General features: G+C 37.4%; 5 protein-coding genes across 26 annotated transcripts in view; 2 read left to right on the top strand and 3 right to left on the bottom strand.

Annotated features, from left to right (window-relative positions):
- Positions 1 to 59,039: 59,039 nt before the first annotated feature.
- On the bottom strand, positions 59,040 to 219,267 carry UBE3D (ubiquitin protein ligase E3D). Of its 8 annotated transcripts, XM_064288479.1 has the most exons (12): positions 218,110 to 219,264; positions 217,081 to 217,458; positions 205,578 to 205,774; positions 203,213 to 203,303; positions 190,646 to 190,877; positions 184,850 to 184,919; positions 178,163 to 178,232; positions 176,854 to 176,962; positions 172,086 to 172,249; positions 130,278 to 130,416; positions 98,528 to 98,645; positions 59,040 to 59,663 (listed from the first exon to the last, which is right to left on the bottom strand). In XM_064288479.1, exons 2-12 carry the CDS (start codon positions 217,155 to 217,157, stop codon positions 59,542 to 59,544), a joined length of 1,389 nt encoding a protein of 462 aa, XP_064144549.1. In that variant the 5' UTR covers positions 217,158 to 217,458; positions 218,110 to 219,264; the 3' UTR covers positions 59,040 to 59,541. The 8 variants fall into 8 exon arrangements, with proteins under 8 accessions (XP_064144549.1, XP_064144559.1, XP_064144550.1 ...); XM_064288489.1 differs by having other exon boundaries at positions 190,646 to 190,724; positions 217,081 to 219,267; XM_064288480.1 differs by lacking the exon at positions 217,081 to 217,458 and having other exon boundaries at positions 218,110 to 218,422.
- A 1,131-nt stretch (positions 219,268 to 220,398) lies between these two features.
- Positions 220,399 to 344,170, top strand: DOP1A (DOP1 leucine zipper like protein A). 10 transcript variants are annotated; one of them, XM_064288416.1, is made up of 41 exons: positions 220,399 to 220,508; positions 240,398 to 241,080; positions 243,826 to 244,007; positions 257,063 to 257,233; positions 263,098 to 263,287; positions 266,952 to 267,050; positions 271,075 to 271,174; positions 272,458 to 272,567; positions 273,549 to 273,657; positions 274,774 to 274,894; positions 276,380 to 276,499; positions 278,203 to 278,317; positions 279,045 to 279,278; positions 283,772 to 284,390; positions 288,126 to 288,400; positions 292,410 to 292,562; positions 295,048 to 295,148; positions 296,828 to 297,087; positions 298,611 to 300,600; positions 301,687 to 301,798; positions 301,908 to 302,090; positions 304,070 to 304,195; positions 307,745 to 307,879; positions 309,528 to 309,583; positions 310,848 to 310,952; positions 311,922 to 311,988; positions 312,222 to 312,366; positions 312,538 to 312,617; positions 313,011 to 313,120; positions 313,392 to 313,541; positions 313,694 to 313,755; positions 315,494 to 315,646; positions 316,665 to 316,801; positions 317,655 to 317,710; positions 318,656 to 318,820; positions 321,253 to 321,382; positions 323,639 to 323,698; positions 326,113 to 326,379; positions 326,855 to 326,990; positions 327,669 to 327,720; positions 337,018 to 344,170. In XM_064288416.1, exons 2-39 carry the CDS (start codon positions 240,943 to 240,945, stop codon positions 326,870 to 326,872), a joined length of 7,404 nt encoding a protein of 2,467 aa, XP_064144486.1. In that variant the 5' UTR covers positions 220,399 to 220,508; positions 240,398 to 240,942; the 3' UTR covers positions 326,873 to 326,990; positions 327,669 to 327,720; positions 337,018 to 344,170. The 10 variants fall into 10 exon arrangements, with proteins under 10 accessions (XP_064144486.1, XP_023399910.2, XP_064144483.1 ...); XM_023544142.2 differs by lacking the exons at positions 326,855 to 326,990; positions 327,669 to 327,720; positions 337,018 to 344,170 and having other exon boundaries at positions 240,398 to 240,509; positions 240,890 to 241,080; positions 326,113 to 326,700; XM_064288390.1 differs by lacking the exons at positions 326,855 to 326,990; positions 327,669 to 327,720; positions 337,018 to 344,170 and adding an exon at positions 236,822 to 237,010 and having other exon boundaries at positions 220,410 to 220,508; positions 326,113 to 326,700.
- Positions 327,103 to 358,017, bottom strand: PGM3 (phosphoglucomutase 3). 4 transcript variants are annotated; one of them, XM_010586471.3, is made up of 13 exons: positions 357,819 to 358,017; positions 356,249 to 356,454; positions 354,685 to 354,869; positions 352,650 to 352,717; positions 341,029 to 341,162; positions 339,999 to 340,194; positions 337,642 to 337,799; positions 336,306 to 336,389; positions 332,962 to 333,060; positions 331,276 to 331,389; positions 330,070 to 330,192; positions 328,547 to 328,720; positions 327,103 to 327,527 (listed from the first exon to the last, which is right to left on the bottom strand). In XM_010586471.3, exons 1-13 carry the CDS (start codon positions 358,015 to 358,017, stop codon positions 327,438 to 327,440), a joined length of 1,830 nt encoding a protein of 609 aa, XP_010584773.2. In that variant the 3' UTR covers positions 327,103 to 327,437. The 4 variants fall into 4 exon arrangements, with proteins under 4 accessions (XP_010584773.2, XP_010584768.1, XP_010584765.2 ...); XM_010586466.2 differs by lacking the exon at positions 357,819 to 358,017 and adding an exon at positions 357,242 to 357,343; XM_010586463.3 differs by lacking the exon at positions 357,819 to 358,017 and adding an exon at positions 357,068 to 357,343.
- Positions 357,819 to 363,498, top strand: RWDD2A (RWD domain containing 2A). Of its 2 annotated transcripts, none has more exons than XM_023544164.2 (3): positions 357,819 to 357,912; positions 358,543 to 358,883; positions 359,880 to 363,498. In XM_023544164.2, the coding sequence occupies exons 2-3, from the start codon at positions 358,683 to 358,685 to the stop codon at positions 360,555 to 360,557; spliced, it is 879 nt and encodes a 292-aa protein (XP_023399932.1). In that variant the 5' UTR covers positions 357,819 to 357,912; positions 358,543 to 358,682; the 3' UTR covers positions 360,558 to 363,498. The 2 variants fall into 2 exon arrangements, with proteins under 2 accessions (XP_023399932.1, XP_003404424.1); XM_003404376.4 differs by lacking the exon at positions 357,819 to 357,912 and adding an exon at positions 358,101 to 358,215.
- Positions 363,499 to 381,847: 18,349 nt separating this feature from the next.
- ME1 (malic enzyme 1) overlaps positions 381,848 to 576,716 on the bottom strand; it is a 236,940-nt gene continuing 42,071 nt past the window's right edge. The window contains exons 3-14 of one of the 2 annotated variants that reach the window (XM_003404096.3): positions 569,117 to 569,266; positions 521,705 to 521,780; positions 517,005 to 517,166; positions 492,044 to 492,147; positions 429,994 to 430,103; positions 416,839 to 416,936; positions 414,961 to 415,074; positions 397,728 to 397,833; positions 396,701 to 396,843; positions 393,607 to 393,780; positions 385,728 to 385,826; positions 381,848 to 382,190 (exon numbers count right to left, since the gene is read on the bottom strand). In XM_003404096.3, coding sequence (XP_003404144.1) covers positions 382,020 to 382,190; positions 385,728 to 385,826; positions 393,607 to 393,780; positions 396,701 to 396,843; positions 397,728 to 397,833; positions 414,961 to 415,074; positions 416,839 to 416,936; positions 429,994 to 430,103; positions 492,044 to 492,147; positions 517,005 to 517,166; positions 521,705 to 521,780; positions 569,117 to 569,266 — 1,507 coding nt within the window. In that variant the 3' untranslated portion in view covers positions 381,848 to 382,019. The remainder of the gene's footprint in view (positions 382,191 to 385,727; positions 385,827 to 393,606; positions 393,781 to 396,700; positions 396,844 to 397,727; positions 397,834 to 414,960; positions 415,075 to 416,838; positions 416,937 to 429,993; positions 430,104 to 492,043; positions 492,148 to 517,004; positions 517,167 to 521,704; positions 521,781 to 569,116; positions 569,267 to 576,716) is intronic. The other variant, XM_010586445.2, reaches the window with a different exon arrangement.

The raw sequence follows: 576,716 nt of genomic DNA on the forward strand, positions 1-576,716 counted from the left end.
TTCAGTTAGCGTTCCCAAACAAGTATCACCAAAAAGATTAACTTAGGAAAGACATTAGATAGATACTATATCTGAAGATCCAGGATTGACACTGTCCCAGGCTTAAAAAACATTTGAGCAACATGAAATTAACATCTCCTTTATCATTTTTTTTTTTTTTTATCATTTTTTTTATCATTACCTTGGGAAACCCTGGTGGCACAGTGTTAAGTGCTATGGCTGCTAACCAAAGGGTCAGCAGTTCGAATCCGCCAGGCACTCCTTAGAAACTCTGTGGGGCAGTTCTACTCTGTCCTATAGAGTCGCTATGAGTTGGAATCGACTCAACGGCATTGGGTTTGGTTTTTGGTTTTATCATTACCTTGAGAGCTTAGGTAATTAATTGATCAAATTACTCCCTGGTATGAAATATCCACATTGTGTATTTATGGTCTAAACCTAAATTTTAGTGTTTATGCATCATTTCCCATAGGATCAAACTGAAACCTAGGAGAAATAAAAAAAAAAAAAAAAAAAAGAAATGGTGGGTTAAAAAATCCACAATTCTATCAGCTAACTAACCAAGGGTAATTTATAACAAAAAACCCTCAAGAATGTGCTTGACTTGTTCAGTGCAATATTTTGAAGACTAGAAAGAAACACACATCTCAAGGATCCACAATGTAAACACAGAATACCTCAGGAAATAGATTTCTTATTGTCTATGGGTTCCTAAAACACTGAAGACAGATGACTTGTAGCGTAGCATTATGTGATTTGTTTTTTAAAAATCTATTTGATCAGAAATTTAAATTCAGACAATTGGGATTGCTACAGTTATATAATAACTACTATTATGGTACGTATGAGTCAGATTCAACTCGACCAAAACAGGTTTGGATTGGGTTTGGGTTTGTGCTGCAGATAAGGGACACTGGTGGCACAATGGTTAAGTGATCAGCTGCTAACCAAAAGGTTGGTGGTTCAAACCCACCAGTCACTCAGCAGGGGAAAGACCTGGCAATCTGCTTACATAAAGATTACAGCCTCAGAAACTCTATAGGGCATTTCTGCTTTACCTTATATGGTCGCTATGAGTAGGAATTGACTTGACAGCAATGGGTGCTACAGACACTGAACTAATCCCCACAAACCCAATGAAATTGATGTTAATTTTCCCGCTTTACAGATAAAGAAATTGAAAATCAGTCACGTTAAATGATTTGCAACAGGCCACACAGCCAGAAAGTAGAAGAGGTGGAATGCAGATATATGTCTCTCTAATTTCAAGGCTCATGCTCATAAATACTCTGCTATGCAGCCTCACCCTTTTATTATTATTATTAATTGTAAATGGGAAAACTTTCTTGGACACCAACTGAAAGGACAATCATGACACCAGCTACTCCCCACAGGGCACTCTTTCTCTATTGGCTTCGATAATTCATTGGGGCAGTCACAGAGAACTCATTGAAACAACAAAATTGCAATAACAACTTTAATAACAGAAGGATATAAACAGAAAGGAATATGTGTAAAGTGCAAGATTCAGGAGGGTTCCCAGCACAGGGCCTCAGTGTCTAAAAGGAGACCTGCTTACATCTCAGAGGGGACCCACTTATCCTTCCTGAAAACCAGTGTCCATTTTCACCCATCAGGAAACTTTCAACAGCAAACTCAATGTTGTCACTTGGAGGGCTCCATGGCTCCTCTCCAGTCTCAGCTGGGGTTCAGTCTTTACACTCAGCTGCCACTCTCTGGGTATGCTCGTTGTCCCCAATTCTTCTTGTCTCTACTTCTCCTGGTACCATCACAGCCTCTATCACAGGTTTACTCGGTCTGGAAGGGTCATAGCCACAGGGCCCCAGGTGTCCAAAGGACACGCTCCTCTCCTGGCTCTTCTCTCTTCTTCAATGAGAAAGCCCCACCTGAGCCTCCATATTCTAACATTTTTATCCATCACTGGGTGCCTCCTCCTTCCCCACCCCCCTTCCCAGTTTCTGTAGAGGTTAGGCTGTGCTGAGCCCACCAGGCAATTCTGGTAAAGGTCAGCTACCAGGTGGGGCTTTGGAACCAGGACCAAAAGTCCAAATTGCTTTTTTGAGTAAAGTGATTCCACACCTTGTATCCATATTCTGCCGATTTCTGAAAAGAATTTGAGGTGGCTCCCAATAAAATAAGTAAATAAAATACAATTATTAAAACAAGGGTAAAGGAAAAGCAGTCAAGGAAGAAGGATCATTATACCCAAGGACCCAATTGAAATATGATTGTTCAGGCAACCTTTAGACAGAAAGGGAATCATACATAATTCTGTATAACAAAAAAATAAATAAAAGGAAACAGAGCAGTAATTTGAGAGTGACCAGATTTCCTAGCACTAAGCTCTAAGGAAGCATCATTGTGTCAGTTGTTAGAGACAAGGGATTGAACCAAATTTCTTCCTTACACAGCTTTATAAAGATAGATAAACATTCCTTGTATGACCCTTTTTAAGATCAACCGTCGAAACATGCTGAGGATATAAAATCACAATTCTATGAAGGCATTTTTATGGCTGTACAGTATGTTAGTGATCTGGCATAATATATGTATAAAGGTTAGAGAATATAGCAGTGGTTGGTTAAAATAACCCTTGAATAGAACTTCCATGCTGGCCTTGAAATATTAACTGCTGCAGGAATTGCCTTCCCACCATAAACAACTAGGAAGCTGTTATTTTCAGCCATTGGACATTGGGCATTACAGAACTGTGGCCTCCGAGAGAGGGGAAATAAATGAGGTGAGCCCTACAATTACCCCAATTTACTAGATGAGGAAGTTTCCAGGGTGCAGTATAAGCAAAGGAACCCAAACCAAGCCCATTAGTGTAGCCACACTGATTGTCCTGAAGGCCACACCCAGTGGTATAAGGTTAAAAAAAATGAAAGAAGGAGGCATACAGATTGGGAAGGAAGAAATAAATTTGTCTTTATTCACAGATCACGTATTTGTCTATGTAGCAAATCCTACAGAATCTACTAAAACTTTTCTAGAACTAACAAGTGGGTTCAACAAGATCACAGGATACAAAATCAATATTTAAAAAATCAATTGCATTTCAACCTCAAACTTTACATAACTTGTAATGAACAGTGAAAAACTGAAATTAAAAAAAAATACAATTTACAATAGCACCAAAAAAACATGAAATACTTAGAGATAAGTTTAACAAAATGTTATCAAGAACTGTATACCAGAAACTACAAAACATTTCTGAGAGAAATTTAAGAAGGTCTAATAAAATGGAGATAGGTACTGTGTTCATAAATTGCATGACTCAGTGTTATTAAGGTATCAGTTCTGCTCAAGGTGATCTCTAGACTCAATGCAGTTCTGATCAGAATCCCAGTGAGTTTTGTTTGTTTTTCCTTGGTAGAAATTGACAGGTTGATTCTTAAATTTACACGGAACTGCAAAGGACCTAGAATAGCTGAATAATTTTGAAAAAGGACAATGTTGGAGAACTTACACTACCTGATTTCAAAACTTACTCTAAAGCTACAGTAAAGATGGTGTGGTGTTGATATAAGGAAGGCATATAGATCAATGGAACTGAATATAAAGCCCAAAATAGAACCACACATTGAATTGTCGGTTGAATTTTTCTACATAGGTGCAAAGGTAATTCAATTGAAAAAGTATAGTCTTTTCAACAAATGGTACTGAAACAATTTAATATCAATATGGAAAAAAAGAACCTCAAACTTTACCTCATACTATGTACAAAACATAATTTGAAATGGATCATAGACATAAAAGTTAAAGCTAGAACTATAAAACTTCTAGACATAAGCAAGGAGAAAATTTTTATGACCTTTCATTAGGCAAAAATTTTTTAAATAGGACACAGAAAGCGTAAGCCATAAAAAAAAAAGAAGTTGATAAGTTGGACTCAATCAAAATTTAAAACTTTGCTCTTCCAAAGACACTGTTAAGAAAATGAAAAGACAAGCCAAAAAGACAAGCCATGATAATGGATAAAATATTTGTAAAACATATATTTGTTAAAGACTTGTATCCAGGATGAACTTTTATAACTTTTTAACTCATTAGGAAAAAGGTAACCTGATTTTTTTAATGAGCGAGAGACCTCTACAAACCAAATAGAAATGAAAATTGAAATTAAACATCACCATAAACATTTTATTTTTATAAACATACTAAAAAAAAAAAAAATTTTTTTTTTTTTTTTTTTCCGAAACATACTAGGATGGCTAAAATTAATCAAAGTGACAATACTGAGAATTGCTGAAGGGTGCAGAGCAACTGGAACTCTCATACATTGTAGGTGGGAATGAATATGGTACAGACACTTTGCATCCCCTGTATTTGATGTAGTCTCTGGCATATAGTAATTGCTCTACTTGCTGATGCAAGAATTTACATTTTCTATGAATCAGAAGTAAATAAAATCCATGATACAAAATTTTGGGCATGATTCTGGACCACTAAGTTCTTAAAACTAGAAAGTTAAATCCAAAAATAAAAGTAAGTAAAAATGCATAAAATGAGACAAACTCAAGAAATTTATATATAGGATCAAATGAAGGAATAGAATTTAAAAAAGGAAATAATATAGGAGCAATTAATGAATCTATGGTTAAGATGCTGTAGGAAGATGATTATTTGTCAGCATTTCCTAGGAAAGCATCACTAGCCTGATTTACTAATGCCAAAATCAAGATGTAAAATTCAAACAGCCTTGTAGAAGTTCAAGCACAATCCCTAGTAGAATTTCTAACTGTAATGTAAAGAAGTCCAGAAAATTTGTTTGGACAGTGAGAGTATAAATAAAAATGTTGCTTAATCAGTCTGCTGAGTGGAATTGGGTATGGTTATGAGCTATATTTAGTCATCAGCCTTGCCACATGACAATATTTCTGCTATATAATATCTCAGCTATACTTTAGCACCTTCTTTCTCAAAGCGCAACACTCAGATCAGTAGCATTGATAGGACCCAGGAAATTTTTTAAAATTCCAAATTTTCAGCTCCATCTAAGACCTAATAAATCATAATATGCATTTTTAGCAAGATCTCTATGTAACTCCAATGCATATTAAAGCAATGCTTTAGAAAATGAGCCCTAAATCCAGTTTTATATGAAACTCAAAGTTTTGCCTCTTAATATTTAACTATGAAAAATGTTTGAGTCCTTTTAATTGAGACAACAGACTAAGTTACAAATTTAAGATGAAACTTAATAACCTTTAATAATGCCCAAGATACTCATAAGAACCAGCTTTTTCTGTCATAATCATAAAAGAAACTAGTTAAGCAAGGCAGGTGAATGATAGAAACATTGTGGAGGGATAGGCAAAAATAATCCCGTTTTATCAAGAACAAAACTCTCTCCCTAGGATGGGTCAAGTTTAGTTTCAGGAGGGATGGCAATAGGCAATGAAGATGTTGTTGTCCTAGATAACATGCCTTCTGCAGTGCTGATAAATTGTTATCAGTTTTTTAATCTGAATTGAAACTGGATGTGACTTCTTAACTGTCGAACTCCACCTCGGGGAATGTGCTCAGTACGTTGCTTGGTCTCTCTGTATCTATCATCTCCTCCCCCTATCTCTTTTACTAAACACACACACACACACTTCCCTTGGCAGGTGAAATCTAGGTTACTTGGCAGGTTTATCTAATTTTATTTTACCTTCCTCAATGCTCTTCTCCTTTGTGGAATTCAAATAAAAATCTCCCGCAAACACAAAATTATATATTCTGACATTTGCACAGCCTTACCATGGTGATAAGCCATCTGTCCAGGGGTTAAAAAGGCAATTCAGCCATGGCTGCAGCGTAAAGAAATGGTGTTGGGGGGGGGGGGGCGGGGACAGGAATAACTGAAAGATAACTTTTTTCTTGTCATTTTTTTGTTCAACAGATATTTATTGCATACCTTCTTCATGTCAGGCACAGCTATTATGCACTGGTGATACAATTATAGGGAAATAATAGAGTTCTTGCTTTCATGGAACTTACTGTCCAGTGTTATTATTTAATAAATAATCATGCTATGACTATGCAAAAACAAAATAAAAACTAAGAAGCTCTGTGGAAAGGATAGCTAGCTATGAAAGGCATACAATAAATGAAGTCTAGAAATTTGGGGATGGCCTCCCTGAGGAAGGGACCCTTGAGCTGAGACCATAAGGATGATATACCAAAAAACACAAACTGGTTGCCATCAAGTCAATTCCAACTCATAGCGACCCTATGGAACAGAGTAGAGCCATAAGGTTTCCAAGGAACGGCTGGTAGATTTGAACTGCCAACCTTTTGATTAGCAGCCAAGCTCTTCGCCATATAGTATTAACTAAGTAAAGGATGTGAGTATGGAGAGAGACCATCTCAGAAAGAGGAAACAGCTTGTGCAAAGGCTTTGTGTTAAGAGGTAAGATGACAGAATTGGAGACCTGAAATCCTGACCTATGACTAAAAGGAAGAGTGTGAGGTAAAAAGTAAGAGGTCAGAAAGACCAATATATTAAATGCTTTGTAGAATCATAAGGATTTTGTTCTTTATCTAACAAGAATGTGAAGCTACTAGAAGTTTTTAAGAAAGAAGAATGGGATGACATAGAATAGATGTGGATAAGCTACTTGAGAGGTAATTACAGTAGTCCAGATAAGAGTGGATGGTGGCTTGGACAAGATTGATACTGGTAGAATGGTTGAGAACAGGAACATTTTTAGAGAATTCAGTATGATCAAAAAAAAAAAAAGACAGGATTTAATGACATTGAAAACGGAAAGTGGGGGAGAGTCAGAAACAACGATAACTCCTAGACTTCTGACTAGTGCAAAGAAATCAATGATAGCATCATTTTCTGAGATAAAAAATACTGAAAGAAGATCACGTTTTGAGATGGTGTCAGGCAAGTAGGCAGTCAGACATACGGGACTATACTTAGAGCAGAGGTCTTGAATGGGGCTACAAATTTGTTAGAGGAGATGATTACGCTGATTCCATTTCCAACCACAAGGTATGGTAGGTGAGTGGCGAAAGAATAAATAGCTCTACTTTGAGAGGGCTAAAGGAATGCTGAGCCCTCAGGCAAGAGCCAGGTTTAAACAAAAGTAAGGGGGTCTAGGAAAGCTGGGAAGCTATTAGAATATAAATCTATCTATCTAATGGACTGTGAGATTACAATCAAGAATTTATGTCTGCATTAATCAGGATAGGTTAGGTCAATCATTCTCAAACTTCAGTGTACATCAGAACCACCTGAGGGCTTGTCAAAACAGGTTGCTGTGCCCCACTCCGAGTTGCTGATTTAGTAGGCCTCAGGTGCAGCTCAAGAATTTGCATTTAGAACAAGTTCCCAGGTGATACTGATGTTGCCAGTCTGGGGGACTACTCTTTGAGAACCACTGGAATAATCTATACTGTGATAACAAACAAACCCCAAAATCCCAGCAGTTTAACAAAATAAAAGGTTTATTTTCACTTATTCAAAGTCTATTTGGGTTGGGGAGCTCTCCAGGACAGTTCTCTTCTAAGCAGCAATCCAGGAATCCAGGTTACTTCTATTTTGTATCAATGCCATGTGGAACATGTGACCCCCAAAATCACAAGCCAAAGGAAGACAGGCCTGGAGATTCATGTGAAATATTTTCGAGGGCCAGGCCCGGAAGTGGTTTACATCATCTCCGCTCAGATCCCACTGAGCAGAAATTAGTCAAATGGTCCTAAGATAACTGTAAAGCAGTCTGGGAAATGTAAAAGGGGCTCTGTCAGATGTCTTCTATCTCATTAACTTCAGCAGAGGAAACAATGCCAGTCAAGATCAAGAGCTCAATATACGCTGTTTGGCTCATTAAATTGAAGAGAATTTAATAGTTATTTACTGAAACTTGGGTTTTAATTTTTCCTTAGACAGACATACCACCCTTATAACAAACCATAGTTAACCAAAATACACAAACATCATGACCTCCTCTGAGTTACCTTATCTAACCTTGCCATGTTCAAATTTACATTGCTATACTTGGGACATTCACAGATTGAAGTCATATAAACATTGCTGAGATGGAAAAGAAAATTAAACTGATGGAAAAAAAAAAAAAAGCCGTTTCTTCTTTGCTCCCCTTTGTACTGAATTCATACATTTGGAGTAGAGTATTTAGCTCAACAAGCAGCCTCATTTTTAAGAAGGTTATGTATGCCCTTGGGATGTTCCACTTCCCATATTACCTTCAAGGTCCTTATTATATTCAAGGGCTGGTGATGGTCAAGTGACAGGAGAGCTGACAGTTCTATTAGCTGTAGAAACAGGACAGGTCAATCAAGACTTCTCACCTCCCTAGGTAATGAGTTGGGTTTCCAAAGGCAACCCAGATTCCAGCAAGATGAGCTGCAGTGTCTTGTTACAAGACGAAGCAGACACTGTAGAGCTGCTTTTACCTCTGGGATCATTGGTCACCCACTTGAAATGAGAAGCATTGGTCCTGTTTCAAACATGCTCCCTGCCAGGCTTTGTAGCACATAGTACAGGGTGCAAAGACACAAACTGAGAAGCAGAGAGCAGTTTCCTGGGCTCCGAGGTGCCAGGAGAGCAAGCTTCTTCTTTGACCACTCATGGTCTTGCAGTTAGAAAAGATCCCATAGCGGCCTCTTGGGGTAAACAGCCCCTTTGATACCAATCTTGGGTGGGCAAAATGGTTGCATTTTATAATTTGCATCTTATTTTTATCTCCATTTGAAACACACATCTCACAATGCTAAAGAATTACTTTGTTTAACAAACACATCTATTAGGGAAAATGAGAAAATTTTAAGAAAAACTTAATGAAAGAAATTCTAACAAGGAGTAAAAAACGTGTTATTTGATGTCTCAGTACAGTTGGTATCATGGAGGTGTTTCCAATTAAAATGTAGTTAGATTGACATTTTATTAGAAATATTTTTACAACATTTTATAGATAGGAAATGCAGTAGAACATGCAGTAGAAACCCCCATAGGGTTTCTAAGGCTGTAAGTCTTTGTGGAAGTAGGCTGCTACATCTTTCTCCCACAGAGAAGCTGGTGGGTTCAAACCACCGACCTTTTGTTTAGAAACCTAGCACTTTAACCGCTGTGTGACTAGGACTCCTTGAACTAACCCCTACTCACAACAAATTCTTCATCACGATCACTTCACTTGCTGCACACACAGCTTTTAAGTCATTCAAAGGTTTCCAGCCTTTTCATGCACTAGAGTAAGGCTACATAAGAACCGTATGTACCTGTTCCAACTTACCTACAAAACTGACTTAAAGACATAGTTTGGAATGGATCGTGTTCGTAACCCGGGGATTGCCTGTACCTAGCTACTGCTTTGAATCTTTGCACAGTACAAATTTATTTATCTTCAAGTTCTTGGAACAGTGACCAAATGAACAAAAAGTTAGTTTCTTAATGCTTGACCTTAATGAGATGCCTTTCTAAAGGAGACTGAGACATTTATAGCAATTGTCACTGAGTTCACTTTTCAGGTATAAAAATATACTGAGGTTTGCACAAACCAGATCTGCATTCAAACCCCTGCATGCCCCAGGAAGTAATTCTCTGAATGATATTATATTTGCAGAATCCCAGTGTGGCCTAAGGGTCACTCCATAGGGAGGAGAAGTTGTTTCAGGCATGAAGGACTTATTTTCTGATATGCTGCTACAGAGATCTGGGACCCAGAGCTGTCCAAAATCTTCACCGATACACAACACTCTGCAGGTTTATTAAGGTGCTCTTGTCCCTTAAAAACACCCCCCAAAATGATAATGTTCTGAAATCAATTCTGCCCTCATTCAATAAATATGCTTTATTGTTACTAGGTGCTGTTGAGTCGGTTCTGACTCACAGCAACCCTACAGAACAGAGTAGAACTGCCCCATAGGGTTTCCAAGGAGTAGCTGGTGGATTCACACTGCCAACATTTTGGTTAGCAGCCATAGCTCTTAACCACTGCACCACCAGGGCTCCAAATATGTACTGGGGCCCTATTATGGCTGATGAAAATAACTCTACACGTCATTATTTTTTTCTTGGTATATAGAGAAGTGAAAACATGAATCTAGGAATCAGGGTTCAGGCTTCTGCTTGTGGCTAGTGAGAGCAATTCTAAGAGAGAGATACGTGTCAAATTACATTCTAACTTATTTGAAGACTGTATGGTGTAGTGGAAAGGGTTTTTATTTATTTTTTTTAATCAGAGGGACTTGGGTATCTTCATCGCTATCATTTTCTAACCGTGGGATCTTGAAAAAGTTACATAAGCTCACTGAGCTTCCGTTTTCTCAACTGTAAAAGAGACATTATATTTACTGTGTAAAGTTTCCACGAGAATTGAGAGGTTATATGAAAGAGCCTATGATGTAATAGATATTCAATAAATGGTAGCTATAATTGAGCTGTAAGTGGAACTATTTACCCTTCTGTGAGCAGGTGACTGTATTAAATGTTTATCAAAAAAGAACATGATTTCTAAATAAAAGGCTTTCTTTGTGAGAAAAAAAAAGGAGGGGGATCTAAATGCATGATCATATGTTTCTGTAATTGCTAATACCAAACTTACATTAGTTGTGTTTGTCTAGTGCTGCTATAACAGAAATACCACAGATGGATGGCTTTAACAAACAGGAGTTTATTCTCTCACAGTTCGGGAGACTATAAGTCCAAATTCAGGGCTGTAGGGGAAAGCTTTCTCTCTCTTTTGGCTCTAGGGGAAGGCTCTGGTCTTATTTCAACATCTGTGGGCCTGGCGTCCCTTGGAGATCTCCATGTGTCTTGGCATCAGTCTTCCTCTGGGTCTAGGAGGTTCTCAGTGGAGGGACCCTGGTTCCAAAGGACACGCTCTACTCCTTGCTCTTCTTTCTTGGTGGTACTGAAGTCCCTCCATGAAACTCTTGACTCCCTGACTTCCACTGCACCATTTTCTCCAGACTCTCCTTCTTGTTGCCCCCACCATTCCTTTCCAGATTCTTATTCCTTGACCTTTGCCTTAAATGTTGGGGTTCCATCTTGGTTCTCCTCTTTTAATCTGTACTCTGTCTTGATGACTTCATTTACACTCATAGCTTCAATTACCACCTCTGTCTTGACATCTCATAAGCCTTCATCTTAGTTCTGAAATTTCTCTTAACTACAGATCTGTACTTTCAACATGCTACTGGCCTTTTCCATGAGGGTGTCACACAAGCTACTTAAACTGAACTTGTCCAAAACCAAACCTAAGGGGCTGGTTTATGCTTCAAAACAAATGTGGATGGAAAATAAGAGGATATGAATTCTGACTTGCTATTTGATTATACTTTCTACTGTATATTTGAAATTCTTAATTTCCACAGACATTTAAATTAAACTTTTTATGTGTCACATTGTATATTTTTTAATGTTCTTTCTGACACATCCCTAGACAATTTAAAAGAACGAGGTTAATGTTGAAAATCAACTACAGCATACACATTGAGGCTTACCAAATGCTATGTGGATTCCTGAGTCACAGAGTCCAAAGAATCGTAGAAATGGAAAGTTATTTAAAAAGTTGTTTGTTTTTAATTAGTTCTTATAACATCATTTATCATGGTAAACTGTGAGAGACCTGTTCGTAAATATTGGAATTTGAAGGTCATATTTATAGATAATACACCTGCTAGGATTTCTCTAATTGGCCAGCTGTCCAGAAGTAGGTCATTTTTTACATGGATTACATGCACATTTTTATAGTTCTCAAACAACTCATCTCTAGGAGGTCATTGTCACAGGTTCCTGAAAGAAAAACTTTAAAAGGTGTATATTGTAAAGAAATTAGTATATCTTCTTGCCAACATGAAGTTCCTGGATTTTATCTTCTACAAAATGTTCCACAGAGTGAAATGTCAGGAATCAGTAACAAAGCTTAAATATTCCATGTCATCTCTGACACCAGTGTAAATTAAAAGACTGTCAAGTTATTTTAAAAATAAAGGTAGACTTAATGGCAGTCATTTTTTTCCACCACTGATGACTCTGACCATGTCCAGAGAGGATACAGACTAACAAAACAGAGACAGGCAAGTAAGGAGAAGGACAGAACGAAATAAGAACCATAATGAAGGAAAGAAAAATAGAAAAAGAGTAGTTTCAAAAGCAGAAAGAGAAATCATCAGTAATTATTTTTCCAACTGCCTTATGTACCAAGAGAATTCAAGGAAATCAGAAATATTTTCTCAGTAAGATATGGCAAGTAAACAAAAAAACTCTCTTTCGGAATCAAGTATTTTTAACTTAGATGCAACTGCCCTCACGGGGGAAAGGACACTCCAGGCAAATGTTTTAAAGTTACATTCTAAATACAGGTTACATTTTATATTTTAGTTGTAGGAGATGCTATACAAGCCTGTTAGTTGTTCGACTCTCCTAGCAAATCCAAACAGTGGGCTCTGATGTATAACAGGGCGGCATCTCTGATGAATTGATTAAAGGGATGAAAGCAGTATTTGGGAAACTAATTGGATTTCTTATCTAATTTGCCCTTTTGGAAATAAATGAGATTCATTTCTTTCACAGAAGTAAATTCTAGAACTAGGATTCATTTATGCTAATTTTTATATAGCTACCTGATTGTGTTCTTTTCTTTACACGTTACTACATCTATTATCCTATTAAAAAAATACTAAAATGAACAACCACGCAAGCAGAGATTAGTGTTAAACTGTTCATATCACAAATTTCCACAGAAGCCAGGGATGAATAGATAATGATATTTATATTGTTACAGCAGAATACCATTAAAACAGATGGATTTAGACATACTGTTGTCAAAATGAGCTGCTCTGGTGGCTCAGTGGTTAAGCATTTGGCTGCTGACCAAAAGGCCGGCAGTTGAAATCCACTAGCCGCTCCCTGGAAGCCCTATGGGGCAGTTCTACTCTGTCCTATAGGGTCGCTATGAGTTGGAATTAACTCGACGGCAACGGGTTTGGTTTTTTTTTTTTTTTTTGGACTGTCAAAATATATGTCCCCTACAATACAATTCAGTGCAGTAAAAAATCTGATTTAATATGGCCAACTGTGACTTTCAGGTATCATTACTTTATAGTGGATTCCACTACAAACACATTAATATATCTATAGGCAAAATGCATATATCTGAAGAATTGTGAACAGTAAATAGTAGCAGTTTCTAATCTTTCTTTCATAAATGCTTCACCTATAGTTGTCAAGCACAATGAGCTTGTGTGCATCATATGAGCAGTACCCAGGATACAGTGTTTATGAAACAAATAGCTCTATCAATCCAAAGTGGCAAAGTCCACAGGTCCTAGCCACATGACACACTTGTCTTTTGTACCTACAGAATTTGAGCTCTTGTTTTCTTAAGAGAACCAGGGCAGTTTTCAGCACAGACAGAGGGATGGAAGCCTTACTTAGAACAATTCCTAATGCCCTTGCCCTCTGGGGTACTTCCCAGGTAACCGACATTACCCAGGTGTGCACAACACTTCTCTGGTTTGCAAGTCTGATTCAGAAGCCCAGCACTGATTATGAATATATGATAGGAAGGCTGTAATAACCATAAATGTGCAATGAGTTCAACAGAAAACAACTATATACTCTTTCTGGATTATATGGTATTTTTACATTCTTAACAATGTTGGGATGTCATTCTGTAGGTATGGGTTTAAAGTGATTCCAAACTCTTGCTATTCCTCTTCCCCATTCTTTCCCTTCCCTTCTGGAGCCATTAGGTGGAGCACAGTAAGGTTGGCATCTAGACCAGAAGAGGGGTAGGAGCCATGGTGGTCCAGAGCAGGGTGTCAGAAACCAAGTAAATGAGGAGGCTTTCTATGTGGGGGAATGACCCAGAATGGGGTGTCAGAACCTAAGCTGGGTGAGGAGGGCACTTACACAGTGGAGGGTGTGGCAGCCATGATGAGAAATTGGTGACATTCAGGGAGACTGATCAAATAAAAAATATATTTAAACATAATGGGCACCAGGTGTCTTATTGTCAGAGAAGAGGGCTAAAAATATGAAAAGAGAGAAAGCTCAAATGAACCCTGTGGTGCTGGATTGGAATTGGAGGTATCAATGTGAACTCATAGTTTTCAATTTATTTGTACCTACGTATAGAAATAGATGTAGATATAAATGTCCATATGTGTATATATATAAATATGGACACATATATTCTCTAGCTGTGTCCACTGAGATAACCTGGGAGCAGAAATATCTTAATAGCAATGGCCATACCTAGTGCTTATATCTAAATACCATTCCTCACTAAAAGGAAACAAGACTCCTCAGAAAATGGCTAATTTCAGGGCTGGAGCAAGGAAAATATGAGTGTGGAACATCTTGTAGCAGAAAGCAAGAAAATGTTCACAGAATGAAGGAGACATTTCAAAAGGGCACAGAAAACAGCTCAAGAGGGCTCCCACAGGCCAAACCTGAGACAAAGCATCAAAATAACTAATGATAATAATGGGTTATAATCCACTGAACTAGGAAACCCTGAGACCATACAGTGATAAATAAATTGAAAGTCTGATGGTATTTACATAGTTTCATAGCATCTCCACACAGGTAATTACAAACAGAAAAAAATTAGACTGTGGGGAAGCCTGGCAGATACCACTTCAATCAAGTGATCACAGTAAACATCATCAGTAATGGGACAAATCAGATGTTGCCAACTGACAGGATGCAATAAGAAGCCAACAACACTTCTGTGATATTCCTGCCAAAGAGGTAGAGCCTGAATCTAATCATGAGGAAACAACAGACGAACCCAAATTTAGGGATAGTCTACAAAAACAAAGAGCCCTGATGGCACAGTGGTTAAGCTCTTGGCTGCTAACCGAAAGGTTGGCTGTTTGAAATCATCAGCTGCTCTGCAGGAGAAAGATGTGGCAGTCTGCTTCCGTTAAGATTTACAGCCTTAGAAATCGTATGGGGGCAGTTCTACCGTGCCCTATAGGGTCACTATGAGTCAGAATCAACTTGATGGCTGTGGGTTTTTTTGTTCTACAAAAACACTGACCTGTAACTTCAAAGATATTAAGGCCATGAGTGTCAAGGAAGAACTGAGAAACGGTTTCAGCTAGAATAGGCATAAAGAGACATGCTAACTAAATGCAATGTGTGATTCTGAACAGGAATCTTTTGCTCTAAAGGACATTATTGGAATATTTTGCAAACAGGGTCCAAAGATTAGATAGTAATAGTTTATGTTAATTTCCTGACTTTGATGGCTATGTAGGAAAATGTCCTTGTTTGTAGAAAATTAACCAAAGTAACAGAAGTGATGAAGTATTAGGTTACTAGCTGACTCTCAAATGTGCAAGAAAAATGTATTTGAACTGGACTTGTAAATTTGCTGTGTTTGTGATCATTTAAAAAATATATATATAAATATATGCCAAAAGAAGTGATTACAGACTTGAAAGAAGAGCAGAAGGGTAAATTCTATGCTGTTTTTGACATGCAAAATAATATTATATAGCTGTTCCAGATCACTGCCAATGACAGGCTAAGAAGAAATGGGTTCAAACTGAAAAATTAAATACATGGGTGGACCCAACAGGAGCAAGGGAGAATGAAGAAAACCAAAGACACAACAGAAACATTAGTCCAAAGGACTAACGGACCACAACTCCCATAGCCTTCACCAGACAGTCCAGCACAACTAGATAGTACCTGGCTACCACCACTGCCTGCTCTGACAGGGGTCACAAAATGGTGTCCCAGACAGAGCTAGAGAAAAATGTGGAACAAAATTCTAACTCACAAAAAAAGACCAGACTTACTGGCCTGACAGAGACTGGAGAAACCCCAAGAGTATGGCCCCCAGACACCCTTTTAGCTCAGTAATGAAGTCACTCCTGAGGTTCACCCTTCTTCCAACGATTAGACAGGACCATAAAACAAAACAAGACCAGAGGGGCACACCAGCCCAGGGGCAAGGACTAGAAGGCAAGAGGGGACAAGAAAGCTAGTAATAGGGAACCTAAGGTCGAGAAGGGAGAGTATTGACATGTTGTGGGGTTGGTAACCAATGTCACAAAACAATCAAACCCATTGCCGTTGAGTTGATTCCAACTCATAGCAACCCTATAGGACAGAGTAGAACTGCCCCATGGAGTTTACAAGGAGCACCTGGTGGATTTGAACTGTCACCATTTTTGGTTAGCAGCCATAGGTCTTAACCACTACGCCACCAGGGTTTCCACAAAACAATATGTGTACTAATTGTTTAAAGAGAAGCTAGTTTGTTCTGTAAACCTTAATTTAAAGTACAATAAAATATATGTATATATATGGAAAATAATGGAGAACTTCCTGATTCTCTCCTTTGTTAACAAGTATACACACACACACACACACACACCTATATATATGTTGTTGCTGTTAGTTACCATGGATTCAGCCCCAACTCATGGTGACCCCACGTACAGTGGAACAAAATGCTGTCAGGCACTGTGCCATCCCCATGATCAGTTGCAAATTAGAGCATTGTAATCCACACGGTTTTCGTTGGCTGATTTTTGGAATTAGATCACCAGGTCTTTCTTCCTAGTCTGACTTAGTCTATTTTAGTCTGTTAGCACCACTGAAACCTGTTGTTTAAAATCTAAAAAACAAGCCATTAGAACAACTGGTGAGGATGTGGAACAAGAACTCTCATTCATTGCTGGTGGGAATGCAAATGAGTACAGCCACTTTGGAAGACAGTCTGGCAGTTTCCTGCAAAGCTAAACATAGTCATACCTGGCATTCCAGCAATTGCACTCCTAGATATATACCCTACAGATCTGAAAACTTATGTCCACGCAAAAACCTCGTGTGAATGTTGGTAGCAGCTTTATTCAAAATTGCCAAAAATTGAAAGCCATCAAAGTGACCTTCATTAAGTGAATGGATAAACAAATAAAGTATGGAATGTTATTCATTGATTAAAAAAAAAAAAAAGAGCTATCAAGGCGGAAAAAACTCTGATGAGTCTTAAATGCATATTGCTAAGTTGGAGATGTCAGACTGAAAAGATTACTGTGTGCTTCTAACTATAAGACATTCTGAAAAAGACAAAACTAGCAATGGGAAAAAGAGCAGTGGTTGGTAAAGGTTTGGGGAGGGGAGGAGAGTGAATAGGTGAACCAAACAGGAATTTTTAGGGCAGTGAAACTATTCTGTACGATACTGTAATGATGAGTACATAACACATTTGTCAAAACCCATATGGGCCTCAATGTATGCAAATTTAAAAAAATCATATAGAAGTCAGGAAATGCCAGGATGAAACGCAGAATGTGAGAAAAGACTCTAACTGTATTAAAAATGTATGAAACAACCTCACTGAAAGGAGTAGGGGAAAAAAATTGACCTAATTAACTTTTAATGTGAGTGAAAACATTAAGACGAAAGGCGAAAGAAACTGCATATAAGTACTGTACTCTAGCTAATAATATTGTTTCCCATGGAGGTACACATTAACTATTTTGATTCAGCTATTGAAAATGAACAATTAAGTAAAGGGATGGCAGACAGTGGGAGCCAGGTTTGTCTCTGTTAGAGTGGGAGGTTATGGACAAGGGGAGGAGGTTAGAATGATCAATATGGTAATGAATTAGAGTTGAAGACATCAGTACGAACTCAAGATCTGCTTAAAATATAGATGGTCACATATAGAGATGTTTATAGATACGTATATATACACAAGTTTATATATACACTGGAAACTCTGGTGGCATAGTGGTAAGAGCGACAGCTGCTAACCAAAAGGTCGGCAGTTTGAATCCACCAGGCATTCTTTGGAAACCGTATGGGGCAGCCCTACTCTGTCCTATAGGGTCACTTTAAGTTGGAATTGACTCAACGGCAACGGGTTTGGTTTTTGGTTTTGTATATACATATGTATTTCCATATTCTATTAACTGAGGAGCTATGGTTAAAGCATTCAGCTGCTAACTGAAAGGTCCGCAGTTTCAACTCACTAGCTGCTCTTTGTAAGAAAGATGTGGCAGTCTGCTCCTGGAAAGATTATAGCCTCAGAAACCCTATGGGGCAGTCAGGGGCCTAGCTAGGAAAATAGCACCTATGGCAATTAGTTTTAAATTGCTGAATGATCCCTCACAGCTGGCAATGGCAACTGTGATGGCCTATAGAAAGTGCTCATTGGCACCCATCCTCAAGCAGCGCTCAGGGCGTGCGCCCTACCTGCCATACCTTAGTTGCACCTCTGGACAGTTCTACTCTGTGTTATAGGGTTGTTATGAGTCAGAATTCACTCCACGGTAAATGGGTTTTTGCTAGCTGAGAGAGCCTAGAAGCAATAACTCCCCAGTAGCAATGAGCATCCTTAGCACCCAGAACTTATGTTGCTAATGCCATTCTCCAATAAAGGAACCAAGGCTCCTTGGAGAAATGGCTGATTCTAGGACTGGGACAGGAAATATAAAGATGAGCCTGGACTATCTTACAGAGCCAGAAACTAAGAAAGTACCAAAAAAAAAAAAAAGATAAGGGTATGTTAAAGGGATACAGGAGTTAACTAAAAGAGCTTCCAATGACCAAAACTGCAACAGTTTGAGCAATAAAATAAGTAGTATTGGATCATAAACTGAAGTAAAAAATAAATATCCATGAGCCGTGAGTCCACAATGATAGAAATTATTGGATAAATAAATAAATGGGGGACATGAGACAAATCTCCCAAGAAAAAGAATCCCAAATATATACTCTACCCTCAAGAAAAAAAAAACAAAACACAGTTGTGGAGTCAGTTCCAACTCATGGCAACCCAGGTACTCACACTAATGAAGATGTTAATAGGAGAAACTGGGTGCAGTGTGTATGGGAATCTCTGTACTACCTTCACAACTTTTCAGTAAATCGAAAACTGTTCTAAATACAAAGTATATTAAAAAAAAAAAAATGGAAAGATATGCCCCCAAATCTTATCAATGATTATGTTTTGGTGGTGGATTACAAGTGAGTTTTCTTTTTGCTTGTCTATTGTTTATTTTGGGGTATTGTTTTTTTTGTTGTTGTTTTAGTCATCTAGTGCTGTCATAACAGAAATACCACAAGTGGATGGCTTTAACAAGGAGAAATTTATTTACTAACTGTAAAATAGGCTAAAGGTCTAAATTCAAGGCGTCAGCTCCAGGGGAAGGCTTTCTCTCTCTCTAGCTGCTCTGGAAGAAAGTCCTTGTCCTCAATCTTCCCATGTTCAATGAGCTTCTCAGGCACAGGGACCCAGGGTCCAAAGGATGCACTCTGCTCTCAGTGCTTCTTTCTTGGTGGTATGAGGTCCCCAACTCTCTGCTTGCTTCCCTTTCCTTTTATCTCTTGAGAGATAAAATGTGGTACAGGACACATCCCAGGTAAACTCCCTTTACACTGGATCAGGGATGTGACCTGGTAAGGGTGTTACAATCCCACCCTCATCCTCTTAACATAAAATTACAACTACAAAATGGAGGACAACCACAGAATACTGGGAATCATGGCCTAACCAAGTGGATACACACATTTTTGAGGGGACATAATTCAATCCATGACATCTATATTTTAAAAATAATTGGATTTTGATTTTTAGCTCTCAAAGCTTTGATATTAACCTAGTAGTCCTAGCATTTCATCTCTTGCTTCTTCAGATATGTAGTTTTGGCCCTCATCTGAAAGAATACATACCAGACAGTATAACCTCCTTTTGAACAAATAAGAAAAGGAAATATAATTATCTCATAGTGGGTGATAGAGGTAAATCATTTTAAATATCAGGGAAACACTGTGAGCCATTATTATCAGAGGAACAATTACTTTTGCAAATTAAGCTTTAGTAACCATGCCAGAAAGATTGCCGCAAAAACTAAAAATGCCTAGTAGAAGTAAAATCCCAAGCTCCCACAAAGATAATTTTCTGCATATGCTACAGAAATCAGAAAGAGACCAACAGAGCTAAATTTCTTCCACCTAGGATAGCAGAATCTCAGAGGGTATATGCAAAGCCACCAATCCTATCCTTGGTTGATGCACGAATTCCTCTAAAACTTGCCCTTTGTGACATCTACCTTAAGTGCCAACCTCCAGTAATAGCAAGTTTATTTGCCCAGCAGGTGGCTGGTTTTTCAGACATATTCCAAAGTCAGGTTACATAAATCAAGACTGAAATACATCATGATGATTTGTTTGTTGTTTATAAACAAACAGTTAATGACTGCTAATTAGTTATGGGTGGAGGAATTGAGTATTATTTATAAAATGGCTCGTACCAATTTGCTATCTAGAAGGCAGCATGGATGTATAGGTTAAGACTATAAACTGAAATTTTGACCTTGGGAGAATTATTTAACCACTCTGAGCCTCAGTCTCTTCATCTGTAAAATGGGGATACTTATAGCCCCTACCTCCTAGAGTTGTGAGAATTAAAATGAATTAATACATGTCAAGTGCTTAGAATGGTAATCTGGCACATAGAAAGTGCTATGTAACTGTTAGCTGTTACTTTAAGTAAGGGCACTTATTACTTTCCTACTCTCTTTCATGTATCACACAGATCTGCAAACATCTCCAAATCCAACATCACGTTGACCCCTCTCACCCTTGCCAACTTCTCACTTAGTTCTCTATAACACAACCATTCTCTGAGATACCCAGGAGCAAAGCCCATTAATTCTTGTCTTTCTCGTTCCTCTTAGCCATCAGAGTTGCTACAACTTATAAGTCTACCTTTGGTTATGGTTCTTGCCTTTTTCCCTATTGCCATCAGCAACACCTGAACTTAGCAATAGTCTAAGGAGCCCTGGTGGCATAGTGGTTAAGCGCTCAGTTGCTAACCGAAATGTCAGCAGTTTGAATCTACTAGCCACTCCACGGGAGAAAGACGTAGCAGCCTACTTCTGAAAAGATTACAGCCTTGGAAAACCTATGGGACAGTTCTACCCTGTCCTCTAGGGTCACTATGACTCAAAATTAACCCAATGACACACAACAATAACAACATCCAGTTGTCCCAGTTAGCACCATTTGATGAAAATACTATTGTTTCCCCCATTGAATTGTCTTGGCACCTTTGTTGAAAATCAATTGACCATCAATGTGAGGATTTATTTTTGGACTCTCCATTGTATCCCATTAATGGATATATCTATCTTTATGCCAGTACCACATGGTTTTGATTACTACAGCTGTGTAGTAAGTTTTGAAATCAGAAAGCGTGAGTCGTCCAATTTTGTTCTTATTTTTCAAGATTGTTTTGGCTGTTCTTGGTCCCTTCTATTTCCATATGAATTTTAGAATCAGCTTGTCTATTTCTGCAAAAGAGCTGGCTAGGGTTTTGATAGGTATTGCATTGCATCTCTAGATAAATTTGGGGGACTGTTATGGATTGAATTGTGTCCCCACAAATATGTGTTATAAATCCTAACCATTCCTAAATGGTTGAAATTCCATTTGGGAATGGGTTTTCTTTGTTATGTTAATGATCAGTATTAGCATAGGGTGTGTCTTAAACCAATCTCTTTTGAAATACAAAAGAGCAGATTAAGCAATCAGCAAAAAAGCAGAGATGAGGAAGATAGATGCCATGCCACATGGAGATCACCACAGAGTCAAGGAACAGAGGATGAAAAGGGACAAGTATCTTCCCACAGGGCCAACAGAGAGAGAAAGCTTTCCCCTAGAGCTGGCACCCTGAATTCAGACTTCTGGCCTCCTAAAGTGTGAGAAAACAAATTTCTATTTATTAAAGCCACCCACTTGTGGTATTGCCATTAGAGCAGCACTAGATAACGAAGGCAGGTAATATCACCACCTTAACAATATTAAGTCTTCTGATTCATGAACATGAGATGGTTTTCATTATTTAGGTTTTTTTTTTTATTTCTTTCAAGAATGTTTTGCTGTTTTCCAATTAAAAGGTTTTCACCTTTTTTGCTAAATTTATTCTAAGAATTTTATTCTTTTTGGTGCTATTATAAATGGAATTGTTTCTTAATTTCATTTTTGGATTGTTCATTTCAAACATATGGAAATGCAATTGATTATTTTCTATATCGATTTTTATCCTGCAACCTTGCTGAAGTCATTTATTAGTTCTTACAATTTTTAGCAGATTCCTTAAAATTTTCTACATACAAAGTCATGTCATCTGGAAATACAGATAGTTTTCCTTCTTCCGTTCCAATGCAAATGCCTTTTATTTCTTCTCTTGACTAATTGCCCAGGCTAGAACCTCCAATCCAACACTGAATAGAAGTGGTCAGAAGAACATTATCATCTTTTTCCTGATCTTAGGGGGAAAGCATCCAGTCTTTCTCCACTGAGTATGTTAGCTGTACGTTTTTCATACATGGCTATTATCAAGTTAAGAAAATTCCCTTCTATTCCTAGTTTGTTGAGTGTCGAAAGGGTGTTGGATTTTGTCAAATGCTTTTTCTGCATAAGTTAAACTTTTAAAGGAGAATAATGATTTTATCACTCCATTGCTCAAAAACCTTCAGTAAGTCCACACTGCCCACCAAATTAAATGCAGATTCTCACTACAGCACTCAAGTTCTACAGTGTAGCCCCAATTTGTCTGGCTATATATCTCACTAAGCCCAACCAAACCAAACGCATTGCCATCAAGTCAATTCTGACTCATCGCAACCTAATAGGACAGAGTAGAACTGCCCCATGGAGTTCCCAAGACTGTAAGTCTTTATGGAAGCTGACTGCCACGTCTTTCTCCTGTAGAGTGGCTGGTGGGTTCAAACTGTCAACCTTTTGGTTAGCAGTTGAGCACTTTAACCACTGCACCACCGGGGCTCCTTATATATCTCACTACTACCCCATAAACCTTTATTTTTCAACCTGATCCTCATTATTTTTTGAACACACTCAAGGCTTTTTTCTGTGTGTGCCTTTGGTCATGTTATATTCTTAAGCAAGGGTGCCTTCCTTATGGCATCTACCCAGGAAAACGTTCTCATTTTTCAAACCTGCTTCTCTGCAAATTTTTCCGAATCATTGTATGTATGGATTTCTATCATTTCTCTACCACTAGATTTATAAAACAAATACTGTCTGCAAAATATGACACATGGCGGATGCTAAAAAAAAAAAAAATGAAAGCAATGACTTAAAGACCATGTGGAGTTTTTAAACCATTTATTTTTACACTCTCCACCTTCTAGGACAATTAAACCACCAATTAACTATGTTAAAGTGATAGACCTAGGCAACCACATTTATACCTGTTTTAAAAGCCTAAGACCATCCCTAGGAGACACAGACACATAGGGGTAGGTACTTACATCAAATTAGACCAGATTCTGTATCCAGGAACTTGAAAATGGTGACTCTAAGAAATTGATTTAGTTAGCTACAGGGAGATAATGTTTCACGGATGCATCTGTGCATTTAAAGGAGAGGTTTAAAAATTTTTTTTTTTTTCAGAATTTCTAGGTGTTTAGTTATGGGAGGATTTTCAGGTTATCTCATACAAAATAATCTCATACAAAAAGGTCTACGAGATTATGAAACTTAGTGAAGGGGTAGAGTTTGCTGAGAAAGGTAAAGGGAGATGTGAACGAAGGGAAGGAGGAAAATGGCACCCCAGGCAGGAGAGTCACACCTGGAAAGAATCCACAACAGGAAAGGGCAAGGCAGGCAGCTTCTGTGACTGAAGGGAAAATTGGCGACCCAGGCAGGAAGGGCTGTTAGATAAAGGGGAACAGAAGAAGCGTACTGAGTGGTGTGTTTTCTGGGTGGTGATAGGCAATTGGCATCAAAGAGCTCGTCGCTTTTAAAATTACTGTTAAAAGAAGTAAGCAGTACATGTGGCTTTAAGTTCTCTGGGAAAAGAGACATAAGAATAAAGCTCAACAGTTTTAAAATGAAAGTTCATTTGACCAAAAGAGATATATTAGAGCCAGAGGCGACTGTTGAAGTCCAAAAGGAGACTGAACCCTCTGATACAATTTGACGTTGAACAAGCGTTAACAGATTAGCATCCACAAGCACTTCTGACAAGATATAGCTCCCCCAGGCTGTGGACAAACCTGGAAGTGGGCAACTGACAGCCTGCAAAACACGCACCACAGCATACCCCCTTGTCTGCATTTTATGATTACAAATCAGTTTTCTTTGACATGCCCCATTTTTCACCGCAGCATCTTTGTCTCAGTGCCTTTATCAGTTATAACTTCATCAGAGCATTTGAGTGCACCGTTTACAAAATTGCTTTTTGCTGAAAGTTAGAGAGTACAAAGCAATGCAATTCTGCAGAACAAAAGAGAAGAAAGAAGCACTACCCAGAGACTCCAGCACAGATGGCCTTCATTTTTCTAGCAGAACACTCCTGTGAGGTGTTTTGCCAATAAATTTCTTTATGTTACAGTAAGATGAAATTATCATTGAGTTGGTAATGTATGCAGGTTTTTTGTTTTTTTTTTTTTACAAATAGATAAGGGAAGGAAGTAAAGGCCTTTGCTGTAATGCATTCACAGTGAAGCATTTGAGTATGCAGATTATCCACATGCAAGCCTCTTTCTCACATCGTCCAGCTCATCATGTAGTCAGTTATTCTCTGTTACATATGAGAAATCAATTCTCTTTGCAGGTAGCTGTGTTTTATGCTCTTCCCTGTCTAAGCTGTTAGGCTTCCCTAATATACTGCAAGGCCCCTAGTACAGGACTGGCAGATCCTCTAATTTCTAGAAGCTACATTTTTTTTTTTTTTTTACATGCAGTGTCAGCTCACTTTTCAAGTCTTTTTCTATTGACAAAATTTACTTGCATTTATTCTACTATCGCATGTGTTAATACAATGCTAATCACCAAAGCATGATTGGCCCCAATGGCATCTTCACTCACAACTGTGACCCATGAATAATCTATAACTTGTGATTAAATAATCTGGTAAATATTTTTTTATGAAAGCAACATCATGTCCTGAGAGTCATAGATTTATCTAGGTGTCAACAAGTCAAACAAGGCTTGGCATTTGCAATGTAGCTTCTGCTATGCTTCAAAGGTCAGATCCCTGGGACCAGATAAGAGTGTCTGTGTTCTAACTGTAACTATGCTGCTAAACCATTATTCCAGACCGGGTAACTTAACCTCTTTCTGCTTTGTTTTTCAATCTTCAGATTGAGGGTGGGTTGCTACATCATTTGCAACTGGGCTAACAGAGTTCAATAAATGTTGATGATCCCATAGCTATAGATTTTCTTGAAATATGCCTGCAAAAGTACCAAGTGTTATTGTCCTAGCTGCTAATTATTTCAAATTGCAAATATTTGGTTTAAAACTTGAATCAAGGCCATTTTTATTATATTCCAGGGCCACTTCATATTATAAATTATCCTGGTTCAACACAAAATAAATACCTGTCACACTTGGGTATCCACCAAATCCCATTTCCCCAAGAAACAGGAGCTACATAATTTACTTAGCAAAAAAAAAAAAAACACCACTCCAGCTGCCCTCATGGAAAGTTACTGCCAGGATGAGCGTTAATTCCCAAGAGTCTTAGATTGGGTGAGTGGCTAACCTTTTCCTGAATCTGTTTTCTATCCAGTCCAGTGAACAGGAAATGGCTTGTGATTGTTGAATTCCAACAGCCCTGCATAGCCCAGAATCAGCAAGGTGCCCATCTCTTTCTGCCCCAGGGGTCAAACGATTTTGAAAACATGGTCGGTAGCTGTAGTTGATATGCTTTGTATCCTTGTCTTTCCTTTTTTTTTTTGTAGTTGGAGCAGCTGGATCAAAGCCCAGAGCCCTTGTGCCCCTGAAACGAAAGCCCTTTTATACTCAATGTATGAATGAATCTCTCCTTCACTGATGCTCCTTTTTCTTTTCATTAGCAAATAGAACTGAGGAGGATGCTTAAGTTAGCCCTTCTGTGGTGTTTACCAATGAGGACGTGTGCATAAGCTATGACTTCTTTCCCTCTCTCCACCTTCAGATCAATGTAAACATTTTTACAGAAGAGCCCTCACTAACTGGCCCATGAGCAGCTTTGTTTAATAGCTCTCCTCATCACTCATTTTTTCTCCCAGCAACTTTCTCTCCATGGGGATGCTGCTTCGTGGGGTCAATGGCTTTCACCTGCATTCTTAGGTGGCCTGGCATGCTGGATCTTTGCCTGGTTTTTAAGAGAAAAATCGTATGTCTTGTTTTGAAGAGTCAATACCTTTTCTTGATCTGCATGTTCTAAATAAACTGTATAGTTCAGTCCTATGCTGTGTCCACTGCAATTTCTGTTACGCTCACTTGTTTTCTTTGCTGCACTGGCTGGATCTTATGCATCACACCCTCTTTATTTTCAGACACGGAACATTGAGCCATGATTTCTGTTAAAATCTGGGAAATTGATTTTAGTAAAACTAGTGCCCACCAGTTCAAATATCACCTCTGGTCTTAAGAAAATATCACTACTAATAATTTTGTTATACTACTTTGGGCAACCCACCATTCTTCCACATGTTATTTAGAAAGCAGGGACGGTTTGGGCAGCTATTCTTGAAGATTTTGTGGCTGTGACTGGGAACGGTGCACTTGCTGGCTGTTCTTGCTCAGCCAATCAGGGTAGGGCTTTGCTACTAAGCTAGCTCCACCCTGGCTCCTGTTTGCCCACAGAACCTCAAGGGTCTGTTTATAACTTCCTTTTGATCCCTGGCCCAGACTGTCCATCACAACCTTTGGCCACAGCATCAGTTCTCCCCACTCCAGGGACACCATCTGGCCACATCCCCTGTGCCTCAACTCAGAAACAAACAGGAATTTCTTCGATTCATCCAGGTCACACAGGGACCAACGATTTCTCTGAGGAACGCAATTCAGACCCTTTTTCAAATAAACCTCTATGATCAAGTCTACTAGGCCTTGATACATTAATAGTAATTAAGAGAACAAGAAAATTCCTTTGTCTTAAAAAGTCTGGCTTTTTAGAGCTTGTCTCTGGCAAAATCCTCTTTTCGATCTGAAAGCTAATTAAAAATTTTCTTGCTTTTCTTTTTGGATTTTTTTTTTTTCCTTCTTCTTCCTACCATTCCTCCACCTTTTGTGCTCCTGCTATAACAATCTTCAGACTCCCTAAGGTACAGAATGCCTCTAGCAGCATAGTGGGATAGTTAGTACAAGTAAATAGTATATACACAGTTTAAAAAATGATTCACTTCACAAGCATGGGGAGACATATCCTGTCCGTGACTATCCTATCAGGTAGTTAAGAGGTAAATTCTCTAATTTTGAGAAGGACAGAGAAACACCTGCTCAAAACATTTAAAAAACATCCAATATATACTAGTATCCTTTTAAAAAAATGTGGCTTCCTTAATCAGGAAAGCAATATCCTTTATAACCACCCCCCCAAAAAGGAAATATTAGGAATAAATCTAACCAGGGATGTAAAAGACCTATACAAAGAAAACTACAAAACACTACAAGAAACCAAAAGAGACTTACATTAAGTGGAAAAACACACCGCGCTTATGGATAGGTAGACTCAACATTGTGAAAATGTCAGTTCTACCCAATGCAATCTACAAATACGATGCAATCCTGATCCAAATACCAACAGCATTCTTTAAAGAGGTAGAAAAAATAATCATTAACTTTATATGGAAAGGAAAGACGCCCTGGATAAGTAAAAAGCACTATAGAAAAAGACTAAAGTAGGAGGTCTCACACTACCTGACCTCAGAAACAACTATGGTAGTCAAAACGGCCTGGTACTGGTGCACTGATAGACACATTGACCAATGGAACAGAATTGAGAACCCAAATGGAAATCCATCCATCTCTAGTCACCTAATCTTTGACAAAGGCCCAAAGTCCACTAAATGCAGAGAAGACAGTCTTGTTAGCAAATTGTGCTGGCAAAACTGGATGTCCATCCAAACTCCCTGAGGGACTGAATTGCTAGGCTGAGGGCTGTGAGGACCGTGGTCTCAGCGAATATCTAACTCAATTGGCATAACACAGTTTATAAAGAAAATGTTCTAGATTCTACTGTGGTGAGTAGCATCTGGGATCTTAAAAGCCTGTGAGCTCCACAGGTCTCACCCCTTCAGGGTCAGCCAACACCAGACGGAGTCCAGTACAATGAGATGGTGCCTGGCTACCACCACTGACTGCTCTGACAGGGATCTCAACAAAGACTCCCAGACAGAGCTGGAGAAAAATGAAGAACAAAGTTCTAACTCAAAAGGAAGGCCAGACTTGCTGGCCTGACAGTGACTGGAGAAACCATGAGAGTATGGCTCCTGGACACCTTTTCAGCTCAGTACTGAAATCACTCCTAAGGTTCCCCCCTCAGCCAAAGATTGGACAGGCCCATAAAACAAAACCAGACCAAAGGGGCACACCAGCCCTGGAACAAGGACTTGAAGGCAGAAGGGACAGGAAAGCTGGTAATAGGGAACCTAAGGTTGAGAAGAGGGAGTATTGACGTGTTGTGGGGTGGTTAACCAATGTCGTAAAACAGTGTGTGTACTAACTGCTTAATGAGAAACTAGTTTGTTCTGTAAACCTTCATCTAAAGTATTAAAAAAAAAAAAACCTGGATGCCTGCCTGTAAAAAAATGAAATAGGGCTCTACCTCATACCACATACAAAAACTAATTCAAAATGGATCAAAGACCACAACATAAATAGGATACAAACCATAACTAATGATACACAAACATCACAAGATAAGTTAGGTAACTGGGATCTTCTAAATATTAAACACTTATGCTCAGCAAGAGACTTCAGCAAAAGAGTAAAAAGAAAACCTACAGACTGGGAAAATTTTTTTGGCTATGACAAATCTGACAAAGGTCTAATCTCAAAAATCTACAAGAAAATTCAACACCTTTACAAAAAAAAGACAAATAATTCAATTAAAAAGTGGGCAAAGGATATGAACAGATACTTCACCAAAGAAGATATTCAGGCAGCTAAGAGACACATGAGGAAATGCCCGGGATCACTAGCTATTAGAGAAATGCAAATCAAAACTACCATGAGATACCATCTCACTCCAACATTACTGGTATGAATCAAAAAAATAGAAAATAACAAACGTTGGAGAGACTGAGAGGAGCCTGGAACTTACGCAGTGCTGGAAAATGATATGGCAGTTCCTTAAAAAGTCAGAAGTAAAAATACCATACAATCTAGCTATCCCACTCCTAGGAATATATCCTACAGAAGTAAAAGCCATCACACGAATACACATATGCACACCCATGTTCATTGTAGCATTATTCACCACAATAGCAAAAAGATGGAAAAAACCTAAGCGCCCATCAACAGATGAATGGATAAACAAAATATGGTATATACACACAATGGGATACTACGCAACAATAAAGAACAAAGATGAATCTGCGAAATATCTCACAACATGGACGAATGTGGAGGGCTTTATGCTGAGTGAAATATGTCAGTCACAAAAGTACAAATACTGTATGAGACCACTATCATAAAAACTCATGAAAAGGTTTACCCACAAAAAGAAACCATCTTTGATGGTTACTAGGGAGGGGAAGGGTAGGGACAGAAAAACACTAAATAGACAAGTGGTAACTTTGGTGAAGGGTAAGACAGTATACAATACTGGCAAGTCAGCACAGCTTGACCAAGGCAAAGTCATAGAAGCTTCATAGACACATCCAAACTCCCCAAGGGACAGAATTACTAGGCTGAGGGCTGGGGACCATGGTCTCAGGAGGCACCTCACTCAATTGGCATACCAGTTTTATAAAGAAAATGTTCTACATCCTACTTTGGTGAGTAGCGTCTGGGGTCTTCGAAGCTTGTGAGGGCCATCTAAGATACTCCACTGGTCCTACCCCAGCTGGATCAAGGGAGAATGAAGAAAATGAAAGACACAAGGGAAAGATTAGTCCAAACAACTAATAGACCACAACTACCACACACTCTGCCAGACTGAGTCCAGCACAACTAGATGCTGCCTGGCTACCACTACTAACTGCTCTGACAGGGATCACAATAAAGAGTCCCAGACAGAGCTGGAAAAAATGTAGAACAAAATTTTAACTCACAAAAAGCCCAGTCTTACTTGTCTGACAAAGACTGGAGAAACCTCTAGAGTATGGCCCCTGGACACCCTTTTAACTCAGTACTGATGTCGCTCCAGAGGTTCGCCCTTTAGCCAAAGATTAGACAGGCCTATAAGACAAAAAAATAATACACGTAACCCAACCACATACATGAGACTAACTGGGCACACTAGCCCAGGGACAAGGATGAGAAGGGAGGAGGAGACAAGAAAGCTAGAGGAATAGAAATGGGGAACCCAAGGTCAAGAAGGGGAGAGTGTTGACACATTGCAGGGTTAGCAACCAATGTCACAAAATAATATGTGTATTAATTGTTTAACGAGAAACTAATTTGCTCTATAAACCTTCATCTAAAACACAATTTTTTTTAAATGCGACTTCCTTTTTATTTAGAAATAGACTAAACCAAATGATATTTCTTCTCAGTCCTGTTATAAATAAATAAAGAAATGCATTTCAGAGTGCCAACTTATTCTAGGGCTCTGCCTTAGTCATTTAGTGCTGCTGTAACAGAAATACCACAAGTGGATGGCTTTAACAAAGAGAAATTTATTTTCTCACAGTCCAGTAGGCTAGAAGTCTGAACTCAGGGTGCCAGGTCCAGAGGAAGGCTTTCTCTCTCTCTTTCGGCTCTAGAGGAAGGTCCTTGTGAAGCACGGGCACTGCTTCTTTGGTGGTATGAAGTCCTCCTGTCTCTCTGCTCGCTTCTCTCTTTTATATTTCAAAAGAGACTGGCTTAAGACACTATCTAATCTTGTAGATCTCATCAACATAACTGCCACTAATCCACCTCATTACATCATAGTAAGAGGATTTACAACACAGAGAAGTCACATCAGATGACAAAATGGTAGACAATCAGACAATACTCAGAAGTATGACCTACCCAAGTTGACAGATATTTTGGGGGGACACAATTCAATCCATGACAGGCTCTTTAGATACAAGAAGCAATAACCATGTCATGAATTAAAAATTTTTCCTCTTGTTTTATTGCTATCTTAGAGGCAAAAATATGAAGTTTTTTTTACTGCCAAAATTTGTTTATATATATGCTGTTAGTATATTGGTTGCAAGTTTTAATATTCTATTAGAAAGACCTGAATCATGAGCATCCTAAGTGGGTAACTTGATTTAAAACAGCATCAGCAGTAGGTTGCCTACTCGAGGTTTGTGGCAGAATCCTTGCCAAAAGTATCTTAAGTAAACAAGGATTCACCAATATTACCCTTTGCCCAAAATTCTTCCAGGCCTGAGGAGGCCATGGCAGGATTTCTGCAGTCTTAATCTGGGAGAGGAACTGTAAAAAACAGAGTCTTTTGTCAGTGCTTACAAAATAATGGAATCTTCTCCATTTCTTCTCTGCATCTTAGGAAACCAGCACCTGTGAACAGGAAAGAGATCTCTCATACATTTCTCACTACCCCCCTCCCACCATACCATCTCTGGGAAGATGAGACACAAGTGCCAGCCTTGCTTATCCCTCTACTCCCATTTCTGAATCACATCTTAAGGGTTTGTGACTGCATAGCTCCTTTACTTGAAATTTCTCCTCATAGGGTGGTGACACCGTATCAAAATTAGTCATCATCAGTATTACATTCCATAAGAGTACCTGTTGGGCTCAGAAAGTATACCATCCATTTATTCTTCTAAAAAAAAAAATTATTCAGTTACAGCTTCTCTCCCACCCCCAAATATTCTGAATAATAAACTCAGTGAAGGGTGAAATAAATTGTCTAAATAATTATTAATGTGATTATGAAGTTTAGTGCAAATGTTAAGAATTCTTGAAATAAGGTACATAGTGTAACAAAGGAATTGAAATAAAATTGTACATTATTTCAATAAAACCTGACAAGTAATGCTATCAAGAAGGAAAGAAAAAAGTGGCTAAGGTTGTCATCTAGCCCGCGGAGAAGGTATTTTATTGTTGATATTTACAAAGAAAAATAAGTTGAAATATATTTTCAAAAAATTTTAAAGAAAGCACCAGTAAGTTGGAAATGTGTGTGTTAGAAATCACTAGGGGAAACTAAACTTGATCAATGAAACACATTTCCTGTGTATCTTTCCAATCCTGTGATAATTGTTCCAGGCAATTACAGAAAAGCCAGTTTCAATACTTGTGTTTATTTGTTCCCTTGCTTTATTCTATCAAGCCAAGGATGTCCTCTAAATAAAGAATGTTATCTGTGGAACATTTGATGGTTGTATTCTTTACAAGGTCAATAAGGTGTTTTTGGAACGCATATGGTCATTAAAAAATGAGCAAACAAAAAAAAAGAATTAGTTGCTGTCAAGTTGATTCTGATCCACGGTGACCCCATGTGTGTCAGAGTAGAAGTGTGCTCCATAGGGTTTTTAATGGCTGATTTTTCTGAAGTAGATCACCAAGGCTTTCTTCCAAGATACCTTAGTGTGGACTTAAACCTCCAACCTTTTGGCTAACAGCCCAACATGTTAACTGTTTGCACCACCCAGGGACTTTTGGTTTTTGATGGGATCAAAATTAAGAATGGAGATGAGAAAAGCACATGAGAAAGGAACCCTGCAAAGCAGTGAGTGATGATGCCAAACCACTGGTATGGACACCCATGATTGTTGGAGTTCAGCGAGGTCCCTCCCAGTAATGAACACCGTCAGAGAAGATATCCTTGGTGGATGAGACAAGATTTGATGTGGGCCTTAAGTGATGGTTTTTTAAGATTGGAAAGATGGGAAGATAGAGACACTCAGGTAGGAAGAACGGCATTTTGAAAAGGTAAGAATGTAGGAATTAGAGGGGAGAGTGATAAAATAGAAAGAGTTCTTGCTAGATTGTAGAAGGTCTTGAATGCTGTCACGAAGCCAGAGAAACTTCTTCCTTCTGATTTTTCAGGGATCTAACACATGAACTAGAAGCTCCTTTTTTTTTGTACCCTTGAGGACGTTTTGAACTCTAGGATTTAGATGCAGTGGTTAAGAGTGAGAGGGCTCTAGAGTTCAAATATCATCTGTGTAATCTTGAGCAAGTTCCCTAAGCTCATCTTTAAAATGAGATTTAAAAAATAGCATCTATCTCATAAGAGCTTTTTGAGTATCAAATGGGTTAATACATGAACATGTACAGTAACTGGCACATATTGCACAATACATTTTAGCTGTAGTTATTACTCTGAGTTTGCTGCTCTCTGTTCCCAGCACCCACCCCTCCTCCACAAACACACAGGTGCCACAGTTTGCACCTGACTACTAAATGAAAGGTTGGCAGTTCAAATCCACCCAGAAGAAAGTCCTGGCAATCTACTTCTGTAAGATCATACAACAAACTGAAAATCCTATGCAGTGCAGTTCTACTCTGAAATACGGGGTAGCCATGAGTCAGAATTGACTCCCCAGCAACAAGTAGGGTTTGGGTTTGGTTCCTCTTCCCTCCTCCCCTCACTGCTTATGGAATTTGTTTTCTAAGATTTTAAGCAGAAGAATGACACACACACAAAAAAGTGAAGCATTAGGAAAATTAATCTGGTAGCAGAGCACAAAGTAGATTGAGAACAAGAAAGGAAGACCTATTGTTGCAAAACAAGAAGAGGCTTTCCAATTTCAAAACGCTCTCAAAGGATGTCTTGACCAAATAACTTTACAAGTGCTTTTTCTCATTCTACTTTTAATTATTTTTGAAGGCCATTCAGAGTACAACGAGGTACATACTTTTCCATCTTCAGTCAGCTTTGATCTAACACAGTGCAGGATAACCCATTCTAAGCATTTTCATATAGACTTTTAAAACCTAGTTCTTTTTTTTTTTTGTACTTTAGATGAAGTTTACAGAACAAACTAGCTTCTCATTAAACAGTTAGCACACATATTTTTTTATGACATTGGTTGACAACCCCACGACATGTCAACACACTTCCTTCTTGATCTTGGGTTCCCTATTACCAGTTTTCCTGTCCCCTCCTGCCTTCTAGTCCTTGCCCCTGGGCTGGTTGTGCGCCTTTGGTCTCCTTCTGTTTTATGAGCCTGTCTTATCTTTGGATGAAGGGCGAACCCAGAAGTGACTTCATTACTAAGCTAAAAAGGTGATTGGGGGCCATACTCTCGGGGTTTCTCCAGCCTCTGTCAGGCCAGTAAGTCTGGTCTTTTTGTGTGAGTTAGAATTCTGTTCTACATTTTTCTCCAGCTCTGTTCAGGACCCTCTGTTGTGAGCCCTGTCAGAGCAGTCAGTGGTGGTAGCCAGGCACTATCTAGTTGTACTGAACTCAGTTTAGTGGAGGCCGCGGTAGTTGTGATCCATTAGTCCTTTGGACTAATCTTTCCCTTGTATCCTTAGTTTTTTTCACTCTCCCTTGCTCCAGGCGGGGTGAGACCAGTGGATATCTTAGATGGCTGCTCACAGCCTTTTAAGACCCCAGACGCTACTCACCAAAGTAGAATGTAGAACATTTTCTTTCTAAACTATGTTCCCTGAGACCATGGTCCCCACAGCCCTCAGCCCACCAGCTTTGTCCCTCAAGGAGTTCAGATGTGTCTACAAAGCTTCCACGATAAGTTGTGGACAAGTTGTGCTGGCTTCCCCAGTATTGTGTACTGTCTTACCCTTCACAAAAGTTACCACTTATCTATCATCTATTTAGTGTTTTTCTGTCCCCATCCTTCCCCTCCCTAGTAACCATCAAAGATTGTTTTTTTGTGTGTGTAAATCTTTTCATGAATTTTTATAGTAGTGGTCTCATACAATATTTGTCCTTTTGTGATTGACTTATTTCACTCAGCATAATGCCTTCCAGATTCATCCATGTTGTGAGATTCTTTGCAGATTCAACGTTCTTTATTGTTCCGTAGTACTCCGTTGTGTGTATGTACCATAGTTTTTTTTATCCATTCATCTGTTGATAGGCATCTAGGTTGTTTCCATCTTTTTGCTATGGTGAACAGTGCTGCAATGAACAACATGGGTGTGCATATATCTATTCGTGTGAGAGCTCTTATTTCTTTGGGATATGTTCCTAGGAGTGGGATTGCTGGATCTTATGGTATTTCTATTTCTAGCTTTCTAAGGAAGCACCATATCATTTTCCAAAATGGTTGTATCATTTTGCATTCCCACCAGCAGTGCATAAGAGTTCCCATCTCCTTGCAGCCTCTTCAACATTTGTTATTTTCTGTTTTTTTTTATTCTTGCCAGTAATGCCAGGGTGAGATGGTATCTCATTGTGGTTTTGATTTGCATTTCTCTAATGGCTAGTGTTTGAGAGCATTTCCTCATGTGTCTGTTAGCTGCTTGAATGTCTTCTTTGGTGGAGTGCCTATTTCCTCTGCCCATTTTTTAATTAGATTATTTGTCTCTTTGTTGTAGTGTTGGATTTTCCTGTAGATTTTTGAGATTAGACCTTTGTCAGATTTGTCATAGCCAAAATTTTTTCCTGGCTTGTAGGTTCTCTTTCTACTCTTTTGGTGAAGCCTTTTGATGAGCATAAGTGTTTAATATTTAGAAGATCCCGGTTACCTAGCTTCCAGAGTTTGTTCGTATGTTGTTGATTATGATTTATATCCTGTTAATGCCATGTATTAGGGCCTCTAGTGTTGGTCCTATTTTTTTTTTTCTTCTATGATCTTTACAGTTTTTGGCTTTATATTTAGGTCTTTGATCCATTTTGAATTAGTTTTCACTGGTGGTGTGAGGTACGGGTCCCATTTCATTTTTTTACAGATGGACATCCAGTTTTGCCAGCACCATTTCTTAAAAAGACTGTCTTTCCCCCATTTGATAGATAAAAAAACTAGTTATTTTTTAGAGTCTTCTTTTGACAGCAGAAAACTTTTGCAAAAATCTTTAAATTAGGCAAGGAAACCAGTCCAGAATTTTCTGACCAGGCCTCCTACAGGAATGCTCTCTGGACTAAAGTTCAATTTACCTTTTTACTTTTTATATAATTTTCTAAAGTACCAGGAACCCTATTTCCTTTTTCAGTGTCACTGGTTCTCAGGAGAACAAGGCAAAGAGTCTCCTGGTAAACAAACCTTACTCTCTTATATTCTTAATTCTATTTTTCCCACTCTTGAATGTTCAGCATTATGCAGTGGGGTCATGCAACATAAAATATAAGTTCTTGACCGGAAATAACTCAGATGAAAAAGAAATTGCGGAATATGTTACTAAATATCAGATAAGTGAATATTCTTCTTCTTAGAGAATAACAGCATATTCTTTAAATGAATTAGTATTTCGGTAACCTATGCTTATATAGTCCACTCCAGCATAGGGGAATAAACAAATGGTCAGATGAGCAGGTAAAAACCATATTTCTCTGCCCCTTATCCTCATCTGTTATTGCAAGTCCTGCATCTCCCTGAAAAATACTTTGTAATTATGTCTAGGGGGCTTTAGGGGGTGCTTTTATTGTCATATGTGTTCATAGATATACCGTCTATCAGCTACTTCATGGCATCCACCATTTTCTTCCTGTTTTTCTCCAGCAACATTTGGTGCTGATGATTCCACTGTGTCCATGTATGAGGTGTGTCCCCCTCTCTCCTGGATACCACTTATGGAGCATAAAAGTCCAATGGTCTCTAAAACTTTGATCCGCTGAAGTCACACTGTGTAGGCTAAAAAAGTAGGGAGAACATTGATCTCCATTTTGTACTGTACTTTATCACGTGGATCCCAAAGCAGTGTTTCCTTGCACCCGAGTGCCTATAAAGAGTTTTAAATAAAAATTGCTCTTTCTAATTTTTAAAATTTAAAGTCTCCAGCCTGGCACAGGGGCTGAACTTGAGGATAACTTTCAAGTCCTCTACACTGTCTTCTTTCAAACACTGAACCCCCAGTATTGAAACCAGCACATGTGCTGAATCCTCTCATCTTTTAAAATGAGTTTCTTCCAGGAAGTCTCTTGGTCCCTCATGTAAATAAACTCAGGCCAGAAGGCTCAGATATTAATGCTGTTTAGGTTCAAGCTGGGACTCCAAATATATTTATATATTTGCCGATCCTACTTTTACAGAAGTGCATAACCATTTACTTTTTTTTGAAAGTTCGCAAGCAGTTATGTAGAATTACTTAGTTTGTGGCTCTGGTTATGGTGAAAGTTTATGGGATTCAGTTGATTTTTGCAACTATATTCTATCCTGGAAAAATTGTCTTCTCTGCAACTTAGTTCATTCGATTTTATTTTACTGAGAAGATTGGCTGTGAAGTAAAACTTTCATACAAAGCTTCCAACTGAACTTCAGGATCAATTTATGATGATTCATGTGTTTTATTTTGTGTAATAAAATTAAGCAACGATTGAACTTTTTGAAGGGTGAGATCCCCTTGAGGGCAGGTCCTATGTTTTATTTATCTTTTTAACCTCAGTACTTAGCACTATGCCTAATGTAGAGAGCACATTCAATAAGTGTCGCCTCATTAATTACTCTATCAGGTGCATTAATATTGGAAGACTAGGATTTCTGGATCAATCGGGTATGATTGATTTGAGTCAATCCATTCTTACAAAGTGTTTATGCATCTATCTGGCTGTTAAAAGGTTCTACATCCTTCAAGGTTTATTTCAAATATCACTTTCTCTAAGCCACAATTTCCTAAACACTCTCAGCTCAAAAGCACTTAAAAAAAATGTATTTTTCAAAAGTAAAATGTTTGTCTTTGGTCCCATTGGAAATATATTGATGACACTTACCCATGACTATAAAAAAAAAAGGCAGGTGAAAATTCAGTCTTTACTGGATTATAGTCTTGGATTAATGTAATGACCAGCTTTATAAATTCATTCTGTGTCCTGACTCTTTCCTGACCTGGTTTGGAAACTTTGCACGAAGTGGTACTTTATCTCTTATTAATTCTAAAGATGACAGACACAGGATTTCATTGTCTAGTTAGTGGAAGCTGCATTCCCTGATTAGCTGCCTTGCCCTTTTTGAGGCTTTGATTTATTGGGGCAAAGCAAGCAACTGGCTTTTGTACGTGCTAAAAGGAAACTAGGGTAAGGAATAATTTATAGGTCCCTCTTTGTGGTTGACAAAAAAAAAAAAAGTTATTTTCATTATATAGCTGTAAGAACATCTCTTCTAAAATAGTAGAAAGATACTGTAATAAGTAGAAACTCAAAGAATGACATTGAGCTACTACTTCAGTTACCTTAAAAAAATGGTTAAAATCATATTTTGAAGGAGATTGGCCCTTCTGAACTCTTATCGTAATTTTACAGAGAACAATGTTTCTTCCAATCTGGCATCGAGCTGTGCAGAGTAGCATTTCTGCAGCTCCCAGGCAAGTTACATTTGCCAAAACAAAGTGTGGGAGGAAGGTAGCAGGGAAGAGTTGGCTGGTAGCACTGTTCACCTGGGAAAATGCTGCCAAAGAAGAATCTAAAATAGAGGTGCCAAGGAAAAATGTATTCAATCGTCCAAAAAGAAAAAAAAAAGTAGCAAACTTTAGACATCACCAAATTTGTTTGGGCTTCTCAAGCTTTCCTTTTCTCCTTTTTATACTCTAATAAAACCTGTATTTTGGCAAGGGGCTTTGCTAAATGATCCCTATATTAAAGTATAATAGGAAAGCCCCACAGACTCAGAGTGTTTTTTGTAATAGGATGAAGTCTGGATTTCCCCTTCTGAGCAAGCCAGAACTTTGTTTAATTGTCACAGTGAGTGTGCAGACTCTTCCAATATCATGAGTAATTCCAAATTCCAAATAATGACCAGGTTTATAAATCTATTCTGTGTCTTGACTCTTTCCTGACCTGGTTTGGAAACTTTGTGCAAAGTGACACTTCATTTCTTATTAATTCCAAAGATGACAGACACATGACTCTGTTGAATCCTGCTCCTAGAATTGAGAGTAAGTAGGATTTCAATAGCTTGAGTAGGAAGTAAGGTGATTAAAAAAAAAGAAAACAAAAAAACCAAACCCGTTGCTGTCGAGTTGATTCTGTCCTATAGGACAGAGTAGGACTGTCTCACAGGGTTTCCAAGGCTGTAAATCATTACAGAAGAAGACTGCCACATCTTTCTTCCACAGAGAGGCTGGGGGTTCCAACTGCCGACATTTTGGTTAGCAGCAGAGAGCTTAACCACTGTGCCAGCAGGGGTCCCTCAAGTAAGGTGATACCAAAAAAAAAAAAAAAAAAAACCATTGCCATCGAGTCGATTCTGACTCATAGTGACCATATAGGACAGAGTACAATTGCCCCAGAGGGTTTCCAAGGAGTGGCTGGTGGATTCAAACTGCCAATCTTTTGGTTAGCAGCTATAGCTCCTAACCACTATGGCACTAGGGCTCCGAGTAAGTAGGAATTAATTCCATTGGTGAATGGGTTGGGTAAGGGTAGGAGAGCAGTCTAAGCAGAGAACAGTAGGGGCAAATGACTGGAAGTAGGAAAGTTCTGGGTGTGTTTCTGGAATGGTAAATAATCTGGTTAATAACAGGTAACGTTTTTAGGAACTTACAATGTACCAGGTACTAACTCATTTATTTTTCAAAACAACATTACACAGAAGATACTTTTGTTTTCACCATTTTATAGATGAGTAAACTGAAGCTTAGAAAATTTAATAACACCCAAGATCATAAAGCTAGAGAGTGGCAGAGACAGTATTTGACTCTAGGTTGGCTGGGTCCAGCCCGTGGGCTCTTAAACAGTATGGGATCTGTAGCATTTCAGTAATGTTAGAGAAAGGGCCTTTGTTAGAGGAGGCAAGGGTGATAGAGAAGTGAGAGATAATCTGGAAAATGTAGAACACTGGATTTATTTTTCTAATAGCCTTCTGGACATCTCCATATGAATATAATGTCTGCCCTCTAAATCCAACTAATCCAATAAAAACCAAGCTCATTACTTCCTCCATTTTCTGGACAACCCTTCCTTTGCAGTAGGTATCCAGGTTATAGTATCATCATTGTGCTCCCACCCACCCAGGCCAGTGCCCTTGGAGTCAAGGCACACCTTTTCCCTCACAGTCATCTTCCTCTGAAAGTCATTCTCTTCACCCTATTTTCCAAGCCAGCTGCAGTTTTTTATTTCCCCCATCAATGTTCTCACCTGGACTGAAACAACGATCTTCTAACAGAAGTCTTTTTTTGCCCTACCTTTTCCTGGCTCCCAGTGGATCCTACAGACACCAACTAGAAAATCTTCCCAAACCTGGGCTTTGATTATACCACTTCTCAAAACTTACTTCATGGATTCCTGTTTCCTACAGAATTCTGACCAGGTTCCCCAGTTTGGCTTTCAAGGCCTTCCATGAGTGGGTTCCAAGCCTTACTTTGTCCACATCTCCTCACAGATGTTACTTTCTGAGCATACAAACCAAACTCTGGGAACCTGCCTTACATTTTCTAGCCTCTAATTCAGGCCTTGGTTAATCGAGCACACCATGCCCCAAACCCATCCCACTTCTTGAAATCTTTCCTCATGCAGGTCAAATTAGTTGCTCCTTGTAGCTCTCCCATTGCATTTTGCTTAGACCTCATACTTTATATTTCTCTTATTTCCTATTTTATACCAGAGCCTTTTGCATTTTAAAAACAGTTTTCTCCTCAATTAGATTACAAGTCCTTTGTGATCAAGGACACTGTCTTCCTCATCAGCATGATTCCATTACTTAGTAGGTGCACAGTAAGTTCACTGAGATGAATTATGCTGAAATGAAGACAAAATCACATGGTCCTGAGCAGAGGCTACCTTTGACAATGGACATGAAGTGTCCATTTCTTCTTTCCTGAACCAGAGGGTCATCCATGATAATAGACCATGCCTTGTGGGAGTATGTAGTCATAAAGCCACATGGAGTGGAATGGGTTAGAGACATATCCACAATTTTTCCCAGCACAAAGCCCTAACCAGTAATTAAATGAAACAAAAGAGGGAAGAAAGAGTTGCGAAACTCTTGATTGTAGCGTATCCTTAACAATGCAAAATATCTTTTCATGAAAAAGGGGGATCCCAGCTCATTCTCTATTTTTTTTTATGCACAGTGGGCATAGTCCAGACTTGACAGGCAGGCTAGGAAATGACACAGAAATGAAATCCATAGATGTTATAACCTACACACACATAGACAATTAAAAATAAATCACTATAGCATACTAACTGTAATACAGAAAAGAAAGGAAAGTGATTTATAATAAAATAATCTGCATGTCAGTACACAAATGCTCAGTTCAGGCCCACACTGGAGGACCTAGTGGAGCGGTCTACGCTCGCACCATAAGTGCAACAGCCACGAGAGCAGATAGATGCAGCTGTGTGGTCTCAGTGACTCCAGCACCTGAGCAGCATGGCTGCAAAAGTAGCAAACAAAACAAACTGCAATCTTCCCTTAATTTACACGGCAGTTGTAAATCTGGAAAATTCAGTGTGTACTAAACAACAACAACAAAAAAAACCCCAAACCCATTGTCGTTGAGTTGATTCCTACTCATAGTGACCATATAGGACAGAGTAGAACTGCCCAAGAGGGTTTCCAAGAAGTGGCTGGTAGATTCAAACTGTCAAACATTTGTTTAGCAGCCATAGCTCTTAACCACTATACCACCAGAGCTCCATAAATGGAAAACCATGTAAAAATATATATTTTGTTTTTATGTATAAAATAGAGTTAGAGTTTAGACTCAGATCATTTTAAATGGAGTGTTCACCTACATGTATATATTCACCTGGATCTGATAAAAGATCGCCAAGTTGTATGAGATGTGGAATAATTCATTGCTGGGCAGTACTGTAGCCATGTCTTGTGGGATATTTAGCATCCCTGGCTTCCCCTAAATGCCAGTAGTACTCCCAAATGTTATGACAACCAAAAGTAGCCCTCACAATTTCCAAAATGGCCCCTGGTAAGCAAAATCTCCTCCTCTGAGAACCCCTGACCTAGGTTGCAAGGTTTATGAGGACACAGATTCAGAGAAGGTAAGTGAATCACCAAAATTGACATAGCCAGAATCAGAACTACAAGAGTAGCCCAAATCTCTTGACTCCTAATCTAGTGCTATTTTGTCAGTCAGGTATATTAATACACACAGCTGTATACACATATATTACATTTATATATGTTCACACATGTATGATGTTTCATTTGTTGAAAGATTATCTAGAATTTGACTTAGTCTGGATTTCAGAAAAGCTAGTTCTGACATTTTCATTGAAATTAGTTCAGCCACACTGCTGAATTCAGGTAGAAGAGTTATGTATATAAACACAGACTAAAGGAAGGACAATGCTGTGTTTCCTAATTACTACAGCCTTCCATTTCCAATTATGTGACTGGCTAGGTAATCAGACCTATCTTTCCAATTAAAGCAACTACTTCCCATTGAAAACAACCTAAATATTTTACAACTTTTTAAAAGTGGGGAAGAGCTGACAAGATAATGGAATTATTAGGTCAAAATTTAGTGAAGGTTGGACCCACAGAGGTTAGCAAAGTTCTAAAGCTGCTCTTGCCTGAGGACATTTGCTGGTTCTGGTGGGCTCGTACAGATGGCCTCAAAGGAGTAGAATCAGTAGACAAAGCCCACACAAGATGGGAAGTCTAATAGGAGACTCTTCCCTCATAAAGCTAGGACCTGAAAATGTAAGGGAAAACCAGAAAAAATTCACTCACACCCTCCTCCAAGGAATCCAAGGACATTTCCCTTGCCGTCAAATAGTGATGAAAGGGGGGAGGGGACAGAGGCTTAGCAAAAGGATAACAAGTGCCCAGGGGCAATCTCTGGGTTGCGCCCCCACTCCCAGTTTCAAGATGAATAGACATTGATAGTGGTGGCAACACATTAGCAGAAACACCTTCCCCCCTCTTGTCCAGCTGTATTGGTCGGGTGTCTTTCATATTTGTGGCACCTTGGAATGTCATTCTGTGCCTCATCTGGTACCCCCTTGGACTTTCACCCAAGGGCAAGTTCCCTTTCTCCTGCTCCTCTCCCTATGCCTCTGGAAGGGGGTTACCAGACACGTTATAACCACAAGCTGACTCAGACACAAATTGGCAGCCCAAATGCCCAGATTTGCAGTCCAATTAAACTTCAGGCTGTGAATTTTGTTTAAAGCGGCCTTGAACTGGTAGTACCTCCAAGCAGAAGTAAACCCTGGTGGCGTAGTGGTTAAGAGTGACAGCTGCTAACCAAAAGGTCAGCAGTTCAAATCCACCAGGGGCTCCTTAGAAACTCTATGGGGCAGTTCTACTCTGTTGTATAGGGTCGCTATGAGTCAGAATCAACTTGATGGCAGTGGGTTTGGTTTTTTGGTTTTATGCAGCAATGCCCCCATGCGTCTGTTATTTTGTCATACTATGGGGACTTGCATGTTGCTGTGATGCTGGAAGCTATGCCATTGGTATTCAGATACCAGCAGGGTCACCCATGGAGGACAGGTTTCAGCTGAGCTTCCAGACTAAGATAGACTAGGAAGAAGGACCCAGCAGTCTACTTCTGAAAAGAATTAGCCAGTGAAAACTTCATGAATAACAGCGGAACATTGTCTGATACAGTGCTGGAAGATGAGCCCCCCACATTGGAAGGCAGTCAAAAGACAACTGGGGAAGAGCTGCCTCCTCAAAGTAGCATCGACCTTAATGACGTGGATGGAGTCAAGCTTTCAGGACCTTCATTTGCTGATGTGGCACAACTCAAAATGAGAAGAAACAGCTGCAAAATCCATTAATAATTGGAATGTGGAATATATGAAGTATGAATCTAGGAGAATTAGAAATCATCAATGAAATGGAACACATAAATATCGATATCACAGGCATTAATGAGTTGAAATGGACTGGTATTGGCCATTTTGAATCAGGCAGTCATATTATGGTCCACCAAGCCAGGAATAACAATGTGAAGAGAAATGGCATTGCATTCATCGTCAAAAAGAACATTTCAAGATCTATCCTGAAGTACAACGCTGTCAGTGATAGGATAATATCCATATGCCTACAGGGAAGACCAGTTAATAAAACTATCATTCAAATTTACACACCAACCACTAAGGGCCAAAGATGAAGAAATTGAAGATTTTTACCAACTTCTGCAGTCTGAAATTCATCAAATATGCAATCAGGATGCATTGATAATTACTGGTGATTGGAATGCTAAGGTTGGAAACAAAGAAGAAGGATTGAGAGTTGGAAAATATGGCATCGGTAATAGAAACAATGCTGGAGAACAAATGATAGAATTTTGCAAGACCAACAACTTCTTCATTGCAAATACCTTTTTTGCCAACATAAACAGCAACTATACATACGGACCTCGCCAAGTGAAATACACAGGAATCCAAGCTCAATATCATCAGTCAGAACAAGGGCAGGGGCCAACTGTGGAATGGACCGTCAATTGCTCATACGCAAGTTCAAGTTGAAACTGAAGAAAATTAGAACAAGTCCATGAAAGCCAAAGTACGACCTTGAGAATATCCCACCTGAATTTAGAGACCATCTCAAGAATAGATTTAATGCGTTGAACATTAATTACTGAAGACCAGACGAGTTATGGAAGGACATCATACACGACTAAAGCAAGAGGTCATTAAAAAGACATGAAAGAAAGAAAAGACCAAAATGGATATCAGAAGAGACTCTGAAACTTGCTCTTGAATGCTGAGCAGCTAAAGCAAAAGGAAGAAACGATGAAGTAAAATAACTGAAAAGAAGACAAAGTAAAGTATTATAATGACATGTGCAAAGAGGTGGAGATAGAAAACCAAAAGGGAAGCACACGCTTGGCATTTCTCAACCTGAAAGAACTGAAGAAAAAATTCAAGCCTCAAGTTGCAATAGTGAAGGATTCCATAGAGAAAATATTAAATGACACAGGAAGCATCAAAAGAAGATGGAAGGAATACACAGAGTCATTATACCAAAAAGAATTGGTCAACGTTCCACCGTTTCAAGAGGTAGCATATAATCAGGAACCAATGGTACTAAAGGAAGAAGTCCAAGTTGCACTGAAGACGCTGGCGTAAAACAAGGCTCCAGGAATTGATAGAATATCAAGTGAGATGTTTGAACAAAGGGATGCAGTGCTGGAAGTGCTCACTCATCTATGCCAAGAAATTTGGAAGACAGCTACCTGGCCAATCAACTGTAAAAGATCCATATTTATGTCAATTCCCAAGAAAGGTGATCCAACCCAATGCAGAAATTATTGAATAATATCGTTAGTATCACACACAAGAAAAATTTTGCTGAAGATCATTCAAAAACCTTTGCTGCAGTATATCGACAAAGAACTGCCAGAAATTCAGGCCAGATTCAGAAGAGGATTTGGAACCAGGGATATCATTGTTGATGTCAGATGGTTCCTGGCTGAAAGCAGAGAATACCAGAAGGATGTTTACCTGTGTTTTATTGACCATACAAAGGCATTCAACTATGTGGATCATAACAGATTATGGATAACATTGCAAAGAATATGAATTCCAGAACACTTAATTGTGCTCATGAGGAACCTGTCTGTACATAGATCAAGAGGCAGTTAGTTGTTTGGACAGAACAAGTGGATACTGATTGGCTTAAAGTCAGGAAAGGTGTGTGTCGGGGTTGTATCCTTTCACCATACTTGCTCAAACTGTATGCTGAGCAAATAATCCAAGATGGTGGACTACATGAAGAAGAACAGGGCATCAGGATTGGAGGAAGATTCATTAACAACCTGCGTTATGCAGATGACACAACCTTGCTTGCTGAAAGTGAAGAGGACTTGAAGCACCTACTGTGGAAGATCAAAGACTAGAGCCTTTAGTATGATTATACCTCAACATAAAATAAAAATCCTCACAACTGGACCATTAAGCAACATCACGATAAACGGAGAAAAGATTGAAGTTGTCAAGGATTTCATTTTACTTGGATCCACAATCAACAGCCACGGAAGCAGCAGGCAAGAAATCAAAAGATACATTGCATTGCAAAGGAACCTCTTTAAAGTGTTGAAAAACAAAGATGTCACCTTGAAGACTAAGGTGCCCTTGACCCAAGCCATGGTATTTTCAATTGCATCATATGCATGTGAAAGCAGGACAATGAATGAGGAAGCTTGAAGAAGAATTGCTGCCTTTGAATTGTGGTGTTGGCGAAGAATATTGAATATATCGTGGACTGTCAAAAGAACAAACAAATCTGTCTTGGAAGAAGTACAACCAGAATGGTCCTTAGAAGCAAGGATGTCACACACACAGTACATTCTCTTTAACTTTTGACCCTTTTAACACAAAAAAGTGGAGATGTTGTGATTTATATTACCCAGTGCTATTTAAAAAGAAGTGAAAGTACAGATTTTCCTCAATTTTAATGTACCTCACTTAAAGCATAAAAAATGGGTCTACCATACATTAGCTATTTCGCTTTGGGAAAATTACTTAATATCTTTAAGCCTGGAGCCCTGGTGGTGCAGTCTAGGCTTTCTGTGACATGGGGATAATATTAATAATATTGACTAAGTTTTACATACTTTGGACATGTTGTCAGGAGGGATCAGTTCCTGGAGAAGGACATCATGCTTGGTAAAGTAGAGGGTCAGCGAAAAAGAGGAAGATCCTCAATGAGATGGATTGACACAGTGGCTGCAACAATGGGCTCAAGCAGAACAGTGATTGTGAGGACGGCACAGGACCGGGCAGTGTTTCGTTCTCTGGAACCGACTCGATAGCACCTAACTACAACAACATGGAGCAATGCACCTTCATTTTAGGCCTCAAAGAATTCTCACAAATAATTTTCTGAAGAAAATGAGTGGTTTTTAGCGCAAAACGTGTGAGCCCATAAGGGAATGAGATGCAAGAGTAAGAAGCAAAAGAATAACAGCAGAAACAGACACATAAGTACCTGATACTGAAATTATAAAGTACAGATGAAAACATTAATTATGCTTTCTATGTTCAAGGAAATTTAAAGCCCTAATTAATACAAAAGATTTTAGGAATGCTTAGAAAATGAATCTATGTCTTAGAGTATTAGAAGATTTAAGCCTGTTCACTTAATACTCACACATAGACAATAAATAGAAATCATTGATTTTCTGGAAGTGTTTACAGAGTTGTGGATGAGTTAAGATGGCTGTAGTCAAAAGTACATTCTCTTTAACTTTTGACCCTTTTAACACAAAAAGTGGAGATGTTACGCTTTATATTACCCAGTGCTATTTAAAAAGAAATGAAATTACAGATTTTCCTCAATTTTAATGTACATCACTTAAAAAATAAAAAATGGGTATACCATATATCAGCTATTTGGCCTTGGGAAAATTACTTAGTATCTTTAGGTCTGGAGCCCTGGTGGTGCAGTCCAGGTTTTCTGTGACATGGGGATAATAATAATATTGACTCAGTTTTCAGGAAAATGAGGATGACACTAGATAGTATTGACTTCCTAAGAGTATTGTGAGTAGTAAATGCGACAATGCTTGCAAAGTGCTTAGGGCACCTGGCACATAGCAATTAACCGATACGTGGTAGCTTTTTTCTTAAGAAAGGAAACTCTAGTGTTTTAAAAAAGGAGCACTGCTGGTACAATAGGTAAGTGCTCAGCTGGCTGCTAACCAGTTGGAACCCACCGGAGACTCTGTGGGAGAAAAGTCCTGGAGATCTGTCCTGAAAAGATTACAGCCTACGAAATCCTACAGGGCAGTCCTACTCTGTTATATAGGGTTTTTTTTTTTTTTTTTATGAGTCAGAACTGACTCGATGGCACACAACAACAGTGTTTAGTAGAGACTAAATTATAGGCAGCTATTTACTTGACAGGAGCCCTGTGATGCAGTGGTTAAGAGCTTGGCTGCTAACCAAATGGTTGGCAGTTCAAATCCACCAGCTGCTCCTGGGAAACCCTATGCGGCAGTTCTACTCTGTCCTAGAGGGTCTCTATGAGTTGATACCAACTCGACAGCACCTAACAATAACGTTTACTTGACAAAAGCATACAACATGGCATTCCTTTAAACAATGACATATTTAAGACATGTTGATTAAAACGTGCTTTTACTCCTGGATAGACTTGTCTGCCTCTGAAGGAGGATTGCCTGAGGGAACCAATGTCACAGGTTTTTACCTCTTCAACCCGCAGCTCCATTATATCCTTTCACTTCCATTTCCTCTTGCTTTTCTCTTCCCTTTGGTTCCCAAGTCTTTCTACTCAGTGAAAATGGGACAATTGGGCACATCCTCAGCAAAATAATACTTCAAACACATGAAAACTATTTAATTACTTTTGAATTACTTCTTCTCTGTTGTTCAAGTTGAATAAATCAGCTCTTTTAAACTTTTTACTCCGTCAGAGTTTTCCAAAGCTATAATCATCTCTCTTTCAGAAGCTATGCATGTTTTATCATATCCTGCTTAAGTGTGGGGCCCAAGGAAGACATTTTATTCAATGATGGTCCGACTAATGCTGATCCATTTGGAAGATGAATTTCCTGCTCCTTCTTACGTTTCTTAGAACAATGTCATGCCTGCTTCTATTCTTTCAGGAGCCGGCAACTAAAAGAATTTGGCCTGCAAAAACATCTTGCTGTTTTCATAAATAAAGTTTTATTGGGACACAGACACATGCATTGGTTTAAGTATTATCTATGGCTGCTTTCACACTATAGCTGCAGAGCTGAGTAGTTAGAGACCGTAAACCTCACAGAAGTCTAAAATATTTATACCTGGCCCTTTATAGAAAAAGTTTGCCAACCTCTGCTTTAAAATATTAAAATACTCCTGCTGCACACTCACCCTGGATATCTTTTCTTCCACTTCGCCTCTCTTTACCCTCTCTCTTGTTCACTGTGCTCAAGCCATGTTGACCTTCTTTCAGTTCCAGGACCAGCACCAGACCGTTCCTGCCCAAGGCATTACCACAGATAATACATGCTGCCTGGAACAGCAATCTCTGTTTGCAACAGCCTTATCATTTTGACTGCTTCTCTCTCTCTCTCTTTTTTTTTTTTTTTTTTTTTATGTTCTAGCTCCTTAGAAGGGTTTCCCTAACCACTCTACCTAAATAGTTCCTTCTGCCATACAGCAAGGAGCCCTACAGGTACAATGGTTAAGCACTTGGCTAACAGAAAAGTGATCAGTTTGAGCCCACCCAACAGCTTCTCGAGAGAAAAGACCTGGTGATCTGCTCCTGCAAAGATTACAGCCTAGGAAACCCAATGGGGCAGTTCTGCTCTGTCACATGGGGTCACTATGAGTCAGGATTGACTCAGCAGCAACAGCTCATATACCGAGTTGATCTTTACTTTATCACATTACTTTTTTTTCCTTCAGAGCACCTATCACAATTGAAAATTAAGTTTTTGTTCATTTATTTGTTTTTCATCTCTCTCTTGTCTGTGAGCCCAATGAATGAGGGACAATGTCTGTTTTGTTACCACTCTATACCCAGAGCCTGGCACATTGTAGGTGCTGAAAAATTATTTGTTGAGTAAATTAATAAATAAATGGAAAGTTTATACATACATTGACCTTTTTTTTTAATTTTGCAACTTGCCTTTTAAATCTTTAAATCTAGTGGTATGATAATATTTGATATATTTCTTTCCTTGGCTCCAAATTATCAAGGTCATGCTGTATTTCAATTTTTTTCTCTCCTTGGTGATAACTCTCTCTCCCAGCTTGATGCCATCTGTAAACTTAATGAATGCTATTTGGTTATTTATGTGGTTAGAGGTGCGATGAAGAAGACAGGTTGCCCTGACTACTCTGTTGCATTTGGGTCATTTCAGTAATAGGAACATTGATTCTTCACAGAGAAAGTATCTGCACATTCCTGAATGAGTGGCTGGAAATAGAATATTGGAATATTAATGAATACCTTGTAAATTGCATAATGATTGTTTCTGGGATATTTGTATGTTGATGTCAGTCTATGTGTTGACTTCTAGAAAAACATTCCCATAAGCCAAAATGGATTACATTTATATTCTCTAATTATAAAAAAAATTTCCTTTCAAAAACTCTGCAGTAAATGCCTTTTCAGAGTAAAACGAAATGCACAGTAAATGAAAATCCTTAAGCAATGTACCAATTATGGCTCTGATTAAACTGTGTCTCTGCTTTGCAAGGATTGTTTTATGGAAATGAAAGCTTTGCTATCACCATTACACTGTATGCATCTCTTCACCTACCGATACATCGGGCCAGCCTCTGGGTAAAATCCAACAGCCCCTTAGCAATTCAAGAACACTATCAGAGGGCAAGAGGGCTTAGAACGTTTAGTAGTTCTCAAAGTGTGGGACTAGCAACTTCCGAATCCCTGAGAACCTGTTAGAATGCAAATTTCTGGGCCAGTCCAGAACTACTGAATCAGAAAGTTGGAGGGTGGGGGCGCTTATGTTTTAATGAGCTTTCCAGGAGATTCTGATGCAGGTGAACTAACTGAGGTAAGCAGAAAAAAAATCTACCCAGGTGGCATTCAGGTAGGAGACTTGTATTTTAACTCATATCCCCAGCTGCATGCTATAGAGTGAGGTTTTCCAGTTGGGTCCATTCTCCTGACACCTGTTAAGATATTGCTTCTGGGATGAGACTGGAAGAGCCAGTGAGTTTCATTTTTGCTCTCTTGAGAAATCTTCTTCAGGTAGGCTTTAAATTTACCAGTTTACCTTTTCTGACTCAGATGTGGGTGGTGACTGGATCTTTCTCCTCTGCAGTCCAAGTTACACACTTGGGAAACCTATAACCTCTACCACTTTTTTTTTTTTCCTCCATTAAAACTGACCTTGGATTTTTTTTTTTTTTTTGCTAGTCTCTCTCTACTTTGACTTCTTAAGTCTCATGATCTGAAATAGAAGAAAGATTTTTACATTCAGAACCATTAATCAGTTGCTATCAAGTTGATTCCAACTCATAGTGAGTCTATAAGACGGAGTAGAACTGCCCCGTTGGATTTCCAAGGCTGTAATCTTTAAGGAAGCAGACTGCCACAGTTTTCTCCTGTGGAGAGCCTAGTGGGTTGGAACCTCTGATCTTTAGGTGGGAAGGTGAGCGCTTAACCACTGCACCAGCAGGGCTCCTTGGCATTCAGAACAGTGGTTCTCAAACTTTAGTGTACAGCAGAATCACCTGGAGGACTTCTTAAAACAATGATTGCTAGCCTCCCCTATCACTATCAAGCTTCTGATTCAGTAGGTCTGGGTGGGGTCCATGAATGTGCATTTCTAACAAGTTCCCAGGTGATGCTGATGCTGCTGGTCTGAGGACTACACTTTGGGAATCAGTGTTCTAGAAGCATAAAAAAAAAAAAAAAGATCAGCTTAATTAATCAAACAGTACCTTCTCACAGATGTGAGTTTTTACTATGTGCTCATCCAAAGCTAATCCTAACAGGGAGGTGTTTGGATTTTTTTCTTTTTTTTTCAATGCTTTTTTTTTTTTTCCTTCCAGCTTCATTCTGATCAATACGGCAAGGAACAGGTGGTTAGCTGAAGTGCCCTGGTGCTGGATCTAGAAAGTCAATTGAACATATCTCTTTCCAACTCTATGTTCAGTGACAGCATGTTGGTGGCTGAAAATCCACTGTGGTGGACAGTTTGCCACAAAATGTGGCAAATACAACAAATCAGAGCTCCCCACCTCCACAGAGCTGGTCATTAAATATCTACCAGGACACTCCTAGCCCAATAGGCAAGGTAAGCATGGGCTTACTTGTGCTTATTTCCTAACCTGTAGTGAACAATTTCACATATTTTTGATGTGGTGAGATGCATGTGAAATTGTTCACTACAGATTAGGAAATAAGCACAAGTAAGCCCATGCTTACCTTGCTTTCTGGGTCATCTGTCCCTGTTCTGGGATAGTAAATTTGAAAAGAGGGTTTAATTCTGTAGGAAGGTGATGTGGGGTTGGGAGAGAGACAGACGCCAGCTGTACCTAGAAGCAGAATCTTTGATGTGGTGAAAAAATGTGAAATTGTCCACTACAGAGGCTCTGGTAAACAAGGTAAGCACTGTGCTTACCTTGACTATTGGATAATCCACTCCTGCCTAGGAGGAACCCTAAATAAAGAGCATACATGATAATATCTGACATTTCCTGGCAAGGGTGTGGATGTGAATTGGAGGGAGGTTGGGGAATGACATTTGTTAGTGTATATATCATCCAAGAAATGTGAAAGGGAATGGTGAAGTTAAAAGGGTATTCATCTGTTGATGGATGTCTTAGTCATCTAGTGCTGCTATAACAGAAATACCACAAGTGGATGGCTTTAACAAAGAGAAGTTCATTGTCTCACAGTAAAGTTGGCTAAAAGTCCAAATTCAGGGCATCAGCTCCAGGGGAAGGCTTTCTCTCTGTTGGCTCTGGAGGAAGGTCTTTCTCATCAATCTTCTCCTGGACTAGAAGCTTCTCTGCGCAGGAACCCCGAGTCTAAAGGGCACGCTCTGCTCCCGGTTCTTCTTTCTTGGTGGTATGAGGTCCCCAACTCTCTGCTTGCTTCCCTTTCCTTGTCTCTCTTGAGAGATAAAGGTGGTGCAGGCTACACCCCAGGGAAACTCCCTTTACATGGGATCAGGGATGTGGCCTGGTAAGGGTGTTAACAATTCCACCCTAATCCTCTCTAACATAAAATTACAATCACAAAATGGAGGAAAATCACAGAATACTGGAAATCATGGTCTAAATAAGTTGATGCACACGTTTTTTAGGGGGACATAATAATCCATGACAATGGACATTTGGGTTGTTTCCACCTTTTGGCTGTTTTGAATAGTGATGCAGTGAACATCGGTGTACATGCGTCTGTGTCGCTGCTTTCAAGTCTCTTGGGTAACTGGTTTTGTTGAAAAATGTTTATCAGCAAATGTATTATCTATATTTTTACAACAATTTAAAGAAAGTGTATTCAGCAGCTTTTTAAGTTGCGCAGGCTGTGAGAAGACAGTATAGTATAGAATTTGAGTGGTGGGCCTTGGAGTCAAATACAACTGAGATGGCAACTAGCTCCGCCACTTACTGGATGTATGACCTTGGGTAGGGCAACTGACCTTTCCAAACCTTAATCTGCAAAACAGAAATAACATGTTGTTGTGATTTTTAAGAGAATTAATTTAAAACCTAACAAAATGCCAAACACATGGTAAATTTTAGTTTTACTCAGGAAATGCTAATTATCACTGGTATTATTATTGGCATTAATTTTGAATATAGCCAGAAGTCTGTCAACGAATACTTATTGAACACCTTTTATGTGCCCAGCACTCTGCCAGACACTACTAGTCTTAGTCATTGCAGTCAAAGAGTTTACAATAGAAGGTGGCATCACATTTTCTAATCACATTTACAAAAAAAGAGAATGAAAAGGTTACTTATTTCAGTATGTAGGCTAACAGTTTTGAGTATAAACATTTACAAAAAGGAAGTAGACCAGAAGAATTAATAGGATTATGAACTAAAATAAAGCCCTGAATTTATGAAATACAAAGTAAAACTATTGGTCCTTTTGATAATGCTTTGGCAACAAATGAAATTTTTCAGGTGCTACAATACTTTGTAGAGAATACACAGAGGATAAGCAAACTCTTGCTTGAATAAGTTGTAATGTTAAAATATGCTTTAAAATGATTAAAAGTGAAAATCTCTGGTCCCTTTTCAAGATAGTATAGAAAGGTAGCATATGATCAAATATGAAATAGAGTATTAAATGACACACCCAATTAAAACCTTACTTAAGATACAATTCTGTACCATGGGACTAGGCATCTCGTTTCCCATTCTTGCTACCAGAATATGACTGTAATATCTAGATATCTAGAGTTGACAGTTGTTAGCATTAAACTGGGCGATTTACTTAACTTCTCTGAACCTTACTCTTTTGTGACATGGCTAAAATAATAGTTCTATTTCATAGGATTGGTATGAAAATTAATTGAGACAATCCAGGTAAATTAGGTTGCATAATGTCCAACACATAGTTTACACTCAGTAAATGGTAGTGTGCCCCCGCCCCCCTCCGTCCCCTTTCAGAGTTCTTCTCCAGTCAATGAATATGCAAGTGATAGCTGTTCATTTGAAGTACAGTCATTATAGAGGTTTTTTTCTTCATTGTGTTCTGAAAAATCCTGGCTACCTGTTTTACTAAAAAATTTAACTTTGAAATTTGAAATTGCCTATAGACCCTGAGGCTTTCTCTCCAACTTGAGTATTGTTCTTATCTGGGTACTGTAGCCATTCCTAGGTTCTCCATTTTGATGATAGGAGTTTCTTCTTGCTAAGGGGTTTTTCTTGCTCTGAGCTGTAGATAAAAATGGACGTTCCACTGTATGGGTTCTAAGACTTCCTACATAACACCATTAAATATCCCCTCTATGTTCCAGAAGCAATAGTGGAAGAAATAAATCCACTGACTTTAAAATATATGAATAAAATTGAAGTCAAAATAATAAAAGTGAAATTAGAAGTGGGAAGTTTGGATAGAGTCAAAGAGGTAACAAAGGTCAAGCACCAATGAGGCCCTATCCACAGAGTGTGCAAGGAGTAGAGAAAAGAAAGCAGTATTAAAGAGAGAAAGAGAAAATTAAGATGGTGCCAGGAATGGTTTCAAGAGAAAGAATAAGTATGGGGGATATGGCTCGAGACATTAAATGGATCTGAAGGAAGCAAATGATTTCCCCACAGATGTCAGGCAGCTTCAAATGGTTGTTTCCATGTAACTTCCTCCTACTTTGTTCCCAGATTGAGTGACGATGTGCTCTGGCCCAGTAGCAGATGAAATCTTGCATCTCAAGATGCAAACGGAAGGAATCCTTACACCAAGCCAGAGTGGTCTTCAGTATTTTAAGACTACGTAAGAAGAATGTGTAGAACTGTTAGATAAGCAATTAGTAGGAACTGCCCATCTGATGTGTAAGATAAATGTTAATGTTTTTCTAGCTGCAGACTAAGATGTATCAGACTTCCCTACTTTCCTGAATTACAGTGAAATGTTGGGTCCCAATTAACCTTTGTTATACAGTATGCACAAAAAGAAATCTACAAGGAGAAACTACTAGGCGGGCTTTATCTATCAGACAAAATCATTAAACCCTGTCAGTTCTTTTTACTGTTTACTACAGTGGCTGCTGAAGAGGCTTAGTTACCAAAGTGGTTACCAGTTGCTGTTGAGTCAATTCTGACTATGGCAACCCCATGTGAATAAGAGCAGAGCTATATTCCATAGGTTCTCCACGGCTGTGACCTTTTGGAAATAGATCACCAAGCCTTTTTTCCAAAGTGCCTCTGGGTGGACTTGAACTTCCAACCTTTTGGTTAGTAGCTGAGCGCTTAACCATTTGCACCACCCAGTGCCTCCCAAGTGGTTAGAGCAACGTTAATTACTTCAGAGTGGCTGGTTCTAGTTGGATTCATTGTCTATAATCAATGGACTCAAACAAGCCTTGGTAATATTATTGGATTCTTGTTTACTTAAGATAAACCAAAAAAAGCCTCAACCAAACCCACTGCTGCCAAGTCCATTTCAACTTATAGTGACCCTATAGGACAGAGTAAGACTGAACCTTGGGGTTTCCAAGAAGTGGCTGGTGGATTTGAACTGCTGACCTTTTGGTTAGCAGCCAAACGCTTTACCAAAATGATGTAAGGTTGTGGTTTTTACTCAGTCTGTTGGCATTTAATAATGTATCTCCACAGTTACTCTTCATGGAGTTAAATTATTTCAACCATATATGGTACACCAAAGGTACATACACTTTAAGATTAGACTTCCCTGTCTGAAGTAACAGACCTCCCTTCACTTTCTCCTCACCCAGCTTTTTTTTCATTGTGCTTATTATTTTCAGAAATTATATCATTTTATAATATATTTTATAATACTACAAAATAATATTTTATAATATTTATTTTTTGTCTGTTTTCCCCATGAGAATATAAATTCTGTAAGGGCAGAGACTTTATCTTATTAACTGTATCTGCAGTGCCTATAACTTTCTCTAACACTTAGTGGGTATTCAGTAAATATTTGTTGAATGAACAAGCTTATAGATTGGTTTGCCAGTTGGAAAAATGAGTGGCTAATCGAAGTTTTCAACAGGGTCCATCTAATGATAATTATACTAGGTGAGAATGAGTCCACAGAACTACTATTTATAGCAATTTTTAGAGATATATAAAATGGACTAGAAAGTTGGTGTTTTATTACATTTCTGTTTAACGTCTTAGTGTATGTCAAAATTCTGTGGTACACTTATCTAGGAATATGACTGAGCAGATTCTGAAATTTATTTGAAAGACACAGGAGGCTCACACAGAATGACTTCCAAGGGCCAACGTCAAGAATATACCAAAAAAAAAAAAAAAAAATCAAACCTGTTGTCACGGAGTCGACTCCGACTCATTGTAATGCTATAGGACAGAGTACAACTGTCCCATAGGGTTTCCAAGCCTGTAATCTTTATGAAAACAGACCGCCACATCTTTCCCCTGCAGGGTGGCTGGTGGGTTTGAACGACTGACCTGTTGGTTAGCAACTGAGCGCTTAACCATTGCGCCACCAGGGATACCAAGAACGTAAAGGCTGTTACAGTTCTCTCTAGCCCACCTAATGTGGTTTAACGAACTTTAAATCTCTTTAATGGAGATGGATGGACCTCTCTGTGTATGTCTCTCTCACACACACACAATATGCATACCTGCCGAAGCAATTTTCTCTTTATTTAGACTAAGAGAAAAACATAGAAATCCACTCTCCCGCCCCGTCATTTTTCTCTCTATGCCCCACCCCACCCCACCCCCATGGCCCCAAAGAAAAACATGTTCAGACATGTTACCCCTCAGGAACTTACTCAGCAACTAGATGTTAATGATTCATTCTGGGCATTGGCTCGGCTGTGCTGGTGTGACTCTAATACTTCACAACATGTTTTCTCCTTTTCAAAATGGGCGATTGAGACCTTGACATAACTAACGCCATGACGATACTCTAAATAACCTGTAAGTTTTTTTTTTTTGCCTGTCTTCTCCTTTCTGCACACTTTTCTAATGACTTTGTTTTGTTCTGTCTGGCCTCCTGTGACTTATGACACCCAACATAAAGATTAGAGTCCAGATGTCCAGCTGTATATCTTTAGCCTGATAAGCAGATGTCCAGCATGTATCTCTTTAGTCTGATAAGGATTCTCTTGTAATTGTCTTGTAATGTATAACTCATCTGGCCATCTGTGTGTGGGCTACGTGCCTAAGGACACTGTGTAACCCTTACAACAACGATACATAAGCTGTAATGTAAAATTGCCTTTTGGGACTCCATGAAGACAGCCAGTGTTGCTGCTCGGGTTCCTAGTTGGTGTCACCTCCTAATAAACTTTCTGACTCTGGAGCTCGACCGCACAACACCTAACAACAAACTAACAGTATGGTCATGGCTTCTTTCTTTTTCAGAGGAAGAAAAACTATCTGAGAAATAAGTTCTTTTTTATGCAGAGGCTGAATTCATTTTCATCTAATTTATTCCGATCTCTAACATTAGATCAATACAACCTAAACTCTAGGAAATACTTGCAAGCAAAGGTGTTCATTGTGAATGCATTTATTAGTGAAAACAACAGTATACTAAGGCAAGGCTATGTGCCTGAAAAAGATCCAGATTTTGTAATAACCTATGTCATCTGTAATATACAACTGTAGGCAGTCACCAAATTTGGCTTCTCAGGCCACATCCTGTACACCAGTAGCTTTCAACAGGGTAGATTTTGCCCACTAGGGCATTATCTGGAGATGTTTTTAGTTGTCCCAACTAGGGGCAGAGGGTGGTACAGGCATTTTGTGGGTAGAGGCTAGGGGTGCTGCCAAACATCCTGTGATGCACAGGACAGCCCTCTACAATAAAGAATTATCCAGCCCAAAAAGTCAGTGATGCTGAGGATGAGAAACCTTGCTCTATACTGACATAGAAATCTAAAGCATAGAGTCAGAATGGTGTTTGCGAGCCTAGTAGCTTAGGGGGAGCCAAATTAATTCTCCTATATGGCTGTGAGTCTTGGACATATCATCAAGATCGTCAGTGTTTCAAACTGTGCTTAATAAAATGACTCTGCAGGATCAAAAAGATGGGTGTTATTCCTATGTCAGTCCACCACAGTTACAGAATTAGGAGTGCTACACCACTGCTCTGCTGGTAAGACAAGTGTTTTTGTTGAATCACAAGGAAGAATAAATCATGATAGGTTCACTCAATCAGAATGCCAAGTAACACACCTGTGTTAGGAATGCTGGCAAATTAACCAAAAGTACCAAACCAGTTGCCATTGAGTTGATTCCTACTCATAGTAGGAATCAGTCAACAAACATGGAATCAAACATGAGTATCTTCCTCTGAATAAGGTTTGGATATAAAAAATTCCATTTATTTCCTTTTATAAATCTGTTTTAAACAAACCTGAGAAGCTCCTGTAAATTTATTTCCTAGGATTTACAGCAGTTAACACTCAGTTTGGCCAAATGAAGGAGAACTGAGCTTTATTGGGTTTTCAAGGCTGTGACCTTTCTAAAACAGATTGCCAGCTCTTTCTTCCAAGATGCCTCTGGGTGGGTTCGAACTACCAACGTTTCATTTAGTAGCTGAGTGTTTAACTAATTGTACCACCCTCTGTTGGGAAATTGGGGGACAGAAAACTCAGAGATTTATTGGAGGAAAGTATATCAGGTGGTCTGTAGGCTAGAATTAACACCAATATGTTAATTGGTTACTGGGTATGTTAATTGGTGTTAAAAAAGCAGCAGGTATAATGGTAAATCCAGAGACTGCCCTGCGTGTGAAGCACAGGAAAGGATGATTGTCAGAGAGATATGGATCAGAGCTTTGGTGGAGGAGGTGATCTGCCTGGCCCCGGTCCCAGCTTTGATCCTACTTGTGCAATTATAGTCAAGTCTCATGCCTTCTCTGTAAGATTAGGACCCAGCATGTGCTCCGTGAGATTCCCTATAGCTCAACAATCTCATTCAGTGGTCTCCTCACGATCTGCCCTGGCACAGATGGAGTAAGACAACTCTGCAGCAGGGTGCCAATGAAGTATATTTATTAATTTTCAAGTTTTTAGTAAAGAAAACCAAGAACAAAAGGAATAGATGCAGGCTTGAGAAAATGGGAAAACCTTAAATTTGATAATCAGCCAACAAACATGGAATCAAACGTGAGTATCTTCCTCTGAATAAGGTTTGGATATAAAAAATTCCATTTATTTCCTTTTATAAATCTGTTTTAAACAAACCTGAGAAGCTCTTGTAAATTTATTTCCTAGGATTTACAACAGTTAATAGTCAGTTCGGCCAAATGAAGTTCCTCACTGCATTCCTCATAGGACAGATGGGTTTCCATTAGCTAATATCCTTCCAGGTGGTGCTGACACAGCACATATTTGAATATTCTTCTCTGTGGGAAATAGAGATGTAACTTCTATACTTATCTCATCCTGCTGACAACTGGGTACTACTACTTTCTTCATAGCCCTGGTTTTTCGAAGACCAAAAGTAAACTCTTCTCTTAGAGAAAATATCCAAACAAAGAAAATAAAAAATGCAGTGCTATTCTATGGCTCTGGTTCTTGTCTCAGTAACAGCTACCGGCTGTGCAGATTGCTGGCCTTTGGCGCACTCCGTGTTGGTGCTGGAGGGCTGTCTCCCAAGGAGGGAATGCCTGAGTGCCAATAGTTACATCTTCAAGAAAGCCACCTGGAAAAGAAAGAAAAACCCACCAACTTCATTTATATAACATGGTGAAACGGCTAGAAGCACATCAAATTAGAATCAGTTATATCTGGTCGATAGGATGCACATTGAAAAACAAAAATGACTCTTTCAGTCAACCTAGACGTTGACATTTTATAGCAGGAGCCAATTAGCCTTTTTTTAAAATGAGCCATAGAGTAATTAAATGATTCACATGCACTTTAAAGAAAAAAAAAATATATAGTTTTAATGGACATTAAAGTTGAATTACTTTTCTTTCCCATTGGTTCAAACTACTGTTTGGGACCTTCCATAAGCAGCGTTCCAAGTCACACCGATGCCTAGGTAATTCCAGTTCCTTTTTATTAATACCAGTAATTACACCAGCCTCTTCTCAGGTCACAACAATACATTTAATTACATTCAATTATATTTACTGTGCTTGTCAGCAGAAATTCATCTTAAAAACTAGTGTTTGAGAAATTTTTAATTCATACAGGCCCTACATACAAAATATTTTCAGGTTGTTTAATGAGGCCCAGATCAAATGTATCTAATTTCCCAGTGGTTTTAATAAAGAGTAATAAATAAACATAAGTCAATCATGAAAGTTTAGAAAGTTTTAATCCAGAGGTGATAAGATATTGGAAATATATTGCCAGTATTCGGAACTGAATGTAGATTAGAGATAATGGTGGGGAAGTGAGGAAGGTTGGGGGAGCCTGTTCTAGGTCTTTTTTGGATAAAGGGTGAGCAACAGAAGTAAATGCATTCTACTCGTGGAAAAATACAGGAAACCTGTCAACTATCAAGTAAGTTGGTTCTTAAATCCCAAAATGAAGTCAAAGGAGCATGTATTTAAAGATCCTTGTATGGGGAAAGTAAAAAGTAAGAGGCATGCCGGAGAAAGAGTCTGCTTTATTTTGAGTAATTCAGAAGTATGTTATTCTTCATACAGTGCTGGAAAGAAAGGCACATGCTGAGTTTCCATATCAACTTCCTGCTGAGTTTCCACAGCAAGCTCTGCAATGAGCACACCATCAACCTTGAAGAAACAGGCAAAGAAAAAAGGTCGTTTCCTAAATAAATGTAAACACAGACAATTGAGACAAACCTCAAGGGCTTATTGTGAAAATTAAATGAGATAATGAATATGAAAACTCATGTGTTTTTCTTCTCTGCCTCTCGGCTAAAGCAGATACCAAGAGCCCATGAATATCTCTTATGAAAAGGGACTGTTCAAGAGAGACTGGTAGGACATGGTAGGAAATAATTATACAATTACAGGGGAAGAGAAACTTTGCTGTTAGCTGCCTTCTAACACATTACAAAACGAAACCCGACTTACAGCGACCCTATAGGACAGAGCAGAACTGCCTCATAGGGTTTCCAAGGCTGTAAATCTTTATGGAAGCAGATTCCACATTTTAGTAGGTGGAGCGTCTAGTGAGTTTGAATGACCGACCCTTTGGTTAGCAGCTGAACACTTTATCCACCGCTTAGCTGCTGTCTGTTGTTGTTATGTGCCTTCAGATAGGTTCCGACTCAGAGCGACCCTGTATACAACAGAACGAAATACTGCCTGGTACTGTGTCATCCTCACAATCATTGCTATGTTTAAGCCCATTGTTGCAGCAACTATGTCAATCCATCTTGTTGAGGGTCTTCCTGGTTTTTGTTGACCCTCTGCTTTACCAAGCATGATGTTCTTGTCCAGGGACTGATCCCTCCTGATAACACGTCCAAAGTACATGAAATGAAGTCTCGCCATCCTTGCTTCTAAGCATTCTGGCTATACTTCTTCCAAGACAGATTGTTCATTCTTCTGGCAGTCCATGGTATATTTAATATTCTTTGCCAACACCGTAATTCAAAGGTCTTAATTTTTCTTTGAGCTTCCTTATTCATTGTCCAGTGCATATGAGGCGATTGAAAACACCATGGCTTGAGTCTGGCGCACTTTAGTCTTCAAGGTGACATCTTTGCTTTTTAATGATTTAAAGAGGTCTTTTGCAGCAGATTTGTCCAATGCAATGTGTCTTTTGATTTCCTGACTGCTGCTTCCATGGGTGTTGATTGTGGATCCAAGAAAAATGAAATCCTTGAAAACTTTAGTCTTTTCTCTGTTTATTATAATGTCACTTATTGGTCCAGTTGTGAGGATTTTTGTTTTCTGTATGTTGAGGTGTAATCATACTGAAGGCTGTAGTCTTTGATCTTCATCAGTAAGTGCTTCAAGTCCTCTTTACTTTCAGTAGGAAGGTTGTATCATCTGCATAACACAGGTTGTTAATGAGTCTTCCTTCAATCCTGATGTCCCGTTCTTCTTCACATAGTCCAGCTTCTCAGATTATTTGCTCAGCAAACATATTTAATAAGTATGGTGAAAGGATACAACCCTGATGCATATCTTTTCTGATTTTAAGCCACTCAGTATTCCCATGCTGTTAAAACAACTGACTCTTGGTCTATGTACATGTTATGCATGAACACAACTAAGTGTTCTGGAATTCTCATTCTTTGCAATGTTATCCATAACTTGTTATGATCCACACAGTTGAATGCCATTACTTAGTCAATAAAACACAGTTAAGCATCTTTCTGGTATTCTCTGCTTTCAGCCAGGATCCATCTAACATCAGCACTGATATCCCTGGTTCCATGTCTTCTTCTGAATCTAGCTTGAATTTCTGGCATTTCCCTGTCAATGAACTGCTGCAACTGTTTTTTGAATGATCTTCAGCAAAATTTTACTTGCGTGCGATATTAGTGATATTGTTCAATCATTTCCACATTCTGTTGGATCACATTTCTTTGGAATGGACACAAATATGGATCTCTTCTAGTCAGTTGGCGAGGTAGCTGTCTTCCTAATTTCTTGGCATAGATGAGTGAGCACTTCATCTAGAAGTCCTTTAATATGACTTCTGGCTCACTGTGGATAGCATCCTGGGCAGAGGATATCCTGCTTCCATATGAGCAGTCTACAGGGATGCAAAACTCACCATCTTCCAAAGAAGACAACGCCACTGCTAATACTCAGACACAGAAAAACGATGGATGAAAGCCAATTACCCCTTTTTAATTCTGAAAATTGCTATGTCATGGGGGTATTCTTAGCAGGAAATACTCAGAATAACAATAATGCTGGTAAAAGCCATCATGAAAATGGTTAAGAACATTAGTTCTGGAATCATACAAACCAGTGGTTCTCAACTGCTGGTGATTTTGCCCAGCAGGGACAACTGGCAGTGTGGAAACATTTTTGGTGGTCACAACTGGGAAGAGTGTAGAGGCCCGGGATGCTGCTAAACATCTTACAATGCACAGGACAGCCTCTTCCCAACCCCACCCTAATGAAGAATCACCGACCCCAGAAGGTCAACAGTGCTGAGACTGAGAAATATTGATGTTACAGGCTTAGATTTTAGAATTAGCTCCCATTTAATGTGTGACTTTGAAGTGTGTTAGCCTCTCTAAACCTTTCTTTCCTAATCTGCAAAATGGAAATTATAAGAGGACCTACCTGAACCCTGGATAATGCTTTTGGGTATACAAAGCCTTTGACTCATTTCATCCTCTCGGCACAGGACTGTGATTTAAATAAAACAGGCATTTGTAATTGTGTTTTATAAACAAAGAAACAGAAGTTCAGAAAAATTAAATGACTTACTCAGATTACAAAACTTTTGCCACTATAGCTTTATAGATAAATGTGATAAAACTATAGAGGCTTTGTTGTTGTTATTAGTTGTTGTGGCATTGATTCCAACTCATGGCGACCCCATTGTGCAGAATGGAATTGCTCCATAGGGTTTTCCATGCTGTGACCTTTCAGAAGCAGAATCTCTAGGCCTGTCTTCTGAGAGCCTCTGAGTGGGTTCGGACCACCAAGCTTTTGGCTAGTAGTTGAGTGCTTAATCATTTGCACTACCCAGGAAGGGGCTTTAAATGTTCGGTATTGCCTCAAATATCAGAAAATTTCTTTTCTTTGGCATGCCTATGAATATGAACCAAGAGGGAGAACTATACAGAAGGCTGATTTGATTTGATTAAATTAAACAATGAAAAATGGAGATCTTCATCAAAAAAAGAAAAACTTCAAAATTTGACCTAACGTGTCTTTCTTCATCTCTAACTTTTATAGTTCTGCCTGACAAGTACATTATGTATTTGTCAGGACTTAATAACAAGAAATTACAATCATCCTTGGGAACAGGTCCTGTACAATGCATTTTAGCTTTTTTTTTTATTTAAAACACTGTGAGTTAACATATTTTAAATGCTGATTTTGTGTTCCCTAGCTTTTATCCATGACAGGAAAAATTGCTTTCCCAAACTGCCATTTATTTTAAGAGAGAATAATTTTATTTTCCTCCTCTACACTGAGAAAAAACTATATTTTTCATCTTTTTAGTTTTAGTCCCAAAAGTAAAAGTTGTAAAGCTTTTCAGACTATGAGTACAGCTGCAGCTTTAGGCTCCATAGTTATGTTTCTGGAATATATAGTTATAAAAGCATAAATAATTATTAAAAAGGAGAGAGGGAGGGATTCCTTCATGTTTGCTATAAGGTTTGATTCTCTGTGTTCTGTGTACCTGAATATGGAGAATTGGGAATAGAAAGCGAAGAGAAATTTAAGATGTCTAAAAATAACATCCCTGCTTTGAGTCATCATCTAAAAGCAATCTTCTTAAGCCACAATAAACAGGACTAGGCTGATGTAATCTCTGACCAAATGTTAAGTTTTATAAAACTTTAATATATATGCGTAACACGCTAAACATTTTTAATATTCTTTTACCTTAGATAACAAATTTATATAATTAACTTTCACTCTTCAACACAGAGTTGGAAATTCAATCAATAAAAAGACATGCTGTCAAGGTGGGCTGCACAAGATAAAATTAGCATTAAAAAAATAAAAAGCACCATAAGTGCTTTTGGGTGTGCTAAACAAGTCAGATAAAACTGTAAAATACTGGGAAATGTGAATTTCGTAATAATTGGGGGCCTTAGAAAAGATTCAAATTTCCCTTTTAAAAGGCACTGTAGACTTAAGAAAATAAAACTATGCCTTGAATATGTCTAGGCTACTGTTATTTTTGTTACGTGCTGTCAAGTTGATTTTTGATTCATAGTGACCTCATGTGACAAAGTAGAACTGTCCTATAAGGTTTTCTCGGCTATAATCTTTATGGAAGTAGATCGCCAGGTCCTTCTCCCATGGAGATGTGTTCGGACTGCCAACCTATCAATTAGCAGCTGAGTGTTTAACTGTTGCACCACCAGGGTTCCTTTACATTGAGGTACAGTTCTTCAAAGTTATGTTCTGAAATAGACTGTCTTTATGGCATGGAAAAGAAGAGTATTATTCTTGCTTTAAAATCCAATTTCTAAGATCCAAACTTAATTTACAAAATATAAATACAAATAATAAAATAAAATGACTTTCTAGCATTTATCAAATATATTTGACATCATACATAACATTGGAATTAAATTTTTTTTTTTTTACAAACTCACTAATTCATCATTGACCAGGCCCATGTTGATAGCAACTGGACTCAACTTTTTTTTTTTTAATTGTACTTTAGATGAAGGTTTACAGAACAAACTAGCTTCTCATTAAACAATTAGTACACATATTGTTTTGTGACATTGGTTAACAACCCCATGACATGTCCACACTTTTCCCTCCTCGACCTTGGGTTCCCTATTACCAGCTTTCCTGTCTCTTCCTGCCTTCTAATCCTTGCCCCTGGGCTAGTGTGCCCCTTTAGTCTCATTTTGTTTTACGTGCCCGTCTAATCTTTTGTTGAAGGGTAAACCTCAGGAGTGACTTCATTACTGAGCTAAAAGGGTGTCTGGAGGCCATACTCTCAGGGTTTCTCCAGTCTCTATCAGGCCAGTAAGTCTGGTCTTTTTTTGTGAGTTAGAATTTTTTTCTACATTTTTCTCCAGCTCTGTCCAGGACCCTCCATTGTGATCCTTGTCAGAACAGTTGGTGGTGGTGGCTAGGCATCATCTAGTTGTGCTGGATTCAGTCTGGTGGAGGCTGTGGTAGTTGTGGTCCATTAGTCCTTTGGACTAATCTTTCCCTTGTGTCTTTGGTTTTCTTCATTCTCCCTTGCCTGGACTCAACTTTTTGAGTTGGATAAACAGTAAAGGAAAATTGTCCCTTTGTATTGGCTGGCTTCGTTCAATCATTAGTATATCCTGTATGCCAGGGATCAAGACCACACTGAGAAGAAGGAATTCTCTCGTGGTGCTAGCATGCAAGTAAAAAGGCAGGCAAGTAATGAGGAGATTCTAACACAGTGGGATAAGTTTAAGATGACATCTACACCTGCTGAGGGAAGAATAACTAGTCTTCTTGGGTTATGAAAGGAAGACAGACTTCTGAAACTGTATTCTGAAGGAGGTGATTATTACTCTAGTTATGAATATTGTGCTGACAAGGAACAGAATTTGGCACACACTTGTTCCCACTAAAAGATGCTGTCTTGCTAAATGAATTAGTGGTAAGCAGAAAGGGTGGAACAAAAGTCCGAAGATACGAGAAGCAGTGCAATGAGGAGAGAGATCCTGTTCCTCTAAAATGGCAAAATTGTGTGTGTACCAAATAACCGTGGACAGAAATATTAGACTAAATGAATATCAGTTCCGCCTTCCAACTGCAAACAGAGTTTCTGCACAAATTCTACAGAAAGAACCTCGAAAAAGTAGGGGGAAAAGAAGTGAGGTGGAAGTCTCTAAATTGATTTAAACCTTCATCCTGAATTTTCTTTAAGCTCTGGGTACAATCTGATACTTTACATATAAATTAAAAATGTGTTGCTTTTCTCCTACCTGGGAAACAGTTACGCTAAGCACATCTATGTTTTCCAGTGGACATCTAGGTCAAAGGCCAGTAGCAACACTTACAGTATGTGAAGTACCATAAGAGAGATGTGTGTGTTGGAGAAAAAATGGGACCACTGAAGCCTGTTCATCTCTAGATTGGGCTGAAAACAGACACGTGCAACAGTTACTGGGTCTTGATCCTGTTCTTCAACAAAGAAGGTAAGTTCTAAAGAGAAACTTCTTTCAGAATAAGCAGATTATGGATAAAGTAGAACTGCCTATAAAGTTTTCTTGGCTGTAATCTTTACGGAAGCAGGTCAACACATCTTTCTCCCGCAGAGCCGGATGGTGCTACTAATGCTATAGTGAATAAGCAGTTTTTTTTATTCAGTTACCAAAACTCTCAGTTATATAAGCCAAATCCAGTGGCTTTCCTAATGATGGCAAACCCATGGGGGCAAACATTTATATGGCAACAGTCTTTAGAAGGTACATAAAAATATACTGCCTCAAGCACAAAGCCTATCTGTAACAAAATAATCCCATGATACCCAGCGCAGAGGGTGGGTGTTAAAATGCATAATATAAAACAGTTCTACTACAATAAATACACTATTGCTCATAAATCAAAAGGTTCTTTTAAATTCTCGTTTCCAGGGAATATCTATCTGCAGGAAAGAACTTGATGGAAGGAAAAGGCGGTACCTCTACAGCTCTGGACTAGAGTGGTGCTTTGAAAATCAACACCGCGCTGCCCTACTGGTGTCATACCTCCAACCAAACAAGTTTATTCAGAAACAGCTGCTAGAGCTCAGGATTGAAGAAGGAGGAAGACAATGCTATGCTTTCTATATTATCAATTAATTGAAATACGATCAATTGTTTGAGGAGAGGTGACTTGAGCGGCAAAACTGTTTTAATAAATAACATTTCAAGGACGCCATGCTCATTCTTACCTATCTTTCTTAAGGTTGAGGAGCATGGGTATTAAAGAAGACAAATGTAAGTTATACTAAGGATATCAGTACTTAGAAATCCTAGGAGGGACACGAATCCACATTTAGGGAAAGAAAATAGCTTTCCATAGCAGATGACTGGTTTCTGTCATTTAAACAGATTTATCTTAATGATATTCCTACTTGTAAACTCCTATTTTAGCTGTAAATAAATATTAATTCTTCTAACAGAGACACAACCAAAAAAAGGAGCATGCTTCATCCAGGTAAAATACTTTCTGACCCAATGTCAAGAATGCAGGGAATAGATAGTGAGCTGTGGCTGTTGATCCCACTAGTTAACACTGGAAGAGTGCCATGAAAACATTAAGCAGGCACAGTGACATAATGTAATGAGTGCCCCTGAGGCCAGGACTGCTCAGTTGCAGGTGTACAGAATTCTGTCAACTAGGAAGAAGGGCACAATGTGATCTACCACACTGCTTAGGAAAAAGACCAAGGAAAGTCACAGCTACCTTTGAAAACTGTCCTGGACAATTTAATCTCATACCTGAACAGCCTTCCTTCTGTTGGTTCGTATTCAACAAGTTCTTTACTGTAATTATTAAAACATAGAAGAATCAAGACTTCCATTGCCTACTGTGATTTTTTTGTTTAATAACTTTTATTACTGTATGAATTACAGACAACATTGGAAAACACAAAAAAGGAAAATAAAATTTTTACAACTCTGTCACCTAAGAATAGAGACTGTTAACACTTTGGATATATCTTTCTAGATTCTTATTTTTCATGTTTACTTGGACATTTTTCTAGTTTGTAATATGCTTTAATAAGAAACATAATATATTGTGGTAATTTCCCTGAGACAATGAATATTCAACTGTGATATTTTAATGGCTGTATTATATTCCACTGTATGTCTGTGCCACTTTAAAAAGAAAAGGACAAGGCATAATTTATTTCACAGAAAGCAAAACTGGAGATTTTTTTTCAGGGGCAGACGGCAGAGAGAGGATGGTGGTATTTAGATTGTTAGTTCCAGAGGGCACTTCAGCATAACCTAGCCCAGCAGTTCTCAAGGTAACATCCCTACACCCACATCGCTGGCATCACCTGGGAACTTGTTAGGCAAATTCTTGTGCCCCATTCCAGACCTACTGAGTCAGAAACTCGGAGTGGGGCCCAGCAATCAGTGTTTAAATAAGCCTTCCCACTGATTCCAATGCATGCTAGAGTTTGAGAGTCATTCATCTAGTCCAACCATTTTATACAGCTGAGCAAACTGTTTTAGAGAGGTATTGATTACCCAATGTGACACAGCTAATTAGAAAAAAAAAAAACCTGTTGCCATCAAGTTGATACCAACTCATAGTAACCCTATAGGACAAAGTAGAACAGCCATATAGGATTTCCAAGGAGTAGCTGATGGATTTGAACTGCTGACCTTTTGGTTAGCAGCCAAGTTCTTAACTACTGTGCCACCAGGGCTCCAATTAGAAGAGAAGAGGGACTGAAACACAGAGCTCCTAATCTAGCACCTTCATTTCTAGACTAGTGATTGACAGTGCTGGTCTAGGGTGCCCAAAGAATCCTTTGAAAAACTATTTTTTTCCCTCTAGAAGACAATAAAATTCCTTTCTGCCCTAGAAGAGAGAAAGGAGCAAATATGCCCAGCCCTGTTTCCTGATATTGATATAGGAGACTGGGTGAATGTTTCCTAGAAAAAGTTCATGAATTAAATAAACATTTTACTTGGATCAAAAAAAAAGAGAGAGAGCTGAACCTTTTGTGATAGTTATCTAGAGCCTGAAGGAGCCAAATATTTCAACCATGCCTATCAGGTAAAGTTAGTTTGTTTTATGAGTTAAATGAATGGATTTTTGCGGGGGGGGGGTTGAGGGGGGCTTCTGAAACACTTGATATTGTTTTCTTTTTTAAGTCTAGTCACCCCACATGGGTCTCTCTGATAAAATTATTTGGTTAATTCAGATAAAGAAAATTATCATAAATTTGACTTCAAAATAAGGCTAGTAACACCACCAAAAGCTGGCAAAGATGCAGAGAAATGGAATCTCTCATACACTGAATCTGGGGGGAATGTAAAATGGTATAGACACTTGAGAAAACAGTTTGACTGTTTTAAAACTAAATATGTAATTACAAAATGACCCAACAGTTGCTCTCTTGAAAGTTTATCTAAGTTAAAATTTATGTTCGTGCAAAAACTTGTACACAAATGTTTATACCAGCGTTATTTTAATAGCCGAAACTGGAATCAGCCTAGGTAAACTGATGGCTAAACAAACTGTAGTACACATTCATACCATGGTATACTTTTCAGCAATAAAAAGCTTATTATTGATATAAGGCAGCAGCTTGGAAGACTCTCCAGGAAATTATGCTGAGTGAAAAAAACTAATATCAAAAGATTACATAGGTTTTTTTTTTTTATGATTCCATTTATATAACATTTTTGGAATGATAAAATTTTAGCACTAGAGGCTAGATTAGTGTTTACCAGGGGTTAGGGATGGAGGAGAGGGGATGGGGTAGCAAGATGAGGTTATAAAAGGGCTACAAGAAGGATCTTTTTGCTGATGGAATTGTTCAGAATCTTGACTGTGGTTGTGGATACACAAACATACACCAGTGATAAACTGTGTAGAACTTAGTACACACACACACACACACACAAATGAGAACAAGTAAAACTGGGGAACTCTGAGTAAGATTCAGGGATTATATCAACGTCAACATCCTAGTTGTGATATTGTACTACAGTTGCAAAAAACTTTGCCATAGGGGGAACAGGGCAAAGTGTACACAGGACATCGCTACATTATTTCTTACGACTGCATGTGAATCTACACTTATCTCAACAAAAATTTCAAATTAAAGAATTTTACAATATTTGGCAAATGATCTTGTCTAGTTTACTTTAATGCAGCTACCTCTAGATTTAGCTTTGAGATGCATTATTGCTCACATTGATGTTCTGGCTGATATATCACTGAGACCGTATTTCCTCAGTGGAAAGATCTGAGTAAGCTGGTAAGTTAATTTTGGTATGCGTCCTGAAGCAGATGGCTACAGCGAGACAGAACACCATTATATTTACCATGGGTTGGGCTGACAGACTGGCATTAAATGCTTAGGTTACACAAAATAGCATCGTAAATCTTAAATTGTGTATGAAGTACTTATTTTAAATTTCCCACTAAGCACACTTCTTTGCTTTCTTTATTGCCATGGAGTAAATAATGAGGAAAGGTTTTATCAATTTTTAAAACTTAAAATGCAATGGCAAATCTTCCACACACATAATAAGCACTCAAAAAATATTTTTTTTCGGGCTGAATACATTAGACTAAAACTCTAATTTTAATCTTAAAAGTAATATTACAAGAGGTTTGGAGAAACAGGAAAAAAGAAAAAGAACCATATGCTATAACACCCTAACATAGTTATCAATTGGGTATATTTCCATATAGTTTTAAGATCCTTTTTTTATACCAATTATCACATATATTCTTGTTTTAATAGCTGTAAAGTAATCCATCATAACTTAATCCATTAGAAACTTAGATTCTTCCCAGGTTTGTTAATATCATAATACTGAAATATTAATTGTTATGTTTCCATAGTTTTCCATGTTTAAAAAAAACTATATTAAGACAGAGTCCTAGAAATGGGATTATTAGATTGAAAGGTATGAAATATTATTGGAATTTGATGTATTTTTTTTTTTCCAATGAGCCTATACTATTAACTATGCCATCAGCATTAGGTCTTTTTTTTTTAATGTTAATTTCATAAAAGAAAAAATGATGTCTCAATGCTTTTGCCTAAATTTAATTGGAACTCATTCCGAGTTTAAACATTTCCCAAATGTCTAATGTTCATTTAATAATTATTTTTCTTTTTGGTCAATTGCAAATTCATGTTCTTTTCCTTTACCTACTGACAGGGTTTTTTTGTTTGTGTAAGCTCTTTAATAAATGTTAATATGTATTTATTCAGCAAAGAAATTGTGTCAGACGTGGCCTCATCTCACTAAGTCTTTAAAAATCCATTTGAATTAAATATCTAATTTAATTGTCCTCCAATTATAAATGAGAAGCCAAGATTCAGAGAATTTATGTAGCCTTTACTCATCACTATACACTAGTAACAAGGCTGGGTGTGCAATCAGGTTTTTGTCTAGTGTTCATTCCACCAGACAAGTTCCCTGACATCTAATTATGGTGAGAGACAATTGTTATGATAACTTTAATTGAAGGAATCCATTATATTCCAACTTTAAGTCAGATTTAGTAGCAGTTAGGATTCTTTTGGATTAGAAATATATATTCCAAAGTTCCCACTGTAAATGTAAAGACTATACAACTGGCTTCCATAAAGGAAGTAAGAGGGAGAAAGAGGACATACAATGGCAAATTAAAGGCCTTCTGGTTTTGGGTAAAAAGAAAGGAAGCCCTGGTGGCACAGTGGTTAAGCGCTTGGCTGCTAACCAAAAGGTTGGTTGTTCGAACCCACTTGCCGCTCGAAATTGACTCAAAGGTAACGAGTACAGGTGTAAAAAGAAAATAATTCTTTCATTAGAGGAGAAATCTTCAGGCAGGCAAGAAACGCTAATAGGATAGGCAAGAAATTGGCCTGAAGTCTCAGCAAGGAATTTGTCAGTAAATTAAGAAAGCAGAATGAGTTATACTGGCATAGTTTAATTAGTTCAGTAAAAAAGACCATGACTTGGAATAATCAAATAACAGAAAGGGATCAAACGGTAATCAGATGCTTATTTTCTTTAGCCATTTACTATTGGAAAATATAAAAAAACATAAATCTTTAAAAAGGAAAACATGCTAATACATCCATTTTAAAGATAAACACCATTAATTTCTTAAGCCTGTTATTTGGACTTGTTGGAAATAAACAGGGATCATGACACCGTAATTAACCTATTGTAAAGGCAGGGTGGGGAATGGTTTATAAGGATTTATAACTACAAAATGAAACGAAGGTAAACTCTCAACACACTGAAGACGACAGCACTATGAGATAGCTTACCATGTGCCTTGACTCTTTTACTTTATTAAAAAAAGTCTCTGTTCGGTCAATCCCTAATCATGGCAGCCCCAAGTGTGTCAAACAGTGCACCACAGGGTTTTCAATAGCTAATTTTTAGGAAGTAGACTGCCAGGTGTTTCTTTCCATGGTATCTTTGGGTGGACTCAAACCTTCAAACTTTCAGTTAGCAGCTGAGTGCATTAACGGTTTGTACCACTCAGGGACTTAAGCCACAAGGAAGGCAAAGGGGCTCTTTAATATGGAACTGCTCAAGGGTCTTCTCTGGGTCAAGAACAGGTTAGGGTTCTTTTATGAACAGCACAAGAAGAGTGTACAGTAATCAAGGGCTGTCAGTGTTCAAAGTGGTTAAGTTCTGTATAGACCATCAAAGCTCCTTGAGAAGCCAGAAGACTTGGGTGGACACTAGGAGAGTGCAAAAAGGTGAATTCTAATTGATATGAAAAGGAGAATTGGACATAGAGTACATTAAACAGAAGTAAAAACAGATTAGCGTGAGAAGGCAGCACTTCGAACATAGCTAGAGGCTGGTAGAGCAGAGATGCAGGCTCCGGACTAGGAGAGAACTGAGCTTGAGTCCCCATCCTGCTGCCTCCTAGCTGAATGATCTCCGGGAGCCTCAGCTTCATCTCCTTCTGCCCACCAGTGGTTGTGAGGATTAGTGATAAAGGAACAAATAGCCCAGCAGGCCCTGGCACAAAACAGGTTCTCAAAAAATGTTGTTGTTTTTAGGTGCCATCAAGTCCTTTCTGACTCATAGCGACCCTATGTAAAATAGATCAAAACACTGCCCAGTCCCGTGACATCCTCATAATTGTTGTTATGCTTGAGCCCACTGTTGCAGCCACTGTGTCAATCCATTTCGTTGAGGGTCTTCCTCTTTTTCACTATCTACCAAGCATGATGCCTGTCTTAGTCACTAGTGCTGCTATAACAGAAATACCACAAATGAATGGTTTTAACAAAGAGAAATTTATTTTCTCACAGTCTAGTAGGCTAGAAGTCCAAATTTAGGATGTCAGCTCCAGGGGAAGGCTTTCTCTCTGTGTTGGCTCTGGAGGAAGGTCCTTGTCCTCAATGTTCCCCTGGTCAAAGAGCTTCTCAGGAGCGGGGACCCTGGGTCCAAAGGATGCTTTCTACTCTTGGTGCTGTTTTCTTTGGGGTATGAGGTCCCCAACTCTCTGCTTGCTTCCCTTTCCGTTTATCTCTTGAGAGATAAAAGGTGGTGCAGGCCACACCCCAGGGGAACTCCCTTTACATGGGATCAGGGATGTGACCTGAGTAAGGGTCGTGTTACAATCCCACCCTAACATAAAATTACAATTACAAAATGAAGGACAACCACACAATACTGGCAATCATGGCCTAACCAAGCTGATACACCCATTTTTGGGGGGACATAATTCAACCAATGACAATGTCCTTCTCCAGGGACTGGTCCCTACTGATAACATGTCCTAAGTATGAAAGGTGAAGTCTCACCATCCTTGCTTCTAAGAAGCATTCTGCCTATACTTCTTCCAAGACAGGTTTGTTTGTTCTTCTGGCAGTATATTCAATATTCTTCACCAACACCATAATTCAAAGGCATCAATTCTTCAGTCTTCTTTATTGATTGTCCAGCTTTTGCATGCAGACGAGGTGACTGAAAACACCACTGCTTGGGTCAGGTGCACCTTAGTCTTTAAGCTGACATCTTTGCTTTTTAACACTTTAAAGAGGTGTTTTGCAGCAGATGTGCCCAATGCGAGGTGTCATTTGATTACTTGACGGCTATTTCCATGGGTGTTGAGTGTGGATCAAAGGAAAATGAAATCCTTGACAACCTCAAACTTTTCTCCATTTATTATGATGTTGCTTATTGGTCCAGTTGTGAGGATTTTTGTTTTCTTTATGTTGAGGTGCAATCTATACTGAAGGCTGTGGTCTTTATCTTCATTAGTAAGTGCTTCAAGTCTTCTTCACTTTCAGCAAGCAAGGTTGTGTCATCTGCATATCCCAGGTTGTTAATGAGTCTTCCTCCAATCCTGATGCCATGTTCTTCACATAGTCCAGATTTTCAGATTATTTGCTCAGCATACAGACTGAATAATTATGGTGAAAGGATACAACTCTGATGCACACCCTTTCTGACTTTTAAACCGTGCAGTATCCCCTTGTTCTGTTTGAATGACGCCTCTTGTACAGGTTCCACATAAGCACAAGTTAAGTATTCTGGAATTTCCATTCTTTGCAATGTTATCCATAATTTGTTAATGATCCATACAGTCCAATGCCTCTGCATAGTCAATAAAACACAGGTAAACATCTTTCTGGTTGTCATGGATTGAATTGTATTTGCCCCAAAATATGTGTCAACTTGGTTAGGCCATGATTCCCAGCATTGTGTGATTGTCCTCCATTCTGTGACTGTAATTTTATGTTAAGATGATTAGGGTGGGATGGCAACACTACTCTTACTGAGGTCACCTCCCTGATCCAGTGTAAAGGGAGTTTCCCTGGGGTGCAGCCTGCACCACCTTTTATCTCTCAAGATAAAAGGAAAGGGAATCAAGTGGAGAGTTGGGGACCTCATACCACCAAGCAGGCAGCACCAGGAGCAGAGCGCACCCTTTGGACCTGCGGCCCCTGCGTCTGACAAGCTCCTCAACCATGGGAAGACTGAGGACAAGGACCTTCTTCCAGAGCTGACAGAGCAGAAAGCCTTCCCCGGGAGCTGACACTTTGAATTTGAACTTTTATTTTCAGTATGGAAATAAATTTCTCTTTGTTAAAGCCATCCACTTGTGGTAGTTCTGTTATGGCAGCACTAGATGCCTAAAACAAAACAAAACAAAACAAAACAGTGCTAAGACACTGATATTCTCTGCTTTTAGCCAGGATCCATCTGACATTAGTAATGATATCCCTGGTTCCACATCATCTTCTGAATCTGGTCTGAATTTCTGGCAATTCCCTGTCAATGTACTGCTGCAACGGCTTTTGAATGATCTTCAGCAAAAGTTTATTGTGTGTGATATTAATGATATTGTTCAATAATTTCCATGTTCGGTTGGATCATTTTTCTTTGCAATAGGTATAAATATGAATCTCTGCCAGTCAGTTGGCCAGGTAGCTGTCTTCCAAATTTCTTGGCATAAATACGTGAGCACTTCCAGTGCTGCATTCATCTGTGGAAACATCTCAATTGGTATTCTGTCAATTCCTGGAGCCTTGTTTTTCACCAGTGTCTTCAGGGTACTTGGGCTTCTTCATTTAGTACCATCGAGTTTTGATCATATGCTACCTCCTGTAATGACTGAACATTGACCAATTGTTTTTTGTACAGTGACTGTGTATTCCTTCCATCTGCTTTTGATGCTTCCTGTGTCATTTGATATTTTGCCCACAGAGTCCTTCACTACTGCAATTCGAGGCTTGAATTTTTTCTTCAGTTCTTTCAGCTTGAGAAACGTTGAACGTGTTCTTCACTTTTGGTTTTTTATCTCCATGTCTTTGCACATATCATTATAATACTTTACTTTGTCTTTTCAAGCCACCCTTTGAGATTTTCTGTTCAGCTCTTTTACGTCATCATTTCTTCCATTCACTTAAGCTACTCAATATTCAAGAGCAAGTTTCCGAGTCTCTTCTGACATCCATTTTGGTCTTTTTCTGTATTTCCTGTCTTTTTAATGACCTCTTGCTTTCTTCATCTATGATGTCCTTGATGTCATTCCACAAGCTGTCTGGTCTTTGGTCATGAGTGTTCAATGTGTCATATCTATTCCTGAGATGGTCTCTAAATTCAGGTGGGATATACTCAAGGTGATACTTTGGCTCTCATGGACTTGTTCAATAAATGCAAGAGCTAATTATTCCTGTGCCTTAAAGTTTTATTTGTTTTAAATCTTGCTATAAATGCATGTCTTTCTCTGCTCTTCAGAACGAATCCATGTTTCTTTGTTTATTTTCAAAAGAAAAAGCACAAATGGTTGATTGCGTATATAATATATTCAAGGCTTAAACAGGGCTTTCTTGTGTAACCCTACGCTAAGTAACAACATCTACCAGTGACAGGTACTGAAATTGCAAACATTGCATCTGAAAAAAAAACTACGTACCTATACTGTTCACAAATCTAAGAATGTAGGTGGCTTAGTGAAAAATATCACCTGTTACTTGAAAAATAACTCCAAGCCCAGAATGATAGGATTGTAGGGGGACTCTGAGGTATGTAACGGGCAGTACTCCTAGGGGTTCAAACCAGCACATCCTTGATTAGGGACATAATCCATACCTTAGAAATTCAGCTCTGAATCCAAGATTTTATTTTTTTATTTTATATGGAGGTTTACAGAGCAAATTAGTTTCTCATTAAAAAATTAATACACATATTGTTTTGTGACATTGGTTGCCAACCCCATGACATATGAACACTCCCCGCTTCTCAACCTTGGGCTCTCCATTACCAGCTTTCCTGTCCCCTCCTGCTGCTGTGCTCATTTAGTCTCATTTTGTTTTATAGTCCTCTCTAATCTTTGGCTGAAGGGTGAACCTCAGGAGTGACTACAGTACTGAGCTAAAAGGATGTCCAGGGGCCATACTCTCAGGATTTCTTCAGTCTCTGTGAGACCAGTAAGTCTGGTCTTTTTTCATAAGTTTGAATTTTGCTCTACATTTTTCTCCAGCTCTGCCTGGGATGCTCTGTTGTGATCCCTGTCAGAGCATTCAGTGGTGGTAGCTGGGCACCACCTAGTTGTGCTGAACTCAGTCTGGTGGAGGATGTGTGGTTGTAGTCCACTAGTCCTTTGGACTAATCCTTCCCTTGTGTCTTTGGTTTTCTTCATTCTCCCTTGCTCCCAACAGGGTGGGACCGTGGAGTATATTAGACGGTGGCTCACAAGCTTTTAAGACCCCAGACGCTACTCACTATAATCAAATGTAGAACATTTTCTTTATAAGCACCCAAGATTACTTTTAACACATGAAACTACGTGACTGAATTTATAAAAATTAGGCCCTAAGCCGGAGAATGGAAACCCTGGTGGTGTAATGGTTAAGAGTTACGGCTGCTAACCAAAAGGTCAGCAGTTCGAATCCATCAGGTGCTCCTTGGAAACTCTATAGGGAAGTTCTACTCTGTCCTATAGGGTTGCTATAAGTTGGAATTGACTTGACAGCAACGAGTTTGGTTTGGTTTTGGAAGCTGGACAATGGATAAGGAAGACTGAAAAAGAATTAATGCCTTTGAATTATGGTGTTGGCAGAGAATATTGAATATGCCATGGATTGCCAGAAGAACAAAGTATAGCCAGAATGCCCCTTAGAAGTGAGAGTGGTTAGACTTCATCTCCTGTACTTTGGACAAGTTATCAGGAAGGACCAGTCCCTGGAGAAGAACATCATGCTTGGCAAAGTAAAGGGGCAGTGAAAAAGAGGAAGACCCTCAACAAGATGGATTGACACAGTGGCTGCAACAACGGGCTCAAACATAGCAACAGCTGTGAGGATGGCGCAGGACCAAGCAGTGCTTCGTTCTGTTGTACGTAGAGTCGCTAGGAGTCAGAACCAACTCAATGGCACCTAATAACAAGGCCTTTCCCAAGTAAATCCAACTTGCATGATAACATTTACTGGAAAGAAGAATCTGAATGATTATTCACCAAGACATGCTGCAAAACAGTGGGAATGGATGGACATAAATACAACCTATAGCCACTCAATCATTAGTGTATTACAGTGTGGATTAGATTTTTCTGGCTATTGAGGCATTGAGTACTTGGAAATAACCAAAGCTCAACTACATTTTCTTGCGAAATAATAGCATCTGTTAAAATTAACTGTCAGAAAATGCTGGCCTCTAGTTCACTATGAGACCTGAATCCTGCCAAGTTCCCACAGAAACACAAGTTCCATGAGTTGTCGTCACTGATTGAGGAATTTGCACAATTCAAGGTAAGTCAATCTGGCTCAGGAAAAATGATATATGTATCTTCTAGAGCAACATGGTAGATTATGTAGCCTTTCTGCCTCAGTTTCTTCATCTGTAAGATGGGGCTTTCCTCTTCCTCAGGCTGTTCAAGGATTGTCACAGATACTTCAATTTCAGTGACAGGTATTCTCTTCCCCTCAGGCCAAACGACTTCTCCACCTGCCTAGATGGGGCCCAAAATTCATGACTGGAGAGCTGCAAACTTAACATTAAATATCAAGGGTGCTTTGTAGCAAAACGTGAAATAACCTCAAAAATTAGAGACGGCCTGAGAGGAGAAACAGAAACACACTATCTGAGGAGAGTATAAGACCATAATTTGTCCAAGTTATAAGGCCACAAAGAAAAGCGTTTTGATTGGGAATAGGGAAAATTTGGAAAACTCATCCATCGTTTTAGGTGTCTTTAACACATCCAAATTGCTAATAGGCTCTGAACATAAACAAGATTCTATTGAGGCTGCTGTGCTCTCAGACTATCCATTTAGTATATTTAAAGATGAAGCCTACAAACAGATTTGAAAACGTTCCCTTCAATTTTCCACTGATCTAAGGGTAAAAAAATTCCTCTGGAAAGAAAAAAAATGTTTCTTAATTTTCCCAAATTTTCTATGAGTTTTTCATCTTCCTAAGGCGTGAGAAATGGAAGGAAAAGGAGGATGGGCCTAGATGGGGTCTCTGAGCAGGGATCTTTGGACAACCCCACCCAATATGAAACAAGTCTGTACCATCTCATTCCTTTTCTCAAGAATGAGATTAAATAAGAATAATGACTGATAGATTCCGAACATTAGTATGACACTAATAAACAAAGGTAGAGAGAAAAATGTTGAAGGCAGGTTAGGTCAGTGGGATACTAATCTTTTCATTCTGATACACCTATAAACAAACCCATCAAGATACATGGTCTTCACTCAAGTCCAATTATCCCTAGCAATCATCTCTCCCAGTTCAACTTCTACCTTGCTTCTCTAGTAAACCCACTACACCAATAATCTGCCTGGTGCTTAAATGTTTTTTGTGTGTTTGCTTTTAACTCATGAAAATTTTCAAATATTAGCATATACTGTAGTAAAGAGATGATAATAAATCCACATATATTCATTAACGAGCAACAGTAATAACCAATTCATGGCCACTTTCATTTCATCCAAACCCTTGCCACAGAACTAGTTTGAAGCAAATCCCAGAACTATCATTTCATATATAATTCAGTATGTACCTCTAAAAGAGAAGGACTACTATAAGAACAAAACCACAATGCCGTGATCATTTCTAAAACATTAATTCCTTAATAGAACACCAACTAACTCATGATTTTTTTCTTTTCTTTCTTTTTTTTTTTAACAATTAGCATGTGTTCAAGTCAGAATCCAAATAAGGTCCAAATATTGCAATAAGTTGGTATGTCTCTAAAGTGTCCTTTAAACCATAGGTTCCTCCTTTTTTTATCCCTTGGCAGTTTATGTTTTGAAGAAATCAGGTCATTTGTCCTATAGAGTTTTCGAGAGACTGGAATGTGGTAATTGACAGTTTTTGTTTATTGGTATTTTTAGTGTCATTATGAACTCATGGGTATACAACATATTTGATATGCTTTAACTCACTGCAGTCATGATTCTTATTGATGCTCAAATTGCCTCATCTTTGTCAATGAGAACCTCTTCAAGGTGGCGTGTAAGTCCTGTTGACATGACCTCTGTAGTTTACAATAGATTACTTTCTGGTATGAAAGGACTCGGGCTTGTACTATACATTTCTTATCCTAGATATACAATCAGCCATTTGCCCAAAGAGCCTGGTTCTTCTAGTGGAGAATGGTATTTACAGATCACAACTATAACTGCCTTACTACTTACAAAGTGCTTTGGACATGTTACCTCATGTATACATATACACATAAGCCATTTCCCTTCTGGGGCACATTCTCTTTTCAAAGCGCAGTGAGAAAATAGCTTGCTTCAAGTACCCTTGGATAATATTCTGAAGCCAGGTCCTAAACTACTCAAAGATGCATCTTTTTGTCTGGTTAGAAATCAACTTGATGGCATCCAACAACAACAAGCTAGGGAAGAGAGGTTAGAAAACATCACTCTAGCAACAGGAATTATTTTGTTGGACAGAAACTAAATACAAAGAAAGCTCACGAATCTCTTTGTTTTCCACCAGAATGAAAAGGAAATAGCTAAGTTGGGTTGTCAGAAAATGGGAATGGAAAAAGGAATCTTTCCAGATAGAGAACTTAAAAAAATATATTAGGTGAAGACATTCCTTCATGCATAAACGAAAAATGGAAGCAGAAGGGAAAAATAACTAATAGCTACTTCCAGAAAAAGCCTCACCAAGAAACTCCCTTGGGCATGGAATTATAAAGGTGACTCACTGTGTGGGGACAGGTTCCTGCCCTTAATTTGCCTGTCAAAGCTGTGGAAGGATGAGGTAGAGCTGATCTTTGTGTGGAGACTGGGCATTGGAAGGCTATCCCAAAGAAAATAAAATTAGTTTTGCATACTAGCCTGGCTAATCAGGAGAAGATATTTTTAAACTCATTAAAGGAAAACATTCTCCAAATATCACACTACGTTTGGAAACAGAAGAAAACAAAAAACAGAACGGCATGTTTTATAGTTTTTTTTTTTTTTTTTTTATAATTTAGACCAAATTATTCGGATGGCAAAAGGCTTCTCAGTCCCTGGGGAATAGCCACAGATTCCTGCAAAACTCAAGCCTAATATTGGAGGACTCCTATAAATCAACAACAAAAAGATTTACATAGACTGGTCCCAAAAGGAGATAAACGAATGGACAACAAACACATGAAAAGGTGGTCAAATCCACTGGTTATAAGGGAAATGCTAATTAAAACCATAATAAGATGTCTGCCAGAAGGGTTCAAATAAAAACTGCTAATGGTGATCCGGAACAACACCCACTCTCAGACATAGCTGCTGGGGTGTAAATGGTATATGCACTTTGCACACGTATTTGGCAGTTTCTTAAGGTTAAACATGTATCTACTCTCTGACACAGCAATTCCATTCCTAGATATTTACGCCCACAAAAAAGACTCTGCCAGAATGTTCATAGCAAACTTACTCAAAATAGCCCCAAACTGGAAAAAACTCAAGTGATCATCAACAGGGGAACAGTTATATAGAGTTATAGTCATACAATAGAATAACACTCTACAATAAAAAACAAGCAAAAAAAAAAAAATTACTACTGATGTACACACTTATATGGATAACTCTCCAAAACATATTAAGTGAGAGTCCAGACACACTGTGTGATTTATATCAAGTCCAAATATGGGCAAAATTAATTCTTGATGATAGAAAGCAGAGAGAAGTTGCAGGAGAGGGAGAAATTACTAAATAGGGCCTTAAGGGAACTGTGGAAACCCTGGTGGCGTAGTGGTTAAGAGTGATGGCTGCTAACCAAAAGGTCGGCAGTTCGAATCCACCAGGTGCTCCTTGGTAACCCTGTGGGGCAGTTCTACTCTGTCGTATAGGGTCACTATGAGTCAGAATTGACTCGATGGCAACGGGTTTGTTTTTTTTTTGTTTTTTAAGGGAAATATCTTGTTTTAGATAGTGGTTACTTACACAGGTGTGTACCAGTGATTCTTAAACAGGGGCGATTTTGCCTCCAGACGACATCTGGCAATGTCTGGAGACATTTTTGATTGCCATGACCAGGAGAATGCTACTGGCATCTAGTGGGTAGAAGACAGGAATGACAGGACAGCTCCACACAACAAATAATTATCCAAAATGTCAGTAGTGCTGAGTTTGAGAAACCCTAGTGTATATACAATTTTTAAAACTCATCAAATGGAACAATTAAGAATTATACTCTTCATTGTATGTTAAATATATCTAAAAAAAAAAAAGAACCCAACGACCCCATTTCACCCCTAGAATGGGGTTGAAGAGGAAGACTGGAAAAAATAAAAAGAAAACCATTTCATATTTCAATCCTGTGAGTCCAAATGCTGAATAAACTTGCTACATATCTAAATGGTGCTTAACAAATATTTATGAAAATTAAAAAATTTTGGAGGAAGGATGGATGGAAGCATGGGAAGTCATCGCAACTGCTCTCCAACTGAACATACTCTTCCTATCTTCCACTCAGGCAACTTGTGCCTAGACTATTCTACCTCAAACTTCCTAAAGAAAGTAATTTTTGGCCTCAGGGTATTATTTAAACAGTGCTGGGGTGAAAGTCAATCCCGGGGTGGTAAATCAGTGTGGGGGTGGAAGGAGTCCTGGCACAGGCTGAAGGTGAGTCAGCCCAGGCTCCCCAATAGCATCAGTGTTCCCTCCTCCAACCCTGGAGTGCCATACTTCCCAGGGCCTATAGCACTGTGCTCAGCTAATAGCACAGTCTGCGGCATCCACAGGCATGGAACTGGGTAAGGACTTCCAAAGGGGCTTCCTCTTGTCTCACAGGTCACAGCAGCAAGCTGGTAACTGATTTCTATGGCCCTCTCTGGTACAAAGAAAAAAGTTGTTCTTAAGTGGAAAGAAAAATGGATCAGAAAACGTAAGCCGTGAACTAGTTTATGGTACAGGTACTATTAACTCCGATGTGTGCAGAAAACAAGCAGCTCATGACTCAGGTTACTAAAGTTGAATTTCATAAACATTTTTTTCCTTGGGGGAACCTGCACTGTGTAACTTCACCTTTCTGCCAGTGATTTTCAGGCCTTCCCTACTGCTTACTGTGGCACCCAGAATACATTGTCTGCTAAGCCTGGAGGCAGCCCTGAGTCAGCTTTTCCCATTACCTGTACATCTAACCCATGCAAGAGAGAGATTATTCAGAAATGCCTCTGGAGGAGACGCTGCAGAGCTCCTTCAATATTCTGACCTTCTCCCCGGCCAGGAGGAGACGCTGCAGAGCTCCTTCAATATTCTGACCTTCTCCCCGGCCAGGAGGAGACGCTGCAGAGCTCCTTCAATATTCTGACCTTCTCCCCAGCCAAGAACTTTTTTTAGATTTAAATTAACTGACTTTTAACATAAGCGTTCACATCTGCTTTCTTTCCCTTCATGCAGGGGTAGCTGCTTCAGATTTGGGGTGGGGCAAACGAGAACTCCCTAGTTAGAAAAAGTGCCCACAGAAGCTTCGTCACTAACTGTCTCTCAGAAGCTTCAAGTGCTATACTTGTCTCTAACCTTCACATTGATTCTCCAGGACTCCGGGTCTATGAGCAATGAAGCCCATTAGCTAAATTCTTTTGGAAACCTGACAACCTCACACTGTGTAGTTGTTCCTGTGGGCACATCTGCTGCGCAGTGGGGGGGATGAAATTAGATGCAATCCTTCCCCTCTCTCCCAACTTTACTGTTTAAAATGGCACTGAGTTTCAGAAGTGGTAGACGGTGTACAAGAAAGGCACCCTCACGGTTTGGTCAGCATCCTCTACATGTAATTTCAAATAGTCCAGCTTTATGTTCATCATCTTAAACACCTCAGCTGCTGATTTCAGAGAGCCACTTCTTAGAATGGGATTCAAGGAAACAGACAAAGCAGCAGTGATTTTAATTCTAAACGATAACATCTGAATCTCTGTATCTCGCTCCATGAGGTTGTGCACATAAGCAGTCTTTCACTACAAATTTGTTGGAAGGAAAGAATAAATGATTGAATTAATGGACTGTGTAACTAGAATCTAGGTTTAGTACTTTTCTACAGGAGCGTCAAAGAAAATAATCTTTTATAGGATGGAACTAGAGGAGAGATTGGGAACTTGGATATTTCTAACCTCAGTACTCTACCTCCATGTGACCTGGTATAGCGCCATCACCGGGAAATGCTCTGATCTTTAAACCTTTGCCAAGAGCTTTGTCCTGCTCTGCTTCTCAGGTCCCAAAGTTGAGGTCAAAGAGCAGAGATCAAGAGGTCCATGGGCTAATGTACATCTCCCTGCTCCTCCTGGTTCCCCCAAAAGATAACTATCACAGAGGGGAGACTTGGGGCTTCCAAGGCAATTTTCTGTATCCTACAAAGGTAATTTGTTGAGGTAGCATTTTAAGATTCCAAGAATTGGAATCAAGTGATAATAACAGTTTTCATAATGAAAACACAACCTGAAAAGAAGACGCCAATCAGCAATGATTTCCGTGTAAGAATTAGGCAGGTGGTGACACTAACAATGTGAAGATTGTTCCAAGAGTCATTCTGAATGCTGCGGCATAGTTTGGATCTTAAGAAACACTAAGGCTCACAATTCTTCAAGGGTTTACTTTCCATGCATATCTTGTGTCATCCTTGTTTGTTTAACTGAATGGATCTGATCCCACAAGATCACCTATAATTAGAGAGCGATGATGCATTCTTAGAAGACAAATATAGACACCACAGAGGTGATGCATCAGCAGTCTGAAAATAATTAATGCTTATCCTCGTAAGGCCACCTACACCCAGATACTTGGGAACAGTTCACTATAGCCATAATGTCATAGAAGGATGGCAAAATCATTTTTCTTAGCCACGGAAATAGGTCACAGCAAGAACATTTGGCAAAAAAACCAGAGTGGACATGAATGGATTTTGTGACACATTGTTTTCATTTATCACGTCAGTGTAAGATTTTATCATCTTTTCACTCTGTATTCTGTAATCATCTTCCTACATGGTAATAGGGCCAGAACAGGGCTTTGAAATGCAGTATTTGGGGATACAGTAAAAACAAGCAAACAAAAACCCTGATACCAGAACACTGCTTCTAAATGGAATAATAAGAGCTCAAGCATTTGAGACAGTCATTGGTTATTTATTTTGATTGTTGTTTTTTCTATTCCTAAGGATGTGAAAAATAAAATCTATCATCATAAATTAGTACATCTCTTAGGAGCCCGAGCTAGGCAATGTATAGGCATAAGAGGCTAAATATCAGATCATTTCCCACTGCAACCTTCTAAACTCATGATATGGCTCACATGTGGGATAGCATTTTATTTCTAAGACTTTTATTTAAACACAACAGCCAGATCTTGCAAAAACATTCTGAGTTACCTATGTGCATTTCACTAGTGCCGCTGCCTTCCAAATAATGCATGCCTTTCCCCAATGAAGATGAGGAGTGTAAAAAAGGTGTTATAGAATAGTGGCAAGGGGGACCATGACATTCACAAGGATAGCTGTATAATCTCTGGAAGGATCATCAGAGGGGATGAAATCCACCTGGCCTAAAGCTTTCTCTTCTCACCAGTCAGAAAGGCTCAACACTCTTCCTAGACCTGCAGCTTTCTCCAGTTAACGCTGTGCCTCCTTAAAACCAAGCACTTGGATTCAGACTGAATGACATTGGACATTCTTCCTGGGGAACAGATAAAAATGTCTCTAGGAAATTAGGCTTCTCTCCTAACTACATGTTCTTAATGACCTGTGTTCTTAACGAAATTTGCTCTGCAATTCTGGTAAGGGCTAGAACCCATTCCTTGGCTCCAGCTCAGAGTTATCTGGGCACAGTCCTTCCTCCCTTCCTCCCAAATGTATTAAAAAGAATTCCTCTGTCCTTTTTTTTTTCCCATTACTTTTTTCTTGCTAAGAGCAATCCTATTTTATTTTTCACAGAATATGATTTTCTGTGTTCACTTTTATCATTTTTACTCCTCTTAGTGTCATTAATGACCTTCGAGCTTAGTCAGTTATTCTATGATTCTATGCCTTTTCCTTCCATATTCATCCTCGCTTTTTTTTTTTTTTTCCATTTTAGCACTGAAGGACAATTGTACAATGAGTAAACTGTAAAGTTGTGTCACAGTTCCCCTAGGGACAATCTTCTTCTGTGAGCTATTAAATTGGAAAATCGTTTTTTAAAAAAAAATCAAGGCTTTGTCACAGAGCAGGTACGATCAGTACAATGTAAAATTAGTCCTTTTTCCAACGAAAGTGGTGTAATACTTTACTTGTAACTGCACAAAGAGATTTAGCAAATGGAATATAAAAAAACCCATCAAGAGCTTCAAAGAATTATGTACAAAGTTATATATTTTTTCCTGGAATGTAGACAATAAAGCCATACTGGGGTGGAATGCTATAGTTTTTCTTCTGTATTCACTACTGCAAATCAGTTCGCTTAAACTTTAGAGAATGAGCTGCTTTTCATTCATTCATGTATCGATTCACTGCATTCATTAGGTTCCTCCAATGGGCCAGACAGAGGGGTGCATTAAAAATAAAAACAGCAAACAAATGATAAAACCCCAAACCCTATTTTACGATGGAAACAAGTCAGTGGTTATTCTCCATTCTAGGCATGCCAGTCACTTCAGAAATTATCTCATAAGGCATGTTTACTTGCAGAAAATGAGGAAGAACACTAATACTAACCCCACCTGCAGGTGGATTCACTAAGGCAGACAGAGATCTACAGGACATTGTAAAACCCATAACTGTCTCACTAGTTATTGACTGGCCGTCCAGTGAGCATGTTCCATAAAAAGCAACTGGAATCAAATAACCTGGGCTTGAACTCTTGGTCTATGGATCGCTGCTTGTGTGGCTTTGATTTACCTTCTCTGAGCCTCAGCTTCCTCTTCTCAAAAATGGAAATAATTGCACCAATCCCAAAGGGTGGTTATAATGATTAAATGAGATAAAATCTAAGGAGTTTCTATTACTGTGCCTGATGCAAAGTCAATGCTCAATAAATTGTAATTTTAATACCATCGTTATAACTACTGGCCTTTGCAGACAGAGAAATGATTGTCCGAAACTAAAAAAAAAAAAAAATTTTTTTTTTTTCTCAGAAGGGGAATGATGGAGTTAATTTTAAGGCGGCTGAGGAAACATGGCTTGTAAAACTGGTGTATCATATTACCAGCCCTGCCCTTCTGTCTTGAGGGGTGCTCTACTACATTCACTCAAGTACCCCACTTATTCATTATCTTCATAAATGCCCCTCTACGTTAGCACTCCATTCACTAAGTCTTTTGTTATTGTTGTTAGCTGCCATCTAGTCAGCCCCTGATTCATGGCAACCCCATATACAACTGAACGAAACACTGCCCCTTCCTGCACCATCCCAATGATTGGCTGCAATTCCATAGGGTTTTCATTGGCTCTTTGTCAGAAGATTGCCAAGACTTTCTTCCCAGTCTGTCTTAGTCTAGAAGCTTCACTGAAACCTGTTCAGCATCATAGCAACACACAAGCCTCCACCAACAGATGGGCGGTGGCCGTGCAGGAGGCAAATTTGGCTGGAAAGAGAACCCAGATCTTCCGCGTGGAGGGTGAGAATTCTACCCCTGAACCACCAATGCCTTATCTCAATAAGCCTTACCTGTCATTATCTTTTCTTCTATCTAGCCCAAACGTTCTTAGATACAGCTTAGCTTAGGAAAGTAGTTAACCACTTTAAATAAGTCAAGGAAAAGGAAAGAGATAAAATTTCTTTTTGCTTGGGATGGGTATGATGCAAATGTAAGGAAGAGGATAATAAGGACATAGGGATAATTGGGGGGGAAAAGTGGGCTCACTAAACTTAGCGACAGAAATTACCTTTCCATAGGCACATGTAAATACTACCCTAATTATCAACTGCAACAATCCAGGTGGTTGATGTTACTGTATTTTGTTTTCATTTATTTGCTGCTGTTTTTTGTGTTAGTTTTTGTTTAGAGTGAAGAAGATGCAGCCTGACTTTTAAAAGGGCATTGGATCTGGGGGACTGACTCTCTGTGCCTGCTGGTGGTGGAGGGGCGGTCCATGAGTGCTTTGACATTGTATGCAGATGTGCATGTACACTTTTCTAGGAATAGTGTCCAAAGCTTTTATTAGACCATCAGAGTGCAGCACACTGGATCAGGTAGAGAGACAAGAACAATTAGACCAGTGGTTTCCAAGCTGCTATAGGAAGGGATGCCCCCGGCACTGCCACAGAGGATGAGGAGGTAGAGAAGCCGGCTAGAAGAAGAGACTCCACGGCCCCATCAGAGCTTCAAGCAGGGTGGTTTTACTTTCTACCTGCTCTCAAAATTGACATTCTGTTCAATTTATTGGAGGAGAGAGTTTTGCTGCTAGGATTGGGGGGCGGGGGGAGGCGTGGAGGAGGACTGAAAACCACTGTTATACCATATCCTACAAAATCTCAACAAAGATTGGATACTCCTGCCTGTTTTTTTAAAAAAATAATTTACTCCTGCCCGTTTAAAAAAAAAAAAAATCACAGCATTCTACCAAGAGCCACTTCTACTGACTGCATTTACTGCTGTTATATAACTTTCCTGTTTAACAATCAAGATGATACCTCTTGCCTTCCTTCCCAACATCTTCTTGAATGCCTGCTGGGGACAAGAAAATAAGGACCAGGAACTGAAAGCACTTAGGAAAAAAGACTCTAAGTCCATCCTTTCTCATGCTGAGAGGATAACAGAATTACTTTTTCCATTTCCCTGGCTTCTCCCAGGATGATCTTTGTCCCAAAGGCCTAGGCATTGCTATAGTTGTACCAGAAACCCCAAGTGAATTGTATACCTTTTTCCTTTTTTATAAGCTGTGAAATGCTCTCTCCTCTCTTTCTCCCAAACAATAAAGAGTTGAGGGTTTATATTTAGAAGCAAGAAGTTTTAAGTTTTATAGAATGTTTGATAGCTTCGGATGAGGAAAAATGAGAAATTGCAAAAAGCAATAAAGCTTAGAAAGCAATATATTTGGTCATTTCATCCAAAATTAGAACTTCATGCCCCTAAGACACAAGCCTAAATAATGTTGTTTGTGTTGCATTAACCTTGAGCTATAATATGGCAAAAGTAGATTATAGGAGATCACATTAAAAAAAAAAAAAGTTATAACATTAGCAGCAGCTAGCAGGACTATTTTGGCAAGCAATCAATCACTCTTACAGGTTCTGTTACAAACATCAGTATCATGGTCTAAGTCTGTGTGAGTTTGTACGTAATTTGAGTATAAAGACATGACCTCACAAATAAGCACCATACTGAGAAATGACCACTCCACAAAATATTACTTGAGGTGCGATGTTTCTCTTCTGTTGATTTTTTTTATCCCCCTCACTTAGCATGTCTACAAAGGATGGCAAGATATTGGAGTTCAAGAAGTGAGAGGCTAGCTGTTCAATTCTATCTCTCACTGTCTCCACAAATACAACCACTTCTACTTGTTATTATGCTGTCCTAGAACTGTAATTTTTAAAGATATTTTCTCATTAAATAGCTGGGCCTACTACATAACCATCAGTGTTCTGGGTGTTGTAAGTTATAAAAGTGTAAGGTGAGGATCCTGTTTTCAAGGAACTTATCTCACTGGAGATACTGGAGGCACAGTCAAGCAGCTGTCAGTCATACTAAGTGATGGCACTCAGAGCAGAGAGAAATGGAAACACAGGGGTTCATCTTATTGACTTCTTTGGTATCCTTCACAGTGTCTAATACAAGATATATTATACAGCCTTTTAAACCAGAGTGGTACAGATAACAGAACACCAGGCTGGGAGGTTAAGAGGCCTGGTCTCTTATAGTAGCAGATGTTTAGAATTAGAAGAAATAATCATAGTGATTTTAAAAAGCAACAACCCTCTATTTAGCATTTATTATAGTTCAAGTACTTCTCATTGACTTTATTGTTACAACATCCATAAGGTAAGTAACATTATCATTATACAAATAAGTAAACACAGGCTTAGAGACATATTTTGCCTAAGGTCACATAGCCAGCTATGTAGAGGGGTTAAGACAGCACACCACATCTGCCTGATTTCTAAGCCCATGGTTCCATCCTGACTCCTAAGCCCTGTCATTTCTGAGATTCTATAAATCTGTGTTAATATAGCCTTTATGATGATATTTTCAATTATGAAATAAGCCAAACCTCATAAAATACTCAAATGCTTCTGCAGATATTATACTGACATCTAAGTACGTAATAATTTTCTGCATCTCATGGTAATACATCTTAATTACTAGTACTACAGCATTTATAAGATAACATAGAAGACTATAGGCCACACATTATATTTAGTTTCCATAGATTCATACTGAAGGCCAGCACCATTTAGAATGTATGAATAACTGGTAAATTCACTTAGCTATTTATTTAGCACTGATGAATGCAATACTGAATTGAACTCAAGACACGTAAGTACTGAGATAGATAAATTCAGTGTTGGTGGGTAGGGAGAGAAGATGATATAAATCTGATAAAGATTTAACAGTACTGTTACAAGAAAATTATTGTAGACAAATAACATTGACAAATATTTCAAGTACAACTTTTAAACGGGAAAAAAGAAATACAACAAACTCCATCTCTACTATAAGAAAGTGCACTCACCTAGGTACCATCTGCTGCTTGAAGAAAGTTAGAAGGTACGTTCACTTCTCAATGTGGCAACTAACTCGTGGAGCTGCATGCCACACTTGCATTTGTTCAGCTGTTCTCCAATGCCAACATTGTTTGGTTTTAGATTATCACATAGAAGGAAACTTTCATTTTATCTACCTAGTGTCCTGTACTAGAAACCCTGATGGTGTAGTGGTTAAGAGCTGCTAACCAAAAGGTTGGCTGTTCAAATCCACCAGGCACTCCTTGGAAATTCTATGTGGCAGTTTTACTCTCCCCTATAGGGTCACTATGAGTCAGAATCAACTCGATGGCAATGGTTTTTTTTTTTTTTTTTTTTTTTTTTAGCGTCCTGTACCTACAATGGAAACCCTGGTGGTATAGTGGTTAAGTACTATGGCTGCTAACCAAGAGGTCGGCCGTTTGAATCTGCCAGGTGCTCCTTGGAAACTCTATGGGGGCAGTTGTACCCTGTCCTATAGGGTCGCTATGAGTCAGAACCGACTCGATGGCAGTGGGTTTTTGGGTTTTAGTACCTATAACACTCCATAAGAAATCAGATACTGAAGTTATTAAAGAGAAGTACATGGCGGGGGGGGGGGCACTTAAGGAACAAGGGAAAGGCTAAGTTTCTGCCTCAAAAATTCTGCTTTATCCCTCTTATTTACAGGATGTGGAACAAAATGACAGAAGTTCAAAATGAGAATTTTTTTTTTTTTTTTACCAATTCTCCTTCCCACATTGACATTGAAGTAGTAAAGTCTTAAAAAAAAAAAAAAAGAGTTCCCATTCTCTCTTCTAAGAAATTACTAGCTCAACTACGAAGGAAAGGGAGGAAGGAAAAAGGAGAGGGAAGGAGGGCATAACTAATGCAAACAGAATTGATGTGTGTTATGAATTGAATCGTCTCCCAAAAAGACATGTTGAAGTCCTAACCCCCAGTACCTGTGAACATGACCTCATTTGGAAACTCGGTCTTGAAGATGTTATCAGTTAACATGAGGTCATACTGGAGAAGGGTGGGTCCTAATCCAGTCTGAGTGCTTTCCTTATAAAAGAGAAGAGACACAGAGAGACAGTCAGAGGAAGGATGGCCATATAAAGGTGTATCTACAAGCCAGAGAATGGCTGAAAGTACCAGAAGCTGGGAGAGATCAGAAAGGATCTTTCCTAGGGACTTCAGAGGGACCGTGGCCCAGCCAACAAGTCGATTTGGACTTTTAGCTTCCAGAACAGAGAAACAACAAATTTTTATTCTTATAAGCCACTCAGTTTGTGGTATTTTGTTACAGCAGCCCTAGAAAACTAATACAAAATGGATAAAGGAAGAAAATAAGAAAATGAAGCTAACTTTTTAGTTTTGGAAATAGTTTTATATTTCTCTTTACATTTTCTTTTAATCTCTGAAGGAACAATGCTCATTTACCTTTTTACCAGGGAAATAAGGTAATGAGTAAGCAAAAAACTTTAGAACCATTTCCTGTATCTTATTGTTAAGTGAACCCTTCACCAACCTGAGTTTTAAATGATTTATATGTATTAATTACCCTAACAGTACAGGGTTTTTAAAGACATTTTACAAATGAGAAAACAATGGTACCAGGTACTAAAAACACACACGAGTTTACTAGATGAAAAACTTGAGAAAAGAACCAAAGAACTTTCCAGAATAGGTGCTCTGTTTAACTTAGATTATTAATGTACCTTGCAACAAGGTGGATTATTAAGATATAAACTACTGTGTTGTCTTCTTTGCTCCTATGGATTCATTCACAAAAGAATTACAAGATCATTTTCTCTCTCCTCCCCTGCTCCCCCACATATATGGGGCAAAAAAGACCATACTGAGAATGAATTTTGCTCTCCCTTATCCCTCCTTGAGGCCAAACTTTCAGAGACAAGGGAAGTGGGCCGACATAAAAGGAGAAAGTAGACTTCTTTGATGCAAGTCAGGGAAGTTCTGAAGTGATGGCAACTTGAGCTCTTTTTCAATGTCTAGACTTAGAATATCAGGACCTGGGAGAGCAGATGAGCATGAGAATGACAGTAAAGACCCTGGAGGCAGCAGCACAGGTCTCCATTACTATTCTGGCACAGAGGGAGTAAAATCAGGAGGGAAACTGCCTACTTTTGAGTTTGGGTAAGGAGCAATCTTTTTTCTAATTTTCTGGGACTGACTACCCTGGTTACTTTAAACCGAGAACCCATTGCTGATGAGTCAATTCTGACTCATAGTGACCCTATAGGAAGAGTAGAACTGCCCCATCGGGCTTCCAAGGAATGGCTGGTGGATTCAAACTGCTGACTTTTTGGTTAGCAATCAAACCCTTAACCACTGCACCACCAGGGCTCCATTACTTTAGGAGAATGAAAACTTGCTTGATAAAATCACACTGGCATTGCAGTTTCAATATCTATCTGAAAACTGGCAAACAGGAAAACTATCACACAAGGAAAAGAAAGTTCACTATAAACACTACCTGAGAAAGCAGTACTTCAAATATCACCACAGGAAAAAACTACACTGAAAAGGTCACATCTTCCAAGTCTGATTCATAAAATTAAGGTTTAGCTGAAAAGAAAACAAAATATATATAAAACAAGCAAACAAAACAAAACAAAAAGCAAAATCCACTGTCTTAGTTATCTAGTGCTGCAGTAACAGAAATATCACAAACTTTAATAAAGAGAAATTTACTCTCTTACAGTCTAGGAGGCTAGAAGTCTGAATTCAGGGTGGCAGTTCCAGGGGAAGGCTTTCTGTCTGTCGGCTCTGGAGGAAGGTCCTTGTCATCAATCTTCCCCGGCCAATGAGCTTCTCAGCGCAGGGACCCCCAGTCCAAAGGATGCACTATTCTTCTGGCTCTTGTTTCTTGGTGGTATGAGGTCCCCCTGTCTCTCTGCTCACCTCTCTCTTTTATATCTCAAGAGATTGATTTAAGACACAACCTAATCTTATAGATTGAGTCCTGCCTCATTAACATAACTGCCTCGTTAACATCATAGAGGTAGGATTTACAACATACTGGAAAATCACAGCAGATGACAAAATGGTGGACAATCACACAATACTGGGAATCATGGCCCAGTCAAATTGATACACATTTTTGGAGGACACAATTCAATCTATAACATCCACTTTCACAGGGATAAAAAAGTACGTTTTAACACTGTAATCAAATACCAGGCAGTTGGCTGAAGTTGTGGGAGAGAAGTAGTTTGGAATGAATTATGTAACAAAGAGGACCCAAATCTAGCAATTTATCTCTAAAGTCTTTGGCCAAAATTTCCCTTCTCATCCAGGCTAACTAATGTGTTTTGGGATTTGATATCCAGAAACATTCCTGGGATGTATTTTAAAACTAATTTTTCTTAGATGAGGCAGGTAGTAAAGGAGGTAAGGTAACTTGTCTCCTCTATTTCTCTGACATGCTTATCTTTGTTTTTTTTTTTTTAATTTTTATTAAGCTTCAAGTGAACATTTACCATTCCAATCAGTCTGTCACATGTAGGTTTACATACATCTTACTCCCTTCTCCCACTTGCTCTCCCCCTATTGAGTCAGCCCTTACAGTCTCTCGTTTCGTGCCAATTTTGCCATCTTCCCTCTCTCTCTATCTTCCCATCCCCCCTCCAGTCAAGAGTTGCCAACACACTCTCCCGTGTCCACCTGATTTAATTAGCTCACTCTTCATCAGCATCTCTCTCCCCCCCACTGACCAGTCCTTTTCATGCCTGATGATTTGTCTTCGGGGATGGTTCCTGTCCTGTGCCATCAGAAGTTCTGGGGAGCATTGTCTCTGGGATTCCTCTAGTCGCAATCATACCATTAGGTGTGGTCTTTTAATGAGAATTTGGGGTCTGTATCCCATTGGTCTCCTGCTCCCTCAGGAGTTGTCTGTTGTGCTCCCTGACAGGACAGACATCGATTGTGGCCGGGCACCAACTAGTTCTTCTGGTCTCAGGATAATGTAGGTCTCTGGTTCATGTGGCCCTTTCTGTCTCTTGGATTCTTAGTTGTCGTGTGACCTTGGTGTTCTTCCTTTGCCTTTGCTCCCGGTGGGTTGAGACCAATTAATGTATTTTAGATGGCCGCTTGTTGGCATTTAGGACCCCAGGCGCCACAATTCAAAGTGGGATGCAGAGTGTTTTCATAATAGAATTGTTTTGCCCATTGACTTAGAAGTCCCCTCAAACCAAGTTCCCCAGACCCCAGCCCCTGCTTCGCTGACCTTTGAAGCTTTCATTTTATCCCGGAAACCTCTTTACTTTTAATCCAGTCCAATTAGGCTGACCTTCCTTGTTTTGAGTGTTGTCTTTCCCTTCACCCAAAGCAGTTCCCATCTACAGATTGATCAATAAAAAGCCCTCTCCCTCCCTCCCTCCCTCCCCCCTTTGTAACCACATAAGTATGTGTTCTCCGTTTTTTCTATTTCTCAAGATCTTATAATAGTGGTCTTATACAATATTTGTCCTTTTGCCTCTGACTAATTTCGCTCAGCATAATGCCTTCCACCTTCCTCCATGTTATGAAATGTTTCAGAGATTCGTCACTGTTCTTTATCGATGCGTAGTATTCCATTGTGTGAATATACCACAATTTATTTACCCATTCGTCCGTTGATGGACATCTTGGTTGCTTCCAGCTTTTTGCTATTGTAAACAGAGCTGCAATAAACATGGGTGTGCATATATCTGTTTGTGTGAAGGCTCTTGTATCTTTAGGGTATATTCCGAGGAGTGGGATTTCCGGGTTGTATGGTAGTTCTATTTCTAACTGTTTAAGATAACGCCAGATGGATTTCCAAAGTGGTTGTACCATTTTACAATCCCACCAGCAGTGTATGAGAGTTCCAATCTCTCTGCAGCCTCTCCAACATTTATTATTTTGTGTTTTTTGAATTAATGCCAGTCTAGTTGGTGTGAGATGGAATCTCATCGTAGTTTTAATTTGCATTTCTCTAATGGCTAATGATCGAGAGCATTTTCTCATGTATCTGTTGGCTGCCTGAATATCTTCCTTAGTGAAATGTGTGTTCATATCCTTTGCCCACTCATGCTTATCTTTTTAATCTGGTAATATCACTTTGATCTGGCAACAACACAATTTTTAATGGAAATTTAAGATGTATTACACATTTTGCTGCCTTTTAAAAGCAATATACCTATCATAAACTGATTGCATCAAGCATACTTTAACCTTTTCTTCATGATGATCCAAGGTCATTATGAATGTTGTATGTTCTTGAACAAGTCACCTGAACCTCTCCGAGCCTCAGTATTCTTATCTTTACGATATTATCTAGCTCACAGAATTATGATGGTGGATTGAATGAGATCATCCCTGTAAAGCACTTGGCACAAAGCCCTTTACCTCACTTATTTGTTGCTGTTAGCTACCTTCGAGTCAGTCTCCAATTAATGGTGACCCCATGTATGATGGAATGAAACGCTGCCTAGTCCTGTGCCACTCCCATCCCCGTGATTAACTGCGGATCAGGCAGTTGTGATCCACGGTGTTTTCAGTGGTTGATTTTTGCAAGTAGATAGCCAGGCCTTTCTTCCTAGCCCATCTTATCCTGGAAGCTCTGCTGAAACCTGTTCAGCATCAGAGCAACTGACAGATGGGTGGTGGCTGTACATGAGATGCACTGGCTGGGAATCAAAGCCAGGTCTCCTGCACAGAAGGCCAAAATTTTATCACTGAACTACCAATGTGGGTATCACAGTATTTATTAAGAGCCTCTAAAATGGCAGAAGCCCTGGTGGTGCAGTGGTTAAAGCAATCAACTACTAACCGGAAGTTCAGCGGTTTGAAACCGCTAATGGCTCTGTGAGATAAAGATGTGAGTGTCTGCTTCCGTAGAGATTTACAGCCTTCGAAACCCTATGGGGCTGCTGTGATGAGAATCAACTCAGCAGTGACTTTGGTACAATGGTAGCTACTGCTCTTTTTTTCACTTATTTCCCTGCTCATCTAGGCTGTCACCCAGAAAACTGAAGTTGACCTATGAGCATAACTTCTGAAGATATTATCACGTAAGACTTAAAACCCACATTTTTCTTTCAGGGAAAAAAAAAAGATCTAAGACCCATTTCTTTCAATGTGGTAGATGCGATGTAAGGAGAAACCCTCTTACTATAGAACACTGAAAGTGCTGAATAAATATATATATAACCTTTTAAACACATAGATGAGCTGTCTGGAAAATAACTGAATCCTCTGAGATAGAAAAGAATTCTGAAGCTTCTTGATAAAGTAAGCCAGGGATGAAGAAAGAATTTGCCCTGGAGGCATCCGTCCACACTTGAAGGTCTAGACTAGGCTTAGGTCTAACCTGCTGAATGCTCAGAGTCAGGACAACCCTGGAGCTCTGCAACATAGGAGGTCGCATCGGAGACCTCCTACATCTGAGATGCCTGCACCTCTGTTCCCCTGATACTTCCATCTCCCCCCCCATCAGTGAACTGGGGAAAAAAATCTGCCTTCTAAAGAGAGTCTCCCTCCAAACTCAGGGTAGGGCATAGCAGGTAGGGAAAGGGAACCCTCGAGAATTCCTAATCACAGGCCCATCCTTAGGCATGTCTGGGGTTAGAATTCATACTAACTGTGGGGCCCCATGGAATGCTGGTAGCACAGTAGTTAAGTGATACGAGCTGCTAACCAAAAGGTCTTCAGTTCAAATCCACCAGCTGCTCCTTAGAAACCCTATGGGGAAGTTCTACTCTGTGCTTTATGGTCACTATGGGTCAGAATCGACTCAACGGCAACTGGTTTGGTTTTGGTTTATAGCGCCCCATGAAAAATCCTCTCTTTAGGAACGTACTTTCAACCAGGCCTCGAAGAATTCTCACAGATAACATTCCAAGGAGAACTTGAGCTCATGATCACAAATTACCCAATACATGAGCAACTCAACAGAAACAACTTACAGAAACAAACCTGCAAAACTGTGGATATTTTATTTATGGAAGAATATAGTAAGTATGTTTAAAGAAATAAAACCAAATCCAAACCAAACCTGTTGACATCGACTCAATTCCAACTCATAGCGACCCTATAGGTTAGAGTAGAACTGCCCCATAGAGTTTCCAAGGAGCGCCTGGTGGATTTGAACTGCTGACCTTTTGGTTAGCAGCCATAGCACTTAACGCCATCCGGGTTTCCAAAAGGAAGTATAAAAAGCATGCCTAAGGAAGAAAAGACTTTCAAAACTTAAAGGCAGATTTGAAAAAGAACCAAATAATATTTCCAGAAATGAAAAAAAAAGTAAAACTTGACATCAGAAGCTTAATGGGTAAGGCAAATAAGAGATTGGACACAGCTGAAGAAAGAGTAGCAAACATAAAAGGTATATTCTGAACAACTTTTACCAAAATTCCGAAAATGCAGGTAGAATATACAAATCTACCTGCAAAAATATAAATTACCAAGACTGATTCAAAAATAAATAGAAAACCTAAATCATCCTTGCGATGGCTAAGGCTGTGTGTCAACTTGGCTTGGCCATGATTCCCAGTGTTTTGGCAGTTGTATGATGTGACCACTTCCCTACTGAAATTTGATATGTGATCTCGCCCATGATGGAATCGGCTGAGTGGTACCGGCAGGGGTGGGGCCTGTGGCGGCTCACTGTCCCCTCGGCCTTCATCTCTCTACCTTTGGCCACCTACTTCCTTCCTGCTCACCTTCCAAAGGTTGTTGGCTTGTTCTGGATCCAGCAACTGTCTCTTGTCTGACCTCTGGTTCTTGGGACTTGAACGAGCAGCTTACCTGTCCATATTGGGATTCATCGATCTTGATGGCCTGCGAGAAAGAGTCTTGCTCCACAAGCTGCTTGTCTTGGGTTTGCCAGCCCCTGCAGCTACGTGAATCAGGAGAAACCTTGCGGTCTCGCGAGCTGACCTTGGGGATTCCTTGAACTTCACAGCCTGTGAGCAGGAGCCCTGCTCTCCAATCTGTTCATCTTGGGTTCACCAGCTCTTGCAGCTCCCTGAATTGGGAAAGGCCGCTATCCTGATCTAAGAACTGGGGATGTTCCAACCCCTACAATCACATGAGCTGTTTCCTTGATAGAAATCTCTCTCTATATATTTATATGCTTTACTGGTTTTGCTTCTCTAGAGAACCCAGCCTAAGACATTTGGTACCTAGAGAGTAGGGTGCTGCTCTAACAGATACCTAAAATGTGGAAGCGGTTTTAAAACCGTGAATGGATAGAGGAGCAGCAGCAACAGAGGGCCAGCAGCAGCAGAGAACCTGCAGTGGCAGAGAAGCGGCAGTGACAGAGAACCAGCAGCAGCAGAGCCAGGAGACCAGCACCAGACAGCACTGGCGCTGACCCACGGAGCAAGAGAGCTGAGTGCCTGTGCACAGGAGGCTTCCTGGTGGAGTAGGGTGCCTCCAGGCACTTATCAGTGGAGCTACAGAGCTTTGGAACACTTGACCCAGCAGGGCAGATGCAGGCGTGAGGCCCAAAGAGCAGAGAGGCCAAGAAACCATGAAGCAGAAGTTGAAAAGACAAAACACAGGAAGCTGGGGCTGTCTCAGTCTCAAAAGGTATGCCCATGACCTCAGGGGTTTCAAAGGGTGGAGCCATGGCCTCTGGTGTTTCTAAAGGTGGAGTTGCCACTCAGATGGACTAGGAGAATGGTGGGTCTAAAGTCAAGGGAGCAGGGTTGCTGTCCCAGTGGGCCTGAAAAGTGGAGTTGAAGCCCAGGGCTGAGGGACCTCCACTCAGAATCCCAAGAGTGTGGCCAATACCTAGAGTCTGGAGGGCAGGGCTATTGTGTAAATTTTTTTTTTTTTTTTTCTCAGAGAACAGAGAATTATTTTCAAAGCTTTGAGGGCTAATGTAATGTGTTCTGCTGACTTGCTTGGTGCCTATTATCCTTTCTTTTCCTCTAGTTTCTTCCATTCGTAATGGAAATGTCTAGCTTGTGCCTGTTCTGCCATTGTACCTTTGGAAGCAGATAATTTGTATTCTAGATTTCACAGATTAAGAGGAATTTTTGGATCTTGGACTTGGAGTTAAGACTTGCTATGATATACGGGGTGAATATGTTTTGCATGTTGTAAGGATATGATTTTTGAGGGGCCAAAAGGTGGAATGTTATGAATTATGCCCCCCCCAAAATGTGTGTATCAACTGGGCTGGGCCATGATTCCTAGTATTATGTGATTTTCCCATATATGTTGTGAATCCTGCCTCTATGATATTAATGAAGGAGGATGGGTGGCAGCTGTGTTAGTGAGACAGACCTCAACCTGCAAGGTTGGATTGTATCTTGACGCAATCTCTTGAGATGTAAGAGAAGCGAACAGAGAGAGAGGAGACCTCATGCCACCAAGAAAGCAGTGCCGGGAGCAGAGCGTGTCCTTTGGACCTGGGGTCCCTGCACAGAGAAGCTCCTAGTCTGAAGGAAGATTGATGAGAAGGCCAACAGAGAGAGAAAGTCTTCCCCTGGAGCTGACACCCTGAATTTGGACTTTTAGCCTACTTTACTGTGAGAAAATAAATTTCTCTTTGTTAAAGCCGTCCACTTGTAGTATTTCTGTTATAGCAGCACTAGATAACTACGACAGAATTTTTAATTAAGACAATCCTAAACCTTTAAAGAGTTTGAATCAGCAGTTAAAACCTCTTCCAACTTAGAAAACACTAGGCCCGAACAGTTTCACAAATGAATTTTACCAAACAAGGAGTTACAATCTTCAGTCTTTCACAGAACAGAAGACTCTCACCAAATCATTTTATGGGCTATCAAAACCATGATTCTAAAAACTCACAAAGACAGTATAAAAAAGGAATACTGCAAAGTTATCTTGCTTCTGAACAGTGACTGCCAGGTAGCAAACAACTCAGTAAGTACTATTATTATTATTTTTAAATGACATGGAAACTGATTCTGACATAAATGAAGAAAGCAGGATTCAACACTATATACAGCATGATTCCAGTTTAGTAAAAACAACTACCTTCTTTCTTTCTTACTATACCCTACTGCCCCCTCACATACTTTGCATGCTCAGAGAAATCACTGGAAGGAACATGCCAAAATGCTAACTTGGAAGGATGTGATTTGGGGGATTTTTTTTTTTTATTGCACTTTAGATGAAAGTTTACAGAACAAATTAATTTCTGATTAAACAATTAATACACTTATTGTTTTGTGACATTGGTTGCCAATCCTGTGACGTGTCAACACTCTCCCCTTCCCGACCTTGGGTTCCCCATTTCTATTCGTCCAGCTTTCCCATCTCCTCCTGCCTTCTTGTCCTTGTACCTGGGCTGGTGTGCCCATTTAGTCTCACATATATGGTTGAGTCATGTGTATTACTGTTTGTTTTATGGGCCTGTCTAACCTTTGGGTGGAGGGTGAGCCTCAGGAGTGATTCCAGTAGTGAGTTAAAGGGTGTCCGGGGGCCATACTCTCGGGGTTTCTCCAGCCTCTGTCAGACCAGTAAGTCTGGCCTTTTTTTGTCAGAATTTTTTTCTACATTTTTTGCCATCTCTGTGCAGGATCCTCTATTGTGATCCCTGTCAGAGCAGGCGGTGGTGGTAGCCAGGCACCATCTAGTTGTGCTAGACTCAGTCTGGTAAAGGCTGGGTACTTGTGGCCCATTAGTCCTTTGGACTAATCTTCCCTTGTGTCTTTGATTTTCTTCATTGTCCCTTGCTCCAGATGGGGTGGGACCAGTGGAGTATCTTAGATGGCTGTTCACAAGCTTTTAAGACCTCAGACGCTATTCACCAAAGTAGGATGCAGAACATAAGCTATGTTATGCCAATGAGCTAGATATCCCCTGAGACTATGGTCACCAGCCCTCAGCCCAGTAATTTGGTCCCTCAGGGAGTTTGGATGTGTCTATGAAGCTTCTATGGCCTTGCCTTGGTCAAGCTGCGCTAACTATTGATTCGGGGAATTTTTTATTTTCCTTTTTAGATTTTAAATTTCCAATAATAATTATGTATTCCTTTTGAAATTAGAAATATTTATATATTTTTAAAAAGGACTCCTGTTTTTTCTAGTTGAATGACAGTACTCCACAGTGTTAGCATGCTAATTTTCTTCACAGAGATCTAATTTAGCAACATAACTTTCTGGTTAGCAGGAATGATAAGTGAATGATGACTAAAGAGAATAAATCAGAAATATCAGAATGATGTCTAAAGGAAAAAAATATCAGAAAGGAAAAAAATATCAGAAAGGAAAAAACTGGCAGGTTTCGACATTATGGAGGTGAAAAATGATTTTAATATTCCTATGTAAAGAAACACGTCAGCTACGATGACACTTATGATAAAGGCCAACACAGGTTTACCGTTACCGTTACCTGTTGCCGTGGAGTGGGTAAGGAAAATGAGTTTTTCTTCCCTCAGGTTTAATTTACTTAAGTTTTCTGTTTACGGTCCACCAAAGTTAAGATGCTTTTGTTTGTTCGTATATTAGTAAAAGTTTGAATGACAAGGGCAAGTGGCACAGATATGTCTCTAAACAAAGTCTACTTTAAAAATAAAGTATATGATTTGAAGATGGAATAATAAACCAAAGTCACCTTCCTTTTAATATGGGCATATTTTTTCATCATGAAATCTCCTGTAACAAAAATCCCTGGAATATGCTGTCACGTTTTCTGCCTGCCCAGCACCTTTGGAATAACCTTGAAATGTTTGAGGAATTTCTTTCTTTATTGACCCCATTTCTCTAAGGCAGAAGCCAGAAAACTTGCTTTCCCAGCCTCCTCAGAAGCCAGGGGAGCATCATGTGACCAAGATCCAACAATCAGATGGTCACTTAGGAACAGCCGCTGTTGTTATGTGCCTATTCCAATTCACAGAGACCTTATAGGGCAGAGTAGATCTGCCCCACAGGGTCTCCAAGGAGAAGCTGGTGGATTTGAAATGCTGACCTTTTGGTTAGCAGCTGTAAAAATAATTTTAGGGGGTAATAGGGAGGTGAGCACGGTGGAGAAGCATTAGTCTCTCTGGGGCAGCAGGGTAGAGAGCCACGTGTGTAAGCCAGGTCATGATATTTTCACTAAAATAACCCAGGGGAATGTCAGGCTCTGTTCCAGGCTGCACGCTTAACTACCTAATATCCTTTAATGAATTCTACTTCTGCTCAAACTAGCCAGAGTGGATTTTGTTGTTTATTTCTAAAAATCCCAGACAAGACCAACAACGGCAATAGATACACCCTCTAAAATATGAGGAATAATGATAGATGCCCCACAAAATTACAAAAATATTAAATAGATAATATTTCATGTGTTGGTCCTTTACTTTGTTCCTATTAGTAGAAATTACTATAATTCTCATTTAGAGATAGGGAAACCTTCCCAGGGTCACACACCTGGTAAATACACCATAAAACTGGTATTCAAAGCTGCATATTTCTGACTCCAGAGCCTGAAATCTTTTAACTGACATAAACCTCCGCTCCCACAGCCACTCTAAATAGGGGATATAAAACAAAGTTCTAAGGATGACTCTTTAAAGGATACTTCCTAAAGAAGGAAACCCCAGCTCACTTTACCCAGACCTCTTCTCAGACTTGAATTCACCTTGCTGTGACTACTAAACTTGAACGTAAAAGCGAGTGGAATCAATGTTAATAGTGAATAAGAATGCAAAACTTGGTCAGATGCTGAAGTGAATCCTGGGAGCCACATGAATGACTTTCTTTTTTTAAGCCAAGTTCTATCAATTGCTGAAAACAAAACAGGCCACCAGATCTCTCAGGGACATCCGAGAACGTTATTCATTATATGTATCATAAAAAAGCAGAGGAATAGGCAATAATATGATGAATTTTAAAAGATACAGCTCAACCATCTCCTGATTTCTGTAATCAGCTCTATATTGCAAATTGCTACTTCATTATGGTAAATTTGCAAATGCATTGGGAAGCTTAAAAAGATCTTTAACACCTGTTTTAGGGACACCAACCACCTTATATTAGCCCCACTGCACACTGAGAAAACAAGATTCACTTACCAAGTCTACTTAAATTTTAAAACATGAATGCATTCAGTGATAATTTTGTTTTGCAGACTAGAAAGAAGACAAGGGAGCCTCTAAATGTTGGTTCTCATTACACTTCCAATTATTTCAATTATTTCAGATTATGCATAAGGCAATTTCCCCTCTGACAAAATGCTGGATAAAGATATCCATGGGAATCCAAATAGCAGTAGTCCTTGAACATATGGTAAATTATTTTCTTGGGGAAGGAAAAAAGCTGTAAATTAGGTGATATAGTATGAATCTGACTTTCTTATAGAAACACTACTAGAACAAAAGCTTGCATAACTAATTTAGCCCCAGCTTTATATATATTTTTTTATATATAAGTGACTACAAACCTCAATTATTATGCGTTATTTCAAACATAATTCCAAAAGGACAATACAGTAGCTATAAAAACAGCATGGTGGGGTGTCTGACCTCCGCTAACTTTATGAAGGGAAAGGGACTTGCCATCAGCATCAATAGCCGAAGGCTATTCCTATGAGGTAGAGGTCAGACACACTTCCTCGCTCCAACTTTTTTTACTAATTCTGACACCAGTCGTCCCTCCCATGGCACTCTCTACTTCTCTGCCGGGTTAGATAATTTGTTGCAATGGCCACACAGAATTCACAGACAATACTCATGATTATGGGGTTTATTAGGGAAGTAACAGGTTACAATTCAGTATTAGGAATGACTCAGGATACAGTTATTTGGTCAAGATAGATTCTTGGCCACAAGCAGGCCTCTCCCTGGCCCTTAGCCTCTTGGGCTGGCCCAGCCTCTACACTAAAGTGATTTAGCTCTGCTGACAAGTGTCCGAGGCACACCACTCTGCCAGCGAACCTGCTCGAAGGTGTACAACCTTGTTCTGTGGGCCAAGGAGCCCACTGCGCCATCTCTTGCCAGTCTCCTGGTTCTGCTGCCACCATTTCTCTGCCATTGCTTCTGGCTGCCTCTGGTGTTACAGCTCTCTGTCTCCTGAGTGTAGGAGGCTCTCAGTGCAGGGATCCAAGGTCCAAACGACCTGCTCCACTCCTAGCTCTTCTTTCTTGGTGGTAGTGGGTCCTCCTAACCTCTGCTTGCTTTTCTCTCCTTTTATCTCTTGTAAGATAAAAGGTGTGACTCAAGTAAGAGTGTGACTTGATTAACGGTGATGTCTGGGGCAAGGGTGGTTATTTGTAGATAAACCTTTGACTTAACAGAATTCTTTTGCTCACCATGGAGCTGAGACTTTTGGGGGGAAAGGGTCACTTAACAGCTTTTTGAGAAATTGTCATTTTTGCTAAGCTTTTTTTGATAGTCAAAGAATTAGAGATGGTCTTTGGGTAACTGAAAGCTGGAAGAGTCCCAATTTTCTTAAATTCCCACCTCCTTAACACCACCTATACTTTGAACCTTAATGTTAATCAAGGTGTGCCTGACTTTAAGATGAAGATACCAACGTTTACTTCCACCATATGTTCATCCGCCCTTCCATCCCTCAGAATGTAGATTCACAGCATCAACAAGCTTCAAAGCCTTTATATAAACGGTGGTCAAACTCAAAAACAATTATTTATTAAACCTTTCTATCTCACCCATAAGTCCCATATGTGATCTTACCCATTACAGTAATAAAGTAAACTGTAATCCGTGTAATGATTTCTTGGTTTCTCTCTACTGCTTCCTGGCACTAACTCTCAAACAGTGTAGTTGCCCTCAACCCCTCCTCTTCCATATTAAGTACCAGCATGTTGCCTTCCTGACAGCTCTGAGGATAAGCCTTGGTCTGCGCCCCACCTCGTGTGGAACATTTTTACTTTGTTTCACTTTTATTTTTCGGTTTTCTACTCAATTTTTTAAAAATTTTATTTTGAAATAATTTTAGACTTAGAGAAAACCTACAAAAATAGGACAGAGGGTTTTCATATGCCCCTACCCTCACCCAGTTTTCTCCTAATATAATCATAGGGCAGTTATTAAAATCAGGAAATTAACATTGATGTGACATTATTAACATAATTACAGACCTTATTCAAATTATATTAGTTTTTCCGCCAATGTCTTTTTTCTGTTCCAGAATCCTATACAGGTCACGCTTGTATTTAGTTGTTATTCTCCCTTGGTCTCTCTAATCTGTAGGTAATTCTTCAATCTTTTCTTGTCTTTCATGGCCATGACACTTTTGAAGAGTATTAGTTATTTTTTACAATGTCCTACAATTTGGGTTTATCTGATATTTTTTCATGAAGGAGTTAATACATTTTTGGCAAGATCATAAAAGTGATGTTGTATCCTTCTCAGTGCATTATATCAAAAAGTTTTTGATGCTGAAATGTCTTATTGGAGATGTTAACCTTGACTACTTGGTTAATGTGGTGTAATCTGGGTTTCTGCACTGTAAATTTACTATTTTTCCCTTTGTAATTAATAAATATCCTGTGGAGATACTTTGAGACTATGCAAACAATATGTTTGTCTCCAAGCTTTTGCCCGCTAATTTTAGCATTCATTGGCGGATATTGTCTACGTAGTCACTGCTGAGGTGTTTACCTAAAGGTGATTTTCTGGTTTCCTCCTTCTTTCTACATATAATAATTAAAATTCTTCTATAAGAAAGAGCTGTGCTTTCTCCGTTATTTACATATTTATATGATTATTCATGTATATCAATATGGAAGCATAGATATTTATTCTATAGGTTAAAATTCAGTATAATCATCATATATTTTATCATTAAAATGCTCCAACTTTGGCCATTAGTAACTTCTGCAGGTCAGCTCCTGTGCTGTTTACTTTTTGCAAAGCTCCATCCTTGTTTGTTCATTTTTGAGGACTTCCTTACTTTCTGGTACCACAAGATGTTCTAGGTTCATCTTCTATTTCCCTAAGACTGGAATTCAAGAATCCTTGTGTTATTTTTGTTTGTTTGCTTGTTTTTGTTTTTAATTGGAGAATAGTGTTTAGAAAGCAAGATGTGGGTACTAGGTATATCCATTACTACTGGAGCATCTTTGCTTCTAGGTCCTATTGGCACACGGACCAAGGAAATATGTTTTATACCAACCCATGCAAACACACACATCCATATTTCTTTACCTATCTACCTATTTAACTACTAAATATGAGTTTTACCAATATATCTGATTCCAGTCCAACATCACTGGATTTGTTTTAGTCTTCCGCCTTTCTTTATTTGTACTATTTTTCTCCAACAGTGAGAAACTTGCCTGTCATTATCTACCATATATTGTTTATTTGTTCAGTTATAGTATATACATCAAGTAGTTTCAAAATTAGTAATACATACCCTTGTAAGTAGCATATTTACTAACAAGATTATAGCATGTTTACAAACAGTACTTTTTGTCTTTAGCCTTATAGTATCCAGTCAAGATACTATTTACCAAGGCTCCTCAGGTTAGTTCTTTTCTTCTCTACTCTTTTCAGTGTGGTATATTATTCATTTGCTGCTCCACTTAATTTTACATTCCACTTAAAATTGTGGAGGTAATCTTAAGTGGAATATAAAATATGAAATTAATGAGAATATAAAATATAAAGCCGTGGTTTGATATTATTTAGTCTCTGGGATTATATCTTGGATTATATGGAAACCCTGGTGGCGTAGTGGTTAAGAGCTATGGCTGCTAACCAAAAGGTCGGCAGTTCAAATCCACGAGGTGCTCCTTGGAAACTCTGTGGGGCAGTTCTACTCCGTCCTATAGCGTTGCTATGAGTTGGAATTGACTTGACAGCAATGGGTTTGGTTTTTGGGTTTTTGGGATTATATAAAACATTACTCTAGTTCTAAACTTGTATGTCCCTTGTATTCAAAGCAATAGAAAAAGGTCTACTTAGAAAAACATTGTTCCCTCCTTATCCCTATTAACCTGTTTCCATTCCTTTATTTCCACTCCTTTCCCATCTAGCCCCTGTATGTAACCAGTCTCTTTAGTTTCTGATTGATTCTTCTTCTATTTCCTTTGTGAAAATGAACAGATACGTGTATATGTTCTTTTATCTTTTTGTACATGAAGAGTAGCATACTATAGGAACTCTTTTATAGTTTTCTTTTTACTATTATTATTAAATAGTATTTTGCAAAAATCACTCCACATCAGTCCACAGAGATATTCCTCATTGCTTTTTACACTATGGTACTCCATTGTGTAGATGTACCATAGTGTATTCAGTTACTCTTTTATGTATGAGTATATAGCTTGTTTCAAATATTTTGTAATTACAAACAATGCTGTATTGAATAACCTTACGCATATGTATTTTTGTACTGTTGGACGTATATCTTCAGGGTAGGTTCATAGAAGTGAGATTACTAAGTTGAAAGGTACTTGCATACATAATTTTGTTAGGTATTATTAAATTTCCCTCCAAAAAAGAATGTACCAATTTGTATTCCCACCAGCAATGTATGGAGTGCCTGTTGTCATATTTTTTACTTTTGCCAGTCTGATAGGTGAGAAACGTTATCTTGGTGTTGTTTCAGTTCGCATTTTTCTAATCATGAATGAGTTTGAACACTTTTTCACATGTTTGAGGGTCATTTCAATATCTTACTTTTTTGTGTGTGTATTGTCTGTCCATGTACTTTCTTTCATACCCCACTTTCTGTTGGGTTTCTGGTCCTTGTAAGTTTTAAAGAGTTCTTTACAGATTAGGGATATTAGCTATTTGTTAGTGGTATATGTCGTGAATATTTTTTCCCAGATTGTTAGTTGTCTTGGTTTTATTGACAAATTTTTGTCATGTAAGTATAAAATCAATTATATACAGTCAAATTTATCATTTTTTTAAATTGCCTCTGGATTTTAAGTCATACTTAGAAAGCCTTTCTCTATACTGTAATTAAAGAGAAATTCGCCCATGTTTTCTTCTAACTTACATGGTTTTATTTATTACACTTACATTCCTAATGCATATATGGTTTATTTTCATATATGGTATGAGACATGGATCTAATTTTATCTTTTTCCAAATGACTACCCAGTTGTTCACAGCAGCATTATTCAGAATAGCCAAGAAGTAGAAACAACACAAATGTCTATCAACTGATGAATGCCTAAGTAAAATATGGTATATACATACAATGGAACATTATGCAGCAATAAAAAGTATTGATAAATGCTACAATATGAATGAAGCTTGAAAGTATTATGCTAAGTAAAAGAGGCCAGTCACAAAAGACCACATTGTCATTATTTTTTGAAAACTCTGTAATTTCAATTTACATGTCTCCTTTCACACAGGAGTTATTTAATAGAAGGATTTATAAATTTCCAAGTACAAGGGCCTTTCTCTCTCTCTTTTTTTTGGGTTAGTAAACCATGGCTTTTAGCATTAAAAAGTGTCCTTCTTTGTCATATTTAATGCTCTTGGGCTTGAATTCTACTTTGTCTGATATTAGAACTGCTAACACTATCTCTTTTTGTTTCCATTTGTGAATATGCTTTTGCCCGTCTGTTTATGTTTTTAATATATCTGAATCATTTTGTTTTAGCTGTTGCTGGTATAGAACATTAACTTGAGTTTTATATTGTGAACCAATTATAAATCTTTTTCTTTTTTAGGTAAGTTAAGCCCATTCACATTTATTGTCATGATTGATATGTTTAGCCAGAAATCTATCATAATATTTTATAAACATAAATTTTATAAAATATTTCCTGTGTTTCTTTCCCTATGAGAGGGGTATACTGATATTTAGAAAGGTTTCTTATTTTTGTTCAACTGGTTACCTTTATACTTATACTTTTTAAATGTCCTTAGTCCCTTGTTTTCTTATTTAATAATTTAATGTCTGGTTTATCAGTTTGCTTATTTTGGGCCTTTTTTTTTTTTTTTTTTCATTTTTTTTGAGGGGGATATCTTTTACCAAATACCTATTGCCTGTTCAACAAGTGATTTTTTTTCAATATTCACCTTTCTATATTCCTTCTCTATTTTTAAGTTGCATCATTTCTACTTTGCCATAATACATAAAACCTCTTCTACTCTCATCTCCATCTTTATTTTAGTATCATATGTACATTTATATATTTTTAAAGGCCATTATTAGTCCTGTTGCCATCACTTAGAAATTCTCTAACGTGGGGGTGGGCACACTTTTTCTATAAAGGACCAGATAGTAAACAGTTTAAACTTTGTTGGCCACACGGCCCCTGCTGCAATTACTCAACTTTGCGATTGTAGCACAGAAACAGCCATATACAATATGTAAACAGTGGCTAAGTTCCAATAAAACTTTTATTACAAAATAGGTAGCAGACCATAGTTTGCTGATCCTTCAAGAAGGGATAATAAGTGCAGAATTCCCTAAGGTTCTGGATATAAAATATTTGGTTCCTATGTTCTTTCTTTTTTAATGTTGCCCTATTTTTTTTTTTTTTATTGTTGGCCTGCATTGTAGGTTTTTAAGTCTGATGCTAGTCAATTATACCCACTCCTCAATTACTGACTATATCCGACATTTTGTTTTTACAGCAATAGCTAAAAAATCTATTAGACTATTTTGTGCATTAACAACATACATCTGGCAGTAACAAACACTGAGGAGCGTGGCGAGCATAGGACTGGCTGTGATGGTTAGGGTTATGTGTCAATTTGGCTGGGCCATGATTCTTAGTGGTTTGGCAGTTATGTAACGATGTAATTTGGCAGTAATGTAATGATGTAGGCATCCTCCATTTTGTGATCTGATGTGATCATCCTCATTTTCTCATAATGACCTGGACTCTGGAACCTAACCATGTTGATAAGTGAGGTGTGGGTATATTTTTCCTTTGTAAATTATTTGATCTTTTGGCCTAGAGGTTTTGAGGATACTGTCTTCATCTTTGAAATCTAATAGTTTTACTAGGAGATATGTCAGAGTTGGCTGTTCTGGGTTAATTTTTCCATGTACTCAGTGAATCCACCCAGTGAATCCTCTCAATGTGCAGATTCAGGTCTTCTTCTATTTTTAGAAAGTTTTCTTAAATTGTAGTTTTAAATATTAGTTCTGTACCATTTTGTTTTCTTGTTTAGGGAGTCTGATAAAAACAAGCAAACGTCACCTTTCATTTCCAGTACTTCCCCTTGGACCTAGTTTACTTCTTTGTCATTTTCATTCTCTGGTTATTTTTCTGTCCTTCTTCAAGTCCCTTATTAAATTTTCATTAAAGTATATTTTCACTTGGGCACTTTGAATTTATCCTTCACTTCTTGATGCTTTTATCTTTTTCTTCTATTTCTTTCTCGAGTTCAATCAACTCCTTTTATTTATTCTTGTTTCTATCCATTTTGCACTTCTGACTCAGTGTGGTTTTTCGTATCTTTAAATGCTTGTTCAAGTGTACTTAATTCTGTTCAGAGTGTAAACTGAACATTCTCTTTTGGTTGTTTTGTAGGGGAAGATTTTCTTTATTGATGTTTGTAATTTTTTCATTTCCTGGTTTCCTCCAAAATCTCTCTATGGACTTTAGTTTTGCTCAATTAAATGATATTGGAGTGTTTTATAAAATTTCTACTTTAATGTGTCCTTTTCTGTTAGTCTAGCAAAGACCAGGTACTTGAACGGATTTTTTGTTTGTTGGTTTGTTTGCTTGGTAGGAGAGGTGTTGTGAATCCTCTATTTATAAGTCTCTTTGTCGCAAAAAAAAAAAACCCAAAAAACCAAACCCGTTGCCGTCAAGTCAATTCCGACTCATAGCCACCCTATGGGACAGAGTAGAACTGCGCCACAGGGTTTCTAAGGAGTGGCTGAGGGGTTCAAACTACCAAACTTTTGGTTAGCAGCCAAGTTCTTAAACACTGTGCTACCAGGGCCCCCTCTCTTGTCTTATAGGGCTCTAAATTTTTCCTTTTTTCTTCTTTTACTGTTCGATTTCTAAAAAGTCCTTTTCTTTTTGCTTTTTTCTCCTCTATTTTGGAAGACTGCCACATTAACTAGTACCTATCCTTTTAAATCATACTTACCCCCTTAAGTCCTGTCACTTTAAATGTGCACCCGGCCCTATATAGTACGCCTGGCCCTTTAAATCACATGTGCTTTAAAATCTCTTCCCAGAATTCTATGCTCTGATCTGCTTGCACATGTTCCCAGCATTTTAAAATTTAGGCTGAATTTATTTTTTCTGGTGGCTATTCCAAATCACGCTTAGGCACTTCCAACAGCCTCTCTCTTATATCCTCCCTGCAGTTGTTCTTGGTCTGTCTTTGCTCATCACAAAGCTTTGTGGCAGGGTAGAGGTGGGTGGAACTGTCAGGAAATGAGCTCTGGAATTTGTTGATTTTTTTCTCTTTATTTATTCAGTTATTTTGCAGCTTTGCATTCTGTCTCTGGGTAATGCAAATTGTGTAGTTTTGTGTAGAATCTTCATGGTTAGGAAGTTGTATCATATTGTTTTCAGTTTGGGAGAATGATTATTTACATAGCTGCCATTGTTTCCTGTTATCCAGAAGTATGCATGGAACACTGTTAGACATCAGGAAATGCACCAGAGGATGGAGACAGAAAGAAATACAAAATTTTCAATTAAAAAAAAAATGGCTGGTTAAAGGAAAAAAACAGGGCTGCTGCCAAAAATGTGGCAATGTGAGGAAATAGTATATGAGAGGGCAAAACCTTTAACTTTATGTATCCAGGGTCAGTGTTGGGCTGCGTGCTCTTTCTTTGATTCTGGCCACCTGACAAAGCAGAGTTTGTTTTTGCTTTTATTTTTCTGAAGGAAGAAAGGAAGGATACATAAAATGGTTTACAGTGTTGAACTGGTTTATGTTCTGCTGTGTATATTCTCAACAACAACAAAAAAATGAAATAAGTAATATATATAAAAAAAGCATCAACTTCACAGTGAGGCTCCCGAGGCTGTCAGTATAATGGAGCAACAGTGATAAGGCATTGAAATACAAAGTTTAATAAACTTTTATACTCAGAGCAAGTTTAGTTTAGATGGATAAAAACAAAAGCACCTAAATACCAAATGGCAAGTTATATCCTAGATACTGTCACTGGATTAAGAAAAAAATAATTGAGTTAAGAAACCGAAAAATCCAGTGAATGGTTCAGCTGGCTACTCTTAACTACCATTAAACACAATTTCCTTTTCATTTCATGCAACTCTAAAAGTGAAAAACAAAGCCACAATCCACTTACCTCTAAAAACCACCCTACAATTTGGTACCTGAACTACTAGCCACATGTAGCAGACAACTAAAAATGTGGGGACATTAAATTCTATAGTATTTCATTTCCCAGCATGCTATCCGCCTATCTTCAACAGATCTGACTCCAAAGACAATGTAGGAGAAAAATGTGATACCAATTACACTAATTATAAAAATAGCCACATCCTGTATTTATTATTTACAAGGTGCTTTTACAGACAAGATGAGTAGTTGTTATTCTCTTTGAATAGATGTGAAAACCATAGTTAAGTCAGAGAGAATTAAAAATGATACTAGAAATTCTGAGGTGGAGCCAAGATGGCAGAATAGACAGACGTTTCTGGCAAGTACTCTTTAAACAAAGGCCCCAAAAAACAAGTGAAATGAGTATATTTATGGCAAGCAAAGAGCTCTGAGCATCAAAGGCAAGCGTAGGAGATGAACTGAGGGGCAGAAGGAGGAAGATATGGTTCAGAGGCGAAGAGGAGCTACCAGACCTGAACGGGGGGGAGCCTCAGGCACCATTCCCAGAATGGCAGCTGTGGGCTGGTACTAGCATTCAGCCACAGTTTCCTCACGGAGAAGCAGCCAGCCACACAGCCTACTCACACCTTCAGACCCAGAGAAGAGCGGCATTCTCGGCAAAAGTTAAGTACTTTCATATATTTTACCACGTGCCCCCCCCCCCCCCCGCCCGAGCTGGCTTCAGCAGCTCAATTCCCTGGGCCTGAGATAGGCCCTGTTGAGCACCTAGAACCATCATCGCGGCCATGGAGAAGGAAAAAATTTGCATTTGGGGGTAAAGATAATTAGCCAGCTCCATTAGCTGGAGGAGCTCAGGACAGAAGCGGCTCCTGTGCAGGCATAAACAGTCCATGGACTTTGAGTACCTTTCCCCTCTGCATGGGCCTGTGTGGGCCTATTGCAGGAAAATAGGCCCTTGTTAGAAGACTCCAACCGTTTCAGCTGTGCGGCAAAGAGTTGGGTATTTGATGTTTGACATTGCTTTGCCTATTAAACAGGGTCCTCACCTACCCACATCAGGGGCCTAAGGACTGGTGGCACCACTCAGGTCACCCAGCCACCTGCGACAGGGGTCCAAGGATAACTGGTACCTCCTAGTCCTTACAACCAAAAACATTGGGTACCCATGGTCCGTCTGCAGAACCTACCCACCTGTATGATCTAGGGATCAAGGACACACTTTCCTCAGAGACACAAGGGGGACGATTCTCAGCCCCCTGCCTTGTTCAGAGTATGACCCCCTGCTGCAACCAGATATCGGTACCTACACCAATCACCCCTGCCCCTCTAAGACTGTAGGACAGAGCCTGTACCACACACTTGATGATCACCTACCTGGACACCTGAGCTGAATTCATACAAGAAAAGTGAATGGACTCCTACTCTGATATACCTGATAACAGCTCTAGCCATCTGGGGACAGGACATCAGAGCTCCAAAGGCAAAAATAATCAATCTAGCTCACTAAAGCAACCCATTTGGGCATACCAAAACCAACAAAGCAAGAAGCTATGAAACAGTAAGCAAACATAAAATAAACTAATATAATAACTTATAGATGGCTCAGAGACAATAGTCAATATCAAGTCACATAAAGAAACAGACCATGATTGCCTCAACAAGCTCTCCAAACAAAGAATCAAGGGATATTCTAATGAAAGTGCATTACTGGAATTACCAAAGGCAGAATACGAAAGATTAATATACAGAACCCTTTAAGATATCAGGAAGGAAATGAGGAAATACGCAGAACAAGCCAAGGAACACACAGATGAAGCAATTAAAGAAATTAAAAAGATTATTCAGGAACATGATGAAAAATTTAATAAGCTGGAAAAATCCATAGACAGACAGCAGTCAGAAATTCAGAAGATCAACAACAAAATTACGGAAGTAGACAACTCAATAGAAAGTCAGAAGAGCAGAACCGAGCAAGTGGAAGGCAGAATTTCTGAACTTTAAGATAAAGCACTTAGCACCAATATATTTGAAGAAAAATCAGATAAAAGAATTAAAAAAAATGAAGAAACCTTAAGAATCATGTGGGACTCTATCAACAGAAATAACCTATGAGTGGCTGGAGTATCAGAACAGTGAGGGATTACAGAAAATACAGAGAGAAATGTTGAATATATGTTGGCAGAAAACTTCCCTAATATCGTGAAAGATGAGAAGATATCTATCCAAGATGCTCATCGAACTCCATATAAGGTAGATGTTAAAAGAAAGTCACCAAGACATATTATAATCGAACTTGCCAAAACCAAAGATAAAGAGAGAATTTTAAGAGCAGCTGGGGATAAATGAAAAGTCAACTACAAAGAAGAGCCGATAAGAATAAGCTCAGACTACTGGGCAAAAATCATGCAGGCAAGAAGGCAATGGGATGACTTATTTAAAAAACTGAAGGAAAAAAACTGCAAGCCAAGAATCATATATCCAGCAAGACTGTCTCTTAAATATGAAGGTGAAATTAGGACATTCCCAGATAAACAAAAGTTTAGGAAATTGGTAAAAACCAAACCAAAACTACCAGAAATACTAAAGGGAGTTCTTTGCTTAGAAAATCAATAATATCAGGTACCGACCCAAGACTAGAACACTGGGATGAGCAATCTGAAGTCAATCCAGACAGGGAAATCACAAAAAACAAAGCAAGATTAAAAACAAACAAACAAACAAAAAAATGCTGAAAACACTGTAACAACGATGTTATTATGTAAAAGAAGACAACATTAAAACAATAGAAAGGGGCTAAGAAACATAGTTATAGATCTTCCACAGGCAGAGGAAGATATGGCGATCAGAAATAAAAGTTAGGTTTAAATTTAGAAAAACAGTGGTAAACAGTATGGTAACCACAAAGGAGACAAACTATCCTACACATCAAAATAAAATACAAGAAAAAAATAGAGACTCAGAAGAAATAAAATCAACAACAAAAATACAAGGAAAGGACAATATATAAAGATAATCTAAATTAACTGGGAAAAAGAAAATGTCAACAACACAAAAAAGACATCAAAATGATAGTACTGAATTCATACCTATCCATAATTATGATGTACGTAAATGGACTAAATGCACCGATAAAGAGACAAAGAATGGCAGAATGAATTGAAAAATATGATTCGTCTATATGCTGCCTATAAGAGACACACCTTAGACTTAGAGACACAAACTAAAACTCAAAAGATGGAAAAAAATACACCAAGAAAACAACAATCAAAAAAAGAGCAGGAGTGGCAACATTAATTTTTGACAAAATAGACTTTAAAGTTAAATCCATCAGAAAGGATAAGGAAGGACACTATAAAACGATTAAAGAGACAATATAAGAAGAAGATACAACCATATTAAATATTTATGCACCCAATGACAGGGCTGCAAGATACATAAAACAAACTATCAGCATTGAAAAGTGAGATAGCTCCACAATAATAGTAGGAGACTTCAACACACCACTTTTGGTGAAGGACAGAACATCCAGAAAGAAGCTAAAGAAAGACAAAGAAGATCTAAATGCCACAATAAACCAACTTGACCTCATAGACATATACAGAACACTCCACCCAACAGCAACCAAGTATACTTTCCTTTCTAGTGCACATGAAACATTATCTAGAATAGACCACATATTAGGTCATAAAGCAAGCCTCAGCAGAATCCAAAACATTGAAATATTACAAAGCATCTTCTCTGACCATAAGGCCATAAAAGTGGAAATCAATAACAGGAAAAAGAAATCAAACACTTGGAAACTGAACAATACCCTTGACAAAAAAGACTGGATTACAGAACACATTAACGATGGAATAAAAAAATTCATAGAATCCAATGAGAATGAAAACATTTCCTATCAGAACCTTTGGGACACAGTGAAAGCAGCGCTCGGAAGCCAATTTATATCAATAAATGCATACATACAAAAAGAATAAAGGGCCAAAATCAAAGAATTATCCCTACAACTTGAACAAATAGAAAGAGAGCAACAAAAGAAACCCTGAGGCACCAGAAGAAAACAAATCATAAAAATTAGAGCAGAACTAAATGAAATAGAAAACAGAAAAACAATCAAAAGAATTAACAAGACCAAGAGCTGGTTCTTTGAAAAGATCAACAAAATTGATAAACCATTGGCCAAACTGACAAAAGAAAAACAGGAAAGGAAGCAAATACCCCGAATAAGAAATGAGATGGGCGATATTACAACACACCCAACTGAAATAAAAAGAACCATCAGATTACTATGAAAAATTGTCCTCTAACAAATTTGAAAACCTAGAAGAAATGGATGAATTCCTAGAAACACATTACCTACCTAAACCAACACAAACAGAGGCAGAACAACTAAATAGGCCCACAACAAAAGAAGCGATTGAAAAGGTAATCAAAAAACTTCCAACAAAAAAAAAAGCCCTGGCCTGGATGGCTTCACTGCAGAGTTGTACCAAACTAGAGCATAGAAATGGACAAAACAGTCTCAAACTCATTCTATGAAGCCACCATATTCCTGATATCAAAACCAGGTAAAGGCACAACTAAAAAAGAAAATTGCAGAACTTTATCCCTCATGAACTTAGATGCAAAAATCCTCAAGAAAATTCTAGCCAATAGAATTCAACAACATATCAAAAAAAATAATTCACTGTGACCAAGTGGGATTCATACCAGCTATGCAGGGATGGTTCAATATTAGAAAAACAATTAATGTAATCCATCATATAAATAAAACAAAAGAAAAGAATCACATGAGTTTATCAATTGATGCAGAAAAGGCATTTGACAAAGTTCAACACCCATTCCTCAACATAATAAAGGGCATTTATACAAAGCCAATAGCCAACATCATCCTAAATGGAGAAAGCCTGAAAGCATTCCCTTTGAGATCAGGAACCAGACAAGGATGCCCTTTATCACCACTCTTACTCAGCATTGTGCTGGAGGTCCTAGCCAGAGCAATTAGGCTAGATAAAGAAATAAAGGGCATCCAGATTGGCAAGGAAGAAGTAAAGTTATCTCTATTTGCAGATGACATGATCTTATACACAGAAAACCCTAAGGAATCCTCCAGAAAACTACTGAAAGTAATAGAAGAGTTCAGCAGAGTGTCAGGATACGAGATAAACATACAAAAATCAGTTGGATTCCTCTACACCAACAAAAAACATCGAAGAGGAAATCACCAAATCAATACCATTTACAGTAGCCCCCAAGAAGATAAAATACTTAGCAATAAATCTTACCAGAGATGTAAAAGACTTATACAAAGAAAACTACAAAACACTTCTGCAAGAAACCAAAAGGGACGTACACAAGTGGAAAAACATACCTTGCTCATGGATAGGAAGACTTAACATTATAAAAATGTCTATTCTACCAAAAGCGATCTATAGATTTCATGCAATTCCGACCCAAATTCCAATGACATTCTTGAATGAGATGTAGAAACAAATCACCAACTTCATGTGGAAGGGAAAGAGGCCCCAGATAAGCAAAGCATTACTGAAAAAGAAGAACAAAGTGGGAGGCTTTACTCTACTTAATTTTAGAACCTATTATACTGCCACAGTAGTCAAAACACCCTGGTACTGGTACAACAACAGATACATAGACCAATGGAACAGAATTGAGAATCCAGACATAAATCCATCCACATACAAGCAGTTGATATGTGACAAAGGCCCCAAAACAGTTAAATGGGGAAAAGACAATCTTTTTAAAATATGGTGCTGGCATAACTGGATATCCATCTGCAAAAAAATGAAACAAGACCCATGCCTCACACCATGCACAAAAATGAACTCAAAATTGATCAAAGACCTAAATATAAAATCTAAAATGATAAAGATCATGGAAGAAAAAACAGGGGCAACGTTAGGAGCCCTAATACACGGCATAAACAGTATACGAAACATTACCAACGATGCAGAAGAAAAACCAGATAACTGGGAGCTCCTAAAAATCAAACACCTATGCTCATCCAAAGGCTTCACCAAAAGTAAAAAGATTACCTACAGACTAGGAAAAAGTTTTTAGCTATGACATTTCCCATCAGTGCCTGATTCTCTAAAATCTACATGATACTGCAAAAACTCAACTACAAAAAGACAACCCAATTAAAAAATGGGCAAAAGATATGAATAGACACTTCACTAAAGAAGACATTCAGGTAGCTAACAGATACATAAGGAAATGCTCATGATCATTAGCCATTAGAGAAATGCAAATCAAAACCACAATGAGATTTCATCTCACTCCAACAAAGTTGACATTAATCGAAAAGACACAAAACAATAAATGTTGGAAAGGCTGTGGAGAGCTTGGAACCCTTATACACTGCTGGTGGGAACGTAAAATGGTACAACCACTTTGGAAATCGATTTGGCGCTTCCTTCAAAAGCCAGAAATAGAACTACCATAAGATCCAGCAATCCCACTCCTTGGAATATATCCTAGAGAAATAAGAGCCTTTACATGAACAGATATATGCTCACCCATGTTCACTGCATCACTGTTTAAAATAGCAAAAAGATGGAAGCAACCAAGGTGTCTATCATTGGATGAATGGATAAATATGGTATAGTCACAAGATGGAATACTACACATCAATAAAGAACAGTAATGAATCTGTGAAACATTTCATAACTTGGAGGAATCTGGAAGGCATTATGCTGAGTGAAATTAGTCAGCTGCAAAAGGGGAAATATTGTATAAAACCACTTTTATAAGAACTCAAGAAATAGTTTAAACAGAGAAGAAAATATTCTTTGATGGTTAAAAGAGGAGGGAGGGAGGGTGGGAGAGCAGTATTCATTGATTAGATAGTGGATAAGAACTAATTTAGGTGATGGGAAAGACAACACACAATACAGGGGAGGTCACCACAAGTGGACTAAACCAAAAGCAAAGAAGTTTCCTGAATAAACTGAATACTTCGAAGGCCAGTGTAGCAGGGGTGGGGGTTTGGGGACCATAGTTTCAGGGGACATCTAGGTCAACTGGCATAATAAAATCTACTAAGAAAACATTCTGCATCCCACTTTGAAGAGTGGCGTCTGGGGTCTGAAACGCTAGCAAGCAGCCATCTCAGATGCATCAATCGGTCTCAACTCACCTGGATCAAAGGAAAATGAAGAACACCAAGGACACAAGGTAATTAGGAGCTCCAGAGACAGAAAGGGTCACATAAACCAGAGGCTACATCATCCTGAGACCAGAAGAGCTAGCTGGTGCCCAGCTACAACTGATGACTGCCCTGACAGGGATATACAACAAAGAACCCCTGAGGGAGCAGGACAGCAGTGGGATGCAGACCCCAAATTCTCGTAAAAAGAGCAGAGTTAATGGTCTGACTGAGGCTAGAAGGACCCCGGTGGTCATAGCCCCCAGACCTTCTGTTGGCCCAGGACAGGAACTATTCCCAAAGCTAACTCTTCAGACTTGGACTGGACAATGGGCTGGAGAGGGATGCTGGTGAGGAGTGAGCTTTTTGGATCAGGTGGACACTTGAGACTATGTTGGCATCTCCTCCCTGGAGGGGAGATGAGAGGGTAGAGGGGGTTAGACTCTGGCTAAATGGACACGAAAAGAGAAAGTGGAGGGAGGGAGCGGGATGTCTCATTAGGAGGAGAGCAATTGGGAGCATGTAGCAATTGGGAGTATGGCAGCAGGGTGTAGATAGGTTTTTGTGTGAGAGACTAACTTGACTTGTAAAGTTTCACTTAAGGCACAATAAAAATTAAAAAAAAAAAAAAGATACTAAATTCCTTGCGTTGAAGTCTTCAAATACATAGCAATGGCAGATAAACTTCGTATTTTATATATTCTAAAAATGTAAGAGTAACCACTGAAAGAAAAAAACCTGCAAGCTACTGTTTCCAAGCCAGCAGAGAATTTTAAAAAAGAAAAAAAGGACAAAAGACTAGCTAGACAACACAGGGCAAGAAATAAGAAAACATAATACATGGCATTCAAAAAACCACGTTCGGCCCCCTCTGCCACATGTACACACATGAAGATGGCAGAAATAAGTTCAGTCATACAGCAATCACAACAAATAAGAACAGGTTAAATGCATTTATTAAAAAGAAAAATACCAAGAACCATGTCTCCTATTTTCAGTGCTCTGATTTCTGCTGAAAATATTAGCATATTTGGGGGACATGATACTAAAAAGCAGCTGACAGTTCAAATAGACAGTGCTTCAAATGCTTATTGCTTTTGTGAATTGGGAAAATTACAAATTATTTTCAAGCTGAAGTTCAATGAGAATGAAACAAATAATTTAAGACTACAAGGAGAGAGGCAGAAACATTGGGACTATGAACAAAAGTAATTTTCTATGAAAAGCTGCATTCAGCTCTAAAGAGACGAGAAAAGGTGCCAGCTCCTGAAAGTTAGTTAATTCTTTACTCCAATATAGTCTGTGTTCTGTTATCATACCTTCAGATAATACACTAGTCACCCCCATGTAATCTATGCTATCAAACTGTCTTAAAATATTGAAAGCTAATTGCAGAAGCCAACTGCATGAAGCCGCTGGATGAAATTATAGAAATACTTTCCCTGCTGCCTCAACACAATCATTCCTCTGCAACCATCATTCCTAACTTCTAACCCAGAAAAAAGCAGTGTGCTGAACTCTAACGGGAGTGCAAATTGGATGCTAGCCTTTCTTCTTCAGGCTAACTAAAGCCACAAGCTCTCAGAGCTTTGTGAATCATTCAACCACTAAAACTTGGAATCAGTGAATTTCAGAGCTAGAGGAATGAGAAAATTTGGCTCTAGAAGGGTAAGTGATTGGTGCTCAGTTATACTTGTTGCAGAAATCATAACAGTTAAGATGAGAACCCATCTCCCACCCATTTTCCCACGACATCACACATGTACAATGCGTCATTCTCTGCAAGAGTGAGGACTGAAACGACAAAAAAATTTCACTCTTGTTCCTCACAATTCTTTTGGCCTAGTCCCCCAAAACCTTTTCTGTCCTAAAGTTTTTCACTCGCTGACGTGATTAGTCATTACTAGGAGGGCTCACGAAAGGTCCTCAATTGGAGCTTAGAACAGTTTCACCTTCTGATCTATCATTCCCTTGAAGGCTGGCGTCCTTCACAGGCTGTTGCTTCCCTTTTAACCAAGAAAAACTCCTGCAAAAACACAGCACCTTTTTCTGTGGGAGAAGAGGGTTCAATCGTTCCAATTTTGAAACTACTGTTTCTAAAAACATACGTATATCTTTAACCCCCTTTTCAAGGAAGCATGATGAAAGACCAAGAAACCACTCAACACAGCCACGTTCAGTGTGTGGGAAAAGGTAGCCACAAGGAAGAGAAAAAGTTCCCATTTTAGAAAACTTTCTTGATAAGAAAGTTCTCAATTTTTTTAATCAATATTTTATCAATAAGATTAATACAAACACAAAACCACTGGAAAGTTCCTAAGCCAGAAATGTTTCAATATACAGCTGAATCCAGAGTTGAAAACCAAGAGTGACGCCGAAGGTATAAGAAGACTGAGGGAGAGAAGAAAAGAGGGAAGCAGGGAAACCAAGGAATGTTCAGAGAACAACATTCCAAGCTTCTTCCTCTTCTTTTTTCAGACATCCACTTCTTAACACACTGCCCACCTGACAGTGTTCTCCCTTTGCCTGCATCTGCATGAAGGACTGACTTGGATCTCACCGGCAGGAAGAGCTGAGGACCAGGAGGCACTCTAACCCTATCATTCCTAACCCTTCCTTATTGGGGAAGTCTTGCAGAATAGACTCCATTCTTTTGGAGAGCACAAAGAATACCACATAAGCTGGCTTTTTCTATGCATTTCTTCAGTTAAACACTTTCAAGGTGTTCCAAAAAAATAAGGACCCAGTCCTTTTAAGGAATAAAGTTATATTATGCAGTTTGGGTGACTAAATTAGGCACACCTGGGAACAGACAAGATGACTCTGTGCTTCTACTTTAAAAGGCACTTTAACAACACTTACATATATAATTTAACTCAATTCCTTCACTGTACAGATAAACCGGGGCCCACAGAGGGTACCTGGCTAAACTAAGGTCACAAGTCCAGATGGTGACAGATGTAAGACTAGCTCTTAAATCTCCTCCATCAGGGTGAGCAACGATTTGACCTGGGGCGAGAGGACTATGCACCCCTGAGGGAAGGAGGAAGCCCAGAGACCGGGAGATGCTGGGTCTTCAGGTCTAACGGCAGAAAGACGAGTTACAGGGGTTACAGAAAGATGAGTTACACAGCTTCTGAGTATAAAAGGGAAAGAGTATGATAAAAGAAAAAGAAGTATGAAAGAAAAAATATGAGCTTCATGATAATGATTTGGTTCAGTTCAATAAACAGTCAAGGACTATGGAAAGTACAAGTTAATAAGGAAAAGTGAAGAATAAAGGAAAATAAGTCATTTGAGCTAGTGACTAGGTACTGTCATAACTAAAGGCTTTTTTCCTTTCATTTTTCACTTTAAAGGAGTACATTCTCTTATCACATAAGTGTTTCTCACAGTTTGATTTTTGAAAACTTATACCAGAAACACTTTGAATGCTCATTATAATCCAGATTCCTGGGCTCTACTCCATAGTGATTGAATTAGGATTTCTCAGGCTCTCGCTCAGGAATGTGAATTTTAAACAAGCTTCCCATGAAAACTGACATTAAGGAACCAGTACCATCTGTTATCTTGTATCCAGAGAATTAAATGAATCCTTACGTGTCCGCCGTCCTCCCGCCCCATTTCAGAGTAATGGATATTGAGGAAAAGTGGCAGGAAATGACCCCAAATCACAAAGGCTGCTAGGAGCCTGCCAGGCCTTGACACCAGGCCTTCTCTTCCCGCCATGCCATAAAGGACAGACGGACTGAGTTGGGCTATTTAAAAATGCTACATTTTTAGCCTGAATGTGAAAATAATGTGCATTGTTTTGCTAATGAAAAACACACCAAAATGATTTCTTTAAAACCAGAAAAAAAGTTAACGTATTGAAAGCAAATGAAGCAAAACAAAACAAGGAACATAATTATTGACTTACTGAGCTATGTCTCATTCCTGCTTCTTTCAATAAGGCCAAGGCCAGAGCACCCCAGTCCAATCAGGCCACCCCTACTAAATGGCAGCTCCTCAGAGTGAAGGCCCAGTACCATGGAAGCCTGAACACCGTCTAGCTTGGCCTGCAACCTTCACTCCTTGGTATGCACAGAAATGTCTGAGGCAGGCATAGCAGGGGAGAAGCAGTGCATGTGCTGGGGAGTCTGATCAGAGCTAGCAGCCTGTGGAAAGATGCAATGGCGCAGCACCATGGGCTGGTTAAACATCCGGTTAATCTCTAAGCTTTCTACAGCCCATCCTCCACATTTTCTCTAGAGTATAACAAACCAATGGGGGCAAGATGAAAGGAGGCAAAGGATGGAAGAATTCAGAGTAGAAAATTCTATTAAACTAAGGATACCCACTAATTTCCCCAAGCCACAGAACGCCCTGTAGGGCAAAAGGAATGAAGAAAGCAACATCTTTTCCACACTCAAATTGCTGAGTCAATTCGCAGAAATCCATTTTGAGGAGAGAGAGTGGAAAGAGCCAGAGCAGTAATCACTACCTTTGAGATAGGATTCCCTAAATGTAATGAGTAGCACTCAACTCCTGATTATCTCTGCCAGAGGACAAAGGTATTAGCAGGAAAGGAAGAATGTTGACGCTTCTGGAGACGTGAGGGTGCCAACGCTATTCCCGTTTCAGTTCTCTGGGATGCACACATGGATTATCACAAGAGCTGAGCTGAAATTCTAGCAGAGTCCCTGCCCAACTCAGTGCAGGTCTACTATCTGGCTCCTAATAACATCTGCAGCAGCCCTTGGATACCTGGAATGGCTCACTAGCCTCCCTTCCCCACCCACTCTCACCTAATAACAGAACCCTTTTACACAAGGTCTCCAAGGCCCTTAGTCTTCTGGGAAGACCGTCTGCCTTCAGGCCAAAAGATGAAACAGAAGAAAAAGCAGAATACTGCTGGTAACTGAGGCTCAGCATCTCCAATGCTGCCAATTTTAAAATACGTGTGTGTGTAAGCTACATAAAAGAGAGTACTTATTCTAAAAATGTCAATACTAGTTACTTTAAATTTCTTCTTCACACTTTTCTGTATTTTCCCATTTTTTTAATCATAAAAGTAATCACTATATTTTTATAAAAAAAATAGGTGGGGGAAAATGTTACTTTAAAATGTAATAGTGGCTACAATTTATCCAAAGATGAACATGGCATATAATAGATAGGTAAGGCCATTTATGTGGTGAAATGTCCAAAAGTAGATAGAAAAAAATGGCATAGACATAGAAACTTCACTGTCTCATCTCCAGAAACCCCTTGCTGCTTCCTATCTGTAAAATTCTCAAGCCTCTATCTACCTATTTCTTGCAGCCCCTACAGAAAGATGTGTGTAGAGGGGGGAAAAAAAAGCCTTAAGTTTAAAATCCACAACTTCAACCTTATACATCATCAAAGTATTTTACCCGAGGGGCAAACATCAAAATAGTGAAAACAAATTTTCATGTGTTATTTTGTTTGTTCTTCTTTCCTTTTGATACAGTGAAAAAGTAGAAGGATAGGAAAAGAAAATGGCTTGGATAATTTGTATAGTTGTATGACCTTGGGCAAGTTATTTTGCCTCTCTGGCTCAACTTTTGCATCTGCGAAATGGGAATAATAATTTCTCTGAATGTTGTGAGGATGAAATGCGCTAAGTAGCACATTCATTGAGAACAGTACCTGGGATATAGGAGGCATTCAATAAATGTCAGCTATTAAAAAAAAAAAAAATTTTTTTTTTAATTATTTTTTGTACCATTATTATCTACCCCCCCCCCACCTTTTTTATAACACCTATGTACATCCCAAAGTGCCTGTGTTCCATGAATATAGAAATGATGGCATAGAAAAAATCCCCTTTCTAGCTGAAGAGAAGTTGACACCCTGTACAGCACAATCCGTAAGTTAGGAGAGAAAGAGAAATCAGGGTTTGGTTTCAGCCTCCAATGTCAATTTAATCCTCCTGGGCCTGTTCCCTTATCTGTAAAAATAAGGTCATTAACTAGTTAGTTCTTCCAGCTATAATAGTCTAAGTTTCTAAGAAAAATGCATGGTAACATTAAAACCAGCAGCCCATGCTAATCTTGGTCCAACCTGTTGGTCCTTAAGATTCTATCTTCCAGACACCTTGCTCAGATTTAAACTTGAAATTACAGGACTGCAGGTCAGGAGCTTGTTGCTGCCCAGCAGGATGAATATGGAAAAGGACTTCTGCCATCTCACCCCAGAGTTCTGAAGCATTCAGGCGTGGAATCCAACCGGCAGCACTAATGGCAGCAGCAGGCTGCAACCTGCCCCGTTCCAGAAGACTTGTCTGTGCATCCAAACCCCTCTGCCTCAGCGTCTGCACAGTGTGGACATCATCCCTGTTTCCCCTGCTGTGGGCTCCAGTGCTTAGAAAGAGTTCAGTTCTGTATACTGGTCACTCTGCTTGTCTGAATCTTGCCAGCTCTTTCCAAGGGCTGAACTTTTCTTAGCGTCTTTCTCATCTGTACAAAGTCCCAGGCTGCAATTTCGATGTGGGTACCCATTTGCGCTCAGCCTTATTAACCTATCTCAAATCTGGATCTCACCTGTGGAGTTCAGCCCCACCTCAGCAGGAAAGGCCTGCTCCTGCTGCCCCCCAAGTGTGTGCTGACCATGCCTCTGCATGCCCCCAGGTTGGCATTTTGAACTTCTAGAATGTTACACGGCCATTGTCAATCTGCTTTTTATTTGTCCATCTGCCCATTAGTCCATCATCTATCCATCCAAAATTTATCAAATACTTCCTACATCCAGGTGCTGTTCCAAGTTCCGTTGCTGTAATATCGAACAAAAACAGACATTCTATTCTAATTCAACATACATTTTAGTAGAGGGAAAAGACATAAATAAATGAACGTGATCACTTCAAATAGTGGTAAGTGCTATGAAGAAAATAATACAAGGTGAGGTTATAGAATAGTTGCAGTGGGGAAGGGGGGCTCTGTGAAGGTGGTCAGGTGAAGCCTCTCAGGGGAGAGGAACACCTGAGCTGAGAACTGAAACTTGAAAGACAAGAAGTAGCCAGTCAGGCAAAGACCTGGTCCAAAGTAGCAGAGAGAAGCACCAGTGCACAGACCCTACAGCAAGAGCCAGCTTGTTGTGATAAGGAATGGAAAGAAGGCCAGTGTGGCTGGAGCAGAGTAAGTGAAATCAAGAGGGTGGGAGATGAGGTCTGAGAGGCGGGTAGAGCCAGATGTTGCCAGGCCTTGTAGGCCAGGGTAAGGAGCCTGGATTTTATTCTCATTGCAATAAAAACCCACTAAAGGATCTTAAGCAGGGAGCAAAATGGTAGCCTCTTCTTGAGGCTACAACAATAGAAATAGAATGTTGACTGTTAACACTTCAGTGATTCTCAACCAAGTCCTACATTCTGCTTGCTTATAGTCAACACCGAAGATATAAAGATACTATAACAGAGTAGAAGTTTGATATATATATATACATATATATATAAACAAATACCAAAATATAACCTCATATGGCCTGAGAGAAATGTTATACTGTAAGAAGATACAATTTCATATATGTTAATAGCTCTAATTAATAAGAGCAGTAATAATGGCTCAAGCAGGGGTGCTATTTAAATCTTCAGAAACCTCAAGTAATCAGTTTTACAGAAAAGGAAGCATTGTTCACAGTGACTTGGCCTAGAAAGTAAGAGAACTGGAAATGTAAAGATGGTATCTTTAACAACTGTCATTCTGTTTTATAGCTCTTGCCAATATAGAGCCTAAAAAAGTACATTAAACTGAGTTTCCAATTTAAAAAATAATTCCCAAATATGTGCAAAATTAGCAGCTCCGTTCCTTGCCATTGTAATAAATGATTAAGCAGGTATTAAAAAGCTGAAAAAGCAAAGCATCTCTTTCTAATCCTGACAGACACTGCCCTCACTTTCACTGATCCTTTATCTTGGAGGGAAGACCTGCCATAGGAATCCGACTCCTGGCATATTCCTGATAAGAATACATTTTTCCAAAGGTACAGCAGAGGCACAATCTCTTTGCCTGACATTATTCACAAGCTTCTGCCAAGTCTTTCTGCACCTTTGAAACTGGGAAAGAGTATGCGCTCCTTGTAATTATATTCAGCAAATGGACTGAAACTAGAGGAAGTACAATCACCAGTGGAGAGGGACAGTTCAGTAATTAACATCCAGACAGCCGGACCCTAAGAGCTTCTCTAATTAAAGGTGCTAAGAGAGAACACTACCACCACCAGTAACAGGCAAGGGTTTTAATTTTAAGCACGTGTTTACATGAGACTGAGTTGAGATCTTTAAAGGGGGCAAGACCTCCTCTTACAGAGAATACAGATGAGGCCTCCTCTCAAGTCCCCCACATTCTGTTTAGATTACTGTTTTATCTTTAATTCCTTTAAGATTTGTGTTGAGGCTTGTATGTAATAAAATTATTCTCAATTTAATTCACACATGCATGATTGCTTTATCTCCCTCAATAGGCTGTAAAATGTTTGAAGTCAGAGTCTTTTCTCCTCTTGTCCTCCCCTCATCCATGGTATAAAAAATCAAACTCATATAAGAAGGAATGCAATAAAAAATAATTGTCTTCCAACCTCATTCCCCAAAGATAATAACTGTTAAGTTTCTTGTGTCTTCCCCCATAAAAGTTTGTGGTTATGTACAAACTTTTATGTTATTCAGTATTTAATCCAATGAGCAAAATTTAGAAGAAACATGGATTTATACAAAGAACTGTACATCTTTTCTGGTTCAAGGAAGTAAGAAATAAATATAAATTATTGCAAAATAGCAGGTATGTGTGGACATTCCAAGGTAGATATAAGCTGCTTCTACCTACCACATATAATCCCTCCATCTATCAGCACTGTAGCAAGTAGTACAGTTGGGGGGCAGATGGAGTCACCCTGGCATAGGCCTGGTGCCATTCAGCTCTGTCTCTAACCTGCTAGGTGTTCCCAGATCAACTCATTCCATCTGTCCAGATCTGTTTCCTCTCTCAAAAAACAAGGAGGTGTTCTCTAAGGTCCCTTTAAGAGTCCAGAATTGAAGTTGATAACTGAGTAACAGCAAATTTAAACAGGTATGTCAAGACCCAAATCTGAACTTTTATCAGCATCTAGGACTAAGAAACAGAAGGAAAATGACAAAGACAATCAAAGCCACAGATTATCAGACTATGGATACAAATTAGATCTCAGCATTTATTTTCTACCAATTTTCTGAAATATAATTCATAAGAAAATCCACATCTTGTTTCTTAGACCACATAATGGAGGTGCACCAAGCAATATACACTGATTCTGAAGTTATCTTAGAATAGCGATGTATTCAGAAGCAGAACCAACCCCACGTTTACCTATTTCCTCGGCAACACATGTGGCGTGGCCTTTCCACTAACATTAGAGAGCTTGTGAACATTTTTCCATTGTCTAGTGTCACAAATATGTCCAATTACATTCAGTCGCTGGGGGGTCACAAATGAGGGGACTAGCTAACATCTTTATTATCACACGCCACCTCAGCTGACTACCAGGGAGGGGTTCTTCCTGCTAGCCATCCTGCTGGTCAGTCCACTTTTGTGGTGCTGAGTTCTATTCTGACCATTTGCTTTATCAGGGGCACAGATAAATACCCAGGGGAATAGGGAAGTGATGAGGGAGGAAGGGAAGTACTAGAGAGAAAGGGAAATGGTGCTGGGAACAGCCCTGTTAATTATTCATTTGGTCATTTGGCCTCAAGCTAACAGTAGCAAAGCCACTGATACTGTCTGAAAATCCTTGTTCTAGGTGATCTACTTTTAGGGCAGAGCTGGGAGAAAGGAAGTAGCATCCACAAATGTCTTCACCAGGTGTTCTTGCGTTTTCTCTCAGATGCAGGAAAGAGGTTTGCAGAACAAATCCTAGAGTCACACAGATCTGGGTTCAGCCATTACCAGACAATTATCTAATCAATTTTGGGCCTCAGTTTGTTCATTTCTTAAAAAAGAGAGATAGGCAAGGCAATGCATGCATTATGCTTATTATTATTACCACCTGAAACTGTGGGTTTTCACAAGCTATCTCCTTTGGAAGATGGGATCCTTGAAAAGCAATTACAACAAGTAAAACCAAAAAACCTCACTCTGGTAAAGGAGCAAGTCCTTACCTGAAAGGAATTCATACAGCGAAGGGATGGAGGCAGCACGGCATTATTCCCCGATAATATCAACAGCAGCTCCAAGCAGGTAGCGGCAGGCAGGGTTAGGCAGTGGACGCTGATATCACTTTCCCACGAACTGACAAGCCTGAAACACAATGAAATGTTAACTTTCATAATTATATCTGAGTCATAGTTATTTCAAGATCTGATACAGAAGAAGAAAACTTTCAGTTGTGGGAGGAAAAAACAACGTACAAAAAAAAAAGTAGACAGACCTGGTTATGTTAAAAATTCAGACAGTGAATGTCCAAGACATTTTTATAGTGGTGTTGGTATTAAGCAATTTTTTTTCAGGTCATCACTTCATACTGAATGTAGAAGAGTTGTAAGAAATGCAGTCTTATTTGTGTGGGACCTGTGTCCTGGTGGCGTAGTGGTTAAGTACTACAGCTACTAACCAAAGGGTCAGCACTTTGAATCCGCCAGGCACTCCTTGGAAACTCTATGGGGCAGTTCTACTCTGTCCTATAGGGTCGCTATGAGTCGGAATCGACTCGACGGCACTGGGTTTTTGGGTTTGTGTGTGTGAAGGTGGAAGGGGCGCTAATATCTCCCTATGTGCTATGCAGTGCTCTACATGTAACATCCTGTTCAACCCTTAGTGACCTATGAAAAGGACCTACTGTTATCCCCATTCTACCATGTGGAAATTGTTTCTGAGCTGGATATGCCTCATGGAACACCCAGTTCAGTGATTTTCAAACTTTCTAAAGGTGTCAGAATCCTTTTGTCAAACAGAATCTTATAAAAGTCCCAATTTATAATACAAATAAAAGCAAAGCTGCTTTGTTGGAAAGGGAAGCGTTGGCAGGAGACCTCGCTTCATCTCCCAGAGTGGCCCTTGAAGCATCTCTGCTCCATCCTGTGGAACTTATGTTAAAATCCTTTCATTCAAAAGATCAGAACACTGCAGACTACAAAAGTAAAGGGACTTGTCTAAGATGAGACAGATGTTTAGAAAATGATAAAGCTGGGTCTAGAAACCTGGCTTTCTGATTCTCCATCTAGTGTTTACAGCAAAAAGAAAAATGAGGAAATAATTATGAAAAAAAAAAAAAGAAGAATATCATTTGTCTTATGCTATCAACTGTTCTATTTACTAAAGTATTTCCCGCCTGTTCCCCTGCCAAAGTCTCTTATCACTGTTCTAATTTTTAAAGAAAAATATACATTTTTCGCTATTTCTTTAAATTTCTCCTTGCAAAGCTACCTTTAACCACATCAGTAGCAAATACTGGAAGCTTAGAAAGCACCAGCAGTTAAAGGCATAACGGACTTTAACACTTTATCTGACCAAACCAAAATCAAACCAGTTGCTGTCAATTTTGACTCATGGTGACCCCATGTGTAGAACTATGCTCCATAAAGTTTTTAAGGCTGTGACCTTTCAGAAGAAGATAACCAGGCCTTTCTTCTGAAGCACCTCTGGGTGGGTTTGAAGCATCAACCTTTCAAGTTAGTGGTCTAGTGCTTAACATTTGTACCACCCAGGGGCTCCCTTAGTATGACAAGTCATGGCAAATGTTTTAGTGGTATCATCAGTCAGGTTACTTATTATGCTGATACATTTCAGATGTATGATAGGGTAATTCTTTAAGGCATTTGCTCACTTTTCTAAAACCGGTCAAATTCGGCAAAGGCACACTTGAGTGCCTTTTCTGTGTTTTAAAAATTATTATTTTATTTTGATTGGCTGTGCTATTCTTTCTGCTTTTACTAATTATAAAACAACACCAACATGCCTCTGGAATAGAAATAAAAATCTTACTGTCTATGGCAAAAGTCAAATTTAGTACCAGTGCAAGGGCTGAAGCTCATTTCTTTTCTTCCTTATGCCCACCACAAAGCACACTGTTACATTCCACTCTCTGAACTGCATTACGTTACATTCTCTGTGACTTGCACATAACAGTTCTTTGGGCCTAGAGGGCTGTTATCCTTCCTGCAAGACCCATTTAAGCATCATTTGCCTTGGAGACATCCTCCTATTTCTCTTATAAGAACTACTTGCCTAATACTGAACTTTATCTATTACATTTGCCACATTTATTTGGGGCGTGTCTACAATTCTGGCTCATTCTCGATCAGACATCTGGATCAGCTCACGGATTCGTCTGCATAACTAACTCTGCAGTCTAATTTGGAAATGATGATCAGAAAGCTGTCTCTGTGTTACTTGTCTTCAGACATGCCCAGGTATTAACCTTTTACTGGTTAATAGAAATACTACTGTTTTTCATTTACATTTGTATGTTCAATAAATAATTTAAGTTTTCAGAATTTATATCGCCACCCTCACCATCCACAATAAGGTTTGCTAAAGCTACATACTTTCATTCAGAATTTTTGTCTTTATGTGCCCTGAAGAGGTTTTACTTTTTATGACTTGGATCTCTTGGGAGTTCATCTGTGAGTCCCTAAACCCTAAGCCAGGCCTGTCACACTATACAGACCTTCAAAAAGGGTTTCTCCAGATGACGTAGACAATGCAACCTGAAATGGGGCCCACGCTGCTCCTAATTAAGGATCCTACCAGTGTAGAAATCAACTTTGATGCAGTGTCACTTTTTAAGTGTTTTCTAGTCCTCTTTTAGCAGTAATATCTTAGAATGAGAAAGGGAATGTAGTAAATTATACAAATAAATATTTTTAAAATAGTTATCTTGGTTTATTATGGTCATAATTTGCTCCCCATAATGCTTCAATTGTATAAGTCTAGGTCTTCTGTTTCTCCTATCCTTTATCCTGGGCCTAACAAATCCAGGCATTGGGCCAAGCACTTTTTTTTATATTCATTGTACCACTACAGCAGCCCTGAATGGCAGGCATTGTCCATCCCATTTTAAAGATGAGGCCCCCTAAGATTAGAGAGATTAAGTGACCATCCAACGTTACACAGCTAGTAAGTGGTGGCACCAGGATTCACTCTCAGGCCAGCCTGGTTCCAAAGCCTGTGCTCTCCCTACCACACCACGCTGATCACTGAAGATTCTGTACGTATTATTATCCTCGCCAAGCAAATTGTTAAGTGGGACCTTAAAACTAATCCTTCTTAATGCTAATGCTAACTTAATGCTTATGCTTATTTCTCATGTGTGTTAACTCTTTTGTTTATAAAATATACACTTATTTTCAACTTTCTGTAAGAAGTTCATCTTAAGCTGTTACTTTACGGTATATATTCTAAAATTTCAATAAAAAAGGCAGTAACATGGACATGGGAAAATATTCACAACATATTAAGTGAAAATAGCTATATGGTAAAGAAAGAGATTAGGAGGAAATGCAATAAATATTAATGTTTATTTACATTACGGGATGTCCTGGTGGCATGGTGGCTAAAAGCACTTGGCTGCTAACTCACCAGCCACTCTATGGAAGAAAGATATGGCAGTCTGCTTCTGTTAAAGATTTACAGCCTTGGAAACCTTATGGGGCAGTTCTACTCTATCCTACAGGGTCACTATGAGTTGGAATTGACTTGATGACAGTGGGTTTAGTTGAGTTTTTGGGGTACTTACATTAAAAAAAAGGGAAATAAATAATAACCTGTGTTTGACATTTTCTTTTTTACACTATTTTCATAATCAGAAACAAGTTAATGTTATAAAATAAATATAAGCAGCACAGAACAAAAGACAATCCAAAGTAAAAAGCAAACCCACTGCCATCAAGTCAATTCTGACTTATGTTGAACCTACAGGACAGAGTAGAACTGCCCCATAGAGTTTCCAAGGCTGTAATCTTTAAAGTAGCAGACTGCCACATCTTTCTCCTGTGACACGCCCGGGCGGTTTGAATCACCAAACTTTTGGTTAGGTGCTTAAACCACTATGCACCACCACGGCTCCTAAAAAGACAAAAGAAGATTAAAAATAGGCATCCAAGTTAATACAGATAGAACTGACTGAAGGATGGGGGGCAGGGGAAACAGACAAGTACTCAATGTCTTTATGAATAAGAAGGTTCAGTGGTGGATTTAAAGGCAAAGAAATATCTGACTACTTTTAATACACTTTCAACACTCTGATAGGCATTTTTCTCATCAAAACAATTAGACGTTTCTTCTTCACTCACTGATCCTTCTCCCCCAAAATTTGCCTTAATATTATACCTGGATTTCTTAATCCTTAGTATTAGGTCAGATAGACCTAACCAAGAGGGAGTTTGTTTAAACTGGCAATAATAATAATAATAATAATAAACAAATTTGAAATTTTATAAAACACCAAATAATTGGTGATAGAGTAAAAAAAAATAAAGCTCTAATACCATCTCAGCCTATTGACAGTAAGGCCTCAATCCTCTGTTATTTTGAATTGAGGATTCTCTATTGCCCATGAACCTAGAAATCACCCAAAAGTCAAAGGGGCTTAGCCCTCTTTACGTCTGTTGGTGCTAAAATGCAACACAGCTTTAACTGTCTCTAGACAGATATCCTTTAGGCAGAATGCAAGAAGCAGCAGACATAATGTTTCACAGTGGAGTTTGGGAAGTTAGAGTGTGGACTGAAACTGGATGCTAGGATGTTGATTTGGTTTCTGGTGCAGTCAAAAGAACGTTTAAATGTTGTTTAAAGGTTTCAACATACTGCTAAATGGTTATGGTATGACCTATCGAAAGGAACACTCAAATAGAATTTTTTTTTTAAAGAATTCCATCTAAAAACATTGAAAACTCCAGAGTCAAAATAACAGAGTAAATTTTAGACATCTTAGAATACCTCATTTTCTAATAATTTTAATAACTTTATTTTTAAAATCAGACTAATCAGCTGAGCCTAACATGGTTCAAATTCCTAATATTTACCTGCCCTTCCTACTCCCACACTTTATTTTTCATTAGTCCCAGGCCTTAATTTTTTTAAATGTTAAGATTTACATTTTCTCCATAAGTTTAATCACAAAAATCATTTTAATAAAATAAAGCATTCAGACATGTGAACAAAGATTGAAAGTAATATATGAAAAATGAAAAACAGTTGTTTAGAGAAGCTAGAATTTTCCGCCAAAACATCAATTAACGTTTCACATCATTTTTTTCAATTTAGGAAGAAAGGAATAAAGGAGATCAGGAAGGAAAGGGAAATATAATGGCTGGACACACATTAAATTTAGTTTATCTTAAAACAATCACCAAAAAGATGACTTAGAATTTAGGGCATACATTAACTAAGAAGCCAGAGGTGACACCTGCAACTATCTGACTGTGGTTCAAATAGCAATACAAATTTGTGTTAATTATACAAGCATTTGAAGAAACACAGGGAAGAATCTGGATTATTTCTGGCATTTCTTACAAAGATACCATGGACTATCAGAGTAAAATCAGTAATCTTCCACCATAAATCAACATGAAAAATACTTCAGTGGAAACACAGAACTAAATATAAATTGAAACTTACTTCTGTGATTTTTAAAGGGCTGGGATAGGAAAAGCTTTCCTATGAGATGGAAGCTGTCTGCCAGGTGACCTTAGTCTAAGAGACTAAAATGCAAGCAGAGGACACGCCATCTTTATTTCTAGACTTTTGCCTCGACAAATTCCCAATAGAAGCAACTATGGGTTATCCATTTTTAAAGAGGCAATGAGAAGGGGGAAAAAGGCACTTTCTATCACTTCTAGCAAAAATAGTGAAATTGAGAATGAATCAAACACCAATCAATATCAAGAGAACAGTTGTGCCCTAAAGGCAAATGAGAAAATAGAGCAATGACACAGTTTGCTCAGAAATACTGGGGTCTTTCAATGTAACAAGATAGCCTAAGATGACAAATAGAAATAATATAACAGCTCAACTACCAATTTAAATATTTCAAAGGAGTACAGCACACTGTATAGAGAAGAAAAACTGATGAGATATAGGAGAGCTCAAGATGGAAATAATTAACTTAAATCTTATGTTTCTCATATTTTTAGTAGTTGATCTAGGGCTCTTCAGCCATAAAAGAACTAAGAAAGCAAATATTCTACTAATGATGTTTAAATATTATATTGTTTTTACTTTCAAAATTTTAAAATTCAATTTCAAAACTATAAGAATGACAAGCTCATCGATTTAAGCTTTCAAAATATTAAAACAGGCAAATGATCAAAATTTAGCACTAGAATCATTTTAAATATAATACTAATTAATTGAACAAAGAATAAAAATCAACAAAAAAAATCTTAAGAACCACTGTTAAGACCATAAAATTCCGAAACAACTAAGTGTATTGATACATGTGTTACAAGGAGCCATATTAACTCTATATACTTAAATATACAAAAAATAATAATTTATAAAAACAGATTTTGAAAAAGGCACATATCCAGTGCTTCTGACAAACTTCATAAGGTTAATTAAGTAATGAACAGTACCCAAGAAGAAATTTAGGCACCTAATTCCTGTAAGCTAAAGCTTTCAAACTTTGTTTTTAAGACCTGTAAGTTTTTCAAGGCAATATTTATCTCATACATACATCAGAAAGTATGGGGAAACCAGTTCTGCTTTAAATAAGATATCAGTAAGGTAATCTCAAAATTAGGTGCATTAGCTCATGCCGAAAAATAATGTGGCTTGGTTTTTGATAAACGCCTGTATTATTATTGCCAACACATCAGCTGCTGAGGACACAGGAGTTACACTGGGAACACTTTCATTAGAGAAGAGAGCCCCCAACTTGGAAAAGGAGGGTGAGAATGGTTACACAACTCAAAGAATGTAATCACCATCACTGAATTGTACATGTAGAAATTCTTGAATTGGCATATGTTCTGTTGTGTATATTTTTAACAACAAGAACGAAAATAAATTTTATATATATATATATATATACGCATACACAATTTTTTTTGTATATACACATACACACATGTATAGAGAGAGAGAGCCCACCCTACAAACATGCCTGCCAGAAATTTCAAAATTAGAAGATATTATTAGATGTTTCATATTTAGAAATGGTTCAAATAAAGAGTAAAGAGGCCTGTCACTCCCTCAGACTTTTTTTTTAAATAATTTTTATTGTGCTTTAAGTGAAAGTTTACAAATCAAGTCAGTCTTTCACACAAAAACCCATATATACCTTGCTACACACTCCCAACTACTCTCCCCCTAATGACACAGCCCGTTCTCTCCCTCCACTCTCTCTTTTCATGTTCTTTTCGCCAGCTTCTAACCCCCTCCACCCTCTTATCTCCCCTCCAGGAAGGAGATGGCAACATAGTCTCAAGTGTCCACCCCATCCAAGAAGCTCACTCCTCACCTGCATCCCTCTCCAGCCCATTGTCCAGTCCAATCCATGTCTGAAGAGTTGACCTCGGAAATGGTTACTGTCCTGGGCCAACAGAAGGTCTGGGGGCCATGACCACTGGGGTCCTTCCAGTCTCAGTCAGACCATTAAGTCTGGTCTTATGAGAATTTGGGGTCTGCATCCCACTGCTCTCCTGCTCCCTCAGGGGTTCTCTGTTGTGTTCCCTGTCAGGGCCCTCGTCGGTTGTCGCCGGGCACCATCTAGTTCTTCTGGTCTCAGGATGATGTAGTCACTGGTTCATGTGGCCCTTTCTGTCTCTTGGGCTCGTAATCACCTTGTGTCCTTGGTGTTCTTCATTTTCCTTTGCTCCAGGTGGGTTGAGACCAATTGATGCATCTTAGATGGCTGCTTGCTGGCGTTTAAGACCCCAGATGCCTCTTCAAAGTGGGATGCAGACTGTTTTGTTAATAGATTTTATTATGCCAATTGACTTAGATGTCCCCTGAAACCATGGTCCCCAGACCCCTGTACCTGCTACGCTGGCCTTTTTTTTTTTTTACTTTTTGTTATGGAAAATTTAAAGCATACTCACTTCCATGAGTAACTGGAAATTAATGTATGAGGGTTGAGACCTAACATAATTAGGTTCACGCTAATAATGTTTTCATAAGTAAACCTTGGCATCACTAGGTCCTCTGTCCCATTAGGGGGCCACCTCAGCCAACACTTTCATTAGTCAATACTAGTCATGTAGTTCCACAGTTTAAGTCCTTTGCAAATGTGGATATAAAAGTGTTTATGCTGCATAAAACACAAAACAGGAGTTTAGGATTTTTTTCTTCCTTAGCGATTTCCTAGGACTGGTATAACAAATAGGTTTTCTTCATGTTTCAATTCAAATTGATTGACAGTGACAGTTTTGAGATGTACCATGAGACCCTGTCTGGTCTCAGCATGAAAAAGAGATACAATCCATCAGAGCTCTTTCAACGCATGACCTCAGAACTAAGGAGTTGCCTGGTGCTTTGCACCATATCCAACTTTATTCTCCCCTATCTTTACAGAATACAGTCCTCCTCAGAATCACTGGCTTCTCTTCACATCTCTTCTTTAATCCACCTTCAAATGGCCTTTTCTTGGAAATTCATATACCCTTCCTTCACTAAGGGCAGTTGGCAACGATGTCACTCAGTTCTGAAGCAGGACTAGCCAATTTGGGTCTTACATATTGGTAACTGAATCAGATAGCCCTAAATCACAACTGGCTTTCCCTGACCCACTAGAAGACTAAATCCCAATGACTAAGAACTATGTCTTGCATGAAGAGAGATGAGAAACCAAATGCTAAGATCACTAACCTATTTATGTCCTCTGTGTAAGAGCCCTTGATTTTAGAAGTGTTCTCATGTTTAAGACTTCAGACCTTTTGTGAAATCACTTGTCAATGTAACTCTAGTAGTGTTAAGACTCAGGGGCCACACTCATTTAAGGTAAGTTAATAAAATTTTAAAAACCACTCTCATGGAGTCGATTCTAGCTTATAGCGGCCCTATAGGACAAAGAAGGACTGTGTCATAGGGTTTCCAAGGCTGTAAATCTTTATGGAAGTAGACTGCCACATATTTCCCCCTAGGAACAGCTGGTGGGCTCACACCACTGACCTCTTCGTTAGTAGTCAAGCTCTTTAACCACTGCGCCACCTTACACCTTTAAGGTAAGGTAAGACTTTCAATTTCTGTGTTATCTGATATAGAGAAAAATTCATTTCTCCCAACTTTGATTCAATTCCCCTGTAAGAATTTGATTTGTATGTACCTTAATAAAATGTGTATAAACAATAAGATCTACCAGGTCAGGCCTGACAGTCTCCTGAATTTTATATCTACTGTTCACCCATTAGCTGACCCTCAGGGGAACTGATAATAGAAACTGGCCCAGATGCTCCAAAGCTTTATTCAAAGATTGAGCAGACTAAGAAGCATCCCTTGGTAGGACATCATGAGTCAAAGACGGAATATTTGACTAAACTCTTGCAAAGTGAAATCTAACACTATTAGATGGAAGCTTCCAAAACCTAAGAGGAATTTCAACAAAACCTTCAAAGGCCAACATTTTTAAAAAGTTACAGTGAAACCTGTGAGAGCCGGAACTCAACAGGACTGCCTTGTTTTTCCTGGGTCTCACAAGTTTTCCACCTTTGACAAGGTGCAGTCATTACTTTCCTATCGCTCACTATTTAGTGGAAAATATTTGAGCTTTCCTACTCTGACAGGTTTCTGCCTTACACAGATTCTGGCTTTCTCAGGTTTACTGTATTAAATTCTTAGCTTCTCTTTCCTTGCTACCACACCCTTGAATTGAGGTATCTCTGACGGCAGCCTTCCATTATTGTACCTTTCACTGCTGCTAACCAAAAGGTCGGCATTTCGAATGCACGGGCCACTCCTTGGAAACCCTATGGGGCCGTTCTACTCTGCCCTGCAGGGTCGCTATGAATCAGAATCGATTTGACAGCAACAGGTTTGGTTTGGTTTCTTTCTCAATATTTGGTACCAAGGCACAAGAAAAACACTTAAAATGTTGGTAATCATTACTGTATAGTATATGTGTATATAATTGAGGAGCGGGTTTAAATATGGGCTACTCAAAGCACCAGTCAGTATTCTGAAAAGGTTTTAAAGTCCTTGAAATAAACTGGTGAAACATTAAGCACCTGAATTTACCAGTGTTAGAAAAGCTAACCTGTATTTTTTTATATAACTACATCTTGCTGTGACTATAAAAATATCATCATCCTCTGAATTAATTCATACTACAATGGAAAAATTCTTTGTGAATGCTAAAACAAGGAAAACTTATGTTTTTCGATACTAGTAACAAAATAAGAAGAAAGTAAAGGCAGAACCTTCCTATCTTTTTCTTGATGATTCAACTAAAAAAGCTTATTTAATTCCCTATTTTAACATAACAAAGTATATTTCACATTTTTTGTTGAAATATTGATAAAAGTGTTTAAAACATGTAACTTGCTTTCGTTTAATAAAATTAATATATATATTTTTCAGTGAAAGCAGCAAAATTGTACCTTTGATACCTGAGAGTGTTTTATTCGATATGGTTCATTTCTCATTAACATCCCCAGCATCTTCTTCAATTCTGCTTCCTAATTACTTAAAAAATTGAGTTTTAAACTAGCAACAATAAATCACCACCTTAAAGTAGTAAACCCCTAAAAATCCAGACTTAAATGATGATTGTAGTGCCATACTAATACGGAAAGATAGCCACGATATTTGACAAGCTAAATTTTAAAAAGAAGCAAAATAAAGATTAGCTCATATAGCACAAATCGGTTAACGTAAAATTAAATTTTCTAACCATATTTTTCTGTGTACATATGCATAAAGAAATGTCACAAGTGAGATGGGCAAAATGTCAACAGTGGTTTTCTGTGGAGACTGGGATTATAAGTGAATTCTGCTTGCTCTCTTCTTTTTTTTTCCTGTATTGTTTATGCATTATTTTGGTGAGCATATACAAACCAAAGCTACTCTCATTTTGAAAATACATGAAATGAAACCTATCTTTGGAGGCTTACAAATATGCATTAATATTTTATCAAGTAAAAACACAGTTCTTATAGGAAAAAATTTAACAAATCACCTAAACAGGTAACTTAAATCTTTTTTTTGAATTAACTTGATTTACCTGAAACTAGCCCAAGGAGTAGTCTTTTCCATGAGAAAAGACACATGATGGTAAATTTGGTGTTCAAAATTTTCACCATTGTTAGCACCACTCAAGTTGCTCGAGATATTAAAAATGTGTTGCCTACAAGTTGACAAACGCTGTAGTTGCTATTAGGGAACCCTGGTGGTGTAGTTGTTAAGAGCTCAGCTGCTAACCAAAAGGTCAGTGGTTCGAATCCACCAGGTGCTCCTTGGAAACCCTATGGGACAGTTCTACCCTATTCTATAGGGTCGCTATGAGTCAGAATCAACTCAACAGCAATGGGTTTTTGGGTTTTGGTAGTTGCTATTAATGAAATTTTTACTTAGGGTAACAAATAATAAGAAATATTACAGACTACTTGAGATGACTTGAGCAGGTATATTATCTTTTTTAAGAGATGGATAAAAAGATATTAATAAAACTAAGAAGACTTTTTTTTAAGTGCCAGGAAAAAAGACTCAACATCCAAGGAATGTAAGGTAAAATTATTTCAGGTAATTTCCATGAACTTGCAACACGGGAAAAGCCCATGCTATCTGCCCTAGCATTTTTTGAAAACAAACCACAGAATGCAGCAGCCTCTTTGGCGGATCAGTGTCCAACCTAACATCCCACCTAGCATTCATTCATATTTTTATTATGTCCAATTAAATCATAATAATAGCCAATCTGTATTATGCTATGATCCCACCAGGTCTTGCAACCTAAGCAGAGCCAGCTTAAGTTTAATCAGACTAAACAGCTGTTTTAACAGTTGGGTTTCTCCAAAATTAAAATATTCTATTCCTGACAGTGCCTAGCAACTCAACTGTTAAAACAGCTGCTCAAGTTGAAGAGTTAAAACCAAGCGTACATAGAGTTTTCCTTTCCATTTGCAACTGCTTTGGGATTCTTTTGGAATAGATGTTACTAAACTTAAGTTCATTTTGACATTTCCCTGACGATGCGCACCTGTTTAAATTTTTATATGTGCATTGCGTCTACCTCTGATCTTCAGCCAATACTTCTGCCACCATCATTTTTTTGGTGTTTGCCCTTTGTCTTCTTCCTACACTAAACCGTAATTGCCAGCATGTGGTTCTGTACTCCCTTCCCTAGAAATATCATTTGTGTGCTTTCACTCTTATTCCTCTCTATTGTCTTATAAGCATTTTTACGTCCCGTGAAGCGGAGGTGGTGACTCAAAACATCTCAGGCTCCACCAAGTGAAATATTATTTCCAGTGAATTACATTACTAATATTAAGGGTAAAGACCCTTAAAAATAATCTAAAAATGCTCTCTGGCACAGAGTTTTCATTTTTGGTCACTGTCATGGATTGAATTACTTCCACCCAAAAAAACTGTCGACTTGGCTAGGCCATGATTTCAGTATTGTGTAGTTGTCCTTCATTTTGTGATCTGATTATCCTCCCATTTTGTGATGTGTTGTAAACCCTAGCCTCTGTTTTTTTTTTTTTTATGCCTGTGGTTATGGTCGCATTTGGGAGTGAGCTGTCTGTTATGTTAATGAGGCAGGATTAAAAGAAAGATTAGGTCATGTTAATAAGAATTAGGGTGGGCTACAACACCTTTACTCAGGTCACAGCCCTGATCTAAGAGGAGTTTCCCTGGGGTGTGGCCTGGGTCACCTCTTATCTTACAAGAGATAAAAGGAGACAGAAACCAGCAGAGGGAGGAAACTCCTACAACCAAGAAAGAGGAGTTGGGAGTGGAGCATGTCATTTGGGCCCAGGGTCACTCTTCTGAGAATCTCCTAGACCCAGACGAACACTGATGACAAGGATCTTCCCCGAGAGCCAGTAGAAAGAAAGCCTTCCCCTGGAGCTGGCGCCCTGAATTCAGACTTCTAGTCTAAACCATGAGTAAATAAATTTGTTTGTTAAAGCCATCTATTTGCGGTATTTCTGTTATAGCAGCATTAGATAAGACAGTGTCTTTATAAATGTCTTCAGAATTTTGGATTTGCCACCATTTCACTAAGATATATCTGTCTGTCCAATTTTCTATCTTACTCTGTAGCACAGAAACCTACTCACCAATAATCATATCAGCAATAATTATTTAGCGCTATCTCTCTACCTACCTTTCTATTCACCTACCCATCCATCCATCCACCTTCCTATCTTAAAGTCTTTGTCAACTCATCTGGGCACACCCCTGCTAAGTTGTCTCTGATAAGTTGTTAAAGTCAGCAGAAGATCTTGACTCTGATTTTCTTTTTCCTCTCATAATGTCCTCATTCCAGAAAACTGCACTGCATTACAGATAACTTAAAAACATAGCTTCCAGGGTATGTCTAAGAATACATTTATTGCAGGACCCGGACTCATCAAACCAGAACATACCTACAAAGAAGCTGAACACATTTAAAAATTACAAAATTTTTTCCTGCAGCAGCTCTAGCTCTTCCGCTAGGTTATGTACAGAGTGACTCTGGTTCATTAATCTCCGAAACAACCTCTCTTCCATGCCCCACTTCTCATCAGGGGAGGGTGGAAGCCAAAGATACTTCAACAAGCCCAGATACCAAAAATGAAAAGGTGCTCATGGACTTCATACAGGCAGCCCAGGCCTGGGGCAAACTGACTCTAACGGAGACATTGGAGTGCTCTGGCTAGATTCCAGGGCTGGAAGTCATTTTAATAAGTCATGTCAAACCCTAAATTACAAGCATAGTAGAGCTCAATTTTCTTAATTAAAAGAGACTTTGAAATACTGGCTCTGCTGTCACTATCCCATTACCATAATGTCCGTGCTGGAGTTACTACCCTAAAGTCTCCTAACTTTATTTTTGAGTCAGCTTGCAGAACAGTATTCATTCTTCCAGCTTACAGTATTGTTAAGATTGGTTTTGCTTTACAGGGCTAAACATAGAAAAGTTTTCATTTTTAATAAGAGCTTAGATAAATAACCTTAAATCCCAAAGGGCCTCGTTAAAGCAGCCTCATAAAAGTTTTACACTTGCATATGAGTTTGAAAAAAAAAAAAAAAGTCTACCTAGCAGTTTGAGCTCCCACTGACTTCTGTAGCCTTGGGGAAGTGATTGTTCAAATTCACATATCTCACTATTTCAAATGATTTAAAGTAGTCTATTATAACAAATCACCATGAAGTATGCCAAATGAAAGATACTGTTCAGACAAAAATCTCAATTTTAAATACACGAAATACACACAATGTACCTATCCATATGTTTAAATAGCATTGAGGTTCTGATACATTACTCATCTAACCATATACTTTACCCTTGTAACCTAGGATGCAAAAATATATTTTGTATTAGGGGATCTATTTCTCCCCTTCTTTTTTGACTTTACCCTGGAGAATTAAAGTCTATGCAGAGAGAAAAGTTCCAACAAGATTGGAAACTAACATCAGTTGGAATAACAAGAACATAAGTAGTGGCCAATGTTAACATTACGTGGAAAGATCAAGACTGACACATTATATTTAAAAGGTGAGAGAATGATTTAAAACAGAGCAGAATCTTATGTCTGAACAGTGGAACAATAGAGATGGCTTTTTAAAAATGCCTCAGTGCCCAGCACATCATCTTACAACATGGTAAGTGATTAATAAATATTTGCTAAATGAGCTTTTTAAAACTCAGCTTGTAGATCATCTTCAGAATTTTTATCCTATTACAGGGCTACCATCATTAGTGCTTCTCAGTCCTTCCAACAGTAACCAGGGATTTCTACCCACCCCTGAACTTTTGCTAGATTTTCAATGCTAGAAAATCAGAGTTGGAAACTGACCTGAGGGGAATTTAGCCCTTCTGCACTATTCCTGGAAACCCTGGTGGCATAGTGGTTAAGAGGTACAGCCGCTAACAAAAAGACAGGCAGTTCGAATCCACCAAGCACTCCTTGGAAACCACATGGGGCAGTTCTACTCTGTCCTCTGGGGTCACTATGAGTGGGAATCGACTCCACGGCAATAGGTTTGGTTTTTTTTTGGTTCTTTTGCATTATTCCTAACACGTGACTGTCTTGTCTTTGCTTGAGTAACTCCAGCAACAAAGAGACTCATTGAAACGAAGTTCTTTATACTGAGCAAAATCTGCTCTTTAGAATCTGAGCCCTTCAGAAAATACCTGACATCTAACATCTGATTTTTCCCTAAGCTAAACATTCCCCATTTCCTCCAACAGTGATTCATATTAAATGAATGAGTCTCCTTACCATTCTAGTTGGAGTTTTTTCCAACTTAGTGTCCATTTATTAAAATAGCCTTATCATGATCTTCACTATCAGTGCAGAATTATGAAAAGAGCTTCAGATCTGGAGTCAGAAATCATAAGAGTCAGGCCCAGGTCTGCTATTTACAATGTGGCCTTTAATAAGTGCCTTAGAGACCAAACATGATATTTGCATAGTACCTTATCATTGGTTAACAAGCTCTTTCACACATATCAGTTCACTGATGTTCACTTTACAGGCAAGCCAAATGAAGGTCAAGACGTTAAGTAACTTGACATGGTCTCACAGAAGAGCCAGAACCTAATCTAATGTCTCTCACTCCAAATGTTTTCCACTGTATCTTGGCTCTTTAAGCCTCAGTCTTAATAGCTATAAAATAGGGATAATGATTTGTCCTTTAAACCACAAAGGTTTCTGGTAAATATTAAATGAGATAATGTATGCAAAAAGCATAAAAGGCAGGTTTTTATTACTGAGAACATTCATATGGAGATAATCCCTGGTTTTTCAGGTATTCAGTTTATGAATAATATAGGAATGAGAGAAATCCAAATCACAGATGATGTGTTACTGTTCTTTGCTTCCAGAATTCAAAGCACACGACAGCTAAATGATCCAGGAGTATAATGAGATCAACTATTAGAAAGAGGTAGGGAAGTCACTCATCTTTTGGAGTCCTGAATTCAATTAGGAAAGCATTTTCCTAGAAAAAATAATTTAATATACACCTGTACTGAATCCTCAGTATTCTGTCAGCTTTGTGGACTATATTATGTTATGGATTAATAGATTTTTGTGAAATTACCTGGGAACCTATCTGACATTTATAATATGATTTCTAGGAGAAAACATTCATCTAGTTCTAAGGAACTACTCCACAAAAGAACTTCTGGAATATACCCATGTCTTAGTTATCTAGTGCTGCTATAACAAATATCACAAATAGATAGTTTTAACAAAGAAACTTACTTTCTCACAGTCTAGCAGGCTACGAGCCTGAATTCAGGGTGCTAGCTCCAGAGTAAGGCTTTCCCTCTCTGTCAGCTCTGGAGGAAGGTCCTTGTCATCAATCTTCCCCAGTCAAGGAGTTTCTCTGTGCAGGAACCCTGGGTCAAAAGGATGCGCTATTCTCCTGGCTCTTGTTTCTTGGTGGTATGAGGTCCTCATGTCTCTCTGCTCACTTCTCTCTTTTATATTTCAAAAGAGATTGACTTAAAACACAGTCTAATCTTGTAGATTGAGTCTTGCCTCATTAATGTAACTGCCGCCAGTCTCACCATGTTAACATCGTAGAGGTAGGATTTATGATACACGGGAAAATCACATCAGGTGACAAAATGGTGGACAATCACACAATACTGGGAATCATGGCCTAGCCAAGTTGACAGATATTTTTGGTGGGACATAATTCAACCCATGACATTCTACACTTTGGCCTCCCAAAATTCATATCCTTGCCACATGTAAAACATATTGACCCCACCGTATCATAGCAAAAGTATTAATTCAACTCCAAGTCCAAAATCTAAAACTTTCTCTTCATCTGTGAAATCTAGAATATAAGGTATTTGCTTCCAAAGTTCAATGACGGAACAGGCACAAGGTAGACATTTCCATTACAAATGGGAAAAATAGGAGGGAAAGAAGGCATAACAGGCATCAAGCAAGTCAGAAGAACACATCACATTAGCCCTCAAGGCTTGAAATAATCCTCTGTTCTCTGAGACCATTTACACAATGGCCCTGCCCCCCAGACTCTGGGTGTTAGCCACACTCTCAGGAGTTTGAGTGAAGGCCCCTCAGTCCTGGGCTTCAGCTCCAGGCCCACTGGAAGGGCAACTCTGCTCCCTTCGGATTTGGGTGGCCCCATTCTCCTAGTCCATATGAGTGGTGACTCCACCCCTTGAAGCTAAGGCAACTCTGCTTGCTTCCTGTGTTCCTTGTCTGTTCAGCTTCTGCTTCCTGGTTCCTTGGTTTCTCGGCCCCTCAGGCCTCACTGCCCACGTCTACCCTTCTGGGGCAAGTGTTCCAAAGCTCTTTAGCTCCAATGACAAGTGCTCAGAGGCACCCTACTCTGCCAGGAAGCCTCCTGAGCACAGGCACTCAGCTCTCTCACTCCGTAGGTAGGGTCTAACGCTATCTTGAGCTGTTATCCTGGTTCTGCTACTGCCATTCTCTGCTGCTGCTGGTTCTCTGCTGCTGGTTCTCACTATCTGTACCATCTCCAATGTAACAGCTCTCCTCACTTCCTTCCGAGTCCTCACCAGAATTGTCTTTGATGTCCATAATTCCACCAATAGCCTAGTCTGGACTTTTAGTAAAATAGTAAATTAGGCACTTTATTGATGAGCCTTTTTTATCTTTTGTTAAGGAGTATTAACAGTTTTCTAAGGTATGATGGGACATTTCAAAATAATTATCTTACTCTCATTTCTCAAGAAGAATAAAGTAGTACTGTATATTCTAGATATAGCTGAAGAATGGAGAGTCCATTTTCTATCTAAGCACACCTTACTAACTGCTGCTGCAAGAAAATGAATGATGCATTAATAAACACATAGAAACCTATAATAAACTGCCCTTGTTTCTCAATGAAAATTATTTAACTTAAATTTTAGTAAATGTTATGTTATAAAAAAATTTCAAGCATATACAAAAGTAGAATAGTATAATGAATGACCATATCTCCATCACCCAGTTTCAACAATTATCCATCATGGCTGATCGTGTTTCAGCTATATTCCCCACTGAGTATCATCACACCTAAAATTTTTTTCAAGGTGTGTTTTTTTTTTTAAATTGTACTTTAGATGAAGGTTTACAGAACAAATTAGTTTCTCATTAAACAATTAATATACATATTGTTTTGTGACATTGGTTGCTGACATGGCCAACACCCTCCTCTTCTTCTTAATCTTGGGTTCCCCATTTCCATTCATTCAGCTTTCCTGTCCCTTTCTGCCTTCTCGTCCTTACCCCTGGACTGGTGTGCCCATTTAGTCTCATATACGTAGTTGAGCTACCTGTATTATTGTTTGTTTTATGGGCTTGTCTAATCTTTGGCTGAAGGGTGAACCTCAGGACTGACTTCAGTATTGAGTTAAAAGGGTGTCCAGGAGCCATACTCTCAGGGTTTTCTCCAGTGTCTATCAGACCAGTAATTCTGGTCTTTTTTTGTGAGTTAGAACTTTGTTCTACACTTTTCTCCAGCTCTGGCTGGGACCCTCTATTGTGATCCCTGTCAGAGCAGTTGGTGGTAGAAGCCAGGCACCATCTAGTTGTGCTGGACTCGGTCTGGTGGAGGCCGTGGTGGTTGTGGTACATTAGTCCTTTGGGCTAATCTTTCCCTTGTGTCTTTGGTTTTCTTCATTCTCCCTTGCTCCAGATGGGATGGGACCAGTGGAGTATCTTAGATGGCCACTCACAAGCTTTTAAGACTCCAGATGCTATTCACCGAAGTAGGACGTAGAACGTTTTCTTTATAAGATGTTATATAAATTGAGGTAGATGTCCCCCAAGACCATGGTCCCCAGCCTTCGGCCCAATAATTTGGTCTCTGAGGGAGCTTGGATGTGTCTATGAAGTTCTGTGACTTTGCTTTGATCAAGTTGTGCTGACTTCCACCCCTAAGTTCTTTGAAGCCAAAACCACAAATACTATCATGTTATCTGTAATTATAATATGTACTCTAAAAGACTGAGACTCATTTTTTTAATTATATCTATAATATCATATCTGAAAAAATTAACAATAACCCTTCAATCTCATCAAATATCCAATTAATGTTCACATGGTCCCAACTGTTTCATTATTTTTTTGTTTAGATTATTTAAATTGAAATTCAAATAAGTTCTATATATTACAATTGGTTCATAAGTTCTTTTTCTTTTCATTTATAGGTTCTCCCTCCCTCTATCTTTTTTACCTGGATTTTTTTTTTTTTTTCTTAGACACCAAGTTGTTTATCCTGTAGTTTTCTAGTCTGGATTTTGCCAGTTGCAAATTATGGTATAATTCAACATTGTTCCTCTGCCTCCTGAATTTCCTTTAAACTGGCTGTTAGGTTTAGAGACTTAATCAGGTTCAATGTTTTTAGGAAAAACTACTTATTGTTTGTAGCAGTTTTTCATGGATGCTTTTGGATTTTCCAGATATATAATCATATCATCCTCGAATAAAGATAATTAGGCTTCTTCCTTTCCAATTCTTATGCCTCTAATTGCTTTATCTTATCTAATTGCATTGGCTAATAACTCCAACACAATATTAAAGAGTAAAAATAAATTAAGTTTTAAAATCAATTAAAGCTAATGCTCATCCATATTTATATTTAGTAATAGCATAAAAGTTCTCCCATTTAGTGACAGTATGGATGGCAATCTAGTGGATAAAATCTTCATATTTATAAAAGTATTGCATGGCAATGATAAACACCAAATCTCAGGTACTGGTTCCTTTTGGGGAAGGATAAAAGGAAATGAATTCAGAGGAAGTTTCAACTAACTAACTAACTAACTAACTAACTAACTAACTAACTAACTAACTAACTAACTAACTAACTTCCTCCCTCCCTCCCTCCCTCCCTCCCTCCCTCCCTTCCTTTCCTTCCACCCACCCATCCACTCATCCACATATATCAAAGATGGCAACATAGCAAGGTTTGCTAAAACCTGGGGAGTAAGAAAATAAATCGTTCTCTATACTTTTCTGTAAATTAAAAACAGTTCATAACAAAAATCAATCAATTAGGTTATAAGCTTTGTTAGAATTCTTAAGAAGTTAGCCAAAGTAGTCTGAGAAACTCATCTCCTCAGTGAAGGACAAGATGTGAGAAAAACAAATACACTTTCACTGACATAACCACCATAAACCCAGAAACTCTTCTACAATTAGCTTTGAATACAAGGCCTAAGTCATGAATTTGGGAACTGCTCTTCCTGCTGAGGACATTAACCAGTGTTCACATGAGTTATCAAGCTTGAGTAGAGCTCTTGAGCCACCACTTAATCAGTAGAAACATGACAAAAGACTGCGTACAATACTGACCTGACCCACTACTTGCAATGTTTCCTTTTTAGACTTTAAGGCTGAGACATGTCTTAGATATTAAAGGATAAATGTTTAGCACATTAGAATCAAAAGTATAAAGCAAAACCAGCTACTACCAGGAGATTAACTGCAAGAAAAGAGAATCAGAGGTGAAGAGTTCCAAAATGAGCATCACTTTTATCTGGAAGAATCAATCAGTAACTCATAGTGACAGTACAGTTCACAACACTATACAAAATGGTATTAGAGAGGAAATGGTCTAGAATCCAGCCCTCGAGCATCTTATTTCAAAATAACGTAGGTATCATTTGTAGGTTAGATTGTGAGAGTCTTCAGATTAAAAAAAAAAAAAAAGAGCTGAGTAGAGACAAATACCGAGGAAGCAAAGAGCTCCTTTATGGTAACAAGTACCAGCACGTGTCTCCTATTTATGCCCCTTGCAGTTGAAGAGCTACTGTTAGCAATTCAAGGTCCCTAGGATGTCCATCTCTGATCCAGCATCATTAACTCCTGCCCTCTGCTCTACAAATCTCATTTCTCTGGAAGGCTGTCCAGATAGCCTCTTCTTTCTTAGGCCAGGATAGCAATTACTCCTACAGGGCTTGGGGAGTAAACGCTAATTTCCTACTTACCTGTAAGACAGCCTGCTACATGATGTATAGTGCATTCACCTATCAGTTACAAAAATGCATTTTAGCTACTGCTTTTATGCCAAAAGAATGCTAACTTCATCTCAATATTGAAAAGTAAGGGTCAGCAAACTTTTTCTTAAAAAGTGTCAGATAGTATTTTAGGTTTGTGGGACACCTGTCATAAGAGGAGGAGTTGGATTTGTCCTGCTGACTGAAGTTTGCTCTGATTTAAAGCAATCAAGCATACTTTGAAAGATAACTTTGTACCACATGCTTATCTAAATTCTTTTCACTTTTTAAAGCCTAATTCAATTCCAGTCTTTGACAACAAACATGCAACAAGTATTTCCTGTATATAAGGAAAGTTTCCCTCAATGAAACTTTTCTGTCTATATCTCTGGTTCCCACTGCTCTGTTTCCTTTGAACAAAACACTTAAGGCAGGGGTTTGCAATCTTTTAGAGATTAACGATTCTCTTTAGAAACAGATGAAAGCTATGTATACTTGCCAAGAAAAATGCACATATATGTAAACATAATTTTTTATCTAATTTCATGGGGCTCACAGACACCCTGAAATTTGTCGCAGGTGGTGGTAATATCTCCAGGACTCCAGGTATTGGTCTTGTATCTTGTATCTGTTATCAACTGCTGCATAACAAAGTACTCCAAAATCAGTGGCTTAAAAACGGCAAGCATTTGTTATCTCCCAGTTTCTGTGGGTCAGGGATTTGGAAATAGTTTAGCTGGGTGGCTCTGGTTCAGAGTCAAGTGTGAGGCTGCAGTCAAGATGTCAGCACGGGCTGCAGTCATCTGAAGATCTGACTGGGACTGGAAGATCTGCTCCCAAGATGACTCACTCACATAGCTATGAGCAGGAGGCCTCAGTTCCTCGCCACATGGATGCTCCATTGGCTTCGATGTCTTCATGCTGGTATCTGGATTCCCCCAGATCAAGCAATTCGAGGCAGAGTAAGAAGGAATCTGCTATGCCTTTTATGACTTATTCTCATAAATCACATTCTGTCACATCAACTTTGTTCTATTCATTAGAAGAGAGTTACTAAGTTCAGTTCACACTCAAGGCAGAGAGAAATTAAGCTCCATCTCTTGAAGGGAAGAATATCAAAGATTTTGTGGACATTATTTCAAAACCGTTACATACCTCCGAGTAACCCAACAATACTGAGACAATGGGATTATGTTTAATCTGCTGAAATCCCTCATGTCCCTAGCACCACACTTATTAAATAAAATACCTGTCACTAACTCATCAATGTAAGTTAGGCAGAAATCAGGCAATTTTTAATAATAACCCTGTAAATTTTGTAGAAATCATTTTTATGGAAACATCTAAATAGAATCTTATTTATCTTTCCCAAATGAATTAAATTATAAAATGAAGAGTGAATGGTAATTCCTGAGCTATGTTCCAATGACCTAAAAGTAAATCCTTCTCCCTAAAATTTTGACTAAGGAAGATCTTATATAAGAAAATAAAAAGGATAAAATTTTGCTAAAAAGAGAGATTCACTATTTTTAATGTTAAAAAAGTAAATGAACAAAACAGGCATAGCAATCCATAGTTAAGATTTTACCTTCTAAGCTGGCTGGAAAAAACTCAACTGTTTTCCCCTGAGCATTTGCTGAATTCCCAAATTTTGGAATGTTCCCTTAAGGCTTTTCACCCAGGCTCTGCTTATCTATAAAGCTGCCAAGCACATGGCCTCAGGAGGTAGAGATGCCAGGCATCATCAGTATGTTTGCAGGGAATTAGACGCATAAATCACATTAGCATTAATTAGTGTCACCTGCAAAAATCCCAAGTGCATCAATAAAAGATCTTCATGTAAAAAAAAAGCTGTAAGTTAAAATTTTTTTTTTTATTAAATTCTCTTTTGTTTCAATAGATTTCAGAGCAAACATGCATAGCAAATTTATATAAATATGCCAAGATGTCAAATATGCCATCCGACATTTGTAGGTCAAGTCTCAAAGGTAAAGGAGTGGGATTTGTAGTTAGTCTGTCTCTGCATTCTTTAGGGAAGTGAGGATCAAGGAGGAGAAACTGAAGTATCCAGTTGAAATGTGAGCTAGAAGCAGAGCAAGAGCTTTGGAACTGTTGGTTACCTCTCCACTTTTTGTCCTCCTCTGTGCAGGATATGGGTTTAGTAGTAAGTACCTCTTGGCTATGTGTGTATAGCAGATCCAGTACTTGCAAGTCCTGAGAAGCCAACTTACTTTTATCTACAATGCCTGGGAACCCTGCACACTGGATAGAGTCCAACATGAAAGGATGGTATGCATACTGATGTCATTCGGCACAGTTAATATTATAAACCCTGTGAGAGATTACTTCTACTTGAGTCCTTTACTAGGAGCTAACTTTGTCTATTGGGCATTTTTCATGAAGTCACCAGATAAGTAGTGATAAAAAAAAAAAAAAAAACTAGTGATATCCTGAATAATACATAATACCAGATATAGATTAGTTCCATCACTAGACTAAATATTCTACAAGAGCAAAGACTTTGATGTTTTTATACACTAATGTATACCTATCACATAATACTGTGTCTATTACTTGATAGGATAAATAAACACATCTTCCACCTTATCTCTGCCTAGACATGGGGCAGAATTCTTATGTGTGTGTGTGCGCCTGTGTGCGCGCACATGTGTTAGCAAACTCCAATTCATTACTTAAGTGCTTTCAAACATATTAAAATAGTAAATAAATCTAAGTTCCCTTATAAATTCCTGGGAAATCCTGGTGGCATAGTGGTTAAGTGCTACAGTTGCTAACCAAAGGGTCGGCAGTTGAAATCCACCAGGCGCTCCTTGGAAACTCTATGGGGCAGTTCTACTCTGTCCTATAGGGTTACTATGAGTCGGAATCGACTCCATGGCACTGGATTTTTCTGTTTTTTTAAAAAATTCTCCTCTTTCAATGTACAGACACTCTTGGAAATTACCAATATGTGACTGTCCTCCTTCAACTCATTCCTGATGGCTTGTAACCAAGCTGTACTTGGCAAACACTGCCACCTACTGGCTGACATGTGTGTAAATACATTCTCCAATATCCTTACACTCTTATTTTTCCACTGTTGGTTCAATTAATCTCAAGAAAATCTCTCTTCCTATATTCAATTACTCTAAAAAAACCCAAACCAAATCCATTGCCATTGAGTCAATTCCAACTCATAGCGACCCTACAGGACAGAGCAGGACTGTCCCATAGGGTTTCCAAGGAGTGGCTGGTGGATTTGAACTGCCAACCTTTGGGTTAGCAGCCGAACGTTTAACTACTGTGACACCAGGGCTCCTTTAATCACTCTGCTCCATTTTATACAGTATCTTCCTGTGCAATTTCTTAAAAGTGTATTTTTTGGGCCTAGTGTTTCTATCAGATAAGCCATGAAAAAGGGTTCCATGATCACATAAGCTTCATAAATGCTACATACTGTATGTTCCTCATAACAATTCATAACTGACTTTAGCATATTAATGGCACCGAGCAGTAAAGCAGTAAAAAATTACTATAATTTTACTGAACCCACTGAGTCCAAAATTTATTTAGTAACAAAAATGATAATGATAATAGTCAACAATTAGTGCACATTAACAACAATGTTTTACAAATACGATCTCATTCAATAGTAATGGACCATGGTACCTGCTCCCCATCCCCCCCCAAAGAACCTATCGACATTTTCTAAAATACATTTTGGGAAAAAATCCTGCAATTTCCCACCATTGTGATTTTGCTTAAACTGATTCCTCTTTAACTTTCTGTCCCATTATTTGTCTATCCCCCTATTCTCAAATCAAATGCTATCTTCTCCATGAAGCTTTCTTTAGCTAGAATTAAAAAGAAAGTCCCTTGTTTGTATCTAAGACAGAGGACATGTATCTTATAGAGGTTTTAGAGCTCACATATAATTTGTCAGTTTCAAGAATTAAATACTGAGACTCTGGAAGTCAGAATTATATCTTATTTATATCTGTATTTCTTTATCTCCCAGCAGAAAGTTATACTACACACAGGAGGCTTAAATGCTTGTCTGTTGAACTGAATCTGAGGCTACGGACTGTGTTAATTAAAAACTTCCAGCGAGAGAAAACTATGCCTTCAGTTTATAAGGAAAACTAAACACAATAAAGAGTTTGAGATCACAATCTTTAAAGCACTTATTTGCCCCAAAGCCATAAAATTGAAGAATGTTAAGTATACCTATTTCAGAAAATGAGGAAATCAAGGCCCAGAGAGGAGGCTGTGACTTGGCATGGTCATTTAACTTAGTCAACGGAAAATCTGGGACTGGACTCCATGTCTGTCTAAAGTCTCATGTTGTTGTTGCTGCTAGTTGCCACCAAGTTGATTCTAATTCCTGGTGACCCCAAGTGTGCTGAGTAGAACGGCACTTCATAGGGTTTTCAAGGCTATGGCCTTTCAGAAGCAGGTAACCAGGCCTTACTACTTAGACACCTCTGGGTAGGTTTGAATCACCAACCTTTCAGTGTTAACCACTTATGCCATCCAGGGACTCCTGAAGTCCCACACTCATGCCAAATGCTCTTCTTCAAGCTATAAGTATCCCAAGCACTTCAGGTCATCTCAACATCAAATGCCCTAATGATCACCCTCAACTATACGTGCAACAATTATTCCTACAACTGCCTTATCTCTGAGTGTTGAAGTCTCCAAACCAGGTAAGATTACTGAATTTAAGAAATACATCCGACATTATCATAAAGCCTCATGGTCGTCTTTTCAATTAGAAGATTGCATGGTCATTTTAACTGTGTTCTGGGTTCACTTCACTCTTCTAACAACACATTTTCTGAATTATAAACTGAACTAATAATTAGAATATATTTATAACTTTCCAAAGACTGTTTAGGTAAGAATTTTGCTAAGAACAAAGAATTTTAAAACAATTCTTTGCCTCATAGTTTTGTTTTTGTTGGAGTTGTTTTTAAACAGAGACAAACGGTTTCATTAAAGAGGTAAAAAGTAGCTGGTAAGTCAAGGTGGGTCTGGAGGTTGTGATGACTAAGACAATTACCCCTACTGGGAAGAGGGTGTGGTAGGTTAAGAGTAGTACTGGAGTCAGGTCCAAAGAAGCCCAGACCGAAATGAGAGCTTGACATGGAGAATAATGAAAAAAGACTTTAAAGGCAGCAGGAACAGCAATATGAAAAAGAGATCACCATGTGGGTCAAATGTGGAAAAGAGAAGGGAGTCAGCTCAAAGAGGACAAAGATGGTTTGAAGCCATTTGTAGGTACATAGTAATAGGAAAACAAACTAAGATGTGTTTAGTGGGAAGCAAATTACAACTGGTACTTGCAATCAGGTGGGAAAAAAGAGTAGATGTTGAATTAGATTTAAAAGCAGTAGCCAAGTTTAGGCTTCATTCGGTAGACAACTTTTTGGGTTAGGTGCTTTTACTTGGGGGTTTACAGGAGACTTGGGAGTATAAACCCAAAGAGTCCAAGGTTCCAGGAGAGCAGCTCTTAGTAAACAAATGCATTTCCACCATTTCTGTTTCACAAGCAGAGGATATAGATGATGTTCTGTAAATCCAGACATAAGAGGGACACGCGGCAGACACAAACAACCAAGGGCTTTGAAGACAGGCCCGTTTTAGCCCTGGTGGTGCAGTGGCTAAGAGCTCGGCTGCTAACAAAAAGGTCAGCAGTTCGAATCCACCAGCTGCTCCTTGGAAACCCTACGGGGGCAGTTCTACCCTGTCCTATAGGGTTGCCATGGGTCGGAATGGACTCGATGGCAATGGGTTTGGTGAGTTTGAAGTCCACTACATCTTAGCTATGCCTCATTAGGCAAGTACCTTACATTCTGTAAATGATGGTGTACCTACAGCACAGAGATATTATAAGGATTCAATGATATAATGATTAAAAAGGTTACAATAAGTCTGTTGCACAGTAAAAGCTCTATCAGTGATAGCTAATATTATTATCAGATGATTAAACTACAATATCAACTCTTACAATATCAAAATCTTACGGGGAGTTGTATGAAGCTTACAAAAAAGAAGAGTACATAGATGTGCAAAAAACACAAAAATATTACATCTTAGAAAAAGAAAAGTGGAAAGGCGGTCTAGAGTTTCTATATAAACCTTACTAAACCCAGGTAACATTTCTTTTTAGAAAACTCAACTATGCCTGCATAACTTTTCAGAGTTAACTTGAACAACCTAGCATATAAAATGTCAGCTGTGCCTCCCAAGTTCCCGTTTTTAGCCTTATTGATTTAGAAACGAACTCTGTGATAAAATTAGCAAAGGTAAGTCACTTCACCAGTAAAGGTATCATTATTTTGCTAGAAGGAAAAAAAAAATGATGGAAATAGCAAATGCTGAGGAAACAAAAGTAAAAAAAAAAAAAGTCCGTAGGGCAAAGAATAAGTTTACATATATTTATTTTTTATAATTCCCAAAGATGGCAGGAACAGTTTATGGAAAATAGAAGAAATTTTTTTCTAAGTCTGTCATGAAGACCTTACACATGCAAGGATACTTATAACCAAAGATACCATATTTCCATTATCAATCCCTTTCTTATAGAACTATTATAAAAATAAAATGAGTACTGGTTGAAATGGAAAGCTTAGAGTCCTATTTAGTATTTGTGTACTCTTAACCACACTGAACTATATATGACCTGCATGGAAGAATGAATATTTGAGAAGATGCAGATAATCCATTTGATTAGACATAATGGTGTATGACAGACATAGGAGAGTTGGAGACTGGGTATAGAAGACTTCAGATACTAATTCAAGGAGTCAAAGGTTTTGGGTAGGCAAAAGGAAGCAGGAGAGTGATACGATTGGGATGACCAGGCTAGCTGCAGAATGTGGGCCAGATTAGTGAGTTTAGACAGGTTGAAGACATTCTCGTAAATTCCACATAAAGAGTGGCAAACAGCTGAATTAGGACGGCAATGCTAAAAAGAAAAGAAAGAATAAATTTGAAGGAGATTTCGAAGGTAGAATAAACACGATTGGTAAATGGTTGGATGTGGGGGAAGTGGAAAGTAATTAAAGGCCAACTTTAGGTTTCGAGCCTGGGTGACTAGGAGAATCATGATGCCATTGACAGAGATAAATAAGAGGAAACCTGTTTGAGTTAATGAGTTTCTTCTGCCTTGGACATAATGATTTGAGAAGTCAGTGGGGCCATCTGGCAGAAATAACCTAGAGACAAGATGGAGATGGCAAGCAAAGAGCTTAAGTGAAAGGTAGGACTGGAAATGCAACTTCAAAGTTTTTACTCAACAAAGAGTTGCTACCATGGGAGCAGATGAGCTTAGCAAGAGAGAAAAAGAAGTCAGGGAGAATATCCTGTTAGCAAGCTAAAGTAGAAATGGCAAGGGAGGAAGAGAAGAAGGTGAAGAAGCCAGAGGAAAATCAGGAGAATGCCAAGGCAGACACTCCCAATGTTGGAAATGGTGGAAGAATGCTGAATACTAAGGATTGAGAAAAAGCAAATGATTTTGCTCACCAGGTGTTCACTTGAGATCTTTAAATCAGCAGTTTCAGTTATGACTGGAGTAAAAGCATATGCGGACACGTTGGCAAGAAACTACTTGAGACGTACACGAGAACAATCTGTACTATACCCTTTGCAACTTTTCTATAACTCTAAAGCTACTACAAAAAAAAAATTTTTTTAAAGCTTGTTTAAATTTTTTAAAATAAATATATCCCAAGCCCTATTGTTGTCAAGTCGATTTCGACTTATAGTGACCCTATAGGACAGAGCGGAACTGCCCCATAGGGTTTCCAAGGAGCAGCTGGCGGATTCGAACTGCTGACCTTTTGGTTAGCAGCCAAACGCTTACCCACAGCACCAAATATAACTCAGGAACATAAATTCCACTTCTTTCCAGCGACTTTAAAGAAATTCTTGTTGAGGCACACAAAGAGGCATGTTCAAGGATCTTAACTGTAGACTTGTTAGTACTAGAGAAAAAAATTAAAAATAATTTTAATAAAATAGCTAAATAAAACACGACATACCTACAGTATGGAATATATCCTACCCAGAAAAAAAAAGAAGAGATACATTTAGATACACCAAGAGGATATAACATTGAGTGAAAAAAATTGCAGAAAGATCTTTCTCCAGTTGCCGTCGAGTCAATTTCAACTCAGAACAACCCTGTGTGCTTCACAGGATTTTCAATGGCTGATTTTTTTCAGAAGTAGTCTACTAGGCCTTTCTCCCAAGGTGCCTCTGGATGGACTCAAACTGCCAACCTTTTGGTTAGCAGTTAAGTTTATTAGCTATTTCCACTATCTAGGGACTCCATATATTATTTATGTTTAAGAAAGAAAAAAAAAGGAAGAGAGAAAACACAAATTATTTCTATATCTACATCTAGGGGGCATATATATGTATATGTTTAGATAAAGGTCTGGCAAGATACATAGCAACCTGGTACAGTAGTAACTTATGAAGAGGGAACTGGGTTTGGAAATGGCGGTTAAAGTAATTTGAGTTTTACCTATGATGTTGAAAATTATTTTACAAGGAGAATGCCTTCATCATTCATTCACCTGGAAAATTAGGAATGATTAATTTTTTTAGGGTGGGTAGGCAATTCTCCTCTGACATAAGAAAGAAAATGGCTAGAATAAGGCTCTGGCCTTTGAGAAGGAGCTATGATGCTAAGGGTACCCTATGGAGGCCAGAGCTTTTGCTGGAAGCTTGAGGCCTGAAGCCCTGCCTTAGACCCTGAGACATAGCACTTGCCCTCACCACTGGATGTTACAGTAGTAGCCAGTCTAAACAATGAGAAGGCCAATAATATAATGTTCAATTTATCTTGATTTTCAATAAAGGTACAAGCATTTGGAGGGCTCTTGTAGCCATCTGGATAAAAATATCCCCAAGTGATACTGAAAGGAACTGACTTCTTCCCTCTACTCCAGCTGGTCTTAGAATAGAAAGTTTATTTTTCACCCCTAATGTCTAGAATAAAAGCAAAACCAACCAGGAACATTTCAATTGCTTCATGTCACAAATGTCAAACTAAAACTCTGACAGATGCTAAAGACCATGTACATTTATACTCATTATCCTGCAATAGCCCGATAAATTTGCTTACAAAATAGAACTATAAAAATTAAACGGAAATTTTTCAAGAAAATTTAACTTAGGGCATATATACTTAAATAAGGGCTAAAACTTCATTAAGAGAGTTTTCCTTAATATATTTTAAAGAGATCATGTCCCATCAATAATTTTCAGCCCTTTTTAAAAATATCATTTTGAGAAGCTTCAGATTATCATATAATTAAAGCTAAATTTCTCCTCTACAATGACTAAGGCCCCTTTCCAAACCCTCAATCTCCATTAAAATAGGCCACGTAGATTCTGTGGTCTGTCATTTTAAAAACAAGATAAATATCACTCTATGCGTTCATGATCACAAACCTCAAATGGGCAGTGAACAATGCCTGTCAATCCCAGGCATCTGTAGTCATCTCATTCACTTCCTCTCCGAATGAACATTTTATACCTTATCCTGTCTCCTCATATTTCCAGCTACCCACTGTCTCCACCCCTTTCCCTCTTATGCCTCTTTGTTCTTAACTCCTATTTTACAGATAAAACAGAAGCCAGCAGAAGAACATCTCTCATCTTCCTCAAACCAAACTGTAACTGTTCCATCCATAACAAAAGCTTGACTCCCCCCACCGTTAAAAGGTAGCCATCGCTGCTCCCAAGGCTAAATGCCCCACCTGAAACTGAGATACCAGCCCTTTCTATTGTGTCAGATATCTTACTTTATCAGTCATCACTTCTTTTTCATATGTAATCAACCTCTTCCTCTCAACAGGATCCCCTCTATTGGCTTTTAAATAGACTCAAGGGTCTAACCCCACCTGCCAACCTTCAATCATCTCCATATCCCCAAATCTAACTCTCCCCTTCCCTTCACAGCCAAACTTGTTGAAAGAGTTGTCCATACTTTTTGTCTCTGTTGTATCACCTCTCACTCACTGCTCATCTATTCCAACTTAGCTCCTGGCCCACCTACCACCACACCCCCCTGCCCAACGAAAAATAAAAAAACCTCTGCTAAAGTCACCAATGACCTTTGTAATCTAAGTCCAATGCACATTTTACATTCAACATCTTACCTGATCTCTCAGAAGCATCTGACCACTTCCTCTGTTGATTTTCCTCCTGCCTCTCTGGCTACTTTTCCTCAACCTCCTTTCCAGGCTTCTCCTCCTCTACTTGGTCCATAAATACAAGTTTTCTTCACAGCTCAGTTCTTCCATTCTCTCTTCCTAAGCAATCTCACTCACACCCTCAGATTCAATGAGGACCAATATGCAGATGACACACAAATTTGTAAATCCAGCTCAAACTTTTCACCTGAACCCCAGGTCTATATATTCAATTTTCTACTTGATATCTCCTCTTGAATGACACAAAGGTACCTCAAATTCAACATATATAAAACAACTTCATTATCTTCTCCTAAAGTGACCTCCTTCCCATGTTCTCTATCTCAGTGAATAGTGGTACATCTCCCAAATCCAATCAGTCACCAAGCACTGCAATTTTACTTACTACGTATCTCTCAGATCTATCTCAGCTACCACTGCCAAGGTCCTAATCAAAATCTTTTCTCTCAGATTACTGCCATATCTTCCTATATGAGCTACCCATATCTAAGTGTTCTGTATGGGGTTGCCAGAATGTTATTTCTGAAGCATAAATTAAGCCATCTCATCCTTCTTTCTGGATAAAATGTTCAATAGATTCTCATTGTTCTTAGGATAAACAAAAAGACAAAACTCCTTGAGTGTTGTTCAGGGCCCTGAGTTGATCTGACTCCTCCTTACCAAAGTTCTATTTCTCACCCTCTCCATTACAGGAAACTGTAATCACTGTGCTCTCTCCTACCCCAAGTCCTTCTGTATTGCTTTTCCCCTAGTCTAGATGCTCTTCACACAATTAACTCCTTCTCATGCTTCAGATATGAGTCAAGAATCAATTCTTCATGGAATCCTATCCTGACTTGGTTGGTCTCCCTCTGATATGCTCTCATAGCACCATATATCTCTTCTTCATACCACTGATCAGGTTGCAATTTTGCATTTATTTGCCTTTTCCACTACAGTGTAATAAGGTCTGTGAGATATGACATAGGGTCTCTTTTAGCTCAATACTGTATTCCCAATACATAGCACAGTAGTTGGTGAAGAATACTGAATGTACCATGGACTGCCAAAAGAACGAACAAATCTGTCTCAGAAGAAGTACAACCAGAATGCTCCTTGGAAGCAAGGATGGCAAGGCAGCATCTTACATACTTTGGACATATTGTCAGGAGGGATCATTCCCTGGAGAAGGACATCACGCTTGGCAAAGTACAGGGTCAGCGGAAAAGAGGGAGACCCTCAATGAGGTGGAATGACCCAGTGGCTGCAACAGTGAGCTCAAGCATGACAAAGATTGTAAGGATGGTGCAGGACCGGGCAGTATTTCGTTCTGTTGTGCACATGGTCACTATGAGCACAATAGTATGCATTTAATAAGTATTTGCTGAATGAATAAATGAAAAAATGAGCATCCAATACCTGAAGTTGAAAACTTTTATGTACATAGTTTAAATTCCATGGATTCTTGAAATCCAGCCTTCCTTGTCCAGTTCCACAGAAAACAGTTTTCTCTTTACCACTAAATGACCTAACACAGCTTTGTAGGATATATCCCTAGTTCTGGCTTCTCTCCAGTTTACCCTATCTACATGTAGCTGACAGAATGCTAGGCCACCATCTACTGATAGACAATCAACATGGTATTAGGAAAGGTGGCTAAGAGGAAAAAGAGATGGCATGAGGAAAAGAAAGCTTGAAACCATGCCATTTTAGGATGTTGCCTTAAGAAGTGAAAACTTAGGAGATAGTGTCAGATTATCCGAATATTTAAAGAGCTGTTATGTTCAAGAATCAGTAGATTAATTTTTTTTACTATGGTAAAAATATACATTATAAAACATTTGTCAGCTCAACAAGTTACATATATAATTCAGTGACATTATGTTCATCATGTTATGCAACCATTACCACTACCCTCTCCCAAATTATTTCACCACCCACCCTTAACAGAAATTCAGTGCCCCCTAAGCAATGGCTTTCCTTTTCATTCTCCCTCCAACCTGTGTAACCACTAATACGCTTTGGTGGCTATATATCTGCCCAAGAATCAGTAGATTGATTTTTGGTAGCTCTGAATGACAGTTCCTAGGAGGCAAATTTCAGTCCAACAAAAGGAAGACCACTTTAACGATTAGAACTTTCTCAATGTAGTTGCTTCTGCAAGTAGTAAGCTTGCTATTATCCAATGAATTCGAGCACAGGCTGGTTGAAATTCACGTCACAAAAAGCAGTGGTTTTTTCAGCTGTGGAACCCATTCTTTGAAATGATAGCTTTTGGGGAGAGTCCCAATATGCTAAGTAGATATATGGGACTATCTGTGGGGAGATGACTGCTCCCCCCACCTCCCCACCCCCGACCCAGTCCCTGTGGGCTAGCTACACACCACTTTATCAGTAGCAGCCTACTGGTTGGCCCTAAAATTTAACATATGAAAACATGCAAACTTTCCCTGCCAAGCCATTTTCAGCTTTTACAGGGGGAACTGAAGGTGAGTACTTCCAACTTTTTTCTTCAACTCAGCTAATGAATAAATGTTCTTCATGAAAATCTGTTTCTGAGCATTTATGTAGAACTTGGTCTTTTGAAAGAATTTTTTGTACATTTACGCTGTTGGCTAACTTTACCATAAGTTCCATATGGCAGAGATCTTCACTCTCCTGCTTTGGAATAACATACAATACCAAATACATTCCAAAAACCCATTGCCATCAAGTTGCTTCTGATCCATAAAGACCCTATAAAACAAAGTAGGAACCCACCCTAGGGTTTCCAAGTCCATGTAACCTTTATGAAAGCAGACTGCCATATCTTTCTCCCATGGAATGGCTGGTGGGTTTGAACCATTGACCTTCCAGTTAGCAGCTGAGCACTTTAATCATTGCACCACCAGGACCACCAATTACATTAAGTAAAAGGAGATAATAAAAAAGAGAGAGAGAAAAAAAAAAAAAAAACGGAACCCTTCTAACTGCCTTAGTTATCTAGCGCTGCTATGACAGAAATACGAGTGGATGGCTTTAACAAAGGGAAATTTATTCTCTCACAGTCTAGGAGGCTAGAAGTCTGAATTAAGGGTGCCAGCTCTAGGGGAAAGCGTTCTTTCTCCGTAGCCCTGAGAAAGGTCTTGTCATCAATCTTCCCCTAATCTAGGGAACTTCTCAGCACAGGGACCCCAGGTCCAAAGGACCTGGCTCTTCTTACTTGGTGGTAATGAGGTTCCCCTGTCTCTCTACTGACTTCTCTTCTATATCTCAAAAGAGACTGACACAAGAAACAACCTAATTTTACAGATGAGTCCTGCCTCCTTGATATAAATGCTTCTAATCCTGCTGTATTAACATCATAGAGGTAGAATTTACAACACATAGGAAAATCATATCAGATGACAAAATGGTAGACAATCACACAATACTAGGAATCACACCCTAGCCAAGTTTACACATTTTTGGGGACACAATTCAATCCATAACACTAACATAAAGATTAGAAAACACATTAAAGAAACAATTTTATATGCATACTCCTTTCCTCTATCCAATCTCAGGCCCTTCTCCTTTTTACTCTCACAGGTCACAACTATACTCATCTCACATTCCTTTTATCAGATGAAGGAAACCAGATTTTCCTCAAGGAAGCAATCTCAAGAGATGAATTGCTTTTCACAGGAAGCCTGCTTTTACTGGAATCTCTAGGGGAAAAAAGCTCACTTTTATTATATGCCGTGGTCTTATTTCCTGTATCTTTAATGATTACAAATAAATTCACTGATAATACAGACATTTCAAATAAATAAATTTGAGTTTAAGCCACTGTACCTATATAGTCCAATCAAAGGAATGATTTTCCCAATTACAAATGAAGGAGGTGTATGCTCAACTTGCTTAATAATAAAGAATCATTCCTAGAAACATTACCTGAGATTTAGATGGCTAAGTCTTGGTGATAATATGGTATAAACAATTAAATGTGTGAAAAGTGGTTTCCAAGAAAGCATGTATATGTTCCCATTGCACCTAACTACTTTCCTGTATTTTTAGATTAATTTCCGTCCAATGGCTTCCTGTTCTATGAAATTAGGGCACTGCACTTCTTAAAAAAAAAAAAAATCATATTTGCACCCTTAAATTCTGATCTATAACATGAGATATGTACATTCTATAAATCGGAAATTTCTGCTATTGATTTTACATATTAAGGATGCATAAATATTCACTGACTATAGTATTTTTTTTTTATAGTATAGTAAACAGTATATTTTGGGGAGTAATCAAAATGCTGACAGATCATAAACTACCAGGGGAATTTTTCTGGAGAGAAAAATAAACATTTATCTGACATTTTCACATCTAAAATTTTATGGTGAGGGACTACATGATATAATGAAAAAGTACTAAATTTAGAATCAGGACAACCTGGCTGTAATTCTGGCTTGATCACTAACTAACAAACTGAATAACTGTAGCTATTTCTCTTTTTGATCTTCAGTTTACTCCTCTGCAAAATATAAGAATTGGATTCAGTAATTTCTGAAGTTTCAATAACTCTTAAAATTCTATGGCTATAAAAAAAAAATGGCTATAGTTGCAGTTAAAATAGTGGTACCGTCCATTCTTATCTCATGTTCTAGTTTATCCTACCCTGTAAATACAATGTCCCTAATTGGTATACACTGAAATGTCACTCTTTGACTCCTACATGGGGAAGTAGAGTAAATACTTATTTGATGTAGTTTAATAAAGTACTCTTTAAGGGTTGGTGGTACTGAGGCACTCATTCATTCACTCATTCTTTCAGCACCTATTTATTCTTGCAAACCCATTCACACGCTATCTAAATAAGTTATTATGAAGTGCTTCACCAGGTTATACAATTAATAAATAACAGAATTTAAAGATATTCTGCTGGATATAAAATAGCATAAATTAATATTTGGTTTGTTTTATGTGTTTATCAATCAAAAGGACAAGTTCCTCTAAATTTCTTCCTCAAAACCACCCAATTTTATTCAATTTTATCTCCTGTTTTGGACAATAATATGCTCTGCCACACCAGGTGCAGAGCATCAAAATCAAGCACAGTTTCAATTTTACTGCTGAGATAAAGGGGGGAAGATAAAGAAATAGTCCTTCACAAGCAAAAATGATCATTAATACTATTTTACATATGTGCAATATATATGGGTATGGTTTGTATGTGTTTTTATTTCACTAGAAAAAGCAATAACTATCTTAAGGCAAAAATAACACTTACATTTAAGAAGCAGTATTTACCAATATATAGCCAGCATAGAGAATCCTAGTTATGTCATAAAAGTTACTTTCTCAATTCTACTAAAACCAGGAGTTAAATCTAACATTTCATCATTCATTCCTCAATATATTTTACAGGAAAATGCTACTAAATGTAGGGCTGTAGAATGGTTTTTCTCAGTTCAAATTCTCAAGATTCCTAAATTGGACATTTCATCTTTTGAAAAAGGTGGGAAGAACCAGTACCAATATTAGAGCTTATGTAACTTGCACAGTGAAGAAAATTCAATTTAGGCTTTAAAAAAATAACACTTATTTACACTTAATGATTACACTCCCCAAGTTCTTTTTAAAATACGAGAACAAGAGACTTGACACCTATGAAATTTCTCACCATTATTTACATGAAAAGAAATCTATTCTTCACATTTCCCTAATTTAAAAAGAATAAAGAAGTGTAACAACAAATATTTATATTATATTTCACCACTTATCCTGTTTATTTAACAAATTCAGCCTGTGGGATTATAGAGATTTTACCTAATGCCACAGTAAAATTTTCTCGTATTTGCTGGCACAAATACAATTTTGAGAAAATAGTGGGCTGCAACACTTAGTGAGAAAAGGCAGACAGGTCTTGATTTTAGGGGACAGCCTAGACCAGAGTTTGTCATCCTTGGCACTACTGACATTTTGGGCTGGCTGATTCTTTGCTGTGGGTGGGGGTGGGGGTGGATGCACTGGATGATATTCAACAACATCCCTACCTCTACCTGCTAGATGCTGGTATCTCCTTCCCCACCTTACCCCAAGCTGTGACAACCAAAATGTCTCCAGACATCGCCAAAAGTCCCCCGGGGGTAAAATCACCTCAAGTCTAGAGAAGATGAAGTTACAAGTGGATTGATACATTAAAGAAATTAAATTGCAGAAGTTAACTTAGATGGAATCCATAACTAAAAAACTAATATTTTGACTCTAAACTCTAATATGAATGCTGAGATAAAAAATAAATTCCTCTAATGAAATACCTGGAGAAGTAAAAACAACAACAAAAAAACATTGGTGTTCACCATACAGCAAAAATGGGAAGGAAAGGGGGTAATGAAAAAACAACATTCTTAACGTTGAGAATGTTAAGAAAGATATATCTATTGCTAGAAAGAACAGTCTAAAAATATTACATGCCACTTTTTGTGTGTGCTCAAGGAAATAAAATCATACTTACATTTGCTATTTTCCTCTTTTAGACTACCATCTGGCAATCCAAGCTTCCACTAGAAAAAAAATTCTAGTCAACTGGACTAAAATAGTTAATGCACCACCCAATGTGCCAAAAATATGGCAAGAGTCTACAGATTGCTCAGTCATACCCAAAAAGAACGATGCTAATATCCTTAAAAGACCAAAGTAAACAACTCACAGGATGTTTACTCAGCTTGTGAAATTCTCTTCCTACCTTGGGAGACACAGACTCAAACATTAAAACATTAGCAGGAGGAAAAGCACAACAAAAGTAGTTACACAAAACAGGCCAACTGAGGTACTCAAACTCATTTATTGGACATCAACTTGTCCCCTAGACATTTGGAGTTAAAAAAATAAAGCATCCTGTAACGAAACACAGCAGAATATAACTGACTATAGTCATTATATTTCTAGTCAGGTAGACAGTAAAAAACGAATGAAATAATGGCACAGGCATATTGAATCCTTGTAACATTCTTTGAGAAAGGCAGTATAAAGATTCTACATAATAGTGAATACAAGGTTCATCACTATAACCGATTCTACAATTACCTCTTGTTTCTTAACACCCAAAAGGCAAACTAGCACATCCAGCCTGACAAAATATCCTTTGAGTTTTATTGCACTCATCCCTAAAGGTAGATAATGGTAACAAGAACCTACAGTCACCAATAGATGAGCAGTAATTCTCAAATGCAAAGATAAAGAGAAAACTATGAACCATTCATTTAACAAACATGTTTTGAGCACCTACTGTGAGTACTCACCTAGATGCTGTAATGAGCAAGACAGACAAGGTCCTGGCTCACATGGAGCTCACGTTCTACAGCAATAACTCTAGTAAAATCACCAAACATTTGGGGAAATCTACACTGTGAAAGAGAGGTACCAAACTCAACCTCTCTTTTCAAAAAAGAAGAATTTAACACTTAAGGGGAAAGAGTTAATACAGCGAAGACTTTAAATATAATTACTATCTTCACAGAGATTGACAGAATATTCCATCTATAAAACAAGAACAGATAATGGCATAGAGAAAATTTTGAGCTAACACTCACACCTAAATACATCCTCATGAAATCTTAAAAACACAAAGATAAAATCCTAAAGGTTTTCAAAGAGACAAAATAGGCAGAAGACATTTCCAGATATCTGAGTATTGACTCCAGTTTCAGTTTTACAGAATTATTAGAATATATCACATCAAATTAAAAAGTGAAAGAAATAATATTGAATGAAGAAAATTACAAAGATATACATATAATACTATTTGTAAATATTTTTACACCATACCAAACAATACTACATATTTGTTATGGAAATGGACTTATACAATAAAAATATAAAAACATTCATGCTCATGATACATGAGAGAGTAAGAGGTAAGCAAACAGAGTGGCACTTTGGATTGATACATTTTTTTAAGAAAAAACACAACCACCATCATCAGAATCCTAGATGACCTCAACATTAGGGAGGGGGTAGGTGAAAAATGGATTAAGAAATGTGAAACCTTGTAAAGAGTTTTTTGTTTTTCTACTGAAGGGTATAGATACTAATTAACCTAGATATTGATAATAAAAACTAAGTCTAAATACATATGTTAAAATTTAAAATTAAACATTAGAAATCTGAAATAGATGTTTTTACTTTCAAGTCTTCGGAGGAAAGAAATGACGCAAAAAGAAGGTAAACAATCCAAAAGATGGCAGGACTAAGTGCAACTATATAAATAATCATAATAAATGTGAATTAACTAAATTGACTATTAAAATAGACTCACATTTGGAAAATTAAAATTAAAATATCTAGCTACATGTGACTTACAAGACATATACCTAAGATAAAATGTCACAGGACACTGAAAATAAAGAAATAGAAAAATATATAACAAATCAGTTAAATAAAGAGTAAATACAGAAACTAACAGCATGAAAATTACAATTAAAGGAGACAAGAGCAATGTCTCCTACAGATATAATGTGCAATCATTTGAGTTGTCATGTCACAAACCTCTATGTACTTAGAACATAGCTTCCAAATATATAATGCAAAAACATATCAAAACCAGAACAAAATGGTTTTCCATCATCATAGTGGGAGACTTAACATACCTTTCTCAAAATTACACATTTCAAATAAATACAAAAAGATAACTATAAAAGATTTTAATAAACTTGGCTATATAAATCTAAATCTTAAGGTACATACACACACACACACACACACACACAAAATGGTCAACAGAGAGTATACCCAATGAAAATTTTAAAAGTCGGTCTCACATACACACAAAAAAAACTCAACAAATTCCCCAAAGTGTAAAACACATAAACTATATTCTCTGACCACGCCTCAGTGAAACACAAGGATAGTCAAACGAACCTTTTTCACTTAGATTGGCATCATATGGACAAAAATCCAAATGACAGTTTAGATGGTGTAGGGAATTAGGCATTTATAGAAACTTCAGGTGGGAGTACAAATTGGCAATGACTTTTTGACAATTTGGTATTATCTATCAAAAATTTAAATGGCTATAATACTGGTGAGGAGTGAGCTTCTTGGCCCAAGTAGACACATGAGACTATATGGTCAGTTCCTGCCTGGAGGCGAGATGAGAAGGCAGAGGGGGACAAGAGCTGGCTGAATGGACACGGGTAATACAGGGTGGAGAGGAGTGTGCTGTTTCATTAGCGGGAGAGCAGCTAGCAAGGTGTGTATAAGTTTTTGTATGAGAGACTGACTTGAATTGTAAACTTTTACTTAAAGCACAATAAAAAAAAATTTAAATGGCCATACCCTTTGACTCAGCAATTCTACCTCTAGAAATCACTCTTACAGAAAAACTTGCATATAATCACAAAACATATACAATAATAATTATAAAAGCAAAAAAAAAAAAAAACTCAAACATCCATCAATTGAAAAATAGTTAATTTATAGCATATCAATTTCATAAAATGCCAAGCATATACACGGAAAGAATCTCCACAACATAGCGTGTAAATATATACGTACTTACCCTGTACACACACACACACACACACACACATACACACACACATATGGTATCATTCAAATTAGTTTAAGATGAACAGAAAAAGGACTTAAAGAATACACACCAAACTTTTTCCGTTGGAGATGGACATGACGAAGAACTTTCAAATTTTACTTTATGTATATCTGTACTGTTTCATTCTTTTATGATTTATACTGCTTTTATAATTTTTTAAAGCAATAATCTTTTTTAAATGTCTTATTTAGTTCCCAGAAAAAGATGCAGATCTTTCTGTTCTTAGAACAAATGTGATCAAACCAATTTGAGAGTACAGGATGTGTATAAAAATTCCAATGTGTTCAAATAAAGCATTTGCTATTCCCTCTGCCTGGAATGTCTTTCCCTCAGATATGGTTCATTCTCTCACTCTCTCAAGTTTTTGACTTAAATATCAACCTATCTGAGGAACTTCCCCTGACTTTTCAATACAAGATGGTAACTGCCTATACCCATCCCAGCACTCTCCAAGTATTTTATCTTGCTTTATTTTTCAATAGAGATTTAACATCTGTGCTTACCATCCTTATCTCTAAAATGGGAATAACACCAGTACTTGCCTCATAGGGTTGTTTTTCAGCTTAGATGAGCTAGAAGCCCTTAGATCAGTGCCTGACACATACCAAAAAAAAAAAAAAACCAAACCCAGTGCCATCGAGTTGATTCCAACTCATAGTGACCCTACAGGACAGGAAGAACTATATATGTTTTTTATTATTTTGTGTTTGCTTTGCTTATGGTCTGCAATCCCCCTATTTGAATGGCAACACCAGGAGGCAGGCTTTTTGTTTTGTTCACTATTGTGTCCCCAATGCCTGGAAGAGCGTTATCAGTAAATAGTCATAGTTGCTGAAGTCTAATTTAGCACTGCAGCCCATATGTACAGGCAGCTGAAACTGCAAGAAAAAGACCAAGTGTTTTCAGTAAAAGCAAGCTTTCTACATGTTAGCATGATTCATCTGGGATAACTCAATCTACTTTGAAAGTATAATATTTAGCAGTATGACTCCTAGAAGCTTCAAGGAGGGAAATGGTACAGTGCCATTTAGTTCATTAATTTCTTAAACACCAAACATGGCAATAGAAACTAAAATATAATATAGAATGAGAAAACAAAAGCACAACTTACTTTTCATTTCTGTTTTTGATGCATGGCTGATACAGGACTTTGACGGCATTCCAGGCAGAACTGGAATCGTCCTTCAAAATATCTTCCAACAGGGGGAATTTTTTGATACTTTTAGAATTTTCCAAACATTCAATCACCAAACTGTCTGAGTTTAAAAGCCATAACTAAAGGCATAAAAAGAAAAATCCAAGTATAAGAATATCACCACTATATTCACTATTATACCACTCTCAAAACGGGGAAAAAAGTCTATAAAAATACCAGAAAAAAAACACAGGACAATGATGTATATAATTTTTAACTAAGAAGGACCTTTCAAATCATAACATTTGATAGAGCACCCAACATTATCAAGATAAAAATAAAAACAGACTAGAAGAAAATAGTTAATACATATATAACAAAATTATTATCTATAACATATATAAACTCATTACCATCAAGTGCATTTCAGCTCATAGCAACTCTATAGGACAGAGTAGAACTGTCCCACAGGGTTTCCAAGGAGAGGTGGATTTGAACTGCCAACCTTTTGGTTAGCAGCCATAGCTCTTAACCACTGTGTCACCAGGGCTCCACCTATAACATTATAGCATCTAAATATCTATAAGGGGGGAAAAATTGTCCAATAGAAATATAAGCAAAAACTATAAACATGTAAATTAAGAGAATAAATGATTAATAGACATATGAAAATGTTAACTAGTAATAAAAATGTTAATTTTTTACACTGCTATTTTTCACTTAGTACAAAGACTGATAGCATCTAGTTTAGAAGAAGGTTTTAGAAATAAATATTCCCATACGCTGCTGGTATAAGTGTTCTGGGATTTGACTGTACATGATTCACTGAGGGAATGCTCTCAGGAGAAAGGGAGTGGGGGAAATAGGCAAGGCAGGGGAAGGAGCTAGGCAGGGATGTGGTTTGAGCTGGAGTTCTAAGCTTCAACCTGATCCCACATGGAACAGTAGAGCCCAGTATTTTGTATACCAGGTGTCCTATTTATCTAGTGCTGCTATAACAGAAATATTACAAGTGGGTGGCTTTAACAAACAGATATTTATTTTCTCATAGTTTAGGAGGCTAGAAGTCCAAATTCAAAGCACTGGCTCTAAGAGAACGTTCTTTCTGTCGGCTCTACAGGAAGGTCCTTGACTCTTCAGCTTCTGCTTCCTGGTTCTTTAGAGATCTCCATGTGGCTTGGCATCTACCTTATCCCATCCTGCTTCTCTAGCCTGCTTGTTTAATCTCTTTTATATCTCATAAGAAATTGATTTAAGACATACCCTATTCTAATCCTGTCTCATTAACATAACAAAGACAATCCATTCCCAAACAGGATTATAAGCACAGGCATAGAGGTTAGGATTTACAAAACAAATTGTTGGGGGACACAAGTCAATCCATAACAGCAGGGTCAGTCAGTAATTGGCAGGTGGGCTGACCGGGGCAGGAGGGAGGGTTAGTAGAGGGCACTAAAGGGAGTAAGGTGGCACCTGTCAGTCCAGGGCAATTCTCTAGAAAAGGGAGCAGCTGTGAGCCATTAGCAGCCAACACTCAGCATCCAGGGAATGGGTGCACCAGCTTAGTAAAGGAAATCTGGGTGGGCACCAAGAACATCCACTATAAGGGGAAATTAGTACAAGTTTTGGAATGTGATAATTATCAGAGTTTAAAATGTATATATTCTAATACTGTGCAATCCTATTCCAAAGATACATTTACTTTTACTAAACCCAAAAACACCCATTGCCATGAAGTTGATTCCAACTCACAGAAACCCTATAGGACAGAAAAGAACTTCCTCATAGAGTTTCCAAGGAGCGGCTGTCGACCTTTTGGTTAGCAGCTGAGCTCTTAACCACTGCACCACCAGGGGTCCACATTTAGTAAAAAGAAGTACTAAAATATGTGTGCAAAGATTATTTTCATTGTACCACTGTCTCTAATAACCACAAAATGGAGTACTAGTTATCAAAAAGATCTATATTTACCCTAACAAGAAACAATGCTTATGACACACTGTTATGTTGAAGCAAGCATGTTGCAGAAAAATGCTAATCACGTGATTCTGTTTTTCACAAACAAATACCTGTGCATATACATATATATAGTTGCATACGGACATGAAAAAAATCTGAAGTACACAAACCAAACTGTTAATAGTGATTATCTCTGTATAGTATAATAACATAGCAGGGCAGAGGAGGGGACAAGATGAAGGAGCTACCATTTCTTCATGTCCTTTGTGTTGTCTGAGTGTGTTTCAAGAATATAAAAGAGAAAATAAAAAATTAAATATGTAATAGTTGTTACTTGCAGTCGAGTCCACTGTGACTCACGGCGACCTTATGTGTATTAGAACAAAATGTCCGGCCATCTTCATGAACATTGATATGTTTGAGTCAGTTGTTGAGGCTATTGTGTCAATCCATCTCATTAAGGTGTTCCCTCATTTTCACTGACCCTCTGCTATACTAGCCATGATGTCCTTTTCTAGAGATTGGTCTTTCCTAATGACGTGTCATAGGCTTAAAAAAATTCTTACTCCAGATTTTCAAATTGAAAACCTTGCAATAAAAAAACTAAAACTGATTTCAGACTGTGACTATAAAAAAAACAAACAAAAAAAAAAAACCAAACCCATTGCTGTCAAGTCAATTCCAACTCATAGCGACCCTATAGGGTATTCTGTATCAACTTCAGTCAGGAAGTGTTTCAGCTTCTCACAGAAATTATCTGGAATCAGAGAAGTATGGGGTCCTCATAAGGGATGTCCAACTACAAAGCTACACCTAGCAATAATCTCTACCCCTCCCACTCCTTTTTGCTACCATGTTTTCCTTATTATCCTGTGAGTTTTTTGAAGGCATTATTCCACCCTGAGCACCTAGAACAGTGCCCTTCAAACAGGGTATACTTAATCTATGTTTACTGACTTAATAAAACAGATGTGAAGGCAGAGAAGAGACCTGGGCTATAGGTCTTTGATTTCTACATACCTGTCACAAACTCTTTTCTGTGGTACAGTATTTTTAATAACAGTAATGTACTAAATGCTTGTGGTACATCTAGGAAATGATTCTGTTCGCTGCAGAGCCTCTCTGCCAAAACTGGCCACTACTTCCCAAACATCAAAGATTCAGGGAAATTATTAGTGTAGCAGTGATTCTCAATGATTTTTGAGCAGAAAAATTCTTTTTCAAGTAAAATCTTACACTAAAGCCTAATAAATGAAACAGAATTGCTTTAATAGGAAGCACTAGGAAGAAAAGCCTGGTGATCTACTCCTGAAAATCAGCCAGTGAAAACCCTATGGATCACAACGGTCTGATCCACAACTGATCACGGGGATGATGCAGGACCAGGCAGCATTTTGTTACATTGCTCTTGAGATCAGCATGAGTTGGAGGCCAACAGTAGCTAACAACAACAAAAACAACAGGAAACATACACTCCTATCATCACATCCCTGCCATTGCTCAGCTGAAGGGGAGAATCTTTTATCCACTAAGTCATTCCCACAAGGGCACACATTCTAAAATACTGCCAAGGATACACCTAGATTCTTTATAACTTTTTAAGTTTACAGCACAAATGCAAATGACCGTGGATTATGTCCAACTTTCAGACAGCCACCTGCAATCCTATCCCTTTCTCACTCACTGATTTTAGCCTTCCAGAGTGTCAGGATACCATAACTGAAGGCTGTAATTTATAATTTCTAAATATATATTCTATAATCTTTTGAAAGTACATATGTTTGATGTTGAAAGATGTTCAAAGCTGCATTATTTATTATAGTGAGAAAATCACTACAAAGTATTCAATAAGAAAAAAGTTAAATAAATTATGTTCCATGGAGTTTTCTAGAGGTTAAAAAATTTATAAAGAATTGACAATAACATGGGAAATGGTATAAAAAAAGTTTAATAAATTCCCCCGCTTATTTAAAAAATCTAGAAGATGCAAATGCATAATACAGATGAAAGTTTACTAGTGGTTGCCAGGGGCTGGGGGTAGGAGGAAATTGGGAGTTATTGTTTAAGGGGTACTAAGTTTCTTTTTGAGGTGATGAAAATCATTTGGAAATAGTGGTGATGGTTGCCCTACATGGTAAATACATTCGATGTTACTAAATTGTACACTATTAAAAATGGTTAAATTGGCAAATGTTTTGTTATATCTTACCACAATAAATCTTTTAAAAAAGGATACAATTCCAATTTTGGAATGTATAAAATGTACCTGGAAGTCTAGAAACCACAGTGATTGTCTCGGGGTGTTGAAATTAACTATGACTTTTAATTTCTTCTTTTGCTTTCCTCTACTTTCCCAGATTTTATATACTAAGTACATTTTATTTGTACAACCAGAAAAATTAATAGTTATATATTAAAAAACAGGGGCAACTAAAAAATAGGCGCAATAGAACATATTTTATACACAAGAGTATCAAATAGAAAAATAAAAGTGAGAGACAAAATGGTGTTATTCTGACCATGATAAAAACTAAGAGTGAAAAACCATATTGTGTGAGGTGAGCTTCTGAAGAGCAGGAATCAAACTCTGTTCTTGGTGCCTGGCACATACTGGCACTTGATCACTTGAAATTGAATTAAAGGAGTTTGATTTACAAATTAACCTGATAATAAAAAATTAATTTTTCATCATTTATTTTCCAGACCTGAAAATTAAGAATAAAAGAGTGACAAAAATTGAAGGATTTGTGACACCCAGGATTACCAGGCTACAATAATTTCTTACCAACATGTATGCTTTCCCATCGTGACCTTGAATAGTGAATCTAAAAGTGCTTCTCGCAGAAGAGAGCTCCACCAGACACCGGGCAATAACACTCTGTACAAAGTGAGACCTGTTTGAACAGAAATCAGTTTTCACAATGTGCTTTTCTTTTTTTTCTAACTGGCAAGAAGAGCCAAAAATATTCACAGGGTACCTAAAAGCAGACATGTATGCATGTCCAACTTTTCTATATACTGCCCATTCCCTCACAAATTATGCTAATGTTAATATATTTTAGTATACTTCTGTTTCCTCCGTTCTTCTAAGCCTCTTCAATCCTTAGTACATTTAACACACCAAACCTAACTATTCCCTTCTACTGAACAAAAAGTACCACGTTAGAACAAGCCAATGCTGTATTTTTTATGCAAATAACGTGTGCCTTCTACATTTGCCAACCATGCCCTCCTCCTGCAAGGTATTTTCATAAGCTCACTATGCTAATTTTCTTTTTTAACAGCAATGTGTAAAAAAAATTGGCGTAATCAATGAGTAAATGGATCATGTGACTGTCAGTGCAAAATAACGGCGCTTACAAAATTACCCCTTAGGGAGAGGGCACGATTGGCAAACAAATATAGAAGGTGTGTGTTATTTGTGTAAAATACGGTATTCCATTTGTGCTGTAACACATTAAACAGTGACTAAGTTACAAAGGAAGGTGGAAATTTCCTCCCAAACATTAGACAGTATTATCTACAATGTTTTTCATTTGGATTTCATCAAGGTGTCAGCTCTGAGGTGCAAAATCGAAGTATTTACAGGAAGATAAATTTCAAGGCTATGTTCAGATTGCCATAATTTTTAGACATCAATAAATAAACTCAAATAAAGAGATATTTCAGTTAATTTTTGTTTGCAAACTAAAAAGATTCAAAGAAAAGAAACACTAATAGATTTAGTGGTGAAATACCATTTTTTTAAAACAGGAATCATTTGAAAACTGATCCATGTTTCAAATTTTAAAACAAATTTTAAATAATTATTGTAAGATCCTAGATATCCAGCAGATATGAAGACACTAAAGAAAAAAAACTTTCTGAATTACTAGATTTATATAAGCACATCTGTCTATAACATTATAAGAAAAAAAAATATATAAATTCTCAAGTTTCTCATATGTGTGGTTTGATTTAACTACCTAAATGTTTTTCTCAAAGGCTGTTTTTTTTCCCTTTCCAAAAAAAGAGGAATACAAATGAAAATAACCAACTGCACCTACTTTCTCTAAATGTGAAATAACAAAATAAACTTAATTTGCTACTGGTACCTTGGTATAATGGGAAAATTTCTCTTAGATGGCTGAATAATTATCTCTGTCATATACAACTTTGTAGTATCTAGAAACAAAAGAAGAAAATTAAGAATCTTCTCAGTACACTAATACTGTGGGCATGTCAGTCCCAAATTATGACATTCCAAACTAAATTTTCAACATACTGGTGAAATTAATATTCAGTAAAACTTTTCCAAAAAGAATTTAGTTTCTGAAGACATAGTATCAATGGCTACAAGGAAACAGTTTTGAGGCCTCGGTGTCATTTTAGAAATGCATACCCAAAGAATCTGTTGTAGGAACTGTGTGATCAGATAGGGAAGGTATACATACGAATTAGTTACATCATAGTCATAGTCCACTTATCCAGAAATTAGTCATTTGGTGTCCTCGCTTCTCTAGAATAGCCATAAGTCTGCAAGTTGCTGAAAAGGGCTTTTTGATTACAGTATCCCAAAGCCCATGCATAGATGCCATGAACCTCACATTACTATTTACCCAGAATCTCACTGACTCTGTTAACATACAACTCTCACCAAATCTGGTTATCTGATTATTTACTTTATAGAAAATTTTACACAGTAAACTAGAGAGTTAACGGAAATGAAAGTAAACTCAAATATTTTCGTTAAAAAAAAAAATGCATGGATAATGTCTAATCTTACTAATAATGAAGGAAATGCATATTAATATTATATTATATTTTAACACCAAAGCAGCAAAATATTTTAAATAAGGCATAGCAGTGATGAAGATATGGAGAAATGAATACACTTATTCATACTATCAGAATTAAAAATGAGTTTTGAGAAGGCACTTGGCAAAGTTCTAAAAGATGTGTATATATTTTGACACCATAATTAAACATCTAAGAATTTATCTCAAAGAATGAATATATGCAAAAAAATGATCTTTACGATGCTCATAATATTAATAGAAAATTTTGAAAACAAACTAAATACCTAAAAATTGAGGATAAGTTAAACAATTATAAATTTAGGCAATAGAATTTTATGCAGCCATTAACAGTGCTGTAGATTTTTTTCAAAATGTTTTCAACTGCTCAATGTAACACACACAGAAAGGCAAAATATCAACAGACAGCTTAACAAATTATTATATACCAAAGAGCCACGATGGTGTATTCACCTATTTCTTCCTGAAACTGTTAATTTTTACTTTACAATTTTGAAGTCATGTTATTAGATATAGAATTGAACCTTTTAACATCAGGAAGTGATCCGTTTCAGCTCAAATGTTGCTAAGCTATAATTTAATTCTAAAATTTTAATATACAATTATTATTATTCTATGTAGCTAATATTTATTTTAGTGTCATCCACATATTTACCACTTTCTTTACCATTCCTTCTTACAGCTTACATCTTCTATCTGGGGAGATTTTTACCTACCTGACATACAGGTAGAATTTCTTTTGAAAAGAAGCTACTAGTAGTGAATTATTCCAGGTTTTGTTTGTCAGAAAATATACTTATCTTTGCCTTCATCTCTGAAGGATATTTTTGCCTGATATAAAACCCTAGGTTAACAGTTATTTCTTTCTGCACATTGACAGTATCATTCCACTGTTTTCAAACTTCCAATACTGCTGCTCCTTTATATAGGATTGCTATGAGTCAGAATCGACTCAATGGCAATGGGTTTTTTTTTGTTTTGTTTTTTTGAAGGCAATCTGTCCTTTTTCTTTGTTTGCTTTTAAGATTTTCTCTTTGTTTTTAATTTTCTGCAGTATAATTCTGATGTGTCTAGGTATAGATTTCTTTTTATTTGTCTAACTTGGACCTCACTGAATTGGAGTTCACTGGGGTCCTTGAATCCATAGATTGTTGTTTTTCATCACTTTTGGAACACTGTCAGCAATTATCTCTTCAAATATTGCCTATGCCCCATTCTTTCCCTTTTCTGGAAGTCTGATTAAACATACATTAGATCTTCTCAGTGTATGCTCTAGGTCTTCTGTATGTTCTGGCTCTTTGTCTCTCTGTGCTAGTTACAGGTTTTTCTTCTCATCTACCGCTGTTCTCTAATTCTTTCTCCAAGCTATGTTAAACCATCTAGTGAATTTTTTATTTCAATTATAATTTTTTTCAGAAATTCTTTTGTGAATCTTTTCCAAATACGCTTATTGTTACAGTTTCCCTTTCCTTTCAGATATATTCAAGCATGTCTTTTGCATTGTTAAGCGTAGTGAGCAGTCTACATTGGATAATTCCAACAACAGACATCTGTTGCTATTGTTTGCTGTTTCTGTTAGCTCTCATTGATGGAAGTCTAGTTTACTAATGTGCCTGTTTATCTTGAGTTTTATGCTGAATATTGTACTTGAAAAATTATCTGAAGGAATAATACAGAGTTACAATGAAGGTATTTTCCTCTGAAGGTGATCTAATTTGCTTTTGCCAGGCACCCAGGGTTATGCCTAGTACAAGACATATTAAACCAAGTTTAAAACTTAAAAATGTTTAAACAATTTCTATTAATCTATCTACAAGTTCAAAATTTCATTCTAGAATTACCAATTGCTTCTTTTAAAAAAGAAAAAAGCTTCCAATTTGCTGAGATTTGCCCTTTGTTCACTCATTAGCTTTTCTTTTTTAAAATTCTCTGACCGTATTTATTATAATGGCTTCCACATCTTTATCTGCTAAATCCAACATTTACACTTGCTCAGAGTCTATTTGTCAATGTCTTATTTCTTGAGTATGAGTCACATTTTCCCATTTCTTTGCATGTCCAATAATTTTTGGATGAAAGTTGGACATTGTTGTAATACATTGTAGCAATTATGGGTTTTATTTTGTTCTTCTAAGGGTTGCTGGTTTATTGTTATAGCAGGCAATTAGCTTCCCTGGACTCAAAATGTGAAATATGCCTCCTCCATAGTACGCAGCCAATGATATCTCTATTCAGTTTTATTTTGTTAGGCCTGCCTCCCTAAAGAGTATCACTGCACCTGCATAGTTTAACTGTCATCAAATAATTTGATGGCTCTCTTGCTCCTAAAACCTCCCCCTTAAATTTCTAGCTGTTCCACCACCTACTGTGAACTGAATCATCATCTCTATACAGTAAAGCTGTGGGTTTTTGTTGCTCCAGCTGGGGAAGATGGCAATGTCCACAGGCAAGAAGGTCATAAACTTGCTGTTCTTATTCAAGGTAGTAATAGTTTTTCATGACTAAACTCTACTTAAATTGTTGCTTCACTGTAATCATTTTCCAGTACCCGCTATGGTTTTGTTTTTAGTTGTTGTTGTTCTATACCTTGTTTAATATAATAGAGATATAGCTGGCTACATTCCCTTTAATGGCTGCACAGTATCCCCTTACATGAAAGAACTGATTTTTTTTTTTTTTTTACTTTAGCTTTGAGTTTTCACAAAGTTATAGAGGTTTTAAATTTAAACTGGTATCTATCTTGTACCTAAAATCATTTGAAAACCCGTTTATCCTTATTATTGTCTGATTGATTTTCTCATTCTTTGTGACCTTTTTCAAGTTCATTAGTGGTTACCACAGATGGGGGGAGTAGGTGACAGAGAGTCTTGCTTAGGGAGCACTGAGCTTCTGTTAAGGGTGATGGAAAATGGATAGTGGTAATAGTTGCACAATATGACAAACACAATGCCATTGAATTGTATGTGTTAAAAATGTTGAAATGGCAAAAGTTTTGTTATATATACTTACCACAAAAATAAATAAACAAATAAAATTGCCATGTAAGCTTTGAACCAATCAATGACTAAAACTGCTCTCCATTCCTAGGAATCTTGTTCTAATCTGATTGTTTTTAATAACTTTTTGAACTTGCCAGTTTTGTACTTTTCTGTGGGTGGAACTGTCCAATTTCTTTATACTATCATATTTAGATGTGAAATCCTACTGATTTACTTTTAGAGATGTGTATATAGCTCCCTTACACCACCTCCCACATGTACATATTTCATCTTCCTAATATACCTAAGCATTACATACTTTATTACTAAATCAATATTCAGTGTTTACATTATTATGACCATAATGAAACTATTGAGATGGTTCCTTTCTTGTTCAATCTTTTGTTTTTCCTGGAGTAAATAATTGCTTTCTTTTTCACTTGTTTAGTTTTCTAAGCACCCTTAGCTAATTCTTCCCAAATGATAATATGGCTGGTCTCAAGATTATTGTCTACGTGTAGTCAAACAAATCAAATAATCTATTAATTCCACCTTGTAACTGGAAAAGTATTTACTGCCACCTTCCTTCCCCTTGCTTCATCCCAGGCTACTTGTCCTCTAGGCCTGCTGCACATCACTCACCCTGGGACTTCCTTATCTTGCTCTTTTGTGGTGGATGCCTGGTTTCTTAAACCCCAAGTCACCTCTTTCTAGGTTATATCCCTTGTTTGGTGATATATATCCTATGGTAGATTCTTGAGGAAAATGTCCTTGTGAGGTCTATTTTTCGAGACCTTGTATTTCTAAAAGCATATTTGGGATATTCACGCTCAACCAAAAGTTTGACTGCGTATAGCACTCTGGTTTGAAATTTTTTTTCCTCTGAAGTTTGAAGGCATTGTTTCATTGACTTCTAGCTTTCAGGATTATTCTTAGGAAGCTCAATGCCATTCTAATTTGTAACCTTTTGTACGTTACCTGTTTTTTTCTCTCTGGAAATGTCACCCTTAGTGTTCTGAAATTACTAAATGATGTGGTTTGGAGTGGTTTCTCTGACACACCCTCCAATAAATATATGGGGCATTCAGTGGGACCTCTCAGTCAAGAAATGCAAGTTGTTTTTAATAAACTTTTATTTCTAAAAAACTGTGTTGTAATACAGTTTTTCTGATTTTTTTTCTATACACTGTTGTCTCTACTCTTCCTTTCTAGAGTTTCTATTAGCTACATCTTTGGTATCTTCAAAAATTATTCATTCATTCAACAAATATTTACTGAGACCCTACTGTGGGCCATAAAGTGTTCTAAGCGCTGAGGTTACAGTGATAAACAAAATAGACAATGCTCCTATTCTCAGGAAGCTCACATGATAATTTATTTAATTTCCTCTCCAATTTTTTATCTCTGCTTTTGGTTCTGATTTCTGGGATATTTCTGGGATATTGCCTTAATTTTGTCTTCCAGTCTTTTGATTAGATTTTTTGTAAGCTATTACTTTTTGATTCTAAGTTCTGTGAATTATGGAGACAATATTATTTCATTTCTCCAAGGACATTTACTACGGTCAAGTTTTGTTTTAATGTTTTCTACCTTTGTATACATAGTTTGCTTCTTATAAGTGCCTTTATTCTGCTTGCTTGCTTATTTATTTACTTTGGTTCCTTTTCTTTTGGAAGTTTCCTCAAATATTTGGTGTTCTTCAGCAATCTATTCATATATAGGTACAAGGCAGTAAAATGCTAAGAGGAAGCTCTTGTGTGCCAGGTAAGGCTTGCTGACTGCAAGGTGACTGAACACAAGAGTCAGTGTCTGCCTGCCTTTTCTCTAGTTGGTTCTCTTCAATTATTTCAAGATAGGGTCCTCCAGTCTCCAACCTGGAAGGTGAGAATACATTACAAGTGGAATAGGAGATCTAGGAGCCTAATGGCTCCATATATAGACTTTGAATTAATCATTCTGCTTCCAGCCCCTTACGTCAGACTGCCTTCCCTGTTACATGGTGTCTCGAGATACTGAACTGTTATGGGGTTCTACAGTGAATATTGCCTCGTTCCTCACCCAAATGACCTTCTGCAGATACATAGACTGCAGCTTCCTCCACACGGCCAGGTATGTTACCATGCTTCTCTCAGTTTTCTAGCTTCCAAAAATTTGTTCACATCTCTGTCATCTCCTTTCCATTTCCCTTTTTGTAGATGTACATCTTTTATATTTCTTAAACTGTCATTTTAATTGGGTTTCAGAAAGAAGATAAGTGAATTTAAAAAATAAATTCACCTTATTTAACTAGAAGCCTGAAAATTTTCTAAGTTGTTAATTAAACAGTTTGCTTTTTTTATTCTCCAAAAATGACATTCAGGGTAGCATCACTGACTGACTACTCATTCTTCCTTTTCTGCTTACTCTAAGCAAGTATATACAAGATTTTGATGATTTGAAAAACAAACAAACAAACAAAAATACCACCAGCTGCCTTCCCCTTAAGTACAAGAGCTTCACTTAAACTCACATCTTCTAATTAATTATATTAAAAGCAGTTATTCATCACCCACAAAGCTAACACAGCTCTCTAGACATTTCAAAGCCATATCTTTAAACAGTGAAGCATTTTAATTATCAGGGTTTTCATTATATTCTAAAGCAGTATAACAGACTTTACATAAAACATAATTAACACTACTGAGAAAAAGAAACAAAGTACAAAACTCAGAATGTGCTTCTTCCCTTTCAACAGAACTTCTCCCACAAACGTTACATGAAACCGCCCTGAAGCAGATGGCAGCCAGGACAAGCAACCTCTCAGTCTCTGGGTACCAGCTCTTCTGATTCAGGACTTGTGTTAAGAAAAAGGCTCCAACTCTCTTTAAGATAGTTGGTTTTTATTTTGAAAAGCATCTACTGTATAACATATATTAATCATCTATCTTTCCAATATATTTACTATAAAATCTTATTTATTTATTAATAATAAGGCAATCATTTTGGCTTTTTGTTACGAAATTCTTACCTGATGACGTAGTCTCTCCCAACATTACCTTGCAACGTTTACAAATTACTTTGGTATTTGCCTTTGGTTTCTGTAGAACAGAAAAATGTCATTTAAATGTCATTCAGCTTTTCTTAAAAGGAATATATAATTTTAACATAGTCTCCAGAGTATACATTGAACTTTACATTTTATTTTGCCCTCTACTAAATACTGGGAATACATTTAGTTTCCATGCATAACTCACATGCATAGATCGTTTTTTTCGAATCTAAAGAATGATGCACAGATTGATTTTTCCAAACCTAGTGGCTGCTTGATGAGCCAAATATCGCCAAATTAACTTGAACAATATGCACCTTACATTTACAAACCTACTGCCTATTGCCAGTGAGTCGATTCCAAATCATACCGATCCTGTAGGCCAGAGCAGAACTGCCCCATATGGTTTCCAAGGAGTGCTGGTGAGTTTGAACTGCCAATCTTTTGGTTAGCAGCTGAGCTCTTAACCACTATGCTACCAAACTTCCTACATTTACGAAAAGCACTCCCAGATATTCTTACAATTTAGAGTAGGCAGACAGTGGGCAACGAAGGCAGAGAGAATAGGTGATTTGCCCTAAACTATGTGTCTGGAAAACAGAAGAGTCAGAACTTGAACTCACATTAATTCCTAGTCCAGTTTAACTTATGTAAAAATAACCTATAACTCATAACTACCCACAATTGAGAAGGTAAAAATATTTAACCTGTTCATATAATTCTATTTTTCGATTTAAGATATGTACTTTTTTTTTTTTTTAACTGGAAAAATGGACAGTGTTCTGGGACACATACCTGAAACATTATTAAGTTTCAAAACATTTTAAAATATTATTTCATTATTTGGGGTACATATTAATATAGCTAGCAGTGACCTAATCATTATACAAACAAAAGAATGCCCTTTCACATCCATAGTAATAATCTTTGTTAAAGTCATAAAGCATTTCTGGCAAACAGATATACCGCATCACGGCAGAAGTCATATAAAGGTGTGCAGGGAGAAGGATTAGTTCTGGAACTTTGGCCATTTGAGGTTATCCCTATGGGGAAACCAAAGAACAGAGAGAATTGGTCTAAACGGGGGAGGACGGTAACTTTCTTATGTGAGAAAGTACATGTATTAATCCATGGAGTAAGTCTGAATTGACTACTACACTTATATTTCACTTGACATAAATAAACAGCTACTTCCTAAAAAGTTGCATAAGAAGCACATTGAGTTCTATGGACCTGCTGCTAGTAACTGATAGAGCTGATATTTGAATCCAGGTCCCTCAGATGCTAAAGCCTGTGCTTCTAAGCACAATGCCAAGTGTTCCCCAAACTACAGGTCATAAGCCATTAGTGGGTCATGGAACCAATTTAGTGGGTTATAGGCTACTTTTTTTTTTTTTTTTTAATGAAATAGAATAGAAAATATCACAGTGCTTCAAACATACAGTAAGTATAGCTTCAAGAAAGTTTTGCTTGAGGGATGTATGTGTGTGAGAGAGAGATAGAGAGACAGATCTTTAATAAAATGTATTTCTTACTTTAGTTAAAGGTCAAAAAAGTCAAAACCAATTACACAACTGATATTGGGGTATTTCTCTGTGATTCATCCTTTTGCCCACCCTCACACCCAGGCTAGTAGTAAAATTCCATAAGTGCCCTAGGGCTCTTCCCCATGAAGCAATCTTAGATGAATTTCTTCATACACTGAAGAAATCTTTGGTAATATAAACACTTATCCCATTTTTTCTCCAGTCTATCTGCAGGATTTGAACAGATACACCAGTCTCTCTTTAAAAGTCTCTGCTGAGGAAACAAAAACACAATACAAGCTCCATAATTCAGATCAGACCTGGCTCAAAAATTTATCTAGGCACATTCATGAAGGGGGTTTCACAGACCGTGTCATCTCTGGCCCTTCCACTGATATCCTTACAGCCAGCGCCTCACAGACAGCAGGTCTCAGAGCCTGGCCAAGATGAGGAACTAACTGGATGGGGTCATTTCCATCATAGGTAATAAACAGACACAGAGACCAAGGCAGGTGCCAATTTGTTCAGGGTCCAGGGAAGGTTGCAGGAAGAATACAGCTCAGAAACCAGTATGCTCAACTGTTAAAGCTGATATTTCTACAGTTTCATGCTTTCTTACAGTAAAACATACCTGTGCGACTCCAAATTGGTAGTAAAAATATTGTTTAAATAATCCGTTTGGTACAAGTTAAATCTGATCACCTCATTAAATCTTACGAAAAACTAAGGCCTTTTCTAAAAATGGATATATGGTATCAGAGTACCATGCTCTCTTATATATTTCATTTCAAATTGCTCTGGTAGCACATTTAGCTTTTTTGTTCACTGAGGCGGAAAACGTGCATTCTGTTTGTTTGCTTGTTTTTTTTCTAAATAAGATTCTATCTTTACCCGACATACGTAACCAGCTTTTAAAATCTGATCGATAAAGAACTAATTATCTCAAAAAACCAAATTTATGGCTACATAAACATACAGTAAAAAACACTTTTGAGATAATTAGCAAAATCTGTATATTGATTGGTTATTGTACCATCATGGGATAATTGTTTTGTTAAGTGTGATAATGGAACTACGGTTATATAGGAAAAAAATTCCATCCTTTTAAAAAGATATACTGAGACATGTAGGGATAAGATGATATAATGTCTGGGATTTACTTTGAAGCATTTCAGTAAAAGGAAAAAGAAATAGATAAATCATGACTGATGAATAGGATGATTGGTATACTGAGGTTCACAATGACATACTTTTTACTTCTGTGAATCTTTACAAATACAACAATTCATTTTTTGGAAACAAACAGAAACACACATGGATTTAACAAACAAATCACGAAGATCAATAAATTATTGTTAAGTACTCCAGGAAAAAAAAAAAAAATGTAAAGCTGTTGGTCGTACTTACCAGCAGTAATATAATTGAAGTTCAATTCTGTTTACTTTTTTAAAAAATGGCATGAAATCACATTGTGGCTACATTTTCTAAGTCTAGAATAATAATATTACAAGTCTTCTAAAGGTTGAGTTTCCATCTTTATCATCCTATTACAAGATGCAAAAGTTTTACTATGTTGGTAGGAACTAAAAATAGTACAAGAGATGACAAATGAATGTAAGAATAAGGGAAAACCATCAGCAGACATCTTTTGAAAATAAAAATTTCATTCTGCCACAGTAAGAGAGGCACAAATAAAATACCGTACACATTCAGGGTGTACTGAAGGAAAGAAACAAGTGTCAGACTTTGTGCTGTTTTTAAAAATCAGATAGCTTTTATTAAGATGTAACACTTAATTTTGTTTAAAGAGAAACTCTGCTTTGTAATGCATTTTTCTTGACCTATGCGTAAAAAAAAGGAAATCATAAAGCAAGTTCCATAATGAAGCAGCCTAACAGAGTGGGAGCTCTATAGAGCAAACATCAAAGAAAGACATTGTTGTGGACTAATTAAATCAATATATCTGAGAGATGGCACGGTTGCTCAGAGAGGTGGATTAGCTTCCTGTCCTCGTTTTTATTTTCCTTTGTGTTGTTTCCATTTCCAAGGACCCTTGATATTGTCTCGTCAGAAAAATGTTTCCCAAGAGATACCATTAGGATGCTGTGTCACCATGTGACATTTCAAAACCCTGCTAGATGGCTAGACTGGGTGATATGAGAAATAGGTTTTCAATAGCACTGAGCAGCCTTGTTCCCACAGGAACCTTGAGAACACTGTTTAAGCATGCTCCTCCAAATTTATGTTACTATTTTGGTCACAAGCATACTCTTTCAACTGCTATAATATGCAATTAAAGTAAAACTTCCATCTAGGCTAACTTGAAAATAATCTTGTCAACAGCAGCTTGTCGTGACAGTAATTTCCCACAGTCTCCTTGACAGTAAAAACTGTAATGTCTTTCTTTAACATACAGCATGGTTGTTTACAATTAAGAGAAATTCTTGCCAAATGGTATCATATAACTTATAAAGACACAGACTTGAGAAAAATATCAAATAATGCAAATAAGGAGCCCTGGTGGCACAGTGGTTAAAGCACTCAGCTGCTAACTGAAAAGTCCACCGTTTGAACCCACCAGCAGCTCCGTGGGAGAAAGACGTGGCAGTCCTCTTCCATAAGATTTACAACCTTGGAAACTCTGTGGGCAGTTCTGTTCTGTCCTATAGGGTCGCTGTGAGTTGGAATCGACTCCATGGCAGCAGGTTTTGTTTTGTTTTGAAGAGAGTGCAATTTCCCTAAATAGGAAAATTAATAGTTTCTCGTATCCTTCTCCACTTCTCTCTCCTCACGCTTTCTAAATATTTAAAAAATTTATACCCTAATTACAAATATGAAAGTTAAAACACATGAAGTACGGGTATATAAATTCAGATTAAAATATAAACTTAATATAATCATTAAATATAATTATAACAAATTTAGATTAGCTTCTTACCTTTTAAAAACATAGAGTGTTAAAGTAATGTAGTTTAAAAGGAACCATATTTAGGTAAAGGCATTTGTGTTTACAGTGACAGATGAGGCGCTTAAATAATTTTAACTGACATCAATTTAACCTCAATATTTGAAGAACTCCCTTAAGAGTCCTCAAAATAGAAAATAGTTCTAGAAACTAATTTACAGCATGAGATGCCCAACTCCTGTATGTTTCCTGTTGAAAGCCCGTTTTATTACAAAAATTAAACGAGTTCTAAACAAAATTTAAAAAACAATGTTTTTGTCTCTACCAATAAACATGTTAAAACGAATATTCTCTGGCCATGGTTTTCTTTTCTTTTTAAATCACATCCGTATCAACTCGCCATCAGGGGAATTATTTCTCACAAGGACCAAGCTAATCCCATTGATTTTCTTTTAAAATAAAGTAAACCACTTGTTCTCTCCAGTGAGAGAAAATTGCCTTTTCCCTAAAGCAACTTATATAGCATGGTTGTTTACAATTAAGAGAAATTCTTGCCAAATGGTATCATATAACTTATAAAGACACAGACTTGAGAAAAATATCAAATAACGCAAATAAGGAGCTCTGGTGGCAAGAGCCACCTGACCACATCGTCAAGCATCAACTTAGAACCTACAGCACGAGCTTTACACACATGTTGGAGCTCCTCCATTTCCCCCTTTTCTTTGACGGCATCTGCTTTTATGACATCAGCATAAACCTAGACTATGGGCAGACACAGTAAATAAAAAATATGCCTAATTGTATAGTGGAGCCCTGGTGGTGTAGTGGCCACTAACCAAAAGGTCGGCAGTGTGAACTCATCAGCCGCTTGGTGAGAGAAAGATGTTGCAGTCTGGAAACTCTGTGGGGCAGTTCTACTGTGTCCTATAGGGTCACTATGAGTCGGAATCAACTAGATGGCAGTGGGTTTGGTTTGGCTTTTTAATTGTATAGAAAATATCCTAGAGCAAGAGAACACTTTTAATTTAAATCAGACTATGAGGATAAAATGCACATGGATTGTGGAAGTTGGGCATTTTGGTTTATAAAATAGTAGCACTCCCATTTCTACGCATGAAGTAGTCCTCTCCCCCTATTCCTCCATCTCCCATGGCTGTTTCGATTTAAGGTCACATGAGCTTATCCCAGAGCAACAGAGCAGAGCCTGGGTGAACAGAGGAAGCTGAAAATAATTTATTTCAGGCTTTAGAATGGTCTGTGCAACAAGCCTGAAAAGATTGGAGGAGCAAGTATCTAAGCCAACCTCAAAAATCAGCATTTATTTTGAACAGATTATTTTACCAATTCAAAATGGTTCTCAGAAGAAAGATAATGAGTCTCCATTTGGTCAAGTTCAGGTCTTGGCTGCCATGAATCGCTTCTTAAATTCACCAAAAAGAAAGAGTCTCCAGTAAAACAGTCATTCTCTTGTGGATGAAGTGGCTTATTAGCAAAGGGATCAGGATGACAACACCATTCTCCAACCAGAGCTCCCCAGTTCTCACTCGGCAGTGGGAGCACCCTGAGAAGCTTCCTAGTGGAAAGAGGAAATGATATTTTTCATAACACAAAATGAAACGTATACATTTTCTTAAGCAACAATAAAGATGAAAGAATCTCCTCAACCATATTGCCAACAGGGCTCCAATATTAAAAACAGACTCGTTGCTTTGAGTCGATTCCAACCCATAGTGACCCTAGAGGGCAGAGTAGAATTGCCCCAAAGGGTTTCCAAGAAGCAGATAGTGGATTTAAACCGCCGACCTTTGGTTTAGCAGCTGTATCACTTAAGCACTGTACCACCAGGGCTCCAATATTAAGAATATTAGCCCTTTAGCTATCATGTTGCAATTTTTTTTCAGTGTTATTGCCTCTTTATTTGATTTATGTGTTTTAAATTTCAAATCATTTAGCCCTTTCTTGTGTAATTTCTTTCATTATCCTTTCTATAAACTTTTTATTTTTGAGTAATTTTAGATTTACAGAAAAGTTAAAAAGATAGTACAGATAGTTCCTGTATATAATTCACCCAACTTTTCCTAACATTAACATCTTACATAACCAGGTACATTGATCAAAACTACAGGTTTTATGTGAATTTTACCAGTTTTCCCACTAATGTCCTTTTTTTCTGTTCTAGGCTTCAATCCATACCACATCACATTTAGTCATCACATCTCTCTAGTCTCCTCTGGTCTGTGACAGTTTCTCACTCTCTCCTTATTTTTCACGACCTTGAGAGTTTTGAAGAGAATTGGTCAGGTATTGTATAAAATGTCCTTGAATTTGAGTTTGACGTTTTCTTACAATTAGACTAGGGTTATGGATTTTGGGGAAGAATACCACAGAGGTGAGGTACCTTTCTCATCACATCATATCAGAGGGTACATTATATCAACATAACTTATGTATCAATAGTGACGTTAACCTGGATAACTTGGTTAAGGTAGTATCTGCCAGGTTTCTCCACTATATAGTTACTATTTCTCTCCCTTTGTATACTCTGTTCTTTGGGAGTCACTAAATCTAGTCCACGTTCAAGGAGAGCAAAATTAACCTCCTCTCCTCCATTATTTTTTATGCTTACAACATCTCTTTAGTTAAATAGCTGCTTTTTACTTGCTACCAATTTTAAAAAATAATTTCATCCCCCCACCTCCCACCCCAGGACAATAATAGACACCTGAGACTTTACATGGCTTACCTCTTTCCTAAACTAGGATGCCCAGTAGTCTAAGAGAAGTGGGCAGGATGATGAGGTGTTTAAAACTGCTCCTGAGGGCAAGAGAGAATGAAAAAAACCACAGACACAAGGGAAAGAGTAGTCCAAAGGACTAATGGACCACAACTACCACAGCCTCCATCAAACTGAGTCCAGCACAAGTAGATGGTGCCCAGTTACCATCACCAACTGCTCTGACAGGGATCACAATAGAGGATCCCGGACAGAACCAGAGAAAAACATAGAACGAAATTCTAACTCACAAAAAAAGACCAGACTCACTGGCCTGATAGAGACTGGAGAAACCCTGAGAGCATGGCCGCCAGACAACCTTTTAGCTCAGTAATGAAGTCACTTCTGAGGTTCACCTTTCATCCAGAGATTAGACAGGCCCCAAAACGAGACTAAATGGGCACACCGGATGAGGGGCAGGGACAAGAAGGCAGGAGGGGACAGGAAAGCTGGTAATGAGACAGGTAAGAGATTGGGCTGCAACAGTAGCGGGAACCTAAGGTCGAGAGGGGGAGAGTAATAATATGTTGTGGAATTGGCCAGCAATGTCATAAAACAATATGTCTACTAATTATTTAATGAGAAACTAATTTTCTCTGCAAACCTTCACCTAAAGTACAAAAAATAAATAAATACAGCCATTAAAAAATAAATAAAACTGCTCATGAGGAAATTTCAAAATAATTTAGCCATGAGCGATCAGAAACATGCACATGGTCTTCCCAATGCATTGTGAGCATTGTGAATGCTTAGGCACCTTGATGCTTATGTACTTCTGATGCTATCAGTTGAATCATCTGCTTAGTAAGAATCAATTGTTTTTGATCACAGACCTCTTTATACCAGTTACACGTGTTATATAATTGAATTAAATATTATATAAACCATTGAAATGAGTTGCTATTCCTTTAGAAACTAAAGATTTCAGAGTCTATTAAAGCAAATTGTTAATAAAAAAAATCGCTGGTAATTTATATGTGGGAAAGACAATTGCAGAACATGAGGAGGAGGGAGAAAAAGCAAATACCTAGAAAAAGTGTAAAATCAGATTGCTTTTAGAGTGACTAACTTCTTATTTTACTTTTAAAGAAACCCAAACTGGAAATTGTAGGTGATGAATTTAGGATGATTTGTGTGAAAAATCTATAGAGCAGCAGACTCATATTTAACAAAAAGTTATTAGCCCCATAGTGAAATATTAGTGAATTAATGTACATTTACATGTTCTAAGTTATATTTAATTATACAAGTATTATTTTCAAATAATTCCCCACGTTAACCTTTTTTTAAATGTATTTCTAAAATTGTGGTAAATATACACTGATTCCTCACTTATTGACATGGTTAGATTCCAAAGACCTGGTTGTTATGCAAAAATCAGCATTTATGTAAAAATGGAGGATGACCACATCAGATCACAAAATGGAGGATAACTACATCATTACACCACTGCCAAATTACATCATTAGAAACATAACTCAAATTACATCATTACATAACTGCCAAACCACTGAGAATCATGGCCCAGCCAAGTTGACACATACCACATAGTCAGCGTTATTCTCACCTCACACCTCGGCATTAGTTACTGCCAGATGTACATTGTTAACGCACAAAATAGTTGGATAGTAGATTTACTACTACTGCTATAAATGCAAAATATCAGATAACAAGATAGTCGATAAATGAGGAGTAGGTGTATATGTAACGAAACATTTGACATTTCAACAATCTTCATATATACAGTTCAATTTCCCAATCAACTATGATCTCAGAAAAATACAATTACGATATGGAAGAGGGTAAACACTTAATTTCTAACTCCAGATGATAGACGTAGGAACAAGAAAGGTTGATCTTAGTTTAAAATAAGGAAGAACTTTCCCTTTCAAATTAAGGAATGCTACACCACTTGCATCATTCAACTGCTGAGCCTGTTAAGGACATCAAGAAGCAATTGTTTCAACATACATTTCTTAAGAGCCTATTATGTGTCAGGCATTGTGCTGGGACAAAATATTAATACATACGATCCCTTTCTCAAGGTACAATCTAGTGAAATATAGACCTATAAACAAACAACAAAATCACAGTATAATAAATGCTTATAACAGACTAGTGATTCTAAACTGTTTTGTGGAGGAGGAGAGAGACAGGCACCTTTGAAAATCTGATGAAAGATTTAACCCCTTTTCTCAAACACATATTCCCATATCATGTAAAGTCTGCACATTATTTTATTATTTTAGGGGACTCATGGATCTTAAAAATCAATCCATGAATTCAGTGCTAGGGGAGAAGAGTGGAGATGGACTTCAGAGAAGAGGTGACATCTGAGTTGGCTTTTGAAGGATAAATAGGAGTTGTCTAGGCAATGAAAGTGTTTAAGAGCATTATAGATGGAGTAAGCAATATGAAAGTGGATATCAGATCTTTTTAAACTTACGGCTCAATTCCCAGTGTCTGGCACAGTGCCTGACTCATAGTGTGTATACTTAAATGTTTCCTGAAAGAATGAACTAGCATATTTTGATAATATGTAAGGCCCTTGATTGGGTCTGTTGCATACTGGGATAAAAGGGTTAACAAAACCTTCTCCCGTTGCTTGAGAATCTGACCTGAGGTTAGACCACAAGCTCTGTCACCCTGCAAACCAGGTAAGATGATAGGTGTCAATTGTATTGCTAGGGAACAACACTTGTGGTAAAAATGACGCCTCATTGGTAAATTGCATCTGGACCGGGAGGAGTTATGAATGAGGTGTAAACATCTGAAGAGGATGCCATGCTTTGGGCCTTCCTGAGTATAATCCCTTGTGAGGAACCGTACAATAATGCCAAAGAATTGTTACTAGAGATACTGGCTGTTAAACAGCGAACTCCTGAGGGAGCAGGACAGCAGTGGGATGCAGACCCCAAATTCTCATAAAAAGACCAGACTTAAAGGTCTGACTGAGACTAGAAGGACCCCGGTGGTCACGGCCCCCAGACCTTCTCTTAGCCTAAGACAGGAACCATTCCCAAAGCTAACTCTTCAGACAGGGACTGGACTGGACAATGGGATAGAAAAAGATGCTGGTGAAGAATAAGCTTCTTAGATCAAGTAGACACTTGAGACTACGTTGGCATCTCCTACCTGGAGGGGAGATGAGAAGGCAGAGGGGGTCAGAAGCTGGCGGTTTGGACACAAAAAGAGAGAGTGGAGGGAAGGAGCAGGTTATCTCATTAAGGGGGAGAGCAATTAGGAGTATTTAGCAAGGTGTATATAAATTTTTGTATGAGACTGACTTGATTTGTAAACTCACTTAAAGCATAATAAAAATTAAAAAAAAGAAAGAGATATTGGCTGTTCTAGGGTCACTATGAGTCAGAACTGACTCAATGGCAACAGGTTATAGGGCATGAGGCTTCTTCTAAGTCAGGGCAGCTCCTACGCCTGTCTGATGTGGACCTTGCACTTTGTGCCTAGAACTGTGTCATGTGAGGAGACAAGGGCTCTGAGGCAAGTACATGAGCTGTCATTTGCATGACAGCTGAGAGGGTCCCTGCTGAGAAGAATGCCTTCCGCTGCCCTGCTGACAAACTGGCAAGAAATGTGGTCTGTGCTAAAATAAGAAGACTCTCCTGGTAGGCACTGCACACACCTTATTACATTTAATGCTCATAACAACTTTGGGAGATAAGAACTGTAATTCCCATTTTACAGAGGAGGGAAATGAAGCTCAAAAAACATTAACTTGCACAAGTTCATAGAGCTGAGGTGATGAGTGATACCAAGACCTTAACCCTTCCTGGTTCCAAATCTAAACTCTTTAACCTGGAAACCCTAACCCTAACCCTCCCCTGGCAATGCAGAATGGCAGTAAAGGATGGTGGCAAGTTATGTGAGGTGTTAGATGACATCCTAAGGGACAGGGACTTGGTCTCACACATAGGTGAGAAGTATAGAATCTTAAGAAAATGATAGCTCACATTTGAATTTTTACAAAGAAGAGGAAGAGGGCAAGCAAAAGTACCTGTTTAGGGTGTGTTATGGATTGAACTGTGTTCCCCAAAAATGTATGTCAACTTGGCTAGGCCATGATTCCCAGTATTGTGTGACTGTCCACCATTTTGTCATCTGATGTGATTTTCCTGTGGGTTATAAATCCTACATGTATGATGTTAATAAGGCAGAACCCAATCTATAAGATTAGCTCCTATCTTGGGTCCTAAGTGAGTTCCTAGATCCTTCTCCATCGCTAAGATGCTCTGTCTCCTAACATTCTGCAGGTAGTGCCAATGAGCATTCTGTCAATATGGTACAAAGACAGAAATATCAAAATCCCACACATGATCAGAAAAATCAAACTGCACAAAGATTTCCACAGATCTGGGAGACCTGATATACATTAACACAAAACACAGTATTTCAAATGTTAACATGACACCACATCATCGTCAATGAAAGCTTATCCTATACCATTTAAATAAGATATCAGGAGCAAGTAAGTACCTAGTTCACAAGCTACTGCAAAGACAAAAATGTTTTTACCAGAAAATTTTTTTCTGGTATTTTGAGAAAACATAAAACCTTTAAGAACAGAAGATAAATTTTAATCCCAGCCCTACCAAAAGCATACTTATCTAAAAGCCTGAAAAGTGTAATTTGAGAAGATATACTTCTCAAGAGAACTTTAAAAATAAAATAGATATAATTTTTTTTCAAGGTAGATTTTAACGAAAACCTGCTGGAGCTCAGAAAAAGAGTAAAATGCTTTCTTAATTTTTTCAGTTTAAGATTCTATGATGAATTGTAATACGTTCATAATAAATTAAAAATTGCTGATTATTTTAATGCATCTTGAGCACAACAAACTTTTGAGAAAAAAATTAAAATACAGAATTTTAATAAATGCTACTGAGTGATATTTTAATTACTACTTAAACAGCAATACAGACATTAAAATGAAATGTCCCTTAACTTTCAAGTTATTATCAGTGATAACAATAATAATAATAATAACACAGAGCTTTTATAGATTGTATTATAGCCAAGTGGGCACTAAGAATTGTAAGAATAACATAAAATAGCTGAACCTCAAAATATGGCTGCTGAAATTTAGATAAATTCAGCTGGCATTATCCAATTGGTATACCACAATCCTATAAAACTAGGTTTGCATTTTAACACTGTCATGCACAATAGTATGATTAGAACCATAAAAGTACAATTTTATTCCAAAAGTTTATACAATGTTACCAACAATCCAGTTTATGCCTATACTCAAGTTTCAACATCTTTGTTCTCTTTCTTAGAAAACTTTGTGTACTCATAGGAGTAGTTATTGTCAGACTATAATTATAGCTGGCCTGCCAAATGAACCAATCAGTTGGCTATTCTGACCTCTCTTATGCTTCCATAAACACCATTCTGCTTGTTTTTGTCTATGGTTTCAACGCCCTCATGAGCTGCTGGGGCTCACACCTAGCTCGGCAGGGTGCAGGCTGGAGTGGGGCAGGCTGTCCAGCACTCTACTCTCAAAAAGTCTGAAAATCAAAACGCTTATGTTTGAGAGTCTGTTTGGCTAACTAATTTAATTCAAGCTTGTCATGAATTTTTTCCTAAAAGACAAAATATTCCAAATGCAGTGACCATTTGGCTGCTTCTGAGTCTATTCATAAAGTGGTAAATTTTGTTATTATTGTTGCTCAATACGAGAACCTGTTAGTCTGATCAATTTATGAGTGGTTCTCATGATACAACCTGATAATATCCCAGTTTTTATACAGTTCTGTTAAAACAAAAGACTTAATGCAACTGCAGAGATAGCTGGTCTTCAAAAATTGTCTTATTATTACATTTCAAGAGGGACACCAATATCCTATAAGTACTAGTAACGCATGCATAGGCCTTAATGTGGTCTCGACAACAGTGTAATCAAAAATTATATACATTCAGACAAATTTTATAGAAAAACTATTCTCAACTGGTAAAAAATGTAAACTTATTATAAATAAACGACACATTATTTGTTTTCAAATAACCAAGACAAATGGATAAGAACATGCGAACCTAAATTAAGAAAGAAAAATAAAAGACTGCTGTAATTAGCAGATTTTGTCTACCCTGGTGCTAATAATTAAGGAGTCCTGGTGGTACAGTGGTTAAAGCACTCAGCTGCTAACCAAAAGGTCCATGGTTCAAACCCACCAGCCACTCCAAAGGAGCAAGATGTGGCAGTCTGCTCCCATAAAGATTTACAGCCTTGGAGACCCTATGGGGCAGGTTCTGCCCTGTCCCACAGAGTTGCTGTGAGTCAGAATCAATTAACTGCAGTGAATTTGGTGCTAATAATTTATTAAAAGCTATTAATGAGTCTTAGTAGGTTAAATGGTCCTCTGCACATTATTTCTATAATTTACTTAACAAGAACCTTTTTCATTTTAAAAAGAAACAAGCATTCATTGTGCACTATTCAAACAACCATGAGTCACAGAACCAAGATACAACTTTGTGAGATGCACTAATCAGAATTTCTGTGCTGATATGAATCTTATAAAAAGTGTATCTAATCCAACCTCCTCATTTTATAGATGAGGAAACTGGGGCCCAGGGAATGGCACTGACTTGTTCTCAGGTAATAAGGCTAGCCAGTAAGCAGAACTGTAACCCCGCTCCACTGATTTGAACCCCAAAACCTGCTCCTATTAGAGTAGCTGTCAGTGTGGATAAACGAACATACTCCTAGGAAAGATGTTTACAAATGTTTAATTTTGAAGATAGCACATACAAGCCTCTTCCGAAAAACCTTTGGTTTTGTTTTCTATTTAACAAGCAGAGAAGTTGTCTTTATCGTACATATAAAAAAGGCAACTGAGGAAGAAATGAGAAGACCACTGGGTTTAATATAACAGTCAACATGAAATCAATGTGCAACTACTGGAGAAGCACATTTTCCATAAAACCAAGAGTCACAGGGTATGCTGTCTAAAGAGTGTAATAGCAGTAAAGCCTTGAATCACTCGAGATTTCTCAGGGTTGTCCAGATACACAGGTATGATATGGAAAGGCTTTCAAGTAAGCCTCTCTTAAGTGAGGCAACTGCTAAGTCAAGCCCACTGTTTTCTCAGACAGACAAAGGGAGAAAAGTGGTTCATTTCCACAGCAGTCCTGAATCAAATAGGTTTGAAACACTAAACTAGATAACTTGCTCGTTTGCTAATAAGAATAATTTGGGAAAGGGGATAGAAGGAATCTATAAAACGAATTTATTATTATATATGCTACATGCTTTAACTCTCTTGACAAGTTTGGAAAACAGGATTTATGTCTACTTAGAAGAAACTAAGGTTCTGGAGGTGGCACGGACAAGGTTCCCCAACTACTAAGTGGTGAAGCTAGAATTCAAACCCAGGTCCCATTCTCCCACTCTTTCCTCTACATTACATGTTCTCCGAATAGTTAGTGGTGGGGAGGGTGAACACCGTCATTCAACATTAGCCTTTAAGTCCCCCTACATCATGATCACGTTCGTGATCTCAATTCCATGATCATAAAAAGGACTGACAGAAAATAGAGGATACAATTCCCAAATAGAAAAAATGGGGGCTACAGGTAGACTTTTTCATATCATCATCTTTTTCCAGTAAAACATAAATAGCAGATAATAACGAATGAACACATCCTTTAAGCTGTAAGCAGTACCAGGAAATACTGTTAAACTGAATTTAAATTGCTCCTACTGTAACTTCTAAGTCACCTCTTTGTTGTATAGGCATGAATGTTCCAGAAGCTTCATCTAAGAATTAACACAAAGCTGGAAATGGACTGAGGGAAGGAAAACATTCTAGGTTAAGTTATAGTGTAAACTGGGATCCCCTGGACCCTTCAGGTTAAAATGAGCCTCTTACAGAGGGGGCACTCTGCAGCAACTTTAACCCTTTAGGTAATCTGAACAAAGGTGTTCTACTCTCCTCTGTCGAATTAGAGGCACCTCATTTTTCACCCAGAATAGTCATTCTGAGGATGCTCCATTCATTAAACAACTCCCCATTCCCGCCACTTACACCAGGTAACTTTCTGCAAACTCTTCTGCCTGCAACACTGTCAGGAATCAGGAAGCAAACGAAAAAAACAATACAGGCAAGATAAACTTTACATATCTTCTCTGATCCAAGACTTGGTGTACACGTGGAAAAATGTGCCTATTAAAAAGATGGCAAGGAAATACACCATCATGTAAAAAAGGCTGGTGAAAGGCCAAAATAAACACGCCAAAGTTTATTCGATCCAACTGATAAAGAATTTAAGAGCACACTATTCACCAAGCACTGTGCCCGATGATGACGACGATGAAGACAAGAATAATAATTATTGCAGCAGCTAACACATACTGAATGTTTACCATGTGCTAGGTACTGGTATAAACACTTAAACTCATTCAAACCTCACAACAGCCCCATGAGGCAGGTGTTATGAATTGAATTGTAGTCTCCAAAAAGATATGTTGAAGTCCTAATTCCAGAACCTGCAAACTTAATCTTGTTTGGGGCAATAGGGTTTTTCTTTGCAGATGTTATCGGTTAAGTTAAATGAGGTCATACTGGAGTGCAAGTAGAAAAAAAGGCAGGGCCTAATTTCAAATCTTTCTGCGTGATTTCTTATAAAAAAGAAGGATAGACATGAAAACAGAGTCACATACAGGGGGAAGACAGCCTAGGAGGATCCGTCTATAAGCCAAGGGACACCAAGGATTACCAGCAGCCACCAGAAACTGAGAGAGTAATGAAACAGTTCCTCTCATAAAGTACCCAGAAGGAATTGACACAGCCAAGACCTTGATTTTGGCTTCTAGTCTCCAGAACAGAAATAAATTTCTGCTCTTTAAAGTCACCCATTTTGGGTATTTTGTCATGGTAGCCCTAGGAGACTAAAACGGTTGGCCCTATTATTATCCACATTTTTGCAATGAGGAAAATGAGGCGTGGGGCGGTTAAGTAACTTGTCCAGGGTCATACAGCTAGTATATGGTGAAGCCGCGATTCAAACCCATATGATCTGGCTTTTGATGTGCACTAGTAGCCACTACATCACACTGAAATCTTAATACGGGGGGTGAGTGGTGGGGGGAGATATGGCATACAGGGGTCAATCATACCTACCCTCAGAGCTTACAGTTTAGTCAGGAAGACAGGCAAATAAGCCTTAGATGAGCACCTAAGCCAATCCACGGTTCAGGCAAGGGTCCCAGCAGTAGATGCACTCCAGCTAACCATGAGGTGACAGGAGTGTGGGGAGCATTCCAGGAGAGGGAATCACTCTCATAAAGACGCAGGGTGAGGAAAAGCATGAGGAGACTCCATGTCGGACTACACGCTGCCCACCAGAGCTATGCACCAAACGTTTATAGATAAAAGGGTGTTTTTTAGGGGGAAGAGAGGAAGTTGGGAAAGGAGGGCTGAAATATGTAGGCGGAGAGAGGTAAACAGAAATGCACTCATAAAGGGCTTAGAGTGGCATCCTAAGGACTTCTGGAATTTATCCTGAAAGAAATGGGGACCATGGATGGGTTTGTCAACAGGGGAGTAAGCTGCATTTTAAAACAATCACTCAGTAATTTAGAAAATGTATTAGATGAAGGCAAAACTAGAGAAAGGTTAAGCAGATAAGAAGGTAGCAACAAGTATAATTAGGTGACAAGACAGTGAGGTCAACTAAGGTAGAGGCACTGAGGGTGGGGGAAAGTGGCCTTATATAAGAAATGCCAAGAAAGATGTAGCAAAGTGCCTGGTAATGGCTACGTGTGGGCAGTGAGGGGCAGGGAGGAAGCCAAGGTGACAACACCAGGTTTCTACTTTGAGGAAGGGCTTATAAGGATAGATGTAGAAGGTTTGGCATTCACTGAGACAATGAACAGTGGAAGTGGAGCTGGTTTCAGGTACAGAAAAGGATCTGTACACATAGCAGGCTCAGATGCTTGACTCAGAGGAAACTCATCCAGTGGGGAAGTAACTCTAAATTCTCATTTCAAATTTTGTTAAGATAAGGTTTTGATCTGTCTCTTCAGCCTATGAGTGATTAAAAAAAAAAAAAAAAAAAACCATTGCCATCGAGTCAATTTCAACTCAAAGCAACCCTATAGCACGGAGTAGAACAGCCTCACAGGGTTTCTAAGGAGCGCCTGGTGGATTCGAACTGCCGACTTTTTGGTTAGCAGCCTTAACTCTTAACCGCTATGCCACCAGTGTTTCCTATCAGTGATTAGAAGCTGAAAACGGCTTGTGCCTAAAATACAAGGAGGTTGACAGCAGGAAAGCGGAAGACAGGAAAAGAATTAAAGGAGCAGACATAGAAATGCAAAGAATACAGCAAAGCACCCTTCCCATTTCAGTAGGGTAATCACAGTATTTCTCTGAAGAAACCAAATTTACAAGATGAACCTACTCATTGAGAAAAGGTTCATTTGTGCTCTGTATTCTGTTTTAATAAGCAGAGAAACAGAAAATGGATTTTAGAAAGGCTGATAAAACGATTCAAATAAAAAATTTTGCTTCATAATAAAGAGGTACTCAAAAACCCATTGCCGTCGAGTCAATTCTGACTCAGTGACCCTAGAAGGCAGAGTAGAGCTGCCCCATAGGGTTTCCAAGGCTGTAAATCTTCACAGGAACAGACTGCCACATCTTTCTCCTGCGTAGCGGCTGGTGGGTTCAAACTGCCAACCTTTCGGTTAGCAGCCGAACTCTTTAACCACTGCACCACCAGGGCTCCTTCAATATAGAGGTAAGCTTCTGTTATTCAGAAAATTCACTTAATGTGGAAAATCTCATTCACCGTGATGGAAAAAACGTGTGACAGATTCCATGCCTTTTTCAGAAGAGAGGTGCTTCAGTGATCAGCACAGGGTCTTCTGCCAAGATAAGCCTTGCTCCCTTGAAGCCAACATCCTATTTTCCCCCTTTATCACTCTGAGAAAAGCTAACTGCTTTGTGATTGCTGGAGAGTTTTGTGGTTGATTTTGCTCACAGTGGCATTAAGCTGGCTCTCATTCTAAGGCCATAAAATGTTCCCTTGGCAATTACTTCAAAAATTATGATAGAAAAGGAAAGCCACCGCCAGGCACAGAATTGATCAGTGTTAAATACATTTCTTACCTGTCCCTTATTATGACTTCACCACAGGATTGGCAATAAAACGTGCAACATTCTTGGGCTTGTGGACTTTGATTAAACAATGAAATCGATTCTAAGAAAATCAATGAAATAGCAAATCTTAGCTGTCTGAAAAATATATATTAACGTACTTAAAGAGTTTAGTAGCCACAATAAACTGTCATCAATAAACACTGTTTATGGTCTACCCAGAAGTACACATTTAATTAATATTATCTGATGACTCAACCAGAAGCAAATATTGTGAAGTGTTCTCAAAACAACAGATTCAGCTAAATGTTTCAGACTTAGGTATTGCCCGAGATTATTCATGTAACCTATAGTTAAATTATTTTTCTCATTCTGTAAATACCAATATTAAGAGAGAAAATTAGCTATTTCCTTCACGTTAAGATAATTACATTGATCTTCACCATCCTCAGCCTTTCTTTGCTATGTCTCAAGGCACAGTTTTCATCAGAGTGGCTGCTGATAGATTGAGCCTTAAATTTAAATTTGCTTTGATTTGAACAAGTTGTATTCCACTCGCATATTATCAGTATGTACAGACAAAATGGATCTTGAAACAGGTCCTTAGTGGGCACATATTTGGGAATGGAATGGCTCCTAAGAAGAGTTCAATCTTCCAAGAGCAAAAATGATTATCTGACAAAAGCTGTGGGAAATGTATACTTCCCACACTAAGTGAAAACAGCAGCATTTAAGACAGCATGTTCTCTTATTTCATTCAGAATAAAAGGAAGCTTTCATTTCCAAAGAAAACTAAAATATTTGTCTGTATAAAATCTAATTAAAGAAATGAGGTCATGCTCATTAGAATCAAGCAATTTGAGTTTGGTTTACATCACTTTGTACATATTTTAAGGATTAAAAATAACTGATATTAGAAAGTTTAAATCTTGACAATTAAAAATTCTTTAGTTTAATGTTTTGGGCTGTCCACAAATCCCTACAGCACTCTCTAAGAAGCTAAAAAAGGAGACATGGGTAAGACATCCAAAACATTCTTTCCAGAACCAATAAACAAATTTTCAGTGAAGCACTACCCTCTGGTGGCCAAACAGTACAATACATTATTGTTATTATGTGCCCTTGAGTCCCTTCCAACTCATAGCAACCCTACAGGACAGAGTAGAACTGCCACTTAGGGTTTCCAAGGAGCGGCTGGTGGATTTGAACTGCTGACCTTTTGGTTGGCAGCTCAGCTCTTAACCATTGTGCCACCAGGGCTCCTATGATATATTGGCTCCGGTTAAAAACTCAGAACTCTGACAGTGGCGTCCTGGGAGAGCATTTCTGCTAGGGGATGAACCTAGCACTTGGTCGGAATCTACTCAAAGGTAACTAACAAAAACATACCCGATTTTACTGTAGTCAGTTCCATTTCAGGGGACTTGACCTATGTGACATTCAAATTAGTGTAACAATATGATGTTTACTACAGTTGTTTTTAAAAGAACTTCCCTAGAGTTGAAAAGTCAACTTTTTAAAAACTCTGAAACATAACTGAATGGTAAAATTTTCAAAACACCTCCTGCATTTTGACTCAAGCCTACAGCAGTACTCAGTCTCTCTGATACTTATTCATTAAGCAAATATTTATCCACCATCTATTATGTGGCAGGCACTACAGCAATTAAGAGCTGAGGAATCTACTTTGCATACCCATTCACGCACTGTGGAACAGACCTTTCAAAGTTTTCTGTCAGATACTTGAGTAAAATATTTTTTAAAAATGTAAAGAAACAGAAGACCAAAGAGTGCAAACAATATGTAAACCAACACACAGCAGTCGGTTCATAAAAAGGGACAAAATGTGGGTGAATTGTCTGGTCTTAATGAAACCTGAACCTGAAGCCACAATTAATGAATTAATCGTGTTTTCTGAAAACATAACCAGCCATTGGCTATTTAAAACATAATTTATAGCTTTTTTTTATTTACCAAAAAAAAAAAAAAGATCACATATGAAGACTACATGCCCAACTGCCATCTGATTAAAAATGACAATAAAATACTAATTCTAAAATAAAAATTAGCCAGGTCTTACACATTTGCCATCTGATCTTCACAGCAACTCTGTGAGACATTTCATTTTCCAATTAAAGAAATAAAGACTCAAAAACGCTAAGTGATATGTCCAACTGCACACAGGCAATAAATAAAACAGCTGGCAAAAAAACCTAAATTATCTGGATCCTCAGCTCTTTCCACACTACCGCCAAGTAGTTATTCTACCGCCAAGTAGTTATTTTCATACGGCAGGAGTTTTCACTTTTCAAAGAAAATAACACCTTTAATTTATAAAGAAAAAATAAATGCAAAAACAGAAGTGCTAATTACTCACTTGTGCTTAATTCTGCCTGTGTCTGCAGCCGCAGGTGAAGTCCATCTCCAGCCACATACCGAAGCCCACGGCAAGAGGAAGGTACAAGCCTGACCTCTGCTGGAAACCAGATCTCTGTGCAGCCTTCAGGCGTTCTCACTTGGAGTGATGACGGCATTATAGAAATATCCATGGGCACACCTCCTTCTTTTGGCTCTCTAGTAATTAAAAATAAAATCCAAACAAGTTATTTCTCATTGATGAAAAAAATAATGATGAAAACCAAAGACTCAAAGGAGCAAGACTAACGGATCTCATGCACCACAGCCTACGTGACCTAGAGACCAGAAGAACTAGATGGTACCACAACCAACTGCTCTGACCATGATCACAATAGAGGGTGCAGTACAGAAAGGGAGAAAAAATCAAATTCATAAAGACCAGACTTACTGGCCTGATAGAGATTGGAGGAACCCCCGAGACTATGGCCCTAAGAACCCCTCTGACTTGGAACTACAGTCATTCCTGGAAACGCCTTCCAGCCAAGCCTATAAAATAAATAACCTGAAAAAAAAATGCTCTGTAGAACACACAATTATATGAGACCAAAAGGGCAACATTTGCCCAAAAGTAAAGATAAGAAAGCAGGAAGGGTTAGGAAAACCAGAGGAAAGAAAATGGGAAACCCAGGGCAGAAATGGGGGTGTTGACACAGTGTGGGGATTGCAGCGAATGTCATGAAACACTTCATGTATGATTTGTTGAATAGGGAACTAATTTGCTCTGTAAACTTTCACCTAAAACACAATAAAATATTTTTTTTAAATGATGAAAGAAATAAAAATAACTGAGAATCTCTCTGTTCCTTTTCAATAAGGACCCTAGAGTCACTCTCGCAGAAAACTAGTAGCAAACTCATCATAAAGAAAACCAATCTACACTGAATTAGATCAGGTCATTTTAACATGCAAGTCCTGGGACAGACGTTTTCTTCTTGCTTATGAGATCGGCATTACGATGAAGTATGCATAATCTGAATCTAATCTCGCAGAAAATTGAGGTGAACCCAAATGGAGGTATAGTCTACTAAATAATTGGGCTGTAATTTTCACGGAGGAGCCCTGGTTGTACAGTTGGTTAAGTGATTGGCTGATAACCAAAAGGTCGGTGGTTCAAACCCATCGGCCACTCCACAAGAGAAAGATGTGGTAGTATGCTTCCATAAAGATTACAGCCTCGCAAAGCCTACTCTGTCCTATAGGGTCTTTATGAGTTGGAACCAACTCAACAGCAATAGGTTAATCTTCAAGGAGCCCTGGTGAGGCAATAGAAAAGTGTTAGGCTGCTAACCAAAAGGTTGGCGGTTCACACCCACCCAGCAGCTTTGTGGGAGAAAGAACTGGAGATCTGCTCCTGTAAAGATTACAGTCAAGAAATCTCTATGGGACAGTTTTACTTTGTAACATGGAGTCACTATGCATCAGAATTGACTTGAACGCACCCAATAACAACAACAATCTTCAAAAGCACGAGGATCATGAAAGTCAAGGAAAACTAAAGAACTCCTCCAGATTGAGAGAGACTAAGGAGCCAGGGCAGTTAAGTGGAATGTGTGAATATATAATTCTGAACTGAATCCGTTTGCTGTAAGGGATATTATGTGGACAAATGGAAAAACCTGAAGGAGGTCTGAGTATAAGATGGTAGTAACATATTTCCTAATCTTGAGGGTTGCATAGTGATTATGTAGGATAATGTGCTTGTTTGCAGAAAACAGAATCTAAAGTATTCAGAGGTGACAGGGCATTGTGACAGCAACTTACTCTCAAGTTTGAGACTGTTCCAAAACAAAGTTTTCTGAGACTCTAATTTTAATCCTGGTGACATTATCCATACAATCCTTTTACTTAAGGTTTTCTTCACTACTCACTTGTACTCTTAAAGCCATCTCATGGCTTCACATCTTACTCTGAGTAAAAGCTAGATTTAGTCCTTTCCGGTCTATAAGACTCAGTCATGTGATGTACTACATACAGCATGTACTGGATCACAAGAAATGCTTGTTAAGATTCCAGAACTTTGTGAACTGACTGATCTCACTTTGGTAGCTTGACTTCAGTCAACTCAAGTGTTTACACCACAAGAATTGGTGGTACAAATCAGGTGGTTGGTTTGTTTTCTTGAACAGAAGGTTGTTAAACATTTACCAGCACACCTTTAACTATCTGCTCCCCTCCCCGCTATCTCTCTAAATTCGGCACTCCTTCATATTTTTTTCATATTTACTGTTTTCCAAGTGTGAAATGCTCTTCTACTGAATACCTCATAGTTTCATACCTAATGCCTTCAGCTTATTATTCAAATGTTACTTTCTCATTTGAATTAATGATTTGCAATTTTATTTTCTTCCTTTCTCTTTTTCTGCTTTATTTTTTCTAGGTACTTATCTGTATCACATAAATTTTATTTATTTTGTATATTTTCTGCCTACCTCTCCATCCCCACTGTCACCAATAAGGACAAGTATTTTTGTCTTTGTTGTTACTGTTCACGGGTATATCCCCATCATTTAAAATCTGAATTTCTGGCACTAGAGTAGGAACTCAAGAAACATCTGAGTTGAATGAACAAATAGCAAAGGTTTATCCTAGGAATGCAACATAAATGTTAAAAATATGTTAAACCCAGGATGGTTTAACATAAATAGATCTTTCCAATGTATTCGTAGATATAAAGAATAAAGGAAAAAATATGACCATCTTAACAAATGCAGAAAATCATTAGAGAAAATATAATATCTATTCATACCAAAATCCTTAGTAAAAGTAGAAGGGAACTATGGAATCTACCAATCGGTATTCACAGAAATCTACTCATGCAATATTTAATGCTAGAAGCACTTCTTTAAAGATTAAAAACAAGAATAAAACTCAACCATATCAATACTTACATTGACTGTAAATGGACTAAAAATTCTAATTAAAGTACAGAAATTACCAGAATGAATAACAAGAATAACAGTATAAAAATACCCATCTTTGTTATTTTAAAGAACAAATAAAAAACTTTACATATTAAGACACAATGGGCTGAAAGAACAGGCAGTCTTTGACTTACGACGTATTTGAGTTACGATGAATAGCAGGGATTGCAATCAATATCATAAAACAATTTGTGTATAAATTTCTGAATGAGAAACTAATTTGCACTGTAAACCTTCACCAAAAGCACCATAAATTTTTTTTAAAAAGTCACAATTTGCAGAGATCTTTGAGGTGCTCAGCAGCAACTCACAGCCCTCTTCACATACCTTTGTTGGCAGGTAGAGACTGAATTATGAGGAGCTCACAATTTGTAGCATCCCATTACCCACGACACATACACACACACACACCACATATACATACACACACATTCCCCATATCAGACCCCACACATGCCACATATTACACCGCACACACACCATTCCCCATGTACATACACATCACATTTACACACGAGCCCTTGGACTGAGTTGAAATGAATGGAGGAAGTTTGCATATGGGTTAAGAAAGGCCATGCTCAAAAAATACCTGAAAATCAAAGGAGAGTCAGGAACAGGAGGAGGAAATGGAATTTGTGGCTAATTGCCTCACTGCTTCCTTTGCCATGAGACCGGAAGAACTGGATGGTGTCCAGCTACCACTACTGATCAATTTGATCAAAAATTCTATAGAAGAATCCTGATCAAAAGGGAGGAAATGCAGAAAAAAAATTAAATTTTAATGGAATCCAGATTTTCTGAAGCCATAGAGGCTGGATGAACCCCTGAGACTATTGCCCTGAGATAATCTTTAAACCTTAAACTAAAAAATATCCCTTGAAGTCCTCTTAAAACCAAACAATAGTTTAGCTTAACTAGTAAAGAATGCCTGCTTTGAGTATCATGCTGTTTTAAGACCTATCTATATGGGGTCAAGGAGCCCTGGTGATACAGTGGTTAAAACACTCAGCTGCTAACCAAAAGGTTGGTGATTCTAAACCTCCAGCCACTGTGCAGATAAAAGTCCGCTTCAGTAAAGATACAGCCCTGGAAACCCTATGAGGCAGTTCGACTCTGTCCTATTAGGTCACTGTGAGTCAGGATTCAACTCAAAAGGAAAGAGTATATAGGATCGAATTGGCAACAGTAACTGGAAAGATTAGATAGGAAAGTCCAGGGGCAGTGAGTTTATGTTACTGGGGGAGGAACAACTCAGAAAAGGAGGGTGAGAATGGTTGCAAAACTTGAAAAATGTAATTAATGTCACTGAATTGTACACGTAGAAACTGGTGAATTGGTATATGTTCTGCTGTGTATATTCTCAACAACAAAAATTATTAAAAAAAACTTTACATATAAAGACACAACAGGTTGAAAGTACAGGTAATCTTCAACTTATGACATATTCACATTACGACGAACTGTACTTACAACCACCTGTTTGTTTTTACATCTTATCCCTAGTAATATTTACTACAATGTTGCAGTGTATAATTTGTTTATGTTTATATGTACTGTTTCCAACATTCAAAGACAAATAAAGATCAGATTTATAAAGATACTGATAATAAAAGGCAATAGTAATAAAAACTTAAAAAAAAAAAAAAAGAGGTATTTAACTTATGTCAGAACCAAGTTAGGACAGAATCATCAGAACGGAACCCCGTAGTAAGTCAAGGACCACCTGTAAAAGGGTGGAAGAAATATATACCATGGGCTGGAGGGGAAAAAAATCCCAAGGAAAACAGAAAACCTTACAAATTGAAAGCAATGAAAACACAACATATCAAAGTGTACAGGATGCTGCTAAAGCAGTAGCTAGAGGGAAATGTATACCTTTAAGTGCCTAAACCCTTAAGTGCCTATATTAGAAAACTAGAGAGGTATAAAATAAAAAATCCTAGCTTCTATGAGAAGAAACTAAAAAGAGCCAACTCAAAGAAAGTAAGAGAAAGGTAATAATAAAAATAAGTGGAAATCAATAAAATAGAAAACAAAGAGGCAATAGAGAAAAAGTACTAAAGCCAAGAGCTGTTTCCTTAAAAAGATAAATGAACTTAACAACCTCCTAGCAAAACTGATTAGACTAAAAAGAGGAAGGAAAACAAATTACCAGTATCGTGAACAAAAGCAGAGAAATTACTACTTTAAAAGGACAATGAGGGGATATTATAAACAACGTTATACAACATTTAACAGCTTATAGGAAATGAACAGAAATCTTGAAAAAACACAATCAAAATTGATAGATTAAGTAGAAAGCCTTATAGCTCTATATCAAAGAAATAGACTTTGCAGTTAAAACCACCCTACAAAGAATATCCCAGGCCCAGATGCCTTTTCTTATAATTTCTAGCAAACATTTAAGGAAGAAATAAAACCAATCTTATAGAAACTCAGAAAATAGGGAGGGAAACACTTCTCAATTTGTTTCATGAGGAAAAAATAACCTTGAAACTAAAACCCAAGACATTACAAGAAATAAAACTACAGACCAATATCCCTCAAGAACATAGGTCAAAAAAAAAAAAAAAAATCCTTAATAAGCCATAAAAGAAATGTGTTTGTGTGTGTGTGTGGCCCTAGTGGTGCAGTAGTGGTTATGAGGTTGGCTGCTAGCCAAAAGGTGAGCAGCTTGAATCCACCAGCCACTCCTTGGAAACCCTATGGGGCAGTTCTACTCTGTCCTATAGGGTTGCTATGAGTCGGAATCAACTCAACGGCAACAGGTTTACGGTGTATATATATATGAATGTAATACATCATGACAAAGTGAGGTTTATCTCAGGAAAGTAAAATGTTTAACATTGAAATCTCAATCAATGGAATTCACCATATTAAAAGTTAAAGGGAAAAAAATATAATCATCTCTCTCAATAGGCGCAGAAAAAGCATTTGAAAAAAGTTAACACCATTCCTAATAAAAATTATCAGGAAACTATTATTAGAAGGGAACATCCTCTACCTAATTTTAAAAAACCCATGGCATACATCATACTTAATGGTGACGCATTGAATGTTTTTCCTTAAGAATGGAAATAAGGCAAAGATGTGTACTCTCACAACTTCTACTGAATGTTGGCCCAAGCCAATAAAATACTGAAAGGAAAATAAATAATAGATGTACAGACTGGAAAGAAGTAAAATGATTATTATCCACAGAAGACATGATTGGGTACATAAAAAGAACCTTAAGGAATATTAAAAAAAAAAAAAAAACTTCTAGAATCAATAATAATTATTTGACATGTTTGCATGATACAAATCAGTATATAAAAATTCTGTTTCTAGATACTAGCAACAAACAATTGGAAAATAAATTTAAAAAAACAAAGCCACTTACAATGAATCATAAACATCAAATACCTAGAAATAAATCTAGTAAGACAAGTGTGAGACCATTATACTGACCACTACAAAACACTGTTGAGAGAAATTAAAGACCTAAATAAATGGAGAGATTTACCATGTTTATGGTTTAGAAGACTCATTATTGTTGAGAAGGCCATCTTCCCAAATTCACTGTAGAATCAATGTAATCCCAATCAAAATCCCATCAAGCATGTTTTGTAGAAATGACAAAAACTAAAAATCAAACCCATTGCCATTGAGTTAATTTCGACTCATAGCGACCCTGTAGAACAAAGGAGAACTGCCCCACAGGATTTTCAAGGCTATAATCTTTTTTTTTTTTTTTTAATCTTTATGGAAGCAGACTGCCAGGTCATTTCTCCCACGTAGCAGCTGGTGGGTTCAAACCACTGATCTTTTGGTTAGCGGCCGAGTGCTTAACCACTGTACCACTAAGGTTCCTTAGAAATTAATTTATATGGAAATGCAAAAGCTCTAATATATTCAAAATAATCTTTAAAAAGAACAAATTTGGAGAATTCATGCTACCTGATTTCAAGACTTTCTTTAAAGGTACAGTAATCAAGACAGTTATTTGATTTCTTGACTGCTGCTGCTTTGTGAAGGGGAACTCAGTGGCACAGTGGTTAAAGTGCCAGGCTGCTAACCGAAAGGTCAGAGATATGAAACCACTAATGGATCCATGGGAGAAAGATATGGCAGAGTCTGCTTCCATAAAGATTACAGCCTTCCAAATGCTATTGGGCGTTTCTACTCTCTGCTGATTGTTACTCTGAGTAAAATGAAATCCTTGACAACTTCAGTATCTTCTCCGTTTATCATGATGTTGATTATTGCTCCAGTTGTCAGAATTTTTGTTTTCTTTGTGTTAAGGTATAATCCATAATGAAGACTGTAGTTTTTGATCTGTTAGTACAGTATTTTTATGCAAATTATGCACACCTTCTGTGTTTGTTTGCCAACTGTGCCCTCCCCTCCAAGAGGTATTTTTATAAGCGCTATGCAAATTTTTTTTTTTCTACAGCAACATGCAAAAATTGGCATAGTGGTACTTATGGAAACACCTCATGAGGGGAGGGAGAAGCTGGCAAACAAACTTAGAAGGCATGCATTATTTTGTATAAAAATACTGTAAGTGCTTCAAGTCCTCTTCATTTTCCACAAGCAAGGCTCTGTCATTTGTATTATAAAAAAAAAAAAAAGGTTGTTAATGAGTTTTCCTCCAAGCCTGATGGCACAGTCTTCTTCATATACTCCAGCTTCTTGGATTATCTTTTCAACATTCAGACTGAGTAAGTATGGTGAAAGGATACAACCCTGACACACCTTTTCGAATTGTAAACCAGACAGTATCCCCTTGTTCTGTTTCAATGGCTGCCTCTTGATCTACATACCGGTTCCATATCAACACAACTAAGTACTCTGAAATTTCCATATCCATAATTTGTTATGATCCACACAGTTGAATGCCTTTGTGTAGGCAATAAAACACAGGTAAACATCTTTCTGATATTCTCTGCTTTCAGCCAAGATCCATCTGACATCAGCAATGACATCCCTTATTCCACGTCCTCTTCTGAATCTGGCTTGAATTTCTGGCAGTTTCCCGTCAATTATGGCTGTAGCTGTTTTTGAATTGGCAAATCTGCTGCAAAAGATCTCTTTAAAATCTTATAAAGCGAAGATATCACTTTAATGACTAAGGTGCACCTGAACCAAGCGGTGAGGTTTACAATCGCCTCCTGTGCACAGGAAAGCTAGACAATGAAAAAAGAAGGCTGAGGAACAATTGGCTCATTTAAAGTATGGCGTTGGAAAAGAATATTGACTATACCATGGACTGCCAGAAGTATGAACAAAATCTGTCTTGGAGGAAGTACAGCCAGAACACTCCTTAGAAGTGAAGATTGCAAGACTTTGTCTTGCTTACTTCAGACATGTTACCAGAAGGGACAGTCCCTGGAGAAGGACATCATGCTTGGTAAAGTAGAGAGTCAGTAAAAAAGAGGTAGACTCTCATGAGATGGATTGATGCAGTGGCTGCAACAATGTGTTAAAACATGCCTATTATTGTAAGGATGGCACAAGACCAGGCAACACTTTGTTCTGTCATACGTAGAGTTGCTATGAGTTGGAGCCCACACGATGGCACCTAACAATAACAACAATAATCAATACAGTATTATACTGGCTTAAGGAAAGATAAAACATCAGTAGAATAGAACAAACAGTCCTGAAATAGACCCACACAAATATAGTCAATTGATTTCTGATGAAGATGCTAAGTTTTTTCAATGAGGAAATGATAGTCTTTTCAACTAATGCTGATGAACAACTGGATACCCTTATAAAAAAAAAAAAAAGAACTCTGATGTCTACTTCATTTTAAACTCAGAAGTTAATTTGACATGGCTCATAGTCCTCAATGTAAATGCTAAAACTATATAATTTCTATTAAAATATTATATATATATATGAAAAAATCTTCCAAGCCTTGAGGTAAGATTTCTTAAGACACAAAAAAAAACCTAAAAAAAAATGATATGCTGGACTTCATTAAAACTATTTTTCTTCTGCTCATCAAAAAACACTACAAAGAAAATGAAAAGGCAAGTCACAGACTGGGAGGAAAATATCCACATATTTTCAAACGTATGAGAAAGGTCTTGTTTCCAAATTAAAGAACTCTTTCAATTCAATAATAAGACAAACAACCTGATTTTTTTTTTAATGGCAAAATATCATAGCAGGCGCATTACAAAAGAACACATATAAATAGCCAAAAAGCAAATGAAAAGCTACTCAACGTTATTAGTCATCAGAGAAATGCGTATTAAAACTACAATGAGGTACCACTTTATACCCACTAGAATGCTACAATCAAAAAAGACTGATAACATTAAATGTAGGTGAAAACGTAAAGCAATTGGAGCTCTTTTTTTTCTTTTTCTTTTGCTGGTGGGAGTGTAAACTCGTACAACCACACTGGAGAACGGTTTGGCAGTTTCTTATAAAATAAAAGGCATCTATCCTTATTGCTGGTTGCCATCGAGCCGATTCCAACTCACGGTGACTCCATGTGTTACAGAGTAGAACTGTTCCATAGGCTTTTCTTGGCTGTAATCTTAATGCATGCCGATTGCCAGGCCTTTTTTCCACATTACCACTGGGTGAGTTCTAACTGCCAACCTTTAGGTTAGCAGTTGAGGCAAACCTCTTGTGCCTCCCAGGGACCTTAGCAGGGCTAATTTTTAGTCTCACCTAAAAGGGGCACCAGAAAATGTCCTGAAGTGACAGAAGTGTTCTGTGTCTTATTCTGGTTTGTGCTTACATAGATGTATACATTCCACAAAACTCATCAAACTGAACACAACATCTGTGTATTTTATTATATATAAGTTATATCTCGATAAACACTCATCATCTGCAAAAATCAGAGCTGCTAAAGAATAAAGTGAGCAATATATATGAAATACATTTTTTTAAAGTTTCAGAGGGTTCCTAGGTTTCAGGAATGGCATGGTTGTGCACAAGTACAGGGGAGCTCAGATACCAGCCCCAGAGAGAAGGTGGCACCAGGAGGAGGGAAAGGGCAAGGTGGCCAGGACTCTGTAATATTGCCTAGGATCCTGGCGGCAGAATAAATAATATTATATTACGTATAAATAATAAAGGCACACATGAATCCACCTGTTGATGCTGGGCACAGTCACTTCCTCTAGTACGTGGTGGGGAAGGATTGGAGAAACCAACAAATTACAAAAAAAAAAAAATCTTTTCTGGAGCTGAAATTCAGGAATTAAAGTGATCTGAAATATAAAGTCATCTATATTTTCATGATGCTTTAAATTTAACTAAGTCTTATACATACACGATCTTATTGAGGCTTCCAAAAACCCTACAAGATGGACTGGAACTGGAGATATTTGTGTGAACTCATCATTTTAGATAGTTTGATAGATATGGTGATAAATATCATACCCATTTTACAATTGAAGAAACCAAAGCCACTACCGTGGAGTCTATTCTGACTCAGAGAGACCCTATAAGACAGAGTAGAACTGCCCCATAGGGTTTCCAAGGCTGCAAATCTTTAGAGGAGCAGACTGCCACATCTGCGGAAGAGCGGCTGGTGGGTTCAAAACCGCTGACATTTAGGTTAGCTGCTAAGCGCTTTAACCACTTCGCCACCAGGTCTCCTTACAATTTAATAAACTAGAATTAAATGATTCTATGCTTGTGCGAAAGCAAGGATACAACTCAGATCTCACGTCAAATTTAAAGCTGCCACACCAGATTTAAGAATAAGAGGAAAAGCTAAGCATCAATTTACCTCGGAGTGGCGCTATATAATAAAAATGACATTTTGAGGATTTTAACATCTAACTTACTCTATTTGAAACAGCAGTCTCAGGAAAATAGGTGACGGGACTACACACCATTAAAACTGTTGCCAAGCAAAAGGAGTATTTTTCTTGTAAGTTTCTTGTTTGTGTAGTGAATAACGAGTTAAACGTTTGCACACTTCCCATTGGAACTTGGGATAGGATAAAAGAATGAGTTCCAATAAGAAGTCCCCAACCTTTGTTACTCGCTCACTGAACACACGTTTATTGAATGACTGTATCAGTTTCTCTGCAGCGAGCTGGGTATTTTTTTCCTTTCTTTTTTGGAAGGGTGGAGAGGCGGCGAGGGGCAAGAAGACCAGAAGGTATTTACAAAACAGGAAGCTCGCACATTGGAACTGATCCCATAACGAGGGTTCGGAACAGAACCACACAACCCATTTTTTGCACTGTTACTTTGGAAAACGCCCGGTCACTGCCAGCAGTATTTTACATCACTGCTCCTCAAACGTTAATATGCATTTGAATCCGGGAATAATTCCGACTCAGAAAGTTTGGTGTGGGGCTGAAACTGCATTTCGAAAAAGCTCCCAGATGATTCCGAGGCTACCAGTCGGAGTACTACTCTTGCAGGAGGGCTCCACTTTCATTAACGAGAGGCTCTTAGCAACTCGAAAGAAGAAACTCAAAATCCGACCTTTCGAGGGAGGCGGAGACCCCGGGGCAACAGAAAAGCCATCTGGCCACCGCGCCTGGATGCCCACACGCCCGCCCCAGGCCTTACCCCACGATCAGCAGCGCGCTCTGCAGCCGTCTCCTGACCTCCAGGAACATGCGCATCGCGGCCGCCGTCGCCGTCATGGCGGGAGCCCCCGCCCCAGGCTGGACAGAGCCTGAGATTCTGGCGAACCGGGTCACCGGGAGCCGACCCGCTGCACATGCAGCAGCAGCGGCGGCAGCCAAGCTGCCCGCCCAGATCGAACGCACTGCTGGAGAGGCCTCCTAGCCCACAGCGCCACCTGCCGGGCGGAGAACGCGCCACGAGGAATCTGGACCGGAGGGGCGTGCGCTCTTGCACGGAATGCTGAGACAGGTGGGCGGGGAGAGCTAGGCTATCCTATGAGGCCGCTACTCATGGGCGTGGCCTGGAGCGTTAGTCTTCCTGAAAATGAAAACAAAAATTATTTCGGGGTGCACCTCTTTGGCGAACTTGGGTAAGGATGGGACATGAAGAGAGGGAGATCATAGAGAGAGGCGATGCAGGTGGACACCACCCGGTGAAGCCCAAGAAAAGACTCACAGCTACCCTATAGGACCGAGTAGAACTGCCCCATAGTTTTTCCAAGGAGTGCCTGGTGGATTTGAACTGCGGACATTTTGGTTAGCAGCTATAGCACTTAACCAGTAGCCACCAGGGTTTCCAGGGAGCCCAAGAGTAGAATTAAAAAAACGCAAACCAAGCCCGTTGCCGTCGAGTCTATTCGGACTCACAGCGACCCTAGAAGAACAGTAGAACTGCCCCATAGGGTTGCCAAGGAGCACCTACCTGGTGGATTCGAACCGTTGTCCTTTTGGTTAGCAGCCGTAGCTCTTAACCACTGCCACCACGGTTTCCAGAGCAGAACTACCCACCCTAAATCCATTTTACTTTGTTCTCTTTTTTATGAACTAGGGTCGATTGGTAGTTTATCTCCATCCAAGGCAACGAATGTCAAGGATTGACTTCGCGTTCCTTCTCAACTTGGACATGATCTCTCTAAGACTGAAACAGTTGCCAGAAAAAAAAATGCAACGTAATAAAGTTTTCTGTTACCTATTCAGAAGAGTGGAGCAAAGGTTGGCAGCTGGAATCCATCAGCTCCTTCTTGGAAACCCCGTGGGGCAGTTCTGCTGTGCCTCATAGTGTCGCTGTGAGTCGGAATGGACTCGACCACAACGGGTTTGGTCTTCAGGAGGATGTGTGGCTGAAGCTCAGTATGTTGAATTACAGGATTAAGCATTCATATAACTCTTGAAAAAAAGGAAGTGAGGATGATTCCAACTATACAGTAAAAACTGACGCAGGGAAGTGTAAATATTACGCTATTACTATAATTTTGGAAATGTTGACATAGTGAAGGAAAGGACCTAGTATAATTTAAATACTTCTAACTGGGAACTGGGAATTATTAAAATATAAGTTCACTTTAAATATTAAAATATAAGTAGTGTTACAATAGGACTTCTTTAAAAACAAGAAGCTGTTAGTTTTTTAAAATAATTTTTATTGTGCTTTAAGTGAAAGTTTACAAATCAAGTCAGCCTCTCACACAAAAACCCATATACACCTTGCTACACACTCCCAGTTACTCTCCCCCTAATAAGACAGCCTGCTCTCTCCCTCCTCTCTCCTTTTGTGTCCATTTTCACCAGCAAGAAGCTGTTAGTTTTTAAAAACAGGCAATCATGACTTCTATATGTAAGATTCTATGTTTATTGATGTTGCTTTGTAATTTCAAGGTCATAATTATCACACACCAAAAATATTAAAACATTTCCAAATAAATAAATCCACTTCTTCAAAGATACCAGCTTAAGACTATTATTCTAAAATTATTATTTGGGTGTTTTATGTTGATAAACATCTGTTGCACAGATTTGTGTATCTATCACAGTAATTTGAAATCATGGATCGAGGTAGCAACTCAAGAGAATTAAGTTTACTACTATTCCATCTCAAATAATTCATCTACGTCTAGGGTAATTGTGATCCCAATACACCCCAGCATGTTTTCTCCTTTTTCAAAATGGGCAACTAAGAGGTTGACATAACGCCATAATGAACCTATAAATTCTTCTCCTTCCTCTGCCTGCCTCCTCCTTCACAGACCTCTGTTAATGACTTTGTTTTGATCTAATGCTAATGACTTTGTTCTTTGTTTTAGTCTGATGCAAATAACTTTGTTTTGTTCTGTCTGACCACCTGTGACTTAAACCGACCCCCCCCCCACAGGAAAATCAGAGCCCAGGTGTCTGATACATATATCTTTAGCCTGATAAAGAGATGTGGCCATGTGTCTCCTTAGTCTGATAAAGAGTCTTTTGTCATGATACTGTAATGAGTAACTCCTCTGGCCAGGCCATCTTCGGACTACAAAGACACTTCTAACCCTTGTAAGATTCTATATAAACTCTAATGTAAAATTGCTCTTTGGGACTCCATAGAGACAGCCTGTGTTGCTGCTCGGTCGCGGATGATGTATACATCTCCTTAAACTTTCTCTCTCTTTCTGACTTGGAGTATGTTTCATTGGCTCGACTGCTCCAGGGCACAGACCCCAATCAGGTAACAATGATTTCAACTCCTCTTATCATCATCCACCTGTAATCTCCAGGGCTACTAAAGGCTTAAAATATTGATACGTTATATTAAAATATTTAACATTCTTAGCATAATATGCCCCTCATGGTGTTTGATTATCGTTAGTGGTTTTTAGATTTTATATGAAGCCACTTATTGTAAAAAAAAAAAAAAAAAAAAAGTGTTCATTATATTTTGACCCTATAAAACCAAAAAAACGAAACCCATTGCCTTCAAGTCTGTTCTGGCTCACAGTCTAGGCAAAATGGTGCGATCCTCCTTTGAGTAACTTGAAGTGATTTAGAGTTTTAGCCTCAAAATAGCTGCAACTATTTGTCTCCTAACCTCGGGCCTCGAGTAACTCATACAGGCGGAATCCTCCAGCTTATTCAATTCCTCACTTCGCTTCATACTCTGCATCTAAACGGGACTGGCCCTGGCAAGTTGAAAACACCTACTAAAAGCCTCTTCTCCGCCCCACTTCTGCTGTTTAGGAGCCCTGGTGGCGTAGTCGTTAAGAACTACCCTCTGCTAACCAAAAGGTTCGCAGTTGAAATCCACCTGGCTCTCCTTGGAAACCGTGTGGGGCAGCTATAATCTCCTGGGCGGCAACAGGTTGGGGTTGGGTTTTCTGCGGTTCATGACGATAAGTCGCTTACCCGAAATGGCCGGTAGAGGGCGCTGTGGCGACAGTTGGGAGGCGAGGGGCCGGCTGGGGGCGGAGATCTAGGGCGGTCGACGTCGACGCCGGCGTGGCCGCGAGCGCGGTGCACTCTGGGAGCTGTCACCAGGCCCTTCGGCTCCGGCCTCCTTGTAGCTGCCGCGGTTGCCAGGAGAGCGGCGCCGGCCGGGAGCGGGCAAGTCCAGGGCAGGTAACAGCGTCCCCGCCCCCAGTGCGGTCGCGAGGCTGGCCGCCGGTCCAAGGCGACCTCCTCGGACTGGTTCATTCTGGAGTCGGGCTTACTGTGTCGTCGGGCTGTCGCGTCCCGGCCCCGCCTGGAGCCGCGGAGCCGCTGGCCGCCCTCTGGGTTTCGGGGATGCGGGAGCTGCGCGGGGACCGACGGGCGGAGGCGCATGGGCCGCCCTGGGCAGGGGTGGGTCCGGAGCGCCCGGTAGCCGGGGACGAGCTGGGCATGAGGTTATGGGGCAGGTCGCACCTCTGCGGTAAAGGCGCGGGGAATAACCTCTTTGTTGGCGCAATCAGTGCGTAGTGTCGCCTCACTGACTCTGGATTCTCTTAGTTTTGAGGAGAGAAGAATGTCAGCTATGGTAAATGTTCACGGGAGGGGGTTAGAAGGGAGTACGGAAGTTTATTAAGAGGAAGTCGGATTAGTCTTACGGAAGTTGTTAAGAATTATCACCTTTGATTTCCAAGCCCTAAAGTTGCAACATAACAATAGTTACTTGTTCGGTTTTCTCCATTTTTTACTTACCCTGGTGGGGTGGCTGGGGGAAGGGGTACACATAATCAGCTACTTTTTTAAAGCTATGTCAGTTGTGTTTTGATTTTTACTCAATTTTAGAGTACTATGGAATTTGAGAAATAAAAGGATTGGAAAAATTTGATTTGGAGACTGTAGTTAAAGCAATTTGCTTTTATTATTTTTTTTCTTTATGATCACACAAATATGGTGGCGCAGTGGCTATGTGTTACGCTGCTAACCAATAGGTTGGCAGTTCGAATCCACCAGCCGCTCCTTGGAAGCCCTATGGGACAGCTCTCTGTCCTACAGGGTCGCTGTGAGTCAGAATCCACTCCACTGCAATGGGTTTAAGAGCTTATTTGCCGAAAAATAAGCCTTGAACTATGTATATATATATATATATATAAACCCATTGCCGTCGAGCCGATTCCTACTCATGTTGACTGCTTGTCTTCTACGCAGGTATAAGATCTTGTATTTTAATTTTATATGTCAGAATTAATGTGGGCTACTTTTAAGGTCTGTTTATGGATAGCATATGTAAACATTTTGTCCTAAGTAACTCACCACCTGATAGGCAATACAGTGATTTAGTTGAGCTAATAGAAATTGTCCACGTGCAGGCTAAATGCTTTATTTTAGTCATTACTTTTCAGCCACCACTCTAAATCATTCCTCAGAATTGCTAAGCAATGGCAAATATACAGATGGGCCTGATTATTGGGGACCCAATTCTTGCCGGAAGAATTAAAACACCTAAGTTAATACACAAACCAGAAAATGTGATGCCAGTGACAAACTGTTAGATGTAAATTAAATGTTGTCACTGTACATAGTCAAAAGAGACCTATTTTGTAGTTGAAGTAGTAAGAAGAGCTCTGCTGGAATAAGATTTAGGTTCAAGTTCATTCTGCCACTAATTAGGTGGCCTCAATTTTGTTATCTACTTAAGGGAATTTGACAAAGTCAGAGTTTTCCAAATGGATGTTTCTCCTGAACATTGTTCTAAAGCTGTTAATAAGTTCATTGCTCCAAAACAGTGTTCCATAGGAAATAATTTGGGAGCACACTGGGTTAAACCAAGTTAAATGACTTTTTGATTTGCTTTTAACTGCAGGACTCCTCAAACCTTCACTATGCTAATATGCAGTGTATATCTCCAGGGGAAGGTTATCACAGCATTTCCTAAACTTACCTGGCTCGAGATCCTATTTTCTCATGGCCAACCTGTTAACATTTCCTAGAATATAATTACATAGAACACCAATTTGAAAATTGCTATGCTTCGTGATTATTGAGTCTCCTTTTCAGCTCTAAAATTTCATGCATTATGCTTTAAGTACCAAGTCAGTTTTAAGTGTGAAGTATGCTTCATGCTTGAGCAGGAAGATCTAGTGGCAACTCTCACTGGTTTCAGGAAAAGGCTTCTATTATTAATATTAATATTAAGAATGCACATGGGTCTTCCTGAGCTTTCATTCATTAATTTATGGTGAAGATTTTTTTTTTCCCCCTTTCCTGGTCTCTTGATGCTTTTCTTTAAAAATAATTAATTCATGTTTTGAACTTGATTCTGTGGTTGAGTTACTGATTTTATGGCATTTTAAAGTTGCAACAAGTAAAGTCTTGATGATGGCATTGTTTTTACCATGAATGATATGCCTTTTCTAATAATGAATTCTTACAACTATGAAAGTGATACAAGCTACCGGAAATATACTTAAATAATAATTTTAAGAGCATAGATCATCAAAGCCAGTTAAAGGTTAAAAACATTAATGCTAAAACAGTTATTTCTTCGTTGCTAACACACAGTATCTAAGTATTGAGTACAATCAACTCTTTTTGTTGTTGTTGTTAAATTCTGAAAGCAGAAAGTATGGGTGCTTCTGTTTTTGTTGCTTAGTTAGGGCTTCCAGTTGTAGGAAAGGATAGGAACAGGATGTTGAATTTTAATAGGTGTCTTAGTTATGTAGTGAAACCCTGATGGCTAGTGGTTAAGAGCTACCACTGCTAACCAAAAGGTCGGCAGTTCAAATCCACCAGGTGTTCCTTGGAAACCCCATGAGGGAGTCCTACTCTGTTCTCTAGGGTCGACTCGATGGCAGTGGATTTGCTTTGGTTTTTTAGTTATCTAGGGCTGGTGTAACAGTAATACCACACGTGGGTGGCCTTAACAAAGAGAAATTTATTTTCTCACAGCCTAGGAGGCTAGAAGTCAGAATTCAGGGCGTCAGCTCCAGGGAAAGGCTTTCTGTCTCTGTTGTCTCTGGAGGAAGGTACTTTTCATCAATCTTACCCTGGTCTAGGAGCTTCTCTGCACAGGAACCTCAGGTCCAGAGAACTTGCTCTGCTCTGGGTGGTGCTTTCTCGGTCGTATGAGTTCCTTATGTCTCTCTGCTTGATTCTTTCTTTTGTATCTCAAAAAGAGATTGGCTTAAAACAATTTAATCTTGTAGATTGAGCCCTGCCTCATTAATCTAACTGCTGCTAATCCCACTTTATCAACATCGTAGAGATAGGATTTACAACATGTAGGAAAATCACATCAGATTACAAAATGGTGGACAGTTGCACAATACTGGGAATCATGGCCTAGCCAAACTGATACGGATATTTTGGGGGGACACAATTCAATCCATGAAATAGATAAACCTTTGATAAATTCTCTGTCTGAAATAAAACTCTTAAGTAGTTTAAGAGCTAATATTTTTGTGTGATAGCTAACAGTTTATACTGAGAATTTATTATATGAAAATAAATACATTGATCCACTTGTCTTTAAATAGTGATTTGTTTTTTCTCCTTATTGTGTTTACCACCTGTATTAGTTTCCTAGGGCTTCCTTAACAACTTACCACAAACTGGGTGATTTGTAGCAACAGAAATTTATTTTCTCAGTTTTGAAGGCTAAAAGTCTAATTCAGATTGTCAGGAGGGCCATGCTTTTTCTGAAGGCTCTAGGGAGAGATCCTTACTAGCTTCTTCAGCTTCCCGTGACCCCAGGCATTCCTTGGTTTGTGGTAGCATAACTCCAGTCTTTGCCTCTATCTCTACATGGTCATTCTTCCCTGTGTGTCTCCTCTTTTCTTTTTATAAGCATAGTACTCATACTGGATTAGGCAATATGAGCTCATGTTAATTTAATTACATCTGCAAAGACCCTATTTCCGAATAAAACCACATTCACAAGTTCATTGAGGGTTGAGGGGGGAGGGTGGGCAGGTGGGCTAGGACTTCTACATATCTTTTGGGGGGACACAATTCAACTTATAACAGCCCTTGTTCAAGCTCTCCATGCCTGCAACTTCAATGATCTTTGACCCATACTTTTATTGCATAGGTCAAAGATACTGTATCAACTTTATTAAGGTAAAATTTACATACAATAATGTATACCCATGTTAAGTATACATTTCATTGAGCTTTAACAAATATATACACACCTATGTAACCACCACTGCAGTCAGGAGATGGAGGATGTCCACTGCTCAGGTCTATATTGGTATGCTTCCGCTCTCTTGAAAGGCTTTTCCTGTCTCTACACATCTAAATCATACCTACCTATCTTTCAAGTCCTGGCTCAAATGCTAACTTGTCTGTGAATCCTTGATGGATTCAAAGTGAATACCTCATTTTGAACTAATTTCCTCCTCTAATAGGCTTCCTATGAACATTTTCTTGAACTTCTTTCTCTGTCCTTAACAATGGCTAAACCAATGTCATGCACGTAATAGGCATTTGTATTTATTTGCTGACCAAATAGATTAGTGCAGTGTTTCCCAAACTTTAGTCAGTCTTATAGCATCATCGAAATTTCAGCCATATGTGCATATTCCTATATATTTATTTTCTTAATATTTCTTTAAGTCAATGCAATTATTTTTAAAGGAAACTTGAAATAACTACCATAAATAAAAAGCGGGGATCACTTTCCATAAATAGAAAGTGGCATGAAGTTAAAAATAATGAAAACAAAACCCAAACCAGTTGCCATCAGACTGATCCTGACTCACGGAGACTGCATGTGTTGTAGAGTAGAACTGCGCTTCATAGGGTTTTTAAGGCTGTGACCTGTTAGAAGCAGATCTCCAGGCCTTTCTTCTGTGGCACCTCTGAGATGGTTTGTACCCCCAACTTTTTGGTGAGTAATCAAGTACTTAACTACTTTTACCACTCTGGGACTTGAAAACAAAGCAATTTTATTAAATTATAGCTAGAAACTATTGCCTATGAAGGCTTTTAGCCTGAGACTTGCTACTCTTTGGTTAAGGAGTATTATCCAGAATTACAGAGGCATTATAACATTCTGACACCAAACTGAGACATTATTTTTGATGCTGTCAGAGGAAGTAAAAGAGATTGAACAGGAAATTGCATCCTCAAAGAATTCATTATTGCTTAGCCGTGTCCTTGGGTCCCATAAAATTATCTCACATTGAGTTGGTGGCCCAAATTTTGGGAAATACTGAATGAATCCAGGCTTGAAAATTCCTTAGAACTTTATCTGTGTAAGGATTATGAAATAAAGTTTCTATTGTAGATTTTAAAATGTACTACAGTTAACTTAAAAAGTGCAGTATGCACTTTTTTGTAAAATGCACTTTTTACAATATTTGCATACATATTTACAGTATGAAGATGAAAAATTAATATTTTATTTAATCAGATACATGACTACATTTTTTCAAAAAAATTCTTTTGTTGTTGAGAATATACACAGCAAAACATACGCCAATTCAACAGTTTCTACATGCATAATTCAGTAGCATTGATTACATTCTTCAAGTTGTGCAACCATTCTCACCCTCCTTTTCTGAGTTACTCACTGCCCCCTAAGTTTCCTATCTAGTCTTCTGAGTTGCTGTTGTCAGTTTGATCCCATACAGATAGATCTTGAAAGAGCACAGTATTCAAGGCAAACAGTTTACTAGTTAAGCTAATCTGTTGTTTAGTTTTAAGAAGACTTCAGGGGATATTTTTGGTCTAAGGCTTAAAGATTATCTCAGGGCAGTAGTTTCAAGGGTTCATTCAGCCTCTATGGCTCCAGAAAGTCTGGAGTCCATGAGAATTTGAAATTCTGTTTTTGCGTTTTTCCCCTTTTGATCATGATTCTTCAATAGAATCTTTGATCAGAATGCTTGGTAATGATAGCCAGTCAAAAATATTCTTAATGTTACTTTTACAAGTAAAACACTAATACCTTATTGTTATTCAAACACATTAGCTTTAAGATAAACTTTTGAATCAAAAGAAAGAAATCTGAATCTAAAACCCAGTGGGAACTTTTTATAATATGACAACGTGATAACCATTGATTCAGGAATGATGAAATATTAATATAAACTTTATCTCATCAAATCTAAAAGAATTTGGTATCTCCTTTACTTCTCCCTGTCTTCACTTATTAAGTTTTATATAGCCTTGTGTTCATATTTCCATGCCGCCTCAAACTGGAAGTAAGAAAAGAGCCATCTTGAATGCATATTTATTTTATAAGAGAACTTTCTCCTAAACAAGTGGGTTTGTTTCCATATCTCTACTATAAAATAAAGCAGCAATATAGAAAGAATACAGATAAATTGTCATCATTTAGACATGACAACTGACTGTAACCAGCAAAACTATAAAAGCACAGCAGTCTTAGTCCTTTGCGTTGTACAGGTAAATCATCCTATATTTTTCAGTTGACCTTGATTGTGCCATTATATTATGATAAAATAGTATGAAACTTCAGCTACCCAAAACCCTTAGGGGATGTGTTATTTTGGTCAATCAAATTTTTCAGATAACTGGAACTTTTTTATATTATTTATCCACAAATACCACCTCAGACCACTTGATTATGCTTTTTGTTTGTCTTTGGCATGATACACTGGTACAGTGGCTAATTTCCGCACACACTTAAACATGCCTGACAACGTGTCTCAATCGTAAAATTTCTTGCACAGGAAAATGTTCAGAAAAAAAGAATGTACTACTCACTTTAAATGTTAATGTCTGTCATTTTGGAAGAAAAATGAATATTGAAATAATTTGTATACGGTATGACCACCAATTACTGTAGTTAGGGGTTCAACCTCGAGTTTGAATGACAGGTTCCAGCAAGATGATTTCTGATGGCATCTGCTATTTTACTGGAAGACTATCATCTAAGCACTGTGCTCCAAACCTATCTGGTTCTATACCTTGAGGCTGCATATTAGTTTTATGTGATTTGGTAACTACTGTTTTAATTACATCTTTTAAATTATAGAGGTTGAGGTTTATTTAAAGAAGGTAAAGATTATTTGAGAATAAATAAACTCTTTAGTTATCTATTGCTGCATAACAAATTATCTCAAAATGTAGTGGCTTAATACACAAAAATAAACATCTCTCGCAGTATCTGTCGGTAGGGAATCGGGGAGCAGTTTGGCTGTAGGGTTCTGGTTTGAGTTTCTTGTGAGGCTGCAGTTAGATGTCAGCTTGCGCTGCAGCCATCGGAAGGTTTGGTTGGAGCTGAAAGATCCAGTTATAAAATGGCTCACTTACATGACTGACAAATTGATTCTGCCTGTTGGAGGGAGGCCTTAGTTCCTCTGCTTGTGGGCTCCTTAAGTGTCCTTATGACATAGAAACTAGTTTGCCCCAATAAGTGAGCCAAGAAAGATCAATGTAGAAGTTGTAATATCTTGTATGACCTAGACTGAGAAGTCACATACCTTGACTTCTGCAGCATTCTATTTATTGTTTACACAGGCAAGCTGTAATTCTATGTGGGAGGGGACTGTACACGAGTGTGAATACCAGGAGGCAAGGATCATTGGAGGCTATTTTGGAGGCTGGCTACCACATCTTCTAAAGTCAGTATGAAAATATACCTGTAAATAATAAGCAATACATATTTACTCATTATGGTCTTGAAAAGAATATTTAAAAAATTAACTTGAAATGCCAACTGACTTACTGGGTTGGCATTTTAAAATTACTAAGCAAAGCAAATAGGGGACAGTGGTTATTCAGTGGTAGAATTATAGTCTTCCGTGCAGGAGACCCAGGTTCAATTCCTGGCCAGTGCACCTTACGTGCAGCCACCACTCACCTGACAGTGGAGGCTTGCATGTTGTTATGATGCTGAGCAGGTTTCAACAGAGCGTCTAGACTAAGACAGACTAGGAAGAAAGGTGTGGTGATCGATTTCTGAAAATCAGCCAGTGAAAATCCTATGGATCATAATATTCTGATCCATTGTGCAGTGAACTCGATGGCTGCTAACGACGACAGACAAAGTAAATATTTTATCAACAAAATTCCATGTCTCTGTGGTTCTTTGAGGTGGTATTTTTAGATGTAACACTTAAGAAACAGATTTTACTGGCTTTGATTTTGTTTTCTTATGAGATGAAGAGAGAGGGAATACCACATGTTACACAGCTGCTCCGTACAGAACCCTATTTGTGGTTCTTTAGGGGCATTATTCATTCAATCACCTTTTAAAAATTAATTTTTTTTAATTCCATGAATAGGAAATAATTTGCATGATTTTAAAAGTATAAAAATGTATCCAGTGAAAAGGCTCCCTCTCCCACCCCTGCCCTCATCCACCTAGTTCTCACCCATCCCCCAGATGTAATCAGTTTTACTATCTTAACGTTCTTTCAGAGCTGTATTGTGCATATGGAAATTATATGACATTTCACCCTTTTTTACATAAAGGGTAGTATACTACAAACGCAGTTCTCTACCTTGCTTTTTTTAAGTTAATGCCGTAGAAATTTTTTATAAACCAATACATACAATTTTTTTCATTCTTTTTACCAGCTGATTGTTTTCTAATATTCAATTTTTATAATGTTTATTGATCATGGATTATTGGTCAAGCTCTTTGTAGGAGCTGGAGATACAAGAGCTAAAATTATAGATAAGAACCCCCTATCACAGGGATTATCGCCCATGGGAGTTACAGTTCAATTACTCTAAAATGAGGTGAGTTCTCTGATGGGGGAAGTACAGTGTGTAGTGGGAGTTCACAGGAAGGAGGGTGTATGTTAGTGTTGCGGGATCAGGAAAGGCTCCCCAAGGGGAATGAAACCTGTGACCTGAAGGATGATCAGGTACTAGCCCAATCAAGTTGGGATTCAGTATTTCAGTCAGAAGAAATAAAACTTTTAGAAACACAAAGCCTAGGCACATTCTTAATACTATGCTACACTGTAAGCCATATTTATAAATAGTGATAAATGTACTGATTAAAGAATGAGACAAGTTAGAGGGGTTGAATCAGAGAAGATTTCACGTAGAGTAATAGCATTTTGAGTCTAATTTTGATAGAAGAATTTTAGGTGATCAAAAGGAGCAGAGGCATATCCAGAGAAGAAATAGCATATTTAAAGACGCTGAAGTGGGGCAGAACAAGTCTTGAACAGTGGACATTGACTACTAGGTTTTGCTTAGCTGGAACAGAAATATGAATGATAGGATTCAATGAATGCATCTATTTATAAAAAGGCATTAATCATGTGGTTAAGAGTTTGGATTTCATTTTTAAGGAATCGAATGTCCTGGGTATAGCAATGGTAAGGGTACTTTCTAAGTGCTAAGTAAGCGCTGGGTTGAGGTGCTTTTCATGGATTATCGAATTTATTTTTCTGAGCTTCCAGCAGGGAGTAACATGCTCAAATTATTTTTTACTATGTAAAATTAATTGGCTTTTAGAGAAGCTGAAGGTAGAGGAAATAGGAGGTTCTAAGAAAGGAGACCTGGTGGCGCCGTAGTTGAAGCAATTGACTTATATTGAAAGGTCTACAGTTTGAAACCATCAACTGCTCCATGGGAGAAAGATGTGGCAGTCTGCTTCCATAGAAATTTACAGGCCTTGGAAACCCTGTGGGGTGGCTATGAGTTGGAATCCACTCGACAGCAGTGGGATGAGTTTGGTTTTGTAATAGTCTGGTTATAAAATATTCAGCTACTATGGATAAAAGATGATTCTGAGAGAGATTGTGGTAAGACTGGAAAAAACAAACCAAAAAAAGAATTTTTGATAGTTTGGATATGAGACTAGGAATTAAAGCCAAAGTGTAAGCCTGTGTGATTGGGAAAATGATGGTGCTGTCTTTTTGTTGACAGTAATGTTGTAAAAAAAAAAAAAAAAAAGGAAACTCAGAGAACAGTGACAACAGTGCTTGACACATTGTATTTCTTGTGTTGGAGTGAATATCCTAAAGAAATCTGAGACAGCAGAGAGACTGAGAAATGGAAAGTAAAGAGAAGTGTAATAATAGTGATAACAGTTCGTGATTTCTCAGTGTCTTGGAGGGTGCGTGGTATCTGTAAAGGAACTCTGAATAAAGATTTTACAAAAGCCAGGGAATACCTGATTTTAGCTCTAACTCAGTAGGTGCTTCAGAAACTATCAGAATATCTAGAGTTAATTCTCTCTCTTGCAAAGCAACATATCAGCAAGGTGTTCCCCCCCCCCTTCATTGTGTTTGTATTATTAATACTTTTGTTCTGTTGTCACTGTAACCTTCAAACATGAGAGGGGAAGAAACATTGCAAGAGATGTAGAAGCAAGGATGCATCTGCTATAGATAGTACTCTTTTTTTCTCTGTAAAATACCCTGATATCCTCAAAATTAATTCTAGTTTCTTTTCTTTGCCCCTCAAGGGAGTTAACCCGGGTGCCAGGGTACTGTCTGGCACCTTTCTTCCTTAGCTTTGAGTAAACTGATATGCACAGACACATGCATGGTATGTCCACTGTGAGTCCAATTATTTAAAAGTACTAAATGTTGGTGGCTTCCTGCCCATGCAATATTTGATCCTGTTCTTTGTATGCATAGACAAAGATTGAATTTGCATCTTAGTGAATTTTGTGTGTATCTGTGTGTGCATGTGTGTTCTTCCTCATGATTTTATTTTGGAACAGTTTTAATAAAATTTATAATTTTCAGGAAAACCTGAAAACTGCATTTTTAAAACTAAATTGGGAAGTATATATTTTTCCTCACAGGCTATGAGTAAATGATTAAAATTTATGTATAGATATTCAGTTAAATATGAACACACTAGTAAGTACAGAAAACTTTGTACTATTTGGCTAATACATACAGTATTGCATTTAAAAACCAATGTTTATTTATAAATTGATTATGATAATTAGTTCATAATATACTGTTTATTGGTGCCCCAGTCACCCAGTGGTTAAGAACTTGGCTGCTAACCAAGAGGTAGGCAGTTTGAATCCACCAGGCACTCCTTGGAAACCCTATGGGGCAGTTCTATTCTGTCCTGTAGGGTCGCTATGAGTCAAAACTGACTTGACAGCAACAGGTTTGGCCTTGTTAATACTATGTATTAAGAGCCCTGGCAGCACAATGGTTAAGCACTTGGCTGCTGACCAAAAGGTTGGCGGTTTGAATCTACCAGCTGCTCTGTGGGAGAAAAGACCTGGTGATCTGCTTCCATAAAGACTACAGCCTAGGAAACCCTATGGGGCAGTTCTGCTCTGTTCCATCAGGTCACTATGAGTTGGAATTAACCGGATGTCACACACCAACAACATATTATTTATTAATTTTAAAAGGATAGCATTATTATTATTAAATGTTTATTAATGTTAAATTACATTTTAAAAATGTTGGTTAAATTTTATTTTCTTGGAAGTAATTTGGTTAACTTAGTATAGTGTATTTAATTGTGCTGTAAAGATTATTTTTTATTCTTTTACTTTATTTCTAGTAGTTTGTCTTAGAATATTTCTTTTCAAAGTTTAAGCTTAGTCATTTGTCATAGTTAAATGAAGAATAGTATTTAGCTACAAATGAACATGCTTATTTTGAGAAAGATGCTTTCTGAAAAGTGCGTTTTAAATAAACTGGAAAAATACCCAGTAGGATAGCTAAAAGTTAAAGTCACCCCTGATCTTGTATTTCTCATCTCACATCCTTTTTAATCATTCTGAATAACTCATTTTTGTTATAAAAATGTACTCACAAGAACTCATGTATTCATTTTTGTCATTCTCATGTCTGCTTTTTACCATATATAAAAAATAAGTAGTGTTTTCTTACATTTTCCTAATTAAAAGCAAAAACAGAATATGGTTATTTCTAGATAACTTAGATTTTCTTAAAGTGTATTATTACTGATATTTACTCCCAGACTCACTTCTCTTTGCCGCCTAAAAAGTTTCTGATTCATTTCTCCCCCCCAAATCTGTGTATACACAGGAAAATCAAACAAAATTTTAATATTAGCAAGTACCATAAATCCTCACAACTGGACCATTAAGCAACATCATGATAAATGGAGAAAAGATTGAAGTTGTCAAAGATTTCATTTTACTTGGATCTACAGCCAATGCCCGTGAAAGCATCAGTCAAGAAATCATATGAAGCATTGCATTGGGAAAATCTGCTGCAAAAAACCTCTTTAAAATGTTAAAAAGCAAAGATATCACTTTAAGGACTAAGGTGCACCTGACCCAAGCTGTGGTGTTTTCAACTGCCTCATATGCATGCAAAAGCTGGACAATGAATAAAGAAGACCAAAGAAGAAGTGATGACTGAATTATGGTGTTGGTGAAGAGTATTGAATATACAGTGAACCGCCAGAAGAATGAACAAATCTGTCTTAGACAAAGTGTAGCCAGAATGCTCCTTAGAAGCAAGGATGACAAGACTTTGTCTCACATACTTTGGGCATGTTATCAGGAGGGACTAGTCCCTGGAGAAGGACATCATGCTTGGTAAAGTAGAGGATCAGAGAAAAAGAGGAAAACCCCGAACAAGATGGGTTGTAACAGTGGCCACAATAATGGGCTCAAGCATAACAACAATGTGAGGATGGTGCAGTACCAGGCAGTGTTTCATTCTGTTGTATGTAGGGTCGCTGTGAGTCGAACAGCCTCAATGGCACTTAGCCACAACAACCATAAAGATATATTCGGAAAAAAAAGCTAGATCCCATAAACCAAAATTTAGTTACTTTCAATTCTTAGTTTTAGATTATCCACACAACTACTTCTTTGTATAAACCAAAAAACACCAAAGCCATTGCCATCAAGTCGATTCCAACTCATCGCAACCCTATAGGACAGAGTAGAACTGCCCCATACAGTTTCCAAGGAGTGCCTGGTAGATTTGAACTGCCGACCTTTTGGCTAGCAGGTGTAGCTCTTAACCACTACACCACCAGGGTTTCCACTTCTTTGTGTAGATATATTTAATGCAAATAGATATGACTAAACCAGAATATGCTATTGAGCAACCAGTGATGTCCACAGGTTTCATGAAAATGTGGGAAACTTTTCTGAAATATTTTCTGAAACATTTTTCTCCCCTTAAACCTCATGAATTACATCTCCCTTTTGCCAAGAGAAAAAACAAAAGCTGTCTTTATTAGAAATTGTAGAACATCCCTTGGGTGCTTTATAATAGAGTTTGTAAACTAGAGCATACTCTCAGTCTGGCAGGAGTCTTGACATCAGCCCTGGGCCTCCTTAATTTGGGGACATCCACACCTGTAATCCTGTTTTTTGATGCACAACCCAATATCCAGCACCGCTCTAGCAGTTTGTCCCAATTGAGAGCATATTTTTACCTCTTAGAAATTGTTTTCTCAGTGGAGTAGATTGTCTTCTTGTACATACCATATAAAGTTCCTTTTCCATTCTGGCCATTTATTGAATTTAAATCACTGTTGTACAGATCACAAACAGAAAACCCTTCTATATCAGAATTTACAGTCATGTTGCCTTATACCTTAGTTTAACCTAAATACTTATGGTATTTATTAATGAGCTAGGTCTGAGGTATCCAGATTTGAACTTTGGCCCCTGTGCTTACTTAAGTCGAGGTTGAGGAGGAGAGTAGAAAAAGATAATGTACTTACATAATTTTAGTTTTGCTTGTTTGTTTTTTAATAAGTACAGTAGGGGAGTATGGCCTGAACAGCCTTTTGAAAAATGAATGAGGGAGAGGTAGAGCATGCCAGGCACAAGAATTAAGATCCGTAGTAAGAAGCACTTCAGGAAGATAGTGATTAAGAGCTCAGCCCAGGGTCGACCTACCAGAATTCTTCCTGGTTTCTTCTCTAGAGTAATACTCTCTTGTGGAACCTCAAACACCAGTTTCCTCGTATGTACATGTCTGTGTCAGTATACCTGTGTCGTGAAGTTGTTATGACAATTACATGACATAATTCACCTAAAAAGGCTTAACAGAGTACCTGGCGAGGATAAATATTAAATCAGTGTCAGCTGCTATTGTCATCATCATCTTGAAACTTTATGGACAATGTTTACTTGGCTGGTGTACTTTGGGAATAGGATGATTATTTCCAATTTGAGGGCATATGTTTAGTGTTCATTATTATAGCTGTCATTTGATGCTTACTGTAAGTAGCATCTCAGCTTCCCATTAATGGATCATTTTAGGTTTTTATATGTGCTCACACTTTTCTATTTTCTGAAGTACCATTTTACTTATTGCCTATGTGTACCAGAAAATCACAGAATTTAAAGCTAAAAGGAGTCTTAGATCATCATTTTTATGTAATTCAGATACTATTTTTAACAGAATGTATATTTTTGTATGTGTCTTTGCTTAAAAAAATAGTAAAATTAAATCATTTTCTCTATTTGTTACCTTAGCGAAACTGGGGGCTAGTTGATATTTCTTTTATTCTATGTTTTTTATTTTTACTGAGAACTAAAGTGAAAATAATAATAAATATATACAAAAAATATAGTAATGCTCTTTGAATTTTCTCCAAGTAAGGATTTGCCTCTGATTAACTAATTTAAAAAAGATTTGACCTCTGGGAGTATCATACTTAATATAGGATTCCTTATTTCCTTTCACAAGGGCTAGAATGACATCCTCCACTTTAAGTAGTTATACTTAATAAAGATGATTGCTAAACTGAGCCAAGGTTTTTTTTTTTTTTTTTAATGTAACTGAATATGGCATTTTTTTTAATAGGTGTTCTCAGAGGAATCTTTCTCCTTTTAAAGCACTTAGTAGCCATATGAGCACAGTCTGTGTGTGGAGGGAGTGTGAGGTCTACAACCCCTTTGCAGTTGACAATTTGGCCTTTTCATCCTGGTTCTGAGAGTAGGACCACACCTGAAGCCAAAGAGTAGGGACAACCCAACTAAGAGGAATCGGCTTGCGGGCCTTATGCTTCCTAAGCCTCAGGAAGCCCATGGTGATGCCAATAAAAGTCTGGGAAGACAGAGGATCACGGGAGCTTTCTGGGTTGGAGAATGCAGGGCCAGGAGAAGCAGAAGCTGGTGTTCTGTAACAGCCAAGTGGCAGCAGAGTGGTCTGAGAGGAATGGGCCAAGAACTATAATGCTTAGGACAGTGGCAGCACCAGAAGCAGTGGAGACCACAAATTGGCTTGGGGAGTGGAAGAAACCCCATTTGAGAATAAGAGGCCCAAAGCAGAGCAGAGCGATGGTATAAGCCCAGAAGAGACTTGGGAGACCCTATGCAGGTGGTCTGTCCCTGCCTGCCAAGCCTGGGTGAACCCCCCTGTAGGGGTTGCCCTCAGAGCAGTTTTTGCTTTAAGAGCTGGGACCAGCCCACGGCTGACCTGAGGCTCCTGGTTGAGAATTGAACCAGTCAGTGACAGGGGTGAGAGCCAGCCAGGATTAGCCACAGAGAGAACCCAGGATGTAAGAGTGAACATCGATTTCTTCCATGGAAAGAACCTAACCCGTTGCCATCAATTCGATTCCGACTCACAGCGACCCTGTAGAACAGAGTAGAACTGCCCCGTAGAGTTTCCAAGGAGTGGCTGGTGGATTCAAATTGTTGACCTTTTGGATAGCAGCCAAGCTCTTAACCACTGGACCACCACGGCTCCGTTTATTTAAGATTGAACATTAATTTCTACTTATTGTTTGTTATTTTCCATTTACTCCATCATTAAACTGTTATTTACTGTTGAATTATGTTATCTACTGTTTGAATTATAGTGTTGGTGAAGAAGATTGAATAGACCATGGACTCGTGCTGATGCGCTGGGAGTGTCTTGTGTGTTCTGACTCTGATAAGCAGACGTGATGTTATTAGTGAACAATGTGTGTGTGTACCACAATAAATAAATTTGTATTGTTAAAGCAACCTGTGCATGTACAGCAGGGAGTAAAGTCAAGTGTAAGAAATAGAAGCTTTTCTGGTAGAATACAAAGCAAAATGACTTGTGAACTGTGTTGACATTGATAGATTAACTCATTTATGCAAAATATATTTGAGAGCCTGCTGTGTATCTTACAATTATGGCACTGCTAATATAGGAATGAACAAGTCAGATGAAGCCCCTGATTCTGGGGCGTTTGCTTGGGAAAAGATAGGTAAACAAGCCAAAAAGTAAGACAGTTTTAGACCATAACAGGTGTAATTAAGGAAGTAGTGTGATGTTCTAGAGTAGACTGTAAGAGTTTGGGCCTGGGGCAGACTGCTTGAGATAGACTGATCAGAAAAGACTTCTGAGGATTTGATGTTACCCAAAGGATATGAAGCAACTAGCCACGCAAAGAGGTGACCTAAAAGCTTTCAGTTATAGAGAATTGCTGTTAGGTGCCGTTGAGTTGCCTCATAGCAGCTCTGTGAATAACAGAAGGAACACTGCTTCATTCCATGCCATCCTCACAATTGTTGTTATGCTTAAGCCCATTGTTGTAGCCGCTGTGTCAGTTCATCTCACTGAGAGTCTTCCTGTTTTTTGCTAATCCTCTACTTGAGCAAACGTGATGTCCTTCTTCAGGTGCTGGTCCCTACTGAGAACTTGTCCGAAGTATGTGAGACGAAGTCTCGCCATCCTTGCTCAGGAGCCCTGATGAAAAAAAAAAAAGAAACCCAGCTCAGCTGCTAACAAAAACATCAGCAGTTCAAATCCACCAGCTGCTCTTTGGAAACCCTATGGGACAGTTTTCCTCTGTCCTATAGGATCACTGTGAGTTAGAATCGACTTGATGGCAGGAGCTTGTTGTTTTGTTTTGTTTCGTTTTTAATTTTAGGAAGTCCATGGCATATTCAGTATTCTTCGGCAATAGCATAGCTTAAATGTGTCAATTCTTCTTTGGTCTTCCTTATTCATTGTCCAGGTTTCCTACGCATATGAAGTGATTGAAAATACGATGACTTGGGTCAGGTGCACCTTAGTCCTCAAAGGGACACCTTTACTTTTTAACACTTTAAAGAGGTCTTTTGTAGCAGATTTGCCGGTTGCAATACGTCATTTGATTTCTTGACTGCTGCTCCCATGGATGTTGATTGTGGTATAAAAAAAGCTTTCAGGTATAGAGAGTAACCAAAAACCAAACCCATTGCCGTCAAGTCAGTTCTGACTCGTAGTGTCCCTATTGGACAGAGCAGAGCTGCCCCATAGGGTTTCCAAGGAGTGCCTGGTGAATTTGAACTGCCAACCTTTTGGCTAGCAGCCATAGCTCTTAAACACTATGCCACCAGGCTTTCCAGTATAGAGAATAGCAACTACAAAGAAACCTGCAGTGCAAAAGAATTTGTTGTATTTGAGTTTGGTATTTTAAATGCAGATGAAAGCCACTGGAAAGTTTTAAGCCGATATAATCTGATTTTATAAAAAATCTCTGGCTTCTTTGTAGAAGTTTCATGATAGTGGCTCAGGAGGGAAAGCAGAGAGTATGGGTATAACAGAAAATAGGTTTGTAGATTTCTTGGGGGGAAAGTAAGAACATTCATTTTTCTTCTATTAATAAAACAAGAAGCTATATCTCTAACAATGATGAAAGAAGGTAGTAGCAGTTTTAAGAGAGAATAGAAGACAGCTGTGTCAGGAAGGTGACTTTACTAAGGATCATACTGAGTTGGGACAGCATTGAGCACCTGTGTGAGCTTTGTGCTTCTGAATTTAAAGTGCAACCAATCAGCCTGGTTAAATAATTTTTCTCCAGCAATGATCGGTTGCTTGAACTAAGGCATGTAGAAAGCAGATAACTGAGCTCAACCTAGATTGGGGTTTGCCTGATAAATATGATAGATGGAGTAGGAAAGATACTCCTTCACTCCCTGGCCCTAGGTAGAATGGGTATGAGAAGTGGGGGGGACCTCTATGAGAGTAAAGAGTAATTGTTAAGAGGACAATAAAGGTAGACTACTTAAGTTTGAACCCCATTTATTACTTATATCTATTAATAGCTGTATGTATATTTTCTTATCTGTAAATGTGGATGGTAATAGTGTGCATCTCGTAGGGCCATTGAGAGATTAAATGAACCAAAATATGCAAAGCAATTGAACAGGACCTGGCATTTAGAAAGCATAATATATGGTTTGCTAAAATGTTGCTGCTACAGCATCAGAGAAGGTGGTATATTTAGAGAATAGTTAAAATTAGGAGGTGAGGGTGATGGTTACACATGATTAATGTAATCAGTGTCACTAAATTGGTATACCTCAAAAAATGTTGAATTGGCAAACATTGTGTTATATATTTTACAACAATAAAAAATAAATTAAAAAAATGAATCTTAATGTAAACTATGGACTTGAGTTAATAATGTATCAATATTGGTCACCAATTGTAACAGATGTACCACAACGATATGAGATGTTAGTAATAGGAAAAACCACAGGAAGAGAAGGGCTGTATGGAAACTCTGCACAATTTTTCTGAAACCTAAAACTCTAAAATATAAGGTTTTTTTTTAAAAAATGTAGGAGGTGGCAGGATATACAGAGAAAAGATCCATTGATCACGTATATGGAGTTTCACAGAGTGCATTCCATTAGGACGTTTGGAACAGCAGTAAGGGGTTGGGATGATGGGCCAGATTAGGGGAATTACACAGCAGTTCGAGAATCAGAGGTATAGTGGGTGACCTTAATCTCTTTTAAAATACCTGATAACTGTTGTCTTCTACCCTTATTTTTAGCCATCTAGGAAAGTTTCCAGTTTTCTGAAGAGACTAATTCCATGAGTTGATTAAGTGATTTGCTAAAATTTAGTGACAGTGAAACCTAGATATTTTGACCAAAATGAAATAGATTTAATAATTACCACATTCAGATGGTAATAATTATTGAACGGAAGTTTTTCATTTAGTCAAAAAAGTTTGGAACGAGCTCCCACTTTATGTATAGGATTTTCTTCTAAGTACATTTTATAATCAAGTAGAGTTTTATCCTTTTTTCCCCTTTCTTTGCATGGTACTTGAAATCATTCATTCATTTATATCCTTGGGATGTGATAAAACACCTAGACAGCCCCCAAATATATCTTTAGAATATCTGAATACTTCTCTTCACCCCTTCCCAGACTTTTCATGGAAAAGGACGGAGGCAAGAGGGAGAGATCAGCCAGTGATAGCAAACTAGCCACAGTATCTTTGTGTAAACAAAACAAAACAAAATAAATCCATTGCCTTCGAGTCGATTCCAACTCATAGTGACCCTGTGGGATAGCCCCCAGAGTCAGATAGGATACCAAAAAAAAAAAAAAAAAAGGAGAGGATAGTCCCATTGGTTTTAAGTTGAGCCTCAGGTCAAGCCCTGTTACTACTCTGTATTATCTATTGCTGAATAACAAATTACCCCCAAACTCAGTGACCCAAAACAGCTGCCTTTCTGTAGGTCATGAATTTAAGAGGCTCAGCCGTGTAGTTCTGGCACAGGATCTTGAAGTTGTAGTTAAGATATCAGTTGGGGATGTAGTCAAATGAAGCCTTGACTGGGGATGGAGGCTCTTCTAAGATGGCTCATTCATATGGCAGAAGCTCTCAGTTCCTCATCACAGGGACCTCTCCACAGAGCTACATGAAGTGTCCTCGTGACATGGCAGCTAGCTTCCCCCACAGCTAGTGATTGAAGACAGAAAATAAGAAAGCTGCAGTGCCTTTTATGACCTGGTATTAGCTGTTGTACCTTACAACTCATGCCTTATTCTTTCCATTACAATTGAGTCACAAAGTTCACCCCAAGGGAGGGGAGAAGGATTAGGTACCAATTTTTGAAAGAGCTATCAAAAAATTTGAGGAAATTTTTTTAAACCACCACATATTCTTACCAGTTTTATTCAAAGTAAAATTTACTTCATAACAGCTGATGTTCCCTCATATTCCTTCATACTGTATGTTCATTAATTGCTCCAAATCATTTCTTTATTTGTTTTTTATTTTTCTATGTCCTTGATGTTTCCAATCTTACTCTATTTTAGGATCAAAACTAAGTGAAGGGGTATAAATGTCAGAAATATTATCGTTTGTAAATGTGGCAGGGAAATAATATGACTTATAAACTGAAGTAAGTGCCAGAGAATTTCATACTGTTCTATATCCCTAAATTCTTATAGTTGTTTTTTCAGTTCTAGGAGGAAGTAGTTCAGTGATAGAATTCTTACCTTCCACGCGGAAGATCCGGGTTCAATTCCCAGCCAGTGCACCTCAAGCTCAGCCAACACCCATATGTCAGTGGAGGTTTGTGTGTTGCTATGATGCTGAACATATTTCAGTGGAGCTTTCAGACTAAAATGGACTAGGAAGAAAGGCCTGGTGGTCTACTTCCAAAAAATCAGCCAGTGAAGCCCTATGGATTACAATTGTCCATTCCCCTTGTTCATGGGAACTTCGTGAATTGGAGGCCAACCAGATGGCAGCTAACAACAAAATAGCAGGAAGAAACTCATGGGTGGCTGTCTTGGAATACTTCATGTCTTTGCATGCTAGCTGACCAGAGTTTCCATCACTTCTAACTCAAGAGACACTTTAAAGTTAACTTTTAACTTTGTAGCCAGATCATCTGAACCTGTTTTAATACTTTACATTGTAACTTTGGTTCCTCCTGCAAACTGTTGTAGGTAATGATTTTACATGACCTTCGAACTGGCCTCTAGTAGGAGTCTGTGGGAGGATGAACACAGAAGAGGTGGAGTTATTGAGTGACTCTAAATACAGAAACTATGTAGCTGCAATTGACAAAGCACTGAAAAATTTTGAATACTCCAGTGAATGGGCAGATTTAATATCGGCACTTGGAAAACTTAACAAGGTATGTCTGCTTTATCCATTTCAAAAGGGAGTAAAAATTTTTAAAAATCTGCATCTGTACTTGTTGAATTTCTCAATCTTGAAGTAAAGGAATTAAAAACATAACCAACCCACAGAATTATTTTTTGTAGTGCTATTTTACTTCATGAATTCTATGCCTATGTAGTCTGGCATATTGTTAAGGCTTTAGAAGTTCTAATTCGAAGAAACAATAGTGCTTAAAAATATAATTATTACCATCATTATTACTGGTAAAAACATAAGACAAGGGAGCAAATATGCTAACCAGGAGGACTAATAAGTTTCTGTTATTGAGCATTAGATAATAGTCTAAAGTTCCTGACAACAAAATGAATAACTGCAAATGGAAAGCAGCAACTACTGTGTCTTTTCTAAGTGGTATATAGCAGCAAGGAAACATTTTATGTCCGGTTGAGCCATAGTTATATACAGCACGTTTTACAAGGCAACTCTTAGTTCTTGTAGCTTGGGCTTGAATAATCTTTCTTGACATGTCTGGCTATTAACCACTATTATCATGGTGGCATCACTGACCAACTCCTAGTATTTAATTTTGGCACTTAAAAAAAAAAAAAAAAGCTTAGGTTAAATTTTTCTCACCTCACACCCATAGTTTTTTGTTTTTGTCTTTTTTCATAGTTGTTATCAAGTAGGAATGCTTCTAAATATTAAGGAGGCTGGAGGGCATATAAGAAAGGACAGATCTTCCAAAAACTATTTTAATATCAGCTTAGCATACAATTTTTAGGAAAGAAATTAGTCTTAAGATATGTACCAAGGACACTAGTTTTCAACCTGATATTCACCACAGATAAGCACTTTGATACTTTGAAAAGAAAAGCTTCAATTTCAATGTGCCATGAATTTATTTTAAAATTACACTCAAACTTCTGTTTGACGTGTTAGCTTCTAACATTGGTCATTTGAGGTTTGAAAAATTCTTTATTTTACGACATGCTGAAGTAATTAGAAGTTACATCCAAAGGTATGTGTTTGCATAAATGTTGTTAGGTTTTTTGTCTTCGTGAAGCTCTTACTAGAAAATATTTTTAAAAGCAATTCATTAAATTATTGATATTAATTTGCATAAATAAGTACATAATTAGTTTTGTTTATAAACAGATTTCTCTGTATCCAGATAGGACAAAGTAGGATACCCAAGTCATTGAAGAAATTTGCCTAAAATTTCTTCATTGTGGAAGAGGCAAGGGTTGTGTGTGTGTATGTATATGTATATATATATATATATTTATATATATATAATGTATGTGTGTTATTTCCTAGAGATAGACTAAATATATGTCGTAGTTACAAATTTTGTTTATTAATATACTGAATTTTCACTTCCTTGATACAAGTTTTCCAATTCAGAAATGATGCTGTGTTTTGCTCTTTTTCTCCTTTTTCTTTGGTGTTAATAGAATTTCTTTATTGAAACAATTTGTGTTATATATCATTAAACATCCTTCTGCAGAGATAGTTGTGGTAGTAATTATATTTTTCTAAAAAATATGTATAAATATTGACTCTTTGTTCCTATCTCCAACATTCACATTAATACTGGTAATCCAGAAATGGAACACAGCTGGTTTGAAAGAATAAAATGTTTTTCATTGCTATATTCTTATTGTTTTATTTCCAAAAACCTGCTTTTCATTATCTACAGATCTAATTTTATTTACATTCATTACATCAAATTTAAAACTGATTTGAAGGCTTGTAGTAGGAGGAACACTGAAAATGTTTTATCTAGGTGGACCTCAGAGACTTCACTCTTCAATGAACTGGGAGTTCCAGTGCTGGCTCTTCTGCCAGCGTGTTGGCAGGTTATTTTATACACCTCAACCTCGGTTCTTTTTTCATGAAATAAAGCGCTTGTATTTCTTTCAAGTTCCATTTCTAGCATATTATTCTGCATTTCACTCGGAAACCTCATTCTGGTTTATGTTATTCTATCAGGACTTTAATACTGTATTCTGGGTTTATGCTGAGGGACCACATTTATCAGATCTTTATATTACTTAAAATAACTAATGTCCTTTGGGTTGTTTGCAAGAGAGAATTTTCTTATATAAATTCTGCCCTGAGCATTATCTCTAAAGAAGTAAGTATTATGGTTGCATAAAGAAAGAAAAATAGTTTTGTTCAACTGGGAAGTTACGTTTGTTGGAAACAAAAAGGCAAAGAAAAGGTAGGGAAAATTTAGTAATTGTTAGGTAATTTTTTTTTCTTGTTATGAACATTTTGCTAATTGTGTAGAAACCTAAGTATTTCATATAGCAGTAATGGGTATTGCAGTAATTTCCATCTCATATAGGTTCTTATAAGCATTAGAATTACTTGCCGTATATGATATATTACATCTGTGGTCCTTGCTTTTCCAACTACGTACCTGTGGAGAGGTCAGATTTTCCTTACGTATATCAGACAAGCATATGCTGACATTCATATGATAATCCATTTATCTTCTAAGTCAGACATTAAAGATTTGTAAAAATCAAAAGTGATATCTCTTCAAAATTTTTTTGGAAAATATTGTTATTTTCATAAAAATATTTTATATCTGTTAACATGTAATGGGTTTATTATTTTTTTAACAAATCAAATACTTTTTTTAAATTCTCAGTTTTAATTTCTAGTGTGACAAATTTTGATAATACTGTGTGAGAAAATAAAAATAAAATATTTTTGTTTTTCTCAACTGCATTAAAATATTTTCTTTAAGGTTTTACAAAATAATGCAAAGTACCAGGTAGTACCTAAAAAGTTGACCATAGGAAAACGCCTAGCTCAATGTCTGCATCCAGCGTTACCTGGTGGAGTTCATCGGAAAGCACTTGAAACATATGAAATTATCTTTAAAATCATTGGACCTAAGCGACTTGCCAAAGATCTTTTTTTATATAGGTAAGAATAATTTTAATATCTATTTTATTATTATTTATGTGTAATGTAAATAAAATATATTTTTAGCTATTTTGTACTTTTTGCAGTAAAAACTAAAAAATTGAAAACTAATGACTTTCTATGTATCAGTTCTAAATATTTTTATAGTTAAATAGTTGAGAAAATTTAGAATATTCATCAGAGTAAGATTATTTTTTATTCTTAGTTGTCACTTGTACGAAAATTTTCATTCAGAACTGTGGAGACTACAGTATAATCTACCTTTTTAAGCTTGAGAACTACCCTGTGAAACAATAAGATACCTTGATCTCTCAAGCAGCATTCAACATTGTTGACCATTCTCTACTTGAAAAAAATCTACCTGAAATAGTTCTACCTTTACTTCTTTGTTTTTAGTGTTCTGTAGTTTTACTTTGATGTGTTTAGAGGTAGATTTCTTTTTATTTATCCTGATTGGGATTTGTTGGGGTTTTAAAATCTATGAATTGGTGCCTCTCATCAATTTTGGAAAGTTTTTAAGCATTTTCTCTTCAAATTGCCCTTAATTCATCTATTTTCTTTTCCCTTTTTAGAACTGAGTCAACATATATTCGATCTTCTCATTCTGACCTTCCTGTCTCTTAATTTCTCTTCTATATTGTCCAACTTTTTGTCTCTTAGTGCTTGATTCTGGGTAATTTTTTCTAACCTATCTTTCAGGTCACAAATTTCCTCTCTGTGTCTCTCTTTTTATAACTACTTTTTTTTAATTGTTGATAAAATTTATATACAATAAAATTCACAAATCATAAATGTTCAGTTTGAGTTTTGACAACTGTAGTCAAGTGTGTGTAATCACCACTCAAAACAAAATATAGAATACTTCTGTCATTACAGAAAGTTCTCTCCTACCTAGCCAAAACCCTCAACCTGCTGCTATGTATATATTTTTTCCTCCAGTCTGTGACTTGGCTTTTTACTTTCTTAATGGTGTCATTGAAGAACCTTTGGTTCTTTATGTAGTCTTTGAGGAAGTTCTTAATTTTAGTAGAGTCCAACTTAATCAGCTTTTTCTTTTATGGGTAGTCCTTTTTTTATTTCTTGTTTAGGGAATCTTTGCCTGGTATGTGGTTGCTAGCTAGAATAACCTTTGTCAACTTTGCTTATTATTTCTAGTTTTTGGATTCTTTTATAATGTCTACATATATAATGTCATCTGTGAATACTGACAACTTTCTTTTCCAATTTTAATGTAAGTTTTTTTTGTTTTGTTTTTTGCCTTGTTGTACTGGCTAAGACCTATAATACTGTGTTGAGAGAAATAATTGTGAATATTTTTGTCTTGTTTCCTACCTCAGGTAGAAAAGCGTTAAATGTTTTTGAAGTTTAATAAACCTTTCATTCCTAGAATATTTACAATTTACTCATGATTTATAATCTTTTAAATATCACTGGGTTTTTTTTTTTTTTTAAAGTTTCCACACCTATGTTCACTAGAGAGTGGCTGTCCTTTTACATTTTTTGTCAGGTTTTAGTGTCAAGTTTATGCTGACTTCATAAAACGAGTTGGGAATTGTTCCCTCCTTTTCTATTTACTGGAAAAGCTTTTTATAACCTTGATCTTATTTCAGAAACCCTGGTGGCATAGTGGTGAAGTGCTACAATTGCTAACCAAAATGTCAGCAGTTCAAATCCACCAGACACTCCTTGGAAACTCTGGGGCAGTTCTACTCTGCCTTATAGGGTCGCTATAAGTCGGAATCGACTGGATGGCAACCAGGTGATCTTATTTCTTCTTTTAGTATTTGGAAGATTTCATCATTGAAGCCATCTGGAGTTTACCTTTCTGGGAGGGTTTGTAATTACAGATGTAATTTCTTTAGTAGTGCATATAAGACTATTCAAATGTTCTGTTTTTCATGTCAATTCTGTTAAATTTTTTTCTTAGGAATTTGTCCATTTCATCTAAATATTTTAAATGTATCAGCTTAAAGTTGTTCATAATATACTCTTGATTGTCTTTGTAATATGTATAGTCTATAATGGTGTCTTTCTTTTCACTCTTGACATTGGCAACTGAAGCCATCCTTGTTTTGGCTTTGATCAGTTTCCTCAGGAGTTTATTAACTTTTTTTAGGATTTTTTAAAAAAAAATTTTAGCTCCACTCTACAAGTACGTTTTCTTTTTCTTTAATTTCTGCTCAACTAAACCTTCTCTGACTGCCCAATTTAAAACTGCAGTACATATTTCTGATCAAATCTCCCTGTTCTCCTCCTGTGCCTTCTTTTTCTTCTCTGTGAAATATACCACTATCTGACATACATGTGTTTTTTAATTGTTTTGTTTTATACCTTCTGCCCTACTCCCCAAAGATAAACTTCCTGAGGGCAGGGACTTCTTTGCATGATTTGTTATTTGCTCTATTCTTAGCACCTTGAAGAACCTGACAGATAATACGCACTTAATAAATATTTATCTAATGAATCTAAAGAAATTATATTTGTTGTAATTCAATTCTTTGATATTATAAAAGATTTCTAAAGACAAATGAATATGGATATCATAAGAAAAATACCTTATGAGGTCAGTAATAATAATAATTACAAAGAACAACACCAAAAAAAAAAAAAAAAGCTGGAAGAATTGCTGCATCAGTTGTATGTGATTTTCATATAACTGATAGATTTTTCCTTTAAGAAAAGCCCTTGCTTAACATAACTCATACTTGCTACTTTTTAACTCATAAATAACAGAAGCTTTACCTTAAGAAATACAGTTCATTTACAAAACTGCAGTATACCTATTTTTCTAAATTGCTTATTATATATTTAAAAAAAAAAAACCCAAACCCATTGCTGTCAAGTTGATTCCGACTCATAGCCACCCTATAGGACAGAGTAGAACTGCCCCATAGGGTTTCCAAGGAGCACCTGGTGGATTTGAACTGCTGACCTTTTGGTTAGCAGCCGTAGCGCTTAACCACTTTGCTACCAGGGTTTTCAGCTTATTATATAAGAATAATAAATTAATTATAGTATGCCACTTCTAAAATATAGCACACATTCTTATGTATATCCATATTATAGAGTAAAATTTTATTGTTAGTCTATACTTTTTTTTTAAGGTATAGCTCATTTAAGAACTAAAGTTTATATTAATGTTAAATTTTTAATTTTTATTAAGTAATGATTTCTTTAATTTCAAGATTTATGGTTTAATATAATAAGATAGAAACATTTCTAAAGTTTTATGCCTACTACATGGTGAAATACCATATTGCCTTCTTAAACTTCATTTACTTTAATATGATGTGATGGGCAAAGGTGTTATTTAAGAAGCCTAAGAATGCAATTTGAGTATCTTAGGATATTTTAATGAGTATGTACAGTAAGCTTTTGGTAACTGAAATTGGGATTTCAGGCTAGTGAGAGAATGATTTTAGTACAGTAGACATTTAGGTGGCAGGTGAAGCCAAGAGAATAATTTAGATCACCCAGGTAGATTATGAATAACGAGGAGGGAGAAAAGATAAATAAAAGGATCAAGAATCTCTTCTGGTTTATAGCTTTAGGTCAGCCAGATAGATGGTGATACGTTTTTTGTTTTGATGTGCTGAAATATATATCAACAAAACTTGCCATTTTAACTGTTTTTAAGTGTGCAATTACATGTGCAACCATCACGACTATTTCCAAAATTCTTCATCACCCCCAACAGAAACTCAGTACCCACTAAACAAAAACTCCCCAATCCTTTCTCCCCTCAACCCCTGGTAACCACTAATAACTTCTTTTTTTTCCTTTAATTTTATTGTATTTTAAGTGAAAGTTCAGAATGCAAAATAGTTTCTCATTCAGAAATTTATACACAAACTGTTTTTTTGACGTTGGTTGCCATCCCCACAATGTGTCAGCAGCCTCCCCATTTCCCTTTACACCCCGGGTTCTCCGTGTCCATTTGTGTTAGTTTCCCTGCCCCTTCCTGTGCTCTCATCTTTGATTTGGGCAAGTATTACCTATTTGGTCTCATGTACTTGATTGAACTAAGAAGCACATTCCTTACATGTGTTACTGTTTGTTTTATGGGCCTATCTAATCTTTGGCTGAAAGGTGGACTTTGGGAGTGGCTTCAGTTCTGAGTTTCAGGATGCCTGGGGCCATTCTGGGGGGTTCCTCCAGTCTCTGACCAGTAAATCTGTTCTTTTTTTTGTGAATTCAGATTTCGTTCTACTTTTTTCTCCTGCTGTGTCCAGAATCTTCTGCTGTGATCCCTGCCAGAGCTGTCTGTGGTAGTAGCCATGCACCATCTATTTCTTCTGGGCTCAGGCTGCTAAAGGCTGTGTGATTCATGTGGTCCATTAATCGTTTGGACTGATATTTTCTTTGTGTCTTTGGTTTTCTTCATTCTCCTTTGCTCTGAAGGCGATGGGGCCAATAGATGTATCTTAGATGGCTGCTCATAAGCTTTTGAGACCCCAGATGCTACTCACCAAAGTAGGATGTAGAACATTTAGTTTATGAATTATATTATGCCAGTTGACCTAGATGTTCACCGAGATCATGATCTCCAGCCCTCAGCCCCAGTAACTCAGTCCCTCAAGGTGTTTGGATGTGTCTAGGAAGCTCCTATGGCTTTGCCTTGGCCAAGTTATGCTGACTTCCCCTATATTGTGTGTTGTCTTTCCCTTCACCAAAATTAACACTTGTCTACTATCTAGTTAATGATTTCCCCTCTCCACCCCTTCCTCTTAACCATCAAAGATTGTTTTTTTCTGTGTGTAAACCTTTTCTTGGTTTTTATAATAGTGGTCTCATATAATATTTGTCCTTTTGTGATTGACTTATTTCACTAAGCATAGATTCACCCATGTTGTGAGATGTTTCTTGGATTCATCATTGTTCTCTGTTGTTGTGTAGTGTTCCATTGTGTGTATGTACCATAATTTGTTTATCCATTCATCTGTTGATGGGCACTTAGGTTGTTTCCGTCTTTTTGTTGTGAATAATGCTGCATTGAACATGGGTGTGCATATGGCTATTCCTGTGATGGCTCTTATTTCTCTAGGGTATATTCCTAGGAGTAGGATTGCTGGATCGTATGGTATTTCTATTTTTAGCTTTTTGAGGAGGCACCATATCGTTTGCCCTAGTGGCTATACCATTTTACATTCCCATCAGCGATGCATAAGATTTCCATCTCCAGGAGACCTCTCCAACATTTGTTGTTTTCTGTTTTTTTTGATTAGTGCCAGTAATGTCAGGTTAAGATGAAATCTCATTGTAATTTTGATTTGCATATCTGTAATGGCTTTTTTTTTTTTTTTAATGGCTAATGGCTAATGGTTACCAGCATTTCCTCATATGTCTTAGCTGCCTGAATGTCTTATTTGGTGAAGTGTCTGTTTATATCCTTTGTCTATTTTTTAATTGGATTATTTGTCTTTTTGTTATTGAGGTATTGAAGTATTCTATAGACTTTAGAGATTAGGCCTTTGTCAAATGTGTCATATCCAAAAATTTTTGCCTAGTCTGTAGGTTGTTTACTCTTTTGATGAAGTCTTTTGATGAACGTAACTGTTTAATTTTTAGGAGCTCCCAGTTATCTGGTTTATCTTCTGGTGTTTGTGCATTGTTAGTTATGGTTCATATTGTATATATGCCATGTGTTAAGGCCCCTGGCATTGTCCTTATTTTTTCTTCCAGGATCTTTATTGTTTTAAGTTTCATATTTAGGTCTTTGATCCATTTTTAGTTAGTTTTTGTGTATGGTGTGAGGTATGGATCATATCTCGTTTTTTTTACAGATGGACATCCAGTTTTGCCAGCAGCGTTTATTTAAAAAGACAGTCTTTTCCCCGTATGATGGATTTTGGGCCTTTGTCAAAGATCAGCTGAATCTAGGTGAATGGATTACTTCTGGGCTCTTGATTCTCTTCCATTGGTCCCTGTGTGTGTTGTTGTTATACCAGTACCAAGCTATTTTGACTACCATGGCTCTATAGTAGGTTCTGAGATCAGGTAGTGTGGGGCCTCCTACTTTGTTCTTTTTCTTCAATAATGCTTTGCTTATCTGGGGCATCTTTCCTTTCTATATAAAGTTAGTGATTAGTTTTTCCATCTTGTTAAGGAATGCTTTTGATATTTCAGTCATGATTGTATTATATCTGTGGATTGCTTTGGGTAGAATTGACATTTTCCCAGTGCTTAGTCTTCTGATCCATGAGCATGATTTTTCTATTTATGTAGGTCTCTTTTGGTTTTGCAAAACTGTTTTGTAGTTTTGTTTTGTATAGGTCTTTTATGTCCCTGGTTAGATTCATTCCTAAGTACTTTATCTTTTTAGGGGCTTTTATAAATGATTCATTTTCCTGATTTCCTTTTTGAAGTTTTCTTTGTTGGTGTATAAGAATCCAGCTGATTTATGTTTGTCGATCTTGTATCCCACTGCTCTGCTGAATCTTTCTATTAGTTCCAGTAGTTTTCTTGTGAAATCTTTGGGGTTCTCTATGTATAGGATCATATCATCTGCAAATAGGAATAGCTTTACTTCTTCATTTCCAATTTAGATGCCCTTTATTAATTTTTCTTGCCTTATTGCTCTAGCTAGGACTTCTAAAAAAAAAAAAGCCCACTGTTAAATAGGAGTGGTGATAAAGGGCATCCTTGTCTGGTTCCCATTCGCAGGGAGAAGGCTTTCATCTTTTCTCCTTTGAGAATGATGTTGGCTATTGGTTTTGTATACCCACTCCACCACTGCCATCATTTTGTATAGATGCCCTTTATTATGCTGAGGAATTTCCCTTCTATTCCTATTTTATTGAGAGTTTTTATCAGAAGTGGGTGTTGGACTTTATCAGATGTCTTTTCTGTGTTGATTAAGATGATTATGTGATTCTTTTATTTTATTTATGTATTGGATTATGTTGATTGATTTTCTAGTGTTGAACCATCATTGCATACCTGGTATGAATCCCACTTGGTCATGGCATATTATTTTTAGATATGATGCTGAATTCTGTTAGCTAGAATTTTGTTGAGAATGTTTGTATCTATATTCATGAGTGATACTGGTCTGTAATTTTCTTTTTTGTGGTATCTTCACCTGGCTTTGTTATCAGGGTTATGTTGGCTTCATAGAATAAATTTAGGAGTATTCCTTCCTTTTCTATGCTCTGAAATAGTTTGAGTAGTACTGTTCTGAGCCCTTCTCTGAATGTTTGGTAGAATTCTCCAGTGAATGTCCGGGCCAGGGTTTTTTTCGGAAGGCTTTTTTTTTTTTTTTTAATTTTTAACCTTTTCTCTTGTTAAGAGTCCATTCAGATTTTCTATCGCAGCTTGTGTTAGTTTAGGTAGGTAGTGTGTTTCTGGAATTTTGTTCATTTTCTCTAGGTTCTCAAATTTGTTGGAGTACAGGTTTTCGTAGTATTCTGTTACTTCAGTTGGGTCTGTTGTAATGTCCCCATTCTCATGGCTTGTTTGGGTTATTTGCTTCCATTCCTGTTTTTCTTTTGTTGGTTTGGCCAACAGTTCATCAATTTTGCTGATCCATCAAAGAACCAAATTTTGTTCCTATTGATTCTTCCTATTGTTTTTCTTTTCTCTATGTCTATTCTTCATTTTTTTTTTCTGTTAGCTGTAGGTTTCTTTTGACGCTGTCTTTCTATTTGAGTTATAGGGCTAACATTTTGATTTTGGCCTGGTGGGAACGGAGGAGAGGTAGCTTACAGGGATATGTGGGAGGGGAAAAGAAAAGAAAATAAAGAGAAAAAATGCCTGTGCAGCAGGAGCTGGCAGGTGGGCATGGGGCAGACCAAGGGCGGCAGCAAGTCCATAGTTCTCTAGCCATGGCGGTGTGGCAGCAAATGTTGGGGGTGGGGAGTTGCACATGGAGTTAGATGGGAGGAGAAAGAAAAGGACAAAAGAGAAAAGAAGAAAATAATAATAAAATAAAATTAATTTTAAAAAATTAGTGGCATAGTAAGGACCAGTGAATGGGGGCAGGGCAGACATGAGGGATGGGTGAAAGCGAGGAGAGGTGTTGTACAGGTCTTGGTGGGAGGGATAAAGAAAAGAAAGAAGAGAAATTTTAAAAAGCAGTGTGATAGGAGCCGAAGGGTGTGGACAGGGTAGACCTGGGGCTGTGGTGGGCCAGTGATTCTCTAGCTGTACTACATGCGACATGGACAAGTTGGAAGGTGTGAAGGTAGCATACGGGGCCAGGTGGGAGGGAGAAAGAAAAGAAAGAGAGAGGAAAAAAATTGAAATAAAACAAAATGGTGCGCTGTAAGCCTGCAGATGAGGGTGGGGCAGACCTGGGGTTGCGGCGAGCCAGTGGCTCTCTAGTTGGGCAGCCAGTGTGATCCACTGGGAAGGGGTGAAGGTGGCATAATGAGGTTAGGTGGGAGGGAGAAAGAAAAAGGAAGGGGGAAAATAATGGTGCAGCAGGAGCCAGCAGAAGGGGGCGGGCCAGACCCAGAGTCATGGTGGACCAGTGATTCTCTAGCTATGGGACGTGGCATGGCCAGATGGGAAGAGGTGGAGTTGGTGTACAGGGCTAGGTGGGAAGGAGAAAGAAAAGGAAAAAAGGGGGAAAATGGCCTGCCAGGAGTCAGCAGGTGGTGATGGTAGAGACCTAGCATGGCAGTAGGCCAGTGGCTCTCTAGCTGTGTAGTGCAGCGTTGCCTGATGCAAAGAGGTGGAGGTGATGTATGGGGCTAGGTGGGACAGAGAACAAGAAGAAAGAGAAAAAGATAATGTTGGGTTGGGGCTGTCTGGACCCAGGGTGGCAGTGGTCCAGTTACTCTCTAGCTGTGCAGTACAGTGTGACCATTGAAAAAGGGTGGAGGTGGCGTAGGGACAGAAAGCTGAATGGTGGGAAAACATGTTTCTCTGGTTACTGGGTGCTGTTTCTCCTGTTGGGAATTCCGTGAAGTTGCCTTCCTATACTCCTGTCTGGGATTATTGCCGGCTGTGTTCCAAGATGGCGATTCTGTGTTGTTGGCAGGAGACCTCTACTCCACATCTCTCCTCATTCTCTGTTTTCTCTCAGTCTCTTCTTCAATTTAGTGGTTGATCTGGTTCTTTATCCCTTCATTTGATGCTTAGGGCTCCAGGACTGACGTTTGTATCCATTTTACTTAGTCTTTTTGGGTCTCTGGCACAGAAGGACAGCATGGCACATCTGTCTGTGGTACCATGTTGGCTCCACCTCCTCACCATTGATAACTTTTGTCACTATGCATTTGCCTATTCTAGATATTTCACATGTGGGATTATACAATATTTGTCTTTTTATGTGACTTATTTTACTCAGCATAATGTTTGCAGTGTTCATCCGTGTCATAGCATGTATCAGAACTTTCTTTCTCATTATGGCTAAATAATATTCTGTTGTATGTATTTACCACATTTTGTTTATCCATTCATCTGTTGATGGACACTAGGATTGTTTCTGCTCTTTGGCTATTATGAATAATGCAATGAACATTGGTATACAAGTATACAAGTATCTGAGTTCCTGCTTTGAATTACATATATAACTAGGAGCAGAATCATTAGGTTATATGGTAATTCTATATTTAACTTATTGAGGAACCACCAAACTATTTTCTACAGTAGCTGAACCATTTTACATTCTCACCAGCATAGGATGAGGGTTCCAATTTCTCCGCATCCTCACCAACACTTGTTATTTTCCTTTCCTTCCCTTCCTTTTTTTTTTTTTTTTTTAGTAATAGCCATCCTAGTGGTTATTTTTTTTTTCATGATCATTTTGATTAGCATTTCCCTAATGACTAATGATACTGTACAGCTTTTCATGTGCTTGTTGGCCATTTGTATATCTTGTTTTTATAAATGTCTATCCAAGACCTTTCATCATTTTCTCATTGGGTTGTCTTTTTGTTGTTGAGCTGTGGGGATTCTTTATATAGACAGTCTGGATATTAAACCCTTATCAGATATATACTTACCAAATATTTCCTCCCATTCTGTAAGTTGTCTTTTCATTTTCTTGATAATGTATCCTTTTAAGGTACAAATGTTTTTGATTTGATAAAGTCCAATTTATCTTTTTTCTTTTGTTGCTTGTGCTTTTGGTGTTCTATCTAAGAATCTATTACCAAAAACAAGGTCCCAAAGATCTACTCCTGTGTTTTCTTCTAGAGTTTTACGGTTGTAGCACTTAAATTTAGGTCTTTGATCCATTTTGGGTTAATTTTTTTTTTATGATGTGAGATAAGTATCCAACTTCATTGTTTTGCCTGGGGAAATCCAATTGTCCCAGCACCATCTGTTGAAGGGACTGTCTTTCCCCCCCTTGAAAGGACTTGGCCCACTTGTAAAAAATCAGTTGTATTTATTTCTGGACTATTAATTTTATTCCATTGGTCTATATGTCCTTATCCTTGTAGCATACTGGTTTGTTTGTTTTTTTAATACATTTTTTATTGTGCGTTAGGAAAAAGTTTACAGAGCAAAATAATTTTCCATTTGGTAGTTTGACACAAAGTGTTCCATGACATTGGTGCCCTTCCACACAATGTGCCTGCCCTCCCCCCATAGCACACTGTTTCGATTACTGTAGCATTGCAGTAAGTTTTGAACTTGGTAACTATTTTGCTCCTCTTTTTTCAAGATTATTTCGGCTATTTTGAGACCCTTGGTAATTTCATATGAATTTGAGGATCAGCTTTTCCATTTCTGCAAAAATGACGGTCGAAATATTGATAGGGATTGTATTGGATCTATAGATTGCTTTGAATAGTATTGGCATCTTAACAGTATTAAATCTTTCAGTTCATTAACACAGGATGTCTGTTCATTTATTTAGGTCTCCTTTAATTTTTTCAGCAATGTTTTATAGTTTTCAGCATGCAGGTCTTTCACCTCCTTGGTTAATTTTATTCCTAGGTATTGTTTTTTCAGATGCTATTGTAGATGGAATTGTTTTCTTAATTTCCTTTTCAGATTGTTCACTGCTGGTGTCTAGAAACACAACTGATGTTCGTGTGTTTGATCTTAGGCACTGCAACTTTGCTAAATTCACTCACCAACTTTATTAGCTTTCTTGTATAATTTTTGGAATTTTTCTATGTGTAGGATGATATCATCTCCAAATAGAGATAGTTCCACTTCCTCTTTTCCAATTTGGGTGCCTTTTGTTTATTTTTCTTGCCTAATGCTCTGGCTAGAATGTCCAGTACAGTGGTAAATAGCATTGGTGCAGGAGTCCTTGTCTTGTTCCTGATCTTAGGGGGAAAGCTTTTTCTATTTCACCATTGAGTATGATGTTACCTGTGTGTTTTTAATAAATGCCCTTTATCATGTTAAGGAGTTTCCTTTCTATTCCTGTTTTTTTTTCTGTTTTTGTTATGAAACTGTGTTGGTTTTTGTCAGATGCCTTTTCTGCATCAATTGGGATGATTATATTGGCTTTTCTTGATTCTTGTGTTTATTGATTTGCATTTATTGATTTTATTTTGTTGTACAACCCTTTCATCCGGTAATAAATTTCACTTGGTGTGCAATCATTTTAGTGTGCTATTGGATTCAGTTTGCTTTTTTCAGTTTATGATTTTTTGTTGTTTAAAACTGAGCATTTGAACATTATAATGTGATAACTCTGGAAATCAAATTCTCACTAGTCACCAGTCATTGCTTGCTTTGTGTGTTTGTATGTGTGTGTGTTTAAATTATTGAAATCTGTAGTCATTCATTCATTTAGTCACTTCCCCTTACTCTTTTTATGAAGATTGCCTTCCTGGTCATGTGTAAACACTGAAATCTGTATTCCTTTTAGCTGTGTTCAGCTAGTGTTTTGATAGAGATTTGTTTGAATGCTAGGGGTAGGAGAGCACCCCTCCCAGCCTACAGATTGAATTCTGTGGAACTAAGGCACTCCTTCAACACGTAGCTAGGTTTATACTGAGCCTAGGGAACAGCTCAAAGTAAAGCTTCGGTTTTCTTAGACATTTTCTGAACATGTGTCTTGCCCTGGGTCTGCATGTGGCTTTCTTAATTCCCCAGTGTACATGGTGCTTTTGAATGTCCTAATTTTCCAGAGAAACTGTCTCCCAGTCTTCTCTTTCTAGCTTTTAGGCTTAAGCCTCAATCACTGTCTTTAGCTGTAGGTAGCATTGTCAGCCACTGTCTGCCTTGCCTGAGAATTGACATAAGCCAAACAAAAGAGCATCTTCCTTCAATCCTTCAGGTAGCCACTTTGTTTAAGTAGCACGTAAAAAAGCAAAAACTTGACCCTGCCTTTATCTTTCTCTGGATTTAGTGTTTGCCTAGTAGACTTGACTGGTTTCCAGATTTCTGACAAAGTTGGTTCTCCCAGTTTCTGCATGTGTGTATGTGTATGTTTCTGTGTGGGGATGGAAGCCTGGAACAGCTAACACCCCCATTTTGTACCTCCTCTGTGATTCCAGTTTTTGAAATGGCAATTACAGGAGAAGGAGCAGGTTTTGAGGGGAAAAAGAGGGGAAATTCTGTTTTGGAATTGTGATACTTGAGGACCTTGTAAAACAGCTAGGTTTATGAATATGAAGCTCAGGTGAGAGACCAAAATAACAACAGCAAAAACTAAACCCGTTATCATTGAGTCGATTTTGACACATAGGACCCTATAGGATAGAGTAGAACTGCCTCATAGGGTTTGCAAGGAGCAGCTGGTGGATTACAACTGCTGGCTTTTTGGTTAGCAGCCTAGCTCTTAATCACTGCACCATCAGGGCTCCAGTGAGAGACCAGGGTTGTTTTAATGGATTTAGAAGTTATCAATATACAGGATATTGTTTTAAGCCAATGTATATACCTTACTATTTCCTAAAAAAAAAAAAAAAAAGATTCATATATACGTATACACATATATACACACATATATACACACACATAATGGGAGCCCTAGTGGTCAGCAGTTTGAATCTACCAGCCCCTCCTTGGAAGTCCTATGGGGCAGTTCCTATTAGGGTCACTATGAGTTGGAATCAACTCGATGACAACAAGTATAAACATGAGTTACTATTTTGTAGTTATGTTACTTCTTTTTTTTCCCTCCTTTTGTATTTAAATAGTTCTGGATTATTTCCTCTTCTTGCAAATGCTGCCATGTCTGTGAAACCAACTTTGCTCAGCTTGTATGAGATGTATTACCTGCCTTTGGGTAAAACACTAAAGCCAGGTCTACAAGGATTGCTAACTGGCATTCTTCCTGGATTAGAAGAAGGATCAGAATACTATGAGAGGTAAGATGTCGCTACCTATTTGTGCAGCTAAGTAATTCAAACTGAGTTACTGGATTTGTTAGGAAGCATCTTTAAATCAATTATGTCGCAGCATTACTAAAGTCAATTCATCTAGATACTTCAGTATATCATCTGAAAATTTGTATAGCAGTAAAAATTCATTATAATGTATTTAGTCTGTGCCTCATACTAGAAATATAACTAGGTGGTAAATGCACAGACTTGGGAGTTAAAGGGACTATGTTCACATCCTGGCTTTACTAACTACTGTGTGAGCTTAAACAAGCTTTTTATGTTTCTCAAAATTATTCCATTTCCTCAGCTACAAAATAAGCTTAATAACTATTTAATTGTGTTATTGTAATAATGAAATAACTTAGTACAGTGCCTAGCACATAGAAGTCACTCAAAAGATTGTGGCTCATAATTTAAAATAATGTAACAAATAGGACCTTTAGACTAAAAAAACTATGAGAAGTTGTGCCAATGTGCTAAAGGTTTCTATATTGTTAATGGTGGAAAATAACCTAGCACCAAGTGAAGTCCTGTTTCACTAACTGTTGATATGATACTCTTCATATTATAACTTTTCAAAGAAAATGATTTGATCTGTTTTTGAGCCTTTTATTATTTGGTGTTTAACAGTTGTAGGCAACACATGACAGTATTCAGTATCTTTAGTATATCGTACTGATATTCTTAGGAAAGAAATGAGTTGAGGTGGCAAAAAGAAAAATGCAGACTTATTTTATGAGTAAACCTAATGATATCAATTAAAATAATTTATTCTGATGCATTTATGAGCTAATTTATTTCATTGTATTTCAGCTGCTCCCATAATGCAGTAAGGATCTAAATCCTGAAAATACTGTATTACTCCTATAAACTACTTTGACATAAAATATTCTTTTCCTCAAAGGTTATAATTTGCTTTCATTAACTTAACATTTTTACTTGTTTGCTTACAAGTTTAGAACATTAATGTGAGATGCTTTAGTTTATAATCAGTTTTGTTTTAAATTGTTATATTAATTCTCCTAAGGGAAACATATTAGTTACAATTAAAAATTTAACAGATATTGAATAATGTTCTTGATGACTGTGGTACACGTGTGGTTTATCTTGTTATGTTTTTGCTAGTTTTCGTGCACAAATTCTATTAAAAAAAAGTTTGTAAATATGTTCTTTTAATGTGTAAATAAACTGAGGCAAGAAGGGATTCAGTGCTAGCGTTAAATCACATAGCAAGTAAACAGTACAGCTTATCAAATTCTCATGATTCTTACTGCTGTACTAAAACGTAATAGACTTTATGTATATTATTATCTTATGTTTAAAACAGATAAAAGTAATTAGTCTTTAAATTTAGTCCTTAATAAAGCAATAATATCCATAATTTTGTTGTTTCAAAAATGGCTGCTGCAGCATATCTACGGGGAACTGTCAGAAATTCAGGCCGGTTTCAGAAAAGGATGTGGAACCAGGGATATCATAGGTGATATCAGATGGATCCTGGCTGACAACAGAGAATACCAGAAGGATGTTTACCTGTGTTTTATTGACTATGCAAAGGCATTCCACTGTGTGTGGGGATCATAACAAATTATGGATAACATTGTGAAGAATGGGAATTCTAGAACACTTAATTGTGCTCATGAGGAACCTTTACATAGATCAAGAGGCAGTTGTTCAGACAGAACAAGGGGATACTGAGTGGTTTAAAGTCAGGAAAGGTCTGTGTCAAGGTTGTATTCTTTCACCATACCTATTCAATCTGTATGCTAAGCAAATAATCTGAGAAGCTGAACTATATGAAGAAGAACAGGGCATCAGGATTGGAGGAAGACTCATTAACAACCTGCATTATGCAGATGACACAATCTTGCTTGCTGAAAGTGAAAAGTACTTGAAGCACTTACTAATGAAGATCAAAGACCACAGCCTTCAGCATGGATTACACCTCAACATAAAGAAAACAAAAATTCTCACAACTGGACCAATAAGAATCATCTTGATAAACAGAGAAAAGATTGAAGTTATCAAGGATTTCATTTTACTTGCATGAACAATCAACAGCCATGGAAGCAGCAGTCAAGAAATCAAAAGATGCATTGCATTGGGCAAATCTGCTGCAAAGGACCTCTTTAAAATGTTGAAAAGCAAGGATGTCACCTTGAAGACTAAGGTTCACCTGACCCAAGCCATGGTATTTTCAATCACATCATATGCATGTGAAAGCTGGACAATGAATAAGGAAGACTGAAGAAGAATTGACACCTTTGAATTGTGGTGTTGGAGAAGAATATTGAATATACCATGGACTGCAAAAAGAAGGAACAAATCTGCCTTGGAAGAAGTTCAACAAGAATGCTCCTTAGAAGCAAGGATGACAAGACTGCATCTTACATACTTTGGACATGTTGTCATCAGGAGGGATCAGTCCCTGGAGAAGGACACCATGCTTGGCAAAGTACAGGGTTAGCAGAAAAGAGGAGAACCCTCAATGAGGTGGATTGACCCAGTGGCTGGAACAGTGAGCTCAAGCATAACAACGATTGTGAGGATGTTACAGGACTGGGCAGCGTTTCTTTCTGTTGTGTGTAGGGTCGCTATTAGTCGGAACTGACTAGATGGCACCTAACAACAACAACAATAATTTTGTTGTAGGTCTAATTTATTAAAATTCCTGTGAATTAGTGTATGATTTCTCAGTATATAAGAAGGAAAAATTTGCTAAATTTTTTATAATTTTGTAGAACAGAAGATATGTTATAATATAGTATTACTGTTAACTAAAATTGTATATTTTATTACTTAGAGTAGTTTAACAACCCAGTGAAATAGAGAGGCTTCGTGTTGTTTTTGTTGTTGTTATCTTCAATTTACAGATGAGGAAACTGTGGAAATACTAAATGACTTTACTGAAGTCAATAACTACAAGTGGTGGACCTGTTACTTAAATCCAATCCTGATTTTAAATTTAATTTTAAATCAAACAGTCATATGTTCTACTGTGCCAGGAATGACAGCTTGAAGAGGAACGGTATTGCATTCATCCTCAAAAAAAAACATTTCAAATGTATCTGGAAGTATAACACTGTCAGTTATAGGATAATATCCATACTCCTACCCGGAAGATCAGTTAATACAACTACTGTTCAAATTTATGCACCAACCACAAAGGCCAAAGAGGAGGAAATTGAAGGTTTTTACCAATTTCTGCAGCCTGAAACTGATTGAACTTGCAGTCAGGATGCATTGATAATTACTGGTGATTGGAATGTGAAAGTTGGAAACAAAGATGAAGGAACCATAGTTGGAAAATATGGCCTTGGTGATAGAAACAATGCTGGAGAGCACATGATAGAATTTTGCAAGACCAACGACTTCTTCATTGCAAATACCTTTTTTCAACAACATATATGGCAATTATATATGTGGACCTCATCAGATGGAATACAGGGGAATCAAATCGACTATATCTGTAGAAAGAGACAATGGAAAAGCTGAGATCATTGGTCAGAACAAGGCCAAGAGCCAACTGTGGAACAGGCCATCAATTGCTTATATGCAAGTTCAAGTTAAAGCTGAAGAAAATTAGAACAAGTCCATGAGAGCCAGAGTAGGACCTTGAGTTATATCCCACCTGAATTTAGAGCCCATCTCAAGAATAGATTTTGACACATTGAACACTAATGATCGAAAACTGGATGAGTTGTAGAATGACATCAAGGACATCATATGTGAAGAAAGCAAGAGGTCATTAAGAAGACAGGAAAGAAAAGACCAAAATGCATATCAAAAGAAACTCTGAAACTTGCTCTTGAATGTCAAGTACCTAAAGCAAATTGAAGAAATGATGAAGTGAAAGAGCTGAACAGAAGATTTCAAAGGGCATCTAAGAAGACAAAGTAAAGTATTATAATGACATGTGCAAGTATTATAAAGTATTATAATGGCATGGTTAGAAAACCAAAAGGGAAAAACACACTCGGCATTTCTCAAGCTGAAAGAACTGAAGAAAAAATTCAAGCCTGAAGTTTCAATACAAGGATTCCATGGGGGAAAATATTAAATGATGCAGGAAGCATCAAAAGAAGATGGAAGGAATACAGAGTCACTGTACCAAAAAGAATTAATTGCCATTCAACCATTTTAGGAGGTAGCATTTGACCAGGAACTGATGGTACTGAAGGAAGAGGTCCAAGCTGCACTGAAGACATTGGCAAAAAATGAGGCTCCAGGAATTGACGGAATACCAATTGATACGTTTCAACAAATTGATACAGCACTGGAAGTGCTCACTCGTTTATGCCAAGAAACTTAGAAGACAGCTACTTGGATAACCAACTAGAAGAGATCCATATTTATGCTTATTCCCAAGAAAGGTGATCCAGCCAAATGCAAAAATTATGGAAAATATCATCAATATGACACGCAAGTAAAATTTTGCTGAAGATCGTTCCAAAGCGGATGCAGCAGTACGTCAACAGGGAACTGCCAGAAATTAAAGCCAGATTCAGAAGAAGTGTGGAACAAGGGATGTCATTGCTGATGTCAGATGGATCCTGGCTGACAGCAGAGAATACCAGAAAAATGTTTACCTGTGTTTTATTGACAGTGCAAAGGCATTCGACTGTATGGATCATAATAAATTATGGATAACATTGTGAAGAATGGGATTCGAGAACACTTAATTGTGCTCATGAGGAATCTCTACATAGATCAAGAGGCAGTCGTTCGAATGGAACAAGGAGATACTGCATGGTTTAAAGTCAGGAAAGGTGTGTGTCAGGTTTGTATACTTTCACCGTACTTATTCAGTATATATACTGAACAAATAATCTGAGAAGCTGGACTATGTGAAGAACAGGGTATCAGGATTGGAGGAAAACTCATTTAACAACCTGCGTTATGCAGATGACACAACCTTGTTTGGTGAAATTGAAGAGGACTTAAAGTACTTACTGGTGAAGATCAAGGACTAAAGCCTGCAGTATGGATTACACCTCAACATAAAGAAAACAAAAACCCTCACAACTGGACCCATACGCAACGTCATGATAAATGGCGAAAAGATTGAAGTTGTCAAGGATTTCATTTTACTTGGATCCACAATCAACACCCATAGAAGCAGCAGTCAAGAAATCAAAAGACGCCTTGTATTGGGCAAATCTGCTGCAAAAAACCTCTTTGAAGTGTTAAAAAGCAAAGATGCCACCTTAAAGTCTAAGGTGTGCCTGACCCAAACCATAGTGTTTTCACTTGTCTCACGCGCCTGCAAAAGCTGGGTAATGAATAAGGAAGACCAAAGAAGAATTGACACCTTTGAATTATGGTGTTGGTGAAGAATATTGAATATACCATGGACTGCGAGAAGAATGAACAAATCCATCTCGGAAAAAGTACAGCCAGAATGCTCCTTAGATGCAAGGATGTTGAGACTATGTCTCATATACTTTGGACACATTATCAGGAAGAATCAGTCCCTGGAGAAGGACATCATGCTTGGTAAAGTTGAGGTCAGCGAAAAAGAGGAAGACCCTCAACAAGATGGATTGACACAGTGGCTGCAACAATGGACTTAAGCATAACAATGATTGTGAGGATGGTGCAGGACTGGGCAGTGTTTCCTTCTGTTGTACAAAGGCTCGCTATGAGTTGGAACAAACTCTATGGCACCTAACAACAGCACTCTAAAAGAATGTGCGGCTTCCAGTCTGTTAATACTTCTTTTTGAAGCAAAGCATGTATCCACTGCATGGATGCATTTGTAAATTCTGGAAGAGAATAATGATTTATTTGTTTATAAGAATGTGAAACTAAATGTTTCCTTTCACAAATCATTTTCTTTTGTACTTCAGAACAAATACATTGTTGGAAAAGGTCGCTGCTGCAGTGGACCAGTCAGCATTCTACAGTGCCCTCTGGGGAAGCCTTCTCACCAGTCCTGCAGTGCGTTTACCTGGAATCACGTATGTTCTCTCCCATTTGAACAGGAAGCTTTCCATGGAAGATCAACTGTATATAATTGGCAGTGATATTGAGCTAATGGTAGGTCTAAAAGGTATAGTTGCTCATTTAGCAAATACTTCTTTAGAGCCAGACACTATTTCAGACATATAATGAGAATGGAGCCATGAACAAAGTGTCTCTTTTCATGGAGGTTACATTCTTCTTCAAGGATAATTAAAGATTAAAATTATTGTTTTTAAAAGATAAAAAAATTTTCGTAGACAAGAAATTGTTATTGATATCAGCTATCTGCTAATAAATGGTCTTCGTTATTACTATCTTGCTGAAGGACTGAACCACTGTTAACATAGCCCACATTTCTTATTTCAAAGTGGACCTTCTCTTCATTCATGGCCTTCTTAACAGAAATGAAACATTTTAGATAAAGTGATAGCCAGAGTCTATGGGATTTACCTGAGAGGATGTAGTGTTAAAGCTAACAGTGAAAGATAGTAAGAAAATCATATTGATTGCTCATTTATACTTTTCTTTTTAATTTCAAGGTTAAGAGCAGAAGGAAATTTTTTGTCTGTATAGAGTGCTGTACTCTTAAAATGAGCAAATGGTAAAAAAAACAAAGAAAACCCTGAAAGGTCATTTTGGAGTTTTTAAAAAGCATTTTGATTAATCATTATTTAACTTTTTCCCCATGATTATGAAATGACTGAGATATTTTAATGTAGATTTTTAAAGTCAGGTTCATTAAAATATAATTTATATATAGTAAAATTAATCTTATGTACAAGTGATATGAATTTTAACCAGCACATAAAAAAAAAAATTTTTTTTTTATACAGCTATGTAACCACCATTATAATCAAGATAAGAACCTTTCCATCACCGCCGAGAAGTCCCCTTGTGCCTTTTTATAGTCACCCTCCTCCCCTACACTCCCAGCCCCTTGCAAACACTGATAAGTTCTCTATTCCTATAGTTCCCCCCTTCCCCAGGACGTTATTATGAATGGAGTCATATATAGCCTTTAAGTCTCCTTTCTTTCACTTTGCATAACATATTTGAGATACACTGTTATTTTTGCATGTAGCAGTAATTTCCTTTATATTACTGCATAGTCTTCTATTGTATGGATGTATCACAGTTTTTTAATTCATTTACCAGTTAATGAACATTTGAGTTATTTCCAGTTTTTGACAATTATAAATAAAGCTACGAAAATTTGCATTCAGGTTGTTGTATAGACAGATGTTTTTCTCTTGGAAAAATACATAGACATAGCATTGCTGGGTCATATGATAAATATATCTTTAACCTTTTTTTTTTTTATAGTAGCTTTGTTATCATTGTATTCTATCACGTCAATGCCAACTCATGGTGACCCTATCCAATCCAAACCAAACCCATCGCTGTCGAGTTGATTCCGATTCATAGAGACCCTATAGGATAGGGTAGAACTGCCCTGTAAAGTTTCCAAGGTGCACCTGTTGGATTTGAACTGCCAACCTTTTGTTAGCATCCGTAGCTCTTAACCACTACACCACCAGGGTTTCCCATAGACACAGTAAAACCGCATCATTAAGATGTAATTCATATACCATAAAATTCACCCTTTTGAATTGTACAATTCATGGTTTTTATTATAGTCACAAAGTTGTGCAACTATTAAAACCAAAAACCCATTGCTGTAGAGTTGACTGACTCACAGCGACCTTGTAGGACAGATTAGAGCTGCCCCATAAGGTTTCCAGGGAGTGGCTGATGGATTCAAACTGCCAGCCATAGCTCTTAACCACTGCATCACCAAGGATCCATGCAACTATTACCACTTTCTAATTCTAGAACATTTTCATCACCCCAAAACAAAACTCCGTATTCATTACTTCTGTGAACATACGTGTACAACTTTTTGTGTGGACATATGTTTTCAGTTCTCTTGGGTATATAACTAGGAGTGGAATTCTTCAGTCATTTAGTAACTCAGTGTTTAAGCTTTTGAGGAACTGCCAGCCAGTTTTTCAAAGCTACTGCACCTTCCTACATCCCCCCTAGCAATGTATGAGGTCTCCAGTTTCTCCACATCCTCACCAACACTTGTTACTGTATGTCTTTTTGTTTATAATGAAATGTTACCCCATTATGTTTTTTATTTGCATTTGTCTAATGACTAATGATGTTGAGTGTCTTTTCTTGTGCCTCTTGGTCATTTGTATATCTTTGGAGAAATGTCTATTCAAATATTTTGCCTATTTTTAAAAAATTGGTTTACTTTGTGTTGTTGAGGTATAAGTGTTCTTTATATATTCTGGATACAAATCCCTTATCAGATGTATGATTGCAATATTTTCTTCCATTCTGTGGGTTGTATCCTCATTTTGACATTGTCCTTTGAAGCACAAAACTTTTAATTTTGATGAAGTCCAGTTCATCTTTTTTTTTTTTTTTCTTTTGTTGCTTGTGCTTTGAGGGTTGTATCTAAGAAACCATTGTCTAATCCAAGGTCATGAAGATTTACTCCTACATTTTTTTTCCTAGTAAATGCTTAATTTTATAAGAAACTGCTTAAACTATTTTCCAAAGTGGCTGTACCATTTTTATGCAGAGTCTTAAATATACTATTGTATTTCCTTTTCATGACTTAATAGAAGTTTTAAACTAATTAGTATTTTATTTCTTCAAAAAGCAAATGACATACTGGAAAAATACTTGCAGCACATCACTCAAAGGACTGATCTAATATTCAAGGAGGTACAATAAATACATATTAATAATTAGGCAGAAAAATGAATTTGAACAAATGAAGAAAATAAAAATAATTCGAACATATGAAAAAAATGCTCAACATTACTCATAATAAGAAAAATAAAAATGTAAACTACACCAAGATACCATTTTCTGTTTATCAGATTGGCATATATATACGTGTGTGTGTGTGTGTGTGTGTGTGGTGTGTGTGTGTGTGGTGTGTGTGTGTGTGTGTTCTGATGAGCATGTGGGGAAACAAATTGTCACACATTGCTAGTGGGAATATGAATGGTTATAATCTTAATAGAAAGCACTATTTCAACTGCAGATAGTGAAAACAGTATTTAAGTTGCAATTGCATATACTCCATGACCTGGCAATTCTACTTCTTGAGATTTATCTTACAGATGTTCATTATATATTTATAGCATATTTATAAATGCAGCTTTATTTATAGTAATGTTTGGAAACATTATAAATGTCCATCACTAGGAACATAGTTAAATAAATCAGAGTTCCTCTATGAAATTAAATACTTTGGCCATAAGAAAAAATGAAGCTCTTTATATAATGATAAGAAAAATTCTCTAAAGTATGTTCTTAGATTAAAAAAAAAAAAAAGCAAGGTACAGAACAGTATGGTCAATGTGGTACTTTTTATGAGAAAGACAGGACTTGGGACACATGAATGTGTATTTTTATTTGTATTTACAAAAAATGTTCACTGGTGACACTGCAGAAGGGAGATTGGGTAGTTCGGAAATGGAGGTGGGAGAGAGCCTTTTCACTGTACACCCTTTAGTTCTTGTGAATATTTGTACCATCATACTGTATTTTCCTAATTAAATATACATTCATTAAATGTGTATTTGTGTATACATTTAATTATAAGATGCCGAGATGTATACTTTGGTACACTGGAGAAAGTAAAGAATTGTTACATTTTCATTGCAAATTTTCACAGTGTCATAGGTGATAGATGGTAAAGGCTCTCTAATTTCAGGTAGAAGCAGTAAGTACTTCGGTACAGGACTCAAGTGTACTTGTACAGAGAAGCACACTGGACCTCATACTCTTCTGTTTTCCATTCCACATGAGTCAGGTAAAACATTAATGATGATACTAATATAAGGCATTCTTAGGAAAATCATAGAATCATGATGTATAGTTCTTTTTTAAAGGCATGTATGTTGTATTTTTTTTCAAGAAATGGGATTGGTGAAAAAATTGAAGAAAAAGGTTAATTGACTTGAATAAGAATATGGTAATTGGAATAGACTGTTTCATACCTTTAAAAAAATTATAGAGCTTACCTATACAAAAGTAAGTAGTCAGTGTAAGCTCTAAGCCAGCCAAGACTCTGATACCCAGACCTTTCTACCCAGTCATCATGTGTCCTAATATCATCTTGTCTTGCTTTGGTGATTGTGGGAGGTATGTCAGATCCTTAGTCAAGTTGACTGCCGAATATTTAGTGACAGTCTATAGTACTTTTCTTACAGATGAGAGCCACTGACTTGACAAATCACAAATGACGTGTTTCATTGATGGAACTTAATTTAATCAGCTTCTGCATTATCTAAAGAAGTGATCTAAATTCCTTTGCATTCGGAATCCTTGATGAAGAGTGCTTTAGAGCACCAGTGTGTTAGCGTTCAGAATGGTAGAACCAAATACCTGATGAGTAATGAGATACAGAGCATTTATACCTTGGAAAAGTAAGTTTATTTTTAAAAAAGGAATTAACAGAAAAGACTACAACAGTAGTTAATAGATAACAATAGTGAATTTTGTAATGACATGCCATGCTCACATTTTTCTGTATTTATTCTATTTAAAATTTAATTATTACTTCAAGAATTTAACACTCCATTGCCTATACTGTCCCTAGTTAGAGCAAAACCAAAAAACCAAACCAAACCTGTCACGATCGAGCTGATTCTGACTCAGCGACCCTTTAGGACAGAGTAGAACTGCCCCTCCAAAGAGTGGCTGGTGGATTCGAACTGCTGACTTTTTGGTTAGCAACTGAGCTCTTAAGCCACTGTGCCACCAGATGGGGCATCAGTCAACCCCAATTTCCGTTTTGAGACTTTCTGAAGAAGAATATGCCCCAAAAATGTATGTGCCCACAAAGCCTAAAATACTATCTGACCCTTTACCAAAAAAGTTTGCTGACTTCTGCTTTTGAACTTTTTCATTGTTTTCTTACCTTCCAAACTTTCAACGTTATTAGTCCCTTAGTGGGTTGATAGGTCCCTCAACAAGTCCCAAGGATAAGTCATGGTACACTTAAATTGGGAAGAACTTAATTTGTAATCTAGCTAGACCAGTGTTTCTCATCCTTTTTTCAGCCTGTACTTAAGTACTTTCTTTCTCCACCTTCTCTGCATTCCTACTAGCTAAAAATTTCTCAGGAGTTGCCTTCCATAGCTTGTATTATGAAAACAATAACTATTTTGAATGTTTTCTGAAAGCACACACCCTGCCCAGACCCAATTCTGGTACACTTTCTCCCATTACTGTGCCAAATTATTATATTACCTGAGGGGGAGAAAAATCATGACATAGTCATCTTTGTTTCCCAGTTTTCCTTCTTTTAAAGTCCTGTATATAATAGACTCTTAAAAAAAATTCTAAGAGTCTATTATATACAGGACTTGTCTTAAAAAAAAAAAATTTTTTTTTTTAAGTTAATTGTAATATGTAACTTAACAGAGACTTCATTACTTGTCCTGCAAGAGTGAATACTGGTAGAACTTCAGCAGAGTGTGCACAGACTGTTAGACTCCTTTTACATGTATCATGGAAAGGTGATCCTGATCGCTAGATCTTTGAGATTATAATAGTATTCTTGCCATATTAGAAATGGGTGGTGATTTCAATAGAAATCAAGAAGTGACTTACGGTTTTCTTAAGAGTAGTTTTTCTCCCAAAATAAGATTGGGAGACATTTGTATTTTTTTTTAAGTCTTGTACCAATATCTATAATCTACATATCTGATGTTGCATAGAAAGATCAGCAGCTCTCAAATGCCTGGGTTTCAGGACCTCCAACTCACACACACACATGCATGCGCACACACACACACAAAATTAGGGAGAAGAGTAGCATATTTTTGCAAATCTCTTTAATTTCCTGCTTAATAGTGGAGACGGAAGAATTCTCTTATATGCTTCTGCATTCAATTTGTTGTGATCTGTTCTGGTTCAAGTATATGAAAAAATATGACTTCATACTGCTGTAGTTGGAAAAGGGAGGAGTATTTTTGGTAGTTTTAAGTTAAAAATACATTATCTTCTTTGATACTACATGAAAACTTGACAAGCCATAGTTTCTTAAAAATTAGTTGCAATATGGAATCTGAAACATATCAGTGACCTCTTCATAGTTTGTTTCATTAAAAATCCGTCTTGTATTTGGAATGGATCTTTTACACATGTATGATTTTGCAACATCATGATTGGTTATTTGGAAAATACTGGTTTACTGAGTTATGTAGATCTTCCAAAGGTTGACACATTTCATTACATAATATCAAACAATCACATTTATTATTATCCCGACTGATCACACCAGTAAAGTTTTTCAAGTATCAGGAAACCTTCAAGCCCCATATTGGGAAGTTTCCAAGCTAACACAATTTAATTCAATACAATTTTAGGTCAAATACAAGTTTTCCAGATTTTTTCTCTTGAAGCTTGCCTTTTATCATTGAAAAGATTAATGTTAATTGTTTTCTTTGAAGTGACAGGTCTACTGTGTTTATTTTTTGAGAAAATGTCTACCAAGTGCCCAAGTATGAATCATCATAGTCTGTCAGTCATTTTTCCAAAGTATTATCTGAAAAAAAAAAAAAAAAAAAAAGTTGGTAATTCAGCTTACAACTCAGACAGTTGTCTAAATATTTTTCCTTGAGACAACTATCATATCAAATAATAAAGTGTTTATTTATGTGTATAAATGCTTTTCTTTGAGATAACTATCATATAAAATAAAGGGTTTGCTTATATGTACTTCCCATTTCATTACATAAATATTAAAAAGACTTGTTCTTGAGGGTCAATATTTAACAAAAGAAATTTTTACTGTTTCGAAGCAACATCCTTAAGTGAAACTAGCTTTTTTCCTTTTTTTTTTTTTAACTGCAAATCCTTGGCAGTAAAGAATACAATGACTGTGAGTACAATGGGTGCCGCTGCTGTGCTACCGTTTTTTCATGCTGAAGAACCAGCAGTTTTACCCACCATTGCTTTTAAATGATCAGAACAAATGTAAACACAGTCCTGCCAATAATCCAAAAAATAAAAAAAGACAAAATAATATCTTGGTGTTGTTATGAAAGTAGTTTCTACCTTGTGGACCTCCTAAAAGGGTCTTGGAGAATTACCTAGATTAATAGGAGATATTTGTGTTTAGATGAGTGAATATAATTTGTCAGCTGTTGATGACCTGTGTTCTGTAATATGTCGGTTATTTCTCTAAGATTCCTTTAAAAAGAATTATCTGGGTGAATCCCTTTCTAATCCTGTCAAGAAGTATGGTATAGTATAATAAAGTTCACTGGTGTATGATTAAGGAGAGGTCAGTTCTCCATCTAGCTGGGCCACTAACTAGGCATTTGAATTTACCTAAGCAAATTATTTTAACCTCCAGTTTAAAGTTCTTTATCCTATCCAATAGTAGAAAGTCTGTCACAAAACAAAGAAACTGGAACAAGGCAGCCCACATACAAGAAAATTATGCCCCAGAGCAAAATGGGAAAATATTAAGATTTGTTAAAGCTGCATGATGAAGAGATGAGAGTTAATTATATTTTCTGCACCTCCCTATATGTTTGAAACACTACAAGTTAAAAAATTATTTAAAAAGGAGAAATGAAGAATTTGGAATTGACGAGGATAGTGAACTTCTAAGGAGTTTACGGTCAATCGACAACACTATGAATGTGAAAGACTAAAGGCTTAATTTTCTTAGATGAAGATAATGTTCTAGACAAGTACTTTTATAAACCCTAAAGTTCTGAACGTATTTCAAGGTATTATTTTTTAAAGAGGAAAGAAATTAATGTATTTTATGTGTTTTTACATGTGATTAAGGATAGCTGCATTCCTAACTTTTTCAGGCCACTCGACCAGATATGATCAGGATTTTGTCAGCAGCTCTTCACGTAGTACTAAGGAGGGATATGTCCTTGAACCGAAGACTTTATGCATGGCTTCTTGGTAGGTGTGTGGTGTGTGTGGTCATAGCTGGGAATAGTATGGAGGAAAATTTGCCATACGTAATTATTTCCAAGTTGTGTGTATGTCCAAAATGAAGAAACTCAGCTTGCTTAAATGAACAATAAAAATATAAGCAATGCTGTGTATTTTACAAGGAAATCTCAAAATTTTCTTAGTCAAAGAGGCTGTTTGAATCCATATGGTCATATTCCCTTTGATAAGGTTTTTTTCCCCTTACATGCTCAGGTTGTTATTCTGTGAGTAAGTAGACAAAGAAGGATAAATTAACAATCAAAATAATGACATAACTTAAAATGCTTCAAAGTCACCAAAGGAATAATCAGAACCAGAGTCAAAATTAAACTGGTACACTCTCACAGGGCTTCGAACAAGTTCTGCCCAGTTCAGTAATGGCTGAGTAAGTGAAATCAGAACAAACATGAATTTTAAAAATTTGGGTGAACTGGAATGATAACCGAAACGGGAAAAATTACAAGTAGAAGCCCTGCTAGAAACTTAATCTCACTCTTAGAAAACAAGGGCAGTGTACGTATTGCATAGTAACCAAATCTCTTGCCCTGTGAATTTTGAACAGAGTCAAAACAGCATACCCTGCTTAAAGATGGCAGCCAACTTCACTGCTTTGAATGTGTGTTGCTCTCCACAGTCCTGTTAGTAATCCAGTCTCACACATCAGGCTCCTGAAAGGGCTCACTGTGCCTCTTCTAAGTCTCGCATTCCAAGGCTTCAACCTGTAATTCTTCCCATCCCAATTATAGTTCCAGAACCCCCAAATTGTAGCGATTCAGATCTCTTCTAGTTTTACTTCATTGGCCTTGACTCAGCTGGTTCAAACAGGTTCGAAGCCCTGCTATCTCACACATGGTACCAGTCTTCTATTCCGGCAATAAAACATTCTGTACACTTTGGTCTTTCATACTTCTTGTGAGTGATTGCCCTGTCTTCATAACTCTTTACCACCGAGAGTGAGAGAGGACAAATAAAACTTAATCTTGGATCTTCTGAGTATTCAGTTATTTCACTGTTTTGAAAGATTGAAAAAACAGGATGATTCTGGAAGAATACTACGATACTCACTTATATGTTGAATTGGTTTCCCTTTATTAAACTATCTAAAATGATCTCTCTTGCTGACATTGAATGGGCTACAAATTGGTAAGTGTTTAGTGCTGTTTTTGAGATATTTGCTGTTTTGGCATATTTAAGGAACAACGGTTTTGAGAATTATATTTTAATTTATTTTGCAATTTGTTTCCATTGAGGTTTTGATAACAATGGTGCTGTCATAGGACCCAGAAGCACAAGACACAGTAATCCTGAAGAACATGCCACTTATTATTTCACTACCTTTTCAAAAGAATTGTTGGTCCAGGTAATGAATAGTTTCATTTTAACTCTATGGTTACTCACTGGCCACTAGAGTTTCTGAAAAAGTGTAAGACAAAGTCCTGCCTTAATTGAATTCACAGTTTGAAGGGATAGAGACAAGACCCACAAATTTCCTAAGAATAACTATAATAAACTAATGACTGAAATAAAGTAAGTAATTATAAGCCAGACCTACTTCCCTGTAAGGCCAGAGTTGCTTGTTTTTTCTTTTGTTTTGCTTTGATTTTGTTGGTGTTTTTACATTGTTGTTTTCATCACATTATTAAAATGTAGTTGCAGCTTCTCACCTGTCTGCCCTATGAATGTTGGAGGTTTTCCAAAAGTGGATCAGGACTTGTGTTATTTACTCTGAGACCCCAGAGAAATTTAGGCTACAACAGGAATGTAAATGTGATAGAATGGCTATTGTGATGGAAATGTTAAAATGACCCATATATTTATTTCATCTTATTTTTAATTCAATTATTTATTCAAAACATCTCAAAATAAACTGAGAAAAATATATGGTATCTGAAGCATTTTAAAATGAATACAATTATAAGAATATAGTTAGTTTGGAATCCCTAATGGGAAAATAATTTCATAATAGCAGATATTGCCATGATGTTGTGGCTTGCTTTAGGACATGTTGATCATCTTAAATAAAAATATTTTCATCTTGTAGGCAAAAAAATAAGTCATGAATATTTTTTTTTTCTAGATTTTCTTCTACTCTTTCATTTGTTCCAGAGAAAACTTAAGCACTATTTTCTTCTCTCAAGATAGAGGAATATAACATTCTTTTCCTACCGTAGGAAGAATGCCAACCTTAAAGAAAGGGCTTCAGAAAAGCAGTAGGGGATGTAAATCTCCATTACATATGATTGCATTTAAAAAATATTTTTGCTTAAGAAAAAGCATGTGAATCTGTTTACTTAAATGACTAGTCTACTATTGTTTTTCTTTTGTTGTTTGTTTTTTTAAGGCAATGGTGGGGATCTTACAAGTGAATGGATTTGGAGAAGAGAGCACACTAATGCAGGACCTAAAACCATTTCGGATTCTAATCAGTTTACTGGACAAACCTGAGCTAGGTAATATGTACTATTCTAGGGCGTATGGTCACTCCTGGTTGTTTTGTATTATTTCATAATAAAAATGAGAAGACAAGTCACTACTTAGAAAATTGCTAAATTTTGAGGTAGCCTTTAAACACAAGTTCTCAACATTTTCTTGCCTAAAATTTACTCTAGAAAGTTAAGATAAAGGTGTAATATCCAACCTGTATGTTATCATGTATCTACCCTGTATTACATTACATAGCAGAGGATTTAAACTATCTAAGGTTTTCTTAATCCTGTTTAAATTATGAAGTTGAAATGTTTATAATCTGTCATGACTATATTTCACAGAATCAAAGGACTTGAACAAAAAACAAAAAGTATTTGAGTTACATCCCTCAGCTTCCTTCCCTATATCCCCTTTGTTCTGTGTGTTTTCCCTCCACTGTGTGTTTCTCATATATTAGATCTATTTGGAAGTTAGTTACGGTGCCTGAGACAAAAATTAAAATACTAACAACCATGAAATGAAATCATAAAGTATGTAACTTTAGCAAATGTTTTAACAAATATGTTTAAGTCTTCTTAGAAACTCTTAAAATAGAAATGAAAAATTTTAAATATAAAAGTAACTTAAGCTGAGTTATATCAATGGCTTTGAGAGTTTATTTACCTATTAAATGGTAAAGTTGATGCTCAGGAAATTTTTTTTTTTTTTAGGAAATAAGCAATAAAGTCTGGCCTTGTGCATTTTAGCATTATTTAAATTAATTAACAGGAGTAGTAATACAAGTAACATTTATTAAATTCTCATTGTATTCCAGCAACTGTGCTAAATACCTTACAAATATTTTTCCTAACCCTTGCAGTAACCCTGTAAGTTTGGTATTATTATCCTGTAGATGAGGAAACTAAAGCTCAGAGAAGTTAAATACTTCTGATTCTATAATTTCTATTATGTCAACCTATACTTTCAAAATAAACATTTGTTCAGTTATTTACTATCATCTCAACATGGGTGAATTAGTTAGGTTCTGGAAAAAAAATTTTTTTTTTTTAAATTTAAAGCATCCTTTAATTGGACCAATTGTCAGATAATCATGATTTGCTAATGCTAATTAATTCTTGCCTTAAATTTGTATATTTTAGGACCTGTAATTCTAGAAGATGTCCTGATTGAAGTGTTTAGAACATTATATTCCCAATGCAAAGCAGAACTGGATCTTCAGATGGAGCCACCCTTTAGCAAGGATCATGCTCAGTTAAGCAGGTGGATTACTGAAAAAAAAAAACATGACATAAAGATGTCTTTACTTATTATAAAGTAGACACTATTATTCACTTAATATAACTTAAAGTCATAGTGATAACTAGGCATCTTACTCTATGAAGTTTGTGCTCTGTGTAAACGCAGTATAAAACCTCTCTGTGCTTTGGTAATATGAACCGTGATTTGTAATTAAGAGTGATAAATGCACTGTCTTTTAAACAGGTGCTGAGAGCACTAACTGCCACATGTCAGTTAAACAGGTTACTGGACCTGTTTGTTTATATGGGCTTGTCAATCTTGGCGACTTGACATACTCGGGAGACAAAATCATAGATCAGAAGACTCAAGTGAACCAAAGGGCACTGAGTGTTCTTTAAAGAATATTTTTTTAATCAAGTTATAGTTGTTTTTTCTTTCAAGTATATTTCTTTTCTGAATGCCTGGGGCAAATCATGTGATAATTAGCATAGCCTATTTCCTAAATCAGTGATACATGCTAGCAACGTCTTTTCTTCTCTAATATAAGCAGACCACTGCTTTTCCATTCTTATCCATCATTACAATATGACAAAGCTTCCAATTCCTTTTACATAATTTACATTTTATCTGTGGTTCCTTGATGAGACTTTGGAGATACCCTGGATGTTCCTAAAACTTACTTTTTATGTATTGAAACATTTTAAGGCAGTTTTTTATTTCTGATAAATATGATCCCATGTATTTTTTTTGTTTTAAAAGTTAATGTTGACTAACTTGGTACCGTAATTTATTCTGTACTCTGAGCTTGAGGAATTGTATTGTCCTATGCAATATTTATCTTTTCTGCTGTGACATACTAGTTGCATTGACAAAACCTCATTATATGTAAAAATTGTGTTAATGGTTAGGAATGATGGGTGGGAAAGGTAGATGGGTAGGTAATATAAAGGGGTTCCAATTTAAAATAATAGTTATTTTTTCCTGATGGAATTTTAGTAAAAATGCTTATTTAGAATGATAGTTTTTTTTATTAGTTAGTTTTGCTTTTCAAGCTAAGAAAATTATTTGATTGAAACTGGCCAAATTTAACTTTTCTTGAGCAAATCCTGAATGGAACAGGAAAGCAAACCAAATTCTGTGACAATCAAGGCTGCCAAAATCAAATCACTACTCAATTTATATTTGCCAAGGGAAATAAAAGAATGTGATATCAAATTAATAGCCACAAACTCAAATAAAGAAACTTCTTTTGCAAGGGACACAGCTGTTTTTTCTTATGCAAGGCTAATTTTTTATCTTGATCATACATTTGAGTTATGAAAATCAGATTTGGGAAAATGACTGTATATATAAAGAAATAGAAGAGTAGCAGTGGATAAGCATTTTTTGTTGCAATATTATTTAAAATGTTTTCTAGCAACTACCTAGGAACATATATAGCCCTATAACATTGCACTTAAATTTAAGTTTGAAAAAAGTAAATGTTTTTCTTTTCTTTTTTTTTAGTAAATTAAGGGAAAACAAGAAAACAGCAGAGTTGATTAAAACTGCCAACCTTCTGTTTAATTCCTTTGAGCCTTATTATATGTGGGATTATGTTGCACGTTGGTTTGAAGAATGTTGTAGGTATGTTAAACTGTTTAATTCATTTTGATTTAATAATATCTAAAGTTAACTTTTTTTTTAATGTTCTTAAGTCTAATGAAAAGAATATTCTTTTATACATTCTACTGCTACTGAGAACTGCTAATTATATAATAGCCATAATCAGGCTCTACTTTGTCACTCTAGGATATAGAATCATTGATTAAATAATCTTAGAAATGGAAAGGAGTTTAGAGATGAGTTTTTCAGTCACCAGCATAGATGGAAGGTTTTCTTGTTGTGTCTGCTGCTTAGCACACTTTTTCAAAAGGATTTACACTTTGACTAAGAAAAAACACCTTGGTCACTCTTGTGCTTTTAAAGCCATAGAAATAGCCCATGTTGTCACTGATGAGTAGATAAAAACTCTTCACCCTTTAGAACCTAAAGCCTAAAATATAATCTGAAAACCTTAGGATACTAGTGAACCTGAGTGTAATCTCTGCCTAGATTCTAGGTCAGATTTTACCAGAGCCAGATTAACCTCTCAGGCCTTGGGGCCATGTAATCAGAAGTAAGCTACTACCCCACTTCACTGATCTTGTACTATCTCATGAATATTTTAAAATATAAACCTTGATGATATATATTAGTCCCTTAATGATTTGGGAAGTTGCTTGCTTACTCATTCAGCAGCAAAATTGAATACCCAGTTTCAAAGCACTATGCTAGGTATATAGACCGTCCCTGTCTTCAGAGACCTTACAGTGGGAACAAGTAAGGCGTGTACATATATATTCCTAGTACTAAATTTAAAATTACAGATATTTTAATTGGGAGATTAAAATATGATAGGAATGCAGAACAAATTATCAATGTCCTTTTGCCCTAGCTTATGTTTCTGCCTTCATTTCTACATTCACAAACGCACACCCTTCTTTAGAACCTGGACTATACCCTGAACACACATTAATCTTCATGCTGCTGGGCCCTCACTCATGCTATTCTTTCTAAAGTACTCTTTTCCCTTGCCTATCTGCTAAGGTCCTATATCCAGGTCACCTGCCTTTCAGTAGCCTCCATGACTCCCTCAAATCAGAATCAACTCCTCCCACACTGTCACATTGTTACATTTATTTCTTTATATGCTAATATTTCTTGCTGGGCAGGAAGTATGTCATATTCTTACTCAACTCTGTGTCTTCAGAGTGTAGAGCGATGTATGGTCATATAGGATTAGTATGTTGGAGGAATGATCTACCTGGATCAGAAGAAGCTTCCTTGAGGAGGTAACATTTGATCCCAGACCTTGACGGACAAATGCACTATGAATATGAAAGAATGAAGCTGGGGGAGAGTAACAGTCCAGGAGGAGAATTGGTATGAGCAAAGGCCCTGAGATGGAAATCAAGGAACAAACAATCCATTTTAAATAGGACATGATATCTGTAGTGGGAGAAGTGGGAAATGCGTTCCAAAAAGTGAGATGCATTCAGAAGATGGATGAAGATGCCTAGTAGGTGCTTAGAAATGTAGGATGGGGCTTTCAGGAGAGGCTAAGCCTAGGAATCTTGCTTTGGAAATTTCTACACAGAAGAGCATCCAGGAAGAAATGGAGTGTTCATCACAGAAACATTATTGTGTGTGTCCCAGTGTTGAATTAGCTTTCATTAGAAAGACAGTGATGTCACATGTATCCATATCACTTGATAGCATACTTGATAAAGTGAATTTTGTCCTTCTAGGAGGACACTGCACGCCAGACTTCAGATTGGGCCTGGAGATAGTAATGAGTCATCTGAGTTACAGCTGATCAATTTCTGCTTACTGGTGGATTTTTTGTTGGATATAGTTTCCTTGGTAAGGCCACCTTGGTAAGGCCACCTTGGTAAAAACATTGAGGGAATCTAAAAACATAGTTCAACACACTTAATGTTGGAAAAAAATGTCATCTTCAAGTAAAATTCCATTGTTGAAATAAATTTATTTTTTCCTTTTATCATAGCTTTTTTCATGAAATTTTGCAAGGGTTTTGTCATCTGACATATATGTATAATACATACACAAGTGTCATATAATACATGGATTATATGTCATAATTGCATGTTATAAAATCTGGAATGTTTAGTGTGTAGTGATCTAATGGCTGCATTTATATTGCTTAATGATTCTGTCTGTTAAATGAAGACTTTTGGAAATCTTCTCCCCTTACGTTTTCTCTCCTCAATTCTCTGCTTTCTCATTTTGAAGCCTACTAGAAGTATGAGGGTGCTGTGTCAGGTATGACATTCAGCCTGTTTTGTTTTTAACTGATTGTATTCACTTTCATAATATTATAATTTCAATAATGTAACAGATAAAACTGGGGCTCTTTCATAATATATCCTTTGAAATACTTAAATTGGGAATAGAAATTTTGTAAGTCATTAATAATAAAATGACTATACAGTGTTAATTAAGAGCATGATACATATAAAACATTGCAGATGAGTACAATTACTGCCTTATTTACAGATTTAAAAATAACTGGAATAGTAGAACTAGTTACACATTGTTTAAACTTTTCTCATTCCACTTTTATTTTCAGGAGACTTACATTGAAATTCAGACAGAACACTTGCCTCAGTTGCTGCTCAGGATGATTTCAGCACTGACAAGCCATCTCCAGACATTGCACTTGTCTGAACTCACGGATTCACTCAGGCTCTGCTCAAAGATCCTTAGCAAGGTTCAACCTCCACTATTATCTGCTGGCACAGGGGGCGTGCTGCAGTTCCCAAATGTGCAGAAGAACTCAGTCAAAGAATGGGAAGACAAAAAGGTAATGTTAGCTATGGTGTTTTTGTATCAGGCCAGTTGTATTTCTTCAGAGCACAATAGATTCTAGATGAAGTCACTTATGTGTAAGTATTTAAATATTAGTAAAAACCTTTCTTAGGTCCAAGTATTGTGCAGTAGCCCAAATTGTAGGCTTTTGGCTGTAATGCAGTTTAACTGTGCATATCAGAACTTTCCAATAGAAATAAATGCAAGCAACATATGTCACTTTAATGTTTTAGTAGTCATGTTAGAAAAAAAAGGTGAAATTAATTTTACTGTATTTTACTTAATATAGTATTTCCAATTATTATTGTTTCGACATGTAATCAATATAAAAAAATCAGTGAGCTGTTTTACATTTTTTGTACTGCCTTCAAAACCCAGTGTGTAATTTATACTTTTAGCATGTTTCCATTCAAATGCTAAATTTTTATCATAAATACTTAATCTGTATTTATATTTCATAAAACTTACAGTCAGAAAAATAGATTCACAGACCTAAGTTGTTCTAAGCATACTAATAGCTAAATTGAGTATTAATTTTTTTTTGATTTAATTAATGTTGAATAAAATTTAAAATTCAGCCACATTTCAAGTGCTCAGTAGCCATATGTGACTGGTGGCTACCATATTGGACAGCAGGTCTAGATCTAAAGTTCACTGTCCTTTTCACATACACTAAAATTTTGGCATGCTTTTCTTTAAATCCAGAATCTTTTTATCCTCTACAGTCTTCAAGATGCTTAATGCTTTCCTTACAATGTTGAATAAATGAAACTATAATAAGAATTCTAATATCTAGTTCCAGTAGCACACTTAAACACCTGTGAAACACCTATGTAAAAATCAAGAATTTAGAAGTTTTTGGTTTTGTAATACTAAAATATTTTAGTAAATATGCTGAATGTAATTATATGATAATTACATTGAATTTAGGCTAAGTTCCACAATGTAAAGATTTTAAAATTTCTAGAGTATTTAGAGTATTAGATTCTGTTCCCTAAGTCCCAGGATTGAATAGTTGCCCTTACTTTTTTTTTTTTTTTTAGTTGGCTTTATTTTTTTCAGGCACACAAATGTAGTGTCAGGATGCTCTCATATAACCTTTTTCCTCAGGTATTAATCGGAAAGCTTTTTTCTTGATCCTTCATATATGAAGTGAACATTACTGACCGTCAGTCAATCTAAATTATACGCCAGGATTATCCTGCATACGCTAAAACCAGTCTCTCTTATTTTCCTTTTATTCTGCTCATTATTTATATGCAATACATAGTCTCCACTATTGCTGAGAAATTTGGTTTGTTATGCTGTTTTCTCCTAATTTATGCTGCTAAGATCTTCTTAGAAATAAAATTAGAATGAGTATTAGCTGCTCTGGAACCTTTGGTTTTTATTTGAACGAGATTAATGGAAATAGGGGAAGGACCTTAGCATTCTCTCAATAATATATTCAAATATGTGGATATTTATTATGTAGAAAACACCTGGAGGCCCTTTTTGATGGTTAAGGTAAGGTGATGGGAACATCCATTCATGTTAAATGAAGGCCAATTAGATAATATACTTTTTTTCTTTTTTAAAATTAATGGTTTCATTCACTTTAGAGTTAATTAACCTTAGTATGCTTTTCTCACTCTCTTTGGTTTTCTTATATGCTCTTAGGGTTTATATGTTCTCTCCTATTCTTTACTGAAATACAATAGTATGATCTTCTCTGAGATGTCTGAAAATTGATTATATTTATAAGATGAAGGTGTTTTCCATATCCCTGTTTTTGAACGTATAAGTGAAAGAATCAGTCTTTAAAAAAATGTAAATATTATTTTGGCTGTATGCAGTTAGAGTGTTTTTATAAAATTAGCGTGATGGATCGCTATACCCACATGCCTAATGCATGTTATTTCTTTCAGGAATTATCAGAAAGACATTTTTAACATAAAAAAAAATCTGAAGCATACTTATGTAATATAGATCTTACAACTAAATTTTATAAATGTATAGAAGTTCAACTGAGTTTATAGCTTCTTTTTATTAATATAGTATTTTCCATTGTTTTTATGATCCTTATGTTAAATGTATTAATACAGAAAACGCCATATAGTTGTAAGTTAATGACAGTGTTACCATTTGGATAAGTTCTTTTTAATGTATTGTGCAAGATTTACACGGTCACTAAACTTTCAAAGGAGAAAACTTCATGATTAAGTTTTAATTCTGACTATAGCCACCTCTAAACTTTGCATTATAATACGATAAATTCTCATACTGTTTTGATACACTGGTATGCTATGGTGAAAAGAGCATGAAGTTTAGAATCGCCTCACTTGAGCTCTTCTGTTAACTACTAAACTTATCTACTATAACCATGGACAAGTTTTTTTTTTTTTTTTTTTAACTCCCTGTGCCTCAGTTTTCTTACCTTTAAAATAGAGAAAACAACCTCTCTTTATTCAGTACCCACTCTGCACAAAACCAAACCTGTTGCTGTGGAGTCGATTCTGACTCACCACAACCTCGTAGGACAGAGCAGAAGTGCCCCATAGCGTTTCCAAGGAGTAGTTGGTGGATTCAAACTGGCGACCTTTTAGTTAGCAGTTGCGCTCTTAACCGCTGCATCACCAGAGCTCCATCCCATTCTGTGCAAGACACTGGATATGCAGTGGTGAACAAGACATAGCCCTTGCCCTTCTCAACCTTTTCATTCAGGTTGCAGAGAGATATATTAAACAACTAATTGCACATTTAATTATAGTTATAATAAATGTACAAAGAAAGAGTAATAGGAATATGGAAAGTAGGCTACCTGACCTAGACTGAACGTCAAGGGAGGCCTTGTTGAGGAAGGAATGTATGAGTGGAGTCATAGAGGAATTGCTGGGATGAGTTAGGTGGGAGTAGGAAAAAAAGAGCACTTGACAGAGAAAGGAACATTCACAAAGGCTCTAGGCAGGAAGGAGCGCTGTGCAGACAGTGAAGGGGAGATGCGGTTACATAGACAGAGGTGAGACGGACTTACTCACTACACTAAGGCTTCTATTCTTTATCTTAGGATCAGTGGGAAGACACAGAAGGGAAAAAGGCAAGTGACATAATCGTATTTGTATATTAGGAAAATTACTCTGGCCGCAGTGTGCAGTATGGATCTGAGAATCAGAAAATGGATATGGGGAGACCTGCAGTAGTGCAGGTGAGAGGTGATAACTTATGCCAACAAGATGGGGGTGGAGGCGAAGACAGAAATGGATGGATTAATGAGGAAAGATCAGTAGGATTTAGGAATGAATTGGTAGGAGTAATGAGTGATCACCAACATTTACTGAGTGTTAAGTGCCAGGCACTTTATATGTATACTGTGTTACTTAATCTTCATAGCAACTGTAATGCCTTACAGTTGTCTCAGTTTTACAGATAAGGAAAATGAGGATTGGAGAGGTTAAATAACTTGGCAAGCGTCACACAGCTAGTAAGTGGCAGAGTCCTCACTCTTAACCACCATACTAAAGTGGATGTGTAGGGGGAGAAGGAAGGAGAGGAGAGGTCGAAAAGGTACTAAGAATGAATCCTAGGTTTCTGTCTTCCAGACTTGATGAATGGTGGTGTCATTCACTGAAGTAAGGAACAATGGCTGAGGCCAGGCTTTGGGCAGCAGATCATTTAGTTCATATATTAATAAGATTACTTTTCAGTGAAACATTCAAATTATATAAATAAATTAGACTGTGGCACAATAACCTAAGGACGTCATGATATGTACAACTTTTGTTTACTTAAACTAAGCCAGAAAATATACTTAATAACTTGTCCTATCATTATTATAGGAAGGGAATTATTAATCCATTCCAGCTCTAACCCAGTGGCTGGCTGGTTTAATATTTTAATTAATTGTCTCTTCCCCTCTAGATTTTAAACCTTTCTTTTTATTCCTAGTACCTAAAACAGTGTCTGGCACAGAGTATGAATTCAGTAACAGTTCACTGAAAGAGTGTTAGATTAATAGTGAACATTTAGTACTTTATACTTTTCAGATAAAAATTTCACATTAATGTGGTCCTGAACAGATGACCTATTAGATTTTACCTAGTTCCTAAATTTCGTTTTAATCTTACAAGTCTCATTCCTTGCATTGTTTAGATGTTAGGAAAATGATTTCATGAAGTGAATTGAATAAATTGTTAGTTACTGAAAACATGGGTATAGATCCTAGAGATTTGTAAATATAAATATTTTTGCCCTCAAAAACCTAACCTTATGCTATGCACGTGATGAATAATAAATGCTTGGTGAACTGGTAGTAATATATTCATTAAAACCAATCAATGTTTCCTATTGATTATTATAAACATATACATCAGTATAGAAGCTGTTTTGGAGATTTGACAGAATGTACAGATTAAGTTGCGATTAATCTAAAATTTACTTTTTTCAAAAGGTGGCTGTTTTTAATTGTATAACTTTAGCTACTCAGCTGTTTGCTTTTTTAATCTCTACCAGGTATCATCGGTTTCTCTTGAAAATCCTACTGAAGTGTTTGAAGATGGAGAAAATCCACCAAGTAGTCGATCATCAGAGAGTGGATTCACTGAGTTTATACAGTATCAGGCAGACCGAACCGATGACATTGACGGAGAACTGAGTGAGGGGCAGGGGACAGCTGCCATCCCAATTGGTAGCACATCTTCCGAGACAGAAACAGCATCCACTGTGGGATCTGAAGAAACCATCATCCAGGCCTCTTCCAGAGTTAGTGAGGGGACAGCGACGCGAAGTGGGAAGACAGCCCAGAAGACTGCAATGCAGTGCTGCCTGGAGTATGTTCAACAGTTTCTAACCAGACTTATCAACCTCTATATCATTCAGAGTAACTCTTTGTCTCAGCTTTTGGCTACGGAGCAACAGGATCTCAGTAGAGAGCAAGGAGAGACTTCAAAATGGGACAGAGATTCGCATGGAGATGTGAAAGAGAGAAACATTGGTAAAGAAAAAAATTCAAAAGAATACCTTTCTGCCTTCCTTGCTGCCTGTCAGCTCTTTCTGGAGTGCTCAAGTTTCCCAGTTTACATTGCTGAGGGGAACCATACATCAGAGTTGCATTCTGAAAAATCAGAGACTGGTAAGGTCTTTTCTGTTTTGTTTACATTTAAATATTTTCTGTGGCATACTATTCGTTTTTTAAAAAGAAAAGCACAAGGATATTAAAACTAGGATATGAAAACTTTTTTCTTTAGTCAGTGATTTTTAAAAAGTGTATTTTAATTTGGAGAATTTTTTTTAAAGAAATACTGCCATTATGATATGTTGGAAGGGTTTATGATTTTGATGTCTTTAACAGTTGACTGGCAAGTGAGCAGAAGCTAAGGAAATTAACTCCTTTCTCTGGAGGAAAGTAATACAACATTTAGATCTGCTGGTTTCCTTTTGGGTTTCCTTTTATATGGCTAGTGTCATATATGTCTGCCTTTATTTAAATTTTTTATATGCACATGTTTCATATGGTTAAACCAGGGTTGATGTGGCCAATAAAACTTCTGACATTGCTAGCACAAAATAAGCTTGTTTAGTGAAATGTATACTTTTTAAGGACTTTTTGTTAACATTGGTGATTTGACCACAAAAATCTTTTATATGTCCAAAGAAATATAATCAAAAATAAACATAATCAAAAATAAAAGCCATGCAGTAGGATTAGGGGGAATGCTTGTTAGGTCAAGTGGAAAATGACAGACCTAAATATTTGCTAATAATGAATACAAAGATTAAAAAGCTGGAAAAGATAAGTACTAAACCATTAGCAGTGGTTTGGATGAGATTAAGTTAAAGGAAAATTGAGAAAGAATAGGGTTGGTAAACTGTTGGCACTGCAGTTCCTGCTTGCCTAGCTATAGAAGGCCTTTTTCTTTCCCTGTCTTCTCCACCTCCAGCATCTACCCGGACTTGGGAGTAAGAATCCTCCCTCTTAAACTGGAGACAGGCAAGTATCAGAGTCTGATAACCAAACCAAAACCCGTTGCCATCAAGTCAATTCCGACTCATAGCGACCCTATAGGACGATAGAGATTCAAAAAGCCTTTGGGGCTTAAATTTACTGTTTTTGAAAATTGTTATGAACTTCTACCAAACTTGTTGTTAGGTGTCGTTGGATTGTTTCCAACTCATAGCAACCATATGTATGACAGAATGAAACATTGCCTGTTCCCACTCCATCCTCACAATTGTTGCTATGTTTGAGCCCATTGTTGCAACCACTATGTCAATCCATCTCATTGAAGGTCTTCCTCTTTTTTGCTGATCCTCTACTTTACGAAGCATGATGTCCTTCTCCAGGGAATGGTCCCTCCTGATAATATGTCCAAAGTACGTGAGACAAAGTCTTGCCATCCTCACTTCCAAGGAGTATTCTGGCTGTACTTCTTCCAAGACAGAGCTATTAATTCTTCCATGGTATAGTCAGTATTCTTCACCAACACCATAATTCAAAAATATCAGTTTTTCTTCGGTCTTTTGTATTTATTATCCAGCTTTCACATGCATATGGGATGATTGAAAATACCATGGCTTGGGTCAGGCACACCTTAGTCCTCGAGTGACACTTTACTTTTTAACACTTTAAAGAGATCTTTTGCAGCAGACTTGCACAATGTAATAATACATCCAAGCTTAAAAGTAATAAATTATGAAAATAAGTACACGCCCCCTTTCCAGAATGTTCAAAATAAAGTTGGTATGTCAGTTGCTAATATGGATAAATTTTCCTTTGTATCCTTATGTTGTAGCTAAAATATCAGAAAAATTCCACTATTTGATATATGTATTCATATAAATGATGATACGTGCTTTAAAAAGATCCTTTAATTCTAAAGGTAGTTTAGGAGACTTGCTGCTAATATCTGAATTTTAAAGCAAAAAGGTTACAGTCAAATATATTTAAATAATCTGCAACGTAATTGTTTTGATGAAGACATTAAGGATAGAACAAAATAAGGAAGTTATAATAGTCAAATGATTTTGTACAACATATATGGTTGCATATATATAAGAATGTTGATTTCTGAATATGCACGTAAAAGTGTCCCCTTTCCACTGAATACATTGGATGGATCATTGGAAATTTTCAAGTTCCTTTTTTAGTTTATAGTTTTCTTTTTAAAATTGCATATGCAGAAGGTTTTAACTGAATGACAGGGATGCTATTCTGTTAATACTCATGTCAATTAGAGAATTTTTTCAAATATTCCACATTTGAAATTTTGGTTTCCTTAAAACAAAACAAAAAAAAGGCTTTCTCTGTTTGGCTGTACTTACACTGTGGCAAACACATTTTAGCAGTTGTTTTCTGTTGTCTTATTGTTGACTTTTGTGTATAAGTTTCCATAGTGCTTTTAATAATGTGCATTATTGAATTTTTGGTTTATTAAGATTATTATTGTAATGTAAAATGTCATATTTTATTCAGTTATTAATGTAATATTTACATTTTATAAGAATAAAATGTAAATATCAGTAGTCAATTATGTTCCATGAAATACTTAAAATCCCATTGCATAATAGTTCACAGTAATTATATAACCTTTAAAATAAAGCTAAAGTATAATTCTTTTTTTTCAAGGAAGAAACAATGCCCAGGATGTAATGTGTAATTTTATTACTACTTTTTTTATATGTAGTTGCAACTGAGGCAATAAGCTCTGACCAGTCTGAGTGGTCTAGTATGATAGCCACACATAGGCCCATGTGGCTATTTAAACTTAAAGTGATTAAAATTAGATAAAAGTTGAGTGCCTCAGTCACACACACCACGTTTCAAGTGCTCGATCCTTCATCACAGAAAGTTGTGAACAGTGCTGCTTTGCAAGTCAGCATTCTCATTTGTCTTCTGATCATCACTCTCTGGCTTAAGTGTATCCCAGCCTTAAGTTTTCACTACTGTCTTTCGTATACCCAATAGTTTTTTGTAATTCCCATAGCATGCCGTATAGCAGTGTTTCTCAAACTGAATCATGACCAATCTTTGGGTATGGAATTAGTTTAGCAGAAGGGAAAATATCAGAATACAAATGTCTAAGTATTGTTTCTTGAAACTTTTGTTTCACGTTCACTTACATGTGTGTTAGGGCCCCATGAAAGCAGGGTATGATTATGCAGTTAAGAAGTTTGACAAGCATTACCTGTACTATGCCACTTGCATTCTCCTCTCATGCTATTTTTTATGCACCTAGGATACTCTTCTCTTTTTCAACTTCCTCCTTTTCCAGTAACTTATGCTAACATTTCAAAGCACATCTGTTCCCTAAATTCTTCTCTGACCTTTTCCTTCACTGAAGTTACCTCTCCTTTTCTGAGTTGTATCACACCATTGCACTTCTCTTACAGTGTACATATACTCTAACTCATTGAGTGTTTTATTTCTTTTTACAGATATAACATCACTTTTCTATTAGGTTGAGACCTTCAGTGTAGGATTATATTTTATTCACTTTGCATCCCCCTTTCTCAGCCCTGCCACTGTGCCCTGGATGTTGTAGTTGTTCAAAAAGTATCTGTTGAGTGGATTGACTAAATGATTGCCTTCAACCAGCAGAGCAGTGAGCACTATATAATGTTTGTTGATTAGTATACGGTTTTCTGGGATAGGAAAAAAAATTATATGGCTTGGGATAATGAATTTCTTGTTGCAGCTTTATTTTCTTAAAGCTGTAGATGGGATGAGAAACTATGTTGTTGTTTTTTTCTTAGCAGATCAAGGCCTAAAGGTAAGCAAAGTTGCTTCGTTTTCTTAAATTAACTTAGAAGTTAGAGCGCGTGTGAAATGTTTAGCGTGAAGAACTCTGCTTTTTTTCTTTTGTTTCAGACTGTGAACAGGTGCAGCCTCCACTCTGGCTCCAGACTCTGATGAGTGCTTGCAGCCAAGCAAGTGATTTTAGTGTTCAGAGTGTTGCTATTTCACTAGTGATGGACCTGATAGGATTAACTCAGTCTGTGGCCATGGTTGCTGGGGAAAATGTCAACAGCGTAGAGCCTGCACAACCCCTAAGTCCAAACCAGGGAAGAGTAGCTGTGGTTATTAGACCACCCCTTACTCAAGGCAATCTGAGATACATAGCTGAGAAGACTGAATTTTTCAAGGTAAGTACTGAAAATACATACATGACTAAGATAATCAGTACATGTGAAATACCCGACCTAGTTAGCTTAACACAGATTTTAAACATGATAATCAAGCTAAATATAATGTTTCTGTATAGTTGACAGCAGTGGGTTTTTGGGTATAGAAAAGGAAGCCACATTTGACATGTACTGCTTTGCCCATTTTGTCCCCAGTTTTGTGAGGGAGAGAAACGTGAGGATGAGGGGGAGTATTAGGGTAAAGAAAGGCAAGTATTAGGGCATTGAGGCCACGGAGGAAATAATTTCACCTAAAGTGAAGAAGAAAGCTCATTTATACAGTGGAACTTCTATCCAGATGAAGTGTATTATGATACTTTTCCTAGTCATAGAGTAAACCTCAGCTATTCAAAACTCCCAGGAAGTTTTTCTGACAATCCAGATTGTCTGATTATCATCTGTGGTATACAATGTCACTCAGAAAAAATGCCGTCTTTGATTTCTACCACAATGGTACAGATAGTACCCTTTACGTAGAAAGAACATCAAGTATATTTGGATTGTTGTTGTTGTTGTTGTTGTTAGGTGCCGTCGAGTCGGTTCCGACTCACAGCGACCCTATGCACAACAGAACGAAACACTGCCTGGTCCTGCACCATCCTTACAATCATTGTTATGCTTGAGCTCATTGTTGCAGCCACTGTGTCAGTCCACCTTGTTGAGGGTCTTCCTCTTTTCCGCTGACCCTGTACTCTGCCAAGCATGATGCCCTTCTCCAGGGACTGATCCCTCCTGACAACATGTCCAAAGTATGTAAGATGCAGTTTTGCCATCCTTGCCTCTAAGGAGCATTCTGGCTGCACTTCTTCCAAGGCAGAATTGTTCGTTCTTTTGGCAGTTCAAGGTATATTCAATATTCTTCGCCAACACCACAATTCAAAAGCGTCAACTCTTCTTCGGTCTTCCTTATTCATTGTCCAGCTTTCACATGCATATGATGTGATTGAAAATACCATGGCTTGGATCAGGCGCACCTTAGTTTTCAGGGTGACATCTTTGCTCTTCCACACTTTGAAGAGGTCTTTTGCAGCAGATTTGCCCAATGCAATGCGTCTTTTGATTTCTTGACTGCTGCTTCCATGGCTGTTGATTGTGGAGCCAAGTAAAATGAAATCCTTGACAACTTCAGTCTTTTCTCTGTTTATCATGATGTTGTTTATTGGTCCAGTTGTGAGGATTTTTGTTTTCTTTATGCTGCGGTGTAATCCATACTGAAGGCTGTGGTCTTTGATCTTCATTAGTAAGTGCTTCAGGTCCTCTTCACTTTCAGCAAGCAAAACTGGCCTGAATTTCTGTCAGTTCCCTATTGATATACTGCCGAAGCCATTTTTGAATGATCTTCAGCAAAATTTTGCTTACATGTGATATTAATGATATTGTTCTATAATTTCCACATTCGGTTGGATCACCTTTCTTGGGAATAGGCATAAATATGGATCTCTTTTAGTCAGTTGGCCAGGAAGCTGTCTTCCATATTTCTTGGCATAGACGAGTGAGCACCTCCAGCGCTGCATCAGTTTGTTGAAACACCTCAATTGATATTCCATCAATTCCTGGAGCCTTGTTTTTCACCAATGCCTTCAGAGCGGCTTGGACTTCTTCCTTCAGTACCATCGGTTCCTGATCATATGCCACCTCTTGAAATGGTTGAATATCGACTAATTCTTTTTGGTATAATGACTCTGTGTATTCCTTCCATCTTTTTTTGATGCTTCCCGCGTCGTTTAATATTTTCCCCATGGAATCCTTCACTGTTGCAACCCGAGGGTTGAATTTTTTCTTCAGTTCTTTCAGCTTGAGAAACGCCGATCGTGTTCTTCTCTTTTGCTTTTCCATCTCCAGTTCTCTGCACATGTCATTATAATACTTTACTTTGTCTTCTCGAGCTACCCTTTGAAATCCTCTATTCAGTTCTTTTACTTCATGAATTCTTCCTTTTGCTTTACCTGCTCGACACTCGAGAGCAAGTGTCAGAGTCTCCTCTGGCATCCATCTTGGTCTTTTCTTTCTTTCCTCTCTTTTCAGTGACCTCTTGCTTTCTTCATGGATGATGTCCTTGATGTCATTCCACAACTCGTCTGATCTTCAGTCACTAGTGTTCAATGCGTCAATCTATTCTTGAGATGGTCTCTAAATTCAGGTGGGATATAGTCAAGGTCATATTTTGGCTCTCGTGGACTTGCTCGGATTTTCTTCAGTTTCAGCTTGAACTTGCATATGAGCAATTGATGGTCTGTTCCATAGTCAGCCCCTGGCCTTGTTCTGACTGATGATATTGAGCTTTTCCGTCGTCTTTTTCCACAGATGTAGTCAATTTTATTTCTGTGTGTTCCATTTGGCAAGGTCCATGTGTATAGTCACCATTTATGTTGGTGAAAGAAGGTATTTGCAATGAAGCCATTGGTCTTGCAAAATTCTATTGTTCGATCTCTGGCATTGTTTCTGTCACCAAGGCCATATTTTCCAACTACTGATCCTTCTTCTTCGTTTCCAACTTTTGCATTCCAATCACCAGTAATTATCAATGCATCTTGATTGCATGTTCGATCAATTTCAGACTGTAGCAGCTGATAAAAATCTTCTACTTCTTCATCTTTGGCCCTATTGGTTTGTGCGTAAATTTGAGTAATAGTCGTATTAACTGGTCTTCCTTGTAGGCGTATGGATATTATCCTACCACTGACAGTGTTGTACTCCAGGATAGATCTTGAAACGTTCTTTTTGACGATGAATGCAACACCATTCCTCTTCGAGTTGTCATTCCCAGCATAGTAGACTATGTGATTGTCTGATTCAAAATGGCCAATACCAGTCCATTTCAGCTCACTAATGCCTAGGATATCGATGTTTACACATTCCATTTCATTTTTGACGATTTCCAATTTTCCTAGATTTGTACTTCGTACATTTCAGGTTCCGATTATTAATGGATGTTTGCAGCTGTTTCTTCTCATTTTGAGTCGTGCCACATCAGCAAATGAAAGTCCCGAAATTTTTACTCCATCGTCATCGTTAAGGTCGACTCTGCTTTGAGGAGGCAGTTCTTCCCCAGTCATCTTTTGAGTGCCTTCCAACCTGGGGAACTCATCTTCCAGCACTATATCAGACAGTGTTCCACTGCTATTCATAAAGTTTTCACTGGCTAAAGCTTTTTAGAAGTAGACTGCCGGGTCCTTCTTCCTAGTCTGTCTTAGTCTGAAACCTGTCCTCCATGGGTGACCCTGCTGGTATCTGAATACTGGTGGCATATCTTCCAGTATCACAGTAACACACAAGCCCCCAGAGTACGACAAACTGACAGACACATGGGGGATATTTGGATTATATTACAAATATTACGAATAGTTTTTTATACATCAAAAAATTTCTTTTAATCTGATTTGCGGTCATAGTGCCCCTCTAGCTATTTCTTCCTGCTAGCTTACAGTTGGTTTCCATAATTTTGTAATGGTTAACCCTGAAGATTGTTTCATTTTTATTAATGCTGTCATACATCATCAAGAGCTTTGTTGACAATATAGCATACATATGCCTTTATTATAAAAGTCTTAAATCTTGGATATTTGGACTATGAATTATATTTTGCTCTGAAACATAGACCTGTAAACATTAAATTGCATTCAGTGTGGGATTTGTATCCCATTAAGGATAGTGTAGTCCAGCATCACTTTACTAAACATAACTAAAATAGAGAAATGAGGTCTTATCTGGTCCTTGCAGAAAACACATGTCTGATGTTTAAAATAAATATTAAATGACTCTCATAAAAGGTCCTGAAGGGCCAGGATAAGCGGAAATCAGGCAGAAGGAAGGCTGCACTTTTAAATCACATCCCAGTGGCTTAGTGAGTATTAGAGATCTTCCAGGTCTGACTGGCAGTCTGAGAGTTGTTTGTAGCAAATAGGAAATGTTTGTTAAATAAGTTTTCATTTATGTTTGTTGGAACTGTTGCCTACATCTTTTTCTATAGCATGTAGCTTTAACATTGTGGGACCAGCTGGGAGATGGGACACCTCAGCACCACCAGAAGAGCGTGGAACTCTTTTATCAGTTACATAACTTGGTTCCTTCTTCTAGCATCTGTGAGGATGTTATAAGCCAGCAGTTAACCCATAAAGATAAGGTAAATTCTTCTCTTTTTATCCTGTGCCCCATTATAACAAAAGGTAAATTTAGAAAACTCTTTAGGAAAATTATTGCAGCTAGCATCTGAATGAGAGATATTATAGCTTAGTTCAGAGTAAAGACTGATCGTAATCTCTTCAAAATAAAGTTCTTTATAAAAGGTATCAGTAATATGAAAAAATTTTTAGAAAACCAGACTTGTTGCAGTCAAGTTGATTGCAACTCATAGCAATCCTATAGGACAGAGTAAAGCTGCCCTCACAGGGTTTCCAAGGAGCAGTTGATGAATTCAAACTGCCGACCTTTTGGTTAGCAGCCCAGCTCTTAATATGAAAAATTAAGTGACCCCAAATCAAATGCTGGGTTTATTTGTTGTTTCAGAACACCAGTTATGGGTAGTGGTGATTAAAGCTGCTGCTGATCCCAACTATTGTATCATTTAAAGAGGAATCAGTGGCCACAGTTATGTAGCTGGGGGATGTATATGTGAAATGAAATAATGCATGTGAAATTACTTTTATAAGCTATATTGCTATTGTTGGTCCCGTCAGGTTGGTTTTGACTCATAGTGACCCCATGTGACAGTAGAACTGCCCCCTAGGATTTTCTAAACTATAATCTTAGCTTGCCAGATCTTTCTCCTAGGGAGCTACTGGGTGGATTTGAATGGCCAACCTTTCAGTTAACAACCAAGCACTTAAACGTTGCACTACCAGGGCTCCTTTGTAAGCTGTAGAGTGTTAATATGTGAGATTATATTATTTACATTATAATATTACATTTTAATAAAGATCCAAAATAAGGGCTTTGTATCCTAATGTATATGAAGTTATACATATGTCAGTTGGAATAAAACCGGTGAAGTTATGAGCAGGTCTGAAAAGAAGCTGGAAGAATCATTGTGCGTGACCTCTTCAAGGTAATCTAATGAAGTTTGTGGTCTTGCTGTGCCTGCTCTGTATTATAAATGGAAGATTTTACTGAACACTTTTAGAAGTGGATTAACCCGTTAAAAAATACATCTAAATGCAGGTGAATTTGAATGGGTCATATTCAAAAGGTGTTCATTGTATTGAGTAAATTAAGCATTTGGTTGGGGGAAGGACAGTAAGAAAAGTGAAAAGTTTATTTCAAGATGATATTAAAATTTTATTCCTACTTCAGCACATTCTTTTAGAATTTCTGAAATAAAATTGTGTCATACACCCTGCATTTTAATTCAGCAAGCTGTGTTTGACATTAGGTTTAAATTTAGGGCATGTTAAATACCTGTTTTTACTTGTGTAACATTTCATTTTTAAAGAGATTCTTCTAAGTTATGATCAAAGATATGCACCCATAAAAAATACACACCCTTTTATTTACTTTTATTTTTATGTTTGGATTGCTTGATGTACAGCCACAGGCTTCATAGAAAAAGCATTTATTAAGGCCCAGGAAGTGGCAGGCACTCTTCTGACCTATCACAAGCAATTAAAAAAAAAAAAAAAAATAGCTGCTGTGGAGTTGACTCTGACTCATGGCAACCCCTGTGCATCAGAGTAGAATTGTGTTGCACAGGGTTTTCAGTGGCTGGTTTTTCAGAAGTAGATCTCCAGGACTTTTCTTCCAAGGCACCTCTGGATAGACTCGAAACCTCCAGCCTTTCAGTTAGCAGTCAAGCATGTAAACCATTTATACCACCTGGGGTCTCCATGAGCAATTTAGCTAGATATATTTCCTGATGTGATGGGGTTTTTATTTGAAGGATTCACAAATGCTAGAGGAAGACTATACAAATTCTAATAATGTCACAGTTTTTATTTGGGATTTTTATGATTTATATTAATACACGTTCATTATCTAATACCAAGAGCCTGTCTTTCTAAATAATTTATTTTTACGTTGTGTTGTCCATTGATATACAAATATATAATCTTTCCCAAATAATCCCAAGAGTGGTTTAATACTTTTCTTGTAGAAGTAATTTTTAAGTATTTAATATTTTGAGTCTCTAATAAGCCAGCTTTATAAGTAATGATGAATTCATTTGGGATTACCGTATAATTTCTGAGAATAAAAATAAATTATATTGTTTGATAAAATAAATTTTGACAACTGAACATTTGTATTAAAATGAAAGAGGAAGTGCTTCCTAGACTCACGATATCATGACATGTATTTTATTGCTTTCAATTCCCTCATATAGAATAAGTGTGGTTAAGCACTCAGCTGCTAACTGAAAGGTTGGTGGTTCAAACCCACCTAGCCGCTTGAGGTTGAACGATATGGTACAATGATCTTTTAGGTTTAATACTTCTGTATATATTTAAATATTATCTACCTTTCTACTTCCATAAAAATATAATTAAAATTTATTCCAGTGTGTATTTGTATACCGTGAACATAAGGCTCTTTTGTAAATAGTTACTTTGATGTTGCTAAAATTGCTTATTATTTTCAAGGGAAAATAAAATAACTTAACCTCCCATGTTCTTCCTCAGAAAATAAGGATGGACGCACATGCAAAATTTGCAGTTCTTTGGCATCTAACAAGGGACCTCCATATAAATAAATCTCCATCTTTCGCACGTTCCTTTGACAGGTTAGTTACTGCTTTCAGTTTGCATTTTATGTTCAGATTTTCAGTCAGATAATCTCAATGTTTTCTTTTTTCTTAAATTCTCTGGGTAGTTTGGTAGGGGTAGGAGACACCAATATATAAAGTTTACAGAGAATTTATTACCATATTTTTATTCAGGTAACGTGCACCTTCTACATTTGCCAACTGCACCCTCCCCCTCGCTGTACTCCTTGTGGTGTTTTCATAAGTGTGGCTCTGCCATTGTTTTTTTTACATGTTGCTGTAAAAAAAAAAAAGTTAGCATAGTACACCTACAAAAATACCTTGGGTTGGTGGGAGGGCATGGTTGGCAAACAAATATAGAAGGTGTGCATTATTTGTGTAAAAGTACAGTAATTCTCTTCATTTATTAAGATAATTATTAACCTAAGGCCCTTCCTTTCACGGGACAGCTACTCAAGTCTGTACTATGTGCCAGGTGCTATTCTAAGTACGAGCAATGTATATAGCCTTCCTGAGTCTCTAAACCAATTCAGTGAAACTGTAAATAAACAGTAGATTGTATAAAGTGCTTCTCTAGCAGTTATTCTAGTTTTGTGCCTAAACCAAACTTATTAAATCTACAGCTGAACTGACAAACCCTTTCCATGGGTTCAAAGAACCTGTTGCTGCCTGAGTGTGATTTTGCGTTTTCCCCATACTACATTGGTGACTCATACCCCAAATAACAGATTTGCAGTCACTTCCAAGGAGCTGTCCTCTATAGGTATTGATGTAAGTTAGCAGTCTCCCCACAGGTCTCACAGAGTTGACCACAAACCTAACTATGCTTAAAACCCAGGGCAGGATCAGCCATGCACTCTATTGGACATTATTTCAACTGGTGCTTTTCAAGCAGCATTAAACCATATATTGGACCTCCTACAGTGAGTTTGACTGCTAACCAAAAGGTCAGTAGTTCCAATCTACCAGGTGCTCCTTGGAAACCCTGTGGGGCAGTTCTACTCTGTCCTATAGGTCGCTATCAGTCAGAATCGACTCAACGGCAACAGGTTTGGTTTTTTTGTCTTTTTATAGTGTACTAGGACCTGGGCTAGGTACTTTACAAATATTATCTTTAACCTTGACAACTACCCTTCCTTCCTCGTCATCCTTTCTCATTTTATAAGTGAGGTGATAGAGCCCCAGAGAAGTTAAATGGCTTGCTCAAGACTGCACCAGAGGTAAAATGCAACAGCCCAGATTTGAATCTTGAATTTTTTTATTCCAAACCACACACTGATACCTTTCAGAGATGGTCTTTCCTTGAATTAAGTACATAGATTGGACCAGCATGGAAAGTAGTGTTGCCTTACAGGGGGTTTGATATTTGTTGATGTGAACAGGAATAAGTTGTAAAACAAGATTTATTAAGTAAGTTTGTTTTTCTATCCTTTAATATTATAAATGTAATGCACACTTATGAAATTTCATGGAAGAGAACATTTTTTTTTTTTTCCTTTCTCGTATGTACTGAGACTGTAGGGGATTGAAATTATAAAATGCTGTGGTCAAAAGTTACCTTGAAGCATCGTTACCTTAAAATAGTTCATTCAAAGTAAGAAATACAACTTATAATGATGTTAATTTTAGAAAGATTTGAGTCTTGAAGCTTTTTCAGGTGTTTTGTTCTTTGTTTTAATTATTGTTGTTTATTATAGGTCACTGTTCATCATGTTAGATAGCCTTAACAGTCTAGATGGTTCTACTAGTTCTGTGGGACAAGCCTGGCTGAACCAAGTCCTCCAAAGACATGATATCGCAAGAGTTTTGGAACCGTTATTATTGCTCCTGCTTCATCCAAAAACTCAAAGAGTTTCAGTGCAGCGTGTACAAGCAGAGCGTTACTGGAATAAGGCTCCATGCTACCCAGGAGAGGAGAATGACAAGCATTTCGTGCAAAATTTTGCCTGCGGGAATGGTGAATATCACATGGAAATAAACCCCAGAACAAATAGCCATATTTGGAATTAAGTTATTAAAATAAGAAAGTGAGAGGTGAACACAGTAGTGATTGGCAGGAGAAATGAAGTGAGATTTTCCCCCATGGGCTTATTATTTTCTTCCCCTCTCATGAATTAGCAATGCTTATGTAGGCCTCGTCAAAATGTACTTCATCAATGGCCATCTTAAAGAAATTGCATCTCTCTTATTGGTTGGTTCTACCAGAGAAGGAATCAGCCACAGCTCTGGTCAGAGAGACATTTCTCAATTTTGATGGAAATACTTTTAGAGCTGATTTAGCAATACTGGTCCTACAAGGCTCTGTAGATTCTTCAACTGGGAATCTATAGGAAGCCTGTGATGCTTACACTATTAAGTCCACACTTTCAAATTGCCAAGTGATCCCCTCTAGACTACAGTAATAACAGCCCCTTATATTGGATTAATTCATTATAGCTTAAGGACAAAAGAGAATCGTGTATCTCATATCTCTTGACAAGTAACACTGTGAAGTCAGGTTGTAAAAAGGTAACTTACCAAGTGGGGATCTACTGCTCAGAGGGCTGTGGCTTTCTCAAATTCCCACAGCTGGTAAGTGGTGAAGCTGGAATTAAACTTTCATGCTTCCCTACTCCATCTGCAGTTCGTTTCTTCTGCAGAGCCTCAGTTCCTCTCTCTAGCTCTTACTGAATGTCCAAGAGCATGATCTACCCTGCTCATTGCCAGAAAATCTTTGTATTAGTGCTTCACCTGCTGTGGTCTCTGTCTGTCTGCTGAATTCTCATTCCCCTCTGAGATCAATCTCAGGCCCCACTTGTGTCACAGTGCTTTCCCTGAGCTCCATGGCATTTGGTTTGTACTGCTCATGTGGCACTAAGGCTTCTGTCTTTTACAAAAGAATACTATTAAGAGTGATCGTCACCCCAAAAGGTACAGAAATGGATGAATGTATTTGTGGTTTCCGGCTAATTTTAAACTCCTTAAAGAGGAGCAATGATGCTTCTTCCTTATCTCCCCACTCACTATCTCCTGGTTTAGCACCTTAGACATACTAGAGTATTCATAAATATTTGTTGACTTTTATTAAAATTGAGGAGATTGTTTATAAATTGGCTATATACTAAACTTTAATTGAATCCTTAGAAATAGTATAACTAAAGGGAAGCATTATACAGGGAGAAAAAAACTAAAATTTTGAGGTGCAGTAAAAAGGATATTTTAGGCAGAAAGGACACTTACATTTTGTCTATGTTAAACATGATGTTCTGTTTATTTGAATTCTATAGTAGACCTTCTACTGTTATCTTTAAACTACTAAATAAACTCTTACACTCATGTATATAATTTTCTGACTTAAAAGGTCTAAAATAATGATAAATTAACAAGTATGTTTACTAAGAAATTATACTAATGATTGATAGTCTTGTTTACCTTTCTACATTTCAATTATGTTAATAAATTGTATATTTTTTCTCCTTTTCAAATTTTCTCTTATACCAGTAAGCCAAGTGCAACACATTACATCGAAAGGAAATGGTGAAAAGCCGCTTACCATGGATGAAATAGAGAACTTTAGTCTCACTGTTAATCCATTAAGTGACAGACTTTCCCTTCTAAGTACCAGCAGTGAGACAATTCCAATGGTTGTGTCTGATTTTGATCTTCCAGACCAACAGATAGAAATACTTCAGAGTTCTGACTCTGGATGTTCACATTCCTCTGCTGGGGATAACTTGAGTTATGAAGTGGAAGCTGAAAATGCAAGTGCCCAGGAGGAATCTCAGATGCCAACGGCAAGCTCCCCAGATGATGATGTTCAGCAGGTAGTGTCTGACCTCATCTGTAAAGTCGTAAGTGGCCTTGAAGCAGAATCTGCATCAATTACATCTCAATTAGAAAGTGAAGTTATGACACCAAAGTGCAGTGCTTTAGATATGGGTGAGGAGACAATCGAAAATGAAGATCAGTCCACTCAGCAGAGCCAGAGTGGTTTGCTGAGTAATGAAAGTCCTCAGTTTCTGTCTGTGTCTGTGGAGGAAGGCTGTGAGTGTTTGACAAACGGGATCTCCAGAAATAGCTCCTCACCTTGTATTTCAGGAACCACATTGACTCTCCACGACCCTTCTGTTGCTTCCACAGAAACTAAATCTAGACAGAGGAGTCACAGTAGTATTCAGTTCAGCTTCAAAGAAAAATTATCAGAAAAAGTCTCAGAGAAAGAAATAATTGTTAAGGAATCAACTAAACAACCAGGAGCAAAACCCAAAGTAAAACTTGCCAGAAAGAAGGATGATGACAGGAAAAAAGCTTCGAATGAAAAACTCAAACAAACCAGTGTATTCTTTAGTGATGGTCTGGATTTAGAGAACTGGTATAGCTGTGGAGAAGGAGAAATCTCTGAAATTGAGAGTGACATGGGTTCTCCAGGATCACGGAAATCTCCCAGCTTCAACATCCATCCTCTCTATCAACATGTGCTTCTGTATCTTCAGTTGTATGATTCATCAAGGACCCTGTATGCTTTCTCTGCTATCAAAGCCATCTTGAAAACGAATCCTGTTGCCTTTGTAAATGCCATTTCAACCACTAGTGTAAATAATGCGTACACTCCTCAGTTGTCTCTGCTTCAGAATTTATTGGCCAGACATCGGATTTCTGTTATGGGCAAAGACTTTTATAGTCACATTCCAGTGGACTCTAATCATAATTTCCGGAGTTCTATGTACATAGAAATCCTAATTTCCCTCTGCTTATATTACATGCGTAGTCATTACCCAACTCATGTCAAAGTCACCGCACAAGATTTAATAGGCAATCGAAACATGCAGATGATGAGTATAGAAATTTTGACACTCCTCTTTACTGAGCTGGCAAAAGTAATAGAAAGCTCAGCAAAGGGTTTCCCTAGTTTTATCTCTGATATGTTATCTAAGTGTAAAGTTCAGAAAGTAATTCTTCACTGTTTGCTGTCCTCTATCTTTAGTGCACAGAAATGGCATAGTGAAAAAATGGCAGGTAAGAACATGGTTGCTGTGGAAGAAGGTTTCTCAGAGGACAGTCTTATAAATTTCTCAGAGGATGAATTTGACAATGGTAGCACACTCCAGTCACAACTTCTGAAGGTGCTTCAAAGGCTGATTGTTCTAGAACACCGGGTAATGACTACCCCTGAAGAGAATGAAACAGGTTTTGATTTTGTTGTATCTGACCTAGAACACATCAGTCCTCATCAGCCCATTACTTCTCTTCAGTATTTGCATGCTCAGCCAATCACATGTCAAGGCATGTTCCTCTGTGCAGTGATACGGGCTCTTCATCAACACTGTGCTTGTAAAATGCACCCACAATGGATTGGTTTAATCACATCTACTCTGCCTTACATGGGAAAAGTTCTACAGAGAGTCGTTGTTTCTGTGACACTACAGCTTTGCAGAAATTTGGATAACCTAATTCAGCAGTACAAATATGAAACTGCTTTATCTGATACTAGGTAAGATTTTTCATCTTGTTCACATTGGCATTTTTCACATATATGACTGCTTAAACATCTAGAACCCATTGCCACAGAGTCAATTCTGACTCATAGTGACCCTACAGGACAGAGTAGAGCTGCCCCATAGGGTTTCTGAGGAGCGGCTGGTGGATTCGAACTGCCAACCTTTTGGTTAGCAGCTGAGCTCTTAACTACTCTGCCACCAGGGCTACAGTCATTTACTCATCTAATATTTATTAAAAGTCAGTTACAATTTGAGTAAAGAAATTAGTGATTATCAGTAGGTTACAAATAGTAAGTCATTTTCACAAAGAAAATTCAGCTTAAGAGTATCAATATAAGGAAAAAGAATGGAAAAGGGAAGCAATATTTAAACAGGCCTTTTTTCTCCCAAGGGCTAAGATGTTGATACTCTTTTTGACTGAGCTGACAAAAATAATAGAAAGCTCAGGAGGAGTTTCCCTAGTTTTCATCTCTGATATGTTATCTAAGTGTGAATGAATTTCACACTGATTAATTTAAATTTACAAATAATTATTTTGCCATTTAATTTTATTTCTTGTTTTGGATTTTCATGGCTTGGTGGCAAATTTCATTTGTGTCTTCAGTCCATGTTCAAAATTGTTACTCTTATGTATCATTGAGTTGGCACCAACTCTTAAGTCTGTAGAAAATTAGCCAAATGTTTAGTAGACTGGTATCTGGATTTTCTCCAGTATAACCTTGGCTACAACATGTCAAAAAAGAAAAGAAAATGGTCTACATAGCTTAATATTGTTCACCAATTGCTAGAGATTCAGTGGCTATATTTGTTTAACCAGTAATCAAATTGCCATCGAGTCCACTCCAACTCATGGTGAGATTGCCTAGAATTTTTTAGACAAAAAACACCTTCATACATTTAGTCCAACTCCCTTATTTTATAGACTAGGAGATGAAAATCCTCTGGTTTATTCTTTTATTCATCAAATATTTATTGAGTACATAACCGTGTGCCTGGTACTTGCTGGGTATTTATCAGTGACAAAACATGCACTTTGTTTTGACAGAACTTATGTTAAAATGAAGTACATTTTATTTCAGGCCTCTGTGGATGGCATCAGTTATTCCACCGGATATGATTCTTACTCTTTTGGAAGGCATCACAGCTATTATCCATTACTGTTTGTTGGATCCAACTACCCAGTATCACCAAGTAAGACTGCGTAAATATTTGACTCCTTTATAAAGGCTATGAAGTCTAATAAATCTCCTTTTGTAAACCTCAGTAAGTGATATCATGGTCTTCCCCCCGATTTTAACAGCTCTTGGTCAACGTAGACCAGAAACACTTGTTTGAAGCACGCAGTGGAATCCTCTCAATCCTTCACATGATCATGTCCTCTGTGACGTTGCTCTGGAGTATACTGCATCAGGCTGATTCTTCAGAAAAGATAGCCGTTGCTGCCTCTGCATCTGTTACCACTATTAATCTTGGAGCCACAAAGGTTAGAAAGTTCACACTTAAATCTGTAGTGTTCGAGTCTGTAAAGGATTTTTTCAAAAATTACATTAAGAATTTGTGAATAATTTGAGTAGTATTTGACGTTCTGCATGGGTTGAGTAATTGTCAAATAATTTTTTAAGTTGCATTGATATATGATTTACATACCACAAAATCCATCCATTTTAGTACACAATTCAGTGGTTTTTAATAAACTTAGAGAGTTGTGAAACTATCTCCACTATCTAATTTTAGAACATGTCCAGGAAGAAGATCCCTCGTGCCCATTTATAGTCACTCACTCTTTCCTTCCTAGCCCCAATCAACCACTAATCTTTATATATAGATTTCCCTTTTCTGGGCATTTTATATAAATAGAATCATACACTATGTGATCTTTTGTGTCTAGCTTCTTTCACATAGCATAATGTTTTGAGATTCATTTTAGGGTTAGTTCATACCTCTTGTAACATGCATCAGTACTTTCTTCCCTTTTTAAGGACATTTTTTAAGGTCCTTGGGTGGCACAAATGGATTTTGATTAGCTACTAACCTAAAGGTTGGCAGTTCAAACCCACCTTGCGGTGCTGCAGAAGAAAAGGCGATCTGCTTCTGTAAAGATTACAACCAAGAAAATCCTATGGAGCAGCTTTACCCTGTAACACATGGGGTCGCCAGGAGTCGGAATCGACTCCAGGAATAGACTCCAGGACAATAGGTTTGGTTTGGTTTAAGTTGACATTTTAACATGTAAAACTGTCCTGGAAAACAATTTAGTAACATATCATAGTCTTTAAACATTTCATAGTCTTTGAACTATAATTTGCTTTAGAAATAAATTTCGACATAATCAGAATTAAGCCAAGATATATATACGAAGTGTTCATCATAATATTTAATGGCAAAAAAAAAAGAACAAGCCTAAACAGTAAATGAAATAGTTAAGTAAATCATCTTTCAGTGTTATTTAACTATTAATAATCATGGTTTTGAAGAATTCTTACTGGATGGAACAGCACTCAAAAGTTTAATAAAACAGGTATGTTGTATAATTGAACAAACATTGCATTCACAATTATGTAAAAAAAAAATTATCCAGAAATAGAAATAAAGTTCATCCATATAATAATAGTGATTATCTGAGGGTGGGATTAATGGCTGAATTTTTAAATTTTTTTCTTCCTTACACTTTGATATTTCTCAAATAGTCTATCTCTAGAGGGAAATGATATAAATCTTTTAGAAACATGTTATGCTGTATCAAGTTGTCAAACTGACATCCCTCAATTGCCAATCTTATTTCTAGACCTGACTTCCTAGATCTGGGAGTCACAGGAACACATATGGACTTGGGGAAAGGGAAGGAAGAAACCCATTAGAAAATTTATCAGAAAACTGATATTTGGATTAAACTATCCTTTTTTTGTTTAATTTCACTGAAATTTTAAATAATTAGAAATTGTCCTCTCCCTTTTTTAAAGATCTTACATCAAACTTAATAAATTGAATTTCATATATTATGTTTTTCTATTATCTCACCACAGTGAGTAGATTCTTGCATTTGGCTGACTGGTAGTTGTCACTTTATAGAATTTTTTCCTTTTAAAATTAAAATGGCCATGGTAGCATCTCTTAACACCACTAAAAGTCCCGTTAATATTATTTAGGCAATAAAACATAATGTCAAACTTAAGTTGCATATGTTGTTGTTGTTAGTTTCCATCAAGTCAGCACCAACTCATGGCAACACTGTGGATAACAGAATGAAATATTACCCTGTCCTCCACCATCTTCATGATCATTGGTAATCAGACAATATTCTGTTATGATCCATAGAGTTTTTATTAACTAATTTTTGGAAGTAGATTGCCAGGCCTAGTTCAAGAAAAACTAAAATTGCAATCTAGTTATTAATGTTTTCATAAAGTTTGGGGTTTTGTTTTGTTTTTTAGTTTCACCTGTTGTTTGCTTAAACTGTTTTAGAACTTGAGACAGCAGATCCTTGAATTATTGGGGCCCATCTCAATGAATCATGGTGTTCACTTTATGGCTGCCATTGCATTTGTGTGGAATGAAAGGAGACAAAACAAAACTACCACCAGGACAAAGGTATGTATTTAACCACTTGGTACTTTTTGTTTTTTCATTTAGTAAGCATTTGGTAAGTACATACCAATGTTTACTCTCCATTAGTTGCGATGGGGCTTCGTGAGGGTGGGGTGGGGAGTTGAAAACCAATGTAGTTTGTCTATAGGTTTAGATAATGACTTGTTACCTGAGTTTTCTTTAAATATGTATTGATTAAAATTTTGAAATTAATAATAAAAGGCACTATTTTATGTGGAGATAAAGAGAAGGTAGCATGGTATTACAACTAGCTATATTTTAAACAGAAATGGTAACGTGGTATTTTAAAATGCTAGTCATTCAGTACAAAGCAAGGATATGGAGAGAAGCTTTAGTCTTGACTAGTTTTTCATTGCTGTGTGATAGCTTAAATAGCTCATGTTTCTAAATATAATTCACATATTGGTTTTGACTAGATTAAACATGTGAAAATTTTGTTTGTGAGTTTGAAAAGTTTTCTATGTTGAAAATAAATGGTGACTTAGAATGGTGAGGGTATCTAATTTAAATTCATATATGTTCAGCTAACTGTGTTTTGTTGTTGTTAGAAGGGCTGTTTTTGTACTGACTTCACATTACATTTATTCTGACTTTTTGAAAGCAGTAAAAATAAACATTCCCACTCATATTACATGATTTTCCATGTTAGGATTCAGTAATAGATGTCACACTTGACAGAATCAAAATTCTAGTCTGTTGAAAAGCAGTCAAAGACGTGTGATTTAACATGGCATATTGCACACACGTATTTTTTCTCTGCTCTCTCCCCCAAAATAAGAACAAAACAATTAAAAAAAATTGTAAACCCACAATGACAAAAAAAATTGGGGGAGGTAACCACAGAAAATAAGAACGCTGAAGAAAATTTTGCAAGATGAAAAGCAGATGTCTGAATCACAACTGACTTTTTTAGAGAAGAAATGGCTTTTATCTAAGTGCTTGTAAGAGGGGAGCCAATTCCCACTGCAGAACCACAGTCTCAGGAATTAGAGGTACCAGATACAAAGGGTTGGGAGGGGGTTGAAATTTGAAGGGCTGGTTTAAGTTTATAAAAGGAGCAGAAGACCCCTGCCAGCCAGATCCTTTTCCACCAACCCAAGCAAGGATTCACTTCTTCTACCCCAGCAGGAGACTGGAGTTAAGTTTGAAGTATTGGGCCCCATCTAAGGGGAACTCTGAAGAGTTTATCAAGGGAAGCTCTAGACTCAAGGGCCCAAGGTTTATGCAGGTAGAAGTTAGAGTTCAAACTGAAAGCAAGGACATTCAGGAAAAGTTTACATACTAAAAAGGAAATCAGCCTCACCCCATGAGCTCACAGGAAGATATATGTTAAATCTCCCTCAGGTAGGAGTTTTGAGGATTCCTTTCTGTGGGAAAATGGCCTAACCAAAAAAAGAGAACTATAGCTGCTGACGTTGTTGCATCCCCTAACAACAAAAAAAAACTGGGTCTCTGTCACCACACGGGGAAGCCCATCTATCCATTAGTCATGCCCACAAATGCAAGACCATCACTCTTAATTCTTTTTGAGAGGCAGTAGTAGCAGTGGTTAACAGCACAGACTTTGAGACCAGATCCCTGGAGTTCAGGTTTTAGCCTCTGTACTCACTATGTGACCTTAGGGAAGAAATGCTACTTGGGCAAAAGAAGCAAAAAGGTCAACATACATATAAAGCACCTAGAGCAATGGCTGGCACTTAATAAGCACTCTGTAAATATTAGCTGTATCATTATTCTTCACATTAAAATATGAATAGACAGCCAAGGATTAACAGTCACGTGAAGAAAGCCTCCAGTATGATAGGCAAAGACCAGAACAACTAGATAAAAAGTAATCAAAAGAAACAATGCAGGGAACAGAATAAAATGTAAATAATAACAGCCATGTCCTTCAGGAGGTGAGATAATATTACCATCCATGAAATAAGAGGAGTCTATGAAAAAAAGTATTCAAAAAATTAAAAACTTTTCTTGGAGATTAAAAAATGTTATAGCAGAAGCAAAACAAAACCAGTAGAAGGTTTGGAAGATAAAGTAGATAAATAACCAAGAAAAACAAAAATTTAAAGAGATGGAAAATGGAGAAAGGAGATAAATTCAGGGGAGCAATACTGGAGACTCAGTCTTTTTGCAGAAACAAAGAACAGAAAAAATGAGGGGGAAAATATCAAAGAAATAGTATAAGACAATTCCCCAGAAATTAAGGAACTAAATTTCCAGATTGTGCCTAGCACTGTGAAAAAAAATCCATAGTAAGGCACATCAGCATATAGTTTCAGAAATTGGGATAAAGAAAAGATTCTAAAATCTTCTAAAGAAAAAAATACTGGTTCCATTCAAAAGAATGATGATGACTTGTCAATAGCAACATGGAAATTTTGATGGGAAAATTAGTCTTAACCTAAAATCCTGTACCCAGCCAAGGCATTCTTAGTCATGCAGTGCCCCCCTCCCCAAAAAAATCCCATCAGTGTACCCTTCAGCTACTAGAAGATGCCTTTTCACCTTGAGGAATAAACCAGGAAGGAAGACATGGCATACAAGCAATAGGGTTTCCAACACAGGAGAAAAAATGCAAAGGGACTCCCTAGGATGGTGGTGATAGAAGAGATATCAAGATGATACTGTGTAGTAAGCCTAGAGAGTACCAGCCCAGGGTGGAGCAGAAAGACATACAACAGCGATATCTCAAAAAAAAAAAAGGAGAAAGTAGAAGATCAATTGATACATTTGAATATGTAATAGAAGAGATTTACAGTTGTTATATTTGGGGGATAAACTTGTGACACAGAGAAAATCAAACAAAAAGGCAGTTTATTAATTCTAGGAAAAGCAAAAGGTTACAAAAGAAATGCAGTTATAGTGTAATACACAGGACAGCCATAAATGTCATGCAAACATTGGATATTAATTTAAACAAAAGTGTAGTATAACTGTGTTGGCATCATAGGAAAAGAAGTGTAAGAGAGCTAACTCTTCCTTGTCTAAAGTCAGAAGTACATAGATAATGTCTAAAATTGAAGAAAAAAAAAAAAATCCCGAAGTAGGAAAAAATAATAGCAGTGTGTTATTTAGAAATAACAGGGAAGAGCTAAAAGTTAAGCATGGTTGCTTCTGAGCATGGGAAAGGATGGGGTGAAGCACTGCTGTTTTTTCTTAGGTTTATCATCCTGTTTGATTTTTTTGAAAATGTTATATGTTGATTTATAAATAAATTTTACCTAGTTAAGGGATTTGAAAAGAAAAGGTCTTTATATTAAGAAGAGGCCGTAAAATATTCTCTTAATTTTGTTTCTGCTGTTCAAAAAAATTATATACATACACATATACATGCATAGGAGCTCTGGTAGCACAGTGGTTAAGAGCTTGGCCACTAACCAAAAGGTGGGCAGTTTGAATCCACCAGTCACTCCTTTAAAACCCTATCGGGCAGTTCTATTCTGTCCAATATGGTTGCTATGAATCAAACGCCATCACACAGCAACTGGTTTTTGTTGGTTTTTTTTTTTTTTTTTTTTTAAATACATGCAGGTCATTCCTGCAGCCAGTGAAGAGCAGCTTTTACTAGTGGAACTGGTTCGTTCAATTAGCGTCATGAGAGCAGAAACTGTTATTCAGACTGTGAAAGAAGTTTTAAAGCAGCCCCCAGCCATAGCAAAGGACAAGGTAAGAAAAAGCTTTTCTTAGCTTTTGTGTAGTTTTGTTTCAGAAATGATGCTGATACGTAAGACATTTTATTTTTTAACCGTATGCCCTTTTAACTACAGTGCTGATGGCAGAGATGATCACGTCTGGCCCTCATACTGCTATAATGAAAACAATTATCAGTATCTGCCATGATTTGCTATTATGATCATTCCTGTAGCCAGTGAAGAGTTGTTCATTGCTTCTACCTCCCTATATATACTCCCAAGGCAGTCAGGAACTATGTGAACAAATTCTTAGGGCAAGTGTTTCTGATCATTTAAAGGAGAACACAGGAGCCAGAGGCCAAGCTCAGCATACCTCAGTTTCTGCCACTTTTCATAGTTCCTTTATTCTTACCTGTTTTGAATGAATCTCTCAGTTCTATAAACTCTCCAAGTTTTCCCATAACCTCAGTTCTAGTCAGTGTCATTTCTTGACCACATATAAGACTGTGCTCTACAAGGGTTGTAGAAATAGAATTAGACCTAGTCCCTGCACTCACAGTGCTTTGTCTTTAATTAGGCAGACATAAAAGTCTACAAATTAGTAAAATTATAGACACCTCTATTTTTTCTTTTTGTTCCAGAAATACCAAGAGGTCATATTTTCATGGAATACATATATATTTACCAACTATAAACATTAGACTTTAAGCCAAGCCAAAATAGACCTAATTGCATTCTTAAAAGAATTGCTCCATAGATCTGAAAATGTTGATTTTATTTATTTTATTTTTCTTGAATCGCCAAGGAAAAAGTGTTTGTGTGTGTGAATAGTCCGCATCTGTATTAACTCTTTACTAATTTCTCTGCTATTCTGAAATCATCCCTGGGGCATTTGTCATAGGATTTTAGTTAGCTCATGAAAGCTTAATTCAGCATGATATTTTGAGCATCTACTTGTGCCAGACATTCGGTTAAGCTTGAGGATAGAAAAGCAATTAAGACCCAGTTCCCTGCCTCCCCAACTACTGCCCCCATGGTCTCAGACTGCTAAGTTCCGAGTCCATTAGACACTTGGTTTTTCTTTGTATGCTAAAAGGGAAAACCTTCTAGGAAATAGTTGAGACTAAAAAGGAACAAATTTGTAAATATGAATAGACAGCAGTATCATTTTCTTACCTATTACTAATTTCTAAGGGCAGGTGTTTCTTTTTGTTATATTTGGACCTACCACTATCTTTAATGATTTCACTTTAGACTATTAGGAATTGCTCTCAAATTTGAACTAACTGCACTAACTTAACAGGTATGTGTAATAAAATAGTATAAATTTACATTTAATGAAACAATCTTAACCTAATTCTGATAGCACCAAAAATAGTCTAGATGGTTTTAGGATAAATGGATCATTTAAAAGTGGACAGTTGAGTATCAACTTTCTGCTATGTGGGATGAAAAATTGAGAATCTTTTAATTCCTTCCATCTGTTTTCAGCTTTTTAAATAGCTCTGTGTTATGAGCTTTTTGTAATAAGTGAAAGAGAGCTACGTGTTTTTTTTACAACTGATTTTTTTTCTTTTAATTTTTTAACTAAAAATTGATAGTAAGATGCAGAGTAGTTGTAGCAATGAAAAAGCAAAGCCAGTGTTTTTCTTCTCTATAAAATTCATTTCTTTTGTTTATAGAAACATCTTTCTTTGGAAGTCTGCATGCTTCAGTTTTTCTATGCTTATATTCAAAGGTAAGATAACCGATCTGAACCTTTCCTTATTGCATTAGTAATGTGTAAAAGTTAGGGAATAGGGGAGGAAAAGGGCCTGAAATCTTTGAAGAAATTGCTAGATTTTTTTCTCCCTAAAATTTAAAGAACAAATGCTAGAAACAGAAACCATTGTTTTTGAATATAATACAAGTCATGGCCATTTTAATGACCCAGCCATGCAAATCTTGCCACCCTAAAGGCCTATGTATAGGGAAGATACACTGGATATTAAAACACTGAATATTAGAATATAATTTTTAATATGGAGCCCTGGTGGCGAAGTGGTTCAGAGCTCAGGCTGCTAATGAAAAGGAGGGCAGTTTGAATCCACCAGCTGCTCCTTGGAAACCCTGTGGGGCAGTTCTACTCTGTCCTATAGGGTTGCTATGAGTCTGAATCGACAATGACAAAACACTGAATCCTACACTTGAAATTATCCATATTTTCACTGAATCATTATTTTGGTGTAAGTGAATATATGGCAATCTAATCTGATTAAAAGGTATTCGGAATGATGATGTGAAAATACCCTTCTGTCATGGTATTCCAGCTTTGTGTTTAGCTGACCCCAGAAAAGAATTTACTTGATTTGAGTTTTGATAACTTCTTCTTACTTGAGAATCTTAATCTTTCCTGTAGTATAATTCATTTTATTCACCAACTTGGCATCCATTTGTGATCTATGACTAACATTTATAAATTAAGTTGTTTAGTGTATTTAAACAGGTTGTGACTTAGAGCAAGGACTGCCTAAAATCTCAACTTAGACCTAGAGAGGTATTGGGTTTAAGGACAGGGTGAAACAAAGATAATCTTAATTTCTTTATAGGTGAGAGAATGGTGTTCAGGATAAACTGACAGCTTTCCCTAAGATACAGAGATTCATATATGAAGGAAAAAGAGGGAAGTAGACCAGGGTAGAAAGATGACTGTGATGTCAGTAATTAAACTGAGATGTATTGCAGTTGAATTTTAACTTTCGAGAGTCCATATGTTTAAAAATTGGGATTTCTATATCAAAAGTCTGGATTAAGAAGTCACAGTGGGTATTTTCAATGTGTTTAGTTTTCTTATGTGAGTAAAAAATATGAAGTTTTCAGGAATTTTGTTCTGTCAGTCTATAAAAATTTAAGGGTGTTTCAGAGAAATGAGTGGGAAAATGTGTTAAACACTATAGGAAAATAAAAAGAAAATTGAAGTTTACTGTGGCTTTCTGTTTAAACAAACTGTATTTATCTTACAGGATTCCAGTGCCCAATTTAGTGGATAGCTGGGCATCACTGCTGATACTTCTGAAAGACTCTATACAATTGAGTCTTCCAGCTCCGGGGCAGTTTCTCATACTGGGGTAAGAAATTTTTTTTAATAATATTTCAAATAAAAGGATAGTGCCCACTGTCCTAATTGTTGAAAACAGATGTTTTGGGTGACATGTAATCTCTCTACCTTTTCATAAGGCACTCAAGATGCAGAACTAGATGTATAATATAATATGTATAATATAAGGCCTGTAAAAAAGAGAGGGCAGAGGTATGTGTGTTTATACATATACAAAATATAAATGCACTAATGTAAAACTGTTAACAGAAGTTACTTTCAGGGGGAAGTGTAAGATTGAAAGGGGAGAGAGGTGATAAATGCCCCTAAACGTAAAGCTTACCCACCAAAACCCAGTGCCGTCGAGTCGATTCTGACTCATAGTGACCCTGTAGGACAGAGCTTGGATGAGTCCTTTTCTCTCTGTGCCTTGGAGTTTCCTGATCTGTGTTAATAATTTTATGGTTATTTGATTAATGACAGTCAGGCTCCCTCCCAATTACTATCCTCTTCTCCTCAGAGATAACCACTATTTTGACTTCTAACACCATTGATAAATTTTGCTGTTTTTTAATTACGTGTATATGTAAATATGTATTTTATTTTATGTCTGGCTTCTTTCCCTCAACATATGTATGTGAGTTTATATAATTTATATAATTATATAAAACTATTCATGTAATTTTATATAACTAATGTGTTCAGTTTTTCTTGTTGTTTAGTATTACATTTGTATGAACATACCACAATTCATCTCTTCTGTTGTTGCTGGATATTTGGGTTCTTTCTAGTTTTTGACTTTTATAAATAATACTGCTATGAACATTCTTGTACATGTCTTGTTATGCATATGTGTATTAGTTCATTTGAGTCATAGAGTATGTACGTGTATTCATTAAAGATTTATAATGGAAATTGAGGCCACAAAGCCACTGGCTCACTGTGAGAAATTGGATTGCATCATTTTTTTAGAATAATATATCTTGTTTTTCTCTTTTAGGGTTCTCAATGAGTTTATTATGAAAAACCCTAGTTTAGAAAATAAGAAAGACCAAAGAGATCTTCAGGTAAGACAATCTGAATCGAGGGTAGTTTCTAAAAGTCTGTGTTTGTTAGTGCCCTCAACTCTAAAATGAAAGAGTCAAATAAGATAGCTTGTGAAGTTTCTTCCAACTCTTAACATTTCATGATTCTTTGAAAATCAATGTATATCATATCTATTGCCAGAAATCTGAACAAAAGTTCATAACTAGTGTATGGTGATAGCATATTTATTCATGGTTCTTTTTTGCTTCTTTAGGATGTGACACATAAAATAGTGGATGCAATTGGTGCAATCGCTGGTTCTTCTTTGGAACAGACAACATGGCTGCGACGAAATCTTGAAGTTAAGCCTTCTCCCAAAATAATGGTGGATGGAACCAATTTGGAATCTGATGTGGAAGGTATTGCTTTCAAATACTAGGCTTTATATTTGTAGGCATATATTCATTGAGAAATTATTTTAGCTAGAATTGTAAGTACCATAAAATCATCCCTTTTTTCATATTCAGTAGGTCGCTTTTTTCAGTGGAAAGTACCTAACTGTACCTTTATTTTGTCTATCTTTTATTTAGATATTTTATCACCTGCAATGGAAACCTCAAACATAACTCCCTCTGTATATAGTGTTCATGCATTGACATTACTCTCTGAGGTAAATATTAACAAGTTATTTCACTAGAACTTTCATCTAAACAGTTTCAAAATTAAATATTAGCAAATAATTTTTATGAAGTTTTTAATTTAAAAAAATATTTTATACTTCTACAAATGACTATGTAGGATTAACCAATTCAAATTTTTTATCTGTATTCAGATTGTTTAAAGTATTATTTATAATTTTAGATGTGCCTCCCCCTCCCCACATACTTTTTTTAAAGTGTATATTTTAAGAAGAAGAGTGCTTTTTATGGCAGTATGGTAGAGAGGGGTAGAGGTGGTAAATGATGCTTGCTAGGTTTTCTTACAGACTGAAAATAGATTCTTTTGGATGGTATCAGTTTCAGCTAATAAGATTGTATTCCATTTCATTTCTGACATTTCCTAGGTTTTGGCTCATCTTTTGGATATGGTTTTCTATAGCGATGAAAAGGAACGGGTTATTCCATTACTTGTAAATATTATGCATTATGTTGTGCCCTACCTCCGAAATCACAGGTATTATTATTTACATAGATTTCTTAAGTTCTTAGCCTGTGAAAAACAAGTTGTCTTCTCTTATTATCAGTGTTGGAATTGCTACAAAACGACAGTATTTTTGCCTTGAATTATAACGATTAAAAAAAGAAAAATGTATTCAGATATTATTTCTCTTTGCTTTCTGTTTCATTTATTCATGTCATTGTCTTAGATAAGTGCAAATGTTTATAACTTAATATGATGATCAAAATTATAACATGTAGGTTAAGGTGGCTTTTCTCCCTTATAGTGCACATAACGCCCCTAGTTATCGAGCCTGTGTCCAGCTGCTTAGCAGTCTTAGTGGGTACCAGTACACACGGAGAGCTTGGAAAAAAGAAGCCTTTGACCTCTTTATGGATCCCAGTTTCTTTCAGATGGATGCCTCTTGTGTTAATCAGTAAGTCGTTGTGTTGCTTTTATTCAACATGATCATGCATCTCACAAAGCCCGTTGAGCTCAACTGTTATCCTGCAAGTAGAACACTGTTTCTTTAACAACAAGAACAGCAACAAAATCTTAATTACATGTCATAATCCTTGTCTCTTTCAGTTGGAGAGCAATTATGGACAACTTAATGACACATGATAAAACAACATTTAGAGATTTGATGAGTGAGTATTATGGGATGAACGACCCAAGTAGTGTCTTTCCTAGACATAATTCATTCTTATTGTTCATTTTGCTTTTTTCTGGAAAATACAGAATTAGCTCTTTGCAAGTTACACTTAAAACTTACAGAGGACTACTTAGTGATAAATAGTGGAAGGAAGGGGTCATGTCTAATTTAACTATGCTTCCTCAGCACCAAACCAAACTAAACCCTTTGCCATCAAGTCAGTTCTGATTCATAGCAACTCTACAGGGCAGAGTAGAATTGCCCCATAGGGTTTCCAAGGAGCAGCTGTTGGATTCAAACTGCCGACCTTTTAGTTAGCAGCCAAACTCTTAAACACTGCACCACCAGGGCTCCTTCCCCAGCATATGAGGCAACTGAAAAAACTATGGCTTGGGTCAGGCACATCTTAGTGGCACATATTAGGTACTCACGAATTACTTAATGAATGAAAGACTTATAAGTGAAGGGACAGGGAAAGGCAATTGGATTTGGCCTATCGGACAAGTCACTTCAGTTCTCCAGAGCTCTGTTTATCTCCTCCTAAGGAATGATGAGTGAGGCTAAGAACATCAAAATCACCCTCCACTCCCCTTCTGCACTATCTTGATTGGTTTTATAATATGAGAGTTCCATATAGTGTATAAAAAAGTTTTCTTAATTTTTAAAGTTTAAAAGTTACTAAACTAAATGGACTTTTAAATAACAAATTATATCAGTCTGTAAGATTTTGTGTAAATTCTGTGACCCAAACTGCAGTTTCTTCATCTGGAAAAAGGACAAAATACTATCTTTTCTGTCTGCTTCACAAGGGTTGTTGGGAGGGTTCAAATTTATCCACTCAACAAATATTTATTAAAAGACAACAGATGGCCAGGCACTGTGCTAACCTTAAATAAGATTATTTCAGGAAAAAATTATGAAATAAAATAGGGTGATGTGATATATTTTAACTGGAAAAAAAACACTTTAGATAAGTGAGTCTTGAAAGGCCTCTCTAATGAACAGATATTTGAGCTGAAACTGAAGAAGCCAGCCATAAGAAGGCCTAGGGACAGAATATTCCACACATAAAACCAAACCAAACCCATTGCCGTCGAGTCAATACCGATTCATACGACCCTATAGAGCAGAGTAGAACTGCCCCATAGGGTTTCCAAAGAGCAGCTGGTAGATTCGAACTGCTGATCTTTTGGTTAGCAGCCAAGCTCTTTAACCACTACGCCACCAGGGCCCCAATCCAGGCGTAGGGAACAAAAATTGTGAAAGCCCTGGGGTGGGAGCAAGCCTGCTAAGCTCAAGGAACAGCCAGTAAGTGCTGTTGCAGCAGAGTGAGCCAGAGGGTGAATGGCAAGACCAAGACATAAGGAGGGAGAGGTAGGTGGACCAGGCCAGGCTAGAAATTATTTTTAAAGCAATGCGAAAGATTTGGGCAGATGATATGGAATATTAAAGAGTTTTATAATATTATATTGTTAGTGATTTTACCTTCTGAAACCCAGTTATAAATTATCTTTCTATGTCACAATTCATACCCTTTTGGTCTTGTGGCTTGTATATGCTGGGTCTGTTTGCAGGTCTTCTGCCTCAGAGAGGAGCCCCAAGCTCCTCACTCTTGGATGTCATAGGGCATCTGTAGCCACTGTTAAAAACCAATAACAGAAAAAATCCCTTTTCAAACGGCTAGATGAATATCTGTATCATAGTCTCTCACTTGCTTTATTTTATTTTTTTAGCTCGGGTGGCTGTGGCTCAAAGCAGTTCACTCAATCTCTTTGCAAACCGTGATGCGGAGCTAGAACAGAGAGCCATGCTTCTCAAAAGATTAGCTTTTGCTATTTTTAGCAGTGAAATTGACCAGTACCAGAAATACCTTCCAGATATACAAGGTAAGTCATGAAAAATCCTTTATTTTCTTTGTTTTCCAAACTATAGTTTTTTTGTTCCTTAGAAAATACTTCCCCTAAGTTGTAAGTTGGAGTGAAATATATCAGGTGTAGGTAGTTTGCCTGATTACATTTTAGAATTATAAATTTGTTCTACTGAAAAAACAAAAATTATCACCAGTATCTGTAAGATAGTTTTAGAACTTCCCTCAATGTGGCCTCTATTTTATTGTTTGGTTCAAATGTCCTAGGGATTCATGTTTGAGGATGATATAAAGACTGTCTGGCTGCTGGTACATATTTAGCATTTTCTAATTATAGATAAGGGTTTATACCCTTAAGGAGAGGACCAAAATATAAACAGAGCCTGTAAATTTTGGCTCGAAGTAACATTTGGAGAGGAATAGTTTGAGGGGGCGTCATATAAAGTTTTTGATCATCTTCATCAGATGGGTTTGGTGACCCTCTGTATCCAGAAGGATGTCACTGTTTATGATCACCCCATGTCACCAAATAGCTCCACAGTGAGTAGAATAAACATTACCCAGAGCAGAATTGTTCCGAGCAAAACAGAACAGTCCTCGCTGCCCGAGTGTGCTTGTACAGCCTCCAGCCTCAGCAGGAGGCTACTGGGCTGGGAATGACAGTTAAGTTGACTAGGTTGTTGCTACTCAAAGTGTGGCCCACTAACCAGTATTAGTCTGTTATCCTATCCATGAGAAGTACAGAAATTTAGAATAAACATTTTAAAATTTTACAGCAATGTGACAGAATTTCTTGAATTTATAATAAAATGGTATTTGTATTTTGTATGTCTTTGTTTTTTTTAATTTCCTTTTTCTAGCAATTTATCTTGATTATATTTTATGAAAGTATCAATCTTCAACAGATTGGAAATTTTTTAAAAAATGGTCCTTCACTACAGATAAGTTGAAAAATACAGACTAGATGATATAGAAAAGGTTTATATGATAATGATTCAAATTATTTAGTATTAAAAGTATTACTGCATTTCTTTCAGAGAGATTGGTTGAGAGTCTCCGTTTGCCCCAGGTGCCAACTCTTCACTCTCAAGTGTTCCTGTTTTTCAGAGTGTTACTTTTAAGAATGTCTCCACAACATCTTACCTCACTCTGGCCTACCATGATTACAGAACTTGTAAGTTTATTTCAATTCAGTCAGGTTATAAATCTAAATTATCGAACAATATCATCACCTATTGTATGCTTACTGGTTAAAACTAATCTTGGAAGAAAACTGAACTCTAGTTAAGCTAGTTACTGACAGTTTTTAAAGTTGAAAAAAGTTAGCAACCAAGTCAGATTCCATCTCCATAGAGCTTAAACTTCCAAATAGGCAACCTAGATTGCCAGTTCCTTGTGAATCATTAGTTCATCTCATCTGGTTTAGTTGTCTCTTTTACATCAAAGTTTTAATTTTGTCATGGCTGGTTCCCACCTGCAGCAGCACCTCTAGGGTAAAAAGAGATGGTTTAGCTAGATTTAGATGGGCTGACATAAGTCATATACTCACCCTTGAAGTGAAGCACTTAACAGGTTAAGCCTGTTTCAGAGATATTTTCAGGAAGATTTCATATACTCTCAAACAATAAAACCTTCTCAAATCCCATCTATACTGGCCATCTCTTTCCCCAAACCATACTAGGTCACCTTTGTCTGAATGACTTGAGGGATGAGGGTAAAGCAATGAGTAAGAAAGAGAAAGGCATCTATCTCTGATAATCTAGCATTTATAATTTCCCTACAAAAACAATCTGCTTTAATATTTTTCTACTTTTTTAGTTCCATAGTGGGTTTCTGCCAAATGATGATCAAGGTTCTGTGCTGCTAATTGCAGTTTTACTTTCAGAAACTAAATACAGTTTAAAAGATCATAAAGCTGTAGCCTAAAATGTTTTTGTAGTAATGAAAATAAAGCATAGAGATAATTTGAAGGAAATATTAAATATCCAGTTGAAATAAACGTTTAAAATTTATTCTGCGGTCTCCAGGTACAGGTATTTTTACTGATGGAACAGGAACTCACTGCTGATGAAGATATTTCACGGTAATATGTAATTCATTTCAATGTAGTCTCAGTTTTTTAAAGTCCTAAAATCATCCGGAATATTCCTTAGCAACTAGTATAGTTTTATCTGTATAGTTTATATATTTAGTCCCTTATTATCTACTTGATCATTTTTGAATATAATGTAGTTTCACTTATGCATTGAGAATTTTAGACTGGATTATACTATTGGCATTCGTGACCTTTGGCATCTAGACACAAATTTAGCTTAAACTTATAAAATATTGTTTCAGCTACATGAGCCACGTTTGTTTTGGTACATCAGATCTGTTCCTTGAAACACTGCAACATATGGCAAAATCTGTTTTGGCAGGTGACCTTTAAGCAAGGTGCCTGTATGTCCAGATTTTCTAGATGGCCCCAATTTAATGTACTTAATTTTATTCTTTTTAGTAGAGGCACTTTATCAATGTGAGACTAAATATAACTTTTATTTAAGCAGGAAGTTTTATACAAAAAAGTCACAAATTGAAAAATTATGAGCAAGAATTTTTGTACAACTAAGTGTACAAATTTGCTTTAAACCAATTTGTTTTGAATGTTTTAATTCTTCTCCCTCATTGCTGGTTTAACAAAGTAAGTCTTCTGTATTAATAACTGTGTTTATTATTGTCAAAAGTTTCCCCCCTTCTCTGCAGAAGGAAACAGAATAGCAGTGGAGTTTCTTGGTTTTACAATTTCTATTTTTATATTCCTTAAGTGTAGTGTAAGTTATTATGTACCGCTTTTTTACATTCTAAAAAAGTTAAAGAACAAAAGTGAATTTTTGATTTAAGAATACCAAAATTAATTTAATCATAACCTTGCTTAGCAACTACTGGCATGGTTATATCAGAGTGATTATAAAAAATATTAGCTGGATTTTTCAGTAATTATCTGGGAGTAAATGGGTACAGCTGCTGACAACACTGTCTCCTGCTGCAGGACTTCTGGCCCCTCTGTGGCTGGTCTGGAGACAACCTATACAGGAGGCAATGGCTTTTCAACTTCATACAACAGCCAGCGGTGGTTAAACCTCTATCTCTCTGCTTGCAAATTTTTGGATTTGGCTCTGGCTTTGCCCTCCGAAAATCTTCCTCAGTTTCAGATGTAAGTAAAAGCAAGGATATTAAATGGATTTTTTTTTAATGCATTTGCTTGACATCTAAGACTAAAAAGTTATTGTGTAATTTGAAATATTCATATTTTTTATTATTAGAATGTAATTGTTTTGACAGAAGGGTGGGATGGCAGAGTTATTAGAAGTAAATGGTTTTAGGTGGATATATTAAAAGACTTTCAGTCAACAAATCAAGTACCCACTGTATGTGAAACAGTGGGATACACAGCTCAGAAGCTTCAAGTCCAATGAAGGAGCTGTATAGTTAAACACATAACGGATATTATTAAGACGACCTCATAGGGTGCTGTGAGGCTACATAGCAGAGGCCCTGTGTTAGCTCTGAGGGTCACAGCAGGTCCTCACAGGTTTAAACTGAGTCAGTGAAGAAACAGGGTTGGGGGAAGCCCACGTGTAAATAGAGGCAGGAGTGGACCTGGTATGTCTAAAGTGTTGAAGGATCAGTATTGTCAGAGCACAGTGTTCAAAGAAGAGGCTGGAAAGGGACTAAATCATGTAGGGTTCTATGTAAGCTATATTGAAGAATTTGAACTTTATCCTAAGGAAAATGGGAACCCATTGAAGCATTTTAAGGAATAAAGTGATTTTATCAGACTTGTATCTTAGAAAATTTATTTTGGCTATGTAGTGTGAAAAAAGGACTGGAGATGAACAAGGCTATTTTATTTAAGATTATAGTGGATTGGAGTAGAGTAATGGCAGAGGGAAATTGGGAGAAACCTGAGAAAAGTAAAGTCTTTCAATTTCTTTTTCTTACGTGCTCAGAAATATTTGTTTTTTTTTATATAAACTTAAGAATAAACCCATTGCCATCGAGTCAATTCCAACTCATAGCAACCCTATAGGACAGAGTGTAACTGCCCCACAGGATTTCTAAGAAGCAGCGGTTGGATTCGAACTGCCAACCTTTTGGTTAGCGGCCAAGCTCTTAACCACTATGCCACTAGGGCTCCAAACTTAGGAGTAGGTAAACTATATTAAATTATATCAAAATATGGCTAATTTGAATATTTATCCATAAGATCAAAAATGTATTGGAATATGTAATATATTATTCTTCTGGAATGGCGTATTAATAATAGAAAAAGGGCAAGATATCAGAATTTTCTTTTTTACTGTATTCGGACATGCTTAAATCTCCAAAAACTGCTGTTTCAGAAGCTTACTTTTCATTCAATTTTATGGTAAGAACTAGAAATTATATAGGTTAATTTCAGTCCCGTCCCTCCATTTAAAAACCATATACATCTATTTTTTGATTAATTCCGGTGGCTGAGTATCTGTTAAACTGATCATACTTCTGGGAAAATTCAGAAAAGAATACAAAAAGGAATTGTAGGAAAGTGGTCAAAGTTAGCTAGGATCCTTGTATTCACAAAGACAATAGAAAATATACTCTAGGAAGAACATTAAATAGTATGTTCATGGGATTGACTTTTTGTATTCCATGACAAGAACCAAAATGAGTTTATCCTCTGTACTGGTCAAGACACTGTTATTAGAAAAGGGAGAATATATCATATTAGTTTTTTACCATAACCTCACAAAGAGCTTTCACTCACTTCCAGACTTTAGCAAGAAAATATTTGAATTTTGATTATGCATCTCATTCTTTATGTATTTGATTCATAAGCACTTAAAAATAAGAGTTTGGAAATGGAGAGTGGTGGTGGTGGTTGGAAAAATTATGAATGTAATTAATGTCACTGACTTAAATTCTCTCAACACTTTTACCCCTTTACTGTGTACACGTTAAAGAATCAAGTCTTTGTCAGACTGTGTTATAGTAGAAAGAGACAATAAGCTAAATAAAAGTAATTTCCTTTTACAGACTTTTTGCCTATTAACTAATGCAGAAGGAAATGTGAAGTGCTTACTTTGTGCTCATGAAAAAAATAGCTCTCATATTACCGAACGTGTATGTTATGTGGTAATTAGCACTTTACAGAACTTTACATACTTATTTACTGATTACAATACTCCCCAAAACAAAACCAAATACTATGAGGTAGTTAATAGTATCCTCATTTACTGAGGAAACTGTGGTGGCATAGTGGTTAAGTGCTACAGCTGCTAACCAAGAGGTCAGCAGTTTGAATCTGCCAGGCGCTCCTTGGAAACTCTATGGGGCAGTTCTGCTCTGTTCTATAGGGTTGCTGTGAGTCGGAATCGACTCGACAGCAGTGGGTTTGGTTTTTTTTTTTTTTTTTTGGTTTTATTTACTGATGAAGAAAAGGCTTATAGAGATTTAGAAATATGCCCAGGGTGCCAGGGCTATGAGTAGCAGAACTGGCAATTTGAATCCAGGTTAGTGGTGGGGCCATGATCTACACTATGAGGCCTCATCCTAAACAGCAGAAAATCTGTCTTACTGATGTTAACTGCATTTTTCTATACATAGGTACCGATGGGCCTTTATTCCAGAAGCCTCAGATGATTCAGGTTTGGAAGTCAGAAGGCAGGGAATACATCAACGAGAATTTAAACCTTATGTGGTACGACTAGCAAAACTTCTTCGGAAAAGGGCAAAGGTATTATATATTTTTTAATGTAAAACTACATGTATTGATGAGGCCTTTATTAAATACTTCATGGGAAATTGAGAACATTATCAGGTTGAGCTATTTTGAAAAAAAATCCCTAGTTTTGAGAATTAATGTCCATGATCCTAATATTTCCAGGCATTAAAAAAATACATGATGTCTTAAAAGAGTATTTAATCATATTAATCTAAAAAATACCTGTTAGTAGGGAAGTAATTCACATCTCTGCTAACCAGGTACTTAAGCAACTCAACTTTTATATCCTGTTGCTTGACAGCTTTCTCACTAGTCACTTTTGACCTGACCTATAAATTTTGCACACTGATTTCCTTCCTTTTGAAAAAGAAAAAACATTTTTGGAAGAAACTGAGTATACCTAACCTAAGATACTTTTCAGTTAGCTGATAAGATAGTTTAATATTTAGGATGTAGCACCATGAAACTGTTAGGGCCACATTTGCCTTCATTCATAAAAAAGCTTGAAAGTTTCATTTTAATTCTCAATAGCCACTTCTCTTAATAGATAATGGCAATTTTTTATGTATTTCAACATCTCTGCATAAAACTAGACACAGGATAGGCAATTTGAAAGTTGATAGATGATGGATATTAATACTGCCTTCCACCCCTAAACTAAATTTTACTTTAAAATTATTTTGACACCTTTCAAGTTTTAAAAAGAAAAAGGAATTATTCTGTATATTAATAACATCTACCTTATCAACAAGGGAAAATTTAATACCCCCATGATATCCATCTTAAAATGCCAATGAAGAGAAACAGGAAGATAGCTGATTGAGAAAACACAATACTAAAAGGGATTTTGAGAACAAATGTTAGAATTTTTTCAACAGAACTAATTAGTGGGTGAGGAAATTTTGTGTATTACATTTAAAAAAAATTAGCAGTCATTTCATCAAAAATAAGAGTAAAGGGAATAATCACTGACATATCAGTTTGAGGTAACATATAAACGGCTAAAAATGCATTTTATAAGTCAATGTTTACTTTTTTGATTCTGGCCTACAGTAATAAATGCATTTCTGATCCTGACCCAGTACAGCTATATAACTGAATCGAGAGTTTCTCACAAAACGATACTTGCGCTTAGAACATGCGCTATTTTCTATAGTTCCCATTTTTTAAAAGAAGAACCCTCAACCTGCAGTTTTAAAAACACTGCTCTAAATGTAACCTATCTCTACTAGAAAGGCAGTGAAGGACTCAAAACTATTAAGCATCTACTTAGAGAAATTCCTCAAGGGGAAAAGTGAGCATTTACTTGAAACATTTACCATAAAGTATACAAAAAAACCCATTGCCATCAAGTTGATTCCGACTCACAGATACCCTATAGGACACAGTAGAACTGCCTTGTAGGGTTTCCAAGGCTGTAATCTTTACAGAAGTAGACTGCCACATCTTTCTCCTGAGGATCGGCTGTTCGGTACAAACCGCCAACTTTTCGGTTAGCAGCCATCAAACCAAAAACCAAACCAAGCCACCAGGGCTCCACAATTAAATTATGAGGATAAAATTTGTAAAATATATTTTATATCATGTCTTCTGTACTCTAAATCTTTTAGTATACATCAGGCTTATTGTTTTTTGCCCATCAGTGGGCTCTCTTTTAACACATCTTTTGTCATGTTTTCCCTTGCATTCAGTATTTTTCCAAAAAAAAAAAAAGAAGGTACAATTTGGGGATGACCTAGGCTGTTTTGAGTCTTAGTTTGCAATATGTGCTTTGATTGCTCAGAAATTTTCCAGTCTTTTGGAGTCCCATGTTCAGGCAGCAGCTGTAAACTACATTCCATAAACTATGGGAATGGAAGACGGCAATTAAACAGGAGGTTGTACCTGAAGGATATGAGGAACTTGATTTAAAATGCCAGTTGCTTCTTCAGGTGCTGAATAAATGGACAGAGATGAGGGTGAAAGTTGGGTCCCAAAAACCTAGTTCTAGATACTTTTATGTCTGGAAAAGTAATCATGACAACAGATCCCTGGCAATGTGATTATATGACTGCAGGTACATGGACTTTTGTTATCCCCTGCATCTTATTAGTAATGAGAGTTTTTCTATGACTTCTGATCTTTTGCTCAGAGCTTGTCCCACAGATTAAGAAAACTGTTGTGGTTGGAAACCACTTTCCCATCCAAATCACTTTAAACAAGGTCTTCATGGCCAAGCATACTTTTCACTGGAATAAAGGCTATGAGTTCTCCTCTTTCCTTCCACAGGACAAGGAGGAGGACTTTAAGACAGTGATTTTGGAGGGATTGGAGATGGCCAAGCATCAGGTGAGGGTGGCTTTTTGATGCTTGTGATATGGCAGCAAACACTGCAACATCTGGACCAGATATTGAGACACAAACTCAGGTCTGGATGTCAACAAATATAAAAGCAGTGAATAGGAAGCCTTAAGTGTAGACCAAGTGAAGTCAAAAGAGAAATAGTTTGCCTGGAAACATTCCTGATTTTTTGTTTTCTTGAGAGGGAGGTACAGTTCTAATCAGGGCCTTCGACCGGTTCGAACCAGTTCAATCATGGCTGACAAAGAGAAACCGAGACCCCATTTTTTACAATTTGGGTGATCCGAAATGGTAACTGGAATGGGAAAAATTACAGGTGGGAGCCCTGGGACGGTCAGCGCCTGATTATGTGAGGCTGCATTATTGGCAGGACTGTGGAGAGCGACACACATCCAAAGTGGCATGGCTGGTGGCTGTCTTTGAGCAGGGTACCACTGTTTCCAACTCTGCTCAAAATCTAATGGGCAAGAGATTTGGTTACTATACATGCATGCTGCCCTTGTTTTTTAGGAGGGAGATTCGATTTCTAGCAGGGCTTTGACCTGTTATTTTTCCCATTCTGGTTATAATTCCAGTTTACCCAACTTTTAAAAATTCAGGTCTCTTTTGTTTTTGCTTCCTTGGCCATGACTGAACTGGGAAGAACCAGTTTGAAGCCTTAGTTTTACTTAAGAACAGCTGAAGCACTCTTAAGAGCTTAGTAAAAGTCCCTCTTTTGAAGGCACGTTTTGACGGGAATATTAAAAAAGTTACAACATAATTCCATACATTTGGATACTAGCAATGTGTAGATGGTTCAAGCATATTATTCATTTTTATTCAGCATAAATTCATGTCTTATATACCTGCTTGTTGTTGTTGCCTTTGGGTCAGTTCCGACTCATGGCAACCTCGTATGTGCAGAGTAGAATTGATCCCATAGGGTTTTCACGGCTGATACCTTTCGGAAGCAGACCACCAGACCTGTCTTCTGAGGCACCTTTGGGTGGGTTCAAACTGCCCACCTGTCAGCTAGCAGCCCAGCGTTAACCATTTGTGCCACCCAGGGACTCCTGTATACCTGCTAATTGCCATCTAAATGCAGTTTGATTTAGGAACTAGAGGTGGTGTGCTCAGCCAGTGGCGTTCTCAGTGCTGCAGTAATGGTAATTAACGTGAAAGTCAGCCACAGGACTCTCATCAAAGCCAGTGTTACAGTTAAGGAAAGGAAGACAGTTTTGTACATTCTATAATCTAGACTAGAGGTTAAATAATTGCTAAGAAATAAAGCGACAGAGGTGGTTTTTTACTTTTTCTGGCCACGGATAAAGAACTAGGTGATCTTGTTTCCTGGAGTCTGTTTTGACTTGTCTATTTTCCTTTCTCGGGATTTTACTTTCAAACAAGTAAACAAACCTTGCAATCACATACAATAGCTGGATTTTGCTTTTGTTCTCTCCGTTAGGAAACTAGTGATATTAAAATATTAGAAACACATCTCAGCAACATCTGATCGTAAAAGGCAAACTCCTCCATTTGTTTACAGATATGACAGATTGTATTTACACCTCCTAAGTCTCACTGAGTGATGCTTTTCCTACCCAGTCCATTGTGTTCATTATCTGTACTTAGTGTGTTGTCATACCTATGATTCTGCCTAAGTTCAAACATCTCCAGTTTTCTTACTATCTTTCTGTAGAGACTGATGTCTACAGCTGTGTTTGTATAACTTAGCTGGCTTCTTAAGATAGCCTCTTAATATATATTTAGTTTATAGCATTTTCACATGCACTCTCATTTGACTCCTCCACAGCAAGGTAGAGATTAGATTTTTTCCATTTTCTAAGTAAGGAACCCTTATGTGTCTTGCCCAAAGACACTACAAAGTAAATGGCAGTACCAGGACACTACCCAATTATTTTGACTCAAGGTCCAGTTTTCCTCCCCATGTTATTTAGCACGACAAAGCAGCAGATAGTTTCTTTCCTAAAAGATCCTTTTCTTGTGCTACAGGGTCAGTAATTTTACTAATAGTGAAATGTATAAATCCCTTTGTCCCTCCCTAGCTTCTTCTGTAGTCATTCTGTGACCCAGTCCTTGGTTATATTAGTGGAAGTCCAGAAATATGGGAGCTTTTTGAGTATTTGCAAAGCACAACTATCATATTTGATTCTCCCTATGCCTGTCCAAAACCATTTTAGCTAACTAAGCTTACCTGTGAAGCCTAGTTGGAAAAACAATGAATATGTCAGACCTCTATATAAAATAATAATCAGCACTAAAAGGCCTCAATTAGAAGCAGACTGAAGTGGAGACTTATCATTCACATTCATTCTTAGCTGTGATTACCGATGTTGATATCCTTTCAAGTTTTCCAGTGTACTCCCTTCATTTGTTTATAACATTTCTGTTTGTTTCTGCAGAAAAATCCAGAGGAAGACAACTCAGGGAGAACGTTGGGTTGGGAGCCGGGGCACTTGCTGCTCACCATCTGCACAGTGCGCAGTATTGAGCAGCTCCTGCCGTTCTTCAATGTACTCAGCCAAGTCTTCAACAGCAAAGTCACAAGCCGATGTGCAGGACACTCAGGGAGTCCCGTCTTCTACTCAAACGCCTTCCCTAACAAGGACATGAAACTGGAGAACCACAAACCATCTTCTAGCAAAGCCAGGCAAAAAATAGAAGAAATGGTAGAAAAGGATTTTCTGGAAGGGGTGATAAAAACTTAAGCACCACAAGTGGCTCCATTTAGCTTAAATGTATTTAAAACAAACACCATTCTGAGTTGTATAGTTTTTGTTTTTTGTATGTAACAAAACACTTCAGGTTGTATTTAATTTAAATATTTGTAAATACGAGCAAATGTCTGAATGTGGCCTGAATCAAGTTTAAATATTGTTGGCTCATATTGATTATGGTGCCTAAGAGAGATCTCTATATATATAGTCCATTGTTTTATTGTCCTGAGTTGTCTTAAATCTGCAAAATACACACTGCACATTTTTTTTCTACTGGTTTCAGGCTTTTAATTTAGACAGGTGGGGGATTTTTTTCTTTTCTATCATTAACAATGTCCTCTTATCAGAACGATACTGCCCCACCAGAGGTTTTGGAATGTATCACAGTTTTTGTTTTTTTTTTTTTTTCCACGTACCTTCACTAAAGAGCAGTAAAAATACCTGAAGCCTGGGCCATGCATCCTTACAAGTGTAGCACTATCATCTCAACCTCTCAATACAGAGTAGAGATGTACCACCTCCATATTTATGCCCGTGAAGTCCTGGTGATCTTAATCAAATAGGTAAGTGTTCTGTGTTCATTCTAAAGACTCTGTTCTGGAAAATTGTATCAAAGATGGTGATTACTACAGAACAACATTTTAGTTAGGTAATGGTGATGAAAAAGATGTCACAAGGAGTTAAATAAGCTTTTATTTTCCAGCAACTCTTATGAAATCTTCCCTACACACATTGTAAAGTTAATGATTGGATCATGTACATAAAATCCCAATATTTTACATCAGTGAGATTGAAATTAGAGGTGAAACTGGACAATTATAAGGCTTATCTAGTTCTACTTCTAAAGAATTACTCTGGTAGTGTTTAAGAAAAAGAATCATCTAAAAACAATCTACTAAAGTGCACTGTAAGCATTCTGATTTTAAAAGTCTTCATCATATCTGTCACAGTACTATTTTGTAAAAACATCTTTTTAAAAATCCAGTTTTTCAGGAATATAAAAATTGTCTTCATAAACCTCGTTGGGGTCTTTCTCCAATTCCTCCAGCCAGCCGATACACTGCCAAGCTTACTTCATGTGCAAGGCTATCTGCACTCTCCTGCAAATTATATTAAAAGCAATTAGATGAGAAGGACACACCATCTACCGTATGCTACTTGCAAATGTGGGCAAGGGGAGGGTTTTCTCTAATTTTGTTGCACTAACATATTCAAATGAAACCTTTTTCTTCATCTTTCAGTAACAAATCTCAGGCCTTTAAATAAACGGAAGACAGGTCAAATTCTTCTAAGGTAAGCTTTTAGCTAATTCTGACTATAAAACTAGTTATCATTCCAAAATTCTGATGAGTTAAATAAATCTACTTCTTAGAGACAAGAAGGCTACAATTAGCCTAAGAATAAGCAAATCTTATGACCTCAGTCATAGACTACTTATCAGGAAAAATTCATTTACAGTATTCTAGGATGACATAAACTTTTTCCAAAAAACTTGCCAGCGGTCTTATAATTTGGAGGTATGCTCTTCTGAGTCCTTATTTGACCCACTCAACTTTTCCCCAGCTATGTGACCACCTTTATCAAGTATCTGGATAAGATGGAGCAACTATCAAAGGCCCAAAATAAGGCTTGTCACATAAAGGAAATATTTTTATAAACAAATCAAGAGTCCAGAGACAAAGATGAATTTCAAGCAGCATGGATGATGGTGCTACTTGATTTAGAAACAGACCACTGAACTGGTTGTTTTCATAAAGTCACTGGATTATTTTTAAAGGAGGAAAAAAAAAAAGGATAATACCCTTCACACTGCATAAGCTTTAACATGTACCAATCTAAGTGTTAGTTATTCATACCAAAGTTAGAAATATGACACTTTCAGGAAGTCTAGAATAAATAAAATAGTTGGGGAAACAAGCTCAGTAAGTCTAATATAGTCTTAAAATGAACCTAAAAGGGCCCATAAAGAAATCTTAGATATAATAATATTAAACTCTTAATTATGACAGTGAGATTTCAAACATAAAATAGTTTTCTCTCCTAAAGTGTTGTCTCCTCACCAGCCTAAGTTATTAGACTCTCATTGCACATTTTTTTTAATAGAACTATCCCAGCTTACCTGGGAGTCTGCTTCCGCATATACTCGGACTACATCTTCTGTTCCAGAGGGCCGGACAAAAGCTCGGGAAAGCCTGTACTTCTTCACCAAGCCATTGATTGCCTCCTGTAGTCCTGGGGGTGTAACTGCTTGTCTTTCAGCATCAGTGGTACTAATAACTTGCCTGTCTGCAACCTAAGCACAAGTATTTTGTAAACATATTTAACCTCCTTTCAGAAATTTCACCTGTTCAACATAATTACATTTCCACCAAAAGAATAGGGACCTGTCATTTTAACATAATAGACCTCAGCTTACTGTACCACAGAGTACAACACTGAGAGAGTGAAGTACCAGATTTAGCAAAGGATGAAATTCTATTAAAAGTTTTAATGTTTTATTAATTTCAACATTTGAATAACTTCTGTTTCTTTGTTCTATAAAACACTATCTTTAGCAAAACCACAGACTGGTTCTCAGTTGTAAAATTATGTCCCCCCATCTTATTACTAAAGCAATGGCCAATAAAATTTCAAGTTCTATTATCATACCTTGAACCCCAGTAAAGCCACTAATCAAACAGCCTTAAAACCCACTGTTGTTGAGTCAACTCCAACTCACTGTGTCCCTGTAGGACAGAGTAGAAATGCCCTACAGGATTTCCAAAGCTGTAATCTTTACAGAAACAGAGTGCCACATCTTTCACCTGTGAGTTCAAACCACTGCTGAGTGCTTAACCACTGTACCACCAGAGTTCCTTTAAAATAACCTTAGGTTGCCACTTATCTTTTTAAAAAATACCTATTATATAAAAAGGTCATGATTTCTCATAAATATGCCAAAAACTAATCTGAACAATCATCAGCTACTTCTGAGTATTCTGGCTTTAGTATCTCTGTCTTTCACCAATTCTACTGGTGAATTTGTAAACTAGCACAAAAGTGAACAGAACTCAATTAGCAGTTTATCTCAAATGCCTTAAGAAAAAGTTTCTTTTCCATTGTGCCCACAAATTCCACTTCTCAGCATCTAGCCTCAGGAACTGCTCTGTAAAGCAAGAGTAATGCAGAGGAAATATCTGCACTTGAAATGACAGACTATCAAGAATTTACTTGAAAATAATCTTGGGAATATAGAGAAATGAGTTAGGGCCACAGCTGAAACCTACTGAAGCTGGGTACACGGGGGTTCACTATTCTGTTCTCTCTACTTTGTTTTAAAATTTCCATAATAAAACCATAAAAGAAGGTGATGAATAGAGTAGCTCAGAATATCATAATAAAATTGGAAAGTACTTGTCAAACAATAGTTAAGTAAATTAATGTACAGCTATTCTGTAATATCTTGAAATGTGAGAAAATAGTTAACCAGCTGCCGTCAAGTTGAGCCCCGACTCATGGCAACCCCATGTATGTCAGTAGGTCTGTGTTTCATAGGACTTCAATGTGTAATTTCCTGTGATGTATGCGTATGTACAGAGTGAAATTACATGCCTGAGAAAGATTTTTTTATATACTGAGATTTGGGAGAATGTTCTCTCATACCTTAACTTTGAGTTGTCTATTTGGAAGATCTGTATAGAGAGCATCCCACTGTTGTATAGTCAAGCCCTTCAGAGCCAAAATTGCTTCAGTCACCAGCATGTCAGAAATAGCATCACCAGCTGCCTACAAGATGAGAAAAAACAGAAGAAACCACTCTAATACAAGCAAACCTTGGATATGAATGGTCTCTGTCTTGGCAAACCAATCAATATCCTGTGCTCCTACCCAACTCTATGCAGCATTAATAACTACTGACTTTTTTTGTGGGGATAAATACAAACAATAATGAAAAAAAGTTATCTATGGAAGACAACAGTAAAAGCTACACAAAGAATACTGAACCTAGCTCTTGAGAAACTTGCCTTTGATCTTATCTATAAAATGTGATTAGACTGGTTACCTCTTAAGGGGCTAACACTATCATTCTAAGACTCCCTTTAGATATTATAGATTCTATGTCCTGATACTAGAAGGCTTCATGGTACAGTGGAGAAATAGAGCTTTGGTGTACACCTGAAGTTGGATCCATACACTGCCACTTAACTAGCACTAAGCCTTTGTTTCTTAATTTATAAAATGGGGGTTAACGATAACCCCTTTCACTGTGTTACTGCAAGAAGTAACAAGATATGTCAAGTGCCCAATATGCAGAAGATGCCCAAATATCAGTTTGATCACTTTTCCCTGTCTTATTCAGTTTGTCCATAGCCCATACCCACATACATGTCCTTTGTCAATTACAATTTCCACTAGAAAGCTGGTTTAAAAAATATTTAGTAACATATTTACATTCAGTAGGTGTTGAATCTAGGTGGATTCACTGTACTTGAAGATTTTCATCATAAAAAATAGGGAGTAAAGCATATAAAAATACCTTGTTACACCATTTCAGTGTAAATCTGAATAGTATATAACACTGTTCCAAGGAAGCCACCAGGCCAGGACTTATCCCCTTTTATTTTTTACACCAAAACCAAACCCACTGCCATCAAGTAGATTCCAACTCATAGCAACCCTATAGGACAGAGAGAACTGCCTCCATAGAGTTGCCAAGGAGCGCCTGGTAGATTCGAACTACAGACCATTTAGTTAGCAGCCATAGCATTCAACCATTACACCACCAGGGTGTATTTTTTACACTCCATTCTGTCCATCTTCTGAATAATGTAAAGGTAACCAAGAGTCTACCACCCCATCAGTTCTGACCTGGTTGAACAAGTCAATAATGTTTTCAAGCATCTTAGCCACTTTCCTTTTGTTATCTTCTAGTTCTTTTGCTAGTTGTTTTATCTTCATTTCAGCAACTTTACTAAACAATACCTGCAATGAAAGCATACAAAATAAATCACTGAACACTCTCCAACCCCCTATCATTAGTACTATCATTCTAGCTAAATCATTTTTTAAACTTGTAATGAAGATGAAGGAACTGAGGGGGAAAATGGCAGCCTTACAAAGTATGAAATTAATAAATATAATCAGAACCCAGGAGATATTAACAGACCCCACCCCCAAAAAAGGTTTATTTGGATTATAAACTGGTTATCAAAGTTTAAGCAGCTGATTACAAAGAAAACACCACTATGGCAAAAGAATACACAAATGAGTTCATTATGTTTGTCCCTCAGCCAGCAAAATCAGTTCCGTGTAACCTGATTACTTAAGTCTCAGTCTATATCCATTTTACTTTGAAAGACAAAATTCATTTCAACTAGGACAGTTTATTGGCCTAAAATTTTTAAGGATATAAGCTAGGCAAAGTAGGAAATGGGTTCATAATACTTATCAGTTATGGCAAATGGTGTCATGGGTATTTATCACAATACACATCAAGCTCGAGGTTCCTTCGTCATTTTGGAATACCTTATCCATGTTTTTATTGCTCTCAGGAGGCTAATACTGGGAAGTAGCATGTTATGCACAGCTACTTGGTGAAATATAGTTTGATCAAGGTTTGGAAAACTAAGGTGCAGGCCAGCCACTTAATGTAACTAAGTTTTACCAGAACGCAGCCGTTCCTATTCACTTACACAGCAGAGCAGAGTAACTGGAACAGAGACTTTATGGCCCACAAAGTCTAAAGCATTTACTGTCTGGCCCTTTAAGAAAACCTTTACCAACCCCTGGGTTGGATCACTGAAGTTATATTTTAACTGCAATTTCTAGGAACTGTATTATTTTTCCCCCTTCTTATATTTTAGGCCTCCAGAAGCCTATGTCTAACTAATTAGGAAAACAATCTGGCCTAGATTCCAAGTTTTCTGCTGGGCGACTCAAATCTACTTACAAAATGAGGCAAGGTATAAAAACATATTTTAAAAAGTCTGAACCCTGTGCATATACTAAAACCACTGAATTGTATCCTTTAAAATAGTGAATGACAAATATTTTTAGGAAATTGTCTGCTGAGAGCCATAAAAAACTTTATTTATACGTTTATACATTTATCACTGAATACTTCAAACATATTTATAAAAGTTTATAACAAACTGTACTTTAAGTTTATAAATTCTCAAACTTTCCAATACTTTTCATTTCACCACAACTACTGAAGTCTTCCTTTTCCTACCTATGGCCAGCTGAAGAAAAATATTTTAAATAATATATAGGCAGTCTGGTTATAAAGAAAATTAAGATCTTCATATTTTTAAAAACAATATTAAAAAGAACAATTTAACATATTTTTTAATATTCAAAGAGGGATCACTACAATCTAAATGAGAACCAGAATTTTACAACAACAGAATAAAAGATTAACCAAATAATCTTATTTCTACCACCATCTCAATCACTTCATGGAAGTGGAATATTACCTATTACTACCCAGATGCAAAATGCCTATCATAAAGAAAAGTGCCAGCTAGGGCCACAGTTCTGTTTTGGAGAACTTACTGTGCCATGCCCGTTTGCTTCAAAATAAACTCCAATGTCAAACTCTTGAGCCTTGTGGTGCAAATGTTTCACACCAGTTTTAGTACAATAGACAGGTACCTGTGACAAACACACAAATTTAAAGAACCACAACAACAGTTATTCAATCAACAAATGTTGTGTAACTACCATCCCCAGGTACAAAAAAAGAACAGAACTGTCTGGAGCTTAGAGTAGTGAAAAAGACAAGCAATTAAAATACAATGTGGCAAGTGGGAGTGGGTACACTGAGGAAGCACACCAAACTAAAAAACCATATAGTCAATTCCAACTCAGGAGGACCGCCATGTATGTCAGAGTAGAACAGCTCCACAGGATTTTCAGTGGCTGTTTTGGAAGTGGATCTCCAGGCCTTTCTTCTGAGGCACCTCTGGGTGGACTTGAAACACCAACCTTTTGGTTAGCAGCAAGCGAGATAACCGTTTGCACCACCCAGGGACTCTGAGGAAGCACAGTCATGGAGTAAAGCAAGGTGAAAAATGAGGGTCTCTTCAGGAAGAGCCTTACAAGCGAATAAAAGATTACAAGTAGAAGAGTAACATGATCTTACTGTTTTAGAAAGCTGAATCTAGTTATAATGTGGAGAATGGCTTAGTGTAGGATGACAAAGCTTTTTCCATAAAGGGCCAGACAGTAAGTATCTTAGGCTTTGCAGGCGAGAGGTTTCTTTTTCAACTACCCAACTCTGCCACTGCAGTATGAAAGGAGTCACAGACAATAATACGTAAATGAATAGGCCTAACTGTATTCCAATAAAATGTTATTTATAAAAATATATGGCAGCTTAGATTTGGCCTACAAGGTCATAGTTTGCCCACCCCTGGCTTAGAGGAAGGCTAAGAGACCTAAGGGGATCAGTTTTAGGTTTCTAGGACAAATAGTTAACACACTGGCTGCTAACCAAAAGGCTGGAGGTTCAAGTCCACCCAGAGGTGCCTCGGAAGAAAGGCCCATTTACCTACTTCTGAAAAATCAATCATTGACAACCCTATGGAGCACAGTTCTGCCTTGACAAACATGGGCTCACCATGAGTCAGAGCTTACTCAATAGCAACTGTTTACTGGTTAGGGCTACACCTACTCCTCGCTATCTCATTATCCAGCATTTCACTTGTATAAAAATAGTAAAAAATCTACTATCTGACTATTTTGCATATCAATGACGTATGTCTGGCAGTAACCCTTTCATGACCAGTGGGACACAGCATCCACATACATTTTCTGCCTCTCAGGTCCAGAAGGACATGTGTGTCCCACATAATATTTTGTGATCTGACATGGTCATCCTCCATTTTCACATTATGCCAATTTTCACATAATGACCTGGTCTTTGGAACCAAACCACGTCGATAAGTGAGGAGGGGATGTAATCCTAGTAAGAAATTTGATTGCTGGACTAGCGACAGTAGGTACGGAGAGTCATGGGTGGATATGATATGTAAAAATAGTTAAAGACTGATCAGTAGCAAAACTACAAAAGGGATCATGTGATGAGATTTAGGGGACCTCAGGAATGGCAAGTGATAAAAATAATTTAGAAGACAGTGGACTGAGAAGTAATAGTTTTTGATATATCCAGTTTCTTAAACAAGGTATTATCCCACCTATAAAAATTCTTAAGACAGAAAATTTAAATTTTTAAAACAATAACACAGCTACTCAGAATCCCTGCGCAAGGCAAGCACCTGGGCCCAGATGGAGTTCTTTGAGTTTACTATAACCATATGGTCACAAACTAGCAGCCTCCAGATGATATTTATTTTGCTGTTTTTAAAATTTTGAATCCATTGCCAGAATGTGAAAAGTAGGAAATTCACATGCAAATTCAGATTTCTACCTTCTCTTAAAGAATCTGGTAATGACTGAGGCTGAGAGCAGCTGGCCTGGGTATACTCTTCATAGTCTATAAGCACCTACTTTACTCATTCACTTCCCCTATCCAGACCACACAGGAATCTGACTCTGTAACCCCTGCTTTAACAAAAGCTAGCAAAATGAAAGAAGTTTTAAAGGGAGGCACAGAAGTTAGGAAAATGTTACACAGTGAGAAAGGGCAAAATTGCTTACTCCCCAAGGAAACAGTAACTCTTTTGTGATTTGTGCTGGTATACAGTGCTACCCTTGTTAGTAATACTCTAAGCAGGCCTCGGATATTCTGTAATAACTTTTATATTCCTTCTTTAATTTGTTTCTCTTCCCTATGTATATATTTGTATTTTTACCCAACTTCTGTGAGCAACAAGTATAAAAGCTAGGTCAAGGCAAAAATCTGTTGCCATCAAATCGATTCTGACTCATAGTGATCCTATAAGTAGAACTGCCCCATAGAGTTTCCAAGGAGCATCTGGTGGTTTTGAACTGCCAGCCTTTTGGCTAGCAGCCAAACACTTAACCACTGTGCTGCCAGGGCCCCAATTTATTTCTCTTCGCTATATATTTATTTGTATTTTAACCAAACTTCTGTGAGGAACAAGTAGAAAAAGTACAGACTTTGAATTTTGGCCATAAACTTCTAACTCTTAGGGTAGGTAGTACAGTACAGAGGACAGTCATTCAGTGGATGTGGGAGAAATAATTAGAAACAAAATCTCCTGCCAACTCAGAAAACCTCTCTGAGAAAAGAAACAGTTTTATTACTAAGCATGAAACCATGTGAGATGCATCACACGCAATCTGCTAAAAAGTGCAAAGACAGAAATTTTTTACATAACCAGGCAGATACAACCCATTACATACATGTTCTCATAAACGATAACTAGTCCTCAAAGTAAGAGGACTTTGGCAGCACCACCTGTCACACAGTTTATCCTAAACTTACGTGGTAACTGGAGTGGCCATCTGTGTTAGCTAATTGCCCTTATCCAAAGGAATACTAAAACTTCTCATATCTCTATCAGTTATGTAGGTGGTTATACCTTAAAGCCAGATGCCAAAGTTAAACTCTCAAAGCTAGGAGACAAGGATGCTGTCTTCTTTGATGTTTACATTTCAAAGAGGTAGCTCTAGGCCCATGAGAAAAAACATTCCTGGGTTGTAAAACTGGGAAGAAGCTTAAAAGACTTACCTACTTTTCAAAGAGGCAGAGAATTTTAAATTACAAGTTTTCTAGAGGAAACGCTTTTAGAAAAGGGTCAAAAGTCTCTTTTCTGTATCAGGGAGAATTTTGATTTTTTGAATTGTATTTAACCTTACATGGACAGTGACTCAGCTCCATGCATGACAGCCTATTCACTTTTATGAGGACATTTTATTTCCTCACAGAAATAAAATTAAGAAACGTCCAGAAAATAAAAATGGCTCAATACCTTCATAACTTCTTCAAGATACCGTGTTGAACTTCCATTTGCATATGCAGTTTGTACAACACCAATATTCAAACTTTCTCCAATCTAGACAAAAACAATATTTAACATCATCAGAAGTGAAAGAGACAGCAAAAATATAATGAGAGCTCTAAAGGATGGCATAAAATCATGAGCCAGTTCAGCCATGCCTGTTTATGCAATAAATGACTTACTGAAAATTTACATGTAAACCAGAAAAAAAGGCTAAAGTGTTTTTGAACACTGTTTAATCCTATAAGAAATCCTTCATAAAGAAGCCTGTGATATGACCAATCTCTTGATCTTCATCTTTTTTTTTTTTAAGTAAAACTAATTATTGAATTCTTGAAGTAAAATATATTTTTACTAAATTAAAACAGGTATTTCCTATTATATACTAGGGTCCCTAGTGGCATATTGATAAAGTGTTTGGCTACTAACCAAAAGGTCAGCAGTTCAGATCCACCAGCTGCTCCTTAGAAACTATCAGGCAGCTCTACTCTTTCCTGTAAGGTCGCTATGAGTCAGAATCGACTCAACAGCAACAAGTTTGGTTTCTTTATTATATACTAAAGCCAGTCTGATACTATGGACTGCCAAAAGAACAAATCTGTTCTAGAAGAAGTAAAGCCAGAACGCTCCTTAGAAGCAAGGATGGCGAGACTAAGTCTCACATGCTTTGAACATGTTTCAGGAGGGACCAGTCCTTGGAGGAGGACATCGTGCTTCGTAAAGCAGAGGGTCAGTGAGAAAAAGGAAGACCCTCAAGGAGATGGACTGACACAGTGGCTGCAACAATGGGTTCAAGCATAACAACAATCGTGAGGATGGCACAGGACCAGGCAGTGTCTCATTCTATTGTACATAGGGTTGCTATGAGTCGGAACTAACTCCATAGCACCTAACAACAATAAAGCCAGCCTGAAAGCTATTTACAAAACAACAAACCATCTCACATCACAAAGCTTATTATAATAATAAAAATAATCTTTCAGATGATGAGGTTTTCTGTTTAGGTTTGAGGCTCTGGGGAGTGATGGTAGAACTCATTAAAGTGTCAGTTATGAAAAAACTAAAACTTCATAAAGTCTCAAATCATAAAACTTTGCCAGTATAAGAAAAAGAGTATCTTCAGCCTCCAAAACCAATGCCCAGTGTTGAAATGACTGAAATTAACCAAGTCTTTTTGTATTTCCTAGCTATAAACATAAGAAACTTACCATAAATTGTGCCTTTTAGACATGCACATGACTGTCTGATATGGAACTATTTCACTAGTAAATCTTGTTTTCAAAGGTAACCAATCACCCCATCATACCTCCAGTAGAAGCTCTTTAAGAAAACTGCTAATTAACGTTGCTATTTTGTCTCCATCTATGAGATGAAAGTCACCCTCCGCATCTTGGTAGTAATAAACGATTCTGTCTGCATCTCCATCAAAGGAACAGCATCTTTCATTGGACTTCATTTCCATTCCTAGCATGCAGAATAATTTAAAATCTCATTTCAGTCAATTTAATAAGTTTTCCTCTCACACTAGTTACTAGGAAAAATTTTTCAATAAAGTAGGAATATAACTGCCCTTATGTGTTGCAGATAGCATGTCCGCACTTTTTCCATGACATATTTAAAATTATCCTTCCACATAAAAACCAACGTCTTAATCTTTAAATTTTGTACAGATTTATTGGTGGTTTTACAGGCCAAATTCTTTTACAGCAAACTGAAAAAGGAACATTCAAAATCTATTTATGCCAAAACTTGCTATAATACTAAGATAAAAATTCCATTTTACAAGCCAGTTGGTTAAGACAGGTTTCCTGTACCGTTTTGAAAGCTACAGGTACTATCATAATGCAGTTTACCTAGTAGTGTCATATCCTTTACATACGTATTTAAAAAAAAAAAAAAACCCATTGCTGTCGAGTCAATTCTAATAGAACCCTATAGGACAGAGTAGAACTACCACATAGGGTTTCCGAGGAGTGCCTTGTGGATCTGAACTGCTGACCTTTTGGTTTGCAGTCGAACACTTAACCACTGTGCCACCAAGGCTCCAATATGTATATATAAGAATATATTTTAATTAGCAATAGGTGAGGTGTGTGCTTTACTTCTAATAGAATTTATTTGTTCACAGCATAAATAATAAGAACATTGATAATTATGAACAAAAAATTGTAACCTGTGAGTTTATAATTTGCATAAAGTTATCAAAGCTTCAAGTACTGTCACATCAAATTTTTAAAGAAAGTTCTGCTGTTTCTTAGCTGTAATAGCAGCAGAGTAACAAATACAGCATGAGGCAACTAAGAAGTGAGGTTTTTTTCCTGGGATACGAATATAAGGTTGACAATAGGACACAATGCGCAAGCTTCCAGAAAGCAGAGAACCCATGGGTTTTGTTTTGTTTGTATCTCTAGTGCCTAGAGCAGTAGAGATAAGAGCTCAAATATTTAGTGAGTGGATAAATGGGCAACACAGAAGTGAACTGTCAGTAAAGTAAATAAGAAAACAAGCAATTCAATGAAAAGGAGCTCAAACTGGTTGATTAAAACTAGTTTAATGGAAAGTTAAAAATGTAAATGCTCCTCAAGTGAATCTGAAATAACATAACTGAGTGAGGCAATTGGATGAAGTCTGTACAGTTCTGGAGAAAGCACGTCCTGTTCCTGCTTCAAGGGGGCGGCAGCTACTCAACTGCAGCGGACTACTGCCATTGAAAAAAAACCCTTGGATTCCAACTCACAGTGATCCTATAGGACAGAGTAGAAGTGCCCCTACAGGGTTTCCAAGGAGGAGCTGGTGGATTCAAACTGCCGGCCTTTTGGTTAGCAGCCAAGCTCTTAACCACTGTGCCACCAGTGCTCTACTACCATTAAGGATGGCCATGTGTGCCTTTAGTAAAGAGAAACTAGAGTCTGATATTTAAGTGAAATCATGAAATTTTTAAATGGGGCAGCAAATGCAATTAAACACGCACACACAGAGCAGACCAAACAACATACATTTCCAAGCTGATTTGACCAACAGGCTGCCGATTTAGGGTCTATAATGCAGACAAATCTAGAACACTACAATCCAGAGCTACACTCTGATCGAAGTTTTCCTCCTAATACGCCCACTGTGGAAAACACTGCTTTTGCAGATAATCATAACCAAAACAGAGTTGCAGTCACCATCCACAGCGTCTCTAATTCAGATAAAAAGTCAAAGACAATAACACTTAACTACTATCGTTTAGATCAGTGGTTCGCTAAGTGTGGTCCCCAAACCAGTACAATAAACAAAGCCTAGAGACTTGTTAAAAATGCAATGTATCGAGCCCCATCCTAGACCTACAGAATCAGAAATCCTGAGATGGAGCTCAGCAATCTGTGTTGACAAGCTCTCAAGGTGATTCTGATGCATGTTAAAGTTTGAGGACCATAGCTCTGGATTACTGTTTCCTAGTTTTGCTTTTCTCATCGATATTCCGTACACACTGACTTCACAGCTGGAGAAAGTAGGCCATATTTTCAACGTCACTGTAGAGTGAGAAAATTCCTAGATGTCTAAAAGAGGCAGAGCCAAGACTAGTTACACGACTTTACTTACTTCGTTGCCTCCTTTTGTAAACGAAATGGACTTCAGAGAGCTTTTAAAACAAAATTGTACAGTTCTTGTATTACATACCCTCAGGAGGTTTCTGATGACTTTTCACAAAATCAGCCCCACATAAATGATTGAGTTTCCCTTTGGTTCCATCATTAAATAGGTGAACTGACAGCCCCTGTGAGAAGTAGTGTTCCATTTCTCTTAGCTTCAGGGCCCCTATACCATTTGCACAGTCGACCTTAAGTGTTCTATATTCATCTCCACAGCAGGAAGCCTTCAAAGGAAAAAGACAGACAACATGGAAGAAACATTTCAAGTTATAAAAATAAAAGTGAACTGTGTGTTTATATATATAAACACACACACATTTATATATATCTATATATGTATACCAAATGGCTGATTTATTGGAAGTAGATTACCTTAACTGACTGCATCACCCATGTCATGTATAGGGTTCCTTTAACAACATCTGAACATATGTACTTGCTTGTTTCTTGGGTTAAAACACATGAGTTAACTAAAATAATGTTTATATAAACAACTCAAATACTCATCAATGGATGAATGGATAAAACTGTGATATATGCATGCAATGGAATATTACTCAGCCCTGAAAAGGAACAAAGTACTGATACATGCTACAATGTCCATGAACCTTGAAAGCAATATGCTAAGTGAAAGAAGCCAGACACAAAAAATCACACATTATATAATTCCTTTTATATGATATACAGATAGGCAAATTCAGAGAGACAGTAAGCAGGTTCGAGGTTACCAGGAGTTGGCGGAGGAGGAATCAGGAATGATTACTTAATGGGTCTAGGGTATTTTTATAGGGTGATAAAATTTCTGCAACCAGAGAGTGGGTAGTTGTGTAATACTGTGAATACACTAAATACAACTGAACTATACAGTTTAAAATGGTACATTTTAAATGTATAACTTAAAACAGCTTTATTTGTTTATGTGAACTTCACTTCGATTAAACATATATATGTGTGTGTATATATATATATATACACATGTATATAAATAAAACTTTTCAACTGATCTGTGTTAACTTATTCATTTATTTAACCTCTAACCATGTTTAAGAGATTTTCACCTGTTTGGTAAGTTCCATAAAAGCCTTAGAGAGTTTCTGGTAGTAACCTTCTATAGTTGCCTTTCCATATTGGCCACTAGTATTTCGACAGTATACCATGTAGTGCAGCTGGGGTGTGGTTAACAGGCCATAATCTGTCACAAAAATACAAAAAGAAATTTTATCACACTTAATAAAGAAAAAATAAGTGGATTCATTTTATAGGAATTTCAGAGTGATAAGTCCTTTTTAAAGAAAGACATTTCATAAAACGTGAAAATGATCATTTCCAAGCTATCCAGATGCACAAATATCCACTGAAATCACTGTAACTGCATGTCACATACTGAATTCTTAAAAAATAATAATTATTATTTGTAGTAAAAAACCAATCAGTGGAGCCAAGATGGAGGCTTAGTCAGATGTACCATAGTGACCCTCTACAGCAAACATCCAAGAAGTCAAGTGAAACACATGTAGATAACAATCCTGAACCCTGAACATCAAAAAGGAAAGATAAATAAGTGAATCGAACACAGACTGTAAGAAAAAAGTTGAATGAATGCAGTGAACGAGGAGTAACACAGAGCAGAGTGGCTCTGCCAGTTGGTCAAGCTCAACATGCCCATCTTGAGACAAAGCCAGTAACAACCCCACGTAAGGAGCACAGGAAAATAATTTCATGACATTCCCATACAAGACAGAGAAACTGTACAGACACACCCAGAGAGAAGGTAAGCAGCTCATGATCTGGATATAAGGAAGGAAAACAAAGACAGACAAAAATTCCAGGGATCCTGCCATCCACAGAGTAGGGAGACAGGATCCAGAGTCAGCTACACTCATGAGCTGAGGTCCCAGATCTCTGTGGTTAAGTGGCACATAAAAGGCAGTAGATCCAGAGTATCGGAGGGGATTCGCATTTGACTTATTCCAGGCACCCCTCCCTTCTTGCACTTGATTGGGGGCAGGTCCTGATAGTTGGCTGGAGCAGACAGGAGTGCCAGGGCAGGAGGTCCCTTACCCTAGCCACCCCACCCCGCCAGAGGCCATAAGACCCCCTCCCCTAGCTCCATCTACTACCCCTCTCTGCCCACTTGATGAGCAACAGTAAGCACAATCCTGCCCACCCATCCACCTGCCACCCACTTCCCCACCCCATCTCGGAGAGGGGTGGCAACCTCATGATCACAGATGGAACCACCCACCACACACTGGCACCCCCAACCCTGCAAGTGGCAAGGACATCACATCCACGTGCTAACCCACTTGCCATCAAGCCCCCCACGATGAATGGCAATGACTGTGTCCCCCGCTCCAGCACCACACCTGGCGTCCCACCTACTTGGTAAGTGCTACTACTCCTGAGCCATTGGATCAGCGAAAGAAGGTCTGCCCTCAGCTCCCCCCAACATGACCAGCAAACAGAGGCCCACATCCACACTCCCAGTTGCTATCCCACCCACCCAGAGACAGGGTTACCACCCTAGTACCACCAAACTAGTTAACAGGTTATTGTGCCCCCCCCATCTGCTCAGATAGAACAAAACAAAGAACAAGGATGAAGCAAACAAACATACAGTGAATAAATAAATATGAATAAAAACAATAACCTTAATTCCTCGGAGACAACAGACAATATTAACTCATGTAAAGAAGCAAGCCAAGATGGCTCGACCAAGTAACCAAAATAAAGGACCAGAAAACCTTCCTGAGGAAGAAACAGTAATGGAGCTACCTGATAAAAAGACATATATTTAAGATCCTCTAGGAAAACACAGACAGAACCAGGGAACACGTAAGACAAAACTCTAGAATTCAAGAAAATGATACAAGCACAAAATGACAAAATAAACAACTAGAAACCATAGAAAAACACCAACTAGAAATCCAGAAGATTAACAATAAAATTTCAGAAACTCAGTGGAAGGATATAGGAGTAGAACTGAATCAATGAAAGACAGGACCAGTGAAATATAGGACAAATTCCCTGATACTAATTTGTTTGAGGAACATTCAAAAAAAGAATGAAGAAAGCCTAAGAGTTATGTGGGACATTATCAAGAGGAATAACTTATATGTGATAGGAATTCCAGAATAAGAGGAGAAAGAAAAAAAAAAGGCAGAGAGAAAATCTGTGAAGACTTGCTAGCAAAAAAACTTCCCTAATATGAGATATTAGAAAAAAAAAAAAAATTTTTTTTCTAATATGAAAGATGAGAAGATATCCATCCAAAAAGCTCAATGTATCCCATACTGACTAGACCCCAAAAGAAAGTCACCAAGACATATCAAAATCAAACTTTTCAAAAGCAAAGACAAAGTATCCTAAAAACAGCTGAGGAAAAACAAACTGTCACCTACAAAGGAGAATCAATAAGACTAAACTCTGATTTCTTGGCAGAAATCATATTGGCAAGGAGGCAATGGGATGACATATACAAAACTCTGAAAGAAAAAAATGCCAAACAAGAATTATATATCCAGCAAAACTGTCTCTCAAATACAATGGCGAAACCAGGACATTTACAGATTAACAGAAATTAAGGGAATTTGTAAAAATCAGACCAGCCTTACAAGAAATATAAAAGGGAGTCCTTAGGACAGAGAAACATCACCACCAGATAACAACCTGAGATTAGGACACATGACAGCATATCCAGCTACCAACCAAGATAAATAAAATAAATCCACAAGACTGAAAAAAGGGAACCGAAGACATAAATCCATAAACAACAGCTTCAAAATAAAGAGAGAATAAATGGTGCAGGTGTAAACTTCCACATGGAGAAGAAATCAAGGTGATTTCAAGATAAAATAGACTGTTTAAACTTAGGAAGATAAAAGTAAATTTCAAGGTAACCACAAAGAAAATCAATAAACCTATTCACCAAAATAAAAAAGGAAAAAACCATAAAGACTCAATAAACACAAAATCAACAACGAAGTAAATGAAAAGCAAATCTATAAACAAAAGGAACTCAGTACACAAAAGTAAGCAGAACAAAGAAACCATCAACAACACGAAAAAAAAAAAAGCACAACAAAATGACAGCAATTAATTCATTCCTATCAATAATCACACTAAATATAAACAGGTTAAATCCACCAGTCAGGAGAAATAAGAGTAACCAAATGTATTAAAAAAAAAAAAAAAAAAGACCCTTCTACAAGAGACACAACTTAGACACAAAGATATAAATAAGCTAAAAAGTAAAGGGAAAAACTATATCAAGCAAACAGTAAACCAAATAACAGTAAGAGTGGTAATACTAATCTCTGATAAAAAAAAAAAGACTTTAAGCAAAACCCACCACTGAAGACAAGGAAGGGGATTATATAATGATTAAAAGATCAATTCACCAAGAGGACATAACCATTATAAATATTTACGAATCCAATGACAGAGCTCAAAAATACACTGAAAAGAGATTTAGTCCCATAATAATAGTAAGAGACCTTAATACACCACTTTCCACAAAAGACAGAACAACTAGAAAGAAACTCAACAAAGATACAGAAAATCTAAACATCACAATCAATCAACTGGATCTCATCCACCCACCACCACTGAGTCCATTTCCAAGTCATAGAGACCCTATAGGTCAGAGTAGAACTGCCCCAGAGAGTTTCCAAGGCTATGTATCTTTATGGAAGCAGACTGCCACATTTTCCCCTCACAGAGCAGCTAGTGGGTTCCAACCACCGACCTTTTGATTAGCAGCCAAGTGCTTTTAACCACTGTGCCATCAGGGCTCCTCAAACCTCAGAGACATACTGTATTTTCATGCAAACAATGCGTGCCTTCCAAGCTTGCCGACCACTCCCTGCCCCACGGTATTTTCATAAGCATGTTATGCTAATTTTTTTACAGCAACATGTAAAAAAAATTGGCATAGTGGTGCTTATGAAAATACCTCCCTAGGGGGAGGGCACAGTTGGCAAATGTAGAAGGTGCACATTGTTTGCATAAAAATCTGGTATACAGAACACTCCACCCCACAGCAGCACAGTACACATTCTTCTCCAATGCACATGGATCATTCTCCAGAATTGCCCATATTTTAGACCACAAAGCTAACCTCAATAAATTCAAAAATATCAAAATTGTACAAAGCATCTTCTCTGATCACAACACTATAAAATTGGAAATCAACAACAGAAAGAACAAGCAAAAAAAAATCAAACACGTGGAAACTTAATAACACTTTGTTTAAAAACCACTGGGTAACAGATGAAATTAAAAATGAAATTTAAAAATTCCTAGAATCAAATGAGAGTGAAAACACAATATACCAAAACCTTTGGGACACAGGAAAAGCAGAACTCAAGGGTCGATTTATAGCAAACAATGCACACATCCATAAAGAAGAGCCAAAATCAAGACATTAACCCTACAACTTAAATAGAAAAAAAGAACAGCAAAAAATGTCCACAGCCACTAGAAAAAAGGTAAAAGTAAAGATTAGAGCAAAACAAATGAAATCAGAAAACAGAAAAAAATCAAAAGACTCAGCAAGAATAGAAGTTAGTTCTTTGAAAAGATCAATAAAATCAACAAACCACTGCCCAAACTGACAAAAGGAGGAAAAGATGCAAATAACCCAAATAAAAAATGAGATGGGTGACATTACAACAGAACCAACTGAGATAAAAAGGATAATAACAGAATATTATGAAAAATTAAACTCCAACAAATTTGAAAACCTAGAAGAAATGGATAAATTTCTAGAAACGCACTATGTACCCAAACTAACACACACTGAGGTAGAAAATCTGAACAGATTCAAAACAAAAGAAGAAACTGAAAAGGTCATAAAAAACCTCCTAACAAAAAAAATCGCTGGCCCAGAGGGCTTCACTAAAGAATTCAATCAACCATTCAGGGAAAAACTGACATCAATACTACTCAAACTATTCCAGAACATAGAAAAGGAAGGAATACTCCCGAATTCATTCTATGAAGTCAGCATAACGGTGATCCCAAAGCCATCCGAAGTCACCACTAAAAAAGAAAATTACAGACCAGTATCCCACATGAATATAGATACAAAAACTCTCAACAAAATTCCAGATGATAAAATTCCACAGCATATCAAAAGAACACATCACAGCCAAGTGGACTTCATACCAAGCATATAAGAATGGTTCAACATTACAAAATCAATCAACATAATCCATCACATAGATAAATGACAAGAAACGCATGATCACCTCAATCGATGCAGAAGAGGCATTTGATAAAATCCAGCATACATTCCTGATAAAAATTCTCAGCAAGATAAGAATAGAAGGAAAATTCTTCAACATAATTAAGGGTATATGCATACACAGCCAAAGAGCTCTGGTGGTACAGTGGTTAAGAGCTCAGACGCCAACCAAAAGGTCGGCAATTTGAATTCACCAGCCACTCCTCGGAAACCCTAGGGGGCAGTTCTAGTCTGTCGTATAGAGTAGCAATGCGTAGGAATCAACTTGACGGCAATGGGTTTGGTTTAGGTATACAAAACCAACAGAAGACATTCTCAATGGAGAGACTGAAAGCATTCTCCTTGAGAACAGAAACTAGACAAGGATGTCCTCTATTACTACTCTTATTCATTATTGTACTGAAAGTCCCAGCTAGAGCAATAAGGCAAGAAAGGGAAATAAAGGGCATCCAAATTGGTAGGAAGAAGTAAAACTATCCCTATTCACAGATGACATGATCATATAGTACACAGAAAACCCCAGAGAATGCACAAAATGAAATTTAAAAATTCCTAGAATCAAATGAGAGTGAAAACACAATATACCAAAACCTTTGGGACACAGGAAAAGCAGTACTCAAGGGTCAATTTATAGCAAACAATGCACACATCAATAAAGAAGAGCCAAAATCAAGACAAAAAAGCTACCAGAACTAATAGAAGGATTCAGCAAAGTGGCAGGGTATGAGACTAACATATAAAAATCAGTTGGATTCCTCTACACTAACAAATAGAACTTTGGAAAGGAAATAAGGAAAACGATACCATTTACAATAGCCCCCAAAAGATAAATACTTAGGAATAAATCTAACTAGGGACATGAAAGACTTAATACAAAGGAAACTACAAAACACTACTACAAGAAACCACAACAGACCTACATAAATGGAAAAATATACCATGCTAATTTTTTTGTTTTTTAATAGATAGGAAGACTTAAAACTGAAATGTCAATACTACCCTATGCGATATACAAATATAATGCAACCCTGAACCAAATTCCAACAACGTTCTTTAATGAGATGGAAAAACTAATCACCAGCTTTCTGTGGAAAGGAAAGATGCCCCAGATAATGCATTATTGAAGAACAACAACAAAATGGGAGACCTCACACTCTCCAATCTGAGAACCTACTATACAGCCACAGTAGTCTGGTACTGGTACAACAGACACACAGACCAATGGAGCAGAATTGAGAACCTAGAAGTAAATCCATCCACCTATGGACTGCTGATCTTCAAAAAAAGGTTGAAGCCCATTAAATGAGGAAGAGAAAGTCTCTTTAACAAATGGTACTGTCAAAACTGGCTATCCATTTGAAGAAAAATGAAACAAGACCAATACCTCATACCATACATAAAAGCTAACTTAGAATCTATCAAAGCCATACATTTAAAATGTAAAACAATAAAGATTATGTAAGAAAACAAAGGGACAATGTTAGGGGCTCTAATACATGGTATAAATAGAACACCAAACATAACTAAAAATGCACAAACAGCAGAAGATAAACTACACAACTGGGATCACCTAAAATTAAATGCTTATGCTCATCAAAAGTCTTCACCAAAAGAATAAAAAGAGAATCTACAGACTGGGAAAAAATTTTTGGCTACGACATACCTGAAAAGGGTCTAATCTCTAAAATTTATAGAAAACTTCAACACCTCAACAACAGGAAGACAAAGAATCCTGTTGAAAAATGGGCAAAGAACATGAACAGACCCTTACCAAAAAAGGCACTTAGACAGCTAACAAACACATGAAGAGATGCTTGTGATCATTAGCCATAAAAAAATTTTTAAAAACCCGCTGCCATTGAGTCAGTTCCAACTCATAGAAATCCTACAAGACAGAGTAAAACTGCCCCGTAGGATTTCCAAGGAGTGACTGGTGGATTCGAACTGCAGATCTTTTGGTTAGCAGCCACAACTCTTAACTGCTGTGCCACAATTAGAGAGATGCAAATCAAAATTACAATGAGATACCATTTCATCCTGGCAATAATGGCACTCATCAAAAACACAGAAAACAACAAATGTTGGCAAGAATGTGGGTAGAATGGAACTCTTACACTGCTGGTGGGAATAGGAATGGTACAAACACTATGGTAAATGGTATGGTGCTTCCTTAAAAAGCTAGAAACAGAAATACCATATGATCTGGCAATTCCACTCCTAGGTATATATTCTAGAGAAATAAGAGCCAAATACAAATAGACATATGCATACCCATGTTCACTGCAGCATCATTCACAATAGCAAAAAAAATGGAAACAACCTAAATGCCCATCAACGGATGAATGGATAAACAAACTGGTGTGTATATATATATATATATATATATATATATATATATATATATATATATACGCAATGGAATACTATGCAACCATAAAGAATAACCATGAATCATCTTACAACATGAATGAATCTAGAAGACATTATGCTGTATGAAATAAGTCAATCTCAAAAGGACAAATATTATAAGAGACCACTATTATAAAAAGTCAGGAACAAGTTTAGACACAGAAAAAAACATTCTTTGATGGTTACCAAGGATGAGAGGGAGAGGAAAAAGTCACTAAATAGAGAGTAGACAAGTGTTAATCCTGGTGAAGGGAAAAGCAATACACAATATGTGGGAAGTCAGCACAACGTGATCAAGGTAAAGGAGACTCTGAGAGGTGCACAAGAAAAAAGGGCAAATGTGGCAAATGCTATTGACATATATATTCCTGCAACAACAGTAATTTCTCAGTAGATACACTAAATAGGTGAAGGAGGTCATACAGGAGTACACCTGCATACATATATCATTATGGTTTTAACTACTTCTACGTACGTATTTGTAAATGCTGCATGCATATAATAATGGAGCACATATGGGGCACAATTATAGAAACTACTTAGACACTGGACTTGAAAGCTAAGGACCACAGTCTCTGGGGACATCTAGGTCAACTGGCAAAACGCAATTCATAAAAATAACGTTCTATGTCCTTGTCTGGTAAGTAGCATCTGGGGTCTTAAAAGCTTGCAAGTGGCCATTTAAAAAACAACTGTTGGTGTCTCCCCCTCTGGAGCAAAGGAGTACGAAGAAAACCAAAGAACCAAGAAAGGAATTAGTCCAAAGGACTAATGGTCCACATGAACAACCTCCTCTGAGACCAGAACTAGATGGTGCCCGGCCACCAATACCGACCACTCTGACTGGGACCATATTAGAAGGCCCTGGTTAAAATTGGTAAAAAATATGAAAAAAAAAGAAAAAAAAAAAAGACCATACTTACTGGTCTGAAAGAGACTGGAGGAACCCCCAAGACTACTGCCCTGAGACAACCTGCTAACTTGAAACTGAAGACACTTCCAGAGGCCTCCTTTCAACCAAATAATAGAGGGGCTATAAACTAAACAGTAACACCCATGAAGAATGTACTTAGAACAATCAACTATATGAGACCAAAAGGGCAACATTTGCCCAAAACCAAAGATGAGGTGGCAGGGTTGTTGTTGCTGCTGTTAGGTGCAGCTGAATTAGTTCTGATTCACAGCAACCCTATGTACAACAGAATGAAACACTGCCCAGTCCTTCGCCATCCTCACAATCGCTGTTATGCTTGAGCCCGTTATTGCAGCCACTATGTCAATCCATCTAGTTCAGCATAAATGCTGACCCTTTACATTATCAAGCATGATGTCCTTCTCCAGGGACTGGTTCCTTCTGATAGCATGTCCAAAGTATGTGAGATGTAGTCTTGCCATCTTTGCTTTTAAGGAGCATTCTGACTATACTTCTTCCAAAACAGATGTTTGTTCTTTTGGCAGTCCATGGTATATTCAATATTCTTCACCAACACCACAATTCAAAGGCGTCAGTTCTCCTTCTGTCTTCCTTATTCATCATCCAGCTTTCTCATGCCTATGAGGCAACTGAAACACCATGGCTTGGGTCAAATGCACCTTAGTCTTCAAAGTAACAACATTGCTTTTTAACACTTTTAAAGAGGTCTTTTGCAGCAGATTTGCCCAATGTAACGCATCTTTTGATTTCCTGACTGCTCCTTCCAAGGGTGTTGATTGTGAATCCAAGTAAAATGAAATCCTTGACAACTTCAATCTTTTCTCCATTTATGATGATGATTCTTGTTGGTCCAGTTGTGAGGACTTTTGTTTTCTTTATGATGAAGTGTAACCGATACTGAAGGCTGTAGTCTTTGATCTTAAGTTCTCTTCACTTTCAGGAGGCAGGGTTGTGTCATTTGCATATCACAGATTTTTAATGGGTCTTCCTCCTATCTTGATGCCCCATTCTTCTTCATATAGTCCAGCTTCTCAGATTATTTGCTCAGCATACAGACTGAGTAAGTATGGTGAAAGGATACAACCTTGACACACACCTGACTTTAAACCACACAGTATCCCTTTGTTCTGTTCGAATGACTGCCTCTTGATCTATTTACAGGTTCCTCATGAGCACAATTAAGTGTTCTGGGATTCCCATTCTTCACAATGTCATCCATAATTTGTCATGATCCACACAGTTGAATCCTCTTGCATAGACAAGAGAACACAGGAAAACATCTTTCTGGTATCCTCTGCTTTCAGCCAGGATCCATCTGGCATCAGTAATGATATCCCTTGTTCCACGTGCTCTTCTGAATTTGGCTTCAATTCCTGACAGTTCCCTATCGATGTACTGCTATAACCACTTATGAATGATCTTCAGCAAAATTTTACTTGCATGTCATATTAATGATACTGCTCAATAATTTCCACATTCAGTTGGATCACCTTTCTTTAAAATAGGCATAAATATGGATCTCTTCCAGGCAGCTGGCCAGGAAGCTGTCTTCCAAATTTCTTGGTATAAATGAATGAGCACTTCCAGTGCTACGTCCGTTTGTTGAAACATCTCAGCTGGGTATTCCATCATTTTCTGAAGCCTTGTTTTTCACCAATGCCTTCAGTGCAACTTGGACATGTTCCTTCAGTACCCTCGGTTCCTGATCATATGCTACCTTCTGAAATGGTTAAACAGTGACCAATTCTTTTTGGTATAGTGACTCTGTGTATTCTTTCCATCTTCTTTTGATGCTTCCTGCATCGTTTTGTCTTTTGCCTGTAAAATCCTTCAATATTGCAACTCGAGGCTGAATTTTTTCTTTAGTTCTTTCAGCTTGAGAAATGCCAAGCATGTTCTCCCCTTCCGGTTTTCCAACTCTGGGTCTTTGCACTTGACATTATAATACTTTATCTTCTTGAGCTGCCCTTTGAAACCTGTTCAGCTCTTTTACTTCATCATTTCTTCCATTTGCTTTAGCTATTCGACATTTAAGAGCAAGTTTCAGAGTCTCTTCTGATATCCATTTTGTTTTTTTCTTTCTCTCCTGTCTTTTTAATGACCTCTTGCTTTCTTCACGTATGATGTCCTTGATGTCATTCCACAACTCAACTGGTCTGTGGTCATTAGTGTTCCAGATGTCAAATCTATTCTTGAGATGGTCTCACATACTTTAGATATGTTATCAAGAGGGATCAGTCCCTGGAGAAGGACATCATGCTTGGTAAATATAGAGTCAGCAAACCCTCAACAAGATGGACTGACACAATGGCTGCAACAATGGGCTCAAGCAAAGCAATGACTGTGAGAATGGTGCAGGACTGGGCAAGGTTTCATTCTGTTGTACTTCGGGTCACTATGAGGCTGAACCAATTCAATGGTACCTAACAACAACAATCAGAATTATCTAAGAGGTCGTACTAAACTGAAGGAACTGAACACAGCAGGAGCTAGAAAGAAGGTTCAAAAGGTCAAGGGTTTTTTTTGTTTTTTGTTTTAATATGAAAGAGCTGACACTAGGAAAATATTCACCACAAGATAGTGGAGTCACTACCTTAACCAGGGACAGTACTGATATGAGAATCCTAGTCTTCCTTGTCTTGTATTTCAAAGAGCCACCTGTCACTAAAAACTGTGATTACAGATAGGCCAAAGGTATTTCCCATCCTGTGTAACAGGCAACAGCTGATTCCACAGCCCATCAGCTATTAGCAATACCTAAACGTTGACAAAAATTCCCCAATATGAGCATCTTCAAGTTACTTCAAGGGTTTATTCCCTTACTAAAGGAAGACATATAAGATCAGAATTTCCTACCTACATCTCTTATAGTACTCCCATACCCTACACCCATTGCCATCAAGTTGAAAACAAAATATGCGTGCCCAGAAAAAAAGGTTACTTTAAAAACGTTAGTATATCTGATAGTTCATTTTTTATACTTTTTTATCTATATTTTGAAACTTTTAAAAAACAAATATGTATTAAACTTTTGCAATTTTTTAAAACGATTTTTTAAGATTAACTTACAGCTCAGGATAACTACTTACCATGGAACTGACCTCCCAAGATAGTTATGCCATCTATCACAGACTGTGAAAGTTTCTCACTGCTGGGTCTAGTAAAGAAAGAAAACCAATAGAGTTGCTTGTTCTGAACGAAAATGTAGATATATGCTGCAAATTTCAAGACAATAAGTTCACTGTATTTTAAATGAAACCTAAAAACCCATTGCCAGTCAAATCCAACCCATGGCAATCCTGTAAGACACAGCAGAGCCACCCTATAGGATTTCCAAGGCTATAAATCTTCACTGAAGCAGATTGTCACATCCTTCTCCCATGGGGCAGCTGGTGGGTTCAAACTGCTGACCTTTTGGTTAGCAGCTGAGTGCTTTAACCACTGCTCCACCAAGGCTCCTGTAAACTCTGAAAAGGTACAGGTAAACTATAAGCATTTTCCAGTAGCTTTCAGAATGTATCTCTTGGAAATATTTTGACATTTAGATGAATTTAGAAAATAGATATAAAAAGATACACTAACCCACTACCTCAAACACTTTTTTCTTCCAAGTTTGACTGTAATGACATTAATGTTGTCAAAGAACAGTAACAATGTTAAGCTGCAAAATGCAGTACTGGGTGCTAACTACCAAGGGTGCATAACCAATTTTTCATTTTTAAAAGTCCAAATTATTTTTATATACCTGAAAATAGATTACATAACTGCCTAGTAGAAAAAGATGTTCTATATTGTTTAAATTAGTTAAGAAGTAAGAGCAAAATACATGTGGGATGGCTTTTCAGAGCTTAAGTCACTTGGCTATTTCTGCTATCCATAATCTGCAATCAATGGTATCTGAAAGACCACTCTGGTAACACAAGAAAGGGTTTTAAAAAACAATTCAAGCATTGGGAGACTGAACAGAAATTTTGTTTTGAAAGAATTTCTGAATAAACCAGATCTCATGCAAAAGGGAAGGCACTTTTAATCTAAAACTTTATTTTAAAAACAAAACAAAAAAAAAAATGTAAAGGAAGGCAAAAGCTGCCAAATACGACCAATGTGTAGAAAATAATATAGGTTGTTAATATCTTCCAGTGAACTCCCGTATGGGAAAATGATATAAATATTGAAATCAACCAATAATAATACAGATTATAAAGTAAATCCCTGGAGTTAACAGCATGGTGGTACACTGGTTAAAGTGCTTGGCCACTAACCGAAAGGTCAGTGGTTTAAAACCACCAGCCACTCTGTGGGAGAAAGATGTGGCAGTCTGCTTCCGTAAAGATTACAGCCTTGGAAACCCTATGGGGCAGTTTTACTTTGTCCTGTAGGGTTGCTATGAGTTGGAATCAACTCAATGGCAGTGGGTTTGGTTTGGTTTTGTACTTGCTCTAGAGGAAAATAAACCTACGGATGTTGGCAGGAGTGGGCAGGCTGGGGAGGCATTAAGTTCCTCCCACATACCAGTAAATAGGTTTTTTGCATACATTATTTCATTTAATCCTCATAAAAACCCTGTGATAGGCCTATCATCAACATCTTACAACTGAGGAACCAGAAGCTCCAAAAATATAGTAAGTGTTAAGAGTTGGGATTCACCAGAGTCTGATTCCAAAATTCATCCTGCAATAGTGACTCCCTCCTGTTGCTGTTGTTCTTAGTTGCCATGGAGTCTCGTTCAACTTATGGTGACCCCATGTGCATATTAGAACCGTGCTCCATAGGGTTTATAAGGCTGTGATCTTTCACAAGGAGACTGCCAGGCCCGTTTCATAGGCACCTCTGGGTAGGTTCAAACTGCCAATCGGTTAACAGACGAGCACTTAACCATTTGTGCCACCCAGCCACGTGACTTACTCCTACATCCTATTAGAAAAGTCAGGTAGATTGAGAAGCCACTCAAGGCAATTCAACTCTACTTAATTCTTTTCATTCATCTTGGGTATTAAATGGATGCAATCATTCACATCGCTTTTCCCAAACTGCCTTCACCAGGTAGCTTCTATGCTCAGCTGGTATCTCTACCAATAACTATGATGCTCACCTGATATCTCTACCAATGACTGTGATGCTCACCTGGTATCTCTACCAATAACTACGAAGGCATCTTGTTGCAAATTCACTGCTTCTTTCTCACCAATGTCAATCAGCACTCTCTGTATATCCTGCTCCTCAGCATTTGCCAAACAGGTGGCATGTTCCTCCCAGGATGGTGCCAACATTTCACCCAAAGGATCAACCAATTTTACACCATTGTCTTCCTTAAAAGAAAAACAACAATAAGCAATCTGCGCGTACTCATGAGCAATGAGCTGAAGAAGTAGAACTCATACTGTTTTTCCCCCCAACAAAGGATAATAATGGCAGAGCAGCTTCAACGGTGACCGCAAATTGAAAACCAGGCACTGGGCTGAGCATTTTATACGCATCATCTCATTAAATCCTCATGACACACTTATCAATCGTACTACAAGAAAACAGATTTAGAGAGGCTTAGGTAATTTGCTCATGCTCATACAGCTAATAAGTATCAGTGCTGATATTAAAAGTCTATCTGACTCGTAAATCTAACATCCACCTTGCTACCCTGGCACTATCAATTAACTGACTAGGGCACAAATGGAGCAGACTGAAGGCACCTAGAGAGCATTCTCCCTATAACTCTGACTTCAAGAACATACTGGCCACCCTGCCAACCAGTGAGTGGCACAGAAGCTGAAAACTGACTCCCAACTCTGCTCTGCTCAAATTCCGGGAAAGAAAAGTACAGTTGGGAGTGAATGCCACCTGAAGGAAACAGTTCAGAATGGTTCTGAACTAGGTTTGTATTTCTCAAACAAACAAATCTGGGATACTTCCTACAAGTCACCGATCAATTACAGTGATTTTTACATTTAGATACTCACACATCTATCATGATCACACATTTAGTATCACACAAGCAGTGCCTTCTTGTTTAGGGGAAGGCAGAGGTTACAATCCTTCACTAACTTACAAAGCTTTAACTTGCAGCTAATTTTGCTATAAAGGTAACAATCTGATGCCCTAGCATCACAAAAAAGCATATTATTGAAACCATGTATTAGTGAACTATGGGTAGTGCATAATAAAATACAAGAGAAAATTTGAATATAAACTTTTTAGGAAAGCAAGAACAACCGAGCCTCATCAATATTTTGCCCAAAACTCATTTTTGGATCCCTGGAGCCACTTGTTTGGCTGCTCATTCAGGATAGGAAACTACTCCTTAGCTATAGAAAACCAGCCTGAAAATATTCGAAATGTGTTGTCTTTTCAAATTTGCCCTTCCCTCCCTTCCCACTCCTGTCCTCAATCTCTTTCATCACTTCTAACAGAAGGAACACTCTTTTATTACTAATACTGTCTCAATACAACTAACTTGGAAAAACATTCTGTCATTTCTCCAATATGGACACACTCCAAAAAATGACAGTGTTTCATTTCTTTCCACACCCTAAAGAGTCATGAGCTAAATGACCACTCTATTTAGAAAAAGCTGTTACAAACCCAAAGACACATAATACTGAGAAGGCACATTCCTAGAATTAGAATGTGTACTTTGGGTCAGACTGCTCAGGTCTTATAAAGGTTTGCTCTGTCAGGGTACTAAACGCATTACCTCAGGATTATGTGACGCAGTTACCATGACTCCTATCGTAGATTTTGTCTGTTTTGACCTCAGGACAGCCAATAATCCCATTCGAAACATGACATGATCGAGATGTTCTGCCTTTGTTCGAAATCCAGCAGTCCCATATTGAAGAATGAGTCCATAGGGCTTGGCATGTAATGCAGAGTATTTTGTAATGGCGTCTAAATCCATGTCTACAAAATTACGGAATAACTTTCACACATAATAAAAATTTCAAGGACCTTCTGCTTCAAAAGCTGTCGCTCTACCCTAACAAGTCTAACATTACCTTCTTTTTTTTCACTGTCCTTCACTGCATCGATGAACAGAGGTTAAAGGAAATGATGGGCGAAAAAAGTTTGTCTTTGTTCAGTTAGAAAAAGCTAGCAAGCGGCAAGTCTAGTTCGGCACAAAGTGATCAAATCTGTTTCAAAAGCATGAAAACGTTTTTTAAAAAACTGACCACTCGGTAATGTATTAAGATTATTCATAAGAGCGTAAACTAGCCCTGCTGAATTCACAAAGTGTTTTAAGAAAAAAAAAAGTTAGAATAAAATGTTACCATCCCTAAATGTCTTTCAGGCCCTGAAAGCTAAATTCAATGAGCATACCAATGCTTTAAAAAGTATATTCTCCAAACCCAGTGTCCACTCTAAAAAAAAAAGTACCCCCTTGCTCTCCATTCAATCTTCGAAACCGTTTGTTCCTCTCTTCTCCCCCTTCTCTCTAACCTGGCACCCAACAGTGAGGCCTCACGCAGGCCGGTGGGCAACATCCCCCAAAGCGAGGCCCTCGGGCCAGACTCACCAGGTCCCGAGGCGCAGTGGAGGGTGGGTGTGTCTTGCGAGCGGTCCATGGCTCAGTAATTAATCTGCCTGCTAGCTGTCGGTTGGGCAAAGGATTCCGCCAGCCTGATCTCCCCCGAACCGCTTTGGACCGGAACGCCCCCAATCTCGACTCCAAACCTCAGGGTCCACTCACCTCTGCCAGGACTACCCTTCGCCTCCACCGCGCGGAGAACCAGACCCAATGCTCAGAACCCGCAGACGTGTCCCTGCGTGGCTTCCGGCCTGTGGCCACGCCCCCAACCAATCATGGCGGAGGAGGGTCTGCTGGCCCCGCCCCGGCCTCCCCGCCCATCCCGCGGCAAGAGCGCCTGCGGAACTGCGGTTCCTGTTCTGAGCATGCTCTGTGGGTGTTTCCATTGATTGACCTGGAAGGGTGAGACCTGAGGCTCTACGGCGAGCCGCCCCGCAGTGAACCTCGGATGGGGAGCAAGGGTCGGGGGCCCTCAGAGCACTGCGGCCAGCAGATACGCAGATCATGCCTCCAAACTTGGGCCTCAAGGGGAGGCAGGCGCCCTGGTACTGGGAAGACGGGGTCCCCGTGGTCCTGGACCAGGGAAACGAGCCCTAATTTGGGGTCTCGGCCACAGTGAGCACCAGCCCGGCTTTTCTCACCCCCCTCGATTCTTGATCTCCCAAATCTTTAACTCCCGGCAGCCTTCCCGGGCCAGCCCTCCCCTGAGCTCGCAATAAACGTCATTTCCGTTATTTACCTGTCGGTTTCCCCGGGCCCCTCAGAGCAGAGGCCGGATGCGAGTCGTCCCGCGCTCCCGGCGTGCGGTCAGGACGTTGTGGCTCCCAGCAGAGGTGGGAAGGCCCTCCCCGGAGGAACCCGAGGGGCGGCGACTGGTCCGCTCCAGCTTGAGCCGTTGTGGGCAGCAGGGCGCGCGTGGCCGGGCCGCCCTGCCGCATCGCAGCTCAGTCCAGGCCTGGGACCCCGGTGGGATTCGGAACCGGGCTCCCTGCCTTTCCCAGAGCCCCGGTTTGTGGAGTACCTACTACTATTTGCAGACCACACACCACAAAAACAAACCAAACCGGTTGCTGTCCTGGTGACTCCCGACTCCTGCAGACCACACACAACGGAACAATTTAGGACATCTGTTGAAAGTGAGGAAACCCTGGTGGCGTAGTGGTTAAGTGCTACGGCTGCTAACCAAGAGGTCGGCAGTTCAAATCCACTAGGCGCTCCGTGGAAACTCTATGGGGCAGTTCTATTCTGTCCTGTAGGGTCGCTATGAGTCGGAATCGACTCGATGGCAGTGGGCTTTCTGGGGGTTGAAAATGAAGATTCCTGTGTCAGGGCCGGGAACCGGGTTGGTGGGGAGGCTGGGAATCCGTACTTTAACAAAGTATCTCGAAAGAATGCTTGTATACTAAATTTTGGGGTCAGGGGATAAAGCAGAAGGGTGTAATTGTCCTGATTTGTGCCCACAGCTCTTGCTGCAAAACGCTCCAGCAAAACTGCTTCCACGTATAAGGTACCTTCCGGAAATTTCGCTGGACGCCGCTGACGCTGACAAACCCAATATCCCTGGGAGTTTCCCAGGCTTCCGGGAAGGTTGATTCGAGGCAGCATGTCTGCTTCAGTGAAAGAATGCCTTCAGCTTCAGCTGCTAGAGATGGAAATGCTGTTTTCTATGTTTCCTAACCAAGGAGAAATAAAGCTCGAAGATGTAAATGCCCTGACGCATATAAAGAGATACTTGGAAGGCAAAAGAGAGGCTTTGCCACCAAAAATCGAATTTGTGATTGCACTCCAGATTGAGGAGCCCAAGGTGGGTGCCCTGAATTGTTTTAAGCGTTGCCTAACCCAAACGCCTGGAAGGGGAGCTTCCTGGTCAGGACACAAATAGAGAATATTCCAGACGTGCAATATTTCTTTAACTTGTTTGAAAGCAAAATATATTTCCTTTCTTCTTTTAAAGCAACAAAAGCTTTAAATTATCTTTAATAGGTATTCTGGGTTTTATATAAATATGTACACATTTTTTATCAAATGTGCCTAGTATTTTTATTAAAAACATCTTGCAGTCTTAGACTACCATTATTATTCTGTTCATACATCCAGTTTCTTACCAATCCAACTACTGAAGTATGGACTACCTTATACATATATCATGGTAAATTTCACAAATCTTAATTTTGCCTTTTGCAAAACTGGCTTTTAATGGGTGATTGAATATTTAATGGCACCATAACACAGAAAACAACTATACAAAATCTGAACACTAAAAATGAATCTGCCTTCAGCTTCAATTGATCCCTTTGTTTCCAGCAACTTTAGTATAACATAGGTACCATGTGGAATGGACATTTGAAAATCACCTTTCTATTTCCTACTTATCTTTCAATTGCTATTCCCTCAGAGGTGCCTCCCTGGATCCCGGACTGGATTCAGTCCCTCTGGTTACACATTTCCATGGAACCTTGTACCTTTCCATGGTAATGCTTCTCACAATTGGAATTAAATATTTGATGAGTGTGATTATTTACTTAGTTTCTGTCTCCTTTACTATAGACTTCATGGAAGGCAGAAATAGTGTACAGCTTCATCATCTCTCTGTCCTAGCACAGGGTACCTGGCACATGGTGGTTTTCAATAAATATTTGAAAGAATGATTGCATAATTGGAAGGAATAGTTTATAAAAAGTACTTAGTACAGTCTCTCACACATAACTAATAGTAGTAGCAATAACTATCAAAAGCAGTTACCATTGATAAACTAACATGTGATTTTATAGTGCTTAAATATTTGATTTTTTATTTTAAGGTGAAAATTGATTTACAAGTAATCATGCCTCACAGCTACCCCTATGCAGCATTGCAGCTGTTTGGACGGTCATCTGAGCTTGACAGGCAGCAGCAGCTACTTCTCAACAAAAGTCTCACTTCTTATATAAAGACCTTTGATGCAGGTGAGCTTTGTGTGTGTGCAGCAATCCAGTGGATACAGGACAATAGCGCATCCTATGTCTTGAACAAAAAGCATGTTTATGAACCATCTGCCCAAGAAAAGCAAGTCAAGAACACGTTCCGCCGAATGTGGATCTACAGCCACCATATATATCAGCAGGACCTAAGGAAGAAGATTTTGGATGTTGGGAGAAAGTTAGGTGTGACTGGGTTTTGCATGACAGGAAAGCCTGGTATAATCTGTGTAGAGGGCTTCAAAGAGCACTGTGAGGAATTCTGGCACACAATTAGGTATCCCAATTGGAAACACATTTCGTGTAAGCATGCTGAAAGTATCGAAACTGAAGGAAATGGGGAAGATCTACGTCTTTTCCATTCTTTTGAAGAATTACTCCTTGAAGCCCACGGTGACTACGGATTAAGGAATGACTATCACATGAATCTGGGCCAGTTCTTAGAATTTCTCAAAAAGCATAAAAGCGAGCATGTTTTTCAGATATTATTTGGTATTGAAAGCAAAAATTTGGAATCCTAGGAGGCTACTTAGAAGCCCGTGCTTGTTATTTCACTAAGTATTTCTGTTAATAAGACCAAAATAAAAGGGCAGGTGGCAGTTTAGCATCCTCTATGAGAAACCAGCTCCAGAATTTTCATCTAATAGTGAAACAAGCCTTTTAACTTTCCAACAGTGCAATTGTAATGTTACCTCCATGTTCTTGTGTTATATTATTTGAAAACTACTTACTGTAAGTTAATAAAAAGTATCAATTTAACCAGTGAAGCTGATTGATTAAAGAGAAGTCCAAAGCCCACAGTTAATGTCAAAAATCAAATTGCAGTTACGAATTCACAATATGAATAACGTTGCTTCCTTTCATGATGCCAGCACGCAGGTGACAGACCAAGTATTCATTCATTATTGACGATGAATTCTAAATCTAGTTTAAAATAAGAACACAGAACTTCTTGCTCAAAATTTTAAACCCCTATTTTGAGTTTTTTAGCAAAACTTGACCCTGCCTGTAATGGCAGAGGGATCATAGTGATTCATAATGATGAAGTCACAGGAGTAATTAATGTACACATAATGCTGTGTCTGGGCTAGTTATGTCACTTAGTTAATGATAGTAAGGATAATAATACCAGTATTCTTAGTTGGATCCTTATCCACAAAAATATAAATGGCTTATTATCTACAAAGTGTTCGCGTAATTTCATCCCACTTTGGCTTGTGTGCCAGTGTACATTACTGCCTAAGGCAAGAAGTGTTGAATGGGGACCAGCTGGGATGGCTCTGCACCATCACCTTATTGGGAAAAATAATCACACTTTACATTTTGGTGATAAGCCACTGCCAACTCTTCTGAAAATTCCAAGCTCCACAGGTTTTTATACCTTTTTCCAAATGAGAGAACTCAAATAGGAGATTATTTAATGATAAAACCCCCTGGTTAAGTAGCTCTTCTATAGCTTTTCATTACAAAGAATCCATCCTTCCCTGAGAATTCCTGGCAGCATCTCCACAACTTTCTCTGGTTTCCACGGTCTCTCCTTAGCTACTGCTGCCTTTCCCCAGGGAGCATTTCATTCTCTTGCTGGGTCCCCTACCACTTCAGTCAGGCACTGCATTGATATCCTGGACCTTCAGAATGCCAAAGCTGAGTGCTGGGATTTAGTAACGTAGAGGGGAATGCCTAGCTCCTTATTTTATACTATAGTTTCTTAGAAGGATGCCCGAACAGCTATGTGTACACCGGGAGTTTACAGAATTGATAAAACAGTACATTCTGTGTCTAGGATACAGATGTGTACCATTTGATGAGGTAGAGTATATAACTGCTCCTGTAAAGATGTGCAGCCTTGGAAACTGTATGGAGCAGTTTTGCTCTCTCCTATAGGGTCACTAGGAAACCCTGGTGGCGTAGTGGTTAAATGCTACAACTGCTAACCAGAGGGTCAGCAGTTCAAATCCACCAGGTGCTCCTTGGAAACTCTGGTGCAATTCTCCCCTGTCCTGTGGGGTCACTGAGTTGGAATTGACTATGGCAATGGGTTTGGTTTTTGGTATAGGGTCACTACGAGTTGGAATCGACTCGACAGCAATGGTTTTTTGTTTGTTTAACCACCGAGTCAAAATATAGAACATACGTGTTACCCAAACGGTATTCTGGAGCAATTTTCGATAATTTTTCTGAATCTACTTTTTACGTTCCCAATATAAGCATGTGGTGATACTTTTTTTTCCTTCTCAGAAGTGTTAATAGACATTAATTATGAGAGAAGTATAGATTTTGTAGAAAAAATATATACATATATAATTCAAACCTCAGCCTTGACTGCTAGTTCTGTTTGCCCACCTGACAGGAGACCATATAGCCTCTTCCCCATGCACGCGTGTGCACACAAACACACACACGCATGAGTGTATACATACACTTGATAAGCCAACAGACCATAGCACAGGGACTACTAAGCATTCTTGTATTAAATCAGAAATAATGTCTGTGAACTGGAGTCTCCGTACATGACTGCTTACATGCCACCCCAACTCAGAAATTGAGAAGGCTTAGAGGTTGCCTATCTGAGGTCTTCACAGAAGTGTCTTGAACAGCCCAATTCTCTCATTTTCTTGTATCTCAAGTAGCCCAGTAGTAAGCAAAAAGAATAGTTATTTTCTGAGGAGGTCATGATTTTGCTAAAAAATCATGGTTCCATACCTGATTTACCACGGAAACTCTGAGCCCATTGGACCTCCCTTATAAGGTCCACATGGTGGAACTACTTTTACTACAGCCTGAACCAGCTGGAGAGAACTCTCTTTCTGAGCCCAGTCAAAGCATTTGGATTAACCTATAAATGGGGTGGAGCAGCAAGCCCAGTATTCAAAGAAGATCACCACATACTGAAGTTCTCCTTAGTGATAGGACAAACAAAGCACACAGTTTGTTCCTCACTTTGAGGAAACATCTCAACATGCACCAGAAAAAAGGTGACTTGAGTTGGCAGGATCTTGTGCTTTCATGGGGTTTTTCTTCTGCTCTGTGGCATAAGTGTGCCTTATCAGACATATCATCAGTGTGTTGGCCAGCATGATGGTAAGATGATCAAGGTCTTTTATTAAGGATTATATTCAGGCACAAAGAGGGTTAATGTAACACTGAAAAATGGCAATCAGTGTATTGCTGCTTATTGACAGAGTGAGCAAACTGCTTCAGATGCTATTACTAGAATAAAAAGCAGGGGGGATGGGGAAGCATTGATGAAATCAATACCTACTTACTGATTTGCCCCAGGAAAGAGAATTTGTCTGACAGCAGCTACAGTTGGAATCATCATCTGATTAAGTTTATGAATATGTGCTATCACATAAACAAAACCAACCAAACTAAACCCATTGCTGTTTAGTTGATTCCAACTCATAGCCACCCTATAGGACAGAGTAGAACTGCCCCATAGAGTTTCTAAGAAGCAGCTGGGGGATTTGAACTGCTGGCCTTTTTGTTAGTGGCCAATCATGTTAAATCCAGATGTGGTAAGAATCAACACCCCTGCTACTTTTAAAACTTTTAATGATGGGACTTATCTCTGCAAGTCATTCTTTTCACTAATTGTATAAAAAACCACTTGAATTCCTGAGGAGGCAGGGCCAAGATGGCTGACTAGGTAGAAGCTACCTTGGATCCCTCTTGCAACAAAGACTCGGAAAAACAAGTGAATCGATCACATACATGACAATCTACAAACCCTGACCATCAAACACAGATCTAAAGAGTTGACCTGAGTGACAGAGTGAGAACGAACTACCACGGGGAAGCAGCGACTGTTTTCAGAGCCTGGAGCCAGCGTCCCAGTCAGGAAACCTTGGCGCCAGGCTTTGGACTGGGCACAGGGGAGCTGAGCATGGCATCCTAAGATGACACAAACATGGGATGCAGCCCTAGCCCCCAGAAGTGACCTTGGGGGAAGCCCAGCCAGTGCATATAGGCAGCGCAGCGACGTGGCTGACAGGAGGAGAAGTCACCGGGAGCCAGCAACTGGTTTTGGAGCTTGGAGTGTGGTGTCCCAGCTGGGGAACATTGGCACTGGGCTTTGGACTGGGAGCGGAGGAACCGACCACGGCTTCTGAGACAGCACAAGCACAGGACGCAGGCCTCACCCTCAGGGGCAATCTCGACCCAGCCAACGCACACAGGCTACACACCCCTCGGGAATCTCAGATAAAACAGTCATCACCAAGCAAGATAAGTAACTCTGTCTATATTCCGGAGTGCTACACTCTCCTATCTATCTGATCCCTCCCCTCCCCTTCCCAGGCAGCTTCATTAACATTGGAATTTCCTGAGCCAGAGAGTGAAGTGCTCTGTGGTTTTTTGTTTGTTTGTTTGTTTTGTCTTTTCCTAACCCATTCTCCTGGCCTGAAAGAAGCAGCTACAAAAAACCCAGGGACCAAAAATCCTTCCCTGATTTCCCAAAATTGGACTAAAAATACACAACCAGCTCCAGCTGAGCATATGAGATCCACAGTCTTGGGCTTTCATCCCTTCAGGGAACAAGGTGGCTATTATAATGCAAAGGCAATTCTGATAGGGATCTGACTGTAATTGTTTTAGCAGATTACTGGAAAGACAAGTTTCCCAGGTCTGATATCTCTGCGCATTAAACAGAGCCCTCACTGACCCACAACGGGGAACTGAGGGCTGAAGCTCCCCCCCAGACCACCTAGCCTCCTGCCATAGGGGTCTGAGGATGGAGACACCTATGAATCTGTAGAGGTACTTGCATTGGGTGCCTAAGGTACAGCTGCAGAGCCCACCCACCAAAGTGCTTTAGGAATAGAGACACACCTACCTTACTGGTACTTGGGGGAAGCCTGTCAGCATCCTGCCCCCCCCAGAGTGTGACCCCCTGTTGCTACTAGAATCTGGTGCACACAACTATCACCACTACTCCTCTAGGTGCATAGGTGACAGTCTGCACCACACACTTGGTGACCCAAAATCAGATTCTACTCAAGAATACTGAATGGACTCTTAGGCTTATATATCTGGTGACAGCCCTAACCACCTGGTAATAGGACATAAGTGATTCAAGGGCTACAACAATCAAGAGAGCGCAATCTAGTAGCCCATCCACGTATATTGAAAGAAAACAAAACAAGATAAGACTAGGTGAGCAAATATAAAATAAATCATTACAATATCTTAGAGATGGCTCGGAGACAGCAGTTGATATCAAACCACATAAAGAAGTAGACCATGATTGCTTCTACAACTCTCCAAACTAAAGAATCAAAATCTTTCCCAAATGAAGATACAATCCTGGAATTGCCAGATGCAGAATATAAAAAACTAATTTACAGAATGCTTCAAGACATCAGGGATGACCTCGGAAATGAAATAAGGCAATCTACAGAAAAAGCCAAGGAACACACTGATAAAGCATTTGAAGAAATCAAAAAGATTATTCAAGAACATAGTGGAAAAATTAGTAAACTGCAAGAATCCATAGAGAGACAGCATTCAGAAATCCAAAAGATTAACAGTAAAATTACAGAATTAGACAACTCAATAGGAAGTCAGAGGAGCAGACTCGAGCAATTGGAATGCAGAGTGGGGGATCTGGAGGACAAGGGAATTGACACCAATATAGTTCAAGGGAATTGACACCAATATAGCTGAAAAAAAAATCAGATAAAAGAATTAAAAAAAATGAAGAAACCCTAAGAATCATGTGGGACTCTATCAAGAAGAATAACTTGCGTGTGATTGGAGTCCCAGAACAGGGAGGGATAACAGAAAATACAGACAGAATAGTTGAAGATGTGTTGGCAGAAAACTTCCTTGACATCATGAAAGACGAAAGGATATCTATCCAAGATGCTCATCGAACCCCATATAAGATTGATCCCAAAAGAAAATCACCAAGACATATTATCATCAAACTTGCCAAAACCAAAGATAAAGAGAAAATTTTAAAAGCAGCCAGGGATAAAAGAAAGGTCTCCTAAAAAGGAGAATCAATAAGTTCAGACTACTAAGCAGAAACCATGCAGTCAAGAAGGCAATGGGATGACATATATAGAGCACTGAAGGAGAAAAAAATGCCAGCCAAGGATCATATATCCAGCAAAACTCTCTCTCAAATATGAAGGCGAAATTAAAACATTTACAGATAAACACAAGCTTAGAGAATTTGCAAAAACCAATTGTTTGGTCAGAAAATCAATAATATCAGATACCAGCACAACACAAGGTCACAGAACACAACATCCTGATATCAACTCAAATAGGGAAATCACAAAAACAAATTAAGATTAATTTTAAAAAGAAAAAAATGCTCAAAACAGGGAATCATTGAAGTCAATATGTAAAAGATCACAGTAATCAAAAAGAGGGACTAAATACAAGAAGCATAGAACTGCCCTATGGAGAGGGAAATGAGGCGATATAGGACAATACAAGTTAGGTTTTTACTTAGAAAAATCGGGGTAAATATTAAGGTAACCACAAAGAGGTATAACAACTCCATAACTCAAAATAAAAACCAAGAAAAACATAACAACTCAGCAAACATAAATTCAACTACTATGAAAATGAGGAACACACAATTTACAAAGAAAAACTTCTCAGCACAAAAAAGTAAGTGGAAAAATGAAATTGTCAACAACACACACAAAAAGGCATCAAAATGACAGCACTAAACACATACTTATCTATAATTACACTGAATGTAAATGGAGTAAACGCACCAATAAAGAAACAGAGAGTCTCAGACTGGATAAAGAAACACGATCTGTCTATATGCTGCCTACGAGAGACACACCTTAGACTTAGAGACACAAACAAACTAAAACTCAAAGGATGGAAAAAAATATATCGAGCAAACAACAAGCAAAAAAGAGCAGGAGTAGCAATATTAATTTCTGACAAAATAGACTTTAAAGTTAAATCCACCACAAAGGATAAAGAAAGACACTACATAATGATTAAAGGGACAATTGACCAGGAAGATATAACCATATTAAATATTTATGCCCCCAATGACAGGGCTGCAAGATACATAAAACAAACTTTAGCAGAACTGAAAAGTGAGATAGACACCTCCACAATTACAGTAGGAGACTTCAACACACCACTTTCAGAGAAGGGCAGGACTTCCAGTAAGAAGCTCAGTAGAGACACAGAAGACCTAATGGCTACAATCAACCAATTTGACCTCATAGACTTATACAGAACACTCCACCCAACAGCTGCAAAGTATACTTTTTTTTCTAGTGCACATGGAACATTCTCTAGAGTAGACCACACATTAGGTCATAAAACAAACCTTTGCAGAATCCAAAACATCGAAATATTACAAAGCATTTTCTCAGACCACAAGGCCATAAAAGTGGAAATCAATAACAGAAAAATCAGGGAAAAGAAATCAAATACTTGGAAACTGAACAATACCCTGCTCATAAAAGAGTGGGTTATAGAAGACATTAAGGAAGGAATAAAGAAATTCATAGAATGCAACGAGAATGAAAACACTTCCTATCGAAACCTCTGGGACACAGCAAAAACAGTGCTCAGAGGTCAATTTATATCGATAAATGCACACATACATAAAGAAGAAAGAGCCAAAATCAGAGAACTGTCCCTACAACTTGAACAAATAGAAAGTGAGCAACAAAAGAATCCATCAGGCACCAGAAGAAAACAAATAATAAAAATTAGAGCTGAACTAAATGAATTAAAAATTTAGAGAACAGAAAAACGATTGAAAGAATTAACAAAGCCAAAAGCTGGTTCTTTGAAAAAATTAACAAAATTGATAAATCACTGGCCAGACTGACTAAAGAAATACAGGAAAGGAAACAAATAACCCGAATAAGAAACGAGATGGGCCATATCACAACAGACCCAACTGAAATTAAAAGAATCATACCAGATTATTATGAAAAGTTGCACTCTAACAAATTTGCAAACCTAGAAGAAATGGATGAATTCCTAGAAAAACACTACCTACCTAAACTAACACAATCAGAAGTAGAACAACTAAATAGACCCATAACAAAAAAAGAGATTGAAAAGGTAATCAAAAAACTCCCAACAAAAAAAAAAGCCCTGGCCCGGACGGCTTCACTGCAGAGTTCTACCAAAATTTCAGAGAAGAGTTAACACCACTACTACTAAAGGTATTTCAAAGCATAGAAAATGAGGGAATACTACCTAACTCATTCTATGAAGCCACCATCTCCCTGATACCAAAACCAGGTAAAGACATCACAAAAAAAGAAAATTACAGACCTATATCCCTCATGAACATAGATGCAAAAATCCTCAACAAAATTCTAGCCAATAGAATTCAACAACATATCAAAAAAATAATCCAACACGACCAAGTGGGATTTATACCAGGTATGCAAGGTAGCTTTAATATTAGAAAAACCATTAATGTAATCCACCATATAAATAAAAGACAAAAACCACATGATCTTATCAATTGATGCAGAAAAGGCATTTGACAAAGTCCAACACCCATTCATGATAAAAACTCTCAGCAAAATAGGAATGGAAGGAATATTCCTCAACATAATAAAGGGCATCTATACAAAGCCAACAGTCAACATCACTCTAAATGGAGAGAGCCTGAAAGCATTTCCCTTGAGAACGGGAACCAGACAAGGATGCCCTTTATCACCATTCTTATTCAACATTGTGCTAGAGGTCCTAGCCAAAGCAATTAGGCTAGGCAAAGAAATAAAGGGCATCCGGATTGGCAAGGAAGAAGTAAAATTATCTCTATTTGCAGATGACATCATCTTATACACAGAAAACCCTAAGGAATCCTCCAGAAAACTACTGAAACTAATAGAGTTGGGCAGAGTCTCAGGTTATAAGATAAACATACAAATATCACTTGGATTCCTCTACATCAACAAAAAGAACATCGAACAGGAAATCACCAAATCAATACCATTAACAGTAGCCCCCAAGAAGATAAAATACTTAGGAATAAATCTTACCAAAGATGTAAAATCCCTATACAAAGAAAACCGCAAAGTACTAGTGCAAGAAACTAAAAAGGATCTACGTAAGTGGAAAAACATACCTTGCTCATGGATAGGAAGACTTAACATAGTAAAAATGTCTACTCTACGAAAACCCATCTATACATACAATGCACTTCTGATCGAAATTCCAGTGACATTTTTTAATGTGACGGAGAAACAAATCACCAACTTCATATGGAAGGGAAAGAAGCCCCAGATAAGTAGAGCACTACTGAAAAAGAAGAAGAAAGTGGGAGGCTTCACTCTACCTGATTTTAGAACCTATTATACAGCCACAGTAGTCAGAACAGCCTGGTACTGGTACAACAACAGGCACATAGACCAATGGAACATAACTGAGAACCCAGATATAAATCCATCCACATATGAGCAGCTGTCATTTGACAAAGGCCCAGTGTCAGTTAATTGGGGAAAAGATAGTCTTTTTAACAAATGACGCTGGCATACCTGGATGTCCATTTGCAAAAAAATGAAACAGGACCCATACCTCATACCATGCACAAAAACTAACTCCAAGTGGATCAAAGACCTAAACATAAAGACTAAAACGATAAAGATCATGGAAGAAAAAATAGGGACAACGTTAGGAGCCCTAATACAAGGCATAAACAGAATACAAACATTACCAAAAATGACGAAGAGAAACCAGATAACTGGGAGCTCCTAAAAATCAAACACCTATGCTCACCTAAAGACTTCACCGAAAGAGTAAAAAGACCACCTACAGATTAGGAAAAAATTTTCAGCTATGACATCTCTGGCCAGCGCCTGATCTCCAAAATCTATATGATTCTGTTAAAACTCAACCACAAAAAGACAGACAACCCAATCAAAAAGTGGGCAAAGGATATGAACACACACTTCACTAAAGAAGATATTCAGGCAGCTAACAGACACATGAGAAAATGCTCTCGATCATTAGCCATTAGAGAAATGCAGATTAAAACTATGATGAGATTCCATCTCACTCCAATAAGGCTGGCATTAATCCAAAAAACACAAAATAATAAATGTTGGAGAGGCTGCGGAGAGATTGGAACTCGTATACACTGCTGGTGGGAATGTCAAATGGTACAACCACTTTGGAAATCTATCTGGCGTTTTCTTAAAAAGTTAGAGATAGAACTACCATACAACCCAGAAATCCCACTCCTTGGAATATACCCTAGAGAAATAAGAGCCTTCACACAAACAGATATATGCACACCCATGTTTATTGCAGCACTGTTTACAATAGCAAAAAGCTGGAAGCAACCAAGGTGTCCATCAAGGAATGAATGGTTAAACAAATTATGGTATATTCACACAATGTAATACTACGCATCGATAAAGAGCAGTGAGGAATCTGTGAAACATTTCATAACATTGAGAAACCTGGAAGGCATTATGCTGAGTGAAATCAGTCAGATGCAAAAGAACAAATATTGTATAAGACCACTATTATAAGATCTTGAGAAATAGTATAAACTGAGAAGAACACATTCTTTTGTGGTTATGAGGGGCGGAGGGAGAGAGGGTGGGAGAGGGTTATTTACTGATTAGATAGTAGATAAGAACTACTTTAGGTGAAGGGAAGGACAATACTCAATACACGGAAGGTCAGCTCAACTGGACTGGGCCAAAAACAAAGTTTCTGGGATATACTGAATGCTTCGAAGGTAAGCGGAACAAGGGCAGCGGTTTGGGGACTATGGCTTAAGGGGACTTCTAAGTTAATTGGCAAAATAATTCTGTTATGAAAACATTCTGCATCCCACTTTGAAGTGTGGCGTCTGGGGTCTTAAATGCTAACAAGTGGCCATCTAAGATGCATCAATTGGTCTCAACCCACCTGGATCAAAGGAGAATGAAGAACACCAAGGTCACACGATAACTATGAACCCAAGAAACAGAAAGGGCCTCATGAACCAGAGACTTACATCATCCTGAGACCAGAAGAACTAGATGGTGCCCAGCCACAACCGATGACTGCCCTGACGGGGAGCACAACAGAGAACCCCTGAGGGAGCAGGAGAACAGTGGGATGCAGACCCCAAATTCTCATAAAAAGACCAGACTTAATGGTCTGACTGAGACTAGAAGAATCCTGGTGGTCATGGTCCCCAAGCCTTCTGTTGGCCCAGGACAGGAACCATTCCCGAAGACAACTCATCAGACACGGAAGGGACTGGACAATGGGTTGGAGAGGGATGCTGATGAAGAGTGAGCTACTTGTATCAGGTGGAAACTTGAGAGTTTGTTGGTATCTCCTGTCTGGAGGGGAGATGGGAGGGTAGAGAGGGTTAGAAACTAGCAAAACGGTCATGAAAGGAGAGACCGGAAGGAGGGAGCGAGCTGACTTATTGGGGGAGAGTAAGTGGGAGTGTGGAGTAAGGTGTATATAAGCTTATATGTGACAGACTGACTTGATTTGTAAACTTTCACTTAAAGCACAGTAAAAATTATTTTAAAAAGACCACTTCGTATTTCCTACCAGAATGACCCTTTATTTGTGTAGCAGGGACCCATTGTGGGGATATTGCCATAGCTGATGAGGAAATCAATTTTAACCCTTCACTCAGGATTTGAGAAAATAACTGGAGGGTGGATTCAGAACTCCCCTGGATCTACCGAGACACAAACTTGAATTATAATCCCATTTATTCATTCCTATAGCATCACTTTGTCCTGTAGATCATAATGGTTTCAGAGACTTTGCTGTTGTTGTTAGGTGCTGTCGAGTTGGTTCCAACTCATAGTGACCCTATGTACAACAGAATGAAACCTGTCTGGTCCTGTGCCATCCTCACAACCGCTGTTATGCTGGAGCCCATTGTGCAGCCCCTGTGTCAATCTTGTTGAGGGTCTTCCTCTTTTTCACTGACCCTCTACCTTACCAAGCATGATGTCCTTCTCCAGGGACTGGTACCTCCTGATAACATGTCCAATATATGTGAGGCATAGCCTCGCCATCCTTGCTTCTAAGGAACATTCTGGTTGTACTTCTCCCAAGACAGATTTGTTCATTCTTTTGGCAGTCTACAGTGTATTCGGCATTCTTCGCCAACACCACAATTCAAAGGCGTCAATTTTTCTTCAGTTTTCCTTATTGTCCAGCTTTCACATGCATATGAGGTGAACGAAAACACCTTAGTCTTCAAGGTGACGTCTTTGCTTTTTAACATTTTCCAGAAGTCGTTTGCAGCAGATTTGCCTAATGTAATGCATCTTTTAATTTCTTGACTGCTCATCCATTGGTGTTGATTGTGGATCCAAGTAAAATGAAACTGTTGACAACTTCAACCTTTTCTCCCTTTATCATGGTGTTGCTTATTGGTCCAGTTGTGAGGATTTCTATTTTATGTTGAGGTGTAATCCATACTGAAGGCTGTGGTCTTTGATCTTCATCAGTAAGTGCTTCAAGTCCCCTTCACTTTCAGCAAGCAAGGTCGTGTCATCTTCACATCACAGGTTGTTTAATGAGGCTTCCTTCAATCCTGATGCCCTGTTCTTCTTCACATAATCCAGCTTGTCTGATTATTTGCTCAGCATACAGACTGAATAAGTGTGGTGAAAGGATACAACCCTGACACACATCCTTCCTGACTTTAAACCAATCAGTATCCCCTTGTTCTGTTCCAATGATTGCCTCTTGATCTATGTACAGGCTCCTCATGAGCACAATTAAGTGTTCTGGAATTTCCATTCTTCAGAGTGTTATCCATAATTCATTATGATCACACAGCTGAATGCCTTTGTATAGTCAATAAAACACAGGTAAACATCTTTCTGGTATTCTCTGCTTTCAGCCAGGATCCATGTGACATCAGCAATGATATCCCTCGTTCCATGTCCTCTTCTGAATCCAGCTTGAGTTTCTGGCAGTTCCCTGTCCATGTACTGTTGTAGCTGCTTTTGAATGATCTTCAGCAAAAATTTACTTGCATGTGATATTAATGATATTGTTCAGTAATTTCCACATTTGATTGGATCACCTTTCTTGGAATAGGTGTAAATATCTCTTTCAGTTGATTGGCCAGGTAGCTGTCTTCAAAATTTCTTGGCATAGACTAGTGAGCACTTCCAGCACTGCGTCCGTTTGTTGAAACATCTCAATTGATATTCCATCAACTCCTGGAGCCTTGTTTTTCACCAATACCTTCAGTGCAGCTTAGACTTCTTCCTTCAGTACCATTGGTTTCTGATCATATGCTGCCTCCTGAAATGGTTGAACGTCGACCAATTCTTTTTGGTGTAATGACTCCATGTATTCCTTCCATCTTCTTTTGATGCTTTGTGGGTCGTTTAATAGTTTCCCTGTAGAAACCTTCAATATTGCAACTGGAATTTTTTCTTCAGTTCTTTCAGCTTGAGAAATGCCAATTGTGTTCTTCCCTTTTGGTTTTCTATCTCCGGGTCTTTACACATGTCATTATAATACTTTACTTTGTCTTCCCGAGCTGCCCTTTGAAATCTTCTGTTCAGCTCTTTTACTTCCTCATTTCTTCCTTTTGCTTTAGCTACTTGACATTGGAGATCAAGTTTCAGAGTCTCTTCTGACTTCTGTTTTGGTCTTTCCTTTCTTTCCTAAAAATTTGTATTCATTCAGAGCTGTTTTCAGATGATTCCCAAAAAGTGTAGTAGTTCCTTCCTGCAGTGCATTGTTATCCTAGTAAATGGAAAGGAAGATTTTGGAACACACTTATGATGTTATTGCAGAGTTCTTCCCCTTAGGGATCTTTATGTTCCATTCATGCACATCTTATGTGGGAATTTGGTGAGGGCCTGGACACTCTATCCTAGTGGCTCCAGGCAGACCTTTCTGCTGTTGTTATACATGTCAGATAGGACCTAAGTAGGCTGCCCACCAATTTTGTCTTAAAAAAAAAAAAAAGATTTTGTCCTAAGTGGGGCTTATATTCAGCTGGTATCAACTGGTGTGGCTATATCAGGTGTTTATAGCAGCATCCATTTTTCTTGGTCAGGTGCTGTCATGGTTGTTAAATTTTTGAACATCATTTCAGTCCTTGGGCCTCTGTGATTAACTGGCTCCAAAGATTCCCTGTAGACCAAACTATTCTGATTATATTGGACCTGCTTACTATTACATTAACTCTGTCTACCTTGTCTCTAATAGTTAATTGCTACAAAGCACTGCTATTAGGCCCCTATGAATGCTAAGATTCTCTTATCTCCATGGAAGCCCATATTAACCATAGTATTTGCCACAAGCCTCCCAGTTTAGAGAGAAGAGCCATTAAAACTCTTTTCATGGATACTAGTATTCTCCTCAAAAATATATTTCTCAAGACCTTAGTGAAAAGCAGGGCTTCAAACTTGTTCTGCCCAGTTCAGCCATGGCCGATGAAGGGAAACCTGAATGGACTTGAATTTTTAAAATGTAGGTGAAGCGAAATGGTAACTGGAATGGAAAAAATTACAGGTCAAAGCCCTGCTAGAAGCTTAACCTCCATCTTAGAAAGCAGGGTAGTGTATGAGTCACATGGCAACCAAATTTCTTGGTCAGATTTTCAGCAGAGGCGGAAACAGCCATGGTGGTAGGCTGGGCTGTTTTGAATGTGTGTCGCTTTCTGCAGTCCTGCCAATAATCCAATCTCACATTTCAGGCTCCTTAAAGGGTTCACTACACCTCTTCCAAGTCTCCCATTCCAGGGCTTTGACCCATAATTTTTCCCATTCAGGTTATCATTCTGCTTCACCCACATTTTAAAAATTCAGATCTGTTCCGACTTTGCCTCCTCAGCCATGACTGAATCGATTCGAACTGGTTCAAAGGCCTGGTGAAAGGAGGGTCACTCACTGATAAATCCTTTCAGGAGACTTAGGGGATCATTAGGATTAGGATGGTCAGATTGCACACAAGAAATATACTCCAACATTCCTATCTTTGTACATCTTTGAAGTCCTCTCTTATTCCAAGGAATGTTTTCATTCTCTATCTCATTTAATGTGAGCTATTATTTTTTTTTTTATCTTTTATTATTATTAAGTCCTTGTTTCAGTCAACCACCTGAACCAGCAAGAATTACTCCCAGCTGCTCAAGGCACCCCAATAAACCCAACATTTGTGGCAAGTGCACCCATGTCGATCAATTCTGCCTAATCCAAAATTACATTTCTCCTTTCTTGGTCTAGCATTCTCAGAATCCCGTACATTTTTCCTGAGGTTGTTGCCAAGATAAATGAACAAAGTCTAGAATTCTTTTGGTGTGTGAATCTTCTCCTCCCGAGTTTGCCTTTATAATTGAATCCACCTCAGGCCCTCCTCATGTTGGAATCTGATTTTATGCTTGTAGAGATAATGAGAAGAAATATGAGGTAAATTGGCTTCCCTTTGCACCCTCAGTTGAAGTTGTTACAAGATCTTCAAAGCAAGGCAGTAACACCCTCATTAGACAGGAAGAGCTCCCCCTTTTGTTAACAAGGGAAGACATGTCAACTGTCCTAGTTTGTCCAGGTCTGAGGCGTGTCCTGAGGTACAGGACTTTCAGTGCTTAAAGTGGTCACTCTTGTTTGGGATGTGCCGAATCCTCCAAATCCCCCTACCAAACCTTGGGTCCTATTCTTTTCTTGGTTCACACTGCTTTTTATCCCTTAATTTGTAGTGGTACCTTTACTCACTAAGTTCTCACAATTTCCAGGTCCATCTGTGAGCCCCCTGTTCTCATGACTTTGATGTATATATAAACATCTGTTAGAGAAATGTCCCCCTTTGCTTTTCTTTTGCCAACTGATTTAATAATGTCTGGCCATTATTTTTTCAATTTTGTAGAAAGGTGAGTTAAAATATTCAACTATTATTGTAGATTTGTCTACTTACCTTTTATTTCTGTCAATTTCTTCTCAGTGTATTTTGAAGCTATTTTATGAGGAACATTCTCAATCAGAATTGTTACGTCTTCTGACAATTAACCCTTTTATTACTATCCTGGTAACATGCCTTGTCAGGAAGTCTACTTTATCTGATATTAATAGAGCCACACCAGTTTTCATAGACTTACAGTTTTATGTGTCATGGATTGAATTATGTCCCCGCCAAAAAAATGTGTCTATCAATTTGGCTGGGCTGTGATTCAAGGTATCATGTGATTTTCCTATATGTTGTAAATTCTGCCTCTATGATGGTAATGAGGGGAGAGGGGATGGGCGGCAGTTGTGTTAGTGAGGCAGGACTCAATCTATAAGATTGAATTGTGTCTTGAGGCAATCTCTTTTGAGATATAAGAGAGAGAAGCCAGCAGAGAGACAGGGGACCTCATACCACCAAGAAAGCAGTGCCAGGAGCAGAGCATGTCCTTTGGACCCAGGGTCCCTACACAGAGAAGCTCCTAGTCCAGGAGAAGACTGATGAGACGACTGACAGAGAGAGAAAGCCTTCCCCTGCACCTGACACCCTGAAATTGGACTTTTAGCCTACTTCATTGTGAGAAAATAAATTTCTCTTTGTTAAAGCCATCCATTTGTGGTATTTCCCTTATAGTGGCACTAGATGACTAAGTCAGTATGAGATTACCTTTTTCAATCATTTTATTTTCAAACTTTCTGTGTCATTATATTTATATATGTCCTATAAGCAGCACATAGTTGAGTCTTTTTTTTTTTTAATCCAGTGACAATCTTTGCTTTTAAATTGGAGTGTTTAGCTCATTTACATTTAATGTAATTACTGATAAAGTTGTGTTTAAGTCTACCATCTTGCTATTTGTTTTATATTTATCCCAGAAGGTAAGCTGTTAATTTCTGTTCTTCGATCTTCCTTTCTGCCTTTTGGATTAATCGACTATTTTTATTATTTTTCTATTTTATCTCTATCACTATATTAGTCAGTGTTTTTCAGAAATAGAACTAATAACGTATAGATATACACACACGCTAACAGAGTTAAGAAATTGGCTCATGTGACTGAGGGGGCTGGCAAGTCTGAAATTTGTAGGGCAGACTGGCAACTCAGTCATGAGATAATGATGCAGTTTTGTAGCAGAAACTCTTCTTTTCTGAAAAACCTCAGGTTTTGCTTTTTAGGCTCTCAACTGATTTGATGAGGCCTTACTCACATTATCAAAGATTATCTCCTTTACTCAAAGTCAACTGATTTGAATTTGTGGCAGAGACAGTGCTATGTATTCATCAAGCCTGGCTCATTTTATATACTCAGGGCCACAGAAAAGCTACATATCTCTGTATTGCTATACCATTGGGACATGACTGAGTGTTAGCCAACAGAATATAGGTAGAGATGACTGGCCATAAAATCCTTGCATGATCCTCCATGCTTTTTTGTCCCTTTTCTTGGTGATCTTGGAGGCCACATGATGAAGATGGTGGCATTACAAAATGAAAGGACCTTCCCTTCCAACTGACTGCATTAGATAATAATGCAAGCATTGCTTTCAACTGAGTCACAACTATTGGGAGGAGGGGATAAATATTGGAGTTCACAAGAAGGGCCTTGTAAACCCCTTAGGCTTTGAGTTGCCACTAGAAGGGTTATTTCCTGAAGAACCGATAACTAAACCCATTGCCATCGAGTCAATTCTGACTCAGTGACCCTATAGGACAGAGTAGAACTGTCCCCATAGGGTTTCCAAGGTTGTAAATCTTTAAGGAAACAGATTGCCACATCTTTCTCCTGAGGAGTGGCTGGTGGATTTGAACTACTAACTCTTTGGTTAACAGCCTAGTGCTTTAACCAGCCCAAACCTCACAGGGCTGAAGCTCAACTTTTCACTTCAGTACCTGATTAGATTAAGGTGATATGGGACCATTAGTTCCTCTAGCCTAGCCACTGGTCAGAAGCAAACATTAATCCTTTTTGAAGGAAAATAACAACATTCAGAGCTCATTGTTACTAAAGCATTAATCTGAGAAAGTTAGTTTCTTGTTGCATTGGCTCAATTAGGAAAATAAAGTCCAGAATCCTTTACACACCTTATAAATCTTTTCAATAACTGGCCTTTCCCTTCCTCCCCAGAGCCAGTGCTAGCCGCTCTTACTGGCATTCTGTGTAACCATACCAATCTCATTTCAGGTCTTCATATACTATGCTGTCTCTTGTCTTGGGACATTTGCACATGCTTTTCTTCCCTCCCTACACACACACACACGTCACCTGTAAACATCTATTTCTCCCTGAAGTCTTCCCTGACCTTTTCCCACTACTGTTATTTATTCCTGCCTTGTGCTCCACTTGCATTTTTATATTTCCTCTGATAATAGCAAATGGGCTATTAAAAATTATTAAATAATTTTCTTGTCTTGGGCTTTTCAGGGCTGGCTTAGTAAGAGTGGCTAGCAGTTTTTTTTTTTTTTAATAATTAACTATATTGAGTCATTATTTACAAAGATAGTTTCAAGTAAAAATTTCCCATAGACTTAAGCTGTACCTTTTTATGGAAATTATATCTCTCAATGCAGTATTACAGTTATTGGTATATATCAGCCTCTTCACAACCTGTACTATCCAATATGGTGGCTATTAGGCAGATGTGGCTATTGAGCACTTGAAATGTGGCTAGTCTGAACTGAACTAAAATGGAAGTGTAAAATACGCACTGAATTTTGAAGACTTACTAGGATCAGAATGTAAAATATCACTAGTAATTTTTCCTATTGTTTACATATTGAAATGATAATATTTTAGATATATCGAACTTAAATCTATTACTAATACTAATTCCATCTTTTTAAAAAATTTTATTGTGGTAAGATACACATAACAAAAAGTTATGTATACACTAAAATTTTTCAATGTCATTTTAACCATTTTTAAAGTGTAGGATTCAGTGACATGAATCACATTCACCATGTTGGGTACCATCACCACTATCCATTTCCAAAACTTTTACATCACTCCAAGAAGAAACTCAGTACCTCCTTCAATAATAACTCCTATTCCTGTCCTCCACCGAGCTCCTGGTAACTACTAATAAACTCATCTATTTTATTTTTAATGTAGCTACTAAAAAAAAAAAAAAAGCTACTAGAAATTTTAAATTACATTTATGTGGCCTGCCTTTTTTCTATTGAACAGTACTGTTCTATAGTGTAGTAAAAGGAAAACAGAACCACGAAGAAAGATAAACTGTATTTAAAGCCCATCTTCTTCACTTAAAGGAGCTGTGGTGGCACAGTGGTTAAAGCGCTCAGCTGCAAACTGAAAGGTCAACATTCAAACCCACCAGCTGCTCCTCTGGAGAAAGATGTGACAGTCTGCTTCCGTAAAAATTACAGCCTTGGAAACCTTATGGGGGCAGTTCTACTCTGTCCTACAGGGTCACTATGAGTGGAAATCAACTTGACAGCAGTGGGTTTTTGGATCTCTAGACTTATTAGATCTCTAGACTTGGAATGTTACTTAAAATATCTACTTCATGAATTAACCACAGGGATTATATTAAATAAAATGATGTGTGTAGAATACTTGGTACCTAGTAAGTAATCGCAAAATGCTTGTTTTGTTATCTTTCCTTGAGGACAAATATCTCACTCATCATAGTATCCAGCATATATGATTACATATATTATTAAATGAATTCAGTTTGTGCTGAAATTAGCAGTATAGAAGTATTTTAAAAATTCATGATACCTAGTCATATGACCTCCAAGACCAAGCATTAACAATTTTAAAATGTAACATTTTAAGAAAAGACAATTATTTTATAATTTTATTCCTTCTTTTCTGAGCTTTAATAAATTGTTTTGCATAGGTAAATACATTTAGTTAGCAATATAAGATAACATGGAAACAGACAAGAAATAGAAAGGCATTCTGTATCTTTTCCAAATAGCTATATTGAGGAAACTCTTAACTAAATGTTACCTTCAGAAACACCCTACCCTTTCTACTCACACCTAAGCAATTTCTGTAACCTTCAGCTTTCCATAAAATCATTTCATAGTGTAGTTTATCTTGAAAGACATCTTACACTCTTTATAGTATTACTTCAAAAACAGAAAACTCCCCTGCAAATAAATAGCAAATGTTTTTGCACCTGAGCTTAAGAATTAAAATATTTTTTTCGTTAGTACAATGACTAGTTTCTAAAGTGAAATTTGAAATTAACATGAATTTCTGGTACTGCAACTAATCTTCCCCTTAGAATGGTCATGGTCATAAAAATATTTTAATATCTGATGCAAAGATATTTTCTGATATTGAGAAAGTTGTCATAAAACTATTTTCTCCAAACTCAGAGAAAAGCGAGTTTACTGGAACACAGTGAGGTTTTAATTACCTGAGCTAATCAAGGAAACATTAGGTGTGACGATTAAGGTTATATGTCAACTTGGCTGGGCCATGATTCTCACTGGTTTGGCAGTTCTATGATGTTGGGATCACTTCCATGATGAGATTTGCTATAATATGGTGTGATCTGCTGTGAGTAGCCTCCATGGTGGGATCTGCTGTGAGTAGCCAATCAGTTGAAAGAGAATTTCCTTGGGTGTGTGGCCTGCATTGAATATAAGTGGACATTCTGACAAGGCTTGTGGGCTTTGGCTCACTGTGGATCCCACAACTGGCTCCTGTCCATCTGACCTTTGTTTTTTGGTACTTGAGCTAGCAGCTTACCTGTGGTCTTGTCTGCCAGCCTTGGGATTTGTCGATCTTGGCAACCTGTGAGCAAGAGCCCTGTTGTCTGACCTGCCAGTCTTGGGTTTGCTAGCCCCTACAGCTATGTGAATCAGGAGAAGCCTCTATCCTGGCCCATGTACTTGGGACATTCCAGCCTCTACAACCACGTGAGCCATTTCCTTGATATAAATCTCTCTTTAAACACTTTACTGGTTTTGCTTCTCTAGAGAACCCAGCCTAAGACATTAGGGCAGTTCATCAAGTAGGGACTGATCTTCTCTGGGAACCATGGTCTTGCTCTTAACTCCTAAGATGCTTGTTTTAAGAGGTAGGCTCTTCGGGCAGCTCCTTCTTGAGCAGCTTACCTACTCTCCACTATGGCCCTCTCATTGCTCAGGCTGTACTCAACTGAAGGTACCAACATCAGGACAGAGGCCATAGTCTGAAAAGGCCTTGTAGCAAAAGTATGAAGGTAGCTGAAGGATAGGGCATTTGGTCAGGAGAAATAAAGGTAGCTTTTTTTAGAAGGAATTTTTGACCAGGGACTAAGATGATAAGAGCTTAATAAGATGTAACAATGGCAAAAGAATATTAAAATCTAAGGTTGCATAAAGCACTGTAAACAGCAATGAGCTTTCTCAGAAATGTTAAAATTCAATTGTACAAAATGAACAAATATAATCGAGGACTTGGATGAAAATACCTAAGAACTTATTTTTCTCTAGGCAACAAAATAACTGTTGTTTCTGTTTTAGTAAAAGTTTATCTATTCCATTTTAACAAAATGGTCACCAAAGAATTGTAGATTTTAATGCTGAGCATATCAATTTATTATTAATTTTGGTCTTCCCACTAGTTAAAACAAAAAACCATTGCCATCAACTTGATTCTGACTCATAGTGACCCTGTAAGACAGAGTAGAACTACTCCATAGGGTTTCCAAGTCTGTAAATCTTTACAGAAACAGACTGCCACACCTTTCTCCCGCAGAGTGGCTGGTGGGTTCGAACTGCCGACTTTTCTGTTAGCAGTTGAGCATTTAATCACTGCACCACCAAAGTTCCTTTCCCATTAGCTGCCTTTATAAAAATGATGAGTTTTGCAGTAGCAGGCACAATAACTTTTAAAGAGGATTTGAGAAAAATTAAGATAGAAACCATAAATAAGCAGAAGACAAATGAAACAAAATTGTCTAGTGTAATGTTTATTGTAATTTATATTAGTATTCTTCTATAAATTATTAGATTGTTGAAGTAAAATTATCTTAATCTAAGCATTTTATGAATTATTATAAAAGATTCCAGCCTTTAAAAATTATGAAAGACCTCAAGGTCTCCTTAATGAAATTAGAAAGGTCAGCTATTATTCTACTGGTCAAATGTGGTCTGTATTTTCTGAGCCTCTTCAGGCCAGGAGTAACAATCAGGTAGAATCTGGTCATAATCAGTGCTGTACATTTGAGAGCGGACAAATGCTTCCTTGTTTTGGGGCTCAGGATAAACTGTGGCTGTCTTTTCCTGGTAGGCGTCTTTCACAATCTAAAAAAAAGAAAATAATATTAATTACTAAGTACAGTTAATGATGAAGACAGGTCAGTAGAAGTTTTCGTCAGTTATAAAAAATTTATAGCTTATATCTTATCTGTTGCTTAAAAATCAGTTATATTATTTAAAAAAGCACACGCATATATACATAAAAAACAAAAACCAAACCCATTGCCATTGAGTCAATTCTGACTCATAGTGACCCTATAGGACAGAATAGAACTGCCCCATAGTATTTCCAAAGAGCACCTGGTGGATTCGAATTGCTGACCTATTGGTTAGTAGCTGCAGTTCTTAACTACTAAGCCACGAGGGTTGCCACACATACACAGGAGCATATAAAATAAAAATGCAATCATAACTCATAGCAAGAAGGGGAAATGATCATATATCAAGAGGGAAAGATGACATCAGCAACGAAGGAAAGTGTGAATACTGGAGATTTATTCAGGTGTGATCACAGCAGGTATTCTCAGATAAACCTGTGTTGACATGGTCTGACTAATAATTAACTTGACTGACTCATAGTGACCCTATGGGACAGAATAGGACTGCCCCAAAGAGTTTCCAAGGAGCGCCTGGCAGATTTGAACTGCTGACCTTTTATTTAACAGCCGTAGCACTTAACCACTATGCCACCAGGGTTTCCGCTTCTTAATCCTGTTCATCTAATCTGCCTGGGCTCCATAGTCGCTTTCACTGATTCTTGCCAATATCATAGAATCTCTTGTCTCTATGGCTTTGTGTGACATTCACAGTTCTAGTCCCCAATCTGGGGAACCCTCAGTGCTGGCTTTCTCCTTTCATGGCTCTCCATCATAGAACCATGCTATAGGTCTACCGTGATGTCACACTTTTCCTAACCTTACTTGAGCCTACTGAAGTCTTTCATAATTACTCTATTCTTTTTTTAAAAATTTTCCTGTCATAGTTTCCAAAAAGCAATTCCAAACCTTCTCCCATCTTCAATTTTCCATTTGACTCTACTGAGAATATTTCAACTAAAAGGAAACTATCTCAATTTACCAATTCACACTGTCTCCACTATCTTCATACATTCTCTTTCCCTAACATCTTTGAGAAAAATAGATTCTCCTCGTCAAAATTCATTGCTCCATATGTGCTCTTTATTTCACTCCAGCCAAAAAAAAATTATAATAATAACTGAGGAGCTATTTGCATGACAGACTTATTTGGATAATTTCAGAGGATCTCAGAATGATTAAGTATCTCTTCTCAATGTGAAATTATGCATTTATGAAAAATTGTAAAGACTGTAGTATCATGAAGAAATGTTTGTGGAAAAAGCAGGAAACAAAAGCATGTGTACATTATGATTATAATAAGCTTAGAAAAAAAGGAAGCATATGAAAATATTGGGAGCATACATACCAAATGATAATAATGCCTGTGTTAGAAAAGTAGAATATCAGATATTCTCCTTTTCTCTTTTTTCCTAAGTGCATATATGTCATTATTACTTAACAGTTTTATTGAGCTATAATTCACACACCACAGAACTCAACTATTCAAGTGTACAATTCAATTAGTTTTAGTAAATTTACAGCATTGTGCAACCATTATCACATCCAGTTTTAGAACATTTTCATCACCACAGAAAGATCCTTTGTGCCTGCTTACAATGGCTATATTATTTGACGATAAAACATCTTGTTTCACTACTTAGCACAGACCATGTGAAAGTTTACCTCCTCTTTCTACTCCCAAGACATACTGTATTAATGATTCCCTCTCTCAATGAAATCTTTATTCTCTCCTTGTCAATGCCAAACTCTGAGTGGCTGATATTTTCTAGCTTCTCTAACGCTCCTTTGACTTTTTAACCTCTTGTACTACCAAAATTACTTTTGTAAAAGTCTCTGATAACTTCCTAAACGCCAAGTATGAAAGTCTTCATCTGTTTGTCTCTCCAGGATTTGGTTTTATTGATCATAACTTTCATTCCCATCCTGAAATAGTCTCTATTCTAATTTCTGACATGTTGCTTAGTTCTGAGCCTTTTCTTAAAATCCTGACCACTTCTCATCTTAATTGGCTTCTTCTCTTTCTTCTGTACTGTCTTCTTCCCTCTCTATCCTTCTTTCTTGGCAACCTCAACCACTCCTAGAGCTCCCCCTGTTACCACATGTGGACAATTCCCACGTCTTTACATCTAGCCTCTCTTCAAGCCTCAGTCATTTCTACAGACCTGTTAGGACTATACATCTGAATGTGCCACCGAGGCCTCCAACTTGCCGTCCACTTACCTCATCTTCCTCCCTGAAGTTGTTCTTTGTTCTCATTTCCCAATTTCTGTCTATGCACCCAGCATTCTCCCATTACTCTAGGTGTAATATCTCTGAGTCTTCTCATACTCCACTTCCTGTCCCCTGCTTTCTTACTTTCTCCTCTAACCATATGCTAACTCCTTTTCATTTAAAACTCCAAAATGAACTTAAAATAATAATATGCTGTTCAGTACATTAACAGTCCAAACTAGTTAAAACCTAGTAGATAGGAATCAGTAGAAAATATGAACCCACTCTTTCATAAATAAATAACCAAGCAGATTATTATCTAATGTTTTTAGAAGGGTTGTTTGTATTTTGAAGCACCCACACTCCAATCAACAACATTGAATCCTTAATGATTTTTAAATAAACTTGCTAATAGTTTAAATCCTCAATTTTTCACCAGGAATGATTGTGCAACCCAGGGGATAGATATCTGGCAATGTCTGGAGACATTTTTGGTTGTCACAGCTGGGAGTAGGGAGTGCTACTGGCATCTAGTGGATAGAAGCTAGGGAGGCTGATAAATATACTACAATTCCCAGGACAGCCCCTTACACAAAGAGTTACACAACCAAAATGTCTACAGTGCTGAGATTGAGAAATCATAGTTTAAACATGTAACTACATTAAAGGAAAGTCAATTTCTCTCTCATTTTAGTTATAGAAAAATTCCTGGCATTTAGATTCATCTAGCTCCTTTTGGGTTTTAGCTCCTCCAATCGCTCAACCACCACTCCAAAAGCTTATGAGTTCTTTGTCTTCATTGTTTTGCCTACTTCCCAGTATTATCAATCGTGACATCAGTCACTTAAGATGCTATATACATGGAGACATGGCAAGATGTATATAATAAGGCAGGTGCTTCAAGGTCTAAATATCACTCTACCATATCTGCAATATTTTGGTGAGTATCACAAGTGTGATTATGTAAAAGAATAACTAAAAAATGTCGAAATGGGAGAACCTGACTAAAAGGAATCCCTAATTAATTATTTGAGTTATGGGAGGAAAAAAAGAAAGATAAGGAAATTAATGATTGAATCCAACTGTTCCATTCTTTCCTAAGAGTCAGCCATGGCTCTTAAGCCCTACTGAGCCACTGTGCCTCATTTCTCTGATGCAGTAAGTTGGTATTTCAGATATACATTTCAAAGAAGATGATTTTTGGTATTTAAAAATGCATATTTAGCAAGAGAAAAAAGGAAAAATAATGAGAATTGAATAAGAGTGGTTTTACCTTTTCTGCAATTTTCAGAGAAACCTCCCTAATGGTGTTCAAGGGAGGATAAAGCCGGCCCTCTTCTAAGTGTTTATCGGACACTTGCTGGGCTATAACCTTAAACAAACAAACAAAAAAAGAAACAAACCTTTACACTTCAAACCATATAATGTGGTGGTAAGGAGCAGTGAATAGTCCATTATAAGTAAATGGTCACATATAATGGTCATGTATAGAATCAGATTACGTTAATGTAATCATCTAATTTTGTCTCCTCATTTTATTGACAGAAAAACTGAGCCCAGAGAGGCTTGGTGATTGGTGGGATCACATAATTACTGAAAAAGCTGGGATTAGAATCCAGCTTTCCTCCTTAGTCCAGTTCCTTTTCCACTGTACCATGAAATGCTGGATACTTCCCATTTTGACACACCAAGGGAACAGGAAAAAAGAGGTGAAACCAAGGAAGAAGAGCATCAGAGGAGGATGACAGAAGTGGTGGAAAAGGACCTGGGAAGAAGAGGAAAGAGGGTATAAAAGGCTATCATGCCATTACTCCTAGCTCACATAATCTTGCACAAGAGGTTATTATTGTTAGCTGCCATCAAGTCAGTCTCTGACTCATGGCTACCCCATGTACAAATGAATGAAAAGCTGCCTGGTCCTGCATCATCCTCGTGACTGGTTGCAGATTGGACCATTGTGATCTATATGGTTTTCACGGGCTGGATTTTGGAAGTAGATCACTGGGCCTTTCTCCTAGTCTTTGTCTTGAAACTCCACTGAAACCTAACTGTTCAGCATCATAATGAGAAAAAAACCGAACCCAATTCTGACTCATAGCAACCCTAAAGAACAGAGTAGAACTGTCTTATAGGGTTTTCAAAGCTGTAATCTTTATAGAAGCAGACTGCCACATCTTTCTCCTATGGAGCGGCTGGTGGGTTTGAACTGCCAAACTTTCTGTTAGCAGCTGAGTGCATTAACCACTGTACCACCGTGGCTCCTCTTTAGCATCATAGCAACCTACTAGCCGTCACTGGCAGACAGGTGTGGCCACGCATGGGGTACATTGGCTGGGAATTGAACCCGGGTCTCCTACGTGGAGAGAGAGTTCTACCACTAAATCATCAATGCACTTATGCACGTTGACTCTATACAGAGTTTGCAACTTTACACAAATTCTGGATTATCTTGAATCACCTTGCTAGTCCCAATATCTTCTTTCCCCAAACCATCCCTTTTTTCTAAATCAAAAAAGGCTAAATTATTTATTGAACCCTACTAGGGCAAAGAGGTGGATTCAGCAACCTTGGAGTTCCCTTTACTCTAAGAGCATGACTAAGTCTCTTACTGGGATGAATCTAAATCAGCTTGTAGCTAGGCCTTTATTTAACAAAACTGTGGATATAGGGAAGAATAGAAAACCTTCCTTATTTGAGAAGTTTTGAATAAAACCAAACGTTCATTTTTCAATACTTTTTAGATTTTTTTTAATTATAGACTTATTTCTGAAATACTATTTGTTGCCACCAGCAAATATATGATACTGAACAAGTATAACACTACAGAGGTTTAAAAAACTGTTACTGTCCTTGACAGATTTATAATTTCATGAGGTAACAGAGTATATAAAAATATAAAACTGAAAGAGAAGATAGTTCAGGTTAAAGGTAAAATGAATATGACTGTTAAGAAATCCAGAGGAAGGTGGTTTATGGGAGGCTTCACAGAGGATGGAGGCTTGGGTCTAGAATTGAAGGAAAAGTCAGAACTTAGACAAACAGGAAAGGGGGTGGGCATTCCAGACAAAAGAGAGAGTCAGACCAAAGGCAGAGATGAGTAGACTGGATTCAGCAAACCTCCCCCGATCTGGGGGAGCCAAGGGTTCCCCAGAGAAATAATAAGAATAGGAGCACTGTCAGTGCCAAAATTAAGGAGTTTGGGTTAAATCCTACAGACGACTTGATGACTTCTGAACAAGGATATTGAGACAGAAGTTAGGGGGAAAAGGGGGGATAAAATTGCTAGTATAACTGTTATTTGATTAAATATTACCTTACATATTGTATAAAAAAAAAAAAGAACAAAATGTTCAAATCCAGAATTGTGGTAAAGCCGAATAATCTTCTTACTGTATTCTTAGCTCTGAAATAGCCCACACTGAACCTGGTGGGACTCTGTTGTCTTACACTCTTTTTGCAGAGTATTGATCATAAATAATTTTGCAAAAAAAAAATGTAATAGCATATTGAGCAAAACTTTCCCTTTGCCCCAGAACTGGTGACCAGGGCCAGGAGGTTTCTCAGAGCCTAGCTACACTCTTCTCCCCAAGCCTCAAGGTGCTGGTTGGAGGAAGAGTGAGAGAAGATGGCTCCTCACCACCCACCTCTGCAGGCCTCGTATATCGCAAAAAGAAGAGATGATATTTGAATTGGATATAAAATTTTGAACTGGGAAGATGTTTAATTATTGGTCACTACTATATCCCCAGTGCCTAGAATAATGCCTAGCACATAGTAGGCACTCAATTAACACTTATTAAAAGAATGAGTAACTGAAAAGTGAACAGAATGTTATGGGATATTACTGAGATGCCATTAAGCGACAAAAAGGGGGAGATTTGATGGAAAATTATTGAAAACGGTGATGGGGCAAAATAAAAGCACTTTATGTTCATTCTCCATTGAATTGAGACTTTTTAAAAAACTCTTCTTGCTCTGCAAAGTTTATAGGTGACAGATTTAAATCAGTTGGTATTTCTTAGATGTTAAAGCAAAAACTTGTATAGCTATCTAGCATCATTACTTAATAAAAAAATAATATTTAATAGAATACAGAAAAAGGAATAGCACTGTCTTGACAAGGTGTATAGCATGGTGATTCAATGTTCAGGCTCTGGTGTGAGATTCTGACTCCACCAAACCCTAGCTGTTTGAATTGGGCAAGTTACTTAATGTTATGGATTGAATTGTGTCCCCTCAAAATATTTCTTATCTTGGCTAGTCCATGATTCCCAGTATTGTGCGACTGTCCATCATTTTATCATCTGATGGGATTTTCCTATGTGTTGTAAATCCTATCTCTATGTTAATGAGGTAGGATTAGTGGCAGTTATGTTAATGAGGCAGGACTGAATCTACAAGATTAGGTTGTGTCTTAAATCAATCTCTTTTGAGATATAAAAGAGAGAAGCGAGCAGAGAGAAAGCAAACCACCAAGAAAGCAATGCTGGGAACAGAGCGCGTCCTCTGGACCTGAGGTTCCTGAGCTGAGAAGCTCCTAGACCAGGCGAAGATTGATGACAAGGATCTTCCTCCAGAACCAACAAAGAAAGAAAGCCTTTCCCTGGAGCTGGCACACAGAATTTGGACTTCTGGCCTCCTAGGCTGTGACAGGATAAATTTCTCTTTGTTAAAGCCATCTACTTGTGGTATTTCTGTTATAGCAGCACTAGATGACTAAGACACTTAACCTTTCTAAGCCTCAGTTTTCTCATTGTTTATATAGGGATAATAACAGTTCCCCATTCATAGGGTTCAATGAAATAATCTTAGCAAAGAATTTACCACAATGTCTGACAAACTACGTGTTTAATAAATCTTAGCTATTCTACTTAAAAAAGAGCAGGTAGGCAGTCAGTATGGCAGAATGGAAGTAAAATAGCTTTTGGGGTCAGATAATAGCTCTACAATGTATTTAGCTTATTAGCTATTTCATCTAGGGTCAAGTTATACAACCAATCAACTTAAAAGTTTTTCAACTGTAAAACAGGGTAGTTGTGAACATTATGTGAGAAATATGTACATTGCAACTATCACCATGTGTGGCATTCAACATCATTGCTTTTTCTCTAGACTGCTGCACAAATGTCATTAATGACATTGGGATTAGTTGGAAGATGGCTGGGTAAAGAGGAATCTGTCTGAATCTTTGCTTTCTATGTACGTCTGCCATGAGAGGGAACCAAGAAATTTTGAACATAGTCCGGTAGCACTGAAATGAAAAGGATTGACCCTGGTGGGGTGAAAGGGACAGAATATACAAGAGTCCTAGTCTAGCTCTCAACTTTCGACTCAGTCACTAAAAAATTATTTACTGTCTTTGATATGCCATAGGTATCTCTCTCTTATGACATATGGGTGCTCTCAAATAATCTCTCTCCTTTTCATTTTGACAATGTTATGCAGCTGAATTTTTGCTTATCCAGTGACTTAAGTAAATCAAAGGTTTCTTCCAGATGTTGCCTGTGGTGATCATTTTTAGCATCCTCTGGTCAGGTATCAGGAAGAGGGGGAGTGGGGAAGATGAGAGGGCACGGAGCAGGTGGTTCAGGAAGAGTGGTATGAGGACAGGAGGCCAAGGCTTGCTTAAGAAGTGAACAGGTGGTGAGGAGTTTTTTCCCAGGCTCCTGTAGGGACCCTGCGGGGCCAGAAGGGCTGACCGAGGGGAGCAGCGGGTGCTCTCATCAGAGCTCCGTGAGACTTTCCAGAGTTTTAACTATGCCAAAAATCTCTTGTTATTGTGTGCCTTTGAGTAGATTCCGACTCATAGCCACCCTATGTGACAGAGTAGAACTGCCGCATAGGGTTTCCTAGGCTGTAATCTTTAAAGGAGCAGAAAACCAGCTCTTTTCTTCCGTGGAGCCACTGGTGGGTTCAAACTGCCAACCTTTCAGTTACCAGCTGAGTACTTAACCTTTGCACCACCAGGGCTCCTTAAAAATCTCTTAGCGATATAAATGTCCAGGAATAGTCTTTGGGATTGGTGCCAATCCATGTGACTTCGAGTTCCATGAGCGATCCAACTAGTGTTTTTGACAATAATCTTGACAGTTATTAAACTTGGGGTTGCCAAATTAAAAAATTCACACAGCTTTCCTCCATGTTACTTTCATTAACTACAAAATACACTCTAGACAAGAAGGGTTTTCTTCTTTTGGGGGCCCTCTGTGGTATTATACTTATTCTTCTTGCTAAGATACATGAGCTAGTTCTATTTGATTCAACTTAACAAGTATTTATTAAGTTTCTGCTTTGCACTTAGCATTGTGCTAGGTGCTACTGGAGCCCCAAAAGAAATGTATGGAAGACTCTCTTCAAAAAGGTAATTTATCATTTAATTGCAGGGCCAACTTAATTGATTAAAACATAAAGCTTTCAAGAGTACAACATAATTATGACTAAAATTAACTGTCAAAATATTTGATAAAGACAGCTGTGGCTAAGGAGAAAGACCAAGATGAGCCAAAACAGTTCTGAAAGAATTCAAAGATGCAGTGGCACTTAAGCAGTGCCCTGAAGAACAGGGCTTAGATGAGGGAAGAATAATTCTCAGGGCTTTCCAGACAGAATAATAGATAAAAGAGTTATAAAGGCTTACAATGCATGGTGTGTCTGAAGGCTATGAGGTGAGGGAGAATGGAAAGAATGTCAAGCTTCTAAGCTTTGCGCCTGCTTCTAAGGGGGTATGACTAACAGAGATGTGAATGTTGAGGGCAAGAGAAGATGATGAATATGGTTCTAAACATGTGTGCCTGAACACACAACAAGGCATTTTGGTAGAGATACAGTAAAAGATGGGAATAGAGAGGTACAGATTTAGCCATTATTAGAATGAAGGTAACTGAAACAAGAGTATGGATGAGATCCCTGAAAGCATAAAAACAGAGGAAAAATGTAGGGGCAAAAATAAATGTTAGAAAAAAATCCTTAGTGAAAATGGACATGAAAAGGAGACAAAGAAAACCACAAGTGAGCCACAATAGAATTGGTTTGAAAAACAGCAATGTTGTATTGAAGCCTAAGAGAAAGTCAGTGGAAAGGCCAAAAGATGAAGTCAGAGAGATCACTGGATATGAAAAGAATGACATTATTGGCAGCACCACATTTTATTTTTTTTCTTTAAAGTTTTTTGGTAGCAACTATTACTTTTCCTGTATAAAAACCAAAAAAACCAAGCCCATTGCCGTTGAGTCGATTCCGACTCATAGTGACCCTATTGGACAGGGTAGAACTGCTTCACAGGATTTCCAAGGAGCGCCTGGTGGATTCAAACTCTCAATCTTTTGGTTAGCAGCTGTAGCTCTTAACCACTACACCACCAGAGTTTCCTTTCCTGTATAACATTGGGAAAACTTTTGTCATGAGATTTGTCACCAGAGGGTGCTAGAGTTATTTAGGAAAAAAAACACTGGCTACTTTTTTTTTTTTACTGTGAGTAAAAGATTCACCTTTTTTTTTTTTTTTTTTACCTTCAGACAAGGCTGTTAAAAAGTGACAATGATGACATTTTTCTTAATTCAAGAACAACTTGAAAAAGCTTTCTTAGTAATTAGACATCTACTTATGCTTAATATATACATACACACATACATATATACATTTTTTTTTTTTTTTTAGTTAAAGAAACCCTGAGATGAGCTATCATTCTTTTAATGAAGTGAGAAGTCAGGAGCAAACATTCTAACTTCCAGAAATCTATTCTCCTAGATGATGCCAGGCACTAAACATTTAGATCACATCAGTAACAAAAAAACCTGTCTATATTCTCTTCACAATGGAAAGAATAGGATTACTGCATGATAAAAATATTTTAATATTCATTAAATTTTATTTGGTTCAGTTCAGTTGTAATGTGTAGTGGTTTAATTTTAAGAGCAGAAATTAACTCAAGTTTCTTGTTCACGAATGGCATTCTGCTTAAGTCTGAAAATATGACATCAGTCAGATGAACATTCTGACAACTCGAAAGACTGCAATCAATGTCACTGAACTGTACATGGAGAAATTGTTGAATTGGTGTACATCCTGCTGTGTATATTCTCAACACCACCACAAATAAATTATTAAGAAACAAAAAGTTCATGATTTTCCAAATATATGCCCAGTCACCAAGATCAACCTCTGAATCGCCCCTGTGGAACTTGGGGGGCAAGGGAGACAGAGGGGAACATGAAGGTCATGCTACATGTTATTCCATGAGTAAGAAAGGCCTTTGTCTCTGACCTAAGAGTTTCCTGTCTTCTGCCAGTATCTATATGACTAGAAAGCCAGCGTGTTAGCTTGCAATTAGGGTAAAATCTCTTCAGAGTTTTTACAGTTCTTGACAGCACGAGTTTCCCCAAGGCATCTGTTCTCTGATGTTATGGGAATCTTCCCTGAAGGCTTAGACTGGATCCCACTTCTCCAGTTCTTTTAATGACTTTTCAGTCCAGTCGCTTTCAAATTAGATTCTGACTCATGTGTCAGGGTAGAACTGTGTTCCATAGGGTTGTCGATGACTGATTTTTTTCAAGTAAACGGCCAGATCTTTCTTCTGAGGCACCTCTGGGTAGACTTGAACCTCCAACCTTTAGGTTAGCAGCTGAGAGCATTAACTGCACTACCTGGGCACACCTTAACAATTTTATAAATGCCTAATTTCTTGTTTTAACTTCCTTTCTCCTTAAAGTAATAGAGTGGTTTCTGTTTTCTGCACTGAACCCTGCTTGATAACCACTTCTTCAATATATCAGAATGTCATTTTAAATCTTCAAAATGCCATTATTTTGGAAAGTTCTCAATGGAGAAATATTTATCATTTAATTATTATTAGAAAACAGTGTTCATTAACTGTCTCATAACTATCACAGAATTTGCTTAGAAGTGTGAAGATAAAAAGGTTTCTTTTAAGAAATCAAAACACAATTTTCTACTGGCTACTGAAGAGCAATCTTTTACTAGGAACTCAGCATGAACCCTGGACCTCTCCCTGGAAAGATTTTCTCTATTTTTTAGACTTTACACCTTCTAGTAAATGGGCATAGTAAATGCTAGATAAATAAAACATTAGACAACTACATGGAGCTCACTTTGCATTTTATAGCCTTGACAAACTTAAAAGTATTTTATGGTACCTCAGCAGTCATGAGAAAGATCTTCTCCGTGATGTGCCTCAATCCACATGCCACAACACCAAGAGCAACCCCAGGAAACACATAGGAATTGTTGCCTTGGCCAGGATATAGGGTCTGTCCATTTGGAAGAGTGACTGGGTCAAAAGGACTGCCGCTGGCAAAAACTGCACGTCCCTGCAACAGACACACACGACTCACTTTAAAAAGGATTACTGTAATGATTAGAGAAAAAAAAGTATATTTAAGAAGCAGGATATTTTATAAGAAACATAACTGCCTCGTAGTCAAAATAATGAGTATTTTTAAAGAAGTCTAATTTTCCATTAATTCTAATAACCTGTATAGGTTTTTGTGATATTGGGCAATATGGTCCAGAGTAAGTGGTTATTACTGTTCTCTATCTGTCTCTCTACTCGCAGGAGAAGGGTGCAGAACACAGGACACCCGAAGACCACTGCTCTATTTTCTGTGGTGGTCCAACCTGTAGGCCCATCAACCATGTCAATACGGGCTTCCAATTACAGACTTCTGAAGATAAAAAGTAACAAGTTAATATTAGAGCATTGGGAATGGTGACATTTTAGGTTAGATTTTACATATCGACACATTTCCAAAATAATCACTAGGACACATTTTATTTCTATATAGTAAAGGGCCATATGGAAAATAATGTAGGGAACAAGCTCATCATCCTAAGTGTGATTAACAAACAAGGAGAAGAGTAGGTTGTCAACAATTGTCAACAACTGTCTTTTTTTTTTGCTTTTAGCCTCAATATTTTGTGTTTGAGGAACCTCGTGTATGACACTCTTTAAGATGGCATTAACTTAGAGGGTACGTCTGTCTGTCTGATCCGGAGAGTGAGAGTGGTGAGATGGTTGATGGTATTCGGGCTTCCAAGATATGAACAGGAACTATCAAAAATAAATCATCATAGTCTAAGAAATCCATTTGAAGAGTCTAAAGTACCATGCCTCCAAAGCATAGTTTAAATTATGATAGACTGGGTTATAACTTTCATATGTCTTAGATCTAGAGTCTCAATCCATTATGATATTAACAATATTAACTTAATATTCATTTTAAACAAATGTTATACTCTTTTTTTTTTTTAATATACTCTTTTTAAAGTTGTATAATATAAAGATTCAACCTTCTTCAAGAAAATACCTAGAGATTCTTATCTATAAGACACTGGGTTTTTTTTTGCAGAAATTTAGGTTTTGTTTTTAGACAAGTCTGATACCTTTATTCTATTTAGCAGATGTTTCATTATAAGCAACTTTCTAATATAAATAAATTACTGTTTGATATATACAGGCCTTTGAAAATCATATTTAAGAAAGAGGGCTGCAAGATTATATATAAGTTTATCTCCCTCTCCTCTTTCACTCTTGCTCTTCCTGCCTCTCTTTGTATAATCACATTTCAAGGAGAAATATAATTCAATAAATGATAGTTATTTAAACATTCTCATATATATCAACTGTTAGTATGGAAAAGGAAATCTAACCATATCACATTTAGATGATAGCTTTCATGGTTCAATACTCTATTTGTAACTTTTCCTGTCTCACCTGTGCTTGCAACAGCAGAGACTCACATCCAGACCAACAGGTAGACCTTGTCTTGTTTTGTAACCCTTTGCCTGAACCAGTGTCTAAATTTTCAGGCCTTAAAAAGATTTTAAATTTTATGTATAACAACACAGAACATCAGGTAAGATCCTAAGAATGAGTGTAGGCCATTTACATTAGATACATTTATATAAGACAAATTTAAAACCAAAACTATATGAAATTGGCTAATTTAGTTTATGTATATTACAGGTGAGTCTCTAAACCCTTGAGGTCTACTGTGATATGCCAAGATGAACTAATCAAAAACATTTATATTTGACTACTATGTGCATGGCACCATGCTAACATTTTGTTATTGCTCAGAGAGGCTTTTTTTTTTAAAGGATTTAAAGATTACTGAAAAACGTAAGGCCAATTCTCAAATCTATAGCTGAGATAAAAATTCAAATTATTGAGGACATTGATGTTATCCAAAATAACAGAAAAAAAAAAAAATGGAGTAACTCTTTGCCAAAAATTCATTGATTCTAATAAGTATTTAAGGATAAAATTTTAAAGAAGTTGAGCCATCAAGTTCTGATTTGTAGAGTGAGATAACTTCATATCATTTTTAACTTTTCTAGTTTTTTTTTACTTTAGATTTATTTCCAAATTTAAGCTGGTAGGTATATATGACTCAACCTTTATTTTGCTATGATGACGTTTTCAAGCCTTGGAATAGAAAAAAGACTCTTGCCAAATATCAGTCAAATATATATTAATACAAACATTGTATAAAATAAGTCACCTTTTTTTGAAACAGTAAAATATTGAAGTATTGAGGACTTCTATCCAAAGCTGGCTGTATATCAAGATAGCTGCCCAAATGATCCACCCACGGCATCAAAATCCAAACCCAGAATTTAGCAAAACAAAAATAAAATTGTAGTTTTATACTGTATGATTCAATGTTTTTGAATAGCTAGTTAAAAACTATTTTAATAAGTATCTAAAACCAAGCCCTTTCTTTTTTATTTAACTTTTATGATATTTAAATCTGAGATACTTCCAAGTCACTTGTGGAATTATTGTTAGTACATTACAAAGTTTCTTTTATTTTACTCAAGAACAGAATTTACCCAATAACATTCTTGAAAAGGAAATAGTCCTTATTCCTACTGGCCTGTTCACTTTTCTTTCAAACTTGGTTGTATAATTTTTTAAAAAGGTTAAGAGGTATATAGGAGTCCCTGGGTGGCACAAACGGTTAAGGGTTCGTATAGTAGCCAAAAGGTTGGTGGTTCGAACGCACCCCAAGGTGTCTCGGAAGACAAGCCTGGTGATCCACATCTGAAAGGTCACAGCCTTGAAAATCCTATGGAGTAGTTCTACTGTGCACACGTGGGGTTGCCATGAGTTGGAATCTATTCGATGGCAACTAACGACAACAAGAGTTAAGTACCTTAGATATACTGGGTTTTCCTATAATGAATCAAAATTTGGTCTTTAAAATATCAGCTATACTCTTGCTTTACCTTAGTTAGTTTATAGCACTGCTCTGCAGAACATTCTGCTTTGCTAGTTGGATTACTCAAAGCAAAAATAATAGGCCGCTCATTGAAGGCAGCCATATCTTTGAGAATTTGTTCTGTGAATGCACCACCGATTGCAGCCACTCCTAATGAAGAAAGAAAAATTAATCAGTGATTAAGACTATCGTTGGTTAATTCATCCAAGAGTCCCAGGCCCAGAAAATAATGAGGCATGTCAGGTCACTTAATTTTTTAAGCAAAATATAGAACATTTATTTGTAAAGTATAGCAATAAAAAGAGATGTCTGTTAATGCCAACAATTCTTAGGGTTATAATTCTACAAGTATCTATAAAAAATTACAGATATGTGACACATAATACACTGAGTTAGAGGCCCATCACTTGGAATTTTGATTGTAAGCATTTATACCAGGAAAATTAAAATATGTCCAATATATATTGTCCCTGTACAAGTAACTGTATCGGTATATTCCAGTCTGTTAGGCTATATGTGCTTTATAAACCAATGTTGACACTTAAGACATGGGGCATTGGTGGTTCAGTGGTAGAATTCTTGCCTTCCAGGTAGGAGACCAGAGTTTGGAGTTTGATTCCTGGCCAACGCATGTGACATGCAGCTACCACCCCTGTCAGTGGAGGCTTGTGTGTTACTATGATGCTAAACAGGTTTCAGCGGAGCTTCCAGACTAAGATGGACCCCGAATAAATGCCTGGTGATCTACTTCTAAAAATCAGCCAGTGAAAACCCTATGGATCACAACGGTCCAATCGACAACATTCATGGGGATGGTGAAGGATCAGGAAGCGTTTCATTCTGTTGTGCGTGAGATCGCCATGAATCAGGGAACTGACTCAATAACACTTAATCATCTGATTCAACTGTAAAACTGAAGTATCACTCATTAAAAGAATTCTAATAGAAGAATAATTAGTGGAAACAAAGTTATATTATGCCTCAAAATTCAGCGTAAAGAAAATTAATTTGGAGGGGAGAGAAAAAAAGTTTACCTATGAGAGCAGTTGGTTTTATTTTTTGAACAATGGCTTCTAGGTTCTTCATTTCTTCATGTTCTTGGGCAAATTCTTCTTTCTCCTTTGTTAAGGAAGCACGTCCCTAAGCAAATAAAAAGAATCAATGAACCTGTTAGACATACCTGTGAGTCAAAGAAATTTTATAATGTTATATATATTTCCAGTATTCCTGCTTAACATTTTCATGTATTATATGTTGTGGTTATTCTTACAGTCTGTCTTCCAATTGTCAGGGTGTAATTTTGTTCATTCTTTCAACAATTAAAATTTATGTCAGACAATGGTCTAGGCAATGGGGATATAACAGCGAATGGAACAAAGTCTTTCCCTCATTTAATTATTATTTAATTCTAAAAGTACTAAGCCTACTTAGAAACTAGCATTAGCAAATGGTAACGCAAAATATGATTTAAATACCAACATAGTTTACTACACACTAATATAGCAGTATCTCAGGATCTAGAGTTGGTTTTAGCTGCAGCACTACCAATTTATGTACCATCGATTAAGGCTGAAAGTTAATGCCATATTTATATTATAATATAAATTACAATATCATATTTGTATCACAATATAAATTATGATATAAATATTAGCTTTTCCAGGAGCCCTGGTGGCACAACAGTTAAGTGCTCGGTTGCTAACTGAAAGGTCAGTGGGAGAAAACACTTGGTGATCTGCTCCTACAGAGATTTCAGCTTAGGAAACCCTATAGGGCAGTTGTTCTGTGTCCTACAGTGTTGCTATGACTAAGAATCAGCTCTATGGCATATAAGAACACTAGCTTTTCTGAATAAGTATTAGCTTTATGTTTTTATTTAATATTTTGATTGTTACTGTGCTATGTGTTGTTCAGGAAACAACATCTAATTATAATGTTCTGCCTACAAATTTTAAGATTTTTGGCTACATAATAAATCACTGTGTAAATCTATATGGTGCTTTATGGCTTATAAGTTGTTTTGACATATTTCATCTGGTCCCTTCAGCAATCTTGAGAAGTAGGGCAAGTATAATTTGAGTCTTTTTACATACGAGAAAATTGAAATTCAGAGATGTTAAACGACTTGTCCAAGGCAAGTGATTATATTGGGACTCAAAGCCTTTCCCATTCAGCACAATACCGTCCTGGAGAAAAAGCTTTACCATTGGTACACATTCAAGTGTCTGCAAATGGTTAATCCCAAAAATGGTACCATTTTCTTGCTCTGAAAGGTTGTCATCACTTTATTTCTGTTTCTCAAAGTAATACAAATGAATTATAAAAAATCTGAAACACTTGAACCTTTCTGTGCCCGTTTCCTCATCTGTAAAACAGGATAAATTAGGAAGTTCTACCCCATCAGGTTGTTTGTGGATTAAATAAAATAATACATGTAAACACTTAGAACAGTGCCTAGTTTATAGCAAGAAGTCAGTAAATATTAGTTGTTGTTGTAATTAAAATTATCATGAAGAAGAAAAAAAATTCTAGCACTTTTAATTTAGGTGTATTTTCTTCTAGTCTGCTGTAAACAGCTAGCTAGGTACCACTGTTTTCCATACGATCATGACATTAGACTGGATGACTCCCTAAGAACAGCATTATCATTAGTCATTTCTGGGTTCTAAAAGGTTATCTTACCTTTTCTCCCTACACACCAAAATATACTACATCTGATACAGTGAAAAGGAATCTTTTTAATTCATTCAGAATCAGACTTGAAGCTTACTGTTTCATACTCACTTCAGCACAGAAGACACTAGTCTCTAGTTACATTGAGTATTCTTATTCTATATTCTGATACATCACGTTTATTAAAGAAAAAGGATTCAAAACAATCAGATAATTCAATTTCCACTTCCATCAGGAAGCATCCAATCGTTCAGTAAAGCCTACTTATTATCACAGCCTTTTTAGAATTTAGTCATGGGTCCAAAATAACAAATAGTTGGTATAAACCTAGACTGATTTTGTGAGTAAAATCTAAAGATTGTCAAACAGTTATTCTCTGGTATTTATGAGACTATAGTTTTAAAAATTGCCTTTTAAAAATGATTTTAATAATACAAAAAAAATCTATGACAACACTGAAATCTTTACAATTCTCACTAAAGCTGGAGGGGAGGGACTACCCGGAGCCTCATCCTCAGCTCTCTTCACTTCACAGCTGGGAAATTTATTTCATTTACATATCTCAACCATAGAGACTACTCAAGCATAATCCTAGCAAAGTGGCTAGATCTAATTGCCAAATAATTCCCCCCAAATATCTGGATAATTATGTGACTTTGATTTAAGGGAATTAGTAATCTGAACTATGGGCTCCAATCCCTCATCATCCTTTTGTGTGTCAATGCTCTTTGCCATGTAACTTTGCAGTTCCTTCTACAAAAGACAGTGTATACTTTCCTACCCCTTGTCTTTGGACTTGTCCATGTGGTTTACCTTGCTCAATAAAATGTATATTCAAATGACTGTGTGCTGGCGCCAAGCTTAGGCCTTAAGAGGCACTGGTGTTTCTGCTGGCTTCCTTTGTACCTTTGCCATTGCTTTCAAAGTACATGACCTGGCTGGCCTGCTGGTCCAAGGAGAATGACAGACCTGTGAAGCCAACCTGGACACAACCTGTAGCTTACAGCCACCTAGCCAAGATCATCAGAGCTGCCCTAATTTGTGAGAAATAATTCTTGTATGTTACTGAGATTTGTTGCTTTCGGTAACATAACAATATCCAATTGATAGAGGAGGAGATTTCAATTTTGGTTACATATTCCATCCTCTTTTTTACTCGATGTTGCTCCTATCTATTGCACTGGAAGTAAGGGGTTGCTTTTACTGGGATGAATTTTCATATCTTTCACTGTATTTTTGGGATTTCTTGTACAGTATTTTATTAAAACCTAACTAATACACATGTTTAGACTAGTGGTCTCTTCATTTTAGACATCTGAAAATATTACAGACACAACCAGGAGACTTTGACTTCACAAGCCCTATCTTTCAGGAAGGACAGGGACTAAACCGTTAAAATCAAGAATGTTGTTTAAACAGTTTTTAAAGATTCCCAGTAATGTAAACTCTACCATTTTCCTGTATTTAAACTAAACTTCCTAACTAAACTTCTGCTTACTGTGATTTTTACTGAACTTTATACTGTTGTCCTTAAATAATCTTTTGTATATTGGAAGATAGATACATAATCACATCTCATTCCCTAGGTGAGGAACCCCAAGGCTTTTAATCCGGTCTGTTGAACCTATCTTCCTTCCCTGTAAATAAGGAAGTGGCTTTTGCCTTTCGACACCCTTTAAATATCACAAAACTGAAAAATGTACTCTATCATAGGAATAGCCAATGTTGAAATATCAAGGAATTACTATACTTTCTAGTTTTTGCTTTCAGTATTCTATTAATTCTTTCTGTGTCATGTTTACTTCTTTAATAACAACAACATAGAATTAATCTTTACCTTTTGGTTTACTTGGAAATAGAAAGTAGATAAATCACTGAAATGATCATGGGAGAAAAGAACTTTTATAAAAACTTTCAGGACTGTTAAAAGAATAGAAAGAGGAAATATTAAAAATAGTTTTAAGAGGAAAATATGCCTCCAATTTGTTCTTTTTAAAAAATGCATGGGCTCACCAAACAATAAAATTCCACACAATCCATGGTAAAACACCGTAGCCCACAGCATGAAATAGAAGAATTAGCAGCTCACCATGAAGGCTTGCTGAAAGCAGCTGAGTTTTCCCAGTCTGAGAAAACAACCAGTTCTTAACCACCTGACTGCTAACAAACAACGTGACAATGAAAGTATGTCTAAACTGTTTCTGGTATACAGTTTAAAATAAAATTTGCATGTGATCTCCATAAAAATGGAAATCTATTCGTTTTCATTAGATTACCAAGCCAAGAACTATCCTCCCATATAAGAGAATAGAAGTAGCATAAGAGTAAAAATCTTAGAGATTATTTTATTAATAGCTGATATAACCAAAATCAAACCAGTAAAAAATATGGGCTGCTGCTAAAAAAGAGGCCCTACCTAGTTTGTATATACTATATGTGGACCCATAAATCTATAGTGAAAATAACTTAAAAGATGATGAACAATCCAAAAACGAGAGTGACACAATCCTCATTTTCTTAATGCAATGACTTAAAAATATATTCCTCGGTGCAGTGTCCCAGATTATCCAAAACAGCAATTTTTTAAAGTTTTAAATGTATTATATGTTATCCTCACCACTGTTGATTTTGAGAAATTTGTCATCTAGTGACAGAAACAACTAACAGAATGCATTCTAATATCAACAGCAAATAAATGTGTGTTGCTTCTGCAATTTTTTAATGATATTCAGAAAAGAGAAGAAAAAAACGCCCTCTATAAATGTTATAGATAAAGCGTAAGGATTCAGAAAAGCTGAATCCTTATGTAGCCTCTTTCACGTACTACCTGACCCTGGGCTAGTCCTCTGATCCTCAGGTGGATCTTGGCTTCTCCATCTATAAAATAGTTGGGATTCATGATGATGGCAGTGCTGATGAAACTCAACCAGATTTGTGGTTTCCAAAGCTGCCTCGGTACCAGAATCACTTAAGGAAAACCCAGATTCCTGAGCCCTGCTTCCAGATACTCTAATTCAATTTCAGATTACTGTCCTGGAATCTGTATTTTTTTTAAGCTTTCCAGATGAATAAAATGACCAGCCAGTTTTGAGAATTACTATACTAAATTATCAGATCCCTACTAGATGCATGTTAAAAGATAAGTGATATGCTTTCCAAAAAACATAGAAAATGATAAATTCTAAAGTAGGAAAGCTACAGAATACAACCTGACAGTCACAAATTTCTAATGCTGCTTTTTGAGCTGATAACCTGAGATATAATTGAAAAATACTTATTGTGGTCTAAAACCCCTAAATCATCTGGGATGAGAAACAAACCATAAAGAAGACAGATAAATATTGTATGAAAGGAAAATATGTATGCTTTTATCATGAGCATCTAACTTTATTAATCAGAGTATCATCACTGTCAGCTCCTAGCCACTGAAGACAGAATTTGGCAAGAAGATGTTCCATCTAGTAAGGAATATAAATTACCCCCAGCCTCACTGCCAAAGGCTTGATTCTTGGTGATGACTTTTGAAAGTTGAGAGAATACTGAAAGAAGGCCAGGAATCACAAAATGTTAATACTAGCATTACTAAAGGGCTCCACTTGCCAACAATGGAAGAATTAAAAGAAGAAAAATAAGGGTCTCACAAGTATTTTCTATACCACTTTCAAAGTTGATTTATATTTTTTAAAAATTATTGGAATACAACCTTTTACAGCTTTGGTAATATCGGTCTTGGGGCAATTACCTTTACCTTTGGACTTCTATCTTCTGAACTAATGGCTCATGTTTTTCCTTTTCCAAAATCTATTTTCTGAACTAATGGCTCATTTTTTTCCCTTTTCCAAAATCTGATTTAGAATCCATATTCTTAATGCCAATCACTTCAGTTGGATATGGATGTAGCAGATTTCTGTTACCTTTATACCCCTTTTCAGGGTCCCTTGCTGAAAAGCTTTTTGCCTTCTTTTGGCAGAGTGTATGTAGGTACCTCTTCCCTCAGAAATCCCAAATTCTACTTTTTTTTTTTAGAGTCTCTAATGTTAATTACACTATAAAGTGTTAAAAACGTATTATCAGTACATAGGGATTTCTTTGCCATGTCATTGTTTTCCTTAATTTTCCTCTTCCTCCTTTTACTGTGTTGATTCCAAGTACAGTGAAGAAGACATGACTAGGTTGAATTACTTTTTCAAAAGCAGGTATACTGTGGTGGGAGTTGGGATAGACTGGGAGTGGGGTGGGGAGGAAGAGTAGGTGGCAAAGATTACAAGATTATGGATTAGCATTCTATGACCCAGGACAAACCAAAAAACCAAACACTGCCGTCGAGTCGATTCTGACTCATAGCAACCCTTTAGGACAGAGTAGGACTGCCCCATAGAGTTTCCAAGGAGCACCTGGAGGATCTGAACTGCCGACCCTTTGGTTAGCAGCTGTAGTACTTAACTGCTACACCGCCAGGGTTTCCTGACCCAGGACAGGTGTAAGTAGTTATAGACTGTCACTGATAAATACGTATTCCTTCCTATACATAGGCACTAGAAGGACTCTTCCACAAGTGCTTGCTTTGAATCCATGCCTGATTGGAATACTTGTCCCATTTGACTGGACTGCTTTTGCTGCCCTGCCATTAGTTTACCAGCGTTGAATCTGGCAAGTCGTTGAAGCTGTAGACAGAGCCTTCCCAGTGCACTGCCAGTAGCACTTCACAGTAATAGTTGTGATGCAGGTATGCATGCTGGCTAAAGAGCTCAGAGCCATGTTTCATTATCTTAGGACACATTAAAAGAAAGTATTTTCCATATTAGGTCAAAAGAAGTGGTGAATAATGGTCAAAATTTAAGACAGTGGGTAGTTACCCAACCCAATGCCGTCAAGTCGACTCCGGTAGCACCATCAATATTTTTTTCTTTTTTATTGTACTTTAGATGAAGGTTTATAGAACAAACCAGCTCCTCATTAAACAATTAGTACACATATTGCTTTGTGACATTGGCTAACAACCCCATGACATGTCAACACTCTCCCCTTCTCTATCTTGGGTTCTCTATTAATAGCTTTCTTGTTCCCTCCTGCCTTCTAGTCCTTGTCCCTGGGCTGGTGTGCCCCTTTAGTCTCATTTTATCTTATGGGCCTGTCTAATCTTTGGCTGAAGGGTGAACCATAGAAGTGACTTTATTAGTGAGCTTAAAGGGTATCTAAGGGCTATACTCTTGGGGTTTCTTCAGTCTCTGTCAGATCAGTAAGTCTAGTCTTTTTTTGTTAGAATTTTGTTCTACAATTTTCCTCCAGCTCTGTCCAAGACCCTCTACTGTGATCCCTGTCAGAGTAGTCAGTAGTAGTAGCAGGGCACCAACTAGTTGTGCTGGACTCAGTCTAGTGGAGGCTCTGGTATTCGTGGCCCATTAGTTCTTTGGACTAATTTTTCCCTTGTGTCTTTGGTTTTCTTCATTCTCCCTTGCTCCAGGTGGGATGAGACCAGTGAAGTACCTTAGATGGCTGCTCACAAGCCTTTAAGACCCCAGACACTACTCACCAAAGTAGAATGTAGAACATTTTCTTTATAAACTATGTTATGCCAATGGAGTTAGATGTTCCCCCAGACCATGGTCCCCACAGCCCTCAGCCCAGTAATTCGATCCCTCAGGGAGTTTTAATGTGTCTACGGGACTTTCATGACATTGCCTTGGACAAGCTGTGCTGGCTTCCCTTCTTTGTGTACTGTCTAACCCTTCGTCAAAGTTACCACTTATCTACTGTCTATTTAGTGTTTTTCCATCCACTCCTCCCCTCCCTCATAACCACTAAATATTGTTTTTTTGTGTGTGTAAACTTTTTCATGAGTTTTTATAGTAGTGGCCTCATACAATATTTGTTCTTTTGTGATAGATTTATTTCACTCAGCATAATGCCCTCCAGATTCACCTATGATGTGAGATACTTCCCAAATTCATCATTGTTCTTCATCATTGCATAGTACTCTACTGTATGTACCATAGTTTATCCATTCATCTGTCAGTGGGCATCTAGGTTGTTTCCATCTTTTTGCTATAGTGAACAATGCTGCAGTGAACATAGGTGTGCATATGTCTATTCATGTGACAGCTCTTATTTCTGGTGTAAGCTCTTCTCTGAATGTTTGGTAAAATTCTCCAGTAAAGCCGTCTGGGCCAGGGCTTTTTTTTGTTGTTGTTGGGAGTTTTTTTTTTTTTTTAATTACCTTTTCAATCTCTTCTCTTGTTATGGATCTGTTCAGATTCTCAACTTCTGTTTGTGTTAGTTTGAATAGGTAGTGTGTTTCTAGAAATTTGTCCATTTCCTCTAGGTTTTTAACTTTGTTGGAGTATAGCTTTTCATAATATTCTGTTATGATCCTTCTTATTTTGCTTGGGTCTGTAGTAATGTCCCCCATTTCATTTCTTATTTGGGTTATTTGCATCCTCTTCTGTTTTTCTTTTGTCAATTTGGCCAATGACCTGTCGATTTTGTTGATCCTTTCAAAGAATCAACTTTTGGTTTTGTTGATTCTTTCTATTGTTTTTCTCTTCTCTATTTCATTTATTTCTGCTCTGATCTTTATTATTTCCTTTCTCCTGGTGGCTGTGGGCTTCTTTTGCTGTTTTCTTTCTATTTGTTTGAGTTATATAGCTAATGTTTTGATTTTATCCCTTTTTTCTTTCTTGATGTGTGCATCTATTGCTATAAATTGACCTCTGAGCACTGTCCTTGCTGTGTCTCAAAGGTTTTAGTATGATGTGTTTTCATTCTCATTTGATTCTAGGAACTTTTTGATTCCATCTATTAACCAGTGGTTTTAAGCAGGGTGTTATTCAGTTTCCATGTTTTTTTTTTTTTTTCCTTGCTCTTCCTGTTATTAATTTCTACTTTGATGGCATTGTGATCAGAAAAGATACTTTGCATAATCTCAGTGTTTTGGATTTTGTTGAGGGTTGCTCTGTGGCCTGAGATGTGGACTATTCTGGAGAACATTCCATGTGTGTTGGAAAAGAATGTGTAGTTTGCAGCTGTTGGGTGGAGCGTTCTGTATATGTCTATGAAGTCAAGTTGGCTGACTGTGCCCTTTAGCTCTTCTGTATCTTTGCTGAATTTCTTTCTAGATGTTCTGCCCTTTACCTAGAAAGGTATGTTGAAGTCTCCTACTATTGTGGAGCTGTCAGTTTCTCTTTTCAGTCCTGTTAAAGTTTGTTTTATGTATTTTGGAGCTGTGTCATTGGGTGCGTAGACATTTATTACTGTTATGTCTTCATCTTGGGGTGTCCCTTTAATCATTATATAATGCCCTTCTTTGTCTTTTATGGTGGATTTTGTTTTAAAGTCTATTTTATCTGTAACTCCATCAGTATTTAAATTTGTATTAATAACCAATGTCCATAATTTTATAACTGGCTAAAAAACTCGTGTCTGGCTAAAAGAGTCATCTTTTACCTCTGTTCTTTTTAATATCTACATATATACTAATCATAAAAAAAAAATTTTTTTTCAATGGAAAAGAGGGAGATAAATAATCCAGCCAGATAATTTCATCAAGTTAGAATTCTTATTATTAACCACAGTGCATAAAATATATTAAAGATCATTCAAGGTGGTGGCAGCACCATGGCTGAAATTCTGATAAAGCAACAGGATGAAGGAAGACTTTCTCCATACACCTGGAGTTTCAAGCCCTAGACCTAATGATTAAGCTCTTATAAAAGAAATATAGGAGAGATGAATGGTAAATGTTGATTAAGCAGTCAGTGGCAATTCAATCTTTCCAGTTATCCAGGTCAAAATCTTGAAGTCATCCTTGACTCTTATCTTGCTGTCACATCTCCACATGATCTCCCAAGATATAGCACCTACCCCCCATTCTGTCCCATAATATACTGGCCTCCTTGCTTTTCTTTGAACATGCTATGCTGTTCCCACCTCAGGCATTTTATTCTTGCTGATCTGTCTCCCTGGAACAGCCTTCCCCAGAAACCATCATGGATTGATCCTTCATCTTCCTGTCTTTGCTCAAATTTTACTTTCTCAGTAAGGTCTCAGTAAGCAGAAGAGCTGCCTCCTCAAAGCGGAGTCAACCTTAATGGCATAGATGGAGTCAAGCTTTCGGGACCTTCATTTGCTCATGTGGCATGACTCAAAATAAGAAGGAACAGCTGCAAACATCCATTAATAATCAGAACGTGGAATGTATGAAGTATGAATCTAGGAAAATTGGAACCCGTCAAAAATGAAATGGAACACATGAACATCGATATCCTAGGCATTTGTGAGCTGAAATGCACTGGTGTTGACCATTTTGAATTAGACAATCATATGGTTTCCTATGCCAGGCATGACAACTTAAAGAGGAATGGCATTGCAGTCATCATCAAAAACAACATTTCAAGATCTATCCTGAAGTACAACGCTGTCAGTGATAGGATAATATCCACAAGCCTACAAGGAAGATCAGTTAATACGACTATTATTCAAATTTACACACCAACCACTAGGGCCAAAGATGAAGAAATGAAGATTTTTACTAAGTTCTGCAGTCTGAAATTCAGCAAACATGCAATCAGGATGCATTGACAATTACCGGTGATTGAAATATGCAAGTTGGAAACAAAGAAGGATTAGTAGTTGGAAAATATGGCCTTGGTGATACAAACGATGCCAGAGATCACAAGATAGAATTTTGCAAGACCAACGACTTCTTCATTGCAAAAACCTTTTTTCATCAACATAAACGGCGACTATACATGTGGACCTCGTCAGGTGGAATACACAGGAATCAAATCGACTATATCTGTGGAAAAAGACAATGGAAAAGCTGAATATCATCAGTTAGAACAAGGCCAGGGGCTGACTTTGGAACAGACCATCAATTGTTCATATGCAAGTTCAAGTTGAAACTGAAGAAAATCAGAACAAGTCTACATGAGCCAAAGTACGACCTTGAGTATAACCCACCTGAATTTAGAGATCATCTCAAGGATAGATTTGACGTGTTGAACACTAAAGACTGAAGACTAGACAAGCTGTGGAATGACATCAAGGACATCATACAGGAGGAAAGCTAGAGGTCATTAAAAAGACAGAAAAGAGAGAAAAGTCCAAAATGGATGTCAGAAGAGACTCTGAAACTTGCTCTTGAACATCAAGCAGCTAAAGCAAAAGGAAGAAATGATGAAGTATTTCCAAGAGTGGCTTGGGAAGACAAAGTAAAGTATTATAATGACATGTGCAAAATGCTGGAGATAGAAAACCAAAAGGGAAGAACACGCTTGGCATTTCTCAAACTGAAAGAACTGAAGAAAAAATTCAAGCCTTGAGTTGCAATAGTAAAGGATTCTATAGGGAAAATATTAAAGGAATTCAAGCCTTGAGTTGCAATAGTGAAGGATTCTATGGGGAAAATATTAAAGGACACATGAAGCCTCAAAAGAAGATGGAAGGATTATAGACGGTCATCAACCAAAATGAACTGGCGGACATTTCAACCATTTCAAGAGGTTATATGATCAGGACCCAACGGTTCTGAAGGAAGAAGCCCAAGCTGCACTGAAGGCATTGGTGAAAAACAAGGCTCCAGGAATTGATGGAATACCAATTGAGATGTTTCAACAAACGGATACAGAGCTGGAAGTGCTCACTAGCCTATGCCAAGAAATCTGGAAGACAGCTACCTGGCCAACCAACTGGAAGAGATCCATATTCTCGAGATAGGTAATCCATCCAAATGCAGAAATTATGAAACAATATCATTAATATCACATGCAAGCAAAATTTGCTGAAGATCATTCAAAAATGGCTGCAGCAATATATAGACAAGGAACTGCCAGAAATTAAGGCTGGATTCAGAAGAGGACGTGGAACCAGGGATATCATTGCTGATGTCTCAGGGTTTCTCCAGACTGTACCAGGCCAGCAAGTCTGGTCTTTCTTTTTGAGTTAGAATTTTGTTCTACATTTTTCCCCAGCTCTGGGACTCTCTATTGTGATTCCTGTCACAGCGGTCAGTGATGGTAGCTGGGTACCACCCAGCTGTAAAGACTGAATCTCTTAACAAAAAGTAAGTGCTAATATAATAACTATCTATAACAGCCTCTTTCTACAGACGCCAAATATTTAAGTACCCACCCATTGCCGTCGAGTTGATTCCGACTCATAACAACCCTATAGGACAGAGTAGAACTGCCCCATTGAGTTTCCAAGGAGCACCTGATGGATTTGAACTGCCAACCTTTAGGTTGGCAGTTATGGCACTTAACCACTATGCCACCAAGGCCTGGTAATATTTAAGTATAAAGCAAAAATAAATACATGAATGTATGAATAAAGAAAACAAAATTATTTGAGAATTATTTAAAACAGAACAAAATCAAAACAAAATTCAAACCAGTCTATAGTCTTCTTCTGGGTTAAGTGAACCCTGTCTTTCAGGATATCTACTAATATCCTATTTTATATTTTGAGCTTTTATGTTTTAATGTTGTACCATTAATTTATTACTGGAAGCCAAACCGTATGTGTTTGAGGAAGAGATTAAGTCTGGATTGGTTTTGTTGCTTCTTGTCTTCCCTGAAAATGCTCCAAATCAAGATTCTGAAATGCAAATACTGTAAAACCTGCAAAAGCCAGAACCTGTTTAAGTTGGAAACATGTCCAAGAAGGAAAACTCAAATATTTTCCACTAAAATGAGCAACACAAAAGTGATATAAGGCTGTACCCTGCCAAAGGCGGAAAACTTGCAAGACCCAGAAAAACAAGGCAGTCCCATCGAGTTCTGGCTCTCGTAGGTTTCTGTATAAATCACGCTGGCAATGCTCCTTTTTCATCCTTTCTTTACTGTTTTTATTCTCCTAATTTTTATTTTGGAAGATATCTTTTAATCAAGTATTGGTTTGTCTATATGTATTTATTTGTGCTGTGTTAGTAGGTACACAGTGTCTTTCTGTCTGGTGGCTTTATAGGATAAGATAGTGGCCAGCATACAGAGGTTCTCAGGCCATGAGGAAGACTTCAACACGTGTTTTCCAAGAAATAAGAAGATCCAATACATTTTCAACAGGACAGTGACATGATCACATCTCTTTGGGAGAAGATCCTTTCAGGGCTGCAATGGAAGGACTAGACGGTAGTCCATTACATTTGGCTGCTGAATACTCCAGGCAAAAGGCAATGAGGGCCTGAGCCAGGGCAGTCACACAGGGGATAGACAGGAAGTAAGGGGTACAGAGATATGAAGAAAGGAGAATAGACAACGTTTGGTCAGGAAAAAGGAGGAAAGAGTGTTCTCTGCCCATCACATCGTCATCATGCTGCACACACCCAGCTTCCCCATGCACTTGGAAGAGGCCCCAGAACAAAGGTGTTGATACTTTCTCTATTCGCTGGCCTTTTAACTTTGCTCAGAGCTAGTGTCCCTTCATTCCTCAGCTTTACTACATTGGGATGATTTTCCTTGTTTGTCTGTATTTAAATACATGTATTTTTTTCTCTATTGTAGTTTTTTTTATTGTAGTTACATAAATGGGTATATCAATTCTTTCCTGATATAAAATTCTAGTGTAATTGAATATCATCAATGACTATCTTATTTCAATCAACCTTGTTGACATTGATGAGTTATTTAAAATATTGATATTTTATAGTATAAACTCATTCTGTCATACCTATGGATGTGAGGTTATATGGGAAATGCTATAGCTGTGATGTTGAAAATGAAAATAGAAAATATGTTAGAAAAATAATTATCTAGTCTGATAAAGATAACTCTATAGATGAACTGAGGTAACAGTTCACTTTTTACTTTTTGGTTTTATATCTTTAAAAAGTGAATGAGTTTGACTGATGATATTTGTTATTTAAAAGTTTTATGATTTTTAAATTTATTTAAAATTTTATTAACTTGTAAATTTACATACAAGTTTCTTTATCTTGGTGTCTTAGTCATCTAGTGCTGCCATTAACAGAAATACCACAAGTGGATGGCTTTAGCAAAGAGTAGGCTAGAAGTGCAAATTCAGGGCTTCAGCTCCAGAGGAAGGCTTTCTCTCTGTTGGCTCTGGAGGAAGGTCCTAGTCATCCATCTTCCCTTGGTCTGGGAGCATCTCAGCACAGGAACCTCAGATCCAAGGGACACACTCTCCTCCTGATGCTGCTTTCTTAGTGGTATGAGGTCCCCAACTCTCTGCTTGCTTCCTTTCCTTTTATCTCTTGAGATATAAAAGGTGATGCAGACCACACCCCAGGGAAACTCCCTTTACATTGGATCAGGGAGGTGATCTGAGTAAGGGTGGTGTTACAATCCCACCCTAATCCTTTCAACATAAAATTATAATCACAAAATGGAGGACCACCACACAATACTGGGAATCACAGTCTAACTAAGTTGACACATATTTTTGGGGGGCACAATTCAATCTATTACACTTGGCAAACAGATTACATGCACTTCTTAATTTTGGCAAGTAAAGGACATGAAATAAGAGTGACCGATTAGGTCTAGCCAGCAACTTCACAGTTATTTGAAATATTGTAGGCCATGGAATTTGTAGTCTCAGCTCAGTAAGTAAAATCATTTGAGATACTAAAATCTACATAATTTATTTAAAAAAAAATTTATATAGGTATTATATAAAAATGCCATTAGAAACCACAAAAGAAAACCACAGTCACAGTCTTCCACTTTTTATTTAGATTTTTAAATGTTTTGCATTCCTAAGTACAGCATAATTTGTTTAGCTTTTTCCATGGTTCCAAATATTTAAGTGCTGACGATCCTCAAATCCCTATCTCCAGTCCAAACCCTCATCCTGAGTATAAAAGTCCTGCATTTCCAACTGCCCAGGGGACATCTCTATCTGAGCTCTCCACAGGTACCTTAAACTTTCTGTGTCCAAAACTGATCTCATTATCCCTCCCGTTAAACTGGTGTATTCTTTTCTCCTTCTTTACATGAACTGCTGCATCACATACCTAGTCACCCAACGAGTCCGGCTAGACTCCTACTCTACCCTACTCCCTCCCTCCATATTTAATCAGTTACTAAGGATGGCAATACTATATCCAACATATGTGCTGATTCAACCTTCTTTCTCTCACTCCCATGGTCAGTGTTTTAACTCAGGCCCCATTATTTTTTATCTAGATCACTGCAGTAGTTTTGTGACTACATAGCTTCCTTTTCTAGTTTCCCCTCACTACAAGGCACCCCCACTACACTACAATGCCATCAGAGTGACTGAAGAAGCAAATCTCCCCTGCATCACGTTTCAGTCACTCATATCCAGGATTCAGAAAACCCTTCATCATGTGCCATCACTTCCTTTCAAGCCTCACCCCTAAATGTTCTCTTATACTAAAATATTTTCTTTTGCACATGCTGGTTCATCTGCTTGGAAGACCACACATTAATTAATTTGGTCATTTAGGAAAATATTTCTTGTCTGGCATGTACCAGATATTGTGTAGGCTTTTAAGATGTAAAGAGATAAAACACATGATCTTTAGCTTCAATCAAGATCTCACAGTAAACTTGCCATCATATTTCCCGTTTCAGTTTTGAATATAGTAAGTTTAAGATATCTATGGACACCTCCTAATAAACTCATAACTCTTCCTTTAAAACTTATCTTAAGAGATATCTTGTTTTGGAATCCTCCTCAGCATTCCCATCCTTCTCTTCAGTGCAGCCAGCAACATCCTCTCCTGTGCATCCACAGTACCTACGATGTACTTCTGTGGGAGTATCCTTGTACAGTACTGTAACTCTTGGCTTATCTGAGTTTTTCCCAGTAGGTGGTAAGCTTACTGAGATCAAGGACTTTATTGTGCCCCCAGAGTCTAGTACAATGTCTCATTCATAAATTTCATTCAGTAAATGTTCATATTTCTGCCCACAATGCATGTCACATGACTAGTGTTCAAATTTTTATACACTAATTCTTCAACCCAATTACAATTTTGAAGCAAAGACATCTACACCAAAAGTCTCTGTCTTGTTTCACTGCTTTATAATACTCATTTGCTATAAAGTTATGCCTGTATCTTTATTTATAGCAAAATTTGTCTATATTATTTTTACAATATAAACTTGTATTTTTCTAATATGAAAGCAACACACAATTAAAGAGGTTTTGGAATAAAGGTACTAAAAATAATATAAAATAAATTTTAAAGTAAGATGACCATTCAAGGATAACCACTGGTAACATTCTGATGTATTTCCTTCTATGATTTTTATATCCAACTCTGTTTTTTAAACGGAATAGTTATTTATAATATATTTTGCTTTTTCCACCTAACGTAACATTATGAATCCTTTAGCATATTATTACAGTCTTTAAAAAAATAAACTTAAGTCTGCCTATTATCTTCATGTGGCTATACCACAATTTATTTCACAATTATCCTCTATTTAGGAAAATGTAAGGATCCCTGGTGGTGCCATGGGTAAGTGCTTGGCTACTAACAGAAAGGTTGGCTGTTTGAATCCACCTAGCAGCCCCACAGGAGAAATACCTGGCTATGTTCTTCCGTACACATTATAGCCTAGGAAACCCTATAGGCAGTTCTACTCCATCATGTAGAGTTGTGATGAGTCAAAAGCGACTTGACAGCACACAACAACAACATATTGTGACCAAATGTATCATGCTACAGTGTTGTGATAACATCCTTGTATATAAAACATTGTACACAGCTCTATTTCTATGGAATAGATTCTTAGAATGGAAACTACTGGGGCAGAGGCATAAACTTTTAAAGGCTCTGGGATATACATAAAACAGCTTTCCAGAAAATTTGTACATATTCACATTTGTTTCTATATTAATTTAAATTTCAGAAGATGCTGTTTATCACTGGTTATTCCTTAAAATTCCTCTTCCCATAGGAAGAGGATTTATATGTATTTTTTCCAGCAGTTTAAGGAAGAGTTATTGATGTGCACAGATGGCACAAGTAATAACAATGCCTTTTAACTACACAGTAACATGGTCACATCTCTAGTCTTATTTAGTTCTCACCTAACCTTAGGAAGTAGGCACTACTATCTCCAGTAAGGCTGGGGAAACTGAGCCTTTGATAAGTTAATATTCAAACAACTCATTTATTAAAGCCTTTTCAGAAATTTCCACTCAAAACCCTCAAAAAATTGGTTGAGAGAAAGTAGATTGGTAGCAGGTAAAAGAGAAGCTATTCCACTTTTTTTCTTCCTTTCTCTCTAGCTAGTGTACAATTTGCAAGATAGCTTGTGATAAAAGGTGCTAGATCAAGGTGTTTCATCCGAATCAGTACTAAATTTGCCTCAGTAAGAAACTAAACCAATTCAAGTGCACTGCCAACCCACAGAGGTGTAAGGAGCCTACTCACTTTACAGATAGATTCTATTCCTGAGCCACTGGTTCATTCTTTATTCAGAAGACTATCACTACATGGTAATAAAAAACTACATGGTAATACATCGGTATTATTCATGTTTAATGGATATACTTTTCACACAGTTTAAGGTAGATGAGTGAAGCTAGAGGCAGTCTTTTAGGGGGTCATCCAGCATGGCATACTGATTTTCTTCTGGTTAAAATACTACAGATGCTTACCTTAACTATTAATCCTTTTGAGTCAACCAACCATATCTTTTTGATGGCTTTCTCCTTTGGTAAGCCTTCTTTTTCCATAGCCATAACAATCAGGTGTGCAATCCCTAAGGCAGCCTAAGAAAGAAGTTGTGAAAACAAAATCTTTAAAAGTTGTTTCATATGATATTTTTACCAAGAGTTACATTTCACTCGATTTTGTCTCCATTAGTAAGGAATTACAAAACGGCTCTGTCTGTTGAGCTAAAGAGCTATACTCATTTTCCTAGGAGGGAAGTTTTTTGTTTCACGTTTGGGTTAAGCCAAACGACAATTATTTACCCTCCTTATTACAAAAGAAACTCTCTTATGTGGCTTGCTATTCAGTCACAGATAAACCACTGATATTCTTGATTGTCAGTATCTTTAATTGTGTTAACACAATCAAGATTTGATCCAACAAGAAAGGACTGAATTCAAAATAATGAACCAGTGAACCCTGCTCATGGAATTGTAATGTTTATTGTTAGGCTCAAACTCCTCTAATTGAATTTCAAGAATGAGGCCTGGGCATTTGGATGGGAACTTGACCAATTAGACAACAGACTAAAACTGACATAAAATCTCTTTTCTCAAGCAATTATTTACTTTCTTTCTTACTTTGGACAATGAAAGTACTGTAAAATTTCTGACAAGATAAAAAGAATCAACTTGTTTTGTCTCTGATAAATTTTGTGATAATCTGTGAAATTTTTAAAACCTTTTCAGGGACAAACAAGTGCCAATTTTAAATCATCTAACCATGAATACCTCTGTCCTGCTGAGTGTCAAGAATTGGCCTGTGCCATTCATTAAATCCTTAGAAATTTTAAGAAGAGGTTTACAAAAATTAAATACAGCATGTAATAACAATGAGTTGTTATTGATCTTTGATTTTTCCCTTATTTCAATACGAAAATGTTTTTGTGATTTACATTTTTATACTTTGGCATTAAAGTTCTAACTCTGCGTATTTTGTTTCACTTTAAGAACATGCAAAAGTCTAAACCACCATACATAATTCTATACAGATTTTGGCAGGTTTCCCAAAAGACACTCAAACTCAGGTAACGTTTTTATTTTTATTTTAGGGTGAGTTATTATTACCGTAGTTTTTTTCTTCTTTTAAAATGATAAAATTATGGAAAATGATGACAAAACACTGCATAATTGAATCTTGATGCTTCCTTCCAACAATTTAAGATGTTTCGGTTCTTTTGCATGTAAACAGTTATAATGTACTATGAGTCTATAATTCAAAATATTTTTTCTTAAAAATATGTATATAATTATATAGGCACACATCGAATTGTGAATTAAAGAAGAAATGCTTTGCATGTGACACTGGAGGATGCTAAAGGTCAGCATCAGATATAATAGTTTAAATACTTAAAGGTCTTCATATATTGGAAACTTTTTCCTCATGCATAAAAACCCACTGCCGTCGAGTCGATTCCGACTCATAGCGACCCTATAGGACAGAGTAGAACTGCCCCGTAGAGTTTCCAAGGAGCGCCTGGCGGACTTGAACTGCTGACCTCTTGGTTAGCAGCCGTAGCACTTAACCACTACACCACCAGGGTTTCCTCATGCGTAGCACCTTAAATATGAGTAACAAAAACCTATGGCAACATTTGATAATCTTACCAACTAAAAACTTGCAAAATATATCTCTATACTAAATAAAGTCCCTTATGAAAAAAATTAACATGTCTCAATACCTGATTTAGGAATCTTTCAACAAAGCCTATAGTCCTAATACAATAAAAATTTAAAAGAATACCTTAAACCTCAAATTAATGAGTAATTAAAACTATATGTTTGTTAGTTTTGGAGAATATAAGCATTATATAAGGCAGGTACCTCTCCAGCTCCCTGGAACAGTATTGTTTGATCAGACAGTTTGTTCTTGGTTATTCGAAGAGCTGCAAGAAGACCTGCAACTGCAACAGATGCTGTTCCTAAAACAAGTAATAAATACCTTTGAGTGATCCTCAAAAAGTTCCTGCCAAATTCTAAGCCTCAATTATTTGTTCACATCTTGAAATCATCAAGCAACAAGTTAATTGGTGCGGAAAGGGAGCTTGCAGTTATATGACCCCATGCTTGCATACAAGGTGAAATTCTCAGGCTACTGACATCAATATTTTAAGATAGCAGCTTAATTTTATTCTTGAAAGCTTCCCAAAAAGAATATTCTGTGACTTTTTTTGGTTTTGCAATGAATAAGAGCCTGGGGTTTAGATTCTTATTTGGATTCCATTTTGACTTGCTTACTAGCTGAATAAATTGAGAGAATTTTTTTTCTTGTTAAAATATATTACCCATAGTTTTGAATGTACTATTAAGAGTTAGTTATAATTTGCTTATCTCAGAGGTGGAAACTATTACATACAGACTGTCCTTTAGCAGAGGCACTAAAATGCTTTTGTTCACTCAGCAAATATTTATTGAATAACTACTTGTGCCAGGACATCACTCTAAGTGCTACCAAACTGGCAGTAAACAAAACAGATCAAGTTCTTGCTTTCACGGAATTTTGTTAGGGAAAAATCCCTAAAGAGTCCAAGGGAAAGAGAGCAGAAACAGAAAATAATTCGGATTGCATCTTATAGCTTTATCAGCGGTAAAGCAAGATTAGTAAAATTTCTGCTTTACACTAATGGCTACTTTCTGGTAAAGGATGGAGTTCAAACCTATAACAGGATTTGACATGTAAACACTCTTCTAAGATTGTGAATCTGGCTTAGATCCTTAAAGCTCCTGCAAAGTAGGCTCTAATCCCTTCAAAGGAAAAACAAGAAAGCACGCACATGCCTAAGACTGTCCTGCTGCTGCCTTGCTCCACGTGACTTTCAAAGGACACAGTTCATTATAATATATTCATCTTGGATCCAAAATGGCCCCTTTGGCACTAGTATACAAAGCAGCACTCAAACAATTGTGGCTACAACTATCCCTTTCTACTACATGGTCCCTTGACCTTGTTTTCTTTTTTTTTTTCCCCTCCTCTACTCTTCTTTTTACCATGTTTTAATTAAGGAGCCCTGGTGGCACAATGGTTAAGCACCTGGCTGTTAACAGAAAGATTGGCGGTTTGAACCCACCAGCCATTCCATGGCAGAAAGACTTGGCAATCTGCTCCTGTAAAGATTATAGCCTAGCACCCTATGGGGCAGTTCTACTTTGTCCTATAGGTCACTACAAGTGGGAATCAGCTCAGCGGCATACAACAAGAACAGCTGTGCACATTAGCACAGATGGCAATGTGCTTGTTCCACTGACTTTAAAGTGGCTCCTGGTATTTTAGTTATGTTAATTTTAGGGTCTTCCAGGTGAAACACTTTAAAGTAGCATACATGTTGACACGCATAAATATTAAAATCATAAATTTGTTCATGCATTCAATAAACATTTACTGAGCAATAACAATGTTCTAGATATTGTAAGTACAACAGTAAATAGGCTACAGTTCGTTACTCAAGGAGTTCACAGTCTAGTCTGAGAGACAAATAATTAAACAGGTAATGACAAGAGGTACCACACTTAACCTATGATGGAGGAATTTAAACATTTTTTTATTTACCATCTGGAGTCCCTGGGAGGTTCAAACAGTCAAGTGCTTGACAACTAATCAGAAAGTTGGCAATTTGAACCCACCCACAGGGGCCTCATAAGACAGGCGTGGCAATCTGCTTCTAAAAAGTCACAGCCTTGAAAACCCTGTGAAGCACTGGTGGCACAACAGTTAAGCATGTGGATGCTAACCAAAAGGTTGGCATTCAAACCCACCCAGGGGCTTTGTGGGAGAAAGACTTGGGGATCTGCTCCCATAAAGATGATAGCCTAGAAAACCCTATGGGGCAGTTCTACTCTGTAACATGGGGTCACTATGAGTCAGAATTGACATGACAACAACACCACTATATGCAAACTACTATACTAAATGCTTTACACAGGTGATCCCACAACAGCCCTAAGAGATAAGTAAAGGTATTGTCATATTTCCCACCTTACAACTGAGGAAAATGAGGCTCAGAGAAGTTAAGAAATTTCTCGTTGTCACAGAACACCTAAGCTGCCAAGTCAGATTTTGAACTGATGCATCCTAAGTCTAGACTCTTCATTCAGCTATTATCATAAACTACCTTCTAATTATCCTTTATTGAAACTCATTTGAATTATGTCACAAATATCTACTCGTATGACTGACAGATGCAAATAGTTTTTTTTTTTAAGTGCTAAGGAAGGGGTTATATTTGCTACTCTGTGTTTTTATAGCTTTAGCCCCTAGAATAATGCACATGCAAAAAGGACCCACAAGATAATGGCATTGGTGGTAATGACATTTTTTTGATAATACATTTTGAATTTAATGTTTTAATTTGAAAAATTAATGGTTAATAGCAAGTAAAATCAGCTTTTACATTTTTTAATTGGCTTTCTCTGTATGATCAGCTTTGGTGGATCTCAAAGATGCTAGACAAAAATTAACATAAAATTTATCTAGGATAAAAATTGTGTTTTCCTCATCATGCCTTACAGGCACAGAAACTGCACCAGCTCTAACTGTATTACTGTGCCATATAAGCATCCACAGATCACAGAGCGGTTCCCTTGCTTTGAACTTAATTGCACAGCTCAACTTCTTTATAGCTCATGCCTGAAATAAAACCTTGTAGCTCCCAGCAGTGCTTTCCCGCTGTATCTACATTTGGTCAGTTGATTACTCCTCTAAAGTAACCTTCTACCTATTATGTTCCCTAAATCACTCAGCTGGGGAGGAAGCCTAGCTAAACTTTAAAACAACAAAAGAAAACAAAACTAAAGATACATTAGGATAGGTTTGATGAATGACACAGTGATGAACTGTAATGGATGCCAATTAACGAAAACATTCAACATTTCACCAGCAGTATATTTGTTCTTTTCAATCTTTTAGTTTGTTTCTCTTTTGTAAGATTTGGTAGTCATAAATAAGGCCACAAGAAACCATCGTTGCAGAAGGCCCTCTGTTTGTCTCTTACATGTTTCAAAATTAGGGATACAATGTGTATTACAAAAAACTAAATGCTTGCAATTTCGATCTACCACTCCAATAAGTTCTGAACTGCGGTTAAGTCACATATTATGCAAAAGCCACTCTTCCATGCATTATTTATCTGAAGAGGCTGTACAAAAATGTGGCTCATCTAGGTAAGTCAGATGTCATGAGACGGTTAGAATATGTGTCTGGCAAATCAAGATAAACTCATTAGAGTTATTAAACAGATGAACGAGAATTTAAATTAGAAAAAGTGGTATAAATATCTGGTCATTAAGTAAGCAGTTGTTCACAAATAGTATTTCAAGTGATCTCAGGTTCTTTTGAAGTAAACTGGCTAGAGGGTTGGAATTGAAGAACTCTAAGCTCTGGCGCAACAGTTAAGCACCGGGCTGCTAACCATCAAAGGTTGCTGGTTCAAGCCCACCAGTAACTTCCCGGGAGAAAAGACCTGGTGATTTGCTCCTGTAAAGATTACAGTCTAGGAAACCCTATGGGGCAGTTCTCCTCTGTCATACAAAGTCACTAAGAGTTGAAACTGACTGGACAGAACACCACAACAACAGCAAGAAAGCTTCTATCCAACTCTTAGTCTAGGATTTTAAGGGTTTCTATAGAGTCCACCAACATCACAAGCACTTAACCTAACCAGTCAGAGTCCAAGCTGAAGTATCATCAGTGTTATGGAGTAAATTATGTTCCCCTAAAATTATGTGTTATAAATCCTCATCCTTATAACCTGTGGGTGTAATGTGGGAATAGGGGTTCTTTGTTATGTTAATGAAACCGTGTCAGTGTAGGGCATGTTTTAAGCCAACCACTTTTGAGGTATAAAAGAGGTCAGGCACAGGAGAAACCCAGATGGAGGGAGACGGATGCTCCGCCACATGAAGATCACCAAGGAACCAAGGAGCAGAAGCTGCAAAAGGACAAGGACCTTCTCCCAGAGCTGACACAGGGGAAAAGTCTTCCCTTTGAGCTGGTGCTCTGAATTCAGATTTCTAGAGTCCTAAACTGTGAGAAAATAAATTTCTGTTCACTAAAGCCACACGCTTGTGGTATTTCTGTTATAGCGGCCCTGGATAACTAAGACAATCAGCAATCACTGTGTTTGTATTAGCATTTTGATTTTAAACAGAACTGGGCATGTAAGGTCAGAAAGACAATATATTCCAAAAGAAACTAACTATAAAGTGATGATTTATTTTTACATGGTTATCCTAGATTATTCTGTATTAAAACTCAAAATGCTTTAGGTTTAAAGAGATTGCTCCAAATAAAGCAAAACAAAAACAGGTCTAGCCACACTGGATATCATAGCCTTATATTTAAACCTGTATCTCATAATATTTCCTGAGGCCGTATAAGACACCTAAACTTCTCTTCGCAGAATTAACAAAAAATCCAAAGGATATCTTTAGCACTACCAGAAAGTTAACTTGAACATGATTCTTCCACATGGCCTGGTACTACCTTGATTTAAATTTCATTGCAGTGAAGGGAGTAAATGTGAAAAATTAACTGATATTTCATAAAAATGTAAGTTTTTCACAATAAATTATTTTATAATAGCTTTTGTTTAAGTGTTAAAACTAAAATTTTTAGTAAATCAGACAGAAGTAAGGCTGAAATTCATAATCTGTACTAACAGTTTTAAACAGCATTTAATATTTAACACTGTTAGCAAGATACTAAAGAGATAGAATCTTCTTAAAATTTTAGAAACCTTGTTTACATTTGTATATAATATGACTTCAATATAAACAGAAGCCACAGTCATTTGGGGTATCTAATATTAGTCTGATCTTTTAATCAAGAATGACTTCTACTAATGCAACAATTTATTAAATCTAATTGGAATTATCGTGTATACATAGTAAGGGAGACTGCAATGAAACAATTACAATCCTCTGTGCTGTTAAATAAATAGACCACGTAAAGTGCATGAACCAGAAGTGTTAGAGGATAGGTGAATTTGTCTAGGCAGGAGCCAAGACATCTAGAGTAGGTACCACCTGAGCACAGTGTTGAAGGTTTACTGTGAGAGGGCCAGGAACAGAGACAGATAGGAGGACACAGTAGGCGGGACAAGCATGTGCAATATGGAGACAGGGATGACTTCTTGTTAAAAATAGGGGACTGAATACACACATTTAGCTTTCCTTCCTCTCAACAAACTCTACTAAACCAATAGAAAAGGGATTTAAAAAAAAAGATATAAATTCACATGATCAGAGAAACCAGCAGAAGAGATTAACAACACAAATTTAGAAGCTGGAAGGCAGATGGGCAAATGGTAACTGTCTTAGCAGACTTGAGAAGGCTGGATTCTTGGCTAGCAGTGAGAGAAGCTAAGAAGCAATTAGACCCAAACAGCAAAACTCTCAAATGGCTCAGATACAGGAAGCACCAAGGGCCTCTGGAAATGAGGATGAAGGAGCAGATAAAAACAGGGAACAACAAATAACCCATTTCCACAGAGTTGATTCCAACTCTTATCAACCCTACGTGAGAGTAGAACTGCCCCATAGGGTTTCCAAAGCTATAGTATTTTCAGAAGCAGAATGCCACGTCTTTCTCCTGCAGAATGGCTTGTGGGTTCAAACCACCAATTTTTCAGTTTCAGCCGAGCACTTAACATGCTGTGCAACCAGGGCTCCTTATAAAAACAGGAGGTCTCCTCTGTTAAGAAGTAGTTGCAATCCAGGTGTGCTTCTCTCCCCTTGTAGCAGATAGCTGACCCTCACCCACTCTGGACGTTTAGAAGAAAACAAGTTTGTTTTTGGAGAGGATTTCTGGGCTGTAGGACATCACAGATCACTGGCGGCAAGGGTGTCAAAAAGAAAGCAAGATTAAGTGAAAGCTGACATGATATGGAGACTCCACAGGAAATACTGGTAGAAAGTTAATGAATGATTTTAGAAAAATCATTTGTGTGGAATCTGACTAGTGTAAGAGAAAAGATCCAAAGAGACTGATATGAAGAATTCCTTAAGAAAATGTCCCAAACAGGTTACTTTTGTAAGGGTAAATATTGAAAAGAAAAAAAAAATGTATATACAATTTTCCTTGATGCAAAAAGGAAAGAGACTGCCCCCTTCCCTATTTCTTAGAGCATTAACTTTAGAAAATTGTTAAAAAAAAAAATATATATATATATACACATATTTTTGCCTCTTGAGAAATTGTCTTGAAACGCTAAATAAACTTTTGCCAGATTTACAACCAATAATGTTTCCTCAAGGTCTTGATAGCCACCTCTTCAAAATGTAATCAGTATGGAAGATGATTCTCTCAGTTTCTCGGGGCGGCGGGGGAGGGGTAAGAGTCTAACTTCTGTGGGCTCCAATCTGTAAAATGACCTTCTTTCATAAAGATGTGAGAAGTTTATATTTCATTTGGATAAAGGCAATTGACAACCCCTGGTGGAAACCCTGGTGGCGTAGTGGTTAAGTGCTACGGCTGCTAACCAAAGGGTTGGCAGTTCATATCTGCCAGGCGCTTCTTGGAAACTCTATGGGGCAGTTCTACTCTGTCCTGTAGAGTCACTATGAGTCGGAATCGACTCAGTGGCACTGGGTTTGGTTTTTGGTTTTTGTTGGTGACTACAACAATAACCAGGTGAATTTAGGATAAACAATGTGTAACAATGGTGCTGATAAACTCTTATTTGAGGACTAGCTCTCGTTTACCTTCAGACCATGTATGAAACGGGCTGCATCTACTTGGCTATGTAGAGGATGAGATTTCTTTTTGTCTTTGCAATCTCTTTCGCAGATTGCCTGTGATGCATCACATTCTGGTTTAATGCTTATTCAATAATAAAACTGTTTTCGTTCTCTTTTCCTTTGAGGAGAGGTTTTCTGAGTTGGGAGGGGGTTGATTTTTAATTATATTTCCCCAATGCCCTGGTGGTGTAGTGGTTAAGTGCTACCACTACTAATCAAAGGGTCGGCAGTTCAAATCTACCAGGCACTCCTTGGAAACTCTATAGGGCAGTACTACCCTGTCCTATAGGGTCACTATGAGTTGGAATTGACTTGATGGCAACGGGCTTGGGTTTTTTTTGGCTTATAGTAAAGACCCAGAAATGAGCTCCACTGTGCACTGAGCCTCCAAAATCATAAAAGGAGAGAGAACATACATGAAACTTTAGGGAGAATGGTGTTGCTGAAGCAAACACAACTTACTGGAATGCAAAGTGCTATGAGGCTAGAAAGTGTTGGGGTCAGAACATGCAGAACCTTCTAGTACACACTAAAGAGCTCTGGCCTTTATACTATAAATAACAGATGTTTTTGAAGAATTTTAAATTCAGATAACAGTGTGGGGGACGGATTTGAGAGTGTTGAGGCCAGAGGTGTGTAGACAAATTAGGAGGTTATTATAATAGTTGAGAAGACACTGTCTGAGAGGTAAGAGAACAAAGAGATAGCTAAGAGATAAAATCAGGAGGTTTTTGTGATGAAATCCATGGAATGGGTAAGGAAAAAGTTCAGAAGAAAAAAAATAGGAGTTTGATTCTGTGTTTGTGCTTCCTCTCTATGTATTATTCAGGCGGTAATATCAAGAGGGTAGTTAGACACACAGATTTGGAACTCAGCATAGATATCTGGGCTGGAGGTAAAGATTGAGAATTTGAAAATGTGTAGCTGTATTCAGGTCAGATGGATTGATAACATTATTCAGAGTGAGTGGTCAAAGGCATGAACCTTTAAGGAGCAGAGCTAGAAGAATGTGATACTGGGCAAATGATTGAGAAGGGTAAATGATTGAGAAGAAATGATCAAAGGGGTAGGAGAAGGCAAAACAGCATAGAAAAAAAAAAGGATGGAAGTAGTGACAAACATAGAAGAAAGGTCAAGTCAAAGAGGAAATGAAAAATGGCTATTGAATCTGGTAATTACATTACCAAGGACCTTTCAGAGAGCTAGGAAACCCTGGTGGAGTAGTGGTTAAGAGCTACAGCTGCTAACCAAAAGACTGGTGGTTCGAATCCACCAGGCACTCCTTGGAAACCCTATTAGACAGTTCTACTCTGTCCTATAGGGTTGCTATGAGTCAGAATTGACTCGACAGCAGTGGGTTTGGCTCTTTGGTTTTTCAGAGAGCTATTTCAGTGCCATACATGCTAGTTGGAGGGCAGTGTGCTGAAAAGGAAATAAGAGATGATGAACAGAGTGAAGCAGGTGCAGAGTACTCCTTAAAGCATCTAGATAAGAAAGAGATGGAAACTGACATGGGAGTGGCAGGAATGTAGGGTGTAGGCAAATAATTTATTCTTGGTTTGAAGGAAAGAATGACAAGAGTTGCAGGAGGAGAGAATACAGGGTTGAGGCCTTCATTTTCACAATGAAAGCAATTAAAGCATGGTTATAGGCGAAGGGGGAAAAAGGCAGTAGAGATTGAAGATACAGGAAAAAATCTATTTGATGAATTTTCCCAAAATGGTTGGGTTTCATTACCAGTAAAACAAAGTAAAAAATGAAAAAAATTCCACTAGATTAAATTATTTTGCACTAAAAATATTTGACAAAATATTCCTACATTCTGACTCGTGCTTTTTCCAGTAAATATGTAATGAGATAATTTTTAATATAACAAAATATTCTAAAAATTTTCTTGTACTTTAGCATAAAAAGATCTAGAATGCACAGGAAGGCAATTACAGAATCTACCGTATGTGTTTTGGAATATTAATTTTGAATGTTAAACCAAGTGAGTATTAACTCAGAAAAAAATCTATGAAAAGGAGAAAAGAGTAATATAGTCAGAATGCTATTCTCTTTCTCTGTATAACTTATTTTGTCCGCTATAATTAGTTATATATAACAGTTTGTCAACCAAAAAAACCAAACCAAACCCAGTACCGTCGAGTCAATTCTGACTCATAGAACAAACAAACCACTGCACTTGAGTCAATTCTGACGCATAGCGACCCTTTAGGACAAAGTAAAACTGCCCCATAGGGTTTCCAAGGAGCAGCTGGTGGATTTGAACTGCTGACCTTTTGTCTTAACCGCAGCACCACCAGGGCTCCCTGTCAAGCAAGTGGTGTCAAATAAGTGGTAACATAATGAAGAATGCAATGCCATTTGCATGACATTATAGCAAATCCCAAATTACAACATAAATTAATATCAACACCACTGTGAAAAGAATGCTGATGGAAGTAAAAGGCTTTTGATATTAAATTGTTCAGCTAATGAAAGATTATACTTTAGGTATTTTTGATCTTATGGCTCAATAACTTAGTACGCCATATCTGATCTTTTTCAACTTAAAAAGCTGATTTATACATATATGCTCATTGTGGCAAGTGCATTAAACAATTAAAATCCAGAAAAACAAAAGATTTTAAGAAAATCACTAATAATCCCATTGTCTAGGGATAATCATTCTCAACATTCTACCAGATTTTTTCTATAATCAAGAAAATTTTAATTCACAAAAAATATTTCATGCTATACTTACTATTTTGATATGCTTTTATCACTTAAAAAACCTTAGGACTATCTTGCCATGTTAATAATATAAGATAAAATAATATTTTATATAGTTATATATTCCACACTATGAATCTATGATAATTTATTTAACCAAACCCCAATTTTTAGATATTTAGAAAGCTTCTGATTTTAAAATAACATTGCAATAAGTATTCCAGTACATTTGTTTTATATAAATTTATTTCCTTAGGATAAATTCCTAAGATAGAATTATTAGGTTGAAGATCTGAATGTCTTTAAGGTTTTTAATATGTATTGCTGCTTCAAAAGTTGTACCAATCCATCATCAGTGCATGAGAATACTCTGTTTTGTGAAGCATCATTACTGTTGGAATTATAAATAATAAATTTTGTTATAAAAAATTTTGCCAGCTTGAGAGGGAAAATAAATTTCTCATTTGTGGATTAGTAAGTTTTTAAAAAATTTTTTCAAACCTGCCCAGGACTGGTGATCTGCTTCCAAAAGGTCATAGCCTTGAAAACCCTATAAAGCAGTTTCACTCTGTACACATGTGGTCACCATGAGTCAAAACTAACTCGATGGCAGCTGACAAAAACAGCAACAATTAAACTTTAAAAAAACATGTTTACTGGTCAATGACATTTCTTCTTTTGTGAAATATCTGTTCTATCATTTCTCATTTTGATCTTTTCAATTGTCAAAGCATTCAATAGAAGATTCCATACACCCGTTGTCACCAAATTGATTCGGACTCATAGTGACCCTATAAGACTGGGTAGAACTGCCCTATAGTGTTTCCAAGGCTATAGTCTTTACAGGAGCAGATTGCCACACCTTTCTTTCCCCAAAAAACAAACCCATTGCCATCGAGTCAAGTCCGACTCATAGCGACCCTATAGGACTGAGTAGAATTGCCCCGTAGAGTTTCCAAGGAGCCCCTGGTGGATTCGAACTGCAACCCTTTGGTTAGCAGCCGTAGCACTTAACCACTAAGGCCACCAGGGTTTCCTCATCTTTCTCCCAAGTACAAAATTAGGCTGTATTTATCTTATTAAATAAAAATCTAACAGATCAAGCTACTTTATTATAGCTAAAATTTCAAGGTGCAATATTAGGATTGTCTTTACAGAACAGCCATTCAGAGAGGCTATGATGAGAAAAAAAATCTCTTCGGTAGTTGATTTTAAAAGACCAGAGGTTGAGACCTTATTCTTTTGATTTGAATTTGTGGAATTCTGGTGAGTTTGAGATTACGTAATTAAATGTCCAATTTGTTAATAGTAACTATTTTACTCTATTTAATTTGTGCATTTTTTCCAGTTAAAAATAATTTATAAGAATATATTAAAGTCTAAAGTAAATTTTAAACTAATACCTATATCATTTAAGATTACTTCAGATCACTAATCTTCCAGAATTTTAAGTATATTTTTCTTTAATCAAATGCTTTTCATAAAATATCTTTAAATAACACATCTGCTTAAAAAATGAGTCACTAAGGACACAATTTTGGCATAGAGAAACACATGAAATGGTTTGGTCATTTCTAGTGAGAACCCTAATAACTTATCAAAGGTCTCTGGTCAGAGATTAGACATGTTTTCTCAAACCTATCTTTTTGTTGGCTAAGGCAGCGATAACTCTAAAAACCCTACATGGAAACAACACAGAATGTATGTATGCAGATAATATTTTAGGACATTTTAGTTGCGGTGAAAACTTAATGCCTAAAGTGGTAAGCTGCTGGGGTGAATAGTCTTCTATTATTCTCAGGACCTCCCTACATACAGTGCTCCTGACCTTGGCCTGGCAACCTGTCTCAGATTTTCTGTGCTCTGGACTTCAGGCCCTGCTCTCTGAATCCCTGGCTTTGGCTGACAGAAAGTCTGACACTGATTTCTAATTGCTCATTTTGTTTGATGATCTGGATTTTGCATTCTTTTTCTTAAACTGAACTCTGATTCTTATTCTACCATAATCATTCAAAGTTATGTAACACTGGTCTTTAACTTCTGTATGGACATTTCAAGGAGCCCCACAAAATAAAAGGAAAATAAATATTAAAGAAAGGACAGTATAGGTTTATTCAATAATTTGCTGGTGGCTATTTTGGAGACTACTGTAAAATGAATTGATAACTGAGTTAGAGATGTTGGTCTACAAAGCCTATGTTTGTAGCATAAAAGGGACTCTCACGCATGGTATGTTCAGGCTAAGATTACACCACATTAAAATTACGCTGTCATCCTAGCATTTATAATTCTTAGACCTGGAAATTTTAGATTATTTCCCTTCTGAAAACCTACAAATATTTACTTCTCATGAATACCTCATTCAAAATGAAATTTAATACAAAAATGAAGAAATCAAAGTTTAAACAATTTAAGCATCTTTGCCATGAAAATGGGCATTAAAGTAGCAACGTAGTTAAAACCAAAGGATTTGGGGAAAAGAAAGATATAAGCAATTAGTGTGTCTCAAAAGGTATAAAGAGGCTCATAATTTTTAAACCCATTATATTTACATAGCTATGTCATACTAAAGATCTTAAGCATGGTAAACTTTAAAAATTATATTTATGAAGTATATTTCTGTTGATAAAACATTATCTTATTTTGTCTTCAACATAACCTCTATGAGAGAAACATTATCATGTCCATTTTACATTTGAACTTTTCTTTGACCACCTCATTTCCAGTAACATTCACTTTTATTCCACTCTGGGTACCTTCCTCCTAAATTTCATCATGGTGCTTGCTATCACTCAGAACTAATCCATCTTGGATGTTCATTAGAACATCTCACTCATGATCTATAATCATCCATCTTTCCAGTTCTTATACTCAATTCTCCTCATTATAACCTTATTTCTACCTCATGGGAGCACGTAGGCGCTTTACCCTATCTATTAGCCCCTTGTGTCTTCACTTCCTTCCCTGTTCTCTTAGATATTATGGCTGATTGAAAGAAGGTTGAAGAGAGAAGTATATACACTTGTACGTTTAAACAATGAATAATATGTTTTCATACATTCCATTCTTTATTAGCCATAATTACTGGGGATTTTACCAGATTTTTGAGAGTTCTTTCTTTATACATAGATAATACGGTACATTTATATTATTAATATGGTACATCTACAGTCACATAATACTTTTCTCAAATTTATGAAATAAAATGAGAAATAATGTATGAAGGCATCAAGTGTAATTCCTGGCATATAATAGATACTTAAAAAAACAAAAACAAACTCATTGCTGTGGAGTCATTTCCGACTCACAGAGACTTTATAGGACAGAGTAGAACTGCCCTATAGGGTTTTCAAGGAGCGGCTGGTACATTCAAACTGCCAACCCTTTTGGTTAGCAGCCAAGCTCTTAACCACTGTGCCATCAGGGCTCCATAATAGATACTTAGTAAATATTTATTAAATCTGAATCATAAAATTATGAACAAATTCAGGACATGTTGCTCTTGACCCATATGCAGTAAAATTTTATTACCTTGAATATCATCATTGAAAGTACAATACTGATTGCGGTACTTGTTCAGGAGACGAAATGCATTCATATTGGCAAAATCTTCAAACTGAATAAGGCAATTCATGCCATATCTATGGGACAAAAAAAAATTCACATTAAAAGAGGTTAATGGAATAACATTTTAAAATAAACTTTTAAAATTAGGCTATAGATAATGCAAAATTATTTTCTATTAAAGGTCCTATGTTGTTGCTTAGAATGAATATGTAATATAATGTCTATTCAACCAACATTTACTGCATTCTTATTACAGAAAAGACAATAAGTTATCACTATAATATAATATATGGTCCTTATCCTCAAGCAATTTAAAATTTAGTAGAAACGAATATCATCAAAATAAATGAGAAATAATATGAAGGGGTGTAAACAAGAAATTCTAGGAGTTCAGGGGAACAAATATCACTTCTGGCTGAGGCCACAGAGCAGGTAACAAAGGAATGGAGTTTTGATAGCCAGTTATGATTTCAAAGGTAGAGATGCAGTGTTTTACAGGCTGAGGGAATAGTAGAAGCAAAATAACGGAGGTGAAACGTGAGAAAAAATTGTCTAAAAAAAAAAAAAAAAGGCAAGAAGCCCCTAGTTGCTCCATGGGGAAATGACCTGGTGATCTGCTTCTATAAAGATTACAGCCTAGAAAACCCTATAGGACAGTTCAACTCTATCATAAGGGGTCACCATAAGTCAAAATCAACTCAATGGCAGCTAACAACAGCAACAACAACAACATATAAAAGTGTAGTGAAAGATGAGGTCAGAATTTTATATTGGCAATTTAAACGTCTAATTTAGGTTTATAGCTTCTATTCTAAAGCCACAGCCAAACACCAAAGGGCTTTAAGCTTTGAAGTATACAGGATGGATTTTTATTTCTGAAATTAACTTATCTGTCTATCCTTTTATGCAAATGACTATCCATCCACCTATCCATCCAAAGAGAAATTAACACTATTGATAACCCAGGGATCTGAAATTTGTCAGAGAAAGCCATATAACTTTGAAGAACCTTGCTACTATAGAGATATGGTCTCCATTCTCAGCTAGACTCTCACTGTCACCCTACCTGTGATTCCTTTCATCCTCGATCAGCTTCTACTTACATGCAATGGCTACTCCTAATCTTCCCCAATTCGTTTAAATCCTGACCTGCTTCCTACTTCCTGGCATAACAAGAGCATAATGCATGATTTTTCTCAATTGCTCATCTCTCTCCCCCATCTCCATATTTAGTTATATTCTTCAGTGAACAAGGTGTTTCTCTTCCTGTTCAAGACACCCTTAGATATAGCCAATGAAAACCCTATGAATCACAAAGGTTTGATCTGCAACGATTCAGGGATATGGTGAAGGACTGTCTAGCATTTCATTCCCTTGTGCACGGAGTCGCCATGAGTCAGAGGCCAACTCAATAGCAGCTAACAACAACAAGTACTTTACATAAATATTAACTCACTTGTTATTCACAACAACCCTATAAGATAGATAATATTATTATCCTCATAGAGGAAACAGGCACACTATCTTGGTACTGCTCATTAATGATAACATAAGAGTCTACTGGAAACCCTGGTGGTGTAGTGTTTAAGTGCTATGGCTGCTAACCAAGAGGTCGGCAGTTCAAATCTACCTGGCGCTCCTTGGAAACTCTATGGGGCAGTTCTACTCTGTCCTATAGGGGTGTTATGAGTCGGAATCGATTCTATGGCAGTGGGTTTGGGAAGAGTCTACTAACCTGCCTATAAAAAGCCCTGTAGCACAGTGGTTAAAGTGCTTGGTTGCTTACCAAAAGGTCAGTGGTTTGAACCCACCAGTCACTCCACGAGAAAGATGTGACAGTCTGCTTCTGTAAAGATACATAGTCTTGGAAGCCCTATGGGGCAGTTCGACTCCGTCCTATAGGGTTGCTATGAGTCAGAATTCACTCCACGGCACACAACAACAATAATTTTTGTTTGTTTGTTTGTGTCATGGATTGAATTGTGTCCCCCCAAAATATGTGTATCAGTCTGACTAGGTCATGATTCCTGGTATTGTATGATTGTCTAACATTTTGTCATCTGATATGATTTCCCTGTGTGTTGTAAATCCTATCACTATGATGTTAATGAGATAGATTAGTGGCAGTTATTTTGATGAGATCTACAAGATTAAACCCAGTGCCGTCGAGTCGATTCTGACTCATAGTGACCCTATAGGACAGAGTAGAACTGCCACATAGAGTTTCCAAGGAGCGCCTGGTGGATTTGAACTGCTCACCCTTTGGTTAGCAGCCCTGGCACTTACACCACTACAAATATTAGTGTCTTAAGTCAATCTCTTTTGAGATACAAAAGAGAGAAGCAAACAGAGAGACATAGGGACCTCATACCACCAAGAAAGCAGTGCTGGGAGCAGAGTGTGTCCTTTGGACCTGAGGTTCCTATGCTGAGATGCTCCCAGACCAAAGGAAGATTTCCTCCAGAGCTGACAGAAAGGAAAAGACTTCCCCTAGAGCTGGCCCCTAAATTCAGACTTCTAGCTTACTGGACTGTGAAAGAATAAACTTCTCTTTGTTAAAGCCATCCACTTGTGGTATTTCTGTTATAGCACCATGAGATGACCAAGACAGTTTGTTGTTTCATCAGAGAAGATATAAAAATAATAAGCAAATGAAAAGATATTCAATACTATTATTCATTAAACAAAAACCAAACCAAACCCACTGCCCTTGAGTCAGTTCTAAAACATAGTGACCCTATAGGATAGAGTAGAACTGCCCCATAGGTTTTCCAAGGCTGTAAATCTTTACAGAAACAAACTGCCACATCTTTCTCCCACAGAGCAGCTGGTGGGTTCCAACTGCTGACCTTTCGGTTATTCATTAGGGAAATGAAAATTAATGTGAAATATCACTTCACATCCACTCAAATGACTGTACTCAAAAAGGACAGGCAATATCAAGAGCTGGTGAAGATGTGGAGAAACAGAAACTTATAGATTGCTGGTGGGAATGCAAAATGGTACAACCACTTTGAAAAACAGTTTGGCAGTTTCTTAAAATGTTAAACATAAACTTAGCAAATGGCTCAGCAATAATGAGTGCCAATAAAATGGCACAAAGGGTTGTCTGCTTCCCCACCCCACCTTTTTTAAACAAAACTATAAGCCAGGCCTTGACAGCACTGACAGTATTTTCAATACAGTACAAGAGTATAATTTAGTAATTGAAAGCATGCATATTTCTAATCCTCAGAAACAATGAAAAGATTAAGACAATGATAAAGAGAATTAAAATGGAATGAAACCTTGCTACTCTTAAAGGTTAATACCTTCCTGATACTCATTAGTAGCCCTGGTGGCAGAGTGGATAAGAGCTCGGCTGCTAACCAAAAGTCGGCAGTTCAAATCCACCAGCTGTTCCTTGGAAACCCTGTAGGGAGTTCTACTCTGAACTATAAAGTTGTTATGAGTCGGAATCAACTCCACGGCAACAGGTTTGGTTTGGTTGGTTTGATATTCATAAGGTACCATTGGGAACTCAGTGAATCTCACTATAACTTCTAAAACCACTTACAATTCCCCTGTTCTTTCTTTATCAGTTCCTTGCTATTTCAAAACAAGAGAGAATTACTTCCATATAATGGCAGAAGGCAAATTAACATAAAGGTCAAAACCCAATTCTGACTCACAGCAACCGTATAGGACACAGAAGAATTACCCCACAAGGTTTCAAAGGAGCGGGAATTCAAACTGCTGACCTTCTGGTTAGCAGCCAAGCTCTTAACCACTGTGCCCCAGGGCTCCAACATAAAGGTCAAGAGATTGATTTCTAAACCATTTATTGGTATTGGTTTTATTTTGATTTATAGCTGCTTTCCCTAAATATACTATCAAATATATTATTTAAACAGACTGGTAAACTTTTTGGGAATTATGTAAATTGAAAGTGCCGACAGCAATATTGGAGCCCTGGTGGTGTAGTGGTTAAGAGCTTGGCTGCTAACCAAAAGGCCGACAGTTCAAATCCACCAGCCTCTCCTTGGAAATCCTTTAGGGCAGTTCTACTCTGTCCTCTAGGTCGCTATGAGTTGGAATCAACTCAATGGCAAAAGGTTTATTTTTTTATGAAAATATTACATTCCAACTGTCAGGAAGAGGAAGAAAGGGGCAAAAAGAAGTGAAACTTTACAAGTAAAAAGAGGGGGTTTGGTCAATTCTCATAAGGAACAAAATTTTTCTGTTCTTTTTTTTTTTTTTTTTAAGGATGGTATTTTCCACCTTCCAAGGAAAGCCTTCAGCTAGCTTTATTAAAAACTGCAAAAATGTTATTAAGAACTGGTAAAAGCATTTCCATACATATAAATTAATTTTTTACAACCTTGGCAGAGAAGGAAACTTTGTGGTAGCAACTAAGTACCCCAACCACAAATGTCAGTCGATAATCATCTGGTGCTGGCAATGGCTCCTTTCCCACTTCTCAGGGCCTAAGCAGTCCTTTAGAAGGTAAAAGCTGTCCCTGCCTTTAGACAGTGCCCTCATATGGTTTGCTCCTGATGTGTCATGTACTAGTGGTCTAGCAGCAGTAGATGATCTGTCATTATGTTCAGAAGCAGCAGAACCTGTGGTTTCAGTAAGTGAGGAAGAATCAGTGCCTTCTCAGTTCTATTCTTGGATCTATTACTTACTTGGTTCTGTGGCTTTAGGCTTGTTATAATTTCTCTGAGGTTAAAATGAAATTCCCACAATATGGTTTGCCTTCAGTGTTTAGGACATAATGTGGTCAGGCTATAAATTCATGATGTTTTCTAAGTGAAACCTGGGAACAGACATAGGTAGTAAAATGGTGAACAGGATACCTTATCATTTGCAAAAGTTTATCATAGAGTTATCCCTTGAAGAATACTGCATATCAGTTTTTATTTTATGACTTTTCTCTGCACAGCATTTAACTCTGATTTGACTCTCAAGAAAGGCATTCTGAATTCATTTTGAGATACAAGCATCTTGCATCATATAATAAGAGAAAGCCACATACAGGATATTTTCTTCTAGCTTGAACCAACCTTGTCACTCTGAAATTATAAGTAGTGGAACATGCAGAAGTTAGCCAGCTCAATTCTACATAACTATGAAAAGAACCTACTATTTTATGATCAAAATATCACATAAAATGGTGGGTGTAAATGGTTTTTAGAAGTTAACACAAATACCATCCATATAAGTAACATATAAAAACTGCAGAGAATTTACACTTCTGGTATGGTAAAATTAGACAAAATCCTTATTACAGTGACTAATCTCTATATCTAGCAGTTAGTAAGTGCCAGGCACTATGCCGCACACTTTACACAGATTATCTCATCTAATTCTCTAAGCAACCCAATGAGAAAGGTACTGTTATTATCTTTAGAGATGAAGAAACTGAACCTCAGAGAGATTAGCTGTCGTGGCTGAGTTTATACTGTTAACAAGTGGTAAGGTATGGACTAAACCACAGGATCCACGGTTTTAACTGACTTCCACAGAGCACCAACATAGTGACCAAGTAAATAAAGTGAACAGTGTATTTAGAGAATTGCACTGATAAAGTAAGAGAGTTATAATTTTGTCATGATACTAGCAAGACAGAATTTGCATGCCTTCAACATACCATGTACTTTCATTACAGAATGAATATGGAAGATGTTGGTGAAAACACTAGTCTCTGGTCATGAGGGAGAAGGGGCAAGAATTGAAGCTAGAGAGCTAAGCAGGACCAGCAGGTCTTTAATCCGTGTTAAGGGATTTGGACTTGATCCTAAGAAGATGTTAAGCAGGGGTGTGGTATGATCAGTTTGCATTTTTAGGAAACTCTGTGTAAGGAGGGTGAAGAATAGATTGGAAATGCAAGACTATATTCAAGAAGTTCAGTCTGGAAGCTGCTGCAAAACTCCAAGCTAGGTATTGAAAACTGGACTTAGCACAGAAAGAAGTATGTGTATTCAAGAGATATTTGAGAGGAAGAGTTTGACAATATTAGGTGACAAGAAGTAGATAATGAGGACGAAGAAATCAAGGATGAATCCCAAGGGTTCTAACTTGGGCAACGTGGTAGACAATGGGGTTATTAAAAAAGGAAAAATAAAACATCTCAGGAGAAGCAGGTTTGATAAGAAAAATCATGAGTTTAGCTTTGGATATGCTACTTTTTAGCTACCTTAGCGATATACAAGATAGGTAGTTATCCTGAGAAAATAGGATATAATTAGGATATACGAATCTAGTATTTCAGAGTCACAGCAGGTGCAGGTAAAGATAAGGCCCATGATAAAGCAAAAGTGGTGTGGAGTAAAGGCCACTAGCAATGAAGATCTTAAGAACATCGAGGCCAGCATATAAGGTCATTCACATGGAAACTGCTGTTGTTGTTGTGTGCCATTTAGTCAATTTCCACTTGTAGCGACCCTATAGGACAGAGTACAACTGACCCACGGGGTTTCCTAAACTGTAATCTTCATGGGAACAGATCACCAGGTTTTTCTTCTGTAGAGCTGCTGGTGGGTTCAAACCACCAACCTTTTGGTTAGCAGCCAAACACTTAACCATTGCACCACCAGGGCTCCTTACATGAAAATTAAAGGAGGTTGAAAGCAAGAAAAGAAGCAAGGATAAGGGGAGAGAAACTAAGAAACTGGGAGAAGACAGAGATATGATGGAACTAATTAACTTGAGCATTAAAAACGTATGGTGGGAGGTCAGGGCCAAGATGGAGGAATAGTCAGGTGCTTCCTGTCATTTCCGTTATAACACAGATCCAAAAAAACAAGTGAATCAATTATATATGACAACCTAGGAGCCCTGCTCATCAAAGACAAAGCTGAAGAGTTGGACTGAGCAGCAAGGAGAAAGACAGATAATTTAAAGCTGCAGAGGAGTGCCAGTCGTGAGATTGCTGGTGCTCTGCTGGCTGGGTTGGCCAGCATGCTCAGGCTGAGATGAGCAGTAGTGTTTAGGACACCTCACCCCATCAGGTGAGGCCAGGCCGTGGCGAGTCTATACACGCCTCTGGAGCTAGATGGAAGTGGTGCTGGTCCTGCAAAAATTAAGTTCAAGCATCTAACCTACTGAGCAGGGACAAAATAATAACCCCCCCTCCCCGAGTTTTACAGCGGAAGAGTGCTTGCTTCCCCTCACCCCACTTTGATCTGCCATCAATTCAGCAGTGTTCAATAACTGCCATGCTCCCTAAGCTGGAATTCAGGGTTATCTGTACCCACACCAGTCTCTCAGCTTTAAAAAAACCCCATGTCCCCTAAGCCAGGAACTCAAGGCAGGTCGGGAGGCTTTGCCCTTTCATCCAGCCACTGACATAAGGGGTCCACAGACTTGCAGGGCCCTTCACCCCTGCCTAGACCTGTGTGGGCCAATTGATCACTGCATGTCCTCATTAGCATAAAACTGGATGACATACACCTGAAGCCCATTTTCAACTGCAGCAAACAAGAGGGAGCTGCAGATTCATGACATCTGACGCTGCCCTGCCCCTTAAGGAGGGACCTCATCTACCCACATCAGGGGCCTGAAGGCTGGAGGTACCACACACTCTATCTAGCCACCCACAAAAGGTCTGAGAATAAATAGTGCCTCCCAGTCCATTCAGCCAACAGCACCAGGTGTTTAAGGACCGGCTGCAAAACCCCCCACTACATGCTCTAGGGGCCAAGGACATGCCTTCCACCCAGTCACCTGGGGGCAGCCATCAGCCCCCTGCTTTGCTCTGTATATAGTCCCCTACTGCAGCCAGACACCTATGCCAGCTCTGAACACCCCTACACAGCCCTGCCCATCTAGGGCTGCAGGTGAGAGTCTCTACTACATGCTCAGTGATCAATGACCTGTACACCTGTGCTGTACCCACACAAGTGAACAGACTCTTCGGCTCACACACCTAGTAGCTGCTCTAACCACCTTGAGACAAGATGTGAGAACTTCAAAGATGCCAATAACCAGAGTAGCTCACATGCCCAGCCTACTTGGGTACATCAAAACAAACAAAAAGTTAGGATACAGTAAAAAAAACATATAATAAATAAATATAATAACTTATCGATGCCTTGGAGAAAATAGTCAATATCAAATCTCATAAAGAAGCCAGTCAAGATGGTTCCAGCAAGTGATCAAAAAAAAAAAAAAATAACCAGGAAACCTTCTGAAGGAAGATAAAATGGAATTACATGACATAGAATTCAAAAGACTAATATAGAGAGCTCTCCAAGAGATCAGGAAGAAGATTAGGCAAAACTCAGACCAAGCCAAGGAACACCCAGACTAAGCAATAAAGGAATTCAGGAAAACAATACAAGAAAAAAATGACAAATTTAATAGGCTGCTAGAAACAACAGGAAGAGAACAATTAGAAATCCAAAAGATTAACAATAAAATTTCAGAGTTAGTCAACTCAACACAAGGTCATAGGAGCAGAATTGAGGCAATGAAAGTCAGAATTAATGAGACTGAAGATAAAGCCTTTGACATCAATTTATTTGAGGAAAAATCAGAAAGAAGAGTTTTTTAAAAAATGAAGAAAGCCTAAGAATTATGTAGGAAACTATCAAGAGGAAAAAACCTAAGAATGATTGTAGTACCAGAACAGGGGAGAAAACAGAAAACACAGAAAGAACTGTTGAAGATTTGCTGGCAGAAAGCTTCCCTGATATCATGAAAGATGGGAAGATATCTATCCAAGAAGCTCAACAAACCCCACACAGGGTAGATTCCAAATGAAAGTCACCAAGACATATATCGCAATCAAACTTGCCAAAACCAAAGACAAAGATACAATCTTGACAGCAGGTAGGGATAAACAAAAAGTCACCTACAAAGGAGAACCAATAAGATGAAACTCTGACTCTTCAGCAGCAACCATGCAGGCAAGAAGGCAATGGGATGACATATATAAAGCCTTGAAGGAAAAAAACTGACAGCCAGGAATTATATATCCAACAAAACTGTCTCTCAAATACAATGGCAAAATTAGGTCATTTCCAGATAAACAGAAGTTAAGGAAATTTGTAAAAATGAAACCAAAATTACAAGAAATATTAAAGAGGCTCTTCTGGTTAGAGAATCAAGAAAAGCAGACAACAATCCAAGACTAGAACACAGGACAGATTAACCAGTTATCAACCCAGATAGGACAGTCACAAAAACAAGTCAAAGCTAAAAGACTGACAACAGGGACCAGAGACGTCAATATGGAAACGATGACAAATGCCAAAGCAAAAAAGAGGGAATAAACAGTGTAGTCATAGAACTTCCATATGGAGAGGAAGCCAAGGCAATATTGAGAAATAAAAGATCGGTTTAAACTAAGAAAAATAAAGGTAAATTTAGAAAAATAAATGATGCTAATAAACCTATCCAACAAAATTAAAAAAGTAGAAAAAAAAAGACTCAATAAACACAAAAGCAACAGTAATGAAAAAGATGAAAAGAAAAAACATAAAGAAAACCGATTCAGCACAGAAAATTAAGCGGAACAATGAAACCGTCAATACCATAAAAAAATACATCAAAATGACAGCAGTAAACTCATCTCTATCAGTACTTACACAGAATGTAAATGGACTGAATGCACCAATAAAGAGATAGAGAGTGGCAGAATGGATTTAAAAAAAAAAAAATGATCCATCTGTATGCTGCTTACGAGAGACACACGCTAGACTTAAAGACACAAACAAAAACTCAAAGAATGGGAAAAATATATCAAGCAAACAACAACCAAAAAAAGAGCAGGAGTGGCAATATTAATCTTTGACAAAATAGACTTTAAAGCAAAATCCACCACAAAGACAAGGAAGGACACTATAAAATGATTAAAGGGTCAATACACCAGGAGGACAAAACCATAATAAATACATATGCACCCAATGATAGGGCTACAAAATACATAAAATAAATTCTAAAAGAAGAAAAATAGACAACTTCATAGTAATAGTAGGAGACTTCAACACACTACTTTTGGTGAAAGACAGAGCATCTAGAAAGAAATTCAATAAAGATGTAGAAGATTTAAATGCCACGATCAATCAACTCGACCTAATAGACATATACAGAACACTCCACCCACCCAACAGCAGCCATGTACACATTCTTTTCCAATGGAAATGATACATTCTCCAGAATAGACCACATTTTAGGCCACAAAGCAAGCTTTAACAGAATCCAAAACATTGAAATATTACAAAGCGTCTTTTCCTGACCCTAATGCAATAAAAGTAGAAATCAATGATAGAAACAACAAGGGGAAAATAAATGAAATACAAGGAAACGGAACAACACCTTGCTCAAAAACTACTGAGTTATAGAAGAAATCGAGGACAGAATAAAGAAATTCATAGAATCAAATGAGAATGAAAACACACCTTACCAGAACCTTTGGAACACAGCAAAAGCAGTGCTTAGAGGCCAATTTGTAGCAATAAAGGCATATGTCCAAAAAGAAGAAAGGGCTAAAATAAAAACATTAACCCTACAACTCAAATATAAAAAAATAAAAATTATTATTATTAGGGAACAGCAAAAGAAGCCCTCAGGTATCAGAAGAAAGGAAATAATAAAGATTACAGCAGAAATAAATGAAATAGAGAATAGAAAACCAATTGAAAGAATCGACAAGACCAAAAGGTGGTTCTTTGAAAAGATCAACAAAATTGACAAACCACTGGCCAAAATGACAAAAGAAAACCTGGAGAGGAAGCAAATAACCAGAACAAGAAATTAGATGTATTACATCAGAACAGATCCAACTGAAATAAGAATCATTAACAGAATACTATGAAACATTGTACTCCAACAAATTTTAATTGGCAAATTTCTAGAAACACGCTACCTGCTTAAACTAATACAAACAGAGGTAGAAAAACTAAATAAACCCATAACAAAAGAAGAGATTGAAGAGGTAACAAATTAACTCCCAAGAAATAAAGCCCTGGCCCGAATGGCTTCACTGGAGAATTCTACCAAACTTTCAGAGAAGAGTTAACACCACTACTACTGATGGTATTACAGAGCTTAAAAAACGAAGGAACAGTCCCAAACTCATTCTATGAAGCCAGCATAACCTGATACCAAAGCCAGGTAAAGATACCTCACAAAAAAGAAAATTACAGACAAATATCCTTCATGAACATAGATGCAAAAGTTCTCCACAAAATTCTATCCAAGAGAATTCAACAGCATATCAAAAAAAAAAAAAAAAAAAAAAAATCATCATGAACAAGCGGAATTCATACCAGGTGCACAGGAATAGTTGAACATTAGTAAATCAATCAGTGTAATCCATCGCATAAATAAAACAAAAGAGAAAAATTACATGATCTTATCAATTGATGCAGAAAAGGCATTTGACAAAGTCCAATAGCCATTCCTGATGAAAACTCAGCAAAATAGGAATAGAAGGGAAATTCCTCAACATAATACAGGGCATTTATACAAAGCCAACAGCCAACAACATCCTAAATGGAGAGAGTCTGAAAGCATTCCCCCTGAGAAAGGAAACCAGACAAGATGCCCTTTATCACCACTCTTATTCAACATTCTGCTGAAGGTCCTAGCCAGAGCAATTAGGTGAGAAAAAGAAATAAAGGGCATCCAAACTGGTAAGGAAGAAGTAAAAGAATCCCTATTTGCAGATGATATGATCTTATACACAGAAAACCCCAAAGAATCCACGAGAAAACTACTAGAACTAATAGAAGATTTCAGCAAAGTATCAGGATACAAGATATACAAAAATCAGTTGAGGAGGCAGAGCCAAGATGGCAGAATAGACAGACGCTTCTGGCAAGCCCTCTTACAACAAAAACTCGAAAAAAAGTGAAACGTGTATATTTACGACAAGCTAGGAGCCCTGAACATCAAAGGCAAGCTTAGAAGATGAAATGAGGGGCAGGGGGAGGAAGAGACAGTTCAGAAGCAGAGAGGAATTACTGGACTTGAATCCCGAGGAGCCCTCAGGAACCATTCCCAGGAGCAGGCGTGGCGGGCTGGTACTAGTGTTTGGCCACAGTTTCCTCAGGGAAAAGCAGCCAGTCACACAGCGTACTCACACCTCTGGAACCAGAGAACAACGATGCTCTCCGCAAAAGCTAAGTACTTGTGTGTATTTTACTGCATCCCCTCACCCCCTGCTCCCCTGCCAGCTTTAGAGGCTGATTTTCCTGGGCCTGAGATAGGCCCTGTTAAGTGCCTAGAGCCATCCTCCCAGCCTTGGAGAAGGAATCAATTTGCAATTGGGGGGAAAGATGATTTGCCAGCTTGACTAATAAGGGTCAAGCTGGCAAATCATCTTTCCCCCCAATTGCAAATTGGGCATAAACAGTGTGTGAACTCTCAGCACCTTTCCCCTCTGCACAGACCTGTGTGGGCCTATTTCAGGAGAACAGGCCCTTGGTGGCAGACTACAAATGTTTCTGCTGTGTGGCGGAGAGGTGGCTGTTTGATGTTTGATATTACTTTGCCTATTAAACAGGGTCGTCACCTACCCACATAAGGGGCCTAAAGACTGGTGGCTCTGCTCAGGTCAATCAGCCACCCGCAACAGGGGTTCAAGGATAACTGATACTCCCTAGTCTTTACCACCAAAAACATTGAGTGCCCATGGTCTCTCTGCAGAACCCATCCACCCGTATGCTCTATGGAACAGGGACACGCTTTCCTCAGAGGCAGGTGGGGGATGATTTTCAGCCCCCTGCCTTGTTCAGAGTGTTAACTCCCACTGCAACCAGATACCAGTACCTACACAAATCACCCCTGCCCCTCTAAGACTGTAGGACAGAGCCTGTACCACACACTTGATGATCAACTACCTGGACACCTGAGCTGAATTTATACAAGGAAAGTGATTACACTCCTAGACTGATACACCTGATAACAGTTCCAGCCATCCAGGGACAGGACGTCAGAGCTCCAAAGGCAAAAATAATCAAGCTAGCTCACTCAAGCAACCCATTCGGGCATATCAAAACAAAACAAAGCAAGAAACTATGACACAGTAAGCAACCATAAAATAAAATAATATGATAACTTATAAAGGGCTCAGAGACAAGAGTCAACATCAAGTCACATAAAGAAACAGACCATGATCACCTCAACATGCTCTAAAAACAAAGAATCAGGGATCTATAAGATGAAAGTGCTCTCCTGAAATTACCTGAGGCAGAATACAAAGGATTAATATACAGAACCTCTCAAGACATCAGGAAGGAAATGAGGCAATAGGCAGAACAAGCCAAGGAACACACAAACAAAGCAACTAAAGAAATTATAAAGATTATTCAGGAGAATAATGAAAAATTTAATAAACCAAAAAAAAACACTGCCGTCGAGTCGATTCCGACTCATAGCAACCCCATAGGACAGAGTAGAACTGTCCCATAGAGTTTCCAAGGAGTACCTGGTGGATTCGAACTGCCAACCTTTTGGCTAACAGCCATAGCACTTAACCACTACGCCACCAGGGTTTCCAAAAAATTTAATAAGCTGGAAAAATCTATAAACCAACAGCAATTAGAAATTCTGAAGATTAAGAATAAAATTACAAAAGTAGACAACTCAGTAGAAAGTCAGAGCAGCATAATTGAGCAACCGGAAGGCAGAATTTCTGAACTTGAAGATAAATCACTTGGCACTAATATATTTGAAGAAATATCAGATAAAAGTTTTAAAAACATGAAGAAACCTTAAGAATCATGTGGGACTGTATCAAGAGAAACAACCTACGAGTGATTGGAGCACCAGAACAGGGAGGGATAACAGAAAATACAGAGAGAATTGTTGAAGACCTATTGCCAGAAAACTTCCCTGATATGAAAGATGAGACGATATCTAACCAAGATGCTCATCGAATTCCACATAAGGTAGATTTTAAAAGAAAGTCACCAAGGCATATTATAATCAAACTTGCCAAAACCAAAGATAAAGAGAAAATTTTACGACCAGCTAGGTATAAACGAAAAGTCACCTACAAAGAAGAGTCAATAAGAATAAGCTCGGACTACAGCAGAAACCATGTAGGCAAGAAGGCAATGGGATGACTTATATAAAAAACTAAAGGAAAAAAATTGCCAGCCAAGAATCATATATCCAGCAAAATTGTCTCTCAAATATGAAGATGAAATTAGTACATTTCCAGATAAACAGGAGCTTAGGGAATCCGTAAAAACCAAACCAAAACTACAAGAAATACTAAAGGAAGTTCTTTGGTTAGAAAATTAATAATATCAGGTATCAACCAAAGACTATAACACTGGACATAGCAATCAGAAATCAATCCAGAGAGAGAAATCACAAAAATAAATCAAGATTAAAAAAAAAAAAAAAGCTCAAAACAGGGAAACTGCAAAGTTATTATGTAAAAGAAGAAAACATTACAACAATAAAGAGAGACTAAGAAGGGTAGTAATAGATCTTCCATACAGAGAGGAAGACAAGGCGATACAAAGAAATAAAAGTTAGGTTTAAATTTAGAAAAATAGGGGTAAATAATAAGGTAACGACAAAGGAAACAAACTAACCTACATATGAAAATAAAATACAAAAAAAAATAGAGACTCAGCAGAAATAAAATCAACAACAACAAATATGAGGTAAATACAATATATACAGATTATCTACTCAGCACATAAAATTAAGTGGGAAAAAGAAACTGTCAACAACAAACAAAAAAAAAATCAAAATAATAGCACTAAATTCATAACTATCCATAATTACGCTGAATGTAAACGGACTAAATGCACCAGTAAAGAGACAGAGAGTGGCAGAATGGATTAAAACACACGATCCGTCTCTATGCTGCCGACAAGAGACACATCTTTGACTTAGAGACAAAAACAAACCAAAACTCAAAGGACAGAAAAAATATATCAAGCAAACAACAATCCAAAAAGAGCAGGAGTGGCAATAGTAATTTCTGACAACATAGACTTTACAGGTAAATCCATCATAAAGGATGAAGAGGAACACTACATAATGATTAAAGGGACAATGTGCCAAGAAGATAGTAAATATTTATGTACCCAATGACAGGGCAGCAAGATACATAAAACAAACTCTATCAGCATTGAAAAGTGAGATAGACAGCTCCACAATAATAGTAGGAGACTTCAACACAACACTTTCAGTGAAGGACAGGACATCCAGAAAGAAGCTCAATAAAGACACAGAAGATCTAAATGCCACAATCAACCAACTTGACCTCATAGACATATACGGAACACTCCATCCAACAGCAGCCAAGCCTACTTTCTTTCATAGTGCACATGGAACATTCTCTAGAATAGACCACATATTAGGTCATAAAGCAAACCTTAGGATCTAAAACATCAAAATATTACAAAGCACCTTTTCTGACCATAAGGCCATAAAAGTGGAAATCAGTAACAGAAAAAGCAGAGAAAAGAAATCAAACACTTGGAAACTGAACAATACCCTGCTCAAAAAAGACTGGATTATAGAAGACATTAAGGATGGGATAAAGAAATTCATAGAATCCAATGACAATGAAAACACTTCCTATAAGAACTTTTGGGACACAGCAAAAGCAGTGCTCAGAAGTCAATTTATATCAATAAATGTACCCATCCAAAAAGAAGAAAGGGCCAAAATCAAAGAATTTTCCCTACAACTTGAACAAATAGAAAGAAAACAACAAAAGAAACCCTCAGGCACCAGAAGAAAACAAATAATAAATATTAGGGCAGAACTAAATGAAATAGAAAACAGAAAAACAATTGGAAGAATTAACGGGACCAAAGAAAAGAATCTATAAAATTGATAAATCATTGGCTAAACTTACAAAAGAAAAACAGGAGAGGAAGCAAATAACCCAAATAAGAAAAGAGATGGGTGATATTACAACAGACCTAACTGAAAAAAAAAAAAAAATCAGATTACTCTAACAAATTTGAAAACTTAGACGAAAGGGATGAATTCCTAGAAACACACTACCTACCCTAAACTAACACAAACAGAGGTAAAACAACTAAACAAACCCATAACAAAAGAGCAGATTCAAAAGGTAATCAAAAAATTCCCAACAAAAAAAAAAAAACCCTGGCCCAGATGGCTTCACATCAGAGTTCTACCAAACTTTCAGAGAAGAGTTAACACCACTACTACTAAAGGTATTTCAGAGCATAGAAAACGACAGAATGCTCCCAAACCCATTCTATGAAGCTAGCATATCCCTGATACCAAAACCGGGTAAAGAACACCACACAAAAAAGCGAAAATTACAGACCTATATTCCTCATGAACTTAGACGCAAAAATCCTCAACAAAATTCTAGCCAATAGAATTCAACAACGTATCAAAAAAATAATTCACCATGACCAAGTGGGATTCATACCAGGTATGCAGGGATGGTTCAACATTAGATAAACAATTAATGTAACCCACCACATAAATAAAACAAAAGACAAGAATCACATGATCTTATCAATTGATGCAGAACAGACACTTGACAAAGTTTAACACCCATTCATGGTAAAAACTCTCAGCAAAATAGTAATAGAAGGAAAATTCCTCAACATAAAGGGCATTTATACAAAGTCAAAGGCCAACATCATCCTAAATGGAGAAAGCCTGAAAGCACTTCCATTGAGATCAGGAACCAGACAAGGATGCCCTTTATCACCACTCTTATTCAAAATTGTATTGGAGGTCCTAGCCAGAGAAATTAGGCTAGATAAAGAAATAAACGGCATCCAGATTGGGAAGGAAAAAGTAAAAGTATTTCTATTTGAGGATGACATGACCTTATACACAGAAAACCCTAAGGAATCCTCCAGCAAACTACTGAAACTAATAGAAGAGTTCAGCAGAGTATCGGGATACAAGATAAACTATACAAAAATCAGCTGGATTCCTCTACACCAACAAAAAGAACATCGAAGAGGAAACCACCAAACCAATACCTTTTACAGTGGCCCCCAAGAAGAAAAAATACTTAGGAATAAATCTTACCAGAGAGGTAAAAGATTTATACAAAGAGAACTACAGAACACTTCTGCAAGAAACCAAAAGAGACTTACATCAGTGGAAAAACATACCCTGCTCATGGATAGGAAGATTTAACATTATAAAAATGTCTTTTCTACCAAAAGCGATCTATAGATTTAATGCAATTCTGGTCCAAATTCCAATGGCATGTTTTAATGAGATGGAGAAACAAATCACCAACTTCATATGGAAAGGAAAGAGGCCCCGGATAAGTAAAGCATTACTGAAAAAGAAGAGCAAAGTGGGAGGCCTCACTCTACCTGATTGTAGAACCTATTTTACCACCATAGTAGTCAAACCAGCCTGGTACTGGTATGACATCAGAAAATAGACCAATGGAACAGAATTGAGAATCCAGACATAAATCCATCCACATACGAGCAGTTGATATTTGTCAAAGGCCCCAAAACAGTTAAATGTGAAAAAGACAGTCTTTTTAACAAGTGATACTGGCATAACTGTATATCCATCTGCAAAAAATGAACAAGACCCATACCGTATACCACGCACAAAAACAAGCTCAAAATGAATCAGAGACCTAAACATAAAATCTAAAACGATAAAGATCATGGAAGAAAAAACAGGGACAACATTAGCAGCCCTAATACATGGCATAAACAGTATACAAAACATTGCTAACAATGCAGAAGAAAAACTAGATAACTGGGAGCTCCTAAAAATCAAACACCTATGTTTATCCAAAGACGTCACCAAAAGAGTAAAAAGACTTCCTACAGACTGGGAAAAAGTTTTTAGCTATGACATTTCCGATCAGCGCCTGATCTCTAAAATCTACATGACACCGTAAAAACTCAACTACAAAAAGACAAATAACCCTATTAAAAAATGGGCAAAAGATATGAGTAGACACTTCACTAACGAAGACAGGTAGCTAACAGATACATGAGGAAATGCTCTCGATCATCAGCCATTAGAGAAATGCAAACCAAAACTACAATGAGATTCCATCTCACTCCAACAAGGCTGGAATTAATCAAAAAAACACAAGATAATAAATGTTGGAGGGGTTGTGGAAAGATTGGAACACTTATACAGTGCTGGTGGGAATGTAATGGTACAGCCACTTTGGGAATTGATTTGGCACTTCCTTAAAAAGCTAGAAATAGAACTACCACACGATCCAGCAATCCCACTCCTTGGAATATATCCTAGAGAAACAAGAGCCTTTACACGAACAGATACATGCACACCCATGTTCACTGCAGCATTGTTTATAACAGCAAAAAGATGGAAGCAACCAAGGTGCCCACCAAATGGAATACTACACATCAATAAAGAACAGTGATGAATCTGTTAAACATTTTATAACATGGAGGAATCTGGAAGGAATTATGCTCAGTGAAATCAGTCAGTTGCAAAAGGACAAATATTTTATAAGACCACTATTGTAAGAACTCGAGAAATAGTTTAAACAGAAAAGAAAATATTCTTTGATGGTTATGAGAGGCGGGAGGGAGGGAAGGTGGGTGAGGCGTATTCACTAAGTAGATAGTAGATCAGAACTACTTCAGGTGATGGGAAAGACAACACATAATAAAGGCGAGGTCGGCAAAACTGGACTAAGCCAAAGGCAAAGAAGTTTCCTGAATAAACTGAATGCTTTGAAGGCCAGCGTAGCAGGAGCAGGGGTTTTAGGACCATGGTTTCAGGGGACATCTAAGTCAATTGTCATAATAAAATCTATTAAGAAAACATTCTGCATCCCACTTTGAAGAGTGGAGTCTGGGGTCTTAAATGCCAGCAAGCGGCCATCTAAGTTGCATCAGTTGGTCTCAACCCAGCTGGACCAAAAGAGAATGAAGAACACCAAGGACACAAGGTAATTATGAGCCCAAGAGATAGAAAGGGCCACATAAACCAGAGTCTACATCATCCTGAAACCAGAAGAACTAGATAGTGCCTGGCTACAACTGATGACTGCCCTGTCAGGGAACACAACAGAGAACCCTTGAGGAAGCAGGAGAGCAGTGGGATGCAGACCCCAAATTCTCATAAAAAGACCAGACTTAATGGTCTGACTGAGACTAAAAGGACTCCGGTGGTCATGGTCTCCAGACCTTCTGTTGGCCCAGGACAGGAACCATTCCCAAAGCCAACTCTTCAGACATGGATTGGAGTGGACAAAGGGATAGAGATGGATGCTGGTGAGGAGTGAGCTTCTTGGATCTGTTGGACACTTGAGACTATGTTGGCATTTCCTGTCTGGAGAGGAGATGAGAGGGTAGAGGGGGTTAGAAGCTGGTGAAATGGACACGAAAAGAGAGAATGCAGGAGGGAGTGGGCTGTCTCATTATGGGGAGCGTAATTGGGAGTATGTAGCAAGGTGTTCGTAAGTTTTTGTGTGAGAGACTGACTTGATTTGTAAACTTTCACTTAAAGCACAATAAAAATTGAAAGGAGAAAAAAGCAGTTGGAGTGCTCTACACCAACAAATAGCACTTCAAAAAGGTAATCACCAAATGAATACCATTTACAATGGCCCCCAAGAAGATAAAAATAGTTAGGAATAAATCTAACCGGAGACATAAAAGTCCTATACAAAGCAAACTACAAGACACTACTGTAAGAAACCAAAAGAGACGTACATAAGTGGAAAAATATACCTTGCTCATGGACAGGAAGACTCAACATAGTGAAAATGTCAATTCTACTCAAAGCGATATACAGATACAATGCAATCCCCTCCCAAATTCCAACAACAATTTTTAATGAAATGGAGAAACAAATCACTGGCTTCATACGGAATGAGACAAAAAAAAAGAGACAAGGCCCCCGATAAATAATGCATTACTGAAAAAGAATAACAGAGTGGAGGGCCTCAGACTACCTGACTTTAGAAACTTTTATACCACCATGGTACTCAAAACAGCCTGGCACTGGTACGACAACAGATACACTGACCAATGGAACAGAACTGAGAAAGACATAAATTCATCCACCTATGAGCAGCTGATATGTGACAAAAGCCCAAAGTCTGTTAAATGGGGAAAACTCAGTCACTTTAACAAATGGTGGTGGCATAACTGGATATCCATTTGCAAAAAAAAAAAAAAATGAAACAGGTCCCATACCTCACACTATGTACAAAAAACTAATTAAAAATGGGTCAAAGACCTAAACATAAAATCTAAAACAACGAAGATCATGGAAGAAAAATTAGAGATAATGCTAGGAACCTTAATACATGGCATAAATAGTATACAAACCATAACTAACACTGTATAAACACCGGAAGAGAAACTAGCTAATTGGGAGCTCCTAAAATCACTTATGCTCATCAGAAGACTTCACCGAAGGAGTGAAAAGACAACCTACACACTGGGAAAAATTTTTGACTATGACATATCCAATATGGTTCTAATCTCTAAACTCTACAAGATACTGCAACATCTCAACAACGAACAGACAAATAATCCAATTCAAAAACGGGCAAAGGATATGAACAGACACTTCACCAAAGAAGACACTCAGGCAGATAACAGACACATGAGGAATGTTTATGATCATTAGCCATTAAAGGAATGAAAATCAAAACTGGGAGATACCGTCTCACCCCAACAAGGCTGGCACTAACCCAAAAAACACAAAACTTTAAATGCTGAAGAGGTTGTGGAGAGATTGGAACACTTACGCATTGCTGGGGGGAATGTAAAATGGTACAACTGCTTTGGAAAATGATTTGGCATTTCCTTAAAAAAGCTAGAACTAGAAATGCCATAGGATCCAGCAATCCCAATCCTACTCCTAAAGCCCACTCTTCAACAAAGATCAGACAGGAGTATAAAACAAAAAATAATACAAGAGAGGAGTGTGCTTCTCGGTTCAATCAGATACGCGCAACCAAATGGGCAACTCCTGTCCGGAGGCAGGATGAGAAGGCAGGAAGGGACAGGAGCTAGTCAAATGGACCCAGAGAACCTGGGGGTGGAGAGGAGGAGTGTGCTGTCACACTCAAGGGCAATGGCCACTTATGAAACCAGTAGACTTTTTTTTTGTAATGTAGGAAAATATCTTCTATCTTATTTCAGGCTATAAAAATACAGAATATGTTTAGAGAAATTTATCAGAATTTACATATTCAAATTAATATGAATGTTATCCTTCAGAGTGACCGCTTTCAGATTATATATTTTACCAGTGATGCTACCACTTCTTAATTACTTTCAAGATGAGTTTAAAACCAGTTCAGTTGCTGTATAGTCATATCTTTTGGGTAATTTTCTTCCCTCTGCCTTAACTAACAATAAAAGATTTGAGCAAATATTTTATTAATGAGAACTTATTCCAAATACATTCTGACTCTTCTAAAAAAATCATTATCAGCCTCAAAGGGTTTTTCTTAAAATGCCATCACTGTGATATTTAAAAGAATTTACTATGGGTTCTAAAGTAGGTCAAAGAGGCATTCTAAAAATACTATGAACATCAGTAGGAATCATTGTACAGGATTCCAGGGTACTACTTACAAAGAGATAACAACACTCAGTTTTGTTTTGCTTGTTCCAAAAGAAAAGTTACTTTATAGTGAAACCTCAAAGCCAAAGTAAAAATGAAAAAGAACTTTGAATGCACAGCTACTTAAACTTTTAAAGAAGATATCCATTTTTCAACCTCAGAGTAATAAAAATTTTTGTATATTTAAAAAAAACCTGAGAACTGTATATTTAGAAACAGCTGAAAGCACAAAGCAAATATAAATTTGAAATCTGGCCTCTCTGGGAAAATCATCTGGACTAATGTCAAAGTTTGAACACCAACCATCTTCCATAACTAGCATCCACCTATCGATAATGTGTACTGAAGTGATGTCAATTTATAATTCTGTATTAGTAGTATTTCTTCTGGCAGTATTATTACCTAATACTAATAAAAAATACTAATAAAAATGCCAAAATATCATGTTCCTGACTTTATAAATAAACTTTTTCTTCTCAGATACTGGGGGCCTCATGAACTAATCCATTATATGTTCCAGCAGTTTTGAGGAATTTTAAGCCCAAACTGCTTTAAGGCTGTTTCTCTTGGCACCTGTATACTTTGCATACGGGTGCCTTTACGTGCATTCCAATGACTTTTTTTTCCTCCTTAAAATAGCTCAAGTATTGAAGTATTTAATCCAACATACTAAAAACAGAATTCCATTGGCAGAGTCCCTGTTTAATTCTGAACAGTCCTTAGGGACAAAACATGATGTTTCCCATCTGATTCTAGGAATTGTTTTGACTTCCTTTTCCATTAAATCATTTTTAAATGACTCTGATACTTTTTTAAATTTACAAGTATGCTTATATTTCAGCTTAAATTTTTAAGAAAGCAACACTGTCTTTGCAAATTGATACACTTCCCAAATCTGACTAAGAAAGCTATCTTTGTGGTAACCATTGCCCGTTGTCTTTGTGGTATAAGGGTGATTTTGGATAGTTTACTGAGTTTACTAACATAGAGGTGTATAGAAGTTCCATAGTTTATTATTTTAAACTAATCATTTTATTCTGAAGTCATGGGGAATATTGGCCAACACAAGAAATTTCTGTGCCTAAAACAATACTTAATAAAAAGAACACTTACAATAAAATTTATAGTCCACTGGGCTTAGAATCTGACTGCCTGGATTTGATTTCTGCCTCTTCCAATTACGAATTGAGTGTCTTTCGTCAAAATCTCTGTCTTTCCACTACCCTTCTGAGAATTCCTTTGCCGTTCTAATTCAGTAAAAAGAATCAGAAAAATATACTCAACAGAGGTTAGCTTAATAACTCATGCTATAGAAAATATTCAGGTTTTGAAAAGGTCTATGACACTACCTAGATTAGTAAAAGTGAGTGTGACAGTTAATTTCTTGTGTAGATTTTACTAGGCTATGGGTGTTGTTTGGCCAAACACTAGCCTAGATGTTGCTGTGAAGGTATTTTGTACACGTGATTAAGATTTACAATCACATTAGCATTTATAATGATTGACTTTAAGTAAAGGAAATTACCCTTGATAAAATGAGTGGGTCTCATCTAATCAGCTGAAGGCCTGGAGAGCAAAAACTGAGGTTTCCCCAAAAAGAAAGAATTTTGCCTCAAAGCCACAACATTAATTCTTGCCTGACTTTCTAGCCTGCCAGTCTACTCTACAAATTTCAAACTTAAGACACAACATCAAATTTGCCTGAATTTCCAGCCTGCTGGCCTGCCCTACAGATTTTGGACTTGCCTGCCCTCACAATGGCATGAGCCAATGTCTTAAAATAAATATATTTATACACATGTACATACACACACATACACATACAATCTCCTATTGGCTCTGTTTCTCTGGCAAACCCTGACTGATACAGTGAGGAAATAAAAATCTAATAATTTTGCTTCCAGTGCAGTCAGGACAGAAGAGAGCAGTTTTTGTCTCCCTGATGAGAGATTTCTAAATAAAACTGTGACTGTTAACGAGGCACATTTGGCAAGAAGTTTAAACTTTGCATTTTCCAGACAAGAATACCTTGGTACAAAGGTTTTCCATAGATGTAAAAGAAACATAAATAACCTCTGAAAAAAATAATTACAGTTCATGCTGCAAGAGCCTAGAAATGCATTCTTACTTCTTAGCATTATAAACAGACTGATAAAATAAGGCCAAGAGAAGCTCTGAAGCAACTTCTCATGCTGTCTCTTTTTATAAACATAATATTGTGTATATGTAGTATACTTCACCATTGATCACTGTAGAATATTAGGTGGACCATAACACAGATACATGATATTTGACAACTTTTTATAATAAGCAAACAGTTTCAATATTCTCCTCATTCAAGTAGCCTAAATGACTAATTAACTGTCATATTCTTTTTTGTTTTTCATACTCCATTAGGTTTTTATATTGAGTAATAAAACTGCCAAAAGGTGGAAAGCTCTTCAGAAATGAGAAAACAAAGTACCAGGAAAATCTAAATATTGAATAATAAACAACAAAATCTATAAGATCATTTAAATAAACAAGGCATTGTAATAGTTTTATTTCAGGTTTAGATTTTTTTTTTCTATGCCTTGCTTTCTTTAAAATAAACTTTAATGAGGTATGATTCATATATAATAAAAAGGTACCAACTTTATGTGTATACAATTACATCAGTTTTGACAAATGTATACTTGTGAAACCAGCTCTAAAAGTTAAGATATAAAAGATTCACATGACCTCAAAAGTTCTCTTGTCAGGAAAACAATACCATTTACAATAGCCCCTAAAAAGATAAAGTACTTAGAAATAAATCTAACCAGGCATGTAAAAGACCTATACAAAGAAAACTATAAAGCACTACTTCGAGAAACTAAAAGAGACCTATACAAATGGAAAAACTTATCATGCTCATGGATAGGAAGACTCAACATTGTGAAAATGTCAATACTACCCAAAGCTATTTACAGATATAATCGTAATCCCAATCCAAATTCCAATGGCATTCTTTAATGAGATGGAAAACTAATCACCAACTTTATATGGAAAGGAAAGAGGCCCCAGATAAGTAAAGCATTATTGAAGAAGAAAAATGTAGGAGGCCTCACACTACCTGATTTCAGAACCTCCTTTTTTTTTTTTTATACAGCCATGATAGAACAGCCTGGTACTGGTATAACAACAGATACACAGACAACAGAATTGAAAACCCAGACATAAATCCATCCACCTATGGACAGCTCATCTTTGACAAAGGCCCAAAGTCCATTAAATGGGGAAAAGACAGTCTCTTTAACAAATGGTGCTGGAAAAAATGGATGTCCATCTGTAAAAAAAATAAAACATGACCCATGCCTCATGCCATATACAAAAACTAACTCAAAATGGATCAAAGACCTAAATATAAAACCTAAAACTATAAAGATCATGGAAGAAAAATTAAGGACAATGCCCTAATATATGGCATGAATAGAATACCAAACATAACTAAAAATGCACAAATGGCAGAAGATGAATTAGATAAATGAGACCTAAAAATTAAACACTTATGCTTATCAAAAGACTTTTCCAAAAGAGTAGAAAGAGAACCTACAGACTGGGAAAAAAAATTTTTGACTATGATATATCTGACAAGGGTCTAATCTCTAAAATTTATAGAAAGCTTCAACACCTCAACAATAAAAAGAGAGACAATCCAATTAAAAAATTGACAAAGGATATGAACTTCACCAAACACTTCACCGAAGAGGACAGTTAGATGGCTAACAAACACATGAAGAGATGGTCTCATTCATTAGCCATTATTAGAGAAATGCAAATCAAAACTACAATGAGATACCATCTCATCCCGACATTACTGGCACTAATCAAACAAACAAACAAACAAACAAACAAAATAACAAATGCTGGAGAGGTTGTGGGGAGATTGAAACTTTTATACATTGCTGTTGGGAATATAAAATGGTACAACCACTATGGAAAACAGTATGGTGCTTCCTTAAAAAGCTAGAAATAGAAATACCATAAGACCCAGCAATCCCACTCCTAGACATATACACTAAAGAAATGAGCCATGACACAAATAGACATATGCATACCCATGTTCACTGCAGTATTATTTACAATAGCAAAAAGATGGAAACAACCTAAGTGCCCATCAACAGATGAGTGGATAAACAAACTCGTACATACACACAATGTAATACTATGGAATGATAAAGGATAATAACAAATCTGTGAAACATCTCACAACATGGATGAATATGGAAGACATTATGCTGAGTGAAATAATTCAATCACAAAGGGACAAATATTGTATGAGACCACTACTATAAAGAAACAAGGGTTATGAACGGGGTGGGGGGAGAAACATTCTTTGATGGTTACCAGGGATGGGAGGGAGAGGGAAGGAAAATTACCAAATAGATAGAAGATATATGTTAATATTGGTGAAGGGAAAGGCAATACACTATATGGGAAAAGTCAGCAAAACAGGACTAAGGCACAGGAGGACACTGACGGGAAAGAAAGAACAAAGGGTAACAATGGTAATCACTATAGCATAGACAATCCTGCCTTGGAAGAAGTGTGGCCAGAATGCTCCTTAGAGGCAAGGATGGCGAGACTGCGTCTTACATACTTTGGACAGGTTGTCAGGAGGGATCAGTCCCTGGAGAACGACATCATGCTTGGCAGAGTACAGGGTCAATGGAAAGGAGGAAGACCCTCAATGAGGTAGGCTGACACAGTGGCAGCAACAATGAGCTCAAGCATAACAACGATTGCAATGATGGCGCAGGACCGGGCAGTGTTTCGCTCTGTTGTGCATAGGGTTGCTATGAGTCGGAACCAACTCGACAGCACCTAACAACAACACAGCAGACAATCCTTCAACAATAATATTAACAAACACTAATTTACAAATGGATACATAGGCAGATAGGTATACCATGAGGTGTGAGAGGGTGTAAGGGAATACACACACCTGCACATATAGATTTGGTGCAGGATATTTCTATACACATAATTGTAGGTGCTGCTTATACATTAATAAGACAATAGAGCACACAAGGGCCACAGTTAGGGCAACTTCTTAGACATAACCAAACACCTCGTGGGATGAAGTTCTAGGCTTAAAGTTGAAGGATGACAGATTAGGAGGTTATCTGCATCAACTGGCACAACACAGTCCATAAAGTCCTGCATTTTCCTTTGATGAGTAGAATCTGGGGTCTTAAATGCTTACAAGTAGCCATCTGAGATACATCTATTGGTCTCTTACCACCTGGAGCAAAGGAGAGTGAAGAAAACCAAAGACTTAAGAGAGTAAATAGTCCAAAGGACTAATGGACCACACACAGCCTACATGACCCTGAGACCAGAAGAACTAGACGGTGCCTGGCTACCACTACAGACAGTTCTGACTGGAATCACAACAGAGGGTCCTGGACACAGTGGGAGGAAAAAATGTAGAACAAAAAATCAAATTCATAAAAAAGATCAAACTTACTGGTCTGACAGAGACTGGTGGAACCCTCAAGACTATGGCTCTCAGACACCCTTCTGAACTGGAACTGAAGCCATTCACGGGGACCACCTTTGAGTCAAACTACAGAAACCAACCCAAACCAAACCCAGTGCCGTCGAGTCGATTCCGACTCATAGCGACCCTACAGGACAGAGTAGGACTTCCCCATAGAGTTTCAAGGACCTCCTGGTGGATTCAAACTGCTGACCCTTTGGTTAGCAGCCTTAGCACTTAACCACTACACCACCAGGGTTTCCAAACTATAGAAAGGCCCATAAAATAAACAACAAACCCTGAAAGGAACATGCTCCTTAAAATAATCAATTACGTGAGATCAAAAGGGTAACACTTGCCCAAAAGCAAAGATGAGAAGGCAGGAAGGCATAGAAAATCAGGACAAAAGGAAATGGGGAAACTAGGATGGAAATGGGGAGAGTGCTGACATATTGTGGGGAATGAAACCAGTGTTATGGAACACTTTATGTACAAACTATCAAATGGGAAACTGTAAACTCTCACCTAGTGCACAATAAAAATTAAAAAAAAAAAAAAAACAGTTATTTTGTGTCTCTTTTTTTTTTCTTGGTCAGTCCTCAACCCACCACTGGTCCCTCATAACCATTGATGTACTTTCTATCACTAAAGATAAGATTTGTCTTTTCTAGATTTTCATATAAATGTAATAATACAAATAGTATCTTCTGAATTTGATTTCTTTCGCTCAGCATGGCATTTTTGAGATTTATCCATGTTACATAAATTAATAAATAGTTCCTTTTTATTGTTAAATTCTAATCCATTGTATGTCTACACCACAATTTATTCATCTATCAATGGACAGTTGAGTTGATTCCATTTTTGGAATATTACAAATAAAGCTGTTGCGATTATTTGTATGTTTTCACTTCTCTTGTGAAAATACCATGGAATGGAATTGCTTTGTAGTATGTAGGTATGTGTGTATAAGAAACTGTCCAACTGTTTTCCCAAGTGTTGTACCATTTTACAGTGCCACTAGCAAATATGATAGTTCCAGTTCCAAATCCTCACCAACACTTGCTATCATAAGTCTTTTCAATTTTAGAATTTCTCAAGCAGAAAGAACTGAAAAGAAAATTCAAGTCTCGAGTTGCATTACTGAGGAATTCTATAGGAAAAAGTGAATGATGCAAGAATCATTAAAAGAAAATAGAATATACAGTCAGTGCACCAAAAATAATCAGTTCACCTTCAACCATTTCAGGAGGTAGTATATGATCAAGAATCACTGGTACTAAAAAAAGAAGCTCCAGCTGTAATAAAGAAATTGGTGAAAAACAAGCCTCCAGAAATTGATGGGATATCAATTGAGATGCTTCACAAATAGATACAATACTGAAGGACTTACTTGTGTCTTTCAAGAAATTTGCAAGACAGCTACCTGGTCAATGGATTGTAAGAGATCCAAATATGTGCCTGTTCCAAAGAGGGGCAATCAAATAAACTGAGGAAATTATCGAATAATGTCATTAATATGACCTGCTAGCAAAATTTTGATAAAGATAGTTAAAAAACTGATGCAACTGTATATAGACAGAGACCTGCCAGAAGTTCAAGGTGGATTCAGAAGAAAATGTGGAACAAGAGTTATCATTGCTGGTGTCAGATGAATCTTGGCCAAAAGCAGGGAATACCAGAAAGATGTTTACCTGTGTTTTATCAACTACACAAAGGTATTCAAATTATGGGTAATATTATGAAGAATGTGAATCTAGAACAATTAAGTGTGCTCATGCAAAACCTGTACATAGATTAGGAGGCAGTCGTTCAAACAGAACAAGGTGATACTGCATGGTTTAAAATTGGAAAAGGTATGCAGCAGGGTTGTGAAATGACAGTATGGTGCTGTTATTAAGAGCTCAGGCTGCCTGGGTTGCAATGCTATCTTCTGCAATTTTTTTATCCCCAATTCTATGATTCTTAGATTTGTCTATGTAGGCACATGAAGCGTTAATGCATTCAATGTTTATGTACTGTATTTATAAATATGGCAGAATTTATCCAGTCTCCTATGGATGGACATTTAGATTGTTTCCAATTTTTCACTACTAAGACAATGCTGCTATGAGAATTTCTATACATGTCTCTTTATGAATGAGCTTCTCTGGGGTCAAAGTACTATGTAGTAGGTTAAGATCATCTTAACTGTATGGCCAAATTGTTTTATGAATTTACACTTCTGCAAGCAGTGCACAGATTAATCCACAACTTTACAAACATTAGGCATATTTAAACAGTTTTGCCAGTCTAATGGATATGAAATGGCATCTAATATCTGTGAAATGGCAGTGTAGCGCTGGGCAACCATGGAGGTATGTTGCTCCGATCTTCCTTCAAGAAAATCTTGCAATTCAGTTGCTCAGAACTCAGCTAATTGCCTCCAGCCACAAAGCATTTTAATATCTGCTGCACTACTGGATCCAAGGCCATGCTCTTCCTGGGGAGCCTTCAGTCAATTACTGAGTATGGCAGGCAGTGATACCAGAGCCTGGCGATTCCTACCCAATGTGGAACTCATCTAAGGGCTCCCCACTGGTTTGGCTGAGACATTTGTCAGATGCACACTGTGGTGTGAGGCTCTCCTTGCCCAATCTGCTTCTTAGATATGCATCCTGGTCTGAAGGCTGCTTCCTCCCCATTTATGGTTCCCAGGAGTTACACCTCTTACATCTCTTACACTACCATTTTGTTTCAATGACTGCTTCATGGAAAACTCAAACTGACACGGATTGAGCAGATTAGAACTCAAGCCTCTACCTAGTCCAACGGTTCAGATTTGTATCCTAGTTCTTCCTCTCATTAACCCTGGACCTAAGCACGTGTCTTAGTCATCTAGTGCTGCTGCTAAAACAGAAATACCACAAGTGGATGACTTTAATAAAGGGAAATTTATTCTCTCACAGTCTAGGGGCTAGAACTCTAAATTCAGGATGCCAGCTCCAGGGGAAGGCTTTTTCTCTCTCTGTTGGTTCTAGAGGAAGCTCCTTGTTATTAATCTTCCTCTGGTCTAGAAGCTTTTCCACACAGGAATCCCAGGTCCAAAGGACATGCTGTGATCCCAGCACTTCTTTCTTGGTGGTGTGAGGTCCCGCTCTCTCTCTGTTCACTTCTTTCCTTTATATCTCAAAAGAAATTGACTTAAGACACAATCTAATCTTATAGATTGAGTCATGACTCATTAACATAAATGCTTTTAATCCTTCCTCATTAATATTATAGAGGTAGGATTTACAACACATAGAAAAATCACATCAGATGACAAAATGGTGGACAGTCACGCAGTACTGGGAATCATGGCCTTGCCAAGTTGACAGGAATTTTGGGGGGATACAACTCAATCCATAACAGCAGATTACTTAATCTTCCTATGTTTCAGTTTCTTCACCTCTAAAATGGGAATAGTACCAGTACCTACCTACCTACCTCATAAATTTGAGAGATTAAATTAATGTTAACCCTTAGAACAACATCTGATACATAATAAAAACTCAATAAATATTAGTTATTGTTTGCCCATGACTTGGGGATATTCCTACTTCAGGATTATTTATTGCTACAACTCTAACTCTTTTCAAAGCTAGACTCATTAAACAGTAAGAAATTTCACAAAGCCCCACAAAATTGAAAAGGGATAAAGATTTAAAAAGGAAGTAAGTCAGATGACAATTTCTAGGCATAGTTTCATGGAAGGACCAGATTCTCTGTTCCTTGGGATGGCTCCATCAGGTCATAAGAGAAGAGAAGTACACAGCAGTTTAATGGAGAACAAGCAAGTGTGACTACAACGGGAAGTGTGACTTCACAGGAAGGCAGGAATTGGTTTTCTGAAAGCTGACAATACTTTAATCATAAGCAGATGTGGAGGAAAGAAGTCCCTACTCTTTCTCATATGAGCTGTATCAGTCACTTTGTTTCCCCGTAAGCTGATAACAATAACATTTTGTGGATTCTGTGGTATACACAAAAAGAGTAAGTTTTATATTCTTAAATCCCTAGTTAAGAAGAAACTTTGCAATAAAAGAGAATACAGATTCAGAGCGATCCTTGTTGCAAGTCAGAATATCAAGTATGGGACATTCCAAATTCCTCCCATACCATGCAATGTAAAGTCAGTATGGAATATATAGGAGGTTATAACTTCAAGTGAAAAATTTCAATTTCATAATCAGAATATAAGATAGTAAGGACAGCATTAAAAAATGTAGAATCATTAAACCAATTCACCGGGAACACTAAAGGACCATGGGGATATGAATATGAATTACTCTTGACGAGGCCACCAAAATAAATAAATTAGCCCCTAAAAACTTACTTTAAAACAGTGGGCATAGAAAAGTCTTAACATTGTCATGAAATCCTACTAGATGAAGAAAAATCCTTTTTTTTTCCTGAAACACACTATTGCTATCTTAAATATCCATTTTGGCATGTGATAAGATTTAAAAGCACCCAATATCAAGTGTTACAGAAGATAATTGTGTGCAACATATTTAATTGTATCCAAATGCAATACAGGTAGTCTCTGCTTTACGATGTAGTCCAGTTACAATGAACCCCACTTATTACTGTCTGTTGTATTATATTTTTTTTACATCTTTTTGCTAGTAATATGTACTACATACAATGTTAAAATATATCTGTAAGTTTACATGTAATGTTTCCAACCCCTAAAGACAAAGATTAGATTTATAAAGATATGGACAATGAAAGGCAATAATAATGAAAACTAAAAAAACTAACAAAAAGAAATATTCGACTTAATGTCAGAACCAAGGCTTCACACCTGTTTGTTCTGGCTTGAACCCCTGCTGAGAATTTGCATTTCTAACAAGTTCCCAGGGAATGCTAATGATGCTGGTTAGGGACCAACTCTGAGGACCACTAGTACAGCAGTGGTTCTCAAAATTTATTATATATATATTATACATAAAGAATTACCTTGGGATCTTATTAAAATGCAGATTCTGATTCAGTATGTCTGGGGTAGAAATGCAAATTCTCAGCAGGGGTTTGAACTGGAACAAACCAGTTCAAAGCCCTGGTCAGAGCCAATTTAAAACAAAGTCATTGGAACGGAATCCCATCATAAATGAGGGACTGCGTGTATTAGTTTAGCAGTCAAGACCTTAACCATTGCACTACCAGGGCTCCTACATTCTAGGCCTTAAAAATGAAGTATATGACAAATTTTTTAAAATCATCTGAAATGGGAGAAGGTGAAACAAAGGATATCAGGAGTAAAGTTAGGGAGAATTACATACTATGCTTTCAAATATTTCCATGGCTCTGTACATGAGGGAAGCTGTGATTTGCTCCATTTAGTGGTGATTGAAATGGCAATTTAGTCAGCTACTTACTCCATCTTGTCTGTTCCCCGACCCCAAGGATTAGATTCACACAACTAGAGCCTTGGTTACCTTTTCTCCAAAAGTGGGAGATATATATATATATTGATAGAATTAGCCTCTACATTTATAAATTTAGCAGATGTATATATTTTTATGAACGAATGTTTAGGTATATGTTTATAGAATCAAGCTATATATGCTTATATATGTTTATAGAATATATATATAATAGGCTAGAATATATTTAGAATAAACGTGTGTGTATATATATGTATATAAAATAAATCTATAGAATATATTTATTCCATGACCAAGTCTTTTTTTTAATATAATTTTTATTGTGCTTTAAGTGAAAGTTTACGAATCAAGTCAGTCTCTCACACAAAAACCCATATACACCTTGCTACACACTCCCAATTACTCTCCCCCTAATGAGACAGCCCGCTCTCTCCCTCCACTCTCTCTTTTCGTGTCCATTTCACCAGCTCCTAACCCCCTCCACCCTCTCATCTCCCCTCCAGGCAGGAGATGCCAACATAGTCTCAAGTGTCCACCTGATCCAAGAAGCTCACTCCTCACCAGCATCCCTATCCAACCCATTGTCCATGAGCAAGTCTTTTGAAAAACCACATGTAAGGATAAACAATGATGAAATATATATGAATTCCATTTTTTTCTAGTTTGAATTCGTATAAACTTTGGTTTAAAGACTGTTCTCCAAGTTCACTATTTTGCCAAATTTTTAACAAAATATAAAAAAAAGTTATAAAAAGTCAACCACCTCAACGTTAAACTTGTATTTTCAACAGAAATTTAAAAATTAAATCTTATTCCATGTGCAACAACATTCTGGGATTACAAACAAGTTATTCTTCTATAATAAAGTATTTTCATCTAAAAAACAGAGGTTGATTTTTCCCTTAAATTCTTTAAGTATAATGATACTAATAGATTCAGATGACTGCTTTTATAGTTCCAAATCAGGCAAAATCACTCGCATTTTTAAAAGAATATTTTACATCTGCTGACAAGAATCTACTTCATGCTATGTGTTACGAAATGAATGTTATAGGAAACCATCTCTGCTGTTTCAGTTAAGTCTTTTTCTGCCAAGACTTTGTAACTATACTAACATGTGCCCTAGCGAACTTTACAGTTATTTGGTTAAGTGCCTGTTAACCCCTTCATGACAAGCATTCTATTTTGATAATGAAAAAAAGCTGAGTTTTCAATGGAAATGTCTTAAGCCTTATCTTGTCTGACTCACTGCTGCATTTGGCCCTGTTACTCCCTCATTTTCTGAAACTTTTGTTCTTCAGCCTCACTGCTACCTTTCTAGCATCCGGCTCCTTTCCTCTACTGGGCTAATACTTAAATGTCGGTGTTTTCCAATGCTCTGTTAACACTGAAATACGGAGAAGGAGAATATAAACTTCTTTTATGCTTACTACCTGATTTCTTTTATTTTCATCCTGACTGCTTTTAGGACATGGATAAATATTCATAATCCATGGCTGAATTGAAAATAATTAAAGAAAGTGCATTTTGATTCATGACAACAAAGAAAAGGAAATGTTTGACTAAAATACTGCCTGAGGTTAAGCAGAGGATGGACCCAGAGAAACAGTTTATGAAAGTGCTTTGCCTTTTCACCTTTCCCGTCCCCACCTTCCCCTCCCCCCCACCCCCAAAAAACATTGCTATAGAGTTGATTCCAGGACAGAGTAGAACTGCCCATAGAGTTTCCAAGGCTGAATTCTTTATGGAAGCAGACTATTACATCTTTCTCTGTGGGGCAGATGGTGGGTTCAAACCAGCCAAGTGCTTAACCACTGCGCCACCAGAGCCAGGGTACATTAAAAACGAATAAAGACACAAACAAACAAAAAGGCCTGAAACCTCTGGAGCAATTACTCTTTGTGTACATACATATCTAATAAATTATAAATGAGCACATAATTAATCTTAGTAAGTTCAGTTGAAATCCACTAAAATTTAGATTTTTTTTCAGAATATTCACAAAAGCTTGTTTTAGTTCTTATAGCTATCATCTTTGCTTAATATAAGTAGAAATTCTGGTAGTTTAAATACAGACTAGAAGGCCCATTCAATCCACCACTAAGAAGGCATCAATATAAAATCCATCAAGAAGTATTTATTTCAGAGTATAAGATATATGTTAGAACTTAAACTGAAAACCAACATGTAAGCAATGGATATACATTTTGAAATCTGATTTGGAAAATATAGGCAGTCCTCAGATTACAAACAAGTTTCATTCCTAAATCTATCTTTAAGTTGAATTTATATATAAGTCGCAATAGTTAGGTATGGTTCGTATCTAACATCAGTCAAATGTTTGTCTCAGTATATTGTGTACCTTTCTATACATAAAAAACATTAAACACTTCAATACACTAAAAACATCTTTAACATAATAATACATTAATTATAATACTAATGTTTTGATGCGTGTTGCAAAGTAGTGCCTGTTTGTTATCATGAACCATTGTATGTACCTCAAAATTTTAATATAATAGGCTTTATGGGGGTTTATTCATAACAACAGATTGTACATAAGTCAGATATTTGAAACCCAGGGACTGCCGGTATACCAACTCAGCTGTGCTTGCTGCTGTTGGCCTAAAAATGCTGTAACTGAAAAATAACATATAATTACATATAGTTACAACTTCTGTCATTTTCTGGCAAATGTTCATATATAGTGAATCGGATACACAGTAATCTGCTTGCCTGAATGTCAGAAAATTCCAAGGTTACCAAGAATGTGGCATCAGAATCAAATTCATTTAAGGGTAAATGATGATAAGTTTTCTATTACATCTGACATCCCTGAAAGCAGACTGTATGTGTGTATATAGGCAGGTCTGGCTTTGCAAGGCTCCAATATGCATGGGATTTCAGTTACCATGGTTTAGTTAAATAACACCAATTTCCCAACAACACGGTTCAAATTTTAGTTACTCTAGTATATTAACTGTGAGTGATTGCATAAAATACAGATTTTGCTAGTGTCTCTTCAGTCTACAAATCACTACGTAAAGAACAGATACATGTCACGATCTGTGACTAATCACATCACTCCTTTCAGAGTCTGCGGCCACCACACGTGCCCTTCAGTTCATGCACAGACAGCAAAGTGTGTAGTTATGCCGCTTCCATGTCTCCCAGTGATAAACTCTCAATGACATTTTACAAAAATGGATAATAGAAAGAGGGACTTGGCAAAGATGCCAAATGGGAAAGGTGAAAGTGCAGCAAAGAAACAAAAGGTGGTTACACTGGAAGTGAAACTGGATGTGATTAAAGTTTTGAAAATGGTGACAGCAAAGTAAAAATAGGATGAGATGTAGGACTGTGTGGAAACTACAGTTCAAATCATGTTGAAAAAAATCTGCTGAAGATGAAAAGCAAGATAAAGCCATTTCAACATCTTTTAGTTTAAACTGCACTAGACACAGAAAGCTGTTTATGGTTGAAATGGAGCATTTACTTCTATTTTGGATTGAAGAACTTGATTTAAAAAAAAAAAGCTCCCAATCGTTTTTGCATTTAGGCCAAAGCACTGAAGCTGGATGCCACATGGGAAAACAAGAAACACAGTAGGTACAAAGAGACTGAACCTTTTAATGCCAATAAAGGCTGGTTTATTCGTTTCAGAAGTGGACATGAACTGATTAATGATCAGCTATCTGGTTTTTGTTTTTATCTGGTATAGAGATAATGACGCTGCTGTGAAATTTGCACCCAGGAGAATTTATTAACATAAATGAGAAAAGTAGTTGTTATAAAAAGGTGATGATGTCCCAGAGAAAGTGATATCAGAAGAAAAAACCTTCAAATTAAGGGAACTCTTGGAGACATTTCACAACATTGAAAACAAAGGATAAAATGTTAAGAGCTTATCCAAACTTAGAAAGGAGTATAATAATTTGCCAAGGTACAGAAAAGATGCTTTGCTTTGTGTGATGACAAGAAGGCAGGCACTGTTAAAACTACTCTTGATAAGTTTTTACAAAAAAAACGAATACTTTAATTCTCAATGTTTCTAAAGTTTTAAGATACAGTGTACTAAATTAAATTCTTCTTGAGGATGGCAAGACTTTGGCTCACTTACCTTGGATATATCATCTGGAAAGATCAACTGCTAGAAAAGGACATCATGTTTGATAAAGTAGAGGGTCAGCAAAAGTGTGGGAAACTCTCAAGGAGATGGAGTGACACATAGCTGCAACAATGAACTTAAATATACCACTAATCACGAAGGTGGCACAGGACCGTGCAAACTTTCATTCTGTTATACATCAGGTCACTGTGAGTCACAGCCAACTTGGGGGCAACTAACAACAACAACAAATTAATTTGTTGTTAGTAGTTGTCGAGTCAGTTTCTGCTCATAGCGACCCTATGTGTGTCAGAGTAAAACTGTGCTGTATAAGATTTTCAAGTCTGTGGCATTTTGGAAGCAGATCACCAGGCCTGTCTTCCAAGGCACCTCTGGGTGAATTCGATCCACCAATATTTTCGCTAGCAATTGAGTACTTAGCCATTTGTGTCACCCACAGCCTCCTACAAATTACAGTATACTAAATACTGGCTTTACTAATTTTCTCATTCCCCATTATATTTATAACCAACAGGAAGAAAGCTTTTTAATGTTTTAACCAAAAAAAAAAAAACCTTAAAGTTGATGGAACAATCATAAAGTTTTTCACTGATTATTAAGATCACTTAATAATTACAATTTTAGTTTGCATGGTCATTTGTATTATTCTGTACTGCCACACAAAGAGATGACAACCTGTTTTAAAAATTACCGTTGATTTATTTATGAAAAATCCTATCACTGACAAGAAAATGCAAAGGAAAGAGACAAATAGCTTTTACACTACACTGTAGTTCTCTAGGAAACCCTGATGGCTTAGTGGTTAAGTGCTACAGCTGCTAACCAAAAGGTCGGCAGTTCAAATCCACTAGGTGCTCCTTGGAAACTCTATGGGGCAGTTCTACTCTGTCTTATAGGGTTGCTGTGAGTAGCAATTGACTCAACGGCAACAGGTTCGGTTTGGGTTTTTTTGGTAGTTCTCCAAGGAGCTCTGGTGGCACAATGGTTAAAACATTTAGCTGCTAACTGAAAGGTCAGGAGTTGGAAATCAAAAGCTGCTCTGCAGGAGAAAAGACCTGGCGATCTGCTCCCATGAAGACTATAGCCTAGGAAACCCTAAGGGGCAGCTCCACTATGACCTACAGGTCCACTATGAGTCAAATCAACTAGATGGCACACAACAACACAGTTCTCTAGCTCTACAGTGAACTATTAAGTGTTCGAATAAGATCTTTAGAATGAATTTCAGCACAGTAAGTCTTAGATAGCCGTCTGTTATGAAATAAACAATCCCGCCTCAAAGAAATACTTAACAAGAGTTGAACATATATACTAACATTCCTTTAGAAGACAATATAGCAATAAACATTCTCCCAAATATAACTTTTAATAATTTTGTGAACTAAATATTTAAAATAAGCCCAGCCACTTAGACGTCTTTTCTAAACAGAATATTTATATTTTTATGTTCACTCACTGTAAGACAAGATTGTAATACTAACCATTTAAAGATTACAACTTCTTTGATAATGTGTGACACTCAATTGCTTTTTATAAATCCCCCAGCAGGCCTAGCTCTGAGCTCCACCCTTGTTTTAATTAGGATCAACAAGTAATTCCACACTGGCCGAAAACATGCCTGAAAGCCAATGCCCATATGTCCACTACAAGTATGTTAGCCATGGGTCACGGATAGTCACAGGCCACGAAAGGTCTGAGGATCAGTTGGGCTTGTTGCAGAATAGTTAGAATACCATGCATTCTAAGTAGCACAACATACAGGACATGCTAAGGCAAGGTCATAGTTTGGGTTGTCAAACTAAAACTAAGAACAAAAATAAGGTTTAGAATTTAAGTCAGTTGGTTAGAAAGCATCCTTACCTTCTTAGACCTCCTCTCATCTGCATGCCAGGCTTCTGAATCTAGGGTCAGTGCTTATACTAATATACTGATAAACTCCTTGGCCTTCCTATACTTGAAGTATCTGCTAAACTTATCTTTCAAGTCTTGGCTCCTTTAATTGCTCTTTTTGCTGCCCATGTTTTGGCAAGATGGTGAAGAATTTAAAAAGTAAAAATAAAAAAATCGCTACCCACTTCAGTGAAAGACTTGATCCAACAACCACATTGGCTAAACAGGTAGAAATATGACAGATTTTTAGCCCTAGCCTCACCAGTAATACGTCATTGGGTGTTAGCTGATTATAACCTAATCTGTGTAGATGAGCCTGGTCATACTAGTAATAAAAATATATCTATATCCCCAGAGCTTAAAATAACACTTGGCATATGGCAAATACTCAACATTTGTTGTGTGAAAAAATGAATCAATGTTAAAGGAAAAATCTGATGCCTGATGAGGAATAACAGTTTTTAAAAATAATATTTATCAATTTGGTTTAACATCCAACCCACAAGTAAAACAAGTTCTTCTCTACGGTCTTGCACTTCTGAAACCTAACTTTACAGAAGTATTTAAGAACGCTCCAAGAAAGATCTTATGTCTGGCATATTAAAAGGTGTTGAGAACAGGGTTTGAGTATACAAACATAAAACACTCCACTTGTGAGTCGGAATCAACGGCAATTGGTTTTCGGTTTTGTGAAAAAATACTTTGAAAGCTTTCTACATGTGTAAGCAGATTTAGGCAGCATTACCCCATAATTAAAGATAATTTTATGGCAATTTTACATTAAAACATATCAAGGGATGATAAATTAAAATGAACAAAGGGAACAAAACCTATACCTAATCATGATTCACGTGGTTTGGAACTTAAGAAAAAGAACAATTAATACTAATCTATTCTTCCTATAAAAGCGAGAAGAGATAAGTAAAATATGTCTTCTCTGGTGAATCATCTTCTCCTCATTATTTAAGGTGCTCGTTCTATATCCTCTTACAGTACCCTATATTCATTTCTATTACACGGTTTTGGAAAATGTACGTTTATTTGACTCTTCCCTCCACTAAACTGAGTTCCTTGAGAGTATTTAGCAAAGTGAGTGCCTGGCACATAATAGATGCTCAATGTGCTCGTTGAATGACTAAATGCTTTAATATTTTCTTCAAGTTTACAGAAATCATTGGCATGATGTGGGGTAGGAGACTGGGCTAATTTATCTCACTGTATACTGATCAATAATGTTTGTTTGTTTTTCCTTTACCCTCACTATCATTTAAAAGCCTTGGTAGTGCAATGGTTAAGCATTCTACTACTAACTGAAAGGTCTGCAGTTCAAACCAACCAGTGGCTCTGTAGGAGAAAAGACCTGGCCAGCTGCTCCCATAAAGTTTACACCCCAGAAAATCCTATGGGGTACTTCTACTCTGTCATATAGGGTTGATATGAGTCGGAATCGACTCGATGGCATACAACAACAACAACAAGACTATCATTTACTTGTTTTCTAGTAGATAACCTTAACTATACTACTAAAACAAAACATAGTGGTATAGTTAAGCTTATCTTATAAGAGGAAGAGTTTAAGTCAGACAACCATAAAAATTGGTATGACTGTGAACCACATTGAAGAGAATATCCACTTTAAGTCCTGCTTTGATTATGGCATGTTCCTTTCCGACATATAGCTTTTTATTGCTAAAATCAACCAAACTATCAAACTAAAATGGCTATCTTTCTACTCAAAAGAATGCCTGGGAAAATTTTTACTTCTCTAGGCTGGCATGCCAGCATTTAAAATTCCTGACAGTGACTTTAATCCTTATTGTATAATAGTAAAAAAAAATATAATAGTACATAGTTGTAAATCAATATTTTTTTAATGAATATTAGAGGCATGAGGTGATCTAAAGAAAAATAAAATATGACCTCTACGCTTTTATCTTTTTTTTTAATAATTTTTATTGTGCTTTATGTGAAAGTTTACAAATCAAGTCAGTCTGTCACATATACGCTAGTATACAACTTACACCATACTCCCACTTACTCTCCTCCTAATGAGTCAGCCTGCTCCCTCCTTCCAGTCCCTCCTTTCGTGACGATTTTGCCAGTTTCTAACCCTCTCTACCCTCCTATCGCACCTCCAGACAGGAGATGCCAACACAGTCTCAAGTGTCCACCTGAATAAAGTAGCTCACTCTTCGTCAGCATCCCTCTCCAACCCATTGTCCAGTCCCTTCCATGTCTGATGAGTTGTCTTCGGGAATGGTTCCTGTCCTGGGCCAACAGAAGGTTTGGGGACCGTGACCACCGGAATTCCTCTAGTCTCAGTCAGACCATTAAGTATGGTCTTTTTATGAGAATTTGGGGTCTGCTTCCCACTGATCTCCTGCTCCCTCAGGGATTCTCTGTTGTGCTTCCTGTCAGGTCAGTCATCGGTTGTGGCTGGGCACCATCTAGTTCTTCTGGTCCCAGGATGATGTAAGTCTCTGGTTCATGTGGCCCTTTCTGTCTCTTGGGCTCATAGTTATCATGTGACCTTGGTGTTCTTCATTCTCCTTTGATCCAGGTGGGTTGAGACCAATTGATGCATCTTAGATGGCCGCTTGTTAGCATTTAAGACCCCAGACGCCACATTTCAAAGTGGGATGCAGAATGTTTTCTTAAAAGAATTATTTTGCCGATTGACTTAGAAATCCCTTTAAGCCATAGTCCCCAAACCCCTGCCCTTGCTCCGCTGACCTTTGAAGCATTTAGTTTATCCTGGAAACTTCTTTGCTTGGGTCCAGTCCAGTTGAGCTGACCTTCTGTGTATTGAGTATTGTCATTCCCTTCACCTAAAGTAGTACTTATCTACTAACTAATCAGTAAACAACCCTCTCCCACCCTCCCTCCCTCCCCGCCTGGTAACCAAAAAAGTATGTGTTCTCTTCAGTTTATACTATTTCTCAAGATCTTATACTAGTGGTCTTATACAATATTTGTCCTTTTGCCTCTAATTTCACTCAGCATAATGCCTTCCAGGTTCCTCCATGTTATGAAATGTATCACAGATTCGTCACTTTTCTTAATCGATGCGTAGTATTCCATTGTGTGAATATACCATAATTTATTTAACCATTCATCCGTTGATGGACACCTTGGTTGCTTCCAGCTTTTTGCTATTGTAAACAGAGCTGCAATAAACATGGGTGTGCATATATCTGTTTGTGTGAAGGCTCTTATTTCTCTAGGGTATATTCCGAGGAGTGGGATTTCTGGGTTGTATGGTAGTTCTATTTCTAACTGTTTAAGAAAACGCCAGATAGATTTCCAAAGTGGTTGTACCATTTTACATTCCCACCAGCAGTGTATAAGAGTTCCAGTCTTTCCGCAGCCTCTCCAACATTTATTATTTTGTGTTTTTTGGATTAATGCCAGCCTTGTTGGAGTGAGATGGAATCTCATCGTAGTTTTAATTTGCATTTCTCTAACGGCTAATGATCGAGAGCATTTTCTCATGTATCTGTTAGCTTCTTGAATATCTTCTTTAGTGAAGTGTGTGTTCATATCCTTTGCCCACTTTTTGATTGGGTTGTTTGTTTTTTTGTGGTTGAGTTTTACCAGATTCGTATAGATTTTAGAGATCAGGCGCTGGTCGGAGATGTCATAGCTGAAAATTCTTTCCCAATCTGTAGGTGGTCTTTTTACTCTTTTGGTGAAGTCTTTAGATGAGCATAGGTGTTTGATATTTAGGAGCTCCCAGGTATCTGGTTTCTCTTCGTCATTTTTGGTAATGTTTTGTATTCTGTTTATGCCTTGTATTAGGGCTCCTAATGTTGTCCCTGTTTTTTCTTCCATGATCTTTATCGTCTTAGTCTTTAAGTTTAGGTCTTTGATCCACTTGGAGTTAGTTTTTGTGCATGGTATGAGGTATGGGTCCTGTTTCATTTTTTTGCAAATAGATATCCAATTATGCCAGCACCATTTGTTAAAAAGACTATCTTTTCCCCAATTAACTGACACTGGGCCTTTGTCAAATATCAGCTGTTCATATGTGGATGGATTTATATCTGGGTTTTCAATTCTGTTCCATTGGTTTGTGTGCCTGTTGTTGTACCAGTACCAGGCTGTTTTGACTACTGTGGCTGTATAATAGGTTCTAAAATCAGGTAGAGTGAGGTCTCCAACTTTCTTCTTCTTTTTCAGTAGTGCTTTACTTATCCGGGGCTTCTTTCCCTTCCATATGAAGTTGGTGATTTGTTTCTCCATCACATTAAAAAATCTCAGTGGAAGTTTGATCGGAAGTGCATTGTATGTATAGATGGCTTTTGGTAGAATAGACATTTTTACTATGTAAAGTCTTCCTATCCACTTATGTAGGTCCCTTTTAGTTTCTTGCACTAGCACTTTGTGATTTTCTTTGTATAGGTCTTTTACATCTTTGGTAAGATTTATTCCTAAGTATTTTATCTTCTTGGGGGCTACTGTGAATGGTATTGATTTGGTGATTTCCTCTTCGATGTTCTTTTTGTTGATGTAGAGGAATCCAAGTGATATTTGTATGTTTATCTTATAACCTGAGAATCTGCCAAACTCTTCTATTAGTTTCAGCAGGTTTCTGGAGGATTCCTTAGGGTTTTCTGTGTATAAGATCATGTCATCTGCAAATAGAGATAATTTTACTTCCTCCTTGCCAATCCGAATGCCCTTTATTTCTTTGTCTAGCCTAATTGCTCTGGCTAGGACCTCTAGCACAATGTTGAATAAGAGCAGTGATAAAAGGCATCCTTGTCTGGTTCCCGTTCTCAAGGGAAATGCGTTCAGGCTCTCTCCATTTAGGGTGATGTTGGCTGTTGGCTTTGTATAGATGCCCTTTATTATGTTGAGGAATTTTCCTTCAATTCCTATTTTGCTGAGAGTTTTTATCATAAATGGGTGTTGGACTTTGTGAAATGTCTTTTCTGCATCAATTGATAAGATCATGTGGTTTTTGTCTTTTGTTTTATTTATATGGTGGATTACATTAATGGTTTTTCTAATATTAAAGCAACCTTGCATACCTGGTATAAATCCCACTTGGTCGTGTTGGATTATTTTTTTGATATGTTGTTGAATTCTATTGGCTAGAATTTTGTTGAGGATTTTTGTCATGAGGGATACAGGTCTGTAATTTTCTTTTTTTGTGGTGTCTTTACCTGGTTTTGGTATCAGCGATATGGTGGCTTCATACAATGAGTTAGGTAGTAGTCTGTCATTTTCTATGCTTTGAAATACCTTTAGTAGTAGTGGTGCTAATTCTTCTCTGAAAGTTTGGTAGAACTCTGCAGTGAAGCCGTCAGGGCCAGGGCTTTTTTTTTTGTTGGGAGTTTTTTGATTACCTTTTCAATGTCTTTTTTTGTTATGGGTCTATTTAGTTGTTCTACTTCTGATTGTGTTAGTTTAGGTAACAAGTTTTAGGTAGGCAGTGTTTTTCTAGGAATTCATCTATTTCTTCTAGGTTTGCAAATTTGTTAGAGTACAATTTTTCGTAATAATCTGATATGATTCTTTTAATTTCAGTCGGGTCTGTTGTGATGTGGCACTTCTCGTTTCTTATTCGGGTTATTTGTTTCCTTTCCTGTATTTCTTTAGTCAGTCTAGCCAATGGTTTATCAATTTTGTTAATTTTTTCAAAGAACCAGCTTTTGGCTTTAATTCTTTCAATTGATTTTCTGTTCTCTTTTTTTTAATTCATTTAGTTCAGCTCTAATTTTTATTATTTGTTTTCTTCTGGTGTCTGATGGATTCTTTTGTTGCTCACTTTCTATTTGTTCAAGTTGTAGGGACAGTTCTCTGATTTTGGCTCTTTCTTCTTTATGTATGTGTGCATTTATCGATATAAATTGACCTCTGAGCACTGCTTTTGCTGTGTCCCAGAGGTTTTGATAGGAAGTGTTTTCATTCTCATTGCATTCTATGAATTTCTTTATTCCCTCCTTAATGTCTTCTATAACCCACACTTTTATGAGCAGGGTATTGTTCAGTTTCCAAGTATTTGATTTCTTTTCCCTGATTTTTCTGTTATTGATTTCCACTTTTATGGCCTTGTGGTCTGAGAAGATGCTTTGTAATATTTCGATGTTTTAGATTCTGCAAAGGTTTGTTTTATGACCTAATATGTGGTCTATTCTAGAGAATGTTCCATGCGCGCTAGAAAAAAAAAGTATACTTTGCAGCTGTTGGGTGGAGTGTTCTGTATAAGTCTATGAGGTAAAGTTGGTTGACTGTAGCAATTAGGTCTTCTGTGTCTCCATTGAGCTCCTTAGTGGAAGTCCTGTCCTTCTCCGAAAGTGGTGTGTTGAAGTCTCCTACTATAATTGTGGAGGTGTCTATCTCACTTTTCAGTTCTGCTAAAGTTTGTTTTATGTATCTTGCAGCCCTGTCATTGGGGGCATAAATATTTAATATGGTTATATCTTCCTAGTCAATTGTCCCTTTAATCATTATGTAGTGTCTTTCTTTATCCTTTGTGGTGGATTTAACTTTAAAGTCTATTTTGTCAGAAATTAATATTGTTACTCCTGCTCTTTTTTGCTTGTTGTTTGCTTGATATATTTTTTTCCATCCTTTGAGCTTTAGTTTGTTTGTGTCTCTAAGTCTAAGGTGTGTCTCTCTTAGGCAGCATATAGACGGATCGTGTTTCTTTATCCAGTCTGAGACTCTCTGTTTCTTTATTGGTGCATTTAGTCCATTTACATCCAGTATAATTATAGATAAATATGTGTTTAGTGCTGTCATTTTGATGCCTTTTTGTGTGTGTTGTTGACAATTTCATTTTTCCACTTACTTTTTTGTGCTGAGACGTTTTTCTTTGTAAATTGTGTGTTCCTCATTTTCATAGTAGTTGAATTTATGTTCGCTGAGTTGTTATGTTTTTCTTGGTTTTTATTTTGAGTTATGGAGTTGTTATACCTCTTTGTGGCTACCTTAATATTTACCCTGATTTTTCTAAGTAAAAACCTAACTCATATTGTCCTATATCGCCTTGTTTCCCTCTCCATATGGCAGTTCTATGCTTCCTGTATTTAGTCCCTCTTTTTGATTACTGTGATCTTTTACATATTGACTTCAATGATTCCCTGTTTTGAGGGTTTTTTTTTTTTTAAACATTAATCTTAATTTGTTTTTGTGATTTCCCTATTTGAGTTGATATCAGGATGTTCTGTTCTGTGACCTTGTGTTGTGCTGGTATCTGATATTATTGATTTTCTGACCAAACAATTTCCTTTATTATTTCTTGTAGCTTTTGTTTGGTTTTTGCAAATTCTCTAAGCTTGTGTTTATCTGTAAATGTTTTAATTTTGCCTTCATATTTGAGAGAGAGTTTTGCTGGATATATGATCCTTGGCTGGCTTTTTTTCTCCTTCAGTGCTCTATATACGTCATCCCATTGCCTTCTTGACTACGTGGTTTCTGCTGAGTAGTCTGAACTTATTCTTATTGATTCTCCTTTGTAGGAGACCTTTCTTTTATCCCTGGCTGCTTTTAAAATTTCCTCTGTATCTTTGGTTTTGGCAAGTTTGATGATAATATGTCTTGGTGATTTTCTTTTTGGATCAGTCTTATATGCGGTTCAATGAACATCTTGGATAGATATCCTTTCGTCTTTCATGATGTCAAGGAAGTTTTCTGCCAACACATCTTCAACTATTCTGTCTGTATTTTCTGTTATCCCTCCCTGTTCTGGGACTCCAATCACGTGCAAGTTATTCTTCTTGGTAGAGTCCCACATGATTCTTAGGGTTTCTTCATTTTTTTAAATTCTTTTATCTGATTTTTTTTTAGCTATATTGGTGTCAATTCCCTTGAACTATATTGGTGTCAATTCCCTTGTCCTCCAGATCCCCCACTCTGCATTCCAATTGCTCGAGTCTGCTGCTCTGACTTTCTATTGAGTTGTCTAATTCTGTAATTTTACTGTTAATCTTTTGGATTTCTGAATGCTGTCTCTCTATGGATTCTTGCAGTTTACTAATATTTTCACTACGTTCTTGAATAATCTTTTTGATTTCTTCAAATGCTTTATCAGTGTGTTCCTTGGCTTTTTCTGTAGATTGCCTTATTTCATTTCTGAGGTCATCCCTGATGTCTTGAAGCATTCTGTAAATTAGTTTTTTATATTCTGCATGTGGCAATTCCAGGATTGTATCTTCATTTGGGAAAGATTTTGATTCTTTAGTTTGGGGAGTTGTAGAAGCAATCATGGTCTGCTTCTTTATGTGGTTTGTTATCGACTGCTGTCTCTGAGCCATCTCTAAGATATTGTAGTGATTTATTTTATATTTGCTCACTGAGTCTTATCTTGTTTTGTTTTCTTTCAATATACGTAGATGGGCTACTAGATTGCGCTGTCTTGATTGTTGTAGCCCTTGAATCACTTATGTCCTATTAACAGCTGGTTTCGGCTGTTACCAAATATATAAGCCTAAGAGTCCATTCACTGTTCTTGAGTAGAATCTGATTCTGGGTCATCAAGTGTGTGGTGCACGCTGTCACGTATCCACCTAGAGGAGTAGTGGTGATAGTTGTGTGCACCAGATTCTAGTAGCAGCAGGGATTCACACTCCAGGGTGGGCAGGATGCTGACAGGCTTCCCCCAAGTGCCACTGAGGTAGGTGTGTCTCTATTCTTAAAGCACTTTGGTGGGTGGGCTCTGCAGCTGTACCTTAGGCCCCCAATGCAAGTACCTCTACAGATTGGCAGGTGTCACCCTCCTTAGACCCCTAAGGCAGGAGGCTAGGTGCTCTGGGGGGAGCTTCAGCCCTCAGTTCCCTGTTGTGGGTCAGTGAGGGCTCTGTTGAATATGCAGAGATATCAGACCTGGGAAACTTGTCTTTCAAGTAATCCACTAAAACAATTACAGTCAGATCCCTATCAGAATTGCCTTTGCATTATACTAGCCACCTTGTTCCCTGTAGGGATGAAAGCCCAAGAGTGTGGATCTCACATGCTTGGCTGCAGCTTGTTCTGTATTCTTAGTCCAATTAGGGAAGGATTTTTGGTCCCTGGGTTTTTTGTAGCTGCTTCTCTCAGGCCAGGAGAATGGGTTAGGAAAAGACCAAAAAAAAAGGAAATACTGCAGCGTACTTCACTCTCTGGGTCAGGAAATTCCAATGTTAATGAAGCCGCCTGGGAAGGGGAGGGGAGGGATGAGATAGCTAGGAGAGAGTAGCACCCCGGAACATAGACAAAGTTACTTATCTTGTTTGGTGATGACTGTTTTATCTGAGATTCTCAAGGGGTGTGTAGCCTGTTTGCGTTGGCTGGGTCAAGATTGCACCCGAGGGTCAGGCCTGCGTCCTGTGCTTGTGCTGTCTCAGAAGCCACGGTCAGTTCCTCTGCTCCCAGTCCAAATCCCAGCACCAAGGTTCCCTGGCTGGGACGCTGCACTCCAGCCTCCAAAATCAGTCACTGCCTCCCGGCGACTTCTCCTCCTGTCAGCCGCGTCACTGCGCTTCCTGCGTGCACTGGCTGGGCTTTTCCCGAGGTTACTTCTGGGGGCTAGGGCTGCGTCCCATGTTTGCGCCGTCTCAGGACGCCGTGCTTAGCTCCCCTGCGCCCAGCCCAAAGCCCGGCGCCAAGGTTTCCTGACTGGGATGCTGGCACCAGGCTCCGAAAGCAGTTGTTGTTTCCCTGTGGTTGTTCGTTCTCAGTCTCTGTCACTCAGGTCAACTCTTTAGATCTCTGTTTGATGGTCAGGGTTTGTAGATTGTCATATATGTGATCGATTCACTTGTTTTTCCGAGTCTTTGTTGCAAGAGGGGATCCAAGGTAGCTTCTACCTAGTCAGCCATCTTGGCCCTGCCTCCGCTTTTTGAATTTTTACAAAAAATAACAGATGAATTCTCATCAAGGTGACCTGTAGATATCAACCTTGAATTAAGATTAAATTTAGGAAGAAAAGGCAAAGAAAGTGTGATGACTTGTAATGGCTTAGCTGGATTAAATCATCTTGTAAAGCAGAATCGTAATTTCAGAAGAAATCCATTGTGTCTACAATTTAATAAAAATTTGCATAAATTTGGGATATATTTGCTTATTTTGTCTGTAAGATTAGAATGAAAAGAAGTGAATGGGAGCACAATTTATTACAAATGCAAATATATTACTAACACAACAACTTTAACCAACTGAATATAATAATAATATTTAACAGTTATTGAAAACTTACTATGCCCCAGAGTCTGTTTCAAACCAAGTTTTTTTTTTTCTGTTTTGCTCTTCACCTGCATCAAAAAGCATGAAACTAGGTAGCCACCAGTTAAATCTTAATGTGAAATATTTTCAAAGGACAGATGAATAGAATGCATTATGCAAATATTTGTTGACCACTTACTAGTAGTCAGGCTCTATTCTAGGATCTAGGCATAGAGCAGTGAACAATATATACAAAAATCCCTGCCTTCACAGAGTTTATATTCTATTTGTTGGATATGGATAATAAATTAAAAAAAATAAGTAAATGATAACATGTTAAAAAAAAATTTTCCTGGTGATAAATGATGTAGAGAAAAATAAAGCAGAGAAACGGAGACAGAGAAAGCCAGGGTGAAGGGTACAATTTTAAATAGAATGATGGAGGGAAAGGTTCACTGAGAAGATGAGATGTGAATAAAGATTTGATGGAGGGGATAGAGGGAAGGAAAGAGGGAGGGAAGCAGGCAGAGAAGTGATTTCAGGTTCAAGAAAATAAACACTAAGGGCAAAGACCCTGAGATGGAAGTATACCTAAAATGTGCAAGAAACAGCAAGATTTAAATGCCCATCGAATGAAACTTCCATTGAATTCATATAAAATTTCCATTTGTTTATATTGCAAATACAAAGAAATATCATAATACTATTTAGGCTAATTATAATATTTAGGGAAGGAGGAAAGTACACAGTTTTCAATCATATCACCCAATTTTCCATCATTGCTCTTTCACAGCTGTTAGGATGCTGTTTATCTTCACGACTGCCTGTTTAAAATTCAGCCAAACACTTAAAGTCATTGCCCTTTCTATTTCCGCCATTATATCAAAAACTGCATTTATAAGATTTCTGAACACAGAATGTATAACAGATGCCATCTTGTTTGTGCTTGACATATTTGGACAATATTCCTCTCAGATTAGGGAGGAGAGTAGTGTATCGGTTAAGAGCATGGGATCTGGAGCCAGATTGCCAGGATTTGAAGCTCAACCCTACTACTTTTTAGTTTGGTATTTACAGACCAGTTACTTAACCTCTATGTGCCTCTGCTCTTGAGGATGTCAGACACAACATCTATGACATTTCAGAACTTGTAAGACTTTACACCAGGCCTCATTCAACAACCAGTTTCTGAACATCTAGTAGGTATTACAATATGTGCTATAAAGAAAGAGTCCCTGACTTCCAGTAGCTGAAAGCTCAAATGAATAAACGTAATTACATCTAATGTGATTCATGCTCTTAAAGTATAACCCTGCTATAGAACCATATAGGAAACTTCTTTAATCCAGACTGGATAGTCTAGATATTTAAACTGAGTAATGAAAGATAAGCAAGAATTAAATACGCAAAGATAGAGCAGGCTATTCTGGGCAGAAGGAACAGTATACACAAAGAGAGAGGTATGACAGAACAGTGACATGTGCAGGCAACTAAAAGTAGTTCTTTATATGCAGTGCAAAGGATTCATGGAGAGTGGAAGGTACAAGAAAGGAAGGTAGAGTAGATGGGCCACATCATGAAGAGATTTATATGCAAACGGTGAAAACAGTTTAAAAAAGGGGTAAAGATGAGTTCATGAGGGCTTATTAAAACAATACAAAAGACAATTAGAAGTTAGTGAAGGGTTGAGGTGGAACCACATTTAAAAAAAAAAAAACACGATTGTGGACACTTGAGACTATGTTGGCATCTCCTGCCTGGAGGGGAGACGAGAAGGTAGAGGGGGTTAGAAGCTGGCAACACAGACAGGAAAAGAGAGAGGGGAGGGAGGGAGCGGGCTGTCTCATCAGGGGGAGAGTAATTGGGAGTATGTAGCAACGTGTATATAAGTTTTTATGTGAGAGATTGACTTGATTTGTAAACTTTCACTTAAGTCACAATAAAAATTATTTTTAAAAAAGATTCTTTATGCAGATAAGATTAGACACAGAGATGATAAAAGAAGCCCAGTGTGGAGGTCATTTTAATAATAAAGATATAAAGTGGCCAAGGTCTAGGGAAATTGGGCTATAGTTGTGGAAATGGAGTCAGGGCATGGATTAAGAACTAAATGGAGGAATTTTGTAAGGGACCTGTTCTTAAGATAAATGCAAAGGACCATACCAGAAGTCACAGAAGACAGTCAAGAAGAAACTATTTCCATTTCTGCTGTAAGATATAATCAGGTGATACTGATACAGATGTTTAAAGAGAGGGAGGGAAGGAGGGAGGGAAAGAGGAAGAGAGAGGGAGAGAGACAGACAGATACAACTGGTCTAGTTGATTAGTACAAATGATGTATATAAAATCAAGACTTCTTTTTAATCTTTACAATGCTAATTTAATAGTTTTTAGTATTTATGTTTCATTTTTCATTGTGGAAGTAACATTTATTAGGAACTTGCTTTGAATCTGACTGTATAATTAATATGTAGCACGGGAATAAGGCAGGCCAAATAAAAAGTTCTTATGAAATTTTTTTCTCTTGAATTAATCACTTTGCCATCTGTTTCTTGAGCTACTGATGAAATAAATTTTGGGCTGCAAGGGACAGCTAAAGTTTATGCAAAACAAAACAGCTTTAAAATGAGAAGTCTATTCCTTTGGGTCAAGAATAATTACATGGTACATTACATTTAATCTGTGATGATCAAACATTTTCAGCTGACTCACAATGATCACAAACATCATGGAATCATTGAATATTATGATACATACCAGCTCTCAGTGTTGAAATGGAATGCAGCTTCTTTAGTACTTTTACAGAGTACCAAATTTGGAAGACTTTAAAAACTATTTACTTCTAATCCATCCTCCCACAGCAGAAATGTTTATATCCTTATGCCCACACACTTAGAGTGACAGACAGCTCATGAATAATATTAACATAAAAAACAACTAGGAATAACAACTGCCAAGTGATTATTATGTACACACATTGTGGTAAGTACTTCCACATACATTATTTTATTTTAGGATAATTCCAACTATTAAATGTTCCATCTAATATTGAATCAAATTTGCCAGCCTACAACTTTTACCTAATTTATGGGCCCCAGTCATCTCTCCAGAAGTCTCTAGGTGGTGAAAACAGCTAAGCATGCGAATATTAACTGAAAGGTTGGCAGTCTGAACCCACCCAGAGACGCCTTAGATAAAGGCCTGATGACAGGCTTCCAAAAAATCAGCCACTGAAAACTCTAGGGAGCACAGTTGTGCCCTGACGACGTGGGATCACCATGAGTCAGAATTGACTTGACAACTGGAAAAAAAGAAAAAGTCGCCTCTCCTGGGGAATAAAAATAATAGTTACTATTTACAGTAAAAAAAAAAAAAAAAAACCCAGTGCGGTACTTAATAAAAAATAATTTTGTTCTTAAGTATTTTATCTCAATCATCAAAGTACCCCTATGAGGCAGGAACGATTGTTATTTTCGCTGTTTTACAGGAGAGAAAACTAAGGCTTAAAAAAGTTGAGGAACTTTATCAAGGATGCAAGTGTAGTAACTGGTGCAGCTGGGGATGGACTTCAAAGCCTAGGTTTTACTTATCACAAATGAGAATGACAAAGTCCATTCTCAGCTGGAAAAATCAGGTTTCTAAACTTCCTGAGCTGAGGGCCAGATACCAAAACATCAATTCACTGAAGTAAGAAATGTCATTCTATAGTGCCTCTTAGGAAATGGACTGCCAAACAACCCTAGGCAACATCATGCCAACATGTATGGAGTGTGATTAAGCTCCCCCCCCACCGACTCTGAATTTCTACACATCCCAACCTAACCATTTTGGTTAACAATACAATTTAACAGTACTTTTTTTTTTTTTTTTTTTATGTTTTTTAGTCACAAATGCAGAATGGTAAAATGCTTTTACCATGTATACTGCAGGATGTGATATTATTTTGAATAAGCATGTAAAAAAGATGGGTCACTATCTGTGGGTACCACAAAGAGAAGTCTTAAGAAGTAATTGCTGTATCATGGTTAGATAAAAAGCATGGCATGCTGTGCTAACTCTGGCTTCGTTTATAGTTCATGCAATAAAAATAACACTCAAATGATGGAAAATGTGATTATCTTGGTAATATGAATGATTATTTTGTCTCATCTTGATTATAGCAATTTTCAACAAATTTTGTTACAGTTTTAAATCATAGAACTTTTTATCAACTCAAAAAATATTTACTATCAACTTGCATTAAATGTAGTTAGATTACTTCATGTAACATATCAACTTTAATATTAACCTGTAGCTTCTCAAGGGGTTAATCTGAGATCTGAATCAGGTATTCATCACTCATCATGTCCTTTCCACAAGGAAATGATGCTAGTAACTCATCAAAAGTAAGGCATGCTTAAAACGTGATTCTCTAATACTGGTGAAAGATTTGTGCCAATCCGTACATTCTCTTGTGTGGCCTCCCTTTGAGTAGCTCAATCCAATTCAACAAATACTAACTGTGCACCTACTCTGTGTCAGGTATTGCTATAGGAACTTGTTCATAATATAAATAAAATAAATCCCTGCCCTTGGGGTACATATATTCTAGTGGGGAAGATACAAAATAAGCAATAAACATAATAAATTATATAATATTCTTAGGTGATAAGTGCTATAGAAAGAAGAAAAAGTAGAACAAAGTAAAGTTATCAAAAGACACGGGGAAGAGGAAGTATAGCAGGTTTAAATATTATACGAGGTAGTCAGGGTAAGCCTCAGTGAGAAGATAAGATTTGAGCAATACATACAAATAAAATCTTTTTTTTTTTTTTTACTTTTTTAAATTGTGCTTTAGATGTAGGTTTACAGAGCAAATTAGTTTCTCATTAGAAAACATATTGTTTTGTGACATTGATTGCCAACTCCATGACAAGTCAACACTTTCCCCTTCTCCATCTTTGATTCCCCAGTTCTATTCATCCAGCTTTCCTATTCCTTCCTGCCCTCTCGTCCTGGCTCCTAGGCTGGTGTGTCCATTTAGAATCATATACACTGTGGAGTTAAGTTTATTGTTTGTTTTATGGGCCTTTCTAATCTTTGGCTGAAGGGTAAACCTCGAGAGTGACTTCAGTACTGAGGTAAAAGGGTGTCTGGGGGGACATACTCTGAGGGTTTCTCCAGTCTCTATCAGATGAGTAAGTCTGGTCTACCTTTGTGAGTTTCAATTTTGTTTTACATTATTCTCCAGCTCTGTCTGGGACCCTCCATCCTGATCCCTGTCAGAGCTGTAGGTGGTGGTACCCACGTATCATCTAGGTGTGCTGGACTTGGTCTGGGGAGGCTGTGGTAGTTCTGATCCATTAGTCCTTCGAACTGATTTTTCCCTTGTGTCTTTGGTTTTCTTCCTTCTCCCTTGCTCCAGACTGGGTGGTACCAGTGGAGTATCTTAGATGGCTGCTCACAAGATTTTAAGGTCTCACACACTACTCACCAAAGTAGGATGTAGAACATTTTCTTTATAAACTATGTTATGCCAATTGAGATGTCCCCCAAGACCATGGTCCCCTGCCTTCGGCCCAGTAATTTGATCCCTCAGGGAGTTTGGATGTGTCTATGAAGCTTCTATGACCTTGCCTTGGTCAAGTTGTTCTGACTTCCCCAGTATTGTGTACTGTCTTACCCTTTACCAAAGTCACCATTTATCTATTATCTAGCTAGTGTTTTTCCCTTCCCTCCTCTCTCCTCCCTCGTAACCATCAGAGATTATTTCTTTCTGTGTAAACTTTTTCATGAGTTTTTATAACAGTGTATTTGTCCTTTTGTGATTGACTTATGCCCTCCAGATTCATCCATGTTGTAAGATGCTTTGTAGATTCATCATTGCTCTTTTTCATTGTATATTCCACTGTGTGTATGTACCACAGTTTGTTTATTGGTTATTGATGGGCACTTAGGTTGTTTCCATCTTTTTACTATTGTGAATAATGCTGCAAGAAACATGGGTGTGCATATGTCTATTCATGTGATGGCTCTTATTTCTCTAGGATATATTCCTAGGAGTGAGACTGCTGGATTGTATGGTATTTCTATTTCTAGCTTTTTTTTTTTTTTTTTAATTTTACCTTAGATGAAGGTTTACAGAGCAAGTTAGTTTCTCATTAAACAATTAATATGTATATTGTTTTATGCCATTGGTTGCCAACCCCACAACATGTCAACACTCTCCCCTTCTCAGCCTTGGGTTTCCCTCCCGTCTTCTCATCCCTTGCCTTTTCATCCTTGCCTCTGGGCTGATGTGCCCATTTAGCCTCATTATTTCTAGCTTTTTAATGAAGTGCCATATTGTTTTCCAAAATGGTTGTACCATTTTGGATTCCCACCAGCAGTGCATGTAAGAGTTTCAATCTCCCCACAGCTGCTCCAACATTTGTTATTTTCTGGTCTCTTATTCTTGCCAGTAATGTCAGAGTTTTCCATTTACATAGGTCTCTTTTGGTTTCCTGCAGTAGTGCTTTGTAGTTTTCTTTCCATAGGTCTTTTACGTCCCTGGTTAGATTTAGTCGTATTTTATTTTTTAGGAGATATTATAAATAGTATTGTTTTCCTGATTTCCTTTTTGTAGCTCTCTTTACTGGTGTATAGGAATCCAACTGATTCTTGTATGTTGGTCCTGCTACTCTGCTGAATCTATTAGTTCCAGCAGCTTTCTTCTGGAGTCTTTTAGGTTCTCTATTTTTTTTTTTTTTTTTATGTATATAGTATCATATCACTCACAAATAGGGGCAGTTTTACTTCTTCCTGACCAATCTGGATGCTCTTATTTCTTTTTCCTGCCTTATTGCTCTGGCTAAGACTTCCAGTACAATGTTAAACAGGAGTAGTGATAAAGGGCATCTTTGTCTTGTTTCTGTTCTCAGGGGGAATGTTTTCAGCCTCTCTCCATCTAGAAGGTTGCTGGCTGTTGGTTTTGTGTAGGTGCCCTTTATTATGTTGTTTATCACAAATGGGTGTTGGACTCTATCGAATACCTTTTCTGTGTTGCTTGAGATAATCATGTGATTATCTTGTCTTATTTATGTGGTGGATTACATTCATTGATTTTCTAAGTTGAACCATCATTGCATAAAAAAATACCTGGTATAAATTCCACTTGGTCATGGTATATTATTTTTTTTGATATGATGCTGAATTCTATTGGCTCGAGTTTTGTTGAAAATTTTTGCATCTACATTCATGAAAGATATCAGTCGGTAATTTTCTTTTCTTTTGTAGTGCCTTTGCCTGGTTTTGGTATCAGGGTTATGCTGGCTTCATAGAATGTACTTGGAAGTATTCCTTCCTTTTCCATGTTCTGAAATAGTTTGAGTAGTACAAGTGTAAGCTCTTCTTTGAATGTTTGGTAAAATTCTCTAATGAAGGCATCTTGGCCGGGACTTTTTGTTGTTGTTGGTAGGTTTTTTTTTTTAATTACCTTTTCAATCTATTCTCTTGTTATGGGTCTGTTTGGATTTTCAACTTCAGTTTGTGTTAGTTTGGGTTGGTGGTATGTTTATAGAAATTTGTCCATTTCCCCTAGGTTTTCAAATTTGTTGGAGTATAGTTTTTCACAGTACTCCGTTACGATGCTTTTTACTTCAGTTGAGTCTGTTGTAACATCTCCCATTTCTTTTCTTACTTGGGTTATTTGCTTCTTCCTCTGTTTTTCTTTTGTCAGTTTGGCCAGTGGTTTGTCAATTTTGTTGGTCCTCTCAAAGAACAAACTTTTGGTTTTGTTGATTCTTTCTATTGTTTTTCTATTCTCTACTTCATTTATTTCTGCTCTGATCTTCATTATTTCCTTTATTTTGGTAGCTGTGAGTTTCTTTTGCTGTTCTCTTTGTATTTGTTCAAGTTGTATAACTAACAATTTGATTTTACCCCTTTCTCCTTTTTTTGATGTGTGTACCTATTGCTATAAATTGACCTCTAAGCACGGCCTTTGTTGTGCTTCAGATAGAATCTTAAGGGATTTTTTTATGTAGATCTCAAGGTTTGTTGATTCCAAGAGGAAAAAGACAAATAGTGGATGCAATAGGAATTTATTAAAATGCTTTCCTTCTTCAGAGGAAATTTAAAACCTAAAACATAAAGGTATCTATGCAATTAAAACTCAGATCTTTGGTTTACGACTACAGGCAGAAGTTACTTAATTTGAAAAATTGCATGTTCCTCTAGTTTATGCTAGAGAACTACCTTTCCTTCAAATATATGTCACTGTAGTTCCATGAAGGTTAGATTAAATGTTTAAGTAATGCTTTCAACAGTATTTATTTTATACCTACTTTATGTGGTGCAATATAATGTGAGATAGAAAATACACAATTCCTTGATAATGAAGTTCTTTTTATGATGTAACTTATAATCTAGTAAAGAAAACAGGACTTGATGGAATAATACATTCTTGAGACTAATAAAAATAGAATAAAACCTATTTAAAACATTTACAACCGTATTAAAGGAATGCTGGAATTAATGCAGTTAATTAGAATAAAACGGGATTAGGCAAGGAAAGCATCTAAAAGCAAAGAATTACAAACTATGCTCAGAAAGACAGAGTAATTTTATTTGGTGAAGTTTTACTCCTACAAGGCTTGGCTGGGATATGGGTTGAGATGCAAAACTACTACTAAAATACTGAAGTTTATATCTACCTCAAATCTTTTATGGAATGTACATGTATATATATACATATGCACACAGACATGCTCATAATGCATACCTATAGACTGAATTCTTTCATAAACTACAGTTTTTGATTACTTAAAAAAAAAGTAGAAAGATGTAAAATGGAAATAAATAGTTGACATTTTAAGAAAAATATAGCTAGAGTTAAATTGTGTATCTGATCTTTTCTGGATGAGAAAATGGAAAAAAAAATTCTGAGTCCTAAATCTGATTTGAGTCATGTTCCATAGTAACATGCTGATTTTTCTCATATTGACGGACACTTTTTCCACTTGATTTTTTTTCCAGGTGGTTTACATCACTTTTGGACCACAGGGAAGAACAGCAGGTAGTATCCCATGGAGTCATTTATTTTCATTAATTCCTTATGAAAATCAAAGTAAGGTGGAATCCAAAAGGTCTCACAGGTTTGTAAATAAAATCACCTAAGTTATAAATATATCCCATTCATCTAAAAAGATCAGGCATAAAAAGCAATGATTGGAACAGGCAGAAGAAGGTAGCACAGAAAGTAAGCCATGACATTAACTGCAGCTGAGATGGCAGAGTAAAGGATAAGTAGTCAACAGAAAAAGCCTCTTCCCTCTGTATAGGCCAAGAATTCATGTGTAGAGGAGAGGAAGAGAATGACATGGAGAAACCCTAACTGTAACCCAGTGTAAGAGTGGAGAGTACATAAACTTATCTGATGACTCCCTTAGAAAGAGACGATATTAATAATAACAATACAAAATAAATTTAGCTTAAATCTAGCCATGATAACTCAGGGGCTTACTCCTTTGAAATCTTATATGTGATCTCAAGAACGATGGCCAACTTGATAATTTCTCTGAATAGTGTGTGATCTCCCTCAGGCACACAACCAAGGCATTAGTTCAATATTGACTCAGCAAAGAAAACACCAATTTATGAAAACACTGTCATCACACCTCGCAGCAAAAGGTAGACAGGATGGCTTTAGGATAAGATTATTTATCTTAAATGCTATGTGACAGATCATAATAAAATTTGTGATGGCAGCCAAAGTTGAGGAAGGTTATCTAAATATTACAATAATCATTTACGCATCCATTCCTAGTACTTCCTAGTGACTTTTAATTATTTAAAGTAAAAAAGGAAAAAAAAAAAACAGTAGAGTTCTAATAATATATATACTTTTTACTGCAAGAGTAGCTTTTATTTCTTTCATTAAAAATTTTAATACTAGCTTTTTAATGTTCATTTTTGAGCTCACTTTAATACTCAAAAAGAGTAGCTCTTTTTTTCACTTAGTTAATAATCATCAATGAAATTCTGACATAGAGAATTTTAGGAAATAAACCTGAAGTTGTCACTGCTTTTCTTATTAACTTTGAGGGGCAACTGATTCTGAGCTTTATCGGATCAAAGATTAGATAAAGGACACTTTATCAATTTGAAGGTGCTCTCCTGATACATAGGATTTAGCACTCTGGTGAGAACCCCAGGAGATGGTATAAACCCACTACTAGAATGGTTCCTAGAAACATGGAAAAAATAATGGCCCACACTAACTAAGGTTGAAATGCCAGAAATGCTGTGGCAGATGGCAGAAGAGGGAATCACAAAGCTCAGAGAAGTAGACATGCTGAAGTACACATTCATAAGCCCACCAGATGATTATGCTTCACAGGAAAGCCTGGGAAACACACCATTTACCAGAGCCATAAAGAATATGCTAGCGAGAAGAGCACCAGCATTACTAAGAAGTTCACTGGTGGCTTGCCTCTGAAGGCAGGACTGACAAAAGGAAGGCTGTTATAGAACTAGGCTCCCTGATAGCGATGAAGATGATAGGACCATCAGAAGCCAGGTGAACACAATTATCATAAGAGTGGCAAGGCTAGGGGGCAAAGGGGCTGAATCACAGAGTTACTGAGACAGTTAATAGAATTAGCCATCCCTAGAGGCAAAATATATAGACAGACAGCTAACAAGGGTGCTACTCAGTATATATTATTAAAAGAAATCAAAGATGGATGATGACAAAGATGAGGGTAGTTGCCCCAATAAACGCACAATCTCTTGCTCAGTTTCCAAACCTGAGCTAGTTTTTAGACCTGAAATCCACTGACTGAAGAAGGCCTAGTCTCCAGAAGGAAGGACCTTGGCAACAGCACAGCAAGAACACAGGGAAATAATGCCCCTAGTTCTTCTCCAAAGGAAACTTTAGCCCTTTACTCAGGTAACAATGCACTGTGGAAAGGGAATACCTAAATGTTTCATGAACTGGTGGGCACAGGGTCCAAGCTTACAGTGATACCTGGAGACCTGAAGCATCAACATGACCCCCACTGGAGTAGATGAATATACAAGGGCCAGTAATAAATATAGCCCTGGTCTTGGCCTGTGAAGTAAGAGCTATCATCATGGAGAAAGCAAAGAGAAAGCCTCACCCGAACTTCCCCAAGGGAGTTAAAAAAAGAAAAGAAAAACAATACAATATCCTGAGGGGAAAGGAGGGGGACTGTCAGAAATTAGTGTTCCCTTAAAAAAAAAAAAAAAATTTTTTTTTTTTAAGTATCTAAGGAAACCCTGGTTGCCTAGTGCTTAAGTGCCCCAGCTGCTAACCAAGAGATTGGCAGTTCGAATCTGCCAGGCACTCCTTAGAAACTCTATGGGCAGTTCTACTCTGTCCTATAGGGTTGCTATGAGTCAGAATCAACTTGATGGCAGTGGGGTTTGGTTTTTTGGTTTTTAAGGATCTAAAGGATGCAGGGGTGGTACCTCGAAGTTAACCCAGGCTGTTGGTGAGCTCACACTGCAGCTAACTTCTTTTATCCACTCCTGTTTCTGTCTTCTCCCTTCCAAAGGGGTTACTTCCTGGGGCACTCCTTAAGAAACTCCATCTCAGAGTCTGATTCCTGGGTAACTCAACTTGGAACAGACATCTTCTACCTTGAATTTACATTGTTCTTCCTTTGTAAATAAAGTATCTTCCCAGGTAAATATGGGAACTCTGGTGATGTAGTAGTTAAGTGCTATGGCTGCTAACCAAAAGGTAAGCAGTTCGAATCCACCAGGCACTCCTTGGAAACTCTATGTGGGCAGGTCTACTCTGTCCTATATAGTCGCTATGAGTTGGAATTGACTTGCTGGCAATGGGTTTGGTTTTTTGGTTTTCAGGTAAATACAGTAGTGCTAGCTTTACTTGTAGAGCAGTATCATGCCAGAAGATAATTTTGAAAAAGTCTTTAGGACTTCTCCCTGAGAAGTGCTCAGACGTACAGTGCTTGTCAATTCCAGTTGCCTTATCATAGACCTTAGGTAAACCTTCAACTCAGTATCTTTAAAGAAAAAGAAACAATTTTTCTGAATCTAGATAGACACTGAGCATTCAAAATTAGCAATCTTATTTTCTCCATAAAGTTTTCATTGGTCCCAAATAATAATTTCTTCTCTTCTTTATTTCATCAGCACTTAAGTATATGGTCATATATATTATATTCATAACTTGTTTAATAGCTTCTCTGTAAGTATATAGATATACTTTATTCGCACAAATAGATAGTAAAAACAAATATGTTGAGAGGTAGCACATTTTCCTTTCCTGTATTCTACATACAATCTCTTGATCAATGTTGCCACTTAGAAAGTTATAGATAACTTCAAAAACCTTACACAAGAGTTTTACAAAATAGACATTTAAAATTAAATAGGAAAAACTACTAGAAATTAACTGTACCATGCTCCCTTGAACTTGAACTTTGTAGAGCTTTGCAATGATTTCTATGAATAAGTATCACTTAATCATATAAGTTAATAAATAATAAGAATATCAGGTATTTGTTCTTAAAAAGTAGTCAGTGCTAACAGGCAAATATACTATGCAATAAAACCTTGGGTAATGAAAGATTCAATATATTCTCCATATTTCTAAGCTGATGAAAGCACATTAGACTGTTGGATACAACTTCTTATGAATAACACTATAATAAAAAGAAACCAGAAGTATATCTCTAGTTACTGCTGATTCTACTGATGAATTTATTTCTACGAAAAACCAAGGCAACACCTATTTGTTTTTTTAAATAGTACATGGCTTCTGTGGCTATACGGTAATGAATGGGATGACAGTCAGTGTGACAAAATTACCTCAGAATACACTGCTAACTTTTGGTGGATGCCTCTTTTTTGAAGGAAAAAAGGAAAATTTTACAGTAGCACTTGGCCCACAACTAAATTCTAATTAGAATATGCGAAAACACAGTACTGCATTTAAACAAATACTCTAGATTTAACCAGAGTCATGGTTTATGATCAGATGCCCTGGTTTTGCTGCTGCACCCTTCTGTGTTGTACTAACTCTTGCTCAGTCCTCACTTCTTCCTCTAATTCTCCTACAACACGAGGATCAGAAACAGCAACAGAGAAGATTAAAGATCAGATTTTACGAGCTTCGAGAAACTACAAACTACCAATAAGTGAGAAAAGGCTTGCTCAGATAATTTTGTAACTGCCTCATTCACCACAATTGTGCGTTTCAGTTTCAATATCCACAGGTTGTAAAGACAAAGATATCTTAAGAGACAGTAAAAAAGACAACCTTTTTTGCAACAGACACATTATCTTTTGACCAATAACAGACATAACTTCCAATTATTAATCCATACCGCATAAAACTTGGAAATTTTGCATAGTTTATTATGTTAGGTATCTTTAGATTTTCAAATTTAACTCAAATATAAATAAAATAAAGATTTTACATACTTGGAAGAAACTGCTTCCATGAATTCATCCAAAAAATCATCATATTCACGACCTCTCACTCTCCTCTGCTGTAGTCCAATGTACAGTGGATCTTTAAGTAACTCCTATTAAAAAAATAAATGTTACCATAGAAACAGAAATAACTATAGGTGAATACCTTAACATTTCTGAGCCTCAGTTTCCTTATCTGTATAACAGGGATAGAAACGCAAGTAAAATATTGCCATACTGATTCAGAACTAACCTACAGACATTGTTTAGTATTATCTAGAATGTATCTACAGTAGTTATATGCCAAATAAGAAAAATAGTTACTAAACATTACAGGTTATTCTGGGAAGAAGGAAATAAAATCTCTCAGTGGGGCTAATTAGAAAAGCTCAAATTCAGGTTTTACAGGCAAAATTTATCACCCAGAGAAATAATATTGACTTTTGAAGTATTATATTAGTATAAAACCAAAAAAAAAAAAAAACCAAACCAAGTCGATTCTGTCCTATAGCGACCCTATAGGACAGAGTAGAACTGCCCCATAGATTTTCCAAGGAGCTCCTGGCAGATTCGAACTGCCGACCTCTTGGGTAACAGCTATAGTACTTAACCACTATGCCACCAGGGTTTCCTATATTATATATATATTAGTATAAAAAGGGAATGGAAAAACAGTAGTTGCATTCTTAGATTTAGTTTCCCTTTCCCAAAGCAAAATATTCAAACAAAACTTAGATTATAACTTTAATATGATAGATGACTGACTTTAAAATGAAATTACTTAGCTGGGGTCCTTTCTAAAGTAAATAAAAATTATTTGTTAAATTGATATATCTGAGAGAACAACATTGTTCTGTTCTAGTTTTAGTATCTATAATGTTATCATTTTTAATCTTTCTAAAAATGATTTATTTTATATTATGGTGGTTGTTATTGAGAATGTACACTGCAAAAACATACACCAATTCAAGTTTCTACATGCACAATTCAGGGACATTGATTATATTCTTCCAGTTGTACAACCATTCGCAAACTCCTTTTCAGAGTTGTTCCTCCTCCATTAACATAAACTCACTGCCCCCTAAGGCTCCTATCTAATCTTTTGAGTTGCTATTGTCAATTTGATCCCATATAGCTAGATCTTAAAAGAACATAATGGTCAGGGAAGCCACTCTCTACTAGTAAAGCTGAATTATTGTTTGGTTTTAAGAAGACTTCAGGGGATATTTTTGGTTGAAGGTTAAGGATTATCTTAGGGCAAGAGTTTCCGGTTTCATCTAGCCTCCAAGGCTCCAGGAATTCTGGATTCCATTAGAATATTAAGTAATTTTTTAATTGAGGTATAATTTATATAGAGTGAAATGCAACTAGTTTTAACAGAAATTCCTAGTAAATTAGGGATAGAAAGGAACTTCTTCAACCTAAAAAAGGGCATCTCTGAAAAACCCGCAGCTAATAGCATATTTAATGGTGAAAGTCTGAATGCTCTCTAAGATCGGCAACAAGACAAGCACGTGCACTATCACCACTCCATTCAATACTGTATTAGAGGTCCCAGACATTACAAGGTAAGAAAAAAGAAAAGCAAGCATACAGACTATAAAGGGAGAAGTAAAACTTTTTATTTGTAAATACATAATCATGCAAATAGATAATCCTAAGGAATCTAATAAAAGGAACAAAAAAATCCACTAGAAATGACGTGTAAATTTAACACAGTCACAGGACATCAATCAAAATACTGTTGTTAGTTGTTGCCGAGTCGATTCTAACTCCTGGCGACCCCATTTGTGCAGAGTAGAACTGTGCTCCACAGGGTTTTCAATGCTGTGGCCTTTTGGAAGTAAATCACCAGGCCTGTCTTCTGAAGTGCCTCTGGGTAGGTTTCAACTGCCAATCTTTTGGCAAGTAGTCGAGTGCTTAACTGTTTGTGGCACCCAGGGAACAAGGTCAAAATACAAATATCAATTGTATATCTATATACTAGCAATGAACACTTGACAATGAAATAAAATACACAATTCCATTTGCAATAACCTCCTAAAATATGAAACTCATAGGAATATATTTAACAAAATATATGTAAGACTTGTACACTGGAAACTAGAAAACACTGATGAAAGAAATTTAGGAAGACTTGAACTGTTTTTGAAGGCTGGGAAAAATATGGCAGCTCTTGTCACATAATAGTGAAACAACTGACAAAATGGTATATCTTTAGTATCTTGGAATAGAAAAAAATATACCTAAAGAACTTAAGAATTTTAACTAAGGATATTTCCAGATAAAACACTGAGTGTGTAAACTGTCTCCTCATAGCTGTATGACAAGGTACTTTAAAACAGATCTTCAGTTGGTGAAAAAAATTTAAAGGAACTATTTTTTTTTATAGAGGACCCAGGACTTGCTGGTAAAATATTTCCAAAGTAAAATAAAGCCTGAGGACAAAGAACAAAGTAAGGGTGTGGTTTTAACAACTTTTTTTTTTTTTAGATACATTAAGGTAGAGCTTAGTAGACTATATGTCTAGACAAAAGGAATGGGTCCCCACAGCACCCCGACATGCCACCCGATGTTGAAGATGATCTGTTTTTGAAAGGTAAATGTGAGTGAGGCCTTTGTCTAATAGAATAGAATAGAATCTGTTACATAAAAAGTTTAAAATGTTTTGCGGATATTATACTAACTTGGATTAATTGGGACAGACAGTTCAAAAAGAAAATACTTCCTTGGGTTCCCAAATTTCCACAGGCAGGAAACAGGATGAGAAAGCTATTCAGCTGCAAACATGGGCCCTTTCTTATGGAAAAGGAAGAATTTCTCAGAGGACAGAGCCAAGAGCCCTAAGGGTGAAGGAAAAGCCTTGGGTAACAATTTACCATGGAACCACTCCTAGGAAACAGAAGTGGGCTACTTAAGAACATTCTCTGCCCACAGAGCAGGTAGCCTTGTCAACATATGCCCAGTGGGATTTCAGAAATGCTGTGGACCAGTGAGAGCTACAGGATTCCTATTCCTTCCATTTTGAATTAGAGTGCTGATTATTACAAACCCATGTCCCTATCTCGCTATTGTATGTCTGGTGTGTGGGAACAGGTAAGAGGAACCACACCAAGGAGCAAAGCTCCAAAAACCTCATTTGCATCTAGATCTGATTTAGATGACAGGATGCTGAACTTCGGTCTGTTATTGTTCTGGGGATGAAATTTGTGGGATTCTAGGATGGAAGTAAGCATATTTTGCACGTGGACTGTGAATAATTTGAGAAAGATGAGAATTCATGTGGAGAAAGGCCCCAGCTGTCCCAGACTCCAGCCCAAGCTGCAAACCCACAAAATCAAATATTAACAAAATAGTAATTTTTTAAGCCACTGAATTTAGGACGATTTGTTACAGACAAAAGATATGTTTTTGTAGGTAGGGAGGTGGTGCTTGAATCATCTGAGTTGAGATTTATTTGAAGCCAAGAGAGATTATAACCTTGTTTACACCTGCTGTCCGAAGGTAATTATTAATAGCATCCTTTTTCACTGTCAAAGTATCCTGACTGGACCAATATATTAAGTGGTCATCCTACTTATAATGCACTACACAATGAAGTGTTAAGGCCTCCTAGTGAGCTGAAAGTTAACATGTTAAACTATATAAATGTATTTCAGGTGAAATATAAAATCTGAAACTAAGTTTTTTATAGAGCCCATCTGCTCCTTGGGGCATAAAAGCTATATGCAATCTACTGTCAGGCTTCTGGGCAGCTAAAGTTGAAGTGCCAATGTGCTACTAATGGCTGCAAGAATTAAAATAGTTTCTCCATGCCTAGAATATATTTGGACTTCCTAAAATGTGAATGAGAAAAAGAACACAAATGGGAAAAGGTGTTACAGTTTCCCATCTTTTCCCCATTCTTTCCCATATTAATAATTAAATATATATCACAAATAAGTTTGAATACAAAATAGAGTCAACTATGAAGATTTATGAAGAAGAAAACAGCTTTTGGTTTAAACCCCATAAATTGTAAAATTCTTCCAATTATAATTTTTCCAGTTCCTGTCGAAAATAATTGTTTTATAAAAATTTCGTGATAGGAGGCAGGGCCAAGATGGCAGAATAGACAGACGCTTCCAGCAAGCCCTCTTATAACAAAGACCCAAAACAACAAGGGAAACAAGTATACTTATGACAAGCTAGGAGCCCTGAACATCAAAGGCAAGGTTAGAAAATGAACTGAGGGGAAAAGGGAGGAAGAGACAGTTCAGAAGTGGAGAGGAATTACCAGACCTGAACTGCCGGAAGCTCGCAGGCACCACTCCTGGGACGGGCTGTGGCAGGCTGGTATTAGTCTTCTGCCACGGTTTCCTCAGGGAAAGACAGCCAGCCGCACAGCCTACTCACACCTCCGGAACCAGAGAACGGCGCTCTCGGCAAAAGCTAAGTACTTGCGTATACTTTACCGCACCCCCCCCCCGCCCCCGCTCCAAAGCCGGCTTCTGTGGCTGATTTCTCTGGGCCTGAGACAGGCCGTGTTGAGTGCCTCCAGGCCATGGAGAAGGAATAAATTTGCAACTGGGGGAAAAGATAATTTGCCACCTCCACTAACCGGGGGAGCTCAGTACAGAAGCAGCTCCTGTCCAGGCATAAATGGTCCATGGACTTTGAGTACCTTTCCCGTCTGCACGGACCTGTGTGGGCCTGTTCCAGGAGAATAGGCCCTTGTCGGCAGACTCCAACCTTTTCAGCTGTGCGTCAGAGAGGTGGGTGTTTGATGTTTGACACTGCTTTGCCTATTAAACAGGGTCCTTACCCATCCACATCAGGGGCCTAAGGACTGGTGGCTCCATTCAGGTCACCCAGCCACCTGTAACAGGGGTCCAAGAGTAACTGGTACCTCCCAGTCCTTACAACCAAAAACATTGGGTGTCCATGGTCCGTCTGCAGAACCTACCCACCTATACGCTCTAGGGAACAGGGACATGCTTTCCTTAGAGACACTTGGGGGATGATTCTGAGCCCCATGCATTGTTCACAGCGTGACATCCTGCTGCAACCAGATACCAGTACCTACACAAATCACTCCTGCCCCTCTAAGACTGTAGGACAGAGCCTGTACCACACACTTGATGATCAGCTACCTGGACACCTGAGGTGAATTCATACAAGAAAAGTGAATGGACTCCTAGACTGATATACCTGATAACAGCTCTAGCCATCTGGAGACAGGACGCCAGAGCTCCAAAGAAGAAAATAATCAAGCCTGCTCACTCAAGCAACCCATTTGGGCAAATCAAAACAAAACAAAGCGAGAAAGTACAACACAATAAGCAAACATAAAAAAAACTAATACAATAACTTATGAATGGCTCAGAGACAGCAGTAAATATCGAGTCACATAAAGAAACAAAGCATGATCACCTCAACAAGCTCTCAGAACAAAGAATCAAGGGATCTTCTAGATGAAAGTGCCTTCCTGAAATTACCAGAGGCAGAATACAAAACATGAACATATACAACTCTTCAAAACATCAGGAAGGAAATCAGACAATATGCAGAACAAGCCAAGAAACACAGAGATAAGCAGTTGAAGAAATTCAAAAGATTATTCAGGAACTTAATGAAAAATTTAAAACAAAAAAATCCATAGAGTGCAATCAGAAATTCAGAAGATTAACAATAAAATTACAGAAGTAGACAACTTAATAGAACGACAGAGGAGCAGAATTGAGCAAGTAGTAGGCAGAATTTCTGAACTTGAAGATAAAGCACTTGGCACCAATACTTTTGAAGAAAAGTCAGATAAAAGAATTAAAAAAAAATTTTTTTAAGAAAGTCCTCAGGATATACTATAATCGAACTTGCCAAAACCAAACATAAAGAGAGAATTTTAAGAGCAGGTAGGGATAAATGAAAAGTCACCTACAAAGGAAAGACAATTAGAATAAGCTTGGACTACTTGGCAGAAACCATGCAGGCAAGAAGGCAGTAGGATGACTTATATAAAAAACTAAAGGAAAAAAATTGCCAGCCAAGAGTTATATATCCAGCAAAACTGTCTCTCAAATATGAAGCTGAAATTAGGAAGTTTCCAGATAAACAGAAGTTTAGAGAATTTGTAAAATCCAAGCCAAAACTACAGGAAATACAAAACAGAGTTCTTTGGTTAGATAATCCATAATATCAGGTATCAACCCAAGACTAGAACACTGGGCAGAGCAATCAGAAGTCAACGTGGACGGGGAAATCACAAAAATAAATGCAGATAAAAAAACACACAAAAAAGGGTAACAGTGATATTGTTATGTAAAACAGGACAACAATAAAACAACAAAAAGGGACTAAAAAATGTAGTCATAGATCTTCCAAGTGCAGGGAAAGACAAGGCGATACAAAGAAATAAAAGTTACGTTTAAATTTAGATCAACAGGGGTAAATAATAAGGTAGCCACAAAGGAGTCAAACTATCCTAAACATCAAAACAAAATACAAGAAAAAAATAGAGACTCAGCAGAAACAAAATCAACAATGAATATGAGGAAAATACCATATATACACATATTCTCCACAGTACCTAAAATTAAGTGGGAAAAAGAAACTGTCAACAACACACAAAAAAAGATATCAAAATGATAGCACTGAATTCATACCTATCTATAATTACCCTGAATGTAAATGGACTAAATGCACCAATAAAGAGACAGAGAGTGGCAGAATGGATTAAAAAACATGATCCGTCTCTATGCGCCCTACAAGAGACACACCTTAGACTTAGAGACACAAACTGAAACTCAAAAGATGGAAAAATATATATCAAGCAAACAACAATCAAAAAAAGAACAGGAGTGGCAATATTAATTTCTGAAAAAATAGACATTAAAGTTAAATCCATCAGAAAAAATAAGGAAGGACACTATATTATGATTAAAGGGACAATACACCAACAAGAGATAACCATATTAAATATTTATGCCCCAGTGTCAGGGCTGCAAGATAGATAAAACAAACTCTATCAGCATTGAAAAGTGAGATAAACAGCTCCACAATAATAGCAGGAGACTTCAACACACCACTTTTGGTGAAGGACAGGACACCCAGAACAAAGCTCAATAAAGACACAGAAGATCTAAATACCACAATCAACGAACTTGACCTCATAGATATATACAGAACACTCCACCCAACAGCAGCCAAGCATACTTTCTTTCTAGTGCACATGGAACATTCTCTAGAATAGACCACATATTAGGTCATAAAGCAAGCCCTAGTAGAATCTAAAACATTGAAATATTACAAAGCATCTTCTCTGACCATAAGGCCATAAAAGTGGAAATCAGTAACAGAAAAAGCAGGGAAAAGAAATCAAACACTTAGAAACTGAACAATACCCTGCTCAGCAATGACTGGGTTATAGACGAAATTAAGGATGGAATAAAGAAATTCATAGAATCCAATGAAAATGAAAACACTTCCTATCAGAACCTTTGGGACACAGCGAAAGCAGTGCTCAGAAGTCAATTTATATCGATAAATACATACATACAAAAAGAAGAAAGGGCCAAAATCTAAGAATTATCCCTACTACTTGAACAAATACAGAGCAACAAAAGAAACCCGCAGGCACCAGAAGAAAACAAATAATAAAAATTAGAGCAGAACTAAATGAAATAGAAAAAAGAAAAACAGTTGAAAGAATTAACAAGACCAAGACCTGGTTCTTTGAAAAAAAATCAGCAAAATGGATAAACCATTGGCAAAACTGAGAAAAGAGAAACAGTACAGGAAACAAATAACCTGAATAAGAAATGAGATGGGAGATATTACAACAGGCCCAACTGAAACTGAAAGAATAATATCAGGTTACTATGAAAAACTGTACTCTAAAAAATTTGAAAACTTAGATGAATTCCTAGAAACACACTACCTAACTAAACTAACACAAACAGAGGTGGAACAGCTAAATAGACCTATAACAAAAGAAGAGATGGAAAAGGTAATCAAAAAACTCCCAACAAAAAAAAGCCCTGGCCCGGACATCTTCATTGTAGAGCTCTACCAAACTTTCAGAGAAGAGTTAACACCACTACCACTAAAGGTATTTCAGAGGATAGAAAAGGACAGGATACTCCCAAACTCACTCTATGAAGCCAGCATATCTGTGATACCAAAACCAGGTAAAGACACCACAAAAGAAAAAAATTACAGACCTATATCCCTCATGAATGTAGAGGCAAAAATGGTCAAAAAAATTCTAGCCAATAGAATTAAACAACATATCAAAAAAACAATTCACCATGACCCAGTGGGATTCATACCAGGTATGCAGGGTTGGTTCAACATTTAAAAAAAAAACAAATAAAATAATCCATCACATGATTCTATCAATTGATGCAGAAAAGGCATTTGACAAAGTTCAACACCCATTCATGATAAAAACTCTCAGCGAAAGAGGAATAGAAGGAAATTTCCTCAACATAATAAAGGGCATTTATACAAAGCCAATAGCCAACATCATCCCTAAACGGAGACAGTCTAAAAGCATTCCCCTTCAGATCGGGAACCAGACAAGGATGCCCTTTATCACCACTCTTATTCAACATTCTGCTGCAGGTCCTAGCCAGAGCAATTAGGCTAGATAAAGAAATAAAGGGCACCCAGATCGGCAAGGAAGAAGTAAAAGTATCTCTATTTGCAGATGACAAGATCTTACACACAGAAAACCCTAAGGAATCCTCAAGAAAACTACTAAAACTAATAGAAGAGTTCAGCAGAGTATTGGGGTACAAGATAAACATACAAAAATCACTTGGATTCCTCTACACAACAAGAAGAATATCGAAGAGGAAATCACCAAATCAATACCATTTACAGTAGCCCCCAAGAAGGTAAAATACTTAGGAATAAATATTAGCAGAGATGTAAAACACTTATACAAAGAAAACTATAAAACACTCCTGCAAGAAACCAAAAGAAACCTAAGTAAGTGGAAAAACATACGTTGCTCATGGATAGGAAGGCTTAACATTATAAAAATGTCTATTCTACCAAAAGCCATCCATAGATTTAATGTAATTCCCATCCAAATGCCAATGATATTTTTTAATGAGATGGAGAAACAAATCACCAAATTCATACAATAGGGAAAGAGGCCCCAAGTAAGGAAAGCATTACTGAAAAAGAAGAACAAAGTGGGAGGCCTCGCTCCTATGTGATTTTAGAACCTATTATACCACCACAGTAGTCAAAACAGCCTGGTACTGGTTCAACAACAGATACATAGACCAATGGAACAGAATTGAGAATCCCGACATAAGTCCATCCACACAGGAGCAGTTGATATTTGACAAAGGCCCCAAAGCAGTTAAATGGGGAAAAGACAGTCTTTTTAACAAATGGTGCTGGTATAACTGGATATCCATCTGCAAAAAAAATGAAACAAGACCCATACCTCATACCATGCAGAAAAATTAACTCAAAATGGATCAAAGACCTAAATATAAAATCTAAAATGATAAAGGCATGGAAGAAAAAATAGGGACAACGCTAGGAGCCCTAATACATGGCACAAACAATATACAAAACATTACTAACAATGCACAAACACCAGAAGAGAAATTAGATAACTGGGAGCTCCTAAAAATCAAACACCTATGCTCATCCAAAGACTTCACCAAAAGAGTAAAAAGATTACCTACAGACTCAGAAAAAGTTTTTAGCTATGACATTTCCAATCAGTGCCTGATCTCTAAAATCCACATGACACTGCAAAAACTCAACTACAAAAAGACAAATAACCCAATTAAAAAATGGACAAAGGATATGTACAGGTACTTCACTAAAAAAGACATTCAGGTAGCTAACATATACATGAGGATATGTTCACGATCATTACCCATTAGAGGAATGCAAATCAAAACTATAATGAGATACCATCTCACTCCAACAAGAGTGGCATTAATCCAGAAAACACAAAATAATAAATATTGGAGAAGTTGTGGAGAGACTGGAAGAACACTTATACAGTGCTGGTGCGAATGTAAAATGGTACAACCACTTTGGAAATCGATTTGGCGCTTCCTTAAAAAGCCAGAAATAGAACATACGATCCAGCAATCCCACTCCTCGGAATATATCCTAGAGAATAAGAGCCTTTACATGAACAGATATATGCACACCCATGTTCACTGAAGCACAGTTTACAATAGTAAAAAGATTGAACCAACCAAGGTGCGCATCAACAGATGAATGGATAAATTATGGTATATTCACACAGTGGAATACTATGCATTGATAAAGAACAGTGATGAATCTGTGAAACATTTCATAACATGCAGGAATTTGGAAAGCATTATGCTGAGTGAAATTAGTCAGCTGCAAAAGGACAAATATTGTATAAGACCACTATTACAAGAACTTGAGAAATAGTCTAAACAAAGAAAATACTCTTTCATGGCTATGAGATGGGGGAGGGAGGGAAGGTGGGAGAGGGGTATTCACTAATTAGATTGTAGATAAGAACTACTTTAGGTGAAGGAAGGACAACATACAATACCGGCGAGGTCAGCACAACTGGACTAAGCCAAAGGCACAGAAGTTTCCTGAATAAACTGAATGCTTCAGAGGCCAGCATACCAGGGGTGGGGGTTTGGGGACCATGGTTTCAGGGTACATCTAAGTTAATTGGCACAATAAAATCTATTAAGAAAACATTCTGCATCCCACTTTGAAGAGTGGCATCTGGGGTCTTAAACGCTAGCAAGCAGCCATCTAAGATGCATCAATTGGTCTCCACCTTCACCAAAGGAGAATGAAGACCACCAAGGACACAAGGTGATTACGAACCCAAGAGACAGAAAGGGCCACATAAACCAGAGACTATATCAGCCTGAGACCAGAAGAACTAGATGGTGCCTGGCTATAACTGATGACTGATCTGACAGGGAACACTGAACAGAGAACCCCTGAGGGAGCAGGAGGGCAGTGGGATGCAGACCCCAAATTCTCATAAAAAGACCAGACTTAATGGTCTGACCGACACTAAAAGTACCCCAGTGGTCATGGCCCCCAGACCTTCTGTTGGCCCTGAACAGGAAGCATTCCCAAAGCCAACTCTTCAGACACGGATTGGACTGGACAATAGGATGGAGAAGGATGCTGGTGAGGAGTGAGCTTCTTGGATCAGGTGGACACTTGAGACTATGTTGGCATCTCCTGCCTGGAGGGGAGATGAGAGGGTAGAGGGGGTTAGAAGCTGGAGGAATGGACATGAAAAGAGAGAGTGGAGGGAGGGAGCGGGCTGTATCATTAGGGGGAGAGCAATTGGGAGTATGTAGCCAGGTGTATATAAGTTTTTGTGTGAGAGACTCACTTGATTTGTAAACTTTCACTTAAAGCACAATAAAAATTAAAAAAAAAAGTGGAGAGTGTTGACATGTGCTGGGGTTGGCAACCAATGTCACAAAACAATATGTGTACTAGTTATTTAGAGAAACTGGTTTGTTCTGTAAACCTGCATCTAAAGTACAATAAACACACACACACACAAACTAAAAAGCTGAGCTCTGAAGCAATGGTTTAGTAAACAAAGACCATGCAGAGACAAAGTTCTTCTACTCATACTGCCCATGCCCTCCTTTTCTATCTTGATGTGTAGATTTGTTAGTTTCCTTTGTGGTTACCTTAAAATTTACTTCTATTTTTCTAAGTCAAAAGAATCTTTTATTTCTCGTTACCACCTTAACTTCTTCTCCATGTGAAAGTTCTATGTGTACATCATTTAATTCCTCTTTTTTATTTTAATGTTGTCATCTTTTACATACTGATGTCTGTTTCTCTATTTTCAGTGTTTCAGCTTTGACTTATTCTTGTGACTTCCCTATCTGGGTGGATATCTGGTTGTTCTGTACTGCGTTCTAGTTTTGGGTTGTTATCTGATAGTATTGATTCTCCAACTGAAGGATTCCCTTTAGTATTCCTTGTAATTTTGGTTTGGTTTTTACAAACTCCTTTAACTTTTGTTCATCTGGAAGTGCCCTAATTTCACCTTCATATATAAGAGACTGTTTTGCTGGATATACAATTCTTGGCTGGTAATTTTTTTCCTTCAAGGCTTTATATATGTCATCCCATTGCCTTCTTGCCTGCATGATTTCTGAGTAGTCAGGGCTTAGTCTTATTGACTTTCTTTTGCAGGTGACTTTTCATTTATCCCTAGCTGCTCTTAAAATTTTCTTTTTATCCTTGGCTTTGGCAAGTTTGACTACAATATGTCTTGGTGACTTTCTTTTGGGATCTACTCTGTATGGGGTTCAATGAGCATCTTGGATAGATACCTTCTTGTCTTTCACAATATCAGGAAAGTTTTCTGCCAGCAAATCTTCAACAATTCTCTCTTTATTTTCTGTTACTCCCCATGTTCCAGTACTCCAATCACTTGTTGGTTATTCCTCTTGATGCAGTCTCATATAATTCTTAGGGTTTCTTCATTTTTTTTTTAATTCTTTTATCTGATTTTTCCTCAAATGAATAGGTGTCAAGTGCTTTATCTAAAATCTCACCAATTCTGACTTTCGTTGCCTTAATTCTGCTCCTATGACTTTTTATTGAGTTGTCTAATTCTGAAATTTTATTGTTAAGCTTTTGGATTTCTATTTACTGTCTCTCTATGGATTCTAGGAACTTGTTAAAGTCATCATTTTTCTCTTGTATAGGCTTCCTAAATTCCTCTATTGCTTTGTCTATGTGATCCTTGGCTTAGTCTGGTTTTGCCTGATCTCCTTCCTGATCCCTTGAAGAGATCTGTATATCGATTTTTGGTATTCCAAGATTTTCCCTTCCTCCGGGAAGTTTCCTTGTTCTTTGTTTTGGTCGCTTGCTGGAGCCATCATGTTCTGCCTCTTTATGTGATTTGATACTGACTATTTTTTTATTGTCTCCAAGCCATCTGGAGGTTATTATATTTATTTATTGTATGTTTGTTTACTGTGTCCTTGCTTCTTGTTTTGTTTTGTTTTGATATGTCCAAATAGGCTGGGCATGAGCTACTTTGACTATGGGCATCTTTGACGCTCTCAAGTCCTGTCACCAGGTAGTTAGAGTGGCTACTAGGTATGTGACCCCAGGAGTACATTTACTTTTCTTGTATATACTCAGCTTGGGTGCGCACGTTGTCTATCACTGAGTGTGTGGTACAGGCTCTCACCTGCCATCCTAGATGGGCAGGGCTACTTAGGGGTGATTAGAGCAGGCACAGGTATCTGGCTGCTGTAGGGAGTTATGTCCTGAGCAAGATGGGGGCTGATAGGTGCCCCTGAGTGCCTAGGTGGAAGGCATGTCCCTGTTCCCTAGAGTGTGTAGGTAGGTGGGTTTTGCAGCTGGGCTTTGGGTATCCAGTGCTGTTGGTTGTAAGGACTGGGAGGCACCATTTATTCTCAGACCCCTGTTGTAGGTGACTAGTTGTAGTGGGTGAAGCTGCCAATCCTCAGATGCCTGATGTGGGAAGGACCCAGCTTTATGGGTGGGGTGATGTCAAATGTCATGAATCTGCCACTCCCCCTTAGCTACTGCAGTTGAAAATAGGCTTTAGGTATAGACCTTACTATACTATGCTAATGAGGGCCTATGCTTTTGAATGGGCCCACACAGGTCTAGGCAGGGTGAAAGGCATTCAAAGTCTGTGGACCTCTTGTGCCTGTGCGTAGGCAAAGGGGCAGTGCCTGCCCTAAGTTCCCAGTTTAGAGGGGTGTGGCGATTTTTTAAAGCCTTGAGACTGGTTTGGGCGCAGTTAGTCCTGAGGACACATTTCAGTGGAGCTGGCAATTTAATTTTTCATTCATTTGTTTATTTGTTCCATCCCAAATGCCAGGAGACTGACTTAGCATGAGGGGTCCCACTTCCGGCTCAGGGGGCATGGCAACAAATGAACTCTGCCAGACAGGTACAGGAGCACAGCTGGGAGGGGTAGAGTGAGGTGATGAGAAGCACTTCCCAAAGGGGGAAGAGTTATTTTGATCCTGTGTGGTAGGTTAGATGTTTGCACTTAACTTTTGCAGATCCAGTGCCACTTCCCCCTGGTTCCAGGGGCTTTTGCGAACTCTATATCACTTGGTTTCTCCCAATGTTGTAAAATACATTGCAAGCGCTACCTTTTGCATAAGCCCACATTGCATGAAACAGTCCAGCCTGCAGGGTGCCAGCTAGGTCAGGTCTGGCACTTCTTCACTGCTTCTAAACTGTCTCTCTCTCCCTGCTGCTCAGTCTAATTCCTCAACTTTGTCTTTGATGTTCAGGGCTCCTAGATTGTCATATATACTTGATTCACTTATTTTTTCGGGTCTTTGTTGTAAGAGAGACCACAGGAAGCCTCTGACTATTCCACCATCTTGGCCTGCCCATGCCCTCCTAAAGGCTGACCACATAATGCACGATCCAGTTCTTCAGTTTAAGATCTAATAATGCCCAGAAGTGCAGGAGGGAACCCAAGGAACATGTACTCACATTATTTTTAGTCAAATAACAAGATATTGGTCATTTACACAAAGAAAAATAGACAAATCATAAATATAATTACTATGAAAAAATTTTGTGACCAGAAAAAAAGAAAGAAAATGGAATTAAACATAGCATGTTCTTTCGGGACAACTGAAGAAATTTTTCTTCAGGTAGTAGAAGTGAATTTTATATAGTAAAGAAAACGTGGCTGTGAATCAACAATTGAAAGATGAGCTGAGAATACAAACAGTCCATCTAAATTAATGTTTTGCATTATTAGCTTAAAGAATAAGTATTATTTAGCCAACCACTTCATTGTCTTAGGTTCAGTTCTTTGTTCTTTAAAATTCCTTTAAATGAAAGCGGTAGAATTTAAGAAATCAGGCAAATATGAACAAGTGAGGGCTGTCTTATCAACTGTCTGCTAATTTCTTTTCTGTTTTTATGGCCATTCAACTCAATATGGCTATTTATGATAAAAGAGGAAAAAGTATTCAATTTATATAAAAAGGGATCAAGTTTTCTTTAAAGCTTCCTAGGTTATTCTAGATAATAAATAAAGTGCTTTTATCAGTTAGTTTTTAAATTTTTATTATGAAGTGTAAAAAAGGACAGAGATTCATAAAAGAAATAAGATTAAAAAGTATTATTATAGGAGTGTTATGACTGAAAGCAGTTTCCCACATTTAAGTGTGGTGACATAAAAACACCATTACATCTTACACAAACCAATCAAGTCAGCCATATTTTCACTAATACAGTTTTACTCTGGTCTTCTCAGTAATGCTGCAGTGCCAGAATAAAGAAAATGAATAAGATGTCAGAATGAATAAAATAACATTTAGAGTTGGCAATTAGTTTCATTCCAAGTATTATTTTCTATTCTTCATTAGACATTAATGAAGAGTGACCATTAAAAATTTAGATGGCTTCTAAGTTAGAATATTTCTAATATATTTTGAACTCCAGTAACTCACAACAGAAAGAAAAAGCCATGTGTTGGAGCACTTCTATCTATTTTAAGCAACAGAAAAGTTAACCTAGAATCTCAAATAACCTCTATTCTTACTCTGAAATGTAAGTACTGTGTTGCTAATGAATACAGTTGATATGTGTGGTCCAAAATCAATAAAATTAAGAGAAAGCTGAGTAAAAGATGAAAATATATTTTGCTTAATAAATATATTTATATATAAATAAACACACCTCTGCTAGTTTTTAAAAAGGATAAGGTAAACAGATCCTTTTTATTTTTAATCATGCCTCTGATAAGCCAAATAAAATCTTACATTTTATTTGCTTAGACATGAACACCATGTAACAGTAGCAGAATTAAACACTGTTGCCACAGTAAATGAGATAATTTTTGTTAATTATCACAAGTACATAGGAAAGCTGTTGAGTTGTAAACACAAGTAGTTCCCAAGTTACGATGAGATTCCATTCTGACAACTCTGCCGAAAGTTGTTTCCGACATAAATCAAATTTCTCTCTTTTTTTTTGTTTTCATTATTATTGCCTTTTATTATCAGTATCTTTTTAAACCGGATCTTTATTTGTCTTTGGGGGTTGGCATGAAAATGGCAACATCAGCAAATTATGTGCTCCAACATTGTATGTAGTACATATTACTAATGATAAGATATACAAAAAGAAAAACAAAAACAGATGGTCTTTAAGCACAGCTTGTCGTAACTCAAATACATCATAAAGTCAGGGATTACCTATATTTATATACAACCACTTTTTTTTCTCTCTCTCTCTAATTTGGTTACATTATTTTTTAGTTGATTTTCTTTGGTTCCATTGGTAGATAATAACGTTAACTATAAATAATGGTCTTGTCTTTTCAGCCAGTTACACCCCATTGGTTTTCTTGTCTTATTGCTCAGGTTAGCACATTCTGAACAATGAAAATGAATAGTGGTGATAGCAGATGTCCTGTCTTTTATAAGAATGCCTCTGATATATTATAATTAATTATGACGTTGCTACTAGGTTTAGCACATGATATTTTATATTTTAAAAACTGAACTGTAAAATTTAATTTGCCAATACTTTATAAAGGATTTTTGCTTATTCATTTATATTCATTAATACTAACATTTACTAAGTGCTCCCAATAACACCAGTTGTAATTCTAAGCAGTATAAGTGTATTAAATAATGACAACTCTGTGAGGTAGATACTAATATTAACATCACCTTACACAAGGAAACTGAAACACAAAGAAGCTAAATAACTTTTTTAAGATTACTCAGCTAGTAAGTAATGCAGCTGGGAGCATAAGTAAACATGACACTAACATTTTCTTGTTATGTGATTTTTTAAATCAGGTTTGGATATCAAGGTTATGCTCTTTTCATAAAATAAAATGTGAAACTGTCAATTTTTATGTATTCTGGAATAGTTTATATAGCACATGAAATATATTTCCTTACAGGTTTGAATGACCAACTATCTTATTTGAACTTAAAATTGAGCCCTACTTAATTTATCATTAAAATTTAGACCTATTTTCCATTTTTGGTGTTTGCCTCTTAAATCCTTGTGTATTCTTTGCATGGACTCTGAAAAAATGGTCCACAAGTATACAATCATTTTGAATAGGGCCTATGTGCTTTAACAGAATGTTGTCCTCCAGTATCTACACTTGCCTTCTTATAGAATTTTAACTAGGCTTATGGTCACACAGTATGACTACTACTACATTTTTCAATCTCCCTTGCAGCTAGATATGACATGGCCAATAGGATGTGAAAGGAAGTAATGTGTTCGATTTCTAGATTATGCAGTTAAATGTATGGAATGTGCTCTCCTCTTTTTTTTTTTCCTTTTTGTTGCCTGAAATGCAGACACGATAAAAGTAACTTGGACCATGTGAATGAAGATAAAACCCTTGGATGGAGAAATGACAATGAAGAAAAACTTAGGTCCATGGGTGCCTTGTAAAATAAAGTTCTGACCACCTACATCTATATGTTACTGTATTCAGTTTGCTAGTTTTTGTGTTTCTTTAATTGTGATTCAGGTGAAAGTTTAAAGCTCAAGTTAATTTCTCATTCAAAAACTTATACACATACTGTTTTGTGAAATTGGTTGCAATACCTACAATGTGGCAGCACACTCCCCCTTACCGCCCTGGGTTCCCTGTGTCTGTTTGTCCAGTTCCTGTCTCTTCTGGCCTTCTCATCTTGCTTTTGGACAGGAGTTGCCCTCAGCTTGCTAGTTTTAACTGAGAACTTTTACATCTCTGTATTAAGGGATACTAGTCTGAAGTTTTCTTATAAATCCTTTGCCTGGTTTTGGTATCAGACCAATATTGGCCTCATAAAAAAATGGTGGGAAGTGTTTCCTGCTTTCCTATTTTTTCAAAGAGTTTATGAAGGATTGATATTAATTCTTCTTTAAATGTTCAGTAAAAAGAGGACCACTTATATCTATATTATTAAGTATGAAATAAACCTCTACCTAAAAACACAACCCCAAAATACATGAAGGAAAAACTGACATAATTGAAGAGAGAAATAGATAATTCAACAATAATAGCTGGAAATTGCAATACCCCACTTTCAATAATGGATAGAACAAATAGACAGCAGATCACCAAGAAAGTAGAAGACAAAAACATGCTATAAATCAACTGAACCTAATAGATATCTACGGAACACTCCTCCCAAACAGAGAAAAATATACATTCTTCTCAAGTGCACATGGAATACTTAACCAGGATAGACTGTATATTAGATCATAAAACAAGTCTCAATAAATTTAAAAGGGTTGAAATCATACAAAGTATATTCTTGACCACAATGAAATGAAATTAGAAATCAATACCAGAAGGACATTTGGAAAATTGACAAATACCTAGAAATTAAACAACACATTCCTAAATAACCAATGGATCAAAGAAGAAATCAAAAGAGAAACTAAAAAATACTTTCAGATGAAAGAAAACGGAAACACAACATACCAAAACTTATGGGATTCAAAAAAAGCGATGCTGAGAAGGAATTTTATAAGTGTAAATGCCTATATTAAAAAAGACCTCAAATCAGTAAACCTAGTCCTTCACCTTAAGAAACTAGAAAAAGTAGTGAAAATTAAACCCAAATCAAGTAGAAAGAAGGAAACAATAAAGATTAGAATGAACATAGACAAAACAGAAAAAATCAATATAAACAAAAGACTGTTCTTGGAAAAAATCAACAAAGTCGACATTTAGCTATACTAACCAAGAAAAAAGACTCATATTACTTAATATCAAAAACAAAAAGAGGAGCCATTACTACTGACTGAACAGAAATAAAGACTATAAGGAAATACTATGAACAATAGTATGTCAACAAATTAGATAACCTAGACAAAATGGGCAAATTCCTAGAAAGACACAAAATACCAAAAATGATTCAAGAAGAAACAGAAAAAATCTCAATAGCCCTATAACAAGAGATTTAGTGTAAAAACAAAAAACACACACAAAAAAACCTTACCACAAAGGAAAGCTCAGAATTACATTTGAAAATTTACACCAATCCTTCACAAACTCTTCCAAAAAATAGAAGAGACCACTTCCCAGCTCATTTTATGAGGCCAGTAATACCTTGATACCAAAACCAGACAAAAACACCACAAGAAAAGGAAGTTGAAGGCCAATATTCCCTATGAATATAGATATAAAAATTCTCAACAAAATACTAGCAAACTGAATCCAGCAGCATATAGAAGGATCGTATACTGTGAATAAGTGGGATTTATCCCAGGAAGCAAAGTTGATTTACCAAAATCAATCAATGTAGTACATCATATTAATAGAATAAAATAAAAAATGACACGATCATCTCAATGGAGGCAGAAAATGAATATGAGAAAATCCAACATCCTGTCATGATTAAAAGGAAAAAAAACTTTACTGAATAAACTAGGAATAGATGGGAATGTCATCAAAACAATAAAAAGCATTTAGGAAAGACTGCAGTAAACATCATATTTAATGGTTAAAGATTGAAAGCTCTGTCCCTACAATCAGGAACAAGACAGGTATGTGCAATCTCACCACTTCTATTAAATCTTGTATTAAAGGTTCTATGCATGGCAACTTGACAAGAAAAATAAATAAAAGATATCAAAATTGAAGAGAAAAAAGTAAAGCTACTTCTATTTGTAGGCTATATGATCTAACATAGTGGAAAAAGTATAAAGAATCCACAAACAGAAAAACAACTAATAAACAAGTTCAGTAATATTGCAGGATACAAGATTAATATACAAAAATCACTGGTATCCCTATATACTAGCAATGAACAGTCCAAAAAATAAAGAAAACAATTCAATTTACAACAGTATCAAAAAGAATAAAATACTTAAAAATATATTTAATCAAATAAGTACAAGACTTGTACACTGAAAAATCACAAAACATTGTTGAAAGAAATTTAAAAAGACTTAAATAAACGGAAAGACATTCCATGTTAATGGACTGGAAACTTAGCCTTGTTAAGAGGCAATATTTGACAAATTGATTTATATATTCAAGGGAATAATAACTATCAAATTTCCAACTTCCTTTTTTGTAGAAATTGACAAGATGGTCCTAAAATATATATGAAATGCAAGAAACCCAAAATAGCTAAAACAATCTTAAAAAGACCAACATAGTTGAAAGATTCATATTCCCCAATTACAAAACTTACTACAAAGCTACAATAGTCAAGACAGTACAGTACAGACGTAAGGATAGATATATTGTTGTTGTTGTTTGTGCCATTGAATCAGTTCCAACTCATAGCGACCATAAGCACAACAGAACGAAACACTGCCCGGTCCTGAGTCATCCTTACAATCCTTGCTATGCTTGAGCTCATTGTTGCAGCCACTGTGTCAATACACCTCACTGAGGGTCTTCCACTTTTCCGCTGACCCTGTACTCTGCCAAACATGATGTCCTTCGCAGGGACTGATCCCTCCTGACAACATGTCCAAAGTATTTAAGATGCAGTCTCGCCATCCTTGCCTCTAAGGAGCATTCTGGCTGTACTTCTAAGACAGCATGGCAGTCTACGGTATATCCAATATTCTTCACCAACACAATTGAAAGGCGTCAATTCTTCTTCAGTCTTCCTTATTCATTGTCCAGCTTTCACATACGTATGATATGATTGAAAATACCATGGCTGGGGTCAGGCGCACCTTAGTCTTCAAGGTGACATCTTTGTTTTTCAACACTTTAAAGAGGTCCTTTGCAGCAGATTTACCCAATGCAATGCGTCTTTTGATTTCTTGACTGGTGCTTCCATGGCTGTTGATTGTGGATCCAAGAAAAATGAAATCCTTGACAACTTCAATCTTTTCTCCATTTATCATGATATTGCTCATTTGGTCCAGTTGTGAGGATTTTTGTGTTCTTTATGTTGAGGTGCAATCCATACTGAAGGCTGTGGTCTTTAATCTTCATTAGTAAGTGCTTCAAGTCCTCTTCACTTTCAACAAGAAAGGTTGTGTCATCTGCATATCACAGGTTGTGAATGAGTCTTCCTCCAATCCTGATGCCCCGTTCCTCTTCATATAGTCCAGCTTCTTGGATTATTTGCTCAGCATACAGATTGAATTGGTGTGGTGAAAGAATACAACCCTGATGCACACCTTTCCTGGCTTTAAACCAATCAGTATCCCCTTGTTCTGTCCGAACGACTGCCTCTTGATCTATATAAAGGTTCCTCATGAGCACAATTAAGTGTTCTGGAATTCCCATTCTTCGCAATGTTATCCATAGTTTGTTACGATTCACACAGTCGAATGCCTTTGCATAGTCGATAAAACACAGGTAAACATCCTTCTGATATTCTCTGCTTTCAGCCAGAATCCATCTGACATCAGCAATGATATCTCTGGTTCCACGTCCTCTTCTGAAACCGGCCTGAATTTCTGGCAGTTTCCTGTTGGTATACTGCTGCAGCCATCTTTGAATGATCTTCAGCAAAATTTTGCTTGTGTGTGATATTAATGATATTTTTCTATAATTTCCACATTTGGTTGGATCACCTTTCTTGGGAATAGGCATAAATATGGATCTCTTCCAGTCAGTTGGCCAGGAAGCTCTCTTCCACATTTCTTAGCATAGACGAGTGAGCACCTCCAGTGCTGCATCTGTTTGTTGAAACATCTCAATTGATATCCCATCAATTCCTGAAGCCTTGTTTTTCACCAATGCCTTCAGGGCAGCTTGGGTTTCTTCCTTCAGTACCATTGGTTCCTGATCATATGCCACCTTGTGAAATGGTTGAACATCGACTAGTTCTTTTTGGTATAACGACTCTGTGCATTCCTCCCATCTTCTTTTGATGCTTCCTGTGTCGTTTAATATTTTCTCCATAGAATCCTTCACTATTGCAACTCGAGGCTTGAATTTTTTCTTCAGTTCTTTCAGCTTGAGAAATGCCGAGTGTGTTCCTTCCTTTTGGTTTTCCATCTCCAGCTCTTTGCACATGTCATTATAATACTTTGTCTTCTCGAGATGCCCTTTGAAATCTTCTGTTCAGTTCTTTTACTTCATCAATTCTTCCTTTTGCTTTAGCTGCTTGATGTTTGAGAGTAAGTTTCAGAGTCTCCTCTGATATCCATCTTGGTCTTTTCTTTCTTTCCTGTCTTTTCAATGACCTCTTGCTTTCTTCGTGTATGATGTCCTTGATGTCATTCCACAATGCGTCAGAGCAAGTCCACGAGAGCCAAAATATTACCTTGAGTACATCCCACCTGAATTTAGAGACCCCCTGAAGAATAGATTTGACGCATGAATACCAGTGACCAAAGACCAGATAGATATATAGATCGACAAAATAGAAGTAAGAATCCAGAAATAGACCCATACATAGCTGCTCAATTAATTTTTCAACAAGGGTGCCAAGACTATTCAGCAGGGAAAAAAGTCTTTTCAATAAATGGAGGTGGGACAACTGAATAGCCACATGCAAAAGAATGACTCTGGACCACTAACTCATACTACATACAGAATTAACTCCAAATGGATCAAAGATATAAATGCAAGAGCCAAAACTTTAAAACTGTTAGAAGAAAATATAGCTGTAAATCTTCACAACCTTGGATAGGCAATAGTTTCTTTGACATGACACCAAAAGCACAAGCAATCAAACAAAAAACAGATAAATTTGACTTCCTTAAAATTAAAAACTTTGTGCATCAAAGGACATTATTAAGAAAGTGAAAAGACAATCCACAGGTGGTAGAAAATAATTCACATCACATATCTGGTAAGGGCCTACTATCCAAAATACATAAAGAGCTCTTACAACTCAACAATAAAAAAGCAAATAAGACAAAATAAATAAAAAATTGGGTAAAAGATTCAAATAGACATTTCTCCAAAGAAGATATACAGATATACAATAAAGAAAAAAATATATATGCACATGAAAAGATGCTCAGTGTCCTTAGTCATCAGAGAAATGAAAATCAAAATCACAATGAGATGCCACTAGACACCCACTAAAAAAAAACTCTCATTGCTGTAGAGTTGACTCCAAATCACAGTGACCCTACAGGACAGAGTAGAACAGCCCCATTAGATTCCCAAGGAGCAGCTGGTGGATTCGAACCGCCGACCTTTTGGTTAGCAGCCTGAGCTCTTAACCATTGTACCACCCACTAGGATAACTATAATTTTTTTTTTTTAAAAAAGGGAAAACAACAAGTATGGGTGAGGATATGGGGAAAAAAAGGAACTCTTATACATTGCAAGTGGAAATGTAAAATGGTGCAGTTTCTTTGGAAAAGTTTAGCAGTTTCACAAAAGTTAAACATAAGAATTACCATATAACCCCCAATTCCACTTCTAGGAATATACCCAAAATAACTGAAAACATATGTCCACACAAAAAACTTGTACACAAAGCTTCATAAAGTGTTATTCATAATAGTCAAAAGTGCAAACGACACAGATATCCATCAACCGATGTATGTGTAAACAAAATGCATAGGCATATGATGGAATATTATTCAATAATAAAAAGGTATGAAGTAAAGATACATGTTAAATATGGATGAACCAAACTCTTAAATTCTTGCATGCGTGCTTCATACTGCTTCATCACTCTTTACCCCTCTCTAAAATTTTTAAGATGTACTACAGATTTTGTGATTTCTAAACTTTATTTCATTTCAACGTGATCTAGCACAAAAGAATGTTTAAAAAGAGAATGTATTAGAGTTTTAAGAAGTCAGTTTTAATCATTTCTAAGCCATTTCTATCGAGGTTGAAAAGAAAAAAGGTAGATAAGCAATATAATTTTATCAAAACTTATGCTTGGTAACGGTTAAATGAGCACTTGTGTACAGATGAAGTATTAGAACTTTTTATTATAGGTTAAAGAACATAAAAATTGTTCAAGTTGCTATTATATTTGTGAGCACAAAAATATATTTCATATTATTACCAAGCCAAAAGTTACATCTTAAATTACTTTAGAAAGGAATAAAGAAAACAACAGTAAAAAGTATACATTTTTAGTTAAAGTATCACAGTCTCATTTGATGATGTATTTATCCTGGATTTAGGTCTGAAATTTGTAAACAACTTTTTTAAAAAGGTTACCCTTAACTGACTATTATTCTGATCTCTATTTCAGAAAATTTCATCTATAATTCCTAGTAACAGGAGCCCTCGTGACTCAGTGGTTAAGCACTCGGCTGCTAACCAAAAGGTCAGTGGTTCAAACCCACCAGCTGCTCCATAGGAGAAAGATGTGGCAGTCGGCTTCTGTAAAGATTATAAACTTGGAAAGCCTATGGGGCAGTTTTTCTCTGTCCTATAGGGTCACAATGAGTAGGAATTGATTTGATGGCCACAGGTTTGGTTTGTTTTCTTTGGAATCACTCATAAAAAAAAAAAAAAAAAAAAAAGAATGAGTAGGAATTGATTTGATGGCAACAGGTTTGGTTTGTTTTCTTTGGAATCACTCATACCTAGTCCTAAATATTTGCAATAAAGACTGAGTGAAAATATGCACTACTTGATATACTGGTACAAATAAAAAATCAATGGAGGAACAAGAAATGCTAAATCCCAAATTACGTACATCAGGTTCTTTAGAGACTTTTAGAACAAGAAGATGTGAAACTAATTAATTTTAATAAATCCTGTGGATTGGTTCCTATATAGTATGAAAAGAATATTTTAAAACAAGAGACTATATTTTAAAGTATAACATATACTCTATAGTTTAATGGTGTTAATATTTATCTAAGAATAATAAAACAATAAGAAAGCTGAGACAAGATTAAAGGTAAAAGGATAAGAGAAAGGAACATTTTCTTACAAGAATTGGGGTAGAGGGAGGTGGGAATGGGGATTGAGGAGAGGAAGAGCCAGAGAGAAATGAACAAATTTTATGAAGACCCTGGTACAAGCTCAAAAATTAAGAATTGGTCTCATTTTTTAGGGTGAATAGCTGTCTTATTAACTTAAATTGTTTACCTCATTTTCTGTTCCCACGTCCAGAGTGACGGGCAGACACTCTTGAGGATTCATCCCTCCACAAGCTGTATACAGAGCCAATTTACCCACAGGGATGCCCATCCCATTACAGCCAAGGTCTCCCAAGCCAAGAATACGCTCCCCATCAGTCACCACAACAGCCTAGAAGAAAAAAGACAAAATATCTATTAATATGTAGATTTTTCATAAATCCTGAGGTGCAATTCCTCCTCTCTATTTCTGAAGTTGATACTTATATAATGAAATACTAAGCAGTTACAAAATATAAATTGAATATACATGGAAAAGACTTTATGTGCTCTTAAGTATGGGAGAATTGGAAAGAGAAATAAATTTGATATATATTTTTTAAATTGAATACACACATGTAATTTAAAGAGTATACCTAATTAAGCTATTGAAAAAAGAAGAGAGGGTATGCACATAAAGATTCAAACCCACATAATTCAGTCAAAAGGGGCAAGTGAGAAGGGTGCAGGGAAATAATTGGGAACCAAAGTAAAATTTAGGGCAGTTTTGTGACTAGTCTTACCTACTTTGAGTACAATTACAGAAGGACCCATAGTTAAATATTACATGATTTCTGAGTAGACTGAAGAGTTTATACCTCTTCTCTTTATATATTCTGGCACTATCTTCTCATTTTCACAACAATGTTGTCCCATCCTCTTCAGCTCCTATAACCACTAGACATTATTCTGCCATCTTTGAAACATGCCTAGTTTAGTCACCTACTCCTCTTGCATTTAATGAATTTTATTTAGTTTATTTCTAATCAGTTTAAACATCTATAAAGCATACATGTTAATCATGTGGAGATTTTAATTCTATGTAGTTTGATATGACTACTGAAACTAACGCATCTAACATCTTTATTCTGTGATTCATGGCCAATATAGGAACCTAAGCAAAACATAATTTATTAGGTTTTCTGCAAACTGCTACATTCTTCATATCAGTGAAGCCTGGGAAAAATTCCTGTTGTTTGACCTTAGATAAGCTGATGAATTTACCCCCAGTTTCTTATCTGAAAAATGAGAATAATGAATAAACTTAATTAGGAACCAGTTCTATTTTGCCTACCACTATACCTAACACCGGAAACCCTAGTGGTGTAGTGGTTAAGTGCTACAGCTGCTAACCCAAGGGCCGGCAGCTTGAATCCGTCAGGTGCTCCTTGGAAACTCCATGGGGCAGTTCTACTCTGTCCTATATCAACTCAACGGCACTGGGTTTGATTTTTTGGATTTTTTTATACCTAACACAGCATTTGGCACACAGTAAGTAATCAATAATCATTAGTTAATTGAATAACTCAGTGATTTGATAAAATAAGATTATGATATGTAAAGAAAACAGTACCTAGAACATAACAAATTCTTAAGAAATGGTAGCTATTATCACTATTGTAATCATGATCAATAATGAATATAGAGTCATAGTATTTTAGAAGTATAAGGGAATTTATAGAACATTTAGTCCATCCCTCTCATTTTATAGATTGGGACACTGAAGCTCAGATAATTGAAATAATTTGGCTAATGTGACTCAACTGGTTAACATTAAAGAACCAGAACCCAGTATCTTAACTCCTAGTATGGTGCTTTCCATTATACTATTTTGCAGAACATATTTTAAAATGTATTTTTTAGATATTATCCCTTAACTTCCTGTTCACCTATATTATGCTGCTAACTGAAAAGTTGGCAGTTCAAACCTTCCAGCCACTCCACAGGAGAAAGATGTGGCAGTCAGCTCCCATAAAGATTACAGCCTTGGAAGTCCTATGGGGCAGTTCTACTCTGTCCTATAGGGTTGCTATGAGTTGGAATCGACTCGATAGCAATGAGTTTTAGTTTTTTTATATTATGAAGAACTGTCTTAAAATAAATATATTAGAGAGTTAGGTGAGAAATTATTTTTGCATATTCTATATAATTTATCTTTGGAAAATTTCCCATGTCTATTGCAAATGGATCAATTTTTTATACGATTTTGGAGGGGAAAACCTGATACCATTAGGTTAGTTAGCTCTGATATAAGATGAGAAGGATAAACCAAAAAAAAAAAAAAAAAACAACTCATTGCTATCAAGTCAATTCCAACTCATAGCGACTCTGTAGGACAGAGGAAGAGTGTCCCATAGGCTTTCCAAGGCTGTAATCTTTACGGCAACAGACTGCCACATCTTTCTTTTGCAGAGCTGCTGGTGAGTTTGAACCGCCAACCTTTTGGTTAGCGGCCAAGCACTTAACCACTGCACCACCAGGGCTCCTTAGAAAGATAAATAAATACTATTTTTATAGAGAGAACTATAACTTTGCTTTTTAAATTTTTAAAGTCAAATTTTTCAAATTCATAATACTTCAAAAGTATATCTAATAAACATCATTATTTTGTTTACTGTACCTATCGCCCTGGTGGTGCAGTGATTAAGAGCTTGGCTGTGAATCAAAAGGTCAGCAATTCGAATCCACCAGCCACTCCTTGGAAACTGTATGGGGCAGTTCTACTCTGTCCTACAGGGTCTCTTTTGAGTCGGAATTCACTCTATGGCAATGGGTAATTTTGGTTTGATACTTATCATAAGTAGAGGTAATTTTATGTATCATTGATAACAAATTTTTGTGGCTATATTCCTTATACAATAAATATCCAATTGGCTTAGATGTATTTATTAATATTTTTCTATGTGACAGGGATTTAAGATTAATATTGTCTTATAACTTAGTAATGATCTAAATAAAACTTAATTTATATAGTATGTTCCAGTTCTCATTAAATTAAACTCAGAGTTGCTACTTGTTAAACTTAAAATGACACAGCATTCTCATTTATTTTTGACTGTACATCTATAAAAAACTGAGTATATGTCTTAAATAGAAAGTGTAACCATTATTCTTTTTCTTTTCTTTATAAGTTTGATTCCTCAAGCTCTTCTGTCTTTCCTAGGCTGTTCATTTAATTATATAATTATGCCATGGATATTTAAATTGAGGAGCCCTAGGAGAGCAGTGGTTAAGCATTTGGTTGCCAACCGAAAGGTCCGCAGTTCAAATTCGCCAGCTGCTCCTTGGAAACCCTATGGGGCAATTCTACTCTGTCGTATAGGGCTGATATGAGTCAGAATCAACTCGATGGCAAGAAGTTATATAGGTGGTAGTTTGAGTAATTTTTTAAAATTGGTTTTGAGTCATTTTATATCTTACGTCTGTTTTATGCCTTCTTGTTACAAATGCATATTTGTAGCATTAGTTCCCTAATATTTCAACAGTAAAGAGTAGATTTTAGTAGTGAAAGAATTCTCTGACAGAAAAAAAACCTGTTACATACCCAGTTCATGTCAAAGATGTATATTCCAGAAATTAATCTCAGTGTATAAATTATTGTCTGAGCATTACTTGAATAAAGACTCCCTGTGTTATGTATACAGGGGTTCTCCTGACCACACACAGACACTCACATACACTTTTTTCTTCACCATGTGTCCTGTATTCATCCCTTCTTTTCTTTTCTTTTCCCAGGGCCTGCACTTCCATTATATCCTATCTGAATACAATGCTCCCGTCTTCTCCTTTTCCCTCTAAACCATTCTAAAAACTAACTTGAGATGAATCTTCCTCAAATATTACTTACGTTAAGTCATTCCCTTGCTTAAGTACCACTGCTCACTGTCTAGCTATTATGACTGCAGTGATATGCAGACCTCTCTGCCTGTCTACCCTCTCTACTGTTTCTTAAAATTTTCTCCAGATTTCTGGTTAAAATGTAAGTTTCCTTCTTCTTGGAGAATCAGACATTTATGCTTCATGGAATACATTTCTTAGGGTAGTTACTAAGAATCTGTGGACAGTGCTGTCTAGTTGTTGGGAGAAAACAGAAAAGATCATTAAAGAAGTCACTGTTCAGAAGTGACTTTGTCCTGCTGAAGAGAATTGATTTACTCAAACTGTGCCCTGAAATATACCACAAAGTTTCTAGGCATCCAACAGAAAGCAAAACGGGAGCCAAAGAGGAGAAATGCATGTCTCACCTTTCTTAGTCAAGGAAGGTGGGCGAGCACCGTACTTAAGGCCTTTGGAGCCAGCTCTGGGACCTGCATTCAATGTCTACCGCTACCACGCACCACTGTATACAAACCATTTGTGCCTTTCTTTCCTCAATGAATGCTCATGATAACTATAAAAGTTAATCCAAGTAAAGTGCCTCACACAGAGAAAGCTAGCAAATGTCAGATACTACTGCTGCTGCTTTTGTTTTCATTAGTTAACACACAGAAGGAAGTCAAATGAGCTTCTTTAGGTGATAATGATGAGGGAATTAAATTAACAAATGTTTTGGCCTATTTACGTTCCCCTTAGTGGATGATTAAATACAGCAGATATGAAAAAGGAGTTTGCTTAAAGAAATTCAGATGCTATTGCAATTTTCAACATTTATTATCACTTACAATAAGTAAGAAAATAGTAAGAAATGGAATAGAAAAAATGGGGAAACAGTATCTAAATGGCCTCAGAATAAAATTAACCCTCCTCGCAAATATAAAAGGGACATAAATTAGGCGATATTCATTAGAAAAGCCATGCTACCTAATATCATAATTGTCAATATGTTTTAAACTGTTTTATGGGACAGGAAAAAGAACGAATATGCCATAGTGGAAAAATTTGATAACTTACCTTGATAACATCTTCTGGCCACGCATTAAGAATTGAAGCAATGTGGCCTTTATCATGGATACTAATAAAGAGACCTCTGGGGGAAAAAAGGAGTAATTTTAATTTACTTCAGAACCTGTCAACATTTAAAAAATTTCATGAGCATTAAAAAAAAATTCTCAATTAATTTAATATACTTCCATTTTTATGAACACTAGTGAAAATTGTTTCCTCAAACAAAATAGGATGGACATTGCATAAGTAAGGAAGAAATCACTTTCAACAGTATATTGGCAACTTAGTAATGGTGGAAACCCTGGTGGCATAGTGGTTAAGTGCTATGGCTGCTAACCAAAGGTCAGCAGTTCAAATCTGCCAGGCACTCCTTGGAAACTCTATGGATCAGTTCTACTCTGTCCTATAGGGTTGCTATGAGTTGGCATTGGCTCAACAGCACTGGGTTTGTTTTTTTTTGATTTTATAGTAATGGACCGCATATTCTTCCATTACATATTCTTAAATATTTTTTAATTTAAAAAATGCACTATTTTTATATATTGAGAACTTAAATACCATTATCAATTCCACTCATACATTCACAGTCTTTCATTAAATATGATAAATATATATGTAAAATACTTTGAAAAACAATGTGAAGCATATGCAGATAGGCATTTTCAGTGTATAGTCCACTTATTGCATATACCCTTGTGACGGAGATGCCTGATGTGACTAATACTAATCCTTTCATGTGGAGCTTACTTGATTCTTTGATTTGTAGTTTTAGTTGCTATTTGCAACTCTGTTATTTAGACTCTCAGGAGGAATCTTTAATACTTCACCCCCCCTTCATACTTCCTATGAAAGTCTAACAAGGAACTTTAAAAACAGAAATATTAAAACTTAAAACTTTAAATATCTTAATAACCTCCTTTAAAAATTTACTTTAGTATTACTTACTATGGAGCTCTGGTGGCACAGTGGTTAAGAGTTTGGCTACTAACCAAAAGGTCAGCAATTTGAATCCACCAGCTGCTCCTTGGAAACCCTATGGGGCAGTTCTACTCTGTCCTATAGGGTCTCTCTGAGTCGGAATCAACTTGATGACAACGGGTTTGGTTTTTTGTTTAATATAAGTCAAAAGAATATAAGAAAACCACGCACAACAAATGTACAGCTTAATGAATTGTTAAGAGGCAAGCATCCTTCTACATAATATCCATTAAAGCAGAGAGAACCTTACCAGCTACCCAGAAGCCCTATACGTGTTTACCTGGAAAACTGGTAGTTGAAATCTAGGGGTTTAATCAGATTCCTGTTCAATTTTTTAGACAAAACACTTCGTGGATTGGTGTTATATTTTTCCCAAACATAAATCAAACCTATTGTCATTGAGTTGAATTCCAGCTCATAGCGACCCTGTAGGAGAGAGTAGAACTGTCCCACAGGGTATCCAAGGTTATAAATCTTTACGGAAGCAGATTGCCCATCTTTCTCCTGTGGAGTGTCTGGTGGGTTCAAACTGCCGACCTTTTGGTTAGCAGTCAAGCACTTAACCACTGCGTCACCAGGGCTCCTTATATTCTTTATCAGAATATATAATATCTGGTAGTTATTTTTTTTGTGATGTTAGCAATTGTTGATATTTAATATCTAAATTCATTATTTTTTTATTTATTTGCTGGGACACTTTTCTAAAGAGAAACTTTGCCACATCTACTATTTGGTTACCCAATGGTTCTGATAATATAGGAAAAAGATAAATCCTTGATTTTTTCTCTTATCAGGCTTTATTAAAATAAAGAACTGACTTAGTAAACTCTAAGAATTTCTAATTAGTCATTTTTGTTTTTGTTTAAATCAATATTAACTCACTGATTAAAATATATTTTATATTTTTCCATCCATCAGTTATTTTCCTTATTGATACTCGAACTGTCCCATCCTTAGCCAATGGAAGACTCTTCAGGTTGGTACCTGAGTCCTTTTGACATCATTATAGCAGTCTTTAAGGAGCCCTGACAGTGCAGTGGTTAACAGCTTGGCTGCTAACTGAAAGGTGGTTCAAATCCACCAGCTGCTCCATGAGCAGTCTGCTTCCATGAAGATTACAGCCTTGGAAACCCTATGGGGCAGGTTCTACTCTGTACTAGAGGGTTGCTGCGGAATCAACTCAACGGCAACAGGTTTTGCTCTCTGTTATGACAAGATGTTCCAGGTTTATCTTGTACATTTTCTACCCAGACCTGAAATGAATCATTTTTTCCCAAACAGTCCCAGTTTCTTTTAGCAGAAAATGATATTTCAAGACCACAATCTAGGAAGAAGGGATATTTATTGCTACTGGACGGTCAAAGTATTGGTAAGTATTGTTATAGAAAAATCACAAAACAATGATGGTAAGATTCACTTCTTATGACCACAAATCTCGAAAGGTCACTTACCTCTTATAAAGAATATTAATAAGATTTCTGAGTAAATTCAATTTACCGTTCAAGGCTACCCTTTACCCTCCTCTTTCTCTTCACATCACCTACATCTATCCCCATTACTCTCAGTTGATAACCTAATCTCAACTTCAAAATAGGGTAGATGCAATAGGGTAAAAACTACCCCATTGTTCTAACATAAATTCCACTCATTTATCTGAATCTTAATTCATATTCTCTGCCTTCCTTCCCGTTATAATGGAAGAAATTTCCCTACCGTTACACAACCGTCGTTTCTCTTAGGCTCTGGATCCTATCCCATGTCAGCTTCTCAAAGGCTTCACACCTGCAATTATGCCATTTCTATGCTGCACCATCATTTTCTCTACTAGATAATTCTTACTGGCATAGAAAAACAGCAAAAACAAGCGAAATAATAAAACCTTCCTTTAACCTCACAGCAGAAACCCTGGTGGTGTAGTGGTTAAGTGCTACGGCTGCAAACCAAAGGGTCGACAGTTAGAATTCGCTAGGCGCTCCTTGGAAACTCTATGGGGCAGTTCTACTCTGTCCTATAGGGTCGCTATGAGTCGGAATTGACTCAGCGGCACTGGGTTTTTTGGGTTTTAACCTCACAAGCTTCACCAATGATTTCTCCATTACTCTTTTCCCTGCATAGCAAAACTCGAAAGACTCAACATTTTTTATCATCTTCATAATACTTATAAGTATCTGAAATTACCTTATTTACTTGTTCGTATATTTACTGTCTGTCTCCTCCCTGGCACCACTCTACCCCAGTATACATATATAACTCAAAGTAATAAATTCCTTAAGGGCAGAGACTCTATTTTGCTCACTTTTGCAACTGCCTGTAAGTGCGCTGGCACATAGTATGTGTCCAACAGTATGTGCACTAACTTCAGTACTGGAAAAATAAAGCTTCTATAACCAGATATTTTTAAAGACAGGAAACAGGAACACTGACTTACACTGATTTACTAAGTAAATAAAAATTATGTTATGACAGTAAGTGTTACAGGCAGGTTACTGATGATAACCTGACTCAAAAAATATTAATTTACCAAGTTGGCACTAAATTATACCCTTTTCTATTTTTATTGCTGTTTCATATGAATTTATTTTGTTTCTCCAAAATTATTATAAGCTCTTCATAAGTTATGTTTCTTTTTTTTTTGGATCCCTATCATATCCAGCTTCATCCTATGTAATCGACAGGGCCTCGAGAAATAACTGAGAAATAAAAATAAAATACTTTTGAATTTTTTCAAGAAGGTACTTTTGTTGAATTATCTAAGATGTTCTTGGAAACATACCATTAAATAATATTTACCAGAATCTTGTTAGTTAGCCAAAGTTGTCCAAATATCACCGATCTCAGGAAAGAGCACCCTTTTTTTTTTTTTTTTAAAACAAGAGGGACAATGAATAGTACCAAAATTAGCACCAAGTAAATGCCAAGGTTTATTATACAAAGACCTGAGTTCAGCTTCACTAGAAGAGCCATTTGTTCACTTGTAATCTCCTGCACTGTGTAGAGGTTCATTTGTGGCAAAAATGCTGACTCGGAGTGAGCTCAACAAATGAAGAATCTGTAATGTTCCACCACAGCCGAGCATTTTGAAAGAGTTAATTGCAATAGATCCTGGAATGTCTCCATTATTTGAAACCCAGTGAGATGATCAAAAATGCTTCAGCACAGAAAGGACTCATACTTGCTGGTATAAAGTTGGATATTAAACATTAATCTTCAATGTTAAATACATATATGTGTATGTATATGTAAATATACATACACCATATATCTCCTGTTATAAGATGGGAAATTTAGACAAAAAACTTATTTATCAATGATATTTTAATTACAATAACCACTTCTTCTCAGTCCATACTCTTGTTTATTTAAAATATTTGTTTTTATTAAAAAGTATGCAAAACATGCCAAGTAAAAATACTATGTATTTCATGTTAGAACTGAGAATTTTTAAATGTGGATTATTTTCTTATACATATTTTTCAAACTCTCTCATAACCTCTAACATTGTACATATTCTACTCTGAAAATAGATTTAGAAGATGGGATAATAGTCTTAGTTCTTCGTGTTTTCCAGACAACATCCCTAATGAAGCTTATTTTATATCAAAATAGAGTTTACCTTCCAGCATTCAACCTTCTATTGTAACTAGACTATATTTTCTTCTGGAATATTATAAGTGTAGTGTTCTTTAAGAAAAAAAAAAGCACTATAAAAGCTCCTAAAGGTCCCTTTTCAATATTATCTAATAGTTTATCAATAAAATATATGTCAAGTGCATTCATTTGTGTTATCTGCACTCTTTGGATTAAGTCTCCGAACTGCAGCTAGATTTTAGAAGATATCTTAATCTTCCCTAGCACCTTTCTCTCTAGCAGGAAATGAGTTTGAGACCCTGCCATTGGCCCAGTGGAGACAAGTTTTCTGTAGTAATCCATTCTTCGATTATAGAAACTGATTTTAATCTTTTGAAATGATAAAATTGGATCCCATATTTTTCACAAATAAGCATTAGTGAGCCTCGGAAGTTAACCCAAAGTTGCGTTATACCAGCAGGTTTGGACTGATGCAAAAAGAAGTATTAAAGATAGGTCTAAATATCAGGAGCTGGCTAGGACAGAGATGCAGAGTTAGGAGTCATATTCCTAGAATTGAAAGGAGCAGTGATACTAAGGGAGAATGTAGAGAAAAAAGAAAAGGTCAAGAGGGAAGCATTACAAATTAGCAGCCACAACAAAAAGATAGGATGATTACGAAAAGTCCTTGAGAAAGCAATAATAAACACTGTTTCCAAAACTTAGGGAAGTCAAGGGCAGACAATTTAAAAAGGCACTCATCCATATTATCAAATCCTGCATTAAATGGTTAAAAGGATTTTTTTTTAATTAATTTCAAACTTACAGAAAATTGCAGTAGTACATTACAAAGAATTGTTTTTCCTGAACTATTTGAGAACAAGTACCAACATGATGCCGCATCACCACTGAATAATTACTATAAACAAAAGCATTCTCCTACATAATCACAATCAGGAAATAAATACTGGTAACATTAAACCAAACTTATTGCCATCGAGTTGATTCCAACTCATAGCAATCCTATACGACAGAGTAGAACTGCCCCATAGAGTTTCTAAGGAGCACCTGGCAGATTTGAACTGCCGCCTTTAGGATAGCAGCTGTAGCACTTAACCACTACACCACCAGGGTTTCCCTGGTAACATTACCACCATCTAACCCTCAAATACTATTCACGTTTTACCAGTTGTTCACGTGATGTTCTTTCTAATAAAAGGATCCAGTTCAAAATCTCATATTGCATTTAATTGTCATGTCTCTTTGGCCCCCTTCAATCTGGAATATTTCCTTAATCTTTCCTTGACTTTCATTTTCTTCTTACTTTTGAAGTAATGCATTGTTACAAGTCATGGTTTTTACCCAGTGCCCCTCCATTTGGTTTTGTGTGGTGTTTCCTCATGAACAGATTCAAATTAAACATCTTTGGCAGGAATATCACAGAAGTGATGTTGGCTTCTTTGAATTGCACCCAACCAGGGGCACTGATTTCTAGTCGACCCATTACTGATGAGGCTCACTTTGATCACTTGATTAAGGTACTATCTCCCAGGTTCTTCCAATGCAATTTTGCTCTTCTTTCCTTTCTATTTAAAAAGTATTTTGTAGAAGGATTTCTTGAAATTATGTAAATACTTGTTAAATTGTCAATTTGTTCATGTATTTATTCATATCAGTATGGGCTCATGGTTCACTATTTTATTCAATATGTTTTAATCTGTTACTAAAATTAGTTATCTTGCTGCCCATATTGTCCCAGATTTGCCCAGTGGGAGCCCCTTCAAGCTGGCTTCTATGTCTTTCTGATGTGTCCCCATCACTGTTTGAGCACTTCCTTACTTTCTGGCACAAGATGTCCCAAGTTCATTCTTTAATTACCCTCCCCAAGACCTGAAACCTACAATTTCTCAAAAAGGTCCTCCAACTCTCTTTCAGGGTGATGCTTGAAAAAGGCACTCAACCAGGTATCTTAAATCCATTAAAACATCATGGTCTCTCCAGTGTCAGCTGGAGTAGCTAAAGTAAATGGAAGAAATGATGACATAGAAGAGCTGAACAGAAGATTTCAAAGGACAGCTTGAGAACACAAAGTATTATAATGAAATGTCAGTGTCAGGTAGGCCCTCACAACTCAACTTTGTAAGTACCTCCCTACTATCTCATCTTAGATTATCCCTGAGTGCTACTTCATACTTCCCCTGCAACCACCTCCCACCCCCCTTCACTCTCATTAGATTAGTGCACTTTTTTTTTAACCGCAAAAACAAATGAGGACAGGCAGAGCCAAGATGGTGAAATAGATGCTTCCTGCGAGCCCCCTTTACAACAAAGACCCCCAAAAAACAAGTGAAACAAGTATATTTGTGACAAGCTGGGAGCCCTGGGCTTCAAAGGCAAGCTTAGAAAATGAACTGAGGGGCAGGGGGAGGAAGAGACTGTTCAGAAGTCGAGAGGAGTTACTGGACCTGAATCACGAGGAGTCCTCAGGTACCATTCCCAGAGCGGCAGCAGCGGGTTGGTATTAGTGTTTCACCGCAGTTTCCTCAGGGAGAAGCAGCCAGCCACACAGCCTACTCACACCTCTGGAACCTGAGAAGAATGGCGCTCTCGGCAAAAGCTAAGTACCTGCGTATATTTTACCATGCCTGCCCGCAAGCCAGCTTCAGCAGCTGAATTCTCTGGGCCTGAGATAGGCCCTGTTGAGCACCTAGAGCCATCCTCCTGGCCTTGGGGAAGGAAAAAGTTTGCAATTGGGGGAAACGATAACTTCCTACCTCCGCTAACTGGGGTAGCTCAAGATAGAAGTGGCTCCTGTCCAGGCATAAATGGTCTGTGGACTTTCAGCACCTTTCCCTTCCGTATGGACCTGTGTGGGCCTATTTCGGGAGAGTAGGCCCCTGTTGGTAAACTCCAACCATTTCAGCTGTGCGGTGGAGAGGTGGGTGTTTGACGTTTGACACTGCTTTGCCTATTAAACAAGGTCCTCACCTACCCACATCAGGGACCTAAGGACTGGTAGCTCCAATCAGGTCACCCAGCCACCCGCGACAGTGGTCCAAAGATAACTGGTACCTCCCGGTCCTTACAACCAAAAACTTTGGGTGCCCATGGTCCCTCTGCAGAACCTACCCACCTGCACACTCTAGGGAACAGGGATGTGTGTTCCTCAGAGACACTCGGGGGTCAGTTCTCAGGCCCCTGCCTTGTTCAGAGTGTGACCCCCTGCTTCAATCAGATACTGGTATATAAGCCAATCACCCCTGCCCCTCTAAGACTGTAGGACAGACCCCGTACCACACACTTGATGATCACCTACCTGGAAACCTGAGGTGAATTCATACAAGAAAACTGAATGGACTCCTAGACTGATATACCTGATAACAGCTAGCCAGCTGGGGACAGGACGTCAGAGCTCCCGAGGTGAAAATAATCACGCTAGCTCACTCAAGCAACCCATAGAGGTATACCAAAGCAAAACAAAGCAAGAAGCTACGATATAGTAAGCAAGCATAAACTAATACAATAACTTATAGATGGCTTGGAGACAACAGTCAACATCAAGTCACATAAAGAAACAGATCATGATCACCTCAACAGGCTCTCAAAACGAAGAATCCAGGGATCTTCTAAATGAAAGTGCATTCCTGGAATTACCAGGTGCAGAATACAAAAGTTTAATATTCAGAACCCTGCAAGACATCAGGAAGGAAATGAGGCAATACGCAGAACAAGCCAAGAAACACACAGTTAAAGCAATTGAAGAAATTAGAAAGATTATTCAGGAACAAAATGAAAAGTTTAATAAGCTGGAAAAATTCATAGACAGCAATCAGAAATTCAGGAGATTAAGAATAAAATTACAAAAGTCGACAACTCAATAGAAAGTCAGAAGAGCAGAAATGAGTCAGTAGAAGCTAGAATTTCTGAACTCGGAGATAAATCACCTGGCACTAATATATTTGAAGAAAAATCAGATAAAAGAATTTAAAAAAATGAAGAAAGCTTAAGAATCATGTGGGGCTCTATCAAGAGAAATAAACTATGAGTAACTGGAAAAAACAATTTTTTTTAACTGGAGTACCAGAACAGGGAGGGATAACAGAAAATGGAGAGAATTGTTGGCAGAAAATGTCCCTGATATTGTGAAAGATGAGAAGATGTCTATCCAAGATGTTCACTGAACTCCACATAAGGTAGATTTTTAAAGAAACTCACTGAGAGATGTTATAATCAAACTTGCCAAAACCAAAGATAAAGAGAGAATTATGAGAGCAGCGAGGATAAAAGAAAAGTCACCTACAAAGGAGAGCCAATAAGAATAAACTCAGACTACTCAGCAGAAACCATGCAGGCAAGAAGGCAACGGGATGACATATTTAAAAAATGGAAGTAAAAAAACTGCCTGGAAAGAATCATATATCCAGCAAAACTGTATCTCAAATATGAAGGTGAAATTAAGACATCTCCAGATAAACACAAGCTGAGGGAATTTGTAAAACCAAACCAAAACTACAAGAAATACTAAGGGGAGTTCGTTGCTTAGAAAATCAATAATATCAGGTATCAACCCAAGACTAGAACACTGGGCAGAGCAACCAGAAGTCAACCCAGACAGGGAAATCCAAGAAAACAAAGCAAAACTATTTTAAAAAAAGCTCAAAACAGGGTAACAGCAATGTTATTATATAAAAGAAGACAACATTAAAATAATAAAGAGGGACTAAAAAATATAATCATACACCTTCCACATGGAGAGGAAGAAATGGCGATACAAAGAAATAAAAGTAAGGTTTAAATTTAGAAAAATGCAGTAAATAATAAGGTAACTACGAAGGAGACAAACTATCCTACACATCAAAATAAAATACAAGAAAAAAATAGAGATTCCGCAGAAATAAAATCAACAACAACAAATATGAGGGAAGGACGATATATAATCTACGCAGCACATAAAATTAAGTGGGAAAAAGAAACTGTTAACAACACACAACAAAAGACATCAAAATGATAGCACTAAATTCATACCTATCCAAAATTACCCTAAATGTAAATGGACTAAATGCACCAAAATAAACAGAGAGTGGCAGAATGGATTAAAAAACAAGATCCGTCTATATGCTGCCTACAAGACACACACCTTAGACTTAGAGACATAAACTAAAACTCAAAGGATGAAAAAAAAAAATAAAGCAAACAACAATCAAAAAAGAACAGGAGTGGCAATAGTAATTTCTGAAAAAATAGACTTGAAAGTTCAATCCATCATAAAGGATAAGGAAGGACACTATGTAATGATTAAAGGGACAATACACCAAGACGATATAACCATATTAAATATTTATGCACCCAATGACAGGGCTGCAAGATACATAGAACAAACTCTATCAGCATTGAAAGGTGAGATAGACAGCTCCACAATAATTGTAGGAGACTTCAACACGCCACTTTTGGTGAAGGACAGGACATCCAGAAAGAAGCTCAATAAAGACACGGGAGATCTAAATACCACAGTCAACCAACTTGACCTCAAAGACATATACAGAACACTCCACCCAACAGCAACCAATACTTTCTTTTCTAGTGCACATGGATCATTCCCTAGAATAGACCACATATTAGGTAATAAAGAAAGCCTTAGCAGAATCCAAAACATTGAAATATTACAAAGCATATTCTCTGACCATAAGGCCATAAAAGTAGAAATCAATAACATGAAAAGCAGGGAAAAGAAATCAAACACTAGGAAACTGAACAATACCCTGCTCAAAAAAGATTGGATTATATAAGACATTAAGGATGGAATAAAGAAATTCATAGAATCCAATGAGAATGAAAACGCTTCCTATCAGAACTTTGGGACACAGCAAAAGCAGTGCTCAGAGGCCAATTTCTATCAATAAATGCACACATACAAAAAGAAGAAAGGGCCAAACTCAAAGAATTATCCCTACAACTGGAACAAATAGAAAGAAGGCAACAAAAGAAACCCACAGGCACCAGAAGAAAACAAATAATAAAAATTAGAGCTGATCTAAATGAAATATAAAACAGAAAAACAATTGAAAGAATTATTAAGACCAAAACCCGGTTTTCTGAAAAAATCAACAAAATGGATAAACCACTGGTCACACTGACAAAAGAAAAACAGGAGAGGAAACAAATAACCTGAAAAAGAAATGACAGGGGTGATATTAGAACAGACCCAATTGAAATTAAAAGAATCATATCAGATTACTAGGAAAACTGTACTCAAATTTGAAAACCTAGAAGAAATGGATGAATTCCTAGAAAACACTACCTACCTAAACTAATACAAACAGAGGTAGAACAACTAAATGGACCCATAATGAAAGAAGAGATTGAAAAGGTAATCAAAAAACTCCCAACAAAAAAAAAGGCCCTGGTCTGGACAACTTCATTGCAGAGTTCTACCAAACTTTCAGAGAAGAGTTAACACCACTACTGCTAACGGTTTTTCAGAGCATGGAAAAGGACGGAATATAACCTAACTCATTCTATGAAGCCACCATATCCCTGATACCAAAATCAGGTAAAGACACCACAAGAAAAGAAAATTATAGACCTGTATCACTCATGGACATAGACACAAAAATCCTCAACAAAATTCTAACCAATAGAATTCAACAACATATCAAAAAAATTATTCAACATGACCCAGTGGGATTCATACCAGGTATGCAGGGATGGTTCAACATTAGAAAAACAATTAATGTAATCCACCACATAAATAAAACAAAAGACAAGAATCACATGATCTTATCAATTGATGCAGAAAACGCATTTGACAAAGTTCAACACCCATTCATGATAAAAATTCTCAGCAAAATAGAAAGAGAAGGAAAATTCCTCAGCATAGTAAAGGGCATTTATACAAAGCCTACAGCCAACATCACTCTAAATGGAGAGAGCCTGAAAGCATTCCCCTTCATATTGGGAACCAGACAAGGACGCCCTTTATCACCACTCTTATTCAACATTGTGTTGGAGGTCCTAGCCAGAGAAATTAGGCTAGATAAAGAAATAAACGGCATCCAGATTGGCAAGGAAGAAGTAAAAGTATCCCTATTGGCAGATGACATGATCTTATACATAGAAAACCCTAAGGAATCCTCAAGAAAACTACTGGAACTAATAGAAGAGTTCAGCAGACTATCAGGATACAAGATAAACATACAAAACTCACCCGGATTCCTCTACACCAACAAAAAGAACAACGAAGAAGAATCACCAAATCAATGCCACTTGCAGTAGCCCCCAAGAAGATAAAATACTTAGGAATAAATCTTACCAGAGATATAAAAGACATACAAAGAAAACTACAAAACACTTCTGCAAGAAACCAAAAGAGACCTACATAAGTGGAAAAGCATACCTTACTCATGGATAGGAACACTTAACATTATAAAAATGTCTATTCTACCAAAAGAGATCTATACATTTAATGCAATTCTGATCCAAATCCCAACGATATTCTTTAATGAGATGGAGAAACAAATCATCAACTTCATATGGAAATGAAAGAGGCCCCAGATAAATAAGGCATTGCTGAAAAAGAACGAAGTGGGAGGCCTTACCCTACCTGATTTTAGAGCCTATTATACCACCACAGTAGTCAAAACAGCCTGGTACTGGTACAACAACAGATACATGGACCAACGGAACAGAATTGAGAATCCAGACATAAATCCATCCACATAGGAAGAGATGATATTTGACAAAGTCCCCAAAACAGTTAAATGGGGAAAAGACAGTCTTTTTAACAAATGGTGCTGGCATAACTGGATATCCATCTGCAAAAAAATGAAACAAAACCCATATCTCACACCCTGCACAAAAACTAACTCAAAATGGATCAAAGACCTAAACAGAAAATCTAAAATGATAAAGATCATGGAAGAAAAAATAGGGACAATGTCAGGAGCCCTAATGCATGGCATAAACAGTATACAAAACATTATTAAGAATGCAGAAGTACAACTAAATAACTGGGAGCTTATACAAATCAAACACCTATGCTCATCCAAAGACTTCACCAAAAGAGTAAAAAGACCACCTACAGACTGGGAAAAAGTTTTTAGCTATGACATTTCTGATCAGCACCTGATCTCTAAAATCTACATGATACTGCAAAAACTCAACTACAAAAAGACAACCCAATTAAAAAATGGGCAGAAGATATGAATAGACATTTCACTAAAGAAGGCATTCAGGCTGCTGACAGATACATGAGGAAATGCTCTCGATCATTAGCCATTAGAGGAATGCAAATCAAAACTACAATGAGATTCCATCTCACTCCAACAAGGCTGGCATTTATCCAAAAAACACAAAATAATCAATGTTGCAGAGGCTGTGAAGAGACTGGAACACTTATACACTGCTGGTGGGAACGTAAAATGGTACAACCACTTTGGAAATCGATTTGGCACTTCCTTAAAAAGCCAGAAATAGAACTATCATACGATCCAGCAATCCCACTCCTTGGAATATATCCTAGAGAAATAAGAACCTTTACATGAACAGATATATGCACACCCATGTTTATTGCAGCACTATTTACAATAGCAAAAAGATGGATGCAGCCAAGGCTCCCATCAATGGATGAATGGATAAATAAATTGTGGTATATTCACACAATGGAATACTACACATTGATAAAGAACAGTGAGGAATCTGTGAAACATTTCATAACATGGAGGAACCTGGAAGGCATTATGCTGAATGAAATTAGTCAGTTGCAAAAGGTCAAATATTGTATAAGACCACTATTATAAGAACTTGAGAAACAGTTTAAACTGAGATGAAAACATTCTTTTGTGGTTACGAGAAGCAGGGAGGAGGGAGCATGGGAGAGAGGTATTCACTAATTAAGTAGTAGATAAGAGCTACTTTAGGTGAATGGAAAGACAATACACAATACAGGGGAGGTCAGCACAACTGGACTAAACCAAAAGCAAAGAAGTTTCCTGAATAAACTGAATGCTTCGAAGGCCAGCGTAGCAGCGGCAGGGGTTTGGGGAACATGGTTTCAGGGAACATCTAAGTTAATTGGCATAATAAAATCTATTAAGAGAACATTCTGCATCCCACTTTGAAGAGTGGCGTCTGTGGTTTTAAAGACTAGGAAGCAGCCATCTAAGATGCATCAATTGGTCTCAACCCACCTGGAACAAAGGAGAATGAACACCAAGGACACAAGGCAATTACGAGCCCAAGAGACAGAAAGGGCCACGTGAACCAGAGACTACATCATCCTGAGACCAGAAGAACTAGATGGTGCTTGGCTACAACCGATGACTGCCCTAACAGGGAACACAACAGAGAACCCCTTAGGGAGCAGGAGAGCAGTGGGATGCAGACCCACTCATAAAAAGACCAGACTTAATGGTCTGACTGAGACTAGAAGGACCCTGGTGGTCATGGCCCCCAGACCCTCTGTTGGCCCAGGACAGGAACCATTCCCAAAGCCAACTCTTCAGACATGGATTGGACTGGACAATGGGTTGGAGAGGGATGCTGGTGAGGAGTGAGCTACTTGGATCAGGTGGACACTTGAGACTGTGTTGGCATCTCCTACCTGGAGGGGAGGTGAGAGGGTAAAGGGGGTTAGAAGCTGGCGAAATGGACATGAAAAGAGAGAGTGGAGGGAGAGTGCAGTCTGTCTCATTAGGAGGAGAGTAATTGGGAGTATGTAGCCAGGTGTATATAAGTTTTTGTGTGATAGACTGACTTGATTTGTAAACTTTCACTTAAAGCACAATAGAAATTATAAAAAAAAAAAAGAAATGGGGACTATTCACATCTAAAACCCAATGCCTTCGAGTCGATTCACATCTAGCTACCCACTTACAAACTTCCTTCCATCTCTACCCTCTCTTTTCGTCTTACTTACAGTATCAGTGAATAAAATGTCAGTGCTTCTCTCCTTTAGTCCAGTTTATCCTGACTCTAACACTCTTTAGCCACTCTAGTTTTCTTCAGTCTCCTTTGTTTTGGCTCACCTCTTAAATAGTGTTTTCCAGATTCAAATGCTTACCTCTCCTCTTTATTCACTCTGATGCACAGTAAAGGCTTAGGGCCTCCTAGCTTTGCTGCCATCCTTGGGCTCATTTTCAAGGTCCACTCTCCTTCAACTTCTGGTGAGCTTCTGATCCTTTGACTTTACCTCTTGGTTTTGGTCCCACCCTTGCTCTTAGAATTAACTCAGCTTGAGAAATGTGTAGTTTTTAATTCTGAGTGACTTCAAAGGATTTGCTTAGGCATCTCTTCAATTTCTCCAGCTCCTCTTCACTGTTAGGCTACCTCCTAATTACTTATCAAAGTTCTAGTGTTATCTTCTCTTGGAAATATTTCCTGACTCATCTCAAATTGAGTTTGGAATACCTGTGTAATCCATAGAACCTTGCTGTTTTTCTCTATTATGGCACTGATCACCTATCATTTAATTTTTTACTTTCTTATAACCTGTCCTACTATATCATGAGCTCTTGAATTCAGTAATTATTTCTAATAGAGAGAAAAGAAGGAAACAGGAAAGAATGGAGGTAAGGAGAAAAGAAGATAGTTCAGATGTGACTGTCACAAAAAATCTGAAATGGAGGATATTCAGGAGCTACGGGATATAGTTTTGGGGTCTTCTGAAAATAGCAGGGCCCAAGCAAAGGATAGAAGAAACAAAATTTAGGTGCAAAATTGCATGGAAAGGGTGCTATTACGGATTTAACTTTAGATATGTTAAAGTCCTAATCCCTGGTGCCTGTGACCTCATTTGGAAATAGGATCTTTCAAGAGGTTGTCAGTTAACATGAGGTCATATTGGAGTAGGGTGGGTCCTAATCCAATGCAAGTGGTAAGTTTATATGAGAGGAGGAAAGACACAGAAGGAAGTCAGCCAGGTGAAGATGGAAGCAGATACTGGAGTGATGTATCTAGAAGCCAAAGAACACCAAAGCTCCTCAGCTATCACTGAAAGCCAGGAGAGAGGCTCAGGAGGAATCAAGATGGCTGACACACTGATTTTGGACTTCTAATCTCCAGAACTGTAAGAGAATAAATTTCTGTTGTTTTAAGCCACTCGGTTTGTGATACTTTATTATAGCAGTCCCAGGAAATAAATACAGGTTGCAAGAATCATAGCCAATACCCTGTTCTAGGACTTGGAGCATCTGAGGACCTAGCAATCATCAACTTCAGATCTTAATGTTAATGCTGGGGCAACAGATTATAGATTTTAATGACAGCAAAGAACATAAGAAACAATGAGAGAACCAACTGACAGTTTCAAATGTATTAAATATGAGAGAGAATCACAGTTCAAAAGATCACACCAGATTTGGAAGAAAGGTAACTAAGGCTGTTGAGATGCTTCGGACTAAAGTCTGGTATTGCTTAGAAATTAAAAAAAAAAAAAAAGAAAAAGAGTGTATGAGAAGGGAGGGATCCAGTGGAAGATGCAGGGATCAGTGGCAGGTGATATCCTTATGACTGAATACCAATTCTGACAACTATAGAAGTAAACTTTTTTTTTTTAATCCAGAACAGAGAGAAGGGTAGATTTTCCATTGCCTCTGGTCACCTACTTCCAAGAAAGTTTTCTTCATTACCATGTAACATCCTAATATTGCTAACACATGTGATTTTTTTCTTTGTATCAGGTAACCATTTCATTTTCCTCTGCAATGGTAATCTCATGAATTTGTTTTATTTATTGCAGATATTATTTAAAGTTCTATTCATTCTCAGGAGTAGAAAAATAGTGTGGTGGGCAGAATTCTATGATGGCTTCCAAGGTCTCCCAGCCCCTTACTGGACACACCCTGCACAATCCACAGGACTCTGCAGATGACAGGTTTTACTTCTGTGACTGGATTATGCTATATGGCATAGCTGACTTTAAGATAGGAAGATTATCTGAGTGGACCTGAGCACTTTAAAAGCTGAGGATTATCTCCAGCTGGTCATAGAAGGAAAAGCCAGAGGTTCAAAGCATGAGAAAGACTGAATGCACCATTATGGTCTTAAAGATGAAGGAACCAAGTAGCAAGGAATGTGAGTGACCGTTAGAAGCTGAGATCTGCCCCAGGCTGACACCACAAAATACTGAATTCTGCCAACAAGAATGAGTTTGGAAGTAGATTTTTCTACAGAGCCTCAAGAACTGCAGACAAGAACTCAATCTGTCTGACACCTTGATTTCAGCCTCATAATACCCTGAGCAAAGAACTGCAAGCTAATAAATGTATGTTATTTTAAGCTGCTAAGTTTATGTTAATTTATTATGCAGCAATAGAACATTATTACAGATAGTAAGCATATAAAGAGCAAATTCAGATACTCATTCCATCATTTAGCATATATTTATATTTAGTTTACTATAGACACGACAAAGTGCTAGAAACCAGTGAAAATATAAGAGAAATATCCATTCCATTTTTGAATTACTGCTAAAAACAACCCTTCTATTTTCTGAGATGAAAAATGTTGATTATTATTAATGTTACATTATCGGTTTTTATACAACTAGCAATTATTTTTAAGAGTGTTTCATCGAGTATGATAAATGGACTACTTTCCCTTTTTTCAATCCTTTGGTACAAATGGACATCCATTGTGCAATGGGCAGAATATTATTGAATAAAAACTTTTAAGAAAATAATATGCTCTTCTACCACAGGCCATGTCAACTGGTCTGAATTGGTAGCTCCTTTTAGAATCGACTCGACAGCAATGCATTTGGTTTTTATATAGACAGAATTAGGGTTTTTCTTTTTTTAGTATAGATATGGAGCCCTGGTGGTGCCAGTGGTTAAGCATTTGACTGCTAACCAAAAAGGTCAGCAGTTCGAATCTACTAGCCATTCTTTGGAAACCCTGTGGGGCAGGTCTACTCTGTCTTATAGGGTCACTATGATTTGGAATCAACTCGACCACAATGGGTTTAGTTTCTTTGGTTTAAATAGATGGAGTCCCTTAGTGGTGCAAATGGTTAACGTGCTCAGCAGTTTTCCTTCCTGACATTATAAATAACAGCAGTGAAGTAAAGGAAAAAAGTAAATTTTTTTCTCACTATTAAGTGAAAATACAATACATTCTATCAAACATTTACTAGAAATGCAAAGAAAAACATTCCCTCAGTTACTTGATGTCTATGGAATGAGAGTCATATCTAGGGCCAACATAAACTAACTATGTAATGGGATCCAAGAGCAGAAATAGAGACACTCAGTGATGGAACTGTACCAGAGTAATGCAATTGCTTTTTATGCAAGAAATCAAGGCACTGAGGACAAGAAACAGTAATGAAAAATGTGATACAGTAGAACTCAAATACATCTAAACATGTAACACTTCACTCAGACCATTCAGATTTCCCCCTTGTTTACATGGGACTTATCCACTCTGGTTCATGATCCCCTGTCCAAAATCTTTATAGCATCTCTATCATTAATGTACCACCAATTTCATTAATCATGTTGTTGCTGCCATAAAGAGGCAAAAATTTATTCTAATACTTTCATTCTCACTTATCTGATAAACAGCATTCTTGGATAGCAAGGGCTTCTTAGTTGAAGTTCTGTTTTCAGGTTCCTTTCAAATAGCTAAGGAGCTCTGGTAGTGCAGTGGTTAAAGTGCCTGGCTGCTAACCGAAAGGTCAGCAATTTGAAACCGCTAGCTGCTCTTTAGGAGAAAGACCTGGCAATCAGCTTCCCCATAAAGATTCACAGCCTGGAACCCTATGGGGTTGCTGTGAGTCGGAACCGGCTCAATGGTAGTGGGTTGGTTTTGGTGTCAAATACCTGATGAAGTAAATCCCAGAGCCTTAACTCCGGGCCATTATCCACAAATCCTTCTTTTTACTGAACTTTGTTTTGGAAGTTTTGTTTTGTCTAAATTCAAAACTAATTGACCAAACCATTCAACCAATTAGTCTCATTTCTTTTTCTAATGTCGTAGAAAACTGATAGAGATTCACATGCATGCATATGTTGAGAATTGCAGGCACAGGCCTGTCTTAACCTAAATGGAAAAACTGCTATTTATATGCATTGTCCTTGGGAAGTTTTTTTTTTTTTTTTCCTTTTCACGGAAAAGAAAATTTCATCGATAAAAAAATGTAAGCCATATGGACAGACTTGGTACAGTGCCAAATACAGTTCAAGCAAATTCCTTTGAAGCTAAGCCACCTTTCCAAAGGATTTTCCAGGGAAAGTGGCCACTGCTGGGACCTAAGAAACTGGCCCCTCCCCAATAACCATAACTCCTAAATCACTGCACAAATTCAAATTTATACTATCCCTGGAAATTTGTCACTAGATTTCTTTAAGCCTTTCACAAGTGAGAAATGTGTTTTCAAAAAACTAAGCTGTGTTATTATCATATCAATAAGACTTTGGGGAAATTAAAGGATGAACATAAAAAACGTTAACTTGATTCACAAAAGAGTTCTCAGATTACTTCCTTTGAGGAATCTGCCTGAATTTCAGATCTATCTGGGTTAGATGTTCCTTCTGTAAGATCCCATAGCATCCTAGCATCCTATAGTAAGAAAGTTCCTATCATGGCATTTATCACACAGTATAGGTAGTCCCCAACTTACAGTGGGGTTCCATTTCAACAACTCCATCATAACTTTTTTTTTTTAAGTTTTCACTATTATTGCCTTTTATTATCAGTATCTTTATAAACCCAATCTTTGTCTTTGGGGATTGGAGACATTACATATAAACTTACTGATATATTTTAACATGGTATGCAGTACTTATTACTAACGGTAAGATGTACCAAACAGAGAGTCGTGAGGTTCATCATAACTTGAATACGGGGGACTACCTGTATTATAAGTGCTTGCTTAATTGGATGTCTCCTCCATTAGACTATATGCTTCATGAGACAAACTTATGTCTGTTTTACTCATTGTATTATCACCATTACCTAACACGGTGTTTGGCACATAGAAGCTGAGGCAGATTAAGATAGCCACAAATTCTTTGACACTCCTCCCATAGAGAAGTGGGGTCTATGTCCCCTCCCCTTGACTCTGGATAACCTTGGTAATCCTTCTGGGTAATAGAACATGGCAGAAGTAACACTGTGCCAGTTTCCAGCCAATTTTTAAGAAGCTAGCTTCCACTCCCTATCTCTTAGAACACTAGCGCTCGGAACCCCAAGACTGTCATGCTGTGAGAAAGCCCAAGCTAGTCCCATGGAGAGGCTGATGGACAGAAAGAGATGCCAGCCATCCCACAGCTGTTTTGGCCATCCCAGCCAGACACCAGACAGATGAGTGAAGTCTTGGACATCTAGCCCAGTTAAGCCATCAGACAACTCCAGATCCAGCCACTCTCTGACTGGAACTTTATAAGAATCCCTAAGCAAGAACTGCCTAACTCAGCCCAGCCAATCCACAGAACTATGAGTGAGAATACAACAACACTGAATTTGGAGTAGTTTGTTATGCAATAGCACTCGATTAATAATAGATGAATGAATTAAAGGATGAATGAATACATCCATGTGGATTTTTAAAAAAACATTTAAAAGGTTTCTTAAAACTTTTCAAATAGTCTTCTAAGTGTGGCATGGTTTGAGAAGACCTTCTAAGTGGTACAAAAGCATGAGTAGTTTTAAGGTAATGAATTTTCAGATCTTTAACTTTCATATCTCTTCCCTAAAATTGATCTTGTCTAAGGCCTGACCTGGTTCTCCAAAGGTGAATCTGTTCACATAGATTCTCCATTCCCTATCTCCTTTTCCACTAGACCTTCTTCTGTTTTACAAAAGAAAGGCACCTTATTATCCATCCTGAAGTCTACTTTAATGCACTGCTCCAAGGTGCAAAAATCTTTTGAGATTTTACTCGAAATAGGGAGGCTTGCCTTGCACCATCTTCCACATATTCCTGATACAAGTGAACTGTGGCATTAAAATCAAGGTATTTTGGTTCTAAATTCAAATACAATGTACAGTGGATCAGTGGGGAGGTGGCATTACTCTTGCGGGAGAGACTTAGAAAAGGCAAAAGAATCATACATTGAAAATGGTTTCTTTCCCCTCATACATTTAAAGGAAAGCATATATTTCCAGCTTTTCTTAATAATTAGAACATGTCAACTGCAAGAAAGAAATCTTCAAACAGCAGAAAGCAGTGTTACTGTTTGAAATATAAGTGACTGTCTTCCAAAATTACTACATATTTCTAGATATACTGAATAAAATGCGCAGATAAAAAATTCATTAAAAAGAAGAATATCATTCAACTAGTTATTAGATAATATTTTGTCAAATTTATTAAAAAATTATTATAGTTAATCTTCATACTATTTTATCTTATGTTTCATATAATAGTTTTAATATATCTATATTTTAAATGTGCTGGAAATCACATCTTTGCCACTATTCAAATTTTGATAAAAATTTTTAGATATTAAGTTAAAAAGAACAAAGGGTACATAGTTTTCAAAATCCTCTTGAGGGGTTTGCAAGTACTGTATTTTTGTGCAAATAACGAGCACCTTCTATGTTTGTTTGCCAACCATGCCTTCCCCCTTCAAGGCATTTTCATAACTGCCACTATGCCAATATATTTTTAAATGTTGCTGTAAAAAATTACCATAGCACACTTACAAAAATATCTTGCAGAAGAAGGGTGTGGTTGGCAAACAAATGTAGGTGTGCATTATTTGCAAAAAAACAGTAAAATAGCGTAAGGGCCACCATCTACGGTAATAAAGAAACACCTTAGTGTCACTAATGTTGAAAAATGTGCCATCTTATTTCCCCATATGATGTAAAAGTTCAATGTTAAATAACTTTCATTCCTGTTGTAATATGATCCTGAACATAATTGGCCACAGAACTGAGCAAAAAAAAATTTGTTTTGCAATTTTTTTATTGTACTTTAGATGAAGGTTTACAGAGAAAATTAGTTTCCCGTTAAACAATTAATACTCACATTGTTTTGTGACATTGGTTGCCAACCCACAACATGTCAACACTCTTCCCTTCTTGACCTTGGGTTCCCCATTACCTGCTTTCCTGTCTCCTCCTGCCTTCTGGTCCTTGCCTCTGAGCTGGTGTGCCCATTTAGTATCATTTTGTTTTATGGGAATGTCTAATTTTTGGCTGGAGGGTGAACCTCAGAGATAGCTTCAGTAGTGAGTTCAAAGGGTGTCTGAGGGTCATACTCACGGGGTGTCTCCAGTCTCTGTCAGACCAGTAAGTCCCGGTCTTTTTCTGTGAGTTTGAATTTTATTCTACGTTTTTCTCCCTCTCTGTCCAGGATCCTCTATTGTGATCGCTGTCAGAGCAGTCAGTGGTGGTAGCCAGACACCATCTAGTTGTGCTGGACTCAGTCTGCTAGAGGCTGCAGTAGTTGTGGTCCATTAGTCCTTTGGACTAATCTTTCCCTGGGACTTTGGTTTTTTTCATTCTCCCTTGCTGAGCAAAATTCTTAAACAAATCTGTTGACCGATATACTATCATGAACTGAATTATGTCTCCCCAAAATATCTTTCAACTTGGCTAGGTCATGATTCCCACTATTGTACGATTGTCTACCATTTTGTCATCTGATATGATTTCCCTATGTGTTGTAAATCCTGTCACTATGATGTTAATGAGATGGATTAGTGGTAGTTATATTGATGAGATCTACAAGATTAGATAGTGTCTTAAGCCAAACTGTTTTGAGATATAAACACAGAAGTGAGCAGAGAGACATGGGGGCCTCATGCCACCAAGAATGCAGTGCTGGGAGCAGAGCACATCATTTGGACCCGGAGTTCCTGCATGGAGAAGCTCCTAAACCCGGGGAAGATTGATGACAAGAACATTCCTCCAGAGCCAACAGAGAAAGAAAGCCTTCCCCTGCAGGCGATGCTCTGAATTTGGACTTTTAGCCTACTAGACTGTGAGGGAATAAATTTCCCTTTGTTGAAGCTGTCCACTTGTGGTATTTCTGTTATAGCTGCACTAGATAACTAAGACACATACCAAGAATCCGTCTTCTTCAATAAAGGATTAGCAATAATGTTTTAGAATCCAAGAAATACAGTTTTCATTGTATTTAAGAGGAACCATATTAACTTTTAAAGTTTTTTTTTTTTTAACTGTGTTCCTATTAAATTAAGGGCTCATGTTTCCATAACGTTGTTATTAGCTGAAGAATTCTCCCAATGATGTTGTTATACACTGGCCCATTTACAATATGAAGTAAGAGAAAAAAAATTGTTTCTGTCAAGAATGTCTGTTCAGAAAAGGGATGACTTATCAGTTGCATTAATGAAAGTACCACAGTTAGTCTTTCAAGCATGTAATTGCAAACTGAAGAGTATAGTATTAGAAATATATAGATTTACTCTAATATTTGATAGCATACTAGCAATCAAAAGAATTTAATATTTTAAGCTCCTCGAATATATAACTAATAAATTAGCTTAAAAGGGAGAGGCACTAGGTTGGTGAAGAATTACTTGAAAGAAAATAAGGGCAGACTTTGAGATCTCAGCCTTCAGATTCGCTGAAGATCTTGCTAATTAATTATATCACATGTTCATAACTGGGTAAAGGGATTCATGCTTAGAAAGGATTAAAAAACCAAGACCAAAATGATGGTTTAAGTTTCTGGGGCTTTATTGTTTTGTTTGTTTTTTCCTTGTTAAACCAAAATAGAAGCATAAATTGATAAAGGTTTGAGGCATCAACCGATACACTTCATAAATTCAATAAAACCATGAATTCACTCAAACCAAAGGAAAATTATAGGAACCACAGAGATCAAGAAGACAAGAAATATTTACTCTGAACTGCAAGAAGCTGCCTCTCCCTGGAAAGGGAAGGTGTGAGACTCTGATAATGTGAAGCTGGGCTATTTTTTAAGGGACATGGGCTTTCTACTTTGCCTGTAGGGAATTCAAGGGCCAATGATTGTCTCAAGTATGGATTTGAAGGACTCGCCATTAAACAGAATACACTGGGGGGAAAGAAAGAAAACCAGCTTAAAAAGAAAAAAAAATTAATAACTACCACAGTTGACCCTAAAATTTAGCCAAAGCCAAATAGTGAAAACTGAGTTAGCTCTTAAGGCTAATGAAAGGAAGTATGCCACCGCATGGGGGAACCATAAAAAGGCATTTCTTTAATTGTAAGAGACATTTATCAAATGGGTCTTTATATTAGGCATTACTTGCAAAAGCAGATTTTATAAAATATGTAGAATAGGCATTTCTCTCTTATATGGAGCCCTGGTGAAAAAGAATGTTATGAATGCCTCCAAACCAAGTTGAATAAATAAAAAATAATCTCCACTTTGTTGTACAATATGGTGAATGTAATGTCACTGAATTATATATGTAAAAAAAAGTTTAAATGACTAAAAGGACAACAATTACTCTAAAGCAAAGATGAGAAGTTAAGGGAGCAGGGAAACTAGAGCACTGACAATGAAACAACCGGAGTACAATTAAAGAGAATGCTGGCACATCGTGAAAATGCAACTAATGTCACTGAAAAATCTGTGCAGGAATTATCAGATGGGAACCTAATTTGTTGTGTACACTTTTGCTGAAAACACAATAAAAAATTATTCTAAAAAAATAGCTGAAATGTTTTGTTACATGTATTTCACCACAACAAAAATTAAAAAAAAAAAAAAAACTTCACTGAGGATAGTCTTCTGTACTGTTAAAAAAAAAAAATCGGAGGCAGGGTCAAGATGGCAGAATAGACGGACACTTCCAGTGAGCCCTCTTACAACAAAGACCTGAAAAAACAAGTGAAACAAGTATATTTATGACAAGCTAGGAGCCCTGAACATCAAAGGCAAGGTTAGAAAATGAACTGACAGGCAGGGGGAAGAAGAGACGATTCAGAAGCAGAGGAGGGTTATAGGACCTGAATTGCTGGGAGCCCTCAGGCACCATTCCCAGGAGTGGTGGAGGGCTGGTACTACCATTCAACCGCAGTTTCCTCAGGAAGAAGCAGCCAAACACACAGACTACTCACACATCTGGAACCAGAGAAGAACGGCACTCTCGGCAAAAGCTAAGTACTTGCCTATATTTTACTGTGCCCCCGCCCCCAATCCAGCTTCAGCAGCTATTGATTTCCCTGGGACTGAGGTAGTCCCTGTTGAGTGCCTAAAGCTATCCTCCAGGCCCTGGCAATGGAATAAATTCACAATTGGGGGAAAAGATACTTTGCCAGCTCCACTGACTAGGGGACCTCAGTACAGAAGCGGCTCCTGTCCAGGCATAAATGGTCTGTGGACTTTGAGTAACTGCCCCCCTTTGCATGGGACTTTGTGGGCCTATTTTAGGAGAACAGTCCCTTGCTGGGAGACTACAACTGTTTCAGCCATGCAGTGGAGAGGTGGGTGTTTGATATATGACCCTGCTTTGCCTATTAAGCAGGATCCTCACCTACCACATCAGGGGCCTAGGATGGGTGGCTCCAATCAGGTTACTCAACCACCCACGACAGGGGTCCAAGGATAACTGGTACCTCCCAGTCCTTACAACTAAAAACATTGGGTGCCCATGGTCAGTGTGCACAACCCACCCATCTGTACACTCTAGGGAACAGGGATACTCTTTCCTCAGAGACACTTGGGGAATGATTCTCAGCTCCCTACTTTGTTCAGAGCATGACACCCTGCTGCAACCAGATACCGGTACCTACACCAATCACTCCTAACCCTCTAAGACTGTAAGACAAAGCCTGTACCACACATTTGATGATCACCTACCTGGACATGTGAGTTGAATCCATACAAGAAAAGTGAATAGACTACTAGGCTGATATACCTGATAACAGCTCTAGCCATCTGGGGACAGGATGTCACAGCTCCGGAAGCAAAAATAATAAAGCTAGCTCACTCAAGCAACCCACTCAAGCAACCCATTTGGGCATTTCAAAACAAAACAAACCAAGAAGCTACAATAGAGTAAGCAAACATAAAATAAACTAGTACAATAACTTATAGATGACTCAGAGACAACAGTAAATATCAAGTCATATAAAGAAACAGAGCATGATCACCTCAACAAGCTCTCAAAGCAAAGAATCAAAGGATCTTCTAGAAGAAAGTGCCTTCCTAGAATCACTGGAGGCAGAATACAAAAGATTAATATACAGAGCTCTTCAAAACATCAGGAAGGATATCACGCAATATGCAGAGCAAGCCAAGGAACACACAGATAAGGCAGTAGAAGAAATTAAAAATGTTACTAAGGAACATAATGAAAAATTTAATAAGCTGGAAAAATCCATAGACAGCAATCAGAAATTCAGATGATTAACAATAAAATTACAGAACTAGACAACTCAATAGAAAGTCAGAAGAGCAGAACTGAGCAAATGGAAGGCACAATTGGTGAACTTCAAGATAAAGCATTTGGCACCAATACATTTGAAGAAAAATGAGATAAAAGAATTAAAAAAAATGAAGAAACCTTGAGAATCATGTGGGACTCTATCAAGAGAAATAACCTACGAGTGATTGGAGTACCAGAACAGGGAGGGATAACACAAAATACACAGACAGTTGTTGAACACTGGATGGCAGAAAACTTCCTTGATATTGTGAAAGATGAGAAGATACCTGCTGAAGATGCTCATCAAACTCCACATATAGTATATTTTGAAAGAAAGTCACCAAGACACATTATAATCAAACATGCCAAAACCGAAGATAAAGACAGAATTTTAAGAGCAGCTAGGATAAATGGAAAGTAACCTACAAAGGAGAGTCAATAAGTAAAAGCTCAGACTACTCGGTAGAAACCATGCAGGCAAGAAGGCAATGGGATGACTTATATTAAAAATTGAAGGAAAAAAATTGCCTGCCAAGAATCATATATCCAGCAAAACAGTCTCTCAAATATGAAGATGAAATTACGACATTTCCAGATAAACAGAAGTTTAGGGAATTCATAAAAACCAAACCAAAACTACATGAAATACTAAAGGGAGTTCTTTGCTTAGAAAATCAATAATATCAGGTATTAACCCAAGACTAGGACACTGGGCAGAGCAATCAGGTATCAAACCAGACAGGGAAATTACAAAAATAAATCAAGATAAAAAAATGCTCAAAACAGGGAAACAGTGATGTTATTATCTAAAAGAAGACAACATCAAAACCATAAAGAGGGACTAAGAAATGTAGTCATAGATCTTTCCTATGGAGAGGAAGACAAGGCAGTAAGAAGAAATACAAGTTAGGTTTAAATTGAGAAAAATAGGGGTAAATAAAATAATAATAATAATAATAAGGTAACCACAAAGAAGACAAACTATCCTACATATCAAAATAAAATACAAGAAAAAAATAGAGACTCAGCAGAAACAAAATCAACAACAACAAATATGAGGAAAATAAAATATGTAAAGATAATCTTTTTTTTTTTAATCTACACGGCACAAAAAATTAAGTGGGAAAAAAACCATCAACAATACACAAAAAAAAGACATCAAAATGACAGCACTAAATTCATACCTATCCAAAATTACGCTAAATGTAATTGGACTAAATGCACCAATAAACAGACAGAGAGTGGCAGAATGGATTAAAAAAATTGATCCGTCGAAAGCTGCCTACAATAGACACACCTTAGACTTAGAGACACAAACTAAAACTCAAAGGATGGGAAAAACTTTAATAAACAAAAATCAAAAAAGAGCAGGAGTGGCAATAGTAATTTCTGACAAAATAGACTTGAAAGTTCAATCCATTATATAGGATAAGGAAGGACACTATATAATGATTAAAGGGACAGTATACCAGGAGGATATAACCATATTAAATATGTATGTAACCAATGACAGGGCTGCAAGATACATAAAACAAACTCTATCAGCATTGAAAGAAAGGTGAGATAGACAGCTCCACCGTACTAGTAGGAGACTTCAACACACCACTTTCGATGAAGGACAGGACATTCAGAAAGAAGCTCAATAAACACACGGAAGATCTAAATGCTACAATCAACCAACCTGACCTCAGAGACATACACAGAACACTCCATCCAACAGAAACCAAGTATACTTTCTTTTTTAGTGCACACGGAACATTGTCTAGAATAGACCACATATTAGGTCATAAAGCAAGCCTTAGCAGAATCCAAAACAATGAAATATTACAAAGCATCTTCTCTGATCAGAAGGCCATAAAAGTAGAAATCAGTAACAGAAAAAGCAGGGAAAAGAAATCAAACACTTGGAAACTGAATAATACCCTGCTCAAAAAAGACTGGATTATAGAAGACATTAAGACGGAATAAAGAAATACATAGAATCCAATGAGAATGAAAACACTTCCTATTAGAACCTTTGGGACACAGCAAAAGCAGTGCTCAGAGGTCAATTTCTATGAATAAATGCACACATCCAAAAAGAAGAAAGGGCCAAAATCAAAGAATTATCCCTACAACTTGAACAAAAACAGAGCAACAAAAGAAACCCAAAGGCACCAGAAGAAAACAAATCATAAAAATTGGAGCAAAACTAAATGAAATAGAAAACAGAAAAACAACTGAAAGAATTAATAAGACCAAACGCTGGTTATTTGAAGAAAAAAAAAATCAACAAAATGGATAAACCACTGGACAAACTGACAAAAGAAAAACAGGAGAGGAAGCAAATAATCCAAATAAGAAATGACATGGGCGATATTACAACAGACACAACTGAAATTAAAAGAATCGTATCAGATTACTATTAAAAACTGTACCCTAACGAATACGAAAACCTAGAAGAAATGGATGAATTTCTAGAAACACACTACCTACCTAAACTAACACAAACAGAGGTAGAACTAAATAGACCCATAGCGAAAGAAGAGATTCAAAAGGTAATTAAAAAACTCCCAACAAAAAAGCCCTGGCCTGGACGGCTTAACTTCAGAGTTCTACCAAACTTTCAGAGAAGAGTTAACACTACTACCACTAAAGGTATTTCAGAGCACAGAAGAGGACGAAATACTCCCAAACTCATTCTATGAAGCCACCATATCCCTCATACCAAAACCAGGTAAAGACAACACAAAAAATGAAAATTACAGACCGATATCCCTCATGAACTTAGATGCAAAAATCCTCAACAAAATTCTAGCCAATAGAATTCAACAACATATCAAAAAAATAATTCACCATGACCCAGTGGGATTCATACCAGGTTATGCAGGGATGGTTCAATATTAGAAAAGGAAATAATGTGATCCATCATACAAAAAAAACAAAAGACAAGAATCACATTTTATCAATTGATGCAGAAAAGGCATTTGACAAAGTTCAACACCCATTCATGATAAAAACTCTCAGCAAAACAGGAATAGAAGGAAATTTCCTTTTTTTATAAAGGGCATTTATTTATTTTTTATACAAAGCCAATAGCCAACATCAACCTAAATGGAGAGAGCCTGAAAGCATTCCCCTTCAGATCGGGAACCAGACAAGGATGCCCTTTATCACCACTCTTATTCAACATTGTGCTGGAAGTCCTAGCCAGAGCAATTACGCTAGAGAAGGAAAGAAAGGGCAACCAGATTGGCAAGGTGGACGTAAAAGCTTCTCTATTTGCAGATGACATGATCTTATACACAGAAAACCCTAAGGAATCCTCAAAAAAACTACTGAAACTAAAAGTAGAGTTCAGCAGAATATCAGGATACAAGATAAACATACAAAAATCATGTGGATTCCTCTACAGCAACAAAAAGAATATCAAAGAAGAAACCACCAAACCAATACCTTTTACAGTAGGCCCCCAAGAAGATAAAATACTTAGGAATAAATCTTACCAGAGATTTAAAAGACTTATACAAAGAAAACTACAGAACACTTCTGCAAGAAACCAAAAGAGACTTACTTAACTGGAAAAACATACCTTGCTCACGGATAGGAAGACTTAACATAGTAAAAACGTCTATTCTACCAAAAGTGATCTAAAGATACAATGAATTCCGATCCAAATTCCAATGACATTTTTTAATGAGATGGAGAAACAAATCACTAACTTCATATGGAAGAGAAAGAGGCCCCAAGCAAAGCATTATTGAAAAAGAACAAAGTTGGAGGCCTCAATCTACCTGATTTTAGAACCTACTATATTGCCACAGTAGTCAAAACAGCCTGGTACTGGTGCAACAACAGATACTTTGACCAATGGAACAGAATTGAGAATCCAGACACAAATCCATCCACATATGAGTAGCCGATATTTGACAAAGGCCCCAAATCAGTAAAACGGGGGAAAAGAGAGTCTTTTTAACAAATGGTGCTTGCATAACTGGATATCCATCTGTAAAAAAATAAACCAGACACATACCTCACACCACGCACAAAAACTAACTCAAAACGGATCAAAGACCTAAATAGAAAATCTAAAATGATAAAGATCATGGAAGAAAAAATAGGGACGTTAGGAGCCCTAATACATGGCATAAACAGTATACAAAACATTACTAACAATGCAGAAGAGAAACTAGATAACTGGGAGCTCCTAAAAACCAAACACCTATGCTCATCTAAAGACTTCACCAAAGGAGTAAAAAGACCACCTACAGACTGGGAAGAAATTTTCAGCTACAACCAGTGCCTGTTCTCTAAAATCTACATGATTCTGCTAAAACTCAACCACGAAAAGACAAACAACCCAATTAAAAAACGTGCAAACGATATGAACAGGCACTTCACTAAAGAAGACATTCAGGCGGCTAACAGATACATGGGGAAATGCTCTCAATCATTAGCCATTAGAGAAATGCAAATCAAAACTATGACAAGATTCCATCTCATTCCAACAAGGCTGGCATTCATCCAAAAAACATAAAATAATCAATGTTGCAGAGGCTGTGGAGAGACTGGAACACTTATAGACTGCTGGTGGGAATGTAAAATGGTACAACCACTTTGGAAATCTATCTGGCGTTATCTTAAACAGTTAGAAATAGAACTACCATACAAACAAAAAAAACCCAGTGCTGTTGAGTCGGTTCATACGACCCAGCAATCCCACTCCTCGGAATATATCCTAGAGAAATAAGAGCTTTTACATGAACAGATGTATGCACTCCCATGTTCACTGCAGCACTGTTCACAATAGCAAAAAGATGGAAGCAACCGAGGTGCCCATCAACGGATGAATGGATAAATTACGGTATATTCATTCACACCATGGAAAACTACTCATAGATAAAGAACAGTGAGGAATCTGTGAAACATTTCTTAACATGGAGGAACCTGGAAGGCATTATGCTGAGTGAAATTAGTAAGTTGCAAAAGGACAAATATTGTGTAAGACCACTATTATAAGAACTTGAGAGACAGTTTAAACTGAGAAGAACACATTCTTTTGTGGCTATGAGAAGCGGGAGGGACAGAGGGTGGGAGAGGGGTATTTACTAATTAGATAGTAGATAAGAACTACTTTAGGTAAAAGGAAAGACAACACTCAATACAGGGGAGGTCAGCACAACTGGACTAAACTAAAAGCAAAGAAGTTTCCTGAATAAACTGAATGCTTCGAAGGTCAGCATAGCAGGGAGGGGCAGGGGTTTGGGGATCATGGTTTCAGGGGACATCTACGTCAATGGGCATAATAAAATCTACTAGGAAAACATTCTGCATCCCACTTTGAAGTGTGGCATCTGGGGTCTTAAATGCTAGCAAGTGGCCATCTAAGATGCATCAATGAGTCTGAACCCACCTGGATCAAAGGAGAATGAAGAACACCAAGGACACAAGGTAATTATGAGCCCAAGAGACAGAAAAGGCCCCATAAACCAGGGACTACATCAGCCTGAGACCAGAAGTACTAGATGGTGCCTGGCTATAACCGATGACTGCTCTGACAGGGAATACAACAGAGAACCCCTGAGGGAGTTGGAGAGCAGTGGGATGCAGACCCTAAATTCTTATAAAAAGACCAGACTTAATGGTCTGACTGAGACTAGAAGGACCTCTGTGCTCATGGCCCCCAGGTCTTTTGTTAGTCCAGGACAGGAATCATTCCCAAAGCCAATTGCTCAGACAGGGATTGGACTGGACAATGGGATAGAAAAAGATGCTGGTGAAAAATGAACATCTTGGATCACGTAGACACTTGGACTATGTTGGCATCTCCTATCTGGAGGGGAGATGAGAGAGTAGAGGGGGTGAGAAGCTGGTGGAACGGACACAAAAAGAGAGAGTGGAGGGAAGGAGCAGGCTGTCTTATTGGGGAGCAGGCTGTCTTATTGGGGAGAGCAATTAGGAGTATATAGCAAGGTGTATATAAATGTTTGTATGAGAGACTGACTTGATTTGTAAACTTTCACTTAAAGCACAATAAAATTTTTTTTAAAAATCACATCGTGAGGTGTATTCTCTACTCAAATAATCATTCTTGTCTAATGAATGAGGGGGAAACCCTGGTGGTGTAGTGGTTAAGAGTTACGGCCTATGGCTTTTAACCAAAAGGTTGGCAGTTTGAATCCACCACGTGCTCTTTGGAAACCCTGTGAGGCAGTTGTACTCTGTGCTGTAGGGTCGCTATGTGTCACATAATGTGCTTAGCTGCTAACTGTAAGGATGGAGATTTAAGTCCACCCAGAGGTGCCACAGAAGAAAGGCCTGATGCTCTACTGCCAAAAATCAGCCATTAAGAATGCTACAGTACACAGTTCTACTCTGACACACATGTGGCTGCCATGAATCAGAATCGACTACAAGGCGAGAGTTTTGAATGGGGAGGGGGACTTTGAGTGGAGGGACGTATCTACAAATTCAAGGTGGCAGTCAGCAGGCACTTGTAGAATAGAAAACTTCATATAAAAGGCTAATTATTTTTATTAAACTGAACTATCTTAATATATAAATGAGATTTCCAGCAACTTATTCATGTTTTCCAACCACAAGGAATCCTTCCCACCACAGTACTGGTGGTATTACCTGGATAAAGACTGCAGAATACTATCCTCTGGGTTGTTTTCTTCCTCCCTCCCTCCCTCCCTCCCGCCTGCCCTTCCTTCCTCCCTTCCTCCTTTTTTTTTTTTTTAAGAGCATTGCATCTCATTGCAAATAAAAGCAAAAAAGAAAGCTGTGTTATATGCCATTTTGCATTGCTCATGTTAATGAGTTACAGACCTTAATATGCATACTGCTCAAATTAATTTCTTATTTACGTCACTAATAGAATGAATTTTGTTAGTACAACTTTTGATATTATTTGGTGCACTTTGGGCTTTATTTTGTTACATGAGAAATAATAAAGAGTAATAAAGAAAAAAACCATAACTGCCATTACCAAGACTTCAACAGTCACTTGATAGGAATGTTTTTAAGCACAGAATAATAAACTAGAAGGTAAATTTGATATAGAAATACTCTTTGCAAAAAGAAGTCTGCAACATCAGCTTCTCATTTATGTTATTGAAAAAACTAGTAAGCTCATCTTCTCACATGAAAAAGAAAACATCCCAATATCAAATGGATTTTTTTCTAGATGAGGGATTCCTTGTAACCTGAGCAACTTTACATAGTTTAAATTTCTGTTTAGACTTAACACTTTCCATCTGTCTTCAGAAATATTTATTTCCTTGGAGATATCAAATATGATATGCTGGTCATGAGGTAGAATAACATATTAATTCCTTTTTTACTCCAGGAATTCTTATAAAAACAAATTTCTAGACTTTTTTTTAATAAGTCTTAATTTGACAGTGTCTTAGAAATATCTTCATTAATGATGTTTAAAATATATAATTTACATTTGCATATAATCTACAAAAATATTTTAATACTAAAAATATTAGTTGATGTTATGATATCTATTCTTTCCCATTCTTATATTTTAAGAGTACAGTATATTTTATAACATCATAACTAATCACGTTCTAATTATAATTACTGTAATCATAGTATCAAACTAGGTTTCAATATTTAGAAAAATAACTTTTGCTTGATAAGAATTTGATATTTCGGAACTTCAGGTACATCTAAACTTTGGGTAAATCAGTTTTTAATTTCTGCTCTATACCTCCTGTCAAAAGACTCACCCAGATAGGTTTAAGAGGGATAATCTTGTTTATGCAGTACAACAATACTCATTTTACAGACAAGGAACCTAAAGATCTGGGAATTTATGTTACAGACCCATGATCACACAGTTAATAAAAAGCAATACAGGGATTCAAATCAAGTCTCTTCAGGTCCAAAGCACATACGAGGCTGGCAAGTTGGACGTGCTGTTGTTAGGTGCCGTTGAGTCAATTCTGACTCATAGTGACCCTACAGGACAGAGCGGAACTGCCCCATAGGGTTCCCAAGGAGTGGCTGGTGGATTTGAACTGCCAATCTTTTGGTTAGCAGAGGAACTCTGAACCACTATGCCACCAGGGCTATGAACAGTGTTCATTCATGCTCTCTTGTCCGTTTATTCACTGGACAAAGACTGCTCTAGCTCTACTAGGCTCTGGGGTAGAGGCGAATAATACAGAGTTGCTGCCCTCAAGGAAAAAAACAGTGAATTCAGATAGAAAAGACATAACAATGTGATATAGACTGTGAAAGTGCCCAGAGGGTTTGGGGAGTACTCATCCTGGGGGCGGTGAGCCAGGAAAGAGAACAGTAGGCTGTCACAATGAAGACAGAGACATAGGCAAAGGGAGCAGATTAAAAAAATCCATGGAGGAAATGAGCCAGCTATTCAATGATTTTAATCAGAAAGGTGAGTATGTCTTTCTGAAAAATCACTCTCTCAGTGATAGTTCTCAACAATGAATATGCAATAGTAGTCCAGGAAAGAAATGAGAAGGGCCAATCCAAAAAAAATGGCAGTGGGGATTGAGTGAAAAGGAAGATTCAATGATAATTATGATGTAAAATTGACTAGGCTCGAAAAGGGAAGGAAGGGGGAAAATCCTGAATACTTCCCAGGTGTCTGGTTTAGGGGATTGAGCAGATGGTGTTGTCGCTTAAAAAAGTTAGAAAACCTGCCTGACTGGGATGTTAGGCTGGGACTATGTAGGTGGAGATATCCAAGAGGAACCTAGTAGTTGAAAATATGAGTAATAAGATCAGGAAGAGATCGGGGCTAGAGATACTGATTTGGAATTTCTTTGGTTACAAACGAATAAGGGAAAAAAGAAAAAAAAAGAAAAGAGCACCCAGAATAAAATCTGAGACAGCACCAACATTTTAGTGGTTGGAGTGGATCACTGCAACTTATTTGTGCTGATTAAGAAGGAAATAAATTATATTGAAGAGAGGAAATGTACTAGCTTTAGTCATGGGAAAAAATGTTAAGCCAAAGAATTCATAGGGGACATGGAGAGAAATACATAAGATAAGAAGGATAAAGCTGCAGAGTGTTTACATTCTTGCAACCACAAGAGAGAGATGAGTCAAGAACACAGCTGGAGTTAAATTTCTATGGAGCAAAAGGTCTAGCTGAGACTGAAATGCACAGGCACAGTTACAGAGCTCCACCCCCACAATAATAATAATTTAATTAAAAAAATAGGTACACAGAAATCAAATAAAAAGTACTTAGTAGTGGAGTAAAACATGGATCTTCCTTGGAGGGAAGAAGAGGTTGGTTCAGGAGGGATTTATGCAATGGACAAAGTACTTCGGTTACAAATAAAAGGCACTGTACTGGGCCTGCAAGGCTGAGAAATTTATGTACATCTGATTTTCTTTATCCTCTCCTTCTGTATCTATATTCAGTGTAAATAGAGGTGTTTGGTTATCCACATCTCCTCATCGACTGACAGCTATCACCACAGGACTAAGAGACTGTGGAGTTATTCCTACATGAATTGGTTACTGCTATTGGCAACTGTGTTAGCTTACAGCTTTGCTTGATTTCCTCATTCTGTACCCTGAGGATGAAGTCCACTCAAAGTGTTAAGACTGATGGAAGGGGAGCCAACACTGCAACAGTCTTCTTATTGGTTTTCCCACCCTTATTCTAGCATGTCATTTCCAATCTACTGTCCGCAAAACCACCAGAGAAATTTTTTAAAACTTTAATTGGAGCTATCATTCTCTTGATTTAAGTACTTCAATGGCTTCCCAAATGGATTAAAAATAACAATGGAATTCTACCATGGCCACAAAGCCCTGTATGTCATTCCTGCCTATCTCAAGCCTCATCTCCTGCCACCCTCTTCACTCCTAGGGCTTTTGAACATGCTATTTATCTCCACAGCCTGAAATGATTTTTTTTTTTTTTTTTTGGTTTCATAAGCTGACTCCTCATCCTTCAAGTATCAGCTTAAATACTATCTCCTGAGAGACACATCCCTGACTATACTATGAAAGAAAGTCCCCTTGTTACTGTTTATCGCTGTGTCCTGTTTATTTATTTTATTAACTATGTAAGTTGTACTCACATATTTATTTATTTGTTTAGTAACATCATCTTTAAGTTTCACAAAGACAGGACAAATGTCTTTTATTTACCAATACTCAATGATTAACAAAGCACTGGCATGCAGTAGGCACCCAAGAAATTTTTATTAAGCAAAAAGAAGAGAGGAACTAATGAACATAGGGAATCAGCAAGAAGATTTTGAAGAAATGGTAGAGTTGGGAAGGAAACAAAGTAAGGGCCCTCTGGAAGAAATAAGTGGTCAACAATATTATCTGACAATTTCTAAAACCAAGTTTGAATGTCAAGCTAGTGTCATAATTTAATTTGTGTTAGAAACTCTTAAAAGTGAAAACGCATTAGAACATATTTCCATGAAATATCTATTATGACTAAACTCTTCTGGAAAGCAATATATAATATTCTTCACATTTAAACACTCCAGTATTTGGGAGAATAATCTTAATGAACAAATTTAAGATACCATTTTAGCTTTTAAAAATCAGAACACATATTAATCAATGAGGAAAGGGTCAAGAAGCTACTTGTTAGAGTGGAACTTCTTTGAACAACTCAGACCAAAGTAGAAAATATAAGATAACTCAACACTCATCTAGGAGGACTGAAAAAAACAAAAACCCACTGCTATCCAGTTGATTCCAACTCACAGTGACCCTACAGGGCAGAGTAGAACTGCCCCATAGAGTTTCCAAGGCTGTAATCTTTATGGAAGCAGAAACTGCCACATCTTTCTCCCACAGAGCTGCTGGTGGGTTTTTGAACCACTCATCTTTCGGTTAGCAGCCAAGCGCTTAACCATTGTGTCACCAGGGCTCTTCTAGGAGGACTAAAAAAAAAAGAAAACCAAACTCATTGCCATTGAGTAGATTCCAACTCATAGCGACCCTATAGGACAGAGTAGAACTGCTCCATAGGGTTTCCAAGGAGCGCCTGTTGGATTTGAACTGCCGAAGTTTTGGTTAGCAGCCATAGCTCTTAATCACTACACCACCGGGGTTTCCCTAGGAGGACTAGGTAGAAAACACAAATTCATGTCCCAACTTAGATACTACCTCAGTGATTCTGAGTAGATTAAAATGAGTTAAAAAAAAAAAATCAACAATTACCAAAACCTTATAGACTCCATCTCTACATACCACAACTCAACTACTGTTTCCAAATAAATGAGAACTGAAAAATAATCCAATATTTTGAAGGCACATAAAATAATTATTAGGCCATATTTTAAACACAGATTATTTTGTCAAGAATACTGGTAAAAATAAACCTTTGAATTTTCAGAAGTATACCTGGAACACATGTGGGAAAGGAAAATAAAAGCAAACTCTAACCTTTCTCCTTCTCTATCTAGTGATGAGGGAGGCAGACGGCTTTGTTTCAGAGGAAATTATTCCTAATAATTTCTCCATTAGCTAAACTGCAACTAAGTTAGGGAAAACATGTGAAAATAAACAAAAGTTTAGATGCATATACAGAAAAACAAATACTCTGAAAAACACATATAAAAACTAAAGAGGAACTCTTATACACTGCTGGTGGGAATGTAAAATGGTACAACCACTTTGGAAATCTATCTGGTGTTACCTTAAACTGTTAGAAATAGAACTACCATACAATCCAGAAATCCCACTCCTCGGAATATACCCTAGAGAAATAAGAGCCTTCACATGAACAGATATATGCACACCCATGTTTATTGCAGCTCTGTTTACAATAGCAAAAAGCTGGAAGCAACCAAGGTGTCCATCAACGGATGAATGGTTAAATAAATTGTGGTATATTCACACAATGGAATACTACGCATCAATAAAGAACAGTGACGAATCTGTGAAACATTTCGTAACATGGAGGAACCTGGACGGCATTATGCTGAGTGAAATTAGTCAGAGGCAAAAGGACAAATACTGTATAAGACCACTATTATAAGATCTTGAGAAATAGTATAACCTGAGAAGAACACATACTTTTGTGGTTACGAGGGGGAGAGGGAGGGAGGGTGGGAGAGGGTTTTTTACTGATTAATTAGTAGATAAGAACTGCTTTAGGTGAAGGGAAGGACAATACTCAATACATGGAAGGTCAGCTCAACTGGACTGGACCAAAAGCAAAGAAGTTTCTGGGATAAAATGAATGCTTCAAAGGTCAGCGGAGCAAGAGGGGGGGTTTGGGGACCATGGTTTAAGGGGACTTCTAAGTCAATTGGCAAAATAATTCCATTATGAAAACATTCTGCATCCCACTTTGAAATGTGGCTTCTGGGGTCTTAAATGCTAACACGTGGCCATCCAAGATGCATCAATTGGTCTCAACCCACCTGGAGCAAAGGAGAATGAAGAATACCAAGGTCACACGATAACTAAGAGCCCAAGAGACAGAAAGGGCCACATGAACCAGAGACCTACATCATCCTGAGACCAGAAGAACTAGTTGGTGCCTGGCCACAACTGATGACTGCCCTGACAGGGAGCACAACAGAGAACCCCTGAGGGAGCAGAAGATCAGTGGGATGCAGACCCCAAATTCTCATAAAAAGACCAGACTTAATGGTCTGACTGAGACTGGAGGAATCCCGGTGGTCATGGTCCCCAAACCTTCTGTTGGCCCAGGACAGGAACCATTCCCGAAGACAACTCATCAGACATGAAAGGGACTGGACAATGGGTAGGAAAGAGATGCTCATGAAGAGCGAGCTATTTATATCAGGTGGACACTTGAGACTGTGTTGGCATCTCCTGTCGGGAGAGGGGATGGGAGGATAGAGTGAGTTGGAAGCTGGCAAACTTGTCACAAAAGGAGAGACTGGAAGGGCTGACTCATTAGGGGGAGAGCAAGTGGGAGTATGGAGTAAGGTGTATATAAACTTATATGTGACACTCTGACTTGATTTGTAAACATTCACTTGAAGCTCAAAAGAAGTTAATAAAAAAAAAAAACAAAGAAATTAAATCAGAAGGATGTAATTATTTCAAATGAGAGAATTAGACTTCTTATCCACTCAGATTAGAGAAATGTTGAAACTAAAACATTTTATCCAAGATACAACTATGTAAATTGACATGTGTCTGTGTGTGTGCTTGGGGGATGGAGTGGAAATTTTGATAAGATGGGTCATCACATCACTTTAAGCCTGTTTAAAATAATTCTTTTTTAAAGATCTATTATTTTTTAATAATTCTTAAAACTGTCATAAAAGCTGTAACTAAAAAGCTTTCTGAATTAGAAAGCGGTGTTACCTGAAATGATGTGCGAGTTAGTTGTATTTTAGGAGCTATCTCAAACCCCTGGATTGATTAGTTATTTCAGTTCATAGTAACCTTATAATTCAACTGGCTTATGATAACACCTAATGCAGAAATCTTATCTATAACATTTATGACCAACGATTTTCCAAACCACTCAAATATTTCCAATGATGGGAAATAAGTCTATTCCAATGTCAGATAATTAAATTATCACAAAGCTTTCTTTACTTTGAAGTTAAATCTGTATCCCTGTGATAATTTCCGTCCATCGATTTTAGTTCTGCATTCTGAGGCTATACCATGCAAGTATACTCTTTCTCCTACATGAAAATCTTTCAAATAATTGAAGACTAAACTATATTCTTTTTAAGTATTTTCTTTTAGGCTAAACATTCCCATTTTCTCTGACTCTTTCCTATATAACAAGTTTTCCATAACTGTCACTGCTATGGTTACCCTTCTCTGAATACACAATATTCCAGATGTGATCTGGGTAAGTGATGCAAAGTACTGTAAAAACTATTGCCTCTCCTTTAAAAAAAAAATTCTATATTTTTAGTAATGAAGACTGTGATCTATAATCCTCTTTAACAAGACAGACTCTTCTTGAAGATGGAAAAAAAATGCTAAAATTAATGAATTTTCATAAATACTACCTGAGACAAAACCTGGCAATTTTTCTTAATTCTCCGTATGCTATGTGTATACTTAAATCAAAACACCTGGGTATACCACACAGCTTGCAGCAAAGTTATTTTTGGATCCTAAACTGAAATTTCCATTCAAGTTTTCCACATTTAAAGTCTCCAGATGAATATGGAGACTTGAGGAACTGTTACTTTATACTTCTTCTGGCCTTTTAAGAGATAAGTTTCACTGCCTTGCTAAAAAAGATTTATATGTCTATGTATAAATTTAGAGAGTCCTTAGATTTTGATGTGAAGAATTGATATTTGGATTTTGTCTACATTTTTTCCATTCTCCAAATTTTTCCTACTTAAGGCAATGCTTAGAAAACAAGATAGCTTGGAATTTTAAGCTAATTCTAAGAATACCCTGACTTTCCAGTACTTAAGATACAGGGTACTCTACCTCATTCCTATTTAGCATGAGTCACACATATGTCTTCATTAATGTAACATTTATTCTGCTCAGAAAAAAAGTTACTTCTAATTAATTAATTGTTCAAGAAGTCATCATCTATATCTCCATAATAAATTAAACTTTTTTGCAAATACTTATCTCTATCTGGAGAATATCAATTGAAGTAATAGCCGAGAGACCAGAACTAGTTCAGACTTGTCTCATATCTTTGAAAAGGAATTCTACTGTGCGGTTCTTTTCTATATCTTAAAATAAGGTTGATGCAAATATTAAGCCTACTTCAAGGAAATGAGATAAATGAAACAAAGGATATTTGAGTACAAATTAAAATCAAAGGCTTACTGCTGGAAGTAAATGGTGAAAAGTGTATTAATACTTAACATTAAAATGACCACTTTTCTTAAAACATTATAAGATTAGTTGTTCTCTCAACATCAACTACTTAATATTTAGAGAATTTCTAGATATGTAGAAAATTATAATGCAGAAAAAAATAAAAATCACAAACTAAACCAGGGCTATGAGCCAAGAATATTTCCTGGTCCTCAAAAGTCTCTTAAATATTTTTAAAAATCCTGAAGTAGTTTACATATTTGCCAAAATCAAATCAGTGATGCACTGTATAAAGACGACTAGTTTAAAGGAGTATGAGTTTTTCAAAGTTGTGTTGTCTATATTTAATCAAAATTTTACTTTCTCACAGCCTGATTTCTCAGAGTGAGCCTAATTTCTTTCAGATCTATTATTTAAGGAAATTTGTCTGTTGAAATAACATGCTTAAACAGTAGGAAAAATCGTGAACATTATGACTCAGAACTGACTAGACAGCATATAACAACAATCAACACTTTACATTTTTCTATATGAGCAGAAGAATAGAGTGATATTAAGTTTCTATTTCTATAAGACAGCAAACAACACATATTAACAAAGCATGAACCAGGTGCTAAGACTAAATAGCATGGAAAGTATAAGAATAATTTATAAAATATAATCCCTTCTCTCTACAAGCTAACAATCTAATTGAGACTAAATCAACAGTAAAATACCAACAAAAGAGATAAAGAATGCTTTGACAGAACATTAGAAATATCAAAAGTAGGAATATGATTCATTGCCAAATGCATGGTAAAATAATATGTAGCTAATAAGAACTCAAAGGAAAAGGTGATGATTCTTGGGAAATGCAGTGTAAAATATAGTAGGTGGAAATATTTCCCAAAATATTATGTAAATCTGCTTTAGTTGTCCTCTACATATACCTGCATTATCAATTCGTACAAAGCTTTTCCTTAAAAAAAAATTAAAAAGTTTCACAGAACACCACTAATTTATATAACACAGGAAGCTCAGCATTCTGCAAAACTACAAAAGAATTGGGTTAGCTTCCAAAAGAATTGAGTTAGCTTCCAGAACTCAGACTTCAATGTGCAAATTAACTACAATTAGGTGTAGTTGACACAAGCAAACTCCACTACCGACTAAAATGCTGTGCGCACTTGGGAATAAGAAACTCCAAGCAAGCCCAACAACATTCTTAAAAATAATTATCCATGACATCTTGAAAAACCCACGCAAAGTTTCTATGCCAAAGAGAAAAGACATTACACGCAAAACCAATAAATAGCTATTCCAGCATCATACTTTGGGAAAAAACATTTAAAAGTAGATTTACTCATATAAACTTATATTTTAGATACCCTGGTTAAGTGGTTAAGAGTTGGGCTGCTAACCAAAAGGTCATCAGTTCAAATCTACCAACTGCTCCTTGGAAACTCTATAGGGGCAGTTTTACTCTGCCCTACAGGGTCGCTATTAGTCAGAATCGACTTGATGGCAACCGGTTTTGGTTAGTCAGGCTTTAATGCAGTATTCAAAATGAAAAATAAGCATCCAGTCATAGAAAAGAATATACCCTTAAGACATACTCCCACTCCTCGCTTATCAGACACAGTTAGGTTCCAAAGATCAGGTTGTTATTCAAAAATCAACATTATGCAAAAAAGTATTTTTTTTCTGTTTTCAGGCCATCTGTTTGTTCTTTTTTTCTATTTAGAATTTATGATCATAGAAATCATAACAGCTAAGATTTACTGATGTGCTCATCATTGTGGCAAGTCCTGTTAGGGATTATTCATCTATGTAGAAGGAGGCCTGGAGGAGACAAAGCTGGATAAAGCTGAGCTGTGTGACTAGAGGACCCATGGCTTAATCACTACACCTTCCTCCTGTGCTAGGTAAGAGCTTCCCTTGTGGAACTGCCTCCAGAGGTTCACTCCCACCCCTGCAAGCCCTGCATTGACAATCCTGGAGCCTGCTCTGCCCTCCGGGCCTGGAGAGTCACCAAGACTCGGGGTTTCCTATGACAGTGCTGGGAGCCTGGCCTTGCACATGGCCCCACCAAGGGGGAGGCTTCAGGCCCAGTTTGGCTCACTTTCGGATGTCATTAAACTTGCAGGCCTTTTTCTTCCAAACACCCTCTCTGACACCTCTTTCTGTCCTCCCTTCCCACCCCACAGCAATTTTGAGCTGCAGAGCCTCAGGCCACATGGGAACTGGGAACCCAGAACAGGCACCCACTGGTTTGGAACTGTCTGCACTTCCACCCAGAGGCCATGGTCACAGAGGAGGCTGCCAGGGCAGCAGCTAGATGTGGTGCCCCCACCAGTAGGAGGAAGCGGAGGGTGCTGGGCAGCGGAGCCCAGCTTCCTGGCAGCTACCCGGAGGCCCCCCCAACCAGGGAGAAGAGGCTGTGCAGCCACTGACGCCATGCCCACCACCCTGTTAATGCACAAAAAAATTGGACAGTAGCTTCTTTTACTTTTGTTATAAATGCAAGATGTCAAATAATGGGATAGTTGATAAGGGAGGAGTAGGTATAAATTAAAAAGAATGAGATCAAAAGACATAGTTGTTTGCAACTTCATTAAGCTCAGTACTTAAAGTACAATTACCCTTAACTTTAACTTAATATGTTGCTAATTGCTACCACCAAATCTATACAAAGTAAATATAATAAGAGGTATAACTCTCCTGTTCACCTTCTGAATGCCTAGAATACCTCCATTGCAGGAAAAGTTTAATAGACATTTGTCAGTTTTGGTTTTCAAACAAACAAAAAAATATTCTATATGCTGCTGCCTGAAAGATCCATCATTAATCAAAGACTTTCACAATTTCTTTTCTGATTAAATACAACACCTAAATCAATTTCACATAACACATTTTTCAAACAAGTTCCTTGTCTTATAATTATGGGAGAAGTCATGAGTATTATTCTACTAAGGAACTCAAAATATACGTATTAAAAAGCATGACAGAACACTGGCATAAAGAGACCATACCGAAATGGTTTTAGAAACTTCTTCTGTTAGTAAAGCATTCCTTTACTTAAATTTCAAATATTGCTGAAAATCTGAAAGTAGTATACAATAATACTGCCACCTTTACTAAAGATTTGCAAGCATTTTTCCACAAATGCTCTCCTCCCCCACCCCCACCTTCTCCTCCCCAGCTATCCATCTTTTCTATTTATCTATTAACTTACTAATTTTGGGGAATGCCCCTTTAATCAAATACGTTAATACTTCTAAACCCACTGCCGTTGATATAGAAAAAAAATAACAAAGTCAGATAAAGAGAGATTATAAATATCCTAATATAAATTCAGTTCAGGTTTTGCCACAAAATGGGTTCAGGTAAAGTCAGGTTTTGCCCCAAATGAGATTACAACTATTCCTCACTTACTATCTCGTTATTGGACATTTTGCATTTACGACAATAGTAAAAAATCTACCATCCTATTATTTTACGTATTAAGGAGGCAGTGGGCATGGCGGCAGAACTGCGGAGCATCCCCTCCCTCGAGGAGGGTTTCTAGGTGGCCTCCATGAAGCTGCATCACCCTGCCCCAGCCCTCCACTCCCTCCTACTATCAGGGGCGCCACGTCCAGCGGCTGCACAGGGTGGCCCCTTTATAGCCACAGCCTCAGAACGGAAGTTCAGGCAGCACCCAGCCAGCGGGCGTCTCTTCTGGGCTCCCAGTTCCCACGTGGCTTGAGGCCCTGTAGCTCAAAATTGCTGTGAGGTGGGAAAGGAGGAAAGAAGGAGGCATTGGAGAGGGTGTTTGGAAGAACTGCCTGCAAGTTTAATGACATCCCAAAGTGAACCAAACTGGGCCTGAAGCCTCCCCCTCGGTGGTGCTGGTGTGCAGCCAGGCTCCCAGCACCCTGGCAGGAAACCCCTGGCCTCGGTGACTCACCAGGCCCAGAGGGTAGAGCAGGCTCTGGGATCATGAAGGCAGGGCTTGCAGGGGTGGGAGTGAAGCCCTGGAGGCGGCTCCACAAGACAAGCTCTGACCCAGTGCAGGAGGAAGGTGGTTAAGCCATGGCCCTGCAGTTTTACCCAGCTTTGTCTCCTTCAAGCCGCCTTCTCTACAGAGGAATAATCCATAACAGGATTCCTTACAGTGATGAGCATATCAGTAAATCTTAGCTGTTATTATTTCTGTGATCATATTTTCTAAATAAAAAAATTGGACAAATGGATGGTCTGGAAAAAAAAAAATCAAATGGTCTGAAAACAGAAAAAAAAAAAAATCCTCCATTTTCACGTAAAGCTGATTTTTGCATAATGACCTGGTCTTTGGAAACTACCCATGTCGTAAGTAAGGAGTGGGTGTATAAAAATATTTCGGTTTTTAAGGTTTTGAATTTAAAATTTGTAGACAAAGGATGATGAGATGGAGTATTATTCCTAATTTACAGAGGCAGAATTGAAGCACAGAGAGGTTAAATAACTTATTGCAGCTTACAAGTAAGAGACAAAACCTAATAAAACCTATTCCAGAGCCCATACTTTTAACTACTACTCTAGGCAGCCTCCAGTCCAACGGGAAATCTTCATGACGTTCTTTGTGCAGAATCTGACCTCTTCTCCCTAATTCCACTGCTACCCTCCTGTCTGAGCTACAGCATCTCTCACTGGGTTTGCTGCAATAGCCTCCTAATCAGGCCCCCTGATTCTTTTGCTTGTTTACAGTCTATTCTCAACACAACCACCAGAGTGTGCTTTTTAAAAAAGTATTAGTCAGATCATGCTGTGCTACCGTTTAAAACCATGAAGAACTTTCCATTTAACAGTAAAAGCCAGAGTTCTTTAAAATAGTCTATAAGAAACTATAGGATCTGCACTGTTCCATTCGCCTTACCTTTGTCACCTCATCTACTTTTCCCCTCTCTCATTCCACTGCAGCCACACCAGTCTTGCTGTCCCTTGAACATGCCAGACAGACACATTCCCACTGAGGGCCTTGGCACTGTCTATTTCTGCTGCCTAGCACATGTTTTCCCTCCTGTCTACATGGCTCCCTTCCTGACTCCTTCCCTATCATCTTCTCCAAATCAATTGGCACTCCTGATCCCCCTTTTTCCTGATCGACTCTTTCTCCATTACACTTACTACCTTCAAACATCCTAGACAATTTACCTATTTTGTTTTCATGTCTATCTCTTCTACTCTGAGACTCATATGTACACTAGCGTATAATGACCTGGTCTTTGGAACCTAACCATGTTGATAAGTGAGAAGTGGGTGTATAAAAATATTTTGGTTTCTAAGCTTTTGAATTTAAAGTCTGTGGACAAAGGATGATGGGATATATATAATAGTAGGTGCTTAAAAATAATTTTTGCTATTGAACTTTCTATATCAACTTCAAGCCAGATATTTTGGTTAAACTAAGTTCTTCTACATTTCTTAAAGTTATTCTCGTATTTCTCAATCTCTCTCAGAAATGCTAGAATTTCTATAAATATGCTGAAATTATATTTAAAATAGACATGTTTTATGCAATATGTCTTTATTAAGTTTCCTTGTTTATGTAAGAATATATTTTATACACATGGACAGATATTTATGATGCCCTAACCAGAGAAAATAGTAAGGTAAGAAACAGTTTTATATAGTATTATCCCATCTCCTGTAAGAAAAATGGTATGTGTTTGTGTTTATCAGAGTTTTTGTTATGATGGGATTAGGTATTTTAAAAATGTTTCTTACTCTACATATTTGTATTTTCTCATTTTTCAATAATGAATATGCATTGTTTGTGTAATTAAACCATAATATTCTTACATAAATTGAACAATTATTTTTCACAATACAATTACTAGCTAAATTCCAACTCTTCTATAAAGAAAAAATAAACTATATAGTCACAGTTAAACAGCCATTATATAAATGCAGCAAAGATATGTAATATTAATGTTCTTTAACAGGCTATCTGCAGGTATTTATCCAATTCTTTTCTTTATTCAAATGGATGATGTGGCACAAGTCCGGTAAATAATTACCACTCCATCAATACATCTAAGCGCAATCCACATTTTCAATCTAACTTTCAGATATGATCTCTGAAATAGTCCTTTCAAAGAAAGTACTTTCAATAGGCCTTTATATCTGTAATACAAAGTTATAGTACAAACTGTTTTTATTTTTAAATTCAGAGCTATAAGTAGCGCCAACATTCGACGTTAGTTTTTGTTGTTGCCGTTATTAAAAGTACTAGTATTTATTTGTTGATTTCAATTGCTTTGTTTCAAAAGTGTTTTAAAAAAACATAGCGAATAAAATAAAGCTATGGGTTTAGAAAAAATTTATTCTATCTTCTATGTGCTTTTTTAAAGGTGACTACTTCACTGAAGGAAATTTTTAAAAAGTGCTACCTTAATCTAATGCCAACTCTGAATTTAGAAAATAGTACACTCCCCATTTTCAGTAAAATTTGAAATTTTTTAACTTTTAAAATATATACATTATAATGGTAATAGCATCTCAACCACAAGTTTAATTATGTTCAATTACTTTTTTCTTTCCAAGCAAATAACAAGTTCATTGTCCACAAAGGGAAAGCCAAATTGGTTTAGAAATAGATAAACTCCCATGATCCTAAATCTCAGAGAAAATACTCTATTTTTTAAAAGTGTTTTATATATATTTATCCTTAATATTCTTTTATATAAAGTTTGAATTATTTTGATTTTTCCAAATTTGAATTTCATTTGACAATTTTTTTTCAATTACTGTAAAAATCTTACTAAGAAAAAAGTTTTATTTAAAATAAAAGTTTACATACCTTGGCTTCCGAAATACTAAACTATATTGTTGGCAAGCCAGACCTACAGTTGGAGTATAAACAATTGGCATGAATTTCTCAATGTCAGACGTAAGCACTCTATAAAAGAGCTTTTCGTTTCGGTCTTGAAGATCCATTAAGAGAAGATACCTGTGGAAATTGACACAATTAGACCTATATTGCAACAAAGTCATGAAACAGCTGCTTTAAAATCTGATTAAACATTTTTCAACCAAGTAGAATGTATTTTTTAGGTTATATAGAAAACAGCTGATAAAAAAAAAAAGCTTTAGAGATGTTCTTAAACACCTCAAAGAATGAAGAATCATAAATTTGAGTGTCCCTCCAAAGTTAAAATTATTGCTGAAATAGCACAAATTGAATACTTGAAAGACTTTCTCCATGTAATTTTCCCTATGTATATAATTTTCTCTGGCACAAAAAGGGAAAAAGCCTCCCCTATTCTCTCTTTCTTAGAGCATTTACTTTAGAAATCTTGCAATTGAAATTTTTTTTTTTTTTTTTTTTTGCCTCAATAAGTTCTTACCAGTTTTACAACCTAGGAATATTTCCACAAGGACTTGGTAGCCATCTCCTTAAAAGCAATCAGTAAGGAAGAAATTCCCCTGTCTCTCAGTTTCTGTGGGAAGTTAAGAGTCTAACTTCTACAGGCTCCAAATTATAAAACCTTATGCCTAACTGTCATAAAGATATGAGTTTATATTTCCTTTGGATAAAGGCAATTAACAAGCACTGGTGGCTATCCTAGTAACGAAGTGAATTTAAGATAAATAATATGCGATAAATGGCCCTTTCAAGTCCTTTTATTTGAAAACTAGTTATCATTTACCTTGAGAACATGCATGAAATGGGTTGTATATACTTGGTGAGATTTTGCAGTGCAATTGACTACTTTCGTGTGTGGCCTTTGAGCCATGGTCTTGTAACCCTCACCCAGGTGACTGGACAGGACTGTGTTAGGGTAATTGTGGCCTACAAAGGGGATTGGTCAGTTTTGCCTTAAAAGAAAGCCAATTCCTGGGCAAAGAGGAACCCACCACCAAGGAAGGACAGAATAACAGGGAAGACCCAGTAACAGAGACCCAGTAGCAGTAGATAGTGAGGTGGGCTTCCTGGCCTAGGGAGAGAGAAAGCTGAATGCCTTTGGGCAGAGACTGAGGGCCAGGGAAAGGTGTGCCCGCGAGCTTGGAAGAGGCTATCCTGATGGAAGAACTATATCCTGAGTGTTCCTAAGCCTGAATTGTAACTGTTACTTCCCTAATAAATCCCATAATTGTGAGTATGGTCTGTGAGTTCTACGAAATTATCGAACCCAGCAGAGAAGTAGAGTGCTGTGGGACAGTCAGTTGGTGTCAGAGCTGGTAAAGACGGTAGAGAGAGAAGGCGTGTCTGACCACCATTTCACAGGAATCAGCCTTGGGCTGTTTGGTTCTTTTTGGGGCTGTTTGGGGTTGGAGAAAGTCATATACCTCCCCCACACCATTTTTACAGATTTCTTTCTGTCTTTGCAATCTTTTTAGCAGGTTACCTATGATGCATCACATTCTGGTTTAATGCTTACGCAATAATAACTGTTTTCATTCTACTCTGTTTTTCTGGAGAGGTTTACTGGATTAGGAGCAGATTTTTTTTTTTTTTTAACTCTATTTCACCAACAATGACCAAGGAAAAAGAAAGCAGGAAAATGAGTAAGGGAATGTAGCACTGGTACCAAGAATAGCTGTAAGGTAGAAAAGTTTTATTCAAGCGACTCATCTTACTAACTATATCCAATGGTCTTTTTCTTTCTAGTGACATTTGTGGCTCAGAGGTATCTTCCTAAGCATACACCTCAATCCCTACTTCACACCATCCACAAAAATTAACTCAGAATTGATTACAGATCTAGATGTAAGAGATAAAGTAATAAACTTTCAGGAAGAAAAAAGAAAACATAGGGTAAAACATTTGTGATTTGGGGTTAGACAATGATTATCTAGGCCACAGAAATTACAAACCATAAAAGAAAAAACTGACAAATTGCACTTCATCACAATTCAAAACTTTTCTCTTTGAATGACACTGTTAAGAAAAAGATGAGGCAAGCCACAGACTGAGAATAATGCGGAGCATATACACAGACTATATAAAGAACTCTTACAGTTCAATTAGACAAAAACCCTCCCACAAATTAGCAAAAGGCTTAAACACCTTGCAAAAGATATACATGTGGACAGTAAGCACTCAAAAAGATAGTCAACATCACCAGTCACCAAGGAAATGAAAACAAAAACCATAATGAGGTACTACTACACATTCAGTAGAACAGGGTAACAATTTTAGAAGACTGAAAAATCAAATGTTGGTGATTATATAGAGCACCATGAACTCCCATAAATGGCTAAGTAGGGACCAAATTATACAATCGCTTTAAAAAATTGGACATTTACAGTGGCAGGGCCAAGATGGCGGAATAGACAGATGCTTCTGGTGAGCCCTCTTACAACAAAGACATGAAAAAACAAGTGAAATTATTATATTTATGACAAATTAGGAGCCCTGAATATCAAAGGCAAAGTTAGAAAATGGACTGAGTGGCAGGGGGAGGGTGAGGTGGTTCAGAAGTGGAGAGGAATTATGGGACTTAAATCACCAGGAACCCTCAGGCACCATTTCCAGGAGAGGCTGCAGTGGGCTGGTGGTAGCATTTGGCTGCAGGTTCCTCAGGGAGAAGGAGCCAGGCACACAGCCTGCTCACACCTCTGGAACCAGAGAAGAACAGCGCTCTTGGCAAAAGCTAAGTACTTGTGTATATTTTACCATGCCCCCCACCCCAAAGCTGGCTTCAGTGTCTGTTGATTTCTCTGGCCCTGAGATAGGCCCTGTTGTACAGCTAGAGGCATCCTCCCGGTCATGGAGAAGGAATAAATTCTCAATTCGGGGAAAAGACACTTTGCCAGCTCCACTAACCTGGGGAGCTCAGGATAGAAGCGAACTCCTGTCCAGGCATAAATGGTCCATGGACTTTGAGTACCTTTCCACCCTGCATGGACCTGTGTGGGCCTATTTCAGGAGAATAGGCCCTTATTGGCAGACTACAACTGTTTCAGCAGGGCAGTAGACAGGTGGGTGTTTGATATTTGATATTGCTTTGCCTATTAAACAGGGTCCTCACTTACCCACATCAGGGGCCTAAGAAGTGATGGCTCCATGCAGGTCACCAAGCCACTCGCGACAGGGGTCCAAGGATAACTGGTAACCCCTAATCCTTACAACCAAAAACACTGGGTGCCCATGGTCTGTCTGCAGAACCCACCCACCTGTGTGCTCTAGGGAACAGGAACATGCTTTCCTCAGAGACACATGGGGGTGATTCTCAGACCGTTGCCTTGTTCAGAGCGTGACACCCTGCTGCAACTGCACGCCAGTACCTACACCAACCACCCCTGCCCCTCTAAGACTGTAGGACAGAGCCTGAACCACACACTTGATGATCAGCTACCTGGACACCTGAGCTGAATTCATACAAGAAAAGTAAATGGACTCCTAGACTGATATACCTGATAACAGCTCTAGCCATCTGGGGACAGGACGTCACAACTCCAAAGGTGAAAATAATCAAGCTAGCTCACTCAAGCAACCACTTTGGGAATATCAAAACAAAACAAAGCAAGAAGCTACAATACAGTAAGCAAACATGAAATAAACTAATATGATAAATTACAGCAGGCTCAGAGACAACAGTCAATATCAAGTCACATAAAGAAACAGACCATGATTGCCTCAACAAGCTCTCAAAACAAAGAATCAAGGGATCTTCCAGATGAAAGTGTATTCCTGGAATTACCAGAGGTATTAATATACAGAACTCCTCAAGACATCAGGAAGGAAATCAGGCAATATACAGAACAATCAAAGGGACACACAGACAAAGCAGTTGAAGAAATTAAAGAGATTATTCAGGAACATAATGAAAATTTTAAGTAGCTGGAAAAATCCACAGACAGGCAGCAATCAGAAATTCAGAAGATTAACAATAAAATTACAAAAGTAGACAACTCAATAGAAAGTCAGATGAGAGAACTGAGCAAGTGGAAAGCGGAATTTCTGAACTTGAAGATAAAGCACTTGGCACCAATACATTTGAAGAAAAATGAGATAAAAGAGTTTTTAAAAAATGAAGAAACTTTAAGAATCATGTGGGACTCTATCAAGAGAAATAACCTACAAGTGATTGGAGTACCAGAACAGGGAGGAATAAGAGAAAATACAGAAAGAACTGTTGAAAATTTGTTGGCAAAAAACTTCCCTAATATCGTGAAAGATAAGAAGGTATGTATACAAGATGCTCATCGAACTCCACATGAGGTAGATTTTAAAAGAAAGTCACCAAGACATATTATAATCAAACTTGCCAAAACAAAGGTAAAGAGGGAATTTTAAGAGCAGCTGAGGATAATCGAAAAGTCACCTACAAAAGAGAGTCAATAAGAATAAGCTCAGACTACTCAGCAGAAACCATGCAAGCAAGAAAGCAATGGGATGACTTATATAAAGCACTGAAGTAAAAAACTTGCCAGCCAAGAATCATATATCCAGAAAAACAGTCTCTCAAATATGAAGGTGAAATTAGGACATTTCCAGATAAACAGAAGTCTAGGGAACTTGTAAAAACCAAACCAAAACTACAAGAAATACTAAAGGGAGTTCTTTGCTTAGAAAATCAATAATATCAGGTATCAACCCAGGACTAGAACACTGGGCAGAGCAATCAGAAGTCAACCCAGACAGGGAAGTCACAAAAATAAATCAAGATAAAAAAATGCTCAAAACACAGAAACAGCAGTGTTATTATGTAAAAGAAGACAACATTAAAACAATAAACAAGGACGAAGAAATGTAGTAAAAGACTCTCCATATGGAGGGGAAGACAAGGCAATACAAAAAAATAAAAGTAAGGTTTAAATTTAGAAAAATAGGGGTAAATAATAAGGTAACCACAAAGGAGACAAACTATCCTACACATCAAAAAAAAAATACAAGAAAAAAGTAGAGACTCAGAAGAAACAAAATTAACAACAATGAATATGAGAAAAGGACAATATATAAAGATAATCTACTCAGCACATAAAATTAAGTGGGAAAAAAACTGTCAACAATAGACAAAAAAAGACATAAAAATGATAGCACTAAATTCCTACCTATCTGTAGCTATGCTGAATGTAAATGGACTAAATGCACCAGTAAAGAGACAGAGAGTGGCAGAATGGATTAAAAAACACCATCTGTCTATATGCTGCCTCCAAGAGACACACCTTAGACTTAGAGACAAAAACAAACTAAAACTCAAAGAATGGAAAAAAATATATCAAGCAAACAACAATCAAAAAAGAGCAGGAGTGGCAATAGTAATTTCTGACAAAATAGACTTTAAAGGTAAATCCATCATAAAGGATGAAGAGGAACACTACGTAATGATTAAAGGGACGATATACCAAGAAAAAAAAATTTTTTTTTTCTATACCAAGAAGATATAACCATATTAAATATTTATGCACCCAATGACAGGGCTGCAAGATACATAAAACAAACTCTACCAGCACTGAAAATAAGATAGACAGCTCCACAATAATAATAGCAGACTTCAATACACCGCTTTCAGTGAAGGACAGAACATTCAGAAAGGAGCCCAATAAAGACACCAAAACCAAAAGCCAAACCCACTGCCAGTGAGTTGATTCCGACTTGTAGCGACCCTACAGGACAGAGTAGAACTGCCCCATATAGTTTCCAAGGAGCGCCTGGTGGATTCGAACTGCCGACCTCTTGGGTAGCAGCCGCAGCACTTAACTACTATGCCACCAGGGTTTCCAAGAAAGACACAGAAGATCTAAATGCCACAATCAACCAACTTGACCTCAGAGACATATACAGAACACTCCACGCAACAGCAACCAAGTATACTTTCTTTTCTAGTGCACATGGAACATTCTCTAGAATAGACCAAGTATTAGGTCATAAAGCAAGCCTTAGCAGAATCCAAAACATTGAAATATTACAAAGCATCTTCTCTGACCATAAGGCCATAAAAGTAGAAATCAATAACAGAAAAAGCAGGGAAAAGAAATCAAGCACTTGGAAACTGAACAATACCCTGCTCAAAAAAGACTGGATTCTAGAAGACATTAAGGATGAAATAAAGAAATTCAGAGAATCCAATGAGAATGAAAACACGGCCCATCAGAACCTTTGGGACACAGCAAAAGCAGTGCTCAGAGGTCAATTTATATCAATAAATGCACACATACAAAAAGAAGAAAGGGCCAAACTCAAAGAATTATCCCTACAACTTGAACAAATAGAAAGAGAGCAACAAAAGAAACCCGCAGGAGCCAGAAGAAAACAAACAATAAAAATTAGAACAGAACTAAATGAAATAGAAAACAGAAAAACAATTGAAAGAATTAACAAGACCAAAAGCTGGTTCTTTGAAAAAAAACAATAAAATTGATAAACCACTGGCCAAACTGACAAAAGAAAAACAGGAGAGGAAGCAAATAACCTGAATAAGAGATGAGATGGGAGATACTAAAACAGACCCAACTGAAATTAAAAGAATCATATCAGATTATTATGAAAAACTGTACTCTAACAAATTTGAAAACCTAGAAGAAATGGATGAATTCCTAGAAACACACTACCTACCTAAACTAACACAAGCAGAGATAGAACAAATAAATAGACGCATAATGAAAGAAGAGATGGAAAAAGTAATCAAAAAGCTCCCAACAAATAAAACCCTGGCCCGAACGGCTTCACATCAGAGTTGTACCAAACTTTCAGAGAAGAGTTAACACCACTACTACTAAAGGTATTTCAGAGCATAGAAAATGACGGAATACTCCCAAACTCATTCTATGAAGCCAGCATATCCCTGATACCTAAACCAGGAAAAAAAAAAACACAGAAAAGACACCCCCAAAAAAGAAAATTACGGACCTATATCCCTCTTTTTTGGTTATTCCTCATGAACTTAGATGCAAAAATTCTCAACAAAATTCTAGCCAATAGAATTCAACAACATATCAAAAAAAACAATTCACCATGACCAAGTGGGATTCATACCAGGTATGCAGGGATGGTTCAACATTAGAAAAACAATTGATGTAATCCATCATATAAATAAAACAAAAGATAAGAATGACATGATTTTATCAATTGATGTAGAAAAGGCATTTGACAAAGTTCAACACCCATTCATGATAAAAACTCTCAGCAAAATAAAAAGAGAAGGAAAATTCCTCAACATAATAAAGGCCATTTATACAAAGCCAGTAGCCAACATCATCCTAAATGGAGAGAGCCTGAAAGCATTCCCCTTGAGAACGGGAACCAGAAAAGGATGCCCTTTATCACCACTCTTATTCAACATTGTGCTGGAGGTCCTAGCCAGAGCAATTAGGCTAGATAAAGAAATAAAGGGCAACCAGATTGGCAAGAAAGAAGTAAAATCATCTCTATTGGCAGATGACATGATCTTATACACAGAAAACCCTAAGGATCCTCAAGAAAACTACTAAAACTAATAGAAGAGTTCAGC

Source organism: Loxodonta africana, chromosome 1 (assembly GCF_030014295.1).
Source record: "Loxodonta africana isolate mLoxAfr1 chromosome 1, mLoxAfr1.hap2, whole genome shotgun sequence".
In the NCBI taxonomy this organism is placed as follows: Eukaryota; Metazoa; Chordata; class Mammalia; order Proboscidea; family Elephantidae; genus Loxodonta; species Loxodonta africana.

Bases quoted from the DNA above. Each gene is read 5' to 3' on its own strand.
- RWDD2A (XM_023544164.2), top strand. From the start codon at position 358,683: ATGTCTGCTTCAGTGAAAGAATGCCTTCAGCTTCAGCTGCTAGAGATG. The intron at 358,884-359,879 runs GTGGGTGCCCTG...TTTTATTTTAAG, and splicing joins TCCAGATTGAGGAGCCCAAG to GTGAAAATTGATTTACAAGT.
- PGM3 (XM_010586471.3), bottom strand. From the start codon at position 358,017: ATGCGGCAGGGCGGCCCGGCCACGCGCGCCCTGCTGCCCACAACGGCT. The intron at 337,800-339,998 runs GTATGTAATACA...TCTGCATGCTAG, and splicing joins TCATCAGAAACCTCCTGAGG to GAATGGAAATGAAGTCCAAT. The intron at 333,061-336,305 runs GTATTGAGCCAT...TGTTTGTCACAG, and splicing joins ATCTTGAAGAAGTTATGAAG to GTACCTGTCTATTGTACTAA.
- UBE3D (XM_064288479.1), bottom strand. From the start codon at position 217,157: ATGACGGCGACGGCGGCCGCGATGCGCATGTTCCTGGAGGTCAGGAGA. The intron at 205,775-217,080 runs GTAAGGCCTGGG...TTTAATTACTAG, and splicing joins AGCGCGCTGCTGATCGTGGG to AGAGCCAAAAGAAGGAGGTG. The intron at 130,417-172,085 runs GTAAGTTGTGCT...ATTGTGTTTCAG, and splicing joins ATCAAAAACAGAAATGAAAA to GCTTGTCAGTTCGTGGGAAA.
- DOP1A (XM_023544142.2), top strand. From the start codon at position 240,943: ATGAACACAGAAGAGGTGGAGTTATTGAGTGACTCTAAATACAGAAAC. The intron at 301,799-301,907 runs GTAAGACTGCGT...CGATTTTAACAG, and splicing joins CAACTACCCAGTATCACCAA to CTCTTGGTCAACGTAGACCA. The intron at 323,699-326,112 runs GTGAGGGTGGCT...TTGTTTCTGCAG, and splicing joins TGGAGATGGCCAAGCATCAG to AAAAATCCAGAGGAAGACAA.